A 576,716-nucleotide genomic window follows, 5' to 3' on the forward strand; every position below is an offset into this window, starting at 1 on the left:
TAAACAACATCGAATACTGACGAATCGATTCCACAGACCGAACGTGAGGAGAGGGGCTAGTGTAATTGTTTAATACAAAAATGCACGGAAGTATGTTTTTTAACACAAACCTACGTTTTTTTAAATGGAACCACGTTAGTTTTGTTAGCACATCTGAACATATAAACAAATACGTAATCAGTGCCGTTTGTTGCACTGTAAAATGTTAATTACATCCGGAGATATTGTAACCTAAAGTTTGCGCTTGAACCCTCCGACGTTCAGTTGCGTGTTGTAACAAACACGGGCCACGGTCGGCGAGCAGCATCTGCAGGAACATGTTTACGATGACGACCGTGTTTACGAGTTTGGCTGTAGTGCACTGTTGTGGTTTGGTCTAGCTGTCGCAGTGTCCGCACGTAGCGCTTGCTGCTATTGTTATTCTGCATTCGTCTCCGCACGCAGACCAGCTGTAGTACACCGTGTTACCAGACGTCTGTGATAGTGTAGTGTTGTAGGAACTGTGACCATGGTGTATTCGAACTCTGAAAAGGCGGAGATGATACTCATCTATGGCGAGTGTCGACGAAATGCAGCTGAAGCCTGCAGGGTGTATGCAGAACGGTACCCGGACAGAGAGCATCCAACGTGCCGCACATTGCAAAACATCTACCGCCAACTGCATGCAACAGGTATGGTCGTAGCACGCAAACGGGTCCGTAACAGGCCCGTCACAGGAGAAGCGGGTGCAGTTGGTGTGTTAGCTGCTGTTGCCATGAACCCTCACATGAGTACACGGGACATTACGAGAGCCGGTGGACTGAGTCAAAGTAGTGTCATGCGCATACTGCATCGTCACCGCTTTCACCCGTTTCGTGTGTCTCTACATCAGCAATTACATGGTGATGACTTTAATCATCGAGTGCAATTCTGTCAATGGGCATTAGCAGAGAATGCGTTGCAGTTCTACCTGTTTACCGATGAAGCGGGTTTCACAAACTACGGGGCAGTGAATCTACGGAACACGCATTACTGGTCCATGGACAATCCTCGCTGGCTCAGACAGGTAGAGCGACAGCGACCGTGGACTGTAAACGTCTGGTGCGGAATCATTGGCGACCACCTCATTGATCCTCACTTCATTGCAGGGGCCCAAACAGCTGCAACACACATCGCGTTTCTACGGAATGATCTGCCAACGTTGCTCGAAAATGTCCCACTGGAAACGCGTCGACGTATGTGGTATCAGCATGATGGTGCACCTGCACATTCCGCAATTAACACTAGGCTGACCCTTGACAGGATGTTCGACGGGCGTTTCATAAGACGTGGAGGACGCATAAATTGGCCAGCCCGTTCTCCTGATCTTACACCTCTGGACTTCTTTCTGTGGGGTACGTTAAAGGAGAATGTGTACCGTGATGTGCCTACAACCCCAGAGGATATGAAACAACGTATTGTGGCAGCCTGCGGCAACATTACACCAGAATGAGATTTTTCACTCTGCAGCGGAGTGTGCGCTGATATGAAACTTCCTGGCAGATTAAAATTGTGAGCCCGATCGAGACTCGAACTCGGGACCTTTGCCTTTCGCGGGCAAGTGCTCTACCAACTGAGCTACCGAAGCACGACTCACGCCCGGTACTCACAGCTTTACTTCTGCCAGTACCTCGTCTCCTACCTTCCAAACTTTACAGAAGCTCTCCTGCGAACCTTGCAGAACTAGCACTCCTGAAAGAAAGGATATTGAGGAGACATGGCTTAGCCACAGCCTGGGGGATGTTTCCAGAATGAGATTTTTCACTCTGCAGCGGAGTGTGCGCTGATACGAAACTTCCTGGCAGATTAAAACTGTGTGCCCGACCGAGACTCGAACTCGGGACCTTTGCCTTTCGCGGGCAAGTGCTCTACCAACTGAGCTACCGAAGCACGACTCATGCCCGGTACTCACTGCTTTACTTCTGCCAGTACCTCGTCTCCTACCTTCCAAACTTTACAGAAGCTCTCCTGCGAACCTTGCAGAACTAGCACTCCTGAAAGAAAGGATATTGCGGAGACATGGCTTAGCCACAGCCTGGGGGATGTTTCATTCTGGTGGTCATGTAGAAATATGAGTAAAAATTCTCAATAAAATCGACTTTTCAATCACTATCTTCCTTCAACAAAATTGATAATGACTTTAGAGACACCCTGTATGTACAGGGGGTTCATTTTAGTTGAAGAAATTGAAAGATCTCGAAAACTACACGACAGGTAAAAAAGGTTATGATTCAATTTTTTTGTCTCGGAGAGGGACATCCAACGATACCACACTCGATTCACCATCCCACCCCGTGCGTAGGTGGGGTGGGAAGTGAGGGGGGGGGGGGAGAACTTTGAAATCTTCAAAAGTAACCCTCGTTTTTTATTGCAAACTATGATTCTGTGGCAAAATCTACATATGTTTTGTCTGAATCATTTTCTTCTTTTCGTCAAAATTGGCGCTGTAATCAGAGGAATAATTTCTGATATGTTACTCAATGCCCCTCGAATATCTAAAGGCAGATGGGACCCAACCTCCGTGATGCGAGGGTAGGACAGGCCAGTATTTCATAACTTCTAATTGGAAGCCCCATTCGCAATGTTGTATTCCTCTGACATATCGATCAGGGGCTATTCTATGCGCTATGAATATTCAAAGGCCATTGAGTAGCATTTCCTGTGATTACAGCGCCATCTGCCACCTAGAGGACAGTAGATGTACTGATAATGGTTTCAATTCGTCTGCCAACAGAGGGTACTGGAATTGCTACCACAGCACCAACTGTGTCTACCCTTTAATAGGGAATGCTCACAGGCATGAGGTTCAGTGTGTTGTAAGCATGTGAAGCAAGCAGGCAGGCAACCATGCCATAGAGCTGCACTTGTGCTTCCTACAGTCAATTGGGCGCGTTTGAAAATAGTCAGATTGTGGCCTTCTGAGTGGTGGGATTTTCCTTCAGGGAATTGCCACACAAGTTGGACGTGCTGCATCATTTGTGCAACTATGCTTGTGAACATTCTGACACCTGTAGATAAGGTTCTGGACCTCTATACGGTACAACCGCCCACCAAGATTGTAAGAGCAGCAATGACAGATCGTACAGTTACCACAGCACAGATGTGCACAGATGTGTCAACATGAACTGTTGTGAACCATTTATTAGCCGTGGGAATACAGGCACCCACACTTCTACCCTGTCTTCCATTCATGCCACAGCATCGACATGCAAGGCTTGACTGATGCCATCAGAGGATCACTTGAAAGATGGAATGGCGCATCATGGTCTACAGCAATGAAAGGAGGTTCTACCTGCATGCAAGTGATGGTCATTTGCACATACTGTGTAGACCTAGTGCGCACTGTCTCATAGAATACATTCATCCAAGACACACTGGCCACACCCCAGACTGTATGGTCAGGGGTGCGATAAGCTACAACTCTAGTGCACCTTTGGTGTTCCTAGAGGGGATGCTAACCAGTGCTTGGTAAGTCAGAATGTTGTTAGACCCATTCTTGCAACAGGAAGGTGATGTGTTGTTCCAACAGGACAATGCTCACCCACTCATTGCCCATTGAACTCAACGTTCTCTACAAGGAATGAAGCAACTTCCCTGGCCTTCTCCTTACTTGTCTCTAATTGAGCACTGTGGGATACGATGGGACGAGAAGTGATTCATGTGACTCATAAACCAACAACTATTGTGAATAGGTCCAGCAGATGTGAGGTGTGGCATAACGTATCCCAGGACAATATTCTCCATCTTTATGATCGAGTCGATGCCATTACCATCTATGGAGGCTACATCGCTTACTAACATGGATGTTTCAGCATGGGTTGATACCTAGTACCCCAGAACCACTTGTGGTTTTGATATGTAAATGTAATCATTTCATGTATTGCATTTGCACTTTTGCAATAATAAACCTTGAGTAAACTGAAAACCTCTAAAAGTGTATACTGTTTTTTTCAGCTGTATATATATATATATATATATATATATATATATATATATATATATATATATATATATATATTCTTGTCCAATTAATTCAAATTTTTGTATGATACTCTGATAAATATTTAAAGTGACATAAGTGATATATTTTTAATGACAATGTACAGGCTTTCTTTGAAAACTGACTGCAAGAAAGAAGTGCTGTGCTGTGAAAACTTGTAGTTTCATTTTCTTTTTCACTTTTAGTTTTAACTATGATAACAGAGTATTTAAACCATTAGACATTATAAACATTTTTAAATGTATAAGCAACAATGTGCTGCTTTGTTTTCTTCCTTGCAGTCGGTTTTGAATGAAAATAGGAAAGTTGTATTTAGGGCTCATCAGCTTGTGATTTTAATACTACTATGGAATCTGAATTGTCCAAAACTTTGTTATCCTAACTATTTACATATTAAAGTTATGCAGAATACTGTCACTGAAGTTAACATCCTCTCAGACCCAGCAGCTAGAGAGGCCTCTCTCATATCCCTTCACACTGTGATCACAAATCTAAATGCATGGGGCTGTAAGATGATTGTAACTGACCCAATGATTTCTGGCCATGGTGCATTAGTTATGGAATCATCTACAAGAGATAAAAATCAACTGACTGTAACGTGGCATTCTAATCATATATTCACAAAAAGGGTAATAATAAGGAAACATTAAATGCTTTTCAGACAGCAGTATCCGCAGTAAAGTGGCAGCCTGGATTACGGTAAATGGCAGCGACTGGCGCATTTAAAGGGTTTTCCATATCATCAAAACCAAATTTGATTTTGAGTATCCACAGTAAACCAAAAAAATTTCCTGCAAACATGACACAACATGGCCACAGTGTGAAAGAAAAAACGTGGTATGCTGACGAGTTGAAAAATTAAAATATCATCATACTGCTATTACATGATCACTACAGAACAACAGCAGATCCCAGTGTAAATGAAGCGTTCTCCAGCAGATATTTACAAGCAAAAAGATATTACAGAAAGAATGTAGAAGAAGCCAAAAAGAAAAGCAATGATAGGTTCATTGAATGTTATAAGACGATTTCCATAGATCGCTGTTTAGAATCTAACTCGAAACAATATTTTAACTTACTTGTGAAACGACTCCACAGTCCTCTCATATGGAAACCAAATCACAATTACAAAACTTCACCACATCAATCAGAAACAGAATATTACTGCGTTTTCCTTGCTGTTTACATGCTCTTACATTTACAATCGCTGTTCACACACATCATGCCAAAAAGATATTTTCTAGTTAATGTGACCAAACACTTTTTACTTCATTAGAAACAATGTTTTTATCTTTTCATTGTCTTGCTAGGATCCTTATTGTTTAAACTTTTGCAGTTTCATCATCTTACATAGGATAAAGTAAGTCTGCTTCAGACACTAAAGTTAGTTTACACTCACAAACATCACCGCCCTGATGTTTGTGTCACCCACACATTGTACATGCTTTGTATCTCACTGTATAATCTCATGGTCCTACACAGCATTGTACTGTGAAGGTATGGTGATATCTGCACTACTAGCAATGCTTCCCAAAAAAATGAATTGTTCACTCGCAAAGTAAATGCACTTATTCACTGTTGTCCACCTCTCAGACAAAGACTAATGTAAAGCTATATATAATAAATCCCACAATCGAAACATATACTACAATCAGTTTATGCTAACACTTTTTTCGTATTTCACGTGAAACTTTTAAAAACTTTAAAAAAAAACATGTAACATCTTTCACTGCAGTCGAATGCGCTATCTGTTGCTCCACGGAATGACCGATGGATGAAATAGGTCTTCTGAGTGCCTTCTACACAGGAAATCAGCACTAAGTTTTGCCAAGGTTAATTTTGTTGTGGTTGGGTCGTAACTCGTGAATGACAGTTGACAACCTAGCTATAATATGAGGACCCATCTGCAAAACTTCTACAATTCTTTAGTTTTGAGCGAGTTTAATAATGTTGCAGGGAGCAGGGAAAAGAATGTCCATCGTTGCACATATCGTCGCTCTAAATAGGTGTAGCATAAACACATTAACCATAGCCAGCCTCCCACTATCAACATTCACAAAATTCCTCTGTATTATTTCTTAGAAGTTTTAATTGCGTTTTTCATCACTAAACACCTAAAGTATTTGCAGTAACAGTACATAAAAACCTTGTAACTTCGACTAACACTCCTAAAACACAAGTATAGCTTCATCTTACTCCTAGCGTGTGACATCACCAGAGCATCAGGCAATAACAGAGCGTTTTCGATCACATGACCAGATCTTGATATTTAATGATTTACATAAAGATAAGAGAGATTTTGTGAAATACTATTTTGTGAAATACTATTTAAATGTTATAATCAACCAGAGTAACAACAATCTGAACCATATTTTTAACATATGAAAATCGCCTAACACATGCAATAAGGAATACATAGACATCCAAAGCTGTCAACTCTCTATGATGCAGGACAGTTTTTCAACAGTAGCTATTAAAATGTTTAATCATCTAAAAACTAAAATACAGTCCTGGGACTTAGTGAAATTTCGAGGAAAAATGTCGCAAAATCTCCATTAAAAACCACTGTAAAGTTTAAATAAGTTCTGTGACAGTGAAACAGCAAACTGGACTCCCTAAACAATGCAGTGCTATATGAAGTGAAGTGAACATGTACTTGTTAAAAAATTTCTCGCTCTATATGTCATTTAGTGTTATGTTATACTTATGTGAATTTGCTCTATTATTATGCATACTTACTCTGATCTATTGTTGTATTTAACCCTGACACAGTCTATCCATCTTGACTGGCGAACGATATAGCTGTGGCAAATGGTCGCAACTGATTTATCCGTTCATCTTAACCTTTTTGTGGTCCAAATTTATTTTATATGTGGTCAAAAATAAAAGTTCTAAAACTGCCTTCCGTGATGATCAATAATACACTTCCACTACCAAACAAATTTAAGTTGAACAGTTTTGAAAATTGGTATGGCACAGGTGTCACACGAATCTAACATGTTTTCATGTGGACCTAGGATTTTCAGAGTACAGTTTTTGTTTGTAGAGTGATTTTATCACCATGGAAAATATGGAAAAATGCATAACAAATCACAACCAACTCACATTTATTCCCAAGACAGTTAAAAATGTGAAATACAACATACAAATTTTCAACTTACAAAGTCAAGATGGATTTGACATATCACATACCTGTTTTTTCTACAGCTTATGAAATTTTCTGGGTCATGTACATCCCACTAAATACAAATTGTGCACGTATTAGTAGATTTACTGAGGAGTTTAGTGTTGTTTCAAAACAATGTGGGTGTATAAGAAAATATAATTAACTCAGACATTTTTAGAACGGAGAAGGTGGTGATTTCATCTGTTTTTCGTGGAACCCACATGTGCCAGTTATAAATATACACCGCCCCATTTGATTGGCCACAGTATTCTATATGGATCCACCACATGGCACGTAGTATTTCTCTCGAGGTTCCGAAAGCTCCCCGGTAGATGTGTCGCGACGCTTAAAATTGCGTATTAGGTTTGTGGGACATGTGTCCCATCGACCACAATAGTGTTAACCGACTTCGATTCCCAATCAAGGTTTTGTTTGCACCAACGATAAACAAGGCTCGACGTCAGAGAAAGAGATGAAAGGGGGATTAACAGCAGGGGAGGGGCGGGAATGGAGAGAGAGAGAGAGAGAGAGAGAGAGAGATGGACGGTAAAGGGGGTGAAGGTGGTAGACAGAGAGGGAGGAAGGAGATCAGGACGTAAATGCAATTCCCATACATATTTAGCAGTTGCGGAGCATTGTCGGGTTCGCCAGTTACAGATCGATAACTGCATCGTCTGCAGAATTCGGAGGTTATTATCAAAACTGTCCGCCAAGTCATTAAGGTAAAAATTAAAGGTGCCAGTTCACTTCCCTGGGGCATGCCTAAGTTATTTATACATTTGTAGATGATTTTCCATCAAAAGTAACATTCTGCATTACCCTAGCAAGAAATATTAAATTCAATCGCAAATTTTCGTTAATAAGCGTATGTGTGATACTAAGTCAAATGTTTCAGGAAATCAAGAAGTACTGCATTTACTTGGCTCCCTTGATTGACGGCATTCGGGATGTAATTAATGTGGACTACAAACATCCTGGTTCCCGTCTCCAGTTTTCACTCCATAGATTTTCCTATTCACTGTATGTGCGTGGGTAAAACAGTGAACTGTGGTACAACAATGCCATCAGCAGTGTGTGAAGTGTTTCATTAATTACGCTCTATAAAAATATAATAAGGATGTATGGGACAACAGATTTTTCAGAGTAAGATGTTTGTTTTCTTTTCATTAAAGTGATTCCGTGTGCTTCATCTTCATTCTGATTATGCTTTGTTGTTAGACATTGTTTTGATGAGACGAGGGTCTTGTGTAATCATCAATGGATGATTCATTACAATCACATCACGAATACAAGTTTGAAAAGTTCAAGAATCCATATCATGGAATGTATTGATATAAATGTCTCTCTTTAAACAAGATAGACTGAACTGGTACATTTGTTACACGAATTCAGTATACCGTGTATTGTTTGCGCAGTGTCGTCTCGTCATCTTTGCAATTATTTGACCCTCATATACGTTTCCGTCGCTCAAATAAAGAGTAGTGATACTCTTTAATTTCCTACCGGCGTAGGCTTTACAATTCAGAAAGAATGCCATGACGTAAACTGTTTTGGTACCACTCCATCTATGAAGATTTCGCCTTAAAAATGAATGCCCCAATTATGGGTAATACTAAAGTATAGAGTATAGCTGCTCAAATTTCCAAATGCGGAATATAAAGGAAAGGGTTTACGTACTGTAACGATGGTCTTTCATGATTAATATTAAAATAAGTGTATAATACTGGAATAGTGACTTGAGTTTAGAGAGAAGAAAATAGGTTTGCGGATGCCTAAGATTCATAGATTTAAATTCCGTCATTGTTAACTTACTGCTTATGCTTTTACATAGTGTTTCCCAACAATTTTAATGCTTTGCCGACAGCTTACAAAGGAAAAATCAGTCTTGGATTTCCTTAAAATTAGAATCGTATTGGCAGTCGTTTACAATTCTGTTTATAGTACTATAGTATTATTCTACCGCCGAACATAAAAAAACCGGTAGTGATAAATTTCAGTATCACTGGTACAGCTATTCCCAGTCCGTGACATTTTATCCAATGACTTTTTTCTTTTACTGCCTTTAACCTGTACCCTTAATTTAATTTATAGTCTTGTGAACTCCCATGATGAAAACACGAAAACAAAACGAACAGCAGAATTACAAAAAAGTATGTCTTACTTCGCTGTATACAGCAGACGGCGTTGTGTAAGTATACAGCTAAGGTAGTGAGGATTGTCGTGTCCTCGGTATAGCCGTGATCGTCTAGTGGTAAGGACATTGCGTTGTGGCCGCAATAACCCAGGTTCGAATCCTGGTCACGGCAGTGGTGAAACACTGTCACGGCGAGGACTTTATTTTTACAACCAAATACGAAAATTTTGTTAATCAGTGCAATGAATAAGCTTTCCTCTAAAGTGCATCAGTCGCGTAATTTTTTTTAAAAACACGATAAAAAAATGACCTGCCAAGATTGACTTCTGAGAAGCGCTTATTCATTGCCTATATCTGAAGACAACCGCAAGGTCTGTCAGAACGGAACAAAGCACTAATAATTATTTTGAAGTACTGAAGGCTTTTCGCTTGATAATAAATAGCACAACAGTTGGAATAACAGTGGAAGTAATAATGCAAATGTTATTCATTACAGCAAGTTTTAACACTGCACAAATTGTTACTTTGCCCAATTCCACAGCATTAGTCAGTATACGATCTTGTATTCATGTGCCTGCTAGTTGAAACTCGTAAACATGTGAGAAAAAATTCAAAAGAGACAAATAAGAACTGTAATACTCATTAGTGTAATACAAAGCAAAAAGAAGATTTTCATATCCACATAGTGAGGAATCAGTATTTAATACTACCTCTATTCTGTTATAGATATTTGCAGTATTCTTCCACATTAAGTATGTAAAATATTTTTCATCATTCTCACTATTTAGTGAAACCTAAAGGGCATTCTTATTAGACCACTACTTCTGTTCAGCAGCAGAATATGTAGAACATATGAAATACAAGGGACATGAGTCCCACAATGTGGAAAGATTTTTAGATTTATAAATAAATAAAATAAGTTGTATTTCTGATAACCAGCAAGGCAAGTACATTTTCCCTCCAATTCAGTATATTTAAAGCCATACCAGTATCTGGATTTTCTAGACAAAACTTTACTAGGGCCTACTGGTACTGCTTCTTTTACTTTTTAGAAGGCAACAGCATTAATATCGAATTAACAAATGATCAAGAACCCAGGAAACGTTTTCCTGTTCTGATTTATTTTATTTCAAATTAACATTGGTTTGGCAGTTTACAAATTATCCATAGTTTGATATAAATTTGATAACTTTTATCTTGAGACCTCCTACAGGATTAAAACTGTATTAAACGTGCAAACAAAGTTGACATCCGGTACGGTGGCTGATGGGAGCAACTGTACATGGGAAATGCCTTTACGGTTGCTCCCATCAGCCACTACGTCGAGTGTCAAATTTGTTTGTACTTTCAGGATGCCAGACTGGGTAACAGTTGTAACCTCCCAGAAGGTTTCTAAGCAGGGCACACTCTTTTGCAGATTCATTCTAGAATTTTGATCTTATTGTTTATTTAAATCTCAAAAAGTAACAGTTCAGTGATTTCACTGCAGAGCTTACTAACCAAATGAGCATTCATAGTTATTGGCAATGAACTCCATACAAAGGTTTCATTAAAATTTCAACAAAGTGATTCCAGATATAAGAAAGGCTATGTAATCAAAACATGTATCAGGGTGAATATGTAATTATTATGAAATGTGTAATGGTTAGTGGACTTGATTTTAATGAATTAGATCAATCTAGTGCAAACAAAGTTTTAGTTGTTTATATTACAAAAAGATGATCAAAGAAATTAAAAATGGTTTGACACATCCAATCACATTTTGACATGGATTCCTCAGAGAAAGTCAATTAAAAAGACTATGGAGGGATTTTTTTCAGAAACAATATGAAAAGCAGCAAGTGAACTGAAATTCAAAAAACTAATGAGTTAGGAAGCTTCCAGAAAATGTAACACAAAATACTGTTGAATTTTTTGCAAGAACACAACTTTTTCCAGGCAAACAAACTGATTTCCTCTTCCAGCAGACAGAGAAAAACCTCAGAACCAAAAGCAGACTCTACTTACTACTTAGCATTGTGAAAGAATTATTCATATGTCAACAAAACAGAAGTGGACCTGAAGGCACTTTCAGAATTTTTTGAATTATGTCCAAAGTAATGTGTGACTGTAAATGCAGCAGTCTCTCAAGTTGTTTGCTTAAATACATGAGAATCTAAAACTAAAGCTGACACACAGCTCAGTGAAAGGAGATTATAAGGAGTTGGTTTGCAAAATAAGTGTGTTGTCTGGAATCAAAAGACGGAATGCTTCAGTGCTGTGCAGAATATTCAGAAACTCTGAAAAAAATTGTGGAAAATACATTTGAATCTGGAAAAGTTGTTGCTGTGGTCTTCAATCCAAAGACTGATTTGATGCAGCTCTCCGCACTAGTCTATCCTCTGTAACAGGCGTTCCCAAACTTTTCACCTGGCGGAACAGTTTGAGAATCCTGGTACTTTCACGGAACATCTCATTTATTTTGAAGGTTAATAAAATTATAAAAAATGAAAAATAATTGTTTTATTTATTCATTACTTCAGTTTCAAAGCTTAACTAATAACACAGAATCATAATACAGTTTTTAAAAAATAAGAAAACAATCCAAAAAAATTGCCGTGTTGTTGATTGTTTTTTTGTAATGCACTCATTCACTTCCCACTGAACACCAGAGTTATGTGAACACAATTTGGAAAATTCTGCTGTATAAGTTTCTTGTGAATTGTGATTTATTCTTCTCATAACATACAGATGATAATCAATCATAGATGTGTTTCTGCATAACAAAGCAACATACATCTATTTCAATCTGCTTACTGTATTTGCAGTGTGGTCTCCCTCTTCAGTTTTTGCCCCCACACTTCCTTATATAACCAAATGGATGATTCCTTGGTACTTCATAATGTGTCCTACCAGTCAGTCTCATCTTTTAGTCAAGTTGTACTATAACTTCCTTTTTTTCTCTAATTCATCAAAAATAACTAGCGTTTAAAATATTCGATGTTTTTTTCTACCCACATTACACTTCCCCATTAGCTATTTGATCTATGCATCTAATCTTTCACATTCTTCTGCAGTACCACATTTCGAAAAGCTATTCTGTTCTCATCTGAATTGCTTATAGTCCATTTTGTGTACAAGGATACACTCGAGAGAAATATCTTCATGAAAGGCTTCCTAACACTTAAATTGATGTTTGATATTAATATATATTTCTCTTTGTCAGAAATACTCTTCTTGCTACTGCCAGTCTGCACTTTGTATCCTCTCTATTTCGGCCAACATCTGTTAATTTACTGCACAAATAACAGAAATCATCTATTAATTTTAGTGTCTCTCTTCCTAGTGCAATCCTGTTAGCATCGCCTAGTTTAATTTGACCACATTCCATTATCCTTGTTTTACTTTTGTGATGTTCATCTTATAACCTCTTTTCATGGCACTATCCAATTCATTTAACTGCTCTTCCACATCCTTTGCCACCTCTGAGTTAAAAGCCCAACATTTTTATTTTTCTCTATGAATTTTACTTCCCTATGAAAATTTCTCCTTGATTACATTCACAGCTTGCTCATTGTACACACCGTATAACTCTGCTCTCAACTACTGCTTCCCTTTCATGTCCTTTGACTCATAACTGCAGTTCAATTTCTGTACAGGCTATAGACAACCCTTCACTCCTGGTATTTTATCTTTGCTACATTTGGAAATATCAAAGAGTATATGCCTGTCAACATTGTCAAAAAGGTTCTCTAAATCTACAAATGGTATAAATGTAGGCTTGCCTTTCTTTAACCTATCTTGTAAGATTAGTCATAGGGTCAGTATTGCCTCAAGTGTTCCTATATTTCTCTGGTACCCAAACAACTGTCCCCGGGGTTAGGTTCTGCCATTTTTCCCTTTTTTCTGCAAACGATTTGTGTCAGCCAACCAAGACTTATAAATTAATAGTTGGTAATATTCACACATGTCAGCCAAGTCCTTTCTGGGAATTGTAATTATTGTATTCTTTTTAAATCTGAAATATTTTGCACTCGAGAAGGAATAGTTTTGTCATACAAGGATCAAAATAATCTTAGGAAATGTCGTCTATTCCAGGGGCCTTGTTTTGGCTTAGGTCTTTCAGTGTTCTGTTAAATTCTTCTTGCAGTATCATATCTCCTATCTCATCTTCATTTAATTCCTCTTCCTTTTCTATAATAATTCATTCAAGTTCATTTTCCTAGTAACCTTAAAAATATTTATCCTAAAGATACAATTCAATTTAAGCAATGGATTCTTACTGACCAAACACACTTGAAACTACACAGCTGACTGCGGAAGAATTTATTGAAGTAGGAGTAACATAAGTTTCATCTCTTTTTAACCATAATGACACACCTAAGCATCACTTAAAGCATTCACAAGTAATTAAAGAAGACCTCAAAAAGGACCTCAAGCTGAGTGAGTTGATTATACTGGTGGATTTTCCTTTATTGTTCAAGATGCAATTAAACTATTTCACTGGGAAAATAACCAAGTGACGCTGCACCCATTTGCCGTAATTACTATGAATATAAATAAAAAGCAATTAAAAAGTACCAGCTACCAGTATAGCTTAATCAGTGATAGTAACAGATTTTTAAGTATTACTCTGATAATGCCACAGTCTTTTTTAACAGTGGTTGATAAGAAACTGTGTCAGTTGCACAGGACTGGTCCGGGAACAGACATGTCACCCTTTCTTTGTCATCTAATTAATTAACTTGTTATGTATTACACTACATATAGCAGATGATATGTTTTTCATAATAGTTTTTCTCTGATAAGAATGTTCTCTGGTTTCTATACGTTTTTTAACTAAACTCATTGAACAGTAGTTTTTTTCTTTCTCAGTACAGTAGTATCTTTTTTTTTTTTTGCACTGAGTTAACCATTATAAAATTTAATACAGATATGTTCACACCTATGTTTAAACTTTTATTGGACAGTGAACTAGAGGGTAATGAGTGAGTGGTTGCAATTTTTACAATAATGAAGCAGATTTCTTCATATGCACTTAAGAAATTATTCTACAATTATGACTGACTGTATTTCAGTTGTAGGCCCCCTATCTGTTTCATACATACACAATTGTTTTTGTACCTGATATGACAGAATGTTCTTTTTCTGCAGAGACAGTATTTAAAGTATAAATACTGGTGTATATAATAAATAAATCAAGCCAGAGGGTCTACCCATCTTCTACATTATCTTGCTCATCTTTTCACTATTGACTTATGTTTCTCTGTTGGATCGTGGTAGAAGCAACATGTAAGTCCTTTGTACAGCCTGCTTGCAGAATAATAAGTTGAAAATTAATTGCATAACTGTGTTTCATTTTTTAAAATGAGATTATTTGAAATAACATTTTCTAGATTACATGATTATTTGTGATTTTCATTGGCTGTATTCAGAGGGTTGCAGTCGCATTATTCAATGACCAAATGATTCAAGCTTCATTTCTGTTTCTTCATTAATCATTCTCTTAATAGAGAAAGAACCTAACTTTGTAAATATCAAAGTCTAATTATCTTAATGTGTACATTATTTCAGTGCAAGAATTTTATGAAACTTTCACAGTAGAATGTCACTGAACAATGATGGCAGACCAGTCAGACATGTTGGCCTGAGACATAACCTTTTTTTTCTTTTTCTTGTTTTTTCAACAGTGGGAATAATTAATAATATCTCAAGACACTTTAGATCATGAATGGTTGCTTATATAAAGTGTTAATGCCAATTATAGACCACAAATATGATCCCTTCGCTGTTGGAATGTAACTTCTCAACACAACAGAACTACAAACACGAAATTTTGAATTATTCATATTTTTCATGGTTTTTAACTGGACTATTCATCCATTGTAGAACTTGCTCTAGAGTGAGGACACAGTTCAATACACAAGCTACCTTAATTGAAAAAATGGCTAATAGAATAGTTAAGCCCATGAAAGGGTGTACAACATTTACCATTACACCATGGGATTGGATGTTTTCTAAACTGGGCTTTGAGTCTCATTTACATAGTTCTTTGCTAATTTTCTTTACATTTACTAGTTTTTGTTTTTAAATTTGTGTGATGCAGCCCAGTTTTGTATATATATGCTGTTTGACAAGTTTGGTAATTATCTCGAGGTAACATCTTTGGTAACTCGTACACATTTCGCAACCTACAAGCATCTTTTGTTCAGCTGTTTCCCTTCAGAAGTTAGCATTTCTCCATTTGAAACTCTTTTGTTTCATTTGAAAGTAACTTAAGAGTTGCACTGTAGCAGATAAAAGAGAAGTATCACACTTGTACAGATTTTCACTGACATATTATACTTCCCTCATCTCATACATGTTTTGTGAATCATATACACTGGATATTTCAATTGTCTGCCAAAGGTGATCAGAGAGGTGAAGGGTTATTATACTAACTCTGCTGTTATCAAAATTGGTGTAGACGTGAGGCATAAAGATAAAGGTGTCCTGTAGTTTGTCCGGATCTATCCAACAAAACATAACACCATTTAACTGTTCATACCTTTAAGTGTACTTTTAAGAAGTCTATTCCTGTATTCTTATATTTACTACATACAGTATACCTCATTTTTCCATATTTTGCAAGGAGTCATCAGATAGGCTTTAAAGAATGTTTCTATGCTAAATCCTGGTTTGAAATCCAGTTTTCACGCACTGTAGATGATCTTTATAATATACCGGAACCTACCTTTCCTCGCATCTGTGTTCTGCTTGACAGAAATTGTTGAACTGTCAGAGTAATCAGATCATTATACAAACTATATTCTGTAAGAATGGTCACATCTGAATTTAATCACTTGGTTTGTACAGTAAGGGTCCCTTCAGACATAGCCACGTAGCAGCATTTCTTAGCAACACTGCCGATGAGAAAAGCTGTAGGTATATAAGTGATTTTACATCCAGACACAGCACTAAATGGTAGTGCTGCAGTTCATCTTGGCAGTCTGGTTCAAAGTGAGGGACAACTAAGAAAAGTGGCTTCACTCGTGACTACACAAGGAATGTGTAAAACTATATACAAAACTTGACAATATACATCAAAGAAATTGTACAACAAAAATAGTAAATTAAAAGAAAATTAGCAAAGAATTGTGTAAATGACATTCAAAACATTCAGACTGCGCCAGTCACACCACTGTTTCAAATGTTTGAGTGTAGTGCAAGTAATAGGCGAGTCATTAGAAAGAGGCAAGCAAAAAAATGATTTGGCATCCATTTCTGCAGAAAAGTACTTGAGACATTGTACATTTTATGAACAGTTAAGTTTGTTAGTCTCTGCTGCAACACCAACAAAATATAGTCTGTCATTAAGCAATGGGGAAGTAATGTGGAAGGGGCCATGGCCCAAGCGACATACAACAAGAAACCACTAAAGGGCGTGGAACAAGCCAGAAGAAATAAGCAGTGGAGGATGATGATGGTTAACTATTTTTGCTATCATTGCATGCATCAACAATATGGGCCTCTACCTCCAGCCTACCTTTAACAGTCACCTTTGCAGTTGCACCCCCAACAACGATACTTAGTTGGAAGCTTACTGCATTGCCATACCAGGACAATGACAGGAGTTGACTTCATTTACAACGTGAAGAAAACTCAAATAACCGCTTACTTCAGAGCCCTGGCGCATTGATCGCAGTAGCTAGTGATGTATTTAACGAATGATGTTTTGACTGTACTATTTTCTTAATCATCGTTTCTACGTGCATGTCCATGTAGTGCTTTTTTGCACATAATAAAAACTGAAAACTGTCACATTTTAAATTTTTCAATGCAAATAATCAATTTTTGAAAATTTTGGATAGATAAAAAATTTCCTTACCAAGTGACAGCGGGAGAAAACACGTATAGAAGTAAAGGAAGTGTGCAAGCTTCTGGAGCTGTTGGTGTCTTCTTTACTGAAAGGGACTGGTTGTGTTTAGGAAATGGGGAGATTTATGGAAAAGTCACCCACAATTCCAGGTCAGTGAAGGCATACTAGATTGGGATGAGAAGGAAATTTTAAATGTTGATTTTTTACTTGACCGCAATGTCAAAGCTAGTCTCTCTTTGGGGGGTAGGGGCAGGGGGGTGGGAGTGGTCTGTCTTATAGTGATGTTTTTTCTTCGAATCATATTACTGATTTTAGCCAAAAGTTCTTTAAATGAATTTTTCGACGTACAAAAATAAGAAAAAAAATTTATAATCATCTTGTTACACTTCATCAAATAATGTGTGAAGAAGTTCATGATTGTGTGCTGCTAAAATCTTTGGATGGACCCATAATCAGGGTTGCCACAGGTTCTAGAAATCAGGGAATTACAAACACGTCAGGGAAATATCAGGAGAATTTGAAAAAAAAAAAAAAAAAAAAAAGGAAAGAAACAAAGAAAACACTGGGAAAATCACATTTTTGTCTCAGTAGATGAGATGGTTTGTTTATTGAGGTGTGATGGATGATGCTAGCTGGGTGCAGCTAAGTATGTGCTCTGCTTCCCTACTCCCTCATTCTTACTGCTTCTCCCCTTCCCATCACTTCCCTCAGCTTGTAGTCAGTGCTGCCACCACTTCTTGCCACTAGCCTAGCAGCTGCCAATGAAAGGCAGGGAGATGTTGTGGACTGGTTTGTTTGGATCTGATTCTCAGAGACTGTAGACACAGTGGCTAGAGATGGTCGCCATGTGTGCATGAGCTGTGTCTGTGTGAGTGTGTGAATGTGTGTGTGCTCTCATTTTCTGACAAAAGCTATGGCCGAAAATTTAGTTGTGAGAGTTTGATTGTCATTTCTATGTGTCTGTCTGTGGCTCAGCAGTCATATTTATGGAGAGTTGCTACCTATCCTGGTTATTATTGATTCTCAGAGTACTTGAACAAGTTATCTGTTGCATGGATTGATCACTATGGTCTCATTTCATCAACATGCTGTCTGGGGCTCTTGTGAATAGCTGGCCACACAAGTGGATTTCCACAACAGGCCAAAACCGCAGGCTGTTTCTGTGAGCATCTGTAATGGATCGGACCTGCCGATCTGACATCATTCGATACCCAGTAATGTTCAGGCCCTGCCCATTGGATCTAGCATCACCAATCTGCCCGCAGACTGGGTCTGCTTGAGTGTGGCGTAATACAGCAGGTTTTCATGGTTTATCCATGGACCCGGGAATGTAGTGCTTCTCAGCAGGCCAGAGGCCATGACCGATACATTTCAGGAATTGCGACTGTCTCATCGCAATAGCATTGTACAGTGTGGTGTTTTATACATTTTATTTGTTCTAGTATATTTTGGCACTTCAAAAGTAGTTTATATGTTAGAAAGTATGGATGATTGTGTACTCAGTGATCACACCTGAAGATGGCAGTCAGATGGATCGCCGAAATATTGTGTAGTGAAGATAATCATATCCGGCAGCATACGGGTAAAGAGCATAAACACCACTAACGTGTGTTTGGAATGCCACTTTCACTTGTAACTAGCTCCTTCACCATCTGCTGAAGCACTGCTCACAAACTACTAGTAGTGCTGATATGTGGCCCCTTGTGAAGCCAGTCTAAATGTAAGCATTTATTGCCAAGCAAATTGATGATAACTGGACTAAGAGAGTTCCTCACTGGATTCCAAAAGGTAAGGAAAGACCAAAATAGTGACCCAATGGAAGGTGGGTTGATGACATTATAAAACAAGCAGCGAGGTAAGCAAAAGTAGTTGCTCGAAGTTGATGTCTAACTGTTGCTGGTGATGATGGCACTAAAATAAGTAGAATAAATGCCTTGTTTCTCAAAAATAGAATCTGTAACCTTTTAAAAACATATGAATCAAGTAATTTGTACTCATTGGTTCATTTAAGATGAAGTCTATCATTGTATTGTGTTGAACTGGGGACCTAGAAACGACGGAGAGGTGTTGTCTCTGCCGTAGCCCTCAGTGGGACACAGCCCCACGACAGGCTACGGCAGTCCACTCACCCCACCGCTGCCCCACACTGAACCCAGGGTTATTGTGTTGTTTGGCCCCAGTGGACCCCCCCTGGAAATGTCTCACACCAGACGAGTGGAACCCCAATGTTTGTATGGTAGAGTAATAATGGTGTACATGTACGTGGAGACAGTGTTTTTGCAGCAATCACTGACATAGTGTAACTGAGGCAGAATAAGGGGAACCAGCCTGCATTTGCCGAGGCAGATGGAAAACCACCTTAAAAACATCCACAGACCGGCCGGCACACCGGACCTCAACACTAATCTGCTGGGCGGATTCGTGCCGGGGACTGGCATGCCTTCCCACTCGGAAAGCAGTGCATTAGAGCACACGGCTATCCAGGTGGGTAAGTCTGTCATAGTCTTGAGCTTAGCATCCAAGCTGTATCTCTTTATTTTATGACTTTCCCTCTTCTGATACCACGTGCTCTTTATGGCTGAGTTGTTTCACACACAGAAATCAATTACGTTCTCTGCTTCCAGGTTTCTGTTGCCGTAACCATGAAGATGTTTTCACATCCTAGTCTTTCCTTACCAACTTGAGCATTCAGATCACCCATAACGGTATTGTTTTCCTCTGTTATTTGTTCTTCAGGTTCATTAAGGAAATTCTCTTTCTCCTCCATAGTGCATCCTGTCTCTGGTGCATATACTTGTAATACAGTATGCTGTCTGTTAACAGCCGTTAATCTTATCTTGATGATCCTGTCACTTATGTATTTGATGTCTGTCTGTATGTCTATATCTTTATGGAGGATCAAGTCCACTTCATTTTTGGATTCACTGCTGTTACCACTCCAGTATAGCACTTTTCACAGCTTTCCCACTTCGTCTCACTCCACCTCAATATCCTGAGCTTACACCTGTCCATAAGATCTACGAGTTCTTCACAGTTGTTGGTGAGAGTGAAGATACTGATTGTACCAATTTTCAGTCGTTCCTTTTTGGGAGGGTTTTGTCTTGCTGGTATCTCTGATGAGCACCAGGCATTTGTCTGTTATTACTTCGAGCAGTACTAGAAGAACTGTCGTATCTTGTGTTTCATTCATTCTTCCCGAGGCTTGGTTTAGATTTGAAAGCTGTATATATTTGCTCAGCTGCTGACTTGCTAGGCTTAACACAGGTGAGGATTTTCTTTCAGGGTTTATTCCCTTAGCCATCGAAGGTCCCTCTTCTCCATAAGGCAGAGGTGCCCTTTTCTAGTTATCCCCAGGGAGGATGAGTTGCCTCACACACCATCTCCATCATTCCAAAGGTCTCTTTCTCTGCGGAAGAAGGCCTTCATCCATAACCCTGGGCACGGGTTCCACGTTACACCCTATGGAGCTGGGTGCCTGCCTGAACTTAGCCATCTTTTCACACCAGCCAACTGATGTGGAGGATGCCCATCCCCGCAATGTGGATTCGCAAGGCAAGAATTTCTCTAGTGGTTGATACAGGAGGTGCCCATGATGTCACAACCAAGGCTGGTCAGTATGTTACAGATGTTGAAAGTTACACCAGCGAGTACATAGATAGTGACCACCAGCTATTAACTGCTAACATAAAAGACATTCAAGTGCCACAGTTTAAACAAAAGAGAAAGCCAAAGATTAAAACTTAGTCGTTGAAGGACGTGAAAAAGAATAGAAAGTATAAAGCACAAATAGCAGCCAAATAACCCAAAACTAAGAAAGAGGAAGTAGCAAAAGAATGGTCCTTATTCAAAGAAACCTTTGTTAGAAAAGACTTGGCCATCTGTGGAAAAACGAGTGCCACACCAAAAAACCTTGGTGGAATGATTGAGTAAAGACAGCAGTAAAAGACAGGAACATACTGAAAAGGAAATTAGACCATGAAAAACAGATGACAGACAAAATGAATTAGCAATTGATCATCTAGCTCAGGAATACTGGAGAAATAATTTACCTGTAAAACAACTGATCCAGGAAGAAAAGGAAAACTGCTGGGAAGACTTTACTACAAGGATAGGGAAGACTGCAAGGGAAGTAGGAAATTATTATACAAAGTAGTAAAGAGCAAACGAAATTAATATGTAAATATCCGTGCCGAGACTCATGGGTTCAGCAGTAGAGGGTAGGAGGAGTCGGGACAGACTAAGGAGGAGGTACCTGGATTCGGTTAAGAATGATTTTGAAGTAATAGGTTTAACATCAGAAGAGGCACCAATGTTAGCACTGAATAGGGGATCATGGAGGAATTTTATAAGGGGGGCTATGTTCCAGACTGAACGCTGAAAGGCATAATCAGTCTTAAATGATGATGATGATGATGGCAACAGATGACTGTAAATTACTACAAACAGAGGTAGGGATCAGGGATGAAATGAAAAAGTATTTCAATATGCCTGCTAATGAAGATGGGGACAACACAACCATCAATGACTGTAGACAAATTAATGAAGTCCAAACTAACGGACAACCACTAACATGGCGTGAGGTAGAAACAGCATTAAAGAGCACGATGCGGTATGGAATGTCGACAGGCTTTGATGATCTCAGCTCAGACGTGATAAAGGCAGCTGGTATATTCAGCTTAACTTGGCTGTATAGAGTGTTGTCAGTGGTTTATAAAGAAAACAAAATCCCAGGAGACTGGAGTAAAGGAATCGTCACCCCTCTGTTCAAAAAGGGCAATTGATGAATATGTGGAAATTACAGAGGCATCACTCTGCTGTCACACAGCTTGAAACTGTTAGAAAAAAATCATAGAAATGAGAATTAGAAAGATAGTAGAACCTTTGCTTAAGGAAGAATAACACGGATTCAGGAAAGACTGAGGTACTATGGGCCTTATTTTTGCAGTAAGAATGTTAACAGAAGAGTACTGGGAATATGGAAGAAATCTTGTGACTGTTTTTGTGGACATTGAAGAAGCATATGACAGTATTCCTCGAAACAAGATACGGGAATGTTTGGAAGACCTAAAGGTGCCAAAGTACCTAATCGACAAAGTCAGTATGCTGTACCAAAAGTTTTACAGCTGCGTCCAGATAGGCAACGGAAGATCAGATTGCTTTGAAACAGAGACAGGTGTCCAACAAAGAAGTGCACTATCACCACTCCTGTTTGCAATAGAAATGAACAAGATCATAAACTCTATCAAGAAAATAGGTTGCAAACCAAATACCCTGGTTTTTGCTGATGATTTGATAGTATGGGGAGAGACAGAAGCAGCACAGATGAAACTTATGATTGGAACAACACATTCAAAAATTTCAGACTAAAAATAAGCTAAACAAAGACAGCAAAAATTACCATCAACAGGCAAGGAACAATTTCAAATATATTTCCAGGAGGAGTCAAAGTAGAGTCTGTTTGAGATCCAAGTACCTAGGAAGCACGATCTCAAAAGACGACACCATTAAACAGGAAATACTCAGCAGGTCACAGAAAGCATCCAATTTTTACAGTCAAATCAGAAATCTTCTCTGCGACGATAAAATGCCACGAAAAGCAAACGCGACTGTGTCACACATATTTTGTACCTATCCTAACATACGGTTTAGAATCATGAACCCTACTAAACAAAGACCTCAGCAGAATTCAAGCAACAGAAATGAGATTCATTAGTACTACGAATCAAACAACTAGAAAGGACAAAATCAGGAATAATGCGAACAGAAAGGTAGCTGGTATTGAGGTTCCTGTTACCACTGTCGTAAAGAAACGCAAGCTTCAGTGGTACGGGCACATAATGACAATGACTGAGTGCCCCACAAACCAAACATCATCGTAATGAGAATGAACAGCCAAAGACCTGCCAAAATGTATTTCAACCAGAGCCTCGTATGGAGAAGACCCTGGGGAAGACCGAGGAAACGCTGGACAGAGACTGTAAGGTCAGATGTATAGGAGAAAGGACACAAATGGGAAGCTGTTCTGGAATAGAAGATCCATGAAGTCAGAATGAGATGGCAAGCACTTGTACACCACACCCGGGAAACTGGATTTGGAAAAAGATGATGATGATGATGATGGTTCATTTAAGAGTGTCATTCATAATTTCCAAGTGGTTCGTTGTCCTGTATCCACTTCTAAAGCCATCTTCCTGGCGTGGCTGATTAACATTTATTTTTGGTCCTATGCGGTTAGTAATAATTTTGGTTAATATCCTACACATTTCAAAGAGAAAGCTTGAGTGTCAATAGTTTTGTATGTCTTATTTGTCTCCTTTCATGTGATGTGTACAAATTACAGCATTGTTCTAGTTGTGCAGATTTGCTTTCATCCACAAAAGTTCTGTTACTAACTGTAGAAGTTCCTTTTGTGTTACTTGTTGTTGTTGTTGTGGTCTTCAGTCCAGAGACTGGTTTGATGCAGCTTTCCATGCTACCCCAGCCCGTGCAAGCAGATTCAGAAGGATGAAGAATCTTGAAGTACCTACTGGAACCTACATCCTTCTGAATCTGCTTAGTGTATTCCAATACTAAATTGGTGATACCTTGATGCCTGAGAACATGTCCTACCAACCGATACCTTCTTCTAGTCGAGTTGTGCCACAAACTCCTCTTCTACCCAATTCTCTTCAGTACATCCTCAGTAGTTACATGATCTATCCATCTAATCTTCAGCATTCTTCTGTAGCACCACGTTTCAAAAGCCTCTATTTTCTTCAGGTCCAAACTATTTATCATCCGTGTTTTACTTCCGTACATGGCTACGTTTAATACAAATACTTTCAAAAAAAGACTTTCTGGCACTTAAATCTGTACTCGATGTTAACAAATTTCTCTTCTTCAGAAACACTTTCCTTGCCATTGCCAGTCCACATTTTATATCCTCTGTACTTCGACTATCATCAGATATTTTGCTCCCCAAATAGCAAAACTCATCTATTACTTTAAGTGTCTCATTTCTTGATCTAATTCCCTCAGCATCTCCTGATTTAAATTGACTACATTCCATTATCCTCATTTTGCTTTTGTTGATGTTCGTCTTATATCCTCCTTTCAAGACACTGTCCATTCCATTCAACTGCTCTTCCAGGTCCTTTGCTGTCTCTGACAGAATTACAGTGTCGTCGGCAAACCTTAATTTCTTCTCCGTGGATTTTAATTCCTACTCCAAATTTTTCTTTTGTTTCCTTTACTGCTTGCTCAATATGCAGACTGGATAACATCGGGGATAGGCTACAACCCTGTCTCACTCCCTTCCCAACCACTGCTTCCCTTCCCTTCCATGCCCCATGACTCTTATAACTGCCATCTGGTTTCTGTATAAATTGTAAATAGCCTTTCATTCACTGTATTTTACCCCTGCCACCTTCAGAATCTGAAAGAGAATATTCCAGTGAACACTGTCAAAAAGTTTCATTGCCTTTCCTTAATCTATCTTCTAGGATAAGTCATAGGGCCAGTATTGCCTCAACTGTTCCAACATTTCTGCAGAATCCAAACTAATCTTCCCCAAGGTCAGCTTCTACCAGTTTTTCCATTGGTCTGTAAAGAATTCATGTTAGTATTTTGCAGCTGTGACATATTAAACTGATGTTCAGTAATTTTCACACCTGTCAACATGTGGTTTCTTTGGGATTGGAATTATTGTATTCCCTCTTGAAGTCTGAGGGTATTTCGTCTGTCTCATACATGTTGCTCGCCAGATAGTAGAGTTTTATCAGGGCTGGCTCTCCCTAGGCTACCAGTAGTTCTAATGAAATGTTGTCTACTCCAGGGGCCTTGTTCAACTCAGGTCTTTCAGTGCTCTGTCAAACTTGTCACACAGTATCATATCTCCCATTTCATCTTCATCTACATCCTCGTCCATTTCCATAATATTGCCCTACAGTACATTGCCCTTGTATAGACCCTCTTTGTACTCCTTCCAACTTTCTGCTTTCCCTTCTTTGCTTAGAACTGGTTTTCCATCTGATCTCTTGATATTCATACAAGTGGTTCTCTTTTCTCCAAAGGTGTCTTTAATTTTCCTGTAGGCAGTAATCTATCTTACCCCTAGTGATACATAGCTCTACATCTTTACATTTGTTCTCTAGCCGTCCCTGCTTAGCCATTTTGCACTTCCTGTTGACCTCATTTCTGAGACGTTTGTATCCCTTTTTGCCTGCTTCATTTACTGCATTTTTATATTTTCTCCTTTTATCGATTAAAATCAATATCACTTCTGTTACCCAAGGATTTCTAGTAGCTCTCATATTTTTACCTACTTGATCCTCTGCTGTCTTCACTATTTCATCTCTCAAAGCTACCCATTCTTCTTCTACTGTATTTCTTTCTCTCGCTCTTGTCAATTGTTCCCTAATGCTCTCTCTGAAACTCTTTACAATCTCTGTTTCTTTCAGTTTATGCAGGGCCCATTTCCTTAAATTCCTACGTTTTTGCAGTTTCTTCAATTTTTCAGCTTCATAACCAACAAATTGTGGTCAGAGCGCACATAAATGTCTTACAATATAAAACCTGGCTCCTAAATCTCTGCCTAACCATTGTATAATGTACCTGAAACCTTCCAGTGTCTCCAGGCCTCTTCTATGTATACAGTCTTTTTTCATGATGCTTAAACCAAGTGTTAGCTATGATTGAGATATGCTCTGTGCAAAATTTTACCAGGCAGCTTCCTCTTTCATTCCTTACCCACATTCCATAGTCACATACTACTTTTCCTTCTCTTCCTTTTCCTCCTATCGAATTCCACTCCCCCGTGACTGTTAAATTTTCATCTTCCCTCACTATATGAATGATTTCTTTTATCTCATCATGCATTTCTTCAATCTCTTCGTCATCTGCAGAGCTAGTTGGCATATAAATTTTCACTACTGCAGTAGGTGTGGGCTTTGTATCTATCTTGGCTTACCTGCACTCCTATTTTTTATTCATTATTAAACCTACTCCTGCATTACCTCTATTTGATTTTGTATTTACAATCCTATATTCACCTGACCAAATGTCTTGTTCCTCCTGCCACCGAACTTCACTAATTCCCATTATATCTAACTTTAACTTATCCATTTCCCTTTTTAAAATTTCTAACCTACCTGCCCAATTAAGGGATCTGACATTCCACACTCCGATCCGTAGAATGCGTGTTTTTTTCTCTCCTGATAACAACGTTCTCCTGAGGAGTCCCTGCCCAGAGATCCGAATGGGGGACTATTTTACCTCTGCAATGTTTTACCCAAGAGTACACCATTATCATTTAACCATACAATAAAGCTGCATGCCCTCAGGAAAAATTACAGCTGTAGTTTCCCCATGCTTTCAGCCGTATGCAGTACCAGCATAGCAAGGCCGTTTTGGTTAATGTTATAAAGCCATCTTTCACTTCCATACCCCTCCTGGCCTCAATCTCCTTTAATCAGCTGTCTCCACACTCTCTACCCTACAGTTTTCCCTTCCTCTGTCCTGTCACTCCCCTCCACCTCCACATCATTTTCATTGTGTGCTGCACTTCGCTGGCTCCAGTGCCTGTGTATCACGTTCCTTAGCCTGTGCATCAACCACCCCTCCCTCCCGTATTCCTAATCAGCAAACTCGCTGCCTCCCTCCGAGCCAGTAGCTATGCAAACCCTCTTCAAATCTCCCACCTCTCTCTTCCTGTACCCACCCCACCCGACAAAACCTGCACCCCACTTGCTGAAATTTAGTCCCTGCATTTTGTGTACAACTGGCACAGTATAAGGGAAAATGTGTCTTATTCTTCTCTTGGAACTAAACAAACGTTTTCAAACAATCTTGGAATGCTTGTACAATTTTGTCTCTGATGATAGCTATTCTTCCATCTTCAGTGATGCAAATCTGATGTATACCCAACTCAAGCTTCAGTTTTCCTTGTACTTTATAGTTTTAATTGTTTATTTTGTTAAATTTTCATTCTATTTTCTAACATCATCTAAAGGCATTTCTTGTTTAATTTAGCATGTTCTGCCATCTTCCAGTTATTGTTTGCTTGTAACTCTTACCTTCTTCTTAGCAGCTGTCTTGTTCAGTTTGAAATTTTCATTCATTGCAGTATTTTCACACCTTCATTAAATAACTGCCTCTGTCAGTGTGATGTTTGTACTTTGAAATGCGGAACTTGCTCAGTTTAACTTGGTGTACCTTCCTGTTTTTAAATAATTTTTATAATTGTCATTTCTACTCCCTGCTTTACAAGCCTTTTCTTTCTAGAATTGGACCTATCCCTACTCTTGTTTTTTTACGAATTTATCATCACTTATAATACAAAAGTCACATTCTGTGTAAATTCTTTATTATTTCATACAGTGTTATCAACTTCCTGTTTTGTTTCACTTACTGTTTGTCATATCCCTATTTTTCTTCTTGTTCTTGTTCTTGTTCTTTTTCTTCTTCTAGCTGTTATTTACCATCAGCCATTCTGTCTCTTTCTAGTTTTTGTTGTTTTTTCAAGTGAGTTTTTCTTTTCGTTCAGTTAATATGAAATGAAATGAAATGTCGTGTGACGAGGGCCTCCCGTCGGGTAGACCGTTCGCCTGGTGCAAGTCTTTCGATTTGACACCACTTCGGCGGCTTGCGCGTCGATGGGGATGAAATGATGATGGTTAGGACAACACAACACCCAGTCTCTGAGTGGAGAAAATCTCCGACCCAGCCGGGAAACGAACCCGGGCCCTTTGGATTGACAGTCTGTCGCGCTGACCACTCAGCTACCGGTGGCGGACGGTTCAGTTAATGACAACCATTCAGTATATGGCTCATTGATTTGCCGTCATATCATGTTTTGCAAGTCTCTCAATATTTTCTCAAGGCAGCTGCACAACGTCGTCAGGTGGTGGCTGCTGGTTACTGCTGGCATCTGCACTGTGATGCCGAGCAGTTACCCAGAGGAAATATTGTGGGATTATCAAAATGTCATTTGGCAGCAGAGCCAAGAGCCATAAACTGAACATTTTCTCTGGGAAGGCCTGAAGAATCACAGTGACAAACACAGCATTCTTTTCAGCAGATTCTAGTAATAAATGACCTCACTTACAGTGTCATAACTTGTTTCACTCTGAAGAACTGTACTAGTTTTTGTCCTACTTGTTTTGCAATTTCGTGACTTTTAACAGTTTCTGTGACATATTTTTTGCGTCATTTTATCAGTTCTGTATTTCTGTGACTGCAAATATTGCTGTTTACTTCTGAGAGAACAAAAAATGCAAGGCTCAAAGAATGAAACCAATGAAATAGTCATCTCACTTAAGAGACACAGAAGTGATTGTTTTTTCCATTCCATGCCACTACAATTTACCTGAATGGCCTGTAGTAAATATAGAAGGGGATAGTGATAGCGAACTATGATTAACCAGTTTACTTGCTCATACTGAGTAATAAGGGGCAATCTGTAAATATTCAGCTTGAAGGAAGACATCTTCTCAGCCAAGATTACATTTATAGAACCTTTATTTACCATTACTGGTTTCAGCAAAATAGAGCTACCATCATCAGATCTCGGTAAAGATTGATACAAGTGCCCAGTTATAGCTATAATTGTACTCCATATCTTAATTAGCCAGATAGTTGATGTCAGATGCATTGGCATGTCAAAGTTAAAACCAGCATTTACAGTGTGTCATGCAAAGTGCATCTGTCCCGTTTTACAAGGCACAGAGTACTTCACTCATACAAGAGCACTGCTGAACTAAGAAGAACAGTTCGGCAGTGCTCTTTTATCAGTGATGTACTCTGTGACTTGTAATACAGGACGGATGAGCTTGGAGAAACACAGTATAAATACTGGTTTTACTTTTTACATGCCAATTCATCTTATGTCAACTACCTGGATAATTAAGATGTGGAGTACATTTATAGCTCCAATTGGACACTTGTATTACATTTTACCAGGACCACATGATGGTAGCTCTGTGTTACCAAAACCGGTCATCGTAAATAAAGGTTTCACAAATGTAATCTTGGCTGAGTTGCTGTCTTCCTTCAAGTTGAATATCATTAATCAAGTTGTATCTATTAGGCAAGAAACAAATTATCACAGTAAATAATTGTAAATCAGATGACCTACCAGTTACTACTGGAATCACAAAAGGTTCTGTCCTGGGCCCTTTGCTTTTTCTAATATGTATGGGTTGGTTGGTTGGGTTTTTTGGGGGAGGAGACCAGACAGCGAGGTCATCGGTCTCATTGGATTATGGAAGGACGGGGAAGGAAGTCGGCCGTGCCCTTTCAAAGGAACCATCCCAGCATTTGCCTGGAGCGATTAAGGGAAATCACGGAAAACCTAAATCAGGATGGCCGGACACGGGATTGAACTGTCGTCCTTCCGAATGCGAGTCCAGTGTGCTAGCCACTGTGCCACCTTGCTCGGTTTCTAATATGTATGGCTAATCTGCCAATTTCATTGCCCTACAAGTCAGTTACATATGCTGATGATACCTTGCAGTGACAAATCCCAATACAGTCAAGGTGAAAAAGGAAACCTTGACAGTGGTTAATAATTCTACATAATGGCTATACAGAAACAAACTAATATTAAATAAAAGTAAAACTTTTCCCCACTAACAGAGTGAAAAAATAAATGAGGATGACACCATCATTTTATTATGAATACATTTTGGCCTGTGACTGAAGTGGGATGTACACACAGAGCAGTTATGCACTAAACTATTATGAGTGATATACCTGTTACAGGAATGAAAACCCTTTGCCAGCAAGGACCAACTCCCATCCTCATATTACACTTCCTTCTACTCCCACTTAACACATGGAAATATTCAACGGAGAAACTGTTTTGGTGCAAAAACAGTGTTCATGTGGCAAAAAGCAGTGTGGCTAGTTACACACATTAAAAACATAGTCATGCTGGTCACACTTTAAAGAACTAAAAATACTAACACTACCATCTCTCCATATTATTGCATACCATCTGTCAGTGAAAAAGTAGCCAGAGACATTAACTTATAGAAATATTGCCTACAATTATGTAACAAGAAACAGAAATAATATAGATTTAGAATACATTAGGTTAAGTAAGAGCCAAAATAGTCTCCAATATGCTGGCTAAAGCTGTGTAATAAACTACCCCTGAGAGATCTACCATACACTTTCTTTGAGAGGAGGTATCTACAGAACATATTAATCAACCGGGACATTATAAGATAGAATAATTCTACAAAGTATGTAAATAATTTACGTCATCGAAAGGTACGCTTAAAAGAAAAAGAAAACTTGCTAGAGTTTGGAATAAATCCTTTGTTGAGCTAGAGCACAACAAACACACACACACACACACACACACACACACACACACACACACACACTTGTGGCCCTACATTGTACTAGCTGAATGTAGAAGCACATATGTGTGTGTGTGTGTGTGTGTGTGTGTGTGTGTGTGTGTGTTCATACTCTAGTCCTTATGTGTATGCCTGCTGATGATTCACCACTTCTGCTATTTGGTGAGCAGTCTACAATAGGACAAAATCTAATATGCACTTTTCATTGTAAAATGTAAGTTGAAAAGTAAAATTTTATTATTATACATCTTTATAATTGCAGTTATCAAAATTCGTATCATGTATACAATCTGTGATTTATGAATAAATATGAAAATAAGAAATATCCAGGTATGTCTTCATGCCAATTATATTCCTAATTACTTTCCACTCATACTGTATATCTCTGAAAGACCCAGGTGCAAAAACTGCCCTGTGCACCCATCCAGCACGTATTATTCCAGTCGTGTTACAAGTATACTTTACTCTTATCAAAGGCAGAACCATTTGTGAAAGCAGTCATGTTATATACCAAATCTGTAGTAACTTCTGCACAGCCATTTACATGGGCATGGTGACCAACTAGCTGTCCACTCAGATAAATGGTAACTGCCAAATTATAACCAAGGGCAAATTTTACCATCCAGCGGCAGAACATACTATAGAGCCCATCCTCCTTGAATTCGATGGCTGCTTCACAACCCATGTTATCTGGACCCTCCTCTTACCCAACACTAGCTCAGCAGTGAATTATATATATGGAACTTACAATATATCATTCGATCCACTAATCGTTCTGGCATCACTCTCCACTAGCCTGTGTCCTGTACCCACTTCCACTCTGTCACTGTGACTCCCACTTCAGTACATTAATCTGCGATCACACTTATCTCTCTGTAGTCTCTCTCTTTATCATGCCCAGCAATGAAGAGTTTGAGCCCCATAATTGTTCTTATATTTCTCAAATTAGTGTGCTGCCACCCATCCAATTTAAGAATATGATTTTCCGTAACCATGCTCCTCGTCCTATTGGCTGATTGCTCCCCAGCTTACACCCCTGTGGAAGACCTTTCCTATATATACACTCATTCTTGTGACTAGTAATTCTCACACCATCAAAAACAAGGCTGCCCTTGAATGTAGCAAAATCAACTACACTGCAGTGTTCTACACAAACTATCCTCTTGGATGTATATCCCATATCCAAATAATGCAAAGTTTTGAGACAGGTGCTCCAACCTGTCGTGTTATTTTTCTCAACATGCTCAGCAACAGTGTAGAAAGACTCTCTCACTGATTTTCAAAATAAAAGAGGTAAGTACTCACATGCTCAAAGGTTCTTGAACCCTTTGTGTGATTTTGCTGACATTCCAAAGACTGGCCATACTACAAATTTCCACATAAACAGTATGCTTTTGAATTTTGAGGAGCGAGGAACATCAGTAACATAATAGACATAATGACAAACATTTTTAAAACCAAGACATGCTATCTGCATAGAACCAGTGATATCGACACACGAAATGTGGAATTTTCTTGATTCATGATAAAGCTTCTGCGCAACAGTTCCATCTCACTGTCTACATATTACCAATTTTAAGTGGAAACTTCCCAAGTACCTCTTACATCACTACATCCCAATTAATGATTATCCCATTTTCCTAAACCTCAAGAAGTTGTTGACTTTTCAACATTTAGAACATAATGATGAGCTGAAATTTTCAGTTTTGGAGTTTCTTAAATAACAAATGGCAGTATTCTATGTACAGCCCAGAATGAATTTTCACTCTGCACTGAAGTGTCACTGATTTGAATCTTCCTGGCAGAATTAAAGCTGTGAGCTGAACTGGGACTCAAACCCCCCAGGAACTCTGCCTTCACAGGCAAGTGCTCTACTAACTCAGCTATCCAAGCACGACTCTCAACCTGTCCTCACAGTTTTTCTTCCACCAGTACCTTATGTTCTACCTCCAAGCTTTTACAGAAGTTATCCAACTTTCCATTTATTGGCTATGGTGTCACAAAAGTCATGAAGCTGTTCAAAATCATCTTCACTAAGTTGCTAACATACCTGAATTTTTGTGTGGGTGGTAGTGAAGATTTTTGTGCAGAATCCATTGACTGTTGACGCATTAACCCCTAAACTTGCAGCACAGAAGTAATGACCTTTAAATGCTCTGTACCACAGATACACAAACTTGCTTAATGTTTCGGGCATACTTGCTGTGTTTTCAGGGTCACGCAGATTCTTCTTCATTATGAAGCCAGTTGTGTTGAAATTTGTGATCTGGAATAGGTTGGTGGACTCATATATTAAAATGGTTGCAAAAGTCATGTTGTGTTTTCATCACAGACTCACCATTTACAAAAAATTGCTGAAGACCAAACACAATGCTTCACATTCCAACAACTATACTTCTTACTCTAATGGAGAAATCAAGGCCACCTCCACTTCCTAAGCTCAACTGTACTACTTAATATAGAAACATACAGTTTCTGTGACAGACCCAGTAGATAACTGCATCATCTCCAAAACATGAACAGCAAGGGTACCAACACATTTCCCAGGGACACAACTGGAGCTACTTCTACTCATATTTCTGTCAGTGATTCTCCAATCAAGATAACATACTGTACCCTCCCTTCCAAGAAATTCTCAATCCAGTCAAAATTTTTGTTTAATACACAACATAATCATACTTACGTTGATAGTCATTGGTGTGATACTGATGCAAATGCTTTTGGAAGTCAAAATATACTGCATACACTTGATAGCCTTAATTCATGTCATTCAGGATGTGATGTGAGAAGAAACACAAGTAGTAGTCTGCAAGACCCTTGTTTTTTGGTATGTCTATTGCTTGGCATGGAGGAGATCACTCTGTTCAAGATCCCTCAAAATGTTTGAGCTGAGAATACATTGTAAAATCCTATGATGTACAAATGTCAAGGATACTGGAAAGTAGTTTTATGCACATGATCATTTTTATTGCTTTCAAGGAGGAGGTAACTAATGAGAGCTGTGTCCGCCCCGGTAGCTGAGTGGTCAGTGTGACAGAAAGTCAATCCTAAGGGCCTGGGTTCGTTTCCCGGCTGGGTCAGAGATTTTCTCCACTCAGGGACTTGGCGTTGTGTTGTTCTAATCATCATCATTTCATCCCCATCGATGCGCAGGTCGCCGAAGTGGCGTCAACTCGAAAGACCTGCACCAGGCGAACGGTCTACCCGACGGGAGGCCCTAGCCACACACGACATTTCATTTCATTTCACGAGAGCTGTTAGAAATGATTAGTATCTGCCTTAATACCTTTCTTGTGAAGATGACAACAGCATATTTTGGCCTGTCTTGAAAACTGTGATTATGATGTATTGCATATTTGACTGAAATATATTACATACGTCTGCATCTACATCTGCATCTTCATGATTACTCTGCAATTCACAATTAAGTGCCTCGCAGAGGGTTCATCGATCCACCTTTAAGCTACATCTCTACTATTCCACTCATGAACAGTGCACCAGGAAAAGCAAACGCATAAATCTTTCCATGTGAGCTCTCATTTCTCCTACTTTACTATGATGATCTATGTAGGTGGGCACCAACAAAATATTTTCGCACTCTGAGGAGAAAGCTGGTGACTTAAAATTTCATGAGTTGGTCCTGCTGTGGCGAAAAATGACTGTGTTAATGAGTGCCACTGCTATTTGTGTATCGCAAACCTCGCACTTTCTCCCTTATTTTGCAATAAAACAAAACGAGCTGCCTTCTTTTAACTTTTTCAATGTCCCCTGTTGGTCCTATCTGATGTGGATACCACACTGCACAGCAATACCCCAGAAGAGGATGGACAAGCATAGTGTAAGCAGTCTCTTTAGTAAACCTGTTACATTTCCTAAGTGTTGTGCCAATAAATTGCAGTCTTTGGTTTGATTTCCCCACAACATTATCTATGTGAGTTATCCTTAATTGTAATCCTTGAGTATTTAGTTGAGTATATAGCCTTTAGATTTGTGTGATTTACCATGTAACTGAAATTTAGTGGATTCATTTTAGTGCTCATGTGGATGACTACAAATGCTTTATGATTTAGAGTCAATTGCCACTTTTTGCACCATACAGATATCTTGTCTAAATCTTTTTGCAATTTATTTTGATCATCTACTGACATTACATGATGGTAAATGACAGCAGCATCTGCAAACAGTGTAAGGGGACTGCACAGATTGTCTCCTAAATCACTTATGCAGATCAGGAACAACAGAGGGCCTATAACACTTCATGAGGAACACTAAATATTACTTCTGTTTTACTCTATGACTTTCTCTCAGTTATTACAAACTGTGACCTTTCTGACTGTAAGTCACGAATTAGAAGTCACTTGTGAGGAACAGTGTCAAAAGCCTTATGGAAATCTAAAAATAAGGAATCAGTGTAATGTCCCCCGTTGATAGCACTCATTACTTTGTGAGAATAAAGAGCTAGTTGCATTTCACAAGAATTATATTTTCTGAACCCCTAGTGGATATTTGTCAGTATTTGTGTGACTAATGCAAATATACTGTCTCTGGGTACCAATCTTTCTATGAGCGAGCAGTTTTATATGATTGCTAAGTATGTAGCTATTGTATCAGCATTCTCTAAAAGGAATCTGGACTGGAAGCATTGCCTTTCTTAAGTGTTTTAAGCTGCTTTGCTACACTGAGCATATCTACTATGTTACTCATGTTGGCAGTTGTCCTTGATTTGAATTCTGGAGTATTTTGCTCATCTTCTTTTCTGAAGGAATTTTAGAAAACTGTGTTTAACAACTCTGCTTTAGTGGTGCTGTCATCAATAACATCAACATTGTTATCGTGCAGTGAAGAGACTGATTGTGTCTTTAACTCTGGTGTACTTTGCATACGACCAGAGCTCTTTGGGTTTTCTGCCAGGATTTCGAGACAGTGTTTCATTGTGGAAACTATTGAAAGCATCTCACATTGAAATTCACACTATATTTCAAACTTCTGTAAAACTTTGGCAATCTTAGGGATTTTGCATTCCTTTAAATTTGGAATGCCCTTTTTTTTTTGGTTCTGCAGTAGTGTTCTGACCTGTTTCGTGTACCATGGGGGATCAGTACCATCTCTCATTAATTTATTTAGAATATATCTCTCAATTGCCATTAATAGTATTTCTTTGAACTTAAACCACATCTGCTCTACGTTTACATAGTGAGATTGGAAAGAGAGGAGACTGCAAATTTTATCTACTTTTTTAAATAGCTGGAGTTTGCATTTATTTGTTGTGGGTTTGGATGTTACAGTATTCAGACTAGCTACAACAACCTTGTGGTCATTAACCCCTGTATCTGTCATGGGATTATTTTTTGCTAAGAGGTGAAGTACATTGTTACAACATTTGCACTTTAAGTGCGGTCCTGACATTTACACTTTAAGTGCGCTCCTGAACTAGTTGTTCAAAATAATTTTCTGAGAAGGCATTCAGTACAATTTCAGATGGCATTTAAACCTACCACAAACTTTAAACTTGTATTTTCACTTACATATTGAGGGTACATTGAAGTCACCACCAACAATAATTGTATGAGTGGGGTACCTGTTTGAAAAGACATTTAAATTTTATTTGAACTGTGCAGCAACTGTATCATCTGAGTCAGGGAGTTAGTTGTTAAGTATAACCTCTACCCATTTTAATTCACAGGAGCTACATATTTCCAATTTTAGCCAGCTTTCCACATCTATAACGATGTGAGATTCAGCACTTTCTGTTAGCACCAGGTACTCTGGTTCTTTTCCAACACAGCTAAGACAGTTTACATCCAGGATATCTACCCTCTTTGTGTATTCATCCTGCACCCTTTCGAAAACTGAAACCCTTGCTGCACATTCCAGAGACCTTCTAACCTAAAAACCATCCAGCCCCCTCCATACACCCCTCACTACCCATGTAGCCAGTTCCTGCATGTAGTGAACTCCTGACCTATTTAGTGGAACCCAGAAACTCGCCACGCTATTGCGCAAGAAAACGAATCGGCAACCTACATGGTTGCAATACCATCTGAGCCTCTGATTGAGACCCTCCACTTGGCTCTGTACCTTCATCTTGTAAGCAAGACTGGCAGTCTTTACTACTTCAGTTAGTCACTCGAAACCAGAAAGAATCTCTTACGATCCAAAGGAACACACATTGTTTGTGCCAACATGAGCCACCACCTGCAGTTGGCTGAACCATGTGCTCTTCATGGCATCCTGACTTATATATGTGACGAACAGGATTTTTTTAAATTTATTTGAACTATTATACATGACAGCAACAGCAAATTGACATACATTACTGGATAAATACCTCCTACAGAATTTTCCTTGCATTACGGTCTGCTACAATGTGTGTCCTCCAGGTTTTCAAATATATCTACTCACCTCCCATTTGGTCATCTTCTCGATCTTTTCTTATCTCTCAGTATCTAGCTAAGCATTTTCTTGGTCCACCTAACACCTGTTTCTTGACTGCATATCCTATGAATCTAATTTCATCAGCATGGCAGTTACAGTTGCGAAACCAGTTGTGTGAGTCTTTAATCGACTTCAATAAATACAGCTATTGCAGACTATTGGACTTTTTGTTCATTTTTATATTATAATAGTTTTAACACCTGCATATAAACACTTTCGTTATGCTGTATGAATGTTCAGTCAGTTATTTCTAATTATTTTAGCTGTGGCTGCCCTAGTTTTAAAATTTTATTGCCCTTAACATACATTTTTACATTCCCAAGAAAGATCTGTGATGAACACCACATAAGTCTACAGTGTCAAAGATGGAAGTCCAGATGTGTTAATCACGTTTGCCTCAGAAGAACTCTTCCGCTTCCTCACCTAAATACAGGCAAAGTTTGTTACTTGAGACCATTCAACAGGCTCAACTTTGGCATTCATATCAAGATGGAGAGAAAGTTATCATGATCATGTGGCATTAGACAACAGGTGCCAGCGGTTTTCAAGAGGCAACATATCTGTATCACTACATGAAGAACGAGGTTCCTCATGAGCTTCTAAGCTCAGTCTCTTCAGTGATTGCTGTGGTGGTCAAAACCACAACTGGAGTATGATGTACTTTGCAAGATACAAGGTGAGAAATTTAGCAAACATTAAAAATGTGTGCACTGTGTAATAACTGGTCACACTTATTTACCAAATGATGGATCTCAACATAGCAAAACAACATATTTACCCCAAACGAATGGATGGAATCAATGAAAACATGTAGAAAAAAGTTACCTTTTGCTAACAAAGTGGTGGATAAGTTTGTGTTCTTTTGACAAACTAAATCCTGCATTCAAGATTTATCAGAATTTGTATGGAAAGTTGTCAGTGGAAACTTATGATGCTGTACAATGATGACCATACTGACATTTACAAATGAGTTGGTCTAAAATAATGATCTCACCTACAGAGCTTCACATATTCCTTGCACAGCTCCACACCATTTTGCGTTCTCATAATAAGATGTAAGATATAAGGATTTGTACTTCCAGTGAATCACTCATTTTTATCTTTCCCTTGTAAATGACTACCTCAGGTATAAAACATTAAATGAGCTCGAGGATGTTCTGCCACAGTATTGAGGAAATGATTTTCTCTGTGGTGACTATTATTTTTTACCATTTGAAAACTTTAGTTCCAGGCTTGCCTGTGGGTTACAGTACCCAATTCTTAAGTGGTCTACGCAGCAATTATTTGTGTAAAAATGTATTATGGTTGTCAAAAGTGTGCAAAAATTTTGCCTTACCAATTGTTAAGTACCTCATTATGTATTTTCTCAATCAAAGGTTCCATAAATATAAACAAATAAAGTGCACACTTAAGTAAAATGTGTTTCATTTATTTTCTTTGTTATTACTATTTGTACCATATATCTCTTAGTTCCCGACCTGCCAATTACCGACAATTTGTTATTGGTACTTTGACATCATAAAATAGTTTTTATTTCTCTTTACCTTCAACTCCTTCCCCTTTCTTCAACAGGACTGTGAACTTTTACATCTCATTTCCTTTTGTAATTTTCTGTCTCTCTCTCTTTGTGAAGAATAGTAGAATGGGGAAAGAAGGGGGGATATATTATGTTACAGAGAAGTTACAAAAGATAGTTTTCGATCATGAAAGCACTGCTTACAGGTTACACATCAGAGAAACGTAAGATTACAGCTTTTAATAAGCACATTATGACAGCTTTTTAAAGTCGTTCAATAGCTGTATGAACATTGAAAAATCAAATTTTTCTTGCACCTGGAAGCTGTTAGGTAGGCAACCTGAAAGTGGAATCGTGCCCCAGGTTAGGCATTTAGTAATATAAAAGGTGCGTCTGGAAAGACTAGTCAGTGGTCTTGCCTGATAAACAAAGTAAGAGCCTACGGAATATCAGACCAGCTCTGTGGCTGGATTGAAGAGTTTTTAGCAAACAGAACACAGAATGTTGTTATCAATGGAGAGACGTCTACAGACGTTAAGGTAACCTCTGGCGTGCCACAGGGGAGTGTTATGGGACCATTGCTTTTCACAATATTTATAAATGACCTAGTAGATAGTGTCGGAAGTTCCATGCGGCTTTTCACGGATGATGCTGTAGTATACAGAGAAGTTGCAGCATTAGAGAATTGTAGTGAAATGCAGGAAGATCTGCAGCGGATAGGCACTTGGTGCAGGGAATGCCAACTGACCCTTAACATACACATATGTGATGTATTGTGAATACATAGAAAGAAGGATCCTTTATTGTATGATTACATGATAGCGGAACAAACACTGGTAGTAGTCACTTCTGTAAAATATCTGGGAGTTTAAGTACGGAACGATTTGAAGTGAAATGATCACATAAAATTAATTGCTTGTAAGGCGGGTACCAGGTTGAGATTCATTGGGAGAGTCCTTAGAAAATGTAGTCCATTAACAAAGGAGGTGGCTTACAAAACACTCGTTCGACCCATACTTGAGTATTGCTCATCAGTGTCGGATCTGTACTAGATCGGTTTGACGGAGGAGATAGAGAAGATCCAAAGAAGAGCAGCGCGTTTCGTCACAGGGCTATTTGGTAACCGTGATAGCGTTAGGGAGATGTTTAGTAAACTCAAGTGGCAGACTCTGCAAGAGAGGTGCTCTGCATCACGGTGTAGCTTGCTCGCCAGGTTTCGAGAGGGTGCTTTTCTGGATGAGGTATCGAATATATTACTTCCCCCTACTTATACCTCCCGAGGAGGTCACGAATGTAAAATTAGAGAGATTCGAGCACGCACGGAGGCTTTCAGACAGTCATTCTTCCCGAACAGAAAAGGGAGGTAATGACAGTGGCACGTAATGTGCCCTCCACCACACACCGTTGGGTGGTTTGCGGAGTATAAATGTAGATGTAGATGGTATAGGAAACAAGAGTTACAAGTTAAGTACGTTTACTGGCCTTCAAAGTAATCACCATTAGCTACAACACACTTCTGGCATCGACCATAAAGCTGTTGGAAATCGTCAGCAAATGCTTCTTATAGAATCGCTCAGAGCACCGTCGTCATACATTGCTGGAAGTCCATAATATTGTGCTTAACACTCTTGGCATATCTTCAGCTTTTCTGCTCTCATTCTCAACGACAGCCACCAATCATCCGAAAGTATGAGTCACATTCCTGCCATTCCAAAATGGAGTGCACAAATGGAGTAATGTGTTTAACATGAAGTTCTGCTTAAAATTAAGGAAAATGGTGACAGATTCATGGAATATTAGTTGAAGTGTACAGTGTTTAAGCAGTGAGTAAAAAAGTGTCTGTTTTGAGTGGTTTAAACGCTTTATAGAGATGGGAAAGGACTGTATCAAAGATGAGCCATGTTTGGGTCTACCGAAACGTGCACAGTCACAAATAACATTGAAAAAGTGTGACAGATGCCTGCAAATGTCTGGCAACTGTCTGAGAATGAGAGCAGAAGAGTTCAACATAAGAAAAGAAAGTTTAAGCACTATTGTTCATCGAACATTCACAGACATTGCGGACATCCAACAATGTATGACCACAGTGCTTCAATTAATTCCATAAGCAGCATTTACTGACTGCTTCCAACAGTTTTAGTACCAAAGTCAGAAGTGTGTTGTAGCTAATAGTGATTACTCTGAAAGTCAGTAGAGGTATTTTGTTTGTAACTATTGTTAACTTTATCTTCTGAAACCATTCACTGAACTTTTCAGACGCACCTTGTTGATGTCTATGTAGGAACTATTTGACTTACTATATTTGAAACCAGGTGCTGTACCACAATCATCAGTACTATAGCTTTTCAAACCATTTGCAGTTAATTCACTTCTCATTCTCTTTATAAAGTGTTAGGAAAGAATGTGGAAAACATATATGCACAGCACCTCTAATTTTATTTATAATGAAGATTTTGTGGTGAATAAAATGTGTTTCAATTAAACATCTTTTTGTAACAGTAGTGTGAAAATATTGCTACAAAATCACCATGTTACACCATAACACACTGTGGAATGTTAGCAGAATGTTATTTCCTTCGATAGTTTTCATGCTTGCAGAATGGTAGTTCACACACTGTAGTCGGAGAGGTACCCTGTAGACCCCTATAAATCTGCACATTAGTTTGATAATGCTGTTTAATTAGGCATATGCAAAGGAAAACATTCAAGGAGTTACAGTTAATCACATTATTCCAGCAGAATACCCTTTATTCTTAAAATATCGATAAATATACAAGTTCAATATTTTGTACCATTTTACATTATACTACATACACGTGTTTTGCAAGTCAGTTTTAATTAAGTACATCTGTTTCTGTCACATGAGCAGGATCTGCCTTCTCATTTGGTGCTACCGTTACTACTCTTACGAAGAATACTTGCCTCTCATCATGCATTGATAGTCATGCCAGTTCAGCACTGAAGCGCAAAAGTAAGATTTACATTCACAAAATTATACTGGGTTTAATCAATATTACATAACAAATATGTACAGTTTATTTAACACATTATTGTATTACTCCAGTATTGCTCACGAATGCAAACAAGTTCTCACAAAACACAAAATTCGTCTCAAAAACCTTTCGAGATGTTCAATTCATATAAACATTTTAACACGGACGGCAGTCATAATGGTATTTCAGAATTACTTAAATCAATGTTAATTAGAGGATTGGGAGGTGGAGGGTGATGGGGGCACAACAGTTTCTTGTAGAGTTCACATAACTAATAAGAACACAAACCTTTGACACTTTCAGTCACTATTTCCAGTAATCTGCATAGAAAATCCTGAGCATTTTATATCAAAAATAATACTTTAGAAAAATCTGACAGATATCAAAATATTATAGTTTCTCAGACAGTTGTTAGGCTATCATATATAGAAATGTAATTTTGAGTTCACAGGCAACTGGTGTTAATAGTGATAATACCAAGCTTTTGCCAAAATCAAACAGTGGAAGAAGAGTATCACTGCAATTTAGCATTTGCATCACATGCTTTATTTTATTTTATTTTGTGAAATGCACATATTGTCACGAAGATGCTTTATTTATCTTTTCGTATTTTTACACTTCCAGATAATAGTAAGAAAATAAAGCTATGCCACTGTAACTTTGACCATAGTCGCTTGTAATTATTAGACTAGACTATTTTTATGCACCTTACATGGTATGTAAGATTAAAGAACCAATTGTTTGAAAACTTACTCATAAAAAGAGAGATAATCAGATACACTTTTCATGCTCAGGCATTTCTAAGACAGCTGTGAACAATTTTTCCACTTGTCTTACACACTGCAAACTGTCTCCTACAACTAGGATTTGTACGTGGTTAGTCTTTGCTACAAGTAAAATAGTAAATAAATTGTCTTTTGAGCACACTATGGTTATATAGGTAGATTATGTTTTAATCTACTCTTTCACAAAGTTCGACTTCTTAATTTTAACTTGTGTAATTTTATATGATGATCTATGTAATATATGTTTAAGAGCTACTCTGTATTTTATGTTTAAGCTAAAACGTGAACAAGTCACAGTGAAAGAGATTCAGTCACACTGACACACATTCTTTTTGTTTTAGAAGTGACAGATTTTTTTTTTTTTTTTTGCAGGAGGGAAACATTTTAATAAATAATGAAGAAAGAAGTGTAAGATTCACAAAACTAATAGTACAACTACTTTTTTGGAATATACTTGAGCTATACCCTGAGAACTCCGAATAATTAAACAAGCTCTGCAATATTTAATGTCTAATAGTTCATATAGATAAAGTTAAGGCTCTCTTTAAGTACAGTCCATGATAAAAATATACTGTACTTCCTGTTGGTGTGAAATATCTGGAGCATGGTCTTATTGGAATATCAACACAGCAACATAAACACTCTTTTAAATACTTCTAGTTCATAATCAGCAATATACTTCGATTGTCTATGTATGGTGACAGTGCAGAGAGAGCTAGTTCTTCGGAAATGAGTTTTTATACACTAACACTAGTTAACAGAGAGCTAGAGGCAGAAAAATGGAATCTCAATATATTGGCAGCATTTCAGCATGTATGTTGGAAACATTAATTAGGCAACAAAGTTTACAGATAAAAGTAAGAACTAATATGGCAAGTGGGTGGCCAGTGCTAATTCAGAAAGCATTCCTTCAGTCCTTTGAAGCAGCAATCAGTGTTACACAATCTGTCTTCTCCATTGATTTCCTATCTTGAAGCCACGATTCCCAACTGAATAATGTTTTTTTTTTAAAAAAAAAAAAAGTTTGTTCCTCTTACTGTCTGCATAAAAAGTAAGTAAGTAAGAAATTTAGTAGTATTCAAAATCCAAGGACCTGATGACATTTGTGATAGTAACATTTTAAATATTTCACAGCCCATCACTATTAGAGTATATTTGTGTGTGCGTACCATGCAGTAGATAAACACACCAATTCGCATCATGCACCTTAGATTAAAAGTGATTTTTTTTTCCTGCTAATCAGTGTTAAAGTGTTCTATACTTAGTTACACTAAGTAATCTAAAGCTGATAGAATGTAAATTGTGAGTAGAAAATAGTTGATCTGTAAATGGTATTTTTTTTATATTTTAGAAGTATTGTAGTCAATTCTGTCAAAACAAGCATTTTCACAGCATAAGATTTAGTGAAGTGTCTATGTTTGAAGATGATAGTACAGCCATCATTTTTATTTTTATTTTTTTCTATTTCTATAAATATTTTGCGGAGATTCATTCTCCATATAGGCATCTGAAGCACACTACAGAAATGTTTGGCACATTCTACTAGAAATAATTTTCAGATAATACAGCACTTCTACCATCTTTATAAACATATGTTTCTTTTCAGATTTTTTCCCAGTGAATAGCAGACAAATTCTGCAGAGAGTACAGCTGCCATTAAAAAGGTATTATAAAAAAATGTGATACATGTACTAGTTAACAAGTAGTGCTTCAGATTGTAACTAATTTGCTATTTAATAAGAAAATCAATATTAATTCCAACAGAGCACAGGTAACTGTTTGTTAGATTGCACCTAACAACAGAATAACTGTACAATAAGTAAGAACACAAGATTATAAATTCATAACAGTTCTGCCAGATAAAATAATCTAAAGATGTGATTATTTGTAATGGAGATGCATCACCTCTGTGTGTACAACATACACATGAAAAATGTGAATAATGTGTCATGTAGCAAACTTGACAGCATAATGCAATCAATTTGATTAGAATGTACACTTTAGACATTTGGTGTGTGCTCAAATAAGACCACTTCTCTTGAGGAAACTTCCTGCTTTATGCACCAATATTTTAAAAATTTTCTCATCTTTACAGGAACTGTTTTTATTTCCTTAGCTGATCTTGCAATATTAATAATACAACAATCTTCCAGTGTTTTATAAAACATCTTTCAAACTAAGTTTAATTACATTACAGCATTTTTACATGGAAAACACTGAGGCTGGTGTTCATCTGTATTGCTAGCTATGTACTATTTACATTTAATTAAAATCCCTATTAAAATAGTTAATTAAATATAATCTCCTACAAAATCTATGTTATGATTTCTTCATACTAAAAATGTTTCTAGAAAGATATATGCTTTATACACATTGGTAATATGAGTGTACTGCTCAAAATGACAATTTTTTTTCCCCTTAATGAAATGCTCTAACACACATAATTCTGTTAAATTTAACATTTACAATTTTCTGGTCCCTTAAGAAAATTACAGCCAGATTTGGTCCATACATATCAGAACATGCCCATCACAAAGTGACCAATGTATTGATGGTTTTGTGGCAGCAAGTAAACAATACAAATGAAAAACATGGAATTTAATAGTAAACTTGAGAAAACATGCATACCAAAGAGGATAAATAAAACATGCGTACCAAAGAGGATAAAGCAGTGTTGCTTTCAAATATCAGTGAAATTTAACATTTTACAATGATCAGTAAACAAACAGAAATGTTTCAGCAAACAAACAGAAATGTTAACATTATTTGAATTTATTTACATCTACACACACGCACACACAAAAATTGTTAAAGGTACCAGAAATTATGGCTGTATAACAATTCTCATCAAAATTGTCATCTTGAGAATACCTCTTCACTTAGAAGGCCAGAAGTTCACTCAGAAAGATCTGTTGTGCTATTATATATGAAAAGATTGGATATGATAGAAAGATATGAATAATGTTCAATTTTTCTGTAGCAATATGTACAGTATCTCTCTCAGTCACCACATTTCATACAGTATGGCAGTCATGCATGGCCAAGTAAACAGAATCCTGGAAGTAGCCAGGAAGCATTAATTCGGAGGCCTTGAACCTGCCCATACAAGTATCGAATTTCTCATCCATTCATTCTTGTAATTTATCAGGAGAACAGATATCTAGGAACAGTTGAGCATTATTATGTACAATAAATGCTCCCTCCACTGTGAAAAGGAAATTTTTCACATTGCCACTTCCCATACCTCCAGACACACTTGCATTCATGGAACCCTACATAATCACTCATCCCTCCAGTTCAGCTTGCACAAGAAACTACTCTAGATTTTCCTTCTTTTAAAAAAAGAAATAAAGTTAATATATTAAAATGTACAGTCTAAGTACTACACTAAACTGACTGCAGAATTGAGATCTATAAGGTCGCTATTGTTGTAATGTGACAAAAAATTAATGTGTATTATGTCTCACATCATTTCCTTTGCCGCTGTATACATAGGAAGCACAAAGAATCTTTTTTACTTTTTTTAAAACTCTTTAATATTTGTGGCAAAATAGATCGTATGCTATTATGAATTTGCCCTATAATATTGCCCAACCTAAAATGCTGTTAATTAAAAATGTTCCAAGATTATTAAGTATCAAAATTTTTTGACTGTTTTTAAGATTACATGTTTCCGAGTTCTTCTGTAACAGTGATACGAAGAACTTCAAATCTAAATAAATTAGTTTTACTACACAACACATATTTTAAATAAGAATTAATATATACAGATCTTGCAGTATACAAAAACTGTTTTTAATGTGTAAAACAGGAATGCTGTATCAACCCAAAAATCAAATTTGATCTTTGTGAAAAGAAAAACAGTATTAATTACCTAAATAAATATACATACACACACACATACACAAAATGGGAACACAAGTGTTATACAATGCACAGAGGAACACAGCTATCACAAAAATTAATTTTGCTATGTGATTATAAGGTCAGTCCAGAGTAAGGCAATGTATTATTCATCAAGTTATATTATTTACAAGTAACTTCTATGATATCTGCAACTTCGCACTGAACTGAATGTAGCTTTGGTTTTCCAAAGCTTAGTCTTGTTAGATGTAACAAGACTAAAAATAGCAGATCTAAGGGATGCAAATATCATCAGTCATAAAAATGATGCAGCGGGTAAAGCTATATGTGTGAGGTAGACTGGCTTTTAATTGTGGAACATATGGGGATTTCTTGTCATTATGGTCAGTAATCAGCAGAACTAATTAAGCATTTGAAAAACAAAATACTTCTGTTATATAGTACTGCACTAAGCTGTAATCAGAATATTGTTCTGTGAATAACATGAGTAAATGTTTCCAAATTTGACTTTTGGGGTTTAGGATTATGTTAAACTGCTAAAATAACATCATAAACATATTACATCAGGCATTTCAAACTGATATATTACTGGATAAAAATTTACGCACATCCTTTTTTATACAACTGTCCATGCCATTGCTGATATTTTCATCCTAACACACAAATAATCCGTTTGCATATATATACCACGCATCCAAACATTGCCTCCAATTTAATCGTGGCTACATGTACAAGACTGCTGAACTTCACATCCAGGCCTATGAAACCACATTACAATTTCGTACACACCAACCAAATTACTTTGAGTCCTCATACACCATCATCAGAAAAATCACATGTTTAATTACATTAGTATAAAAAGGTAATAAGGCCTAAGTTTTCAAGTTTATACACAATAATATACACAGTGACCGAATCGTGCAAACAAGCTCCCAGTCAAAATGTTTGAAAGAGTAACTGTGATATACTGGCAGCTGACAGGACATTTCATGCATTACCTCCATACATTAACAATTCTTTTAATAACAAGTGACATGTCACAAGTATGTGCCGTGAGGTTAGAAATGAATTAAATGGGAACAGCACATAACTGTCAGATTATAACAGCCAGCCAGCTATCAACAGCATCCTTTCATGGCGTTCTCTTAATTGCTTTTTATAGAAAGACTTAGTAGAGTCCACTACATTGCGATAGTGGAAGAGACGATAAAAAATAATGAGGGTAACAGTTCTAAAAATAATAGTTATTATGGTTCTTTAAGGACACTAAATCTACATTTCCAGTTACATTTCGGTCACTGCAAACTGCAACCACCACAGAACAATAAAATGCTTCAGAGATGGTTTGCGGCGGTGGCAGCATATTGAGGGTGCTAGGGCGATGGCACCGAATCGGACAGCACCTCAGATGGTGTACCCTCACTGGAATTTATGGAGCACGCCTTATGAGGTGGTCTTCGCTGTCGCAGGACTGACGGGTCGAAATTTGGATGCCTGCGGGCATGTTTGCTGTGAACAGAAAATGGTGTGTTATAGGTTAATCTTGTGAAGTTGAATAAATACAGAGAAGTGGAATTTTTTATGACCAAGAGAAATTAGTAATAAGTATTACACTGGTAACAGTCATCTAACTAAAATAATTGATCAGAAAGTGACAAGGCAGTAAAAAGAGATCGGAGATGTTTTGCTCTAACGAAGGTAGAGCACCGTAACAGGAATATGCAGGAACTAAGGGAGTATGCACCATGATGACAAAGATTTCTGGTAAAACATTGTAAAAAATGTTTTACAAAAACAATATTGTGCAGCAGATTCAGCTGGTACTTTATGGAAATAAATGAAGCCAGAAGCAGTTTCTAAGTGAAAGTGGCTCACAGAAACTTCAGTTATCAATGAATTCCCACTTGTTTCTACATGTGTTTCTTTGGTTCTTTTATTTGGATGTCAGCACTAGTGGAAGTCATTTGTGTATAGCTACTGAACCACATTGAAATTCCAAGGTGCAACATCATCACTGTCTACCTCTAGAGTCTACTAGTATTCTCCGCCTCAACATATTTAAAGGTATAAATCTGCTTCACCAATAGACGCTAGGGATGGTGGTTATCGCTGAAACAATGAAGTTTGATCTGTTTTATTCAACACTAGTTTAATCAGAGTGGGAAAACCATTGAAGATAACTGGTTTCTGAAACAACCAATTTTCAGTTTTTTACTCCTATTAATTCCTGTAATAAATGTAAAAATTGAACAAAGATTGAAAAATTGCAACTCCTTCAGTTCTTAGAATCAAAATATTAAATTAAATACGCAAATGAAACGGAACTTAGTCCATCCACCATTCGCTGTTTTTGTTAAAAAGTAATAAGAGGTGGACTACTATAAAAAAAATCTCCAGTATTTTCCTATTCTCTAATTTTTTGAATCTCTGCTCAAAAACCGTGTTGTAATCTAGGTCATGCCACTAAATGGACATTATGAATATTCAGCACTAAATGATAAAAACTGAAGTTGAAGGATTATTGTTCTTGTTAATTGGGTTTGATTTCCAGCTGGGTCAGTGTTGTGTTATCCTAATCGTCCCTTTCATTATCGGTAAGACACAAGTCGCCCGATGTGGCATCGACTAAAGACTTTAAACTCAGCAGCCAAGGGCTAAAAGCAGATACAGGCATGCCATGTCAACACAGCCAGCAGATCAGCTCCTTTCTATTTTTATTCTGTGAATGGACTGGAAAGTTTTAAGTTTTCTCCTTATGTCATAAGTTTGTTGTGGCTACTGCTGATTTTAATTCATTTTTGACGACAAAAGTGAGGAATTACAATCTAGACTGTACGCGGCAAATCTTGTACACTGCAGGTACACGCATTTCACCTAATAGGCTACACTATTGTCTCTGCAATTCCACACCAAGTCTTATGCCACGTATTTGTTGCTCATTTCTATCAGCATTTTTATTAAAATACGCGCGGATCGATTTTCCCAATTTTCCGTGATAAGGCAATATTTCAATGCAATGCAAATTTATCAAATAAAAATTAATTCTTCTTTAAAATGATTTATTTAAAAACTAAAAATTTTTGCTGCTGTGGCTAATTGATATTTCAGTTTTTAACTGGTTATTATAAAAAAGAAAAACACCTGTTGTAACCAAGACCAAACAAATATTGAAAAATACTGGTTATTCAGAACTAAAACATTGCTATCTGTTTTAACTGGCCAGTTTTTATAGACACCATACCTACCTTACTTCAAGCAAGAAAGACATCTCATTCCTCTGCCCCACACAAAATATAATTTTATACATTTATTTGAATGGCCTTACGTAGGACTGATTTAACTGAAGTCCTCTGCATATGGAGTGATGCATGTACAGCAATAGGTACTTTGATCATGCAGCCCACAGGTAAGTAAAAAATACAGTCAGCTGTTTTTATTTCAAGAAAATAATTTACAAGTTAGTACTGTGCACATTTTTAACAGGGTTGGAAATGGAACTTTTTTACAGCTACTTAAGAGCCGCCATTCGTGTTCCAAATTTAAAACTACTCCATACAACTAGCAACTAGGTCTAGCTCCCCCCCCCCCTCAAACGCACTATCGTATGGGTGCCCTTGACCTGTCTCACTCCGTGCAGTTAGAAACAGAGATGATACAGCTATAAACTGGTTTACTTTCTCTAACAAAAAGTTAGAGGTCATAGTAGGCACTTCCATCTGTTACGATGAACAATAACTGATCGAAAAGGAAATTACTACTGCTGTACATTCAGTGTTGGTTGCACTACTAAATACTATGATATGTGTAACCTCTCACTCAATATCAATGGAACATAAGTATCTTCACTGATATGTTAAGTGTTCAGAACTGATCTACAATGCATTGAGTTTATCATCCCAAATGATATTCTACATGTTTTTCTTAAAGCTAGGTGTTATGCAGTGTGCTTGATAAAACACACCACTATAACAGAATTGAAGCAGGTCTGCTTCCGAACGCAACAGACTTGCCACAAATACAGCATTAGAGACACCATATGTAACAAGCTGAATTAAAATTCTGCAAGAAGAGGAAAATACAGAAAATTCCTAGTACCATCACAGATATGCACCTGTATTCACACTATCAGTAGTACTAATCTAAAAAAACATTTAGAGTAATTTCCAAAAAGTCTGCAAATACGGTCATCTGGAGGGGAAACTGGCAAGTCTCTCGGGGACAAAAATGATTAAAGTATTACAGAAAAAAAGGCAGAATTTTGTGATTACCATTTCTGTAGCAAAAGAGGAAATCAGTATAGTTAACTCAAAAGAAAAAGCATTGGAGCATATGAGGAAGAGTGTCAATGATACAAACAGTTTTGCATTAGAAAAATAATTAAATCTCTTTATAAGCAAACACTATTACTTCTTTAACAAGTTTGGTGGGGAAAAAAAATCAAACTGATTCCAATCTGTTACTACTGATGAAACATGGATCAACACTTAACCACAAAGTGGAGCACGGAACAATCATTGCTATTACAATATTTCAAGTAAAATATTAAAAGTCTGTTCTCCTGATACAGTTGGTGTAACCAGACACATATGTAATGTATCACATTCACAATGTATTTTCTTCTTATTAGATTTCACTATAAGAATGGGATTGATAAATATTAGCAATTTAGTTGTTGACACATTTCACCATTCACATTTTCGCCCTCTATCAATTCAGCCACTACAGAATAAAATATTTAAATAACAAAACACCAGCTGGAGTTTCTTAATTATATATGTCAGTCTTAACTGCAAATACTTCAATATAAATGCAAGAAAGGAGATTTATGTGCAATAATAAAGACACATAGATGTAGCACACGCTCTTTAACTAGTTAATGAAACTAGTTTTTCAGTTCCTAAAAAACACTGCTAAAACTTTTAGACGGAACATAATAAATAGGTGGTAACAATGAATGGAAGGGTTATTCAGGACAATGGTGGAAGGGAGGAGGGGTGTAAAAAATCTATTGCCATCGTAGGAACTGCAGTGACATTGAACAAACAAGTGATGCCTTGCAACAACCTACATATAATTTTCTCAGCCTGCCTACATATTATTTTCTCAGCATATAGCACCAACAGAGCACGCACAAGTTATAAAAATGTCCCGTGTATAAGTTGTATGAAATGGGAGTCTGTCTCAGGGCTGCTTTCCTACAAAAGCACTCTCACTACATATCCAACGAGGAACACACCAGTAAACCTGAGAGGCACCATGAAATCACATGAGTACGAAATGGATGTAAATTGCCAAATAGATTAATGTACAAATGCACTGGAAAAACGAAGATGAATAATTACTTTTTCCTACAATGAGTACTTAAACTCACTGTTTGATGAGAGATATGACTGCCTGACAGTTATCTTACAGGAGAACATTACCAGGAATGTGACTGCCCACATTTTATGGAACAAATGATGAAGAAACAGAAAGAAATGCACTTTATTTTGGTATTCACAAGTTCTTCCATCCACAAGAACTCAAGCTGGTTCCTTTAAAATGGTTAGGTTTTACCATCCAGATAAAAGCATTGTAGTGAGAGTTTTGGAGTTGATGAACTTTGGTGTTTAATACATTTGACTCCTTACATATTAGAGGTGTTAGAAAAGTTTGATCTTCAGAAGGAGGTTATAGCAATTTAAGCTAAAAACACCAATACCGATTATGGAGCAAAGAAAAGGAAAGCTGAGAACAATATTTTAATTTAACTGGCAAGAAAAAGAGTGAAAATAATTTAAATGGTGTAGGATGTCAATCTCATATTGTGTACAATACTGTCCAATGGCTTACTCCTTCATATACAGCTCATAACTGCTAAAATCTACAAACATCTTCGTATTTATGCTGAAAATTTTACTCATTTTCACAATGAGCGAGTGCCCGAAAATTATTAGAGACTTGGTTGAGTTTTCACTAACTACCCCAGGTTCTAATGCATCCACTGAATCAGTGTTTTCAATAATTACTTAAATTAGATGAAAGAAATGGTTAATCTGAAAATGACAGAAACCATATTTGGTAGCCTCCCTTACATGGGCTTTTACAATTTGATATTTAATGAAAATAAACTTCTACAGCAAATACACACTACTGTAAAATACCACTGAAAAACCAGAGTGTGTGCACCACCACCTTCACTGCAAAATGTGTGAAATTTGTGTTTATATTTATATCCAAATTGTTTAGGTAATACTGCTGTTAACATCAGCATTATGGTAGAATATGTGAAAACAAATTATTGTTAAACCAATTCCACTGTGTTTCAGTTTTCACTCATTTGGCCAGAATTTTTGTGCAATATTTTGAAAATGTCCTGATTTTGTTTAAAATAATATGGGAATCCTAGTCATTCTAGATCCCATTAATAAGGAGAACCTTCAGGGATATGTAATGAGTTAGGATATACATAGACATGAGGCAAAAATGATACAGAAACTTACTCTGTATACTGTATTAACAATAAACTATCACTATACAGCTTAATAGGATTTGAACTTATTCCATCTAAATTTAATGGAGTAAAAGAGTCAGCAGCTGCTACTTTGTAAAACTGAGAAGGCAGCATGCTTTTTTCAATGTACAGTGTTTAATATTTGCTTGATTACAATGGTATTTTTCAAATAAACTTTTTTTTTGCATCTATAAATACCATGTCAATATCAATAGTAGGTTGCCTAATTACTTGTCATTCAGCTTTATAACAAACATTGCCATTTGCTATATGGCTCACACAACTTTTCAGTCCCCAAATCTAGACTTCTATGAAATTCAGTTGAAGATAATATTAATGGGAGATAACTATTAGCTAATATAAGAATGAACATTCTTAATAAATAAAAGAGTATTGTAAATAATAAAGAAGAAAAGCAATTAGTTATTTATCACAAGGTCTGTGGTTCGGAGATATAATTTCATTTAAAAATGAAATGGATGAATGAGTCATGAATGCAGCACAAAACCTGTGTATGGGTTAAACAGACAGAAGGCAAAAATAATCCAGCTTAAACTGTGTAAATAATTTAACTTTTAACGTATGGCATTTTGTCTTAGATTGTTTAATCTGGTTTTTTTTTTTTTTTTTTTTTTTTTTTTTTTTTTTTTTTTTTTGGGGGGGGGGTTTAAAGTGCAAAAAGTGTGGGAACTGTGACAAAATTTCATCATTAAAAAAGATATTAACTATGAATTAATTACAAAGGGATCTGCTGGCTGGACACTGCATAAAACCGATTTTGAATATTAGGCTGAAAACAATATCCGAATGTCTGAAGTGAGAAACAAAAGAGTTTTAGAATTGAATATCTATAGCTGAAATTGTATAATGTAATGACATCAACAATGAAAACAGACTATGATTTTTTAAGGGAAAATAATTTGTAACAAAAATTGTGACTGGTAATGAAATGTTAGTACAAAATGGCTCTTTCGATTAATTCGGTTGAGGCATTGCACTCAAATACAACAAGGATACAGAGAAGAAACTAGTAAGTTCCACAGACTTATATATGTGCTTACGACCACCACCACAACCTTTCCCCCTTGCCACCAGCCCCTAAAAAGCAATATGCATTTGTAAAACAAAACACATAAGAGACCATTTGTATTTTCAATAAAATTCTTCTGGGTTTAGCAATACATCCTGAGGAAGGTGCCTTGCAACAGTCGCCGAAACGTCAGAATTTTACAGATGACAATGCGGCCTCAAACCCAGAAGAATTTTATTGACTGTGACAACGCCGTGGAAGCCTATGTTTACAATTTGTATTTTATAAGAATGTGATGCTCCTAAATTATAGTAGAGATATATTGGTAATCAAATATTACCAGTCAAAATGACCGAGTAAAATGTATGATGCTTTACGCATAGGAAGCAGCAGATGGTATATATTTCTAATGCTCTGTTTTGTACAGTGTTATCGATTTTTAAAGTAAGGCACAAGAAATTCTTAATATTGCTGTTCTGATTTGATAAGTATGTCACTGTTGGCAGTAAACTAAAGTTTTAATGACAGATTTTTCTGTAGTTTAAACTAATGTATGTCATGTTGAAAGATCAAGAGATTGGCTATGAGTTGACTTCTACAAATGTGTCATGACAGTAATCTCTTATTTTCACATATTATGTATTCCTTTGATAATAGTCGTTTCCCACTGGCCTGTTATTTTTTACGTTTTCAATATGCCTGAAGGCACTGTTAGAAAGTCTTACACTGAAGAACCTCCATATTATTGCCGAGCTTCAGAAACTAAGTTAATTAAAGTAGTCCCACTGTACGGCGTCGTAGTGGTTACATACTACTTGATTTGCAGCGAGTTTGTCACCTTGTTCTGTTTTCGCCAGTAGCTCAAATATGAACGAATGTCAATCCAATTACGCGAAAAGCGAATTTAGTGCTGATCAGACTCTTTGAACTTTAGATCTGTTTTCTGTAGCAAAGTGGAATGGTATTTTGATGGCGGAAATCATCTCTACGTCCAAAGGCTGGCCGAGCGCTTGGAAAACTAACCTGAGGTGATCGCTGCGCATGAACTTCTTATCACAGACGGGGCAGCAGAAGTTCTTCTCACCGGTGTGGGTGCGCGTGTGGCGTGCCAGCTCGTCCGAGCGGGCGAACCTCTTGCCGCAGCCAGACCACGTGCACGGGAATGGTCGCTCCCCTGTGAACAAACAAAGAACGGCGCTATTATAGAATGCTCTCACTTATGACCTAATGGCTACAACTCCAACAAGATTGCTAAGTTTTTTTCCCCGGAAGAAGCTGTTTTCTGCGTCCTGTCTTCTTTTTATTATTTTTTTTATAGTGTACTAAAATACGAAGGACACGCAGTACGCTGAGAATTATAATTATTACCTTTGGTAAACCTAACAACATTCATTACCAAACTGTTTTAAATGTCGACTGTTGCTTCCTTTGCGGCACTAACATTTCATTAGTCTCGCCGTCTGACGACAAATCAATTGGCGGGGGGGGGGGGGGGGGGGGGGGGGGGGGGTTGGGGGGTTGGGTTGGGTTGGGTTGTTTAGGGGAGGAGACCAGACAGCGAGGTCATCGGTCTCATCGGATTAGGGAAGGACGGGGAAGGAAGTCGGCCGTGCCCTTTCAAAGGAACCATCCCGGCATTTGCCTGGAGCGATTTAGGGAAATCACGGGAAACCTAAATCAGGATGGCCGGACGCGGGATTGAACCGTAGTCCTCCCGAATGCGAGTCCAGTTTGCTAGCCACTGCGCCACCTCGCTCGGTCGAGGGGAGGGGGGGGGGGGGGCAATTACAACTCTAAAAGGTAAATAAAGGAACAACAACCAACTGTTTTGAACTGTTTCTAGCATGTTAACGAATGCAAGCAAGATCTCTTCAGAGATAAGAGCTAAATTTTTAATTTCAGTTACTTTTACAAGATTTAAATACTCACATAGTGGACAGAAATTTTGTTTATTTTGTGTGATTGGGAGTCGGGTTTTTCAAAAATAAAATTTTAAACAATCCGCTTAAATCAAGATACCTGGCAACCTGAAACTACTAACATTATGAACAGAAGCAATATCAATGACAATATTCCGCGACTATTCCATGGATCTAAGAATAGACAGACAGATCCGGTGAATAGGGAGTATTTCCCAATTAATTCATATTCTATATCCCTCAGTTTCCTCATTGCCGAAGCGCTTGGGAGATGCAATTTCCAAATGAAAGGTATTTTCTCCTTACAGACTTCCTTTTCATTGAATTGATTCTTCGTCCTTTATTAAGGTTGTGAATACGGGGAAACCTTGTTAAATCCCGCACTAACTTTTCAGAATTTGAAACTAACACTGTTTCTATTCCCCTCTTGTCTGTAAAATTGGCCCATTGCTAAGATACTGGACTTTCAAATGGTTGGTTCCTTTGAAAGAACACACGGCCGGTTTCCTTCCCCAACCACGTTTATGCGCACAGCCTGTTATGATCTCATCGTCCACGCTAAGTGACGTTTAAAGTCGTAAAGGAAGGTGGATTTGGGTGTAAGTTTTGTAGTCAAAATCGTTATAGTTCACGGAATATTCTAGCCGGCACTTTATTTAAGTATGAAACTGAAAAGTGTTGGAAGACAAAGAGAAAGTAGCACCTTGACCACTCGGGATGTTACGGTCGCAGCTCGACGAGGCAGTAAGCGCTCGAAGCGAGTTAATCTCTATAAACATCTGGCTGCCGATGACAAATGTGACCGACTCATGCCATTACGAAAGCTGTGCGCGACTAAACACCGTATTGATCCAACATTCATGTACAAATATAACAATTCTGAAGAAGAAATCCGTTGCCGCGTGTGTTGGAAGCGAAGTACGAATACTTATTTGGCTGGCAAGTTAACAATAGACTTTACTAACACTTTAAAAGTATTTCCAGCAGATGTGTCTCGTTTTATAAACATAGTTATCTAGTTCGTTTGCGTGTGTTTTTCTCAATAGAAACGACAGATAGAAATCCGCACACCAAATAATGTATAATAAATTAGCACCGGTGTTATCGGCTACACAAGCACGAACCACGTCGCCCTGAACACCTATGAGTAAAGATGGCGAATAGCACGCTTCCAACACCGGTCACCACTACGTAGAAGATACGTCAGAGATAGGTTATTTATTGAATCGTATGGCTAGGGCCCCTCATGGGGCAGACCGTTCGCCGGGTGCCGGTCTTTCAATTTGACGCCACATCGGCGACCTGCAGTCGAGGAGGATGAGGACGAGAACAGCACAACACCCAGTCCCTGGGCGAAGAAAATTCCCCGACACAGCCGGGAATCTAACCCGGGCCCAGAGGGCTGACAATCCCTCACGCTGATCATTCAGCTACCGGGGGCGGACATCAGAGATAGGCAAAGCCAAGAAAATTTTGCGCTTTATTTTCCCAACAGTAGACACTTTGCTGTTTTTTTCATTAAAGACTCATTGACTCATACACCTGAAAATTGGGAATTTCTTAGTAAATAAGTAGGTAGTAATTGGCGACTTCAACGGGTCTTAGTACTCTCACTTCGGAATCATTCCGGCAGATATGGGTAAATGAATACTATCGAGAATGAATTGTACATATTTATGAAAGATGCTTAAATTCTATGCCAGCCGCATCAATTCAGTCTTTCAAATTTAGTTAGAATATCTATGAGAATTTTTCACTTTACAACACCGAGACCAATTACTCCGCCAGTGCCTTTCCAGTAGGGAAGCGGCGCCCCTGAAAAATGTGGCTAAATGGGGCTTCATTGATGGAAAGAGAAAGAGAGAGAGAGAGAGAGAGAGAGAGAGAGAAGTTTACGATGTGGTGCGACATCTGCGCGGCCGGCCGCTGGTGGTCGAGCGGTTCTAGGCGCTTCAGTCTGGAACTGCGCGACCGCTACGGTCGCAGGTTCGAATCCTGCCTCGGGCATGGATGTGTGTGATGTCCTTAGGTTAGTTAGGTTTAAGTAGTTCTAAGTTCTAGGGGACTGATGACCACAGATGTTAAGTCCAATAGTGCTTAGAGTCATCATCATCATCGTCATCATCTTAACAGCGTTTTTACTTGACCAGTGTACTTTTTGAGAAGTCTCGGCTTCATCCAGCTTTTAATGTAAGGAAGGGCCTTCACAGAGATGTCACTGCGTCAGGAATGCGTTCCTGCTAATTTTGCAGATTTGATTTGTACATGACATCAGAATGCAGTAACTTTATCATCCCCACACTTATACTGTTGTGTCAACAAATGGAAGTGAATTCCTTGTGATATATACAAAAGAAATCAGCAAAATTCAGAGATACGCGTTTCTGTCGGTGTTTTCTATAAAGCTCCTTACTCAACTGAGGCGCTGAACATGCAACTATCACTACGAAATGTACATGGGCGAAGCAAAAAGTATATACGACAGCAGGTAGATTTTAATTACAAGTTTTATTGGTAAACTATATATCCTTCGTTGTGCAGTTGGACAGTAAAGGTAAAACGACTGCAATTATCTTGGTCATTACAATATTTTATAGTAAAAATGCTGTATTAAGAAATCCCTGCTTTCTGAAACAAAAATGACTGCTCACAGTGATGGTGTGCTTAAGAAGCGATGTGTTTAAGCAGCGCTTGCCTCAAAGATCCACAACTTTTCTTCCACTTTTCTCTTCATTCTCAGTCAATTTCGAACTTAAAAGTTTCAGTTCCTAAAGCCGGGTTCACACATGCGTCTAACGTGACATCATAGCTTATGACTTGCTATAGTGGCATCGTGAATTACCGTTCACACATGACGCCACTAATTCTACGCAGTTGCACAGCTTTCAATACGGCGTCAATTGAAATTATATAGATGGTCTGAATGTTACATTGAAGGTTATGGCCTTAGAGCTGCGATAAGAATTAAATACAAGGAGGACGAAACTCAGATGCTGGATCCGAAAATAGATTCGCACTGGTATAAATCAAGGGAAACACTTTATAAAAGAATATACTGTCTGCAGCGGCAAACTAACATACAGCTGGCATGTAAATATCATAGCCGGCCGTTGTGGCCGAACACCGGCACGGTAGCTCAGCGTGTTCGGTCAGAAGGTTAGCTGCCCTCTGTCATAAAAAAACTGAGTTAATCGATGAACAACGAACTTTAACGGATGTCTTACGATGTCTGCCCCGAGCAGATGCAAAAAAAAGCGGTTCTAGGCGCTTCAGTATGGAAACGCGCGACCGCTACGGTCGCAGATTCGAATCCTGCTTCGGGCATAGATGTGTCTGATGTCATTAGGTTAGTTAGGTTTAAGTAGTTCTAGGGGACTGATGACCTCAGATGTTAAGTCCCATAGTGCTCAGAGCCATTTGAACCTGCATACACGCCACTCTTCCAAGATATTTGAACCTTATTGTATTCGTTGATATCGGCACTTCCAATAACTAATTTTTAGTTTAACAGCAGCAGCCACATCAAACTCTGAAGCTATTTCCTAAATATAATCCACAATTCATACAATGCTTGGTCTCACAAATTACAAAGTTTATACGACCCGCTTTTTTGGTTACATATATTAAGTTTATTTATTTATTCCTTCGTGGTATACGTCATTGGTTTGCACACACACACACACACACACACACACACACACACACACACACACACACACACACAGAGAGAGAGAGAGAGAGAGAGAGAGAGAGAGAGAGAGAGAGAGAGAGAGAGAGAGAGAGAGAAACATCAAACGATGGTTGCTAGAAGCTGCGAAAAGTGTAACTGCCGACCTTTGTTTCCACTTTTTTCAGAAATAAAATAAAAGCACACAGAAATCGAATGGAATACAACAGCAATTACTGCACGATAACTGCAACAGAATGGTCGAGTTTCGCAATACTGCCACCTGGAAGCAGTGGTAGTAGGGAAGTGGCGGAACAGAGTACAACTTGAGGGGTTCACACATGCAACTGCAGTACGTCATTGACAGTGGAAACACTTTTGTTGAGTGTGTGGGCCTGGCTGAAGGTATTCTTTGGAGCCTTCTTTAGGCGCACGCCGCGGCGGCCTATCGATTGTCGAATAGCTAGTCGACCCGGGAGTAAACAGCAGTGCCAGGCGGCGCAGGGACTCGGTGCCTCAGCTATCTCCAGCATCTCGCCAGTGGGGCATTCAGAAATATCTGTGTCCGCATCATCTCTTTCTTTCACTGTGTCTCACTTTTTCCAACGTTCCGTTGGCGTAACTAAGGGCATTTACTTAGCGGCATGGGGAGGCACGAACATTCATTGATGTGGAGTTCCCACTCTTACGAGAAGTCCTGTTGCCGTTTGAAGAGTTAGATCATCTCTTAAAGCAAATAATTACAGGCTGACATGCTGGTAGCCACATCCAAACAGCGTCTGAGAAGAAGTAGTAGTAGATCTTCAGTAGGACAGAGAGCGTGGAAATACACTCCTGGAAATTGAAATAAGAACACCGTGAATTCATCGTCCCAGGAAGGGGAAACTTTATTGACACATTCCTGGGGTCAGATACATCACATGATCACACTGACAGAACCACAGGCACATAGACACAGGCAACAGAGCATGCACAATGTCGGCACTAGTACAGTGTATATCCACCTTTCGCAGCAATGCAGGCTGCTATTCTCCCATGGAGACGATCGTAGAGATGCTGGATATAGTCCTGTGGAACGGCTTGCCATGCTATTTCCACCTGGCTCCTCAGTTGGACCAGCGTTCGTGCTGGACGTGCAGACCGCGTGAGACGACGCTTCATCCAGTCCCAAACATGCTCAATGGGGGACAGATCCGGAGATCTTGCTGGCCAGGGTAGTTGACTTACACCTTCTACAGCACGTTGGGTGGCACGGGATACATGCGGACGTGCATTGTCCTGTTGGAACAGCAAGTTCCCTTGCCGGTCTAGGAATGGTAGAACGATGGGTTCGATGACGGTTTGGATGTACCGTGCACTATTCAGTGTCCCCTCGACGATCACCAGCGGTGTACGGCCAGTGTAGGAGATCGCTCCCCACACCATGATGCCGGATGTTGGCCCTGTGTGCCTCGGTCGTATGCAGTCCTGATTGTGGCGCTCACCTGCACGGCGCCAAACACGCATACGACCATCATTGGCACCAAGGCAGAAGCGACTCTCATCGCTGAAGACGACACGTCTCCATTCGTCCCTCCATTCACGCCTGTCGCGACACCACTGGAGGCGGGCTGCATGATGTTGGGGCGTGAGCGGAAGACGGCCTAACGGCGTGCGGGACCGTAGCCCAGCTTCATGGAGACGGTTGCGAATGGTCCTCGCCGATACCCCAGGAGCAACAGTGTCCCTAATTTGCTGGGAAGTGGCGGTGCGGTCCCCTACGGCACTGCGTAGGATCCTACGGTCTTGGCGTGCATCCGTGCGTCGCTGCGGTCCGGTCCCAGGTCGACGGGCACGTGCACCTTCCGCCGACCACTGGCGACAACATCGATGTACTGTGGAGACCTCACGCCCCACGTGTTGAGCAATTCGGCGGTACGTCCACCCGGCCTCCCGCATGCCCACTATACGCCCTCGCTCAAAGTCCGTCAACTGCACATACGGTTCACGTCCACGCTGTCGCGGCATGCTACCAGTGTTAAAGACTGCGATGGAGCTCCGTATGCCACGGCAAACTGGCTGACACTGATGGCGGCGGTGCACAAATGCTGCGCAGCTAGCGCCATTCGACGGCCAACACCGCGGTTCCTGGTGTGTCCGCTGTGCCGTGCGTGTGATCATTGCTTGTACAGCCCTCTCGCAGTGTCCGGAGCAAGTATGGTGGGTCTGACACACCGGTGTCAATGTGTTCTTTTTTCCATTTCCAGGAGTGTACATCAATGTAATTACTTTCTTCCAGAAAGCTTTAGTATTACTAGAGTAATCCCAAAAGTAAGGTCTCCTATTTTTTATGAGTACATAGACCTGTTTATTTCTACAATTTTTTACATCAGTTTACAGCTTGAACATTTAGCTGTTTTTCGACATAATCACCATTTCTGTCGATGCATTTTTGTAGACGCTGTGGCAGTTTTTGTATGCCCACGCCATACCAGCTCGCCGCCATGCTGTTCAGAAAGTTATGAACCTCTTCTTTCACCTCGTCGTCGGAGCTGAATCGCTGGGACCACCATTAACGCTGACAGGTACTGTGAGACCCTGAAAAACTCAAACGGGCAATTCAGTGTCGGAGAAGAGGAATGTTGAACAAGGGCGTACACATTCTCCATGACAACGCTCGCCCACACATCGCTCCGCAAACCATTGCTCTCCTGCAACAGTTTCAGGGGAACATACCTATAGTCCTGACTTGGCGCCCAGTGGCAATCACCTGTTCCCTAGGTTAAAATAACGTTTGGCCGGAAAGCGATTCATCTCCGAAGACGAGGTGAAAGAAGGGTTCATAACTTTCTGAACAGCATGGCGGCGAGCTGGTACGACATGGGCATACAAAAACTGCCACAGCGTCTACAAAAATGCATCGACAGAAATGGTGATTATGTCGAAAAATAACTAAATGTTCAAGCTGTAAACTGATGTAAACCATTGTAGAAATAAACAGCTCTATGTACCTATAAAAAAATAGGAGACCTTACTTTTGCCCTCGTATATTTGGTGTCCTTGGCGTAATTTTGTTCCTCATTATGTTCCTTGCCAATTATTTCCATCTTATTTAATATTTTACTTCTTTACTCACAGCAGAAAATTTGTCAAGACAGGCAACTTATCTACAGAGAGGTTTAATTTTGATTGTAAACTGCATTTTGAAAATACACTGAGGTGACAAAATTCATGGGATACCTCCAAATATCGTCTCGGATCTCCTTTTCCCCGGCGTAGTGCAGAAAGTATGACGGGATATGGACTCAGAACGTAGTTGGAAATCCCCTGCAGAAATACTGACCCATGCTGCATCTATAGCCGTCCATTGCGAAAGTGTTGTCGGTACAGGGTTTTATGCACGAACTGGCCTCTCGGTTCTGTCCCATATTTGTTCGATGGGTGGCCAAATAATTTGCTCGAATCGCCCAGAATATTCTTCAAACCAATCGCGAACAACTGTGACCTGCTGACATGACATCTTTGTTTGGGAACCTGAAACAGTCCCCACCATTATGGAGCCACCACTGGTTTGCACAGTGCCTTGTTGACAAATGGGATACATGGGTGCCTTAGTTCTGCACCACACTCTTCCATCAGATCTTACCAACTGGACCAGGCCGTGGCTTTCCTGTCGTCTAGGGTCCAGCCGAAACCGTCACAAGCGCAGTAGATGCGCTGCAGGTAATGCGCTGTTCGCAAAGCCACTCGCGCCTATCACCTACTGCCATAAGCGCAAAATTCGCCGCACTGACCTAACGGATACTATCGTCGTACGTCCCATATTGGTTCCTACGGTTATTTCACGCAGTGCTGCTTGTGTGCTAGCACTGACAACTTGTGTAAATCCCGCTGCCCTCGGTCGTTGTGGTGAGAGGTAATCCCTGAGATCTGTTATTCCTGGCACTGACACTGTGGATATCTGAATATTTAACTCCTTAACGATTTCCGAAATTGACTGTCCCACGCGCCTAGCTTCAACTGCCATTTCTCATTCAAAGTCTTAATTCCCGTGGTGCGGCCATAATCACGTAGCTTCTCACATTAATCACCGGAGTACAAATGCCAATACACAGCCCTTTTATACCTTGCGTACGCCGAACTGCTGCCATCTGTATACGTGCATATCGCTTTCCCACGAGTTGCTTCCTCAGTATAAAAGAAAATTAGTGCGTGAGGAAGTGTTAGACTCAGACTCAGGATTGAAACCTTGATTGGTCCTAAGATTTTATCCGTCACTTCCCCTTCTTTCGCGTCTGTCAGTGAGTTTTAGATTAACACCGTGGTTCGAAGCCCACATTAAACTGTAGGTCCCCATGTAACTCGGTGAATGTGTCAGTAGAAAGGAGCGGAGGAAGGAAGGGCATATCACCCCCATTAGGATGTCGGTGGAATGAGAACACCCAACACCACAATCATGTCGCAAACGCCTGAACAGTTTTTATTCTTCCAACTGTAGAGCATGTCGGTCGTGTAATTGGCGATCGTATCTTAGATACTGGTCCTAAGTTCTTCCGGAAAACTTTTGTGACCGCGATTATCGAGCGATTATGAGGCCACTTGCTCCCGTGGGTCTTTAAAGGACCCCAACAGTTTCTTTGTGTGGCATGATATCGACCTCACTGAAAGCCATGTTAAATAGGATGCCATACAGTTATGCCATCTTTGCAAAGAAGAAACCTTAACAAGACACGGCAAGAAGTTGAGAGAAAGTAATGATGGAGCATTACGCATCACAGATTAAACAACATGGCGCTGCCGGCCGCGGTGGTCTCGCGGTTCTAGGCGCGCAGTCCGGAACCGCGCGACTGCTACGGTCGCAGATTCGAATCCTGCCTCGGGCATGGATGTGTGTGATGTCCTTAGGTTAGTTAGGTTTAAGTAGTTCTAAGTTCTAGGGGACTGATGACCTCAGACGTTAAGTCCCATAGTACTCAGAGCCATTTGAACCAACATGGCGCTAAAGTGACGCTACAGCTTTGCCACATCGGCTGTTAGCAGCCATTGCGGATACAACACGATTAACCATTAACCAAACTGCCGGGCAGTGCCCTACAATGGATGACGCTTGTACACCACACTACTCGAAAAATGTGTGTGAAATCTTATGGGACTTAACTGCTAAGGTTATCAGTCCCTAAGCTTACACACTACTTAACCTAAATTATCCTAAGGACGAACACACACAACCATGCCCGAGGGAGGACTCGAACCTCCGCCGGGACCAGCCGCGCAGTCCCTGAATGCAGCGCCCTAGACCGCTCGGCTAATACCGCGCGGCTGTGGCACATTGGTAACGGCGCCTAGTTACCGCGCGAGGTTAAGAGATTGGGAAGGAGGAACTAAGTTGCAAGGCGTGAAGTATCAACCAACACGCTACTCTTGATAGATGTGGGTCAGATGCAGAAGTGTAAATCAGCCGCCAACAACGTCGCGTGTGTGCCAGTGACGCGAATGATCAACTGACTGCCTGAGTATGTAGAAGACAGCAGGTGGCATAGACGGTTGTTCCTATAGTATTTACTCTCTAGAGCTCTTTCTAGTTCCGTGTAAGTTTAACACGTACTATCATCCTATCTCTCGACTGTGTTTTTCATTATTAAGTACGACGTCAAAACTGTCTTTCTGGTGCCTTTTCCTTATCGAAAGCTGAAATGATCCGTCATCTGACACTTCTATTCGAAGATAGTTTTTGATGTGATTTGGCTCTTCGACAGCAACACGAAAGAAAGTGAAACGGCGCAGTATACTACCATCTAAATATTGTTTGATGTGTTCGTATAGATTTATTTCTCGAGGAAATAAGCTCTGATTTTTTGAAATGTTTCGACGCCACTTTCTATTCGTTCAATTCTGAAGAGAGAGGATAATTCACCATACAACATTTATCACTAATCTTCACTATGAATTTTATTTTGGCCATTAATTAACTCTACCATCATTGCTAGTTGCCTAATTGTGGTACTATGATTTGACTTATGTAAAGAGGAGGGTCAATCATAACCTCTCTTTGGTTGCACAGTAGTTCACAATTTTGGTGCCGATGTATAAACAGAAACAACCATTCCCAAAAAGCGATTCTCGGTACAGGAATAATACGCCAGTGGCGATGCAGTAACATCGCTTGCCGCGTGGCACAAGAAAGTCACTCGCTTGGAACAAAGCTCGTTTTAGGCGGGACGTGCGACACGAACAAGAAAGTAGTCGTCTACTGCAAGCGGTCCACGCGATAGCCGGTACAAAAAAAAGGAGGGAGACCTTTACATAGTACGTGCCTGTCTAGTCGTCTGGTCTACGTGTTTACTGCGTTTGTTGTCAACTTCCTGCAAGTGAATAGACTGTTTAAATTCACTTTTCGAGACTATCAAGTATTTCATGCAATTTATTTGACACCAAGTTTCCTATATGTGTAAACGATCTAATTATAAAAGCTGGAAATGGACAAACCAATAGAACTGCTGCTTTTCTGTAGCTGTGTTAAGCACCCGTGTTAATTTGCTCGATTACGACAAGGTTTTTCCTTTAATGAGAAGACACTGTGGCTCACGTCTAATTACAACGTGAATGTATGCACAAGTGAAAAGGAACGTATTTCTTAAGAGTAGTTTCAGATCCGGATCGCTGAATTACATTTATTTCCTTGCACGAGAGTCTCATTTAAATTCCAATGCGTGTTTATAGCAGAAGTTTCATCTCTTAACTATTTATAAGACGAACAAACTAAGTTTCGTTGAACACGAGACAAAATTTACAAAGAATTCCACGCTGTCAGTTTGGCTTCCCCCTCTCAGTCGTCTGCGCATGCGCGAGGCATCTTCGTGTAGGTGAGAACAGGATCCACACTATTCCGTCTAAAAGCGATCGTACTCGCGAATCGTGTGCAAGTGGTCTACACGGTAGAGGCCAGCGGAACCGGTGCATCACGGGAGCTCACACCTCCTTTGTGTAACTGCTTTTAAGGTGTCAGTTGGTGAGCCAGACGCGCCACGCGCAGCCGGCGTCCCTGCTCCGACGGCGGGCGAATGCCAGACGCGTCCGCTGTGGGGCGCTGCATGCGGCACCTGGTTGGCGGCAGTGTAGCGGGCGCGACCTAACGCAACGCTACTGCCGGCGAGCGGCGCGGCGCCGCGCAGCGTATTGATTGGGCAGACGCGACGCGGCGGCCCGGCCCGGGCGCTGCGGAGCGGAGCGCGCTCCCGCACAGCCTTGCAAGCGCACGTGTGCCGGTCCAGGGGCCTGCCGAGCCAAGCCCGTGGCCCAATTCTGCGCCCTCCGCTCAACGCAGCGCGCGCGTTTCCGAAACACTTTCCACAATAAACGCCATGTACTGGAGCAGTTTTTCTTTAAGTCGTCGTCCTTTTTAACACGACAAACCTTATTGACGCACCTTCGTGTCATCCAAAATACAAAACACATATTTCACTGTATGATTACTCGATTAATAATCTTACCTATGGAGTATGCCACTATATAAAGAGAGATGGTGGTGTTGACTTCTGTCCGCAGACTGGTTTGATGCAGCTTTCTATGCTGCCATATCCTGGTCAGGCCTCTAGGATTCTTACCACCCCTCCCCCCCCCCCCCCCCCCCCGCGCACGCACGCACACACACACACACACACACACACACACACACACACACACACACACACACACCCATCCAATACTAAATTTTGTGGTCCCTTTATGCCTCAAAATGTGTCCTCCTAGCCATGTTGTGCCACAAGTTTCTTCTGGCCAATTCCATTCAGTATCTTCTCATTAGTACGCGATCAACCCATCTAATCTTCAGCATTCTTTTGAAGCACCACATTTGAAAAGCTTCTACTGTCTTCTTGTCTAAACTGTTTATCGTCCACACTTCCGCACCTGGCTACAATCCAGACAAATACCTTCAGAAAAAGACTTTCTGACACCCAAATCTATATTCGAAGTTAACAGTTTCTCTTCTTCAGGAACGCATTTCTTATTTTGCTGCCCAAATAGCGAAACTCATCTGGTATGTTAAGTGTCATTTTCTAGTCTTATTCCCTCAGCATCACCCGAGTTAATTCGACTACATTCCATTATTGTTGCCTTTCTTTTGCTGATGTTCATCTCCTACCTTCAAGACACTGTCCATTCCGTCGAACTGCCCTTCCAAGTCGTTTGCTGTCCGACAGAATTAAAACGTCACTGGCAAGCCTCAAAGTTTTTATTTCTTCTCCCTGGCCTTTAATGATAGATGCATTTCATTCCCACTGCTATTCTTTTCTTGATGTCCATTTGTATGTTGTTGTTCGTGGTAAATCGAGTCCAAGTATTTGAACTGATATACTCTCTTGAACCTCTTGCCCTCAAGAAATTCTTCCTGCTCTTGTCTTCTTCCTAATTGCATGAACTCTGTTTTGTCTTGATTCACTTTGAACCCTACCTTCTGTGAATAATTGTCCATTTCCTGATACATTCATTTCAACTCATGCTTAGATTCACTTAGTAGTATTAAGTCATCTGCACATGCGAGACAATTGAAGTTGCCGTCCATCTGTACTCCAGCCCACTACTGTTGCCTACACTCTGATTACTTTCTCTAAGAGCGTAGCCAACAGGAGTGGGCTGGAGTACAGATTTTTCGTTGGGTTCCTTTACTGGTTGCTCAATGTACAGTTTGAGAATGGTTATGAGACAAGTGTTGTACCCCGGCCCCAATGTTACTGAACAACTGTTTCCGTGCCGGCCGAAGAGGCCGTGCGGTTAAAGGCGCTGCAGTCTGGAACCGCAAGACCGCTACGGTCGCAGGTTCGAATCCTGCCTCGGGCATGGATGTTTGTGATGTCCTTAGGTTAGTTAGGTTTAACTAGTTCTAAGTTCTAGGGGACTAATGACCTCAGCAGTTGAGTCCCCCATAGTGCTCAGAGCCATTTTTTTTTAACTGTTTCCGTTTCGCGACCCTCGAATATTATAGCTGCCATCTGGTTTCTGTACAAGTTGTATATAGACTATCTCTCCCTGTATTTTACTCCTGTCATAGATACACATTCTAAAATATGTTGCGTAACGAGATGATTTTGATCCTAAAATTGTCACACACCTATACCATAAACGCACTAAGCCTTTACAATTCATCATACATAAGGAAATAACACTGACGAGAGAATTACAAACAAAACAAAACAAAAATTTGTATGTACCCACTATGTATCTAGCAAAGATATCTCTCACGATTAACACATTACTAAAACACGCCGACGTAAAATTTGGATGCCAGACACGACTCACTCTCCGGACACACAAAACTAATCACATATTTAAATCAAGGAATACATAAAATTCAATGTAAATTCCTTACCACATTAAAGATAGCACCAACTTTCTTCCACCACTTGAAAATCGAATGACATATAGCGGACGATATGCAGGGTGTCTCCCCCATGAAAGCAGTATGCCTGACTTACTAGTTAATAATCTCGAGTCGAACTGCTTGCGAAGTGACATAGATGCCCATGGCTACCACTTACAGCATCTCTTATAAATAGGTAACAACATGTTTTTTTAACGTTACTGTTATGAATTTTTTGTTAGTTCATTGCTACTTGACTCTCGAGCGTCAGGCGTACTACTTTTATGTGGGATACCCTGCAGAACGGGCCATCGACGTTTCACACATTGCACAAGAAGTTTCACTAATGAGTATTCAAGAAATCGAGAAGTATTCACACACACAAAATTCCCCTCAAGAAATTCTAAATGAACAGATCTATTTGGAACACAAACATTACATAGAAAATTTTGAAGCAGTTATCTTTCTCAACAAGAGATGCACAGAAAAATTCTACAAATAAATCAGAGATCATATTTACCACAAAATTAAAAGTAACCACTGGAAAACATGAATTTATGTACACAAGATAGGAAAATTGTCACATACCTCCCACATCACAACATTATCTGGCATAACAAATTTCATAAGAAACATCAGGTTTAAATTACATCCGTTGAAACACATAAAAAACAAATCGTACGAGCAGTATAACACAGCTGATAATCACAAAGATACGGCATAAGGGAACACCAAAGAAGCAAACTGCCTGTAACCAAGTAACATCGGCGAATCAATAATCTGAAAATGGCAAATCACACCGAAATAGACCTTTAGTAATAAACAATATAATCAAACACAGCAACGCCTTTGGTATCATTACACCATATTATTTTGTTTCTGTTTCCCTGCCAACGTTCTGGTGTTGGCACACTGACTTTTGTTGTGATAGCCGTTTGCACTTCGCGGTTAGAAACCAGTAACAGCGCTGCTAGCTGACAGGGATCTTCTCTCTCTTTGGGCCACTTTCTCTGCGTGTTAGTTCTTCTGAACGACAGGGTTCGACTTCTCACAGATTTAAAGCTACGGACGCCTCGTTGACAGGTCGTCATGACAGCTTTGTCGTTTTGTGAAGGCTTTTTTTTGCGACTTTGGGGTTGACAGGTGTCTTGCATATCCGTTCTTCCCACAGAAATATTAGTACCTTTCGCCATGTCGGTGGCAGCTGTCTTAACATACTGCTTTTCGTGGTCAGCGATCATCCTCCGACGTACTGGCGCTAGCTTTCATCTCTGATTGTCCTTCTTGACAGGTTTTGCATTGTTATCAGTCATCTTGTCCTGCTTTGCACTTATCAATCATCATAGACATTTTCAACGCACAATGTAGCACGCTTCGAACAGGTTCATTTAAGCATCCCTCACTCATGTATCCACTTTAGTGTCTCTCCCGAATAGAGAACTCTTATGTTAAAGCATTTTTAGTTGATTAAACTCACTGCGCGTGATATCTCTTTAAGTAGGTAGTATTCGTCATTGATTTCCACTTTGTGTATTGCAGTGCCACCTGCTAAACCAGTCACAGCTACAAATGATGATGGTTATTGCTCCCAACTCCATTAGAGGATTTTTATCACGAATTACGGACTTTTTTCCAATTCTTTAGTATCTGCATATGCACATTGCTTTAATAGGAGTGGTTCTGCTACAGACACACACAAAATCTGTTTACATTCCATTGGTTCAACCGAGACATGTGCCGGAATTGAAGGGACTGTTAGAACGGCGGTTCAAATCACCGTCCGGCTATCCAGATTTAGGTTTTCTGTGACTACCGGAAATTACAGATGGTAAATGCTGGTGTGGTTGCTTTCAAACGGCACGGCGGACTTACACAGCATCCTCCTTCCCAAGTCTGTGCTGCTGCTCCGACTCTAATGACATCACCGTCGAGGAATCGTTCAACGCTAGTATCGCTTTCTTTTCCTACTTGTTCTCATTTTAAACCAAGCTGGTCTTAATTTACGATTTTCATAGTGCTTGCCGTTGCGCTCGTTTCATGTTTCTATGCCGGTTACCCACGAGACTAGCCCAAGAGTGTGTTTTTCAGGGAGGCGATCAGCGGTATGTTCCGTCACGGGCGGTGATAGTCCACGCCTCCAGTGCTCCGGTGACATTTTCACATGCGCGTACTGACCATTTCTCTTTGGTCGTGACGTGCAGCGCACAACGGACGCGGTTCCAAGCACTGCAGCCGTTACGCACCTCTTAGCTGTGCGCTCCAGCCGTGCGTGCAACTGAAGGCAAACACAGGACAACAGAACCATTCTACACGGGCCGGTCCGTCAATCTGACCACTGTCTATGTTCTACTTTAACATGCAAGAACCACTTCACAGACGGAGGCTGGCAGCACTATCAGTGGAGGGTAAGCGTCTCGGGGGTAGGGTGGGGGGCACCGAAAAAATACGCGGAATCGGACAAATGCAGTCGTTATCGTAATGCGGAATCGACGTCTGACAGGCCATGATCATAGGCTTTCGGACCAAGAGTGGAAGCATATCCAAAACGGCTTAAACTGTTCGCGTGCCCCGTGGTTAAAGTATAGGGGTGAGCGAAGGCTGGGGAGATGGGTACGAGAGGCACGTTACTTGTCGAGCACCTGACTGCGCAGATCAGCCAAGGGCCTATCAACAGTGTGATATTGACCATTCGCAGTATAACGAGCTGGGTCCTATTGCTGTTATCTAGCTAATTGCTCATATAGGGTGTCCCTGGAAGAATGATCAAGTTTCAGGATTGCGAATGAAACTTCGAAACAAAAAAGTGTAGTAAACAAAGGTTGTAAAATGCATACTTCAAGAGTTGTGAGCACTTCTTCAGTAGAAGATGTGTGTTTCATAGTAGAAAGGTGTTAGCTCATAAGACTTCAGGTATGCAATTCAGAGCCCTTGTTTACCAGAATTTTTTGCTTCGAATGATCATTCCTGTCATATGCGTGAATACTGACCATTTTTCCTGCCAGTAGCTGTCGTGGTTATTAATAGATGTTATACAGTGGCAAGCGCCTTTCCAAGAAGACGGAACGTACATGCCCAGTGCCCTACTGAGACATTCCATAGCCTATAGGACATCAAGTACACAATGAAATTTCATATGATAAGAGTTCCATGTGTCATTCTGTAGTGTTACGCTGCCAATAGAATTCGTTATCATTCTTGTTTACGTTATAGAACTACCTAATGCAAGTTCTGGCACCAAAAAACAGCAGAACAAAGGGCGCCCTTGGCGTCAACGAGGCACACGGCGTGGGCAGAAGAGGCTGGCGGCTGGCATCGAACCAGCAACCGGCGGCCTCGCGCGCCGCGGGAGCCATTCGCGCTGAGCTCGTCGCCAAGGCCGCACAGCCGCTGGCGGACTAACGTAAGTTTCTTCCCGCCCCCCCACGGACAACCGTTGAAAATACTTCAAAAGTTACCACGCTCGGAAACAGATCAAATCTAAACGCGAACGGCTGGCCAAAATAGCTCTTTCGTATCGCATTCGCGAACTTGCCACTCACACTCCACGAGTCACCAACAAAACTTACTTTCTTGATGTCTTATCTTTCATTTATCACGCTACACTGCGAATATTACAAAAACTCTTAAATAACGTCTCAGTTTCAAGGTCTTGAACGCATTCACACGTGACAGTGGTTTCAAAACGCACACAATTTTTTGTACTTAACACTGAATTCAAATTTTGTTGTTACTACTAATTTTCTTTATTTACTCGCCACAACGGTTTTACACTTCGTCATACACTCGTTGCTAATGAAGTCCGCAGAGTGTTTCAACAGCTGACTACGAACTTCATGAATACAAGAGTCTTTAAGCAACATTTAACCTCACTGGGGCACCTAAGTGTTCCAAGCAATTGACGAAATACTTAGGCCACGTTACAGAAAATGTCATTGCATGTTTGCTCGCAACTGTGGGCCTATATTTGTGACAAACTGTTTCAGACTACGGATGTATTATGCTCGCGTTGTATGACAGTTTTGGAGGCCGAAATCTCAATAGAAATCATTATGAATCCACAAATAGCGATTGTGAAAGAAATATGTGAAGAAACGATAGATACGGAGGGCGTGCCCTTTAACTTCCGGAAGGCAATTTATACTACTCCAGGCAGTCGAGTACTTAGTAAAATACGAGCTTGCTTAATATTTCATCACTTTGACAAGTGGTTTCACAACTTCTTAAAGGAAGCGATGAACATTTAGTTGCAAACGTGGCGAAAAAGTGAGATGTAAAAGTAATTTATGGCTCACCTCACGGAATGTTCTAGGATTGTTACTGTTCATGATTTATAAAGACGATACGGTACATAAAAGTTCGAAGCTCATAAAGGATCGACGCTTTGTTTTAGTACACCTGTTTCCACATAAAATACAGAAAAATCACTGAAATGTGAATGTGTGGCCAGCCGCTGTGACTGAGCGGTTCTAGGCGCTTCCGTCCGGAACCACGCGGCTGCTGCGGTCGCAGGTTCGAATCCTGCCTCGGGCATGGATGTGTGTGATGTCCTTATGTTAGTTAGGTTTACGTAGTTCTAAGTCTAGGGGACTGAAGACCTCAGATGTTAAGTCACACAGTGCTTAGAGCCATTTGAACCATTTTTTGAGTGTGTGTGTGTGTGTGTGTGTGTGTGTGTGTGTGTGTGTGTGTGTGTGTGTAAACACCAAGTTACAGAAAAGAAAAGAGTGCAGAGAGAAATATTGTGGGGAAAGTTCCACGTGGCTAAGACTCATTTGTATTTCAAGTGAATGAAAGAGGGAGGCCAAGTAAGTAACATTCGTTGTTTTACAACACGCGGAGCACAAGGCGGATATGATTTCGAGAAGAAATGCAGTAATTGCATACAAAAGTTCCTCGCTTACAAGCCCCCTCCCCCCCCCCTCTCTCTCTCTCTCTCTCTCTCTCTCTCTCTCTCTCTCTCTCTCTCTCTCTCTCAGGTGTAACTGTAGAGCTGCCGGCCACCCACGCCGCTGTGGCGGAATGCCGGCGGTTGCGCGTGGTACGCGCTAACGGGCGCGCCTTCCTCAGAGTTCTGAGTCACCAGGGAGCGCCCGCCCAGTCTACGCAAATGCACAACACGCCCGCTCCGCGAAGGTGGTCATAGTTTCCTGAAGTATCCTTTTTCCGCTCTGAGTCATTCTGCAAGCCACTATACAAGTTCGAATTAAACCAGTTGCCATTTGACAGCTAGCGGGATGGACCACTCCCACCACCAATGCACGAGTGGAGCCCGGCATTGTCGCCTCTCACTGTGTTGAAACTACGCTGCTCAAACCATTGTGCCAGAGGTTCTTGTACATATTGTATGTTAACTGTTTTACCTATAGCTTAATCATATTTTTCTCACAACTTCGAAACATTTTACACTTGTCTCGTCTTGATTCTTCTTGTCTTGCTTCCACTATCATGCGCAACGTAAGGACTGCCTCTAGTGTCTTCATCTTTCCTAAAACCAAACTGATCGTCATACAATAGATCCTCAAGTACCTTTTTCCATTCTTCCATATTCTTGTTAGCAACTTGAATGCATAGGCTGTTAAGATGATTGTGCGAATGTTTTCGAATTTATTTATTTATTTTTTATCTTCGGAACTGCGTGGATGAGATTTTTCCGGAAGTCTGGTTTGTGAATTAGACTGGAGACATACAATCAACTAAAGTCATTTTGTTGCCACTTTTCATGGTGATTTTAGAAATTCCGATGGAATGTTATCTATTCCTTCCGGCGTGTTTTATCTCAAGTCTTTCAAAGCTCTTTTAAATTCTGACTAATACAGGGTCCCCTATTTTTTCCTATCTGCTCCAGTTTTTCCTTCTGTCGTGTCATCAGACAATTTCTCCCTTCAGTGGCCTACAATGTACTCTTTCCACTTATCCGCTCTCGCTCTGAGTTCAGCAGTGGAATTCCCACAGCACTCTTATGTTACCACTCTTGCTTTTAATTTCAGCCAAGTTTTAAGTTGACTTTTCTATATGCTTCGTCCTTCTGACAATCGTTTCTTTTTGTGTTTCTTCATATTTTTACTACAGCCATTTTTCCTTGGCCTCCCTACAATTCCTGTTTATTTCATTCCTAAGTGATTTATATTGTTATATTCCTCTTCTTTTATGAAGATTTTTGTACTTCCTTCTTTTGTCGGTCAACTGAAGTGCTGTTACCTTTCTTGTATCTTGAGAGCAATAACTATGATAATGGTCACAGTAAGGTATTTAGCGACCGCCCATCTTAACATAGGGATAGAAAAGTATCGTGTTCAGATAAGTCCCGACGAAGTTTAACGCAGCTAAACAGGGTTAAGTGCTGTGTGGCGGTAGTCAGTCTTATGTGGAAGAAGCTTACTTCAGTCTCAGTTTCATTTTTTATTTTTTATACTTTCAGGTAGCTGTGATTTATGTTTGCTTTTATGCCAGCTCCATGGTACAGTTTATAAGCATCATACAGCATTTTATCCTTAACTGTATAGATAAAGTGTGTCGTTGGAGTTGACTGATTTTTCATCCGTGGGCCGGCCGAGGTGGCCGAGCGGTTCTAGGCGCTACAGTCTGGAACCGCGCGACCGCTACGGTCGCAGTTTCGAATCCTGCCTCGGGCATGGATGTGTGTGATGTCCTTAGGTTAGTTAGGTTTAAGTAGTTCTAAGTTCTAGGGGACTGATGACCTCAGAAGTTAAGTCACATAGTGCTCAGAGCCATTTTTTTATAATCCGTGAAATACGATGGAAAAACATCTGCCTTGCCTCAAACGCGGTTTTGATCAAGTAGCACGGTTCATTTCGAATCACGGAAGCCCATTTTAAGTTGCTTAGCACATTGTGTACGGCAGCCGAGTCTTGCTCGTGCTGTGCGTAAAAATTCGTAGCTAATTTTGCGCCTCCTGCCCTCTGTTGGTAGCCATGTTGACTGCACAAGCAAGGGTCTTTGCATTGTCCTACCACGTAGTTTTCGAATATCCTGATTATCTATTCTTCGCAAAAGCGCTTTGTAAGTTTCTGCTCTGTGGTAAACCCATACTGCTTTCGTCTCTTGTTAGCTTTGTTGTCCCACCGCTCGCACTCTACGTAGTTCTAGCAATGGAATTTCGATGATAGCGATGTTTTTAAATCCCTCATGAAAAACCGCACTCAAAAAGTGTCTGTAAAGCGTGTTCCGAAGTCAATAAGGGCCAGAAATGAAACACGAGCCGAAAAGAAACATCCTAGCGAAGTCCAAATTGTGATGTTCTTTGTTTGCCTGAATGTTTCAAAGCATACCACAGACAAAAAATCACAAGAACGTTGTGAACAACTTTTTCTTCATAATAAAAACTTGATTCAATAAAACATTTCGTGTGTGTGAAATTTAATATTTCATAATATTTTTAAAATTAGGTAAAAAAGTCATCATTTCGAACGAATCATGTACACGTTTATTGCATTATGTTACACAGCAATGATTTCCGAAAAAATGTGTTAAAAACACCAGTCCAGCTGCACCGTCCAGCGTGACAGACCAGTCTCGAATGTGTTAATATATTACAGTCATTATTAGTGTAAAACACTGGTCCAGTAACACAAACAGTTCAGTTTGGTGCTCTTACCAGTTGTGCCTAAGATAACCATTAACAAAAATTAGTTAATCCTAATGTTATGAATTTGAGATTTGAAGTACAGCTAATTACGTTGTAAAAACAGATTTTTTCGGATTATACTTTAGGGTGCACTTACGACCTATGTTGCCTCGTACACAAATTATAACTGCACACTCACTGATCAGTACACTGCGCACAGCACTTCCTTGACATCGAACGCACAGATTCCCGAAAACCCTCCGCATTGGCCCCGCGCCAGAATGCTTGACCGTCGCTTAAAATAAAATACTTCTTATTATATCCAGATATTCCGGGAGCTCGTGGTCACAAGAAAATCGAATCTCCAGATTAATTCGAATGGAAGAGTTCTTGTTTACTTCCGATGTCTGAAAAATATTTTCACGCTCGCAGCCTAAACGATAGTCCCATTTTCACAACAACCATTTGATGCACATTACAGTGCTGTTCGCGGGAACTTTAGGACCCATATCTAAGCCAGATGACTTGCGATACAAAATGTATTTCGTTTTATTCTCAAAAAGTTCTCAACGACGAAGTACTGAGTAGATAAAATCTGGCCATTTCATGTGACTGCCACAATGTTTTAGTTGTAGCTCACAGCTGGTGGCGCATGCTGTAGCAGATGTACAGAAATATGCGGTCCGGTAGACAACATATAGGATGAAGACGACCGTACACTTTTTTGTATCCCGCCTGGAACGGCGGCGCGTGGATCTGATCCTGTAAACTGAATGGTAGGCCGAATGTAGGAAGGGAGTAGGAGCAGGAAAAGGTGAAATGCTTCGGTACTGCGTATGGGTTATATCTCTTACTTAATTTTGCATACAGATGAGCACGTAGGTGCGAAGCCGTTCATCAATCAAACATCGGCTAGAAGGTACAAAGACAAAATCAGTAGTGGCTCGCCCATTATGAAAATAGAACAATGTAGTTTGGTCGTCTCCTCGGAATCAACTGGACGACGCTCGTAGAGCTCCACAGCGCCGGCTAGAGGGTGCTGACGGTGTCTGTCGTAGTGCCAACTTAACTTGCACCTACACCGTGGCATCGTAGCTATCGTTACCACACACATGGTTAACTAAATTTCTCTTGGAGAATGAAAGCGACAAGGGACAATACCTCATTCTACCAAAACGTCAGCCAAGACTGGTGCTGCACTGCAATTATAAGCCTCTAATTGTATTTGAAAGACGAGATACCGTGTGTCGTGCAAGGTTCCGCATGTTGTCGCACTGAATCCCAAATCTGAGATCTTTATATTGGGTAGCTGCGTACCTGTAGCTGTTATTGTGCTTTCTGACGAAAAAGAAGCCATCGTTCTTCGACAAGCAAATGAGCGATTCGTCGAATTAATGCGATCTGTTACAATCAAGATGCCACTGTTTATATGCACAGCCTAACAAACTGGTGCTGTCAATGACACACAGGAATAATGCATAGTTTCCCTAGGGGAAACACTGAATGATGTGTTTGTCTGGCAATGTTCGACAGCCGAAATATGGGAGGTAAACAAGAAAGGTAAGAGAGTCAACAAGTTTCATATACAATATTGCACAAAGCGCCGCTTGTCAAAGAAAGTCAGTAACTTGTTTCAGTCGCAAGAGACCCCGTTACTAGGTCAAATTTTTTGGCGGGTTGCCCATGATTTACTCCGACTGCCCTTGGCTGCTTAACCAAGACTTTGTTCCAAATCATACGAAAGATAACTGTGTTCCTGAGAAGGGGAGACAGCACGAAACTCACAAATATAAATCAACGGCCCTGCATATTTCAGAACTGGACGGTAGTCGGTGTTGTAAGAAAGGGAGATGACACGTTACCAGTTTTTTTTTTTTTTTCAAATGATGAGGCATTATTTACGAGACGAATTGTAATAGAAGGGCATTGTAAGCAGGTCAAATTAAGATGTGGCCCGCTAGACTAATATTCGCCCTTGCGTTATTCGTGCACTGCGTTAACAGTTTAACCACTGGGTGGGTAAGAAGGCTCAGCCATAAAAGCCAAAAGCATCGACGCGGGCCGACAACCACTGTTTGGTGTTGAGGAATAGAGCTGTAATGCTGTCCTATGTACAATATGGTTACCACCAATGAAACGCTGATGCGAGTTTTCTGCGGATAAGATTCATTAAGGTTTTATGTGCACGAGGCTTCAGGCCACAGTTAACAAAGCGGGAAGCATTTGCAGTGAATCTCGCCAATTTATCCATTATGTGGCAAATCAACGGTACTTCCAAGCCTTTTTTTCTTTTTTTTAAGGACGAGTCCAGGTTTAGATCTGAAAGTAAAAATGTGCGTGTTTTCTGTTTATTGGTACAGACATTTGACAGAAAAATTCCTGAAAACAGGCGTTTCATTATATCTTAAGTGTTGGACGAGTTTCCGCAGATATTTCTGAGCGTTTTGCCTGAGGCAGTCGCAGATATTTCTATTTTACGTGACAACAAATCAGCTTCCCTAAAGATCAGCACTAGCTGAGTTCCAACTTAAGCTAGCTGCAGTCTCGCGGCAGAATTTTATGCAGAGGGAACTGTCAACTCGTAGAGAAGTCATAAATGGCTAAATCTGAATATTGATTATGTAGAGAAGTAGTGTAAGAAGAAGTGGTTTTAAGATTTGTCTAATAGATTTGCTGCAATTATTCAAATACTTTACTTATGGTCTAACTGAGGCTTCGTAACAATATTAAACTCTGCTGTACACTGAGGTGAGAATAGTCATGGGATAGTGATATGCACATATACAGATGGCGGTAATATCGCGTACACAAAATATAAAAGGGCAGTGCATTGGCAGAGTTGTCATTTGTACTCAGGTGATACATGTGAAGAGATTTCCTACGTGATTCACGGCCACATGGGCATTAACAGACTTTGAACGCCCACACCCTTATGGAGTTACCGCCGGCTTGCACAGTACCCTGTTGACAACTTGTGTCAAAGGGTTCGTGTGTTCTGCGCCAAACTCTAATACTACCACCAGCTCTTACCTACTAAAATCGGGACCCATTTGATCAGACCATGGTTTTCCAGTCGTCTAGGGCCCAACCGATATCGCCAAGAGCTACTTGGAGACCATCTGCAGCCATTTATGGATTTATGTTCCTAAACATAAGAATTTCTATGAGCCTCCCAACGACGTCTGGTTGCTGGTACTACGCTGGGCAAAAGGAGGTCCGGCACGATATTTGGAGCTAGCCTATGACTTGTCACCCAAGTGTACAGCTGCTTGGAATTAATTACACATCGCTTTTATGTTATGTACGGAATACTATACTGGCACGCCTATTTTATTTTGTTCGTTGGAAACTGTTCTTTTGAGCTTCATGTGCTCTTCACTTTACATCAGTTTCATTACATTCGGAACACAACTTTTGAGACTAGTTTTAATATTCGCCTGACTTCGACTCAGCCTGTTTATTTTTTATTTACAACGGTAAATAACCAAAGGGGATCGTGGAACACGTTGGTACAGCCTCTGTGCAGCGAGGAAACGTTTTAAGTAACAAGACGTGTCCACTGAACTGCAGGTGTGGGTATAGCGCCTCCTGGATAAGCAAGCCACACCGTCGGGTTGTAAACTCCGTCCTCGTGGGCAGACGTGCGCAGTTGGCGACAAGCCTGCACCGGTAAATATAACGCGCAGGCGCTGCACCTGACGCATCTCCCTCTTTCATGGATTGAAAGAGAGAGAGAGAGATCGAGACAGGCAGATAGAGAGGGGGGGGGGGGGGCAGGCTGTAGCAGTAACGCCCCACTGCTGACACACAGCACAGGCGCCACCAGTTTGCAACCGGCCCCTGCCAGTATCAGTTGTTTGCTGGCGACCTCCATGACGCACGGGGGGACGGGGGGGGGGGGGGGGGCAGGGAGGCGCCAAATAGTTTTCGGCTGTAACTTTCGGGCGAAAACAGCAAACAGGCGACGAGCCGAGGAGGCGCGCGGTTGCAAGCGGGCCAAGGCGGCTCACTGTTTCGGCGCGTCCATGCTCTCATGGCCACCGTCTGCCGATCCCAATGCTAAAAAAGCTGCCGTCGGTTGTCAACGTAACATACAGTTGAAACACTTTGGTCGAAGCTGTACTCGGGCAATTTAAGCACAGCGTCATCCAATACAAAAATACGGAAGTACTAAACGGCTCAAATAACGTTTTGCATGACCTTGATATCTGCGGACGTATGAGGGCGTGTCTCGGTGTCTCAGTGGTAAAGTGCCAGACTACAAGTCCAAAGGTTGGATCCCCAGCCAATCCTAGGATTGTTGTCTGTCACTTACCACTTCTCTCATCTCTAGCAATGTTTGTTGATGTGAGGTGCCGAGTTGCACCCTAGTTCGGAATCCACTTTAAACTGTGGGTCCCCCTGTAACTAGCTAGGCAAGTCAGTTCAAAGATTGGAGGAATGCAACAGCATACCAACAGAACCATACCTATTAATACACTGCCGTTAAAAACGATCTTCGGATTCATTACTGCTTTAATTCAAAGAGAGCAGGAAATTTAAGAACAATCCTTATGAAACAAAACTATAACCAACATAGATGCATATCGTTGGAAATCAGCCTCCTTTGCTTATTCGCTACTGGGTAGCATTCAATACCATGTTGTTGCAACCCAATACCATGTTGTTGCAACCCGGAGCAAGTGTTTAGATTCTCCTTGATATGTTGTCTAAATGGTGAGTGAAACGTTGCGCATTCTTCGACGACGACAGCGCTTCTGACGTCTAGTGAGTCAGAAGGAACATGGAAGTTCAATCCTAAGGGCCAGGGTTCGATTCCCGGCTAGGTCGGAAATTTTCCGCGCTCAGGACTGGGTGTTGTGTTGTTCTAATCATCATCATTTCATCCCCATCGACTCGCAAGTCGCCGAAGTAGCGTCAAATAGAGAGACTTGCACCCGGCGAACGGTCTACCTGACGGTAGGCCCTAGTCACACGACATTTACATTTATGGGATGATGCCGACAGTGCTTTGTATCTCGCAAAACTTGAGAATGCCCGCACGGTCTAAGCTTGAAATGGGTCTCCGAGGAATGCTGTTAGTGTAAACAAGCCATACCGTCACGTCCATATTTGGGGACAGAGCATTGTCTGCACTGACAATGCATGCTCACTTTTTTCGATTTCATTACAAGGTAGTCATTTCCTGCGGTCAAAAATGTACTGAGTATCCGAATAAGGAAAAACAAACTATGAGGGTGACGCAAAAAACTTTTTTCTTTCGCTGCACATTGCATTTTCAGATCTACAATTCCATATTTTTATTCAGCTCTAGACAGTTACTGGACCTGTTATTAAAAATTTCTAATTATTTATTTATTGCATTACTTTTGGAGCGCTGCTCGTGTAACTTAATGCAAAGGGTGTCAGTCACATGCGTGTGGAGGCAAGTGCAGCCCTTGTTCACAATTTATGCGTAAGATATCTAACAGACTAACAGTTAAAATAGTGCCGCTGACACTGATGGAAGACGAAGTACTAAGAAAATAAAAAAAATGGTTCAAATGGCTCTGAGCACTATGGGACTTAACATCTGAGGTCATCAGTCCCCTAGAACTTAGAACTACTTAAATCTAACTAACCTAAGGACATCACACACATCCACGCCCGAACGGTCGCGCGGTTCCAGACTGAAGCGCTAGAACCGCTCGGCCACACCGGCCGGCAAGAAAATAAAATACTAATGAAATATCCAAATGTAGGTGGGCGATTTGTTGTACGTGGCGACCGGTTCCGCATGCGAGACAAAGACTACACTACTTTTGAAGACACAGTAAAGATACCGGGATTTGCTGCGAATGCGCTTATTGCTGTTATTTGCACGAGGGGACTTCGAAAAGTAAGTTACACATTTTATGGCAGGCCATTAATGCTGCATTACACGTCAAAGTGACAGGTATATGACACTATTTTTCAACAGTCACCAAATTTCTGTAACTAACGATCTGAACGTTGTACCACTGGTCCAATTCCGTTCCTTGGTCATTCGAGAACCGGTCTTAATGTCTTCAACGTTAAAAAAAATCTCTCTTCCGCCCCAGATGTTCTTTCAGATAATCGAACGTACGGAAATCGCGCGGTGCAAGAGCTGTACTTCCCGATCAACATCACCGACGTCTGTGCGGCCTTGATCAAGTTGTTGGCAGCATTTCACTACGTCGGGACGCGGCACTGCACTTGGTCCACATATCGCCAGAGTTCACGGTTTGTTCTGGGTTCAAAATTTATGTTTAGCCCGATGTTCCCCATACTTCAATTTTGAATTACGTTTCCTGTCGCCGCATCACTTCAGTCGCACACTATGATGCATCTGTTATCCGTACAGCAGCAGAACTGTCTGCAAGAAAATCCAAGACATGCACTCTCGTGACATTGTGCCACTTCCGTTGCGCAATGGGCTTAGCGTGGGACAACATGCGTAACGTACTTTCTGAAGTCCTGTTGTTGTTGTTGTTGTGGTCTTCAGTCCTGAGACTGGTTTGATGCAGCTCTCCATGCTACTCTATCCTGTGCAAGCTTTTTCATCTCCCAGTACCTACTGCAACCTACATCCTTAACGTAGTTTAATTGCTTCTTTAGTATCTGTAAGCTGTTGTGTACGTCCATTTCCTCCTATTGTTCTTAACGCATTCAAAAATGTATAGCAAATATGGGCAGTACACCAAATTCTGCACTAATTCTATTTCACTGTCAATTCCACCAGAAATGTGCCAAATTTATTGCTTTTTTCTTAACTTCCTGGAAGTTTCTCGCGTGTAGTGCCTTTCGGCATGCCAGTAACCGAACGACATGTCACCCTGTGGAACACAAGCGCGTAAGATTATCTTTGATCAAATTGAGTGCATTAGACGTTTTTATTATTTATCAAACAGGAACCAAATGGCAGTATATTTTAATACATCAAACATGAAAAAAAATTATACTTTGGTTGCAGTACTGCTAAAATGCAGAATCTCGAGTTCCGTAAATTCGCAATAAATGTACTCGCAGCTATTTCCTTGGCATGTTCGCAGGTTTACTTGCGTAAGTTCAGTACCGGTGAAAATACCTTAGGGAGGCGTCCAGTAATTTGTAATCTGCGTTTATTTGGTTAGGAGCAGCCGCAGCAAATACGGGACCCGACACTGCGTGCGCAGCGTGCGACTATTTACGGTGGCCAATCTGCGGCTGCTCCCTGGACTCTGTGAGGCGGTAATTGACAGGAAATTACTCACTCGCGCGCCGCCCGCCGTCCGCCCCACGTGCCGAAATCACTCGCCAGCACTACCAAAGTCACGCAGTCCCGTGCTACTGCGCGTCTGTAATGATACTTTTCATCTCCCTATCGCTACATTTAGTCTTTACCAGGATTTAGTCTTTCATTGAATGGTTTCCCTGAGACTTTCATGTTTTCGATCTTGAAATTCCAAATTTCCCTGAACCAGTATTTGGTGCATGTAAGTGCAAATTTTGCTTTACTTGTTTTCATGAGTATCAATGACACAGTCACTCTCAATACAGTCACTCTCAAGCGACGTGCCAATTCGAAATATTTCAAGTTCAGCCAGATTTTTCAGTTTTATCAAGAGTTACTGAAGTTACAAGCTCTTGGCGCCACTGGAAAGTCCTCCGCTAACCCGTCCTCACTAGGGAAGAGGCAGTTAACGTTTAAGTGGACGCGGAAGGAACATCCGACCTCACGAGACAGCGCCGTCGGCACACAGCGCTCTCCAGCAGCCGTTGTCGGCTTTATTTAGCTCTCAAATGATACAGTCTCTTTGCGAAAATGGACGCGCGTAACATACCTCCGTTAACTGTTAGTGACTGTCGAAGAAGAGCAGAGAAAATCGCGAAGGAGATTCTGGACTCGTCGATGGCTTGAACAGCGAATTGGTGGTAGAGGAAGTTCACATAGTGCTGTACAACGATCTACTATAAACACTAGTAGAAGTTATTCGTTAACGCAATTTAATTTTCATCCCATTTTCGGTTTTAAATTGAATGTAATTGAGGTACGGTGTCTAATGTCAGTTTGTACATGCATAATAGTCGTGTTTTCGATATTACACTGACTACTAACACTGAAATAACGTAGTTAATCACGAAGTTTTCAAGATCCAGGTTCGTTTCGCAGTTTCATTAAAATGCAGGACATTTTTTCGAAGCTGCTCACCATCTCTGAAACAGATATTTACCGGCAAGATGGACACATAAGCCAGTCCATAAACCCAGATATATGTAATACTGAAAGTTTCGTAAGAGCAAAACCTTCCAGTGTTTATTTTGTTACTTTCAGATAAATACTGGCAATCAAGTGAGGTCGTTAGTCTTTGGAACAAGAACTGCGGCAAATACATTATTTATAATAAATAACATCGATTTCTAGTGAAATTTCTATCAATGAATAAAGAGAGACCTAGAAACTTTTAGGAAATGAAAGGTAAAACGAATTTAAGGAGGTAGACGCGAACCTGAGTTTCGAGATAACAGTCGGACCTCCGCATATGGTACACCCTTGACTATTTATAAATGTCATTATTTGATATTTAATATGCAAGTTTTTTCAAAAAGGTGCGCTTTTGATAGATCATCATTGTGCTGTAGCATTGAAACACTATACTTTTGTAGTACACACGTTGTAACACTAAAAACGTAACCTATAGGAAGCCTTTACCTATCAATACGTAGTTTCCAGTGATTTTATGATAACAAATCTTAACTAAAACGGTGCGCTTTTGAGATATTCTCAATTTGCTGAAGCTTTGAAACAGCTTATATTCATACTACGTACTCTATGAGAAAGAAAACCCATGAAGTCCCGTGGGAGGACGGCTTTACCGTCGTCCGTCCCCGTTCCATGCCTTGCCGTGTCATAATGCGACAAACAAAAGTACATTAGAAGCCCTCGCAGGAACACGCTTCGCACTGTTGCCACTGCAATGTAATAATTTGATAGCAACAATGTATCCTTTTCTACGAATGGCGATCAGTTAAGTGATAAACTTTCACGCACACGTTACAATGCGTCACACTCGCAATCACGCAGGAAACTGACCTAAAGCCCTAGAATCGACGGAAAATAACGAAGATGTCAGCGAGCGCGCCCGCGATGGGGCAACAAACACTGCAACAATTCGATGCACTACTTCACCGCTCCTTACGCAACGCTCCAACCGATCGCACTCTCTCAGGTTTTCTCGGCGTGATTGTTTTACGGTGTGCTTCCCGGTGTTTTGCCGAATTGTTGCTGTATTTGAAGTGGCCAATTAAACCGAATGTGCGGCAGGAATGAACTGATTCGATAGCAATGTAGCAAATTACGTGCTGTACACAATTTTGGAGGATTCTGCTAGATTTGGAAAGCACACTGGTAATATTTGCTGGCAGCTCTCTGGCTGGATGACAGGTTGCCCGCACACGAGTGCAGCCGAGCGACCTTGCGGGGCTGGTCCGCAGCTGGAGGCGCAAGCCACAAATAGCCCCGGGGAGTTCACCTGCGATGCGGCGCGCTTGGCTATTGTTAGAAGGTCGGCCGATGCCCGCCCTCTCCCCCTATACCCACTCTGTTCGTTTGCTAGTGCCGCGATCACGACGCATTCTTCGCTAACTCACTGCTGTCTATCCAAGTTTTACTGCTAAGACTTCTTTACACGTTATATATACAGAGCGATTCTTATTAACTTTTAAAAACATCGGAAGCGACGAAGATGACACTGGACAAGTAATTTAAGACACGTGGAGCCGAAAATGACGGAAAATACCCCAAAAGTGGATGACAAAAATAATGTTAAACATGTGACATCACCAGATGACGTACATCGCAACACTTGCAGCAGTTGAGCCTGTTGCACTTGATTATCCCAAACCAGGTTAAGTGTGGCTCTCAGCCTACGTGCGCGACTTAAGCGCGTGAGACTCAGGGTTCGAGTCTTGCATCGGGCAGGCAGCATTTTTTTATTTGTTGGACAGTTGTGCATTTACACTGAGGTAAGATTTATTATTTTATTTACCGGCCTTGCGGTCTCCACTGATTTATTGCAAAGTACAGTACAATAAAAGCTACCATGCCGCGTCGGAAGTAGATGAGTATAAGCTTCCCAACTGCGTCGTTACCAGTAAATGGCCTACGTTTTCCTTATTAAATGTCTGTAATAATAAAAAAGGAAAGTAATAAAAAATAAGAACAGCTTTTGATTGTTTACAGCGAGGACAATAATTTTATAATTTCTACGTTTACAACAGATCACATTTACAGTGTTCGAAAATTGCTCTGTTTGAGCGATGCAATACTTGCATTCGAGCAACCATCCCTTCACGTCCAAGCTCATCCGCTGTCCGTGCACCGAGGTACGTCATGTGGTGACGTCAGATGTGCAACATTTCTCACCCATTTTTGGGGTATTTCCTGACATTCCCGGCCCTGTGTGTCATATTAATTGTCTCAGCATCGTCCACGTAGCTTCGTGGGCTTTTAAACGATGATAAGAATCACCCTGTATATTCCCTGTAAATGGGAAAGTGAACCGCCACAATGTAAGAACACTGGAAACATAGCAGCCACGTGACATTTTTACTGAAAGATAACTTCTTCCTAAAAGCAAGTTGTATCACCGATACTACGAGTGTGTAAACACATGGAAGGTTTGGATTAATAGTGAATAATTTGGCCAACACGCCGTTTTGAACTCACCAGCATTTGTATTATCTGTGAGATATTTCACCACTTACCACACTCGGCATATGGGAGAGGGAGAACAGTTACATGAATCTTAACTGCGCATGAGAGCAACATGCTCCACAATTACAACAACATGCTGATATTTTCATCTTTCAACAGGGGAAAGCAGCACCGCACTGGGCGTCTGCACGTAAGACAATTTCTGAACAGCAAGCTGATGGATCGGCCGTAAAGCCGTCGGCACACGGACCGTGCATCTGAACGTTGAGCGTTGAGCGTGCCGAGTTTCTGACGTCATAGCGTGGAATAGCACGTTCGGGAGTCTCTCCGAACGGGCAGAGCAATACCTGGCGTGTCAGATATTCTGAGCGTGCGTCTGAGCGTTGACCAATGAGATGGCACAGCGCCACTACGTCACACGCACGCCGTCTCCCATCAGTACAGAGTTGTGAGGCGCCATATTGGCGTTCATTTCAAACCTATATGTATATATGCCATTTCTGAGCACCAGCAAATTGAGAATCACTGAAAAACCCGTTGTTAGTTGTGTGATTCGTTCCAATAAAACTGTGAGGAACATCGTATTCGTGGCAAAAGAATTATTGTAACCTGCGTATTATAAGAGTAGGCTATTTGAAGGCAGCGACACACTGAAGATCCACCAAAAACGCATTGTTCTTGGTACAATTTGTTATAATTAAATTTCAATTAGTAACATAATTATCTACGATTAACGGTGTTAGCAAGCTGTAATACAATATGATTACGTACGCAACGGGTCGTAGAGGTTTAGCGTAATGGTTAGCGTCTCTGTCTAAGAAGCTCTTTTTGTTGGGGCGGTGGTTCGCGTCTTAACACTACATCATTTTTTTTCCTAACATTCGCATTATTAGGTTCTGATACTTTTATTAGTTTAATATAATTATACGCTATAATATTTGATGTTATGTAAATATAAGTTCACCTTTTTTTGAGGGGTGACTGTTCGATTGGCTTAATCTACAGGACAGCTTGCGCTACTTGTATAAAGTTATTTTGTTCCTTTTTCTTTTACGCTTCGTAATTCACATGTTGCAAGGATTCTGCTACTGGGTACGAACAGTGATCAAGTAAGCCTGACCCTGGAGTTTTACCAAAACGTGGGAATGATGAAATAATGTTTATCGTATGCAGAGAAGTATTCCAACTTGTACCCCGCTGTTTGTAATGGAACTGTTATAAGCCTGTGTCCTTACTGATTGGACATGGTACTTTCCTTTTCGTGGACGATGGAGAAAATGTGCGTTTTCATAGAGCTGACGTGGGAATTTTACGCACGCCCGTTGAGTAAATAGTGTGATTTACGAACTACTAGAAACAACTGCCGCTGGAGTGCGTTGCGATCGCGTACACCACGTTGGGGCCCACGTGCCGTATGCACAAGTAGCATCGTTCCTGAGCGTTCAGCAGCACGTTGAACTTCGCACGCTCAACGTTAACGTTCGACAGCACGGTCCGTGTGCCGACGGCTTAAGGGTCGTACGGATCTCTTCCTGCTTCACTGTCCTCCAAGGTCGCCCAATCCCACGTATTTTAATTTTTCCTCCCTCTTGAAGGTTCTGAAAGTCTCAGTCCTTGATCCTCACTATTCAACAACTTCGGGGAACCCGTAATGCTGCAAAGCGAAGTAGTAACTCCAGACGTGCTCGCAAAAGTATGGATCAGTTTAACGATCGTCTGAATTTTCGTCGAGCATCCGGTTCAGTGCGCGTTGAACATTTGAACTGTTAAAGAAGGAATCAGGTAACTGGACCCTTAGCTAAAAACTGTATATGAAGACCAAGGGAGGTGCAGAGTGAAATGAATGTAGGTTGCAGTATTTAGTCGAAGATTATAACGCTTGCGGAGGATGAAGTAGCGTGGCGAGTTGCGTCAAACCAGTCTTAGTACTGACGACAATGACGACGACGACGATGACAAATAATGAAAACTTTGATCCTTAATGTGACTAGGAAGTACGCCAAGTCTGCACGTATATTAATATCTCGTAAAATCAGATTTTCTTTTGAAAATAAAAACTTTGTGGTCCTAAGCGTAAGTTAAAATCTACTGAGTTATTCTCTTCATCCATGTAGAAGATGTAGTATTTGTGTGATCTTCAGTCCAATGACTGCTCTGATGCAATTCTCCACGATAGTCTAGACTTCGCAGGCTGCTCCATCTTTGCATAACTATTCCAGCCTCCATCTATGCCGACCGCGCTGGTCGAGCAGTTCTAGGCGCTTCAGTCCGGAACCGCGCGACTGCTACGGTCGCAGGTTCGAATCCTGCCTCGGGCATGGATGTGTGTGATGTCCTTAGGTTAGTTAGGTTTAAGTATTTCTAAGTTCTAGGGGACTGATGACCTCAGATGTTAAGTCCCATAGTGCTCAGAGCCATTTGAACCTGCATCTATTTGAACATGCTTACTGTATTCAAGCCTTCGTCCCTCTCTGCAACTTTCAAATAGTTCAGTTCCTGCCATTGTCACACGTACGATTCCTTGATGCCTCGTGATATATTCTATGAACCGACCAAAATTCTTTTAGTCACGTTGTGCTACAAATTTCTTTTTCTCCAGCTCCATTCAGTCCCACCTCATTACTTGTTCAAATTTTCAACATTCTTATGTAGCACAACATTTCAAAAACATATCTTTCTTTCCTATAATGCTTGTCGTCCACGTTTCGCTGGCGTGCAGTGCTACACTCCCCACAAATACCTCCAGAAAAAAGCTTTCTTATTCGATGTAAAAGTCTCGTCCAGGAACGCTTTTCTTACTATTGCCATCCTCTACTTTAGCCTTCATTTTGCTAATATCAAAATCCACTTACTACTTGTCTGTTATTACGCAGGTGCGTAAGTTCGTAGCGTTTTTGTTTTGCATGTTGTTATTCCAGTTACTGCGGGTTTATTTATCGACTCATTTTTATTCGTAGTTCACTGTTGCTATATGAGTTTTCACATTGTCATTTTGAGATAGTGACTGGGGCTGTGGACGCTGGAAAATGGAGTGCAAAGTCGAGAAATCTGAACATTTCCGACATTCGTGTGTTTTGAGTCCAATAGAAGTGTGACAGCAGCGGAGGCGACATGTAATGGGATAATGTCATTGGACAGAGCACGGCAAGAAAATGGTTCTCTCATTTTACGGATAATAGTTTTGACATTAGTGACTCTCCACGTTCAAGACGACCTTCGGGGTTTGAGGATCGTTAAAACGCATTAATCCACAATAATACACGTCAGTGTACTCGCGAACTGCCAAATGTGATGAACTGTGATCGTTCCACCAAAGTACGACATTTGCATGCAATGAGGAAGGTTCAAAAATTGGGTGTATGAGTACTGTCTGCTCTAACTCAAACAAAACATATGACATATGTGCATTTCTGCTTCCTAGCCGTCAACTGGCTCGTAAACAACGCCCAGTATTTCTGTCCTGTATAGTTACTCTAGACATGAAGTGGTGTCTCTATGCTAACACAAGGAAAACAAAGGAATGGCTGAGTCCAAACAAAGCAGCAACTCGCCGTAAAAAACCTGCCGGCATTCACAAAAAATAATGTTACGCATCTGGTGGTGTATTATGAATTTCTTCCCCGGCGAGGAAGCATCACTTCTGATATTAAATGTCAACAACTGGGACGTCTTGCAGAGCCTATCCAAGCACAACGACCAGGAAGTCTTGCGTGACGTGATTCTACTCCACGACAACGCCTGCCCACATTCTGTTAGACTGACAGAAAATACTGTACCGAAGTTGTGTTGGGAAGTGATTCCGCATCCACCTTATTCCTCTCATCTTGAGCCCTCAAATTTTCACCTTTCCCACACTCTAACAGCCTTCAAGAAACTTCCTTTCCAGATGACAAGGAGCTCCGAACATGGATCGACGAGTTCTTCGCCTCGAAAAGTGGTTTTGTAGTATTACTGCCTTTGCAGCCATCATATTGAAGTACAAGTAGCAGTTGAGAAGGCAGCAGTGGCAAGACGACATAAGGTGGCGTGAGGTACCGATGAAAGTGGGTTTGTTCGGTACGGGTATCGTGGGAAAGATCGGCTAAATTGTGGTTCTTCGCAGCAATTGGATGCTACGTTCGAAAGTTGCGCGCCAAAATGATAATCTTCTGTTATTAATATTAGACAAACTAAACAGCATATTTACTTGCATTTTATATTAAAGCATCTCTCAATGGCATGCCCGTTATTTCACAAGTATTAATAACCGGCAGAATAATAAAAAACTGCTAAATTTAAAGGCAGACGAAGCACTTCGGTGATCTTCGGATCTCGCCTAACTGGCATGGCGTGCTGTAAGATCATGTCCGGATCGGTAATCTTTAAGGACAGACAGGTCTGCCGCGGTCGCCATCGGGTTAAGACTTTATTAGCCATGTATGGTTATTTGGAGATATAGTGAAGAACAGCGTGATATTAATTACGGAAATTCGCAGCTCATTATTTTGTTGAAGAATGGAAATTGTTTGTGACTCTAGAAGCGGAATGTAATTGTGCGTTTTCCGTGTTCTGCTAGCAAAAAGCTAGTGACATCATGTATAAAAGAACTAATCAGAAATTTAATTAATTCTAAAATATCAGTTCCTCCCTAAGACTGTTTTCTGTGCAGGGGACAACTGTAGGAGACTGCACGTTGGTGAACATTTATTAGAACTAATTTATTCCACTCAGGGCGGTGGAAGCAAATAGGCACATCTTAATACAAATGAGATCAGCGACACGTCATCTGTGGTAACAGAGGAGGTATGAAGCAGAGAATTTGTCGAGGGAAGGGGTTTATCATACGCAAGTATAAATATCTCCCTCTCTCCTCAGCAACTCCCTTTTTCAACTTGCCGTAATTTCTACAGGCGCGGAATCTTAAAGTTACCACTTCGTTGGCAGACTGTTGTAAATAGTGAAGGAGAATATACTAAAGTCTCTGTTATGTCTATATGTTGTGTTTATTAAAGTTATGGGAAAACATTAAGAACCTATGCACCAACTCAATAAATGTTGTTAGCAAACCTCAACAGGTTTTATTCCCTCTCCCTGGAACTCTAATTCTGTTTTCAAATTTCTCCTTATTTTCTTTACTGCTTCATCAATGTACAGACTGAATACCAATAGTTTTGTGACATCGGACGAATCTTTTTGGAACAGTCAAAGTGGAGTTGTGGAGAGAGGAAAGCGGCCACGCGCCGCGCCGGCGGCGGGCGATGACCGGCCCGAGGTGGGAACAGCGCCACCGCCCAAGGCCACGCGCCACGTTTCCGGTACCTGTGCTGGCGGCTGCGCCAGGCGGAGTCGGGCGCTAGACCTGGCGAGTAGACCTTACAGCTGCATTATGTTGCTGTAGGAAGGGGGGAGGGGAGTCTTATCACACGACTGGTCGACCGCATACATAGCTGAGGTGCGCAGCGAGCTTACCGAGTGGTATCCACGCCGGGATAGCACCTAGAAGACAACCGTTCGTCAGTCGGTACGTTGGGTAACACAAGCTGCTTGCTTGTCACCCAGCAGTTGGGCCACTATTACACTAACACACTAACACATTTCTTTGTTAAAGTTGATATGTCGAACATCTGTGTCGAAGAAATTTGATAGTGTAATGGGAAACTTTGTCAAATCTCTCCTTTCGTCAAAGGAACATGATCAAGACTAGAGTCTCGCCTTAGATTTGATCATAAAAATCCTCCGTCTTGTATTCACTGCAATATGAAATGTAACAGCTTAGAGCGCTGGCATCGCTACAGCTATCTGACGTCTCTGTAGTGCGTTTACAGACATTGCTTCGAAGTTGGTGAGTTCCTTCCACTCTCTAACAACCTTGCTTCGACGGATGGAGGGGGGGGGGGGAGGGGGGGAGGGCACGGTGAGTAAGGAGCGCAATACATGCTATTATTCATGCGCTGATTGGCAGTTGGAATATGCAGCAGGCGTCTTCATACCCACAATCACAACTACAGCCATCCATCTCCAAATCTGGAAACATCCAGGCAGCTTCAGCAAGCTGGGATAGAGGTGGTCACACTCAAAAATAAAAAAAAATCTTAGCTTTCCATTCTACTTTGTCTATTTTTGAACTTTGGGTCCCACAAGTTAAAAAGCACTTCATCGGTATCTTACTTTTTATTAGTTTTATAGTTATTGGAACATAAATTCTACCATTTAAATTATTTAAAAAATAGTTCTTATTGTCCAAACAGTGTACTATACGTTTATTTACCTTCACATATTCTCCCTTCATTGCTTTATAAACAGCTTCATATGTTTCTGGATTTATTTTAGTTAATGTGCACTGTGGTATTCGAGTGCTGTATTATAAACTAGAGAAGCTCTCCCCTGTATTAAGAAACAGCAGTGTCACAGTGAGCCTGTCTTCTGCACATTTATTTATTTATTTAACCTGATCAGGTTAGGGCCATCAGGCCCTCTCTTACATCGGACCAGTGTTCCACACATGCAGCATTTCACACATCGGAGTTACATCATGAACATAGTTTAAATGAGAAAATTAGCTTACTCTAGTTACAATATGAATAAAGAGTAGTGACTAAGACCTAATAAAGTAAATGCGGAAGTATTTTTACAACAGTTGCTATACATACAGATTATGATAAAAGCAATAATAATAACAGTAAAACAAAAAATCAAATAATAATGATAAACATGACTAAGACCTAATAAAGTAAATGCTGGCAGTATTTTTACATCAGGTGCTATACATACAGATTATGGTGAAAGCAATAATAATAACAGTAAAAAAAATCAAATAATAATGACATACATGAGAAAGATTGGCAATAGTAATGAAGGTTTGTGCAGATGTACATTAATGTCTTGGTGTGTAAAGTAGATGTTTACTAGTATAGCGAGTTTTGGGTAAGGGAGGTTTAAGGAGGGGGAAAGAGGGAACTAATGAGGTGAAGTACACTCATGTACAGAGGAAGGCATTAATGTTGCCTAAGTAGATACGTCATTAACTGTTTTTTGAAGCCGGTCATGTTTTTAAGTTCTCTAACATAACGAGGGAGGTTATTCCAGAGTAGGGTTCCCGCTACTGTAAAGGACTTGGAGAAGGTGACTGAGCGATGCAGTGGAACGGAGAGGATTTTATTATGATGGGAACGTGTGTTTCTGTCATGTTGTTCCGACATGAGTGTTAGGGACGAGGAGAGATATGAGGGACAGTGTACATTTATAAGGCAGTAGATGAGACAGAGTGTATGGAAATCTCTGCGTTTGTCTGCACGCAGCCAGGACAATTTTGCATATGCTGGTGAAATGTGATCAAAAAGTCGAACGTCACAGATATATCGGACGCAGGCATTCGTGACCAGTTCTAGACGTCGGGAATTTTCCTGAGAGAGGCCTTGTAGGATAATATCGCTGTAGTCAATGATTGGGAGTATAAGCGTTTGTACTAATTTCTTTTTCAGATCGAAAGGGAAGAGTTTTTTATATTTTTGTAGGACATGAATGGATGCTGATGCTTTTTTGCACACTGCAGTTACGTGCTCTGTCCAATTTAGATTTTCATCTATTATTACTCCCAAACTCTTTGCTGAGGGAGAGAATTTAATATTTGTTCCATTTAGGATAAGAGGTGGTACGGATTCCCGATGTTTTGGGCTAATGAGCTTAGAGTGACCAACAAGTACCGCTTGGGTTTTAGATGGGTTTAGTTTTAGACCTATGTCCTGTGCCCATTTTGACAGTGCATCGAGGTCAGTATTGAAATTTTCAATAGCTTTCTTGAGATTGCTTGGTTTCGCACTTAGATATAGCGTTTCTCAAGTGAGTGTTCTGCTTTGTAATATGAGAAGCCACTTTACTGAGCTAATACCGAAATGCACTCTCATCCATTTGCAACTAATTTGTATGAAGACTTGACGTCCTCCACTAGCAGCTCTCTTAACCAAATTTGCTGAATGCTTTTGTTATCTCGACGTACTACCCGTAGCTTCACCCAAGTAGGTTTCCTTTTTTTCCGCCGCTTATCTTCCAAATGCACACACAATGCAACTTCGGTACAAACAACTGCAGCGCATAATAACAAGTTGTTGTTGTTGTTGTTGTTGTTGTCCTACATCTTTAAATTTGACGATAAATATGACGACAGTGTAATGCACCTTTTTAGCGCCACGTCAAAGACCTTTGTCAAAGAAATATGACAGTAATACCGGCCTTACATAATTACGAATATTGGTGCCTTGGCCGAACTTTTACTTTGAGACACGTTAAAAAAATCCAGTTATGTAAATCGCACGCATGTAGCCATGTTTTCACAGAGAAAATTTGTGAACTATCGACATGTTCGACATTGTGGCGAGCTATCGAGAACATGATCCACGGAACGTGCAAGAAGATCCCCCACCTTTAAAGTTACAATACTTTTAGTTTGATGTCGTTTTCTTCCGCATTCAGGATAAATTGGGACTCGCTTCTGCCACACTTCGTCACCTACGAGGACTCAAACTAGATGCTAGTCAAAAACGAATGTTGCTCCGTTATCTTCGTCTTCTTGGTTTGAAACGAATCTGAATCACTAGCCGCACCATAGCTTGGGCGACCGTGAGGCATACTCAGCCCAGTGACCCCTTCCTCTTGCGTAAGTCATTCTGCAATAATTAATGAACTGGAACTGTGTATACAAGTATTTGACACTTCTGCAATTGTAGAATTTTTATAACTGAAGAAGAGTGTTCAGAATTTGTTGCTGGGGCAATATGGCGAACCTGGACAATGGCATGACGAAAAACGACAGCTTGGGGTACTCCTCGGAGAACGGTGTGAAAGATCAAGAGCTTCTGTAAATTAAACACCTGGGAGAGTATCAAAGACATTTCGTCATAAGGCAAAGCTATCAAAACCCGAAGCTTTGTTTCAATACCACAGTGTTCTAGTAGGGACAGTCCTGTTCTCCTTCAGCTCTTCGACCTTCAAAATGATTTACGTAGCTAGTTTTTTGGGAGGGACTACAGTCTGAAGTAGACGCTGAGCCACGTTACACCTTGACATTTTTCACGTATACGGGTGTCTGTAACACTGCCAACAGTTAAGCGAATACGACAAAAAATTGTAGTACCGATTTGACGCATAAACCATGACTCTTAAATTTTTGGTCTGCAATAACCGACTTTGACAGCTGGTCATACTTACTCAGCGCACTTGCAAAACCGACACAGCAAGCGTGCGTCTCAAACTCCCCAGTGCTCACTATTGTGCAGCGATTGCTGTGTTACGTGCAGTGAATGTAAATATGGCTTCAAGTTACATTGTCATCTATACACATTTTGCAGGACAAAATACAACCGTCGTTCCCCACCAAATCATATAGAGATACTCAAAGAGCTGTAATTTAGACCGAGCGGTCTAAGGCGGTACAGTCATGGACTGTGCGGCTGGTCCCGGCGGAGGTTCGAGTCCCCCCTCGGGCATGGGCGTTTGTGTGTGTTTGTATTTAGGATAATTTAGGTTAAGTAGTGTGTAAGCTTAGGGACTGATGATCTTAGCAGTTAAGTCCCATAAGATTTCACACACATTTTTTTGTAATTTAGATGTTGCCTTTTATCCTCCGACTTCCATGGCCGCGTTTTCGACTATCGCAGCATTCCGCTCGCAGACTTACTTCGGGACACAGGAGTCTTACACATACACCGCTGAGCACTGCCCAGAGAACTATGCATTACTGAAAAACATCTAACGCCCTACAGAAGATGCGTCGACAACATCATAACTCTTGTACTGTTGTTCCCATGGTGAAAAGCAGTTTTAAATTTCGAGTCGAGTAAAATTATTGCATCCATTGCTGTCATTCTCCGCAAGCACTGGGAAGATCAATGCTAACTGCGATTTCAGCAACAATGACTACATTTTAGGAAAGGTGACGAAAGTTAAAACTTATGTATTGTTGATGGGGGAATTTATCACACACACACACACACACACACACACACACACACACACACACACACAAAATGTTACCTCATTTGGACTGACTGGAAATAAGCCTTCATGGCATCCGCTTGATAGTGCCTTCAACAAAGGCAGCCCGATGGAAAGGAACAGCGAATTCTTGTACGTGGAGTTGCAGTTTAGTTGCGAACATTTGCGGGGTTTAATAACCTACAATCTCCCCTCCCCTCAAAGTCAACATGCCGATGCAAAAGTAGCGCGAAGGCAAGAACATGTCACAATCAATAACATGTAGTCAACGAGCTTCCGGTCTTATGTCCGATCTTTATGTTACGGGGGTCTCCGTAGAGCCGGGAGGGTGGGGGGCGCAAGTACTGCTTTTGCCCACGAAGGGTAAGGCATACAGGAAACCGGCGGGACGAAGAATACACAAATCCGTAGCCGGTCTGACAAAGGCTGCGTACGGGGGCGGCCCGGGGCCTGGCCGCCGCCTTGACGCTTTGCGCTTCCTTTGTGATAGCAGGCAGCAGGAGCAGCTGTGCCCGCCGCCGCGCCTCGCCGGCCACCTGCCCGGCAGCTGGGAGCGGCCCACACCTGCGCCACACGTGGACAACGGGACTCTCGCTACTCTCACACGTCTCACATCTCAAAATTACTGATTCTGTGAACCAATTGTTTCTTCAAGGGATAGGAACCTCCCACTCCACACCGTTCCATATGAACAACACAAAAACGTTCAAGTTTTTCATAAGCTGTATCGCTGCAACATTGCTATCCTCTCAGCAGTTTGCAGCCTTTTCCCGTATAGTATGTTTATACCATCACGAGTTATTTTGTGATTTTTTTTTCTTTTTAGCCAGTCCTCTGAGAACTGCGTTACTCGAGATGTCAGAAACTAACATACAATGCTTTGGCAGAGACGAACTTGTTGAGGATAGAGAGGTTTAAGATGAGAAAAAAGTTGTTGAAAAAGAGAAAAGGTTGTTGAAGAAAAAGAGAAAATATCGGAATTAGGAAGAAAGTCCTTGAGCGGCAGGCGCATGGACATCGGCAGGTGTGTGCGCGGCTCGCGTCTCGCAGTATGCGGGCGTCACGGCGCCTCAAGGGCAGCACTGCCGCCAGACAGATGCCTGGCTGCCTTTGTTCCGCGGACCAGGCTGGGGCTGCCCGGAAGGCCACTCCCGCGACACTACCCGACGGCCGCTCGTGCACTACCGCGGCGACGAAATGGCGTCACATATTATTCTTGTTCTTCTTTTTCTGGCCTTATCCCATACCGAGCGAGGTGGCGCAGTGGTTAGCACACTGGACTCGCATTCGGGAGGACGACGGTTCAATCCCGTCTCCAGCCATCCTGATTTAGGTTTTCCGTGATTTCACTAAATCGTTTCAGGCAAATGCCGGGATGGTTCCTTTGAAAGGGCACGGCCGATTTCCTTCCCAATCCTTCCCTAACCCGAGCTTGCGCTCCGTCTCTAATGACCTCGTTGTCGACGGGACGTTAAACACTAACCACCACCACCACCTTATCCCATATCTTCGAGAGGTCGCGTGTTAATTACAGAATTTGGCAGTTAGTGCTGCCCTCCCGTGGCTATGTTAGTGCTTGCCTCCCGTCGTCACCCCTTTCGGCGCGGCAAACTCGTGTATCCCTTCTATCTGCGTCCAGTGTTATCCTATGTGAAAGTGTGAGAACGTTTTCGAAATGTTTGTGAACTGTGTAACTGAGTCTGGACTTTGGTTCCAGCCCGGTATTCACCTAGTCGGACGTGGGGACACAGCCTCAATCACATCCACATTGTCCGGCTCACTGGCCCTCGTCGTTAATTCGCCGGGTGGATTCTATCCGGGGCCAGCGCGCCTCCCCAAATACCCGAAGCGGCGTGCTAACGTGAGTGGCTATCCGGACCGTTCAACTTGTATCCCACATAATATAACCAAAATGGTTCGTATTTAGTAGTGTGTAAACCATGTATCCCTCGTTCCACAGTCGAGTCCCTTTGGATTGGTACTTTCAAATACCAATCTCATGCCTCTGACTTCAACTGCTGTCTAAACTTGCTGCTTTGACTCTATGACATATTGGCGCGATCGATGTTTCTGTCTATCAAAACTGGTGCCTATCACATTCGAGTTACGAGTTCTCATTTCATTATTCTCAACCTACCTAACTGATGTGAAGCGAGAGGCGGATTGGGAGTAACGAGATTGTACTCTTTGCTGAACCACGGCGACATTTCTAGCAACTCTGGCGGCACTAATTAAATTTCCTACTTCTCTATCTTCCTGGATACGCAGGCGCGAAATAACATCCAGCGACAGTAGAACAAATTTAGAGCTCCACCGTAGCACGCGGTTACAAGAATCAAGGAAACCGATGTCAGCTCTTAGAACATAAGCACAATCCCTTGATGAAGGGATTGAGACTGCTTCTCAATGATCGGTTTGCACCTTTATTTATATTTACTGGTCTTTTCATGGTAGTACGTACAACCTAACATTTCTATTTTTACTTTTTATTCTCTAGATACAGCTGACTGCTCGTATAAGGTCAGGGACTTTAAGCCAAATAAGGCAGAGAGAGAATGGTAACTGGAAATATGGGGGAGATTTCCAATTTCGTCGTTTGCCTTATCCTCTCGAATACCTTCGTCAGAACTGAGGGATAGGAAAAGACGATAACTTGGCCAGACATCTGCAGTGTACTCGACGAAACTTCATAAAGCTACGCGAAAAATGTTAAAAACGAAGTAGTAATTTAGCAATTAGCCGCTGCGGGAAGCGATACACTACGCGGAGGGAGGAATAGAGCTAAATGTAATTTTCTATTTATTTCATTTCAGTTGTGTGCTGCAGTGCCTAAATATTTTGACAGCTTGCAGTCTCGCAGTAATTTCTATAAAAGACATACGTTCAACTGGTGCAGTACAATCTGTTATTAAGGGAGCATCCTCGTATTAAGAGGACATCTTTCTTCCAACAGACCACCTAGTGATGTGGTACTTTGCTCAAAAAAGACACCGATTCAAAGTCGCGTACGGCCATATGGAGATCGTTCTTTCGTGGTTTCTCTAAATCACTTCAATTGCTAGGATAGTTCATTTGAAAAGTACATGACCGTTTCGTTTCCCATTATTCCCCTATATGAGCGAATGAGCGACACCGCCTTTTCTTCGATGGAATGTCAAATCCTGATCTTCCTTTCTTCCGATGGTTTTAACCACGGTTCCGAGTTCCACCATGCCGAAGACTCATAAAAAAGGCCAACGAACTGTGCAAAATAGAAGTCAAAAGAAGCAGACGGCCGGGTGAAAGCAGCGACTCAGCCTACGTAATAATTTTTTTTAATATAAAAGAAAAATGGGGCATCCCACACGCGCCAGCCCGTTGCAGATCACGCGGTCAGGGAGGTCATTCATTGACTTGGCGAGTCTCGGACGCGTGCAGGCGTTGCACGCAGATAGGGAGACGGGCACACGTGACATCTGTCGCAACATCGGCCGACCGCGGAGTCTGCGGCGAGACCGCGAAGAAGAGGTCACGTAACAGATTTGTGAAAAGTTAGCTTTTCACGAATATTTTATTCACCCAGTGTCAAGGTTACGCATTTTCGACACTCCTCCCCACCCGGCGCTGTCTTGGCCGCCTCGACACATTTCGCGCGGCTCCCCCCGTCGGAGGTTCGAGTCCCCCCCGTGTGTTGTGTGTGTGCGCGCGCGCGCGCGCGGAAAGCCTACGAACCGATGACCTCAGCAGTTTGGTCCCATTGGAACTTGCCACAAATTTCCAAATTTTCCTCGCCGCACCCTGTAAAACCGAAGGCCTATAACTTCTGCAAGGCTGAATTCGGGTACTGCCCCGGTAAAGCAAAGCAAACTGTAGACCCGACCGATAGCAGTACCGTCGTGCTTGCGCCCGAAAAACAGGGAGGGGAGGAAGTATGAGCGCACCCAGTCTTACAAGTGGAACGCTGTCACACGTCCGTGTGAGTGCCAGTGCCCTGCATAGTACAATAATTTAGCACTGACCTACACGATACTCCTCTGACGTTATTAGTATGCCAGAATTGATTAACAATTTAATATTTTTAAATTGACTAGCCTTCATTCTTTCTTAAAAATTTAATGTAATTTACCTTTATTTGAACTATGTCGTCTCATCCGCACATAACTCTCATTCTTGCACCTTTTAAAACCAAATCCCATAAATAGAACATTTGTAAAAATGTTCTTTGCTTGCTTTGACGTCTCGTTACGCACGACATTTCCTTTTTGTTCATAATATTGCAGAAACACTACAGCCTAGCTCGGCATCGTGTCCCTCCTTCCGTAATTCACACACATACAAGATTTTTGTCTACACTATCATTTCTTTCTCCTCCTCATCCTCTGCAAATTTTCCGACGCCAACAGCAAGCCGCCACGGTCGCCGCTGCTAGCGTAGGTAAATCCGGCGCCCACTTTCCATGCTTGCACTACCAGGCCAACAATGCACCCTGCTAACGAATACCTTGTCACGTGAGCAAGATCTCTGGATGAGCGATCTATGGTCTGCTTTTTCGTGTAATACATTTGTAACGACTTAGTTTTTGACTGAAAAATTTATCCCTAGTTGACACGAAAATGAAAGTCTTTGGGGCATATACGTTAATAACTAGGTTACATACGCTGCCGGAAAAAAGTATAACACATTCAGGCCAAGTGTGGTGACAGGTACTTCACTGCACAAGTATTATGATACAGCTATTTCATTGTAGAAGTATTTGATAAATTCAGGCCAAATTATACACATACAGTAATGAGAGCCGAAACAGTGGTATCAATACACGGTATACCTTCTTGTGGCGGCAAAGCACGCGTGTATTCTCCCATGCGAACGGTCGTGAAGGTGCCGGACGGCATCCTGTCACAGATTGTCCCAAGCATCTTGCGCCTTTTGCTGCAATTCGTCAATGGTTCTTGCAGACCTTGGACAACGAGTAAGTTGGCGCTTCAATGTGTCCCATGCGCGTTCAGCCCTGGCCAGCAACATCACCAAACCTCGCAGCTGCCTTATGTGGACGAGGCCTGTCCAAAGAAACGGCCGTTATCATGGGGATAACACCACCAGATATAGGTCTAAAATGATGGATACTCACACCGTGAAAGCTGGGATAGGATCTGTGTGACATGGGAGAACGCACTCTGGAATAGGCAGGTCAGCAGGTGTACGCCACACACGTTTAGACCATCACTGTCATACAGACAGAACCTACTTTCATCACTGAAGACAACAGAACGCCATTCACTCTCCAGTCAACACTCTCACGACACTAGAGTAGCCATGCTGAGAAGTGTCGTGTTGTAAATGGTAACTTGGCCAGAGGCACACGTGATCTTATGCTTGCTGCAAGCATATAGTTCCCAATGGTCCCTGAAGACGCAGCGGTGCAACATGTGCCCGGATTTCGTCCATGGATGGTCGGTCGGCCACTTCTACTCGCATAATGCGTTTGTCTTTATATGCATTTGTACTACGCAGACGTCCAGAAACTGCTCTACAGTGGGAATGTTCCAAACACCACTGCTGTTAGCAGTGACACACTACCGATACATTGTGACCAAAATGTGAAGCAGTCCGTCGATACATCCGTCCAGCTTTCCGCAGGCCCATAACACGATCCCGTTCAAATGGCCGAAGCTGTTCAAAAGGAGTGAGTACGTACTTGTCGCCGGCCGGTGTGGCCGAGAGGTTCTAGGCGCTTCAGTCTGGAACCGCGCGACCGCTACGGTTGCAGGTTCTAATCCTGCCTCGGGCGTGGATGTGTGTGCTGTCCTTAGGTTAGTTAGGTTTAAGTAGTTCTAAGTTCTAGGGGACTGATGACCTCAGATGTTAAGTCCTATAGTGCTCAGAGCCATTTGAACGTACTTGTCGGTGGAGCATGGTTGTACCCTAGAATGAATGTTGCGAATACTGTTCACCTACAAATACAGTTACTGCCAGATGAGTCAAAACACAAGGTACACAGACGGGCATCCTGAGTGCTATCTGATCGCTGATGACCGTGACAATGAATCAGTAACACCACAATCCCTCAGTAAGCACATATAATACCCTGGTACCACTGTACACAGTCCTTGTGAGTGTTGCATTTTTTCCGGTTAGTGTATTATCGAAACTGATAACATGAATCAGTTTTTTATAATGTAAGGCTATCACTTGAAACGAGACAAAAGGTCAAACGATTTGTAGTGCTTTCTGATTCCACAGTTATTGAAACACTTTCGACACACTGTACTATAGTCAGTGTGAGTGTTAACCAAAGGAATGCATTGCACCAGTTACGGAATAGCATAGCTGATGTTGCGTACTAAGCACGGAGGAAACAGATAATCTTAGCACAATTAGATATATTCAAATGCGTCATAATTCGTGTTGTGAATTGCAAGCTGTACGGGTCACATCCGGGTTCAGAGACCCTGGACATTTACGGTCCAATGCCATGACCAGCACGTGGAACGGGACACTGGAGATCCGCTACAGAAACTAAAAACGGGAGAGTTTGTCAGAGAACATCAGATAATAATTTTAAAAAATGGCTCTGAGCACTATGGGACTTAACATCTATGGTCGTCAGTCCGCTAGAACTTAGAACTACTTAAACCTAACTAACCTAAGGACACCACACAACACCCAGTCATCACGAGGCAGAGAAAATCCCTGACCCCGCCGGGAATCGAACCCGGGAACCCGGGCGTGGGAAGCGAGAACGCTACCGCACGACCACGAGCCGCGGACTAATTCACCACAGTGTAAACATAAAGGACATATTATAATTAATGTGTAGAGAGTTTCGCCGACTGTAAGAATACTTGTGGACTACTCGTGCAAATATAATTAAAATAATAATGCGACAATTCCTGGAAGAAGCGCTGTTAGCGGAAGGAAGTGGTTGACCTACGTCACACAGCTACCAGGCAGGTGAAGAGACTGTACGCAAGCATATGGCAAATATGGAGGGAATCCCCCTCCCGATGCAAAATTTTAAATATTAGAAGCCCAACTTAGTCCTTTCTCAGACATTTTCCGACCCTAAATATTGAAAATATGTTTAAAACATCATGTATTTAGTTCTATCATATTGAAATTAATCCAAATTATCGTTTTCAATAAAGAGAACTTCAGTCTCAATGTCACTCACATTTCCAATGAATGTGACACGGGAACCTGCAGCTTATGATACCCTGCCATATCCACGTTTACTACTGCTGCCCCCTGCATACATACATTTCTGCTCCAAAGGAATGGTCGTAAATTTTTTGTTGTCACCGCCATTTCGTATGGTGGCAGTTCACGTAACTTGCTGACGGCATATTTTTCCAAAGTCAGATAACGAATCCTGTCGTCGTCGACGTCGTCGCTGTTGCGGCATTGAGAAATGAGACTTACTTCTTTTAATCTAAGTCACTGCTGATGGTGAAGCGATGCAACATTTTTTTTGCAGGGAGTCAAGCTTAAGCTTCTGTTTTATATTCTTATTATTACGACTTCGAACATTCCAGAGGCATACCTCTGCTTCAGTGTGACAAGTTCGCAAAGCATACGTCTTGGGCACTCCACTTCCTAAAGTAACACATGTGAAGACAACACACAACACTACACACATAGTAAAAACAAAACACGCAACACTACAGGAACAAGGTTCCTTTGTTATATATCGACACAGCCGTGGAATACAGATTTCGTGTTGCAATATGCTGACAACATGTTGCAAACATCGGTAGTCCAGTACTAGCCTGTAAACGCGCCTTTAGTAAACAGTGGCAACGAAATCGTTCTTTGAAACAACGAACTCTAAAATGTCTATTTCCGTAATTTTTAGTAACTTCCCATAACTCATTGTTGAGGTGACAAATCCTTAACAATGAAGGACAATTCGTAATGTTGGCAGCCATGCAATGAAAAAGCACGCGAATGGAACGTGACCAACATTAATGTTGGTAGAACGGGAAGTACCCTCTGCGTACACAGTGGTTTGCAAAGTGTGCATATGTATCCTGTTAACATGGCGGAGGGAGAAAGAGTATTATGCTGCAAGTAACAGTCAGTCGGTGGTCACCACAGCAGCAGGTTATTTAATCCTTTCGCGATCAGGTTGGTTGGCTGTCGCCGTTACTCGTCTGTTGTGGGCCGGGTAATCGCGCGCCAGCAGCCGCTTTATAATTCAAACTGTCCGACAGCCCGCCGAACGCCCCACCAGGGGATGCTGGGCGCGTTGTAAACACGCGCAGCTACTACACACGCACCAAAGGGAAACACTGGTCGCAAATTTCTCTCCATCAGACATCAAAGTGGGCATCACGTTTCGGCAACTGGGGCCAGCTGATAGCTCTCAGACCAACTTCGCAGTGCAGATCTCAGTCGTTGCAGACTTTTTTCAGTTCTGAATTTCTTACTATTTTGGTAACGGCGAATATAATTTGAGCATTCGTGTATGGTCTCTCATTCTTCAGCGTACTAAAAATAGTGTGAATTGATATATTATTTCAAAGTGCGTGTTAGTACAGATATGGCTGATAATTAAGAAAATCCTTCCTACTACAACTCTATTAACTTACCTTTGGATACTAAAACTATGTAATTTTATGCCCCTAAAGAAGTGATACAAGCAGCTGCAAGTCCTTGTTTTCTTAATAGGCTATACTTCGTATATAATGGTGAAAGCATAGAAGTTGCCAGTTGTGCACAGTGACCTCAAGCAATTGCCAGTGTCGTCCGCAGCTCGTGGTCGTGCGGTAGCGTTCTCGCTTCCCACGCCCGGGTTCCCGGGTTCGATTCCCGGCGGGGTCAGGGATTTTCTCTGCCTCGTGATGACTGGGTGTTGTGTGCTGTCCTTAGGTTAGTTAGGTTTAAGTAGTTCTAAGTTCTAGGGGACTGATGACCATAGAAGTTAGTCTCATAGTGCTCAGAGCCATTTTAACCAATTGCCAGTGTTCGCTCAATACAATACTCTCATTAACTGCGTACTTTCAGATGTACATCCGTGTAGTTGGTTCAATTTTACTGCACTATATTTCGACTACAGGTCGTCTGCTTGATGTGCTGCCAGTTGTATTATTTTGCACATTCACTGCCTGGCGAAGTCTAGATTCAGTCCAGGCAGTGATTACACAATAAATTTCGCAGCAAGTGAAGACGGCGACTGGATCATTCGTCGACATATCGTCCACAAAAACAAGAAACTGGTTCAATATCTGAAAGTACACAAATCACGTCGGAAAAACCTGAGGGATCATAGTACCCCATTGTACTTTCATGAGGAACATCAACTTCCTGCATCATGATGCAGTGTTTCATGAGGCTCTTTAATAGCGTAAATACTTCGGCAGATTTAAGAGTAATAGTCTGTGGCCAAATCCCATGGACCGAGATTACCACCGCGACTAGTTCGAATACTGGTTACGTGCCAGCACAACCCTTGCCAAACTGTCGTTTAGCAAGCAATCTGGTGTGATTCTAATACATTCAGTCAATAGGATTGTTGACATTTACTCACTATGATTTCTGCCGTGAGAATCGGCGGGCAGACCACTGAATATCCCTTCCCCACAGAGGGATCCATAGAGATGATTATCTCGTGGGTACTCACACTTGCATGTGTGAACGTCTTGACTGACCACTGGGAAATACAATGCCAGCTTCACCTAATCTCCCCCCCCCGCCCCAGATATAATTATAGGCATCATTACATCTGACAAACACATGTGAAGTGGGTTTGGGCGTACGATATGGGAGGTTGTTTGGAAGATGATAATCAGCCGCCTGAGAGAATTAACTTTCTTCAGTAAGGTACTGTAGAACACAAAACGCCGAGGGAACGTGACGGTATACTTCCGCCATTAACTGCAGTGGTGAATGTGTATTAACGTAGCCGACCGAAGTGGCCGAGCGGTTCTAGGCGCTACAGTCTGGAACCGCGCGACCGCTACGGTCGCATGTTCGAATCCTGCCTCGGGCATGGATGTGTGTGATGTCCTTAGGTTAGTTAGGTTTAAGTAGTTCTAAGTTCTAGGGGATTGATGACCTCAGAAGTTAAGTCCCATAGTGCTCAGAGCAATTTTTTATGTACACACCTGGTGGCACGCTTCTTCTTCCGGCAGTAACATACTTTGTTCACGTTGGTCATTTGCATGGCCACATCAAACGTGGCTCGCCCAGGGTTATTAACGTAAATAATACTAGTCTTGTTCGCTCGAACGACCTTTCTGCTGAAATTCCCACTTCCGCTCCGATAGTTTTGAAACTAATGTTTTACTGAAGGTGATGGTTCAAGGTTTGAACTCAAACTATAAAAATCAAACCACATCGAAAATAGCAGCAGCAACGTTGCCAGATGCATAGCCTGGGGTGATCCCGAGAGAATGTTTGCTGAACTGCTTCGGCCCACCACGAAGTAATGCCGTTGCCTCTGATATGTCCACTGTAGGGCAGATTAATAAAATTTCCATTTAACATTCAGTGATAGAAGAGAATTCAGCGTGTGGTAATTGGAAACCTCCCAGAACAAGGCTTCTTCACAAAATGGAGAATACAGTAAACTAACACGAAAGGAGTGATACTTCACTACCCTCCATTTCAGTCTAGCTACAACACCAACAGCCAGGTAACTTTGAAAAAATTAATGCGATATAAAAAAATCAACAGAAATTTCAAATTCATTCGTGAAATGACTGTTCTCCAAGACCTCCACTTCAATTTCGTTGAGCGTGTCTTGTGTAACGGCTAATTTAGTTTATTCGGCCATACTGTCAGTTTAAGGGGACGTCATTTCTTTTTATGTTCAATACACGTAGTTATTTTCTTCATTATGAAGACAGACTGATGGAGTTCTCCATGCCAGGCCACCTTCTAAATACCTCTTTTTCTCTGCATAATTAGCACTGATATAAATTTGAACCTGCTCACTATAGTCAAGCATCGTTGCTCACTATAGTCTATACTCAAGCCTCGGCGTCTCACAATTCCCCCCCCCCCCCCCCCCCTCACGCACACACGAATTCTTCCAGTCAAGATAAGCCATACCATTTCTTCTGCCTAATTCAATTCAGTACCACCTCATTAGTTGTTTTATCTACCCATCTGACCTTCAGAGTAGTTCTGTAGCGGACATTTCAAATACTTCAAGCTTCTTCAAACTCTTCCTGTCTGAACTGTTCATCCTTTACGTTTCACTCCCGTATAAGGATGCACTCCGTATTCATACACATTTCCACTATCTTCTAATTGTCGATTACATAAAATAATTATTTTTCCCTATCTTTCAATCGCAGTAAAATCATAAAAAGACGACAGCGGCGCAAGACCGCAGAATAACACAGACCCAAACATCAGATGGAAGATAAGTGTAAATATTTGCACTTCAGAAAAAATTCTCTAAACGCATCAGGGTATGTTTGAAAGAATGTGTAACTGGTGCAGGGTGTTATTATTTGAATCATAAAAAAATTGCATACTTCACCACTTCCCGTATGAGGCCAGTTGTGACCTGCTGCGGTTATGTTCTTCTCGGTCTGCCAGGATCTCTCTTCCCTTTAGTTTAAAGTTCTTTATCTGACGTTGCAGTATCTCGGGATCTTTTCTTTGTAGATGTTAATCCCATTCCCTTTTATTTTCATCCAGTTTTTCTTTCCCACTCCAAATGTTCAATACCTTTCGAATACATCTGTCTAATAAACTCTCGGTCTTGTATTTTTCAGTGTTTCATGTTTTAAAGTTATAATTATTCCACAGGTAATTTTAAATCTATTCAACTTAATCCGCATAGCTTCTTCGTATTTGCACGATATTTTACATCCAGTATAATGGAAAAAAATGAACAAGTAAAGTATCCTTACTAACAACATAGTCCTCACTGAATTTATCCAATCCCATTGACTTAACATTTACTAGAAGATATTTTCCAATTATTTTACACATTTTACTTAGTTCATAAATTCCTTTTCGTAAATCATCATCTCTGTTGGTGTTACCTGAAGTAATACGAGGGTTGTTCAATATGCAATCAACACTTTTTTCTGAAAGCAGGTTGGTTTTATCCAGGACTCAAATACCCCACATTATTCCCCACTCTTTTGGTACAAAACCCTATTTCACAATATAATCTCAGTTCAATGCGACGGGCTTACGCCACGTTACTGGTAGGACCTGCATACCTGCCTGGTACGACACAACTGGTCAACGTCAGAGCCAAAGTTTTGTTGCATCAATAACCAGATCATCAACGTACTGCTTCCCGCGGAGTGCATCCTTTATTGGGTCAAACAGATGGAAGTCTGCACGTGCGAGATCCGGGCTGTAGGGTGGATGAGGAAGAACACTCCAATGAAGTCTTGTGAGCTTCTCTCTGGTGCGCAAACTTGTCTCAGGCCTTTGTCATGGAGAAGAAGAAGTTCCTTTGCATTTTTGTGGCGTTGAAAGCACTGACGCCGTTTTTTTAATTTCCTGAGGGTACCACAAAACGCTTCAGAGTTGATCGTTGCACCATAAGGGACGACATCAAACAAAATAACCCAGAAGACCGTCCCCATGACTTTACCAGCTGAGGGTACAGCTTTGAACTTTTTCTTCGGAGTAGAGGTGCTGTGGCGCCACTCCATGGATTTTGCCGTTTTGTTTTCAGTCCGAGGAGACGAACCCATGATTCGTCGTCTGTGACAATGTTCGGAAAAAAGTCACGTTCACCCTCTTAACGCGCAAGCAGTTCCGCAGAGATGGTCCTTCGTTGCTCTTTCATGTTTCTGTTAGGCGGCGAGGAACAAAGCGGTCACATACCTTTGAGTACAACTAGTGGACGAGTGTGTCAACGTTACCGACGGATACGTCCCGTTGAGCAGCGGAGGTGTGTGTTTGTGATTTGTCGATCACCTCGAATGAGAGCGTCTGCACGTTTTAACATTGCGGTCGGCTAGCACGTGGGAGATCTGACAGGTCTGCGTGACATTGTTGCGACGATGACAGACGCCTCACCCAACGACTCCCCGTGCTTTTGTTCACGGCCAGGTCTCTGTAGACATTCTGCAAGCGCCTATGTACATCAGCGATGCTGGTTTTCCGCCTAAAGAAACCGTGACAACTTGGAACGCACCTCCGTTACAGACTTAATTATAAAGGCTACGTATCGCGCCTTCACCTATCGGAACTTCTTGAAATTCCATTCCGCGTTTCTTCACCGGAAATTGGCCGAGAAGGAAAATTTATTGCATTACTTATTAATCGCCCCCCTCGTAATTACCGAAGCACCACCTCCTACTAGGACAAAACAACTGCCCAGCCTCAGACTGTTCCGGAAAAACCATCTCTGCGATGTCCTTAATCCAGAGGCCGGTGAGCGACAGGCGGACAGAGAGGGACAGGTACAGCAGCAGCGACGGGGTCTGGACTCTGGAGTGCTGGCAACGCTGCGACCGCCAAAGCCGCCTCCGCCGCCTGCCCCAACCGCATACGCATTGCTCCGGCCGGCTTGCGGCTTTCTTCCTTCACCTCACCTACCCGCCCTACGCGGAAATTACATCACGTATCTTTTCCACTACTTTATGCATACTGTGTGAAACCTGTCAAGGGATACCACAGTAGCCTTACGTGACATTATCTTTTAAATGTGAGGAGTGTGCGATGTCAACTTATGAAAACACGTATTCGTCTTGCGTTCCTGTTAAAATTCAAGAGTAGTTCCTATTTTGTACCTGAAGCTGTTTGCAGTCGTTGGTACTACACCCTCGAATTCTATGCTTCCCTCTACTCTTTCTGAATTTCTGCACCTCCTTTTATTCCTCTCTTTGCAGTCTTGTGTGCAAGGGCATCCGGTGCAACCTACCTTCGGACACGTACTTGTCTAATTCTTCGAAATGCAACCCTTATTTTTCAAATGTGGAATAACTTTCTATGTAGTACGTGGCTCACTAACACACCGGCGTTTCGGCGTTTCATACAAGGTGCTTTACTTTCCACAGTAGGATGCTACTTCCGTAATTACTTCTACTAACAAGGGAAGCCCCCCCCCCCCCCCCCCCAGCCCTTCAATCGCACCCACCTCACATTTAGTGGTAAGTTGGTCGCTTGGAAGGCCGTAATGCATTGTGCATTCAGGAAAACGGAAAGTCGACTGAACACCTCAATTAAATGATCATTTGGCACCAGCACATCGATCTGAATGTAGCCAATAATGTACAGCCTGTGGCAATCACCCTTAAAATTTCGAACGAGTTTAATTCCCAAACTAAAATAGATTGAAACTGATTTGTGCACTCTTCGTTAAGTACAACAACGCGATAAAAATGTTTATATAAAGGGTGTAAATGCAGATATTTCTATTGGCGACAGAGGATACTGTACTGACCAACATTACATCGGTATTTAACTCATTTGCAGACTAATAACTATAGCTATTACAAGTCTTATATTATAGGTTGGGTGTTATCTTCAAGTACACGTGGCAAGAGCAAGCCATTAAATCTTTATTTTCTCCTGGGCAGCAGGTCAGGTACTGAAGTGTGGATGCCGTGGATGCTAAACGGGTAGTCTATACTGAAAGGCTAGTTCACTTCACGGCCCATTTACGGCGATGCAGGAAATGTCTGATAGTAAATTTCGTGACGTTTTTGTGGGAAGCTGGCCGACACAGAGAAAAAAAGGACCAACACACTGGTTTGTGTACGTATTAAGGTACCACATATTAAAATATTTGCACTTATATCCGGTACACCCTGTATAATTCGTTGCTGTTACTACCTAGAAAATAACCAGAAAGCTGCAGAAAGAGTAACGCTTCCTATGTTTATCTACCAAAATAAATATTGTAAGTTACACAGAAATATACCTTGACTGAAAAGCTTTAACATGATAGGGAGGTTAATATTATTCGTAACTTACACATGTAATAGTTCAAATAGACCAAAAGAAAAATGAAATTTTCCTGTGTGAAAAGACTAGTCGTGCGGCGCACAATTTCTTAACGCTTTCACGCATGACAGAAACATGGAAACAATATTACGGTTTAACGAGCCGTCGACAATGATGTCACAAGCAACTCAGACGTCTTTCAAGGCAAATTCTGGAAGTATTCTCCTGAAATTGTTTAAGGTAACCACGAAAAATTTATAGCGTGATGGCTCTGGACCGGCTTTAATACAAGCTTCTTCAGAATGCCAACACATTAGTCATAGGTTCATATCCTAAACGAAATATTAATCGAAGTACGCAGAGCTATTATCAAGACTAAAATCATTAGTATTTATTCGTTGTAAGTGCGAATGAAATTCAGATTCATTCCACAAACCTTTTGTTAAGCTATTTTTATTTAAGACTAAAGTAAGGCAGAGGCACAGAAGTTTCACCAGGCAACGCGAAATCTATTTTCTAGAACACTTCCCCATAAAGTCTGGACTTAGTTAATGTAGGAAGACTCCCTCTTGGTTTAATGACTGACACTCTTCAGAAAACATGGATAATGCGTTTAATATCAGATTGCAATTTAAGTGGTGAACATATTGAGCACATCACATCGTGCATAATTTAGGGATATTATTAAGAAGCTATGTGAAAAGGGGCGGACATGTGTAATAAGTGTTTGGGAAGATGAAGATTTTGCTTTGTTCAAAGGATTCTGGGATAGCACAGTGCACCTGTAAGGGAACTCGCATAGAAGACACAGGAACGATAAATCCTGCGGTACGTTTGGAGTCATTATGAAGCAAGTTTGAATCTAACGATTTCGGAGACACGCTGCTAAGTTGGTGTGGCCCGTCCGGAGTTCTTACTAGGTAAATTAAGAGAACCTGTATTCAGAGAAGACAATGCAACACTTCTACTGCACCATCGTAAATGTCTCGTAGAAATGGTGAGTATATGATAGGAGAGATTAGGGCGCGACAGAGGCATTTTCCTTTGCTCAGCATGCAAATAAGATGGGACAAAGTTGTTGTAATCTTACGAAGTACCCTCCACCGAGCCAGCCAGCAGGGTTACTCTGCCCACCCGATTGTGGTGGCGGAGAAACATTTCGGTTGTTTCTCCCATCTTCGGATCGTCCGTCATTTAAATTTACACATGGTTGTCACTTTGGTTCTCTGTTTATTTTTGTTGTGTGTCACTTGCCGGCACTAAGTTAGGTGGTATGGCCAACGGATACTGGATGTTTATAATTAATGTGCAGTTCCTCACCAAGGTGGGCTGGAATTATTGTCTAGCAGAGAAACTTGATAAGTATGCTGACGCGTTAATACTGAAGCGATTTCCGCTGGAAAGAATAGTTCCAATTTTTGCCACTAGTTGCAAACCTGGCTCTGTACAGCATCTCGTCGACGTCTCCAGTGCTCATATTGAGCAAATTGTGAAAGCGGCGGTTAATAGTAAAATCAATATTTGCCTCTCTCACGTGTTTGACCTTTTCTGCACATATCACTTTCCTCAACCATTAAATGTGGAAAAATTTCTATACGTCTTTCTCGCATTCATAGCGCCAGATTTGCACCTAGTGGCCAAAGTTGGAACTAATTATTTTTTCCAGGGTAAATCGGTTCTTCAGTAACACTTTACAATAACTACTAAGTTTCGCTACCATACTAAACGACAGCCCACACTGGACCTGTGTGAGTAAATGCACGTTAATTAGAACCACTCTGCGTAATTCTTTCGAATGGCAGCAGCGGGTACCTGACAAGAACTGTTAACAGTACACGGGCCCGCAGCCCAGTACCTAATGAGCAGTGTGAGGCGGTTGCCGGCTGCGCCACTTGTCCGAGAGGTCAGTCGCGTGTTGAACGGGCTGCAGCTGCCTGGCGGTCACGTGACCGCTGCGGCACACGTGAGGCTCGGGAGCGCAGCCAGCCAGCCCGGCCTGCCGCCACGCCACGCTGTGCGGTGCCGTGCCGTGCCGTGCCGCGATCAATCGGCCGCAAGCTGCGCGGGACACGACACACGACACGGCCCCTCTCTGTGTGGCCTCTCCTGACACACATACGACATGGTGTCGCCATTACCGACAGGAAAAGCGAAGAGTAACGGTGGAAAATTCTGATCAGCAAACGGCTCACAGAGTAGTTCCAACAGAATGGAATATTCCTCAAGATCAGTAACTGTAAACAGTCCATCCAACAAACCGATTACAGATGTGACAGACAGATTCAGATGCAACTTCTACTAGCTGATTGCCCAGTCTTCCATTAGATAGAGAAATGAACGAAATCTGTCTGTAGCGTAAAAAAATGTTGTTTACAATTTGATTTTATAACAAGTTTTGCACGTCAGAAGCGAGCTTCATCAGCTACCATTTGTCCGAGTGGAAACACGTTAGGGACTTGGCCATGGTACCGAACGGTACTTTTAACGCCCTAACGTGTTACCTCAAGGACAGCAATTATCTGACGATGCTCGCCAGTGAAGGGCGAAACCGGCAATAAAATCAAACTGCGTTCGACTTGTGCCTTACAATGTGTTGTTCCAGATAGTAACATACCAGTTTGGATGAAATTGCTCTAGGTGTTCCAGTGATATGTTCGAACAGCCCCCCCTCCTCGCGCGCTAATACAGCAAACGGATAACGCCACCGTCGTTCTTCTCCATTCAATTTTTGCATTTTTTCCGGTGCGCACGTTTCAAGAGCAAACTAGTATATGTAATGTAACCTGCTGTAATACTGGACGCAAAACGTTACATAGTTCCTGTTGTACGTAATTAATGAGAATTAGAATAAAAAAATACCCTGCAGCACAATGTATGCTTTAATGATATTTCATGTCAGTTTAATTTATTCGCTGGAGCGGGAATCGAATCCAAATTCTTGACAGATGGTAATACTTTCCCCAGCTTAGCTCCAGTTAAGCGACACGACCTGACTTCGAGCTTCCAGTCTGTGCAGCCTGGGAACTGCGAGAGCATTGTTTGGACGGTGACGCGTACTTGCAAATTTCAGTTGCTAACAGCAGCGCACGCGATTCCCGTTCGACACATTTTATAACCTCCAAGTTTCCTGCTTCAATAATTTAGCATTTTGTTTTGTAAAAGCCACCAACAATCTCAAGAAGATAGCGGGCAATACTATATTGTTCGCAGTCCAAAAAGAACAAGGTAAGCAAGCAAGCAAAACTTGCTAAGTTTTACGGAGACTTACCAAAAGGCAACCTTACGAGACAAAGTGACACCGAGGTACAATACTACACATTGTACCATACCTATCCTTTCGCTCACAGCCATTAAACAAAGAGAAGCACGTGGCTTGTGAAGCATCTCAGTAGTGTTATCAGAGCAGGCCATCTACAGGCGTAGCCACTGACATGGATGTAACATCAGCCGAGTGGCGTATCTGTCCTGCCCGCGGCCAGCCTTGATGCTGTGACCCCCATATCATCTGCGACAACATGCGTTATGGGCTCCGAAGGCTGCTCGTTGGTTATGCAACCGTGACCGACCCACATTCGCCAAAGACCATTTGAGAAATCCTTGACGCTTTTGACGAAATCCTAAGTTACAATCTGGCAATTATCATCCAGACGTATATTCAAAGTGCGCTGGAAAGAGATGTTCCTGATAATGACGATTGTATATACAAGGCGATACAACTACATGGTTATTAGTCCCTCGATCGTCTCATGAGGTCGGAAATATATAACGGGTAGTGAAATGAAAACGAGACAGACGCGAAAAAAGAAGGTAAACTGTTCGTTACTCCATGGTTCCGTAGGCAATCACAAACATTTTTCCATCGAGATGTTGACCGTCTTGTCTCACAGTGAGATAAATATGTTAACAGTGAAAGCGATTACTTTTAAAATAGTAAGTAGTTCACTTACTTTTTCCCCATCTGTTTCGTTTCACTTAAAATACCGTTATAGGTACGAGACTTTTATACCTGTTTGTTTAATGGTAATAAAATATATGTTTTGTACTAGGTGCATGAATGGCTAACTATCCTACCAAAAGTCAAACATTTTCTTCAGGCAACTTAACAGCATTAACATACTTGTTGAAATGTATGCCGGCCGAAGTGGCCGTGCGGTTAAAGGCGCTGCAGTCTGGAACCGCAAGACCGCTACGGTCGCAGGTTCGAATCCTGCCTCGGGCATGGATGTTTGTGATGTCCTTAGGTTAGTTAGGTTTAACTAGTTCTAAGTTCTAGGGGACTAATGACCTCAGCAGTTGAGTCCCATAGTGCTCAGAGCCATTTGAAATGTATGATTAATACAATGCTGTCTTACAAATGAATTTATTCACGACCGGTTTCAATCATAAGACTATCTTCAGAGTGGAAAAATATCTTTTACAAAAGCGACATCACATGTCACTTATGTATTTAAACATGACATGAACACTGAATGTCTTAAACGTAAGAAACATGAGTACTCAGCATTACAGCACTGGCTCAAACAACAAGACGTAGATTACTCTAGTTTGATGTCCACTGCACCGGACAGCTTTAAATTTCGCATTTTCCACACACACACACACACACACACACACACACACACACACACACACACACACACACACACACACACACACACACACTAATCTGAGAAATAGGTAAATAATAAAATAATGTTTCTCGTTCTTATCGTATGCCGAGTACGAATGGGCTATATCACAAGTTCAAGCAAGAATCTGACATTTCGCAACAACGTTCCCCTGTCAACAGCTTTCTCAGCAACATACTGTCACAAATGCTTGACGACTTATCACGCTGTGTAACTGCGTGCTTCAGTTCTGCGCCGTATGTTATAATTCCTTCGCCGGGAAGCACTGCTAGTTTCTGTAGTTTAAAACGTGTCCGATTCTTAAGAGAATTCACATGCAGGGCTGTGCTGTTTACTTACAGAAAGCATTTCACACTAGGGATTATCTGCTGTGTATTTCAGCGTGGGTTTGAAGAAGAGTACTGGTGCATTGACCCCTTTAGATATGTAACCGATAAGCACAGGTATAATTTCTTTATGTTGTTGCTTTTCTGCACTGTTCAAAGGGAAGAAATAAGAATTTTGCGGTTTGCCGATGACATTTTAATTCCGTCAGAGAAGGCAAAACACTTTGAAGGGCATCTGAAAAACTGTAACGAACATTAACAGAAGTAAAACCAAGATAACCGAGGGTATCCTAATCAGGCGATGATGTGTACATTCTATTACCAAATGAAACGACACTACAAGACGAGATCTGCTATTTGTTTAGCAAAATAGCTAGTGATAGCCAAAGCAGAGAGGATTTAAAATGCAGATTGGCAATAACAAGAAAAACGTTTCGTATGAAGATAAATCTGTTAACATCCAATATAAATTTAAATGCTAGGTTTGTATTTACGCAGACTGAAGCGATGAATGAAAATTTGTCTCAAGAGCACGATTCGAACACGGGTCTCCCGCTCACTAGGTAGGTGCGCTAACCACTACGCCACCCACAGCTTTGCACAACAAAAACGCCCCGTTTCGTTCGCTGCTATTCAAAATACAGTTGAAGAGCCTCTGAAATGTGTGCGAGTTTATGGGAATACCAAGTGCGCCGAGGCGTGAATAGGAATTTGGACGGAGGAGGGAGGCGTACTGGGGTAGTCCGTGCACTTGTGCAAAGCCACTAGTGAGTAGGAGACCCGGGTTTGAATCTTGGCCTTTGTAAAAATTTTAATATTATGTATATAATAGATGTTTGAGGATTGAAAAGGTCTCTGGAACCACATAGTTTCTTTGAGTGAATGTTTGGAATTATTTTCTGAATGTATTTGTTTGAATTTAGCTTGGTACGGTAGTGAAGCGTGGACGATATACAGTTCAGACAAGAAGAGAATAAAAGCTTTTGAAGCGTGGTGCTGTAGAAGGATATTGAAGATTATACGAGTAAGTCGAATAACTACTGAGGACGAAAATAAAACAAATGCATAGCACAGTTGTACTAAAAAAAAAGGGGGGGGGGATCGGTTCATATGACATCTTGAGGCATCAGTAGTCAATTTGATATGGAGGGGAGAATGGGGAGCGGAAGGGAAAAAAATTATGTGGTGTGACCAAGGCATGAATACAGTTAGCATATTCTGATGGCTGTAGGTTGCAGTAGGTATTTAGAGACTAAGATAGTTGCTCGGGGTGAACTGGCGTGGAAAGCTGCATCAGACTTGGTCTTCGGACTTGGGCTAGAACACAATATCTGTTGGCCCATTGTGGACGTGGGACAGCGGTTGGTCAAATATTTAACAAAGATATTTGGAAAACAACGGTGCAGACTGAGAAGTTATTTTATTTTGTTTTCGCAACCAGTTTCGGCAATGAAATATGCCATTTTCATGTCCCATATGCACCTCTCAAAAATTATCGATGTTGGCATGCTAGGGCCATCTGTTTCTGGGTGCGGTAAGTCTCAAGTGTTTCCTTCTAGGATTTCACTGCAACTCAGAGTTGCAGAAACAGATGGCAAACAGAATAAAATGAAACTTCATGGCAGATTAAAACTGTGTGCCCGACCGAGACTCGAACTCGGGACATTTGCCTTTCGGGCGGTCTCGGTCGGGCACACAGTTTTAATCTGCCAGGAAGTTTCATATCAGCGCACACTCCGCTGCAGAGTGAAAATCTCATTCTGGAGAATAAAATGACTTCTTAATTTGCGCGGTTATTTGGCGAATTTCTTTGTTATACGGAACACAGTATCGTTCCATCTCCCCGAGTGGGACGTGGGCTCTGTGCGCCGAAGACCGACTGCAGTGAGCATCAGTCAGAGCATCCAGATGCACAGCCTCCCGCGCGGAAGGGGTCCCATCAAGACAGCGCGCAGCGCAGAGCAGGGTGCTCGGTGCAGGGAGTTGGGTGGGGGAGGGGTGCGGGCAGGCCCGTGTCGCAGGTGGCTCGCCCGCTGCCTGGCTTGGCGCCGTGTATTGATCCCGCCACCGCCGACGCCGCTAGCGGCCGGCCTGTCTACGGATTAATCGCGCGCTCCGCCGATCGCCGCCTCCACCAGAAGTCCTACAAAGCGCTGCCAAGACGCGCAATCGCGTCGCGCTTAAGCCACTTAACGCCGCCGCGCCAGTAGCCGCTGCAGATGACGCAACCTGAAGACAACCGGCGACGGGACGCAGTTAGCGCCACGTTTCAAACGCCGCGCGAACAAGATCCGAGGTATTTAAAGTGGTGCCAAGACATTCGCAAGTCTCAGAAAAAGAGGTATAAGTTGCAGCGAAAGACGGGAAATGTACAATTTGTACAGGAACCAAGACGGAACAATGAGAATGGAAGACCAAGACGGAAGAGCTCGCATTAAAAATGGTGTAAGAAAGGGATAGAGTCTTCCGCCGTTAGACTATACATACGAGACGCAATGACGAGAATAAAAGAAAGGTTCAAGATTGGGATTAAAATTTAGGGTGAAGAGATGCGACTGACAAATATTCGCGGATGATTGGTATCTTCACTGAAATAACAGGACCTGTTAAACAGAATGAGCAATCTAATCAACACAGAATATGGGTTAAGAGTATCGGACAAAGAAAAAGAATGATAAGGAGTAGCAGCAATATCAGCGTCGAAGTTTGGGACAACTACGTAGCGGAAGTGAGCGAATTATTCCAACTTGAAACCGAGGCATAATAAGCAGACTAGCACCGTCAGAGACAGCATCATACACGACCAAGGGAAAGCGAATAGTATAAAAAATTGGTCTTAATTTGAGGAATTAATTTCTGAGAGTGTATTTAGGAGCACAGCATTGTACCAGTGGCGTTCAGCAAGTAATGCAACGCTTTTTCTCAGCCAATTTCGGTTTAAAAAACGCGGAATTCGTTCTGGGACGTCGTGGAATATTCCCGCTTCAGTCCCTACAGTTTCTTGAACTTCCGATAGGTGAAGGGCGCTATACGTAGCCTTCAAAATGGCGTCTGTAAATGAGGTGTGTTCGAAGCAGAGCGCTGTCATGGAGTCTTTTGATGGAAATCACAGCATCGCTGATATTCATGGGCGCTTGCAGAAGATATACGGAGACCTAGCGGGGAACAAAAGCGTCTGTCATCATCGCAACAACGCCGCGAAAACTCTGTCCGATCTCCTTCGTGTCAGCCGGCCGCACAGAGTTGCAATGTTGAAACGTGTGGACTTTGTCATTCGAGGTGATTTACAGGTGCCCGCTGGATTCCTCGCCACCTGACAGAAGACCATAAAAAGCAACGAAGGACAATCTGTGCGGAATTGCTTGCGAGTTACGAGGCGGAGCATGTCTTTTTTTTGTCAAACATCGTCACAGGCGACGAATAATGGGTTCGTCATTTCGATTTCGAACCGGAAACAAACCAGCAATGCATGGAGCGGCGCCACACCACCTCTCCTCGAAAGAAAAGCCGGCCGTAGAGCCGTGCGGTTCTAGGCGTTTCAGTTTGGAACCGCGTGACTGCTGCGGTCGCAGGTTCGAATCCTGCCTCGGGCATGGATGTGTGTGATGTCCTTACGTTAGTTAGGTTTAAGTAGTTCTAAGTTCTAGGGGACTGATGGCCACAGATGTTAAGTCCCATAGTGCTCAGAGCCAGCCAAAGAAAAAGTTTAAAGCCGCACCCTCAGCCGGTAAAGTCACGGCAACGGTCTTCTGGGGCTCTGGGTTATTCTGTTTGATGTCCTCCGTCATGGTGCAACGATCAACTCTGAAGCATTGTGGTACCGTCAGGAAATTGAAGAAACGACTTCAGCGCGTTCATCGCCACAAAAAAAAGCAAAAGAACTCATTTTCCATGACAACGCTTTCCCTCACTGAAGTCTGCGCACCCGAGAGGAGCTCACAAAACTTCATTCGACTATTCTTCCTCATCCATCCTGGCCCGGACGTCGCATCTCCCACCTTCCATCTCTTTGGCGCAATGAAGGATGCAACCAGCTGGAAGCTGTACGTGGATGACAGGGAGGCTACTGAGGCAGCAAGACGTTGGTTCAAATATCTACCAGTAGAGAGGCCCTCCCAATAAGGTGGAGTAAGGCCGTAGCATTGAGCGGAAACAAATATTTTAAAGTAATTTTTTTTCTTCGGGTTTTGTTTCACCGTGACGATGCTGTCGTCGATAGGAAATCTTCTGGCAATGATTTGACTAAGTTTACGTCTGTGGATGGGGTTACCACTTACTGTCTCTGTTGTCATTACTTTAAGGCAGTCCAGTTGGGTGGTTTCCGTCTCAATAGCGTCAGGTTTTTATGTATGTTTTCGTATTGGGTTTCCGATTTAGATACAAGTAGAGTAACCTGCATTTTACCCACACGAATGCGGAAAACCGCCAAAATAAGGCTGGCCTGTATATAACACCTAGGGTTTAACCCAGCGTATCTATTCGATCCGCGATTTGCTTCCCTTTCATATCTAAGCTAGCTTGTCGACTGTTATATAAACAGTCCTGTGGTTAAATCGTACTCTAAGAACGTAGAAACTGCATCTTGGCGGAATCGGGCACGGCTCTGGCATATCTTTTTGACCGATTACTCTGCATTGCTACTTCGATATGAGTAACTAAGAAGCAAAAATATATTATGATGCTTCCTATGAATCTTTACCGACGAATAACTGCTGTTTCACTTCATCAAGTAGTATTTAGATATCTGTGAATCATACGTTGTCGACTGCTGCATCCGTCGAAGCGCTGAATTTTAAGCAAAGGGCAATGAAATATAAACCAATCATAGCGACTAAAAAGGTAATGGCATGTATGCGTGGGTTGGGGTCTCACTGCCCGGACAATGTAGTTTGCAACAGGAGGTCGTGATTTTCGATTCTGAGGTGAACGTCGGGCGTGGAGCAACATTACCGCACTCTAATATCGGGCTCTGTTCCATACTAGTGTGAATACGCGATGGAAGGCACATGCTATCGACAATGGTGATTGTACACGTAAGTAGTAAAGTTGTTCTACACAAGCCAAAACGAGAAAGGCTGAAGTTACACGTACTCTTAACTACTGTCATGTAAAGTTCCGCGCCTAGACGACCTGCAATTGTTCCTATGTTACCACAAAACTCCTTTCTGCTGGAAGTAACCAGACCGCTGGCGAATGTTCAGGTTATTCTATGCTCTGTCGGTAAAAGTCGTCTTTCTAGAATTACAAGCACTTTTTTTTAAGGTGGGGGAATCACAACGAGTCTTAACATGTATTGTATATAGCTGCACACATTAGAAACAGATTTCGTCTGTAACCGCCATAACCGCCAAATAATGCAAAGGAATAATATTTATGGAATTTCCTCGCATTCATTTTGACGATGTAATGCGATTCTTCGTTACTCTTCGTCATTTTTTAAATTTTAATTCACGTTTCCCTGTTTTTTTCTAGTAGTTATTTGTGTTTGCATGTCCGAGTGTCTGTACTTTTTCAAATCGGACTGTCGCGAAGACGGTGGCCAGTTTTTCGTGGACAAAAGTTATTCCAGAACACATTCGACGCCGTTTTGCATTGTAGCTTAATGAAGGGAGTACGATGTGATCTCAGGTTTTCTCGGCGTGATTGGCTAATAATGATCTTCCGGTTGTTCAGCTGTGTAGTTGTTTCCATTTCTGTATAATATTTCGACGACCGACGAGTGATACAAGGAACATCAGCGACACACCCGACTGAAACAACCTAACATATCAGCTGTCGCCGAGCAGCACCTCGAAGATAATCGTGAAATGAAATACGATGAAACCAGTATCGTGGTGCAAACGCCCAGTTTCTGGGACAGCATAATTAATCGAAATAAAGATATCAGAAAACCTGTTAAAAGGTGTGGAGGTTTCAATTTAAATAACGCTTGGGGTCCGGCATTCAATTTATTGAAACGCTGAGGGAATTTTCGTTTCACGGAGTACGAGTGAGTGTTCTATAAAGCAAAATAGCATAAAAGGGTGCAGTGGACATCGGGAATCGAACTCTGCTATAAATAGCGGTCTGAGACCAACAATAGCTCGTTCACAGTGTGGTTGGAGTCCACGCAGCGAGTAAACATAAAAGCAAAACTCGCAGCACCAAGTCGGTTGTCGAAATATTGTGTACAAAATGGAAACACCAACTTGGCAGAGCACTGGAAGACGGCTATTAATTAAGGCAGGATTTCGGACTTCGTACAGAACAAAGATCAAAATGGTTCAAATGGCTCTGAGCACTATGGGACTCAACTGCTGTGGTCATAAGTCCCCTAGAACTTAGAACTACTTAAACCTAACTAACCTAAGGACATCACACACATCCATGCCCGAGGCAGGATTCGAACCTGCGACCGTAGCGGTCGTGCGGTTCCAGACTGTAGCGCCTTTAACCGCTCGGCCACTCCGGCCGGCAACAAAGATCAACACGTAGTTCTCTTAAATACAATGTCACAAACGTAAGACTATTTTCGGGAATAGCCCAACGAATGTTACAATTCCGTTACGGCTTACAATACACATGACTGATCTAGTGGATAACGTGGGAAGCTCTGTTGAGGCAACGTCAGAGGGCCGTAACGAAATGCAGTAAGACCTGACGATAAAATATGCGCATAAATAGGCGCGGGAAGATCCATGCTGTTCGATTACACTATTGACGATATACCGCCGATAATAGTCACAGTCGAAAAACAGTGGGAGTAACCGTATGGGGCGCCTAAAGAGAAATGACGATATAAATGTATTTCATGAAATGTTCTTTTATTTTCACTGTCCGTTTTCGTTACAATAATCACAATGTAAATGTTCATTTATTATTTACGTGTCACGTGTCATATCAATACGGTAATGTTATTAATACAGCCCAATCACAACTAATGAACATCATAATAGCAATCACGTATCTTTACTAAAGAGGTCAACGATACTCATTTGTCCTTCGTAAATTCTGCAGTTCTAATGGGGAAGTTTTAGTAGCATTGGGTTATGACACGGCACGATACGTAAATAGCTACACCTGTCAAAAGCACAAATAAGCACATTTTGCAGCGCGGACTGTCAGTGAGGTTCTAGAAGATACCGACAGGGATGTGGAGACACGGCGATCACAGTGCTGTAGCCAGCTGCGCTAGGTTTCTCGTTTTAGGATCCACGGCCCGAACTGGCCGAACGAGGTGGTCCCACAGATTCTCAACTGAGTTTAAACCCAAACAGTTTGGTGGCCAGACAGTGCGGTAAACTCAGCTTGCTCTCAGAACACTGCGAGCTGTGTGACACGTTACATTGTCTTGCTTGTAGACGCCGTCGTGCCGAGGAAAAACAAACTGCATGTAGGGGTGGACATGAGACCCAAAAATAGATGCATACTTATGTTAATCCACTGTGGCTTCCAGAATGAAGATCACCCAGGGAATGCCACGAAACCATATCCCGGACCACAACGCTCCGTCATTCGGTCTAGGCCTTTTGCTTTCAGACGTTTCATGCCGTACACGCCAAAAGCCATCTTTCCACTGGAGTATGAAACGTGATTCATCTGAAAAGGCCACCTATGGCCACTCAGTGGTATTGGCGTGAAAATTCTAGCCTTCTTCGCTGATGAACAGCAGCATGGGGACATGAACCAGGCGCCCGCTGCGAAGGCCCGTATGCAGCGACGTTAGCTAACCTGTCATTGAGGAGACCTTGCTGGTAGCCCCTTTGTTCATCTGGGTGGCCAGCTATCCATTTTCGCCCGTACACATTTCCTCAGCCGTCTTTCATCCCTGTTATCTCTGGCCCATGGTGCACCAGTTACCTCGTCAGCAGTTTTTGAAAGCACCATTTTGCCATGAACAGTTTACGTCAACCACGGCGGCACAAGAACTGTTTAACTGTTTACGAACTTCGCCGTTTCAGACACGCTTCTACCGTAGCCCCAAAAAAACCAAGGATCGTGCCCACTGCCAGTACTGCCACCTGCCATCTGTGGAACACGCAGGTGCGTGTCATACATTTCATAAAATACTTAACAGCTTTGGGCAATCGCCTTAAAAATTAATTAATCCCTTATGAAAGTATCTATTAAGCACTTTTTTAGAGAGATTAATGAGTTTTTCTCGTCAGTCTGGAATCCTTATCAGTTACATCAGGCAGAGAGAGAGAGAGAGAGAGAGAGAGAGAGAGAGAGGCGCATTTTGTCAAGGACTCGGTTTAGTAAGCGCTTGAAAACGGAGGTGCTCAACAAACTCCAGTGGTCGACGCTCTAAGAGGCGTTGCGCGTCACGTTACAGGTATGGGACGTGGCGCAAGCCCATGATCGGGCTACTGCACTGACTTGGCCACGGCACTGTTAGAGATGAAGGGTGGCGTACCCGTCGCCCCGGTCCAAGATTCATGGTACTCATTTACTAGCGGACTGAGTGGACTTGGGTGGTCCTGCAGGGAATGGTACGACGTTTAGTGGCGTGCGGACTATGGATGTGGATGTATTGATCTATTTTTAGAAGCGATCTTCGGTGTTTGTCCTTTTCCGCTGCCCCCCCAATGGATGGCACCGACTTCCTCTTCAGACATCCGCAGCTTCACACGCAGATCACATCGTGGTTTTCCTTGGCAATATGCCACATCGGTCGCTACCTCAACGTCTGCCTGCCTGCCTGCCAATGCCCGTCACGGCCCTCCTGTCTGGGACGTCGTCCGAGTGGAGTCACGCACGCACGCGCGTGCGATTACTGCGACACACTCGAGAGGACGAGCCGCCTACGCTGAAGTCAACCTTGCCTCGTGCGTCTGTACGAAACCAGTGGCTTTCTTTACACGTATTACAGGGTTTTCTTAGTTTTCTTACTGACTTAAGCCTCGTAGACTTATCTTCTGTGATTTTTTTGACTACGTATTATTTACTAATACTAACCTATAACAGGAATATTAGAAAAGTAATTACGCGCGAAGTTAGCAAAACTGGAATGTAACTATCGCTGTCAAGGTTTTTAAAATGGTTACAAGGCCATCGTAAAACAACTATCGCTCTCACAGCACGCTGGTGAACAATTTTGCATAACGTATCCGGACACCCCCAAAAACATGCGGTTTTCATATTAGGTGCATTGTGCTGCCATCTATTACCAGGTACTTCATATCAGCGACCTCAGTAGTCATTTAGACATCGTGAGAGAGCACAATGGGGCGCTCCGCGGAACTCACGGACTTCGAACGTGGTCATACGTCTGAACGCGAGATTTCCACACTCCTAAACAGCCCTTGGTCCACTGTTTCCGATGCGACAGTGAAGCGGAAACGTGAAGGGACACGTACAGCACAAAAGCGTACGGGCCGACCTCGTCTGTTGACTGACACAGACCGCCGATAGTTGAAGAGGGTCGTAATGTGTAATAGGCAAACATCTATCCTGACCGTCACACAGGAATTCCAAATTGCATCAGGATCCACTACAAGTACTATGACAGTTAGGCGCGAGGTGAGAAAACTTTGATTTCATGGTCCAGCGGCTGCTCGTAAGCCACACATCACGCGCGTAAATGCCTAACAACGCCTCGCTTGGTGTAAGAAGCGTCAACATTGGACGATTGAACAGCGCAAAAATTTACACAATGTGGCGATCCGATGGCAGCGTGTGGGTGTGGCGAATGCCCGGTGAATGTCATCTGCGAGCGTGTGTCGTGCCAACAGTAAAATTCGGAGGCAGTGGTGTCATGGTGTGGTCGTGTTTTTCATGGAGGTGGCTTGCACCCCTTGTTGTTTTGCGTCGCACTATCAAACACAAGCCTACATCGATGTTTTAAGCACCTTCTTTGCTTCCCACTGTTGAAGAGCAATTCGGGGATGGCGACTGTATCTTTCAACACGGTCGATCACCTGTTCATAAAGCACAGCCTGTAATGGAGTGGTTACACGATGATAACATTCCTGTAATGGACTGGCTTGCACAGAGTCCTGACCTGAATCCTATAGAGCACCTTTGGGATGTTTTGGAATGCCGACTTCGTGCCAGGCCTCACCGACCGACATCGATACCTCTCCTCAGAGCAGCACTCCGTAAAGAATGGCCTGCCATTCCCCAAGAAACCTGCCAGCACCTGATTGAACGTATGCCTATGAAAATGGAAGCTGTCATCAAGGCTAAGGGTGGGCCAACACCATATTGAAGTCCAGCATTAGCGATGGATGGCGCCACGAACTTTTAACTCGTTTTCAGCCAGGTGACCGGATACTTTTGATCACATAGTGTAGGTTACTGTTGATAATCTCATGAACGCCACATATCACCGTAGCAGTTATTTAAGCACAAAACTGTTAAAATCGTTCACGTTACTTTAGCATCGTTCCCATGCAGCACGCCCGTTACTGCGTAATTAGCTGATCGCAGACTGATTATGCACTCCCATGATACAGTAGAAAGAAAGGCTACGTTTATCTGCGGTTATTGCGCGCGAATGGCGATGTGAAGAGTTTTTGATAGCACACAGTTCAGGAGCGACGTAATGAGAAAACCAGTTATCGCGTGCTGACATATGTACATATGATCCCCCACCTTCTTAGCCTCCTTCTCCACTTTTTAGTGGCGACTGTCCCGCCGTGTTAGGGCGCGTTTTAAGCTTTTAATTCTGCGTCAGGATGCTCCTGTAACAACAATCCTCACTTACGCTAAGGGAGGCGTGCGGGGAAAACCGCATGAAGAGCCTATAAAAACTGCTTCGACAGCGCATATAGGCCCCGGTTGGCGGCAGTGTGAGCTCCCGGTGGCAGTCGGCCAGGAGATGGGAGGATGTAGTGCGGGTGCTGGCAGGTGAGGGCGGCAACGCCGTGGCGGGGACCGGTTCCCGTGACCCGCAAGGCACCGCCTTTGTCTCACCGACGGCACCGGCTCCAGCACCAGCGCCAGCGCCCGCTTACGTAAGCGGTGGTCCGCGGCGAAGGGCAGTCTAGCCGCGCCACGCAAGGTCGCTGCCCATTCAGGCGCGCGCCGCCCAAATCGCCACTGCTCGCGGCACCGGCCAGTTGCTCAGGGCGCGGTGGAAGACAGAGGAATAAACCGATGTGAGACGTTCTGCGCCACTCATTTGCACGGAAGTGTTTAGCGGAAAAGCCGGATCAATTTGCAGCATATTAAAGAGGAAGTATCATGAAAAACTAATCCAGGGAAATCAAATCCTCACGATGTTTAATCCACTCACGAACAAAAAAGTGCCGCTTACTATTAAAATTCCTAGAGCACAAGTTCGTAGGACAATCAATCAACGTTTTGCTTCGGCGAATCATGAAAGAATTATCCCAATGGCAGGGAAATCTGTAGATGTGATCTACATGTACGGACAAACAAATTATTACTATCTCAGAAAAATTGGATGATTCATCCAAGAGAAAGTGCTTCACAAACTGAGCACGCCAATAACGCGTTGTTCCACCTCTGTCCTTTATGCAAGCAGTTCGGCTTGGCTCTGGTTGATAAAAGTTGTTGGATGTCCTCCTAAGGGATGTGACAAATACTGTCCAATTGGCGCGCTAGATCGTCAATAACCTATGTGGTTTGAGGGCCCTGCCCATCGCGTTCCAACCGTTCTTAATTAGGGAGAGATCTGGCGACCTTGCTAGCCATCGTAGTTAGGCAAGCACAAACTCTCGCGGTGAGGCGGCGGCGATTATCTTGCTGAAGCCTAAGTCCAGAATGGTTTGCCATGACGGGCAACAAAAGAGCGTAGAATATCGTCGACGTACCGATATGCTGTAAGGATGCCGCAGAGGACAACCAAAGGCGACCTGCTGTGAAAACAAATGGCACCCCAGACCATCACACCTGGATGACAGGGCGTGTGGTGTCCCACCGCTGTCTGTGCGTCTCCTGATCTACAGACACGTCTTCGGCTGCAATCTCATCGACAGGAGAAGAATTGTCTTCAGTGACGAGTCCCGCTTTGAACTGAGATCTGATAACCAGCGAAGACGTGTCTTGAGACACTCGGCACAGTGCTGGGGTACCAACCTGTCACTCGCCATGCAGCCCGACACCCAGCAGTCATGGTCCGGGTTGCTATTTCTTTTCATAGCAGACCTCCTTACAGCACAGTGGTACGTCGACGATGTTCTACACCCCGTTTTGTTGCCCTTCATGGCAAGCCATCCTGGGCTTACAGCAAGGTAATGCCGGCGCCTGTCCCCCCCCCCCCCCCCCCCCCCCCCCACACACCGCGAGAGTTTCTACCGCTTGTCTTTGCACGTGCCAAACCCTACTTTGGCTAGCAGGGTTGTTTGGGGTGTTAGGAGCAGAGTCCTCCAATCGTATCGGTATATTGACGATCTAACGCGCTAATTTAACAAAATCTGGTGATCTCTCCAAGGAGGACGTCCAATAACTGTATCAGTCATAAGGACCAGAGAAGGACCAATTCGTTACTGACTTGCTCAGTCTGTGAAGCTTTTTTCCTCTTGAATAAACCATGGATTTTTTCTAAAGTTTAATCATTTGTTTGTGTTTAAAAGTACATAACATCTATCGATTTCCGTCCCATTCAGATGATTCCTCCGTGGTGCGTCGTTGTCTTTTTTCTAATAGTGTATCTCTTAAAATGATCACGAAGGTAAAACTGTAGAGATTCGACGTCATACGGAGGATTACCAGCAGCCGCACACTATTCGCAGACGGAAAAGGAATGACTTGTGTGAGTGAGTGAGTGAGTGAGTGAGTGTGTGTGTGTGTGTGTGTGTGTGTGTGTGTGAGAGAGAGAGAGAGAGAGAGAGAGAGAGAGAGAGAGAGAGAGAGAGAGAGAGAGAGAGAGAGAGAGGTAGTGGGGGGCGTCAGTGATACAGGAAGTAAGCCTACCCTTCGCCACACAGAGTCCAGTTGCTTGGCTATATAAGTGCAGGTTAAAACATTCACTACTAGTCTGAGTGTTAAACGCCCTGTGGCGACCTAATTGCACTCAGATAGTTTTCGAGATCCGGCTCTCGGCTGCAGAACACTAAATAAACGTCGCCTCATATTGGTTCCTCAACATACCGGCAGTAATCTCCACAAAGACACTGCATTTCAAAGCACTATATATAAGAAGCCATAACAAAAATCAACACTAAGTTTCCACGGGAACACAGCTTACTCTAACTACATCTCGGCAAGTCCGCCAACGCAGCTTCAGCTTCTAGCTGCCTAATACTTTGCCTTCCCATAACAAAGTAGTGCGTACGCACCAAGATGCAACACTCACCTACAAGAATCGGAAATAACTTATTAAGCTTTTATTCATTTCTTGTCTTATAGATTATAGTCCCCGTTTCGCTTCCGGGTTACTCGCCAGACACTTTCAGAAGAGATATTTTACCAGTTAAATTTATATCTTTTCCACTTTTACTATATAATCATACTTTCCTCCCTAAATATTAAAACTCATTCGATGGCTTTTAGCGTAATGTCCTAACGAAACTCCCTCGGCATCGCCTAATTTAATTCGAGTATACGCCTATCCTTGTGATTCTTTTGCTGAAACTCATTTTACAACCGTTTTCCAAAAGTGCTATCAGTTCCATTCAACTACTCTTCTAAAGTACATTTCCAAACGAAGGAGGAAGCACACGTCCTATTTTAACTAAGCCCAGTCCATATTAGGAATCCTTCGATACCAGTGGTTATCTATCACTTCATTCATTAAAAATTATAAATTCGTAAATTGGTTTACATGTCAACCATATACCTTATGAATTGTTGTCAATAGATATCAATAGAATAATTCTGAAGCCAACATGAAACATATCGATGTTAATTTTATAAAGTTATTTACAATCTTGTTTTCACTAAATTTTTAGTACAGGTAAGGTCACCATTTACCTTTTACGATTTTGGAGAGCTACACATTTCTTTGCTCAGGAAAAACTCTGGACAGCAATCATACCCTAAGAAGACAACGAAGCCAACATACTATTAGCTAAGTATCAGATTTATCAGTTCTTTCAACATTAAGCAAAATGACGAACATTTGTAAAAATTGATGCGTCATTGGTTACGTGATCACTATTGACAGGTCATTTCACAAGCGGCACAGTAGCATTGGGTGCATCGTGTGGTATGGCTCAGCTACACGTTGAGAACTTAGGCCTCCGCTTTTAATTTGGCGAGGCACACGATGATGCAACTTCAAAACGATATACAGGTCGTATATTCCTACGGATCGCTTATTGATTTCTTTTAGCAATTCTGCCCTTTGTTATTACCAAAATCTAATTACTTCCACATTACTTAAACTACATTCACAATAAACATTATGATTTGGAACGCGTCAATTAAGCAAAAGGTCGCAGAGACAACATGTTGCTCATTATAGGTTTGTGATTGGGGAGAAAGCTTAGGACTGCTTTTTATAACACTTTTGCTGTCTCCGTCAGCCGTTTAATTTCAATGGGTTCTACGACTAAGTATTGCACACCTTTGTGTCTCCAATACTAGATTCATAAAACCATTTGTAACATTTTATCAACCAGTCACGTCCGAGTCTTCAGCAGCTATAAGAATTCTTTCCCAAGCGCACCTGTAAGTATTGTTAAAACAAGTAAAACATCAACACAACCAACAGTTCGTTCAAGTAATTTACGCATCTTAAAGTATTTACCAAAAACATGCAACTGACTTGTGTTTCAAGTGCACGATGCGGCATTTTCGCATCTGCTGAAACCCATCGAGCCGATAGTATCCAAAAACCTCAAATAGCCCATCTAAAGTCAAGTCGTTGGAGATACACTGAATCGCCCGTGCTCAATTAGTCCAACGTTTCAGTACACTCTACGGTCGTTAAATCAAACAATAGGTGGTCAAAAATGAACTGATAGTTCCAGCTGGTTTTTGTTAAGGAGTCAATCGTTATACACCTAAATTGCACTACGAAACGAGAGCAGTTTACCAAGTTCTACGCCCTAATAGGCGCCTAAATATCCGCTGGGTTTCTCGGAGTTTCTTAAAGCTGTCCTCAACAATGTTCTACAGGCCGTAAAACTGGCGTGTCTCGTGTGTGTGTGTGTGTGTGTGTGTGTGTGTGAGAGAGAGAGAGAGAGAGAGAGAGAGAGAGAGAGAGAGAGAGATCTTAAGGCAAACAATGTAACCATTCTCAAATTGTTAGTATCAGCTCTACTCGACGGATTGGCAATGAATCATTGTAGCGAATAGAGCTGCAGTGTAGGTTACTTCCAAAGTCTGAAGAGGTCGTGTGATCTCGGAAATTACCCTCCAGTCATCTGCGCCACATGGTAGCTACAGTCGAGCCGACGAAATCTTTAAGAGATGTTAATAGCACGCAAAGCAGTAGGTGGCATCAGCAAATATGCCCCTGCCATATTAATCGCAAGTTGTTCTGCGGTAGGCAGTGGCCACAAGTACGTAAGTACGTGCCGACTATGAACGCGCCAGGCGCGCCGCTACGTCAGCAGTGACTTTGCGATAACCGCACGCCGGGCCGGCGGAAGGACTTGACGCTGCCAGAACTTGTTGGCGTGCCAGTCCCTGTAGCGCAGGGGATAGCGCGTTGGACTTCTAATCCAAAGGTCGCGGGTTCGATTCCCGCCAGGGATGCACATTTTTAACCGGCACAGTTGATTGGAAAATAAACATGCAATTTCATTGCAAATGAAACTATGAGCTAATTGTAAAAAGATCTACCGCAAATGTAGTGCCAAAATCTGTAATTGGCAGCTATATAGCTTACTGGAAGTGTAGAGAACGAACTTTGTGGTACCAATAACTGCACTATCAGGAAACATTTGCAGACACTTTTTGGCGCTACGAACTTCACATGTTTTTGCCTGAAGTCCATGAGAGAAGAGTGCGTTCTTTACACCCATGTTGCTCGTTCTTGTTAATGTGTCTTATTTTACTCTCGTTTCAAGCTGTTCCTAGTTTTGGAAAAACCAACATAACACAGAGACTTAGTACAACTATTTCTGCTAACAGCCGCACGTGGGCTGCACATTAAGACCTCTACATCGACTTGTTCGTACAGCACAGAAGTAATGGAGATGCGCATGGAGACCTCTATGTCAATTTGTTTGTATAGCACAGTAATGACTCATGCAAGTATATAGTCTTTCTGATAGGACCATTCCTGCAAAACAAATGTCGTAAGAGCAAATGTCATTGTGAAATCTTTGGAACTTCAGTGTAGAAATGTACCACTGATAAAGAAACCAATCTTCTCGAATCTCCAGTCAAATGTTCAGTGCTCAGCGACTGCACAAAATGTCCTCATTTCCTCATATGGAACGGATTTAGAAATATTTTTCTATCGTATACAGTAACCACTACTGCTAAAATCTTTTACACTGTTAATGTGCCCTGTCTTCTGAAGGAACGCGTTTGGAACATTCATTTTCTCACCCTACCCACAAGCGCTGCGACTGTTTTGTTTACCGCAGCCTGCGTGTTTACAAGAGCCTTGACACGTACTGGAGGGAGTCCCAGCATCTGCTGCGACCAGTTTCTGTACAAACAATGTTAACTGGTCACCTATGCGCTCTTAATTATTGAAATTTCATCTGTTTCTGACAAATTAGCCACGTCTTCGTAACATTCGATAAGATCTGTTTAAAACAATTATCTCGCTGAGCTGTCATACTACTGATGAGATCTATGAATAAAAAGTACGCAGTAATAGTGTGACGTTTTGTTAGTGTGCTAGAGCACAGCATTGCACAAGTGACACAGGAAAGCAATGCCTCGCCTCCGCTCCGCCCCAGCCTAGTGCTGTTTATCTTTGGAAGCTCGCAGAGAAGAGCGCGCAGTGCACACGTGGTGGCCGCCGCGTGGCAGCGAGCGCCACGCCTGTCCTTTGTTCTGGCTGAACGTGCTGAGGCCTAGCAGGCGGTGCCATCTGCACCGCGCAATGCCAAACTATCAAACACGGCTTGCAATTATACCTCATTGGCATCGGCGGGAACAATACAAGGAATTGCTCACTGTGTTGTCCAAGGGAGATTACGGATGGCGTGCTTTCACATCCAGCAGTCTAAATATACCATGTAAACCACACATCCACTACAACTATTTTGATGATCAAAATACTTGAATAATATTTCAAAATGAAATACACGACCTTTATGAATAATTTTAGTTGACTTTAAATGCGAGCATTTACGGTTAGGCTTTACCGTGACTTATTGACATTAAATGAAACAACAAGTTTGCTGTTACCAGTCACTGTTTATTTATCTCCACGACGCGTTGCAAAGGTTTGAACCTCCGTCATCAGGGTACAGTAAATTTGTTAGTATGTGTGTGTGTGTGTGTGTGTGTGTGTGTGTGCGTGTGCGTGTGCGTGTGCGTGCGTATGTGTTTTCGATTTTCCTCCAAAAAATCTTCACACAAGCTTGTTGTTTCACTCAATTTTAGTTGCTTCTATATTTTTTGGGAGAGTAGTGTTCTCTAAAATGCTGTCATTTGTGAATTGCTGTTCGCTGAAAATAAGTATGAATGTGATTCTGTGAGAGCAAATTGGAATACCAATGTCATTCACGCTTTACTCCGAAAGATATGCAAGTGAATCCTGAAATCCCACGCGAAGAAGGTAACTGCGTTTGCATCTTGTCTCCATAGTAAGCAAACACAGTAAGCAAACAAACGCCTGACTTCTGGCAAGTTTGTCATTCAGTCAGATTTACTCCTATGATTATAATGCGATGCAAATTTTGACGAATGTAAGCATTTAGGAGAAATTCGTCTGGAAGGATGATTTTTAAATTTTTTTCTGTGAACAATCCCTAGTCATTCTCTGCCTGTGTACTACCTGTACAATATCCAAAAAGGGTTCTTCGGTTTCCCCATTTATCTGGTTACCCAAAATGATTCTATTTCGTTTTAGTCTGAAACGGATAAAAACCTACTCCGAACGCTCCACGGACAGCGTTTCTGGGATATCTGCAGTGATTCATAAGGATGCTATACATCTACTTGTACTCTGGAAGCCACATTACAGCGTGCGGCGGAAGATACTTCTCATACCCCTGTCCTTTTCTCTCTTCCCTGTTCCATAATGAATGGCACGTGGGACGAACAACTATCCATAAGCCCTAATTTCTCTAGTTTTCAACTAAATCCTTAGTGCTACGCAATGTCTATGTTGTAGCGCCCGCCTTTTGGAGTTTGAGCATCTCAGTAACTGCCGACTAAAAGATCCAGTGATGAAGCGCGCCTGCCTGCCTCTCTCTCTCTCTCTCTCTCTCTCTCTCTCTCTCTCTCTCTCACTCAATTAATCCAGCTTGCTATCGTTCCCAGACCAATGATGGTCGCTCAAGACTTGGTGAAAAATTGTTTTCTAAGCCACTTCTTTCGAGGATGAATTACATTTCCATGACAGTCTCCCAATGAATCTCGACTTGGCACCTGCTTTTCCTACAACTTGTTACAAACCGTTTTAAGCAGCTTAAATATTCTACTTCGGTTACCCTTTTCAATGATCTGCCGCGAATACTGCAGTGGGCAAGTAGTGCATCTCTTCGTCTATCTATGTGCTCGATGTCTTATTTATTTACGCGCTCACGGTCAACTGCCAGTCCATGCACCAACCATCAACACTAGTTTTCTGCGGCCTTTTAGCATTGCAACCTTCTTACAGACAACAGCGTTTGTCCGCTAACAGCCTCCTAAATTATCTACTACATCAGTGGTTCCCGACCTGAAGGTAATTACCCCCTGAGTGATAAAATGAAATTTTCTGAGACGTAAAAACAAAAGTGTTCAGTTGTGGTTTGATCACGAAACTAAATTATTTTAACATATCAGAATCATATCACTATTTATTAACACTATAATACTGATTAAAAGGTTAATAATACATTTCTTTTCAAATACTAGCGTTAACGCACGACAATATGGTGAAGTATATAGCTTGTGAAACGAATATATGAACAACATTTTCCTCACATAATCCAGCTACTTAACACATACTTTGTACCATGACTATGACAGTAAAACTTATACACATACCTCGCATATGCTTAAACAAGTCATGAAAATGCCTCGCAGTTGTACGTAGTTCCCACAATGGAACATAAATTGCTTCAATATTGCAATATTGATTTCATAACAGATAAATGAACTGACAGCGCTACAAAACAGTGACTACTGTGGCATACATATTATTATTATTATTATTATTATTATTATTATTATTATCTTTCACTTTCTCAGACGTTAAGTCCGGTTAAAAATGGAGTGACGCGGACCTTGATCAAGCGTCACTTCCTTTTAACTGTACAGTATGTGTTATATTGCATTTAGGAACTTTCGGGTAATTGAACATGTATCAATAATTAAGGATTTCTGTAGTTGTATATACACTCCTGGAAATTCAAATAAGAACACCGTGAATTCATTGTCCCAGGAAGGGGGAAACTTTATTGACACATTCCTGGGGTCAGATACATCACATGATCACACTGACAGAACCACAGGCACATAGACACAGGCAACAGAGCATGCACAATGTCGGCACTAGTACAGTGTATATCCACCTTTCGCAGCAATGCAGGCTGCTATTCTCCCATGGAGACGATCGTAGAGATGCTGGATGTAGTCCTGTGGAACGGCTTGCCATGCCATTTCCACCTGGCGCCTCAGTTGGACCAGCGTTCGTGCTGGACGTGCAGACCGCGTGAGACGACGCTTCATCCAGTCCCAAACATGCTCAATGGGGGACAGATCCGGAGATCTTGCTGGCCAGGGTAGTTGACTTACACCTTCTAGAGCACGTTGGGTGGCACGGGATACATGCGGACGTGCATTGTCCTGTTGGAACAGCAAGTTCCCTTGCCGGTCTAGGAATGGTAGAACGATGGGTTCGATGACGGTTTGGTTGTACCGTGCACTATTCAGTGTCCCCTCGACGATCACCAGTGGTGTACGGCCATTGTAGGAGGTCGCTCCCCACACCATGATGCCGGGTGTTGGCCCTGTGTGCCTCGGTCGTATGCAGTCCTGATTGTGGCGCTCACCTGCACGGCGCCAAACACGCATACGACCATCATTGGCACCAAGGCAGAAGCGACTCTCATCGCTGAAGACGACACGTCTCCATTCGTCCCTCCATTCACGCCTGTCGCGACACCACTGGAGGCGGGCTGCACGATGTTGGGGCGTGAGCGGAAGACGGCCTAACGGTGTGCGGGACCGTAGCCCAGCTTCATGGAGACGGTTGCGAATGGTCCTCGCCGATACCCCAGGAGCAATAGTGTCCCTAATTTGCTGGGAAGTGGCGGTGCGGTCCCCTACGGTACTGCGTAGGATCCTACGGTCTTGGCGTGCATCCGTGCGTCGCTGCGGTCCGGTCCCAGGTCGACGGGCACGTGCACCTTCCGCCGACCACTGGCGACAACATCGATGTACTGTGGAGACCTCACGCCCCACGTGTTGAGCAATTCGGCGGTACGTCCACCCGGCCTCCCGCATGCCCACTATACGCCCTCGCTCAAAGTCCGTCAACTGCACATACGGTTCACGTCCACGCTGTCGCGGCATGCTACCAGTGTTAAAGACTGCGATGGAGCTCCGTATGCCACGGCAAACTGGCTGACACTGACGGCGGCGGTGCAAAAATGCTGTGCAGCTAGCGCCATTCGGCGGCCAACACCGCGGTTCCTGGTGTGTCCGCTGTGCCGTGCGTGTGATCATTGCTGGTACAGCCCTCTCGCAGTGTCCGGAGCAAGTATGGTGGGTCTGACACACCGGTGTCAATGTGTTCTTTTTTCCATTTCCAGGAGTGTATATGTTTGGATGTAGCTGTATTGCATTGATGTACTGGTGGATATTGTGTGGTATGACTCCTGTAGTTGATAGTATAATTGGTATGATGTTAACTTTATCCTGATGCCACATGTCCTTGACTTCCTCAGCCAGTTGGGTGTATTTTTCAATTTTTTCTCCTGTTTTCTTTTGTATATTTGTTGTATTGGGTATGTATATTTCGATTAGTTGTGTTAATTTCTTGTTTTTATTGGTGAGTATGATGTCAGATTTGTTATGTGGCGTTGTTTTATCTGTTATAATGGTTCTGTTCCAGTATAATTTGTATTCATCATTCTCCAGTACATTTTGTGGTGTATACTTGTATGTAGGAACGTGTTGTTTTAAAAGTTTATGTTGTAAGGCAAGCTGTTGATGTATTATTTTTGCGACATTGTCATGTCTTCTGGGGTATTCTGTATTTGCTAGTATTGTACATCCGCTTGTGATGTAATCTACTGTTTCTATTTGTTGTTTGCAAAGTCTGCATTTATCTGTTGTGGTATTGGGATCTATAATAATATGCTTGCTGTAATACCTGGTGTTTATTGTTTGATCCTGTATTGCAATCATGAATCCTTCTGTCTCACTGTATATATTGCCTTTTCTTAGCCATGTGTTGGATGCGTCTTGATCGATGTGTGGCTGTGTTAGATGATACGGGTGCTTGCCATGAAGTGTTTTCTTTTTCCAATTTACTTTCTTCGTATCTGTTGATGTTATGTGATCTAAAGGGTTGTAGAAGTAGTTATGAAATTGCAGTGGTGTAGCCGATGTATTTATATGAGTGATTGCTTTGTGTATTTTGCTAGTTTCTGCTCATTCTAGAAAGAATTTTCTTAAATTGTCTACCTGTCCATAATGTAGGTTTTTTATATCGATAAATCCCCTTCCTCCTTCCTTTCTGCTTAATGTGAATCTTTCTGTTGCAGAATGTATGTGATGTATTCTATATTTGTGGCATTGTGATCGTGTAAGTGTATTGAGTGCTTCTAGGTCTGTGTTACTCCATTTCACTACTCCAAATGAGTAGATCAATATTGGTGTAGCATAAGTATTTATAGCTTTTGTCTTTTTTCTTGCTGTCAATTCTGTTTTCAGTATTTTTGTTAGTCTTTGTCTATATTTTCCTTTTAGTTCTTCTTTAATATTTGTATTATCTATTCCTATTTTTTGTCTGTATGCTAGATATTTATAGGCATCTGTTTTTTCCATCGCTTCTATGCAGTCGCTTTGGTTATCCAATATGTAATCTTCCTGTTTAGTGTGTTTTCCCTTGACAATGCTATTTTTCTTACATTTGTCTGTACCAAAAGCCATATTTATATCATTGCTGAATACTTCTGTTATCTTTAGTAATTGGTTGAGTTGTTGATTTGTTGCTGCCAGTAGTTCTAGATCATCCATGTATAGCAAATGTGTGATTTTGTGTGGGTATGTTCCAGTAATATTGTATCCATAATTTGTATTATTTAGCATGTTGGATAGTGGGTTCAGAGCAAGGCAGAACCAGAAAGGACTTAATGAGTCTCCTTGGTATACTCCACGCTTAAGCTGTATTGGCTGTGATGTGATATTATTTGAATTTGTTTGGATATTAAGTGTGGTTTTCCAATTTTTCATTACTATGTTTAGGAACTGTATCAATAAGGATCTACTTTGTATATTTCCAATATTTGTAGTAACCATGAGTGGGGTACACTATCAAAAGCTTTTTGGTAATCAATGTATGCGTAGTGCAGCGACCTTTGTTTAGTTTTAGCTTGATATGTCACCTCTGCATCTATTATCAGTTGCTCTTTACATCCTCGTGCTCCTTTGCAACAGCCTTTTTGTTCTTCATTTATAATTTTGTTCTGTGTTGTATGTGTCATTAATTTCTGTTTAATGACTGAAGTTAATGTTTTGTATATTGTTGGTAGGTATGTTATGGGGCGATATTTAGCTGGGTTCGCTGTGTCTGCTTGATCTTTAGGTTTCAGATATGTTATTCCGTGTGTAAGTGTATCAGGGAATGTGTATGGGTCTGCAATGTAACTGTTAAATAAATTTAGTTAAATGTGAATGTGTTGAGGTGAACTTCTTTAACCAGAAATTTGCTATTTTATCATTTCCAGGGGCTTTCCAATTGTGAGTAGAATTAATTGCTTGGGTGACTTCATGTTGCAAAATTATCACTTCAGGCATTTGTGGTATTATCTTGTATGTGTCTGTTTCTGCTTGTATCCACCGTGCATGCCTGTTATGTTGTACCGGGTTTGACCATCTGTTGCTCCAGAAGTGTTCCATGTCTGTTATGTTTGGTGGATTGTCTATTTTAATGTGTGTGTTATCTATTATCTGGTAAAATTTCTTTTGGTTTGTGTTGAATGTTTGGTTTTGTTTCCTTCTATTTTCACTTTTTTTGTATCTTCTGAGTCGTTTGGCTAATGCTTGTAATTTCTGCTTCTTTTCGTCTAATTGCTCTGTCGCTTCTTGTTGTGAGATTTTACCTAACCTTTTTCGTTTTTTTTCCGAGATTTCATTTCTTATAAATTGTGTTAGCTGTCCGATGTCTTTTCTCAGTTTTTCTATTTTGATCTGTATCCTGTGTTGCCATGCTGGTTTTGTGGGTTTCTTCTGTGTGTTGGTTGGTTCTGATCTCTGCCTAGTGTGTATATTTAGTGTAGTGAGTGCTCCTATATAAATCAGTAGTTGTAACTCTTCCATAGTTGTGTTTTCATTTATTTTGTTGTGTATGATTGTGTTGATAGTTTTTATTGTTGTTTCGACTTGTGGGTTATTTGGTGGTCTATGCAAGAATGGTCTAATGTCTGTATTTGTGTCTTTGTATTCTATATATGTTAGCTGAAATTTATCTTCTATATCTAACATCTGTGTCACTTCCTTATTATTATTATTATTATTATTAATGGTAGCCGCCAAACAAAGCTTTGACAGACTGAAGTCTTCCAGTTTCTACCAGATAAGAACTACAGAATCTAGTAACGAAGTGCTTTACAAACAGTAGGAATAAGTATACGGCACATATTTTGATTCGGTTGATTTTAGATGGGGGTTCAGGGTGTTGGTGAAATATGAGTGGCTGGAAGGGGAAGTGGGGCAGAGAGAGAGCATGTTTTGTAACATGCGTCTACCCTCAATGCGGATAGTTAGCTTCATTTTCTGTGGAGGAGTTTTACCTGCGATGCACAGTTTGGTTTATCTTCCAGTAAAAAAGGTTATCGGAAATAAGCAGTACCAACCGTTTCATGACTCACTAATTCGTGATTTAATGAAACATTTACAAAAACTAAAAATTTGTCGTTTGTCATTTTAAAAATAAAGATGTTCAAAGAGAAACATTCTTACCCTACAGTTCAGTTAGGCGCTACTGTTGTTGGTGGGAAGAGGAAGGAGGTACTACTTAATATCTGACTGTGAACAGTAACGACCCTGTAACGCTCCCTTGGGGCACTCCCGAAATTACGTTTAATTCAGTCTATTTTTGTTGCGTTAAAGACGACGTGCTGAGTTCTATCTGCAAGGATGTCCTGAATCCAATCATAAAACTGGTCTGACAGACGGTAAGCTCGTATTCAGTGCAGTAAACGACACAGCAGAGCTGTCCCGGGTGCCTTTACAATTTCAATTAACACGCCATCAATTCAAGTGCCTTTACCAAAGGCTTCAGTCTCTTGCCCACAATTTAAGATATTAACAAAAATGCATGCTCTACAAAGAAGCAAATCATAGGACAGCTGTTGCAGGTGGCAGATATTTACGTACGCGGTACGGTACCGCTGTACTAGGCGATGTATCGTTTTGTGACTAAACTTTTCTAGTTGTTGCATTTGAAACGGAAGAGCAGAATTCGCCTCTGTAATACAGACGAGGGTAAACTTGAGTTTTATAGAATGGGTCGTTTACCGCAGTCCCACCTTGCACCAAATTAACCGCCTCTCCCGCCTGTTAGTGTGACTTCCGGAGGTGCCAACCGACAAGCCAAGCCAAGCCGCCTACGGCAGAAATAGACGGCCGTTACGTGCTAAGCAGCGCCACCGACGCTGCACTGGCACCGCCCATCCCGGTACCAGAGGAACCGTTGCACCATTTGGCACGACACTGCCGCCAGAGTTCACAGAGTACTTACAGAGTAGGCAGCTGTGGGCAACTGGCATTACCTGCAACCAAAAGAAACGACACATTAGAAATCAAGTACAGAATCATGCCTCTGATTCATTATGGTCAGAAAACTATGCAACATTCCGCTGCTGCATTATTTACATCGGCTACCATGGATGTACAATACATCTCTTTACATATCAAATACCGTTCATTTTATAGGTCTTTCTCCATATCAACCACACGTTTGTGGAACAAACTGTCCTATAATGTGTGTCTTATCCAAAACCACTCTGCGTTCAAGACGAGATTAAAACTTCAGCTGTTATCACCGTTTCCTATCGGCATATCAAAGCCGCTTTCCCTCTGTCAAACACGGCACCATTATTGCCGCCGCACTGTAAACTATCTGTGCTTTTCCCATCTCTTTCTGTTTTCTTTTTCCATCTCTCTCTCTCTCTCTCTCTCTCTCTCTCTCTCTCTCACCAATCAACTTCTTGGTCCACTTTGGTTCATTCTGTACTGTTACCCAAAGTTTCTGTTAAATTCGACAGGAACGTAGTGTGGAAATTGCTTATCACGATTTTAATGAAACTGTCTTCATCATGATTATTATTATGTGTATTCCTGCTGCACTACACTCACGGTAATGCTGACACACTAACGAGGTCTGCTTACATGTGGGAAGCATGAAAGTGCTAATCTTGCCCGACGAAACAAATGCATAAGTAAATACATAAAGACTAATGGAATTAGATTAGGAAAGGAGACAAAGTAGTACGAGTTTTGTTATTTGGGCAACGAAGTAACAGGTGACGGCTGAAGTAGAGAGGATATAAAATGTGGACTGGCAATGGCAAGAAAGCGTTTCTGGAGAAGAGACATTGGTTACGATCGAATACGGATTTGAGTATTAGAAGTCTTTTCTAAAAGTACGTGTCTTGAGTGTAGCCATGTATAGAAGTGAAATGTAGACGATAAACAGTTTAGCCAAGGACGAATAGAAGCTTTTGAAATGTGGTGCTACAAATGAATGCTGAAGATTAGATGGGTAGATCGCGTACTAATGAGGAGCTAATGAATAAAATTTATGTGAAAAAGTGTGGTACAATCTGACTAGAAGAAGGGAACTGCTGACAGGGCACATTCTTTGACATCAAGGGATCACGAGATTAATACTGGAGGGAAGTGTGGAGAGCAAAGGTCGTAGAGGGAGACGAAGAGGTGAGCATAGTAAGTAGATTCAGATTGATGTACGTTGCAGCAGTTACTCGGAGACGAGATCTGCACAGGATAGAATAGCATGGAGAGCTGCATCAAAAACCAGTCTTCGGACCGAAAACAGAGATTTTCTGCCCCACAGTGATATGATCGCATCACTGGAAACAACAGTACAAAACATTTTCATCTGCGTGGGAAACAACAGCAAAAAAATATTTGCATGTATTCAATCTTCGATAATGCACAGATGATACGCACTTCGTAACTACATTAAGTATGGCGAAAACGCTAGGGTATCGCTGCTGCGAGCAACGTGTTTTGCTTTGTCCCTGATGCCGGAAGTCTCTTTGGTTGGTTTTAAACATTCGTGCAAACACCTAATACGAAACACGTGTATCTGCAATAGGTCTTTCGTCTGAATACACCTCATCACGAACATGGAAAAAAAAATTTTCGAAGGTAATATTAATGGGTATGGACTCTTTACGGTATAATATAGAAGTAACGGGAGAAGGGTCAGAAGACGCTGTGCCCCTAGAAGTACATGATACGAGACATCCGACTCGATAAATTGGCTATTAGTGGTCGGCTGCTATCATTAGCAGACTACCGCTGTTGTACAGCCAACAGAAGGCCCACATGACCACATAATGAAATCTTCCTGTAATGAAACCTTCCAGAAAGGGCAGCGGTTCTCTATTTACATACGGCATATGCACAACGGTCCGCCGTTAGCAATCAACCGGTGTTCGCGTGAACATCGTTATGCGCCCTTTTCTCGTTCTGTGTGTGTGTCCTTGGAAGACTATAATGGTGAAATACAGACTTCGGTAGCACTTTTCAACCATCTGTCGCATGTTCTTTATCCGAAGTCTGCAAGGTTTTTTTTTTTAAATAGTTGCCGCCATCCAGTTGGCTACAGACAGTTGGAGTGATATCCGTAGTGGGCAATTATTACATTTTTAGGATAAAACTTCTTTTTATAACCCGCTCATAATTTTATATGAAACGAGGTTTCATGTTTATGTTCCAACTAACTGTGCATCCTTTGACGGAACCGATCCCGCGACCTTTGGATTACAAGTGTGCTACTAGGCCTAGCAGTCCAACAAAACAATTTTAGTGTAACTTTTCTAACGTCATAGACCCGTTTTCTCAATGTTGCAGCGGTTTCAAAATGACAACAGCGGGCATGAGAGATTACGTCGGTAAAATATGACAGGTGTCTCATTTGTGAAGTCAAAGATGGGTAGCTATATCAGTTTCTAGTCAAAACGGGCGTCGCGAACAAGACAAGATGTGAGCCAAGAAAAACTTTTAATGTGAGATTTTACCATACACTGCTTGAGATTTCCCCTATTTATGCCAGATTCTGAAAGGTTCAGAGGTTGCTTTTGCACAATATTGATCCTATTACTGGGAATTAACTGGAGAGCTCAACGTGGTACGTCCACTCACCCACTTGCAGCTTCAACTCAGGCCCATTCAAATCGTTTTGTGGTACACAAACACCTGAGTATCTGAAGGGAGTAAGCAAGTGCGAGGTTAATTTCGGGGAAGGCGGCTCTGTTGGCTGCGTCGCTGCTTTCTCAGGAGTGCTGTGAGATTCGTCGGCACATGCATCAGACGCGCATGCAACGCTCGACCTTGGGTTCCACAGCGGGAGTGCCGTATCGGTAGTTACGCAATGCATCAACTCCCCCGTCCTCAAGTCAAAAGCCACTGGACCTTCATGTCAGTTCAGGGAGCGCCATGGGTTTTACTTTGTAACTCTGTGTAGGTTGTTTCATCTAGCAGTTCCCTTTCCCCTATTTAACATATTGTGTTCGGCGATTACATTTGAGACGTAGCAATAGTATCAGCGGCCAGCCCGACAGTATGTTTTCAGTTTCCAAGCTGTTAGATTGCTTGAACAAAGTGATGATCATCACATATTGCAAAAACACTTTCTTTAGTTTTCAGGACTCTTATCCGCTGTCAGCGGTCAGCAGCTCGTCGGCTGGTGGCAAACTTCCGGACATAAGCGTCGATGATGTCACGCTGTAAGGGGTCCTAAAGTATCCGCTTGGTACTGTTTCCTACATAATGGTGAATTATCGGAAAAAAGCACGACCCAGCTCCGGTCGAATCTCGAACGTAGATGGAAGAATGTTGTGAAATCATCCTTCCATTATTTCGCAACATTTTACAACAACGAGCAAAAGGAAATGTGCTGTCACATTTCACGAGCTCAGGTTCACAGCCGTGATAAGAAAAAATGTGTAAAATGTACCGAAATAGATCAGGAAGTACTCTTCAACTACGTGCTACATAACGAACGAATGCGTGAATGATAGGCTGGGATACTTTTATGCAGTGTAGGTGTATCAGTCTCAGGGCAGCTATTACGAGAGTGCGCTGAGAAGTAATGCCTCCGAATTATTTGTGAACTCTCTTCAAGCATTTTAAATAAAACAAACGTCATTAACATTCAACATTTTTATTATTCACGTCTACTTATAGCCCTCGGCCGCTACAGGACTCCTAACTGTAGTGTGTAATTTGGCAGTGTAGAATGTAACTGTCTCGGCGCGTGAGAAACAGCCTGCGGTAATCTAGTTTCGAAATATAAGACTTCATCAACACGCTCTCCTTGAGAATGACAGTCCAGACCAAACACGAGCGCTGCGACACCCGCAAAACTCCGACGCTTAGGGTTCACAGTCATTACAGTCCCGACTTGGTCCTATCTGATTTCCATCTTCATCCAAAACTTAACGAACAACTTCGAAATTTGGAAATTTGTGGTAAGGTCTTACGCGACCAAACTGCAGAGATCACTGTCTACACACTACTTAATCTAACTTACACAAACTTACACTATGGACAACACACACATCCATGCCCGACGGAGGACTCGGGGACCTCCGACGGGGGAAGCCGCACGGACAGTGACAAGACGCCTGAGACCGCGCGGCTTCCCCGCGCGCAGCCAAACACCTTCGAAGACTTCAGTTTGATAGTGATCAAGCGCGGTGCAAGCAGAGGTGAAGTTGCGGCTCTGCCTACTATGTCAAATATTCTGCAGTGACGTTATCAACAAATGGGTGTCTACTGGAAAGAAATGCGTTCGTCGCCAGAGAAATAAATATGCAGACATGAAGGTTAGAAAGACGTACACTGTTAATAGCGCTTTTTTTAAGGCTTTAAGTATTATCAGATAAAAATTCGGAGGTATTACTTTTCAGCACGCTCTCTTATCTAGACAGTCGTTCACACTTTCGTCGTGTAACGTGTAATTTACAACTTCCTGCTATACCTTTCTAGGAGTAACTTAACTATATATGGGACTACAAACACCCCGAAGTACGAATACGAGCAATGAACCGGTCCGAGAAACTGTGCTACGGACATGGCGCGTGCGTCTTGGCGCCGCTCTGCATTTCTTGCGCTATCGTTTCCATTCGACTAGGCTCCAGCACGCTTGTCGTCCCGAATCTAATTCGCCTTCACGTTTCAGTTGTGAATGCAACAAAATAAATAAATAAATAAAAGACCGAGCTCGCTGAGTGCCGTTCCATATACCACATCTAAGCTATTTATTTTGTCCAACAAGTAGTTGCAACATATACGAAGCTTAATGGTTCCATTTGAACTTAGTAAGGGAGATAAGGTACACGGCTCCGTACTTCGAAGGAACATTCCTGATAATTAGTTTCTTCTGCTTTATATTTCAAAGTTATAAATTGCCTAAGCAACTAGACAGAGCACTACGGGTAATACTACGTTCAACTGTGCGAATATTTTACAACTAAACTTAAGCCAACAAATGAGTAGTGACTGCCAAGATTTTCTCGACAGAATGCGTACACTGCTCAATATGTTCTTGCACGTTTAGGCGTGTTGACAATTTCTTGATTTACACTCAATATTTCGTCGACCGATAAATACAACGGGGTCAGGCATCAAAATAGTGCACGTAAAAATGAATCGCCAACCCATCCACAAGTCAGTCTTCTGCTCTGTGAATGAGAAACAACTTTAACGACAAACCGTTCAGCAAAGTTTGGTGAGCATCGTATTCCTGACATTGCAATAATACATCTACATCTACATCCATACTCCGCAAGCCACCTGATGGAGTGTGGCGGAGGGTACCTTGAGTACCTTTATCGGTTCTCCCTTCTATTCCAGTCTCGTATTGTTCGTGGAAAGAAGGATTGTCGGTATGCTTCTGTGTGGGCTCTAATCTCTCTGATTTTATCCTCATGGTCTCTTCGCGAAATATACGTAGGAGGGACCAATATACTGCTTGACTCTTCGGTGAAGCTATGTTCTCGAAACTTCAACAAAAGCCCGTACCGAGCTACTGGGCACCTCTCCTGCAGAATCTTCCACTGGAGTTTATCTATCATCTCCGTAACGCTTTCGCGATTACTCAACGATCCTGTAACAAAGCGCGCTGCTCTCCGTTGGATCTTCTCTATCTCTTCTATCAACCCTATCTGGTACGGATCCCACACTGCTGAGCAGTATTCAAGCAATGGGCGAACAAGCGTTCTGTAACCTACTTCCCTTGTTTTCGGATTGCATTTCCTTAGGATTCTTCCAATGAATCTCAGTCTGGCATCTGCTTTACCGACGATCAACTTTATATGATCATTCCATTTTAAATCACTCCTAATGCGTACTCCCAGATAATTTATGGAATTAACTGCTTCCAGTTGCTGACCTGCTATTTTGTAGCTAAATGATAAGCGATCTATCTTTCTATGTATTCGCAGCACATTACACTTGCCTACATCTACATTTATACTCCGCAAGCCACCCAACGGTGTGTGGCGGAGGGCACTTTACGTGCCACTGTCATTACCTCCCTTTTCTGTTCCAGTCCCGTATGGTTCGCGGGAAGAACGACTGTCTGAAAGCCTCCGTGCGCGCTCTAATCTCTCTAATGTTAGATTCGTGATCTCCTCGGGAGGTATAAGTAGGGGGAAGCAATATATTCGATACCTCACCCAGAAACGCACCCTCTCGAAACCTGGCGAGCAAGCTACACCGCGATGCAGAGCGCCTCTCTTGCAGAGTCTGCCACTTGAGTTTATTAAACATCTCCGTAACGCTATCACGGTTACCAAATAACCCTGTGACGAAACGCGCCGCTCTTCTTTGGATCTTCTCTATCTCCTCCGTCAAACCGATCTGGTACGGATCCCACACTGATGAGCAATACTCAAGTATAGGTCGAACGAGTGTTTTGTAAGCCACCTCCTTTGTTGATGGACTACATTTTCTAAGCACTCTCCCAATGAATCTCAACCTGGTACCCGCCTTACCAACAATTAATTTTATATGATCATTCCACTTCAAATCGTTCCGCACGCATACTCCCAGATATTCAATTGCCATTCCGTGCACCATGCGTCAATTCGCTGCAGATCCTCCTGCATTTCAGTACAATTTTCCATTGTTACAACCTCTCGATACACCACAGCATCATCCGCAAAAAGCCTCAGTGAACTTCCTATGTCATCCACAAGGTCATTTATGTATATTGTGAATAGCAACGGTCCTATGACACTCCCCTGCGGCACACCTGAAATCACTCTTACTTCGGAAGACACCTCTCCATTGAGAATGACATGCTGGGTTCTGTTATCTAGGAACTCTTCAATCCAATCACACGTAAACCCGTGTCTATGGCCCTCTGAGTCTCGTGGACGAATAGCGCGAGCTGGGTTTCACACGACCGTCTTTTTCGAAACCCATGCTGATTCCTACAGAGTAGATTTCTAGTCTCCAGAAAAGTCATTATAATCGAACATAATACGTGTTCCAAAATTCTACAACTGGTCGACGTTAGGTCTATAGTTCTGCACATCTGTTCGACGTCCCTTCTTGAAAGCGGGGATGACCTGTGCCCTTTTCCAATCCTTTGGAACGCTACGCTGTTCTAGAGACCTACGTTTCAGACGGGAGTACGTTTCGTCATACCTAGTCCATGCACATTTTTGGAATCCGTAGATCCCGTTTAGTAGTGACTTTTTTCGTTTGTGCATCCTCGTTTGTGAGATTCGCTGAATTTCCTCGACCTGTCTACTCCAAAGATGGTCAGAGGCAAAAACAATGGCTATGTAGGACGGTAGAAGCAGCAAACAGAGGGGACGGGTAGTTGGAAACATTGCAGCACAGGTTAGTGGTGGTTAAATGCTGGAGAACATCAGCGGTGTGAGTGGTTCTTTCCGCGCTAAGCATTCCAGCAACAGGACGGCAGCCAGGATGTTTTGCCGCGTCTGCGCTTGGCCGCAGCTGTTTATCTTTCGCGATGATTTCGGAATGCGGACGGCAGATAGCAAGAGATCCTTTTTGTAAGGCCCTGGTGTTCACAACATCTTAAGAAGCTGTGTTACTCCGTGCTACCTTCGGGACGGCGAACTTGTGCCACTAGGCTGTGGTCGTAGTCCTAACGTTGAGCTTATTTATATCGGAGGCTTTAAATTGGCGCTGAAACTTCGCTCTCGTTACCAGCTTAGGTCACTGTACCAAAACAAAACGGCTGAAGAAATGCAAGAGGTGTGTAATAGCCACAAGCGATTACCGGGAAAATCGCTTACCTTCTGATCCGCAGTATATGCCATAGAAGTACTGGCAGTCGATATGATCAGATCCAGTGAGCTCTTCTGCATATCAGGTCTGTGAAGCTGCTTTATCTTTGAAAAAACAGTTTCTGGAGCAAAAGGATTTATTTTTATTTCCATTGTCAAGAAGTAACGTCATCTAATAAGCGAGAAGTTTGGTCGCCTGCGTTGTTTTTATGTAGAAGTTTCTGACCTACGCCTGTCACCTATGTAAGATGCCAGCATGTGCAGCGAAATGACGCGAATGGTCCCTGTACTTAATATCATTTTGCAAGTGCATTATACCAGGCTTACTGACCAATACGTGTACCGATTACTATTTTGACAATGACTTCCAACATTATTCAAGTGCCGAGATCTGTGTGAAAATTGTTTTTGTCATTGCACTCCTAAGACATGCGTATGACCTGAGACGTATTATGTGGATGGCGTATGAGTGCTTATGCAATGTTATACTGTTAGTCTATTGTACCTTCTCGAAAGTTTTGGACATAAAGGATCGTGAAATTAATACTGGTACATAACACTCCTCCCGAACACCGACGACAAAAATGTTTTATTTCTGAGAAGTTGAACCATGTACGCCTGGGTTGTATGCAACTGAACTAGCAAACTTGACCGTCTTCTTATATTCACAATACAGACTACTCGAAAACAGTTGACGCGTACTATGCAGAACACCTTCTGTAACAATACACAAAACTGGCATCTTAGCGTTTTTCCTCAATGGCAACGTACTTGTTCAAAACTCCACTTGTCACAATGGCCAACAACACCACCTGAATCAACAGGAAGTATACCCACCTCTCCAGTCTTAAAACCTGTCTGAAGTGACGAATTTCTAGCCTTTTCGAGACATTATAATGAGCGAGTATATTGTTAACTTGGCCAAGTAATTTTTTCCCATAGCACAGAAAGCCGACATAACTGCAATAAGCAAAAGTAGTGCGAGTGCTAAGTAACGACCTTTTCAGTTCTCCTTATTCTTTTCGAACGGACTTTGGCCTGCGTCGACTACTGTCGCAAATTGTCGCCAAATTTTTGAAGGCCCTGAAAACAGCGGCGGGATATCATCAGAGAAATGCTGAACAACGAGTTCATTTGGAAACGTTTGGCTTGTGACCAACTACATCTGACGGAAGAAGTACTCTGAGCTAAGACGTAACCTAACGTCACCCATGATGACGCTCTTTCTCCAGCAATTGACTGCCAGTAAGAAAGAAGACATTTCGAAATATTGCGCAGTCAGTGGACCCCCCCTGTTATGAAGACTCCCAAATCTTTAATCGGTACAGTAAAGCTGATAGTAAAACGTTCTAAGTTACACACTTTGGATGACGCAGCAGAAGCCAAGATTTTGCTTTATTCCCAGACATTATATGTAGCAACGTTAGAAATAAGGAGCTAAATCAGGTATTTCTTCGAACTGTACTTTAAAAAAAAAAAAAAAATCAATCAACTGCCGAAGTATGTAGGCCTGTACCGCACCAACCGAAGTGACACCGTTCAGTGGCACTGGAAGAATCTCCAGCAGATTCACTCTGGGACGCAGACAGCGTGCGCCCGTGTTTACAATAAGCGGGTCACATTCCTTCAGCTGATCGTCATTAATGAACTTGTCGATGGGATATTAAACTAACACTTCTCTCCCACTAGCTAAGATATTTTGTAATTATTTTAATTTTAAAGTACCCACAAGGTTGAGTTTCTCAAATGTAACTTTCACTGACTTTCTTCGTCGAAAGTGGCTTGGCTGACGTTTGTAAGAATTCACCCTCAATATCCACACAAATTTCTCAACTACTGAACAACTTTTTAATCGCTTGAGACGAGAGATTCAAATCGTGAAATATCTGTAAAGAATGAGACAGTTATGTAATAGTTGAGAAACACGGGGACAATAATTAGTAACAAACAGGAAACAACTAGCCCGCAACATAAACTCAAACTGTGGAAAATAATAATAATAATAATAATAATAATAATAATATTCGACAGAGTGATGGAACGCCTATATTTGCCGACAGTAAGATCTACATAACAGGCACAAATGAAGAGAATGCACGGGCTTTTATGTTATCTCTGTTAGGCAGTATTTGTATGTCAGTTGGATTCACTGAAGTGACAATGAAAATCTGTCTAAAAATGCGAAACTGCAATGTAATGAGTAAGTGATAACAAATGAAAACCTTCGTCAGACCGCAGTCTCGTGGTTATCGTTAAAGGTTAACCGTCCACGGGTCCAGGTCAAGCCACGCATTCGGCATCACTTATGTCTTCGCACGATTTTTTTCCGGAGATGATCGTAAACCGGACGTCCCTCTGGTACTGCAGAAATAACCAGTGGCTGGATTTCAGTATGTCTTTAACTCCGGGTTACCCGGGTTACCCGGTTTTCCCGAGCGCGTCCCCACGTATAGAAGCTTGCAGGCTCTTTCAAGGAAGACTAGAGAGCAACCTTCCAATAAATGTCGCAACTACAGACACCGAGTAATAGGCAGCAAGGCTGCAAGCGGCACAAGTACGTGGTTGATAGAGGACAACATTCCACGGATATATGGACAACGACACCCCACACTATTTGCAAAACAGCTCTGCATTCAACCGTGCGCTGTCATATAGCACGCTGCCAGCGATAGCGGCGATAAAGTGAGTGGCAGCACTATTTTCAGATTCGCGGTAGTGACATATACTGTCAACGTACTGCAGACTTTTCTTTTAACTGAGCAATTCTGGAACACATACAATAGTGCTGAAAAACATTTGTGTAGGTGCTGTGACAGCCGCTGTCCATAACTTTTATTGAGTTGGTACTAGTTTTTCTCTATACATGGAGCATCTTCTGGCACTGCTCAAAGAAATTTTAATATTTTGCTTACTGATGCATTACATACAGCTATAAAGTTACCTTAACATTAAGTTACATGGCATCCTGTGTTGTTGCATGCCGATTTAACTTGATATTGAGGCAACTATGACCTGCTCTCGTTAGCACGCCGCTTCCGGGACTCGGGGAGGTGCGCCGTCCCCGTATCGTATCCGCCCGGAAGATTAACGACGAGGGCTGGTGTGTCGGCCAGTCTGGATTTGGTTTTTAGGCGGTTTCCCACATCCAACTATGTGATATCGGGCTGGTACCCATGTCCCAGTTCAGTTACACGACTCGCAAACATTTCGAAAACGTCCTCACATTTTCATATGGAAAAACACTAGACGCAGACATATGAGGTACAAAAATTCTGTCGCAGAGGGGACAGATTGGCGACAGAACTGGCATCCGTCCACAGTTTACCACTAATATCGTGAAACCCTTAATAACGTGCCGATCCTGGGTTCACAGAGGACAGGGGCAGGAAAATGAACTATGTGCAACGGATCATAAAGCAAAATATTTTAAGAATTTTTTGACCAGTGGCAGAAACGGAACTATGTATAGACCGAAAGTAATAGCAATTTAATAAAGCTTTTGGCAGTGGCTGAAGGTGTAGCTACTCAAACGTGTCTTTCGCGGAACATTTTGTATCTCTTTGTCACTACCTTTCTAAAATATTGCCTACAAGTATGCCTGGCACTGCGCCAACCATTTGCTAGGCTTGGCCGACAGATTTTATTGTAATTGCTAAAGTGAGTGACTTTGGAACTGAACTGTGAGAACAGTCTAGATTCCAAGTAAGCTGGCTGTTTCTCTCTCCACAAAGCGGTTGCTCCAAAAAGTTTCGAGATTAGATTAGTAACAAATAGAGAAAACTTAAGATGGTGGTTTTAATGCTTCAGGCGTTCACACTGGCTTGAATGCCGGCTATGTCGTCAAAGTGTTGACACTTTGTGTCAATTACTGCATACTGTCGTTTGGTGGTAGGTTCGTTCTGATAAGTCTCGTCGTCCGTGACGATTTTTTAAATATATTTTTTTAAATTACTTTTTTTTTTTACAGGAAATAATTGTCCCCGGTCGCATTTCAATCTTTTTTGGTACAGGAGTCAAGGTGTGCAGGACAAACTCTGAATACCCTTTCCTCTTCTTCGAAACAAATGGTTCAAATGGCTCTGAACACTATGGGACTTAACTTCTGAGGTCATCAGTCCCCTAGAACTTAGAACTACTTAAACCTAACTAACCTAAGGACATCACACACATCCATGACCGAGGCAGGATTCGATCCTGCGACCGTAGCAGTCGCGCGGTTGCAGACAGTAGCGCCTAGAGCCGCTCGGCCACCCCGGCCAACTCTTCGAAACATCCTGGAGTATGTCTTGAACATTTGACTTAGAGATGTTGCACCAGTGGGATTCAAAGCACAACGTACGCACTCCTCGGATGCAGGCCCACTACTGGTGCTGACAACTGCATGGTCGAATGCACGTCTGTTGTCTACAGTTGTTGGTCCTAGTTACTGCGCCCACGTCGCTTGGACGCCAGGAATAAATTCAGTCTCTGAACTTTTTGGTCGGACGGTGTCGATTCACTAATTCGTCTAGTCCACTGAAAGCTTGATATCTCACTGCAATATCTTTCTTACACTTTCGGATAATGTGGTCATGTGCTCATACTAACTTGCTAACGATCTCCAGCGGAGCTTAGAGACGCGGAAAGAGTAACAAACAACTATCTGCTCAACGTCAGCTGTTAGTCGGTAGAGCACTCAAACAGTCTGGCGAGTTGCTAACCTCGACGAGACAAACAAAGAGCTGCGTATCTGAGTAACAGTGACTCCGCGAATATAGGTTCCAACACTACTCGACAAACACTGCAGAGGACTAAATACTTTTCGGACTGATACCTGGTTTAGCATTCTGCATGTGGGTGACACTTCATTCGCTGTTTACGTTGTTACCTATACGCCAATGCAACTTTATGCCTCCCCACACCATAATACATGGGCCAACTAAAGTATCACGTTCGACACTGTTCTCACTTCTCGCCATATGAGGATACATCCAAAATCAAAATCTCTCTGACGCGAGAAGAGCACGCTACACCACTTTTCGTTTGTCCCATCATGCTCTTGCGATCATAGCAAGTCTTAACACGATACATTCACTGGTCAAAATATTTGAAACACTGTACTCCTTCTCCACGTGCGTCTTTTCAGGGGTGCATTCGGCCCTGATTTCGTATCAAACAACGCTCATGTAGGAGCTCTTTTAAGAACAGGATATTCGGCGAATAGACTGGAACCCCCGTCCCACGACTTAAACCCTATCGATCACGCGTGGGGTGCATTGGGAAGGCCTTAAGTTGCTTTCGTCCTTAGATTTTGCACACCAGCGTATCAACGACGGGTAATCTAAAGATTTTCTCACACACTTGTAGCAGTTGTGAATGTTTTCATGAAATTTTTATTTTAGGAATATGTTTTTGAAGGCGTAGTAAAGAAAGATATTAAGCAGATTAACTGTGCTATATATTCCAGAGGGGGGAAGTCAGTAGCTGTCTGAAAACGTCGAGCGCGATGAGATCCGACAAGCACGTACAACACAGTGTATTGAAGAGTATCTTCAAGTGAGATGAAACGATTATGACGGTGGATAATCAGTCAGTGGACGACATGCTGAAACTTCACTTCACCAACTTCTGAACCACAAAAATGATTCAGGGCGAAGACACTTGGTTGGTGTCCTTGACAGTTCACTGTGTGGCCTGTTCGGCAGAGCAGCAGCTGGAATAAGCAACAGCGCCCAGATAGCTGCTGCCAGCATATACTGCGGAACCAGTTTGGCACAGAGGGAGTGCGAGTGAGGGAGAGGGCACCTTTTGTGTTTCAGGTATGGAAGAGGCCCGGACGGGCAGGGCGCGACCGACGCTATCCGGGACATCGGCACACGGCGATCCACAAGTTTGTCGCCACGCTGTCTGCACTGCAGCAAACAGCGATTGGGGGCGGGACCAAAAATGTAAAAATATTGCGTCGTCGCTTTGAAGTAGGAGTTCTAGCCCGAAATGGCACGAATATAATAGAATGAGCTCCTTACGCAGAGCGACACAAATGAAGCTCCGCAGCTTGTGCGCAATTAAAGCTCTGCCGTCTTTCCAGATTTTATGCATTACATGATAATGGCAGACTGCGATAATGTAAAGGAATGTAAAGCCAAAAATCATCTACATTAAAAATATTTTCTCATCTGGGCGCGATAATGTATCAAGAATTAACGGCAATCCTTGTGGCACTCCACGTGAGAAAACCGTTCCATAGTGCACTCACGAGTAAATGAAAAAATGTGTTTTCGTAGTCAAGGTGGTACATGTGATATTTCTTAAATTTCTTGTTCTAAGTTTACGTTCCAATCACTATTTTGTCAAAAAGGGTGTTCATATGTAGCGATGCAGATTTGTCTCAGGCATCGAAGTAGATAATATAATTAGTTCGTCACCTCTAATCCCGTGTACAAATTAGTACGCTTCGTGTAACTGGAAAGCGTCCCAAAAGCTACATATGTTAGGATTCCAAAAATCATTTTCGAATTAGTTCTTCAAAAATGGTTCAAATGGCTCTGAGCACTATGGGACTCAACTGCTGTGGTTATCAGTCCCCTAGAACTTAGAACTACTTAAACCTAACTAATCTAAGGACGTCACACACATCCATGCCCGAGGCAGGATTCGAACCTGCGACCGTAGCAGTCGCACGGTTCCGGACTGCGCGCCTAGAACCGCGAGACCACCGCGGCCGGCAATTAGTTCTTCGTGTGCAACTTACACTTCAGTTAAGAACAAAGACTTCGTTAATATTCTGCAACATGATGGCAACGCCTGCAGACAGTCTACAACAGAAAGAAAAAGTACGTTCTTCTGTGGACAGAGGCGCAGTAATGAACTAGACTGATTTAGGAATGGAGTTTTAAGGTACGAACCGGATACATATGTCCCGAGCTTTAAATCGCCATTCCAGAGAAAGAGCTCCTCATGTTGGTTAGAGTTTCTTCCGTGGGTAACTACGACCTATTCGTGCTGCTCCTACAAGTGAACGGAGGTTTTAAGCGCTCATTGATATATCTTGCAAAATTTGGAATGGGCAACTTTATGTACCTCGTCCAACATTGCATCTTGTAGACGCAAAAGAAATATTGAGACTCGCCCTAACCGTCTGCGAGCATGTCTAGAGTTACTGTATATACTGATGTTGCTAGGTGGTGCACTCTGTGTCTTACACAAATCTCCACAGTAAAACTCTCATACTGCGAGATCAAGGGACCTTGGAGGCCAAATGCGCAATGCGAAAACCGTACGCCCTTCACCCCTGTATGAAGTGCAGAAACCAACGACGAAAATCACTCTGCACAATTTTAACTAAAGTTTACTTATCGAACTGACACCAAGATTAACTTTCATTTTACATGTGTATGTTAAAATTCACCTCAATTTTCCATCCCCATTAATGAGTAAGACGGAGTCGCAGAAACCAACGACGAAAATCACTCTGCACAATTTTAACTAAAGTTTACTTATCGAACTGACACCAAGATTAACTTTTATTTTACATGTGTATGTTAAAATTCACCTCAATTTTCCATCCCCATTAATGAGTAAGACGGAGTCTCATGAAATTATAGAATGTCTTTGAAACAATCTGTACAAAATAGCAAATTCTGGAACGATTGCGCGAGGAAAAATTGGGGAATCCTGGGTTTCGTCTTATCGGTATCCCTACTCAAAAGAAATATGTTGTTTCTACAACAAAGAGGAACTGATTCTGACGACGACGGCGGCGGCAGGAGGAAAGGCGAGCTGTGTCTGCGAGTAACACAACGCCGCCTCGGGCGTGCTCAGACCTGCCACGCCGAAGGCCCTCCGGGCGTGCGGCTTTGTTCTCCAACAGGACGGGCCAGTGCACTCCTCTGTGTGTGTGTCTACCTGCACACCAGGGATTCCCAGCCTTACTGTGACCATCACCCCTTAACTAGCTCACATACTAGCGGTGTCCTGTAAATAGCACCTAGTGAAATCTGCACCCAGGAAAGATCGTGGAAGGTTCCGCTAATCCCCCCGACCACAACTTGGTGACTTGCTCCGCAAGTAGAAGAGCGGAGGACCAGCCCTGGCCTGTCCTTACTTGGTGCGATGATTAAGACGGCTGGATGTGCTCGAATACGAACTGGAAGGCCAAAATATTCCATTTTTCGATTTTCTGTAAATCCCTATAATAATCCTCTTTACTTACGACCAGATCCTCAGGAAATACACTGGAAAACATTAAAACAATTGCAAACATGGATTTCAAAACCCTATCTCTTCTAATCGGCAAAGCACACACTAAAATAAAATACCTGTGGATCAGCATTTGGTACATGTAAAACACATAACATGTTTTGTCATTCTAATGAAAATGACATTTTGTATGTATACAGGATGAACCAGAATTTCAACAAAATTTCGTAGGTTGACCAGGGATTTTCTGATATTTTGGTAAAAGGCACCCGTGGTCTCCAGTGGTTCGTTACAAATTACATTTAGTTTTATTTCTTACCCCTTGTATCGGTATTGCATCAAAATATCTGCACAATACTGAAAATGTCGACGGTGTGCGCTGTATGTCTTGCCTGAAAACAAAACTTGTTCCATTCACTCACGGGACTTCTTGTTCACAACCTTAAGTCCTACTTTACTTTTGGTCCTCAAGCTTGCATTCAATACCGCACCGCTCGCTCCAGTCTCTGGTTGCTTTTTGCGACAGAGTTAGTTGTGCGTCAACAGTGATTAAGAACAAAATGATTACACTTACTGAACCGGCCGATATGCATCTCATCAAGGGTTCACTGAATGCGATGGTATAGTATGGTGACAATATGTTCAGCTGTTCCCGCAACGGCAGCAGTTTTCCATCTGTACGCCGGCCGCGGTGGCCGTGCGGTTCTAGGCGCTCCAGTCCGGAGCCGCGCTGCTGCTACGGTCGCAGGTTCGAATCCTGCCTCGGGCGTGGATGTGTGTGATGTCCTTAGGTTAGGTAGGTTTAAGTAGTTCTAAGTTCTAGGGGACTGATGACCACAGCAGTTGAGCCCCATAGTGCTCAGAGCCATTTTCCATCTGTACATAGGCGCCAACAACTATCCGGATCCTTGTGTTATTACGTTTTGGTGATTGCGTATTACAGGCTTTTTCACTGTTGTGAAAGTATTTTCAAAGAAACAACGATAATTTTGTAACAAAGCCTGTTAAGTCGTACTTACATTGTTACTTCGTAACAAGCCACCGGAGACAATGGGTCTTTATACCAGAAATACTCAGCGTAAAGTCATACATATGGACACTAGATGGGCTCTGTTAAATTTCGGTTACACGATAAAGTTTAATTGGGCCGACGACACAGATAATGTGGGGAAGGCGAACAGAAGATTGAGTTTCACTGGCAGAATACTTAGAAGATGAGCAAGAAATCTGATAAAGAGAGTGCCTACACTACACCTGTCCGGCCTCTGCTAGAAGAGTGCTCTGTGGTCTGGGATCCTTAGGAGATAAAGATTTATTGAGGACATCGAAAAAGTTCTAAGAAGGGCAGCTCATTTTGTATTATCGCAAATAGAGGAGAAATAGTCACGGATATGATAATCGAGCTAGGCGGCAAACATTGAAACAGAGGCATTCTTCGTTGCGGCGAGATCTTTTCACGAAATTTCGATGTCCAACTTTCTCCCTCGATGTTTTGTTGGCGCCCACCTACAGAGGGAGAAATGGTTACAATGAAATTAGAGAATTACAGCTAGCACTGAAAGATTTAGGTATAGCAGTCCTGTAGATGTAGACATAAAAGAAGGAAAAGTAGGATATAAGCATTAAAACAAGCAGACCTCGTGTCATATGCGTATGTAAGAGGGAATATCGTACAGCGTTATGTACACACCGCCGGCCGGTGTGGCCGTGCGGTTCTAAGCGCGTCAGTTTGGAGCCGCGTGACCGCTACGGTCGCAGGTCCGAATCCTGCCTCGGGCATGGATGTGTGTGATGTCCTTAGGTTAGTTAGGTTTAAGTAGTTCTAAGTTCTAGGGGACTGATGACCTCAGTAGTTAAGTCCCATAGTGCTCAGAGCCATTTTTTATGTACACACCTGGTGGCGCGCTTCTTCTTCCGGCAGTAACATACTTTGTTCACGTTGGTCATTTGCATGGCCACATCAAACGTGGCTCGCCCAGGGTCGCGAAGCACCCCAAAGCGGTCGAAGGAAACGTGTGAGCGAGGGCTTGGGGTGCAGATTGGCTGTGACATAGTTAGCAGGTGGTTTACAGGTACACTGTGCGCAAATTTCAGATTTCTTGTTGGACGCAAATGTCACTGGGTGCAGTTTTCACATAACCCATACCGCCCATAGCCCCTGCACAGTGTGGGTCACATGTGACTGAAAAAGAAAATCGAGAGAGCAATAAACTCTCCTAACACATTACACTCCCATTCTTGAATACATCTTAGGGCACAAGTTATATAACAAACACAGACCGCTACTAAAATTATGTATCTACTGATCAAAAATTACTAACAAGCCGTAATAGCGCTATGGTCGTAGTATTGGAATTTTTATTGAGGGTAATTATCAATAGCTAAAAGCACTGCTAGGTTTTTTTCCTTTACATCACTGGAAAGGGACCCACGGAGAAACCTGCGTCTTTTGTGCCTTCTATTAACTTATTTTATCTAGGGTCACTCAATTTATTGACAGAGTTGCAAGAGCAGAAAGGTATAGCTCTTGCAGGTGGTGGTGGTGAGACGGGCGTTGGAAGTCCCAGCATTGGCCTTATGGTCAAGGAAACCTCAGAGGGTCACGCAGTAAGCGAAATGCGTTTTTCTTTCTTCACTGTTTACGAATAAGAGAGAGAGAGAGACTGTCATACATTTTATTTGCTATAGCCCCGTAATGATATGTAGAACCGTTCTCCACTGCCTCGCATTTCAGTCGCATTGGATAACGAGCGATGGGTAATTTCCTGCACGCAAAGTTCACCCATAGCTACAAGCTGTCGCCAAGCGCGACCCCCCGTGTGCAAGAATTATACCAACAGTACCTCAAGAACTATGTATGCGACCTGCCGATTACGAACATTACAGTTCCCATTAAAATTGCATGTATTTCGAGTATTAACGTAAATTTAGGCTGACTTACTAATAGTGGCATGCTGGCACTGAACAGTCACAGCACCATTAAAACCAGACATCAGCAAACTTAAATCTTATGAAGACGCTGGTAATCTTGCTCCCCACTCGAGAAAACAATGATTTCATATGCGTAACTTACTGACGGACCTTCTTGACAGTGAATCTATGTTCCACACCTGCCCAACGACAACTTTCGAGGATTGTCGTCTCAGCATAGAATAAAATTTTCGTTATGCGAGTGTAGGCAGTTTAGTAGACTACATTTAGTAATAAACAACTGTTGTTTATATTAACTTCAGGCATAATACATTAGCAAATGCTCTAAAAATATAATCTCCCAATGACGCCACACACTGGCAAAACTCTTGTAATACCAATGAACATATTCACAGAACTGCTTCATTATTAATTGAAAAGTGTAGGTAACATTAATGGGTGCAACGTACATTATTCTGGAGAGTTCTTCCACCAGCAACCCAAAATTATAAACTGATTTAAAACATGTCCTAATCTCTAGCGCAGGCGCTGCGTCCAAACATGAATATGCTGCGAAAGTGACGTGAGGTAGAAGTATGGAGAAATTTGGCGTCAACCTCCCACTGACACACAAGGAACTTCTGACAAGGCTTTCGAAAGATTTCTCTCTATTAAACAAACAGATAATCTCATGCAGATAAAAGATCAATGTTACATCAGTGTCTATACATAGTAAGTTACTGATCTCGTGATGAATGCCAAGGACTGTAAAATTCAAATAGAAAGGCGGAATCAGCCACCACGTGATGTTTTTAATTGCAAAGTCGCATGAAACATGCAAGCATAGGAAGTTCCGAATTGGGGGCACGACATGATGGTCATTCTCTGTCAGGGACAGCACGTATCGTACACTTATTTGGATTTGTTACTTTTGTGTGTAAACAGCAAGGTCATGTGCACCTTCGTTAGCATATTTCCACAAAAAAAAAACACTCTGACCAGGAAATGCAATAGGTGCGGCGGAATGGCAGCTAAAAGCACCAGCGAAAAGTTAGTCACCGCCAGGAGACATTGTTTAACACAGCCTCTAACCTTCAACATGGCCTTTCGGCGACGAGTAAACAAGTTTCTTCAGGGATGGCATATCTAGCTGAAGCCAGTCATTTACTGACTGTTAGATCACCCAGCGATTAGATCCCCCAGAGGCACCGAATTCAGGTTATATTAATTGCTAGGTTCTCCCACTTTACGAAATAGCTCCCCGGCATGTTCAGGGGTACGATTTAGCGGGCCAATGCAGGTGCCGTAGAGTGCCTTGCTCTTCGTTAAACCAGGAACGTGTGCGTACAGGCCTCTGAACACAACCGTTGCCAACATTATCGAAGATTGACGTGACCACAGCATATTCGTCACAAAGGTTATGTCCACGGTAGCCTGGACGAGCCACGAGACGATGAACATGCCCAAATAATTAGAACCACCAGAGTTTCTCATTAAGTTTTCTGTGGTATTGACGTATTGCATCATTTGAAGAGACGAAATTGCGACATGTTGAACCACACTACACCCCTCCAGGCAGCTGTCATCCAGTTTGTGTTGTTTGGCCCACTGAAGATGTGTAGTTGCACGTGCCATTGTGAGCAATTGCCTTTTGCGACATATCCGACGCGCAATGTCCACTGTACGCAATTCCTTTCGTAATGTTCACCTGGAAACTGGCGGAGACGGGTCTGCGTTAACTGAAAGCAGTAGTTTCTGTCGCGTTTGTAACAGATTGTCACAGACTAGGTGTGACACTCAGGGCAGATTTAAGGTCCAAGCGGCCGCTTGAGGCGCCAAGATGAAAGGAGGCGCTGAAGAGCAAATTTTGTGGACACGATATACCATGATTAGTAGCGAAAACATTATATTTCCACGTTCACTCTATTTACATCTAGTTTTAAATTTATTACCAAGAAGATAAGGAACGGTAACTACGAGGGGCGCTTAATAAATAACGCAGTACATTTTTGTCTGAATGCAGGTTGGTTTTATGCAGGATTCCGATACACAGTATTATTCCCCGCTCTTTTGGCCTATTTTTCAACAATTTCCGTTCAATGTGACGGCCTTACCCCACCTTAACGGGAGGGTCTTTGTGCCCACATGGTACCACTCTACTAGCCGGCGTCGGAGTCAACGTCTCGTGACCTTTTGCTCAGTTGCAGGTCTCCGTAGAAACTCTGCAAGCGATGCACTGGTTTTCTGCCAAAAGAAACTCAATGACAGCTCTCTAATTGGAACGCACCTCCATTACATTCGCAATTTTGAAGGCTACGTATAGAGCGCCACCAAATAGAACTTCATGAAACTACAGGGGCTGAAGCGGGTATATTCCACGATGTCCCACAACAAATTCCGTTTTTTTTTTTCCCCATCCGAAATTGGCCGACAGGGAACGGGCCGGAGTAGATTATATGTCGCTTGCGTGGAAAAATGGTCGAGAACCGGCCCTGGTGAATTATTCTCCGATTTTTGTCTGTCAGGATCTATTTACGACCAATATTCGTATATCGGGTTATATGGCTGCGAGTAGTACACCTTTCCTTGGAGAAGCGTTGGATAGTTGCGTTAATACACCATCAAATAAGGCAACTTCATTCAGGTGTGGCATGGGCAGGTCCAAGCACAGTACGACTTTTCCGCCCGTCTGGCACGTTTCCATGCCGACCTGTGTAACTGCTCTGTTTCCATACAATCGACTGGCACATACACAACAGTTCACTGCCACGATTGCCTGGTACGAGTTCTACACCATCTAAAGAGCTCCAAAGCGACCAGTTTGCAGTTTTGATGGGGCGATAAATATTTTGTCCAGTAAGCTAAAGAATAGTTTGAAGAATGTGGACAGGCTTGTAAGGAGTAAATAAAATATTGTGTAACTAACATATGTCTCTATGAGAGAAGAGTTGTGTTCAACGCCCCATGAACACACATCTTTGAGGCATAAACCGGCTTCCAAACGGTGAGGTAAATGGCGTAGCTCTCCTTAAGTGATCACCCTGGCACACTCCTGAAGAGGGATAGGAAACTTATGGAACACCTGGATATCAAACTCTCTCGGGCGTGTTTTCGAAACATACGTATATTACTTTCCAAACTTAATTCGTATTAACTGTTTGACAGTCAAGCTTTAACTTGTTTTTCACTTGAAACGATTATTAAATTCACGACTATTGGCAGTGACAAGGACCTGGGGCCAATCTTTGTCAGCTGCGTTCAAGAATACAGATTTTGCGCAGTACTAAATGAACTTTGTACCTGAAAATGGAGTGAATTAATATACGTAAACTGTAACTAGCTCACTATGCACTATCTTGTTACACCTTTAATTTTGTCGTACAAGCAATTTCTCACATTTTATGCTTTCGTTGTCACCGTCATCTCTCTTAGAATGTCACAATAACAACTGAAACTTCGTGTTATAACTGCCACATTAGCCGTTGAATGACAGTTTATCCCGCAACTGCCTGGGTGATTTGATCTTTCAGAATTTTGTCAGTGATTGAGCTGTTTTCATCTCCACTGGTTATGTCAGTTTAATTTTCGGTAACAGACAAAGACTATCACCTCAAAAAGCCGTGCACCCTTCCGGAGCCCGCTACAGTATGCCTTGATTTTGTTAGAAGTCGAGCGAGATGGGCATTCTGGCATAGTTTCTGATTTCGTCACCGTCCTACTCGTCACCAGAAATATTTCAAATGTTGATACAAACGGTGGTACAAGAACAAATGAAAGTACCACAACATTACATCTTTTCCAGGTTTACAGAGTATCTCAGTTGCGAGTTGTGGCACACAATGTGTGGCGTCACATCGTGTGGGTGGGTCCAAATCAAACCAAGACACTGAAATCAGTCACAATGAACGTTTAGTACAGCAATACAGTGGTTGCAATACAACCCGCCTAGCAGCAGAGCGAACTGTTGAGCATCTGCCGGGGACATCGGTAAGCGCTGGCGGGGCACGGCAGTACGAAAGACGTCGTTAGACGCGCTAGCGCAGGGTGCAAGGACCGCTGCCAGTGTCGCTCACGTCTGCCACAAGCAGTACGAGTACAGCTCACTCAAGATGGAGCGAAGAGCCGGTTGCGATGCCTTTATTTGCTATAATGCTTAGAGATGACTTATGTCCATTGTATAATGAAGCCTGGGTCGATATTCAAGAGGGTGTCACACCTGACATCACCTGTTTCGGGATTCAAATCCCCTCACGGGAAATTTACCTCTGTAATTGGTGCACGCAATTTTACAAACGCTAAGTTTACTTGTGGTCGCGGTCTGGTTGAGGACAGCTTTATCTGAAGGACAACAAGAAGCAACGTCCATCGTGGGGAAAGCCCTTTACCTTCAGTTTTCTATAGATATAACTAATCTTACATTGCTCATCTGAAATACTAGAAAAAAACTAGTTTCGCACACTACTTAGTTTCTTAAAATCTCACACTGATGTCAGGAAATGTTTTTCACTCTCCAGCGGAGTATGCGCCGTTTTCAAACTTCTTAGCAGGTTAAAACTATGTGCCTTTCGCCTATTACGCTCATACTGGCTCAGATACGCAGGTAACAGTCATGACCGCCCTAAACAACGACAGTCGAATGCTCGCAGACATTTTTCTCTTCGGATGATGACTTTCTCTCTTCGGATGATTAAATGAGGTAACTGGGATATCTCTGCCTATCAAAAAATGGTTCAAATGGCTCTGAGCACTATGGGACTCAACTGCTGAGGTCATTAGTCCCCTAGAACTTAGAACTAGTTAAACCTAACTAACCTAAGGACATCACAAACATCCATGCCCGAGGCAGGATTCGAACCTGCGACCGTAGCGAACTTGCGGTTCCAGACTGCAGCGCCTTTAACCGCACGGCCACTTCGGCCGGCTTCTCTGCCTATCGCACGGGCTGAAACATAGAAAAACTTCGCACCATTCCAGCGTTCGCCAGGAAAGATTTCGCTAAACCACTGTAAACCTAAATAAAGATCGGCTTCAGTGGATTTGCAACTTGCTGCCCCTAATTAAGACTCGAGTATCAATCACAGGCTCCCTCACTGACAGTGAGTGGTATTTTGAAGTAACGAGTCTTAGAAATTACTGGGATAATTTTTCAGGAATTGTTCTGAACTTTTTTTGTAAACAGGCCGTAAGAGTAGAGAAAAGATACGTGCAACGGTGACTTGTGGAATTCTTTCTTTCGCCTTCAAACTGCGCAGTTAGCGATAAACTCGAAACAGCCGGGAACATTATACGAACCGCGACGGAGAAGTTAAACGCCGCCAGCGATGTACTCAGCGTACTGCCAACGATTCGAGAGTAGTTTTTTTTTACGAAACCTACCACAGCAAAATCCGAGGCGGAGAGAATGCAAGATAATAATGTGCAAGATAACTGAATAACAAAGAACGGGTACTGATAAGAGCTGCAAGATGCGCTATTATATAGAGAGATTATAGCGCAGACGTCGAGGCACCACGCGAGAACACGTCAGCCGGGCGTCGCCTCCAGCAAGAAGGCCGGCGTTTTCACAACGCGGCGTCACGTTGAGCAGCTGCGCCAGTTTCTCCATCAGAACCGTCCGCGAAACTGAAAAACGCACGAGATCCTCAACCGTGCAAATAATACATCTTGTGCAATGACAAGTATTTACAGGTTGCGAAATACTACGCAAGGAAATGAGAATTACTTATTCTTACGTAATAATGTGTCTTTACTGGACATACCCTTCGAACATTTTTTCAGGTCACATAACATACTGTGACGTAACGCGGTACCTCTTAGGTGCAAGAGCGACCACAATTTGCAGCGAATCCACATGTAGGTCACACACTGGGTAATTTACAACTTCAAAAAGCTACACGTAGATTCACTGTCTTGTCGAGCGCAAGTCGTGGTTTCAGTTACCACCTCGTGCGAGACTGTGTGTTTCAAATGTGTCAATGCTCTCTCTCTTCTACAGGGACAAAATTCAACAGACACTGCGCCCACATGTGTCCAGTTCCAAAAGGTAAACTTAATTACTGGCATCGCAATATTGCCATGTTTCCGAATCTGCCAACAACTGAACATGGTAAGATGCTAGGTCAGAGGCAATGCCGTTAGTTACACGTTTGGCGGAGTAATGTTGGTATTAATAGCAGTGAGATTTGACGAACGCAACCGATGAGAGCAACGATCAAACTGCTTCGTAGCAATGTGTGGAAACAAGTCTCAAACCCGGACGTCTATATAAAGGCAAAGTGCGCAAAGCATTCGGAGAAAAAAACATTGGTAGTAATCACAAAATTTAACAACACTATCACCGTAACAATAAAAATATCTTTATGGCACATGATATATACCCAAAATGACAGTGCAACTTAAGATCAGTGACAGTCTTCGGAGTAACTTCAACTGGCCAGTAAATGCAGCAGAGTTTGTTGTCGGAATATATTCTTCTTTGGCTTCACTGTCTCCATCCGTCATTAAGTTATCACGGGATACGCTACAGATCAGTCTGTAAACATAACCATCATTCTTTCAAAGCTAGTAAAAGTGCTTTAGCTGTGGCAACGAAAACTTAAATCACTAATTACCGGCGAATAACAGTGAATGGTTTCAATCCAGCTCTATTCACACGTCTTATTGAATAATTAAAATTATCCTTCAATTGGTTACGCGAAGCTGGTGCGTTTCCAATGAACGTACCTACAAGAAATGCGACCTGCTCGACACTGCCCCACAGCACTGGTTTCATGTCCAATAATTAAGTAATATACAAAGGGTGTAATTATTTTATGATATCGCTAATATTCGTTTTCTTTTAACATCTAAACCAGGTGTCGTTTCTGCTGTCTTCAGTCCGAAGACTGGTTTGGTTTAGTTCTCCATGCTAGTCTATTCCGTGCAACCATTTTTATCCCTGCATAACTGTTGCAACCTAAATCCCTTTCAATCTGCTTGTCACGCTTTGGCGTCCCTCAAATTCTTACCCTTCGTACTTACTCCATTACCATATGACGATTCCTTGATCCTTAGAATGTTTTATAGTAACCGATCCATACAACTTTCTCTCCAATTCAATTCAGTATTTCCTCATAAGCTATTCTGTCTACTCATCTAATCTCTATCATTCATCTGTAACAACACATTTCAAAAGTTATTCTTTTCTTCAGTGAACTGTCTATCGTCGACATTTCACTTCTGTACTTTCGCCGGTCAGTTATTGTGCTGTCTAAACAGCAAAACTCATCTACTACTTCCAATGTCTCATTTCCTAATTAATTCCGTAATCGTCACCTAGTTAAATTGCATTCCATTGCCCTTGTTTTTACTTCTGTCGATGTTCGTCTTATAACCTCTTTTCAAGATACTGTTCACTGCGAGTAATTTATTTGCATAGTCCTTTGCAATCCTTTCCTGTCTGGACAGGATTACAGTGTAATCTGCAAAAGTGAAAAATATTATTCCATCTCCTCGAACTTCCAATTCTCATTCTAAATTCGACTTTGGTTTCCTTTACCTCTTGTATAATGTACAGATTGAATAACATGGCGTATATGCTGCAATGCCGCGTCACTCCCTTCTCACCTACAGCAGTCTGGCTTCTGTAAAAGTGGTCGATTGTCTTGCTAGAACCATATATGGTGTTTCAGACTTCAAAAGTTTCATTTATGTGTAAAGCGAGCACGGAGAACGCTGTAGTGAGACCGACAGAATGCATTGGCAATAGCCGTGTGCTGGCTGGCGCGCCACGTACCTACGGCAACTCGCAGCAACCTGCCCGAGAGCAGCGGCGCGTCCAAGCGACGGCCCTGAGCCGAGCGGCGATTTGTTTCGGCGCCGATTCCGCGTTTTATAGCGCAGTCCTTGGTCCCGGCGTGAAAGTGAGCCGTTCCAGAGGACACGCCGCTGCGGCTGACATTCGCCTCAGCACTGCCCGCCGCTCCCAAACCCGGAATAGCGGCGCTGCCGAAGCAGTCGAACCAAACGAGCGCCGGTGACGCTGACAGCATATCGCAGCTGCAAATCGGCACGCTAATACTCTGAGGTGACGAAGGTCATCGCATACCGATATTCACATATACAGGTGGCGGTAGTGTCGCGTACACTGCACTGGCGGTGCTGTCATTTGTACTCAGGTGATCGATATGAAAAGGGTTTCAACGTGATTATGGCCGCACGACGGTGATTAACACAATTTGAATGCGGAGTGGTAATTGGGGCTAAGTGCATGGGGCATTCCATTACGGAAATCGTTAGGAGATTCAATATTCTGAGGTCCACTGTGTCAAAAATGTGCCAAGAATACCAAATTTTAGGCATTATCTCTCATCATGGACGGCGCAGTGGCCGAAGACCCGTCACTTAACGACCGAGAGCAGCGGCGTTTGCGTGCAGATGTCAGTGCCAACACTGTCCGAAATAACCACAGAAATCGATGTGGGACGTACGACGAACGTATCCGTTAGGGCAGTGCAGTGAATTTGCCGTTAATGGACTATGGCAGCAGACGACTGACTCGAGTGCCTTTACTAACAGCAAGACGTCGCTTGCAAAGCCTCTCCTGGATCAAATGGCTCTGAGCACTATGCGACTTAACTTCTGATGTCATCAGTCGCCTAGAACTTAGAACTAATTAAACCTAACTAATCTAAGGACATCACACACATACATGCCCGAGGTAGGATTCGAACCCGCGACCGCGGCGGTCGCTCGGCTCCAGACTGTAGCGCCTAGAACCGCACGGCCACTTCGGCCGGCCGCCTCTCCTGGGCTAGTGACCGTGTCGGTTGGGACCACAGACTGGAAAATCGTGGCCTGGTCAAACGAGGTCCCATTTTTGCTGGTACGAGCTGATGGTAGGGTTAAGTGTGGCGCAGACCCACGAACAACTCATGGACAAGTTGTCAACAGGGCACTGTCCAAGCTGGTGCTGGATACATAATGGTGTAGGCTGTGTTTACGTGGAATAGATTGGGTGCTCTGGTCCAACCGAACCTATCACCGACTGGAAACCATTTGCAGCCATTTGATGGACTTCATGTTCCCAAATAACGATCGAATTTTTATGGATAATAATGCGCCATGTCACTAGCCCACAATTGTTCGCGACTGGTTTGAAGAACATTCTGGACAATTCGAACGAATGATTTGGTCATTCGGATCTCCCGACACGAATCCCATTGAACATTTATGCGGCATAATCGAGATGTCAGTTCGTGCACGAAACCTTGCACCGGCGACACTCGCTGTTGTGGACGGTATAGAGGCAGCATAGCTCAGTATTTCTGTAGGGACTTTCAACGACTTAAAGAGTCCATGGCATGTCGAGCTGCTGCACTACACCGGGCACGATGTAGAGTGTATGCCATAACTTTTGTCCCCTCACTGTATTTTGTACACCTAACTGAGACGGTAACTTGTCTCAGCAAGTCAGCCGATTCAGTTAACTAAGAACATCAAATACAACTTAAACAAAAGATACTGGTTAGAGTACGCGGCTAATTACCATAGATTCTGTACCTGTGATAATTACTGCCACAGTGTGGACTACAGAAGGATTATGCAGGGGGCAGAAAAAAATGTGGAAACAGCGCGATATTTGCTTGACTGAACATAAGCCCGCACGTTGCAATTGACCATGAACGGCACCTGTGCCCAGTCCTAAACACATAGTAAATGTCACTCGTGGTCAGAACAATATTCTGTGTAGTTGCGAGTGCATTATGTAGGAGCTAAGTGACTTCGAACGTGCTCGGATAGTCGGTGTTTCCGTAATTAGGAAGCACCGTATCGAAGATTTATACCGCATAGAGGAAATGGAAATGCCGTGTGGCTAGGGCCTCCCGTCGGGTAGACCGTTCGTCTAGTGCAAGTCTTTCGAGTTAACGCCACGTCGGCGACTTGCGTGTCGATGGGGATGAAATGATGATAAGGACAACACTACACCCAGTCCCTGAGCGGAGAAAATCTCCGACCCAGGCGGGAATCGAACCCGGGTCGTTAGGTATGGCACTCCGTCGCGCTGACCACTTAGCTACCAGGGGCGGACACCGCACAGAGGGAAAAACAATATCCGTTAAGTCACAACGCGGGACGAAAGTGTGTGTGTTGAGTGATCGTGACGGACGGTCACTGAAGAGGACTGCGTCGAAAAAATGAAGAGGACGGCAGCTGCAAATGTCACTGCGGAACTAGGATGTCGCACTCGCGGGCCCTGTCCACAACAACACAGCACGAACTACGCTAGATGTAAGCTAGGACTTGCCGGGAGAGCTACAATTCCAGAACCTCTTATCAGCAATGCAAACGTTCATGACTGGAAAACTGTGTGTCGAATCCGTAAAACATGGACTGTTGAGCAATGGAAGTAAGTCATTTGGTCGGACGAGTTGTTTCACACTGTTTCCAACTTCTGGTCGAATTTACGTCCGAGGAGTGAAACATGGCGGGGGTTCGGTATTGATTTGGGCGCTCATATCGTGGTATTCCATGGGCCCCATTATTACTCTTAAAGATCGCTTTACTCCCAAGAATTACGTGATCATTTTGACTGATCTGATCCATCCCATGGTATGTTGTTCCAGAATGGCAATGCTGTACTCCAAGAGTACAAGGCCCTGTTGACACAGCTCATACCGTCCAGGACTAGTTTTGTGAGCACGACGATGAAATGATGCATCTACCCTGGCCAACCTTATCGCCTAGCATTACGTGACACTGAGGAAATGGACTGGCGGGTTTTGAAGAGACACCTGGCTAAAAGAGTGTTTATTCTTTTGGAGCCGAAAATTGTGGCAAATGTATAATTAAGTTATTCAACAACAATAACAAGGCATAAATCTGAGCTCTGTGCAACACTAAAGAGCCTTATCCAGGATTGGGGTGGGGGTAGGGTTAGTTTGTGCCCGTCTTTCAAAAATATCGAAATCTAGACTTTGAATTTTAATATCTTGAATTTTTTAAATTGTTTTTAATGATTTCTTATGAGATTCCGTAACTGTTCTTGAGTTTTTCAGTGAAGTTTAACTCAAAAATTTGTGTGCGAGTCGTCGTGAGGGGTCCGTAGGCCCTTACTATGACTTTGCTTTCGGCACAGATCGATAGGGCCAACGCCGGCCGAAGTGGCCGTGCGGTTAAAGGCGCTGTAGTCTGGACCCGCAAGACCGCTACGGTCGCAGGTTCGAATCCTGCCTCGGGCATGGATGTTTGTGATGTCCTTAGGTTAGTTAGGTTTAACTAGTTCTAAGTTCTAGGGGACTAATGACCTCAGCAGTTGAGTCCCATAGTGCTCAGAGCCATTTGAACCATTTTTGATAGGGCCAACAATCGATTGTGACGTGTTGCGAGAGCGAGTGTCGAGATGCGCTAGTGTGGTTGGCGGCAATGGTGTGTGTGTGTGTGTGTGTGTGTGTGTGTGTGTGTGAAGGCCATTGTTGAAATACAGGGTCTTTTAACCGAGAAGTGTGTCACAATCGCCGTGGTTAGGCCCCTAAGTAATAGATTAATACCGGGAAAGTGAATAAGTATCATTATCAAAAAGTGATCAGTGACGTTACTAGTGCCGATATTCGGTTTCGCGTCTACCGCGCCGGCCTAACCTTGGATTGCATTGATGGATTAGCGTGTGACGATAATGGAAAATGAAGAAAGCCTGTGCTGAGATTAGCCGTAATTAGATATGTATGACGAAGGCAGTGGCTGTCTCCTTTTTTGGGTTTTGAGAAGAATATAAGTTCGTAATTAGTAAAACTGTGTTGGTGTTCCTTTACCAGACATTCAGTATTATAGTATTGAACAGGACGAACTGGAAAGTAACAACTTCCGTAGCAGTCAATCCCGATTACCAGCCCCATTAGGTTCATGGTCATGTTAATAACAAATATTGGGCTGCTATTCGATCTGACGAGGTCAGGATAAAAAACGGAGGTGTTACATCGTTAATGTGACTTTTCGCCACAAATGTTGTATTTTCAAGTTGAGGGCTCTTCCTGCGAATCTTCACAACTTTAAAATGTATGTTGTGAATGAAATCAATGAAAACGAAAATTTTAGTTCTGAAAAGTTTGTGTAGTGGTTGAAAATACCCCTCCACTCTGTGTAAACATTACGTAAAATGCGTTGGTGTTGGTAAGATTGTGCTAAAAAATATTTCTACGTTCTGTACTCTACTTATACATGAGTATCTATTTAAAATATGTTAATTTAACGAGATTTATTTAGTAAAGGTGTGAATTAATTCTACTCTATTTGAAATAAGTCTATTTTCTGTTGTATAAAAATCGAACTGCCATTTCAAAAGGGCTGAGACAAGTTTAATAAAAGTGAGACGGAAGGGCGCAGGACGGAAACTAACGTACCTAGCGTATTGGTTATGTATACGTTGAACTACTCGCAAATAGATATTGGGCTAATGTAGTCCCGATAAAGTCGCTAAAACCGTGCTCATGAAAAATAATTCACTTTATGAAAGTTTGTGTTTGGTTAACGTAGGGCACATGCTCGCTAGCGGTCGTGTAAGCTCCCAGTTCCCACCCAGCGTAGTGAGGGTGCTGATACGAGAGCAAACGAAGCGAGAGGGGAACGGGAATTCGCAGAGTCGGGTTTCCCGCGCCAACTCGGCTGCAGTCGGCTCGGCTCGACTCGACTCGGTTCGGCCCGGCCCGGCCCGTCCCCACAGCTGGCCGGACGCGAGAGCGTCGCCCTTCACGCAGGCCAGGCTGCAGGCCTTGCCCCCGTCGCTAGGATAAGCTGGCCTGTGGCCGCCTCCGCCGCCGGCGACCGCCACGCGCACACAGACAACACGACGCGGTTACGTTGTACCGCAGGTGTCGTAAACGCCGTTGGCGGTAAGTAGTACGAACGCAGCAGCGAAAAAGCTAAATACTGTGCGATTTAAAAGGCCAGGCAGTAACCAACGAAGCTGCTGTTTCCATAAGTCTTACGAACTCTGCGTTACGAAGCACACCTACTGAGGGAGTGCATAATCTGTCCAGAACCGCACGAAAAGAGTGAGGTGATGCAGTTGTGAAGATAGTGGACTAGTTTTCCGGAGGACAGTGGTTCAGATACCTGTAAGACCATTCAGATACATAACTCCCTGAGAGATTAAAAGCGTCCGCTGAATCTGGAACACCGCTTTTCCAGAAATTTATCTTCTCACGACAAGGTTCCGGGTTCGAGTCCCGATCCGGTACACATTTTTAATCTGCCAAGGAGTTTCAAAAGAAAACGTACTTCTTTTGGGAGTGAAAGATTCCTTCTGGAAATATACCACTAGGCTGTGTGAACTAACCATTTCTTCGCAATATCCTTTCTTCAAGAACACCTAGTTCAGCAAGATATGTAGGAGACCTTCCCAGAAGTTAGAAAATTAGGCGATGAGTATTGGAAGAAGTGAATTGTGACGACAGGTCGCGAGTCATGCCTAGATGCTCAGAACGTTGCCCGTGAACGCAAGGTGTGGGGTTTGAGTCCTCATGCTACACACAGGTTTAATCTGGCAGAATTTGCACTCTTTCTTTTCGCTTTATATAATTACTTTTGCATGGCCATGACTTTTGGCATCAAACAATACAGACAGCGGTCTTCTGAAGCCGCTAAAGGCTACTGCCAGGATGGTTCCTTTGAAAAGGATATGGCTGCATCGTTCCTTAAATGATATCAACCTGCCACATATCTAAAAAATAATCAGTTTTACGCTGTAATTAAAGCTCTTTGTTCTGCTCTGCAGAAAATTCTTTTATCAAGCAACTGCTCCATTTCCCCACGTAGTAGAGTGGAACAGTCTAGAAAGTCTCGAAAGTGGTTCGATGAACACACTGCCAAGCATCTGTGTGTGAATGCTGTAGAGTACTCTATATGTAGATATTTCCCGAGTCTCTGTTATTAAACGCATCCATGAGCCTTCAGTCTAACCAGTGAGCACTTTAGGGGCTCTTGCATAACGTGTATCAGACCTTTTTTAACATTTACATACGGTATTTTAAGGTTATTTGGAGCACCTACTCGTCACTTCAGCATTGCTCTTACCAAAACCATAACACTTGTTGCCAGTAAAGGTATACAATTTATACTTTAGCAGCAGATACAACACTTTGAGCTACCAAACTTTTTCCATATTATCTAGGACAGTCTGAATACAGTCTACATTTACTGCAAATAACTGTTACTCCGAAATCTATATCCTAAATAAATATACGCTTCAAAAACTTAAGTCTTCATTTTTCATTCATTCGTTTTTTTTAATCAAATGGTTCAAATGGCTCTGAGCACTATGGGACTTAACTTCTGTGGTCATCAGTCCCCTAGAACTCAGAACTACTTAAACCTAACTAACCTAAGGACATCACAAACATCCATGCCCGAGGCAGGATTCGAACCTGCGACCGTAGCAGTCGCGCGGTTCCGGACTGAGCGCCTAGAACCGCTGGACCACCGCGGCCGGCGTTTTTTTTTTGTTTTTTTTGTGTTTTTTTTTTTTTTTTTTTTTTTTTAAATATAAAGCCCTATAATAACTGGTAGAGATTCCGCGGCTGATCGGTTACTTCCTGAAAATGGGACGGAAAAAAAAGATTGCATAACTTCATTGTTCATGGCTGCACTGGCGAAATGTCACACTGTGGACTTAAGGAGCGAGATTCAAATCACCTTCCAGCCATCCAGACTTACGTTTTCCCTGTGGTTTTTCGGAGACACTTCGCTGAATGCAGGCTGTGAAAGTTCATGGCCTATTTCCTGTCCCATGCGTATCAAATCAGCCACTAGGCTTTATGTATAATGACAACGGCGCCGCGGATATCTATTCTTTCATTCCATGCTTGTTTGTTTCGAAGAGTCTTCTGCGTATTGTATAGAATAAGTGAACTCCACAGCAGTAATGTGTATTCGAGAACAACGTATCAGAAAGTCGCGAGCGCAATTTATCAGTTACTTGTACAACACCATTATCTGGCACAACAACACGCTGACCTCCTACTCTTGCACAACTTGACTGTATACGTCTATTTCGATACTAGTAAACAGCTCACCGTTGGCCATTAAAATTTCAGCACTACCACAGCATCTAAAGAAACTTCACACTGGCATGAAGTGTACAACATGCAAATGATTAGCGTTTCAGCGCAACGGTGTAAATTAAATAAGAGTAAAACAATTACATACTGCGTATAAAGAGAGATTACGTAGCGTGCTTTTTATTCAGGAATCTCACCTGAACGTTGTTAGCTTCGTTAGTTCGTGTCATGTCTCGTCTAAGAGGGAGAAACATCTACCAACATGTGTCCAGATAGACAGCTGCAAGATCGTGGGCTATGTAGACTGCTGTTTATCATTTCACGATACAGACGCTCGCGCTGGGTGCGATTCCATTATCATGTGAATATGGAATCTATGGGTTCCCCGTACTCCAAAGCAGGATTTCCACGACCCCACGTGACGAGCGCCCGAGAGCACAGACATTGTTTGCAATTAGATGATTATCATCACAAATTGTGCGACGACATTTGGAGCTCCACTGTCAGCATGGCGACCACGATTGTGGCTTGCTTTGACTTTGCAGCAGAGATGCGCGTCGACTGTGGTCCTTCCCAAGGCATCACTGGACACACGTCGTCTTATCATTCAAGACCAGGTTCTGCACACAGCATCACTATGGATGTATCCGTGCGTGTTGGTTCCGAAGTCAACGAAATTGCCAAATTGCTGTCATCGATATACGGGCCCCAGCTTGTACGACTGGGTACACAACACGATTTGCTCTGGATCGCAAAATCGCTAATTTGGACAGCAGGCGTCATGTTTCTGACTTGTTAAGGCCAGATTTTGCCCTTGCTGTCCCAATTTCCCTTGATACTGAGGATGTCCGACTGCTGCCCTGGTCAGCACGCCCTCCAAATCTCTCACCAACTATGAACATCTGGTAATGGGTTGCCGCAAGACTGTTACGCCACCACTCATCAGTTACTACGATTGATGAACTCAAGAACAGGGTTCAAGCAGCACAGAACGACGTATGCGTTTTTCATCCACGCTCAGTTCCACTCTGTGCCCTCTGGGCTAGGGCCGTTGTTGCTACAGCCAGAGGTGACAGCGTCCTGCATGTTCCCAAATAACGTATTACACTGTATACGCACAATAAGTAAAAATTCCATAGCTGTTACCCTTTGAGTGTTGCAATATTGATGAGCAACAATGTACTTGCATTTTAGCTCAGCTGGCGAAAGTACACGCCCACTGAGAAAGGCCTTTATTGATAGCTGCCTCTTCAGCATGACACGTTTCAAAGGAATTTATTTATGAGCAGGGAAATAATAACGTCTCAATAGAAGCGCATTTTGATGTAAATGTATTCGCGGTCTGAGGAGCATCCAAACAACCCTGTCTGTTTTGTGACAAGGTATTAAATTAGGGTTCCCACAACAAATTAAAAAGCGCCATTCTGTCTACATCACATTTGGCTTCAATAACTAGAACCTAGACAGAGGAAAATGACAACTTAATCGCGTTACTGCAACGCCCCACACGTACTCTAGTCTTTTCCTCTGCCTGCGAAAGCTGTAAAAACCTTGTCCTGCCTGTAGTATCTTATGCTGGAAGACATGATGATGCAGATCTAACGAAATACAAACGGAAAGAAAGTTCCTGACAAATTAACATTTTTTCGGAATTCCGAAAGGTGTGGGTTTGGCCGAGACGACACGATACGCTATACGAAACGTTGCAATAAAGATCGCGCGACACGATGCTTATCCATGCGACACTCATGTTCCCAGAGGAGCGCTACAAGGAAGTCACAGCAAGCGGCGAACAGCCTCGCGTGTGGCGTGGCGCGTCGCTGCCAGCCTCGTCGAGGACGACTTCCAAATATGTCACGCGTTTGCTCGAGACTGGAAAGAGGCACGGCTCTCCTTTCAGCGTTAAAAATAATTTCACTGCGTTAGGTGCATTTGGTACGGATTACTGTGTAACCTAAAATGGGTTAATGTAAACTGGCCAACGACTACATTTTTTACCGCAAACTTCTCAAAATTTGTGCTGAGTTTTACTCCATTTCGAACCATCACAATAACTAGGGACAACAGCGAATAGAAAACCAGTTAATTATTATTATGTGATACACTGCAATACACAAAAATCGGTAAAACTGATTAGTTTACTCAAATTCGAAAGATTGCATAGCAAAGACCGCGCGTGAATTACGGAACAGTGGATTTTAAGTTTTTACGAGGAAAAGTAAGTTTTATTGAGAAACTTCACTGCCTGAATAAGCACGTTTTGCATCGCGGACCGCTACGAGAGATGCAGGAAGAGGGTTACAATGGGGCTATGGAAGCTACCAACAGGGATGTGGAGCCACGCCGACTCCAGCGCCGTCACCAGCTGCACAATGTTTCTGGGTAAACTCATCCTGGGGCTCTTCGAGCCATGCACGTACATTGCAAACTATGTGAATCGTTCCGTTGTCATGCTGGTAGATGCCACCGTGGCGAGGAAACACGTACTGCACGTAGGGGTAGACATGGTCCCCAAGGATCGAAGCAATCATGTGTTGATCCACTGTGCCTTCCAGAATGAAGAGATCGTTCAGGGAGCGCCACAAAAATATTTCCCAAACCATAACTCTCCCTCCTCCGACCAAGAGCCTACCGAATATAGTTGCAGAGCGTCGGCTTTCAGACGTTTCTTGCCGTACACGACAAAGGCCACTGCCCGATGGAGCGTGAAACGTGATTAGTCCGAAAAGGTCATCTGTCGCCACTCAATCGACGTCCAGCTGCGAGAATGCCGTGCCGAAGCCTTCCACGCCAATGAACAGCAGTCAGTATTAGTGCAGTGACCAGGCTCGTGTTGCGGAGGCTCATGCACGCCAACGTTCGCTAAATGGTCGTTGCAGAGACACTGTTGGTATCCCCTTGGTTCGACTGAATGGTCAGTTGCTCAACAGTTGCAAGTCTAATCGGCAGTGTGTCTCCACAGCCTTCGTTCACCCTTGTCATCTAGGATCCATGGCGCCGGTTTTAGAGAGTGCCATTTTGCAATGCATGGTATAGTTTAACCACAGCGGCACATGAATAGTTTACAAACTTAGCCGGCCCTTGGCCCGAACGCCAATGATCGTGCTCTTTCTGACGTGAGATAAATCACTTCACTGGCTCTTTACAACATTTATAACAACCCTCCTCTGATAGTGCTACAACCTGCCGTTTGAGAGTGCTTACTGCACGCCGACGTCGAAAGTAGGCGGTTGTCACATTTGTGACTGGATCATATAACTACAGTGGCGAGTGTACCATTGCTTCACCTACGTAGGACAATTTTCAGGCACATCAGATGACTTGAAATTTCCCTTCCGGGTATCGGGCGATACAATTGCGAGGAGTATCCAGCATTTCGTGTTGCGCCGGGAGACTTTAGAGAGAATCTTACCGGCCTATCGCTGCCCACCCAGTGTGAACCAGGTAAGTGGCTTCAACTGTTTTTGCACGCTCTGCACCAATGTCGGCTGCTTCAACGTCGTATCGCGAGTAACATCCTGCATCATACCGCATATTGTATTCCCTCAGAGAGAACCACGCCTGCCGGCCGGGGTGGCCGAGCGGTTCTAGGCGCTACAGTCTGGAACCGCGCGACCGCTACGGTCGCAGGTTCGAATACTGCCTCGGGCATGGATGTGTGTGATGTCCTCAGGTTAGTTAGGTTTAAGTAGTTCTAAGTTCTAGGGGACTGATGACCTCAGATGTTAAGTCACATAGTGCTCAGAGCCATTTGAACCATTTTTTTTAGAACCACACGTAACAAGTAACCTTGCCTTTCACGGACAATACGCTTATAGAGGGAAATATCCAAACACGAGTGACGACGTGCCCTCACAACTACAATTCCCGTCAGTATATCTTATATGCTGTGGGGATGGGTTCTAAGGCGTGTCAATACAATTCAGTCGCTAAGAGCAAAAATCAAGTTTCCTGGGTCGAGTCCCTATCCGGAACACATTTATCTGTCAGGAAGTTTCGAAATAGCACGTACTTAGCTGCTGAGTGGAAGATTCAATCCACAGCACGTTTCTTTACCTTCTGCGACTTATTACTTTGTCAAGGTGCTAACTGCAGCTGCATATCTGGGACTGCGTTGTCGAGGGTTCCGGACAGTCACATTATCTTATCGGAGAGGCTGCTTTCCTCACATGTTATGGGAGCGGGGATCGACGAACGAAATGAGTAAAAACAAAATACCAGCTGATGAAGGAGCAGTCTGCAACACCTCGCTGCCGTGTGATTTCCCGGCGTACTCACAATCTTCGACGGACCTACGTACCTGTCTCTCAACCCCACGAAGTGCTCAAATAATCAACTAATCGAATGTGTGTGGGTTGCCACAACGTTTGCTGCACATGGACGAGACGCGTGCTGCCAGCGGCCAAAGGTGAACATTTGGCCATGTTTGCACTGTAAACATTGGGGACGCAGCGCAGTGGCGCGCTCACACGCTCAGACCATGTGTTGGGCTCGTAACGTAAGCGGTTGAGTACATTCTACTATGCACTATGGGGTGTCATGGCAAACAAACGGGGGAGAGGGGGGGGGGGGGAGAATAATCGAGTCGCTTAATATGTCTCAGAACCATTTAATGACACGTATGTGAAAAAAGGGAAAGAAATGATAATGTGCCCCTACTTTCTATAACAAAACGGCCAGAATAACACATTTTAGTAGCTTACATTGTAGAACTACCGACAAGTTTTACGTTTTGCCCGCCGTGATTTCATCAAAACTACTAGTAATTTTTCAAGCCACGAAATGCAATAACGCTCTATTCTTTTATCCATTCCTTCTCAACGACAACACATTCAAGATTTACAACATAACTAGCGACCATTCGAGGTGCTTCCACCTATTCACGACCAGAACACCAGTTTAATGTTCGAGCTGATAAACTGGCGAAATAGTACGTCGCCCATAGACTATTTGTTCTGGACATTGGATGACGGCAGTGATTCTGCTGGTGGTTCAGAGCCTCTAACACCATGGTTAGCAGCGTCCTAGCTAGAGATGAATGTAAACAATTTGTTCTCGACTCTAGAGTATGGTAATGATACTGCTGGTGGTTCAAATCATAGATCATCATAGTCGTCAGTGCCTTAGCTGGATACGAATATACTTATGTATGATGCACAGTTTGCCCCTCAGTCTGCATACCGTGACGCTACTGTATAAAGCTCGCAGTCACAACTGGAAGCCAGACAACAGACTTGCAAAATCATCTCTTCCCGTCATACTGTTGAGTGTATAGCCGGTACTTTAATCATTAACCACAGGTTTTATTTATAACTTCGTCAAGACATAGCATTTTCGTATTGCATATTGTCAGCAATGTGCATCAGGACCTATGACTCCTAGTTGCACGGGTTGGTCAATGGCATTTTACGGAGGCCTTTAGAAAGTTACATATTATTATGACAGGACAAGTTAGTTCTGGAATAATGCACTACATTTCAGAGAGAGACACACGTTGTTAGGGCAGCACCAAATTTATGTAAAGAATGGTCGAAACGTCCTACTAATCGTCCAGTTTCTCAACGAGAGAAATCCGTCTCTTGGGCACGGAGCCCCCACATGTTCTTTCCGCTAGCCGAAAAAGACAGAAATCGCATGGTACAAGTCCTATATTTCCGCAACAGCTCACCTACGCCTGTGCGGCCTTTGTCACATTATTTGGTACCATTTCACCACGGCTGGTGATTTCAAGGTGCACTTGTGTGCTATTTAGGAATCGCACTGTCCCACGAACTTCAACTCTGGAATACATATCCAGTTATATCAGTCACCCACTGGTGCACCTGTTGACCGCGCCGCAGCAGAACTGTTTGCTGGGAACATCTGCTCTCTGACAATGCGCCACACTTGTTGCGCAAGGGTCTTTACGTTGAACGACATTTTTAACTTACTACGTATAAAACTTCATTTGCTACAGGGATCATGGGCCACACAAAATTTTTCCAATACACGACGAAAATATATGGAAAGGGAAGGACAACGTGGTTTAACGTTCCGTCAATAAGACCATTAGAGACTGAACATGACCTCTGGTTGGGGAAGGAAACTGGCCGCATCATTTTCAAAGAAAAAGGTTTAGAGAAACCACGGAACGCGTGAATCTGTACGGCTGAAGAATAAACAGAGGGAAGGTGTATTGCTACATCCTCTTCTCATCAGACAAATCTTTTGAGATTTCGTCCGCGAGAATTGCGACATTATGATCATGCAACAATGCCTGCATCTTAGACCTTATAGTCGCTCGCTTCAGCGGCGTGGCCGTAGGATGAAAATGTATAAGAGGCGTGCGTGTCTTCTAACAGTAACAGTACTTCTGTGGCGTGCCCTACGGATTAGAAATGGAATGGCGGCAAGGCCTAGGCATTCGTACCTTTGCCGTTTCGAAAAACCAAACAGGCACCGTGCTTAATACCCCCCGCCCACCCCTTCAAACAGATGGCAATCAGTATTCTTTACTGCGTGATAAAACGGCAAAGCAGCCCACGGTTTGTCGGCGGTATCTTCCCCACAACCAGCACTGCTAGCGAAACGTATGAGAAACTCTCTCAAAAGGAGAGTACTGACGCCAATTACAGACCGTTCAACACGCTGTGCGTCAACTGAGCAAGCCGCAGGCTGTAATTCTGGAGGGGAACGGCGCACAGCCCCACCGGCGGGACGTCGCCGACTAGGACTGCCCGCTACATTTCCCTCGTCTTGTCAGACGGACTCGTGCGCGTATACACCTTACAAGCGCCAATTATCCGGAGCGGCTCGTATAACGCAAGGCTGCCTGCGGTCTCCAGCCCGTACTTACTCCCAGATCGTCACGAAATCAACTTTACAATGCACAGCGAGGTCGTGTTTGCGCCAACGGGGCACGTTCCGCAGTGAATGAGTGAAAGTAGCGGCCTAAAGTCAGCCTGCCAAGCCTCAAACGAACCGAGTTCTAACTTCTTTACTAACAACGCAATGGTAGCAGCAAAGACTTGATCCGGCTACAGTAATTCTCCCCCCCCCCCCCCCCACCCACCCCCCGTCAGGAGTGATATTTGACTCTTGTCTTCCCCGTTATGGTACTCTGCAGATCCCTCCAGTGCCAAGGTTGTCTTAACACCTGCCCTGTCAGACCGTCCTTTATTGCCACTGTGTTTCTCTACTTGCTAATTTTGCGGTGAACCTAATTTTGTTATCACCTAATTTTCTACATCCTCGATAGCATCACATCAGAGACGCTGCGATTCTCTTCTTTTCCGGTCTGTCCATAGTCTGTATCTCACTTTGAATTCAATACATCGCCGTGCTCCAAACGCACAGTCTCAGAAATTCCTTCCCCAAACTGCGGCCGATTTTAAATTATTACACTACTTCTGGTCATGAATGCCCTCTTTGCCTCTGCTGGTCTGCTTTTTATGTCCTTGCTTCGTTAGTCACGTGTTATTTTGCTTCACTTCGTGGTTCCCAATTTTGATAGTAAGTTTATCTCTGCTACTTCATATTACTTTCGCCTGGCTTTTAATTTATTCGTAGTCCTTACTCTGTGATGCTCAGAAGACCGTTTTATTCAACACTCCTGTAGTTCTTTATTACTTTCAAAGAAAATAGCAAATGTTAGCAAATTTATCACTAATATATCGGCCTAAATTTAATGCCCACTCTTGTACCTTTCTTTTACCTCTATCACCGTTTCTTTGCTGTACAGACGGAACATTAATATGGAAGATTGTACCTCTGTGTAACACTAATCCAGGATTTTGTTTTTAGTCTCTGATTCTTATTTTTCCATCTACAATTTAGTCCGCTGACTACCGTTGGATCTGTGGCGGTGGTTACTTCTTTATCCACTGTGACCCCTCCCCCCATTCCACTTTCCTTTTGTAGTCACGATAGTGCGGCCTGTGACTTTTGGGAAGCGTCCAAGCGCGCTCTAATATATATGCTTTTCCTGTCGTGGCCACTTCGCGTGATATAAGAGAAAGAAAGCTGTCCGACTAATTGTGACATACACTCTCGGAATCTTAACTGTAAACCACACGGTGATGCGCAATGCCTCCTTTTGTCTGCCACTGTAGTCTGATGAGCATCTCCGTATTGCTTTCGCGCTTAATATTGAAGACTGATTATTCAGTGTTCCGGTGTCATTTTTCTTGCTGTCGTCTTTTTAAATAATTTACTCCAATTACTCTTAAAGGCATCTGGGAAGACCGAATTAGAGGGCAGCTATGGTAGTCTCAGAGAGACACCCGAATTGTCGAGATGGCAGCGTTCCGCTTTCTCCCCAAGAGTGACCGTTACCCATGACGGAGGCAAACACTTGTCTCCGCATTGCTATGCTGTCTACCAGAAAGCTGTAAGATGCTGCTCATGGTTTCAATATAGATGGGTCCGATCTTGTCCTTCGGACCAGTACTATCTTACCGAGTGCTGAGTTTACATAGCTTTTATAGACCGAGTGGTGACCTGTATAGTTTATTTCCCCCATTTGCAGCTTGCTGATCCAAGTACCTTTGCGTCTTCATAGCAATCCCGTACATGGTACTGCAGACTGCACAGTAACTGAAACATGACCAGCCCACCATACAGCATCTGCCCTCACATAATACACGCTTGTTTACGACCTATTCCTTTTACGTCAGCAGCAGATCTATGCCGCGCTAAGAACAAGTAGATCGTGCAGCCTTCCTGGGTAGTTAAAACACACTTTATTGTTTGATTCGCTCCTTGAAGTCGCACACGTAATTTGGGCTCTGTGATGATACTCATCAGTAAGCACACTGCTGGCCGTTAAAATTACAATATAGCGAAGGTGGCATGCAACAAACTTGAAATTGTCATGAAATGTACTACAGGGTGTCTGCTGATTCATTTCCAAAAATCGTAATTTGAAAACTATTACAGAGAGAGAAAATTAGTTGTTAAACAATATTACATGAAGGCGTGGCGTTTTCTATAGGGCATGCACGCTGCATCGCAATTTTATGCGGAATAGCGGCGACGATTAAAAATGTGTGCTGCACCAGGATTCCAACCCGGGATGTCCTGCTTACTAGGCAGATATGTTAACCACCTCCCGCGCACAGAGTTTACTGAAAATGTCCGGACCGTCTCGGTACGCCACACGGCCGACCCATGCTCCCAACGAGCACCACCTATTCGTACTCACCACCCGTGTCGTCCACGCTCGGGAATTTCGATTTCCGCTGGAGGTCGAACGTAAATGTGCACCCGCACTGAAGGTGGTGGATTCATTGCCCATCGAGGCGAATCGATTATATGAAAGCGTCGGACGTTCAGCAGTTCTCAGAAGTTTTTCCCTTTATCCTTCTTGCAGTTTTGGCTCTGAGTGCATCAGAATGGCGACAGACTAGAGGTAATCTCAATGTATCACCTGGTATGCAACATCCAAATCTGTGACAACGGTACTGCAGAATTACCCATATAAATGAGGAAACCATCGGCTAAGTCATGCATAATGAGGTTCAAAAACTTCTAAAGAGACAGGCTGTTCAAAGATCTTCCTCAAAGTGGATATCCTCCTGTGTGTCGTGCACCTGCACACAGTGCGAGCTGAAACTTAGTCCCCAAAAGTCAATACGTCAAGCACCACACGAAATGAAGGTAGCAAGATCAACTATCTATGAAGTGTTACGTAAGCGGTTTTGCCTTCCTGCGTACAAAGTGCAATTGGTCAAGCTCTGCAGGCAAGCCATCATCCTCTACGGTATGCAATCTTGTGTTCCACACTGCCCTCCATATATACAGACGGTAAGTATCAGAGCAAGTGCTTGTTTTCAGATCAAGCAACGTTCGACGTCTGGACCTATGAATCGCCACATTAGATCTTGCGGTCCGATAACCCACACAACACAGGTGTACATATCCTTCATAGATTGAAGCTTAATGTTTGGTGAGGCATAATGCTGTGATATGATGACAGGCCCACTTCTCTTCGCAGAGAAAACTATACAGGCGCTACACTCCCACATTGGTGTCTGAAAGTGCTGGAGGTATTTAACGACATTTCCAGAGAGTAGGGTGTGTGGGATTATGTCAAGGATAGCGTGTACATAACACCGGTCAACGACATTGCTACGCGACCAGCACTGTTGATACTGCATGTCGACCCGTACATAGTAGGAATTCTAATATCACCTTGACGTTCCACGGGCGACAAGTGGGGCACAAATTGAAATTCTGGCATAGCAGAGAAAAACTCAATTTCCACAAAATTTTATCTCCAATTTTCTCCTGTAAGTGCGAAAATTAGTTTGTTGGCACCCATGTGCATAGGGAAGCATGGTCGTAATAGCACAATAAGAGAAATCGGAACTCTGAGGGAAAAATTTAATTATCCGTTTTTCCCGCGCGCTGTTCGAGAGTGGAGCGGTAAGAGAAGTAGCTTGAAGGAACCATCTGCCAGGCACTTAATTGTGAATTGCAAGAGTGACATGTATTTTAAAAATTGTTTTTTAGCCACTTCTGTGGATGAGTTGAACCAGTTGCGGACCTATACTCCCATTTATTTGCCACAGGCCTACGTTACATTTATTTAGGACAAGTCTTTAGCTACGGACTCTTCGCGTTGCCGTCCTATAGATGACGGCATTGTCTGCTAACAGCCTCGTTTCGACGTACACTGCATTGGAATTACGTGGTAAACTCTAGCGCGAGGTCCATACAGTTTCGTGTGAAGAGTATTACAGAAGCAGTGGCCGGCGGTGGCGCTGGAGTTTCAACAGTTCCTCTGGCTGGAAAGTTTCACGAGGCAGGAAGCGCAGCCCTCATCAGATCCACGCCTTACATCTCTCCCGCAACACCGCGAATTGCAAACTCATCCGGGAGTAGTAGTTTCTCTGCAGCTGCGTCGTCTTTCAGATATCCAGGGTCTCGCGCTGAGCCCGTATCAAAGAATAAACACTTCACGCGGAACTCGACCCGAAGCGATGATTTGCCGTCACTCGCATTTCCGAAAGGGATCAGTCACAGGCCAATGTAATACATATTCCTGCTGCGAATGGAAGCCAAATTATCATTGAAAAGAAAAGTGAGGCGTTACTAATCGTGACCAACTCACGGAATAAGTAACGATCGCTTGGAATACGAGCGGTGGGAGGAGATCCTCTTTATCACAGTAGAATGCTGAACTTCGATTAGACATTACAGCGAGCCTAGCAATGGAATCAACTGTCGTGGATCTTTCTCTGGTTCTCATATTGACACCTGACGTAGGAACTGGCAGTGGTGGTATACTGAACGTTACAATTAGTTCCCATAATACCAATACTGTTTTACTACTATTTTTAGTGAAGGTATATACTGTGTCACGTACTGTAAGAAACCACAATTTTAATGCGTTGAAAGGTACAGCTTTCATTAACCCGAATGTTGTGTTGACCACTAGGTATTTACTAGGCTTGGTCATAGGTGGCTTCCTCCAGCTTCTGCAATTTGTAGGGGGACCTAAAGTTCAACGTTGATATGGTGTCACTCGGCATTTTCCCCCACTGACCAACTCAGGATTTTTCATGTCAACAAACACTGCCAGACAGGAGGTGAAGTACTTTAAAATCCTACGACTGGCCGAGGATCAACCTTTGTTCTTTAGGCCCGTAGTCCAGCACTTAACGAATAAGACGCGTAAGTGTTACTCTCTACGTTTTTCATTAGCTACAAGTTTCCATAACTTCATCTTATTTTCCACATCACCATGCATGCATACAAACAAATTTTCCATTACTAGAAATACCAACACAAATGCTACGTACCAGGTCGCCTGTATGAAATTGTTGCCGAGCTCTTTATTCGAATCTCTCATGGGGATCAACTAAAGCATGTATTAGTCACTGGAGGAAAATTTTTATTCTTGTATTAAAAGATTTCATATATTTCATTGTAATTGACAATTGACGTTAAAATTGAAAATGGAGACAAGGTTTATTTCGGCAGGAGGGGGGAAGGGGTGGGGGGGGGGGGGGCGGCTTGTTGGTAGGGAAGAGAGAGAAACTGACATCCAACCGTACAACCGAACCCTAAATCCACGCCTAAGCCAGGTCTTTTCTTACACGTCTGAGTCACATCAGCTGGAACCGGCGGTTTTTTTAAAAAAGGTTATGGCTCACAAACCAGAAATTATTCCTCAATCGTGGGCTACCACCGTATTTGTACCTGTTATGTACTGTGAGTACTGGCGTTTATTTCATCTCGTTCTTTAAGCCCTGTACAGATAAGGAATATGGAAGTAAGTGTAAAGTTATTGCCTACTTACTGCAACGATCGCTGTCAATGACCTCACGTACCTGAAACAAAAGAATTCTATTAATATAGGCATCAGTCAACGGTTGACGAAGATGCGCCGCCCCGCGCCGCCCCGCGCCGCCCCGCCCCCCCCCCCCCCCCCCACACACACACACAAATCATGGATTTCAATTGACTTCGTAACAGCAGCTCCCAGTTACAATCCAAAGCACTCGTCCTCGTCGCAATGAAGAAGTCATCATTGCTGACTAGTTTCGCTTCGTTTCTAATGAACGAAGGTGGTAACCGACAGAAAACTAAACTGAGATAATACGTCACCAGCCGTTTACGGAAAATGTGGGACTACTGCAAACATTTTAAATGAACATTTGAGAAAAACAAGCTTGCTAGACTACTCTGGCTCTTAATGAAATTAATGAAATTTAGACCACTAGTGCTGCCACAGCGAACAGCTCGTGATCCATTTCACTGTTCTCTATGCAGGCATTTTAGAATCTTACCACTTTAGAACACGCTTCTTCCAGCTGGGGAGAACATCAAGACTGCGTGGAGTAACTGAGTGTTATGCATTATTTTCGCACTCCGACCCAGGAACTTGCTAATGCTTGGTCTTGTCACATATAATGTACATATACAGCTTTTCGCCAAGAAAGGTCGCAATGCTTAGAGAGCTATATTCTTTGACTTTTCTACTACGCCTGCAATTCTTTTATTATTTCTAAACAAGAAGTGGAACGCTGGGATTTCCAAAGGGGTGACAGCCGAAGTGATAGAAGGGGGACAGCTACATGCGCTCAATCCCAAGCCACCCGCGTCCAACGCAGAGAGAGAGAGAGAGAGAGAGAGAGAGAGAGAGAGAGAGAGAGAGAGATTGCGAAAAATGCAGCGTGCGGGTGCTGGAAGAGTAACGGTGAAGTGGGGCGGGGCGGGAGACCGTTATAACGGCCGCGCGGGCCCACGTCACGTCGCGTCTGTAGGACAGGGCAGCTTCTGCCCAGTGAGCCGCACCTCACCTCACCTCACCTCACTCAACACTTGGCACCTTGCGCCCCAGGGGCGTTCTACTTTCTTCCAGATGGACGTAACAATAGGCTTACCATAACGTTCGGCAATAGCCCGGAGTTTCAGAATTTTATGACTGTCAAAGAGATTATTTTTTTTTTTTTTTTTTTTTTTTTTTTTTTTTTTTTTTTTAGACCTGTATCTTCGACATCAGGTCGATGGGGATGCGTGGCTGTCGGTTCTGCCACAACTTTTCACTTATTAGTCATTTGGCAAAACGATAGGGGCAATGCGTTGCGTTGTTTTCGTGTGTGACGTAACTCATCTCCACGTTTTTTGATAATTTTAACTCTATTCGTTTTTGATCTCCTCGTTTAACAATGGCAAAAGAAAATGTGTGTCCCATTTTAACCTGCAACAGGAATATAAATTTTTGAAATTTTTAAATCACATTAACAATGAACGTTTTTATTGCACGCTATGTATTGGAGAATTTTCTGTTGCACTTACAGGAAAGGGTGATATTAAAGGCAAATGAAAACATATCAACATTGGAGAGCTTTTAATAAGACTGCTACACCAAACATAGATGTTGCTTAAAGCTAAGGATGGGAATGGTGATCTGGGATGTACTGTTAAAGTGGTTAGAAACACTATTTCGCCATTTATATTTGATAATTGGACACGTTCTTTGGAAAATATTAATTATTTGACAGCAACGATCCGTAGCTCAAACAAAAGTAAAACATATTCCAATTCTTGTAAGGCATGTCCAGCCGGAGGAGGAAATACATGTTAAATCATTACATTTGGATGAAGTTGCAGGTGAAACTGCTCAAATTTTGACTATTTCTTTTGGAGCGTGTGAAAAAAATACAAACCTGATACTGAAACTGCTGACATTAATAGTAATGTTGGTGGTGCTGCCATCCGAGCCTACACGCTGTACTGTTGTATTTGGTCAGCGCCTGTGCAGTGACCTCAATACGTTTCTAGTGTCAGTCGTGGTCAGAGGTAAGTGAATTCGAACGTGGGCAAACTGCTGGTGCTCGTTTGGTGGGTGCTTCCGTAACCAAGTGAATCGAAGTGTTTGGTGTTTCAAGAGGCACAGTGTCGAAGATTTATAACGCGTACGGGGTAAGCTGAAAGACATCATCCGCTAAGTCGCAACGTGGACGAAAGTGTATGTTGATTGATCGTGACAGACGGTTGTTGAAGAGGATTGTGACGAAAAATAAGGGGTAGACAGCTGCAAAAATAACTGTAGAACTGAATGTCTTACTCGCGAATCCTATCAGCACGAAAACAACACGAAGGGAGCTCCCTCTAAGTAGAGAACCGCAGGGCGAACCGTAATTCCAAAACCACTCACGCTCGTAACAGGGAGCCTGGTGCCGGAGCCGTAAAACGGAAAAAATGGAAGACCGTCATTTTGTCGGATGTGTCTTAGTTTCACACTGTTTGCAACTTCTGGCCGATGGAGGGGATCCGATGATGAGTACGGTGGCCATATCTTAGTAACCCACGGGCCCTAAGTTTATTCTGCAGGGTCTCATTACTGCCAAGGATTATGTGGGCGTTTTGGATGATCAAGTCCATCCCATGGTACAATGTTTTCCCAATGGCGATGCTGTGTTCCAAGAGGACAGGGCTATATTCACACAGCTTGCATCGTCCAGGACTGGTTTTGTGAGCGCGAGGATGAACTGTAATCTCCCCTGGCCACCAGTCACCAGATCTCAGTATGATGGAGCCTCTTTGGTCTACTTTGGATAGGGGAGTGCGTTATTACTATCCACTTTCATCACCTTAACGAACTTGCCACTAGTTGCAGGAAGGATGATGTAAGATTCCTTTGAAAACCGTGCAAGGCCTGTAGTTATCCATTCCCAGACGACTAAACTATTTTGAATAACAACGATTTTCCTATACCATATTAGTCATGGTGATGATGTGTGTTTTCGGTGTTTCCATAGTTTCATGCATCCACTGTAACTGGGGAACACGTAACTGTGTAGTATGAATTATCCAATGAAGAATTTATCCGGAGCTTCTGGAGGTCTCCCTACTGAAATGAGGCAATTATTAATGAATCTTACTTTAAGACCTGCCGACGCCAGCACACTGTTGGTAGATGCGTCATGTAGCGCGCGCGTGTGTGTGTACACAATTTCCGAGTAGTTCATTACAGACAAAAGTGTAATGAACATCGAAGCACATCAACCGACTTTAAAAGTGGGATGGTAATCGGTAGAAGACTCAGGTGCCATAGCATATCCGAATACACGCTAATTCGGATTTCCGAGGTTAACTTTGTCTAGAGTGAATCTTTAGTATGACATACAGTATTTCCTCACAAGCAAACTGCCGTAACGGACATCACGTTGCCTCCCCATTGCCTTACTGGGCGAGCGACGGTCAACCTTTGAGTCGTATCAGCGCCAATTTGAACGTGGGGCCTCATGAACCCATTTCTATGAAGAATGTACAGAGACAAACACACTGCTTAGGCTTCAGCAGCGCGACGACCGACTCTTACCATTTTCCCTTCCCATGACTTGTGCACTCACTCGCCTTTTTTATCAATTGATATTTACGCAATCTCATTGATTTATAGAAAAGCAAAATTGGCCAGACGGATATTGGCGTACCTCGAGGCCAACGCGCGCGCGCGCGTGTGTGTGTGTGTGTGTGTGTGTGTGTGTGTGTGTGTGTGTGTGTATCGCCGCGCGCGCGTTCTTACCTGCTATTGGCTGATCAGTTTATTAAAAATCAACATCAATATTTTCTGTGCAGGTACATTATTAAACGACTTAACTCTGGCTGGAGGGTTGGGTAGCTAGATAACAAATTACTGATTCACGTCGATGTCGTGTTTTTCTCCTGTGGATCTGCGTACCATTAGTGGCAACGAATTTGTTCATAACCGGGTCTGTTAAAAAGTACGTTTAGATCGTCAAGAATATGTGACTCAGATAACCGATCTACACAGACAACTTTCGTTTACAAGCTTGCTGAAGACACTCCTTGAGTACGATCCTTCTGAGGACTATGCGTTTACATTTTGACTGTTTCCTCTTATTCATTACTAAATCATTGAATAGCGTCTGCGCCGCTAAACAATATCACATTAATGAATGTTGTAATGTATTCCCATGCAATTCCTAGCGAGAGCTTCAAAATGGTTCAAATGGCTCTGAGCACTATTCGACTTAACTTCTGAGGTCATCAGTCCCCTAGAACTTAGAACTACTTAAACGTAACTAACCTAAGGACATCACACACATCCATGCCCGAGACAGGATTCGAACCTGCGACTGTAACGGTCGCGCGGTTCCAGACTGTAGCACCTAGAACCGCTCGGCCGCTCCAGCCAGCGCGAGAGCTTCAATGCCTTTTAATTCTCGCACCGTATCACATGGTTTTGTTTGTACGAATGGAATACTCGTATATTCCAGGACCATCTCATCACAGATATCCATACAGTCAAACGGACTCAAATTAAGAGATATTGGCATCAGCGTCTGCGCTGCCAGCTACTACATACAACGGAAACACTTTGTGGAAACGAGTTCAGTCAAATGCGTCACGACAATGGCAATTACCGGAACGTGTGTGCCAGATACATATTACTTAGTGGCTCTGCTTATGAGCCGATGATAGTATAGTATAGTATGTATCTGGCACACTCGTCGCATAACCCACATGACGTTAATTAAAATCTTACGGAAACACTGCACGAAAAGAAACTCTCGCAACAGCGATAGTGTTATTGTTAAGACGATTAGTGGATTTACAATGCAGTCCAGAAGTGTAATTGATAAATGTCAATGAAAAATTTGGTACGTGATCGCAATTAATGGGAAGCGAGTGGTAATACAGTTCGCATCAGCAGAGACACCCCTATCAATTGTGCGCTACAGTACAGTACAGTACAGAAGGTAGCAGCGAAATACCCAATGAGACTAACAGAAATGACACACTTATTCAAAGGCAACAAGTAATTGGTAAGTAATTGCGTTTTATGATGGCCCCGTGGACATTGCAGAAGACAGGGCGTGCTTCTTAAGAGGGGGGATATGATCACGACCGGCGGCAAAAGATGCTCTGCAACGTGCTCCCTTGTTGGCCTCGAGGTTCGTGTGCGGTTGACAAGTGCTGGACAGTCGGCGCATGTGCAATACGCTTCCCAAAGCATCCCACACATGCTCGGTGGAATTTAAGCCCGAAGAACGGGCAAGCTAGCCCAATCGTAGAAAGTCTCTCGCTTCAAAATATCCTCCCACCTACGCTTTAAAATATCCTCCCACCTACGCTGTTCGAAGCGCTTGTGCATTGTCATCCAGAAAAAGCACAAGGGAAAGCGATACAGTGTCACAATAAGATGGACCTCTGAGTACACCGTGTTCAAAGATGTGCGGGTCAACAAACCCATACAATATTAAGCATCCTCACATCGTAACACCTGAACCACAAAACGTTCATGCGCGACTGTGTTACTGGCTTCATTACGCGTTCCCACCTCTCGCTACATGAGGGTACGTCCAGAATCACCAACCATACTAAATTTGAACTTATCCGAGAAGAGACATGCGAATCTACATGCCACTGGTCCACTCATGTTCTAAGCATCATCGCAAACGGTGCAGACAATGTGCGGGTGACAATGGAAAGAAACCACATCCACGCAGTCGCCTTGGCACTGTGGAGCGTAATATTGCGTCCCTCGCAGTCTGGTTAGATGTGGTTGCAATAGCGCCCGCTGTGACACGGGTCCCTTCTTGGTTGCACAATGTAGCAGTCATCCGCTGCTTTCTTAGCGTGATCGACCACCTACTCTCCTTCGGGCAGCAGTGCCTGTGGTTCGGAGCATATGAAATAATGCTATGAACAATACCAAACTCTTGAGTTATAGTAGTCACACGTCAGTCTTCAATTTTGCCGAGGATTCCTCCCAGCATTAAGTCATCCAAATGCTGTTCTGCGTCATGTTGTAGTGAAGTGTACACGACTGCAAGATCTCTAGCAACATGCTCCCACACTGATTCATTTTCACCGAGTAGTTAATATGTTATGTTTCTTTATCTAGCTCGTCCACAGATTCTACACAGCAGTACGTTTTAGGGCTGTATGTGTGACAAATGGTGATTATATACACATTATGAATCATAAAACAAAATCTCTGGATTAATTATTCAATCAACGTTTCAGCATGGGGAGGGGTTAATTTGGAAATTTGTGGTAAGTTCCTATGGGACCAAACTGTTGAGGTCATCGGTCCCTAGGCTTACACACTACGTAATCTAACTTACGCTAAGTACAACACACACATTTGAGTGATGTGCCAGTTAATTTCTCGCTGGTGATCTAAGGATTGCAGTTCGAATCTCATCTGATTCTAGTGAAATTAACGTGCCTCTCAAATTAATACAGGCAGCTTGAAGCCTGTTTCTGCGTTGTATAGAGCAAAAGAATGGTATGAGCTGGTGATATGTCAACACTTTTTACATGGTACGTTTCCACAATATTTCTCATGCTCTGCATACACTTAATTGTTCAAGTACTAAGGGAGTCAGAATAAAGCATATCTGGGAGTGGGTTTCCAATACCAGCATCTGCCTTACGATCAAGAGAAACCTCCCAAGAACCTTTGTCAGAACAGGGCGATGAGAACCGTTTTTAACTTAATTCTGAATGAAAGCCTTGGTTCTGCGAGCAGTATACTTGGGAGTATACAGGGTACATCGATGACTTCTCGACATGACGGTATACCTACGTACATGGCTGGTGTCGCATATGGTGTTGTGAATACAGCCTCATAACTGTTACGAAGGTAGAAATCGGTAAACGTGGAGGAAAGCAGTGGAAATAACGTCGCAGAAGTAAGTGGAATACACCCTGGCTTTGAGTCGTGTGTTCATTAACGGTCAGTGTTTTGAATCCCGGCGCTTACTATTTAGTATGTTGCTAAAGCCTGATTTAAAGTAGCTGTCATTTCTTTGTTTCGCTCTTCGCGGCGATGGAAATTTGTTTCAAAGTTTCTATCTGTTACTATAACGGCGTAAGAAGTCTGAAATTCATGCTCTGTAAACCTCTAAAATATCGGTTCTCAAACTGCGTTCCCCCCCCCCCCCCCCCCCCCCAACCCCGGTGTTGCGCGAGATACAAGTGCTCCGCGAAAAATTTAATAACATGGCGTTATTTCCGACATTTCGACGATGCTATTTTTTTAAAAATTAGCATTTATGCATTATTAGTTACGTTTTAAAACTGACCTTATCATTGAATAATACAAGTTTCTAATACTTCTTAAAAATTTTATTAACTTTCATAATAAACAAGGTGTTACACGAAAGTATCAGGAGTCTGTAAGTGTGCCTGCGAAGGAAAAGTTTGGAATACCTGCTCTAAAGTGTGTCTAAGGGAGTGAAAAAGACATACTTTTCAGCACTTTTATTTTCACAAGTCCATCTTGATCACAGATTTCTTTACACTTTATTACCGGTTTCGGCTTATCGCCATCTTCAGATCTGTTGTAAATATAAATATTGTTACACTATATTTATATTGTTACCATATTTATATTCACAACATATCTGAAGATGGCGAAAAGCCGAAACCAGTCATAAAGTGTTAAGAAATCTATGTGATCAAGACGGATTTGTGCAAATAAAAGTACTCAAAATAAAATGATCGCGGTCTCATATACAGACTTTATGTCTTCAGTTGACATACTTTTCATTACGGCCAGAGTAATGCATTTTCTTTTTAAAAAAGCGACCGCTTTTTCTCGCCTACGGCATGCAGAATTAATTTTCACTCTTCAGAGGGGCGTGCGCCGATTTGAAACTTCCTGGCAGATTAAAACTGTACGTCGGACCGGGAGTAGAACATGGGACCTTTGCCTTCTGCTGAAGCAGTGGTGTGCTTACCTGCGAAAGGCAAACATTCGAAGTTAAACTTTCGGTCCGGCACACAGTTTTAATGTTTCAGGAAGTCTCCTGTTACGTCATATTTCGAAAACTTCCTGAAATATTTTTTTCCTTGCATTATTAAAACTTCTCGCCAATGAATATTTTCAGTGTTCCTTAAAGCATTGCCTTTTCTCCGTTTACACTTGGAGAATGGCTTTTTTTCTATGCAGTTGGCGTAATTTAACTTTTATCAAATGAGAAGCTTACATTCTCCATCTCAGACAATAATCACGCAAAAAAATTACATGTTTTTGATTTCTATGTGTGTCAAAAATCTGTTTTTCATCTTGATTAGGATGGCAGTTAGGGTTTTAATATAAACAGCTTAAATTTTCACTTCCGGAAAAGATTCGTACTGTTACGCACAATGCTTGAGAAAACCAAAGAGGCGACACAGTGGCAGTAAAAATGCCACATTCCCAACGAAGAATTGCTGGCGGGAGCAGGCCAACCGGCTAGATGTCAAACGCCAACTCCTTGAAGTCTGACTGCATATACTAGACTAATGTCTCCAACTGTGTCCGTATCACATGTATACAGTTTCGCAACGAATATTGGGACTTTGTTTGTGGGAGTATCGCCGTTTTCTTTCCAGCTGCCTGCCTCGTGAGTTGCGGGACGTAGGCAGCCCGATCCGCCTTCACGTCTGGTGACGCCGCTGTCCCTGCCTGGCGTAGCCGGCGCGGCGGCAGCTGGCCGACTGGATCGCGCGCCCGCTCAAGGGTCAAGTGGGCCGCTGGGCCCGCCGCTCGCTAAATATAGGGCTGGCGGCGTGCGCCTGCGCACCAGCCGGCCGCCGGCCAGCGCGATCAATACGGGCGGCCGCAGGTTCGACTCCCAGCACCTGCCGCCCGCACCGCACGTGTCCTCCGCGCGGCACCCGCTTCAGGGGCCGAACCTCCACCTACCCTCCAACCATCACCCAACGAAGCCAACGAAGCCAACACGTTTCCTCACAATATCGTCAGCCCTGGGTCGCGCTGATATGAACCGCATTTAAAAGCGTTAAAATGCTTTTCTCTTTACTTTGTAGTGTACAACAGGCATCCAAAGAAAGTGGTTTGGCCTCATCCAGAATTAGCGTTTACGTAAATATCATTTCTAAATAGCAACAACACTATTAAAATTGCAAATTATTGGAAGAAACATCCAGAATTGCGAATATGATTAGGCTTCAGCTGCAAATTTAATAATGACAAATGAAAATTTGTGCCGGATCGGGCCTCGAAACCCGGAATTCCCACTTTACGCGAGCGGTCGCCGTATGTGCTTCGGTTATACGAGCGCGATTACAGGACCGACCCACACCTCCATACGTCACAGTGTGTCCACGTCCTACACTCGCTCAGTTGCTGTGATTCCCGCACACGGAGACTTATTACTGTCGCAGCCTATCTAGGCGTGTAATACTATTTTCAATGTGTGTTTTACGGTGTACTACGCAATATCTTTCAGCAACAGCATGCAGACATGTATGCATAGTTATAATAAAGCCGTGCAAGAATCACAGCAACTGTGCGAGTACGGACACTCAGTGACGGATGGAGGTCTGAATCGGTCCCGTCAGCGTGCTCGGGTAGCCGAGCGATTAATGCGACCGCTCGCGATAAGCGGCAAATTTCCATTTATTACTAGCAAATTTGCAGTTGAAGTCTAATCGTATTCACAATTCCGGATACATTTCTTCCATTTCGTATAGCTGTAAATCATAGCCGTGTCTTTTCTTTCAGATATGCATGCGTTTCTGGAGGACACTGTATAGTACTCCGTAAAAAGCCACAATAATGTCCGATGTATACAGATTGAATCCATTGCCCCTACCGCTGCAAGTTTATGTAACCCGCAATATTATTCCGGTCTTCATAAACTACGCGAGATATTTTCATATTCTCTTGTTCGCTTTGGGCCCACTATTAACCCTAGAGAAAAATGAACGTGACAGTTTTGTAGGGCATTTAATGCAGTTAAATTCTGTACCGGGGTGCATTTTCGTGGGAGGTCACGCTTTTAGAGTTATTAAAGAAAAACATACAAAACTAACCTTCAAACGCACTCCACCCCAGTACTCCTCTCTCAAGTCCGGATTTCTATTATGTTATTCACGACACTCCCTCCTAACACTGCACAAAAATTTCCAACTACACGAAGTATTTCCGATATTCGACTTCTTTTCGTCTCTATTGACTGGGCAATTACGTCACCAACTTAGTCAGCTACTTCCTTATCATTAATTTAAACCTGTCCGCGAGGGTAATGACCTTGTAAACGTTGCGCTGAAGCTGATAAGTTGACAATTCGATCCAGACTTAACCCTTACAAGGAAGGTAGTTTCGTAGCCACAAGGGCTGTTAAAAGTAGCAAAATAGTTAGGTAAAATTTACACAAACGCCACTTTTACAATTTGTATGTGTTCGACTCAGCCGGTGGCTTAATAGGGCCAGTCAGTGAAGACCAAAAAAGCTCGAATGTGTGAAACAATTCGTGCAGTCGCCAATGTTTTTATTCTGTAGAACAAATAGTTTGCACGAGCGAGAGAATATGAAAATCTCGCGCATGGTCAGATATAACATTGCACGTTGCATAACACGACATCGATAGAGGCAGCTGACCCAACCTGTATAACAAAATTAGTTCTATCTTGAATTATACTTTGTACAGGAAGTGCAATGAAATGTTATCTTACGTTTTCGTATAACAAATTCGATTAAGGACTGAAACCAGAGACTGAGAAATCTCGCGCAGTGGTTAGCACACAGGACTCTCATTCGGGAGGATGACGGTTGGAGTCTGCGTCCAGGCATCCAGATTTAGGATTTTCCTAAATCACTCCAGGCAAAGGCCGGGATGGTTCCTTAGAAAGCGCGCATCCGATTTCGTTCCCCATCCTTTAATCATCCCAAGCTTGTGCTCCGTCTCTGATGACTTCGATTTCGCCGGAATGTTAAACCTTCATCTTCTTTCTTCTTTAATCAGAGCGGGTAACCATAGCCACTTCACATATGACTTACTTGTACACAGAGTGTCCCAAGATGAATGTCGGTATTTAGGGGTATGACAGGAACGATCATTCGCAGCAGAAAGCTCTAAAATACATACCTTCAGAGCTATGACCACTTATTCAGTAGAATGAGATGAGTTTCACAGTAGCAACGACAAGGAAGTAGTGTTCATAGCTCATATGAGTGATTTTCACTCGAGCATTCGCTAGGTAGTCGACTCTAAAGACGTCTTCGAATATACAGCTTGACTCAGCTGCCCCTAACAATGTTGCTTCATGCAACCCCACATGACAGAACGATGTCGTTGCCCAGTTCGCTCTCGAGATGTGATACACTAATCAAAATGTCGCCGAGTTACTAGTAAAGTATACAAAGACCTCTTAGACCTATTGCGCAAATTTTGTTTATGGAACTACCTCAGCAAATTAACGCGGTGAGTCAATATATTAATCTTTTCATTGGGTTATATACTGGAAAGTTATTACTTCCACACTTCCATTTCGTAACCTCCAGTCAATTTCATTGTTTCCGACGGTGAAACACACTTTATAAAGCAACATTTCTAAACCATTTACGAAAGATTAAGTACTGTGAACGGAAAAAACTTTAGACATCCGACACCTGTGCAACTACACCGCTAATTACACAAAGAAAAATTGGAAACACTTGATAAATATGGGATAAGTAAGCGATATGTTGGTCCAAAAATAATATGCAACTCATGGCCAATCCTCACTTGTAGTTTTTACAGTACGACTCTGTTCACCGACAATGGCCCAAGGAACTTCTATCGACACGTGGCTGTAGCCTGCCTGGATACCCTTCCTGAGACGTCGTGAGAGTTGCATAAAACAACGTCGGTAGGGTCAGCTAAATCACCTGTATGGAGTTCAACAAATAAGGGCCGGTTTCTGTACGTCTTCAGGTAATTCGGTCCGGAGCTCACCACCATTACTGTCGATTACTCGACATTTTTTTTTTTAAATTTATGGCTTGATATATCCCAGTTTCGATTTATCGTCAAATATTACTTCGAGTCACTATCTATTCCTTAGAGGATCGTGTGGAGGATAGCGAAGTACGAATTTCCTGCATTCTTCGTATCGAGCGGGGTGCAAAAATTTCTAAGGCTGCTCGAAACGATATCAGGCCTTCGACCGCCAGGGTTATGCGGCTGGAACCTTTGTTAGTATTAGTTCGATGTTTCCGTTATCCTTCAGTTAAAAAAAAAAAAGTTCAAAAATATCTGAGCAGCAGGGAGAGTCACGAGTTGCAACTTCAGTAAGAACTTCCAACCTGTTATCAGTTATCGATACCACTCTACGGGCATCATAGCAACGGAGTTGCTAGTTACCGTCCGACGCCAATAGCGGTCGCGCAGGATCTGGCAGACCAAACGCACGCCACACCTCGAACAGCTATGTACATCGAGCGCCTTTTGCCTCCGCAATGAAAGGGTGACGAAGGCAGCGAAGCGGCCCCCTCGCGCTCGGAGCCACATCGCTACAGGAAGCTAAGTAGACGCCGCCTAGTCGCGGTCCTTTCACCATCGTTGTTGCTGTTTTAATAGCCGGACTGTTTCTCGCTGCACTCTTTGCTCGAGTCCTCGTACGTTTGTAGAAATACAGGTAATTCGGTTGTTTACCGTGTTCCTTTTTCGCTGATCATTTCTGCTCCTTTCCAGCTTTCCTCCGACGACAGCTGCCACACCACTGTAGCCCATCTCTCCTTACCGTTGCGTGTGAAGTCGTAAACAACACCGCCTTCTGGAGTGCGACGAGAGTTCCGTCACGTTTGTAGTAAACAAGACTCCTAGTATTTACTGTGCTATCTTATTATATGAAAATTCTTATTAATAGATTCCGAACCTCCTAAGAAAAGTAGTACTTCAGAAACAATAAAAGAAAGAGCAATTAAATATAATCACAACCCAAAGGCAAAATACCATCGTTCACTAAGTGTCAATAAAAGAAACTAACGAATAAGCTGTATTTGTGGACAAAGTTCACACGTGTTGGTGACAGTTCCCTGGTTATTTTTTTACAATTAAGTCACTTTATTCGTGATAGCCTGATAATTCCAGGAATGACAACACGTCAAACTATACTGAGCTGCCATGAGACATTAAATAATAAGGGTGCGTAAACTTAAAATTGGCAGATAGAGACATCTGCTTCACCAGCAGCACACACGTTCATAGCAAACAGTTCCTTCATTATCGTACCCACCTTGTATACTAAAATTTTAGTAATCTAGTTTCAATTAATATTACCCATCATTAAACAATCATCTCACACTGCGACCACTGCTGCTTCTCTCCCTGTCTAAGCAAATTTACTACTTCTGATATCATTTAACTATGCTTTCTAAACTTACAAATCAAAGTAGTTAGCTTTTCGAGAGCTCTGATTTCTGTGAAATGTGAACGTCTTCGTAGCTGATAAAGCACGGTTTCGTCTCAACTATGCTTAACGACATTACTGAACTAACTATGATTAATGGCATTGGTGCTGATGGCGGAAGTAGAGCCCTGTTCACATTTTATACACACGTGATATTTTTTTACGTATAGTTTGAATACAAACAATAATATGTGCAACTGTGTCCAAGATACCTACAATGTCGATAAACAATAGTGTCAATCCATTAAAAAGATACATTATAGCTTTCCATTATTAAGTATTCAACTAAATATTCGTCTTTTGCGTACTACCACATGTCGAAAAGCTTCTTAAGGTATCTTAAGACTTTTGGCCAGTAAGGGATGCTCACATTATGTGGAAAACCGAGAAATTATTTTATAATTTTCCCAGTAATACTAGGCGGTATTGGATTTTATGATGCAACCTGAACAGCAACTCCTGTACACTAATAGTGCTAATCTATATGTAGTAAAACGTCATGGGAGCAGTTGCGGGGGAGTTTATATATATACTTTATGTGAACATGGCTTGTTTTACAATCAGAATGTCATCTAAAAGGAAACAACAAATAAATAATCTGGTTTGTACATAACACTGTATGAAAATGTTACCAGCAACCACCGGTACTGCTGTGATCCCTAGCCCTTCTAGTTCAAATGCAAAAATAACAGCTAGTGGTGGCGATGGCTCCAACGCTGTCTCAACATCCGATACTGGCCTGAGTACAATCGGAGATAACCTGACAGTCACAACCGCTTGTCCTTTGTTTCTTGACGCTGCTGACGGAGGAACAATTCATTCGCGACAGGTGTGTAAGAAGCATGTTAATTGTGACGACGACTGTATAAAGGCTTAAGACATAAAAATAAGTTAAATTACTCTGGCTGCATAGTTCGAAATTTCTTCGGGCAAATTTTTCGCTGTTTAATTCGCTTTTCTTTTTGTCTCCACTACTTGCTGTTTCGAGTGTTCATGCAAAAGTAACGACTGGGGCAATTGTTTAAACTTCCCTCTGACGACAAATTATCAAGGTTACATGGAGATGGGGAAGAGGTGCATATAGAACGAATAATTGAACACTGGCCATAACTACCACATCTGCTTAAGACCACTGTCTCAATGTAAAATAGTGGACAAAGAATGTGTGGGGATGATACAAAGTAACGAGGAGCGAGGGAAATAGGACATTCAACTAACAACCCCACCTCCAGCCCACTCGTCACCTCTAATTCACTATGTCCTGTCAACTCCGGCTTCGTTCAAGATTGTTGTCTGAGCTGAGTCAGCTTTGGCTGCCGAAAACAACGATAGCTTCAAAAGTAAATTTTTACGCTAAAATGCTGGTTAGACAATCTAAAACACACTGTAGTAGCATAACAAATTCATAATGATTCAGAGAGATTTGGTGCAACGATGTGTTAAATAAATGCCGTCTTACCCTTTTTTAAGGGAAATACCGTTCAGTTTAAATAAAATATATACAAAATACTGTTACTAGAAAGTAATCAAAGTATCGGGAGATACCTTTATTACACGTAGCCGTATTTCTGTGAAATTTAAGTTCTGAGATGTTTCTTGGGGGGATGGGACCGGGGGGGGGGGGGGGCTTTGTGATTGCTTTCTTTGACTTGTTGCCTGCTGCACTATAATTCACCTCATGTCTGAGAGTAAAATCTCTCTGTATCAGGCACGCATCATGACGAAGTTCTCACTCATCTAGCATATTTGCCACATCCTATCTCGTCTGTCGGTGCACACGAGAATGTTCAATGATTACATGCTACAGAACATCAAAGATCGCGTGCTTACTGCCTTACGTCTTCGTGAAAGAAGTGTTTCGTGATTTATTTCTTGCAACAGGTGACTTGGCGAAGTTGAAATTAGGTTCCCTGTTGCAGAAGTGCAGGATGTCACATGTTGAAACATCCGCACAGACGTTTTCACAACGCGTTTCACACACGTTCCACTGCCTGCCAACAACAGTAAACCTGCCGCCCCGTAGATCGCTATGTCTGTCCTGTATGGAATAGTTTAATGGCTCCCACAATGTAACTAAATTGACACGCGGCGCGGTGGCTGATGGGAGCGACCATATAATTATTTACCTCTTATTGTCGCCTCCATCTGCCACCGCTCCCAGTGTTAACTAAATCTGCGAATATACACGAGTGATGCTAGTTAATAATACAAAAGTAAATTACTTGGCCTGGTTTACGAAAAGCGCATAACAAATTATCATCTAAGCGGACTGAAGGGAATACCCACTTGACGTTAACACGCAAGAAACTTTATGCGTATTCAAGTTATTGCTTCGCTAATAGTCTGTGGGAAGGAGTATGAAGGGGATATTGGCGCAGCATGCTCCACATGCTGCTACACCGCACATGTCAACCATACTCATGAACAAAAACATTTGCGCATAAACTAAACTTTGACTTCTATACGACACATTCTCCCACGACTAAAAAATTACGATCCAGGTTTCTGCGGTTTCCCCCTCATATATTCTCAATTGTGTTTTCTCCTTTTCCAACACCCCATCGTCTGGTATTTTGGTGCTAAGTCCCGAGTCTAGACCAGTCATTACTCCTACAGCCCGCTCGCTCTACCTAGAGAAAGGAAAGTTCGGTCAAAGAGCAGAAACGTTTCAGGAGAGCGATAATTGGAGAATAACAGTGCCAACAATTTCTGTAATTCGTCAATGGCTGTCAGTATTGGATTCTCTCTGCCTCGTCGGAAGATGCGTTCAACAATTTTTCTGCAATGAGGATCAAAACAATTTATAAACTGAAGCTTCCTATGTAAATACCGAACACACTTGTCAATAGTATAAGCATGCAAAATTTATAGCGATCCGTGTTCTCCGAAGTATTTCGAATGTTCCTAGAATACACATGCAGGCAATTTATTTAGTTTCGCAGTGTCGACGGGTAATGCGCCAATTTCTTCTAGGCAGAATAAATGCCTGAAGTGTGAGCGCTAACTTCCTTCTCAAGGTGAGATGGGGCCAGATGGGAGCGATTCTTCCCCGACTAGCTGGAAAATAGTCTTGTGCGGAGCAACGAGGGCAGTGGGCGAAACGTCAGAATGGGCGGCTTTATGCACGAGCCAGCTGAGCACGGGGGCGGCTTCTGTCCAGCGGGCCGTGCTATCGATTGCGCCAGTTACGTAAAGAGTTCTCGCGTCACGGCTTTCTTGCTCTGTCCTCTAGCAAGAACGCTAGCTAACAAGCGCGCCTGCGGACAGTCTACTATTACAACAGCAGTAACGCAACACAAACATCGTAACTGCTGTGGCGTGCAGCTAATACAGGCTTCTTCTCCACCTTCCCCTTCGCACTATCTTTATAACCTCGCGATATCTTAACTACTCTTAGATATTTTTCTTCCTGCTAGTTTCTTTCCTCCTGGACTTCGACGCTGTAAATAAATCATTTCTGGTTGCGTTTTTCAATACGTTGCAGTCCAGGTCTATCACTTGGGCGTAAGTTTCATTGATCGTCTGCCATCTTTCCTTGCCTTGTGGGCGCGTGCTGAACATCCGCGTTTCTAGAAACCTGTTTCGAAACTGCTTAACGTCTACCCTCGTGGTTAACCGTTCCCTCCGCTTTATCCACTTTTCACGTCTAGTGAGACTGAAGTCGTTAGACACGTGATGAAATAAATCAGGGTAAATGGGATCAAACACAGCGATGACGAATCCCCCCCCCCCCCCCCCCCGTTACCTGAGCGCAGAAAGAATTCACACACAGTCGTTAAATTCATATCCGTACTCCGCAGCCCTGAATATGTCGTTCATGCGCCAAAGTCAATTTAGTCAATTGTCAAGTTCAAAAATATGCAAATGTGTGTGAAATCTTATGGGACTTAACTGCTACGGTCATCAGTCCCTAAGCTCACACACTACTTAACCTAAATTATCTAAGGACAAACACACACACCCATGCCCGAGGGAGGACTCTAACCTCCGCCAGGACCAGCCGCACAGTCCATGACTACAGCGCCACATACCGCTCGGCTAATCCTGCGCGGCAATTGTCAAGTACCGTGACAATATTGTGCCACTGAAAGAGCAACGACGAGCAACTAAATTCTCGACGTGCTAAGCTGCCGTAGCCACGACAGAAAATCAATCGCCAACACTGCAGTACACAACGAGACTACAACACAGAGCCTACTAGTTTTCTTTTGTCGCAAGTGTATAAGAATGCTTCATTTCTTAATCTCCCTCTCTCTCCCATCCCCCGCGTCGCCTTCCACAACATGCCGCAGCGCACGAGTCGTTACGTCAACGATGATCACAACATCCATGGACGATATGAGCTGATAAATACGCACTTTACGCAGAGGATAAATACGTACTATAAATAATACGGCAAAAATATTTGATCCTGTGTTCATGATGGCCATGTGACGTGATTAGAATTACAGCGCATGGAATATTTTTTGAGGTATTTGTTTCTGCTGCTGTGGGCAGGACATTTTTATTGAATTCTGTTATCTATACCACTCTTTCCTATATATAGAGTATGAAGAAACTAGGGATACAAAAGTTTTTGAGTACTGAGAGAAGATAAAAACTTCCGTATGCAACAAAAACTTACAGGCGTCCCCCTTTCTTCGCTAGTGTTCCATAGAGGTTTTGACGCTAGTGATGTTCAAAGACGGTATTCAGAGTGCCCTGATGGACATTGTTACCAAAAATGTAGTCACTCCACATTAATGCACAAGTGGCACCTGTAAGCTAATGACTGCCTAACATAATCTGTTCCTGTTCACCTGAGTGGGCCATGTCTCCTGCTTAACACACTTTACGGAAGAAACCTTCCTTCTTGAAGTACTACCAGAAATGTTTGAGAATGTCCCGCTTGAAAGTAAGCCAACGATTATGGTTCCAGGACAATGGTGTTATACCACACCTTGACACACGAGAGAGAGAGAGAGAGAGAGAGAGAGAGAGAGAGAGAGAGAGAGAGAGAGAGAGAGAGAGAGAGAGATCCCTAAAAGAACTAAAATTTTCTATACACAGTTTTTCACTCCCAATATTATGTCGCTGATTCGAAAACTTAAAGTAACATACACACCGCATTCCGTTACTGCCCTTTGGGAGCAAGTGGGTTCTGTGTAGAGCACATCACCCAACCCCTATCACTCGTTTGTATAGTCCAAGCCACCTGTACATGCTGTTGGTCACATGCAGACGGTATACTTCACTGTCAGTTATAGTCAATAGTGGTTTTTTTTTTTTTTTTTTTTTTTTTTGCGGAGTAATTTAAATCCCCCGCGCCCCCCGTACACGTGTACACACACACACACACACACACACACACACACACACACACACACACACACACACCAATCTACCAGAGAGATCAGATGTGTATCAGCGTTCTAATTCATATATTTTTTCAAGTAATCGGAAGTAGAGCCGTGAGCTATTGATAGGAGCAATCGAGAACAGTTGTAGGTAGGAAGACCCGAGAACAGCTGTAGGCAGAAAGACAGCTGGCAGCGGACGAAATGTCGTCTAAGTATAGAGACGCAGACGGGCGTGCACCTGCGGCCACAGCAGTGACCTCTCGTGCTGACGCACCTGCGGCTACTCTGTACTCGGCCTCCACCTGTCTTAAAGGACTTCGTTACTTTCTTTCCTACATCATTCCCCGCGGTTATGCCTACACGTGTTGCCAATGTCGCCAGTTTCAGGGTAAGTCTCAGTTATACGTCGGTCGCAGCTCTTCAGACACTGTCCCTTCACTGCTGTCAGCATCCATCTTCTCTTACGGTCCTAGAGGTGTGTCTTCACGAAGTTTACTTTTATTCATTTTTAATTACATTCGCTTCACATGCGCTTATTCTTTTATCTCCTATATGTGCTGATTGAAGTATTTGGTTTTGTTATTCCTACAGTCAAGCTAGAAAATGGCAAATTGCTGATAGTTTACCATAACTTCACCGTGATGATTATCGTTGTGATCGTCACCTTTGAATAAGTCATTCTGGGCATGAAACAGGCAAATAAAAACCATCCGTAAATGCAGAAAGCTGATGTTAACACTAGGTTAACAAAGTGAAAAAATGACAATGTCAAATCAAACACCTTTCAACAATCTAAATTCCCAAATTGTCATTTCGACTTTAGACAGCTATCACTTCCAACATCACCTGTCGGCAGATGTTAAGTGACCGCTGTCTCTAATTTGGCTATTTAGACCGTTGAAAGATGATATTTGACATCCTGTACTGAACAGCCGATGTCCAACAACCACCTGTGAAAAGATGGACGTACAGAGATTTGAAGAATGGCTTTTGACACGGTATTTTGCCCCAACTGGCAACAAGATCTCAGATCTTTTGTAGTTTCGAGGACTGAAAACTGAATACGACCTGATCAGTTTTGATATCCAAAATGTTTTCGACGGGTATGAATCATGCCTGCATTAATCATTAAAACAAAGCTATGTCCGTACGTCGTAAATAACAAATGTCATAATCACTGATTTTCATGAAAATGTTGATACATATTTATGTGTAGGTTCTGCAAATACGATTTCGTGGCGTACATTGACTTTCCACATTGTTGTGAGGTTACACTATGGTTGGACAGTAATACAAACGGCCTAATTTTCTTCTTTGTGGGTATATACTCATTACTATGAGGGTCACTCAAAAAATAATTCATTTTTTTCCTCTATGAGAATTTCAAATGCAACTACATGCGTCCAAAACCACAACAGTGACGATTTATTTATGACGTTTGAATATCTCCGTTCATCGCCACTGTTTTGGTCAATCTTAAGGAGGGCATATATTCCAGTTTGACAGAGCACTGAAAGACCTGAGTCGAAACAAGGCCCCCGGAGTAGACAATATTCCATTGGAACTACTGACGGCAGTGGGAGAGCCAGTCCTGACAAAACTCTACCATCTGGTGAGCAAGATGTATGAGACAGGCGAAATACCCTCAGACTTCAAGAAGAATATAATAATTCCAATCCCAAAGAAAGCAGGTGTTGACAGATGTGAAAATTACCGAACTATCAGCTTAATAAGTCACAGCTGCAAAATACTAACACGAATTCTTTACAGACGAATGGAAAAACTAGTAGAAGCCAACCTCGGGGAAGATCAGTTTGGATTCCGTAGAAACACTGGAACACGTGAGGCAATACTGACCTTACGACTTATCTTAGAAGAAAGATTAAGGAAAGGCAAACCTACGTTTCTAGCATTTGTAGACTTAGAGAAAGCTTTTGACAATGTTGACTGGAATACTCTCTTTCAAATTCTAAAGGTGGCAGGGGTAAAATACAGGGAGCGAAAGGCTGTTTACAATTTGTACAGAAACCAGATGGCAGTTATAAGAGTCGAGGGACATGAAAGGGAAGCAGTGGTTGGGAAGGGAGTGAGACAGGGTTGTAGCCTCTCCTCGATGTTCAATCTGTATATTGAGCAAGCAGTAAAGGAAACAAAAGAAAAATTCGGAGTAGGTATTAAAATTCATGGAGAAGAAATAAAAACTTTGAGGTTCGCCGATGACATTGTAATTCTGTCAGACAGCAAAAAACTTGGAAGAACAGTTGAATGGAGTGGACAGTGTCTCGAAAGGAGGATATAAGATGAACATCAACAAAAGCAAAATGAGGATAATGGAATGTAGTTGAATTAAGTCGGCTGATGCTCAGGGAATTAGATTAGGAAATGAGAACACTTAAGAGTTTTGCTATTTGGGGAGCAAAATAACTGGTGATGGTCGAGGTAGAGAAGATATAAAGTGTAGACTGGCAATGACAAGGAAAGCGTTTCTGAAGAAGATAAATTTGTTAACATCGAGTATTGGTTTAAGTGTCAGAAAGTCGTTTCTGAAAGTATTTGTATGGAGTGTAGCCATGTATGGAAGTGAAACATGGACGATAAATAGTTTGGACAAGAAGAGAACAGAAGCTTTCGAAATGTGGTGCTACAGAAGAATGCTGAAGATTAGATGGGTAGATCACATAACTAATGATGAGGTATTGAACAGAATTGGGGAGAAGAGGAGTTTGTGGCACAACTTGACCAGAAGAAGGGACCGGTTGGTAGGACATGTTCTGAGGCATCAAGGGATCACAAATTTAGCACTGGAGGGCAGCGTGGAGGCTAAAAATCGTAGAGGGAGACCAAAGTGGAATACACTAAGCGGATTCTGAAGGATATAGGTTGCAGTAAGTACTGGGAGATGAAGAAGGTTGCACAGGATAGAGTAGCATGAAGAGCTGCATCAAACCAGTCTCAGGACTGAAGACCACAACAACAACATATTCCAGTGTGGTAAAACGCACGGTCCTGCTTCCGAAGAAACTGACGCACCTACGTTGAAAGGGGCCGTGCATTAGAACGTTGAGCGTGCCGAATTTCTGACGTCATAGCGTGGGATAGCACATTAGGGAGTCTTTCCGAACGTGCAGAGCAATATCTAGCATGTCAGATATTCTGAGCTTGCGTCTGAGCGTTGACCAATGAGGTGGCACAACGCCACTTACGTCACATGCACGCCATCTCCCTTCAGCACGCAGTTGTGGTGGCATTTATTTCAAGCCTACACGTATATATGCCGTTTCTCAGCACCAGCAAATTGAGAATCACTGGAAAACCTGCGTTGTTAACTGTGTGATTCGCTCCAATAAAATAATGAGAAACATCATATTCGTGGCACAAAAATTATTGTAACTTGCGTATTATGAGAGTATGCTATTTGAAGGCAGCGACGCACTGAAGATCCACCCAAAACCCATTATTCTTGGTACAATTTGTTATAATTAAATTTCAATGAGTAACATATCTATGATTAAAGTTTTCAGCAAGTGGTAATATGTTTTGATTGATCATCAACAGCGTGTTGTTGGCTTAGGGCCGGCACTGTAGCTCAGCGTGTTCGGTCAGAGTGCTGGTTGGCCTCTGTAATAAAAAAATTGAGTGGAACGATCAACAAAACGAACTTTAACGGATGTCATGTTACGCCCGCAACGACCAAACACACCGATAAAAAAAAAGTAAAACGGGAGGGTTAGTGAGTAGCGTCACTCATATGTTTAAGGATAAAAATCTAGGGCGGCGGTTCGCGTCCCGGAACTTTCGAATTTTTTCTCTAACATTTGCGCTTTTATTAGGTTCTGATACTTTCTTATTAGCTTAATAAAAGTATATACTATAGTATTTGATGTTATGTAAATATAAGCTGACTTTTTGCTCCTTTTTGTTTTACGCTTCCTAATTCACATGTTGCAAAGATTCTGCGCGTGGGTAGGAACAGTGATCAAGTAAAAGTAACCTTGGGGTTTTACTAAAATGTGGGAATGATGAAATAATGTTTATCTTATGTGGAGAAGTATTGCGAATTTGTATCGCACTGTTTGTAATGGAACTTTTATAAGCCTGTGTCCTTATTGATTGGACATGGTACATTCCTTTTTTCGTGGAAAATGGAGGAAACTTACGTTTTAATAGAACTGGGGAATTTTACGCGCGCCCGTTTAGAAAACTGTGATTTACGAACTAGAAACATCCCTCACCTGCCGCTGGAGTGCGCTGTGATCGCGTGTACCACGTTGGAGCCCACGTACCGTATGCACAAATCGCATCGTTCCTGAGCGTTCAGCAGCACGTTGAACTCAGCGCGCTCAACGTTGGTGTTCGACAGCACGGTCCCTTTGCCGACGGCCTTATCAAAGTGAGCAGCTTTTAGCGGCCGAAGAGATGGAAGTCCGGGCTGTATGGGGGATGAGGCAAGGCTTCGCATCCAGTTTTCACTATCTCTTCGGTGGTGTCACGACTGGTGTGTCTCGCACGCACTGTCATGCAAAGGAACATCATCCTCAGCTTGTGTTTGGAGAACTCGCTGAAGACGTGCTTTAAGCTGTTTGACGGTTCGAACGTTTTTGATAGAATTTATTGTGCGTCCCTGCTCAAAAAAAAAAAAAAAAAAAAAAAAAATCAACTATAATACACGCTCTGCATCCATAGCCATAATTTTCCCAGCCGATAGCACAGTTTTAAACTTTTTCTTCTTCGGCGAGTTTCTGTGATGCCATCCTATTTATTGCCTCTTTGATATAAGTTGAGAAAAAAATAACGATATTTGGTCCCTCCAAACGTAAGAGCTGCAAGAGTTGGGATGCAATTTTCTTTCTTGTCTCTCTATTCTGATCGATTAACATTCCTGGTACCCAAGTTGCACAAGCCTTTGAGTATCCTAATCGCTCAATAATCGTCACCACACTACCTTTACTGTGGTAATGCGTCACGAATCATCTGCAGTAAATCGGCGGTCGCCACGAACGATATCGACTTGCTGAATGTTCTGTGGAGTCACTGCAGCCACCAGCCTGCCGCTCCGCGATTCGTTAGCCAACGGCATTTTCCCTTCAGCTTCGAACCCTTGTCTGACAGTGCTGATAACCACTGCTGTATCACCGTGCACATTTTTCAGTCTTTCATCAATGCTAATGGTCATTTCACCTTATGGATTCATGAACTGTGTAACGGAGCACTGTCTAATACGAACATTGCTGATTACCATTTTGCAAGCGACTGCAGTAATGGCATCTGCTGATGCTGAAAGTTACTACTGCAGTGGACTGGAGAAAAAAACTTTTTGACTCATCCTCGTATCACTGTGTCACATAGAGGCCAAAAGGATGAGATTAGTACAATTAACGAGCGCGGAGAACATTTAAACAGCCGTTAATACGCAAATGCAAACGGGAAGAAACTAATATGTGGTACAGGGGGAAGTACCTTCTGTCACATACTTCACGGTGCTTTGCAGAGTATGGACGTAGATATAGATTAAAATATTGATACAAATCTTTGGTTGTCTTATTGAACGAATCGCTCCGCAATTTCAATATATGCCCTCGACATCCGTGCTGAGATACATCAAAAAGACCTGATCTCTCAGAACTAACCAGAAGCCACGGGAAGAAGCACTGACCTGGGACGGACGTGAAAGAGAAGATGCGTAACCAGGAATCCTCGTACAATGGAAACAAGTTGGGTGGTGGATATGGGCGCCGCGGTGCAGGCAGATAAGTGAGACCGAGTCTGCGACCGGGTGGTGAGTGATGGTGTTACGAAACAGGGTCAGTCTACGGCCGGATGTCTGCATTCGCTTCTCCGGAACCGGCCGGCGAGGGGCGGCAGAGGAAGTGGGGGAGCTAAGCTGCCTGCTCCACACAATGCCGATGCCGGCTCGGCGCGCCTGCTTGCTCTGAACCAGCCTGCGCCCCTCTCCAAGAGATGCTGCCTTTCCTTCAACATAACCGCGTCGCCAATACCTCCTCGTCTGTTTGCCTTAACCGGAAGTACGCAACCAACCAACGAGCTACAGTGCTACTGGGCGTTAATAACGGGCAGAATAGTCACCTTCGATGAATCAAAACCTCTGTTCTCGAGAATCGAATTGGATCCAGAATATTAGAGAGAACAGAACGCTTACGATTCCAGCCGACTTTACTCTTCAAAGTTCTCGGTATGCGTGAAATTTATTAACAAAGACCGGAATGAAGCAAGCTCCGCCCACGGACTCCCAGCATATTAGCTACAGAGGGTGGGAGGCGATGCATGGGGGTAAGCCGTGCATTCGTCACGCACTACTTACTGGTTTGGCACGGCACGGCACAACATGTAACGCCTACAGTAGACACGGGTGCTGTATTGTCAGATCGCCTATGTCGGGCTGCAGCACAAAGAATATTAGCTGGTCGGTAGTCTACCAACCTCTAATGATCCAGAACCAGGAGCCCTGGTTCAGGATTTTGTGACGCAGAACACTACTGTGCAGACTTTCGTATGACTTGTCGTTGCCAAGTAACATATGTAAGGGAAACTAGGACCACCCATAAAAAGAACTGCAACAATATAGTACAGAAGGTGGCTGAGAAAAATCGGCTGGTCCCGGCGGAGGTTCGAGTCCTCCCTCGGGCATGTGTGTGTGTGTGTGTGTTTGTCCTTAGGCTAATTTAGGTTAAGTAGTGAGTAAGCTTAGGGACTGATGACCTTAGCAGTTAAGTCCCATAAGATTTCACACACATTTGAACATTTGAAGAAAACTAAGCAATGCGTCTTCCACAAACACTTTTATTCAAATATAATTACAGTGAAATCATCGCGATATAATGATGGTCTCCTCGACATTACAAAACTCTGGACACTGTTGTTAAAAGTCGTTTGTGCAGGTGGATGAGCTGCAATACGTTTCCCCAAAGCATGCCACACGTTCTCGATGGTATTTAAGTGGGGGAAACGGGCAGGCCAGTCCCTTCACCAAATATCCTCTTTCTTTAGGAGCTACACCACCTGCGCTGTTCGATGCGATCAGGGGCGAATGCAAGCCTCCAAATACGGACATGGGAAAAGAGTACAGTGTTAAGATGCAACTGTTCTACTAATCAGACTGCCTACAATACGATTGTACCTCCTCTTCTCGACAACCGTATGGGATCCTCAGACTTCGAAAAAGTTCTAGGACGTGCAGCTCGTTTTGTATTACTGCGAAATAGTGGAGTGATTGTCTCGGAAATGATACTTTTTGGCGCGCACACCTACTTAAAAAGAAATGATCATTGTAATAAAAGGAACAAAAAATCAGAGCTCACGCGGAAAGGTTTAAGTTTTTGTTTCTTCCGCGCAAAGCGTGTCCGAGAACCGAGGATTTTTACAATAACACCTCTTCCCCTCATGTCGGTTGCGGCTGATACGAGCCGATGTGAAACGTGAAAGTGGCGATCTTAATCTCGTATCTATTGATCGAATACTCTCTTAGTTTTCGAGAACACGTTGGATTCGAGATCCTCGATCTCGGATTGGCCAATATTACTAAAACTTTTAACTGAATTTTGACAATTTGAACCAGGCTTCCAACTTTTCCTTCGTTTCAAGAAGTTCCTTTCGACAGGGTCCACAAGCACGAAGGCGACGACACTGCTTGACCTTTCAGCAAAATCTATCCACTGAATCCTTTCCTAGCTTATCCTTTTTACTACAGCTTCAGTTCCTACTCCCTCAGTCCATTTAAGCCGTAACCTTCGATAACGCCGTTCGTGGCCGGTTTCAGGGCATTATTCCTCATCCCATGTACATTTATGATATCAACAGAGCTCTTTTGTTGAAGAAAGCTTTCTTCGTCTGCAGTCGACAGCAGCTTACAATAGCCGAGCAATTTACTAATGCAGAACACTGCTTTGGTACCTATCATGCTACGCGATAGCTACAGAGGTTTTGGAGTGCACTTCCAGCTATTGAGATGGTTCTGTTAAGGAAGCAATTGAAACTATCAGGTGACCTTGTGGAGAAAGATGCTTTTGATTAAATTCTGCTTGGGATCCTGCTCTATCTGCCTCGTCAAAAACAGAGAGAAAAAGTTACTACCGGGAACCGAGTTTCTCCCGGAAAATACAAAGCTCAAAAAAATTACGGGGATGCAGGCGGATGACTTAGTCGACAACTGCAGTTTTTTTGACAGGCGATAACCCTGTAATTTTCAAGGCAGAACTGCAGCAAGTAAGCGCCGTGCAAGGGAATTTAAAATCTCGATTTCCAGAGCTGTTCCAGAAAAATAACACACGCAGATACTATAAACATTAGCGCCACTTCATAATAAAAGATGACCGACATCAGAAGTTATCGAGAGTGAAAATTATTAACAGGTGAGGCCATCTGTTTTTTGACGGAGAGGGAGCGCTAGGAGTGGACGCCACAATCTCTGTTGTCTTTTTTTTTTGGGGGGGGGGGGAGGGGGGTTTAAGGGCGCTCAACTACTGAGGTCATTAGCGCCCAGTCACAATTGTTAGAGCACATAGAATCTAGTAAAACTCAAGGAGGGGGGGGGGGGGGGGACACCAGAAAGTTCTTACAAAGATGCAGATAAAATAAGTGAAGGAGTTAGATGTCTTTGGACAAGCCAAAGTAATGAAACGAAGAACACGAGCAGCTGCTCGAGCGTCATCAGCTAAAATATCCTGTAAAGCAGATGGCAGAGACAGGACAACACGAGTGACTAAAACGGGGACACGACAATAAAACATGGCGCACTGTTAATGCATGACCACAAGGGCACTGCGGGGCTGGGTCACCGGAGAGCAGGTAGCGGTGGCTAAACCGGCAATGCCCAATCCGCAACCTGGTCAGAAGGGACCTCTTCTCGCCGAGATGGTCGGGAGGAGGTTGTCCAAGCAGTTGGGAACGGTTTTACTGCCCGGAGCTTGTTTCCTTGAAGTGATGACCAAGTATCCCAACACAAAGACACAAACCTCCTAAAAACAACCCCACTAATGTCAGATGACGGGACACAATGGGAGGCTGGCCGAGGCAGGAGGACTGCAGCCTTGGCTGCAGCATCAGCAGCCTCATTCCCAGGCACTCCTACATGGCCGGGAACCCACAGAAAGCTGACAGGAGAGCCATCAGCAGCAGAAGAACGGAGGGACTGCTGGATCCGTTGCACCAAGGGATGGACCGGATATGGAGCTCCAAGACTCTGAAGAGCACTGAGTGAATCAGAGCAGAGTACATACGATGAATGGCGGTGGCGGCGGGCATACTGAACGGCCTGATGGAGAGCATAAAGCTCGGCCGTAAAGGCGGAACACTGGTCGAGGAGCCGGTATTTAAAGGTGCCGGCCCCGACGACAAAGGCACAGCCGACACCATGGTCAGTTTTGGAGCCATCAGTGTAAATACAGGTGTGACTGGCAAGTCGCGCACGAAGTTTGACAAACCGTGAGCAATACACTGCGGCCGGAGTACCCTCCTTCGGGAGCGAGCTGAGGTCGAGATAAATATGAACCGGAGCCTGGAGCCACGGTGGTGTCGGGCTCTCACCCTCTCTGAAGGTGGTAGGGAGGGCAAAATCCAATTGTCGAAGCAGGTGACGAAAGCGGACTCCAGGGGGCAGCAGGGCAAACACATACAACCCATACTGACGGTCGAGAGAATCGGCGAAGGAGGACTGATAAGAGGGGTGGTCGGGCATTGACAACAGCCGGCAGGCATACCGACAAAGCAGTACGTCGCGCCGGTAGGTCAATGGTAATTCGGCAGCTTCAGCATAAAGACTCTCGACGGGACTAGTGTAGAATGCTCCGGTCGCAAGACGTAACCCCAAATGGTGGATGGAGTTAAGACGGCGTAAGAGGGATGGCCGAGCAGATGAGTAGACGAGGCTCCCATAATCCAGCTTTGATCGGACTATGGACCGATACAAGCTAAGCAGGACAGTGCGATCCGCTCCCCAAGATGAACCACTAAGAACTCTGAGGACATTAAGGGAACGTGTACAACGGGCAGCCAAATAAGAGACGTGCGGAGACCAACAAAGTTTCCTGTCCAGTGTGAGCCCTAGAAACTTAGTTGTTTCCACGAATGGGAGAACAACGGGTCCGAGATGTAAGGATGGCGGAAGGAACGCTTTATATCGCCAAAAGTTGATGCAAACCGTCTTCTCTTCAGAGAACCGGAAGCCATTTGCCACACTCCATGAGTATAGGCTGTCTAGACAACGCTGAAGGCAGCGCTCCAGGAGGCATGTTCTCTGGGCACTGCAGTAGATCGCGAAGTCATCGACAAAGAAAGAGCCTGAGACATTAGGTGGAATGCAATCCATAATTGGATTGATCGCTATGGCAAAAAGGGTTACGCTCAAGACGGAGCCCTGAGGCACTCCGTTCTCCTGGAGGAAGACGTCGGACAATACGGAACCCACACGTACCCTGAACTTTCGATCTGTTAAAAAGGAATCAATAAAAAGGGGCAGGCGACCGCGTAGACCCCACCTGTGCATAGTGCGGAGGATACCTCCTCTCCAACAGGTATCATAAGCCTTCTCCCAATCGAAGAACACGGCTACCGTTTGGCGCTTTCGCAAAAAGTTGTTCATGATGAATGTCGACAAGGTCACAAGATGGTCAACAGCGGAGCGGCGGCGACGAAAGCCGCTTTGAACATTGGTAAGTAGCCGTCGAGATTCAAGAATCCAAACTAACCGAGCGTTAACCATGCGCTCCATCACCTTACAGACACAGCTTGTAAGAGAAATGGGGCGGTAACTAGAAGGAAGGTGTCTATCCTTCCCGGGTTTGGGTATAGAACAACGACGGCGTCACGCCAACGCATGGGGACTTGACCTTCGGTCCAGACGCGATTGTAGGTACGAAGAAGGAAGCTTTTGCCTGCCGGAGAAAGGTGGGCCAGCATCTGAACGTGAATGGCATCTGGCCCCGGAGCAGAGGACCGGGACAGTGCAAGTGCACGTTCGAGTTCCCGCATAGTAAAGGGGGCCTTAATGCCCGACAGCCGGCGCAGGCCACCCCAGACGACAGAAGAGGGAGTAAAACTGTTAAAGGAGCTGGTGAAAGAGGCCCAACAAGCTTTTTTGCTGTCTTTGATGACTCTACGGCATTGCGCTCGGAGTCGTTTGTATCCAATACAATTCGCCAACGTAGGATGGCGGCGAAAGGTGCGTAATGCACGTCGTCGAGCACGGATAGCGTCTCTACAAGCCGCATTCCACCAGGGGACGGAAACGCGACGTGAAGAAGAGGTAGTACGAGGAATGGAACGTTCGGCAGCATTGATGATAACAGCCGTGAGGTATTCGACCTGACTGTCACAACTGAGAAAATCTTGGTCCGGAAAGGTCGCCAGGGAGGAGTAAAGTCCCCAGTCAGCTTTCGGTATGTTCCAGCTCGAAGGACGTGGGGATGGGGTGTGGTGCAGGAGACGAACGACACAGGGGAAGTGGTCGCTCGAATAGGTGTCAGAAAGGACATACCACTCGAACCGACGGGCAAGAGTGGGAGAACAGATCGAGAGGTCCAAGTGGGAGTAGGTATGAGTAGAGTCCGAGAGGAAAGTCGGGGCGCCAGTATTGAGGCAGACAAGATTGAGATGGTTGAAGACATCCGCCAAGAGGGAGCCTCTCTGACAGGATGCAGGAGAGCCCCAAAGGGGATGATGGGCATTGAAGTCGCCAAACAATAAAAACGACGGAGGAAGCTGAACAATCAGGTGCATCATGTCAGCCCGACTAACAGCGGATGACGATGGAGTGTAGACGGTACAAACGGAAAAAGTAAAGGCAGAAAGAGTAATACGGACAGCTATTGCTTTGAGTGGGGTGGTCAATGGGATGGGATGGTAATAGACATCGTCCCGAACGAGCAACATGACCCCACCATGAACTGGAATACCGTCCACAGGGGTGAGGTCAGACTGCTCCGAGGTATAGTGGGTAAAAGCAAGACGGTCAGTTGGGCGCAACTTGGTTTCCTGGAGACCAAGGACGAGCGGACAGTGCATGCGGAGGAGCAGTTGTAATTCCTCCCGATTAGATCGAATACCTCTTATGCTCCAATGTAACAAAGCCATCGCTAGTCAGAAAAAAGGGGGAACGAAACGGGTGAAGAGCTGGTCACCTCGACGGCCGCGGAGGGCCAGGTTTCGAGGGAACAACGCTACAACCGGCGGGAGGCGGAACCTGTTCCATCGAGTCGCCGCCAGCTGCGGTCGCTTTCCCGGGTTGCGTAGGAGGGGCAACATCATTCGCAGACGAGAGGCCAGCTGAGCGCCTGGCAGCAGAGCATCCCGGCGAAACTGAGGACGGCCGGGAGCAGCGACTCATGGATGGAGCGTCAGACGAAACGCGCTGGGGTGGAACGTTTCCCCGATGGACGCCTGAGAAGAGGATCGCTTCTCAGGCGGCGGAGGGGGAGGAGGAGGAGGAAGGGTGGCCCCTGGGGCAGAGGGGGCATGGGCCGCGAGGGAGGAGGATTTGGAAGGGAGGGATTTGGGAGGCGGAGGCATAGACCCCGGATGGGGTGAGGAGGTGGAGGGGGGACAGGATAGGGGTGAGGATACTGTGGAAGGAGTGGACACGACTGAGGCAAACGAAGTTGTAAACGTCACGGGATGGAGGCGGTCATACTTTTTCCTGGCCTCAGAATAAGAGAGGCGGTCCAAAGTTTTTAATTCTTTGATCTTCTTCTCCATCTGATACGCGGGGCAGTCTAAAGATCTAGGCGAGTGGATGCCAGGACAATTGACGCACCGAGGTGGTGGGGTGCATGTATGTTCCTCACGAAGAGGACGTCCACAATCGCCACAAAGGGGCTCAGCCTCACACCGTGACGACATGTGCCCAAAGCGCAAACACCGAAAGCAGCGCATAGGAGGCGGGACGTAAGGTCGCACATCGCACCGGTAGCACATCACCTTTACCTTCTCCGGGAGAACGTCCCCCTCGAAGGCGAGGATAAAGGCCCCAGTGTCGATGCGACGGTCTTTGGGGCCGCGCTGGACCCGCCGGACGAAATGCACGCCTCGGCGCTCCAGGTTGGCCCTGAGCTCCTCATCAGATTGCAGCAGGAGGTCCCGATGAAAAATAACCCCCTGCGTCCTATTCAGTGCCAGATGCGGGACAATGGACACTGGGATGTCCCCTAGTCGGTCGCACGCCTGGAGCGCCGCCGACTGAGTGGCGGAGGTGGTCTTTATAAGAACGGACCCTGAACGCATTTTACTGAGAGCCTCGATTTCCCCGAAGATGTCCTCGATGTGCTGGACAAAGAACATGGGCTTGGAGGTGGCGAACGTCCCCCCATCGGTCCGAGAACAGACTAAATAGCGGGGGAAGGACTTCGCCCCAAGCCGGCGGGCCTGTCCTTCCTCCCAGGGAGTGGCCAAGGGGGAAGGGGCAGGAGAACCAGAACCAGAGACAGTACCTTTCTTTTTAAAAGACTCGGCCGCAGAGCGACCCGATACATGTTGACGTTTCATCTGTTGACGTTTCATCTGCGAAACGTCCGCCCCGATACCACACACTCCGACCAGGGGCTCTTCCCACGGGCGCCACCCAGCCACAGCAAGGGCCACCTGGCAGGATGACCGTTGCTGGGACTCCTGATGCCCCATGGAGACGGGCATCTACTCCTTGGCCGACGTGGGGAGGATGCAGCTCAGGTATCGGCAGTACGATCCCTGTGTTGTCAGGGGGCTACAACACAGAGGGTACATGACGACCCCACCACAACAGGCTGGATACCGTGCTGGATTTCGGGTGCCATGGAAAGTCCATCATGATCGTAGGTGCAGATGGGGACGCACTATGGGCGTAACTTGTGCAACCCATCAGGCGTTTAGGCCCAATTTGAGGAATAGCGGGTGTGGTTACAACGCCGTTACAATGCTGAGTGCCAAGGTCTTAGTGCACTGAGGACCAGTGAGACACCACATAAGGCGTCCTTCCCCAAAAGGTTCGTACTTCTGTAGAATATTGAAAAATGGAGGTCAAACCCCAAGGGGGACCATCACATGGAAGGCCGAAACGGTTGAAACTCCTTTTAGTCGCCTCTTACGACAGGCAGGAATACCTCGGGCCTATTCTTACCCCGGACCCGCAGGGGGGGGGGGGGGATCTCTGTTGTCGTATGTCTTAGGATGACCGGTGCTTAGACAATAGTTTTGCAATAGCTGATTTGCTCGGCTGTTTTGAGTCTCTCATGATCAGCAGACCGGTTCTCCGCAGTACTGATACTGTGGCCAATATATGACACGCCACAACTGTAAGGAATACGATATACACCCGCCTTAAACAAACGGTACTTAAAAGGATCCTGATCTTAGATGGAGGTCGGAAATCACGTTTCACATCACATTTCCGCTAAATACGAAAATGTTACTATAAATGCTCCTTGCGTAAGGAAGAAAGACGGCAGACCTTGGTGACAGCTCGGTATTATCCTGACTCGCCCGATGCACCGTTAGTCGAGAGCCCAACTTGCGTCTCTTATGTCTTTCACTATATCCATTACAACTGAAGGTGACAACATGAGTTAACTCAGCTGACACTCAGGATGTGAAATGACGTGACCCCTGCTTTCTATAAACATGTACCAACGTACCATCCAGCTTCCTCCTGACCAACACATCAAGGAAGCCATCCTTTTTCCACATGCATCATTAAACGATTCCGGTGTCGGTTATCTTTGCTTGTGTGCTGGCGCTAGTGTTTCACACTGATTGTGTGTGTGTGTGTGTGTGTGTGTGTGTGTGTGTGTGTGTGTGTGTGTGTGTGTGTGTGTGTGTGTGTGGTTTCCGGAATTGCTCTGAAAACCGAGGTTTCAAATTCCCTTGCACAGCGCTTACTTGCTGCAGTTTTGCCTTGAAAATGATAGGGTCGTGACCTGTCGACGTATCAATGGTTGTCTACGATTTCACCCGAGCCCGATTCATGGTTCTGGTACTTCTTTCGTCATACATCGTACCCATACCAAAAGCGCGCGTGCGCGCACGCACGCACACACACACACACACACAACGCAGCTAAATGAAACAAACACATACATACATACATACATACATACATACGAACATACATACGCACACGGCGCTAACTAAACACTACTGGGTATTTCCGCACAATAAAAGATCCAGCGTCATATTTAAAGTTACCATGATCACGGAGATCGGCTTACATTAGATGAGCTTTGCACGAAATTGCGTGATGTCTAACGTTTGAAGGTTGCGCTAACGTTTGAAGGTTGCGATTCATCCTTGCTACCGGGTCACTACAGTTATAAATAAAACTACTTACGTTAGGAGTGTCATAGCATAATGATTGGCATATACCTGATGCGTAAAAGGTTCTAATCTCGTCAAAGGCAGCGAATTTTTTACTTATACATCTAATCGAAAGAGTGGTTATTTTTATTCAATTAATTTTTCTTCCCAATACTTTGCCACGTCATTTTCATCATCACATTTTTCATTTGCTCTTAGTTTTCTTCCTATTCTTTTTTCGCCTGGAATCTGCCTGTGTCGACTATAATCTGCAATCAAGTGCAATCGCGGACTGCTCATCGGTTAGTAACGCGGCGGCTCGTGTAGCCAGTGTGAAGATAGTTTTCAGGTAACCAATTATACCGAGAAATTAGAGTTGCCTTTTAGCGCTGATGCTCATAATTATCTGTCTTGAGTTAGCTTAGATATTAGCTTCGATTGCCGTGAACAAAGTGACCATGATTTTAGTTCTGCCGTACACAGTTGATCGCTGTTTTCTCGGATACACTGCAAGTCACGAAGTTGAAGTTCGATCAGGACACGAGTTTAAATTAAGGGTTATAAAACGCGTCGTCTGTCTCAGTTCAATCACCGGTCACATAAATGCAGCTGTCAACATAGCATCTCGCAATTCCGTCATACCTCGCAGCGGCCACTTCCAACATTGCTCCGCGTTATACATTAACAGCATTTGCGAAGTGACCCGCCGTGTTTGTACGCCACCTATAACTGAGTGGTAGCCGCAGCCGACGCGGCAACACTGCCGCGGCAAGTGACACACGTCAACTGCCAAGTAATTTTAATCAAATGGTTGAAATGGCTCTAACAAGGGAACCTCCCCATCGCACACCCCTCAGATTTAGTTATAAGTTGGCACAGTGGATAGGCCTTGATAAACTGAACACAGATCAATTGAGAAAACAGGAAGAAGTTGTGTGGAACTGTGAAAAAATAAGCAAAATATACAAACTGAGTAGTCCATGGACTACATAGGCAACATCATGAGAATCTGAGCTCAGGAGCGGCGTGGTCAAGTGGTAGCGTGAGCAGTTTCAAAACGAGAGGTCTCTGGTTCAAGTCTTACCTCGAGTGAAAATTTTACTTTCTTTATTTTTGCATAGTTATTATCTGTCCGTTCGTTCACTGACGTCTCTGTTCACTGTAATAAGTTTAGTGTCTTTGTTTTGCGACCGCATCGCAAAACCGGGCGATTAGTAGACGAAAGGACGTGCCTCTCCAATGGGAACCGAAAACATTTGATCGCAAGGTCATAGGTCAACCGATTCCTCCACAGGAAAACATGTCTGATATATTCTATACGACACTGGTGACGGCATGTGCGTCACATGACAGGAATATGTTGTCGACCCACCTAACTTGTACACTTGGCGAATGGGTACAAAGATTCTTCTACCTTGCCCGATTTAGGTTTTCTTGTGGATAATCACTCCAAAAAAAGTGATGAAAACAAGAGTTTGTCACATAAACTGAAAATAAGAAATTAAACTTTCCACTCGATGGAAGATTTGAACCAAGGACCTTTCGTTCCGCAGCTGCTCACGTTACCACGAGACCACAGCGCTCTTGCGTTCCTAATCTCCTTGATATTGCACATCTTCCCATGAACTACTCAGTTTGTATATTTTGCTTGTTTTTTCACAGTTCCACACAACTTCTTCCTGTTTTCTCAATTGATCTGTGTTCAGTTTTTCAAGGCCTATCCACTGTGCCAACTTATAACTAAATCTGAGGGGGGTGCGATGGGGAGGTTCCCTTGTAAGTACTATGGGACTTAACATCTGAGGTCATCAGTTCCCTAGACCTAGAACTACTTAAACCTAACTAACCTAAGAACATCACACACATCCACGCCCGAGGCAGGATTCGAACCTGCGACCGTAGCAGCAGCGCGGTTCGGACTGAAGCGCCTAGATCGCTCGGCCACAGCGGCCGGCAATTTTAATCGGACCAACTATATTTACTGGCACCGTACTATGTGCATGTGCCGTACTATGGTTCTTTGACACCGTAGCCCCGCCTACCGGAGGTTTAAATTTTCTTCAGAGAGCTCTCTCGTTCCATCTGCGCTTTGAAAATGACGATTTTCACCTCTCTAAATAGGGCGGTTGACTACGAGTCGAGCGATCGCATTTCCGTAAGTTGTTTGAACATTCTATACGCCACGGGACATCAAGTTTCACAAATAACGCAGTGTTTGTAAGTAGTTCATCATATGCAGCTAGTAAAACACTGAAAAAGAGTCACCGCTGAAGTGGCGGTATCAGTCGTTGCACTCCTACCCGCCCTCGTGTAAGCCGAACGCTAGTATAGCTTTCCCGCGGCCGCGCGCCGCGAGCAATATCTCGAGAGCCATCTGCGTGCTGTGTGACGGGTGGCGGCTCGCTAACTGGCTGTGCACGGCGGCGGTGTCCTTGAACTTGCCGGCAGTCAGCTGTGCTCGGCGGGCAGAGTGAATGAACCCTGCGACGGCAGGGCCCGCGCTCGACGCCCGCCACGCCCAGGCCCGGCCAAGGAGCCACGCCCTCGGCTGGCCTTGGCAGCCGCCCGCGCGTGCCTGCCCGCTCCAATTGAACTTCTGCCGAGTGCCGCTGGCGGGAAAGTTCTTATTTCGGCGCATGATTTACAGTATCCGCCGTTTTTCGACTCCATCAGGCCAAAAGGTATGTCGTGCGACGGTCGTACATCAGCAGCCGCAGTTAGTGGCTCCTTCAACAACTTCTGTACTTCATCCTAGCTTTTTCGAACCCCTCGTTTGCAGAGACAGTCTTGCGTCTTCGTTTCCCCTTAGACTCCATACCAAACCGGTCCGTATCTTTCCTTCGCGGTCTGACATTTGTTTCCTGTTTCACGATCTTATTTTTCGTGTGTGTGTTTGTGTGTAAGAAAATCAAATGGCTCCGAGGACTATGGGACTCAACATCTTAGGTCATAAGTCCCCTAGAACTCAGAACTACTGAAACCTACCTAACCTAAGGACATCACACACACCCATGCCCGAGGCAGGATTCGAACCTGCGACCGTAGCAGTCCCGCGGTTCCGGACTGCAGCGCCAGAACCGCTATGTGTGTAAGAGAGAGAGAGAGAGAGAGAGAGAGAGAGAGAGAGAGAGAGAGAGACTCCATAAACGTGCGGAGACTGGTGTGAGAGGTGCACTCCAGCTTGCTTGCGCCGTCAGCTGAGGAGCATCATGAATGAGAAGGTTCAGCTCCAATGTACAGGAAACTGACCGCAAATGGGAGGCCGGTGTGCTAACCGCGTATCACTATTTCGCTTCCCAAGGACACTACTGTCAGAGAATGATACGGCAGCCATTTCGTATGACGCGAATGTACAGGGCGATTCGGCTGCTCCTACTTATGCAACCCACAACGCATTCAAATACCAGCAGAAGATTATCGTGTGCTCACGCTCGCTACGTGCAAACTATTAGTCCTACAGGACTTCAAATACAGAGAATATTTATCGAAAATAACGTAGTACCAAGGAGAGATTCTAGTAGCGACCTGAAATCTAACGCTGCCTCTTGGGTTTACAATCTTACACTACAAAGTTAATCACTAAGCGCCAGAAAGGAAACAATTACTACACGACGCGAAAACCATAGAAAGCTAAGCGTTACATCCGATTACGGCCAGAACAAGTCAACAGGTTAAAAACAGGTAACAGACATCAAAGTTTTGCGTAACCACAAGAAATCCTTAAGAAATGTGTGACATGAACATGACCTTTTCGTACGAAATTTAATGAAGTTAAATAAGATACTGGAATACTTTTCGCTAGAGGCCACAGTTTTCAAATTACTCAAGAGTGATCTTCAAATGTGTTTTTCTTGAGTAACACGAAAACTACGGCCTCCAGCGAAAAAGTATATCAGTACAAAATTTAACTACATTAAATTTCCGACAAAAATATCCTGTTCAGTTTTTTCTGTAGTACTAACAGTTCACACGAAGCGAGCGAGAGGAAATGAAATTCTCGCAAATGGTTTTTGAAGGCGCTGAAGGTTGCATAAAACCCAGTGGCAGGTGCAACTGAATCACTTTTTACACTTTCAATGTCCTTTATTCAATTTACAGCTCACTATAAAGGGTGGTCCGAAGGCCACAAAGCAGTAATAACTGAATAACTTCATTCTTCCTCCTTTCCTTTGTTTCAGATACTGACTGAGGAAGGGCAGGAGACTGACCACGGAAAAATTCAACGCCATGAAAAGAATCAAAATTGGGGAGTTCTACTTAGGAAACAGTCATAGCCCCTTCGTGACTTATGGCTCATTCTGTAGAATTTGTAATCGCGTTGCGTAACAAAGCACTGCCAGACAGTACCACTTTAAGCATCTGTGAAGTACCGGGAAGGACAAAGAAATGAAACACAAACATTCACAAAGTACGCATTAAGATGACACTTATTGCCGACCTTTAAGTACTTGAGCTTTTCAGGGCAAGTTCCAAATGTGTGGAAACTTCTGACCCAGACAGCACCACATTTCTTCTGCTAAATCCTGAAACTATTTGTGAGTATAAACTCTAACATGAGTGAGCAGAGTATCTAACCAAATGTTCATAGATAAGGAGGTAGACACTGCATACGACAACTGTTATCCACCTGGAATATGGTATGTAAAGTACATATAGTATCTTTTAGTACCATTTGTTATCATACAATTAAGGCCACACACACAAACATTCCGTAAACAATTGTTGCCGGGCGGTGTGGCCGTGCGGTTCTGGGCGCTTCAGTCTGGAACCGCGTGACTGCTACGGCCGCAGGTTCGAATCCTGCCTCGGGCATGGATGTGTGTGATGTCCGTAGGTTAGTTAGGTTTAAGTAGTTCTAAGTTCTAGGGGACTGGTGACCACAGATGTTAAGTCCCATAGTGCTCAGAGCCATTTGAAACAATTGTTTTTCCATTACAAAGTGAATAGTTCAGTACTTCTAAGAAGGGTATGTTTAATATTTTCTGGGTTTTTAAGAACGAGGAGTAAGAATTTATAAGTTACTATCCATCAAGTGTAAATTGCGATGCTCATTTAGCCGCGCGGAGTGACCGGTTAAAGACACAGATTGCGCGACCCATCCCGCCGGAGGTTCGAGTCCTCCCTCGGGCGCGCGGGCATGTGTGTGTGTGTGTGTGTGTGTGTGTGTGTGTGTGTTTTCTTAGCATCAGTTAGTTTAAGTAGTGTGTAAGACTAGGGACCGATGACCTCAGCAGTTCGGTTCCTTAGGAATTCACACACATTTTATATGCTAATTTAAAATTACGTCGGCGTGTTTCAGCTGCCTTACAGCATAGTTCTCTGGAACTCTGCGTTTCTGAGGTAAACACAGTGTAGCCAACTACAGACAAAATTTCGGATATTGCTCAGAGATATTTTCTGAACACTTCAGTATAAGGTACCCGCGTTGTCTGGTGGTTCATGACAGTAATAATTATGATTTATTCGGTCTGTTATCCCAGTTACATTTCTTTTACTGAAGAAACTATCGAAACAGTGAAAAGGCAGTAGTGCGCCATACACCCCCAAAGGTACAACGCAAGAAAGAGTAACGCAATAACCCTCAGATATGCGAGAGTACTGTGACATGGTTATCGTCGTTGCGATACCATCTCAGCATACCGTTGTCCTGCTCCTCCGTTGCATTCAGTGAACCCATACATGAGGTGCACAGAGATTAATTCTGCAGCAGTGAACCTGTCCCTACTGCTGTGTATCGCTGTTAACGTACAGCAGCAAACACTGCCGGGTAAGAAACGAGAAAGAACCAAGCAAACGTTACGGCGAAGAGCAAATTGGGCATTGCTGCTGCCCATGTCAAGTTCCGAAGGTGAGCAAGTTTATCAGACAAGATTCATGGCGCATACCGTTGACATTTGCACTGTTGTGCAGATATTTCTAGTGCAATGCAGATACAAAGATACAGCGTGGTAAGAAATCGAAGGAAATGCAATTACTGTAACGAGCCGCCAGAAACCACGTGTCCTCTATACCATTTCCCTGAATAAGATTAGAAATTTTTCCGTTGAGATCGGTTCACCATGTATTATCTAGCGCTTCACGCTCTTTTTTCCACTTTAACGACTGTAGCGGGTGAAACCCAAATGTTTAGTTTGACAAGCTTCGCTAACATAGTGCAATTTTCTACACAACATAACGTGGTTTCCCAACCAAGCTGCGGCTTGCTGTTCTTCAGATACAGAAAATATTTATCGAAAATAACTGAGTACCAAGAAAAGATTCTAGCAGCCACTTGAAATCTAACGCTGCCTCTTGGGTTTACGATCTTACACTACAAAGTTAATCACTAAGCGCCTGAAAGGAAACAATTACTACACGGCGCGAAAACCATAGAAAGCTAAGCGTTACATCCGATTTACGGCCAGAACAAATCAACAGGTTAAAAACAGGCAACAGGCATCAAAGTTTTGCGCAACCACAAGAAATCCTTTAGAAATGAGTGAATTACTAATGTTTGCATCTTGCTAGGAAAATACGGAGAAAATCTCTGAATTTCAGTAAATTTACTACTCACGGATCCTAGTTACAACAAGTCACGCAACGGAGATTCATTAGACAACCTCACATTTAGTAGCCGTTACGACGCTGCCTGCGTCGTATGGTCGCCTTTGAAGTAGAACGAACAGCGTTTGACTGTCTGCCTTCGCCTGAACCTTGGACCGACCTCGCGCTTTTAATACGGAATTTATGTATGCAAGACTAGTTGCCAAAGGCCATTTCTGGAATGCGTGAGGCCGATCCATTAGGATATGGCCCTCTGCTCCGCTTGTTGGGACAACACTGAGGAGTCGACTTTATCGAGAGAGATTGCTGGGTGCGAACAAGTGGGGAAACATTCCTTAAATTAGCGCTTTCAAAGAGACTATCCAGAAGATCAGTGTAGAGTAGGATGTCTTATTTCCTCAAATATTCTTTTTAAATCGCTGCAGAATGTTGTCATTTCTTTTCTTCATTCGCAACTAAGTTACATTAAAACTTTTCGTCAGCTCCTGTTATAAGATTTTTCATAAGCAGTACACAATGTGTTCGTTCAATTCTAGAAACTGGTTGCATTATTACAGCAACAACAACTGCTGGCCGTCCTCGTGTGTCAGACGAAATTTAAGAATTCAAAAAGCTTTCGAACGTAGTCTTACAAAACGAACTCGCTGTACCTATCAGGAGTTACAAATGCTTACAACAACTTGTCTGTTTTGAGACGTGGACTGGTTATGACGTCGATTGGTTGTGAATCCCATGCAAGTTACAGACTATGTCATGACGACAAACGCAAACGTGTGGCATTTTCTGATGAGCTGCAAATGCTGTCAACAATAGTAACACTTCCACACAACGCATTGTGTTCAGGGTGAAGCGAGTCTCCACTTTAGTGGGAAAGTAAACACAATGTTCGAATTTGGGGCATACAGAACTCACATGCGCACACTGAATATGTACGAGATTCATCCAAAGGCATTGTGTTTTGTGCGACATCCTACTCGTCCGTTTACGGCCCATTCTTTTTCCATGGAAACACGGTTATCTGTCTGCAGTAACTTACTGTGTTTCCGAGGTTGAAGAGGACAACATTTTTCAACAAAACCCTCACTGGAGTCGCCATGTGCTTGAGTACCTGAATTAAAGTCTACCCGAGAATGAGGAGTTTGAGTATGGATGTCGTATTGAACATCTGTAACCTAAACGTGAGAGATTCGTGAATGTGTGTCCCAACTTTCATAGTTGTATGTCTTCCAGTTTAGTAACTACATGCATTCGAAGTAGTCTCTTTGAAATACCCTATATACCTGCATTATCAATGACTTGTCCTAAGTACTTCTACATTCCAGCCTTATGTTAGAAACACCTAATTTCAATTATTGTTACCACTGTACCGAAATCTAAATTACTGAGGACGTGACAAGGAAAGTGGTCCGCGGGCTTGTACGAACTGTATGCAGCCACTGATACGAAATAATAATTGCATCTATCTAAACGATGCTGTCCTTGTAACGTTTGAAACTCATGTGGTTGAACGACTCACAGGCACAGTATCGAAGCAAAATTCGCAGTTAAAGTTACAAGGGGACCTCAAAAAGAGTTACATTATTATGGCAGGCCAAGTACCATTTACTAAATGCTGCATTAATTACACTACGAAGAGACACAGATACGTAACTGCTTCTCAAAAAGTCACCAAATATCTGTAATCAAAGGTCGGTACGTTCTACCAATCGTTAAGTTCCTCGACGATGGAAATTTGCTCCTTCGTCGCGGAGCCATTCGAGAAATTCTGTGCGAATGTTATCGTTTGAAAACGTCAAACCCCTCAGATGTTCTTTCAGCTTGCCGGAAAGGTGGGGATCGAGTGGTTCGAGATCTGGACTTCCCGATCACCATCACTCGCGTCTGTACTGTCTTTGTCAAATTGGTGCTACTATTTCACTACAACTCGACGCCACACTGAATTTGATCTTTTTCTTCTTCTTCTTCTTCGTAAGTTCAAAACCTGGTTTGATGCAGCTCTCCGTGCCATTCTATTCTGTACAAGCGTCTTCATCTCTTAATAATTGCCGGCCGCGGTGGCCGTGCGGTTCTGGGCGCTGCAGTCCGGAGCCTCGGGACTGCTGCGGTCGCAGGTTCGAATGCTGCCTCGGGCATGGATGTGTGTGATGTCCTTAGGTTAGTTAGGTTTAAGTAGTTCTAAGTTCTAGGGGACTGATGACCTAAGATGTTAAGTCACGTAGTGCTCAGAGCCATTTGAACCATTCTTAATAATTAATACAAGCTACTTTCTTTTGAACCTGCTTACTGTATTCATCTCTTGGTCTCCCTCCACAACGGTTAACCCCCCCCCCCTCCTCCCCAAACACAAACACATACACACACTCCCTTTCAATGCTAAACTGGGATCCTTTGATGTGTCTTGGAATCTGTTCTGTCAAACGATCCCTTCTTTTAGTCAAGTTATGCCACAAATTTCTTTTCTAAACACCTCCTCATTAATAAGGCGATCTACTCGTATAATCTTCAGCAGTCTTGGGTAGCACCACATTTCAAAAGCCTCTGTTCTCTTGTTGTCTGTACTGTTTATTGTCCACGTTTCACTTTCATACGAGGCTGTACTCCAGACAAATACCTTGAGGGAAAAAACGCCCTAACACTATATTCGATGTTAAATTTCTCTTCTTCGGCAACGTTTTTCTTGCCATTACCAGTCTAAATTTTATATACTCTACTTCGGCCAACAGTTTTTTACTGCCCAAATAGCAAAATTCATCTACTAGCTTTCGTGCTTCGTTTCCTAATTTAATTCCCTAAGCATCGCCTGATTTGACTCATTCCATTATTCTTATTTTGCTTTTGTTGATGTTCTCTGCACTCTCAGTCCTTTGCTGTCTGGTAGAACCACAATGTTATCGGTAGACCTCTAAGTTTTTATTTCTCCTCCCTGAACTTTGATTCCTTCTCTGAATTTTTATTTGGTTTCCCTTACTGCTTTCTCAATTTGGATCACATTTCGTGGTGAGTAGATATGCAGTTTGGGTATCGTGTCCACAAGATTCTTACTGCCCCGCGTACTTCAACTTTGGAGTACACTTCCATTTGCCGCATCATTTCAATTGCACAATGTGGTACACTTGTTACCCGCGCCGCAGGAGAACTGTCTCAGCAGGAAACCCAGAACATGTACTCTCTTCTGACAATGTCTCACTAGATGCGGAAAGATCTTAGCGAAAACGATACGTGTAACTTACTATCTGAAGTCGCTACGTATATCTAACACTTCCATTCTCACTCATAGTTAAGCATTCTCACTCATAGTTAAGAACATGATATTTAAAATACACAGCGTACACAAAACTTTGCAAGTACCTGCGAAGCGACAAGGTTTATCAAACATTTCGTTCAAACATTATATTTACAATAAATTAAGGGTGAACCGGCACTTCACCTTCGGCTACAAAATTAACGACGCTGGTTCCGGGATGTTTTCTGGTTATTGTGGTACGAGGGCTCCGTCTCCGGAAGCTCGTTACTGACTAATAATTTAATTATTTATTCGTTGTCTTAGCCCAGTTACCTTTGTTTCTGTGAAAATACGTTCACGAAAGCTGACAAGTATGTAATATGCAACAACCGAAACGTACAACACAAAACACCGAGTATTGCAACAACTCTCACTACTGTGATGTGGTTGCCGTCGCTGCAGGAACAATTCACCATAGCGTCGTTTTGCTGCTATTTCATATAAGAGGTGCATGCTGGCCTACTCTTTATCAGTAAACCTCGTATTCATATATATATATTCATATATTCATGCTGTTGTGTATCACTGTTGTCATACAACTAACACTACAGGAAAAACAAGCCCGAGACAGAACCGAGAAGTACTGGATGCAAACTTATGGGTAATGGGTACAGTGACTGTTCTGTGTTCAACAAGTACTTTGAGTGAATGGAGCAAGTTTATTTCCAAACAAGAACATGGTGGCACATTCCGTCGACATTTCAGGTGTTATTTGTATTGATATTTTCAGTGCAATACAAACACCAAGATAAATGAAGGTAAGAAATCAAACGGAAAGCAAATACTGTTAACGAACTACCGAAACCCACGTGTCTCTCTTACTAAAACAATCAGAAAAATTCCCTCAGTAATTTGTAAAATTTTGTCAATGAGTTCGGGGTAGAGTTTTATAAAATTTGGTACTCGAGGAGTTATTCACGCAATTTTAAAACTGGTGCCGAACCATATAGTCTAGCAAATCTTGCCTCAAAGCCAGCAATGTTCAGCGTAACTTCATGTAGGTGTATAATTCGGCATCAGATTTCATTTTTTGGCGTGCTGTTTGGGGCGCAACTCAAATTTTTCAGTAACAACGTTGAACTTTTTATGCCAACTACTGCTGCTGCCGCCAGAAGACTTGAGTGTGTCAGACCGCCAGCTCGGCCTTCTAAACGCCGGGGTTTTCGCCGGCGCGGGCGCAGATGGCGCGCTTCGCATTCCGCCCGCACTTCCGCCAGGGACACAGGAAGGGATTGGCTGCGGCGGGGCGCGTGTAGCTAGCTGTCCCCCACGCCACGCGCCCTTCCCTGCCTCGCTACCCCATTTAACCGCAGGCAGCAATCTAATCACAGGTGCGAAAGCTGCAGCTACGTTCAGCTTGTCAGATAATTGGCGGAATACTGTTAGCACTGCGGTGCTGCATGCCTCCCTCACAATCATCACCGGTGGTGCCGCAATTCCGCCGTCTTCCAGCTGTGTAACTCCCTCTCAATCAAAACCGAAGTTGTTTTCCTTTATAACAAGCTCTGTCTGCGAGGGCAGCGGCACTTATCCTAAGGCGCACAACTCTGGTGGCCTCTGCTAAGTACTATTTCCCATGTTCATCAATATGCTTTAAACTCTTACTAACATGTAGAATTAGTCAGTTGCCCCTACCGACGTCGTTCTGTATAACTTCATACGACAGAACAATGTTGGTCAGTTAGCTCTGGAGATGTGAAGCACGTTGTCAAAATGTCGCAGAATAACTGGTAAAACAGACTAAGACTTGTAAAATTTTATTTATGGAACTATTTCAGTACATTAACGCAACGAGTCGCATATCAATCTTTTCATTGGGCTATATACTAGAAATTTGTTAGTTCCACGATTTCCATTTCGATATCTGCTGTTAATTTCATTGTTTCCGATGCTGAAACGTTTCTGGGCATTTTACGAAAGTACTATAAAGTACTATAAACGGAATAAAGTTACAGACACATCAAAAACCTGTACGACTACGTTGCTAATTACCCAAAGAAATAATTGAGACACTTGGAGAAGTATGGCAGAAGTGAGGTATATCTTGGTCAAGTCCTCCCTTGGACTTTTTACAATGATTCCGTTTGTCCAAAGCTCTGAGAGGAAACTTACATCGAGGCTGTCGGCCTGTCTGGATACCGTTCCAGATACACACGTGGTGCGGGTTGCATGGAACATCGGTAGGGGCAGCTGAATCACACTATACAACGTATGGTGACACATCAATCAATAATATCAGCTCAAGGAACTTGCTTGTAAAAAAGTATGTTACTTTGTGGACTAATACATTTCCTCAAGGAGCTTACAATGAAGACAGTTGACTTCTGATATTTTTTTCTTTTTATTTCATCTAATAACCTATTTGGAAATACGCTTTAAGGAGTTAATTCTTTTACCTAGGAGAGTCACGTATTTTAGAGTTAACTGTTGAACATAGATTTCAAAACTGAGCAAAGTAGACGAGAGAAAAGTTTGTGTGGTGCTGTAGGCATCTGACTTCGATACGTTTGAGGAACGGGACGCCAATGACGAATTGAAAAACACAGTTAGAGGTCAGTGTGAAAGTGTGAGTAGTTTTAATAGTTAATATCGCGGTCTTACGTCAGAAACATAGATAAACTACACAGTCAGCTGCAACAGCGATCAACACAATCAGAAAAAAATACTTTCGTCTGTGGTCGCACTTTTATCTGCTTGTTACTGGCTACCGGTTTCAGTACCATTATTAGTCCTTTGGAGCGCAATCGACAAGCTCGCTTCCTACCTACTTGCCCGTAGCCTGGCGGGGAAAAACGCAGCTTTCCAAACACTTCTGGCTCCACGTATTTCTTATTCGTCTCCTAAAAAAGTCTTCGAAGCGGAAGTATCCAGTTGTTTCAATACTTTATACACTTCCTGTACATGCGTGCAACTGCACCTGGTGATCATCGAAGAGTAGTGGGGACGAGGAAGAAAAGGGGGGTGAGGAGGAGGAGGAGGAGGAGGAGGAGGAGGACGGCAAATACGGACGCAGTAATAGTAATGTTACATGCCTGACGCATTTTCTCGCTGACTTAGTGCTGATACACAAAAACTGATATCCAGAAGTTCATTTAACATGATTACTGGTTTGACACTTAATAGCAACTTCTGACTACTCACACTTTAACACTGTCCTCTAACTGTGTTTTTCCAATTCGTCATTGGCGTCCCGTTCCTCAAACGTATCGAAGTCAGATGCCTACAGCACCACACAAACTTTTCTCTCAAATTTAGGAAGGTGCGATAATGGAAGTTTTCCGCGAAGTAGATCGTTCCCTTGTTATTCGATATAGGTTACTCCGCTCGTCTCCAATTCCTTGTGTTTTAGAACCAGGTCAAACTGCCAGTTTACACAGTTACAGACCTGCTGCGACTCTTCGATTTCTCTCTGGTAACTTAACACTGCTGCCCATTAGGAACTGGCACGTAAAGCCGACGGCATACGGACCGTGTTTTAGAACAATGATGATGAGCGTGCCGAATTCAACGTGTTGCCGAGCGCACAGAATCAAAGCGACTTGTGTACAAGGTACGCGTGCCTGAAGGTGAGGTGGTATACGAGATCCAGCGCGCTCCATCGGCAGTTGACTATGTGGCTCGCAAATCATACCGTTTGCGAAATGGACGGGCGCGAAATTCCTACGTTAGCTCTATTAGAACGCGCATTTCCTCCACTGTCCATATGCTACTCATGATGTTCTGTATGTAGCACACACAAATAAAAACTTCAATATCAGTGAAGATGTTACAAGGCAGAAAGGAAAGTGCCATGTCCCGTCACTAAGGACATCTGCTTATAGAAGTTCCGTTGCAAATAGTGGGACACAAATTTACAACAGTTCTCCATGTAAGGTAAAAATTATTTCATCTTTCTCACTTTTTAGTGAAGCCCTAAGAGATCATCCTTAATTTATCACTGTTCCTATTGAGTGGCAGAATCTTTACAACATATGCAGTACAAAACTTGAAAAGTGCCAAATACCTTAATGCAAATACTGCAATCTGCCTTGCAAATAAAGGCAATCGAACAAACTCACTCCTCAGAAAGATCGTACTTATTTTTAATTAACATCGAATATTACACAGTATACTTCTATTAAACTACCAATAAAGTATCAGAACTTAATAGAAAAGGCGAAGGTTAATAAAGTTTTGGGAACCAGTGAAACGCGAACCAGCGGCACCATCACCTATTACCTTCCAATTCGATGTCTATAGTCATTGCGCTGCACCAACAACGAATGATAATTCTTTTTATCTTACCATTCCCTGAAACCAATAATCGTACAAGTGTTATTAACTGACAGTTTATTGTAATAAACAGTAAAAAGAACAATGCGATTTTTATGAATCTTCAATGTGCCAATGCTTTGAATACGCATACTTTATAACATGCAAGTTACAAAAATGTGACGTTTCCTGTCTTTTACTACAACAAATCTCACAGTTTACGACGGGTTTTCGAGAGGTTCAAATGGCTCTGAGCACGATGGGACTTAACTTCTGAGGTCATCAGTCCCCTAGAACTTAGAACTACTTAAACCTAACTAACCTAAGGACATCACACACATCCATGCCCGAGGTAGGCTTCGAACCTGCGACCGTAGCGGTCGTGCGGTTCCAGACTGTAGCGCCTAGAACCGCTCGGCCACCCCGGCCGGCTTTTTCGAGAGGCCCTCAATTTGCTGGTTCCTAGAAACTGCATATACAACTAAAAGCCAATGTGGCATACCGCTACTCTATACTAAAGAGAGGTGGCGTATTGTGACAGGCAGCGTCCTTCCATCTCACTGGTCAACGTTCAGAATATCTGACCTGCTAGACATTGCTCTGCACGTTCGGAAAGACTCCACAGCGCGCTTCTTCCATGCTATGGCGTCAGAAACTATCTACGCTCATCGTTCATGTTCGAATGCGACGGCTTAACGCAGTTTAGTCGTACTTCGGGCCGTACCATTACACGCAACTCGGGAACACTAGAACTCCTGCTAGCGGTAGTGAACGACGTAAGATAGCAATGGAATACAGAGTTGACGGCCATTCCTCAGAATCCGTGGTGAAGCTCTTCCTTGTATTTCTTCAGGCTCACTGAGAGGGGGAGGGGCAGTAAGTGGCGCCGTGCTTTCACTTCCTGCAGCAGCCGCGAGCGAGGCACCTGCCTGGACTTGAGCGGCTCCCAGCCAGACGTCACGGTTCGCTGCGCCACTCCACTTCACTCCGCGAAAGCACGCCTCTGCGAATCGCCAGCGCACTCGCGGGTTTCGCCAAAACCTGTGCCCGCTGTCCGCCGATGACAGGCAGCCTTCGGAAGTGACACTCAAAATTTTCAACTACACACCGCTCTTCTTCTGCTATTTATCAGCTTAATACTAAATAATGAATCTAAATTACCTAGACCAAATGTCAACAGAAAGATGGAAATGCTGGTACAATTCGCGTTGGGGGTTCACTTTGGATTCCGGGAAAATTTAAGATCAGAAACAATACTGGCCCCAAGACTTTTGTTAGTAAAAAAGTCGGGGAACACGCAAACCTACACGCAGAGCATTTGTAGATTTGGGAAGTTTTTTTTATAATGCTGAGTAAAACACTGTTTTTCTTATGTTATCAGATATAAATATAGGGAGCAGAACGATACTTACAACTTGTGCAGAAATCAGAATAAATTCTAAAAATTGAAAGACATGAAATGAAGGTAGTAATTCAAAATGGGTTTTAGCCAAAACCAAGTTTTATGCTGCCACACGGACAAGATTCCAGACTTCTGTTGTGCATTTCATAGTTTGAAATTTGAATTGACGATAACAGTGGCTATGTAGTCAAACGAGTAAAAATGTGTCAGCAGATCACGTATACAATCTTTGTCTGTATCTTCTGTAATGTTAAAAGCAAACTGGCCCTACATGTCTCCGCCGGCCGCGGTGGTCTCGCGGTTCTAGGCGCGCAGTCCGGAACCGTGCGACTGCTACGGTCGCAGGTTCGAATCCTGCCTCGGGCATGGATGTGTGTGATGTCCTTAGGTTAGTTAAGTTTAAGTAGTTCTAAGTTCTAGGGGACTGATGACCACAGCTGTTAAGTCCCTTAGTGCGCAGAGCCATTTGAACCATCTACATGTCTCCTTATGTATGAGTAATCCTGTCCATACCTCTATTCGGAATAGTAATTTAAACCTTGCATTCCTTTCTGACGGTGCGAAAATTCTGAAAGATACCGTCGATTTCAGACAAAATGCTTCAGACGGTTTGGGCCTGATAAATGTACAACACAGGTATTTGAAGAAGGCAATTACAGTTCATATAGTGTAGTCTACTATGTTTACAATGAGATGACAAAAGTAATAGATAGCGACATGCACATACACAGATAGCGGTAGTGTTGCGTACACTCGATATAAAAGGGCAGTGCGTAGGCGGAGCTGTCATTTGTGCTCAGGCCACTCATGTGAGGTGGTTTCCGGCATGATTATCGACACACGACAGAAATTCAGTAACATACTTTGAACGCGGAATGATAGTTGGAACTACACTCGATGAACATTCCATTTCGAAAATCGTTGGGGAATTCTATATTCCGAGATCCACAGCGTCAAGAGTGTGCCGAGAATACCGAATTTCAAGCCATTCCTTCTCACCGCGGACAGCGCAGTGGCCGACGGCCTAACGACAGAGCAGCGATGTTTGCGTAGAGTTGTCAGTGCTAACAGACAAGCAACACTGGCTGAAATAACCGCAGAAATCAACGTGGGACGTACAACGAACGTACCCGTTAGGGCAGTGTGGCGAAATTTGGCCTTAATGGGCTATGGCAGCAGACGACCGACGCGAGTGCCTTCGCTAACAGCACGACATTACCTTCAGCGCCTCTCCTGGGCTCGTGACCATATTGCTTGGACCCCAGACGACTGGAAAACCGTGCCCTGGTCAGAAGAGTCCTTATTTCAGTTGTACGAGATGGTAGGGTTCGAGTGTGGCGCAGACCTCACGAAGCCATGGACCCAAGTTATCAACTAGGCACTATGTAAGCTGGTGATGGCCCCATAATGGTTGGGCTGTGTTTACATGGAATGGACTGGTACTCTGATCCAAGTGGACCGATTATTGACTGGAAACGGTTAGGTTTGGCTATTTGGGGACTATTTGTAGTCATTCATGGTCTTCATGTTCCCAAACGATGCAGCATATGACGGGGTCAAATCTGTTCGCAATGAAGAACATTCTGGACAATTCGAACCAATGATTTGGCCATCCAGATCGCCCGACATGAAACCAATCGAACATTTAGGGAACATTATCGAACTGTCAGTTCCTGTGCAAAATCCAGCACCAGTAACACTTTCGCTATTACGGGTAGCTATTTAGGCATCATGGCTCAGTATATGTGCAGGGAACTTGCAACGACTTGTTGAGTCCATGCGATTTGAAGATGCTGCACTATGCCGGGCAAAAGGAGGTCCGACACGATATTAAGAGGAACCCAAAGATTTCCGTTACCTTTATTTAATACTGGTCTCTTAAATATGTTTTAATACTTTTCCACTAGATACAAATTATATCCGATAAAGCCACAGCAATTAACAAATGGATCAAATTGCTCTAAGCACTATGGGACTTAACTGCTGTGGTCATCAGTCCACTAGAACTTAGAGAACTACTTAAACCTAACTAACCTAAGGACATCACACACATCCGTGCCCGAGGTAGGATTCGAACCTGCGACCGTATCGGTCTCGCGGTTCCAGACTGTAGCGCCTAGAACCGCTCGGGCACTCTGGCCGGCAGTAATTAACACAGAGAGGTAATAAAAATTGGGAGCATTCATTGCTAAGACGATAGTGTACATTGACTTAACACGGACGCAAATGATTACGTTGGCCAACTGACGGGCTATTATTTGAAAAGTGTGCGAAGCCCTGTTTTTTCCATTTCTAATATTTCTTCATGGTATTATTTTCCTGCCTTTCTTTCTCTCTTTCACTTTCAGCACGTGAACAAGTTCTGTATCAGGAAACTTCCTAATCGATACTGTGATTTGCATTCCAGAAAAACTGATGTTTACCGTTCCGTTAAAGATGATTATAGACCGAGCACAAGTACTGATAGGAAAGCGACGGGGAAGGGAGTTTGACGTGACCTTTCAAAGAATAGAGGTTTATGCGACTTAGTAAATTACGGAAGACCGGGATTTGAACCGCCGTTGACTTTGCTACGAATCCAGCGACTTACAGTTGCGCCACTTCTCTCACTGTTCGCATTTCAAGTTATTAACTCTGTGTCTGGATCCGTTCTGTAATCAGAAAGGAAGAAGCGTGCTACTTTCATTTCATAACTATCATACCAAACTCCGGAATGGCTGTTTTATGTTATTACGGGGAATTCGAAACATTTTGTTTCATCTATAATAGGCTACCGAAAGTGTTGAGGAACAAATGCGTTGAGTATCGCCACACGCTACAGCGTATGGTGAAGATCTGCTACAAAATATTAGACTCTCAATATCCAGCGAGAATATATAACGCACGCAATAAATATTTTTTTCTATAATTTAAGGTGTTCGACACATTCACTGCTCAAGATCATGGTGCTATCACGCTGCTCCTGCAGAGCAATGACCGGACATGACTTGCAGCTTGAGGTTGTTAAGGCCAGGTCGCGCATGCTACCGACTAATACCGACGCGCGTTAGCACTTTTTTCCCGCCGACCTTGTTCAGTCAACGTCTCACCTGCTACAAGATGTTGCTACTCTCTGCCAAACACTGGAACGGGGTTCTCATGTTGTGTAATGAAACGTGTTCGGCAACGTAAGAAAAGATACAATAGCATTTCGAGTGTTCTATACCATATTTTTGTCGGAGAACATATGTAATCCCGTATGTAGCTAGTGTAACTAGTCAAATTATTTTCGTTAGATTACTTGTATATTGAAGTAAAGCTGTGAGGACGGGGCGTGAGTCGTGCTTGGATAGCTCAGTTGGTAGAGCTCTTTCCCGCGAAAGGCAAAGGTCCCGAGTTCGAGTCTCGGTCCGGCACACAGTTTTAATCTGCCAGGAAGTAAATGGGTGCAACAGAGTTTTACTTCACTGCGTGGAAGGTAAATTATTTCCTCATTCGACGATGAGCTAGGGAGAGGATTGGTGTGGGGAGAGGTTACTGTGTCACCATGTCTGGATAAGATACATAAGTAGGTAGCTTTCAATGAAAGTTAAGCTACCGAATGTAGGTTTCTAAAGCACTAATGTGCGTTAAAATGTCGATTCCGCTGTAATGTGGCACGGGGCAAAATAAATATAAAAATTTAATAAATCAAGATCAATGCTTGCGGCTAGCGAACAGACTGTGCCCAGAAACGGCTACAGTGTGTCAACGGATTGCTTAAGCCCTTGGCCATGCTTTCTCGGATACAAGCACATAACTGACGTATCAAAGTTAGTCTGTCATTGGTCAAGGTTTAAAGTCTGGATGGTGTATTGATATCATCTCCAGTTCAATTCGCATTGCTTGCAGGAATAACAAACAACTGCTGATATGTACCATTACAAGCTCGACTTCATCGAGTTTTACCATCTTACTCGTTACTCGAGGTGTTTCAGAAAGGAGGTACTGTTTCCAGACTTAGAGTTCATCCACTGTTCTCAGCATTTAATCCTTCTTGTGCCAACTCTGATCAATATGACCCCCTTAAGCACACTGGAAATACGTATCACCATTGTTCTCAAAAATGTTATTTTTAATAATGTGACCACCTCCCTGTGAGTCAATTGCTTGAAATGAGTGTTCGTTTTTATATTTATAAAACATAAAAAACTTTATTCGTGGTTTTATGCACTGTTCGAATGTAACATTTATGAATATAAAATGACTTGCGTTGAATAGCTGTAGTATATTTTTTATATTAGTTTATTAAAATACTTGGTGTCTTTGAACCTAGTGATACAGAAACAAGTGCCCGGCTTGAGTCGGACATGTCCGGTATTTTTACGGTTGTGTCCAGCCAAATATATATGAGCTTTTGTTAAGCTTTTCAGCAATGAAGTAGGGAACGCAAACTAAAATAATCTATTGAAATTCGATTATCGGATAATATTATTAAACGGGTTACCCCATATGTACGATGTGGAATCCGATTTTAGCTGATACTAATCTAGAACAGTCTCTTTCAATCAGCGGATTCTTTTATTTAGTGTCAACTAGCGATATATCGTTTTGCCTATTTCTTCCACTGGTGCGGTACTACTTCACTTGCGCTTGAAGGAAGCAGCGCCGCTGCCCACGACGCGCTGTGAGCCGGCCGCGGTACACAAAAGAGCCACCGACTCTGTTGCGAGCTCATTTCCGGCGAGATCGTACATCAGCATACTCACCTGGAGATGGCGGACAGTTGGTCCGTTGAAACACAGCATTCGGTCAAGATGACTCTTCTATCTGGCTGTATACCCGAGAAGAGTATCATCTGTTATTACGCTGTGAAAGCCCACGTAATCGTAATAATTTACGCTGTCCAGCATCACAGAACCAACAAGAGCTGCCCGCCATGCTTTCAAAGAATCTCAGGTTTGCCGTGTCACCTACGCAGCGATATTTCTTTGGTCTTTCCACCTTTAATCTCTAAGAGTGGACATCCTTAGGTATTTGAAGACGATCATCGAGTCCCGCGATTGTGTAGTTACACAATATATGGTCATTTGATTGTCTCCTATAATTTGCAGTATCTCTTAATTGTGCTACATCCGTGGGTGTTACATAGAGGGAACGAGAGCAACCGGACCTGTGGGTGCAGAGCGACGGTTCGTGCCGGTGTGAATTTCTGGGCTGACGTCAGGCGGCGCAAGTCAACGGCCGCGAGAGCTTCGAGCAGCCTCCGGCTCACGGCTACCGCCCACTGCACGTCCTCCAGTCGTGCCACTGCCCAGCCATCGCTCAACACTCGCGCCGACTGCCGATGTTTTTTGTTACTGCTTTCAAGCTTTTTCGGGTCCAGTATTTGTTGTTCTGCTTCTGCTGCAGTTTGCTTGACTCTGGGCTTCTCGCTCGATTTCCATTCTTTGTCCCTTCTAAGAGCCTCACGAAGATCGTCATCGACGGGACGCTAAGCACAGTCTTCCTTCTGGCAGTGCCTCAGGGCCAGGTGGCGCTGTGATGCCGTACTGAACTCTTTTTCCCGAGGAGATTTAGATTTTCCGTGACTTTCGTAAATAGCTTAAGACGCTTGGGGGACGGTTTCTTTGGAAGGGCGCGGCCGATATCTTTCACCATTCCTCCGCAATTCGAACTTGTACTCTGTCTTCACTGATGTCGTTGTAGGCTCTTTAAATAATAAACTTATTTTTTTCGTTTCTTCCGTAAACAAACAACCAGCAAGTGTCTCCATTGTCAGGGAGGAGTTGGGAGGACGTTTCTCCATCGCAGAAGACCGTGACCATCCTGCCATACTCTTCCGATTCTCATATTCAGGAATATGTACCCTGAGGCCATTTGCAGACCTCTCCCTTCCTTCGACTCTTAGTGGAGGAAAGCTGAATTTAAAAACGCCTGACCAACTCGACTGAGGTTCCACTTATATTCCCCAAATCACTCAAGATGAATGCCGGAATGATCCCTTCAAAAACGCCAAAGACAACGTTTTTCTCTATAACTGTCTTTCTATGTCGATTTGGATGTTTCATTAAACCGTTTCGTTACCCATTCTGCATTTATTCCTACTTCCACTCACGATTAAATGAGTGGTAAAAAGATTAAACGAAGAACTTTGTTTTTAAAGGCTGTTACTTCGTGTCTGTCTGTCTGTCAGAGGTCCGTACTAGTTGCATTTGTAAATGTGGGTTACACTACAATTTGATACAGTCACTACAAATTAACCTGAAGAGGGCACAACGGACGCCAGCTGAAGACATTACTGTTCAAATCATATTTCGAGGTCCCAAATATAGTTTTAAACGCAATGAGAAATTGGTCTACATTTTTTGAAACCGAGAAGGGGGCACACTTTACAATCTGAAGACGTGGCGTGGCGCAGCATCACATGGCGCTACATCGAGAGTAGTAGTCCGCACCTACTTCCACTCCGCGAAGGAGACCCGCTCTTGCTTCTCGCGATCTCTCACTGCTGCGCAAATCCGCAAACACGCATGCCGCATTATTCTGTCGTGTGCGTATTGTTGTGCTACAGATACATCAAATAGTGTGCGTTTGTGCGCGCGCGCGTGTATGTGTGTGTGTGTGTGTGTGTGTGTGTGTGTGTGTGGGGGGGGGGGGGGGGGATGGGAGGGGGCGCATTACAGAAAAGATGAATGTGTTAAGCGGTGGCAAATTACATACTGTCAGTTGCGGTACAATTTAAAAAATTGTAATACAACTTATGGTAGCTATGTGGAGCAATGCCTACTTACTGGGGGCGGCCGATGCCGAAGACACGTACCTGCAACAAAACAAGTTTCTTTTAACAAGGGTGTCAGTCAATATATATATATATATATATATATATATATATATATATATATATATATATATCTCACACACACACACACACACACAAAACCATAAATTATCCAAATGTTACCAGACGATTTTTAAGACCTACTCCACATTTATAATGCAGTTATTTTGTTTATATATATTAAACTGTTTTAAGTAGTATGATTCCACGTCTGTTCTTCCATCCTTTTATTCCGAAAAATTGAAGTTCCCTCTCTGGAAGGTCTATAGGGACTAATTGATATTAGGGCTCCAGTATGGAAACGACAAGAAAATTTGAGTGGATGTTTCGAAGATGGGTCCAGGTAGCTCGTGTAGGCGGTACAGTCTACATCTAAATACAGAGCAGTGAAACAGCAGTCTGTTTAGGACCAATATGATGTGGAGCTTAGAAACAAACACTAGCGCACCGCCGGCACGTGTGCCTGGTGATTCAGAATGCAGCTGAAGGTTATCTTGCCGAACGCTGAGCGCTGTATGTATGTGCGCCGTGTAAGGTTTTTTCACACGTTACAGCACCGGTCAACGCGCAGTGGCCGCAGAACAATAGGGCGGAAGCAGAACGAATATCTGCGCAGCGCTAATGGCCGCACGCGCACACACACGGTTATAAAATCCGTGAAGGGAGCGTCCCCGCGAACCGCATATTCCGCCATTTTGTTTCCGTAATTCTGCAGAAGCTTCCGTAGAGTTTATCTACAAGCCGCGCCGCTGACCTCTTATTAACACGGCACAAATGAAAACACCTACTCAACATATTTGACTCGCCTCCTTTGCCCATAGGAAGGGAGTGGGAGTACCCGTTGGCAGTTTAAGGAACTGCACACACACACACACACACACACACTTGCGCGCGCGCGCGGGCTGAATCACAATATGATCGCTCCATATATTACGTGAATGGCTCTCGTTGTCAAAGCAGTCTTCGGTAAATAGCACGAAACAGATCAAGCGGATCACAGCTTATTGATGGTCGGTCTTAACTACCAAATCGAAAGTGTATTTCCGATTTGTGTGTGTGTGTGTGTGTGTGTGTGTGTGTGTGTGTGTGTGTGTGTGTGTGTGTGTGTGTCCCTTGTTCTGAACTACTATCTTGGCTTTGCCACTACCGTGAACACACTACGAGGGCCAAGGTCACCATCGCTCTTTTCAAACCTCACGAAACTTATTTGCTAACGGATCAGTAGTAAAAAAAGCAGTGGGTGTTGAATCGCCATGCTTCGACGACTTCATAGTTACGTCTCACCAATGTCCTTTACAAAACTCACAAGGGCTTTGAAACTTCAACACGAAGCCACGCACTTTGTCTAATCTCTGAAGCAATGATTGGTCTGAACACCGGGACTGCATAATATTATTTGAGGTTCCCTTGTATTCCTCCGGGCCGAAAATCGGCTCGTGTTTACATTTGATATACGGTGTTATGTAACAACCGAAACACACAGATTTAGCATTTCATACAAAAAGAATTCAACGTGTGATGTGTATTTCGCGGCAAAGCGAACAAAAAATCGTACGAACAACTGGGGCTCCAGCATGGCACCTCTAAATTTCTCTCTATAGTCACACATCTGAACACGCAACTCAAGTAATAAAGGATGTTATTCAGGTTTATGCTACATCTTACGCTATGCATGTATCAGATACAGAATAGTTTCACGTATTTCTAAGTCACAGATTTTTCCGACAGCGTGATAATACGGGAGTTTTAGTACTGGCCGTAGTTTATCTGCGAACCCCTAGAGGTTCCTAGCTCATATGTGGTAAAATATTTCTAAAGATTAAGATTAACAACACGTGTAAGAAGGCAGTTTCCGCATTTCTATCTCAACAGCATTACACGAATAAAACAAATAAGGCCAATGCAGCTAGTCTAACTGTGGGACACTTGACCAGTGCGCCTTCATCTTAGACAGCTTACAACACATGCTTCTGTAGATATATTGTAACTGCATATGCACATCGCTCTAGTCAAGAGGGAATAGTCTGAATGGATTATTTGCCTCATCGGACGCTTAAACTTAAATTGAAGTCTGCTCATAAAAGCGTTACGGATATCAAAGTATAAAACGAAATTCATAGGGTTGTCTACAGCAACGCGTACTCGTCTAAACAGCTTTAACACATGTCTAAAGCTACACTGGACAATTTCCAGTGCAGAATGCGACTGAAACTTCACCTCGACTGCACGACAAAAAGTATATTCGCAGCACGTCCACCTGTCTAACATACGCTAGAGTGAAGGACTGGATGTTATAAAGGGGCTGAATGGTCGATTACAGCTTGTGGAGAAAATTGTTAATCAACGGAGACGCAGCTTTACAACAAAACCGAATGAGAACAACATTTACTTCGAATGGCTTTGACCAGAAGCGTATGAAGTCAAACAGCCCATAGTCGTCGTATAGGAAAATAAATTATGAGGGGTATTCGTCGAGGGCTGAACTAACTACAACGTTTACTGCATGCTGTTCAGCAACTTTGAGAAAGTCCGTTAATATCTAATATCTTATTTGCTTGAAGGCAACTATGAGTCATACGCCACGGAACGCGGTTTGCTGAACGCACAGTTATGGCAATTTAGGAGATGTGAGGAAACAGGGAACAAAGGTAACGGACAGTGAAGCAACACATGAAGCATTACAACACATTCCAAAGGTATGAGCGGTCACTTATCCCACGCAAATTTCTGTCCCCCAGAAAATTTCTCCATTCCCTGAAACTTAAATTCACTGCTTTTCGTGCACGAAAGGCAGTACGTAAGAATTGTTTACTTATCTTGCAACATACCTTCTTACCACTAATTTATATCAAATGAAACAGTCCTTAACCACACTTGTTTGTACCACTTGAGCGTAATTTGTACATGACATACATAACGCTAGTAGCCAATTATGTAGCTAACTTCGAATCGAGGTCTCGATCATTATTATCGCTCAACGACTGTCCTTTTGCTTTAAAGCACTTACGAATGCAGTTAAGTAGATTCATAAAGCAATCACCTAGCTAAGCAAATATCTCCACATACTGTTTTCCAACAGTGGCACTCTTGGGGGGAGTAGAGACAGACTGCCAAAAACGACAACCTTCCTCACTTTTATAACCGATTTTTTCATCAGTTCAATAATGAACCTGCCAGTACTCAAATCCTGAGTCAAAGATTTCATACCATTCAGGTTATTTATGCTGATGTCAAGACACTATAAAATGGTTTGTACTTAATATTTTGGCGAAAACTGATGTTGCAAAACCGGGCGTTTATAAAACAATTTCTTTATTGAAATGAATGTAGCGGCCAGAGATTATTACCTACTCTGTGTTAGGTAAACAAGGAGGTGAACAGTTTGAGTATTAGTGGTTCATTTCTACAAAGCATTAAAAGTCTGCAATCAGTTTTTGGCAATTCATAATGCATCGATTTCACTACGCTTTAGTCAAAATGTTCTGTATTAGGAAGAAAATTAAATGAGCACCTTGTCGAAGATTTGAGGTATACGGTACTCAGCATCCCGTATATTTCGTAACTAAAGCGGAACTACTAGTTTTTTTGTTAGTCGCTAAAGGTACGTGTGACAAAAATTTCACGCCAAATGTTTGTTTCTTGGTAGTATGGACTTTTCCCGGCGTACAAAATCTGAATTTAAACTATGCAGAGTATTCGGAAATTCCTGTTACAAAATTCTGGGACTTGTGGAGGAGAGTGAGTACATGACATTTCGAATAGGAACCCATGTCCGGAAACGTATAGTCTCAGTCCTACAATAGTTTCAATTTAGATGTTTAGCTGGTCTATTTCAGCTTGAAGAGTTAAATTAGGCGTGACGCAGTACAATTATTAGCTAACATTTCGAAAGGGTACAAAACGAAACATCCATTTATCGTTTATGCATGTTTGTTTGTATTAACGTTTCAACATTGTGTACATTATTCCAAAACAAAAAAGAACCCAACATACTGCACGTAAAGAACAGTACTGATGCATTGCAACAGCGGCTCGATATGGCGACCACCAACGTTGTTACAGACAATGAACCTACGAAGCCTCTCGATCTCACCTGGTCTCTTCAATTTGTACTGCAGCGGCCAGAACGGGTGCCTGCAGATCTTCTGTCTCGCAGCAAGGCAACCCTTAAGTAACATCAGGTGACCGTAGTATAAGTCATCCTGTCCCTACTGCATACCAGGGAAAGCAACTGAGACTTCTATTTTCCTCATGGACGCGTTAGGCATCTGAATTGAAACCATCTTAAAACGGAAACGGTACATTACCGGACACGGGTTCCTATTCAAATTATTGTGTACTCTCTCCCCTCTATAAGTCTTAGAAGCTTGTAACGGGACTTTCGGAATACCCTGTACGTCTGCAACATGAACCCGTATCCCATTATCTATCGTCAATAGGTATCTGGTGCGAGATATTTGCTTATAAGAGTGGGGAGTGAATCGATGTCAAGAGCCGTGAACCGTTATGTTTATCTTACAGAGTAAATAGAATAGATACTGGAACGATTTCCGTTTTCATAAAATACTGTCCGTATCTCTCGCACCGTCGGAGGTATGTAGGCTGAACGCAGGAATACGGAATCCCGCCTTGCTGATACTTCTAGTGCAGGCCGCGCCTGACGAACCCGAATCCGCAGCCGCGCGGGTGAGTCCCCCCTCGTCCACCGCTTGCTGGCTGCACACAATACGTCCGCCGACGCGTTGCTGCTGCAAAGATGTATCTGCTGCCGCGGCCTTGGCACAAACGCTTGCAACCGCGCCGTTCACAGGGGAAAGAGACGGGGGGAAAGTTACTTGCGGATTTTTTCACGATGTCTTATTGTCTTCTCTATTACAGAAGTACCGCTGTGGAGGGGGACTATGTACAACCACTGATTCATATCACACCACTAATGTCTTGTGTGTGGTTAACTTGCGCACTAAACAGTTTGCATTATAACAACATTTGTCACATGTTTTTGTTTTCCGTTACTGCGGTCAATACAAAAGAGAAGAAACTATACGAGTTCTGTATCGTCTTTCAACGGCATAACTTTTACAAATTATTTTGTGCTCACACTAGGACAGCTTGACTAGCGTAGCTTTTCTTCCTTACGAAGAGCATTCTTTGAACAGTATTTCTCAATGTGGGTCGGTAATTTCATGACGTTAGTATGAAGAACGTTTAGAAATTCCAGTTACAGACTACTAGTACTTCTAGAGGGGAGTGAGTACGAAACTTGAATAGGAATCCATATCTAGAAACGTCATCATACGACGCTACCATTCCATGATGTTACAAATTTTCTAGGATGATGGAGAAAAGGATAACTGTATCAATTTGAGGTAAGGGTTCCTGTACCGGAAACAAACGAGTCTTTAAGTTAGAAGCGTAAACTATTCCGACACCGCCCTAGAAAGTTTTTAATATCATCAGGAATGACCCTGGATACGCATACATTTACAGGCGCCGGCGCCTAAAATTTGGACACACTGTAGCGTCGTTGGATGGCGTTTCCGGACATGGATTCCTATTCAAAATATTATTAACTCACTCCCCCGACAAGTCCAATAAGGTTGTAATGGGAATCTCCAAACACCCTGTCTATTTGTTTTCTTTTATTAAATATAGTGACCGTTTTATTACGATGTAAGTGACTTTATAATCGCTATTAAAAGTGACAACACATGTAAAGAGATAAAGGGTCATTCTACTAATACCATTCTAATTACATCTGACTGCTAATACAGGCATCAGCAATGAACGGCTAAACCTCATGAGATACCTCGTATTTCCGCATACGATCTCCCAAACGTCATTTAGCACAGTGTAGCAGCTTAAAAAGTGTCATCATGTAACTGTTGAATGTTAACACACAATACTTTACATACTTTCTCCTGCAATTACGTTGTCCGATAGTGTGACTTACACGTAAACAAGTTCGTGCCTTCTTTGCAGTAAAACATTTAAGATTTTTCTGCTCGTCTTCAGTATAGGTTTTGTTAAACTTTTCACTTATACATTTCACGTCTTCGCTATATATAAAGTTTCGTATTAAAAAAAAACAGCCCAGCTGATTGGTAAATGTGGTAAGCTGTACGCGCTCTTGGAAAAAAGGTAGAGATTGATATAAGGGGATTCTGTGGCGATGTTAGAAATTTTCAGGGATGAGGGAGAAGGGTAATTTCAGATCAGGGACCATAATCTAGAAACGACAGAAGTTACGCCCTAACCTCGCGCAGTGCTCAAACTAAAGGTCTTAACTTCCGAACCCTCCGACAATTTCCACTGTGGTTGATCTAATTACGGCGCACGTAATATGATATTAAAGATACCGAAAGTGCTAAGTCTTCGGTAAAGTAATAATAAATTCCATTCACCTGCACAAGTTTCACTAGCTGCTGCATTTACTTACAATAGTTGTTCAAAATATATTTTGATCGCATATTTCTACCAGATAGGGTACGGACAACAATGGTGTACAATGAGATCTTTTTTTCCCTCGTAAAGGAAACTATTTCTGGGTTTCGCTAAGAGCAAATGCTTTGTCTGAAAATCACCTTGGGCAAAGCAAATATGGGAAGCGACTTAACTACCTTTTGTGACGGCGGGGAAAACCAGAGCCTTTGTCCAGCCTCCTAACCCACAAACAGATCAGTAAACAAGGATCTGCTTAGCTCAAAGGCACACAAACAAGCTGACCCCGTTATGGTGGTGAAGGGAGAGGGGTGAAAGGGTGCAGGAAAATCCTGTCTCCTGCCACCACTGGTATTTAGCGGTCAGCATTATATTCTGAACGGGCGGACCATATTCTTTTAAGCATTGAGAAAATGGAAAAAACGTCCAATACTTCTGTAATACACCAATTACTAAATTATACTCAGCTTTACACTCATCAGACCCAACATGACGCTGCTTATTGTCACAGGTGGGAAAAGAGATTGTTAAACTCCAATTCCACGAAACGCCTCCTACCGCAGCTGGAGTGGTTCAGGAAGGCTATGGTCTCATTTTAGCCACGACTGATCAAAATACAGACAAGTTAGTCATTGCTGCATTGTGTTTCTCTAGACAAGAAATTTAACTGAACTGTAACAAACGTAATTATTTTTGATGTGAATTAAGAGTAGATGACGAGGGTCATATCGATGCCCGCTAAGAAATGGAGAACGTATCTCTGGCTCTCAAAATGTCCACCAAATGCTAATAATATCGTGTGGTCGCTGTTCAACATACGGAGAAGCTGTCTAAAGCGTAATGGTGCTTGTTCCGGGTGTTCACATGGCCACCAAAGCTGAACCATGCTTCGTCTGAAGTAATGAAAAGACGACGATTCCCAATCTCCCGATAGCACTGCATTTAGAAACCATGGCGGAAGCTGAAGTTACTCATGTCTGTATGGAAGTTTTAGTTCGAGTACAATAGAAATACGTTAGATAAAAAAGATTCTTTTCGACACTGTTCTGATGTGACAGTCTTAACTCAGACTGGCACAGCTAATATGGTTCAAATGGCTCTGAGCACTATGGGACTTAACATCTGAGGTCATCAGTCCTCTAGAACTTAGAACTACTTAAACCTAACTAACCTAAGGACATCACACACACCCATGCCCGAGGCAGGATTCGAACCTGCGACCGTAGAAGTCGCGCGGTTCCGGACTGAAGCGCCTAGAACCGCATGGCCACACCGGCCGGCGCACAGCTAATAAACTTTGCTATTTTGTTGCACTTTCCCGCAGCTTGTCAGACACTTTTCACACGCTATACTTGAAGCAACGTTTACTGATGTGCACACAGTTTTCAAATGCAGGTGCTGCGTAAGTTACGTTGTCAAAAAATGCTCAAAATGCTCAAAACACGTTGCGAGTCACTTTTACTTAGGCCACACTGTATTAGATCCTCTGCTACTAAGCACATCCATATGGAACCAGGTCCAAGTTGACACTCGGTAAGTGGTAAGTATTGACAGTAGGTTAATTAAGAAAAAATTATAAATTATCAATTGATACTTTTGTTTTTAAATATACATATATTGCACAAGCTCCTAAGGTTGTAATGTGCACATGAACCATTTTCATATACAAAGAACTGATACATGTTAGCCAGCCGGTGTGGCCGTGCGGTTCTAGGCGCTTCAGTCTGGAACCGCGTCACCGCTACGGTCGCAGGTTCGAATCCTGGCCTCGGGGATGGATGTGTGTGATGTCCTTAGGTTAGTTAGGTTTAAGTAGTTCTAAGTTCTAGGGGACTGATGACCACCGATGTTAAGTCCCATAGTGCTCAGAGCCATTTGATACACGTTAAGAAACTCAAGATTTTGTTGTATACTAACGGAAATTGGGAGAAAAGTGATTAACATATGTGAATTTATGCTTAAGAGGACAGTCAATCTAGTATTTTATATGTTGTCGGTACCTGCAAAATATGAAACGATCCTAACTATAAAATAATTTTAGTTAGCATTGAAGTTAAGTTTCCAGATTGAAGCAGCAGTTCACACGGTGGCAAATGCTATATTCAAGACTAGATAAAGTAGCAAGACGCTTTAACGAAAAGGTGTCTTACGTCGTCGCCGTATGCCTGCACAGCCGAAACCGGTTATCTACACAACAAAATGTGAGCAAGGCTGCGTTCTACGGTTCGCTTTGCTGTACGGGTCTCCAAAGGTAAGGCGACCGCATTCCATGACACCCATTATCAGTTATTTCCCACAGTTTGTAGCCCGGGTATAAAATTGAAAGTAGAAATTAAGACCGAAAACTGTTAAAGATTTTTTTTAACGTTTGTGGAACTACCGGTATTGTGTGCCCGCCCGGTTGGCCGTGCGGTCTAACGCACGGATTTCCGGGCGGGAAGGCGCGCCTGGTCCCTGGCACGAATCCGCCCGGCAGATTTGTGTAGAGGTCCGGTGAACCGGCCAGTCTGTGGATGGTTTTTAGGCGGTTTTCCATCTGCCTCGGCGAATGCGGGCTGGTTCCCCTTATTCCGCCTCAGTTACACTATGTCGGCGATTGCTGCTCAAACGAGTTCTCCACGTACGCGTACACCATTACTCTGCCACGCAAACATAGGGGTTACACTCGTCTGGTGTGAGACGTTCCCTGGGGGAGTCCACTGGGGGCCGAACCGCAGAATAACCCTGGGTTCGGTGTGGGGCGGCGGAGGGGTGAAGTGGACTACGGTAGTCGTCTTGGGATTGTGGACCACTGCGGCTGCGGCGAGGACGGAGCCTCTCCGCCGTTTCTAGGTCCCCAGTTAACATACAATACCGGTACTGTGTTCAGTCTTTTTCAACAACCATCTTATACGTGATACCCGAAAATAGAATATTTTGTTACAAGTCCACTCTAAGCGTGAAACTCAGTATACAAGACCCTATCTCTTGTTTTTCTTGGCGTCTTCCCGTGTCTTACGTTAATCTGGATACGACAACGGACGCAGTGGAGTGCAGCAGTATGCTCTCTCCATTGCGACTGCGCGCGTTGTACTTAGCAGGACCTTAGCTTCGCACACCTACGGGAGGACTACATTTGAGGCTTAGGGGAAGAAGAGGGGGAGGGTTGCCCATACGTTAACGCTGACTGCGAATCAAGGTGTTACCCTTCATCTGTCACGTTAACGAACGTTACCAGAGTAAAGTAAAAATGTGAGAAAAATCCCAGAACTGTTGATCCATCGAACTAAGGAGATTTGGTTCAGTGGTCTTGCACATTACGTGCCTAATTTCTCTCTGGATCACGAAACTTTCAAAGTAGGCTATCGCGATATAGTTTTCTGTCTTTAAACGCCTACCAAATCAGGTTTTTCAATATTTACGCGACGCTCAAACAAGCTTGCGCCCTTCCGTGCTGCCCTTTCTACACATTAAATATCCCCTGTTAGTAGTGTTTCGTTTGGGTCCTATACATTTTAACACTATTCTGTTTTACCTTCGATTAGTCCCACATGATCACTGGATTTCATTACCACTGGCATAGAATAGGAAGAGACAACGTATGATATAATAAAATAGTGCCCTCTGTTATGCACTTGATACTATACGGACGACACAAGGGCAAGTGAAAGTGTGGAAGAGTTAACGATAACGCCAAGTGGATTCTTCGGTGCAGCCAGTGCGTCGTCAACAACGGCCGTAGGTGGATGGGAATTAAGTGCCAAGCTGGCTTATGTGGATTAACTGAAGCAACGGATACCGCTTTCCCAGCTCCCAACCTATGTACAAACAACCTTGTAGCTAGGGTAACCACAGCTATGTTAATAATCATCTTGAGTTTTAATAAATCGTTTCAGCCGTATTTAGTTTTTTTATTTAGGTCACTACCGGTTTAATGGCACGAAGTCACATCATCAGGCGAACATTTAAATAAACCATTGGAGATATAAAAGCTCGAAACTTTGTACCCAACATTCGTTGTCCGTCAGAACAAAGCACTGCCAAAAGATGGTAGGCCTATGTCACTGAATAAAATAGCCGGATTCCAACCCAATATAATGGATATGTAATCGCGAACATGGGACGCGGCCGCGTGCCGTGTTTTACTGACAGGGAGAAAGTAATCACCTTCCCTAGCTGTTTACTTTCTTGCCGTTAGTAAGAGACAGCACGCGGTGGCGTCCCCTGTTGGCGTTTGCATGTGGACGGACCCATCCACGATACGGGATTGGAATGCGACTGTTCTGTTCAATGACATACCGCCTTAGATGGTAGAGCACTTGCCCCTGAAAGGAAAAGGTCCCGAGTTCGAGTCTCGGTCCGGCACACAGTTTTAATCTGCCAGGAAGTTTCAACAAGAAAACTGTTAAATTCTTAATGATTTGAGAAAAGGAGGCAAAAATATATGAGAGCCCCGGTCGAGGTACACCTTCAAGGCAAGCTTTCAACTACGTATAATACCCTACGTAGCCCTTTACTCGGTGTGCCGTGTTTCCTTCTGATGGACAACGAATGTCGGGTACAAAGTTGCAAGTTTTTTATATCTAATGTTTTAATTACATGTTCACCTGAGGATGTGGCTTTCAGTGCATGGCAGCAGTAAAGAACTAAAAATAAAGGACTAAATATAGCTGACGCGGTTTATTAATACTCTAGATGTCACTGTCTAGCCTAATTTAGAACTGGTCTTTCCTGAACATAAGAATATCGCGATATCTACTCACATTCGCTGACTTCGCCAACTCAACCTAAGTGTCATCTTACAGTCTACGATCTAGGTCAGTCTGTCGGCACATCCTACGAAAAAAAAACACAGGCAAAAAAGAAAAAGAAGTAGTTCTATATCCGTTTCTAATTATACATATGACGTCACACGTCCTATTAATAAGTTACGCGACTAAACCCATTTCCGGTATCGGTAGGTTCAGTTGACACGCACGGGGCGCGGCTCGAGGCATTGGCAGCGACTGACGCCGCACGCCGGCGCCGACACCGGGCGAGCCGATCGGATGCCCAGCCAGTCGGCCCCAAACTGCTGCGGCTGGCGGGAAAGTAGCGGCGGGAGAGTGGAGCACTTCGCAAACAGCAGCCGTGAGACAAAGACGTGCCGTGGCGTGGCGTGCCGCGACTGCAGCCGCCATCGGAGTATTGATTATGCAGCCGTGGCGGGCACGGCCGGTGTTTCTTTGTGCCCGCGTGCCTGCTATCGACCTGCAGCCACGCCCACCCCCGCAGCCGCAGCGGCTCCGGCTGCACCGCCGCCGCGCCGTCGGAATGCGCTGCACCCACTCCCCGGCCCGTGCTCGCCACGCCTCGCACCCACTGACACCAAACTCGTAGACGACACTTACGGCGTTGAAACAACTTAATACCGCAAACTCTGGGCCAGTGTTTATCTACGTCAGCAACAGTCCCTTCAGCACAGTAGCAACCTTAACACTGTCGACGACTCCAAGTTTTGAATTCCCTTTTGACAAGCATTGATACAGTGTCTGACAAATCACAGTACGCTTAGAACTAATTAGTATATTGTAGTCAACACCTGTTTTATGTTATGTTAGCAGCCGGCCGAAGTGGCCGCGCGGTTCTAGGCGCTACAGTCTGGAACCGCGCGACCGCTACGGTCGCAGGTTCGAATCCTGCCTCGGGCATGGATGTGTGTGCTATCCTTGGGTTCGTTAGGTTTAAGTAGTTCTAAGTTCCAGGGGACTGATGACCTCCGAATTTAAGTCCCATAGTGCTCAGAGCCATTTGAACTATTTGTTATGGTAGCAGGTCCTTTGCGACTCCACTGCTTCCTTCTTAATAGTGCTGTACGTGCTGCCATCCAGAACATCCATCTCACCTTTTTCCTTCTACATATCCCTCTAACAAGGGGATTCTCTTGGCTCGAACAGGAATAAAGGGTGCCAATTGTACTTAGAATCTTTACGTACCACTGTGACTAGGATGATGGAAGCATTCGACTGTGATACTCTCAATCTGCCACTATCTGACTTTAAAATGTACATGGGGTTCCTCAACAATATGCATGAAACAATATGCACATTTGGTGAAAGCAATCTCTGGAGAATTGTGAGAATCACATTCTTGAGCTGCAAAATAAATGTCAATTGAATCACCATCTTTAATTCAGCAACATGTGCGGGAGTCTAGTACTCAGCCACTTGCCAGAAATATTGAAGCGTAGGCTGCTTATGAATAATAGAATGAGGTTTTTTTTAATGAAAAATCTGTATTATAATTTAGTGTTGAAGTGACAACACCGAATCCTTAGAGAGTCTGTTATCCTCCTTGCATATACACACACACCAAAAAAAGTTTCGCATCACCCCGCTTCCCATAACTCTGGAAATAGACGTTACTGTGAATATTGTTTGACAGACACAGTCCCTTTGACTGAGGCCCAAAGATGTAAACAACCATGCACGAGAAGTGTCTATTAGACAGAGGGGTGGCCCAGCGGTTCAAGGCACTTCAGTCTGAAACCGCGCGAACGCTAGGGTCGCAGGTTCGAATCCTGCCGCGGGCATGGCTATGTGTGATGTCATTTGGTTAGTTAGGTTTAAGTAGTTCTAAGTTCTAGGGGACTGATGGCCTCAGATGTAAAGTCCCATAGTGCTCAGAGCCATTTTTTAGACAGAGGGTGTCCGACAGCCGATCAGTTCCATTCATTCCTCCAGGAAGGAGGTACATGGCTCGTGTTGTCTGTTGTTCAACATGCCTAGACGGTCAATACCGCGGTTCGAACGCGTCCGAATTGTTACTTCGTGCCAGGAAGGGCTCTCAACAAGGGAAGTGTCCACGCGTCTCTGAGTCAACCAAAGCAATGTTGTTCAGACATGGAGGAGATACAGAGAGACAGGAACTGTCGATGACCTGCCTCGCTCAGGTCGCCCAAGGGCTAGTACTGCAGTGGATTATAGTTCGGAGAAACCCTAACAGCAACGCCACCGTGTTGAATAATGCTTTTCAGGCAGCCACAGGACGTCGTGTTACCACTCAAACTCTGCGCTATAGCCTGCCCGATTCGCAACTTCACTCCCGACGTCCATGGCGAGGTACATCTTTGCAACCATGACAATTCAGCGCGGTACCGGTGGGCCCAACAACGTGTCGAATGGACCGCTCAATGCAATGTGTGGTTTTCATTAGCAATAAAAAGGGCGGAAATGATGTTTATGTTGATCTCTATTCAAATTTTTTTGTACAAGTTCCGCAACTCTCGGCACCGAGGTGATGCAAAACTCTTTTTGATGCGTGTATTTTGTATTGCCGGAAAACCACCCAAAGGCTGTACGTATTTTGTTGGTTTTGGCGGAATGATCATGCATTCCGTGTTTTTACCTCCTGATTATTTATTACTATTGTTGTCCTTGTGAGCACTCCAATAATTCAAGGTGGTATACACTTCCGGTAATTCGCAAGATTGTCATTAACAACATCCACGAAAGATGATTTTAAATGGTCTTGACATTTCCTCACGTGTGCTAGCCTCCGTATCCATGGTTGGTGGAAGGCTGTCTTCAGTAACCTTTTTTAATTTTCGGGCCGAAAGTTTTTTCCTGAAGACAGTTATTTGTTAAGCGTTCACTCATTGAAAATCCAACATCTGTTGTATAACTACGAGTTGTGTTGTACTTAGATTGGACCAAGGCAACTGATGATTTTTCCCCTGTTTAAGATAACGTAGAACCAGAAGTTACTTCATAATTAAATCCACTTTGATCAGTGTTCCAAACGTAGTGTGGTTGTATCTGGAAACTTGCAGTTTTCCGGTTTGCTTCTTCGAGAAAACCGGCGATTATCTGTCTTCCTATACACCTCTGGGTGTCATGAAAGCAGTGATGTATCTACGGCACATTCTATGTTCTTTCTTAAGACGTTCATTAGAAGCTGCAGAACATTTGAATTGTATGTGATGGATTGCCCAAAATTTCAGGTCTCAGTAATAAACACATTTTCCTTCATTCCTTGGTATTTCCAATTGTATGTGTCATATAGCTCACGTAGTCTTCCCATCCCCCGCGATCTTTGTACAATACACTTTCGTCTTTGCTGAGAATATTCATACTAGCGCTTTCTGATCTGTTTCGATCTTCAGTCTGTTGTACAGTAAATCATAGAGTTCTCTCATGCTTTTACCACGTCAGTCATTTTTCTGCCTCTCCAGGCCCTCAATTGTCACACACATCTCCTTTCGTCATTTTTTTCCCAGCCTGTTTGGTTCCTCTACACAATTCGTTATTCAGCGCTGTATATTTTTCTATCATCTTCGGTGTTTTTTCGGAAATCTCCTTCTCTTCTCCATCTCTGATATCATTCTGAGCAACCCTTCCCTTTTTTGCCCTTTTCCCGTTTAAGTCTCATACTTTTCGCCTCACTTTTACGACTCTTTCAGTATACTCCAGTTCTCAGTGACTATCAGGTGGTTCTTTGTATCGTAATGTGTTAGTAAGCTAAATTCTTATCATTTACATAATTACTTCTTCCCACGTATCTTTTCTAGTTCCTACTTCACCACAGCAACCTTCCTCAGTTTCTTTTCCATTTTTACTTTCATTTCCATCACCAGCAAATTGTGGTCGCTATCAATATCTGCACCTGGTAATGGGTGTATCTTCTCAAACAGTATCTGGTGACGCTATACATAAGAAACCATCCATGGTTATCGATCTCCAGGGACAGTGACCTTTGTTGTTTCAGACAAAATTAAGTGCAAGTTCGTCACACAGTTCGATAATTCCGAAGCACTAATTACACACTCACTTCAGACAATTTCTACAATGCAGCAATTGTGTCACAACAGGCAAATTAGCAAAATTTTTGAGTTACGAGCGCCTTGTCGGTGGTTTTCAACCCAGATGACAACGCGGCTTCAATTGGTTCAAATGGCTCTGAGCACTATGGGACTTCCGAGGTCATCAGTCCCCTAGAACTTAGAACTACTTAAACCTAACTAACCTAAGGACATCACACACATCCATGCCCGAGGCAGGATTCGAACCTGCGACCGTAGCGGTCGCGCGGTTCCAGACTGAAGCGCCCAGAACCACTCGGCCACTCGGGCCGGCTAATGCGACTTCGTCACGGATCATTCACGATTTGTGAAAGAGGTTGAATGATGATTAGGCGAGGAGGATAAATTTCTGGTTTTAACTTTGACACATTCCCAGCGCTATGTGCAGTGTGAATACAGTTCTCGTAGGTGGCAGGTATTCGTTTGAGAATGAACAATAGCAATATTTAGATTTCTAAGTTAGAATCTTTTCCAGCGATTCTAGATTTTTTATTGAACGCCGAGAAAGGAGGGAAGGTGCGTGTGCATAATTTTTAAATGGACGATCAACAATATGCAGAATACTAGAATAGCGGAAAGCTACTCCTCTTTACACATGGTGTATTGGAAGGACGTTAAAAACAAGGCTGGGTGGAATCCCACCCGGGTAGTACCAACTACGGAGCAGGCGACCCCTTAAATACTATGAGCGTGCCGTGCTGGAAAGATACACTAGCTACATCGCGCAAGCGCACCGAGGCGAATAGAGCGGGCGGGTGGGTGTCCACCTTCTGTGCAGGTGGCTACTTGCAAACTGCCACTGCCACTGACATTTGAGACACGTAGGACTCTGCCCGTAACCTTCCCAAAAAGTATCAGCCACGCGATGTCACAGAGCGTTTATCAGCACCAAGTTCAGCGTGGATACATAATCCGTTGTTTATGGAACTCGGAAACATGCACAAGCGCGCTCGGCCAACATGCTTCCCGGAATATGGCACATAGCCAGGTACGTATCAAACACACACAACTTAAGATCTGAATGAGTGAAGGGCCACGCGATTTCTGTGGAAGGAACGGTGGGCCTCGTATCAAATGGGAAGCCTCATAAATAAAAAGCGATTTAGATACGCGAAGGGCTGAAGTGGTACCATATCTATAGGTTTGGGACAGGTTGACAAGCACACGACTTTTTCGCCTGTTCTTAATCTAAGAGCAAACAGTTTCATGCACGATTTTACAGCTTCTTCGTTTAAGACAATTCGAGCCAGGGCAGTTTCTTCAACGAAAGTTAAAGTTGTAAACACGTAAAAGTAAGTCGTTGACTTACCCTGCCTTTTGCAGTAGAGCTCTCCTCGCAGATTTCAATGCTCATCCGACACTGCATCTTTCCTATCAGTCACGAACTTTTCAAACTCGTCAAACATCTTAATAGCTCTCAGACAAAATCCGAGCACGTTTTCTTGCGTTGAACATGATTTGTACTTTTCACAAATTCACTGATTGGTCTACACTAATTTTTAACGAACGAAATGGTAAAGTGCTTCAGACACTTTGATTTAATTTGAAACTGATTATAATCCCCAACTCTATCATCCAGATTTTGAGTTTCCTCCGTTCCCCTTCATCACTTTAAGAATAATGCTCGGACTGTTTCTGATTTTCTGGCCCAACCTTTGCCTATCCGAGCCCGATGCTCCGTCTTCGGTGTCAACGAGAAGTCAAACCATGACCTTTCCGTACTAATGTTCAAAACGAACACTACTGTCGTAAGAGGTTGTATCAGAGCTGTAATGGACGCTATAAAAAAAAAAAAAAATAATACAAGGACGTCACATGGAGGTGATAACCAGGTATAGGTATATATGGGCAAATTATAAAGGAAACCGTAGTCTAGACGTACATACAGTGTACAAGCTTTGTTGAGTATGACTTTTCACTCACACAGTTTCCGTAGTCAGCTGATAATCGGCCGACGCTCTGCTGGAAGTAAATCGGGGTCGAACATTCCTGCTGGCTGTTAGTCTGCTCCGCCTGTTGATTGACGGCTTCTATATAAAGCGTTTGGGCCAGTTTCCCTGCAAATGGTGCCTGATTGCGTCGCCTTTTGCGTCTAATTCGCAGTCAGCGAAAGTGACTTCAGGGGTTCCATAATTCCTATGACCACAGATCAAACTGGCAAAAGCGACTGGCGCTGTATGTCTCCACTAAGTTATAAGACTTATTGCTAATATTCGTTCTTGGACGATGTTTTGATTTCTTTTGTAGCGTACCAACACACTGTGTCGTAGAGAGCAACAGGACGAATGACAGTCCGGTAAATCTTTCACTACGGATGATCCTTAATCCGACGATCGCAGGTGACGCCTGTTTGCCACTTCATCCAGACCTGCCTACGTCCTTACGGTGACCTCGTCCGTAAGTTGGCAACCGCTAGGAGATTATACAACAGAATACTTAATTTTTTCTACTTTTGGTAGATCTTCTCTGTCAACGTTGACGGTCCCAACTTCTCGTAGATGTGATGTCATATACGCAGTTTTCTTTTGGTTGAGCCGAAGGCCATATCGCGGGACTTGGTCGTTCCACTCTTGTGTTTGGTGATGGAGATCAACCTTGTTGTCTGCAGTCAATTTGACATTAGCATAGCCGGCCGGTGTGGCCGAGCTGTTCTAGGCGATATAGTCTGGAACCGCGAGACCGGTACGGTCGCAGGTTCGAATCCTGCCTCGGGCATGGATGTGTGTGATGTCCTTAGGTTAGTTAGGTTTAAGTAGTTCTAAGTTCTAGGGGACTGATGACCTCAACAGTAGAGTCCCATAGTGCTCAGAGCACATTAGCATAGAGAAGTGTTCATGGTAGCGGCATGTGCAGGTATGATGTCACGATGTCCACACAAGAAAAGCAGCAGTGGTGATAAGGCCGAATCTTACTTTTCCCGAAGTTTCCTCAACAGAAACCGTCTAACGTTGGACAGGAAGTTATAGGAAAACTGCACACACGTGAACTTTGGAAGGGTGGACAAAGTTGTCAGAAAATTTCTTCACTGAAATTAGAGGATTGATATTTCCAAATGGCACATACAGTTTAAGAACTATTAACGTCCTAATAATTCGGTGCAGTCCGATTAGACATCAGATTCAAAGCAGAGTTTCGAAATAGTCGAGTATTTCTTTTAACAAGTTTGAAGTCCCTGTACGGCTATACAGGTTTTCCTAAATAGCTTATGTGGAGATTTGTAAAAGAAGATTGTCGATTTAATTCATTTTTTATCATTTCAATCTTTTGCACGCACTAATGAACTCGTCATCGGAACATTAATTCCTAATCTTTCTCCCTTACACGATCAAAACAGTGTTTATCATATTCCTTTTACGTTTTTTAACATGACTATGGGCTCATATGAAATCAAGCAGATACGTGGAGATACCCCAGCAATAGTCAGGCAGCATCGGAAGCTCATGTGTGAACCTCATAGTGTCAACTTAGGGATGCCTCCTACTTCACATTCATGAACGATGAAAACTACAACCTGAACTTCACGGGGCTACAAGTGCCGTGAGGGACAGAGCTGCTTTGTCGATACTGGCCATACGCCTCTCATGACGTGTTCGAGCACACGCGCTGGCTAGCGAGGCGCGGCAACCCTTCTGTCGGCCAGCGCCGAGCCGCGGCGATGATTCACCGCGGGGACGACCCGCGGACATCGATTTCTTTCGCTCTGTTCCCAGGCCCGTGGACGACACGCCTTCTGGCTTTTTCATCTGCACCTCGAGCATAACTGCAGGAGTGATTTTAATCACCGTAAAATACTTAGGAGTAATCAATAGAGAAGAGAAAAGATCCGGAAGACGGGCGCGTATCGCCACCGGATCACTTAGTAGCGCGAAAGCGTTACGGAGATACTTAAAATTTCAACAGTAAACGCTACAAAGAGGAGTTATGTATAACACAGAAATTTACTATTGAAGTTCCGAGAGTATACGCTCCGGAAAGAGCTGGAAAATCTATTATATTCTTCCCACGTACATCTCGCAAAATGACCATAACAGGCACTCATTCATCACATGCGCCATTCGTCACGGAAAGAGGGGGAGGAACGGTGATAGTGATATCAGACGTACCTTCCGCCACACACAGTGAGGTAGTTCGCGGAATGTATATGTAAACCTAAAAATTATCCCCTCGCAGAGAAATACAGAAACTGCATTACATTCACCGAATTGCCTGGATCAATGCCAAGACAAATACACAAATTGCAGCAGATCCGGGTTCGAGTACCGGTCTGGACGCTTTTTCATTATTCTCACAGCACATCCCATATAAAAGAGCTACGAAGATATTAAGGGAACAGAGTGATAGCTGCAGTAAGAAAGGCACATTGTACGGGGAAAATACGCTGGATCGATATACAGAGCGAATGTATCGAGACCGAATACGCGATGACAGTATAACACAAGAAAAATTAAATCTAGAACAGTTTTCGGAGAGGCGCTGTGCACTCAACATTTGAGAATGGAAATCAATATTATTTGTATTTTAGCCAAGCATGTAAATTACATGGACAGTGGGAAATGGGAACAGAAGAGAATTTACGCATCTGAGATGTGGTGCTACAGAAGAATGTTGAAAACTGGGTTGACTGATATAAAATGATGTGGTTCTCTGCAGAATCGGCGACACAAGTAGTATATTGAAAACACTGACAAGAAGAAGGGACAGGATGATACATCTGTTTAGACATCAGGAAACAAATGTTGCGTGAAATCTTATGGGACTTAACTGCTAAGGTCATCAGTCCCTAAGGTTACACACTACTTAACCTAAATTATCCTAAGGACAAACACAAACACACACACACACACACACACACACACACACACACACACACACACACACACACACACACACACACACACACACACACATGCCCGAGGGAGGACTCGAACCTCCGCCGGGACCAGCCGCACAGTCCATGAGAGCACCCCCTAGATCGCTCGGATAATCCCGCGCGGCACATCAGGAAAACTTCCATGGTACTAGAGGATGCTGTAGAGGATAACTGTAGAGAAAGGCAGAGATTGGAATACTTCCAGTAAATAATTGACGACCGTCTGTTGCAATCAGCATTGAGAGATGAAAAGGTTAGCACTGCAGAAGAATTCGTGGCGGACCGCATCAAACCAGTCAGAATGGTGATGACTAAAAAAGAATCAATTACTTATAATAGTTTTCTTTGGAAGAACGTCCAAAATCTGAGTTTTGCACCTAATAATGGCAGGAGTTCTCTGGTTACTGTATTCCTAGTAGCCTAAGTAGCGTCTAGACTCACGTCGAAAGTTAACGAGGAGAATGTAATCTGAATAAAGAAAGTGCAGTAAATATCAGCTGTAGGGTTGTAAGTGTTACAAATTTTGCCTCACTTCTTCGATTGCTATATCTTCATACGGTACAAGTTGGACACCAGATTTTCCGTATGCTGTTAAACATAAGGCTGTATGCCCTTTCTCCCCCCCCCCCCTCCCCAACCCCCAAAAAAGCGTCCAAAGATGTAAACATCTCTTCTACTGCTAGACTCCTCATTTTTCGTCGTAATTTGGAAACACTGTTTTCACAGTGCCCTCGAGGCTTATTCCTGGTACCCTTAAATCGTACCTACAGTAATCCACATCTTCAGAACAGTAGGGCAGAGTACCACACGATATCGAGCCACTCCAATGAATTTAATTCAATTTCTTTATTTCCCTATGCCAAGACAGGGTGATTTTGAGGTTTACATTTATACTCCGCGAAACACTTTACGGTGTGTGGCAGAGGGGACTTCTACTACCAATATTTCACCCGTCCCCCTCCCCCACCCAGTGGAGAAAGATGCGCGAGAAGTTATGGTTCGGATCTCTAATTTTTCCTCCACTGTCTTTTAGCGAGATCGAGATAGGTGAAACAAATGTTTGTAGACTCATATAGGAACGAATACTAGCGTAACTTCGACAGCAAACGATGCACGTTACCTCTCGTAGCATCTGCCATGTAAGTTGGCTGAGCATCGCAGTGACGCTTTTGCCCTCATTAAACAAAGCTGTCACGAAACACATGGTTCCTCTTTGGATCTTCTCTATTTTCTCAATCAATCCTACATGAGAAGCATGAGGAGGAGGGAGGGAAGGGGGGGGGGGGGGGGGAGGAGGCGGAGGAACGACTCTAAAGTATCGGTCGGACGATAGGTTTGTTAGTTACCTCCCTCGTGCATGTACTGAAATTGTTGAGGATGCTTCCAATGAATGATACCTGCCTCCTACGATTAGTTTAATGTGGTCGCTCCACTTCTCCTACGATTAGTTTAATGTGGTCGCTCCACTTCAAACCGCTGCGAACACTTACTCCCTGCCGTTAAAGTGAATGTAATCGCTTCGAGTGTAAAATAAGAACTGATAATCCGGTATATGTCTGTAAGCAAGCCGAGCGCACATAGCTGTCGATCACGCAGCGCTAAGGCTTGGATTGATGGTATACGCTCGCGGACTGCAGGGCTGAGCACTGGATAGAGCTGGCAGCAGGGCAGGGGGGGGGGGGGGGGCGGCCTTGGCCACGGAAGGGGCAGGCAAGGCGCAGGTAGCGGAGGTAGCGGAGTGCGGCCCGCCTACTCCTGACAATGCACTGCCAAACAACGGCCCCAGGCCACGGGGCACCACGTGTTGCTGTCTTCATCTGCGACTACTGTCCCACACCGTACAAGAATCACACAAGGGAGCCAACACACAGTATATACACTCATTCTTTCAGTCTGCATAATTCGCCAAACACTTTATGAAACGGAGAACACAATTAACGACTAAAAAAAAAAACATACTGCTGTGAGCTTCGTCATTTGTGATGCCAGTAAACCATGGATGAAATTTTGTTTCACGAAATATGAACCGTTTGACAAGCTAACCATTTACTGTAGCTTATCTACGTCTACACCCATACACCGCAAGCTACGACACTGTGGGTGATGGATGGCACCTTTTACTAAACCGAGGGAAAAGCTGCTGTTTATATTCCTCAGCCTATCTTCTCTTTGCTTGTCTTGGTGGTTCTCACACGATGTGTATGTTGGTTGCAGTAGAATCTTTCTGCAGTCAGACTCTATTGGCGTTTCACTCAACTCTTAATAGGAGCCAGGGTTCCACATTTGAATTCACTGCACCGTAGTACTTGTGTGTTAATCAAACCTACCAGCAACAAATCTGAATTGCTTCGATCTCTTCCATTAATCTGACCTGCTGGAGATCCCAAACACTCTAGCAGTAATCGAGAAACGCCCGTAATAAACCGCAGTCGACCATTCGCCTCCCCTGCTACCGACCTTAAGTGCTCGTTCCATTTCCAATCACTTTGCAACATCAGGCCTACGTATTTAATCTAAGTGACTGTCACGCAGCATCTCACTACTACTTCATTCGAACAGTACAGGATTGTTTTTCCTACCTGCATTAAATTACACTTCTCTGCGTTTAGTGCAAACTGCCATTCATTACACACAATAGAAATTGTGTAAATTATCCTGTATCATCCTAAAATCGTGACACGTTCCCGTTCGCTACAGAGCCACCAGCGAAGAGTCGCAGATTGCTGCTCACCATAACCGTCAGATCAGTAACGTATACGCAGAGAACAAGTGAGGTCTTCTCACACTTCCCTGTGCCACTGCTGACGACACCCGTAACTCAGATGAACATTCGCCGTCCAGGATGGCTAAGGAGTTTCATTACTTAAAAAGTCAGAGACACATATACAGGATATCTCAGAGTTCTAGAACTAATTTTCAATCTGCAGCAGACTCTGTGCTTATTTAAAACTTTCCAGCAAATTAAAAGTGTGTGCCGGTCCGTGACTAACCCGGAACCGTTGCAAAGGTCGGAGTCCCGGTCCTGCACAGTTTTAACCTTCTGGAATGTTTGTTTCCTAATTACTAGCGAGAGTTGACAAGAATGAAAGTATTCTATTATAAAAATCATTCCAGTAAGTATGTGTCAGCACACAAGCATGTATAAGGTTACGAGCAGCAACAGACTTCTGAATGGGATGTGGTCCTATCTCTTAACTCACAGCACAGACGAGTGCAGTATTGCATCCTAATACGAGGAGAATGGGTGGAATGCCTCCATTAACACATACGAACGTACAACAAACATCTCTACTGCTGAAGTACTATTTTGCTCTGCCTCGTGAGGACTGGGTATTGTGCGATGTCCTTAGGTTAGTTAGGTTTAAGTAGTTCTAAGTTCTAGGGGACTGATGACCTCAGATGTTAAGTCCCATAGTGCTTGGAGCCATTTGAACCATTTTTGAACTATTTTGCTAAGGTACGCCACGGGTGAAATTTGAGCACAATCTCAGGACTTAATTGAAATCTCTATGTTTCAAACGGATTTGTACTAACTTGGACATCAGTTCATATTTAAGTGAGTGTGGCCTGTAAAAATTATGAGGGGCATTCAATAACAAATGCAACACTTTTCTGAAAGCAGGTTGGTTTTGTAAGTAGGCTGTTTAGGTTTTTATGTTGGTAGCGCCATGTAGCGCTCTGTGTGAAAATCACTGATTTCTGCTGTGTGCAGTCTGTGGCTGGTTGGCATTGTTGAAAAATTCTCTATTGTAGTGGGCAGTTGGATGTTAACAGCGCGTAGCGTTGCGCAGTTGGAGGTGAGCCGCCACCAGTCGTTGATGTGGGGAATGAGATGGCGGAGTTATGAGAGCGGATGATCTGGACGTGTGTCCATCAGAGACAGTAAATTTGTAAGACAGGATGCCATGAACTGAGATATATATATTATGACTTTTGAACACTATTAAGGTAAATGCATTGTTTTTTCTCTATCAAAATCTTTCTTTTGCTAACTATGCCTATCAGTAGTTAGTGCCTTCTAACGAAGATTTTTGTGAGGTAAGTGATTTGTGAAACGTATAGGTTAATGGTAGTCAGGGCCATTCTCTTGTAGGGATCATTGAAAGTCAGATTGAGTTGCGCTAAAAATATTGGCTGTCAGTTTAGTGTTGATCAGAATTGGTAAAGAGCGAAATGTCTGAGTACGTTCAGTTCTGCTCAGCTGTTTGAAAATCTAATAATGTAAGAGGTTTATCAGCACAGTAATTCATTAATTTTTCTAAGGGGACTTTCAGCTTTATTCAGGAGTCTAATACACCGTATTATACACCACTCTCTTGGCTACAAAACATATTTTTGAACATAATCTCCGTTCAATGCGACGGCCTGCCACCTTATTGGGAGGGCTTGTGTGCCGGCATGGTACCACTCTACCCATCAACGTCGGAACCAACGTCTTGCTGCATCAATAACCTCTCCATTTCCCCCGGATTGCATCCTTCTATGGGTCATACAGATGGAAGTCGGAAGGTGCTATATCCGGGCTGTAGGGTGGATAAGAAGAATAGTCCAGTGAAGTTTTGTGCGCTCATCTCGGCTGCGCAGACTTGAGATATCAGTTCGGCAGTGAGGTGTTTGAGACCCGTCGACCGCCTCGAATTAGCGTGTCCGCACGTCCAATATGGCAGGCAGGATTCACGGCGGTGTGCAGCCGGCCGGCACGCGGGAGATCTGACAGGTTGTTCGCTGCCAGGTCTCTGTAGACATTCTACAATTGCCAACGAATATCTGAGACGCTCGTTTTCCACAAAAAACTGAATGACTCTTATCTGATTGGAACGCATCTCCGTTACAGTCACCGTTTTGAAGGCTACGTATGGCGCCGCTACCCATCGGGAATTCATGACACCATATGGAGTGAAGCGAGACTATTCCACGATGTCCAGCAACAGATTCCTCAGTTTTTCAACCAAAACTGGCTGACAAAAAAATGTGTTGCATTAGTTATTGAACGCCCCTCGTATCTCTAGAGCGGCTCGCTACTGTCATCACGCATTCCCTCCCCCGATTCCGTTTTTGCTACTAATGTTAGATACATCATAATTCGAGAGCCGAGCGGGATTAGCCGAGCGGTATAAGGCGCTACAATCATCGACTGTGCGGCTGGTCCCGGCGAAGGTTCAAGTCCTCCCTCGGGTAAGGGTGTGTGTGTTTGTCCTTAGGATAATTTAGGTTAAGTAGTGTGTAAGCTTAGGGACTGATGATCTTAGCAGTTAAGTCCCATAAGATTTCACACATATTTGAACATTTTTTAACACAATTCGAGAAAGCAAGCTTCGCTCCTCGCCTTGACTTTGATGATACTAGAAACTGACCATACGCTCGCGTCAGGACAACAGACACCTAGTAAACAAACAGCTCTTCCAGAAAAATTACCACTGTTTCGTGTCCGTAATCGTCAGCGAGCACCATATCATCAGTGAAGCTCTTCGCAACACGAAAGCTCAAAACGAAACACGAAAAATAAATAAATAAAAAAAATACTGATGCGAATGTGCCTCGACTTTAAATAGAAGTGCGTCCTTCAGCCCAATTAATACGTCAGGATAAGCAGGAATTGTCGCGGCAGGTAAGAAACCACTTCAAATGCCCTTCATCTAAAAGGAGAAACGCGGTTGGAAATTTAAATAGTTACACTACAGCAATAACATGATGCTTGGTTTATAAAATATTTACATAACTTCTGCATAAAATAGCCATATCAAATTCGTTAAAGTTGATAAACTAAGTTTACCTTTGGTGTATTTTCTTTAACGGAAATGGATATCCTAATGATTTAAACCGCCTGAGGCGCCTGAAGAAGTTAGGAATTCTTTCACCGGGGACACGCGAGCAAGTAACTTGGTCTTCGACCAGCGGAAATATTATCTCCGTCCCCATTAAATTTTACGGTAGTCACTAAATTCTTAAACAACAGCTTTATCCACAAACTTTACTTTAATGGATATAAGAGCCGTGTAATTAAATTAGTTATTTTCACTATCTAGTAGTTTATGACAGAAGATTGCCAATTTTTAAGGCAAGTGTTTGAGAAGATTAAAAAATATGCCAGAGACAAATATTACTAGGCAGAGCTATCGTCAGAGCTACAAAAGGGATACAAATTTTGTCCTTAATACAACTGAAAACCTGAACGACAATGGGCAACAACCTTGTGCATTCGTACCTCTACGGCGGGCATTTGAGTGGTCGACTCGCGAATTCCGAACCATTCTTTACCTAATGCAGCTCTTATCAATAAGTAATGACAAGTGACAATATTGCAGCAGAGTCTTCGCTCTAAGCCCAATACACAAGGTTCAAGAGTGATGAGTCGCAGATGGAGTCGTAAATGGAGTCGTAAATTCTTGAAGAGGTACAGTGCCGTATTTCTGGAGGAGGAAAGCGAGACCACGCGTCTCTGGTGTGCCAGAGTTTGTACGAATGGAATTAACTACAACTGCGGCCTGACAGCTGTAGAACTTCCCTGTATTGCATCTACAACTGAGAATTTGGTACGTGACATCAGACTGAATATTGGAGTAGCGAGTCGATACCTAGTATACGACGTGTGTCTGTAACGAATCCCCCCCCCCCCCTACCTCCCTCCCTTCGTCCTCGCCACGAAAAGGAACAGGAGGGTGATGCCGGCTTACGGACTGCCTCAGAGCCCCGCTTTTATTACTTTTAAGGTCATTGCCCTATGTTTCCAAGGTCAGCCTTCCGCGCAGAAACATCCAAGTCCAAGTAAAACCACGCAACTTATGCTAGCTCCTCACATTTTGCCTTGCTAAGTAGCCTCCCAGACACGCGAAAGAGTCAGCGACCGCATAATAAAAGGTATATTCCTTCCACAGGGCGGCTCTGCAGAGCTCTGTCAGACAGACATATGACCCGTGGACGAACGTAGGGTCGAAAAATTAACATTATTTAAGATGGTGATTATAAGTGCTGCATTATTTCAACTTCTAGCGCATAATTTAGAAAAGTAGTCTCGCGATACCTGGTTTGAACTACCCAGTCTTAATCTCCCTCAGCACGTATCTTTCGTGTGTGTATGTGTGTGTCAACAAATTAGCATGTAACATGCACTGCTCAAGAGTAAGTCTAGTTCCCATCTGGACCTTTCCGTATTTCGATGTGTCACGGCCGGTTTGCTTTTCGAGTGACTAGTTCACAGTGGTGAGCACAAATCTGATGGACATTTTTGTTATTGTTCTGGTAAGACAACTGTAAGAATGGGCGAAGATGAGATTTGAGTTTCTCGTATGAAACTTCTATCCAGAATTCAGAAGGCCAATTTCTGTGTAGTTAATTAGATACTGATTACGGAAATTACAGGCTACGCTAAATGAAAATAGGAACAGGGGAACACTGGAACAGAAAACCTTATTATTGGAGTATTTCGATACGCATCTGAGGAATCTAAAGAAAGACTGACTGCACAATGTCAATGTCTCTGACAGAATACAAAGGAACAAGCTATAAGATATGGACAGAAGGGAAAAGTCCATGCAATTAACCTCTGAAAAGACATGTTAAGAAGATGTTACGAGAATTCAGCTAAAAATACGTAACAGCGTACGACAAGGCTGTTCTTTGTCGTCGATTTTATTTAGTTTATTCGAAAATGGGAAAGAAAACAACTACAATTAGGTTTTGACGACTGAATGTGGACAGCAATGCCTTGGCGACACAATGTTTTCAAATTCTAAAGATATACGACAATGAAGTAATGGAACTGTAAAATTCTGAAATTTCACTACAAAAAACAGAACGAATCAAGATTTTGTAATTCGTATCAACTCCGCTGTAAGTTGGGTTATTAACAACAAAACCATTAGAGACAGAATGCCTATCGCAGTAGCTAATTCGACAGAGATCTAAAAATAAATGTTACGCGTCAAAGTCAATTAAGGTTTAAATGGTTTAAATGGCTTTGAGCACTATGGGACTTAACAACTTTGGTCATCAGTCCCCTAGAACTTAGAATTACTTAAACCTAACTAACCTAAGGACATCACACACATCCATGCCAGAGGCAGGATTCGAACCTGCGACCCTAGCAGTCGCGCGGTTCCGGACTGCAGCGCCTAGAACCGCTCGGCCACCGCGGCCGGCAGTCAATTAAGGATGTCTAAACATTCCGTAAGTCATCTACACAAGTCTGCACGTTTTACACATGACGGATCAGAGAAAGGCAAAGGTAAACCGTTTCAACAGCCCCTTCCAAGAACGCAAGGCTTTACCTATGCGGGCTCCAAAGATCATTAACTGCACACGGAACGTTTCACTTCCCACCAGTACGTTCTGACGTTCAGGTTACATGAGAAATCCTGCATCCCCAGCCGCTACGAATGCACAGTGGGAAGAGGAGTTGGGGAAACTGACTGTGGCCGCACGCTGACTAGGCCCCAGATGGCAGCTCCGTTCCCGGAAAATGTGTCGTGTCTCATCTGGAACGGAAATGTGTGGCGGCTGTCGCCGATACGGCCGTCAGCGGCAACGACGTGGAACCCTGGGCGTGCCCTTACCACCACCAGGGGAATCTTCGACAGCACTGGGGCAGTTGCTGCATACCATGGACTTCTGAGGTTTCATAAATCCTGATCTATAGTTTTACGTTACTCTGTCAATGGGCAAACTTAGATCTACAAGTTTCGCGCTCTTTTACACCTTCATGGCCGAGGCAGGCACAGGATTCAGTGCGGTCGCCATACGAGTAGACCGCCGATCTGCAACCAAGATGTGTCCTAAAGCAGGGAGTGGCAGTATCTAGGCAATATTATGGTCATACGGCCCTGTCTTACATATAACTAGGCATATTAAATTTTAATCATGACATGCATTTCATAAGAGGTCATACCTAGTACGGATACCACGCGTAAAAATAATTGTGCCAAACAGTGAAAACAAATCATAAGAAGTTCAGTTTATATTGGTAGTAGACCATCGAATTTCTTGGTTCATTGCCGCTGTGATTCCCGACAATATACAATATTATCTTCGACAGGAAAACAACGAACTGTCCAAGAAGTAACTGAATTAAACACATTCAAACGACTTAGCAGTGACCAGTGCCACCGGAGATTACAATGGTGCTAGGGATGAAGGCTATCAGTAGTCTTAGTTCCCGTGACGAAATATACCACGTGACATGAATTGATATTCCAGAACACCACTACATCAAGAAATAACTTTCATGGTACTTGTCGGAGCTTTAGCGGCTAAAAACTGTAGAGGAAGACAGAGACTGGAATGTATACAACAAACAATTGAGGTTCGAGTCCTCCCTTGGGCGTGTGTGTGTGTGTGTGTGTGTGTGTGTGTGTGTGTGTGTGTGTGCGCGTGTTTTATCCTTAGCGTAAGTTAGTTTAAGTTACAATAAGTAGTGTGAAAGCCTAGGGACCGATGACCTCAGCAGTTTGGTCCCATAGAACGTACCACAAATCTCCAAATTTTTTTTTCCAAACAATTGAGGATGTGCAGTGCAAGATGTACCCTCAGATGGAAAGGTACGCACAGAAGATACTGATGAATACGTAGCTTATCTACAAGTACATGACTACTCTACAAATCATTAAGAGCCTGGCACAGAGTACTTCGAGCCATCTTCAGACTGGCTCTCTTCCTTTCCACACTAACGGCGCCTGGTTGAAAATGAACAGTAATCTCTCCGTATTAGCTCTGATTTCTCGTATTACGATGATCGTTTCTCCCTGCGTAGCTAGGAGACAGTAAAATATACCGTTGCCACCAGTTGCCACATGCGTGATATTTTTACCACAACATGCTGCTACCCCAACTCCGTGACTCTCCTACTTCGCGATAATACAAGACGGACTGTCCTTCTCTGGACTCTTTCGACGTCTTCAAGCATAGGAAGGACAAGCGTAGTGTAGGCAGTCTCTCTAGCAGACCTGTTGCATTTTCTAAGTATTCTGCCAATAAAACGCAGTCACCGGTTTACCTTCCCCACAACATTATCTATACGATCGTTCCAGTTTAAGTCGTTCGTAATTGTAACTGATACACATTTAGGTGAACTGACAGCCTTTAGATTTGTGATTTATCATGTAATTTTAATTTACTTACATCTTTTAGTACTGATGTGGATGACGTTACGTTTTTCCTTATTCAGAGTCAATTGCCACTTTTCGCACCATACATACGTCGTGTCCAAGTATTTTACGATTGATTTTGATCTTCTGATGACTTTATTACACGTAAATGACAGCATCACCTGCCATCAGCCGAAGAGTTCTGATTAGATTGCCTCCTAAATAGTTTACATAGATAAGGAACAGCAGAGAGCCTATAACATAGACATTAATTTTATCTTGCTCGATGACTTTCCGTCAGTTACTACGAGCTATGACCTCCAGACAGGAAATCACGAATCCAGTTGCACAACTGGGACGATACTCAGTAGACACGCCATTTGTTTAAATGTCGCTTATGAGGAACGGTGTCAAAAGCCTTCTGGAAATCTAGAAGTATGTAATCAATCTCAGACTCCCTGTCGATAGCACTCATAGCTTCGTGCTAGTAAAAAGTTAATTGAGTTTCAGAAGATGATATTTTCTGAATCCGTGTTGACTGTGTGTCAATAGACCGTTACCTTCGAGATAATTCATAATGTTCGATAACAGTATATGTTCCAAAATCCTACTGGGAATCTACGTCAGTAATATTGCTCTGTAATACAGATTTTTTTATCTGTCTTTCGGTACCTATAACGATTTGAGCTTTAGTGCTTTCTACTGGCACTCTTGTTTCCCAAAACAGCTACGGCAATTTACAATTAAAATACTAATTGTTGCTACATCCTCCATTGACCTGTGTTTGTCGTGGCCGTTTGAGACTAAAGCCCTTTCGGTACTTTCCAGAGGTCCTCCAACATAAAAAAAACCGCCGAGCACATTCCACACAGCCCCCGCTACCCGTGTAGACGAACGGTTGAACTTCCACGAACACATACGAATATCCACGGACAAAGCAGAAAAAATACTGCACAAACTGGCAAGGCTAAACTCGAAACAATACAGACTACCACTGTCAGTCATACGAACATATCATTGCGCTCTCTTCGAGTCGGTACTATGTTTTGCTGCCAGCACGTGGGCCCATAGACTCAGCCTATCCACTAACAGAACCGCCGTACGGCGGGGGCAAAGAAGCATTCTGCTTCGACTAACAGGGGCCTTCAACACAACCTCAGTCGACGCACTTTGCGTCGTGATGGGAATCTTCCCAATAGACGTAACCATAAGATACCGTGCGGCAAGGTACTGGCTAAAGATGGGGAAACTAGACCAGGTTCGGCAGATCACTGGTGTACCATATGCTACATCACGTCAACTCAAAGCATGGCGAGTGGATACCTGGCAGAGCGAGTGGGCTAACAGCGATAAGGGCCGACGAGTCTATAGCTTTTTCCCTGACATCAAAGAACGATTAAGACTGAAGCATATCGATCCTAGCCGCGGTATGGTACATTTTCTGACAGGCCACGGCCCTTATCCCACGCACCTGAGCCGCATGAGTCTGCAGCAGACTACCAGATGCACATGTGGGGAAGAAGGCTCCCCAGAACACACTGTCCTATTCTGCGGGCAACGCACAAACATTAGACACACACTACACTTTACCCGGCAGAATACCCAAGATGAAATATACACCATTCTACGAGACCCAGACCTATGTGACAAACTTAATACACTAACTGACGAAATATCCAGGTCCTTGTATACCGAATATCTAAACAATAGACCATTCAGAAGGCAAGGCCGGGGACGCAGACCACAGAGTGCCCATGAGATGGATAGCAGTACAAACACCTCGGGCGAAGACACAGATGTTGAGATAAGCCATGTCGACGACCCATTGTGGCAACCTGCGTATGAGTAGTCTAGGTACCTGAACAACATCCAACACTAAAGAACACACACATGCACACAAAATCACAAATGAGTAATAGTCAAAAGCCAGGCACTTACCCCAGGGACCTACGCATCCTGGCGAGAAGCAACACCCAGCCTGGATGGAAGGATCTTAATTGTGGTTCCCCTTAGCTGGGCCCAACCCGACGGATACTTAACGTAGATCGGGGAAAACCACCGTCCAGGCTGAGTTGCCGCGTAACCAGGAGGCGGGAACTGGTCTTACATGCACATGTACACACATACACACACACGCACATAGCACATATATACAAGAACACACACAAGAGGATATGCAGTCAAAGGTGACATGACACCTGTAAACAAGGGTTAACTCCAAGATAGGCACCTACCATACGAACCTACGCCTCCCGACGAGAGGCAACACTGGGCCTGGATGGAAGGATCTTAATTGTGGTTCCCCTTAGCTGGGCCCAACCCGACAGATACACAATGTAGATCGGGGAAAACCACCGTCCAGGCTGAGTTGCCATATAGCCGGGAGGTGCCAATCATTCGTCAAGTGAGAACTTGTCTGACAAGCACACATACACACCCACAGCCACACATAATGACACAAACACAGACCTAAACAAATTCAATAAAATCACTCCATCACATCTAGACTAGTTAATATTTAATTTTGCACTATGTAAGTAGTAACAAGCTAATGAAGTATACAAGTACATATGTGAACTGTGAGTGGCGGCCAGCGTCTTGAAGGTCATTCCAAGACCCTGACCGCAACCCACACATAGGTGGTGGTAACTTCTCTATCCTTTTCTTTCCTATCTTTCTGATTACTCCTTCTTAAATTCAAAATGAAATTGTTTTCCATTTCCGTATTATTTATATTATTTGTAATGTATCTAAAAGCTGCACAACGAACAAAAACGAACAAATAACGTAAAAGCCCGCCTCCACGTGGCAAGACTTGGGCAACAGTGTGAGTGGGATCGGGAACAGGGGAGGTAACTCACATAACCACTCCTGGGCCCGAGCCCAGTCACAGTGGCTAAGAGGCTTAATACGACCCACCATAAGCAATTAGAAGGTGGGTCAATAAATAAAGAGCAGCAAGTGGAAAAAAAAAAACAAGTACCCGTGTAGCCGCCTCCTGTGTGTAGTAGACCCGTGACCTATAAAGCGGAACCCGAAAATCATCACCCTACGGTGCAAGTCGAGGACACTGCAGCAGACACTATCACAGAACCGTCTGATTCAATCCCTCCACAAGGCTCTGTACCAAAGAGGCAAGGTCGATCCTGTCGACGATGCTACAGATGATGAGGACTGCCTTTATCTCGCAAGCAAGACTGCCGGTTTCTTTAAAGTCAGTACCGCCATTAGACTGTTTATTTTCAGTGTTACATTTACACTTACACAACCATGATTTCGGCTTCAAAGTGTTATTATCAAGTGTTTTAAGTGTTATACAGTGCCTAAGATGGCATACTGTCGTATTTAAAATACACTATTAAACACATTGTCTAAGGGGCGATATTTCTGGTAAAGCCCACTGCTTTGTTTCATCACTGAATATACCATGGTGTACTCAGTGATGAAACAAAGCATTAGGCTCATAGTAGTGGACCGATCGAGGGATACGTGGGGCGTGCTGGTCGTTATCTTGGATCCCACACGTCTACTTTCCGCCCAGTGATGACCATTGGTAATAGTCTTCAAGCTGATCGAAAGTAGCACTGCCTGGAGCCGTGAGTGAAGGGTCAACAACTAAGCTCTCATTTGAATGCAGCAACCACATTCCCTCTCCGCACCAAAAACGTCAGAACTATAGACTAGACAGTTACGCGGCACTGTGGGTAGAAACAAGCCGCCGCTGCTGCTGCTGCTGTTGTGCAGCAATAGAGAGGGGAAGCAATAGAGAGGGGAGCTGCCGCCCAACCGAGTTCTGTAAGTTTAACTGCCTATTCACACGAAAACAAATGCCATTCATCTATTAAAGTTGAGACACATTCTAATGTCTTTGTGTCTTCCATAATTGACTTCCAGCAGTTTGAAATGTAGTGAGACAATCAATGTGTGGTAAAATAATTTGTAGCTTATAACTGGGAAAATTAGAATATGTGATGTAATATCCCTCTCCATTGTCGTACATTTACTCGTCAAGTTCCGTAATGTAGACAGTTGCGCTTTTGCTCGTGAGTAATCGGTACCTTTTTCGGCACAGAGAGCGCCCTTGAGGCATTAATTCAACTGCGTGCGTACCACCACCACCACCACCACCACCACCACCACCACCACGCGTGATAGATTTAATCAGGTGATGTTTGAATCTATATAGTTCGTGTCTCATTTCCGTCGTTAATTCTAATAACCAATTATCATTGCAGTTGTGGCTCTATCTGATTAATATGACACACGTGAAAATAACAATTCCCTAACTCCTTTAATTACTGGCTAAAACAGGAAAGAATACATAATGGGACATGTCAGAAATAATTCAGACAAATCACAGAAATGTAGCATTACACTGTGGGCTGTGGCAGCAATAGACGCATATTCAAGCTACGTTGTCCCATCTGCGATTGGTGAGGGACTGTGGTCCACTGAACTGCACTGAGAATGCAAGTTAACTTTCATTGCACAGATGGTTGTACTATGTTCAAAAGCGTAGATCGTACGAAGCTTCCGGTGGAAAGAAAACTAAGCAAATCGTGAGGATGCAAAAGGTTTTGGGGGGGCAGGTTACAACAAAATATCTGTCTTTTTCACTACCCGGAACATCTGCAAAAGTAAGATACCAATGTCTAGCAGAAAGGAGCGCGATGAGACCGCCGCAGGCCCGGAAGACAAAGGTATCTGGTAGCAGAGGGTGGAGCAGCGGGCGCCGCCTCGGAGCAAAGACCGGCTGCGCGGCAACAGCGCGCCGCCTGCCGCCATCAGCCCGCGGCGAAAAACCCACCGGCTCGCGGTGCACGGTCGCGGCTCGCCCACGCGACCCGCCGGGCGTTGAACTCGGGACCGCCGGCACCTGACGGGAGCAGCCGCCCTCTCGTGCCATTTCCCACCGCCCGGCTCCCGTTGCCGCCGCGCCAGCATTCTCAGCTAAGGCCACTGCCAGTTCCTCTGTAGGTGTCGTCCAGTTCAGGAATGACAGAGAGAGAGAGAGAGAGAGAGAGAGAGAGAGAGAGCGCTGGCTTTTAGTGTCATTACTGGTTTCGCGTAACTATGCTGAATTTCATATGGTTGCTATTGTGGCATTCGTTTCGAAGACACTTTCAAAAAAATGGTTCAAATGGTTCTGAGCACTATGGGAACATCTGAGGTCATCAGTACCCTAGAATTTAGAACTACTTAAACCTAACTAACCTAAGGACATCACACACGTCCATGCCCTAGGCAGGATTCGAACCTGCGACCGTAGCGGTTGCGCGGTTCCAGACTGAAGCTCCTAGAACCGCTCGGCCACACTGGCCGGCGAAGACACTTTCGATAGCATTCTCCACGCTACTTATTAGGTGCTATGAACCGATTCCTTTTTCCAGTCAAGCTGTGCCGTGCACTGCCCCATTTAAAATCTGAGTGGACTCATTGTTCTTGAGAACAGTCGTTTCCACAGGATCGGGAATGCTATGTTACAACCTCTACGAGAGGTAGTCTTGAGTCAAATCCTGGAACACAGCGAAAACCTTGCGGCAGTGTCTTAGTACGGCGCTGGAACAGCCGAAACGAAATGCGTAGTCTATCGATAATGTAATGTATCTTGTGCCAATTCTCTCTGCATTTAACGAAGGATAAACATTGCAAAAATCCAGGGGTTTGTAGAAGGGTACCTTCATATGACACATTGGCTATAAGGACCGGACGCTATGTTCTGAAATAGGTCGGAATTATGAAGAGCGTAGTAGAGGGCTGGTAATGGAAATAGGATTTGGTGCTCTACGACCGGCGAATCACAATCTAGAGCACCAGTCAATTTGAACAAGACAAAGGTCGCGGCCCGTTGGGTTCTGCGACTGATTTCATCCATTCGAGTATCCCGAGGCAGTAACGAAAATGTTTCAGATGTTTCATGTCAGTCCTTGACTTCTTTAACCACCTAATCGTAATCACTGTGACCCTGAGACAAAGGATCAAAACGAGCAGTGGGCACGTGGATACACCATTATCCAAAAAGGTGAAGACGCAACATCATTGGGACTGACATGTTGTGGTGCCAACAGATTATGCTACACTATTTGACAGTTGCTAAGGAACACATACATTGCTGAACAGGAATATTCACAGGCAATAATAATGGACGACATGAAACACAGTACTTACGTAACAAAGGTGGAGTGGTACATTTATAACGGAAAATGGTACAGATTTCACCAAATGAGAAAGCAAGATAGACACAAATAACGTTCAAGTTTTGACGGAGATCAGACCCGCAACATAAAGGTTTATACCGGACTGAGTAAGATACATACCCTCCTCGGGCACTACTGCATATTTTTCATGTTGGCTTCCAAATTTTTGCGTCCTAGGAGGGTATCATCTCACTCCTCTCTCAAGGCGGTTTTCAGTTCTTCCAAGGTTAGTGTAGTGGGGCGATAATTGAGAAACAGTAGTCTTGTGTGGTCAGCCGCCGTCGTCCATAAACGGGAAGTCTGGTCGGACCACAACCAGTAAACAGACGAAAATGATCCGGAACAATCTCCCTGCAATACCGCTTTGCTGTAACAGTACCTCGCGCAAATGTATGCAGCGGTGTTGGGCCATTGAGAATAATGCCTGCCCAAACCATAACGCCTAGGCCATCCCAACGATTTTCATGAACATTCTGTGGTATGTAACAAGTTCCACTCTTCACGTTGATTGGTGGCCAGAACCACTTGCCACGGTGAAGAGGTATTCTAAGAATATCACTCATGGACTACTGTTGCTAATCCTAAGCAACATGCCCTCTGAGCCAACGAACTCTGAATGAAGTGGAAGACATTTAACAGGCTTCCGAGCACACAAACCAGCATAATTTAATCGCCGCGGAATGGTTCTGGCACAGACACCTGTACTAGTAACGGTTGCAAGGTCTGCAGCAATCTTCCTAGGTGTGAGATGTATGTTTCTTTTCGCCACTAATGCTACGTATCGATCCTTTTGCGATATGGGGGGGGGGGGGGGGGGTGGTCGTTCATCCATGACCACCGGCATGCTAATGAATAGCATGTCCACCTTTTTTAAACGCGAGACGACACTTTTGGAAACATCCTTTACTGTGACCACAGTAGTGACACTTGACCGGCTTCGAGCGGTCCAGCTCCTCTTCTACGATCGTAAGCGCTAAAATGCTGTCTTGCAGACACGTTGCCGTATCATACGGAATGTCGCAGTAATAGGTTCCACAAGTACCTTTCTCCGACACCGTCCTGCATGAACTGTATAATGCTTACAGCGCGTTCGTGCACAGGCTTCGCTGCCGTTAACACGTCCTGCCCCCCTACAATTCCTTTTACTGTCATTGGTCGGGTGTTCATAAGAAATTGTCTATTTTTCGTTAGTAATTAAGAGTTTTTCCTTAGTAAATTTCAAGCATTGCAGAAACGGGCAAATCGTCACAGAAGCGTACTACAGAAGTCTCCTCACAAGGTTACTATAGTGACAAGCTGCCCAAAGGTGTATTTTTGCTGAACGACAACAATCTCGCTATTCTGCACAGGACAGTCCGATATGCCTTTCCTTCAGGCTGCCAACTGTTCCTTCAATTCCGTATTCTCCTGTCATGGCATCCAGCAACTTCGTCCTATTTCCTTGGATGAAGAAAGGGAGGGGTGCGTGGCAGTCATTTCCAGAACGGAGACGAAGTGTTCCTCGTGGTGGAAACTTTCCTGAACAGCTAAAGTGCAGGCTTCTACGACCGTCCTTAGGGAAAACTGTCTCGCACTGAAGGATGACTACATAGTAGTGGCAGGTGTCCGGCCAAATATACGCAAGTATGGTCTGTTCGGCTTTTTCTAAGAATTTTAGCGATGAAGTAGAGAACGAGTAACTAAGGCCTGTTCAAGCGCATGAACAAAGAACTAATATTTTAATTTGGCATAAGGTTATCTTAGGAAGAAGACTTGGCATGTAGTTGCTAGCAAAATTTGCTATTTATAGGGCTGATAACAGACTGTTTTTTTTAGTTTAATCCCATTCAAAGCTGACCTCGCAAAAACTGATAACTGATTATTATTAGGCGGTTGAAAACACCTAGCAGTCCCGCATTTAGGCCGAGATTTCTGGACAAATGTAACGGGTCCGGCTTCGTGGTGCATAAGTTCGAAGCGTTTTTGTTTTGCACGTACGTATTGCGGTTGTTATAGGTTCGTCAATCGATTTTTATTTATTTGTAGCTCACTGTTGCTATTTGAGTTTACATGCTGTCATCTGGAGGCAGGGAGTGGAGCTGTGGACGCTAGAAAAATGGAGTACCAACTGGGGACGTCTGAACGTTTTCGACATTTTCTCCTGTGTCAGTTCAGTACAGAAGTGACAGCGGCTGGGACAGCTAGAGACATTTGCGACGGGTACGGGGATAATGCCACTGAACAGAGCACAGCAAGAAAATAGTCTTCTCGCTTTAAGGAGCGTTTTGACAGTGAACCTCCGCGTTCAGGAAGACCTTTGGGGTTTGACGAAGATCGTTTTAACGCATTAATCCACAATTATGTACGCCAGTTCACCCGATAACCGGTAAATGTGCTGAACTTCAAACGGCTCTGAGCACTATGTGACTTAACATCTGAGGTCATCAGTCCCCTAGAACTTAGAACTACTTCAACCTAACCAACTTAAGGACATCACACACATCCACGCCCGAGGCACGATTCGAACCTGCGACCGTAGCGATCACGCGGTTCCAGACTAAAGCGCCTAGAACCGCTCGGCCACACCGGCCGGCTGTGTTGAACTGTGAACATTCAACTGTCGTGATACATTTGCATGCAATGGAGAAGGTTCAAAAATCGGATTTATGGGTACCGCATGCTCTAAACCAAAATCACAAAAAATCTGTGGAGCCATACGTGCATCTTAGCTTGCTCGTCATAAGCCGACTCATTGACAACACCAACCATTCCTATGCTGTATCGTTACTGATGACGAGAAACGGTGTCTATGCTAACTTAAGGAAAGGAATGGTTGAGTGCAAACAAAACAGCAACTCGCCGTACAAAGACCTGAGCGCATCTCCGAAAGATAATGTTATGCATCTGGTGGACCAGCGACGGTGTGATGTACTAAGAATTGCTTCCCCGAGGTGTAACCATCATTGCCGACATTTATCGTCAACAACTGGGACACCTTGCAGACTCAATCCAAGAACGACGACCAGTAAGACTGCGGCGTGAAGTGGTGCCGCTCCACGATAACGCCTGCCCGCATTCTGCTAGACACCTTATTCGCCCGACCTTGCGCCGTCACATTTTCACCTATTTCGCTCTCAGTCTAACAGCGTTCAAGAATCTTCCTTTCCAGATGAAAATACACTCCGAAAATGGCCTACGATTTCTTCGCCTCAAAACCTCGTTTTTTCTACAGTTGCGGAGTCGAAATGTTTCCCCAGCGTAGGGGACGGTTGTAAATAGCGAAGGAGAATATATTACTGATGGCTAAAGTGCCTGTTATGTGTGTCTGTTGCGTTTATTAAACTTATGGAAAAACGCGAGACGAACTTTAACGCACTACCCCAATATTTTTGAACCTGGCAACAGCTAAGTGTAGTACAAATACCATTACCACGCATAATGACAGCAGCTTGTTGTTTTCGGGGCAGTAATTAAGACTTTGTGACTACCCCGCTTATGCGGGTAGACATGGCCACAGCGTAGTGTAATCCGCCGGCAGGAGGCGTGCCGCTGCAGCCGCCGTCTGGCCTCGTAAACAGGATGTCAGTGGCGGGACGGCAGCGCGCGTCCGTCTCTCTGCCGCTGCGCCCGCCGCTCCGTTACGCACTGCTAGCAACACGGCTTGCACTCACACGAGGCATTCACGACTCGCACCCACAACTTTCAGTTCCAGCCCTGGGAACATTTCACGTGACTATAACAAGCGCGATCGGGCTAGTATCCACGTTTGCGCACCACACCATTCACAGGACTAAAGTGCATGGCGGAGGGTAACTCCCATTGCATCACTAATCTACGTTTCTCTTCGTTACACGCGCATACGCAGCTCGGGATGCGTAACTCCTTAAATGGCTCTGTGAACGCTGTTAATCTTTATTTGACCATGGCGCGAGACATACGTACGCGGGCTACTATATACACTCCTGGAAATGGAAAAAAGAACACATTGACACCGGTGTGTAAGACCCACCATACTTGCTCCGGACACTGCGAGAGGGCTGTACAAGCAATGATCACACGCACGGCACAGCGGACACACCAGGAACCGCGGTGTTGGCCGTCGAATGGCGCTAGCTGCGCAGCATTTGTGCACCGCCGCCGTCAGTGTCAGCCAGTTTGCCGTGGCATACGGAGCTCCATCGCAGTCTTTAACACTGGTAGCATGCCGCGACAGCGTGGACGTGAACCGTATGTGCAGTTGACGGACTTTGAGCGAGGGCGTATAGTGGGCATGCGGGAGGCCGGGTGGACGTACCGCCGAATTGCTCAACACGTGGGGCGTGAGGTCTCCACAGTACATCGATGTTGTCGCCAGTGGTCGGCGGAAGGTGCACGTGCCCGTCGACCTGGGACCGGACCGCAGCGACGCACGGATACACGCCAAGACCGTAGGATCCTACGCAGTGCCGTAGGGGACCGCACCGCCACTTCCCAGCAAATTAGGGACACTGTTGCTCCTGGGGTATCGGCGAGGACCATTCGCAACCGTCTCCATGAAGCTGGGCTACGGTCCCGCACACCGTTAGGCCGTCTTCCGCTCACGCCCCAACATCGTGCAGCCCGCCTCCAGTGGTGTCGCGACAGGCGTGAATGGAGGGACGAATGGAGACGTGTCGTCTTCAGCGATGAGAGTCGCTTCTGCCTTGGTGCCAATGATGGTCGTATGCGTGTTTGGCGCCGTGCAGGTGAGCGCCACAATCAGGACTGCATACGACCGAGGCACACAGGGCCAACACCCGGCATCATGGTGTGGGGAGCGATCTCCTACACTGGCCGTACACCACTGGTGATCGTCGAGGGGACACTGAATAGTGCACGGTACATCCAAACCGTCATCGAACCCATCGTTCTACCATTCCTAGACCGGCAAGGGAACTTGCTGTTCCAACAGGACAATGCACGTCCGCATGTATCCCGTGCCACCCAACGTGCTCTAGAAGGTGTAAGTCAACTACCCTGGCCAGCAAGATCTCCGGATCTGTCCCCCATTGAGCATGTTTGGGACTGGAAGAAGCGTCGTCTCACTCGGTCTGCACGTCCAGCACGAACGCTGGTCCAACTGAGGCGCCAGGTGGAAATGGCATGGCAAGCCGTTCCACAGGACTACATCCAGCATCTCTACGATCGTCTCCATGGGAGAATAGCAGCCTGCATTGCTGCGAAAGTTGGATATACACTGTACTAGTGCCGACATTGTGCATGCTCTGTTGCCTGTGTCTATGTGCCTGTGGTTCTGTCAGTGTGATCATGTGATGTATCTGACCCCAGGAATGTGTCAATGAAGTTTCCCCTTCCTGGGACAATGAATTCACGGTGTTCTTATTTCAATTTCCAGGAGTGTATGTCTTGATTCCTCAGTGCTGGTTCTCTAAGCATGCTGTCACTTTAGAGTTTACGTCCATATTCGAGCATCTTCAAACTAATTTCCTTTTAATATTTCCTAATGCTCTTCGGTGAATGAAACAAACCTTTGATTATTCGTGCCGTTATGTGAATATCTTCCAAATTCCCTGTTACTCCTACTTGGTCTCACGAGCAGTGTGTGCCGGCCCGTGTGGGCGAGCGGTTCTAGGCGCTTCAGTCTGGAACCGCAGGACCGCTACGGTCGCAGGTTCGAATGCTGCCTCGGGCATGAATGTGTGTGACGTCCTTAGATTAGTTAGGTTTAAGTAGTTCTAGGTCTAGGGGACTGATGACCTCAGATGTTAAGTCCCATAGTGCTCAGAGCCATTTGAACCATACTGAACGAGCAGAGCGTAAACTCCTTACCAGGCAACTAGCGCAAACAACTGAAAAAGCTTTTATATATATATGACGTGATTGGTAAACCGATCTATGAATGTAAAGGGCGAGTCATAAGGAGAGGTACGTGCTTTGAGGGGTACTGGTGATTCTGGACAAAAAACTTCAAATTGAAATATCCCCTTTCTTAACAGTATCCGACATGCACTGTTTGAAAACCACAGACGTCAGTCACAATCCCCTCCACCAGCACTCACATCCTAATACAACTAAACTGTCACTAAGCTACGTAGTGTTGGACGAATACGTCGTGTTTGTTCTGACATACATGTCCGAAAGGACAAACACCACGCATTCATATAAATCATTCGCCTCGATGTGCAATGAACCTACCACCTTTAGGGGGAATGTACATTATTTTCGACGTCCAGAGGGAATTTGGAATTTTCGACCCTAGAGAAAGTGAACAGGGACTGCGGATAGGTGCACTAGATGGGAGGCGTGCCGAGATAGTCCGAGCAATTGCGATAAACACTGCGTCCCGATGGCGCAGCGGCTAACGCAACTGCCCAGTAAACAGGAGATCCTGCGATCGAATGGCGGTCCGGCACACATTTTCACTCGCCGCCGCTGATTGCGCGAAAATTCTCGAGCTGACAACAATAGTTCCCTTCCCTATCTGTGCCCTGCACCCCCAATTTACTTAATACGTAGTGTCGTCTTTACCTGCCATATCAATGCGCACTGGACTTGGAACTACTTCTCGTATTTTAAACGCCTGTACTGAAGTAAAGGACCACACGAGTGAGCTCAGATCAACAACAAAGCAGCTGTCTACAAGAGCTGCAAAATTCATTGCAGTTGGCACTGGACATATCTTTTTAGAAAATGTACACATTAAAACATTATACCACTGTTTCATTTGCTATCAGCAGCATCAGTCCCGTTCCCAATTATTTCATTAGTTGCCCCGGAAACTTAAGAACAGGACACATGTTCAGGTGAGGTTTTTTCTTTAGAATCACAAATACTGTCACCCCTAAAAGCATGTGCCTTTCTTCCCGACTCATCCTGTAAACACACTGCCTACATTAGAGTCATGCCACAAAAACAAATTCTGATGAAAAGGAAGACATGACTGCCGTAATATTAGGCGTGCGCAGATTTCTACACAATTATGATCTCTATTACATGTAGGTCATAAACGGTAATCTCAACATGGGCTGCAGCTCATTTCATCGCTGGGACTGCGAAGGCAGTGTTATTCCGTCCCCTTGCACAGTACACGCGTGATCTACACACAATCACTAGATGACCTTTAAAGCTACGTCGCAGTACTGAGCACGAGGGCACTGCGCATGTGAAACACAACAGCGGAAATACAACATTAGGCTGTACTAAGGGCAATGATTGTGGTTAAATAAAGAAGACGCCGCGATAATCGCAAGATTCCTTTCTGCTGGCGAGATGCTTTCCACTGAATGTCATTTCCCGAATGTGAAACACACTAATCGCATTCAGACCTATGACTGGAGAGAATCCTTAAGAGCATATTTATCACAAATCGTATAGCACACCACCAGAAGCTGACTAGTTCCTAACAGCTAACAAATGGGGCGTCTACAAGATAATCAAAGCGCTGCGAACACGCAGTCATGACACGGAAATAAATTAAGCCCAACCCCTAGCTAGCTCATTTACCTCTGCCACACCGGTTCCGTATCAAGTGCTTATGGGTTTACGCCGTCCTGCAAGACCAGTTTACGACCCGCCGACGCGCCTTACGTATCCAGCCTACAATGTGCTCTATCCTGCAGCCGCAGCACCTCAACCCAAGATTGAGTGGGTTCAATGAGGGAGCCCTTGGCCATTTTCTGGTCGGCTGCTGTTGGACACAATTCACGTAAATTTTGCCAAAGCTATTTGAAATCTGGATGAGGCCAATCAAATGAAGCCAGCACTTGGATATTTGCAAGTGTTCAAGTCTATCTCTCTCCTGCCCCATCTCGACAGGAATTTACGCGTTGATAAATGCTGCGGGAACAGCAATTGGGAATATATTGATACCTGTATGTTCTTTTCCGAATAAGTAAAGCAATATGAGAACCCGCGAAAAGTTGAAGCTTTGAAAGAAAGGAAGATGGAAGGATGATGACAACCTCCCGTCAATGTCGACTTCATGAGTGAATGGGCGAAATCTCGCATTGGGGAAGACTATAGGCAGTGCGCGCTTCAAAGAAACCATCCCAGCACTGACCTTTTGCTTTTTAGGGAAATTATGCAAAATCTAAATATGTGACCGGACGGGGAACTCTGCCCTAGTTCCATCAAATGCGAGTGTATTGTGTTAACCCGTGTGCCACCTCGCTCAGTTTCAAGCTTTGACTTCTCCGTTGGATGTGCTCAGACGGAATCATTTTTAACTGCCAGCAAAATTCAGGCAACACAGTTCGAATATTAGATCACTACATAATTTTAACTTATTGACACGCATTCACATTACGAACAAGGGACCGAGTTGGACTCGGTCAATTCATAAAAGCCGGCCGCGGTGGTCTCGCGGTTCTAGGCGCGCAGTCCGGAGCCGTGCGACTGCTACGGTCGCAGGTTCGAATCCTGCCTCGGGCATGGATGTGTGTGATGTCCTTAGGTTAGTTAGGTTTAAGTAGTTCTAAGTTCTAGGGGACTGATGACCACAGCAGTTGAGTCCCATAGTGCTCAGAGCCATTTGAATCAATTCATAAAAGCATGTGGTAGATTTGGACTTATTGGTAACATACTGAGAAAATGCGGTCTGTCTACAAAACCCTTGTGCGACCCCTCCTAGAATATTGCTCACGTACGTAGACTACTGAGAACAGGACTGAGAGCGAATGTGAAAGTATACAAATGGTCACAGGATTGATTAATGGGAAAGTGTCACGGGCATGCTGAAAAACCTGAACCTGTAGCAGTCAGCTATCTCGCGAAATCCTTCTTACAAAGCTTCAAGAACCAGTATTAAGTGACGTATCGAGACACGGACTCCTACGTATCGCTCCAGTATGGGCCGCGAAAACAAGATTAGGGAAATTACAAGGCACACTAAGGTATTAAGCAGTTCTTTTATCCACGCCACATACGCGAATGAAAAAAGAAAACAGCAAATAACGACACACTAGGCAGTATATTATGCTATGCACTTCACAGTGGTTTGCCCAACATAGATGCAGATGTAAATTAAGGTCGAGTGACAAAGTTTACAATGTCATCAACACGAGGAACTATTAGAAGCAGTGCATCAAAGAGACAATATAATGTTCCTCTAACAGACAAGGGTGTGAAATTTGCAACAGTTGTGAGTGAGCGTATTCAGAGAATATGGAGGCCATCTGGTTTGTTTATAAACGTCGTTAATGATACTCTAGTGAGTTTCTTCTTGTTTTCTTTTCTAATATATGATAATCGCAATAAAAAGTTTACAAAGAAGATCACAATTGTCCCTCAAGGAGGGTGGGGGGGGGGGGGGGGCAGGGGAGAGAAAAACCTTGCCAAAACGTGAGTTTGCAGTTTGTAGATGCCGACGAAGTCCCATTATTCTACCATATGAACTTTCGAAATGTGCAACGACAGACGCGGACGCGATGTACAGGGCGTCCCGAAAGGTACATTACAACTTCGTAAGTAACTATTTTTAATTAACTTAGAGAATAATACCAAAGTTTGTCTGACACACCAACTCAAAACGCCTTTGACTAGTCCGTTAGTGAGGCACCAAAAGAATTGCGGATGCCTTGTACGTCAGTTCACCGTGTACTCCTAAAGCCTCTTCACCTGTTTCAGCACACATTGTAACTGTTACAAGAATTCACACCACATAAAAAGCCAAAGTGTGCTGAATTTACTCGGGGCATTATTGCACGTGTAGATAGGGCTGAGGCACAATGCATTTTATGATGACTCGACTTGTGTATGTAAGAAACGTTAATAAACGTAACGTACGCATGTAGACCTTTATTAAAGAACGAGAAAAAAAATGAGTTGTTGCATCCGACGAACAACTTTTCTAAATTAACTACAAGTAGAGTTATGATAATGAAGTTGCAAAGGATCCTTCCTGACGTCCTGTGTATTATTGGTGAGTGAAACACTGTCACTAGTTTGCCGGTGTTTTCGCACACGAGAGAAACGCTCTGCCGTGTGGCCGTGCTGCAGTAAGCGGGACGTTGTCCTACTGAGAAGGGCCAGCAAGCTTTCCCGAGTCCGCCGCAGCCTGCGGCAATGGGCTCTCAGTTCTACTCTGACAAATCACACAAGTTACAGGCTCTTCGCCATGTCCATTAGCTGCCATTCCAATGGAAATCTTCACATTACTCCCCCCGAGACACACTGAAATTTCCTTTTACTGTTTCTAAAAGTCGGAGATTTCCTTTATACCGTCTTGGCCAGCAATCAAAACAAATTTGACGGGAAAATAGAATGTTAGAACAGTCCGATGCCTGTAGCTACAGTTTAGTATAAAACACGCCTAACCGATATCACACGCTGCAAAGAACAATTATGGTGCCGTAGTGGCATCAGGAATGGTTTTTGGTCACAGAAGCAACAATCACGTTCCACGACGATGTTGACTGTCACACAGTATCTAGTTCGCAATGGATAAAAATAGAGTGTGGGATTCTGTAAGTCTACAATGAAACGAAATCCGATAAATCAACCCATATGCCAAATTATGACAGATGTAGTAGAGTTGTTACGCAGACGTCATCCACCCACATGAGATCAAGTTAAATGCGGCAGTCACTTGAAGAGGTGGGGAGCACAATTTAACGAGTGTGACTTGGCACTTTCAAGCGTAATACACATACACTGAGGTGACAAAAGTCATAGCCTCATGGGTTAGCTACGTTCACACACACAGATTGCGGCAGTGGGCCTATGGCGTACACAAGATATAGAAGGGCAGTGCATTGGCGGAACCGTCATTTCTTCTCGGGCGATACACACGAAAAGGTTTCCATAGTGACTACTGCCGTACGACGGGAATTTAGACACTTAACGCGGAATGGTGGTTTTAGACAGACGTATGGAACATTACATTTCGGAAATCGTTTGGAAATTCAATATTCCCCGCTCCGCAGTGTGAAGAGTATGCCGATTGGTTTGGTTTGGTTTTGCTTTGCTTTGCTTTGCTTTGGGGCGCAAAGAACACTGGAGCCAGACGCGCCCAAGTCAAAACTATAGAACACGAAGACAGAGAGGAGTTGAGAAACGACTATACCTCACTCGCAATTGGCATAATAGAAGACAGCTCAAAACAGGCACGTTGAAAAGGGGCTAAAATACACCATACAGAAACAGAGGTCCAAAACTAAAAATTAAATGGCGTTCGTCGTATTGCTTTGCGGATAAAAAATAAAGCGCGGTGGACAGCCCGCGCGTCATTCGCTAAACCAGCCGATAACTCAGACGGCAAACCCAGGCGGGAACGTTAACGTTTAAAAATGGTCATTCATGCCATCAGGAAGTGGCGCACAGTTAAAACTTGGGCAATGTTTACAAAGTGGTGGGGTAGCGCCACTTATCAAATGGCGATGGCTAAAAATCCGCAGCCTAGGTAAAATGACCTCCTGGCGATGAAGAATGTGCCGAGAACACCAAATTTTAGGAATTATCTCTTACCACGGACAACGCGGTGGCCGACGGTCTACACGTAACGACAGAGCAGCGGCGATTGCGTAGAGTTGTCAGTGCTAACAGACAAGCAACACTGCGTGAAATAACCGGAAAAAAGTGCGACATAGACGCTCGTATCCGTTAGGACAGTGCAGCAAAACTTGGCGCTAATGGACTATGGCAGCAGGCGACCAATGAGAGTGTCAGCTAACAGCATGACATCGCCTGCAGCGCCTCTCCTGGGCTCGGGAATATATCGGGTGGACCCTAAACAACGAAAACCGTGGCCTGGCCAGATGAATCCCGATTTCAGTTGTTAAAGAGCTGATTGTAGGGTTGGAGTGTGGCGCAGACCCCATGAAGCCGGGGACCCAGGTTGTCAATAAGACACTGCGCAAGCTGATTGTAGCTCCATAATGGAGTGGGCTGTATTTACAATGAATGGACTGAGTCCTCTGGTTTAACTGAACCGATCATTGACTGGAAATGGTCGTGTGTGGTTACTTGGAGGCCATTTGCAGCCATTCATGGGCTGGGCTTCATACGTTCCTAAACAAACGGTAGAATTTTTGTGGATGACAATGTGCCGTGTCACCGGGCCACAATTGTTCGCGGTTGGTTTGAAGAACATTCTGGATAATTCGAGCTAATGATTTGGCGACCCAGATCTCCCGACACGAACCCTATCTAACACTTACGGGACTTGAAGATGTCAGTTCGTGCACAGAAATCTGCAGCGGTAACACTTTCGCAATTACGGACGGCAGTAGAGGCTGCATGGCTCAATATATCTGCAGGGGACCTCCGACATCTTTGAGCCCATGCCACGTCGAGTTGCTGCACTACGCCAGACGAAAGGAGGTCCGACACGATATTAGGAGGTATCCCATAACTTGGTGTATTGTCTGAATTGAAAGGAGAGCTTAGTGTCAGGCAAAGATCAGCAGCTAAATGTTCCGGCGTAACATGAAGCGCCAGCACGTCGGCATGGAACGTAGCCGCATAGAAGACTGCGAGACGACGTCAGCCAATAGTAAGCTGACTAGGACCGAACCACGACAGGAGCGCCCTCTATCCGAAGAGAATATAAGCGCCGCTCCTGCCAGCCTCGGCCGCAATTTAAGAGAGGCACTAGAAGACGGGCGCTATAACAGCCGCACTAGAAGACGAGCAGTGGCATTAACGATAGCAGTGACTTGTGAAAGTTTCTTGCATGGAAATTGTATACATCGAAGGACACTGATTATTTACATGTCGCAAATTTATTGCGACCCATCATGTAGAACCGAAAGTTAAGTATTGTCAATTCAGTTACCGTAATAAACTCCATTAATATGTTGTCTAGCTATCCGAGGAAACAGCTCCCTAGGCACCCTATATTACACGAGTGGGCAGGATCCCACACTAAATGGAAAGGAATATGGGAACAGATAGTCGGAAGCTCGTTTGAGCTAGATTGCATTCAATGACGGAAAGAATTCTTGTCAGGTCTGAAATCGAGTGTCACTGACTAGCTATGACACTCGTCTCCGCGCCACTGTCTACTATGATTTGTTTGCGATCTTTTAATATGGCTACGAGTGGTATACCATTCCTTGTAGACGCTTTGTACAGTATGGGGCCACTTCATGGTGTTTTTTTTTTTTGGTAGGGTTTAAGGGCGCTCAACTGCTGAGGTCATTAGCGCCCAGTCACTGGTGTTAGAGCACATGGAATCTGCTAAAACTCAAGGGGATGGGGGGACACCAGAAGGACCTGACAGAGATGCAGGTAAAATAAGTAAAAAGGTTAAATGTCTTTGGACAAGCCAGTTAAAGTTATAAAACGCAGAATACGAGCAGCTGCTCGAGCGTCATCAGCTAAAACATCCGGTAAAGTAGATGGCAGGGACAGGACAACACGAAATTGACTAAAACGGGGACACGACAATAAAACATGGCGCACTGTTAATGCATGACCACAAGGGCACTGCGGGGCTGGGTCACCGGAGAGCAGGTAGCGGTGGCTAAACCGGCAATGCCCAATCCGCAACCTGGTCAGAAGGACCTCCTCGCGCCGAGATGGTCGGGAGGATGTTGTCCAAGCAGTTGGGAGCGGTTTTACTGCCCGGAGCTTGTTTCCTTGGAGGGATGACCAAGCATCCCACCACAACGACACAAGCCTCTTACATACATCCCCACGAACGTCAGATGACGGGACACAGTGGGAGGCTGGCCGAGGCAGGAGGACTGCAGCCTTGGCTGCAGCATCCGCAGCCTCATTCCCAGGCACTCCTACATGTCCGGGAACCCACAGAAAGCTGACAGAACCACCATTATCAGCGAAAGAATGGAGGGACTGCTGTATCCGTTGAATCAAGGGATGGACCGGATAGGGAGCTCCAAGGCCCTGAAGAGCACTGAGTGCCTTCATGGTGTGACACACGATGGGAGTCACATTCTTCGAAGTTATAGTAGAATGGTTTTGAATATGTTTTTAACGGGACCATACTACTGGTTCATTGGTCCCTACATTTCATGAGAGAAACGCGTAAAAAGTTAAAGTGGGCACTTGCTTGCTCGAACTATATACGCCAAAGAGATTAAAAAAGGACGTGACAGTAATTGTCGCACTATAGGTAAAAGGAAATTGCGACAAACCAGGCAGCGTCGTGCACAACAAAGTGAGGGGGAGAGGGGGGGGGGAGACAGTTGACCTGCGGTTGCATGGGTGGTACCCGCCGCAGGGGGAGGCTCTGCCCCTGAAAGTTGAGGAGAATTACAGTTTAGAGTAAAATCTGTTTTCCCCTCACGAAATTCAACACTGGGGCAGTGGCTGTCTCGTCATCCGCAAGCATCTGACATAGTACGGTAGGCAAGCGGAGAGCGTGCCGCAGATCGGCCAGCAGGGCGCACTCAACACGAACATGCCCTACAGTCGGTACGAGTAGACTACCGCAGATGCAGTGAGGAGGCTCCTCACAACGCAGGAGGAATTCTTCGGCGAGTCTCGTGTAAGCAGTGCATAGTTGGCACAACACAATGGCATCTTTCCGAGAGGCCTGGAAATACATATGCCACAACTTGGCGGTCCCCGTAATCGCCTTTACCTTGTTTTCGGTCGCAGTAGCCTGCCACGCCGATTCCCAGAGACTCAAAATATCACGTCGAGGTCGTAATCCTAAGTTTGGACTCGGTATTCCGACGCCTAGTTGATCTCCTGCAGTGGTGTCTTCAGCCAGAAGGTCGGCAAGTTCATTTCCTGGAGTGACTCCGTGGATCGGAAGTTACTGTAGGTTGGTGAACGCATCCTTTGAGTAGGCCGACGTGACGTCACGTATTGGATGCGGGAAGAGCATTTTTACCTTTCGGCAAGTATTAACTACTTATTAAGTTTGAGAACTGTACTAGATCATTGTTAAGGGTACGTCGTGTCTCCTTTCTGCCATTCTGTCGCGTCTCCACGCCTTACTGCGAAGAATCCATAGAACCGACTGACATCAATGCTATATGCCTTACGTCAGCGGTGGAGTGTTACATGACCGCCTGGTACATGTTCTACACAACGGCGACCAGCCAGTTCTTGTAAGAAGGTGACTAATAGTTTGTCCAGCGCCATACAACCCTTTAAACGAATCAGAAAGCCGTGCAAATCTGCAAAGTAACGGTTAATTAGTTTTCATATACCTTTGTTTAATTTGAGTTATTTTCCTTACTAGCTTTCTTGTAATAATTAATTCTTCTTCGGCAAGTACTCTTACTATATGACAACATTGTTTCCAAAAATCTCAAAGTTCTTGATCGATTTTCTTCGAAGTTTTACACGATCGCGCTAACAAAGATTCGGACGGGTATAGCCTACACACAACTGTGATGAAGATATTTTGGTTTCTGGGGCGCTCAACTGCGCGGTTATCAGCGCCCGTACAAATTCCCATCCTTTACTCAGTCCAATTTCGCCACTTTTCATGAATGATGATGACATCTACATCTACATGACTACTCTGCAATTCACATTTAAGTGCTTGGCAGAGGGTTCATCGAACCACAATCATACTATCTCTCTACCATTCCACTCCCGAACAGCGCGCGGGAAAAACGAACACCTAAACCTTTCTGTTCGAGCTCTGATTTCTCTTATTTTATTTTCATTATCATTCCTACCTATGTAGGTTGGGCTCAACAAAATATTTTCGCATTCGGAAGAGAAAGTTGCTGACTGAAATTTCGTAAATAGATCTCGCCGCGACGAAAAACGTCTTTGCTTTAATGCCTTCCATCCCAACCCGCGTATCATATCTGCCACACCCTCTCCCCTATTACGTGATAATACAAAACGAGCTGCCCTTTTTTGCACCCTTTCGATGTCCTCCGTCAATCCCACCTGGTAAGGATCCCACACCGCGCAGCAATATTCTAACAGAGGACGAACGAGTGTAGTGTAACCTGTCTCTTTAGTGGACTTGTTGCATCTTCTAAGTGTCCTGCCAATGAAACGCAACCTTTGGCTCGCCTTCCCCACAATATTATCTATGTGGTCTCTCCAACTGAAGTTGTTCGTAATTTTACCACCCAGGTACTTAGTTGAATAGACAGCCTTGAGAATTGTACTATTTATCGAGTAATCGAATTCCAACGGATTTCTTTTGGAACTCATGTGGATCACCTCACACTCTTCGTTATTTAGCGTCAACTGCCACCTGTCAGCAATCTTTTCTAAATCGCTTTGCATCTGTTACTGGTCTTCGGATGACCTTACTAGACCGTAAATTACAGCATCATCTGCGAACTACCTAAGAGAACTGCTCAGATTGTCACCCAGGTCATTTACACAGATCAGGAACAGCAGAGGTCCCAGGACGCTTCCCTGGGGAACACCTGATATCACTTCAGTTTTACTCGATGATTTGCCGTGTATTACTACGAACTGCGACCTTCCTGACAGGAAATCACGAATCCAGTCGCACAACTGAGACGTTACCCCATAGGCCCGCAGCTTGATTAGAAGGGGTGAGGACAACACAAACACCCAGTCATCTCGAGGCAGGTGAAAATTCCTGACCCCGCCGGGAATCAACCCGGGATGCCGTGCTCGGGAAGCGAGAACGGGACCGCGAGACCACGAGCTGCGGACCCTATACACTGAGGGCAGAAGTCACGGTATACCTTCTAAAATCGTGCTGGACCTTCTTGTTCCCGCCGTAGTGCAGCAGCTTAACGTGGCGTGGACTCGAGTCGTGTAAAGTGCCCTGCAGAAATAATAAGCTGGGGCTGGGGCTGGCTGGGCTGTTTTGAGGAAAGAGACCAAACTGCGAGGTAATCGGTCTCATAGGTTTAGGGAAGGACGGGTGATATCTGAAATTTGGTATTCTCAGCACACACTTGACACTGTGGATTTCCGAATATTTAATTCCGTAATGATTTCCGACATGGAGTGTTCCACGCGTCTGGCTCCAACTACCATTCCGCGTTCAAAGTGTTTTAATTCCCGCCGTGCGGCCACGTCGGAAACCTATCACCTTAGTACAAATGACAGCTCCGCCAATCCACTACCCTTTTATACGTTACCGCCGTCTGTGTACGTGCATATTGTTGTCCCACGACTTTTCACCTGAGAGTATATTTTTCAACAAAAATGTACAGGTTTTCTGTTAAAGCCGACTGCGAGGAAGAAAATCTTGTGCTTTGCTGTGACTGTGCGTTTTCGTGGTGGTGGTAAATTCCTGTGGGACCAGACTGCTGAAGTCATCAGTCCCTACACTTACACACTACTTAAACTATGTAACTTAAGCTAAGGGCAAAACACACACACACACACACACACACACACACACACACACACGAGGGGGAGGACTAACCTTAGACGGGGGGAGCCGCGCGGACTATGAAAGGCGCCGTAGACCGCGCGCCGATGTTTTCGTTTTCTTTCCCGCAGTCACTTTCAAATACGATAGCGGGGCATGTAAGACATTAGATAAACAGTTTCTCCCATATTTATTCATCCTAAACTCTAACTTTAAAGAAAAATTGCATACACAACAGCCGCGCGGGATTAGTCGAGCGGTCTAAGGCGCTACAGTCATAGACTCTGCGGCTGATCCCGGCGGAGGTTCCAGTCCTCCCTCGGGCGTGTGTGTGTGTGTGTGTGTGTGTGTGTGTGTGTGTGTGTGTGTGTTTTTGTACTTAGGATAATTTAGGTTAAGTAGTGTGTAAGCTTAGGGACTGATGACGTAAGCAGTTAAGTCCTATAAGATTTCACATATTCGAACATTTTTTTGCACACACAACAAAATGCTGTTTTGTTTTCTTCCTCGCATTCAGTTTTAACAGAAAACAAGACAACTGTATTTATGCTCCATCGGCTTATGATTAGATTACTACAATGGAATCTGAATGCTCTGAAACTTATCCTAACCGTTCGCAACTATGCTAAATACTGCAACGGAAGCTACTATCTTCACAGATCTAGGAAAAAAAATGGCTCTGAGCACTATGGGATTTCCGAGGTCATCAGTCCCCTAGAACTTAGAACTACTTAAACCTAACTAACCTAAGGACATCACACACATCCATGCCCGAGGCAGGATTCGAACCTGCGACCGTGGCGGTCGCGCGGTTCCAGACTGTAGCGCCTAGAACCGCTCGGCCACCCCGGCCGGCACAGATCTAGAAGCTGGAGAGGTCTCTCTCATACCCCTATACGAATGATCTCAACACGTTAACCTATTCATCTGAAGCAACTTCGACTCTCAATCAAGGTTTCGTTGTCAACAACAAACAACTCTCATGGTCAGAGACAGTGGGGAAGAGTAAACGGACAGAGGCGGGGCTAAATGGACAGGGAGGAGGAGGAGGAGGAGGAGCAGAAGATGGAGGGCAGTAGGGGAGGAGAGATGGACAAAGGAGTGGAGGAGGTGAGAATATATATCCCATTCCCATAAATATTTAGCAAATGTGAAGAAGTATCGCCGAGTTCGCTAGTTAACAATAAAACAAAATGTGTTAGATAAATAATTTCTCTCTCTCTCTCTCTCTCTCTCTCTCTCTCTCTCTCTCTAGTTCGGATCAAATCAACGGAGATGCGGCGCGTAGACATGGCGTTGTTTGTGTGGCCGAAGACGTCGCGTTGCGGCGCGCCAGACGGCCAAGGAGCGAAAGCCAAGGCGAGTGAGTGAGCGGCTGCTCCCTTGAGAGGCGGAGGCCCAGCCGTCGGCCTCCACGGGCGAAGGCCGCGCCGCACGCGCGCAGACTTGGCGGGAAAACGCGCTGGGGCCACGCCCGCCGCTGCTGCCTTCTCACGTCGCTTCATAAGCCACACGCCCTCGCAATACCTCCCGCTCTGTTCCCCAATACTCTACTAATTTCAGATCGATCTTGTCTCAGTCATCACCCAGCATTCTTCTGTAGTGCCACACTTCGAAAGCTTCTTTTCTGTTCTTGTCTAAACTGTTTATCGCGCACGTCTCACTTCCATACAAGCCTAGACGCCAAATTAATGTCTTCAAAAAAGACTTCCTGACAATCTACATTCGATGTTAACAAATGACTTCTTCAGAAACGCTTGTCTTGCCATTGCCAGAAACAGTTTATATCCTCTCTACTTCGGCTATCATCAGTTATTTTGCTCTGCAATTACAAATACTTATCTACTGCTTTTAGTGTGTTTTACTAATATGACTCTTTCAGAATCGACTGATTTAATTCGTCTCCATTCCATTACCCTTTTTTGGCTTCGTTGATGTTTATCTAATATTGTCCTTTCAAGACACTTCCATCCCGTTCAACTGCTCTTCCAAGTCTTTTGGTGTCATACGGAATTTATGTCATCGGCAAACCTCACTGTTTTTATTTCTCCTATCTGAACTTTAAATCCTTCTCCAAGTTTTTCTTTGGTTTCCTTTACTGCTTGCTCTATGTACAGGGGATAGACAAAATAATGCGAACAGTGGTGGTAATGGATGGTTGTGTGACGGTCAACAACGCAGCTAAGGCACGTGCCACGCTGGACTGTGCGTGTTCAGTACGGTCTAGGCATCAGCGCAGATTCTTTACGAGTAGTTCACACTTCATACTAGCATTCAGAGGGCGAGGCCGACGTGTAGTGAAAGACCTAACAGAGTTCCAAAGAGGGCAGATTGTGGGGGCTCGATTAGCTGGAGCATCAGTAACCAACACAGCCAACTTACTGAATGTTCCAAGAGCGACTGTCAACGATCATGACAGCCTACACAACACACGGGAAGGCATCATAGTTTAAACGTAATAGTAGGGGCAAATCGAAACTAAATGACAGATTATCGTACGCTAACACGAATTGTGTCAATTCAAAACAAAACTACGACGGCTAAGGTAACTGCAGACATCAATAGTCATCTTTAAGACCCGCTATCTATCGACACTGTCCGCCGAGAACTCCATAAAGCGAATATTCGAGGACGAGCTGCTATACCGAAACCATTAATGACGACAACCAATTCAAAGAAGCGTAAAACCTGGTGTGAGGAGCATAAATCCTCGACGGCTGATCCGTGGAATTACGTCATATGGTCGGACGACTCATCATTTTCGAAATTTCTAACATCGGGCCAGGTTTACGTCTGGAGAACGCCAAAAGAAGCCTACAATCTTGATTGCTTGATTCCAACGGTTAAGCATGGAGGTGGAAGCGTAAATGGTATGGGCAGCCATATCCTGGTACTCTGCTGGTCCCCATCATTACTCTCAAAGGCCGTGTTACAGCCAACGATTATGTGAACATTTTAGGTGATCAGGTGCAGCCCATGATTCAAATGTTGTTCCCTAAAAATGAATGCGATATTTCATGACCAAAAGCACCCATCCATACAGCCAGGACAGTACAATCGCGGCATGAGGAGCATGCAACTGAACTGCAGCGTCTTCCCTGGCCAGCACATTCCCCGGACTTTAACATTATCGAACCCTTGTTGGCGGTATTGGAGCACAGACTCCAGGACAGATTCCGCATCCCTCGTCATACAGGAGTTAGAAGAGATTCTGATCGAAGAGTGGCATAACATTCCACCGAAGACTATAAAATCATTACATGCCAGTATTCAAAGAAGAACTGCAACTGTATTAAGGGCAAATTGGGGTCCGACTCATTAATAAAGTGACCGTAGCAGCAGCGCGGTTCCGGACAAGCGCCTAGAACCGCTCGGCCACAGCGGCAGCCTTCCTTTAAGTACTTGTCTTCTTGTTGTAGTTTTCAGTCTGAAGACTGGTGCAGCTCTATGCTGGTCTATTCTTGCAAGCCTCTTCATCTCTGCGTAACCACTGCAACCTATATCTGAACGTTCTTATCGCATTCTATCTTGTCTCCCTCTACAGCTCTACAGTTTTTCGCCGCCCCCCCCCCCCCCCCCCCGTCTCCCGGCCACCCATCCCTATGTAACAGATCTCCAAATGCTTCAGGATGCGCCCTGTGAACTGATACCTTCTTTTTGTCAAGTTGAGCGTCAAGTTTATTTCTTCCCCAGTTCCATTCAGTACCGCTTCATTAGCTATCCAAATCACCCGTCTATAATCTTCAGCATACTTCCGAAGCTTCTATTCTCTTATCTGAACCGTCCATTGTCCACGTTTCACGTCCAACGTGCCTTACTTTCTCATTTAATGAGGAAATGACGTACTTCTCGACAAATAGCTCTGGGTCACTCGCCCCTAGTCCATATGCATTACATGTTCTGCTTTCTTCAAACTAGCACCGAATTCCATACACCGTCCGGCGGGGCAGAATGACAGGACGTTTCGAGAAGACTTTTTTTTTTTTTTTTTTTTTTTTTTGTTTTTTACAGGAGTTGGGGGCAGCTGCCTCCCTTATCTCCAGCTGGATACTTCGAACTCTGAATAAAGTTATAGTTTGTAAAATGCTTGGCATTCCAGACCTCCCATTTGATTTTGTGATCTCTCATTTACGCTTAAAGCATTTTTTTATGCCCAACCATAAGTTAAGATGTTCGTTTATTCAGCGTGGCCCAGGAGGAATTTCAAACATTAAAAGATATGACAGGAACAATCGTTCGAATCAAAATAGTCTGCTTAGTAAACATGAACTGACGTGCACACCATGAGTACTTCATCCTCGCTACTGTGAAACATCTCTCCTACTGAAAAAAAAACTCGTACCTATTAAAGTATATATAATAGAGCCCACGTTTAGTAGGCTTTTTGCTTCGAATGATCATTCGTGCCATATCCCCGAATATTGAACATTCCTCCTGCGACGCCCTGTGTTTTCAGTACAAGTATTTTCATGATATTTTACACTAGTAAATCAAGTATTCAGGATAAGACCTATCTGTTCAGGGTATAAACTAAGTTCTTTACCGGTGCCGTTATTTACATTACTGGCCATTAAAATTACTACACCACGAAGATGACGTGCTACAGACGCGAAATTTAACCGCCAGGAAGAAGATGCTGTGATATGCAAATGATTAGCTTTTCAGAGCATTCACACAAGGTTGTCGCCAGTGGCGACACCTACAAAGAGCTGACATGAGGAAAGTTTACAACCGATTTCTCATACACAAACAGCAGTTGACCGGCGTTGCCTGGTGAAACGTTGTTGTGATGCCTCGTGTAAGGAGGAGAAATGCGTACCATCACGTTTCCGACTTTGATAAAGGTCGGATTGTGGCCTATCGGGATTGCGGTTTATCGTATCGCGACATTGCTGCTCGCGTTGGTCGAGATTCAATGACTGTTGGCAGAATATGGAATCGGTGGGTTCAGGAGGGTAATACGGAACGCCGTGCTGGATCCCAACGGCCTCGAATCACTAGCAGTCGAGATGACTGGCATCTTATCCGCACGGCTGTAACGGATCGTGCAGCCACGTCTCGATCCCTGAGTCCACAGATGGGGCCGTTTGCAAGACAACAACCATCTGCACGAACAGTTCGACGACGTTTGCAGCAGCATGGACTATCAGCTCTGAGACCATGGCTGCGGTTACCCTTGACACTGCATCACAGACAGGAGCGCCTGCGATGGTGTACTCAACGACGAACCTGGGTGCACGAATGGTAAAACGTCATTTTTTGGGATGAATCCAGGTTCTGTTTACAGCATCATGATGGTCGCATCCGTGTTTGGCGACATCGCGGTGAACGCACATTGGAACCGTGTATTCGTCATCGCCATAATGGCGTATCACCCGGCGTGATGGTATGGGGTGCCATTGGTTACACGTCTCGGTCACGTCTTGTTCGCATTGACGGCACTTTGAACAGTGGACGTTACATTTCAGATGTGTTACGACCCGTGGCTCTACCCTAATTCGATCCCTGCGAAACCCTACACTTCAGCAGGATAATGCACGACCGCATGTTGCAGGTCATGTACGGGCCTTTCTGGATACAGAAAATGTTCCACTGCTGCCCTGGCCAGCGCCTTCTCCAGATCTCTCACCAACTGAAAACGTCTGGTCAATGATGGCCGAGAGCAACTGCCTCGTCACAATACGCCAGTCACTACTCTTGAACTGTGGTATGGTGTTGAAGCTGCATGGGCAGCTGTACCTGTACACCCCATCCAAGCTCTGCTTGACTCAATGCCCAGGCGTATCAATGCCGTTATTACGGCCAGAGGTGGTTGTTCTGGGTACTGATTTCTCAGGATCTATGCACCCAAATTGCTTGAAAATGTAATCACATGTCAGTTCTAGTATAATATATCCGTACAATGAATACCCGTTTATCATCTGCATTTCTTCTTGGTGTAGCAATTTTAATGGCCAGTAGTGTAGAAATTATGATTGTGTAAATTGTGCCTCCAGTTAAAGGCGTGGCGCAGCCTTCGTCTGTGACTTGGGTCCAGTTAATAATAGTTCCGTTACCCGAGTAGTGTACGAGCATACGAAGTCGGTGCGCGCCGGCAGCTGCCGCCGTGGGAGGCAGGGCCACGCGCGCGCGACGTGGTGAGGCGTCGAGTGCCGACTCAGCAGCTGCAGCGTCCTGCGTTGCCAGCGCAGCCACGCCTCTGTCCGCGCACCGGCGGCAGGGGCGCCGAACAGGTAGGATTAGCGACCGGCCCCGCTGGGCTCATCCAACACCACAGCGCTGTCTAGGAGGCTAGTTTCCCCTTTAATTAATCTGGTCTTTGGCCAAAGCTCTGCTTCTAAAGAGCGTCAGCCAATGTCCATCTTCTCATACTCCTATTCTACATCTATACTTCGGTTGCCCTCTTATGGTGTGCGGCGGAGAGTACTGCGTGTAGCAGTGTGTAATTTTCGGCCTTCCCTGTTCCAGTCGCAAATGTAAGCGGGAAGAAGAAGTGTTGTCAAGCCTTAAGACCTCCAATTTTTCCTTCGCGTGTATCTTGTAGGAAGCAATAAGAATACGGAGGTGTTTTAATTTGATAAATGTCTACCGTCCAAAGGTGCACGTTCTGCCCTAAGTTCATCCGTTTACCAGTTTCGCCAACAAGACCAGTAAAACAAGCCACTACACCTACAATCCCCATGCCGCCTCGTTGTGTGTAAGTGGAAGTACTTCGTGTTCCACATTCACATTACCCTGTTCGTCGTGAACTGAGTGTGGAAAGAACAAGAGTTGGTTATCTGTGGCGTGAGTTATAATTTCTAATTTTAACTTCGTCTTGTCAACTTATGCAGGAGAAAGCAATATGTCTTGTTGACTCTTCTCAGAGTGGACGCTCTAGGAATTTTTAGCAGTAAACAACATCATGATGTATACAGCACACCTCTTTTAGTGTAACTTGAGTTCGGTGAGCTGCTTCGTAAGACTTTTGCATTCACTGAATTAACCTGTGTCAAATTGCACTGCTTTCCTTTAGACCTTTCCTGTTCCCTCTCTCAATCCTATGTGCCGCGGGTTACCCGCCCGGACATCTGCGCGTGCTGAAACGCCGCTTCCGGCAGGAGATGGGCCGGCCCCGGGACGAATGCGCCCAGAGGATTAACGACGAGACTCTGCGTGTCGGCCAGCTTTGATGTGATTTTCAGGCGGTTTCCCACACCCCACTACGAGAACACCGGACTGGTACCCACGTCACGCCTCAGCTACACGGTTCGCAAACCACGGCTTTCGTTCACTTTCGCATGAATAACACTACACGCAGACAGTTGGGGTACACACATTACGTCCCGGGGGTAGCTGGGTGTTGACAGGAATGGCACCTGGCCACCCCTTACACTAACCATGCAAAATCCGTTAATTCCACGCCGAACCTCCACCGACGCGGGACAAAGGTACAAGAAAAAGAAGAACCTTATCTGGTACGGGTTTCAAACTGACGAGAACAATTTTCAGGGACTAGGCGAACGTGGGTTTTGTAAGCTACCTCCACCGCAGGTGGACTACACTCGCTGAAGATTTTTCCAATGAATCTCGATCTGACATGATTTTACTAGGATTTGATTTGTACGTTCTTTCCGCCTTAAGTCAGCCCGTGCGCCCGCTTCCGGTGATGATCTCCAATCGTGTAATATAAAAGGACGGTTCTTTCGACGTATGTATACGGAATATGTTCCATTAGTATACGGTGAGGGTGAACAGCGATTCCCTACACCAAGCGTCAGTCCTATGCTCATTTTCCTGCATTTCATTGTAATTTTCTTGCGTTGCCACTTCTGTGTGCAATGGCTTCGTGGAGCACCCAACATGCAATGGCTTCGTGGAGCACCCAACATGCAATGGCTTCGTGGAGCACCCAACATGCAATGGCTTCGTGGAGCACCCAACACTACCTACTCGGTCTTTTATTTATAGGACCATTACTGTTCGCAATATAATACACCCTTGATGTACATACGATGCTGCCTTTACGTCTGAATATTTGTCTCCAGTAAGAATGAGAAGCTGTATTCTATTTGCCTATAGCTCGTCAGATTCTGTACGTTCGAAATATTACGAGACAATGTGGAACTTCACCTAACGACTTTCGAAAGTTCAGGAAATAATGTCAAGGTGTGCACCGTTGTCTGCGCCTCGTGGACAGACAAAGTGAGCTGAGTTTCGTAAAGTAGTTGCTGGGAGAATTTACGCCTCCCCGATAGCCGTAAAAATATTCCCGAATTTAATAACAGACTCGCCTAGACATCTGCAATTTTGGTGTTCGTGCGCAAGAAGCTTTCACTCCGCTGTTCAGTGGAAGATTCATGCCGAAAACAATCCCTAGGCTATGACGAAGTCGTTCCTAAGAATCCTTTTCTAGGGGTTCTAATGCAGGGAATCAAATCACTAAATAGCATGCAGTGGAGTAAAAATTACTAAGAACACCAAGAGATGACCATAAAACAATAGCTGAAAATGTACGAATGAGGCAGAGAGGGGAAATTATGAACACGAATAAAAATAAAACAACAACAATAGAAATGTGATCCTGACTGCATATATTTTATGCAGGGATGCACACTGTAAGAGTGACAAGAACCTGCAACAGATTCATGACCAGTGTCTGTAGTACAGGCAGCTTGTGAGCGACCTTTCAACACATCCTGACTGTACAATTGACCACAACCTCCATAAAATGGACCTGAACTTGTCCAGACAGGTAAATTATACGATCAGAACCCTCTAACGCAGCAAATTTTGTTTTTGTATCGAAAGTATCAGGGATGTAATCAATTATGCTGTGTAAATTTTTGTGTTAACGAGTCGAGCAGAATGATACGACGTCCACGAACCTAAAACCCTAATATTGCATGCGTTGTGTAGTAATCAAGAAAGGAGTGAATAAAGCAAATCAAGACAAATACAACACGAACTGCATTGACATGAGAGAGAATTAAAGAAAAAATTTCTCATATCATTAAGGCATGTTAAGCAATTCCTTTATATAGATATGACCCGAAAGAATTATGCCGTTGACACTGCGTTATTGTTACCGCCTTCAGTTAGAAGACTGGCTTGATGCAACTCTCCATGTTAGTCTCATGAAATTCTTTTTATCTCTGAAGAACTACAGTAACACACATCCCTCTGAACCTACTTACTGTATTCGACCCTTTGCCTCTTTCTAACACCCCCACCCCTACCCACTTCTCTACTAAATCGACGATTCATCATGCCTGAGCCAACTGATCCTTCTCTTCGCCAACTTGTGCCACAATTTTTTTCCTCCAATTCGGTTCAGTATCTCTCCATTAGTTATTCGATCAAACATATATTTTCAATAAACTTCTGTAGTTCAGCTATACTCCTCTCGTCTTTTCTGATGATCGTCACGGTTCAGTTCCGTACAAAGCTCACTCCATATAAACACCTCCAAGTAAGACTTCCTGATTTGGAGATTAACAAATTTCTTTCCCAGACATGCTTTCTCTGCTATTATCTGTCTGCATTTGATATCTTCTTGACTTCGGCCATCAGCTATTTTTCTGCCCAGATGGTATCTCATCTGTGTGCTTTAAAGTGGCTCATTTCCCGCATCTAATTCTGTCAGCACCATCTCATCTAATTCGAGTAGTTTCCATTAGCCTAGTTTTATTTTTGTTCATGCCCTTCTTATAACCTCTATTCCGGACACCATCCACTTCGTTCAACCGCTATTCCAAGTCCTCTGTCGTCTCTGAGTATGAGCTGCACGAGAAATAAAGCAAATCAGACTGAAGATGGAGCATTTGCTGATGTGCTCTAGTGGAGAGTAATGTCTCGTGCAGCGGAATTCTTACAGATAGTTGAATCCGCCAATTTAATGAGGACATCGTAAAGAGAACTGGAGTGCTGAGCCACGGGAACTGGAGGACTACAAGCGGGGGCTTGGGAAGATCGACAAAACCGTCTATTGAGATGGAGAGGCAGTTGCGGCGACAACAGTCCATTACCACAACCGCCCCCTGGCTTCGGATGACGCCATAGGTGGGTGCTCGCACTGTGCCCCTGAAACCAAGTTGACAAGCAGAGGCGGCGTGAATGACGGTGCCTCGGATTGGGGTCCAGCGGCTGCGGGCCGTGGCTGGAACTCCAAGGTGAGCGATCCATTAGCATGGAACCGGCGCGCCGCGGGCCCTGCCCGGCAATGAACCCTGCCGGCGCCGCCCACCGCCAAGGTCACCCACACCTGCCGCACCGCGCATGCGCCAGCTTTTAAAACGCTCCTTTGTCCAAAGCCAATACTTACCACACAGTTAAATAGCCAACTGCTCGGCGCCGCAGCGACAACTCGTTAGCAAAACCTTACACTGCCTACAAAAGCCACAGGGTGCACACGAGGTCGACTCGACTGTTAGAGGTACTGCCTGGATAGGCCTGCCGATTAACGCAACCGTCAGTGTTTGAGACAGTCCTAGGCAATTTCAACCCGGAAGTTGTACAGCATGTTGCACTCCATTGGAGGGTCAACTAACATGCCGTCGGAAACACTTGCTACATGGCGAAACTGTTTTAGTCACTGCCTTTCTGCCAGCAATAGCACAGAGTTTATAATGTAGGGACGTAGAGACACACAGGTATTTTGACTAGGGCTGGCAAGGAGGGCGGAGGAATGCCGGGACTGATCAGCGGATACGGGCACCAACTGCGAAAGGCTAAGGAGTGTATGTTCCTCACCAAGTTTTGAAAAAAAAAAAAAAAAAAAAAAAAAAAAAAAAAAAAAAGTGCTGCTCGTGGTGAGAATGAGTTGTGAATGTACAACACCAATTAGTTTTTACAACACCTATACTGGCAATTATCTAAACTTTAAAAAACTTAATCCAGTATAACCTGACTGGAAGGTTCGAAAGTGAGAAAAACGTCTGTGGAACAAACTACTGACGGTATATATTTACAGCTGCGAAGCATCGACAAGCCAAGCTAGCGACATACGAATCGATACTATATCATATATACCACGGACGGAAAAAGGAACGAATGCTACATTCGTGTTAAAGAGACCCAGGTCGGAAAGCTCTTACAGACCGTAGTGAGCCAAGTAAATTCCAAGGGTCCGCTGCCACATTGCCGGGTGAGACGCTCAAGAAACATAACAAGACAAAAACAAAAATAATAAAAATCCATACCAGAGACCAATACGATGAATGAAATCAGATCATCGTGGAAAAATAGATTAATCCGTTGTCAAAGCATGATCATTGCGAAAGGCGCAGTTTTAACTGTGGTAGAGAAATATGGTGATCACGTTGCTCCAGAACGATTTACGTTGACTTGGTACATATATCTTTTGTAAAGCAATCCTCAAAATACCACAGAAGTCCAAACAAATGTATTTTTGTATGGAACGAATTATATGACATATGGAACCAATAATTTTCTAATATCTCATTCTTGCATCCAACATAGATCCCATTCCACAAGAAAGGCCGGCCGGAGTGGCCGAGCGGTTCTAGGCGCTGCAGTCTGGAACCGCGCGACCGCTACGGTCGCAGGTTCGAATCCTGCCTCGGGCATGGATGTTTGTGATGTCCTTAGGTTAGTTAGGTTTAAGTAGTTCTAAGTTCTAGGGGACTGATGACCTGAGAAGTTAAGTCCCATAGTGCTCAGAGCCATTTGATTTGAACCACAAGAAAGAGCACGCGCAATCAACAAACCATCTCTCCAAATATTCCACAAGAGGAGGCCATTAGCAATAGCTAGTGCTGACACAGATGGGTTAAATAATAGGCCGTGAGCACATTGAAATAAACCAAGGTTATTCTCTAAGGAACCAAATGGAAACTGCGCATAACTGATTATTCAACACTAATGTAAAGGTGGCTGGATAGGAATTGAACACGAGGCCAGTCCCTTGGGCATTTATATTACTAAAAATCTTCGTCGAAGACCATTAACATCTATTCTAAAATAATTTTACTGTATCGTCACGATGACTTTTCATAACTGAAACTTAGTCCCGAATTTTACAGAAGTTGTGTAAAAAATCTTTGAAAGCGGAAAACGAGTCTGATGCAATGAACAACCTTGTTCGTCCCCATTGAGAAGGCACCTGACAAAACCTCAGCTATTACGCTACTTATGTGTGTCAAAAGATTGGAATGTGGCAACCATTTACGAAATGCCGTCCAAGTAAGTACATTCGGCCGGTGTTACATTGAAATAGCCTATTCAATACTTTCTTGTGAATCTCTTTAGCACTGTAGAGCCTTGGGCGAGGTGTAAAAACAGGCACTTTGTCCTGCTTTTTAAAACATTTTAAAATATTGTCTGTGACTCGAGTAGAGCACTTATTTTCAACATATTCTTCGTAGTGCTATTTTACGCGCTTTCGTGAATATTAGCTGAGGAATAGCAATAACTGGTATTAATCGTTTTACGCCTATCATTCAGTGGAGTTGTTAAGGTAAAAAAGTGCGTAGTTCGTAAGGAGACATAACGTAGCACTAATATCTGGCACCTCTACGATACAGCAAACGACTCAAGTACTTTTAACATTTTGGTTATTCTTTCCGACCCGTTTCCAACTGTCGGTTAACAGGCATGCATCAGAAACACCGCACATTCAATTTGCTTCTAACGTCAATATATTGGTTCAAATGGCTCTGAGCACTATGGGACTCAACATCTGTGGTCATAAGTCACTTAGAACTACTTAAACCTAACTAACCTAAGGACATCACACACATCCATGCCCGAGGCAGGATTCGAACCTGCGACCGTAGCGGTCACGCGGTTCCAGACTGAAGCGCCTTTAACCGCACGGCCACACCGGCCGTCAATATATTACGCCTCGCCCCCATCAGTTGACATGTAGCTGCGGAGGTAAGAACTGTGCGTAAATTTCCTTCCAAGACAAAAACAATCTTCCATGTTAGATTAAAAAAAAAAAAGCCATAGAGGAACACAATTACCACGGCAGACACTTCTCACGCAGACATATTTTACCTGACCAATATTAATATTTAAAATTTAAACTCAAAAACTTAACTCAAATCCAATCATCAGTCGACTGTTTCCTTGGAAACATTTGCTGAGCAACGGGCAAGAAAAAAGAAAAACGACTCATGCGTACGCAACAAAGCACATGAAACTATGGGGCAACAGAACGGTTAAAAATGAGACATGCGAATTGCTTCAATAATGTTGGAGCAACAATAATACCCCGCATGCGTACAGACTATCCTACGAGTGAGCCCGATTGTACACAGGTTATACGCAGTCAGCGCCAATTTTTTTTTTTTTTTTTTTAATATTAGAATAGCAAGAAAAGTATTCACCTGCCTATCACGAAGAGAAAGTCGAGCAGACGAAACAAACACTTTCTACACGACTTGGACCGACACTTATGGTAGAAACGAGCCCAACAGATTATCTGCTCTTGTGTCGCTCTTTAGCGTTTCATATTTTAAATTACACAGGCAGTGAAACCAACCATATAGGGCAATAGAGCGCTATTATTGCTAAAAGTATGTTTTCTGCATTTAAATCTAGCCATGTAAAAAGAACGTGAACGTAAAAATGGTTTAGACGTCTAATGCTACGCGAGATAATAAGCGAATTCCTAATATTACGAATACAAAATTCATTAAGTGTTACATGTAAAACGCTTCAGCCTAGATAGGCATCGAATCTGGATTTGGCGGTACATTTTTGACTGCTACGCGGCGTGTGTGTAATAACCAGCGGCTTATCGAACACGCCCCCCAGCAACGCCCACGCCAGCCCCTCCCACGAGCTTAACGCATGTGGCGGGCTGCCTAAATGCGTTGCAGTCCTGCTCTCACGGTCTGTTTTCGACCATCACATAATCAACTCCCTGCCCCGAAAACTGCTTCTGAAGGAGTTTCTGGGCAGAAGACGGATACTGACGGGTCACCCAACTCCCTCGAGAATTTTGTGGATTAATGCTGAAATTGCGATGATTATTATATTGTAAAGGAAACCGAAAAGATGCTAACAGTGATGGTCGAAATAATTAAGTTTAGCTACTGAGAAACCATGAAGCATATCAGTTACAAATGTGGAGCCTCACTACGGAGATCGTCGTGTACAATATAAATCTGACGTTAAACAGATTATCATTATAATTGTAAAATTTTGTTTTTGGATAACAAACACATTCCAAGCGTTAAGTTTCATTAGAACTACACTTAAAACAGTACCGATACTTCCGAGGTAATACCTGGTACAAGCATCTACGACCTAGAGCTAAATGCAGCGCAATTAATTCTCAGAACTCACCTGTATGTGTTCGAAGATGGGCCTTCAGATGCGAACTCTTTCCGTATACTTTGTCGCAGCCGTCGAAGTCGCATCTGTGGACCTTCCGGGCGAGGGCAGCTGCGGTGTTGGCGGCCCGGCTGCTGGGCCTGCTACCGCCGCCGCTGCTGGGGGCTTTGCGACCCGCCCCCTGCCGGCCACTACCGCCGTTACCGGCCGGACGCTTTGTGCGCACAGACGACGAAGATGACGCGGCATCGTTCATATCCACCTCGCACACAACTTCCTCCTCTTCTTCATCGATCATCAATTCGTCGGCTGCGCTGCTACCCCCGTCATCGTCACTGGGAACGTTGGGCACAGGTTCCTGTTTGATACTTGTTAAATCCGTCAGAATCCGCGCTACCATATACAACTCGGGGGCGGACCCCGCCGAGCTAGGCGACGCAGCCCCAGCCGTTGCGACAGCCGCCTCCGGTTCCCACAGTCCAGAACCGGGTACCTTGTCCACAATGACGGCAGCTCCACGATGTGGAGACAAGTCCAGAGGCACTGACGAGGCATTCCAGTTACCTCCGTTACCGTTGAATTTAGAATTAGACATAGCTATTAGGCATTGTGCCGCGAAGTTTATGTCCTGATCCATATCGAGATCTTCTTGCTCGATACGGGTGGAGTTGCTCGGCTGCAGCGTGGCGGCGGGAGGTGAACGGGGTCGGCTGTGAATCTCTGCGTTCTCACGAGTCAGCCCTCGACAGGGCTCTGCGCTGCTTTCCTTTGTTCGGCTGCGGCGTACTCGTGCTCATCCCTCCCTGCCGCGCCGATAGTGCGCACAACCTTCCCCTCCCGCGACGGTCGCACGACTGGCCTAGCGAGCGCCATGCCCCTTGAACAGGGCCCGCCGAACCTCTGCGCACAGCCACTGCGCATATCACGTGATCGTAGCGAGCGCAACATGCATTGGCTGAGACATCTGTCGGCCAGCATTCAAAGTAAACGTCGCGCTGCGTTTGGAAACGAAGGGATGTATCCACCCGAAACTTGTAAACATTAATATCATGCTACATCCAAAATATCGTACGTAAATAACGTAAGTTTTTTAACTCTACACTATTGTTATCGAAATAAACGCAACCATGGTCTATTCTTTTAACGAACATTGCTGCGTAAATGGTGATACACAATTGTTCAATTAACCAAAATAAAAAAAAACACGAGTGGTGATTTTATCGCTTCTTACACAGATAATAACTCTCCATTTTAAAATGAAGTATGTAGTATCAATTGTAAGCCTTTTTGTATCATAACAGAATATATTAGCATATGGAATAAAATGCAATTTTATGTTTCTTTCTAAGGTCTAGTGGTATTTGACGCCTTACCTCTGTTGCTAAATAACAAACGTGAAACTGAAGTTGTTATTACAGCCAAATTGTTAGTTGGAAACTATGTTTTAGAGCTAATGACATATACATATCATCTACAGTGATTACTCTTTGACATAAAGCCTCTACGTAGAGTACACTAAGTCTATTATTGTCGTCTAAACCCTCGCCCCGAAACGTCCTTAGACCAGTTTCTCCATTTTGTTGACAATGCATTTTATTTATCATTTAGCACCCCTTGAGAACAATGTCTTACAAATTCTTCCCATGAATTCACCTTTGCATTCTCAAAATATCAGAAACACATAAACTTTACTGGGTCAAAAAAACATTCTATCGGTGTCTCTCTAAAAGAAATTGTCGCATATACAGAGATTTCTGTAACCTAGACCCTTTGCTCGAAGACTGATCAAGCATACTAATTCAACGCGTGCATTCGGACCGTTCAAACAGCTTGAGACTTGGTCCATTTTCTGTCATGAAATTTTGTGCATTCCAAAAAGCACACATGCTTGGGCCTATGAACAATTGTGGAGACTTGTACAAGCAAACGTCCATTGTGAGTCAATCTTCACAGACGGAGCGGCATGGAGCGAATCAGTCGCAAACTGCTGGAAACGTTTTCTTCAAGCGCATGAAAGACAACCTTGTTACATGAGCATTAAATCGGGAGCGTATCGAGTTGAGACAACGACGAATGTTGCACAGTATGATTATAATTAAACTATCAAAACGCTGTATAAATAACACTACAGGTCAGAATGATGTTAAATTGCAACGGAATATTATCGGAGAAGAGGGAAAACGTATACAGAAGAAAAAATAGTGTGAAAATTGATCAATAGATGGCGCCGTATGTGTCAGAATACGTAAATGAAAACACCTGCGACGCGCACGACCCATTGACAAGCGGAGTACACGGCTTTTCCTCCATTCGCGTGTGCGATGCCCGCCAAGACTATCTCATTGCAGTATCGCGCTCTGCTTGTAAATCTGTATAACAAGAATGATGGCTGTGCACACGTCGCTCTGCAGGAGTTCCGGACACAGAAGGGTTTGAAAATAGGTGTTGGTCCCATGACTGCCGTGGGTCTGATGAAAATGATTTGGAAATTCGAAAATAGGGGTTCTTTTGATGTGCAACCTGGTAAAGAGAGGAAACGAATTGATTCGACGTCAGTGGAAGCAGTGGCCACAGCAATGCAGGAGACGACGAGTGATGATGGTGTGCAAACGTGTAGTGCACGGAGAATTGCCCGAACATTGGACATATCCGTGAGCACGGTGAGTAAAATCCTACGAAACATACTTCTTTGCTATACATTCAAAATTACCCATGTGTACGAGTTGCTTCTTGTTGACCAGCCAGCAAGAGAGACCTTTGCTCTGGAATTTCTTCCTTGCATGGAAGTGGACAGTGATTGGCCGTGGAAGATTTTGTGGACAGACGGAGCCTACTTCCATCTGACAGGATATGTCAATACAGAGAATTGTCGAATATGAGCAACGGAAAATCCACACGAAAATCAACCACTACCACTTCATCCTGAAAAGGACACTGTGTGGTGCGGGTTTACGGCATCATTTATCATAGGGCCATATTTTTTGAAGAGACAGGTCCTTCTGGTCCTGTTACCAGCACCTTCACTGGTAAGCGCTATGAGTGTTTTTTTTCGCAACCACGTCATTCCAGCTCTCCAACAGCTTGGATGTGTGGATGGGATCATTTTTATACAAGGTAGTGCACCTCCGCATATTGCAAATCCAGTTAAGCAGCTGCTGAAGCGCCATTTCGGAAATTTTAGAATTATCAGCCGTCATTTCCCTACAGCCTGGCCGTCCCGATCATCTGATAGTAATCCGTGTGACTTCTGGCTGTGGGGCTATCTGAAAGACGTTGTGTTCAGTGTTCCGATTGGAAACTTAGCTGCATTGAAGGCACACGTTGCGCAACACATTCTGAACGTGACCCCCGAAACACTTCGATCAGCTGTGGAACGTGCTGTTTCTCGATTTCAACTTGTTGTAGAAAACGGTGGACAGCATATTGAACATGTTTTGTGCCAGTCATACGTAAATTAATAATCCGATCTGATTTTGATTGATGCTTTTTATGCGGTTTTTGACCTCAGGACAATTACAAACCTATTTTTCCCATTCGATGTGACCTTGCCGTGGTGGATGGGCTTACATAACTAACCGTATCACACCTGTACACCCCTGCTCACTGAGTAGTACAGTTTGTTTAACGTAAAACGTACATCTCAGGTATTGTTGTATGATTCGTTTGTCATTTGTAGCTGACCAGTATTAAATTCTAATGCTTACAGCGCCATCTATTGCTACATTTTGTAACTATTTATTTTTCTTTTCCCCTTCTCCGATAATATTCCGTCGCTATTTGACGTTATTCTGAACAGTGGTGTTATTTCTACAGGGCTTTGAAAGTTTAATTATAATCGCCCTGTAAATGTTACACACGGTTCAGGCACAGTAATGTGACAACCGCCTATGTTCAACACCAACGTTCAATAATCACTCATAGACGTCAGGTGGCAACACTAGAAGTAGAGGGGAATACACAGACTATCGGGGGGAATACTTATTATACTTACAGGTCGAAATACTTACAGGTCGAGACGCTGGTCACTAGCTAGTGACACAAATATTAAGAAAGTTCGATCAGCCCAAAGCAAGTTTCTGCACTTAGCAATTAATGCACCCCGTTACCTGTCTAACAGGGATCTCTACGTGCAAACAAATTTCCCCCAAATCACCGAGCTCATCAAAAGAAAATGAGAATCATCTTCCAACAAAGCTCACAATTCCCCTTACCAACACACTCGCATTATACCAGATGTCACCAAAAAATTTCCGAAGATGACCATTACAAGGCAATTCATCTTCTAAAGTCACTCTAAGAATTATTATATAGAAACACAGCGTAATAACACTTAATGCATCGTAAGCCTATCAGTTTCGTTTTCCCCCACTTCAGGCAGAAGGCATGAGCTACTGACAGTCTCGGAGCTTTAGAATCTTAGGGGTTATCAAACCCAATTGGCACAACGACATTGGAAACAGTGCAGCCGTTGTCGTAATGAAGAAACGGGACGATTTACCTGAGACCGTTAGCTCTCGGGCCAAGGGCGGAAGCATTTCCGAAACGACTTAGTTTGTAAACTGTTCAGGTGCCGCGGTCGTTAAAGTATACCGTGCATGGCAAAATGGTGCTATCCCAAACCGGCGCCGAGGCAGCTGTGATGCGCCACGGGCCATACGTGATAGGTATGAGCGACGGCTGCCGAGATGTGTACAGGCGAATAGTCCTGCAACCGTTGAGCAACTGACCGCCCATATGAAAAAAGGGCTGCCGAACAGTGTCACCTCAACGACCGTTCAGTGAGTGTTGCTGCGTGAGGGCCTCCGCAGCAGGTGCAGCCAAACTGACTGCTGCTCATCGACGACGAACGCTGAAATCGGCTCGCTAGTAATGCAGTTGGACGTCCACAGAGTGGCGACAGGTGGCATTTTTAGATGTATCACGTTTTATGCTCCAGGCGTGTAAGCAACACCCTGCAACAATCGTCGGACGTTCCGGGCCGGAAGAGGAGCGTTATGATCTGGGGAATGTTTTCGTGGCATTCCCTGGATTGTCTCGTCATTCTGGAAGGCGCAGTGGATCAACACAAGTATGCATCTATCCTTGGTGACCACGTCCACCCGTACTTCCAATTTGTTTTTCCTCGGCACGGGCCGGCCGCTGTGGCCAAGCGGTTCTAGGCACTTCAGTCTGGAACCGCGCGACCGCTACGGTCGCAGGTTCGAATCCTGCCTCGGGCATGGATGTGTGTGACGTCCTTAGGTTAGTTACGTTTAAGTAGTTCTAAGTCTAGGGGACTGATGACCTCAGATGTTAAGTGTCATAGTGATCAGAGCCATTTGAACCTCGGCACGGTGGCATTTTCCAGCAGTACAATTCCACGTGTCACACAGGCTGGCTGTGTACGTACGTAATTCGAAGAGCACCAGGATGAGTTTACCATATTCTCCTGGCCACCAAATGCCCTAGATTAAAACCCAATCAAGAGTCTGTGGGACCATCTCGATCGTCTGTTCACGCCGTTGATCGTCAGCTGCGAATCTAGCACAGCTGACCACGGCATGGCTCTACATCCCTGTCACATCTTCCAGACCTCACTGGTTCTCTTCCTGCACGTCTCGCAGCGGCCCGCACTGCAGAAGGTGGTTATTCGGGCTTTTAAGGGTAGGTCACATTAATGCGACTGAACAGTCTAGGTTTAACACATACAAAGAGAATGGTTGTGTCGAAAACAAACATGTCGTTATTGAAAATATAAATTATCCCAGAACTAACAACAAGAAAGAAAATTTTTAAAAAAATGGAGGGTATTGGGTAGGAAGTGTTGTTGTTGTGTTCTTCAGTCCTGAGACTGGTTTGATCCAGCTCTCCATGCTACTCTATCCTGTGCAAGCTTCTTCATCTCCCAATACCTACTGCATCCTACATCCTTCTGAATCTGCTTAGTGTATTCATCTCTTGGTCTCCCTCTTCGATTTTTACCCTCCAAGCTGCCCTCCAATGCTAAATTTGTGATCCCTCGATGTCTCAGAACATGTCCTACCAACCGATCCCTTCTTCTAGTCAAGTTGTGCCACAAGCTCCTCTTCTCCCCAATTCTATTCAATACCTCCTCATTAGTTATGTGATCTACCCATCTAATCTTCAGCATCAGGAAGTGTTGAACTACATAAATCGACACTCTAGCACTACATAAGTTTACAGACGTGCATGTAAAATCTTCACAGCCCGTCCGGCACTCGAGAAACCGCAGTTTTATTGTCAGTCTCCGTGAAGGCTACTGTTAGAATTTTCCTGATGACTGTATCCGGCATTTTAATCAAAGGTGTTGCGACTAACTCGAGGTTGTAATATTTTTCTATACTGGACAGGAAATAATCATACCAAACAGCGGATACACCTTCAACAAAGAGTTACTTCCTTTGAGAATACGTTTATCGTTTCATTAATATGTTTTTTACACCATTCGCCACATTTCTTCTTTTGTTTCTTTTCCGCATCACAACAGCAAAGCCGGTTAAAACACGCAATTCGCTGTCGTCCAAACTGTACATATTACAAGCACAAACTGATTATTGTACAAGCACACTTAAATCATGTAGAGTCGAAGAGGATAAGGGCATGTTTGGGTGGGGTGCTTAGTCATAGGTATTTGTCAAGCTTGCAGCAGTTAGATAGGTGACCGCCTTAATACGAACCTACTCTGTATAAGAGCAAGGAGTCTGTATCTTCGACATATACTTTTTTTTAAGTAGATCAACATACGTCCTCCGCTGATCATTATGGAGTGCGTGGCAGAGGATAGTTTTCATTGTCTCTTCCTATTCCATTTAAGCGAGGACCGTGAAAAGAATGACTGCTTGCAAGCCTCTCTGCAACCCGGTGTTTGGTTAATTTTATCTGCACAATCTTCGCGGGATAGATACACAGGGGAATGAAACCGTTATTTCCATTCTGAAACGCGATCCTAAGCTAGTCCTCCCTAGATGTACGACAGCTTCCTTCGAGTGTCTGCCGGCAACTTAAATAGGCGAAAGGGAATACAGATGTCTAAAAATGAGACTGGCAGAAAGTGTAATAAGGCTAAGCAAGAATGGCTAGCGGACAAATGCAAGTCTGCAGAAAATTTTCAGATGTGTGTGAATTCCTAAGGGACCAAACTGCTGAGGTCATCAGTCCCTAGATTTACACATTACTTAAACTAACTTAAGCTAAGAACAACACACATCCATGCCCGAGGGCCGGCCAGAGTGGCCGAGCGGTTCAAGGCGCTACAGTCTGGAACCGCGCGACCGCTACGGTCGCAGGTTCGAATCCTGCCTCGGTCATGGATGTGTGTGATGTCCTTAGGTTAGTTAGGTTTAAGTAGTTCTAAGTTCTAGGGGACTGATCCGACTGCAGGGAGGATCAGTTTGGGTTCTGGAGAAATGTAAAATGCGCTCGGCAGTAATGAGCCAACCACTTAACCATAAAGATAGATTAAAGAAAGGCAATCGTGCTTCCATAGCATTTGTACGCCCAGGATAAGCTTTTCACACAGAGTTGACTGCAACACACCCTTTGAAATTCTAAAAGTAACAGGAGTAAAATACAGGGAGCAAAAGGTTATACGCGACTTGTGTAGAAACTAGACGGCAGTTATCAGCTGCAGGGCATGAAAATGAAGTGGTGGTACGGAAGGGTATGATACAGGGTTGTAGCCTATCTCCGACGTTTCCAATCCGTACATTGAAGCAGAGGTAATGGAAACTAAAGAAAAATTTTAGAAAGCAACTGAAGGTTAGGGAGAAATTGTAAAAATTTTGAGGTTTGCCAGTGACACTGTAATTCTGCCAGAGACGGCGGAGGACTTGTTAGGGTAGTTGAACGAAATTGGTAGTATCTTGAAAAGAGATTATTAGAAGGACACCAACAAAGGTAAAACAAGAGTAACGGAATGTAGTCGAATTTAATAATGCGATACCGAGAGAATTAGATAGTAGAGAGGGTATAAAATGTAGACTTGCACTGGCAAGAAAAGCTTTTCTGAACAAGAGACATTTGTTTTTTCTAAAGGTACTTGTCGGGAGTGTAGCCTTGTACGGAAGGGAATCGTTGACGATAAGCAGATCGGACAAGGAGAGAACAGAAGCTTTCTAAATGTGCTGCTACGGAAGAAATCTGAAGTTCAGTCGTTAAATTAACTAATTAGGAGGTACAAAACTGGACCGGGGTAAAAAGAAAAACAAAGTGCGGCCCAAAAACTTCCTTATTTAAAACAATCATAAAACAGAAAGTACTGAAGATATCAATTCAGTTCTCTCATCTTTACATTGATGTACATTTAAAGTTTAATTTGTAAGGTTTTGAAAATGTTATCCTGAAAGTGGCCTCCGTTATGCTCAATACATTTGAAGAGTCGGGGAAGTTTCGCTCCACTTCGTCCAGCATATCTTTGTCTATGTTGGCAATGGTAGCACGAATATTGTTCCACAGATCACCTACAGTCCGTGGACGATTGATGTATTGTACACCAAGGATTTAAGACAACCCCGTGAGAAAAAGTCGCAGGGGGCTAAATTTGTCGAGCGCGCTGACCACAGAAGATCGCCCCTCTAAGCGATGGGATGGTCGGGGAAGTGTTCTAGTAAGTGTCATTGAGTCCTCATGAAGAATTCGTCTCACTGTGCGATCAAAAACTGACAGAGTAGGTGCATGTTTGCGTGCAGATCGCTTGTGGAATTTAAAATCGACAACCTTACTATCTCGACTTTTTTTTTGAAGGTCCTGCTCTCTTTTTCTGCACACTGCCTATACCCATAATCGTGTCCATCCTCATAACAGTTTTCGATCAGTAACATGACCTACAGCCATGATATTACACTATTCCCTGAATGCACGCTGGGTAGCTATGACCGAACAACCATTGGAAAAGTAAGTCGCCAAGGCGAACGCGCACTCCTCTCTCGTCAGCTACTAAACTAACCTAAAAAAAAGTTGGTTCCCGCGCTTTCGATGCGCTGAGCCGCACACAGTAATGAATGATGGTCGCTGTGTGGAGCGCGTTTCAAACAAGGAAGTTCCCGCGATGCACTCTGCATATAGCACAACTTGACGAAACGGAGGGACAACAAGGAACCATAAATTTTCTATTGGAGGGAAGTGTGGGGGGTAAAATTGTAGATGAAGACCAAAAGACGAATACAACAAGCAGGTTTGATGTGAACTGCAGTAGTTATTAGAAGATGAAGAAGCTTGCTCAGGGTAAAGTAACGTTGATAGCTACATCAAGATCACAATAAAACAAATTCCCCATCTTTCTCACCGTGATCTCCTACATGCACGAGCAATACATAACATCAGGGGAAAGGATTGTTACTCATACTATATAGGGAGGCAGGATGCGTACAGATCAGTCTTTCAGGGCTAAATAAAATCTTCCCAAACACAGTTGTTTAAATGTCACAAAAGGCGCTTAGGAGGTGAATTAATTCGAGCATTCAGTCCACTGCAGCGTTGGAAAATCCTGAAATTAAAAACTGCCTCAATGGTCCCTTGAAATTCCCCCAAATAATCAGAGGCATGTAAGATACTACCCACAACTGAATATAGCAAAAGCAGTACCACAAGGATCAAATTAAATACCATTGCAACTTATAGTGATGACTACCAAGATGCCAGGTAATTCTCAACTGCTTGTACAACTGGAATACCATGAAAGAAAAGATAAATAGTTAGCCTTTGAGTGATGATCATAACAGAGAACCAGGACTGTAAAATGTAAACTAGGACGTGCGTGGACTCAGAACTCCACCTGCCCGTTACTCATGTATTCACTGCACTACTTGAGCTAGGATATCCAACCGAAGAATTTAGATCAAGGAAGGACGGCTGAGATTCAGCGGCAAAATACTACGGAAATGCAATCGGCGCGCTTTGTAAGTGGCTCATTAAAAATCTTGTCTGACTGAGCCTTGAGAATCATGCGCCAACCTGTGTTCCTTAATTCGTGGGTTTGGCGAAAGTTATAGACGACCCGCAGAAGAGATGTCCGACAAACACGGATTGTTTAATAAACTCCGGAACGTCGTAGAAAGTTCAAACAACTAGAAAGACAAATAAAATATGGTGCATCGCAAGAATACTCATACAACTTCGCATGTTGACGCCCTAAAAGACTTGAACTTCCTCCCACAAACATCTAATGTAAAACCAGGAAAGTAGGATTAGATAAGTTTGGACTAACACGAGGAGACGTTGCCGATCGTTTTTCATTCGCACCAGTAGCGTATGAAGGTGCACTCAACCATACCCTTTCGTATTGCTAGAAAAATTAAAATTTAGATGTTACCATATCAGCTGAAGCTTACGGAGACCGGTAAGCAATCACTTTTGTGGTAAAATTTAACCACTCGTTTCGTAGTTTTATCTACATACTCAGCAATGCACCGTACGGTACATGGCGGAGGATACCTCGTACCACTGATAGCCATACCCTTTGCTTTTCCACTCGCAGATGCAGCGAGCGAGAAATGACTGTCTTTGTGCTTCCGTATGAGCCCTGATTTCTCTTACCTAGTCGTCGCGGTCCTTACACGAAACGTTTGTCGTTGGCAGTTCTGCAGTCTTTCACAAATGGATATACTTGAAACTTTCTATCCTTCAGGCATTCCGATTTCAGTTCACGGAACATTTCCGTAAGATTCTTATGCTGATCGATCCTACTGCTAACAAATCTAGTAGCACATATCTGAATTGATTCGAGCTGGAGGGGACACCAGACACTCAGCAGGATCAAAGAGTGGGTCGCATTAGTGTTCGCCATTCATCACACTAATAAGAAATTCTGTATGCCTGTATCATTGAGTGGATTGAATCACAGTTATTGTTGTTTCGTTCATGAACACTGAAGTTGGATTGCTGCAGATCCCCTATCCTGGTGCTTGCAATCTTTCTTCTCCATTTCTGCATAACTGCTGCATCCTGTACTTTCGAAGCTGCCTTATATAATCATACCTAGTCGCTTTCTTGGACTCTTTCCTTCCTTCACCACTTCAACTACGTTATTCAGCACTGACTGGTATTGTAATGTGTATCCAGACATTCTGTTTTTTCTTCGATTCATTGTTTATTGTTATGTTTCTTTTAGGAGTACCCTGGACATGTAGTTCGTAATTCCTCTTAGCACAGTACTCTCTCATCCTGACGCTCTGAATGTTGATCTGCTCCTGAATCTGCCTCACTCTAGTTCCCGGACGCGCTTTTATTGGCTGTTGGCGACTGGAGAGAATCTGAAGTTCTAATAAGCATTCTGTACTGATCCCTGTCGTCGACATTGTTATGGTCCATTTCTAGTTGCTTATATATTCCCTAACTAGTCTTGCCCGCCGCGCGGGGTAGCCTCGCGGTCTAAGGTACCTTGTCACGATTCGCGCCGCTACCTCCGTTGGAGGTTCGAGTCCCCCTTCGGGCATGAGTGTGTGCGTTGCCCTTTGCGTAAGTTAGTTTAAGTTAGATTAAGTAGTATGTAAGCCTAGAAGCCTAGGGACCAATGACTTCAGCAGTTTGGTCCCATTGGAGCTTATCACAAATTTCCAAATTTAGTCTTGTCCACTTGGCATTAGTCACTAACTTTTACCCTGCAGAGACATTGCTGAAAATCTTAGATGCGAGTTTCCAGTTATTCATCAAGGCCACATGATCATAGGAGATAAGGTTCCTTTCTCACATATACTATGGATGCTGATAGTGTCTTGCTGTGTACGGTTCTGCATGTACTACTTTCATTAAGGGTCGATGATTTTCCTCGGTGTTTCTGTCCTTTAATTCTATTTTCCTGAGTTGTCTGTTTCCGGTCGGGCTTTCAGCATACCGTACTGAAGGTCTCACTACGGTGCTGTTGCATCGAAGTTTTAAGTTGAAGTAAACTGGTTTAGATCTGTGACTGCTGTCACAGAGTAGGCAAGTGTTGGAAATGGTTTCCGTTGAGCGTGTATTGACAACGCCTGCGGACAATGAGAGCATCAGCGCGAGCGACCGACAGGGTTTTCCTGGTATGGCATTTACAGGAGGCCGCAGGTCAGCCATGCTGCGCCGCAGGTAGTTGGACCCTAAGTAGTGTATATGGCTGGCTAACAACGTACATAGCACTCATTGTCGGTTCACCTGAAATGAGGCGGGGAAGGCTGAGACAGTAAATCCAGGCGCACTAAGTCAATCAACGGAATGCCACACCTCCTACATAAACCAACTGCAGTCATAAACATACTTACAATTAAATAATTCATTTCACCACAAATGTTTGCACTTAATGAGGGATAAATAATTTTATGACACACAATAAACCATATGTCCAATAATGGCAATAATGGCGGCAAACAACGCGCATTACATTATTAAATATTCAGTAACATTAAATTACTATGTTTAAAGGTGTTGAAGCAGGCCGTTCTCCACAATTACAGTGAAGCAGTACGTAGTTATCAGTGAATCGATTTATTAATCCATGATCAATGCTGATTATAATGTGAATGAAGGTGCGCTATAAGCACAAATATGTCGATGTTAATAAGGTAATTAATTAAAACTGATAAAAATTGGTGTCAGGAGACATGTCTTGACATCATCTGTTAATTAGAATACGTATTTAAGTTAAAGAATCATTTGTGTAGGCATGGTGGTCCATTTGCATATAAGTCAAATGTATGAAGAGCGTAACTTGGTGCGGAGCTCTCACTGTCTGAAGGGCCTTGACGTAGGGGGATCTTGGTGGTGAAACAGGTACTCTTGGGCGCAGGATGGACGAAGAGACGGGGCAACAGTTCGCAATACCAATCGAGAAAGAGAGATGCTAGTTTCGACGCTAGTTTCTCAGCATCAGGGAGTACGGCACAGTGGTGTGATTGAGTATACGTAGAGACACTTCCGATCGCTGATCGCATCTAAGTTGCGGGCATCTACGAATGCAGGTGAAGAAACTTACGTGTTGAATATACGTAGTGGCCTGATCTGAGTGGGGATTCTGTCATCTTTCGCGTCTCACTAGATATTTTGAAGGCTGCGGTATATTTCAGCAGTTAACTTTATTGATGCGTAAAACTGCTTGTGGGACCATCATTGGTAGGGGTTTGGACCTTACTGAATAAACCATGTGTTCTTGAAGTTAAATCTGCAGTGTTGCCTACGTTTATCACAAATGTTTCCCTGCTTTTATGTGCTCATTACTTTGTTGTTGTGGTTGTGGTCTTCAAGCCAGAGACTGGTTTGATGCAGCTCTCCATGCTACTTATCCTGTGTAAAATTCTCCATCTCCGAGTAATATCTGAATCTGCTTGGTGTATTCATCTCTTGGTCTCCCTCTACGATTTTTACTCTCCATGCTTCCCTCCAGTGCTAATTTGGTGATCCCTTGATGCCTCAGAAATTCAAAATGTGTCGTACCAATCGAGCCCTTCTTCTAGTCAAGTAGTGCCACAAATTCCCCTTCTTCCCAATTTTCTTCAGTACATCCTCATCAGTTACGTGATGTACCCAACTAATCTTCAGCATTCTTCTGTAGCACCACATTTAGAAAGCTTCTATTCTCTTCTTGTCTAAACTATTTATCGTCCATGTTTCACTTCCATACATGACTACACTCCATACAAATACTTTCAGAAACGACTTTTGACACTTAAATCTATATTCGATGTTAACAAATTTCTCTTCTTCAGAAAAGTTTTCCTTGCCATAGCCAGTCTACATTTTATATCTTCTCTAATTCGACCATCATCAGTTATTTTGCTCCCCAAATAGCGAAGCTCATCTACTACCTTAAGTCTCTCATTTCCTAGTCTAATTCCCTCAGTATCACCTGTTTTAATTCGGTTACATTCCATTATCCTCGTTTTACTTTTGTTGATGTTCATCTTATATAATCTTTTCAAGACAGTGTCCATTCCATTCAACTGCTCTTCCAGGACTTTTGCTGTCTCTGTCAGAATTACAATGTCATCGCCAAACCTCAAAGTTTTTATTTCTTCTTCGTGGATTTTAATTCCTGCTCCAAAATTTTCTTTTGTTTCCTTGACTGCTTGCTCAATATAGAGTTTGAACAACATCGAGTTTAGGCTACAAACCTGTCTCACTCCCTTCTCAACCACTGCTTCCCTTCAATTCTGATAACTGCCATCACGTTTCTGCACAAAATGTAAGTAGCCTTTCGCTCTCTGTATTTTACCCCTGCCTACATCAGAATTTGAAAGAGAGTATTCCAGTCAACTTTGTCAAAAGCTTTCTCTAAGTCTACAAATGCTAGAAACGTAGTTTGCCTTTCCTTAATCTATCTTCTAAGATAAGTCGTAGAGTCGGTATTGCCGTAGGGTCAGTATTGACTCGCGTGTTCCAACATTTCTATGGAATACAAACTGATCTTCCTCGAGGTCGGCTCCTACCAGTTTTTCGATTCGTCTGTAAAGAATTCGTGTTAGTATTTTGCAATCGTGACTTATTAAACTGATAGTTCGGTAAGTTTCACATATGTCAACACCTGCTTTCTTTGGGGTTGGAATTATTATATTCTTCTTGAAGTCTGAGGGTATTTCGCCTGTCTCATACATCTTGCTCACCAGATGGAATAGTTTTGTCATGGCTAGCTCTCCCAAGGCTATCAGTACTTCTAATGGAATGCTGTCTACTTCTGGCACCTCGTTTCAGCTTAGGCCTTTCAGTGCTCTGTCAAATTCTTCATGCAGTATCATATCCCCTATTTCATCTTCATCTACGTCCTCTTCCATTTCCGTAATATTTCCTTCAAGTACATCGCCATTGCATAGACCTCTTCCACCTCTCTGCCTTCCCTTCTTTGCTCAAGATTGGTTTTCCATCTGAGCTCTTGATATTCATACAGGTGGTTCTCTTTCTCCAAAGGTCTCAGTAACTTTCCTGTAAGTAGTATCTGTCTTATCCCTACCAGTAATATATGCCTCTACATACTTAAATTTGTCCTCTAGCCATCCCTGTTCAGCCATTTTGCACTTCCTGTCGATCTCATTTTTGAAACGTTTGTACTCCTTTTCGCCTGCTTCAATTACTACATTTTTATATTTTCTCCTTTCACCAATTAACTTCAATATCTCTTGTTGTGGTTGGCAGGAGAGCCAACACCGTGTTACTAGATGAAGCCGAAAGGCACGCGTTTTAGCTCACGCAGGCTGGCGTGAGGTCTGGAACAGGACAAGGAAATTAGAATTTAGAAAAAACAGACGTAGCTGGTGGAATACTTAACTTTAATCCGTTAATGGTGAACGTCGCTCTTGACGGTACATTATTCACAGTATCAATAGTAACTGGTAATGGCGCCTTGCTAGGACGTAGCAAATGACGTAGCTGAAGGCTATGCTAACTATCGTCTCGGCAAATGAGAGCGTATTTTGTCAGTGAACCATCGCTAGCAAAGTCGGTTGTACAACTGGGGCGAGTGTTAGGAAGTCTCTCTAAATCTGCCGTGTGGCGGCACTCGGTCTGCAATCACTAATAGTGGCGACACGCGGGTCCGACGTATACTAACGGACCGCGGCCGATTTAAAGGCTACCACCTAGCAAGTGTGGTGTTTGGCGGTGACACCACATCTCTTGTGTTACCCAAGGACTTCTGCTAGCCCTCGTCTTTTTACCTACTTGACGCTCCGCTGCCTTCACTATTTCATCTCTCAAAGCTACCCATTATTCTTCTACTGTAGTTGATTCTCCTGTTATTGCAATCGCTCCCTAATGCTATCTCTGAAACTCTCTATAACCTCTGGTTCTTTCAGTTTATCCAGGTCCCATCTCCTTAAATTCCTACCGTTTTGCAGTTTCTTTAGTTTTTTAGTTTCATAACCAATAAATTGTGGTCAGAGTCCACATCTGCCCCTGGAAATGTCTTACAATATAAAACCTGGCTCCTAAATCTTTCTCTTACCATTATATAATCTACCTGAAACCTTCCAGTGTATCCAGGCCTCTTCTACGTATATAATCTTTTTTCATGATGCTTGAACCAAGTGTTAGCTATGATTAAGTTATGCTCTGTGCAAAGTTCTACCAGGCAGCGTCCTCTTCCAGTGTACCAGGCAGCTTCCTCTTTTATTCCTTACCCGCATTCCATATTCACCTCCTACTTTTCCTTCTCTTCTTTTTCCTACCATCGAATTCCGGTCCCCAATAACTATTAAATTTTCGTCACCCTTAACTGTCTGAATAATTTCTTTTATCGCTTCATATATTTCTTCAATCTCTTCATCATCTGGAGAGCTAGTTGGCATATAAACTTGTACTATTGTGGTAGGCGTGGGCTTCGTATCTATCTTGGCTACAATAATGCGATCACTATGCTGTTCGTAGTAGCTTATCCGCACTCCTGTTTTCCTATTCATTATGAAACCTACTCCTGCATTACCCCTATTTGATTTTGTATTTTTAATTCTGGTCCTCTTTTCAACGCACCGGTTGCGTAAGGGGCGACCTCACGCGCTTTAATTGATGGTAGAATCCTGTAATTTAAGATTCTGGAAAGGTCAGTGAAAGTTGCAGGTTAACACGCAAGTCGCCAAATACGGAAAAAACTACATTCATTTTATCGCTTCCGTCTCGTTTCCACAAAACACCATCGTGGCAGCTATTAAACGCCATGCGCCACTAACACACTGACAGCTCTACACGCGCTAAAAATCATACCAGACAATAAACGCACCAGACCAGTGCGGCCGGCTTCCAAGCGCGAACGACCCCCCAGGCGCAAGCGCACACAGCGCCTCCCCCTCAAGCACACTGCTGCACAACGCTCGCTGCATGCTGGCGCGCGCCAAACCATGCCTCTGTTGACGCCAGAAACAAACGGTAATGTACTCCTAGTTTTCGGAATACCAAGGAGGGGGGGGGGGGGTACTTTGTGCCCATCTTTTGAAAATACTGTAATCTAGTCAGGTGCGTTATTCTTTAAAAAACAGAAAAAACATTTATTGTTTTATGAAGTTTTCTGCCAGATTCAAAACCAATAAATTTAAGTCTGAGTAGTAGGAGATGACTTTTCCAATGAATGTCATATTCAATATTTTCAGGTTCAAACCCTTACTTACACATCAACATCCCATTAAAAAGGATATAGTGAGTAAAAGTTGGCGATAATTAACGAAATCTGTATTTTTTAAAAAAAGAATTATGGTAGCCACGAAGTACCCCCAACCCCATGGTACTATGCGTTATTGAAAGTGCCTTGGTATTTCTAAGAGTATGCTAAAAGATATTTTCAAGTTCTGGATCCTTCCTTAGAATATCTCCTCTTAAAATACGCCAACTAACAATTTTTTTAAAGATTTTTTTTAGGGTGGACATAAAGTACTCTCCTTGCTCACCTCCTCTCTCGGTAATACACGTCATTGAGAACACATTGGTTTGCGAGGATTAAAGCTACACAACGGTATATAATTTAGAAAACTGATCGAAATCTCACTTATACAGGAACATTATGCAATAAATAGACACAAAACTATGACACGTGAGATACACATGTATCTCACAAGAGCTTCAGTTGAGTACTGAAAAAAACCTTCATTACCAGGGTTAGGATTCTTAGGTGCAAATTTCAGACAGCAAAAGGAAGGGTAAAGGTGCTAAAGTTAGGTAAAAAAGGGACAAACAGTGCTGATTTACTCAATTAATTCAACATATTCTCTTTCTCCTATTCTAGTTCATTGAGTTACAAATAAGTACACAAAACCACCATTCATCAGAAGAAGGAAAAGACATGAAGCTGTTATACTTCAAGAGATCAAGCATCTCTACACTTCTTCAAAAAAATAAGTCTGTTTCTACTAGGAGATAGAATATCTTTGTAAATGCTAAACCTTCTTTCAACATCTACAGAAACTAGTGGGCGTAGCTTTTTATTCATTACGAATGGTAACTCTACAGATGTGTCAAATTCCTCAGTACCTGGATTCTTCTGAAGACTACACGCAGTTTTTCTTTGGCAAAACCATCTTAACTGCTCCCTCGCGTAAGCACAAATATCCTACTATTTCTCCTGTTCGAGATATTGCTCTTCTGATCAATTAATAGGTATTTGGTATTTGTGACTATGGGTACGAAGTAGTTCTGTCGGGAAAGTACGGATTTCCTCTGGTAGCAGAAGTTGGCTGTGCTTTGGAAATTTCCGCTGTATCGGCTGGATCCAAAGAAAGCACAAACTCTTTCAAACTCTTCATTATTCCTAAAATTTCCCCCCCACATAGCAGCACATCAATCCAAAATTCCCAGCGAGTAGTGAGCAAGAAATTTGGAAGGACCAGGCCAGTGATTTCCCTGTAGGCAACAACACCTCTCGGAGTTTTCTGCACGATCTTCTTCAGGACAGAGGTGAACGTCGTGTTCGTTCGTTACGGATTCATAGACCCTGTGAAGCGCATGGACCAGGCATGTCACATGTTTCAAGTTAGGGAACAAAGGTTTCAATTGGTTAACAGCTCAAACCATGTATGCAGCTTCGTCTGTAACCGCCAGACAACTTTTTCAAACTCGATACCACAAGGCCACAGTTTAGACAGAAAACCATGATTGATTGTATTACTGTACCGGCATTGGCTTTATGCAGCTCATACATTTTTAACAACATGGGCTTATAATTGTCTCCCCTGCTACGGAAACAACTAAAATGTTCAAGACATATTGTTCCATTGAATCGATTTTTTCATCGATAATGATCCCCACATTGCAATAAGACACTTCCTCCGTGATTTTGTGGATCGTTTGTTGGTAAACAGGCTCCATGTAGTTTTCTTCTTAAATTACTCTCATCGGGCATTGACATTTTTATATATTGTTGAAGACATCCCTTGAAGGCTGGATGAGTCACCTTATGGAGTAGAATACTCGTTTGTGTAAGAGCTGCACACAAAGTGTTGAAGTCCTCGAAATTTTGATTTTTTGAAGAACAGTGTTCAAACGCGTTTCGTAATAGAGGTTGCCGTGATTTGTTTCTTTGAAGAGTCTTGTCCTTTCGTTGCTTATTGTTAGAGCCGACTGTATGTTGTCTGATTTGATCTAGTTGGTGTTTTTAATCTAACAAAACTCTGAATTGCGAACAGTAAATCACATAGCAGTTCCGTCAGTTTCTATGGAATTTTTTTTAATGTCTGAGTCAGAACAAAAAGTTGGGCACTGGAAACCTTCGGCATGGTAAAATCTAGTAATATACTCGACTAGTAACAAACTTACATTCGTGAGCAACAGGCTATTGATTCTGTCGAGATTAACAGGACAGAATAAAATAAACTCATTGTCATTTGCATTGTTGCGGACCATCTACAGCGGTAAAGTGACAGAAAGAGGACAATATTTCATTGTTGCAAGTATGCTTCCTGTTCAGTGTTTACTGAAGCAGGCAGGCTTACTCGCATGTTCACTTCACGCTGAGATGCTCGCTGGAAGTTAAATATTTTATATTGCTTCGAAGCCATTTTTATTCAAGAAATACGTCGCGAAAGACTTCGTAGCCATGTACTCAAGAAGATAACTGGAAAGCTATACAAAAATGAAAAAAGAAATTACGGGCATGATTGGGGCGGGGGGGGGGGGGGGGGGGGGGGGAGGTATAAAGGTTCCAAAAAAAGGGAAAAAGAAGCATGCCTTTTTGCAACTAGAGGCAAAAATTTACAGTAGTATCTTCTCGATGAGCTTAAATTTACCCTAAGAAAAAAGGTGCGCACCTAAAGATTCTAACGATATCAAACCGTCAAAAAGAAATTTTGTTGTATACATAAAATTCACAATATCCTCCAGTTTTTTGTAGAAAATAAAGCACTGCGATTCTATGGAGCACTTTTAATTTTCAATGAAAATACTACAACTATTATTGAAGGTTGCATGCGGTCGTTTTGGAAGCAGGAGCGTTCAAAACGGCTTCCCTTCTTCTCGAAATAGATAAATACAGTTCGTGTAATGTTTTCAAGGGAATCTTACACTATTCTTCCTGCAAAATAGTGGCCACTTCATGTAACGAAGATAGAGGTGGACAGCGTTACCGCTCCCTTCTCTCCAGAGTAGACCACAAAGGCTCTACAATGTTGAGGTATGGTAAGGGTGGTGACCAGGCGAGATGCGACGATTCATCAAACAGGAGCCCTTTAGTCCAGGAACACAGCATCACGCTTGGAGGGCAGACATTGTACCATGGGAAGGTCCTGATTTGTCAGTCACATAATCCTTCGCGACCTTACAGAGTACCATGGGGGCCGTGGAATATCACGATATGGCTGCCCAGATCATCACCAATACCCCGCCGAGTTTCACTCTTGGAACGTAAATTCGGCCAGAAGTTGGAAAGAGTGTGCAGCAAGACTCGTCCGACCAAATGACTTTCTTCGATTGTTCCATAGCCCAGATTTTACGGCTCGGCATCATGTTTTTCTGTCACGGGGTAACGAGTAGCTTTGGAATTTCAGTTCGCTCTGAAATACTCCGTTTGTGGAGCCCCTTTCGTATTGTTTTGGTTCTGGCAACGTTCGAGAGTGTGATATTCAGTTCTGCAATGACTTTTCCAGCTGTCGTCTTCTTAGTTTTCGTCACAGTCCTCTGCAGTGACCGTCTGTCACGATCACTCAACCCTTGTTGTGACTTCTCTAAATCCTCGCACGAACGAAAAAATGGCTGACATCGAAATAAGTGTCCAAGGAATAGAAAAGCAACTGAAATCACTCAATAGAGGAAAGTCCACTGGACCTGATGAGATACCAATTCGATTCTACACAGAGTACGCGAAAGAACTTGCCCCCTTTCTAACAGCCGTGTACCGCAAGTCTCTAGAGGAACGGAAGGTTCCAAAGGATTGGAAAAGTGCACAGGTAGTTCCAGCTTTCAAGAAGGGTCGTCGAGCAGATGCGCAAAACTATAGGCCTATATCTCTGACATCGATCTGTTGTAGAATTTTAGAACATTTTTGCTCGCGTATCATGTCATTTCTGGAAACCCAGAATCTACTCTGTAGGAATCAACATGGATTCCGGAAACAGCAATCGTGTGAGACCCAACTCGCTTTATTTGTTCATGAGACCCAGAAAATATTAGATACAGGCTCCCAGGTAGATGCTATTTTCCTTGACTTCCGGAAGGCGTTCGATACAGTTCCGCACTGTCGCCGATAAACAAAGTAAGAGTCTACGGAATATCAGACCAGCTGTGTGGCTGGATTGAAGAGTTTTTAGCAAACAGAACACAGCATGTTGTTCTCAATGGAGAGACGTCTACAGACGTTAAAGTAACCTCTGGCGTGCCACAGGGGAGTGTTATGGGACCATTGCTTTTCACAATACATATAAAGACCTAGTAGATAGTGTCCGAAGTTCCATGCGGCTTTTAGCGGATGATGCTGTAGTATATAGAGAAGTTGCAGCATTAGAAAATTGCAGCGAAATGCAGGAAGATCTGCAGCGGATAGGCACTTGGTGCAGGGAGTGGCAACTGACCCTTAACATAGACATATGTAATGTATTGCGAATGCATAGAAAGAAGGATCCTTTATTGTATGATTACATGATAGCGGAACAAACACTGGTAGTAGTCACTTCTGTAAAATATCTGGGAGTATAAGTACGGAACGATTTGAAGTGAAATGATCATATAAAATTAGTTGTTGGTAAGGCGGGTGCCAAGTTGAGATTCATTGGGAGAGTCCATAGAAAATGTAGTCCATCAACAAAGGAGGTGGCTTTCAAAACACTCGTTCGACCTATACTTGAGTATTGCTCATCAGTGTGGGATCCGTACCAGGTCGGGTTGACAGAGGAGATAGAGAGGATCCAAAGAAGAGCGGCGCGTTTCGTCACAGGGTTATTTGGTAAGCGTGATAGCGTTACGGAGATGTTTAGCAAATTCAAGTGGCAGACTGCAAGAGAGGCGCTCTGCATCGCGGTGTAGCTTGCTGTCCAGGTTTCGAGAGGGTGCGTTTCTGGATGAGGTATCGAATATATTGCTTCTCCCTACTTATAACTCCCGAGGAGATCTCGAATGTAAAATTAGAGAGACTCGAGTGCGCACGGAGGCTTTCCGGCAGTCGTTTTTCCCGCGAACCATACGCGACTGGAACAAGAAAGGGAGGTAATGACGGTGGCACGTAAAGTGCCCTCCGCCATACACCGTTGGGTGGCTTGCGGAGTATAAATGTAGATGTAGTTGAAGTTTTTCTGCCTCCCCTATACAGGGTATAAATCTTCTATACGATGCCTTCTTGAAACACCAAAAACTTCGTTTACCTTGGTTACGGAAGCGCCCACCATATGAGAACCAACATTTGCCCACGTTCGAGGTCGCTTAGCTCTGACATAATGCACTCACAACTACACAGAACACTGTTCTGACCATGACCGGCACTTGCAACGTATTGAGGACATTGCCATTCGTGATCAAATACAAAAGCGCAAGCTGCAAGCTTCCCAGCGTCCGCATTTGTGTTGAAGCATGCATTTTTCGCGGTGTTACCGCATTTTTGCTTAACCCCTGTACAGAGAGTGGCTCTTGAATTTCACGGAACGTCGCGTTTCTAGAATCACGTTGCTATTCTTGTGTTCAAAAGCTCCTACTAGCTACCTATACAGTCTGTGGCGCTCTGTACAGTGCTTTAGAGAAACAGCTATTTTTGCGCTTGTGTGTGCAGCTTTATACATTTCCGTAAAGTCCTCAGAACAAATAAGCGCAGGAAGTTGACTGATTCGTTTTGTTGTGCACCTGGAATACTTGCTCATTCAGTTTATTCAGGAGCATTTGAATTACACTGGCTTATTGAGTGAATCAAAAACGCTGACGACGTGAGCAACTTCCAGTTTTATCTTTGGACTCTTTATCCTCTCTGGCTTGATGAGATACTAACCAAAGTGGAAGAACAATGCATGGGTGTTATGTCCATTGTCCCCTCTAAAGACGTGCTGCTCAAATATAGAAAACTCCACATCAAACCAGTCTTCCTCTCGTCTACATTTAATCAACACACGCGTATGTTTCATTTCCTATCGCTTTCCAAGATCGTGTCCACATATTTGTTCGAGGAATTACTGATACTGCAGTGTAATAGTATTGGATTTTTTTTGTCCTGTTACATGCATATTTCGCTTCGTTCTCCTCTTTCGCTTCTCTTTACGAGCAATCACAGTACGAATGGGAACTTTGCTGCAGTCAGTAAAGCTGATTTTAAGCTTTGGAAAATCATGAACTATAGTTGTAGATGAATTATCCTTTATATAGGATCACAGTGAAGCTCATGATAGTGTTATATGTGCCTGGCTTTAAAGTCAGCAGAAAATTCTATTCTTCACATTGGTTCAAATGGTGCGGTTTTCAGTCTTCATCAAAGATTTTGTTTACAGGAACGTCCTTTGCTAAAAAAAGTCGTAGCTACCTGTCCTAAATGAAGCCACAGTATGCATAATTTACTGAACTATATGAGTTCTTTCGAGAGTGTCGTGACTTGCTTCCAATCTCCAGTTCAGTTATAATAATGGTAACTGACCTACAAAGACAGCGCCAGTTTTCCCAACTCAACAATATGCGCACATATATATATTTTTTAGTTTTTTACTTTTACAAAAACAGTGGCTTGATGACTAACAAAATTTAGACCTAGACTTTAATCACTAGCAGGAGATATACATCTTGATTTCTGAATCATTTTCCAGCAACATAATCAACATTACTTAAGATACAGTTACTGGTCACAGCCGTCTCTTATTAGCTTCATTCACATACTAAGAAAAAATCATTTGTTGTGAATAATAAGTCTCTCCAGAATAAACTGAAATCAAAGATTCGGGCTGCTACCTTCTTAGGCCGTATTTACTTTGACCCTTACCAAGCTACCAAGCTGCTCTTATTCATATTTCACTAAAAGGGACGAGTAAGGCAGTCACTGTTCCAAACTTTTATCATCGTTCGAATGACCGACAAGCGGAGCTAATACACCCTTATCAGAGGCTGTTTCTGTAGACTGTTTCGAAACTCATTATAAATTACTAGTATCGCCTGTGGTCGAAATTCGACCAGTTGTGTGTGAGTCCTTGATACAGTGCGTTGGAAATAAATTTTGTGATAACGGCGACAAATTAACTTTTCCCTCCTGACAACGCAATGTGATTGCTGTTGTATCACGTACAATAAACTCATATGCGTAATGTTTTGCATTATAAAATCTGCACTGAAAATTCAACAAACAGCATCCATATATCTCAAAACTATTTTGGATTTACATTAAATGTACATTTAAATCCCCTGTAGGGTTGCTGGTCCCCCATCAGGCACCTCCCCAAGTAGTGGATAGGGGAACGTTCTCCAGATATGAAGAGTACAAGGGAAATAAAATAGCTGGGGCAGACCACAACCAGCAGGTATGAGGGCCAGTGGCTTGGAAGAAAGGCAGAGGAGTCCACAACCATCAACTGCTGCCTGCACTCAGTAGGGGGATCTATAAAGGCCAAAGATGTTCCTCTGAAAATGGAGCGAGCTATTCGGCGAGATGTAAGGGGCAACCCCCCAGATGGTTGGGCGGAAGATTAACGATCTTCCCCTGTAAAAACCACTTGTTGCGGATGTTAACATACGAATAAACCGGGCAGATATTTTGATGATGACGCTAGGGAACAAAAAAAAAAAAAAAAAAAGAAGATAAGAGATATGTACGTAGGAACATAGACGGAATTGAAGAAGACCTGAAAAAGCTGGGTGTCGCAGGATAGAGACGGAAGGCCATCGACCGGATAGAGTTGCAGGATATTGTGATGCAGGCCAAGGCCCTTCAAGGACTGTAGAGTCGAGGAGTAAGTAAGTAAGTACATTTAAATACATCTTTCAAAACAACATTTTTTCCTAGTTCTTCTTCAATGTGGCGAAAGAAATTCTGCCCGCATCTCGTGGTCGTGCGGTAGCGTTCTCGCTTCCCACGCCCGGGTTCCCGGGTTCGATTCCCGGCAGGTTCAGGGATTTTCTCTGCCTCGTGATGGCTGGGTGTTGTGTGATGTCCTTAGGTTAGTTAGGTTTAAGTAGTTCTAAGTTCTAGTGGACTGATGACCTAAGATGTTAAGTCCCATAGTGCTCAGAGCCATTTGAACCATTTTTGAAAGAAATTCCGTTGGCCGTGTCGATGAAGCCCGCCGAAGTTGATATTGTCCTCACAAAAAGCGATTAATTTATCTAACGGAATTTGCAGTTGTCTTAATGTGTCTAGACAAACTTTGCAATTGTCTCCGACGTTTCGTTACTCTGCAGATCAACCTTTAACAGCTTCTGCTGGGTTCCGTCAGTTTCAGTAAAGTATAGAACAACAAACGGAAACCATCTTATCAGCCTTGTGGTTCGACGCGTCGGTGCCTATGTCGTAAAATGAAACTTCTTGCAATTGTTTTATGCATTCGGACACGGAGTGTGGTGCGAGAATATTTTTAACGATTGCTGTAGCTTTGGTTCTAGCTGTAGAGTGCTTTGCGGCGACGTTGGGATCAGAATACATTGCGGCATTCAGTTTTACGGTACAGTCAAGAGAACTGAATGATTGAAGATGCTTGACAACTTTATAAGCTGATGTTAGTTTTCCAGCAGCAACGAGCAATTCTTCCTGGGTATGTTCTTTAATCATGAATGTAGAAATAGGCTTCGATATCGATGCTGTCGCGAAGCTGTTTGTATCACTCTTCGCAGAAATGCGATGCCTCACATTTGCCTTACCTCCGTGTGTTACAAAGATGAAACAGCTACAAATCTCACACAACGCTTCTTCATCCTACGTCATTTCCAGACAAAAGACCACTCTTTTGTGCAATCATCCGAAAAGTGACACTATTTCTTTCCATCCCTAGGCATTTTCGTTATATAAAACTTCAGTTATAGAGGTACACTACACTCTACACTTCACGCCCTATACACCTAGAAAGTACCGTCTTATCAGATCGCTTTTCAAATGGGAACTGGCCGACTCTTCTGTGTGGTGCTGCTTAAATGCTGTATGTTTATAATTAAACTTTCCCTGTTTAACATGTTATAACACAGAAACTAATAGCCCTACGAGTAGCAGACTTGGTAGCCTTAATGTCCAGAGCATGGGGTGCATGATTTCCATGCGTCACAGCGCCACCACCCAGTTTCAACTATGGCCACCAGGTGCCGTGACAGTCATCGTGATTCACTATTTCACACACCTGACTGACCGCAGCGCACTTGTTGACGTGTCAACATTAGCTTGGACAAAAGGAGCAGGGTATTATTGGTGAAGCTCTACTACCAAAAGAATTCTGCAGCTGGACTTCGAGACTATCGCCAGCTGAAAGGATTACGGAAGGGTCCTCTTCCTCCAACTGCTGTGCGGAGCATGATGAAGTAGTTCGAATCAACTGGAGAACAGGGCGTCGCTCCGGGAAGAGGCAGACGACCGGTGGCACCACAGGTGGTTGATGAAATCGCTGCGGCTATGGCAGACAACGCTGCGCGCAATTCCCGATCGTCAGGCATTGCGCGTGCTATGTCACGACAGTTGAACGTCCCGTGGACCACTGTACGGAAGGTACTTCGAACCATTCTCTAATGGTCCCTGACGAGATCCATATCGTACAGCAGCTTGCACCACAGGACACACAACGACGTGTTGACTTTGCTCTTCACTTTCTCGCAAGGACTGAAGCTCGCGAGGGCTGGCTCAGCCAACATCTAATTCTTCTTCTTCTTCTTGGTTGGCTCTACAGTCCTTGAAGAATCTTGGCGTCCTGTATCACCTGCCTTCATTCTTCTCTGTCCATCGCCTTCCTTCTCCAATTTCTTATTCCTATCGCCTTTAGATCTTCTTCAATATCGTCCAGCCACCTTTTCCTGGGTCTACCTCTTCTCCTTCTCCCGTCAGGTTTTCCCATGAAAACTTTCTTGGCACTCCGAGTTTCTGGCATTCTCTTTACATGTCCTGCCCATCTTATTCATCCCTGCTTAATTTTAACAACAATATCCATCTGTCCAAAAAGTGTTTGTAGTTCGACATTTGTCCTTACTCTCCAGCCATCTTCGCCTCTCACTGTTCCAAAAATCCTTCTCAGTATCTTTCTTTCCCATCTCAATAACCAGTTCTCCTCCTTTAATGTCAATACCCAGCCTTCTGATCCATATATTACTATAGGTCTTAATATGGTCGTGTATATTTTGATTTTGTATTCCTACTTACATTCCTGGAATTAAATACATTCTGCAAGGCAAAATAGCAACGATTTCCACTCTCTATCCTTTCTTGAAGCTTTACTGCTACTTTATTGTCCTCCGTTATTACAGAATCTAAATATTAAAATGTTTTCACTGTTTCATAGTCTTTCCCATTCAGTACTATTGAATTCTTTTGTCCGTTTATATTGGGCTCCCCCATCACCATATACTTTTTGTTTATCGATTAAGTATTGTTCCTCCTGGGTTTATCGGCTTTTGCCGCATCACCTTTTCTAAAACTAAATTAAATGGCATTGTAGAGATCACATCTCCCTTTCGTAGCCCCCTCCGTACTTGGAATTCACTAGACCATTCTTGCTCTATTCTTACTTCACATACTGTTGCTTTCATTGTCATTTCTGCTATCGAATTTTAAATTCTTTCATGATCTGTATAATTTTCTTCCTGTGTAGGCTGTCGTACGCTTGCTTAAAATCAATGTACAACTGATGTAGCTGCTTGTCATACTCATAAAACTTCTCTAGCACTTGTCTTAATAAAAATATCTGATCCTAAATCCAGCCTGATAATCCCCCAATATCCCTTCTATCATCCCTTCAAGTCTGGAGGCTAAGAGTGATTCCACGATAATTGCTACATTCTGACTTGTCGCTTTTTTTATTTAACGGGCAGATAATTCCTATGTTCCAATCCTTAGGCATTACCTCCTTTATCCATATTTCCTTTATCAATTCATGGACTGCCTCCTCCATTTTCTTTCCCCCATATTTTAATAATTCGGCCTCTATGCCGTCTTCTCCTGCTGCTTTATTATTTTTTAGGCTCTTGATAGCATTCTTCACTTCCTCTAGCTCTGGTACTACTTCCTCTTCCCGATCCTCTACATCTAACTCTGATTCCAATTCTGAGTCCTGTTCCCTTTAATTCTTAATCACGGTTCCTTCTTCTTTATCCCCTTCTTTCCCATCAAGGTGTTCGGTAAAATACCTTTGCACCTTTCTAGGACTTTACTTTTATCTCCAATTAAATTTCCGTCCATATCCGTATAGAAAACTGCTCGCGGTTGGAAACCTTTCTTCAAATCTCTTGTTCTTTCATCGAACCTTCTGATCTCTTTATTGTCTCCCATTTCGTCTAGCTGCTCTATCCTTCTCGTTTCATGCTGCCTTTTCTTTACCCTACAAAGCTTATCCGCTCTTTTCCTCTTTTCTCTGTAACCTTCTGCTGCTGACCTCGTGTTCCTTTGCAACATTCTCCGTCTCGCTTCATTTTTCTCGTGTATTACCGTTAAGCATTCCTCGTCAAACCACTTAACCACCCTTTTGCGTTGTTCTCTTCCCAGTATCTCTTCTATAGCTACGCTAACAGCTGTTTTCAACGACTTCCATTTAGTTTCCACATTATCTTCATTCCCTACGTTTCTCCCAATATCTCTTTTAGTTTCTTCCTATATTTTTCCTGTGTTTCCTTCGTTTGGAGTCTTTGTATATTGTGTTTCATCCTTATCTTATTACTTTGTTTTCTTACCAAATATATCTTCTGCTTATATCTATTTCGTACTAATTAGTGGTCTGTGTCTCATCTGCCCCTCTGCAGCTGCTAACTTCCATAATATCTGATGCATGTCTTTTGTCTATGAGTACGTGATCTATTTGGTTTCTTGTGTTTCCATCTGGTGATACCCATGTACATTTCTTAATATCTTTCCTTGGGTGATAGGTGCTTTTTATTATCATGTTCTTCCCACTGGCGAAGTCTATCAGTCTGAGCCCGTTATCATTACTGTCATTGTGTAGGCTTTCCTTTCCTATAGTACTTCTATATACATCTTCTTTCACTGTTTTTGCATTTAGGTTTCCAAGTATTATTTTCACATCGTGCGTTTGAATTTTACAAATTTCTTCTCCCAATTTGGAATAAAACATATTCTTCGCATCTTCATCTGCCTCCTCCGTAGGGGCGTAGACATTCCTATTGTAACGTTAAAAAATTTTGCCCTTATCATTAGAGAACTCATTCTGTCACTTGTTGCCGGAAAATTTTACGACCAACATCTAATACCTAAGTTTCATCTAATACCTAAGTTGATTTTTCGTTGTTAATAGAGCTGAGAACAGCAAATACGCCAACTTCACCATCTCAGTTCCCGTTATGTGTGGGTGCGATGCCTTTTGCGATTTTCCCTTTTATAAATGAATCTTTAATTCCTGTTACGTAAAGTCAGAGGGACATGCTTACTTGTTTATTTATCAGCGATGGTGAGAGAAAAAATAGTAAATCGAATAGTGAGGCTGAGAAAGCGGCAGCGTTTTCCAGAGGCTGTCCTGTCAGTAGGATAATGAATTCAAATATGTTCCTCGAAAAACTGCAGTATGCGACTCCATAAGTAACTATACCGATGCTATACTCGTAAATACTTGCTGATGGTTAATTTGGCGCACAGAGGCATTTTATCAGAACAGCCTTGACACTTTTCCTTCATTGTTCGCGGTACTTATGCAAATGAACGTTTATAAAGTTTAGAAACCGTGAGCACGTAAACGTATCAGATGCTGAATTATACAGTAGTTACAACAGGGAAAGAAAGCAGATAACGAGCTTTGTGATTTTCACGTCGTTGTCTTCCCTGTACAATGTGGATGGCGTGTGAGCCATAAATATCTTGTCCACGGCGATGGCCAGTCGTGGGTCCTCTGCAGTTGAGTCAGATTTGCGGTAAACGCAGCAGCCGAGAGCGGCTGCTGATAACGCAGGAATGCATTGCGGTGCAGCTGCATTTCGTAATAGCAACAGAGTACCGGTTCAGTCTCGAAACACCCTCGGACTTCAGGCTGACTTGTCGACATAAGGAGTAGGCGTTGAAGCACTGCTGGTGCAGTATCACAGGCAACTGTTACTGCAGAATTCTCCAGGACTAACACTGCAACAAAGTTCACGCGCGGGAATATCGTCCTTGTAATCAAAGTATCAGTAATCAAGCTGAAACGATATAACCTCACATTTGCAACGAATCACCCGTACACTTCTGTAATAGTAAGAATAAAGCCGATATAAAAAATAAGATATAATCGTTTAATTTAAGTTTGCTAGGGAACAACTGCCAATTGCTACGGAATAACGGACAATTATTACGGTACACTGACCAATGAGAACACCGACCAATGATAGTTCAAATGGTTCAAATGGCTCTGAGCACTATGGGACTCAACATCTTAGGTCATAAGTCCCCTAGAACTTAGAACTACTTAAACCTAACTAACCTAAGGACATCACACACATCCATGCCCGAGGCAGGATTCGAACCTGCGACCGTAGCAGTCCCGCGGTTCCGGACTGCAGCGCCAGAACCGCTAGACCACCGCGGCCGGCCCAATGATAGTACAAGGAAATGTAGAAGGCGGGACACGTTTACTGCACCGAAGCCTGCGCACGAACGCTCTGTGTGCATTCAACGGTTCAGGCAAAAAGGTATCTGAGGAAGGTGGTTGTGAAACCTGTAACTGCGACATTCCGTGTGGTACGCCAAAGTGTCTGCAAGAAATCATTTGAGTGATTACGATCGTGGACGAGCAGTTGGACAGCTCGAACCCGGTCAAAGTTTCATTACTGTGGCCATAATAAATGATCGTGTCCAAAAGCGTCATCTCGCGATTAAAAAAAGGCCGCCGAAGGTGGAAATGTTACGCGAAAGCATGCCTGTAGACAGATGATCACACCTCAAGTGGATCGATACGTAGCCTTAGTGGCGAAAAGGAACAGACATCCCAATCAAAGGCAGATCGCTAGAGACTTTGGAGCCGCTACTGGTGCACGTGTTTCTGCCAGAACCATTTCGCGGCGATTAACTCAAGCTGGTTTCTATGCTTAGAAGTCTGTTAAATGCATCTCACTTCAACCACACCATCGTCCAGAAAGAGTTCTATAGTGTAAGGAGGATGTTGCTTGGGGTCAGCTACAGTGGCCCAGGCAGATGATGTTCTCCGACGAATCCTGCTTCCCTATGGCAAGTTATTCTGGCCCTCTGCTAGTGTGCAGAGAGAGGGGAACACCTTACACACCACACAATGTTCATGAACGTCATCGTTTAGAATGTGGATGGCGTGTGAGCGACAAATATCTGCCCACGGCGATGGCCAGTCGTGGGTTCGCCGCTGATGAGTCAGATTTGCGGTAAACGCCGAGACCGGCTGCTGATAACGCAGGAATGCTTTGCGCTGCAGCCGAGTTTCGTAATAGTAACAGAGTACCGGTTCAGTCTCGAAACACCCTCGGGTTCAGGCTGAATTGCCGACATAAAAGAGTAGGCTTTGAAGCATTGCTGGTGCAGTATCACAGCCAACTATTACTGCAGAATTCTCCAGGAATTTAACACCACAACAAAGTTCAAGCGCGGGAATATCGTCGTTGTAATCAAAGTATCAGTAATTAAGCTGAAACGATATAACCTCACATTTGCAACTGAATCACCCGTATATTTCTATAATAGTAAGAATAACGCCGATATAAAAAATATATATTCGTTTAATTTAAGTTTTCTAGGGAACATGTGCCAATTCCTACGGAATAACCGACAATTATCACGGTACTCCGACCAATCAGAACACCGACCAATGATAGTAAAAGGAAATGTAGAGGGCGGGACGCGTTAACTGCACCGAAGCCTGCGCACGAACGCTCTGTGTGCTTTCGACGGTTCACGCAGTAAGATATTTGAGGAAGGTGGTTGTGAACCTATATGTGCGACATTCCTTGCGGTACCGCAACATGTCTGCAAGAAATCATTTGAGTGCTTACGACCGTGGACAAGCAGTTGGACGGCTCGAACCCGGTCAAAGCTTCACTGCTGTGGCCACAATAAAGAAGCATGTGCAAAAGCGTCATCTCGCGATTAAAAAAAGGCCGCCGAAGGTGGAAATGTTACGCGAGAGCATGCCTATAGACAGATGATCACACCTCAAGTGGATCGATACGTAGCCTTAGTGGCGAAAAGGAACAGACATCCCAATCAAAGGCAGATCGCTAGCGACTTTGGAGCCGCTACTGGTGCACGTGTCTCTGCCAGAACCATTTAGCGACGATTAACTCAAGCTGGTTTCTCTGCTTAGAAGTCTGTTAAATGCATCTCACTTCAACCACACCATCGTCGAGAAAGAGTTCTATGGTGTAAGGAGCATGTTGCTTGGGGTCAGCTACAGTGGCCCAGGCTGATGATGTTCTCCGACGAATCCTGCTTCCCTGTGGCAAGTTATTCTGCCCATCTGCTTGTGTGCAGAGAGAGGGGAACACCTTACACACCACATAATGTTCATGAACGTCATCGTTGTGAACTAAGTGTTAAGGTGTGGGCGGGCATGACGCACAAGGGCCGAACACCGCTGCATATTTTTGCACTGAAAGCTCTGCAGTATGCAGGGAGATTATTCTGGATCATGTTCGTCTGTTTAGCGGAGTGGTGGGTCTCGATTTTCTGTTTACTAACGACAACGCCCGCCTACACAAGACCGCTGAAGTGTCGGGCACTCTCGGAAGTCAAGATATTGAATGTATGGAATGGTCTGAGTGCTCCCTGGATCTAAAACCTATGCAACGTGCCTGGGACGCTCTTGGCAGACGTTTTTTTTTTGAACGAACACCACCTCCCCGAACCGTGCAATAACTGACAATCGCTTTCAGAGAGGAGAAGGACAGTATCCCTCAAGGAACTCCTCTCGTCATTTTGTTAGTCAGTATGAGTAGCAGTTGCAAAATAAGCATTAGTACAGTAAGGCATATTCTTCACTGAGACTCCGAAAATTTGGAAATATTTGGTAAGGTCTTATGCGACCAAACTGCTGAAGTCATCGGTCCCTAAGCTTACACACTACTTAATCCAACTTAAACTAACTTACGCTACGGGCGACACACACACCCATGCCCGAGGGACGGCTCGAACATCCGACGGGAGGAGCCGTGCGGACCGTGACAAGACGCCAGAGACCGCGCTGCCACCCCCGCGGTTGAGACACCTTTAACGACCTTTATGTTGGGAGCCTGACCTATGTCAAACATGACCGTTATTTATGTATGTTGTCCTACTTTCGAATGTGGTAAAATCTGTCCCATTTTTCGTTCTATAAAAATACCACTCCACCTCTGAATTACGTATGTACTGTGTTTCATGTCGTCCATAATTGCCTCGGCTTATTTATGGCCAACAATATCCCTGTGCCTTACGAATTGCCAGGCAGTGTATTTGGAAGAACCTTTTGTCCCACAAGAATCCAAGCTCCACCGACAAAATTTCGGAGATTATTCGGGTATAGAAAATGTAAAAGGTAAAAGAACAGACCCGCATAATAACAGACTAATATACTTGCTGTAGAATTCGTGAACACATTTTGTGTCCATATATAACAAATTTCCTTGAGACAAAAAAGCGTCTGTCCACAAATCAGCAAGGTTCTAAAAAGCATCATCCGTGTGAAACGCAACTTGCCCTTTCCTCACTATGGATGAAGGGCAACAGGCAGATTCCATATTTCTAGATTTCCAAAAAGCATTTGGCACAGTGCCCCAATGCAGACTGTTAATAAGATATCAGCACACGGAATAGGCTCTCAGATATGGGAGTGGCTCGAAGAACGGTTAAAGTAACATAAACCAGTACGTTGTCCTCGACGACGAATGTTCATCAGAAAAAGGGTATCATCAGGAGTGCCCCAGGGAAGTGTGATAGGGCCGCTCTTATTCTCAACATACATAAATGCGTGAGCAGCGGTTTACGGCTGTTTGCTGATGACGCTGTGTTTTACGGGGATGGTATCGTCGCTGAGTGACTGTAGGAGGATATAAGATGATTTAGACAGAATTTCTGGTTGGTGTGATAAATGGCAGCTTGCTCTAAATGTAGAAAAATGTAAGTTGATGCGAATGAGTAGAAAAAACAATCATGCAACGTACAAAGACAGCATTAATAGAGAGCTGCTTCACACAGTCGCACCGACTAAATTATCTGGGTTTCTCACACTGCAGTTCAGAGACGTGCGGTTAGATTTGTTATCGGTAGGTTCGATCAGTACGCAGACATGAAGTTGATGCTTCGAGAACTCAAATGGGAATGCCTGGAGGAAGGCGACGCTCTTTACGCAAGGCACTATTGAGGAAATTTGCAGAACCGGCATTTGAGGTCGACTGCAGGACCATTCTACTGGTTCAAATGGCTCTGAGCACTATGGGACTTAACATCTGTGGAACAGGAAAGGAAACGGCTAACGAAAATACGTCATACCCTCCATATGGCGGCTTGAGGAGTGTGTATTTAGAGGTAGATGTTTTATGCACGTATTTTCTGATATTTTGTTAAAAGCCATCCATAATTTCCGATGGTTGGCAGCAGAGTATTGCATTTTCATTCATGCTTTGCCACCATTCACCTTTGTATCTATTTTGTACTGAAAATGCTTCCATAATGGTGCAGACGTTGACGGCTTGAGCTGTGTGTGTTGATTGGAAACAAACTCACGGTACTTGCTGTTGACAACAGGAACACCTACCTTACTCCTCGCCCTCATTTACTCCTCGCCTCCAAGCGTGCATTCAACACTGGTCGATTCTGTCTCGGGTGTATTTTCCCGGCAGTGTTGGACGTACATTTACGATGATACACAGCAGTACGGATACCGTACTGATGACGTGTTGGCTTTTTAGCACCACGAGTATGAGTTCGTTGAACGCAGTGGAAAAGCGGCACAACGTTCATCTGAGCTGTTCCTACACGTATCGCAACTATATCACGGTACTTCTGCATCTGAGGATCGCTAAACTACTCTGTGCTTTATGTTGTACATTTTGATTATTTTACAGTACTATTTCACTGTTGTTAAGGCATTTTGAAAAAAAGAAACAGAGGGAACTGAGATAAGAAACAGAATAAAGCAGAATTACATTGTTACTCTTGGACGTGCCAACGGAGACCACGGGTTCCTTATACCAAAATACTTACAAAATATTCCTTAACAACCTCCGAAGATTTACCGGTGGAGTTCGGTTTCACCATTTAGAGGAAGATCAGAGGGCATGACTGACGGGCCATCTGTGTGCTAGTACCAGTTTGCGAAGGCTTCTCCTTTAGTTGTGAAGTTATCTCTGTACCCTAGAAAATGAAAGACAATATTCAGTATTCTATTGTTGGTCCTGTGGAGAACTATCCATCAATTACGATCGCAGCAGTACAGAATACAGTAACAGGAACGCTCTAGATAAAGAGTGGGACAGGATTGCAACTGAAATACCGGAGGCAAGTACGGTAATTGAAATTCGTTTAATTTATTTGTGGAAGAGGAAGAAGATAACTAAATAGAAATACGTAATTTGCTCTTTTACGTGGGGACCTCACAGAGTAAGGTGTACATGTGGTCCCACGTTAACACCACTGAGCAACAAGAGTGGTTCATTGTCTGAAAGGAATGTTTCGGGCTTACTGCAGACGTACACCGGTGAGCAGAAACGTTATGACCACCTGTTTAATGGCGTGTTGTCGCACTTTTGAAACACAGTACATCAGAGATTCTGCTTGGCATGGATTCTGCAAGTCCTTGACAGTATTCCAGACGTACGTGGCGCTAGATAGCTACCCACAACTCTACATCTACGTGATTACTCTGCTATTCACAATAAAGTGCCTGGCAGAGGGTTCGATGAACCACCTTCAAGCTGTCTCTCTACCGTTCCACTCTCGAACGGCACGCGGGAAAAATGACCACTTAAATTTTTCTGTGGGAGCCCTGATTTCTCTTATTTTATCGTGATGATCATTTCTCCCTACGCAGATGGGTGCCAACAGAATGTTTTCGCAATCGGAGGAGAAAACTGGTGATTGAAATTTCATGAGAAGCTCCCTTCGCAACGAAAAACGCCTTTGTTTTAATGATTGCCACTCCAATTCACGTATCATGTCTGTGACACTATCTCCCCTATTTCGCGATAATACAAAACGAGTTGCCCTTCTTTGTACTTTTTCGATGTCATCTGTCAGTCCCACCTGATGCGGATCCCACATCGCACAGCAATACTCCAGAATAGGGCGGACAAACGTGGTGTAATCAATCTCTTTAGTAGACCTGTTGCACCTTCTATGTGTTCTGCCAATGAATCGCAGTCTTTGGTTTGCTCTACCCATAATATTATCTATGTCATCGTTTCCAATTTAGGTTATTTGTAATTGTAATCCCTAAGTATGTAGTTGAATTTACGGCCTTCAGATTTGTGCGACTTATCGCGTAATCGAAATTTAGCTCATTTCTTTTAGTACTCGTGTGAATAACTTCGCACTTTTCCTTATTCAGGGTCAAATCCACTTTTCGCACCACACAGATATCTTATCTAAATAATTTTACAAGTCGTTTTGATCATCTGATGACTTTACAAGATGGTAAATGACAGCATCATCTGCAAACAATCTAAGGCGGCTACTCAGATTGTCTCCTATGTCGTTAATATGGATCAGGAACAATAGGGGGCCTATAATACTTACTTGGGGAACGCCGGATATTGCTTCTGTTTTACTTGAAGTAAAGCAATTCTCACAAATTACGGCATGGTAGTTTAAAGGCACGCAGCTGGCGCCCGATATGTGTTCCAGTGGGTACAGATCAGGCACATTTGCTGGCCAACACATCAATGTGAGTTCACTGTAATGCACCTCAAACCACTGTAGCACGATACCGACCTTGCAGTACGGACCGTTATCCTGCTGGAAGAGTCATCACCTTAGGGAAGAGCAATGCAGGTGGTCCGCAATAATTTTCGCGTAGTTCACTGCCATCATGATGTGTTGGATTACTACCACAGATCCCATGGACGCTCAACTCTATGTACCCCATAGCCTAATTCTGCCCTCACCGACCTGCATCTGTGGCGCGGTGCAGGTCTCGTGCAGCCATTAGCCTGGATGGCGGCTTGTAAGGACCGAACCATCGACTTGGTGTAACAAGAAATGCAATTCATTCGACAGGCGACACGTTTCTATCGATCCACGGTGAAAACTCATTGATGCTGTGTCCATAGCAATCATAACTGACGTTGTTGTTGGGTCAGCACAGGAACACGTGGGGGTCGTTTGATGTGGAGCTCCATGCTCAACAGTGGACTTTGAACGGTGAGCTCCGAAACACTTGTGCCTGCACCAGTATTGTACTCTGTCGTCATATTTGTCACAGAATGCTGTCTGTTCTGGATTACACGTTTTGTGATGAGACGTGGTCGTCCAATACCATACGGCCTACTCGTTCAACTTCGGAGTACGTTTCCACCTGGCGCGCCACTTCAAAAGCACACCGTGAAGCACCTGTTATCCCACAGGTACTCACGACATCAGTAAGTCAACAGGCGACCAGCTTCGCCGTATCAGAGATTCTCGATTCCAGACGCAGCGCCGCAACAGTGTGGCCTTTGTCAAAACCGCTAGCAGTAGTGGATTTCAGCATTTGCGGCCCACATCTTCGCTATACCGACTGTCCATTCGTCTCTCTTCCGCTTACATTCTTTCCTTACTGCATCGCGTGCCCGCAACAATACGAGCTGCCATTCAACCTCACGATGGGCAGACGTCATAATGTTTTGGCTCATCAGAGTAGTTCTGCTGCTGCACGGATAACTGGTGCTTCACGGTGTGCTTTTGAAACGGCGCGCCAGGTGGAAACGTACTCCGAAGTTGAAGCATGCGGGACAGTGCGATTGTAGTTGGTAAAACGTCCTAATTGTACACAGTTTTTCTTTCTGTTTGTGGAAAACATTGCCTGAACATTTTCCTCTACACATTACAATTGTCCGCATACAGCCAGAATTTCACGGTGGATCTGTGTGCAATTAAGACGTTTTACCAACTACAATCGCGCTGTCCCGCATGCTTCAACTTCGGAGTACGAAGCATCTTTATGTAGGGCATGTGACATAAATATCATTGGCCGCTAGAGCCGCACACAGTGTCAAAGAAGAAAGACATTTCTATGCTGTTCGTGCTGCATATTAAAATGCACAGAGTACCACTCTACTGGAAGTTCTGTAAATAATCACTCAAGTGCTTGCCCGCTGTTACTGCAGGTACAATGGCTGCTGAAAATCTAAAACATAGCGATGACTAACAAAGTTACGAGTCGAAAGAGAAGAAACTTATCTAAGTATAGAACAGATGGCATGACATAAGTAAAGCAGCAATACGCAGTTAATTGCAGTTTATGTCTGAATGTTGAACGGGGCGTTTCACTTGAATGGAAAAAGAAAGAAAGAGGGAAAATTAGCGTTCATCTCTCACCGACGACTAGACAATTAAAGACGTAGTACAAGGTCGTAACGAGCAAGGTTGGGAAAGACATTCAGCCACGTCGTTTTTGCTTCAACCGATCTAGGGGACCACGGGAAACGTTCAGCTGGATGGGCAGGCGGGGATTTGAACCTCTGTCCTCCGAATGCAAGTCCTGTGTCTTTTCACTGCGCCACTTTGTTCGGTGCGTGAAAAACACGCAGGGCGTTCCGATCTATAAGAAGGGCCGCGAGACCGGTGCAGAAAACTGTGGACCTATCTCACTGATGTCGATTTCTTGTTAAAGCATTTTGGTCCACCTTTGGAACGCAATACAGCAGCGATTCTGTGTGGCATGTATTTTACAAGTCGCTGGTAGATTTCCGGTGATATATGGCACCAGTTGTCTATGCATATATCACACATTTCTCGTAAATTACGGGTCAGTGGTTAGTGGGTACCGAGATAGTCCCACATGTATTCCATCGGGTTCAAACGAGGCGAATTTTATAGGTTCACTATCATGCTCCACAAACTACTCTAGCGTGATTCTGGCCTTGTGACATGGATAGCTATGTTTCTGGAAGATGCCATCAACGTCGGAGAAGATATCAGGCCTGAAGGGATTCGGGTGATGCGCAGTAGTCTTCATGTAATCGACACTACATCATGTAGTGTGGTATATGCATCGAACAGCTGTAACAAGAAACGTGATTCATCCTACCAGGTCGTGCGCTTCCAATGATCCGTGATCTAATCTCGACTGCAGTCAGAAGCGACAACTTCCGTTGGGTCAGCACAGGGACACGTGGAGTGCAACAGCGTTCTGCTCTGTCGTCATATCTCTCACACACCCCTGCTTTACAAAGCGGGGAAGCTCCAACCTCCACGGTCTATGATGAGCCGTGGACGTCCAACATCTTGTTACCTACTCATGACTTCAACGTCCTTCAATAACTTTCCATATATTTTCACGGCAGTAGGACGGGAACAGCCGACCATTATCGCCGTTTCTGAAATGTTTGTTCCCAGGTCCCAGGCCATAACAATCTGCCCGTTGTCAAAGTGGTTTGTGTTATTGGATTTGCTCGTTTGCGGCCTTTATCGTCGTTAAGATGCTCTCCATCGCATACTTTCTTACGGTGTCAGGTGCCCGCGATACCACCAAGCAGCAATAAATCTCATGGTGGGCAGTGGTTGAAATGGCATGGCTCCTCAGTGTATATTGAGTTCGTGTATGATGACTTTTGACTTTCTTGGGCTGAAAACTCTTATGTAGGAATCACCGGCCCTGCAAAATCTCAGCTTGTTCTCTTCGTTATCGAGGCCCAGAACGCAGTAGATAACAGACCTTAAGTTCATGTCGTGTTTCCTGAAATTCAGAAATCTGTGGCGGAGTCAAGATGACTCAAGTGTTTATTGATTTTATTGCAAGTCGCAAAGACAATGCAGGAAGACTGTCAGGGCAGAAGATACATAAAAGCAGGTGGTCGGCTATCGGAAACCATAGAGGCAGTGAGAAATAACAACCTTCTTGATCAGAATTCGTACAGCAGTCGAAGGCATTGTCTTACTGTGGTCACTGCCCTGCGGTGGGAGCTACCCCAGGCTCAGCACACGGCAGCAGGAGATGACCAAAGCACACAGACACCACCTATGACGGACAGGCAGACCATTGTGTAGAGCCCAGGTCAGCTGCTCGACAGGTGCCTAGAGCTGGATTAGGCCGGACAAGCGACAAGCACTTCACGGCAGCAAACTCCTAAGTAAGCTAGTCACACTGGCACAAATGCGCGACCAGAGCCTGTGGGGGATCCGGTGCAGGAAGCACCCAGATGTGACTGTCAGCAAAGGACTCTCAACGTAGGTTCAAATGGCTCTGAGCACTATGGGACTTAACATCTATGGTCATCAGTCCCCTAGAACTTAGAACTACTTAAACCTAACTAACCTAAGGACAGCACACAACACCCAGCCATCACGAGGCAGAGAAAATCCCTGACCCCGCCGGGAATCGAACCCGGGAACCCGGGCGTGGGAAGCGAGAACGCTACCGCACGACCACGAGATGCGGGCTCTCAACGTAGGATGCAGCATCAGTGAGTCTCGAACACAAGCCTGCATATATACAGGGCAGGCGCCAGCTCGGAAGCTAGCAAGGTGCGGGTGGAACTTGACCACTGGCTGTGAATCATGGACCGCCGGGTAAGCACTCTTAAAGTCAAATCAAATGGCTCTAAGCACTATGGGACTTAACATCGGAGATCATCAGTCCTATAGACTTAGAACTACTCAGACCTAAGGACATCACACACATCCATGCCCGAGGCAGGATTCGAACTTGTGACGTAGCAGAAGCGCGGTTCCGGTCTGAAGCGCCTACAACCGCTCGGCCACAACAGCCGGCTCTTAAAGTCAGTTGAAGTCAGCCAGCTGATGGTACGCAGCTGAGCGGCACCAGTTCAGCTCCTAGCAGCGTCAGGACTAGGGCAGACCATAGAGATGCAGCTGGCGGAGGCTGCATATAGTGATAGTTGGGCAGGATGACTCACATCAGGTTCGTGACTGGCGTGTAATATTTCTCAGTGCTGGCTGCGAATTATGACAGATACTGCATAGCTGCAGTAGGGGTATTTATGGCAACTCGACCCGGCCTGTTGTGACAGGACATCATTTCTGACTACAGAAACAGTGCAGTGGGTGGCTCAGACGTGGTGTACTCGCGGTTACCACCACAACGATCTGGCCCTCGTCAGCTTAGTACCAGAGCGGAGACTGTCGCCATGTCAGCCCCTTTCAGCTACTGGTCCAGAAATGCGGTGACAGCTTTCTGCTCACTGAGCCACAGGCTGCGGACGCCAATTTGAAAGTTAATGGTGCAACAAATCCTTCGATACAGTTGCTCGCCGCCGCCTAGTAGAAAAAATACTTGTATACAAAATACCAGACCAAAAAATATGCGGCTACATCTACATCTAAATCTACATGATTACTCTGCAATTCACATTTAAGTGCTTGGCAGAGGGCTCATCGAACCACAATCATACTATCTCTCTACCATTCCACTCCCGAACAGCGCGCGGGAAAAACGAACATCTAAACCTTTCTGTTCGAGCTCTGATTTCTCTTATTTTATTTTGATGATCATTCCTACCTATGTAGGTTGGGCTCAACAAAATATTTTCGCGTTCGGAAGAGAAAGTTGGTGACTGAAATTTCGGAAATAGATCTCGCCGCGACGAAAAACGTCTTTGCTTTAATGCCTTCCATCCCAACCCGCGTATCATATCTGCCACACTATCTCCCCTATTACGTGATAATACAAAACGAGCTGCCCTTTTTTGCACCCTTTCGATGTCCTCCGTCAATCCCACCTGGTAAGGATTCCACACCGGGCAGAAATATTGTAACAGAGGACGAACGAGTGTAGTGTAACCTGTCTCTTTAGTGGACTTGTTGCATCTTCTAAGTGTCCTGCCAATGAAACGCAACCTTTGGCTCGCCTTCCCCACAATATTATCTATGTGGTCTCTCCAACTGAAGTTGTTCGTAATTTTAACACCCAGGTACTTAGTTGAATAGACAGCCTTGAGAATTTTACTATTTATCGAGTAATCGAATTCCAACGGATTTCTTTTGGAACTCATGTGGATCACCTCACACTCTTCGTTATTTAGCGTCAACTGCCACCTGTCACACCATGCAGCAATCTTTTCTAAATCGCTTTGCATCTGTTACTGGTCTTCGGATGACCTTACTAGACCGTAAATTACAGCATCATCTGCGAACAACCTAAGAGAACTGCTCAGATTGTCACCCAGGTCATTTATACAGATCAGGAACAGCAGAGGTCCCAGGACGCTTCCCTGGGGAACACCTGATATCACTTCAGTTTTACTCGATGATTTGCCGTCTATTACTACGAACTGCGACCTTCCTGACAGGCAATCACGAATCCAGTCGCACAACTGAGACGATACCTCATAGGCCCGCAGCTTGATTAGAAGTCGCTTGTGAGGAACTGTGTCAAAAGCTTTCCGGAATCAACTTGAGATCCACTGTCGATAGCGGCCATTACTTCGTGCGAATAAAGAGCTAGCTGCGTTGCACAAGAACGATGTTTTCTGAAACCATGCTGATTACGTATCAATAGATCGTTCCCTTCCAGGTGATTCATAATGTTTGAATACAGTATATGCTCCAAAACCCTACTGCAAACCGACGTCAATGATATAGGTCTGTAGTTCGATGGATTACTCCTACTACCCTTCTTAAACACTGGTGCGACCTGCGCAATTTTCCAATCTGTAGGTACAGATCTATCGGTGAGCGAGCGGTTGTATATGATTGCTAAGTAGGGAGCTATTGTATCCGCGTAATCTGAAAGGAACCTAATCGGTATACAATCTGGACCTGAAGACTTGCCCGTATCAAGTGATTTGAGTTGCTTCGCAACCCCTAAGGTATCTACTTCTAAGAAACTCATGCTAGCAGCTGTTCGTGTTTCAAATTCTGGTATATTCCATTCGTCTTCTCTGGTGAAGACTTCCTAAGAAACAGTCCTCAGTAAGGCTTCTTGATAAAGAGACATCACCAGAAGCGAAGATAGCCTGCAGAGTACAGTTACAGAGTGAAAAGGTGAATCTCCGAAAGAGATTGTGTGGTATGGATTGTTGAAAGACAGAGTTGTAGGCCCAGTCTTCTTTGCAGAGCCTACAGTTAATGACCAGAAGCGAAGATAGCCTGCAGAGTACAGTTACAGAGTGAAAAGGTGAATCTCCGAAAGAGATTGTGTGGTATGGATTGTTGAAAGACAGAGTTGTAGGCCCAGTCTTCTTTGCAGAGCCTACAGTTAATGCAACAACGTGCACAGACATACTGCAGCTGTATGCTGTGCCACAATTTCCTTATGACGTGATCTTCCAACAAGATGGCGCACCATGCCATTTTGTGAATATTGTGGGGGAGTTCTTGGATCATGAGTTCCCAGATAGCTGGATTGGGAGAAATAGTCCTTCGACTGCTTGGCCCTCTAGAAGCCCAGACATTACGCCACTTGATTTTTTCTGTGTTGCCTTATGAAGGATCAAGTGTATCAGATACCTGTTCGTGATCTTCAGATCTGCGCCATCGCGTTCATTCAGTTATCGCAAATGTTACTGGCTCTGAGCACTATGGGACTTAACTTCTCAGGTCATCAGTCCCCTAGAACTTAGAGCTACTTAAACCTAACTAACCTAAGGACATCACACACATCCATGCCCGAGGCAGGATTCGAACCTGCGACCGTAGCGGTCGCGCGGTTCCGGACTGAAGCGCCTAGAACCGCTCGGCCACTCCGGCCGGCTGCAAATGTTATTCCTGCAAAGCTGCAAACCACTAAAAGAAAGTAGAATACAGATTAGATGTCTCCCACGACACTAACGTGCACATATCGAGGTGTATTAGGTAAGTAAAAAAACATTTTGAGTTACCGTACTTGTAGAAACATACCGTCAATAAAAATCTCAATTACTTCTCAAGTTATTACATTTTATGTTATTATATGTTTAACCTGGACACACTGTACAACTTGCCTTCCCCCTGTGACGGTCTAGCTGTATTGTCCGTCCATACGCCTTTATTATTTCTTCTGATATAAATTATAATGCTAGGACAATGTGAATAAAAATGTTGTTGAGTGGCGGAATTAATCTACAAGCGAGGTATAATTTTTGTACTAATTCTTGTAATAAATGTTTTAATAAAAATAATTCGCCACCACCCAGCGATTGGTCGCACAGGAATCCAGTACCTGGCCGTAATAGCGTGCTTGGCAAAGGCAGTTTTACAATGGGACCAGCCACCAAGTGACGTCCCGTTTTATAGTCATATTTATCAATGAGCGTAGCGATAATTGTACGGTACATTCTATGTTTCTATAATGCTTCGACGTAGAACTAGTAAAAAGCTGTCTAGGAATTTTACATTTCGCATGTCTTTTTGTTCATTTAATAATCTGTCTGACTGATGTTTTAGATGGACGTAAATTTCAATTTCTCCCATAACATCCATACATTTTCCTTTCTGTAATTTATGTATAATTTGAAGTGATTCATCTGTATTAGGTATTTTGTGGTTGGTTTCTTTTAAGTGAGCAGCAAATGTGGATAGGTTATTGTATGTTCTTTAAATCGTATGATAACTTTCCTTCCCGTTTGTCCAATATAAAATTTTGAGCATTCTTCGCAGTTAATTTTGTACATTCCTGGTTGGCGAAAATGGCTTTGATTTCCGTGATATGTGTCTCAATAAACTTTGTAGATTGTTAGTGCTCCTGTAGCTGGTGTATCATTTTGCATTCTTGAACCGCCGCGTAATTTTATCGGAAACGATACCTAGATTTAGCCACACAAAAACTTTGTTTTCCTGATGTTCGTTTGTATCTAACGCCGGGACTGACGTGTGTTTGATGGGTTCCTTTTGAATAATGTGTCCACTATATTTTTAGGATAACCGTTATTTATAGCCATGTTTCGGAGAAGATCTAGTTCTTTCTCAATTTTTTTTTTGCAGTGTTAAGTTGATCAGCCTTTCTAGAATAGAATGAAAATACGCTAGCTTGTTTGACATCCAATGGCAGTATTGGTTGTGGGTAACTATGTCTGTTGTCAGTGATTTACGAAAAATACCAAACGTATGTTTAGATTTCTCATGGAAAATACTTCTGTACGCGGCGGTCGTAGCACTGCGTAATTACCAGGCTGATGATGACTTATGTTGCGCCAGGCCAGATTATTTAAATGAACTGAAGGCTATCATTGATTGAATTGCTTCAAGAATATACCGAGCGAGGTGGCGCAGTGGTTAGCACACTGGACTCGCATTCGGAAGGACGACGGTTCAATGCCGCGTCCGGCCATCCTGATTTAGGTTTTCCGTGATTTCCCTAAATCGCTCCAGGCAAATGCAGGCTTGGTTCTTTCAAGAGGGCACGGCCGATTTCCTTCCCCGTCCTTCCTAAACCTCGCTGTTTGATCTCTTCCCCCAAACAACCCAACCCCAACCCGACTTCAAGAATAGATAAAGAATTAGGTGTTGCTCCTCTTTATCAGCCGTCATGAGAATGTAGAAAATCGTGTGTTCCCAGGAGTCGTTGTCCTCATTAGTAGTTTGGAGATATTTGAGTGATAATGATGAAGTGTGATGCTAAATTAAAGATTAATGTGGAGTGAACGAGATTTTCCTTAACGTGAAAAATATTGATTGAATTGCTTCAAGAATATACCGAGCGAGGTGGCGCAGTGGTTAGCACACTGGACTCGCATTCGGAAGGACGACGGTTCAATGCCGCGTCCGGCCATCCTGATTTAGGTTTTCCGTGATTTCCCTAAATCGCTCCAGGCAAATGCAGGCTTGGTTCTTTCAAGAGGGCACGGCCGATTTCCTTCCCCGTCCTTCCTAAACCTCGCTGTTTGATCTCTTCCCCCAAACAACCCAACCCCAACCCGACTTCAAGAATAGATAAAGAATTAGGTGTTGCTCCTCTTTATCAGCCGTCATGAGAATGTAGAAAATCGTGTGTTCCCAGGAGTCGTTGTCCTCATTAGTAGTTTGGAGATATTTGAGTGATAATGATGAAGTGTGATGCTAAATTAAAGATTAATGTGGAGTGAACGAGATTTTCCTTAACGTGAAAAATATTACATAAAATAATAATAGAAGGCTTATTCGTTCGAACTTTATAGAACCCCTCTCTGAGCACTAGCTTTTTCACATAGGCAAGAATGTTTTTAAACCGCTATCAGATATATATTCAGGGCCGAAAATAGTTTTAACCAATATCCGTTGCGCATCTTCGGGGATTTTGATTGTTACACCCTTATTGATGGACGTTTTAGCCGTATCGGAAATGAATTATTCCTTGAGCGTCTACGAACAGGGGTTGGAAAAAACAGCAGTTAGTTATTCCACCGCCGCCAAACAGCAGACACGCCACAATGCCCGCTTTTTAATTGCCACGGGTATGTCTAGGATTTTAATAATAATAACAGCAGAATATTTTAAGGTTGTAATTACAGTTTGTTTACATTAGTGCTTAGTACACCACTGTAGCGCAACTTCCAACAAATTGCAATTCATATGAATACATCGTTTGTCCGAAAATCAGAGTACATGTATTTGTTATGCAGTTGTTTTAAGAGCTACAAGAGGCATTCAGTAAGTAATGCAACACGCTTTCTTCCCCACTCTTTTGGCTACAAAACTGTGTTTTTCATCATAATCTCTGTACAATGCGACGACCTTACGCCACGTTACTGGGAGGGCCTGTATGCCCACAAGGCACCGCTCTAGTGGTCGACGTCGGAGCCAGCGCCTCGCGGCATTAATAACCTCATCATCATCCACAGTTGAGTTTCGAGATGTCTGACTGTGATCCGTCGATCATCTTGAATGAGTGTATCGAAACGTTACAATATTCCAGGAGTCGCAGCAGTGTGCTGTGGCCGGCACGTGGAAGATCGAACAAGTTTGCGCGACCTTGTTGCGATGAGGAAAGGCGCTTCGCTCTACGAGACCAGTGCCAGGACTTCGTAGACATTCTGCTAGCGCCTGTGAATATCTGTGATGCTCTGAGTTTCCGTCAGAAGGAACTCAATGACAGCTCTCTGCCTGGAACACTCCTCCGTTACAGACACTGTTTTGAAGGCTACGTGAAGCGCGGCCACTTACCTTGACTTCATGAAAGTATTGGGCCTGAAGCGGGAATATTCCACCATGTCCCATAACGAATTTCGCATTTTTCAACCTAAATTGGCCGAGAAAAAAAGAGATTCGTTGCTTTACTTATTGAAGGCCCCTTGTATAAAAGCAGTGAGGGCGAAAAATTTTTGAAAAGGCCGCCACTTAGTAGGTATAAAATCGAAGTGTGCATACTGTGGCTGTGCGATCATGTAAATGGAGGAAATGCTTTTTCTTTCAGCCGTTTCCTCTTACATTCCGAAAAGCTCATGTTGCTTTAGTTCTTGGCGGAGGGACTTAAACTACTTTTCTTGCCTTTGTCAACTTCTTGTGGTTTGCCAGTTCTATAGGGTGACGTATATAAAAGTAGCCTGTGTTAAGTACAAAGAAAATGCGACGAAATTAAAGAATCGACGAACTGACATGGACTTACCTTTCTTTTACAACGAAAAATACATTTATAGAAGATGTTGAAAGTGACCCCCCTGCAATCTCAATACACAGCTGTGAACCTCTAAGCGTCCGGGCGTAAAGTTCGGATATCGATGGCGGCAACTTCGCGGCTGATACTGTCTTTCAGTTTTTGTATTGTGTATGAATTAGTTTCATAGACCTTGCTCTTCAAGTGTTCCCACAGGAAAAAATCACATGCTGTCAGAACCGGCGAACGTGGTGGCCATAAATGTTTGCTGACAGTTCGTTCCTCAGTGAAGACATCACGGACTCGTTCAAGGGATTCCTGGGACGTGTGACGTACTGCCCCAACCTGCTGCAGGAAGCAGTATTGTCTTTCATATTCAGTGAGCTGAGCACAAAATGTCTCAAAAATTGCCATATATGAAATTGTGTTGAGGATAGTGTCAAAAAAATATCGGTCCAATGATGTGCGTTCCTGTTACACCGCACCAAACGCCGACTTTTTCAACTCCGTTGCCCAGTACCTCGTGTTCCGTGAATTCACATGACCGAAAAGATGAAACCATCCTTCATCACTCATGATGCAATGGGAAGTGTCTAACAAACCATCGATGGTGTTATTCAAAAGCTATGCGCGATAATCTACACGTTTCTGACTGTCATCCTCCCGTAATTGCTGTGCAACTGTCACACGATATGTCTTCAAATTAAGACTTTTCGATATCCACTGGCAACTTCTCCTATTTACATGCGCCTGTTGGACCAGTTTACGTGTAGATTTCTTTGTGCTCTGAATACTTCTTCGGCAAATGCCTGCAATAGCTTCTGGTTTGCGAACTGCAGGACTTCCTCGTCGTTTTACATTTTTATACAGACTCTGTAGTGCTCTCTTTGCTGGCTGCCCTCAATCCGGATACTTGAGCCCGAAAATTTTGCGAGTTTCCTTAATCGAACCTGTCTTCATATATGCTTCCACAATTTCAATTCTTTCTTCTATCGAGAAAGTCATTTTGCAGACCGTAAAGAGAAACGTTTCACTTCACTGATAAAATAAAGTGAAATGTTGACAGAAGAATGCTAACAATCGATTGTTATAGCTGTTTACTCTATTACAGAAGTCGAAATATTGCACTCAAAGGCGCAGCGGGCTACTTTTCACTGTGCCAACCTTTACCTGTGGACTCACGAACCGACCTGCTCGCACCAGGTATGGTCAGGCTGAGATTAAGTGCCTTTACCTGGCTGCATTGTTCTCTCCTGCCAATCAAGTCGCAAAGCCGCCTACATCTAATTCTACGTTATTATCCTTCAATTCACAATTAAGTGCCTGGCAGAGTGTTAATAGAAATACCTTTAAGTTACTTCTCTACCGATCCGCTCTCGAAAAGCGAGGGGCAAAAACGAACACTTACAATCTTTCCGTGCAAGCTCTGATTTCTCTTATTTTGTTATGATGGTCATTTCTCCCTATGCAGATGAATGCCAACAAAATATTTTCACACTCTAAGGCGAAAGCTGGTGATTGAGTTTTCATGAGAAGAACGAAAAACGCCTTCATTTTAATGACTGCCACCCCAATTCGTGTATCATATCCGTGGCACTCTCTCCCCAATTTCGCGATAATACAAAACGAGCTGCACTTCTTTGAACATTTTCGATGTCTTTCGTCTGTCGTATCTGATGCGGATCCCATACCGCCACCAATAGTCCAGAAGAGGGCGGACAAGCGCAGTGAAAGCAGTCTCTTTAGTGAACCTGCTAAATTTTCTAAGCGTTTTGCCAATAAATAGCATTCTCTGGTTTGCTTTCACAATCCAATTTAAGTTATTCGCAATTGTAATCCCTAAGTATTTAGTTGAGTTTACAACTTTTAGATTTTTGTGTATTTATCGGGTAAATGAAATTTAGCGGATTCTTTTTAGTGCTCATGTGGATGACTTAACACTTCTCGTGATCTAGAGTCAATGCCACTTTTTGCACCATACATATTTCTTGTATAAATAATTTTGCCGCTCGTTTTAATCACCTGACATTACATGACAGTAAATGATACCGTCATCCGCAAACAGTCTAAAAGGACTGCTCAGATTGTCACGTAAATCCTTTATGTAGATCCTGATCCTGAACAACAGAGGGCCTATAACACTTCCTTGGGGAACGCCACACGTTACTTGTGTTTTTCTCGATGACTTCCCGTCAATTATTACGAACTGTGACCTTTCTGACAGGAAATCACGAATCCAATCACACAATTGAGACGATACTCCATAGACACGCAGTTCAATTAGAAGTCGCCTGTGAGGAACAGTGTCAAAAGCCTTTGGTGGAAATCTAGACACAGGGAATCAATTTGACACCCCCGGTCGACGCTCTCAGTACTTTACGAGAATAATGAGCTAGTTGTGTTTCATAAGAACGATAGTTTCTGAATCCGTGCTGCTATTTGTCAATAAATCGATAATGTTCGAGCACATTATATGTTCCTAAGTCCTACTGCAAATCGAAGTTAGTGATATGGGTATGTAATTCAGCGGATGACTCCTATTTCCTTTCTTGGGTATCAGTGCGACTTGTGCAACTCTCCAGTCTCTGGGTAAGGATCTTTCGACGAGCAAGTGGTTGTATATGATTGCTACGTACGGCGCTGTGTATCAACATACTCTGAAAGGAACGTCACTGGTATACAGTCTGTGCCGGAAGCCTAACCTTTGTTAAATGTTGTAAGTGGCTTCGTTACACCAGAGTGCTCCATTGATCGTGACCGGGCCAAATATCTCACGAAATAAGTGTCAAACGAAAAAAACTACAAAGAACGAAACTTGTCTAGCTTGAAGGGGGAAACCAGATGGCGCTGCCATTGGTAAAACGGATATCAACTGCTTTTTTTTAAAAAAAAATAGGAACCCCCATTTTTATTGTATATTCGTGTAGTACGTAAAGAAATATGAATGTTTTAGTTGGACCACTTTTTTCGCTTTGTGACAGATGGCGCTGTAATAGTCACAAACATACGGCTCACGATTTTAGACGAACAGTTGGTAACATGTAGGTTTTTTAAATTAAAATACAGAACTTAGGTACGTTTGAACATTTTATTTCGGTTGTTCCAATGTGATACAAGTACCTTTGTGAACATATCATTTCTGAGAACGCATGCTGTTACAGTGTGATTACCTGCAAATACCACATTAATGCAATAAATGAACAAAATGATGTCCGTCAACCCCAATGCATTTGGCAATACGTGTAACGACATTCCTCTCAACAGCGAGTAGTGCGCCTTCCGTGATGTTCACACATGCATTGACAATGCGCTGATGCATGTTGTCAGGTGTTGTCGGTGGATCACGATAGCAAATATCCTTCAACTTTCCCCACAGAAAGAAATCCGGGGACTTCAGATCCGGTGAACGTGCGGTGCTTCGACGACCAATCCACCTGTTATGAAATATGCTATTCAATACCGCTTCAACCGCACGTTAGCTATGTACCGGACATCCATCATATTGGAAGTACATCACCATTCTGTCATGCAGTGAAACATCTTGTAGTAACACCGGTAGAACATTACGTAGGAAATCAGCATACATTGCACCATTTAGATTACCATCGATAAAATGGGGGCCAATTATCCTTCCTCCCATAATGCCGCACCATACATTAACCCGCCAAGGTCGCTCATGTTCCACTTGTCGCAGCCATCGTGGATTTTACGTTGCCCAATAGTGCATACTATGCCGGTTTACGTTACCGCTGTTGGTTAATGACGCTTCGTCGCTAAACAGAAAGCGTGCAAAAAATCTGTCATCGTCCCGTAATTTTTCTTACGCGCTGTGGCAGAACTGTAGGCGACGTTCAAAGTCGTCGCCATGCAATTCCTGGTGCATAGAAATATGGTACGGGTGCAATCGACGTTGATATAGCATTCTCAACACGACGTTTTTGAGATTCCCGATTCTCGCGGAATTTGTCTGCTACTGATGTGCGGATTAGCCGCGACAGCAGCTAAAACACCTACTTGGGCATCATCATTTGTTGCAGGTTGTGGTTGACCTTTCACATGTGGCTGAACACTTCCTGTTTCCTTAAATAACGTAACTATCCGGCGAACGGTCCGGACACTTGGATGATGTCGTCCAGGATACCGAGCAGCATACATAGCACACGCCCGTTGGGCATTTTGATGACAATAGCCATACATCAACACGATATCGACCTTTTCCGCAATTGGTAAACGGTCCATTTTAACACAGGTAATGTATCACGAAGAAAATACCGTCCGCGGAATGTTACGTGATACCACGTACTTATGCGTCTGTGACTATTACAGCGCCATCCATCACAAAGCGAAAAAAGTGGTCCAACTAAAACATTCGTATTTCTTTACGTACTACACGAATATGTCATAAAAATCGGGGTTCCTATTTAAAAAACGTAGTTGATGTCTATTTGCCCCATGGCAGCTCCATCTAGCGGGCCAACCATAGCACCATCTTGTTTCCCTCTTCAAGCTAGACGAGTTTCGTTCTTTGTAGTTTTTTCGTTTGACGCTTATTTCGTGAGATATTTGGCCCGGCCATCATCAATGGACCACCCTGTATATTTCTAAGTTGCTCTTGTTGGCAATTTTTCTTGATTCGAATTCTGGAATATTTACTTTGTCTTGTTTTGTAAAGTAATTTCGGAAAACAGTTCAGTAAGTCTGCTTTAGCGGCTCTGTCATCAATAACATCACCATTGTTATCGCACAGTGCAGTGAAGGTATTAACTGCTTCTTGCCAGTGGAGTAATTTACATAGGTCAAACCAGCCTTCATGGACTAGATCTCAGGCAAGGACTGAAAAGTAAATTGTGTGACACATAGTTTGTAATTTTCAAGAATTCCTTGCGATTACCAAAATTCTTAGTTTTCATGTTACTTTATTTGCCCTCTTCTTCTCTCTCTGCCACCCCTCCTCCCCACTCCCTCCCCAAATCTGGTTCGTAGTTCTGCATCCGCGAATGAAAATGGCGAAGGATACTGGAACACTATGTACCCTCCGCCACATACCGTAGTGTACCTTCCGGAGTACAGCCCTAGACAGATGTTACGAATGTACAGAATGGATGTGTGAGTATGGTGTAATAGAGACAGTGATGAGGATGACTGCCCCAAGTAGCAGTGCAGCACACAGAGCGATCTGAATCTCGCTGGTAGGAGGAAACAAAAGTAAAGAGGGCTTGCGGCGAGACTTTCTGTCCAGAGTCTCAGCGTGCTCCAAGTGGCTGCTGATTCTGTAGGCGCCCCCCACCCCCCTCCCAGTGTCTGGCAAACAAGTGGTGTTAAGTTGCTTCCTCCCTCAAGTCACGGACTCGTGAAACTCTATGGGAGTTACAGGCATGTTACTCCTAACGGATGCTACACAGCTGGTGTAGAGGAGGAGGGTTAAAGGAAGGGTGAGTCTGGGGGAGAGGGATTGTTTGTCTCCATGCGGGGGACGGAAGCCAGTGAAACAAAATAATGCTCTCCGAGAGTGTTGCCGTAGTCATAACCACTCCCTCCCAGTAAAGCTACTGTATAACTCAATGCGCACGTGACCTAGTGGGCGAATTTGAAAATGTTCAGTAACTCACAAATTGCGGAGTCTTCTACTCGGCGGAGGAGACACACTCAACTTGGTTGGGCAATGACACCTACGCTAATAGTTTGGGAAATGTACACGAAGGTCACACTTCTACATCTATATCCACACTCCACAAGCCACCTTACGTTGTGTGGCGGAGGATACTTCTCGTCCCCTTTCCTGTTCCAGTGGCGAATGGTTCGCGGGAAGCACGACTGCTGGTAAGCCCCCGTATGAACTCAACTCGAATCTCTGTAATTTTACCTTCATGGTATTTTCCCCATATGCACACAAGAAGAAGCAATATATTAGTTGACTGTTCTAGGAACATACACTCTCCGAACTTCAACAGTAAACTACACCGTGATGCAGAATGTCTCTCTTGCAGCCACTGGAGTTGGCTGGCCAACGCCGTGACGCTTTCGGACTTACTACCTGAACGTATAACTAAACGAGCCGCTTTTTTTTTTTTTTTTTTTTTTTTTTTTTTTTGGATCTTCCCTATTTTCTCTACCGCCGAGCGGTAGCCGCGCGGTCAAGGGCGTCTTGTCACGGTCCGCGCGGCTCCCCCGTCGGAGGTTCGAATCCTCCCTTTGGCATGGTTGTGTGTGTCGTCCTTAGCGTAAGTTACTTTAAGGTAGGTTAAGTAGTGTGTAAGCTTAGGGACCGATGGCCTCTGCAGTTTGGTCACATAAGACCTTACCACAAATTTCCAAAATTTTTCCTATTTCCTCTACCAATCTTATCTGTTATGGGTCGCAAATTGACGAGCAATATTCAAGTATTAATCGAACGAGAGTTTTGTAAGCAATCTCCTTTTGTAAGAGCAAACAGGAAGCATAACATATAATTTAGATCACCAAGAAAGTTGACTGGCTTAGCTATGTTCGGAGTAAAACATTTTTAGCGCAAGGTAGCACTCGAGTAAATGAGGAAAGAATGCTACAAAGAAAATCCTAAAAACGTAAGAACTGGAACCAAGAATATCAAATAAACTTAAAATTGCTAGGAATTCGCAGATGACTTAGCGTGACTAGCTAACAACATTCAAGAAGCCAAAAATCAAATAACAAGCCTTCAAAATACGGCACAAAAAATAGGACTCCAAGTATAATTCTAAAAGACAGATAATGGTGGCTGTTAATTAGCCACATAACAGTAAATAATAGGAAAGTAAAAATAATGAAACAATTTAAATACCTAGGAGAAATTTTAACATACAACTTGGACGAGAAACCTGCAGCACAGGTAAAAGCTAACAAAATGAGAAAAGCTCAAAATTTTACATGGCCTATATACAATAAAAAACTATCAATCAAAACTAAATTAAAACATCAGTAAGCGGTGGTTCACGCAGAAGTGGCATAAGGAAGCGAAGCTCTTTTCAGAGTCAACCAGGAAAACGGAATCGACAAAATACAAAATAGTAAAAGTATGGAGAGGAATAGCTACACCATGCATAAACGAAATATGTCAAAAAGATGGACTGTGGCAGATAGTGCCAGATGAAGTGGTGTACAGTGAACTGGAGATCATTACAGATACTGTACGGAAAAAAGGATTTCTTTTTTTAGTCGCATTATGAGAACACTAGAAGCGAGATTATCAGGAAAAATTACAGAGAAACTTTGGAACATTAAGCAAGAAGTAGAATGGATTAAGGAAACCGGGAGAAAATTTAAAGAAACTGAAAAACATAACATACGATTTAAACCAAAAACAGACAGACGACAAACAATAAAAAGGGTATTTATTCGTGAGGATCGAATGAACAGACACTGGGCAATTCGGAAAGAAAACCTGTTAAAGAAAATGACCAGAAATTGATTGACTGAAGTGGTCCAGTGAAGCTGTAAAAGCAGAAGAAGAAGAAGGAGGAGGAGGAGGAGGAGGAGTAGTAGGAGAACATTGATTTCCAAATTTGTAACGCTCGTCACTGATAAATCACTGTTCCACCGAGATTCGTTTTAGTAATTAGACGCTGGACTTCTACATACTTCTAAAAGAAGTACCGAGATGACTTAGACAAAATTTCTAGCTCGTGTGGTGATTGGTAGCGTCTCTAAATGTAGACAAATTTAAGTTAATGCCGTTGAGCAGGAAGAAAACCCCGTAATGTTCGAATACAGCATTAGTGCTGTGCTGCCAGACACAGTCACGTCAATTAAATATATGGACGTAACGTTGCGCCGGCCGAAGTGACCGAGCGGTTCTAGGCGCTTCAGTCCGGAACCGCGCGACCGCTACGGTCGCAGGTTCGAATCCTGCCTTGGGCATGGATGTGTGTGATGTCCTTAGGTTAGTTAGGTTTAAGTAGTTCTAAGTTCTAGGGGACTGATGACCTCAGAAGTTAAGTCCCATAGTGCTCAGAGCCATTTGGACGTAACGTTGCAAAGCGATAGCAAGTGGAATGAGAATGTGAAGACTGTGGTAGAGAAGGCGGATGGTCGACTTCGGTTTATTGGGACAGTTTTAGGAAAGGAGATTTTCACTCTGCAGCGGAGTGTGCACTGATATGAAACTTCTTGGCAGATTAAAACTGTGTGCCGGTCCAAGACTCGAAATCGGGACCTTTGCCTTCCGCAAGCAAGTGCTCTACCATCTGAGCTACCCAAGCACGACTCACACCCAGTCCTCACAGCTTTACTTCTGCCAGTATCTCGTCTCCTACCTTCCAAACTTTACAGGAGCTCTCCTGCGAACTAGAAGTAGCACTCCTGGAAGAAAGGATATTGCGGAGACATGACTTAGCCACAGCCTGGGGGATGTTTCCACAATGAGATTTTCACTCTGCAGCGGAGTGTGTGCTGATATGAAACTTCCTGGCAGATTAAAACTGTGTGCTGGACCGAGACTCGAACTCGGGGACCTTTGCCTTCCAAAGAGAATGACTAGTAGTGGTAAAGGGTACCTTCCGCCACACACCATACGATGTTTTGCGGATCACAGATGTAGATTCGGCAAGAAACACTCATGTGAAACACAATTAACTCTATTTATATACACCACGGAAAAAATTCAATATATGAACGCGTAAATACCGCATTTATAGAATTCTGATTCCGTTCAGCTGTCGTTTGCTCCATGATTGCTTGACTAACAGAACCAGAAACAACAAGACTGCGAATATTCTAAAGAAACGAATGTAACCGTGGGTGTACCGCAAGGAAGCTACTTTTCGGAATTGGTGGCTGGTTGACGTTTAAACCCTAAGGGGTAGAGATGGCTTTAGGAGGAGATGACGTACGAGTGCACTATCTTCCTCGGTTGCTCGACGTTTCGTTTTCTCAAGGTTCTAGCTGTTGGGGGCTATAGATTCCTACTCCTCATGAAAGCAGTCGGACGTTTGTGGTAATTAAATTAATGTTTTACATCTCGTGTCCTTAATGTAGAATTCTCCTTAGCAGTAAATATCCGCACGGGTTTTGCTCGCCAATGGTGCTAAGACTAAAACAACTAGAAAAATTCGTTCAGAAAGTTGATTTATGTTTTTCGTTACAAATGAAGAAACCATTGGTATATCACCTGGCTTATTACGACGTCGTCCACAGCCTCTGCACAGTTTTAATAAACAGCCTAACGTTAGGGCAGTTAACTATGTCTGACGTCTGACCTCTACCACGACACTGAAAAAGAAGAAACTATACATTAATTGAAGTGTCTTCATTTGTTCCTAAACATGCTAAGTGAGTTCGTTGCAAATGTCTCTAGAAGTCGGCTGGAGTGGCCGAGCGGTTCTAGGCGCTACAGTCTGGAGCTGCGCGACCGCTACGGTCGCAGGTTCGAATCCTGCCTCGGGCATGGATGTGTGTGATATCCTTAGGTTAGTTAGGTTTAAGTAGTTCTATGTTCTAGGGGACTGATGACCTCAGAAGTTAAGTCCCATATTGCTCAGAGCCATTTAAACCATTTGTCTCTAAACAAAATGTATTTATGGTAGCTGAAGGCCGTTTCACTGATGTCTTTGACTAATATACAATAAACGAAAGATAGCAGTAACAGCAGACAACCGCAAGGGGACATTACAGAATCCAACCGAACTGTGAACGGTACACTCTGTGCATTGCCCTAGCTATTGTTCGGCGCGAAAAACGGCTGTATCAGACCGCAAAAAAAAAAAGGAAAAAAAAAAAGGGCAGGAGTAAAGAAAATATCTTGCAAAGAAAATAGAAATTCGGTTACGAATTTGGCGGAGAAAGCTTGAAAGATGATTTATTGCTACTGCCTGAAAAATCTGACACAAGATTACGATATATACGACGAACCTGGGCGACGGTGGGTAATAAATGTGCCGTGACCGGTAGTTACTCTTAATGAGATGTATCAGAAGCCCGGATAGGGAAATGGCGAGAAATGAAATCGGTTTGCGCTTTTCAAGCGAAACATACCGGTAATGGTCTTAAAACGATTTGGCAAAACTAGATAAAATCTAAACCTGATTAAAAAGCAGAGCGAGATCAGTGATTTAGTCACTGTGCCATGTCGCTCAGTGATACATTGCGGAACCCTAGGTCCAAGTCTACATTGATATTCCGTAAGCTACTTGACAGTGTGTGGCGGTGTGTACTTTTGGTACCACCAAGTCGTCGCGCCCTCCCTGTTTCACTCGCGAATAGCGCAAGGGAAGAATGATTGTCGGTAAGAGTAGTGGAGTTCGACGGTAGTAGATTTCTTTCCCTATTTACATTCAGTGTCAACTGCTAGAGCCTGCACAGTTATCTCAGTTCCTTCATTTCAATGTTCGTACGATGATTGACAGACGAATGGAAAAAGTGGTAGAAGCCGACCTCGGGGAAGATTAATTCTGTCAGAGACAGCAAAGGACTTGGAAGAGCAGTTGAACGGAATGGACAGTGTCTTGAAAGGAGGATATAAGATGAACATCAACAAAAGCAAAACGAGGATAATGGAATGTAGTCGAGTTAACTCGGGTCATGCTGAGGGAATTAGATTAGGAAATGAGACACTTAAAGTAGTAGAGGAGTTTTGCTCTTTGGGGAGCAAAATAACTGATGATGGTCGAAGTAGAGAGGATATAAAATGTAGACTGGCAATTGCAAGGAAAGCGTTTCTGAAGAAGAGACATTTGTTAACATCGAGTATAGATTTAAGTGTCAGGAAGTCGTTTCTGAAAGTATTTGTATGTAGCCATGTATGGAAGTGAAACATGGACGATAAATAGTTTGGACAAGAAGAGAATAGAAGCTTTCGAAATGTGGTGCTACACAAGAATGCTGGAGATTAGATGGGTAGATCACATAACTAACGAGGAGGTATTCAAGAGAATTGGGGAGAAGAGGTGTTTGTGGCACAACTTGACAAGAAGAAGAGACTGGTTGGTAGGACATGTTCTGAGGCATCAAGGGATCACAAATTTAGCATTGGAGGACAGCGTGGAGGGTAAAAATTGTAGAGAGAGACCAAGAGATGAATACACTAAGCAGATTCAGAAGGATGTTGGTTGCAGTAAGTACTGGGAGATGAAGAAGCTTGCACAGGATCGAGTAGCATGGAGAGCTGCATCAAACCAGTCTTAGGACTGAAGACAACAACAACAATGATTCATAAGAGGGATCGTATTACGATATCTCGCGGTGGAAGAATTTCAAGACCGAATTCGCTGTTTCGGCCTTCTCTCTGGTGTCTTCTGTTTCGGTGCCACTATAGCCACTGTGTGGCTCGAGAGATGATTTCGAACCGCTTACTGATTTTAAGACCGAAACCTCTTCGGCTTTTTAGTCACATCAGCTGACAAAATTTTAGCTTCAATGTCACTGGACGCTTGTCTCATTTCTCTCCTTAAGCTGTGTCCACACCGGCCGCACTGCGCTGCGCAAAAGCTAGGAAAGAGGTTGGGCGCTGCGCTGCGCTGCGCGAGGCCGGTGTTGAACGTCAAACAGCTCCGCGCTGCACGACAACGAACAAGTTCCGCGCTGTGTCGGTACACCAATGGAAACGGTTCGACGGTGCGCCACCCAGGTTGGACGGCGTTTCTCGTTTTCCATCGCTACTGACGCGCGCGCGCACACAGCCAGTGGAACGTCGTTGCGCACCTACAACACACTGCGCCATTCTGCGCTGCTCCGTGTCACGCGTTTTTACGCAGCGCGGCGTTAAGATGCGTTTATACCTGTGCGCCTAGCGGCTAGTCGCCGTGCGGATGTCCTTTCTCCACAAGCAAGTAGAGGCACATTATCTACCCTATTGTATGGGAAGATCCCTGCGCCCCCGTGCGCGCAATTCAGAGGCATGCGCGACTTGTCTCTTCGTGTAACGTCTGCATGACTTGTCTCTTCGTGTAACGTCTGCCCTAGTGAGCACAGAACGTCGCACAGATGTAAACGCACCTTAGGCGGCCCTGTGCGTCCTCTATAGGGGCGGCTTCACGGTCATTTTCGCTTCCATCAGCTTTTGTTTGTCAACTAGGTTTCGACTTGTTGGATCTGTGCTGAAGCTCTCTCTGTTTACGTAGCAGTTTTCTAACAAGGCTATTGAACTACTGTGAGTCTTTCCGATCCCCTAAGATGTTGTTCGGAACGAACTTGTTTGAAAGCCGTGTGCACACCGGACGCCCAGCGTCGTGCACTGATGCGCCGCACAGCGCAAAGTAGCGCCGAATGGCGCAGTGTGTTCGTAAATGCGGGGCAATGTTCCAGTGCGCACGCACGTGCGTCGATAGCAATGGAAAACGTGAAACGCCGTCCAAACCGAGCTGCGCTCGAACGAATAATTTCCTTTGATGTACAGACACAGCACAGAACTTGTTTGGTGCTGCGCTGCGCCGCACCTCTATCCTTCCTTGCGTTCGCGCAGCGCAGCGCGGCGCGGCCGGTGTGGACGCGGCTTGCGGCGTATTGAACGATGCTTTTGGCATTTTACATTTGCGCGCCACATCCGCGTCCTCAGCACTAAATATTTGATGTTGACTGCTCAGAAACTCTGCAATTTGTATCCTGTCACTCTTGCTACCCAAAATTGTTTTTTCTGCCTTTCTTAACATTCCTTGTAAAATCGTGATCATAGGTGCTCTCTCAGCCTTATGATGGGTGAGACTTTCCTCTATAATAATTTATTCGATAAGTTCAGGTCTGTTTGTGGCTAGGATGTTACCCTGACGAGTTGGTTCTCGAATTATCTGCTCTAAGTAATTTTCGGTCAAGACATTCAGAATAATGTCACACAAATCCCTGTCCCTGGCACGAGTTTTGATAGTATGACAATCCCAATCTATTCCTCGCAAGTTTCTGTCACCCTGTATTACCAAGGCGTGATCAGAAAAGTTACGAACGATATTCTGCAAGTTCTCTCTGAAGCGCTTTACCACTACAGCTCTTGACCCAGGCAATCTATAAGCAATCGATTAACATTTTTGACCCACCCAGATTAATCCACATTCAGAAACTATGATGGCCTCTCTAGACCTATCGAATTCTTTACTGCAACATATACGCCGCCTCCATTGGCGACTAACTTATCCTTATCGTAAATACTCCAACCTGAATTTAGGTTTTCGTTGCTGTTAACTTCTGATTTCAACCAACTTTCTGTTCCTAATACAATATAAGAGAAAATAAAATGACGCACCGCGAAGGAATTATCCGAATGGGGCGGAAACCGTTACATGTGATATACTTGCACAGACAAACAAATGATTACAATTTTAGAAAAACTGAGTCAAGAGAAAGAGCGTCACAAATTGGGAAAGTCAGAAACGCGTTGTTCCGCCTCTGGCTCTTATGCAAGCAGTTAGTCGGGTTGACCCTGATTGATGAAGTTCTTGGATGTTCTCCCGAAGGAAATCATGCCAAATTGGTGCGTTAGATTGTCAAAATCCCGACCTGGTTGGAGGATTACTCTAGATGCTCCAGTTGTTTGGCAAGCAGGAATACAAACAGTAGAAACTCGCGCTTGTGTGGACGGGCATTATCTTGCTAAAATATAAGCCCAGTATGGCTTGCTTTCAAGGCCAACAAAATGGGGCATAGAATATTGTCGAAGTACCGCTGCGCTGTAAAGGAGCCACTGATGACAACGAAAGGGATACCGCTACGAATTGGAATGGCACCCCGGACCATGGCTCCTGATTGTCGGGACGTATGGAGGGCGACAGTCAGATTGGTATTCCACGACTGTCCAGGGCGTCTGCAGGCCCGTCTTTGGGTAGAATCTCATTGAGTTGACTTGAGTGTCTCCAGTGGTGAGTCCCACTTCAAACGGAGCCCTGATGACCAGCGTAGTGATGTCTGGAGACACCCCCGCCCCCAACATACGGCCCGACAGCCAGGATCCATGGCCCGAGGTGCCATTTCATTCCATAGCAGCACCCCTTTGATTGTCATCCACGGCACCCTTATAGCACAGCGGTACGTCGACGATATTCTATATCTACATACGTACTGTGCAAGACACCGTACGGTGCGTGGCGGAGAGGGTACCCTGTAGCATTACCAGTCATTTCATTTCCTGTTCCTCTCGCAAATAGAGCGAGGGAAAAACGAGTATCTATATGCAACCATATGAGCCCTAATTTATTGCACCTTGTCTTCGTGGTCCTTATCTGCAGTGTATGTTGGCGGCAGTAGAATCATTTGCCAGTCAGCTTCAAATCCCGGTGCTCTAAATTTTCTTAACAGTGTTCCTCGAAAAAAAAGTCGCATTCCCTCCAGTAGTTCACATTTGAGTTCCCGAAGCATCTCCATAACACTTGTGTGTTGTTCAGACATACTGGTAACAAATCTAGTAGGCTGCCTCTGAATTGCTTCGAAGCCCCCTCCAATCTGACATGGTACGGGTCCCAAACACTCGAGCATTGTTTAAGAATACGTCGCACCAGCATCCTACATATGGTCTAGATGAACCACACTTTCCAAAAATTCTCCCAATAACCGAAGTCGACCGTTCTCCTTCCCTACCACAGTCCTCACAGGCTCATTCCATTTCGCACCGCCGCGCGGGATTAGCCGAGCGGCCTAGCCGCTGCAGTCATGGGCTGTGCGGCTGGTCCCGGCGGAGGTTCGAGTCCTCCCTCGGGCATGGGTGTGTGTGTTTGTCCTTGGGATAATTTAGGTTAAGTAGTGTCTAAGCTTAGGGACTGATGACCTTAGCAGTTAAGTCCTATAAGATTTCACACACATTTGAACATTTCGCATCGCTTTGCAACGTTACATCCACATGTTTAAACGATGTGGCTGTAGCAAGCAGTACACTACTATCTGAACATTACGGATTTGTTTATCCTATTCATCTACATTAACTTAAATTTTTGTACATTTAGAGCTAGTTGAGATTCATTACAGCAACTAGAAATTTTGTCTAACTCATCTTGAATCTTCTTACAGCCACTCAACTTTGACACATTATCGAACACCACAGTGTCGTCAGCAAGCAATTGCAGATTGATGCCCACCCTGTGCGCCAATTCATTTACGTGTATGGAGATTAACAGCGATCCTGTCATACTTCCCTGCGGCACTCCTGACGATACCCTTGTATCTGATGAACACTCGCCATCGAGGGCAACATACTTGGTTCTATTAGTTAAGAAGTCTTTGAGTCACTCACACATGTGTGAACTTATTCGATATGCTCATGCCTTCGTCAACAGCCTCAGATGAGGCACAGTGTCAAATGATTCTGAAAGACAAAAAACACGGAATCTGCCTGCTGCCCTTCATCCTTAGTACGCAGTATATCATGTGAGAAGAGGCCAAGGTGAGTTTCGCATGCGACGCTTTCTAAAACCGCGCTGATTCGTGGAAATAAGCTTCTCAGTCTCAAGAAAAATTATTATTATCGAACTGAGAGTATGTTCAAGAATTCTGCAGGAAACCGAAGTTAGGGCTATTGGTCTGTACTTTCGCGGGTCCGTTCTTTTACTCTTCTTATACAGGGTAGTCCATTGATCGTGACCGGGCCAAATATCTCACGAAATAAGCGTCAAACGAAAAAAACTACAAAGAACGAAGGGGGAAACCAGATGGCGCTATGGTTGGCCCACTAAATGGCGCTGACATAGGTAGAATGGATATCAACTGCGTTTTTTTGAAATAGGAACCCCCATTTTTTATTACATATTCGTGTAGTACGTAAAGAAATACGAATGTTTTAGTTGGACCACTTTTTTCGCTTTGTGATAGATGGCGCTGTAATAGTCACAAACATTTGGCTCACAATTTTTAACGAACAGTTCGTAACAGGTAGGATTTTTATATTAAAATACAGAACTTAGGTACGTTTGAACATTTTATTTCGGTTGTTACAATGTGACACATGTACCTTCGTGAACTTATCATTTCTGGGAACGCATGCTGTTACAGCGTGATTACCTGTAAATACCACATTAATGCAATAACTGCTCAAAATGATGTCCGTCAACCTCAATGCATTTGGCAATATGTATAACGACATTTCTCTCAACAGCGAGTAGTTCGCCTTCGTAATGTTCGCACATGCATTGCCAATGCGCTGACGCATGTTGTCAGGTTTTGTCGGTGGATCACGATAGCAAATATCCTTCAACTTTCCCCACAGAAAGAAATCCGGGGACGTCAGATCCGGTGAACGTGCGGGCCACGGTATGGTGCTTCGACGACCAATTCACCTGTCATGAAATATGCTACTCAATACCGGTTCAACCGTACGTGAGATATGTGACGGACATCCACAGGGGTGTATACGTGGTCAAGGAAAAAAAATTCCCGGATTTTTCCAGAATTCCCGGTTAAAAATACACTTTCTCCCGGGTGAAAACAAGCTTTTTCCGTGTTAAGTAACAGTATATTTTCCCTTATCAACCTTTGAATGGTTATGGTATTACACATGGGAGTAGAATTTCCCGCCACTTCAGAAAACGAAACTCAGGGAAAAAGACACGAAACTCAGGGAAAAAGACACGAAACTCAGGGAAAAAGACATGTTTTGGAAATATCTTTGATGTGCAGCAACCTGTACGCTGCATATTTTCGTATTGCGAAAGTATACATTGGAATTCCACCAAACACCGCATGTTACTTTCCGAATAATTGAAATCGAGATTGCTATGCACTTTTGTTAGTCAGTCATAGATCAGGTCACGTGATCTCGCCAGCCGATGGCAGCGGATATTCAGAGCATAGGACACGTGGTGTAGTCAGCCAACAGCATCACTGTTAAGTAGCACGAACACACAAACAGGGAAAGTTAATAGTTTAAATTAATAGTGTTCCTAGAAAGAAAACAAAGCTTTCACATATAATATTGGTCTCAAGCTGCAAGAGAAGCTAAGGTTTCGCATATAATGTTGATCTTTTTTGCGCATGTTACACTTTAAAATATATCACACAAATGTGCCAGTAACATTTTTAGCAACGACATAAATGTCTGATCTACAGGGCTCGAAATTCTTCTAAATGGCTTGTCATCAAAGAGTTGATTTTTAAATGAGAGTCAAATGCTCTAAGATACGTAGTACATTCTTGCACATAGTTCAACTTACGTAAAAGGATATTTACTTTAAAAGTAACGCTTTTCAAACCACTATTCGTGATTTTTTTTCCGCGACCTGTTAGAAATAGGTTCGTTTCAGCAGTTGCCAGAGAGCGCAGGTAACAGGCGACATGCACAGCTTTCATGACGAAGAAAGCCCGTATGTACGTACGTGTAAAACATTGAAAGATCATACATTATGTCGTAAAAGAAACAAGACATCAGAGGATACTCCAAGAGCATCAGAATTTCGTGAACCATATGAAAACGTGCACATTTAAAGTGCAAAGTGCACATCCGTGTGTCCAGATTCCCAATGAAGTAGACCTCGACCTGATATTTAGCTTTTCAGTGTGGTTTTCGGGATGTAAATATTCTTGGAGCACCAGTACTGTATTATCTCATGTTTGGTTCTTTATTATGGCATAATGCCAAACGTGCTAGAAAATGAAAACGTGCACTTGAAATGCAGCGAACAGTTGAAACTAGCCAGTACTGGGGAATAAAACATTTCGTTTCAAATACATTGATTGCCTCTGCCGAAAAGGTTAATAAAAGTCAATTTCTTTCGCAAAGAGACAAAAATAACTTCATTGTTCTGCAAGGCGATTAATGCTTGACTGTCAGAAAGGTAGAAATAAAATAAAATCTGAAACTAATAACATATTTTAGCCTCCCGTAATCATGTGAATGTATTTTAATTCACTTGATAACTCCTGGCCACAGACATCCGTTTTGTTTTCATTTAACGTCGTGAGAGTAAACGAAGGGGAAACCTAAATCACTAAATGTAAACACGGGTCACGTGGAGACTATCCACTATAACTCAGACTGCTCTGCGCATCAACCCCGGATCTACGATATTTGCGAAGCGGGTCAGTACTAAAAAAAATCGAATTTTCAAAAATATGTTCATCTTGTAGCGCACATCTTGCTGAAGAGTCTGAAACATATGTCTTCGAGGAAATGTAAGACATATTATTTGGTGTTAAGTATGCCGAAGTGCAGTGCCACGCCTCTTCATAAAGCATTCTTCTACCGCATGTCACTGTATTTCGCTCTGTGGAATTGAAAAATGTATATTTTGTAATGGATGCCACCAAACTATATTCAGGACAGTCTGGTGCCTCTCCTGCTCACAGTCGGCCGGTTTGACAGCCCGTCCCTCTTAAAAAAAAATCTCTCAATTAATAGCAGATGGGATTATTTGTAAATTTGTAATCGGAAGAATAAGAACTCCTCAGAAAATTTGAACTCTTTATTGCCTATTAGCTATTAACTTGCTGTTTTGTGTGACATAAAATTAAATATAGGATACATAAAACCAATAAAGACAAGAGATAAGCAAGAAATTACACATTTCTTCAATCCTTAGCTGCTAGCATTTTTTCTCACTAATCTTGCTACAGCTTTACAATGGCGTGCTTTCCTTCCTGCGAAAGAATCTGTTACCTCATCAAAGTTCGTCAAACGCGTTGCTACATGAAAAATCTAAGTGTCGTTACCTAAAACTGAAAAAGCTGTTAACACAAATACTACCCAAGACTGGTGTGGTTTCTCGATCTGATTACGTCTATTTTGTCACTGTCTGCTAGATAAAACAAAATAGGCCTTTCTAATATGGCAGCAATTTTGTAATACACACCAAATAAACGAGACTGTTTTGGCACAAATGGTCGCTTTTTATAACACGACAGAATATAATTCACGAAGTACCAATATCAAATGCCTATTAGGCCTACTACAAGCAAAAAGCTTTATGTTAGGAAATAGTTTCACATTTCATCCATACGCACCAGTTTCTTAAGCATGAGATCAAAAAGTAGTATTAAAATTTTTATATAAATTTGGAATCGTCTTATTCTTCCATAATTTGTGTGTACCCGTTTCTTCTCCTTCCTCGTCCTTACAAATAATCTTGTCATCATCAATTCTGTAGCTATTCCTGCCATTGTCAAAATTTGTTCGCCGATTAACTTCACTAAACCTGCCAGAATCACAGGTTTAGTTATCCCGCGATTATTTTCCTGTTAGGCGTTATTACGTGTCCGTACAACACGTTTTCCGCGTTACTTCCAGAATAAAACTTAACCGGCTGCTAGCCGGGGACTGTACTGCTGGTCCTTACTACTGTAGCGATCTGGCCAAAAATTTTCTGTCAAAATTTTCATTTACTTGTATACACCGAGAAGATAATACGTAATCTTTCTCACCTGTTATTCCTCTCAGTCGTTTATTTCCATTCTGGTAGTCTGAATCTATGGATTTCGCTAGTACTTATAACAACGCTGATCATTCGCAAACCCAACCAACCACATAATCAGACAGCGATTGGCATTCATCCGTTCGGCTTTACTCCACTCAACTCTTATAGCTCTGTCCCCTTTTGTCTGCGGAAAGTTTATTTCTGTGAGCGACGAGGATTCTTCTGACAGACACATCACGTACACTATGCATGCATTCAAAAATCAACTTATGAGTCATTCAGAAATAAACTTAAAATGGGTTCAAATATGTTCAAAAACCAACAGGGAAGCGTTTCAAAATCATATGAATAATCGATAGACAAACGTGCACTGGATGCTAGGCGCTTTGTAAACCAAGTTTTTTTCCTCAAGAATATGAATTTGGCGCCCCCTTTTCCCGGTAGCATCTAGCTGCTTGCTGCGACTGCTTACACAGCCAACAGCCACATTCCTGTAGCCAGAAGGGAGAATCGACTACTCAAACGCGACTCAACTGCGCATGCGCATGAGCCCGCTAGTAACTACTACAACGAATCTAATGTAAACAGTTGTGACTTCACGCTCATTGGAGGCAATTTGTTGTTATGAAGCATTGCATAGTCTTCCTAAAGCCTTTGACACAATTGCAATTGGCAGACGTTTGCATGAGCACTGTTTGTCGTCGTGTATGGCGCATTTCCTTTGCAATTTAAATTATTTTCGTTTTTTCTCTCGTTTGTTATATTGTTGAAGTATTATTCTGCAGAAGCGGGGTACAGTAATATCCTTTGTTAGAGTATCGGCTATTACCAGTCAAAATTACAAAAATTTAACTGAAAACTAAAACAATGAAAAATTCCCGGAATTCTAAAAAAATCCCGAGTTTTTCCCGGTTTTCTCCCGGATGAAAAAATTCCCGGGTTTTTTCCGGATCTCCCGGTTGTCCCGGGTCGTATACACGCTGAATCCATCATGTTGTAAGTACATCGCCATTCTGTCATGCAGTGAAACATCTTGTAGTAACACCGGTAGAACATTACGTAGGAAATCAGCATGCATTGCACCACTTAGATTACCATCGATAAAATGGGGGCCAATTATCCTTCCTCCCATAATGCCGCACCATACATTAACCCGCCAAGGTCGCTCATGTTCCACTTGTCGCAGCCATCGTGGATTTTACGTTGCCCAATAGTGCATACTATGCCGGTTTACGTTACCGCTGTTGATGAATGACGCTTCGTCGCTCAACAGAACGCGTGCAAAAAATCTGTTATCGCCCCGTAATTTCTCTTGTGCCCAGTGGCAGAACTGTACACGACGTTCAAAGTCGTCGCCATGCAATTCCTGGTGCATAGAAATATGGTACGGGTGCAATCGACGTTGATATAGCATTCTCAACACCGACGTTTTTGAGATTCCCGATTCTCGCGGAATTTGTATGCTACTGATGTGCGGATTAGCCGCGGCAGCAGCTGAAACACCTACTTGGGCATCATCATTTGTTGCAGGTTGTGGTTGACGTTTCACATGTGGCTGAACACTTCCTGTTTCCTTAAATAACGTAACTATCCGGCGAACGGTCCGGACACTTGGATGATGTCGTCCAGGATACCGAGCAGCATACATAGTACACGCTCGTTTGGCATTTTGATGACAATAGCCATACATCAACACGATATCGACCTTTTCTGCAATTGGTAAACGGTCCATTTTAACACGGGTAATGTATCACGAAGCAAATACCGTCCGCACTGGCGGAATGTTACGTGATACCACGTACTTTTACGTTTGTGGCTATTACAGCGCCATCTATCACAAAGCGAAAAAAGTGGCCCAACTAAAACATTCATATTTCTTTACGTACTACACGAATATGTAATTAAAAATCGGGGTTCCTATTTAAAAAAAAAAACGCAGTTGATATCCGTTTGTCCTATGGCAGCGCCACCTAGCGGGCCAACCATAGCGCCATCTGGTTTGCCCCTTCAAGCTACACAAGTTTCGTTCTTTGTAGTTTTTTCGTTTGACGCTTATTTCGTGAGATATTTGGCCTGGTCATTATCAGTGGACTACCCTGTTGTATACAGGAGTCACCCGCGCTTTTTTCCAGTCTCTTGGAACTTTGTGCTGGGCGAGAGATTCGCGATAAATGCGAGCTAGGTAAGGGCCAACGCCGTAATATACTCTTTTTACAACCAAATTGGGATTTCATCTGCACCTGATGATTTATTTGATTTCAAATCTTTCAGTTGTTTTCTACGCCAAGGATGCTTATCACTATGTCGTCCACACGGGAATCTGTCTGATGGTCGTATATTGGTATGTTTGCACAATTCTCCCGCGTGAACGATTTCTTGAATGCGAAATTTAAAATTTCGGATTTCGTTTTGCTATCTTCAACCAGACTGGTCAACAAGGGACTGAATGGAAGCCTTAGGTCCACTTAGCGATTGTACATTGGACCAGAATTTTCTCCGGTTCTCTGCCAGATCTTTTGCTAAGGTATGACGGTAGTAGTTGTTGTATGCTTCGCACATAAATCTTTTCACACACACACGAATCTCTGCTAACCTTTGCTTGACGACATTTGTGCATTCTCTTTTGAACCCCGTTTGCTCCCCTTCTTGGAAATCCATCCTGGGCTTACATTTCAGTAAGATATCGACCGCCAGCGCACGGCGAGTGTTTCTACTGCTTGGCTTCGTGCTTGCCAAACCCTACCTTGACCAGCAAGGTCTCCAGGTCTCTCCCCAACTGAGAAAGTTTGGAGTATTATGAGCAGTGCTCTCCAACTAGCTCGGAAATTTGACGATCTAACGCGCCAACCTGAGAGAATTTGGCATAATATCTCTCAGGAGAACATCCAACAACTTTTATCAATCAGTGTCAAGCCGAATAATTGCTTCCATAAGGGTCATAGATGGACCAAAGCGTTATTGACTTGCTCAATTTGTGAAACATTTTCTCTCGACTAAATCATCCAATTTTTCTGAAATTGTAATGATTTGTTTGTCTGTACGTCACATCTACTTAATCCCGCCCCATTCGGATAAATCCTTAGTGGAGGGTCTTCTTTTGTGTTAGAGTGTATTACCCTTTTCTGTATTTGGTCTCCAGGGACGAGCTTTCCCTGAGAACATTGTGGCTGATGTACCTTCGATTTTGGCAAGCAATTCGTCTCTGATACCTAAAAAAACCCAATGTGCAGGTCAATAGTTTTCAACCCTGTAACTCACGACTTCCTTGCCGCAGCTATGTGCGCTTCTTGTAAGTATTGTCTATGACAGTGTTGGTTTCTGGGGAAAGGAGACTGTTTTCTGCATGGAGTTGATAGGTCGGTTTCTTCCTGATCCTCCTAAATGAATAGTGGTCTGGGCATAAAGGGCCAGCTCGAAGGTGAGTGACTTCCGGATGATGGTCTTTGTTTTCCAACAGTCGTTGAAGAACAACTACTGGCAGTCCTGACAGAGAACAGTGCTGTAAGCGGGTGCAGGAAATAGTCAATAAGCATGACATTCTGCTCGTGATCAGTTGGAAGGCGTAAATGTTTAGTAAGTTAGTGGAGTACTCTGGAGCTCGCGAAATCGAGGAGATGACTGGCTGCCGAAGCCGGATACAGAAGTAGTGTTGCTCTCTGAGGTGGAGGTTGTGTTTTCATATTGTACTTCCAAAGTCGGGAGAAGGTGATTCTTTCGTGATCAGCCGAATTATTACGTATAGTACGGAAATCCGCAAGTGCTATCTTGTGAAGAGGCTAGGATTTCAGGATGAATCATTCTCATCCAGGTGAGAGTTGCTGTTTAATGAGTGTGCACACGCTCAGTAAACAGAGAACAAAAATTTGATTGTGGAACCAAGTACTTAGATGGGCGGTGATGTTTAATGAATAAGACAGACTTGGTGAGGTTTTCAATGAGGGTAATAAATGATATTTATTCCCATGGCGTTTTATGTGTGATGTTTTTGTGTGACTTTCTCCCTACCAACTTTAAATTGGATTCCTGTTTTGTTGTCGAGGAAACCATCGGCGGAAGTTGTTAGGAGCCCGTTGGAGGCTCTCTACTAAATATTAGCAGTGTACAGTTTCCAGTCCAGTGATCGATCCCAAAATCTTTCTGGCAGTAGCTGAATTTCAATTTTAAAATTTGTTGGATTGCCACAGGGCAATTACTGACCTTGGAGTAGTGAGAAGTTTAACTCTGTGCCGCGGGTCAATGCAGGGCTGCGACCCATGTTTGAACTGATTTTATATAATCACTGTGGACAATTAATCCGGTTCGACACTAAACGTTCCCGATTAAGTAAATGGAGCAGCTCGACGCCAAAAATTCGTGGATCTTGGCGTGACGCTATGTTCCGAGGCATGGATAAAAGTTCGTTTCAACGTTTCTGACACAATTACTCCTGAACGGGAGCGGATATCAGCCAATACTCCAAAATCATTACTAAAATTTACTTTGGAAAAACGGACCCACGTATTTTTTAAAGAGACAATAGACAAACAACCGTTTAGTTAACGTTCAAAAAATGAAACTCCTGCGATTTTGTAGATCCTTTTCTTGAACATAGAAATGAGTCAATGATGCCGTTGGTACTGCTTTTTTTAACGTTTTTTCCCATCTGGTTTGACGTCACCTGATGTTCGTTAACAGTGGTACTCCAAGCAGCAAATGCCTCGCATTCGTTTTTATTGCTACATAATCGAACAACAACTTCCACAACTGCGAACGCCACCAACGCTTCGCCAAGATGTTGCCTATTCTGTTTCGCCAAAATTTTGTGCGAGGAAATGGTCTTACAACCCAGATACTCGTATTTACTTGGCGATTTTCCATATGAGGAAAATAGTTGCTGGTAACATTTAGTGACGATGGCAAGTTTTAATTACTAAGCCTGGCAGGTGCGGATGCCAGGTGAGAAGGGGGAGGGGGCTGTCATGGGATCAATAACTCCCGCCATGCCACGAAAATTTTGCTAAAAGATAAAAGGAAGTATTTTCTAGATTTTTTAACTCACTGCGACCACACCTGTTGGAGGGGCAATGCTTACTTCGGCTTGCACACTACCGATCACCCATGAAAAAGGCTCTGGACTTTATTTCAGTGTGCAAACACATCAAACTAACTAAATAGACCAACAAAATAAACATTTTCACTTTCTGTCAATAAGTACACTACAGTATTGTTTAGATTTTACCCCTTCAAAGGGTTCACCCTTTGCTCTCGGAACAGCTGCACAAACTCTTGGCATTCTGGAGAAAAGATTTTGTAGTGTGTTTGCACATACTGCAGTCCATACACCTTTAACATTAGATGACCTCAGTTTTATGACTTATCTGTAAAGTTCATCTCATACGAGTTCAATGGTATTTAAGTCAGGTGACTAATGTGGCCTAATTATATGTTTCAGTTCCCCTCATCTCTCTTTTCTATTGACATACCCTCTGCACAATTTAGAAGCATGTTTGGGATAGTTTTCCTGCTGCAGGACATACCCACGGCAAATAGATCTTGTGCCAGAGGAAAATGCATTGTTCATCACTATCCTATGATATCCTTTCTTCTTGAATGTTAAATATATTCTCACTAGATCACCAACTGTATCAACTACAAAACATCCCCATACCATGACCGACCCTCCGCCATGCTTCACCGCTGCGATCACAAACTACATACATTCTTCACGAAGTCAACGAACAAATATTCGACGATGGCTTCCAAATAATTCAGACGTAGATTCTTCCTACAATAATACCTCGCACCGCTGCTGAACTCTCGATTTTTTATGCTGGTGTGCCCACTGCATTGTTTTCACCTTAATTTGTTTGCGTAATAAAATCTTTTTGGCCGCTGTGCACCCTAACCTTGTTAACGGAGACGCCGTTGTACTGTTGAGGCAGAGATCGGAGCTGCTTACATATTATACACTTCCTCGCGAATTTCAGGTGCAGTACGAGTCCTCTGACGTTTACTCTGTGCACATATGAACTGATCTTCCCTGTATGATGTTAGTCAGAGCCTTCATGTCACGACTCACTTACACTGACACCAGTTTGCTTGCGCCGCTGCAACATACACATCACAGTATTTTGGCTGTAACATATATACCAATGCGCTACGTCAACTTCTGTTGCTATTGTCTTACTATAACAGGCATCCTAATGCAGAGTTACAGTTACGGCATATTTTTCAATTCCGAACTCCTGCTTCTGTCCCACCCACTCTTGTTAATACGTAATGTGGTACGAACCCGATCAGATAAACAAATACACTGCTGGAAGCACACAGTGTACAGTAAACTAATATGAAGTGATAGCTACACAGGCAGCTGAAAGAGTGATACCTATTTCAATGGAACCATCTTAGGTATAGTCGTGGACAAAACGAGCGAGACCCCTCGCTTTTTCGTTATGCAGATCCGCACAGCTTTTAAGTCTGCTACACTGCATAACAGGCAAGGCGACGAAGTGCTACCAACATACTATGCACAGGCGTGAAACTGACAAACTATCCGAACTTTGTCAGACAGTTTTCAATATGTGAAAGACTATATTAATGCTGATTAGTGTGTTAAACACAACACGTAAATATAATATATAAATGAAAAAAGAAACGCTATATAGTATGAACTGTACTAATAAAAATGAATTTCAGCTTATCGAGATAACATAACTGTTTTAGTAAGACAAAGTACCCCAGATCGTTATGAATTATCAAAATATTATGCGCATTCGGCCGCGAAACGGTCTGTGTCAACGTTCAGACCAGTCATACTGGATTACCGTTGCTGACCTACCATGAAAGTGTGCAAATTTAGCAATGCGTGAAGGTTCATAACGAAATTCAATTAAAAATCATTCAGTGCCACACTTGAGTCAATTCAATTATTGATAGAAGCGGAAAAAGTAGGCAGTAACAAGTATGGAATTCTACAAGTTTCATATTGACATCCACAGGCCGCCAGTACAGAATAAAGATAGCAATAAAACGTATTGGGGGCGCGAGAATTTCTTAAAATTGCTTTACTGATAGTCTATCTGCCTCCATCGAGATTAGAACCGAAAACAAACCAGACCTCCCTTGCAGTAGCGAACACCTTTCACTACGCTAGCAGACAACCCCGGCAAACAGCCCTCTATTGTTATCCCAGACATAAATAAGCCGGCAATTTCGCAATGAAAATGGCAAAATGGTGTGTAGTTTCTGTTGCATAGAGCTTTCTGGACTCAAAAACATGAATTTTCTACCTTTATGTCACCGCTTATGTGACCATCATTCGGGATGTTTATCGAAATAACAAAATACTGTTATTAACGTGTAAATGTAGTAGGATAATTCTGCACCACCCCAGGAAATAAACGACTACATAGCTGCCAAACATATTCTACAATAGAGATACTGGCAGAAGTAAAGCTGTGAGAACCAGGCGTGAGTCGTGCTTCGGTAGCTCAGATGGTAGAGCACTTGCTCGCGAAAGGCAAAGGTCCCGAGTTCGAGTCTCGGTCGGGCACACAGTTTTAATCTGCCAGGAAGTTTCGTATTCGGGAATGTTTCGAATTCTCGATTAGACTCGCCACAGCCAGAAAACGTTCATTAGCCGAAGTGTTTCTTAAGATAGCAACCCATGGGAATGCTCGCACTTCTAAACTGCGGTGGCATTAATACTGGGATTTGAATTACCACGTGTAGAGGCAAATGGATTTTATTTGCGTTGCTGTAAACGTGATTAAGATCGAAAGCGTAGCTACGATTAATATGCTGATGTATCGACTGCAAGTAGAACATTTCGAATAAAGAGTAGGGGGAATTATTTATGTGGCTCTCATCTTCAGTAACTGTCGTAGCTATTTTCGTTGTTAGGAGTTTGTCACCTAAATCGGTAAAAATGGAAGCCTACTAGTTTCACTTTCTTGACCGTCTATCTGTCTACCCAATCCTTAAAACTCGTTTACCTCGAGTACGGGTAGACATAATAAGCGGAAATGTATCGCACTTCTTACGGCATACGGTCCCTTGGTGGTGTAAAAAAGTGAGCTTCTGTGTCAACACAACCTGAAGATACGGCCATTTATGTATAGAAAATTTACGCGAAAGGTCAAAAAATGGGTCTAAGAACTATGCGACCAAACTGCTTAGGTCATCAGTCCCCTAGAACTAGAACTACTTGAACCTACCTAACCTAACACACATTCATGCCCGGGGAAGGTTTCCAACTGACGGCGCAAGCAGCCGCGCGGTCCGCGATATGACGCCGTTGAACGCACGGCTAACCCACGCCAGCAAGCTGTTAATATCATCTGGTGTTGCTAAAAAGTTATTCAATTCTGGTGAATGATTTTCTGCGCAGTTCATTTAAGATAGAATAACTATATTTGTGTTAGATTCGCAATCTGAGCATACGCACTATCCATAACCACACTTTAGCGCCAAGTCATAGTCACAGATATGCGAATACAACACACTGACTTATATTTGAGGTGTTTCGTTTCCCACGATTTGGTGGCAGACGTTGCTCTGGCGTCTTCGAAGTGCGAGCTTCGCCAGTGCTAGCTAGCTATCTCAGCACATCAGCTGAGCGAACTTTTTCTTCCTGCCGCTAGTCTAATGAACAATGGCAACATCGTAGAATACGTTTGACAACTATATGACCATCGATTTACGTTCTTGAGTGGTTCATAATTATGTTGGAAAATCCACTCGACATTTTTATGTCCTTTAAATTACATTCGCTACATAATTCGCAGTGAAAACGTAGGAAATCTACATCTACATGGATACTCTACAAATCACATTCAAGTGCCTGGCAGAGGGTTGATCGAACCACCTACACAATTCTCTATTATTCCAACCTCGTATAGCGCCCGGAAAGAATGGACACCTATGTCTTTCCACACGAGCTCTGTTTTCCCTTATTTTATCGTGGTGATCGTTCCTCCCTATGTAGGTCGGTGTCAACAAAATATTTTCGCATTAGGAGGAGAAAGTTGGTGATTGGAATTTCGTGAGAAGATTCCGTCGCGACGAAAAACGCCTTTCTTTTAATGATTTTAGCCCAAATCCTGTATCATTTCTGTTACACTCTCTCCCATATTTCGAGATAGTACATAACGTTCTGCCTTTCTTTGAACTTTTTCGATGTACTCCGTCAGTCCTATCTGGTAAGGATCCCACACCACGCAGTAGTATCCTAAAAGAGGACGGCAAGCGTAGTGTAGGCAGTCTCCTTTGTAGGTCAGTTATATTTTCTAAGTGTCCTGCCAATAAAACGCAGTCTTTGGTGAGCCTCCCCCACTACATTTTCTATATGTTCCTTCCAATTTAAGTCGTTCGTAATTGTAATACCTATGTATTTAGTTGAATTTACGGCTTTTAGATTAGACGGGTTTATCGTGTAACCGAAGTTTAACGAGTTCCTTTTAGCACTCATGTGGATGTCCTCACACTTTTCGTTATTTAGGGTCAACTGCCACTTTTTGCACCATTCAGATATCTTTTCTAAATCTTCTGATGACTTCATTAGTCGGTGAACGACAGCGTCATCTGCAAACAACCGAAGACGGGTGCTCAGATTGTCTCCAAAATCGTTTATATAGATAAGGAACAGCAAAGGGCCTACAACACTACCTTGGGGAACTCCAGAAATCACTTCTGTTTTACTCGATGACTTTCCGTCAATTACCTCTGTGACAGGAAATCACAAATCCAGTCACATAACTGAGGAGATCTTCCATAAGCACGCAATTTCACTACGAGCCGCTTGTATGGGACAGTGTCATGCGCCTTCCGGAAATCCAGAAATACGGAATCGATCTGAAATCCCTTGTCAATAGCACTCAACACTTAATGTAAATAAAGAGCTAGTTGTGTTTCACAGGAACGATGTTTTCTAAACCCATGTTGACTGTGTGTCAATAGACCGTTTTCTTCGAGGTAATTCATAATGTTAGAACACAATATATGTTCTAAAATCCTGCTGCATATCGACGTTAACGATATGGGCCTGTAATTTAGTGGATTACTCCTACTACCTTTCGTGAATATTGGTGTGACCTGTGCAACTTTCCAGTCTTTGGGTACGGATCTTTCGTTGAGCGAACGGTTGTATATAATTGTTAAGTATGGAGCTAATGCATCAGCATACTCCGAAAGGAACCTAATTGGTATACAGTCTGGACCAGAGGATTGGTTTTTTAAGTTGCTTCACTACTCCGAGGATATTTACTTCTACGTTACTCATGTTGACAGCTGTGCTCGATTCAAATTCTGGAATATTTACTTCGTCTTCTTTTGTGAAGGCATTTCGGTAGGCTGTGTTTAGTAACTCTGCTTTGGCAGCACTGTCTTCGATAGTATCTCCGTTGCTATCGCGCAGAGAAGGCATTGATTGTTTCTTGCCGCTATCATACTTCACATACGACCAGAATCTCTTTGGATTTTCTGCCTGGTTTCGAGATAAAGCTTCCTTGTGGAAACTGTTATAGGCATCTCGCATTGAATTCCGCGCTAAATTTCGAGCTTCTGTAAAAGATCGACAATCTTGGGGATTTTGCGTCTGTTTAAATTTGGCATGTTTGTTTCCTTGTTTCTGCAACAGTGTTCTAACCCGTTTTGTGTACCAAGAAGGATCAGCTCCGTCGTTTGTTAATTTATTTGGTATAAATCTCTCAATTGCTGCCGATACTATTTCATTGAATTTAAGCCATATCTGGTCTACACTTATATTATTAATTTGAAATGAGTGGAGATTGTCTCTCAGGAAGGCTTCAAGTGAATTTTTATCTGCTTTTTGAATAGGTATATTTTTCGAGGATTAGGGGATTAAAATATTCAATCTCGCTACGACAACTCTGTGTTAACTAATCCCTGAATCGGTTTTGATGCTCGTTATTAACTCAGGATTATTTGTTGCTAAGAGGTCAAGTGTGTTTTCACAACCGTTTACTATTCGCTTGGGCTCATGAACTAACAGCTCGAAATAATTTTCAGAGAATGCGTTTAGCACAAATTCAGATGATATTTTATGCGTACCTCCGGAATTAAACATGTATTTTCGCCAACATATCGAGGGTAAATTAAAGTCACTATCAACTATTATCGTATGAGTCAGGTAGGTGTTGGAAATAAGGCTCAAGTTTTCTTTGAACCTTTCAGCAACTGTATCATCTGAATTGGAAGGTCGGTAAAAGCATCCAATTATTATTTTATTCCGGTTGCCAACATTGACCTCTGCCCATACTAACTCACAGGAAGAATCTACTTCAATTCTGCGACAAGATAAACTACTTCTGACAGCAACAAACACGCCACTGCCAACCGTGTTTAACCTATCCCTTCGGAACACCGTTAGATTCTTCGCAAAAATTCCGGCTGAGCTTACATCCGGATTCAGCCAGCTTTCAGTGCCTACAACGATGTGAGCATCAGTGCTTTCTACTAGCGTTTGGGGCTCTGGTACTTTCCCAACACAGCTACGATAATTTACAACAGTTATACCAATGGTTCCTGTACCTACGTTCTTCCTGTGTTCAGCCTGCACCCTTTGTGACTGAAGCCCTTCTTGTGTTTTCCAGAGACCCTCTAACCTAAAAAACCGCCCAGTCCACGCCACACAGCCCCTGCTACCCGTGTAGCCGCCTCATGCGTACAGTGGACACCTGACGCGTGAGGAGGGCTATGCGAGAGGCGTTCAATGAATTCGAAAGTAAAGTTCTGTGTACTGACTTGGTAGAAAATCCTAAGAAATTCTGGTCTTATGTCAAAGCGGTAGGTGGATCAAAACAAAATGTCCAGACACTCTTGTGACCAAAATGGTACTGAAACAGAGGATGACAGACTAAAGGCCGAAATACTAAATGTCTTTTTCCAAAGCTGTTTCACAGAGGAAGACTGCATTGTAGTTCCTTCTCTAGATTGTCGTACAGATGACAAAATGGTAGATATCGAAATAGATGACAGAGGGATAGAGAAACAATTAAAATCGCTCAAAAGAGGAAAGGCCGCTGGACCTGATGGGATACCAGTTCGATTTTACACAGAGTACGCGAAGGAACTTGTCCCCCTTCTTGCAGCGGTGTACCGTAGGTCTCTAGAAGAGCGTAGCTCAGTGGCTACCGTCGTTCCTTCTTAACTTTGATTCCCGAGTTCGAGACCATATTGGTTTTTGTACTATTATTTTTTCCTCCCTCTCTATCAGCATTATCTACGAATGTTTTTTCCAGTTTATGTTGAAATAATGTTGTCGTTATTCGTCAATTAACTCTCTGTGTTATTAATGAATTTAAAAAATAATAAACGAATGAGAAAATAATGTGAAATATTTTTAAACCTCCTTACAGCCTGTCAGGTTGCAAGGACAATCACAAATATTTCACATCATTTTCTCATTCGTTTATTTTTTTAACTTCTTTCATTACACAGTAAATTGACGAATAACGACAACATTGTTTCAACATAAATTGGAATAAACAGTCGTAGATTATTCAGAGAGTGAGGGGGGAAGAAAAAGGAACAACCGGATTTCGAACTCGCAGCGCAAAATTCTGAAGTCGCGACGGTAGCCGCTGAGCCACCGCTTCAATTGAATCCTTATATACTTGAAGGTATCTATACCACAGCAACAGCGCATTGAAAACTTTGACCGTCGTTTTCACAGAAGCGGTCGAGTGTATGCAGATAAGCCGAGACACGTGTTCGCTTATTTTGTTCCCTCTTTCACTGAGCGAAGTTTCAGCAAGATCGGAGTATGCCACTTGGCGGGTACCTTCGTAAGTGGCGTGCGTTGCGATTCAGTAAACAGAATGGGTCCACTTTCAAAATGGTTCAAATGGCTCTAAGCACTATGGGACTTAACATCTGAGGTCATCAGTCCCCTAGATTTAGAACTACTTAAACCTAACTAGCCTAAGGACATCACACACACCCATGCCCGAGGCAGGATTCGAACCTGCGATGCCCGAGGCAGGATTCGAACCTGCGACCGCAGGAGCCACGTGATTCCGGACTGAAGCGCCTAGAACCGCTCGACCTCAGCGGCCGGCGCGTCCACTTTCCTCGACTACTCATTGACATGTTTGGAAGCATTCGTTCTTGTAGTGGCAGTTTGCATTATGAGGGCTGGTTTTCCTGATAACGATCTACTAATGGACTTTCCTCCTAATTTACTTTACTGTGTAGTAGACCTACTGCAACGACTTGAACCGGGGGTTGGGGGGGGGGGGGGGGGGGGGTTGTTTTGGGAAGGAGACCAGACAGCGAGGTCATCGGTCTCATCGGATAAGGGAAGGACTGGGAAGGAAGTCGGCCGTGCCCTTTCAAAGGAACCATCCCGGCATTTGCCTGGAGCGATTTAGGGAAATCACGGAAAACCTAAATCAGGATGGCCGGACGCGGGATTGAACCGTCGTCCTCCCGAATGCGAGTCCAACTTGAACCGGAAATGCTTGTTTATTTGGATAGTCCGTTTCGTAGTTGCCACATTTCGCTATAATATTTTCCTTTGTTTCAAAACGGCAAGTTTAGACGACCACTGCTACTTGGTAACATCAGTAACATTTAATACTTTGAAACAGTTACGTGTGGTGTACGAGGAGTGTACTCTGTTGAATGAGGAATACATTAAACACGAAAGCTACGTCCAGTAACAATAATTAACTTTCGGTTACATGACAAAACACAAGTCGAAATACTGTCAGTTCATCTCAGTACCCAGTAAAACTTAAACTGGAACGATCGGAAACATACTTTTGTGGGGAAGGCGAACGAAAGACTGCGTTTTACTGGCCGCACACTAAGAATACACAACAGGTCTACTGAAAACGCTGTGTACACTATGTTTGTCCGTCCACTGCTAAACTATTCCTGCGCGGTATAGGATTCTTGATAGACGGTGCACGTCAAAAACGCCAAGGAACGGTAGCACGATTTGTAATGTCACGAAATAGGGGAGAGAGAGTCCCAGATTTGATAAGCGAGTTGGGGTGACATTCATGAAAAAAAAAAAAAAAAAAGCGTTTTTCGTTGCCGGGAAAACTTTTCACTAAATTTCAATCACCAACATCTGTTCTGAATGCCAAAACATTATTTCCCTGGGAACTTACACAGGAAGAAATGACCTTAGTAATAATGTAATTCAGGACTCGTAAGAGAAGATTTAAGTGGTCTTTTTTCCTACATGCTGTTAAAGAGTGGGACGGTAGAGAAACAGTCCGAAGGTGGTTCGATGAACCCACTGCCAGGCACGTAAGTGTGGATTGCAAAGAAATCCTGTAGATGTAGTCATGTAGATGCAACAACGAAATTATGTTATAATTGCGACATGTGAGTTACATTTGATTTGAACATCGAAGTTGTTTGCTGTTTATTTATTTTTTGTTCATTTTTTCAGCCATAGACAAACACCTAGGTGCGTTAAATTGATACTGAAATAAAGTGTCATGCATGGACCAATAACAATAAATTCTTAACTACTTGTTATGCCACTGTTGTATCTGCCAGCGTCTTCTGAAATAAATATCGCATACGACGTTCCTAGGGTGTTTATAAATGGATATTGCAGACGACTTTGAGCAAAATTTGAATGTAGCGTCGTAAAAGTTCCGCTTTCAAAGGATCTGAGTTGCTGGCGAATACAGTTTATCCTCACAAGACAGTATATATTATCATTATAGATGATGTGAAAAGGGTTTCGCCGGGTGCGGTGGCCGAGCGGTTCTAGGAGCTTCAGTCACGAACCGCACGGCTGCTTCAGTCGCAGGTTGGAATCCTCCCTCGGGCATGGATGTGTGTGATGTCCTTAGGTTAGGTAGGTTTAAGTAGTTCTAGGTCTAGGGGACTGATGACCTAAGCAGTTTAGTCGCATAGTTCTTAGAGCCATTTCTGGACCTTTCGCGTAAATTTTCTATACATAAATGGCCGTATCTTCAGATTGCGTTAACATAGGATCTCACTTTTTTACACCACAAACAGACCGTATACCGCAGGAAGTGCAATACATTTCCGCTTATTATGTCTACCCGTACTCGAGGTAAACGGTTTTTAAACGTTGGGTAGACAGATAGACGGTCGAGAAAGTGAAACTAGTAGGGTTCTATTTTTACCGATTTAGGTGACAAAATCCTAACAACGAAAATAGCTGCGACAGTTACTGAAGATGAGAGCCGTATAAATAATTTCCCCTACTCTTTATTTGAAATGTTCTACTTGCAGTCGATACATCAACATATTACTCGTAGCTACGCTTTCGATCCAAATCACGTTTACAGGAACGCAAATAAAATCTATTTGCCTATACACGTAGTAATTCAGATCCCAGTATTAATGCCACCGCAGTTTAGAAGTGCGAGCATTCCCATTGCTAGCTAGCTTATGAAACACTTCGGCTAATGAACGTTTTCTGGCTGTGGCGAGTCTAATGGAGAATTCGAAACATTATAGAATACATTCGGCAGCTATGTAGTCGTTTATTTCCTGGGGTGATGCAGAATTATCCTACTACATTTACACGTTAATAACAGTATGGCCTTGGGAGACCCAGTCATGACAAAACTCTACCATCTGGTGAGCAAGATGTATGAGACAGGCGAAATACCCACAGACTTCAAGAAGAATATCATAATTCCAATCCCAAAGAAAGCAGGTGTTGACAGATGTGAAAATTACCGAACTATCAGTTTAATAAGTCACAGCTGCAAAATACTAACGCGAATTCTTTACAGACGAATGGAAAAACTGGTAGAAGCAGACCTCGGGGAAGATCAGTTTGGATTCCGTAGAAATGTTGGAACACGTGAGGCAATACTAACCTTACGACTTATCTTAGAAGAAAGATTAAGAAAAGGCAAACCTACGTTTCTAGCATTTGTAGACTTAGAGAAAGCTTTTGACAACGTTAACTGGAATACTCTCTTTCAAATTCTGAAGTTGACAGGGGTAAAATACAGGGAGCGAAAGGCTATTTACAATTTGTACAGAAACCAGATGGCAGTTATAAGAGTCGAGGGGCATGAAAGGGAAGCAGTGGTTGGGAAAGGAGTGAGACAGGGTTGTAGTCTCTCCCCGATGTTATTCAATCTGTATATTGAGCAAGCAGTAAAGGAAACAAAAGAAAAATTCGGAGTAGGTATTAAAATTCATGGAGAAGAAGTAAAAACTTTGAGGTTCGCCGATGACATTGTAATTCTGTCAGAGACAGCAAAGGACTTGGAAGAGCAGTTGAACGGAATGGACAGTGTCTTGAAAGGAGGATATAAGATGAACATCAACAAAAGCAAAACGAGGATAATGGAATGTAGTCCAATTAAATCGGGTGATGCTGAGGGGATTAGATTAGGAAATGAGACACTTAAAGTAGTAAAGGAGTTTTGCTATTTTGGGAGTAAAATAACTGATGATGGTCGAAGTAGAGAGGATATAAAATGTAGACTGGCAATGGCAAGGCAATCGTTTCTGAAGAAGAGAAATTTGTTAACATCGAGTATAGATTTAAGTGTCAGGAAGTCGTTTCTGAAAGTATTTGTATGGAGTGTAGCCATGTATGGAAGTGAAACATGGACGATAACCAGTTTGGACAAGAAGAGAATAGAAGCTTTCGAAATGTGGTGCTACAGAAGAATGCTGAAGATAAGGTGGGTAGATCACGTAACTAATGAGGAAGTATTGAATAGGATTGGGGAGAAGAGAAGTTTGTGGCACAACTTGACTAGAAGAAGGGATCGGTTGGTAGGACATGTTTTGAGGCATCAAGGGATCACAAATTTAGCATTGGAGGGCAGCGTGGAGGGTAAAAATCGTAGAGGGAGACCAAGAGATGAATACACTAAGCAGATTCAGAAGGATGTAGGTTGCAGTAGGTACTGGGAGATGAAGAAGCTTGCACAGGATAGAGTAGCATGGAGAGCTGCATCAAACCAGTCTCAGGACTGAAGACCACAACAACAACAACAACAACAACAGTATTTTGTTATTTCGATAAACATCCCGAATGATGGTCACATAAGCGGTAACATAAAGGTAGAAAATTCATGTTTTTGAGTCCAGAAAGCTCTATGCAACAGAAACTGCTGATCATTTTGCCATTTTCATTGCGAAACAGCCGGCTTATTTATGTCTGGGGTAATAATAGAGGGCTGTTTGCCGGGGTTGTCTGCTAGCGTTGTGAAAGGTGTTTGCTACTGTAAGGGAGGTCTGGTTTGTTTTCGGTTCTAGTCTCGATGGAGGCAGATAGACTATCAGTAAAGCAATTTTAAGAAATTCTCGCGCCCCCCAATACGTTTTATTGCTATCTTTATACTGTACTGGCGCCCTGTGGATGTCAATATGAAACTTGTAGAATTTCATACTTGTTACTGCCTACTTTTTCCGCTTCTATCAATACTTGAATTGAATCAAGTGTGGCACTGAATGATTATTAATTGAATTTCGTTATGAATCTTCACGCATTGCTAAATTTGCACACTTTCATGGTAGGTCAGCAACGGTAATCCAGTATGACTGGTCTGAACGTTGACACAGACTGTTTCGCGGCCGAATGCGCATAATATTTTGATAATTCATAACGATCTGGGGTACTTTGTCTTACTAAAACAGTTATGTTATCTCGATAAGCTGAAATTCATTTTTATTAGTACAGTTCATACTAAATAGCGTTTCTTCTTTCATTCATATCTTATATTTATGTGCTATGTTTAACACACTAATCAGCATTAATATAGTCTTACACATGATTGAAAACTGTCTGTCAAAGTTCGGATAGTTTGCCAATTTCACGCCTGTGCATAGTATGTTGGTAGCACTTCGTCGCCTTGCCTGTTATGCAGTGTAGCAGACTTTAAAGCCGTGCGGGTCAGCATAACGAAAAGGCGAGGGGTCTCGCTCGTTTTGTCCACGACTGTACAGGCACGTCAGTGTTGTTGTGAATAGCCAGTGTCCTCTAGGCGAACAAACAACAAATACACAACATAGGCTTTTAGTCTTTGCATGCTTGTACTTGTTTTATCATCAGAATGTGGATACAAAAGAATATTCAAAATGATATCCCTGTTTTAATCACAAGTCCGTAGTTGTGTTAGGTAATAGAAAACTTTTGATCGGTAGTGGATGATTGTTGGCAACACAAGATATTGTTGACCTATTTGTCAGCGCTCAACTGAGAGAAATAGGTTGCTATTGCGCCACTGTGTGCCGTACGATTCGATAGCTGTAATAGTACGTGTACTACTGCTGAAAGTCTGAGATGACCAGTCAAGGTAAGAGTTAAACCCATATATGACTTTCTTTACCAGGAATGTTGCCAATTCGTTATGCAGGGTGTGTCCAGAAAGTAAGCTGAATAAATCCATAAAGAACAATTTACTGAAAATAAAAGTACAAATGTTCAGTATTCTTCAAAATAGCACTTCTGGGCGTCAATACACTTTTTCAAGTGATTCTGCCAGGTCTGATAGCTTTCATGGAACATGCTGACGGGAGCCTCCTTCAGACACCACATCACAGCAACTTTCATGGCTTCTACCACACCAAAACGATGGCCCATTAAGCTTCTCTTTATTTGAGGAAACAAAAAGAAGTTCGCAAGTGTCAGATCGGGACTGTATGGTTGCTGGGGCAGCATTGCCACACCGTGCCTGACCAGTAACTCACAATGAAGGCAATATGAGATGGTGCGTTGTCGTGATGGAGTGGCCAGTTTCCTCTGATCTCCTTCCTGTCAGTAAACACTCGGTTTCTGAGCCTTTCAAGGACTTTCAACTGGCTGTTGACAGTTTGTCCTTTGTGGCACCAACTCCGAGAGGACAATACTTTTGGAATCAAAGAAGATGATGAACGTCGTCTTCACACAGGATTTCGTAATCCTTGCCTTTTTTTTACTTCAGGGAAGTCTTTATGTGCTGCTCTGGACTTTGACTTTTTGATTTAATGCCGTGCCACTGCTCAGTGGATCGTGGCGTTTTGATCTCCTGATGCATCACTCGAACACAGGTGCACACTACGAGCAATCTATACTGGGCAACAGTAGCAGGCAACGGGGAGGGACACGTTGCCTTCCCAAGACACCTCACCAACTTTTCCACCACCAGTCACAACACTGCAACCTTCTGGATTGCCAGGAAAAAATAATTGGAACACACTTTCTGGACACACTCTGTATATCGCATAGGCGTGGCTCCAAGGAGTTTGCCACCTCGTGCGGAAATTTCAAGCGCCGCCAGTCCCTCCCCCCCCCCCCCCCCCCCCCCATTTTTCGACATAGTCAACTTTTCTCGCAATATAATTCAAACATGACGCCTTATTTTTACATATCACACTCATTCGTCTCTTTGCTGTGAATACGACTTTAAGATCAAAGCAGCAGTAAGGGATACGTTTGCAGTGCAATATATTTTAAGCCATTAACTCCAAAATTAATACGTCAACCGAGATTAATTTATGTCACCGGCAGAGCATAAAACTAAAATCTGTCCACCTTTTCTAGTTCCTTCAGCAAAGGATGAGCGTCTTTCGGAATAACTGCTGTGTAAATCACAGATTCCTGAATGCGCTTTGCACAGAGACATTTATCTTCACATGCGGCATATATTCGTCGCAGCGCATAATTAAGGCAAAGAAACAAAAGCACACCTATTCACTGCACACTGAACTAAGGTCAGGACATCGAAAGATAAATATTTATATTCGATATAATCTACTGTTGTTATTGTCAATATCGATGCCAGCGATTAATCGATTTAAAAACATCTCAGGGAACAATAAAAATAAACGGACTGTAGTATGTGAAATATTCAACAGTCGGTCTGCACAGGCAGACGAGTTTGTCCACGTATTTCGCCATAAGACAAAATAATTTTAAGCATACCCTACACCAAATCTACATTATGCAAATGACTGAGAAAGTGTGACATACGTAAATCAATCAAAACTAAAATTAATGAAAAACATTTGTGGAACACTCACATTATGACAGATTGTTTTCTTGCTTTGACATCAGTGAACTGTATTACTTCGTTCAAATCCAAAGCTTCATCTTTCCCACGTTCAATCGCACCACTGCCAGCCCACCCAGTCGCGCCTGGCCCATTGTTGATCTCGGGTATGTTTTTATCAGTTTAAATTTTGAAAAACGTCGTTCTCCACTTGCCACTGTCACCGGTTGTATCAGCAAAATTCGTAATGCTACACTTATGTTGAGGGTAAAGTCATACTATTGTATGAGTTTCAACATTTGAATTGGCATTCTACCAGGCTTCACCAACATTGACACTACTTTCAGTTCATATTTAAAATCGACAGGACTGATGTCCTTAGCCTGTCTGTGACTAAAACTGTCGCACAGCTTGGAACACTTTTCACTTAAAACGCAAGGTGATATATCCTTAATTTTACTAATGTCATACAAAAGATCAAAAAGCTCACTGTGACTTTTGAGGTTTTGAAATCTCTCACTTAGAGCGCATATACCTTTGCAGCGTCATTCACAACTAGTTTTAAGGAATGACTACTGCAGGGAGCATAATATGCCTTAGGATTTAGATCTAAAACCCTCTTTTGTGTTCCTATGTTCTTGCCTTTCATATTAAAGCCATTATCATAGCCATGACCGCTCATGTCCTCCACAGGTATTTTAATTTCTTCTAACTGTTTTAAGACGACCTCTGTAAGCCCCAAACCAGACGCATCTCTTACAGGTACAAATCCAAGAAAATGTTCACTGATATTTACATCGCATGTGTCAAGATCAGTAGAAATCACATTCACAAAACGCACTATCATTTTCATATTCTCAGCACAAGAAATATCTGGTATACAGTCTATAATTAAACTACAATATTTAGCAGATCTGAATAAAGAAAATATTTTGTTTTTAATTTTTTGATGGATAATGCGAATTATTTCATTTGGTATGTTTTTACCCAGATAATGACGAGACTTATTTTCACCATGGGTTGTTCTACTTATAGGTTCACCGGGAACTGAATCAAATTTACCAAATAATTCGACAAATTTTAAGAAATTCCCATTGTTGTGAGTGAACAGTTTGTCTGGAATTCCTCTTGAGGCAATACACTGTCTATCAAAAAACTGGATAATTGCAATAAGGCGATCAATTACACCTTTCAAATGTTGGGTTTCTGCATTTAATATCTGCAGGGTTCCTGCATCGACAGTACTGCCAGATTTTAATCCTCTGGCGAGTTCCACCCACTTTCGCTGCGATTCCAAATGCACTTGGGACTAGCTAGTCTCAGAAATGTGCCACCAGTTATTATAACCACCTGAAGTCAACGATATTTTAATGTTCGAAAAGAGTTTACGGCTGAAACAAAAACCAGCATTTGCACTTTTTGAATAAAGTAACCATTTTCTCTGAGCACTTTCACCATTGCACAAACTGTAAATTCCGTCATCTTTTCTGGAGGCCGTCTCTTGACTAACGTTGGCCTAACAAAATCATCTATTTTGTCAGGTCATTTTGCAGGATCTGAATCAACTACATCACTGACAGTTTGAGTATCAGATGAGCACTTTCTAGAATCACCTGGAGCAGTGCCGGCAGTTGTAGCCGAGCGGTTCTAGGCGTCTCAGTCTGGAACCGCGCGACCACTACGGTCGCAGGTTCGAATCCTGCCTCGGGCATGGATGTGTGTGATGTCCTTAGGCTAGTTACGTTTAAGTAGTTCTGAGTTCTAGGGGACTGATGACTTCGCATGTTAAGTCCCATAGTGCTCAGAGCCATTTGAACCATTTTTTTGCTGGAGCAGTTTCACATTCATCAGAGAGCTTGCATACAATATCATGTTTACCCTGCAACGTTGAAGGCACATCTTCATCTACCGAAGGCTTACCCTGATTTACGTCTACATCTGCATTTGTGCTTGGATCATTCTGATCAAAATCTTCTTTAGGTTGGATAAAATAATCTAACGAAAATTTCTATTTTTTGTCTGCATTTTCTCTTTCCACTCGTCTTTTCTGGCTGTTTGAATGGCGCTCTCTGCCGTCAGACATTGCAACAGTTTTATAACACTCGCAATAACTTATTGTCTAATGAAAACATGTCGCGTCACTGTGAGAAAGCGTTTTCATACAGGGCTAACTATACGGTGGCACTGCCAGCTGAATGTACAGTTATCAACTGTTAACACAATTGTTATTGCCTTTACCTAACAGCCTCCAAAAGAAATGATACGGCCGGTGATAGAACAGTCTTTACCTATATCGTTATTGTTCGAAGTTAATAGACGAAAGTAAATTGTGTCTGGCAAATAAAATATGTCTCTAAGTGCACCACATACAGACCTATATTAGCGCCATAATCCACAGTTCGACCTAGGGTTGCCACTTTCTTCACCAAAAAAAGGAAGATTTTTCATGGACATATTTTTTAATGGGTAGTGCATTCATATTTTTATTAAATGCCATTTTCAATCAAAAATAGCTCACATTTACAAAATGGTTCAAATGGCTCTAAGCACTATGGGACTTAACTTCTGAGGTCATCAGTCCCCTAGAACTTAGAACTACTTAAACCTAACTAACCTAAGGACATCACACACATCCATGCTCGAGGCAGGATTCGAACCTGCGACCGTAGCGGTCGCGCGGCTCCCGACTGTAGCGCCTATAACTGCTCGGCCACTTCGGCCGGCTCACATTTATATCTTAAGTCCTATTCCTTCATATCATTATGGTATTTTGAAACTGATTTAGCTTTATGTAGGAATGTACTGTCATTCTTTAGCTGGTTAAAAAAATCTTTGCAGGACATGTCAAAATTTATTTCTATTTGAAGCTCTGATTTTATAAATTCTGGTGAACACCTGTTCCTAACATCAGTCCACTTGTTCTTCATCATCGAAAACACTCATTCCACAAATGCATTTGAACCTGGTATGCTTAGTATAAAACACGAACCGAGAGATATTTGTCACTTTTTGTTGAGGCACTAGTGTGAAGAATTTTACCCACTGGACGCAACATCACCGTCCTTAGTGATACAGTTAGTAAAGTTATCTTTCACTTCACAAAATTCTTCATACAGCTGTCCAGGATGATCCTATCTTGTAGATTAAGTGTTTCCACTGCAAGCTCAAAATCACAATATTGTAATTCCCCATTCAAAGAAAGAGGTTACAACCTTGCATTCTTATTACTAGCTGAGAAGTCACAATGGTTTTCAAGATATTTCAACAATGTGTCATAGAAAGAATCAAATTCACATGAAATCTTATTAAGAGATGATGATGAAATCGCTCCCATTAATTTCTTGGTTTCACTCCCATAGAATTTATCCTTCTTTCTTTGTGTAATCTTCTTATACACCATGCACAGAGTGTTATGTGATTCAATGATACTTAGCTCCCTTTTCTCCAGGTATTTGGATACTGTTTGCATTTGACCTCCTATATTTGACACAAAATTCAAGTAAATTTCAGGAATAATTCCTTTCACTGGTTATTCAGCTAAAAATACTGATGCAAGTTGTTTTGGACAGGCATCAATGCTCCTGAAATAGCTCTTTATAGCTGGCCAACACTCAATCAATCTGTTAATGGCAGGAGTTAAGGACAGCCATCTTGTGGGCACATACCTTAATATCTCAGACCATTCAAAATCCATAAATTCAAAAAATTATTTCAGTTCCTCACGCCTTTTAGCTGATACTGAGAAATGATTATAGATCTTCAAAACAAGATTCTCTACATCCATTTCCAGCTCTTCCATAGCATGCTTCATCGCATTATGAACCATGTGGTTTGAACATATGGCTTTCTCAGGTTGGAATTTACGGAAAGCAGTAATTGATAAACAAATTGTTTCCTGCCAAAATTCACATTAGCATTGTCAGCACTTTATGCAGTTAAATTATTAATATTTAGTGAATGGTTCTCTATCAACAATTAACTTTGCCACTGCATTTGAAGTTTCATCAGGCTGTTCAATAAATGTCAACAGTGTGTTCTGTACACCTACTAAAGGTTCAAAGTATCTTATACAAATTGGGAACATCTTGCTGTTGCCTCTATTCGAAGCGTCTGTTGCTACTGAGAAAAACTTACTATTTTCAGGAGATTTTAGAATATTAACAACGTCACGGACACTTTTAGGTGCTAATACGTTTTTCACCAACATTTCTGCCTTCGTCTTGCCACAGGAAAGTTTTAAAGCGGTTTCTGAATCTGTGAATATATATGACGTCAATTTATTGCTACAATCCAAAGTTGAGTAACTTAGGTTGTGTTTGACTGTGTGATTCAAAAGTCCTAACTCATAAGCAAGACAACGTTGGCTTCAGATTTCTTAGAGTTCACAAAATATTTGGAAACTTTCGTGGTCTGACTACTTGCTTTCTCCTTTAACTGATGTCCTTTGTACTGAGCGTGTTGCATGAGATCAAACTGTCCACCATGAGAAACGCTGAATTCCTTCCTGCACAACGTACAAAAAGCATGTTTATCAGAAGTTAAACCATGCCTAACCCACGGGAAAGTATCTTCCCATTTCTTTAAGTACACTTGACTGTACTGCTGTTGCTTGCCGCGTTTCTTCTTCGCTGGTGAACTCATTACAATTCTTGAACAAAAGTAAATTAAGAAAATTAGGCTTTCCACTGTATGGATTCAAGAAATTTTCACTGCAACGAAGTTTATTAGTTTACAAACATCTGAAGCTGTACACATCAGAATCGAAATAAGTATATCGACAACATTATCGATTATGCGATCGAGTGATCGTCAGAAGTACCAATTTAAACGTAGACCAGCCTAAAATCTATATCTGAGCGGTAATAATAACAAATATAACCAAATTAATATGAATTTTTGTTATATTTATATTAAAGGGAAGAATTGTGTTGAGTTCTGCGATAGTTTAGCGCCAAATATTACAAAACGGAAGAAAGTGCTGTACGGGGAAATAAAAAACGTAAGGCGAAAGTAACAGTAAAAAAACGCAATAATACCGGAAAAACGTATAACCTGGCAAACCTAGTTCAACCACTATATGTAACACTTCACTCGCTACTTAGCTACTAACAAACAAAACAAGCAACCATTATAGCTATATAACGGCTTTATCCACTGTGCACGGCTGCCAACTCCCAACAATATTTACCCTGGTAACTCAAGCCGAAACATCCCTAAGACTCAGTATTCATTATCTACGGCCTCTAAAAGAAAATATCAATATTTTGCTGTTGATTTTACGTATTTATTTGAAAATTATTCAACATTTCAAACATAATTTCAGCTCTTTACGCAGCATTTTAATGTCAACCAAACTTATCATTGAAACTTGCTGGCAGATTAAAACTGTGTGCCCGACCGAGACTCGAACTCGGGACCTTTGCCTTTCGCGGGCAAGTGCTCTACCATCTGAGCTACCGAAGCACCACTCACGCCCGGTACTCACAGCTTCACTTCCGCCAGTACCTCGTCTCCTACCTTCCAAACTTTACAGAAGCTCTCCTGCGAACCTTGCAGAACTAGCACTCCTGAAAGAAAGGATATTGCGGAGACATGGCTTAGCCACAGCCTGGGGGATGTTTCCAGAATGAGATTTTCACTCTGCAGCGGAGTGTGCGCTGATATGAAACCTGCTGGCAGATTAAAACTGTGTACCCGACCGAGACTCGAACTCGGGACCTTTGCCTTTTGCGGGCAAGTGCTCTACCATCTGAGCTACCGAAGCACGACTCACGCCCGGTACTCACAGCTTTACTTCTGCCAGTACCTCGTCTCCTACCTTCCAAACTTTACAGAAGCTCCCCTGCGATCCTTGCAGAACTAGCACTCCTGAAAGAAAAGATATTGCGGAGACATGGCTTAGCCACAGCCTGGGGGATGTTTCCAGAATCAGATTTTCACTCTGCAGCGGAGTGTGCTCTGATATGAAAACTGCTGGCAGATTAAAACTGTGTCCCCGACCGAGACTCGAACTCGGGACGTTTGCCTTTCGCGGGCAAGTGCTCTACCATCTGAGCCACAGAAGCACGACTCACGCCCGGTACTCACAGCTTTACTTCTGGCAGTACCTCGTCTCCTACCTTCCAAACTTCACAGAAGCGCTCCTGCGAACCTTGCAGAACTAGCACTCCTGAAAGAAAAGATATTGCGGAGACATGGCTTAGCTACAGCCTGGGGGATGTTTCCAGAATCAGATTTTCACTCTGCAGCGGAGTGTGTGGTGATATGAAACTTGTTGGCAGATTAAAACTGTGTCCCCGACCGAGACTCGAACTCGGGATCTTTTCCTTTCGCGGGCAAGTGCTCAACCATCTGAGCTACCGAAGCACGACTCACGCCCGGTACTCACACCTTAACTTCTGGCAGTACCTCGTCTCCTACCTTCCAAACTGAACAGAAGTTCTCCTGCGAACCTTGCAGAACTATCACTAGTGAATGAAAGGATATTGCGGAGACATGGCTTAGCCACAGCCTGGGGGATGTTTCCAGAATGAGATGTTCACTCTGCAGCGGAGTGTGCGCTGATATGAAACTTGCTGGCAGATTAAAACTGTGTGCCCGACCGAGACTCGAACTCGGGACGTTTGCCTTTCGCGGGTAAGTGCTCTACCATCTGAGCTACCGAAGCACGACTCACGCCCGGTACTTACAGCTTTACTTCTGCCAGTACCTCGTCTGCTACCTTCAAAACATTATAGAAGGTCTCCTGCGATCCTTGCAGAACTAGCACTCCTGAAAGAAAGGATATTGCGGAGACATGGCTTAGCCACAGCCTGGGGGATGTTTCCATAATGAGGTTTTCACTCTGCAGCGGAGTGTGCGCTGATATGAAACTTGCTGGCAGATTAAAACTGTGTGCCCGACCGAGACTCGAACTCGGGACCTTTGCCTTTTGCGGGCAAGTGCTCGACCATCTGAGCTACCGAAGCACGACTCACGCCCGGTACTCACAGCTTTACTTCTGCCAGTACCTCGTCTCCTACCTTCCAAACTGTACAGAATCTCTCCCGCGACCCTTGCAGAACTAGCACTCCTGAAAGAAAGAATATGGCGGGGACATAGCTTAGCCACAGCCTGGGCGATGTTTCCAGAATGAGATTTTGACTCTGCAGCGGAGTGTGCGCTGATATGAAACTTGCTGGCAGATTAAAACTGTGTGCCCGACCGAGACTCGAACTCGGGTCCTTTGCCTTTCGCAGGCAAGTGCTCGACCATCTGAGCTACCGAAGCACGACTCACGCTCGGTACTCACAGCTTTACTTCTGGCAGTACCTCGTCTCCTACCTTGCAAACTTTACAGAAGCTCTCTTGCGAAACTTGCAGAACTAGCACTCCTGACAGAAAGGACATTGCGGAGACATGGCTTAGCCACAGCCTGGAGGATGTTGCCAGAATGAGATTTTGACTCTGCAGTGGAGTGTGCGCTGATATGAAACTTGCTGGCAGATTACAACTGTGTGCCCGACCGAGACTCGAACTCGGGACGCTTGCCTTTCGCGGGCAAGTACTCTACCATCTGAGCTACCGAAGCACGACTCACGCCCGGTACTCACAGCTTTACTTCTGGCAGTACCTCGTCTCCTACCTTCCAAACTTTACAGAAGCTCTCCTGCGAAACTTGCAGAACTAGCACTCCTGAAAGAAAGGATATTGCGGAGACATGGCTTAGCCACAGCCTGGGGGATGTTTCCAGAACGAGATTTTTCACTCTGCAGCGGAGTGTGCGCTGATATGAAACTTGCTGGCAGATTAAAACTGTGTGCCCGACCGAGACTCGAACTCGGGACCTTTGGCTTTCGCGGGCAAGTGCTCTACCATCTGAGCTACCGAAGCACCACTCACGCCCGGTACTCACAGCTTCACTTCCGCCAGTACCTCGTCTCCTACCTAGCAAACTTTACAGAAGCTCTCCTGCGAAACTTGCAGAACTAGCACTCCTGAAAGAAAAGATATTGCAGAGACATGGCTTAGCCACAGCCTGGGGGATGTTTCCAGAATGAGATTTGCACTCTGCAGCAGAGTGAGCACTGATATGAAACTTGCTGGCACATTAAAACTGTGTCCCCGACCGAGACTCGAACTCGGGATCTTTTCCTTTCGCGGGCAAGTGCTCAACCATCTGAGCTACCGAAGCGCGACTCACGCCCGGTACTCACAGCTTTACTTCTGCCAGTACCTCGTCTCCTACCTCCCAAACTTTATAGAAGCTCTCATGCAAATCTTGCAGAACTAGCACTCCTGAAAGAAAGGATATTGCGGAGACATGGCTTAGCCACAGCCTGGGGGATGTTTCCAGAATGAGATTTTGACTCTGCAGCGGAGTGTGCGCTGATATGAAACTTGCTGGCAGATTAAAACTGTGTGCCCGACCGAGACTCGAACTTGGGACCTTTGCCTTTCATGGGCAAGTGCTCTACCATCTGAGCCACCGAAGCACGACTCACGCCCGGTACTCACAGCTTAACTTCTGGCAGTACCTCGTCACCTACCTTCCAAACTTTACAGAAGCTCTCCTGCGAACCTTGTAGAACTAGCACTCCTGAAGGAAAGGATATTGCGGAGACATGGTTTAGCAACAGCCTGGGGGATGTTTCCAGAATGAGATGTTCACTCTGCAGCGGAGTGTGCGCTGATATGAAACTTGCTGGCAGATTAAAACTGTGTGCCTGACCGAGACTCGAACTCAGGAACTTTGCCTTTTGTGGGCAAGTGCTCTACTATCTGAGCTACCGAAGCACGACTTACGCCCGGTACTCACAGCTTTACTTCTGCCAGTACCTTGTCTCCTACCTTCCAAACTTTACAGAAGCTCCCCTGCGATCCTTGCAGAACTAGCACTCCTGAAAGAAAAGATATTGCGGAGACATGGCTTAGCCACAGCCTGGGGGATGTTTCCAGAATCAGAGTTTCACTCTGCAGCGGAGTGTGCGCTGATATGAAATTTGCTGGCAGATTAAAACTGTGTGCCGACCGAGACTCGAACTCGGGACCTTTGCCTTTCACGGGCAAGTGCTCTACCATCTGAGCTACCGAAGCACCACTCACGCCCGGTACTCACAGCTTATCTTCCGCCAGTACCTCGTCTCCTACCTTCCAAACTTTACAGAAGCTCTCATGCGAAACTTGCAGAACTAGCACACCTGAAAGAAAGGATATTGCGGAGACGTGGCTTAGCCACAGCCTGGGGGATGTTTCCAGAATGAGATTTTCACTCTGCAGCGGAGTGTGCGCTGGTATGAAACTTGCTGGCAGATTAAAACTGTGTGACCGACCGAGACTCGAAGTCGGGACCTTTGCGTTTCGCGGGCAAGTGCTCTACCATCTGAGCTACCGAAGCATGACTCACGCCCAGTACTCACAGCTTTACTTCTGCCCACACTCCGCTGCAGAGTGAAAATCTCATTCTGGAAACTTATCATTTTCAGTGGGTTATGTGTAACACAAGAACAGCATATCGTTGCAGAGAAATTTGAATAATCGAAGCCGTCTTAGGCATTTCAGCGCAGAATCTGCTTGATAGATTTCTAAAAAAATTTTTACCATAATGTAATTCGAAAAAGTGCGTCAAATACCAGGATTTGAAATTGTTATGCATTATCCTAGTACAAATTAAAGAGAAAGAGAGTGAGGGCTTATTTGGAAACATGATCGTTAATATACTGTTGAAATTGGAGAACTCCAGGCACGCGGGGTAACCGTGCAGTCTGAGGTGTCTTGACAGTGTTCGTGCGGCTGTCCCCGTCGGAGGTTTGAGTCCTCCCTCGGGCATGGCTGCTGTCCTTAGCGAAAGTTTGTTTAATTACTGTGTAAGCCAAGGGACCGATGACCTCAGCAGTTTGGTCTCAAAGTCGTTACCACAAATTTTCAAATTGTAGGAAGAACCCCACAATGAACGTATTATTATGTTTATAATTGCTCCATGTCTGCAGAAGATTCCTACAAATACTGTTAAGTAACTAAATAGTAGCCAAATACTTAAAACTTCAAGTCCGTTTTTTAATTCGCGACATTGGCGCTATCTGGCTGTCTCCTATTTCACGATACCGTTACGTCAACGAGACAATAACCAGTGGTGTTCTACGTGTGACGAATGAAACGTGTTTTTCAGCAATGTAATACGATATTATATAGTTATATACACTTTTTTATTTTATATACGCATAAAACTATTGTCTGTACAGAGTGTTCAGGAATAAATATTTCCAATTTTTTGTATGAGTCAAGGTTTCTTTCGTAAATCGGAGCACTCTGTTTCTGTACCGCAGATAAGTTTCAGTAAGATCCTTGATTTTATGAATAATTTGTGTTTCCAACTAGTCTCACATTTCTTTATTTATACAAGATGAATTTGCAGCCCCCGAAAATCTGCTGGCCTGGACCATGGCACGCCCCCCTTAGAGCTGTCCCTGATATCGCTCCTAGTTTTGTTATTTGTGTGACAAAAGCTACAGCTCAAGTTTTGAAAGGAAATTCTTAGCTTCCTAGAGTTTGTAAAGGTGATGTTCATGTGGGGACCCCTGTTTTGTGGTATAGCTTGGTTTCTGTGTGTTTTACAAACATAGTGTAGGCCTACTAAGTAAAATTTATTTACTGTATAATTAGCTTTACGTTCATGTAAGTATTTTTTTTGTTACGGCTTATGACGAAATTACCTACCGTAAAATACTTCCTTCATTTTTCAGGTCAGAATATGCCAAAAGAAAAGACAAAAATTTTGAAAATATCAGAAAGGTTAATTAACAGAAGCAGTAAAACTTGTGAAGTTTCATTCCACCCATACAGCCAGTTATCTTTTTCCTGGACTGCCATGCATTGCACATCAGGCCAAACATATTAAAGTTGACAACGAACAGCATCTTCTTACAGACTTTTCATGTGCATTCTGCATACCTTTTACAGCCTCTGGATGTAAGAATTTACACGTCCTGCAAATCACAATGGGCAGACAGTATGAGTTCTTATATAAGATAAAATTGAACAGGGAAACCCAATAGGACTAGCATCCATTCATCCTGCCCCCAGCTTTAGTCCAGGTTTTTACCAAAAGAATATTTCTAGTGCTTCTAACGTCGTCACAGTGTTGGACTATGAATGGAGAGATCTGTGTTCAGTTCTCCCTCATGCCCTTTGTAATTATTATTATTATTATTATTATTATTATTTTTTTTTTTTTCAAAAAATTACGAACTGTCCATCCAGTCACTGACATGTCGGTTCGCTGAATTCAGATGTGTGTCTGTGCCATGGTGTAATGTCCATTTGCAACAGTGAGATGTAAGGAAGGGATTTTGGAGACGTATGTTCCTCCTATTTGTTCTATGCAAGTACCACATGTTATGACTTGTGTTCCATTTTGGAAGTTTTGACTCTTGCGTTCCTTTGTTGTAACGTAGTTCATACGTGTTTATTTGTTGTTGTATTCGTTTGTGTGAGAGATCTAAGTGGCATCTTGCCGGCTCTCACTATTCCTCACATTTATTTGTGATGGTAATATATTCTTACCACATGACTTATATTCTCTAACCAAGTATAGTATGACAGTTGCCAAGAGTACAGAAACTGAACAGGCAGATGGAAAGTTCAAATTTTTTAAAAAGTGGGGGCACAAGGGAGATTTGAACACAGATCTCCCGCCCTGCATTCCAACATTGCGACGACAAAACCATGAAGCCATAATTTTTGCAATTTACTTGATGTTGCACATCGTGAGCTTAGATCGTTCACTGTTTCTACTTTGCTTCTTTCTTCTCAGTTCAGTATAGCTGCTTCCGGTTTTCAAGCTTCATCTGTGTTCAGTTTTTAATGAGCTACCCACTGGGCCATTTTACTATTAAATCTGAGGGGGGATGTGATGTGAAGTTTTCCTTGTAAGATAACAGGAATTCTTCCATTCAATAAGGAAGCCACACCAAGAGAAGCTCTCACACCATCACTGCTTACAGAGAACACTACAGATTTTTGACTGCATGAAACATGAGACCTTCAACACATCTTTAAGGAGTCATTGGTGCTGGAGAAAACCAAGGAGACAATGTGGAGTAGAAAAATAGACATGAGGGTAAAGTGTCTCACTCCTATTCAAGAAAATAAAGGGGACACATCAGCTCCGTCTACACCTTAAAAAGAGATGAAGACAAAAGAAGCAACATTTGGGAATGATGACGACTGGTGATGCAGTAGTTGTGAATGCCTCTGTACTGATGGAGTGGGAGAGAACAATGATGTAAAATGGGTGTACTGTGTCCTTTGTGTATTATAGTGCCACATCATGTTTTGTATCACTGTTCAGATACAGAGTGAGAAATTTTCATGTGAGGCACTTCAGCTCCATTAAACGATAATTCTAGTTCTGATTAATTTTAAAAGTTTAAAAAATTGGCATTTATTGTACATCAACTATATGTTAGCAGAAATAAAGTTCATTGTACACAATTGCATGTATCATTCATTCTAGAAATCATCTTCCAAATATCATGAAATTATGTTACACTTATCACTAAATTATGTGCCCACGTCTGCATCTACATATAATGTAATTACCTACTAATGTCTGTAGTAATAAATCATAACTTAAAATTGCACATGCATTTGTAACATAAAAATTGTTATGGTTTTATTTGTAGATGATCTGGGTAACATGATTGGTGGAACAGGTGAGATACTTCATGTTAAGACTGAAACAATGTTGTAAATGTCCTGTTTCCATATCTCTGAGCTATGATTCTTCATGATACCAAGAAATTCTAGAAAATTATGAGATGTGTATCACAGTATACTTTTCAGCTGCTTACGTGTGCCTTGTCCATGTGGTTGGGCTTGTGGCCTGAACAGCTGTAAATAATATTGAAACGAGATAAGATGCCCATTCAGAATCCAACGATACAGTCTACCAACAGAGTAAGGCAAGACAGAAAGCGAAATAATTTAAAAAAAAAAAGGTCAAAGTTAACCTTTACCGTAAGTGCATATCTGCTGTTCGGTTCTGTCTCCTACCTCATCTCCCTCCAAATATGACTTCTTGTTACACTCCAGTAAGCCTATATTTTTTGCATCTGCATCCACTTGCAGTTTGTAGTCAAAAAATGGCAGCAGTATTGCCAGCTGTCAGGGATCTTCCTTCACCTATACCACATAGGATTTCATGAATAAAAACAATAATAATTATTTGAATAAAAAATGAATTTTTTATGTACCAGATTTTTAAATCTGCCTAAAAAGTGTAAAATAATGTTTCCCAATGCCATACAGATTCCTAACTTCATATAGTTGTGAAACTTTGTGATTGTGAATTTTCAATAATTATGAAAATACCTGTAAGATTTAAAATGTAAAACGTGGTGCATGCAATACATAATTAATGCACAAGTAGCACTTCCTTACTATCGCCTATTTTGTGTGCCAACATTTTTCATTTTAGATCTTATAAATATTTTCATAACTATTAAAAATCCACAATCACAAATTTTCAGGACTATCTATATGGGGTTAGGAATCTGTATGGTGCTAGGAGAAATTATACTTTTTAGTCTGATTTAAAAATGTGGAACATTAAAAATTGATTTTTATTTAAGTTCTTTATTTTTGTTTTGTTTTTAGTCATGCATGTGTGGAATTTTTCAGTCAGTTTCAAACATTTTGATCAGATTACAACAGACATGTGGTAAATTTGTGGTTTATTTCAGTTTATCTTCATCTGACAACCATTATTTTGCTTCTTCCTATCTAAATCTTGCAAAAAGGCCATGAACATAAAAATTAGAGAGATTGGAGCTCAGCAACCATTCTTCCTACAATCTATTTGTGACGTGAACAGGAAAAAAGTACCCTCCACCACACACCAGACAAGAAAGTGACTTAATATTACAGTGTCATCCACCTCCGAAATAAGTTTGAAATTTCAAATTGCAAGCTCATTGGGAAGTTAGTTTAACATCAATTATAAAATTTGTACTGAACAGACAGGCAAGAAAGTGACCTAATATAAACCTAGTAAAACACATGAAATGCTTTAAAGTAATAATAATTGTTCATTTACATCATTGCTTAAGTACACTGATTTATCATAACTTCAAAGAAACTGCAAATCAGGGGTAAACATTATAACTGTAATAGCAACAGACTCCCACAACTTTGACAGCGTAATCATTTACATGATACAAAGTCAAACTGTGCACTCACCATTATCCAGAGGTAAAATGTACGGGCTACAGGCCCACATCCAAAAATAAAAACAAATAAAAACCTAGGCCCCCTTCAATAAAATATACACTGATCAGCCAGAACATCATGACCACTAACCTACTACCAATGTAAGTCCATCCAGGCGATAGCAGCATCATTTGGCGAGGAACGACTGCGTCAGACATATGCATGGTGCAGGTAGTTTGATTGATTGATTTTAACAGGGAAGCTAAAACAGCTTAGGTATGACCTGCCACTGCCCGCACCGAAACTAGGTTTATTGTGCGGTATTGCTCCCTGTATATCTAGTAAAGCCAACCAGTGCCCTTAAATAGTGCAAGGAGTCCCTCTACCAGTTTTTTGCTAGACACAATTTCTTCAGGTCTTGTTGTCCCAAAGATTCTGTATCTTTTACTCTCCAATGCCAAGCATTCGAAGATTGGTGCGATGTGATTTCTTCGCCCTCATCACAGATCCTACACTTAGAGTCCTCTTCCGTTATACCCATTGTGTGTAGGTGTTTTTTGGAATTCCCATGGCCAGTGATCAGTCCAATCATCTTGGGCATCATTACCTTATCATGTTTTTGTTTATGGACTTTGGTCCAATATCCTACGTGCTGTTTCCTAAGCCAGTTCCATAGTTCTAATCTGATCATAGCCTTAGTGATTGTCAAGACAGGTTCTGGTCCAATAAATGGAGTTATTGCCCCCATCCTAGCCAATCTATTGGCTTGTTCATTGCCACAGATACCTGAGTGGCCAGTTTAACACCTCGGTTCAGTTTACAGTGATAAAAGCTATAGAAAGAATAATTTAAAATTAAGAATAGAATTTTTAGAGGGGAAAATAGTGTAGAATCAGAGTTCGGTAATTGCAGATCAAAATTATAGTATATCAGCAAGCAGTTTAACGTCTAAGTACAGCAAAGCCACGGAAGCTCCGTCATGGAGAAGGCAGTGGCGTTAAACTCTTGTGATGAAAAACCTATAAAAAGGCCTGATCATCATTATTGCCGCCTTTTTTCCTTGATTGTTTCGTTAAAGGGTGGGGAACCCGTGTCAGTCAGCGAGACAATAATTAGATTGGACTTTATTGTGTTAAGATTCACGATAAACTGTTAGAATATTACGGAGATTAAAAGTGATGTAGTGTACGATCTCTGACTGTTGGTAGCAATGGAGTATTAAGGGGATTTTAGGACCTTAGTGCTAGATTGAAACTTTAAAAAAACGTGTGGACTTTTGAAAGTGTCGTGTGCCGTTAGTTGTGAATCTGGATGTAGAGGGCGTGCATATTGGCATTTGCGGACTATTTAGATTCCTCCAGGCTAGGAATCTTTTAAATAAACCATTATCCATCACTATCTTAATCCTTGAATATAGAGTGAAAGTAAAATACAAGAGTGATGTACTTATTTCATTAACCTAGTACTAATCAGTGAAGGTTTTACGGAACCAAAGCTATTCGGCAGTAAGTCAGCACCATCTAGCAGAAAGCGTAGGCATTAACTAACACGCTAACTGAAGTGAACGTTTACGTGTTTTACGGACTGCTTAATACGAACTTTTGTGACTTTTTGACGTCCCCACTCCCTCCGACAGGTGGCGCAGGCTGTCGTAATCATAAAAGGGGAGAATTTTAGCCGGGCAAATTACTAAATAAAAGCAATATTTACAAGACTCACAGTAATAGCAAAACACAAGGCCTGCACCTCATTGGGAGAGTCGTCGCTGTCACGTCGGGAAGTAAAACCGGAAAACCTACCGATGATACGTACCTAAGAGCAGATGTTGACCTGGAGTACCTAAAAAAGGAGTTGGGGATGCTTCACCAGGGCCTCCACTAGGTTTACCCTATTGCTTCCCCCTAGCTCCACCAGAGCCCTGTGACAATCGGCAACAATCTTAGATCTTGTTGCAGGAGCTGCCAATGATTTCAGGGCTGCTTGGCTGTCTGAATAGATGTAGATGCTACGGTCATTGTAGTACATATGCATATTCTCCTCCACACATGCCTGACTGCAGTAATTTCAGCTTGGAATACTGAGGCCAGTTTCCCTAGAGAGATGATGTTCTCCAGTCTTGGCTGAACCCCATACACCCCTGCCCCAATGCCTTGGTCTGTTTTCGACCCATCGGTGAACCAAACGATGTCCCTCGTACGGTGTCGAACTGTTTTTTCCCACTGCTCCCTACTTCCGATTATTATGTTGTAAGGCTTGTTGAAGCAGTTGGGGGTTATTATATAGTCAGCAGGCATTTCCCCAGCCATTCCTATATTTACCTTACTCACTATGTTAGTGTATGATTCTGGATATCCGAATGAGATCCAGTTTTTGCCAGCTTTAAGTCTGTGTGCCCCAGCCGCTGCCTCCATCTTGACCCAATGGTTGGTGTGCTGCTAATTCCGCCTGTTATGGCTAAGCAGGCCAATCTCTGCACCTTAGCAAACTCCTAAGCAGCAACCCGCTGTTCTACCTTCTACCATCACACTATAGCCACGTAGGAAATCCTAGGTCTAAGCACTGTGGTGTATATCCAGTGCATACCCCTGGGGCTTAAATCACAGTTTTTGCTACAAGTCCTCCTGGTACTCACTAGAGTACTTTTTGCCTTGGAACAGATGCTCTTAATGGGAGGGGTCCAAGTTAGCTTCTCATCCAAGGTTACCCCTAGATATTTCACTATCCCCTTCACAGGTAGAGTTTCATCGAAGAGCTTTAGATTCCAACTTGCATGTTGAATATGTCTCTTCCCAAATGGCATGACAACAGTCTTCTTAGGATTAACTCTCAGATACTGTTTAATGTACCATTTTTGCACAATGTCCAATCCTCCTTGTGCCATATTCCTGACTGTGTCAGTGAAATTGCCAGGTATTACTATGACAAGGTCATCCGCGTATCCTTGGCAGAAGCATTGTCTAGAACTTAGTTCCTCAATGGGTTCGTTCACCACTACATTCCACAATAGAGGAGACAAAACTCCTCCTTGTGGACAGCCTCTAGTGGTCTCAATTACCCTCTTTTCATTCATCATGGTAGCCTCTAACTTTCTTCCCCAAAGCATGGCCCTGGTCCACCTACATATAGTGGGGTCCCCAGGTCATGCACCTCTGCTGCCCTTACCATGGATCGAAGGTCATGTTACTGAAGGCCCCCTCGATATTCAGGAAAATGCAGTGGGCTATTTCTTGGAAGTGAAGTGCTTTTTCCACCTTCCCATTGAGTTGGTGGAGAGCTGTCTCACATGATTTACCTGTTTGGTATGCTTGTTGGCTCGGGTGTAGAGGAACCCTATTTAGCCTCCCCTCCCCACCATATACATTAACCAGTTTTTCCAATGTTTTGAGAATGAAGTACAGAGTGATTGGTCTCATATCGTTGGCCTTGGTATGATCAATTCTCCCTGGCTTTGGAATGAAGACAACCTTCACTGCCCTCCAAGCATTGGGAATGACTCCTACTGCTAGGCTAACCCTGAATAGCCTGCATAGCACTCTTATGAGCTTTCCTCTTGCTTGTTGCAAGAGAGCTGGAAAAATTCCATCTGGGGCCAGGTGACTTGAATGGTTGGAATGTTCCCAATGCCCACTGGATTTTGTTGAAGTTCACACACTCCTTGGCCGATTCCCAGTCCTCTCTTCGAGTGCCTGAGAACTGTTGTCTCTCTGGAGTCACAAACTGGTCTGTGTTGTCTGGCAGAGCATATTGAGGAAAGTGAGTTTTGAGGAGCAATTCCAGCGACTCGTGTGCTGTCTTTGTATATTCCCCATCCTCCTTCCTCAATGTACCTCATGAATTGGTTGGTACTCTAGTGAGAACCTTATGAAGTCTGGCTGGTGCAGCCATGCCCTCCACTTTCTCACAGAATGCCTTCCAGGATGCCTCCTTTGCTTGTCTTATTGCAAGATTGTAATTGACAAGGGCCTCATGATATTTTGCCCATTGTCCTTTACATCTCGCAACATTAAACAGTCTCCGTACCTGTTTTCTTTGCGTTTCCAGCTTATTATTCCACCAAGGAATGCTCCTATTTGTGCACTTCCTGGTGATTGTACAGTTGTCCAGGTATGAGGTCACTATGGCAGAAGTAACAGCATCTGCTACTTCCTCAAATTCTACTGGATTCCTTATCGAGGTTTTAATTTCGGATAAGCCTAAGTCAAGGTTCCTTCTATATGTCTCCCAGTCTGTTTTCCTGGGATTCCTATAGGTCATGGTCTGCCTGATTCCCATTTCAACCTTGAATCTAATATACATGTGGTCCAATGAGGATGGCTTCAACACCGCATGCCATTGCTTGACATAGCTATCCATCATCATGGAGCCAAAGGTTATGTCAATTACTTCTTCCCTTCCGCTATTCCTGAATGTAGGTTTACTGCCCCTATTCAGGACCTCTAAGTTGTTAGCTAAATGAAATCCAAGAAGGTACTCACCTCTACTGTTAGTGTCCTTGCTACCCCACACTAGGTTGTGGGCATTGGCGTCGCATCCCATCAGCAGTTGATCACCTTGCCGATGGCAAGTCTCTACCAGTCTCCTCATCTCCAAGAGAGGGGGAGAGCTATCTTCATAAGGAAGGTATGCTGAGGCCAAAATAATTTCCCTCGTGATACCTTCCTCACATTGTTGCATTTTAATGGCCACTAAATCCTTAGAGCAGAAATCCATCACTGGCACAAAAGAAATGCCATTTCTTACATAGACGCATGTTCTGAAGTTTCTTAGATTCCTAGCATAGATCAGCTTACCTCCAGTGCCACCGAGGCCCGATACACCCCCTTTGTATAAATAGGGGTCTTGTATCAAGGCCACGTCCACTTCCTGTCTCCCCAGGCAGTGGCTCAGGGCAGCAGTGGCCCCTTTACTGTGCTGCAGATTAATCTGCAGCACCTCCAGGCTCGGCCTTGCTTCCATCTTTGAGGTCTTTGAGAACCCTGACGGTGACCTGCGAGAAGCCTAAAAACAGTTTCAGGTCCTGCTCCCGCATCACCTTCAGGGACTTCTCACCGACCTCCACCACCAGGGTTTGTCCTTCTGGAGCAACCTTCTGGTTAATCTCTCTCCAGTCTTCTGTCGAGACTTTTGGGTTCTGGACCCCTATTTTCCCAAACAGAGTCTTGGGCGAGACTTACTTAAGGATCTTAGGTACCCATAATGATATCTTTGCGGTCTTAAGAAGCTCTGCTGCCGTCTTAACAAGCAGCTTCTCATCTTCCCACAGGGGTATCATGGGCACCTTGTCCTTGAGACATTCTACCATGTGCACCCCCTCACAGACAAAAATGAGTGCACCACATGATCTAGATAGACCCTCCTGAAGTTGGGACCTGGACCAGCGTCCCCCCTAATCTTTTAAAAGAGGGACATCTGTGCCAGTTCTTCCTGCTGGGAGGTGATGGCCACCAGTGGGTAACCTTCCTGGATAACTGCCATCCTATAACCGAGACTGCAGTACAATAGGTCTGTTTCCCTATTTCTTGCCTTGGTTTTTTCTGGACTCGTTTATCCTGGAAGGAGGGAGTCTTTGATTCCTCCCCTGTCTGCTTACTATTTGTCTTTGATGTTGTGGAGGTCTGCATGTCCCCTTCAACCTGAGACAGTTTCTTCCTGGGGGTCTTAGGTTCTAGTCCCTTTAATTCCCTCCACTTGTCTTTAGGAAACCATTCTTTCCCTTCCTTTTTCCTCTGTTCTCTGAGTAGCTTCCTTCTCTGGGCCCCAGACAAGCCGTTCATCTTAATCTGGTCTAGCTACTCGGTTACAGTTCCCACTTCTGGCTCAGGTCTAGACCTAGTGATTCAGTAGTGGGAATGCCTTCCATCAGTTCTGTCTCCGATGTTTGGGCATCTGAGGTCTCAATTTGCCCCTCAGTTTATTTTTCTTTATTTTCTATAATCGGATCCATATTGGTCCCATGAGATTTGGGGATCTTGAAGGTCCACACCATGAATGCCTTGCGCGGTGTAAGGCTAATTACCCGGGGAGGTCGCCTGGTAACCCTGAGGCTCCATTTGCGACACAACTTCCCATGTGCCACGCACCCCTCGGCATGGATCGCATCACACCTTGGGTTGGGTCAGGGAATAGGGTAGGACTAGGAGTGGATAGGGAAGATGGGACGTTGTGGGACACTCTTAGTCTGATCCATCGGCTGAGGCCTTTCTGGCAGTAGGTCCTCTACCTTCAGCATAGCCCTCAGCTTCCCGTGGATAGCCAAGCCTCTCCACCTGCACGGACAGTGCTTCGTTAAGGTAGTGCCCACTGGAGAGGCAGGTAGTTTCAGTGAGCATGCTGTCTGTGTGTAGAATGGGGCAGGTGTATGATCTATCTAAGTTTGGTCGAGGGCAGATTTTGATGGTATGGAGGCACAGAATGAGCATTTCGGAAATTGCAGAACTTGTCAGTTGTCAGAGGAGTGCTGTGATGAGTGTCTTCAACACATGGTGAAACCAGGTCCAGACGTGGGGTTGGGCAGCCACTCCTCATTACAAATGCCGAATGTTGTAGGCTGGGCAGACTTAGGCTGGGCAGACTGGCAAGACAGGACAGATGACGAACTGTGGTGGTACTAACGTCAGGCTTTAATGCTGGGCAGAGTACAATGTGTCTGAACACACGGTGCAACGAATACTCCTAACAATGGGCCTTTTTCAACAAGATGCTGTACCATGCCACAAGGTCAGGAGTGTGATGGAGTGGTTCAAGGAAACAGTGGTGAGTTCCAATTGATTTGGTGACCCCCTAACTTGCCAGATCTGAATACGATCGAACTCGTCCAGGATGTCATTGAACATGACATCAGAGCTCATTGCCCCCTCCCTGGAATACTCATTCCCTCCCTGGAATTTACAGGAATTGGGTGACTTGTGTGTGCAGATTGGTGCCAGTTCCCTCCAGCAACCTACCAACACCTCATTGCTTCCATGCCACGAGGCATTGCTACTGTTATCCGGGCCAAAGGTGGACACACTGGCATTAGGTGGGTGGTCACAATGTTCTCGCTGATCAATGTATAACGTATCAGTAGCTACAGAAACTAATATTACTTCACTCACAACAGGTAGAAGCAGAAATTTAATGCAATATGTTGTATAGTCCCATGTAGTACAATCAAAGGAAAGTAAAAGTTTTAAACATGGCTGTGTAGTCAGTGACCATTTACAAATTAAAGTCAAAGCAATTACTGCCCTCGGTCGCAAAACTTAAGTCTTTTGAGCTGGTTTTGGCACTTCTATGAGTGCCTTCATCAGAAATTAAACATTCAAATTGGCCTATAACATAAATACAAAATTATGGGACAAATGTTTAATATAAAAGTGTAAGTACTGACTAACAGTACAAGGAAGAAACAGTACTTACATGTCACGTCACGTATAAAATAAATATCAAGCAAGAAAGCTTTAGTTACAAAATTTTTAAAAAAGAGTACATAGAAGGGGGGCCACTATAGGCTGCTCATACATGTCAAGCCACAGGTAGCAACAGACTGGGGCACCTGTGTTAGCAACTGCGGGCAGGTGAACATTACACCAAGAGTGCCATCTAGTAACCGCAAATATAAGTAGGCTGCTTAACATTTAAATATAGACAGATGAATGTTAAGATGAACATTATTTAGTACATGAAGTAACAGGCAATGTTTTATTACAGCAGTAGACATCTACTTCTACATTTATACTCCGTAAGCCACCCAACGGTGTGTGGTGGAGGGCACATTACATGCCACTGTCATTACCTCCCTTTTCTGTTCCAGTCGCGTATGGTTCGCGGGAAGAACGACTGTCTGAAAGCCTCCGTGCGCGCTCGAATCTCTCTAATTTTACATTCATCATCTCCTCGAGAGGTATAAGTAGGGGGAAGCAATATATTCAATACCTCATCCGGAAACGCACCCTCTCGAAACCTGGCGAGCAAGCTACACCGCGATGCAGAGTGCCTCTCTTGCAGAGTCTGCCACTTGAGTTTGCTAAACATCTCCGTAACGCTATCACGGTTACCAAATAGCCCTGTGACGATATGCGCTGCTCTTTTTTGGATCTTCTCTATCTCTTCCGTCAACCCGATCTGGTACGGATCCCACATTGATGAGCAATACTCAATTATAGGTCGAATGAGTGTTTTGTAAGCCACCTCCTTTGTTGATGGACTAAATTTCCTAAGGACTCTCCCAATGAATCTCAACCTGGTACCCGCCTTACCAACAGTTAATTTTATATGATCATTCCACTTCAAATCGTTCCGCACGCATACTCCCAGATATTTTACAGAAGTAACTGCTACCAGTGTTTGTTCCGCTATCATGTAATCATACAATAAAGGATCCTTCTTTCTATGTATTTGCAATACATTACATTTGTCTATGTTAAGGGTCAGTTGCCACTCCCTGCACCAAGTGCCTATCCGCTGCAGATCTTCCTGCATTTCGCTACAATTTTCAAATGCTGCAACGTCTCTGTATACTACAGCATCATCCGTGAAAAGCCGCATGGAACTTCCGACACTATCTACTAGGTCATTTATATATATATTGTGAAAAGTAATGGTCCCATAACACTCCCCTGTGGCACGCCCGAGGTTACTTTAACGTCTGTAGACGTCTCTCCATTGATAACAACATGCTGTGTTCTGTTTGCTAAAAATTCTTCAATCCAGTCACACAGCTGGTCTGATATTCCGTAGGCTCTTACTTTGTTTATCAGGCGACAGTGTGGAACTGTATCGAACGCCTTCCGGAAGTCAAGGAAAATAGCATCTACCTGGGAGCCTGTATCTAATATTTTCTGGGTCTCATGAACAAATAAAGCGAGTTGGGTCTCACACGATTGCTGTTTCCGGAATCCATGTTGATTCCTACAGAGTAGATTCTGGGTTTCCAAAAACGACATGATATTCGAGCAAAAAACATGTTCTAAAATACTACAACAGATCGATGTCAGAGATATAGGTCTATAGTTTTGTGCATCTGCTCGACGACCCTTCTTGAAGACTGGGACTACCTGTGCTCTTTTCCAATCATTTGCAACCTTCCGCTCCTCTAGAGACTTGCGGTACACGGCTGTTAGAAGGGGGGCAAGTTCTTTAGTGTACTCTGCGTAGATTCGAATTGGTATCCCGTCAGGTCCAGTGGACTTTCCTCTGTTGAGTGATTCCAGTTGCTTTTCTATTCCTTATTTCGATGTCAGCCATTTTTTCGTTTGTGCGAGGATTTAGAGAAGGAACTGCAGTGCGGTCTTCCTCTGTGAAACAGCTTTGGAAAAAGGTGTTTAGTATTTCAGCTTTACGCGTGTCATCCTCTGTTTCAATGCCATCATCATCCCAGAGTGTCTGGATATGCTGTTTCGAGCCACTTACTGATTTAACATAAGACCAGAACTTCCTAGGATTTTCTGTCAAGTCGGTACATAGAATTTTACTTTCGAATTCATTGAACGCTTCACGCATAGCCCTCCTTACGCTAACTTTGACATCGTTTAGCTTCTGTTTGTCTGAGAGGTTTTGGCTGCGTTTAAACTTGGAGTGAAGCTCTCTTTGCTTTCGCAGTAGTTTCCTAACTTTGTTGTTGTACCACAGTGGGTTTTTCCCACCCCTCACAGTTTTACTCGGCACGTACCTGTCTAAAACGCATTTTACGATTGCCTTGAACTTTCTCCATAAACACTCAACATTGTCAGTGTCGGAACAGAAATTTTCGTTTTGATCTGTTAGGTAGTCTGAAATCTGCCTTCTATTACTCTTGCTAAACAGATAAACCTTCCTCCCTTTTTTTATATTCCTATTAACTTCCATATTCAGAGATGCTACAACGGTCTTATGATCACTGATTCCATGTTCTGCACTTACAGAGTCGAAAAGTTCGGGTCTGTTTGTTATCAGTAGGTCCAAGATGTTATCTCCACGAGTCGGTTCTCTGTTTAATTGCTCGAGGTAATTTTCGGATAGTGCACTCAGTATAATGTCACTCGATGCTCTGTCCCTACCACCCGTCCTAAACATCTGAGTGTCCCAGTCTATATCTGGTAAATTGAAATCTCCACCTCGCAGAACCGTCTCAGTCTCTGATTCAGACCCTCCACTCGGCTCTGTACCAAAGGTCCGCAGTCAGTCCTGTCGACGATGCTGCAGATGGTGAGCTCTGCTTTCATCCCGCTAGCGAAACTGGCAGTCTTCACCAAATCAGATAGCCGCCAGAAGCCAGAGAGGATTTCCTCCAATCCATAGTGACACACATCATTGGTGCCGACATGAGCGACCACCTGCAGATGGGTGCACCCTGTACCCTTCATGGCATCCGGAAGGACCCTTTCCACATCTGGAATGACTCCCCCCGGTATGCTCATGGAGTGCAAATTGGTTTTCTTCCCCTCTCTTGCTGCCATATCCCTAAGGGGCCGCATTACGCGCCTGACATTGGAGCTCCCAACTACCAGTAAGCCCACCCTCTGCGACCGCCCAGATCTTGCAGACTGAGGGGCAACCTCTGGAACAGGACAAGCAGCCACATCCGGCCGAAGGTCAGTATCCGCCTGAGACAGCGCCTGAAACCGGTTCGTCAGACAAACTGGAGAGGCCTTTCGTTCAGCCCTCCGGAATGTCTTTTGCCCCCTGCCACACCTCGAGACGACCTCCCACTCTACCGAAGGTGAGGGATCAGCCTCAATGTGGGCAGTATCCCGGGCAGCCACAGTCGTAGCCCGATCGGGGGATGCGTGGGATGAGCTGGCTGTCCCTGACAAACCCCCATCCGGACCCCCACAGTGATGCCATATTGGCAACAGCCTCAAGCTGTGTGACCGAAGCCAACACTGCCTGAAGCTGGGAGCGAAGGGATGCCAACTCAGCCTGCATCCAAACACAGCAGTTGCAGTCCCTATGCATGCTAAAAACTGTTGTGCAAAGAACGTCTGAACTAATGTACAGAGAGCACAAACAAATCAACACAAAATTTAAACGGTTATTAAAATACAAGATTGCCTAGTATACGCAGTAATGCTGCTACTTGCGCACTGCTGACACACTGCTCGGTGGCGGAAGAAGACTACGTGATTTTACACTATTCAGGTACTAAAACGCGATGCTACAACTCTCAAATACTATAATACGCCCGAAATTTATGAATTAAACAATGCAACTACCAAAAACATGCAAAGAAATTAAGAATTAAACTATGTAACAAATAATTGAGCTAGGAGTATACGACTTTCTGCTGGCAGCTGCTCATCTAACAGCGGCAGGGAGCTTATAAGTACAGTTTTAAGACTGAAAACTGATTAACAGTACAAAAAAGAAATAGTACTTACATGTCATGTATAAAATAAATATAAAGCGATAAAGCTTTAGTCACAAAATTTTTAAAGTGGAATGCATGGAAAGCAAGCCACTACGGGCTGCTCATATATATGTCGAGTCCATTGCACCAAGAGTGCCACCTATTAGCCGCAGGTACAAACTGGCTACTTAACATTCAAATAAAGACAGACAGATATTATGATGAACATTATTCAGTGCATGAAGCAAAAGGCAATATTTTGTTGGACTGCAGCAGACAAGGTAACCTTTTGTCTACTTCAGAGCTTAAAAGTACAGTTTAAAGGATGAAAACACTATTATAGAAAATACAATGAGGACTGAATGACACAACCTGTGAAATGCAGCCAATATAAACCATTTAATAAATGAAAAACTATTAGTCGACTTAGGTAGAAAAAACATTTCGCTAACTGTATGAGGAAACCTGAAATCAAATATCAAGTAACGGCTTTATACCATTGAAGAAGCTTTTATTATGTAATTGTAGCTGTTCATTGAGAACGAGGCTATCATTTTGAGAAAGATGCTTAAAAATTTCTAATTCTTCGAGAATATCTATCTATGCCCTTTCTTCTCAGTGTGCAAAATGTTGATATCATGAACAGCTTTAGGCACATGACCAGTAATCAAAAGCTTTTTGTGACCGAGGGCTCTAATTGCTTTAACTTTAAAGGAAAGTAGGTTGTCAGTACCAGTTTGGGCTGAGATAACAATGTAATCACATTCGGTGTCATGTTACACATCCAATGTCAGGTTACATCCTTGTGATCCTTTGGTGTCCCCCACTCCCATCACCCCAGAGAAACACTGGGAATGGATCAAGGTCATCTAGGGCAACTGTGTGACTTATATTTTAGGTCATAACCTAACTCTATAGTGGTCAAGTGACATATAATTCATGGGAAACCCCTCCCCTTCACCTGTACCAATGAGGATCAATAATCCCCTCCTCCTCCTCTGCATCTTCATCTTTTATAACTGGGATGTTTGGGTGGGAGGGATTCACTCTGGAGCAAGACAACATAGGGAGAGGTTGTAGGCTGTGTCTATTTGTTAATAACAAATTATCTTTAGTCAAATCATCCAAGATCTATTTGTTAATAACAATTTAATATTATATCATTCAAGGCACCAGCAGAGACCACACCCTGGCAGGTATGTAAGTACTCTCATTCTTCCACAATTTTAAGTATTTAACCATATTTTTCATATTATCTCCATTTTATGTATTGTCCAACTATTTCATACTATTTTACATATCTTTCCACAATTCATCTCTGTTATAAGTGGGGCACTTGAGTGGTTAGTGTTCTCTGTGAGCTGTGGAGCATAGGAAGAGGATCAGGCCGTGCCTATTTGTCAATAACAAATTATATTAAGTCACATCACTCAATTTCTATTTGTTAAAAAAAATAATATTTCATCATTTGATGCACCAGGAGAAGCCTTACCCAGGCAGACATGTAAATATTCTAATTATTCCATATTTTCCCCTTTTCCCATATTTTCCACACTTTTATGTATTTTACCCAATTAAAATAGTTCCAACCCATTGCTGTCAATGTCACATCGATGTCATGATGCTCTTAGCTGTTCACAATGAAACACGAGTCCAAATTATCTATCATTACTATTAAAGCACACCCTTCCCATCTTCATCTTCTATAATTGGGTCACCTGAGTGGACACCATATCAAGATCTAGATCTACATCTACGTCTATACTCTGCAAACCACTGTGAGGTGCATGGCAGAGGGTATGTCCCACTGTACCATTCCATTCTCATATGGAATGCAGGAGGAATGATTGTTTGAATGCCTCTATGCATGCAGTAATTATTCTAATTTTATCCTAACAATCTCTATGTGAGCCATACATAGGAGGTTGTAGTATATTCTTAGAGTCTTCATTTAAAGCCAGTTCTTGAGACTTTGTTAGCAAGCCTTGTTGGGACAGTTTACGTTTATCTTCAAGAGTCTCCTAGTTCAGTTCCTTCAGTATCTCTGTGACAGTCTCCTGCAGATCAAAGAAACCTGTGACCATTCATGCTGCCCTTCTCTGTATATGTTAAATATCCCCTGTTAGTACTATTTGGTACAGATCCCACACACTTGAGCAATATTCTAGAACCAATTGCATGAGTGATTTGTAAAAAATCTCCTTTGTAGACTGATTGCATTTCCTCAGTATTCTACCAATAAACCAAAGTTTACCACCTGCTTTACCCATGACTGAGCCCATATAATCATTCCATTTCATATCCCTACAAAGTGTTACATTCAGGTATTTGTATGAGTTGACTGATTCCTACAGTGACTCATTGATATTGTAGCCATAAGATATTACATTTTTTGAAGCGCACAATTTTACACTTATGAACAGTTAAAGCAAGTTGCCAATCTTTGCATAACTTTGGAAGCTTATCAAGCTCTGACTGAATTTTAGGCAGCTTCTTTCAGACAGTACTTCATTACAGATAACTACATCATTTGCAAAACGTCTGAGGTTACTGTTAATATTGTCTACAAGGTCATTGATATGCAACATGAACAGCAAGGGTCACAATGCACTTCCCTGGGGCACACCTGAAGTTACTTCTACATCTGATGATGAATCTCCATCCATGATAAACTGCTGGGTCCTCCCTATCAAAAGGTCCTCACTTCAGTCACAAATTTCACTTGATACCCCGTATGATTAAACTTTTGACACTATGTGCATGTGTGCTACTGAGTCAAATGCTTTTTAAAAATCATGAAATAATGCATCTACCTGAGTGCCTTGATCCAAAGTGAGAAAAGTCTGAGTTGGGCTTTACATGATCATTGTTTTTGGAATACATTCTGGGTGTCACTGAGGATGTCATTTTGCTCAAGATACCTCTTTATGTTTGAGCTCAGAATATGTTCTAAGATTCTACAACAAATCAGTGTCAAGGATACTGGATGGTAATTTTGTAGATCACTTCCACTACCCTTCCTGTAGATGGGTGTGACCTGTGCTTTTTTCCAGCCACTGGACATAATTTTTTGTTTGAGGGATCTACGATAGATTATAGTTAGAAGAGAGGTTAACTCAGCAGCAAATTCAGTATCGAATCTGATATGGATTCAATTTGGCCCTGGAGCTTTGTTAAATGTAACGATTTCAGCTGTGTCTCAACCCCACTTACACTAATACTTATTCCATTCATCTTTTCAGTGGTATGAGGATTAAATTGAGGCAATTCTCCTGGGTTTTCTTTTGTAAAGGAACATCTGAAAATTCACTAGGGACTGGATACTAACTTTGTTGTCACCATAGGCACAGGTTGTAGGCTGTGTCTATTTGTTAATAACAAAATATGTTAAGTCACATCACCTGAGGTCTATTTGTTAACAACAATTTAATATTACATCATTCAAGCCAGCAGCAGAGGTCACACCTATATGCAAATATTCTCATTCTTCTCAAATTATATGTATTTTTCAAATGTTTTCCCCAATTTTATGTATTTCAGCCAATTACATGAGTTATGACCCATTGTTCTCAACATTGCATTGTGTCCATCAATGCCATGATGTTCTCAGCCAATCACAATGCATCAGGGTCCCAATTTAAGTATAATTGTTATGCCACAATTTCATTTCTAATGTGTGTGGCATCACAGCATATGTAATAATATTAAGAAAATGATAGTTGATACTCACCACATAGTGGAGATGCTGAGTTGCAGATAGACACAACTGCGACTCAGCATCTCCACTGTGTGGTGAGTAGCAACTACCCTTTTCTTAATACTGTCACATTCCATCCTGGATTTTCCATCATTTGAGCATGGTATATATAATAGATAACGAATACACTGATACAATAATGACATCACATCATGTTAATGATGTCCTGCAATTTCTATAAGCTCTACAGATGTCTACCACACACACACACACACACACACACACACACACACACACACACACATAAAACCTTGCCAAACCACTGCATTATTAGCTTGTGTGACATTGTAGTAATTCTGATGTTTTAAATCCGAAAGTAGAGGATCTTTTTTGGTGTGTGTGTGTGTGTGTGTGTGTGTGTGTGTGTGAGAGAGAGAGAGAGAGAGAGAAATAATATTATATGCATAATCTTATCCAGCCTGGAGGTTGAAACAAAGGGCACAGATGTTGTATCTGGCTGAGGTATCTCCCGCCTGCGGCAGTTATGGTTAACAGAGCCAATCACATTGTTGTAAATATCAAAGACTGCTACAAACATACATCTAGATTGGGAGGAACTCCTCCTGGATTCACAGATCAAGTGACATGACATTCCAGTAGGGTACGGAACTCCCAGAATGGCAGTGGCCACCATTGAATTCCTAGCTATGAACAAGGTAGCTCAACATGTTCACCCAAAAGTCAGGGAGACCATCTCCCCAGGCATGACTGAGAAATTTGCACACTGTAGTTGTCTCTGGCCTGGTGGCAGGGAGCACACCTTCAATGCAAACCTGTCATAACTCACTGACACCTTTGCAGATAAATGTTGCTAACCATTTAAGCACAAAGCTCTCCCTTTCTCTCTGGACCAATGAGAAACAAGATCTCTCTCCTCCCCCAACAATCATGCTCTTAAAACTTGCCCTCATGTGTGGGTGACCCTACATTCAGCCAAGCAACACTCCCAGGTGGAATGAAGATGTTGTTGTTGTTGTTGTTGCGGTCTTCAGTCCTGAGACTGGTTTGATGCAGCTCTCCATGCTACTCTATCCTGTGCAAGCTTTTTCATCTCCCAGTACCTACTGCAACCTACATCCTTCTGAATCTGCTTGGTGTATTCATCTCTTGGTCTCCCTCTACGATTTTTACCCTCCACGCTGCCCTCCAATACTAAATTGGTGATCCCTTGATGCCTCAGAACATGTCCTACCAACCGATCCCTTCTTCTGGTCAAGTTGTACCACAAACTTCTCTTCTCCCCAATCCTATTCAATACTTCCTCATTAGTTATGTGATCTACCCATCTAATCTTCAGCATTCTTCTGTAGCACCACATTTCGAAAGCTTCTATTCTCTTCTTGTCCAAACTATTTATCGTCCATGTTTCACTTCCATACATGGCTACACTCCATACGAATACTTTCAGAAATGACTTCCTGACACAATGAAGATACGTAATTATAATTATGATATCTAAATAAAATAAACTGTGAAACATTATTAATGTACATGACCTAACTATTAGTCCCATATATTAACTATGAGTATGGCCATTGCTGTTAACATGCATTCAGCTTAATAGACTACTGAAGACACACTCTGGACAACTAGTACACTGCAATGTTTTTAAAAAAAATATTGCTACCAAAACTTACCTGTGCATTAATAATGAATGACATAGTGTATATATGTATGCTGTAATAATGAAAAGCCAAAACATTATTACTAACCTACTACAACACAACATTTATATAATAAACCATGCAATATTATTAGTTTAAGGCAATACCATAAGACTCACAAATACAATCTGCAGGAACATGGCCTGTGGACGAGATCTGGCAGGGCTCTCATGCAGGATTAAAAGACATGTACGTCTCACAATATTAGTGATGTGAGATCATTATAAGACTTGAAAATAGATGCAAAAATAATCTAAAGTATATACATCTTTGCTACACACAAATGAGACACGGTACAGCAAAGATAAACTCTTCTTACGTATACACAGACCAGCAGAAGTCGCAGCACTTCTCTTGCTACACGGTAAAAAGTATGACCTTAGAGAGCTACAGAGATTGAGCAATGTCTGTTGATAAGAATATTCTCCAAAAGCTCAATTACAATTAACCTACCATGACGTAGATTCAAATTGCGAACAATACATGCACAATGACTGTTGGGGAAAAAAAATGAGTTTGACCTAACTGATAACAGTACAATCACTACCATATTTATGATGAGATGCTGCATGTTTCTGTTGGTGCTTCTCCAACAGCAGATCACGGGTGCCACAGATCTGACATTGACAGCTCGAAACAGTGACCAGATCATGGCCGTCCATTACTTCTCCTTATATGAGACTGCCAGTCCTGGGCAAGAGCCCCCTCATTTGGTTCCAAGTGACCATAGGAAAAATTCCCTACACAAACTGATAAATGGGGGGGGGGGGGGGGGGGATCCCCCACCAGTGTATGTTGCCAGCACTAACAGTCCATAATTCATTCCAGCATGCAACACGAGACAGTTTTCATTGGATAACTTGCACTGTCTCTTACAATGGCTGCCAGATAGAGGAGCCCACAAACTTAGATAGTTACAGACATTTGCTGGCTCTCCAGAGGCAGTATGAAGACAACTCTATGAAACATTCTAAAACAATTTTTTTATTATATGGCTCTTGTATGTTTTAAACACATCTAAGGTATAAGATGCTGCATTTACCCATATGGTTTTATTAACAAAAACACATTAATTAGTAGGTAAAACACACCTGCTAGTACATTATACACTAATATCATCAGTGTTAAAATATTGGACATTAAAATTTTACTACGAATCAGTTCTCGTATATTGTTAGAGCTCTGACAATGCCCTGTTTATGATATTTTCATTGATGATGTAGTGTAAATCAGCTAACAAAGAAGTTATGTTTAGATCATGACAGGAGATGGATGTAGAAAGGATATCACTAAATCTTTTTATCATTCTCTCCTATGATGGCAAACACACATTTTGTTTGAGAAAATGACTGTAGTCCTTGACTTTGATGTTTTCCTCTATAGGACTCTGCTGGGAGTAATGTTTTAGGGATCATACGTTTAAGAAAGGGTGTGCGATAATTATTTTCCACATCTATTAATCCAACCTGGTATGGATCTCAGACAGAATGGAAAATCTTGTAATGTCATTTTATAAGCTTGCTAGCCACATTTCATAACAGTGAATCTTTTGTTTCTTGTAATAGAACTCTTACTAAGTAGAAGCCTTTTCCCAAAGAGCCAATAATGTAATGCTCGACTTGGCACCAGGAGATTCAGCCAACATGCTAGTATTACGTGAATTCAAAACAGAAAATGCATTTTTCATGAAGGCACTATTGAGAAGTGCCATTTGTTGCCTGTGTAGATTTTGTATTTGGGGATCGATAGACATGTTCCTCTCTAGCACCATTTTTTGTGAGTGCACAAAGTACCATAGAGATAGAGATAGAGATAGAAATAGAGAGAGAGAGAGAGAGAGAGAATGGCTCACATCTGATGATGACTTTAAGTTAAAGTCGAAACCAGTCACAATAAATATGATTGAAATCTAGACTGTTACTTTAACCAAAACTAAAAGACTATGTTTCTGTCAGCCATTAGCTGTGAGTGCATAATACAGCATGCTTCCCAATCATGTTTCAGTTGTAAGCAACAATGGAAGACAAAATGATTTCAATCATCAGATGGAATGACTTTGAATTCCACCATTAGGTTGGCTACAAAACAGCTACCAGTATCACTGTTTTGTGTAATTGATTTCCACATTAAAACTATAGGCATACAGGATATGGTTTTATAAACCGTTATAGATGCTGATTGTCTTTTCGTTAAGTAGAGTATCAAGCTATTACATCCTTCCACTACCGAATAATGGTTAAAACTGCAGTTTTCCTCAACATGTACACATCTGGCTAAAAATATAATTATATTAAATAATTAAATATAATTTTATTAAATATTCTAATTTTAGGAATCATAAGCAGAAAAGATGCTATGATCAACAGCATCTCATCTAGTATTACTCCCCCAATAGACAAATTGCAGAACTATCTTAGGACTGCATGTACAAAGCCTTTAATAGGTAACAGTCTAGGTCTGCTTGATGCACTTTACTTCCTTTATGTATCAGGAGGTTATAATTTGTTGTATGTCTGCCAGCAAGACAGTCAGACCCTCGAGATATGGATAGTTGTTCTTTACAGTCACTAGATTTTTTTTATATTCGTAACGCTATCAAATAAAACTTTCTGGGAGGGTATTGTATCCCATACTGGTCCGCTTATGATGAATAGACTGTCATCTGACCTAAAGATAGTCCACAGTAGAACTGTCAGCATTGCTGTTTGGTACCTCATATAATCAAATTCCAGATTAAATAATTAAAGCTATGACATACAAGAGTATAGCATTGCAATTAATTGTCAGACCTGGTTACACGGAATGTATGCACAGCCATACAAGTCAACAGTATTTAATTCTCTGGAAGACAGTGGTTTAGACACAACCTCAGTCAGCCTTAGTATTTGTAAAAGTGTAGAACAAACACTGGAATGGTCTTAGCATTGCAATATGACCGACCACCAACAGCAAATGCTTTTTTACTAACAATGATTATTCACTCTAACAGCAAAAAAACCATCAGGTAAAAGTCATTACGACACTAACAGTCACATGATCTTCTGTTCATACCTCCTAAATGTGATCAATCACACTATTTTGTGTGTATTACAAGGAGGATATTCCAGCACCAATGGGCACATGCACTCAAGATGAGAGCACTTTTCAGTTACATTCTATAAGTGTATATGTAATTATATTCTTTTTACATGTGTGCTGCAATGTGAATGCCGCAAGGCCAAGGGATAGGGTGAACACGGTTTTTTTCTGTATATATGACGTTACTAAAAAAACATATTAATGGAGGAAATTTATTTTAAAGACATCCTGACCACTTTGCAGCAAGAGAGTAATAGTTATTTAAGAATAATGTATGACTGTAAAATGTTACACAGAGGTTGGAGAGAAGATCTCACAGGATGACAGATAGAAGTCTCAAGCAACCCTGGCAATTAACTTGGACTAACCTACGACAATGGACCGGTGATGTGATAAGAGGCAGTATCAGCACTCTTTGTAAATTCGACCATCTGTTGCTAATGCGTGGTCACTCTCCTGCAAAACAATCAATGTTATATGTCTCAAAAGCAGTAAATTACCACAACTGATACAGAAAAAAAGGTTAAATATAAAATAAATGGGTTTAAAAATTAGGAAAATGCTAAGTAACAGTATAGAAGCTATTCTACATCATGTAGATAAATGTTATGCTATCTTTAGTGTTGACAGAGCCCCTTTTTATCCACCATCAGAAGATTTGTGATGATTTCATCCATAGTAGTGTAACTATGCAGTTAATGTGTTTCACTTCTTTCCATCTGGAATCATACCACTTTACACAGCATCCAAATATTTTTATGATTCCAAACACATATGACTTGCAGCTCATATGCACTGGAGATGGATAATGCTACAGCATTCAGAATAAAATGACATTACCAGTTTTTCTCTCTCTCGCTCTCTCTCTTACACACAAACACATTCATTTTAAGTAACTTCATTTCCCAATCAAGGTTTTGTTTGCAGTAAAAATAAACAAGACTCAGGGTCAGAGACAGGGGGATAGAGGAGATGTACAGAAGGAAGGCTCAGAAGGAAATGGTGAGAGACTGGAGTGGAGGAGGGGGAGGGGGAGGAGGAGATGGGCAGTGAAAGGGGGGGGGAGGAGGAGGAGGAGGAGGAGATGGGGAAAGAGAGGGAGAAAGAGGTGGAGACGGGCAAAAAACAGGGAAAAGAAGGAGATGGACAAAGAGAGGAGTGAAGAAGAGGAGATGGATAGAGAGAGAGGGGAGGGAGATTAAGACGTATATACAATTCTCATACAGCAACTGCACAGCATTGCCGGATTCATAAGCTGTTTACATAACCAGGTGAGGCTTGCTTTCTTTTTTTATACCATCCAACTTTGATACAGAGTTTTAACCCAGTCAGGGTAGATTGCTTTGGGGGTAGAGTGTTGATGTTATACTGTTGTAAACACTCGTAGCACAGTTATGCTATTTCAAGTGTTGGTTTCCAGCAGGGGTTTCAAATCAGTGTCAGACCTTATATAGGAGGATCCACTTTTCGGGTGCTACCCTTGATCATACATTGGTGTTTCCATACCAAACATTATATGAGCATTATGAGAAGACAAGTTGCTACTCACCGTATAGCGAAGATGCTGAGTTGCAGATAGGCACAACAAAAAGACTCTCACAGTTATAGCTTTCGGCCATGGTTTCAGTTGCCTGAGACAGCAGCCGTGTGTGTGTGTGTGTGTGTGTGTGTGTGTGTGTGTGTGTGTGTGTACTGTTGACGAAGGCCTAGCAGCCAAAAGCTATAATTGTGAGAGTCTTATTGTTGTGCATATCTGCAACTCAGCATCACTGCTATATGGTGAGAAGCAATTTTCCTTCTCATAATCTTGTTACATTCCATCCTGGATTTTCCATTGTTTGGTAAAATGCTACTAGATATTTGACCACACGCCTAGCTAAAAGCAATGAGCCAGCAATATCAACTGGGATGGTAGTATAGGGTGCAGTTCTGTGCAACAAAATTTGTTTGATGGCTTTCTTTTCTGACATATCATACAGTTTTTCAGTAGTTGTTGCACATGCCTCAGCCTGTTGGGAAAGTAACTGTAAAGATTTAGCTTTCTCAAATATTTTGCCACACTGCAATGTCCCCAGGCGTGATGTGCGTACCAAATCGAGACACCTAGACATGCACTGAGGCTAAAGCATGCAAAGTGTAAGACTGCATATTTCACCTATAGAACAGTACACTGTTGTGTATTTTGAGTGGTGGGTTAGTTTTGAGAGGGATTCTGCAAAGAACGTAACTTAACTCTCTTCCAACAATGGTCATCATCCTATAAAGCTGCCATATTTTTACGCGTGTCTAAGAAATATTATCTGTAATTGCTGTCTTTGATCAATAATATTTTGTAACTTATTCTACAAGTTCTGAAAATTCTGGTAGACCTTGAAGTAACCGAGATGAAGCATCTACTATTACATTGTCCATTCCATAGCATATATTATTTCAAAATCGTATTCCTGTAAGAATAAGGATCAAAGCACCAGGCGTGCATGAAACAGTTTACATGTCAGCAGTTTAAATGTCATAAAACTTGGTGACAAAAGAAAACTTTAACGTGTTTGTCATAACTGCAGTGTCCAGGCTATAGTCGGGATTTCCAGTTCTCTGGCAGAATACGCTCATTCACGTTCAGTAGGTGACACACTTTCAAAACTTATTACATGAACATCAAATTTACCATTTTCTTCATGGAACTGAAACAGACAAGCTCCAATCCTGACATAGGGGCATCAGTGACAATACAGAAATGTTTTGACATGTCAGGGTTATGTAAAATTTCAGAGTGCACTAGAGCATGTTTCATTGCACGACCAACTCTACAGTGTATTTTTCTTTAACAAACTTAATAGTGCTTTACTGTTTAGAAGTTAATCAGGCAAGAAAGTTTAAAAATTAACACAATCTTAGGAATGTTTTAAGCTGTTTCCTAGTTATTGAAATAGGGAATTCTTTATTTCATTTATCTAGATCTGGTGTCATACCTGTTGAAGAAATTACATGGTCCAGGAATTTGATTTAGTCTGTCCTAAGCATTGTTTTCTGGAGATTTGCAGCGACTCCTGTAATTGAAAACTTCTTTAACGTCCTCTCTAGTAAACCAATATGTTCTTCCCATGTAGGAGTAGCTATTAATGAGTCACCTCCGTATAAGGTTGCATCGTCCAATACATCAGTCCCTAACACAGTGATAAAGACAAGAGAACTTACATTCAATCCAAAAGTTAACACACAAAACTGATAGCTTCTTCCTGCAATTAGGACCACACTATGTTTTCTAGATTCATCTGAGAAGCCCACCTGCCAGTATTACTTCTTAGGTCAATTCTTGTACTGAACTTAACACCACGAAATTTTTTTAATTGTTCGTCAAGATTTTCTGGTCTAGTATGAAACGGAACAACGATTCGAGTAATGGTCTAAGTATCTAGTGCAAAATGGATTCCACCTGGTTTGACAGCTGCTAATAAAGCCCTGCAATAAGGTGACAGTGGTGGTTCTATGATTTTCTGTTATAACATTTGTCATCTCTCCAGTCACTGTGGGATTGTTTGGGGGAAGAGACCAAACAGCGAGGTCATCGGTCTCTTTGAATTAGGGAAGGAAGCCGGTTGTGTCCTTTCAAAGGAGCAATTTAGGGAAATCATGGAAAACCTAAATTAGGATGGCCAGACGCGCAATTGAACCGTCATCCCCCTGAATGCGAGTCCAGTGTGCTAACCACTGCGCTCGGTCTCCAGTCACTGTCTCTTGTTTGATGAGTATGTATGATATATGGCTTCTTATTAAAAATGAGTATATATTTTAATAACAAGTCTCTTAGTTCGGCCTTCTGTTGAGGGTTAATTGATACAGATTGTACTATTTTGTCATTTACGTGGTCTTTGCAGTGCTATAGTGAGGAGGTTGGCTACTAATTTGTGAATCTTTCGTCTCAGTACACTTGATCCGCATGTGTTGGCAGTATTATCATGTTCAGCTTTCATCGTTATCAAGTCTACAGCAATATCTTCAACATCAACACTCAGATAGCACTTTCCAAAGGAGAAGTCTATTTTTGCATCCATCTCCGACAGAAGTTCTATTCCAGAATAGTACTCAACGATTAGTTCATTTATGACTAGGAACGGGCATACTATGCCTCCATTTCCCATAACTACTTCAATCTGCATCTGGCATTTTGACATGTCATGACCCGACACGGACTGCTCCAATAATTTTGCAGTCTTGTACTGTATAAGTATTATCATAAACTGAGTAATCTTATTAGACTTATTGACACCACATTTACAATGGCACCTGAGTCAATAACAATTGTAGTCAGACTTTTTTCCCACAACAACATTAATAGTGGCCTGAACTAAATGTTTACACTGATCACAGCTATTGTAGTGGCCAGTACCTAACTCATCTCTAATGTCTGTATCTTCATTACAGCCTAACAGGTTCACTGAACTTTTGTTTTCTGCACTCACTCCATTCCACAACTGTCGCCAGAGGGCATAATGTGGTTGGTTCTACGAGGGCAGTTCAATAAGTAATGCAACACATTTTTTTTCTCGGCCAATTTTGGTTGAAAAAACCGGAAATTTCTTGTGGAATATTTTCAAACATTCCCGCTTCGTCTCGTATAGTTTCATTGACTTCCGACAGGTGGCAGCGCTGTACGGAGCTGTTAAAATGGCGTCTGTAACGGATGTGCGTTGCAAACAACAGGCAGTGATCGAGTTTCTTTTGGCGGAAAACCAGAGCATCTCAGGTATTCATAGGCGCTTGCAGAATGTCTACGGTGATCTGGCAGTGGACAAAAGCACGGTGAGTCGTTGGGCAAAGCGTGTGTCATCATCGCCGCAAGGTCAAGCAAGACTGTCTGATCTCCCGTGTGCGAGCCGGCCGTGCACAGCTGTGACTCCTGCAATGGCGGAGCGTGCGAACACCCTCGTTCGAGATGATCGACGGATCACCATCAAACAACTCAGTGCTCAACTTGACATCTCTGTTGGTAGTGCTGTCACAATTGTTCACCAGTTGGGATATTCAAAGGTTTGTTCCCGCTGGGTCCCTCGTTGTCTAACCGAACACCATAAAGAGCAAAGGAGAACCATCTGTGCGGAATTGCTTGCTCGTCATGTGGCTGAGGGTGACAATTTCTTGTCAAAGATTGTTACAGGCGATGAAACATGGGTTCATCACTTCGAACCTGAAACAAAACGGCAATCAATGGAGTGGCGCCACACCCACTCCCCTACCAAGAAAAAGTTTAAAGCCATACCCTCAGCCGGTAAAGTCATGGTTACAGTCTTCTGGGACGCTGAAGGGGTTATTCTGTTCGATGTCCTTCCCCATGGTCAAACGATCAACTCTGAAGTGTATTGTGCTACTCTTCAGAAATTGAAGAAACGACTTCAGCGTGTTCGTAGGCACAAAAATCTGAATGAACTTCTCCTTCTTCATGACAACGCAAGACCTCACACAAGTCTTCGCACCCGAGAGGAGCTCACAAAACTTCAGTGGACTGTTCTTCCTCATGCACCCTACAGCCCCGATCTCGCACCGTCGGATTCCCATATGTTTGGCCCAATGAAGGACGCAATCCGTGGGAGGCACTACGCGGATGATGAAGAAGTTATTGATGCAGTACGACGTTGGCTCCGACATCGACCAGTGGAATGGTACCGTGCAGGCATACAGGCCCTCATTTCAAGGTGGCGTAAGGCCGTAGCATTGAATGGAGATTACGTTGAAAAATAGTGTTGTGTAGCTAAAAGATTGGGGAATAACCTGGTGTATTTCAATGCTGAATAAAACAACCCCTGTTTCAGAAAAAAAATGTGTTGCATTACTTATTGAACTGCCCTCGTAGTTTATCAGCCCCTCGTAGTTTATCAGAACCATAGTCAGGAGGGATTCTTATGTCACGATGATGAAATTGACAGTTGGATTTTGGGTCCACCAGCTCATGTTAACAGTATGGTTTTGTACTGGACCACTTTACTGGTAAGTACCATTTACATTTAACTGACTGTGCTTTCCCGTGTCAGAATTCCACTGATTATTACTGTTTTGATGCCACTGACCTACCCCGTTACTGTAGTATCCAGAGTGGTACCTATTATCTACTCTTCCTCTTTTGTTAGGATTCGACGGACCTCAGTTAGCATCCCAAGCATTATGCCATGGAGTCACCACCAACTGTATCACAAAGTTAATGAGACAGTCTTTTGAGCTACTGTCTGCGCAGTGGAGTGGATTGACCCACACCAGCGTTACTACTGTCATTATCCACAGCAGTAAGATCGTAATTATGGTTCAGGGTGCTAACACAAAGCTAAATATCACACTAGATGGCACTACTCTGCAAGTCGTAGATAACTTCTGCTGTCTTGGATCTACTATAGAATCAAACATGTCTGTTGACAAGGAAATTGATGCTCGCATTGGAAGAGCTGTGACAACTTTTGGCAAAGTCTCTACACGTGTTTGGAAAAACAACAAACTCTCTTTGACCACCAAAATTCTTGTATATCAAACTTGCGCCCTCAGCATCCTTTTGTATGCATCGGAAACATGGACTACCTATGCCAAACAAGAACGTCGCCTTAATGCTTTGCACATGCGGTAACTGAGATCCATCCTCAGAGTAACGTGGAAGGACCGAGTGACCAATGAAGCAGTGCTATCTAAAACTAACTGCAACAGTATTTCAGCTATCTTGAAGCAGAGACGACTCCGCTGGCTGGGACACGTCCACCGTGTGGATCCTGACAGATTACCACGAGAGGTGATGCTTGGAGAGATCTCATAGCCAAAAGGCCTGTAGGATGTCCTGTATTGAGGTTCAAGGACTCCTGTAAACGAGATATGGAGAGCTTTGGAATCGACACAAACAGATGGGAGGCATGGGCTCGCATGAGACCAGAGTGGCGAGATGATAAATCATCTGGAATGTCGAAGCATGATGAAGGCTTGTTAGGTTAAGGTAGAAAAAGCTTCGCAATGCTACCACTGCTCCTGCCTCAGCAGTCAGATACACTTGTGACAAATGCGGCAAGAGATGCCGTGCTGCCATTGGCTTGACAAGTCATATGAAAAAATGCAACCCATAAACACACAGACACTGCAACAATCATCTAACAAGATGTCGTGGCCAAAATATATATGGGAAACATTCCACGTGGGAAAAATATATCTAAAAACAAAGATGATGAGACTTACCAAACAAAAGCGCTGGCAGGTCGATAGACACACAAACAAACACAAACAAACAAAATTCTAGCTTTCGCAACCAACAGTTGCTTCATCAGGAAAGAGGGAAGGAGAGGGAAAGACGAAAGGATGTGGGTTTTAAGGGAGAGGGTAAGGAGTCATTCCAATCCTGGGAGTGGAAAGACTTACCTTAGGGGGAAAAAAAGGACAGGTATACACTCGCACATATTCATCCGCACATACACAAGCAGACAAATGTCTGCTTGTGTCTGTGCGTGTGTATACCTGTCCAGACAAATGTCTGCTTGTGTCTGTGCGTGTGTATACCTGTCCAGACAAATGTCTGCTTGTGTCTGTGTATGTGCGGATGGATATGTGCGTGTGCGCGAGTGTATACCTGTCCTTTTTTCCCCTTAAGGTAAGTCTTTGCGCTCTCGGGATTGGAATGACTCCTTACCCTCTCCCTTAAAACCCACATCCTTTCGTCTTTCCCTCTCCTTCCCTCTTTCCTGATGAGGCAACAGTTTGTTGCGAAAGCTTGAATTTTGTGTGTATGTTTGTGTTTGTTTGTGTGTCTATCGACCTGCCAGCGCTTTCGTTCGGTAAGTCACCTCATCTTTGTATATATATATTTTCACCTTCAAATCCTTGTGTATTAAATCAATAAAATTATGTATGGACATAGCATGTTCTAAGTGTGTCTCTAGGATGTTGTCTGACTTTTCTCTAAGCCCAGAAGATACTTTGATTTATGTACCCATAGCACACCTGTGTGAAACAGTTTCATTTAAATACTTCTCAAAATATTGCCTGGTTCCAGGCTGAACACTTCTTTATGCAGTTTTTCCTGTATGCAATCCAACCAAAACTTCGTCAAGAATGCTTTCTCAAATTGCTAATAGGCTGGGCAGTTTCCGGCCATTTCAGTTACCCAAAGTTCGGCATCCCCTTGGATACAACCTGTAGGTCTACATAATACTTACTTAAATGATTTTTTGAACATGACAGGATGAAGATTTTTCCGTATCTAGGTTTAGCAGCAGGGAAGATAAAACAGAGGCTGCCACCACTGCACACACTATACGGTTAGGTGACACAGCAGCGTGATATATTTCTTCTTTACACATTGTGTGTTAGATGATGACTAATGTAGTCACCATTTGCTCTAGTAAGACGGGGTGGTGTGTCATGTACCATTTCTTCGGCAGTGGACAACTCCTGCTGCAAACTACTAATTGGTGAAGTGATATTATCATACCATTCAAGCAAATATTTACTTAATGTAGTTTTGATCTGAGTTAATTATGATCTAACTGACTCCTCTGAAGTGCTTCTCTCAGATAACACTTCAGTAACAGACTCTTGTACAACAAGTTGTAATTCTAAATCTATTTCTCTTTATTGATCTGGGTGTCCTTATTCGAAATCCACGTGGAAAAATCCTGTAAGAAACTTTACCTCTGTGTGACAAGTTGTTCCATTAAGTTAAAACTCTTGTTCAACAGCTTCTGCACAGATTCATTTACACAAGATTATTCACCAGTTGATTTTCTTATGGCCTCAGGAATGCCCTGGTACGCAGTCATCAATTCCGGAATCTTGGTGGTTAGAACATCCAATGACAATGACAAATTTGTTAGATCTATTGACAGGCTTGTCCATTTACATGACGTAGCATCTTGTTGTGATGATATTTTATCTTTTTGTAATAACAGGTGTTCACAATTTTTTTTCATCACTGTCTCTAAACTTCAATATCATGCTGTAAATGGGTCTTTAGTAGGACTAGTTGGTGTTCACTCTCAGCCTGCGACTCTATGTTGCGTGCTGAAGTACCAATATTTTCGGTAGGCATATCAGCAAATTTATTAGCTTTGGTGTATGATTCTAAGTCATTGTGTGCTTCAGATTCCACTTTTACAGATTTTCCCATACTTATCATAACACAGAGATGGCTGACATTCTTTGAGTAAAATTACTTAATTTACACTAACAGCAGCGCACACACAATAATACGGGGGTAATCCCAAAAGTAGGGTCTTCTATTTTTTTATAAGTACTTAGACCTGTTTATTTCTACAATGGCTTACATCAGTTTACAGCTTGAACATTTAGCTATTTTTCGAAATGATCACCATTTCTGTCAATGCATTTTTGTAGACACTGTGGCAATTTTTGTATGCCCCTGTCATACCAGCTCGCTACCATGCTGTTCAGAAAGTTATGAACCTCTTCTTTCACCTCGTCTTCGGAGCTGGATCGCTGTTCTTTTAACCTAGGGAACAAATGTTAGTCATTGGGTGCCAAGTCAGGACTATAGGGTGGGTGGGTGATTATGTTCCACTGAAACAGTTGCATGAGAGCAACGGTTTGCCGAGCGATGTGTGAGCAATGTTGTCATGGAGAATAGTACGCCCCTTGCTCAATATTCCTCTTCTCCTGTTCTGAATTGCCGGTTTAGACTTTTTTCAGAGTCTCACAGTACCTGTCAGCGTTAATTGTGGTCCCAGCATTTCAGCTTCGACGACGAGGTGAAAGAAGAGGTTCACAACTTTCTGAACAGCAAGGCGGTGAGCTGGTATGACATGGGCATACAATAACTGCCACAGCATTTACAAAAATGCATCGACAGAAATGGTGATTATGTCGAAAAATAGCTAAATGTTCAAGCTGTAAAGTGATGTAAACCATTGTAAAAATAACCAGGTCTATGTACTTATAAAAAATAGGAGACCTTACTTTTGGGATTACCCTCATAATAATGTACAGAATGAATTTTTCAGTAAGAAAATATTAAATAATGTGAGTGCTAGGCCAGGTTGCATGCTTGCTCCATAAGTCATCCATTGCCACTGGTATGAAGGATTCATTAGTTGAAAATGACTCAACCAATTTGGCTGTTTTCTTTTTTTTTTTTTTTTTTTTTTTTTTTTTTTTTTTTTTTTTTTTTTTTTTTTTTTCTTCCAGGACAAGGTTTGTATGAAAGAAAATTTTTGGAAACTCCATTGGACAAGTCAGAAATTTGGATGATATTTTTGTATGAAAATCTCACTGAAAGAAATGTGACAGTTGGTTTGACGGTTCAGTCAATTTTTCATAATGATGGGGTCAGAGGGGGAGGGGGAAAAAAGGGAAGCAATGTTAAGTTTGACAGATCTGCTCTTGCATGTTTTCTTTGTTGTTGTTGTTGTTGTTGTGGTCTTCAGTCCTGAGACTGGTTCAAATGGCTCTGAGCACTATGGGACTCAACTGCTGAGGTCATTAGTCCCCTAGAACTTAGAACTAGTTAAACCTAACTAACCTAAGGACGTCACAAACATCCATGCCCGAGGCAGGATTCGAACCTGCGACCGTAGCGGTCTTGCGGTTCCAGACTGCAGCGCCTTTAACCGCACGAGTCCTGAGACTGGTTTGATGCAAATAAGTATAAATTCTGCATTGAATATTGATTGTGAAAAAGAATAAATTGAAATGATATTTTGTGAAAAAGAATAAATTGAAATGATATTTCAGTGTGTTATCGGTGGTAATCATATATTTGGTGGGTTGCAAAGATTGAATTTATGTCAGTTAGGATGGTTAGGGGTAATTTTGTGTGTTGCAAACTTTCAGTTGATATCAGTTAGTGGTTTATTTCTTTGGAAAAAATGTCACCAGTGAGACATCAAAATATTGATCAGTGTACATGCAACGCAGGTCAACTACCCGATCATTGCGTCAAAAAGGCTGACGAAAAACATATACAGCATTCAGAGGCAAATTGTAATAGAAATTCTCAAGCGTGATCCATCACAACCTGGAACAACATATACACTCGAGTTCGACTCACTCAGTTGGAGCCTGTGCACAAAACAATTTGGAATGTCTACAAAACAGATGGCCTAATGTGAAAAATTCGAACTGAACATTTGACCATCAGATATGATCCAAAAGTCGATTCCAGCGCAAGGTATATCGGTTGACTTTGGAACAATGAACAATGTTTGTCAACATTCCAATGCTTTGATGTTTCCACACAAATTGCCAGGATTGTGTTTGTGTGAGTGGAAAGGTCAAATTGCCACAACTGACACCACATAGATTCATAGATTACAAGCACATGAAATACAATTATTAGAGCTACCATCCTCACAGGTCCAGCAGCTGTAAAGGTCTCTCTCATATCCCGTGTATCAATGATTTCAACAGATTAACCTATTCATTTTGACTTCTATTCCCAATCAAGGTTCTGTTTGTAACAACAATAAATAAGGTCAGAGAGTGAGGGAAGGAAGAGACTGAAAGAGAAAGGGGGAGGAAATAGATATAAAGATGGTGAATGATGACACTATGGGCAGAGAGATGGTAGAGGAGGAGATGTATAGATGAGAATGTGAGATAAGAGATGTACAGGGAGTAGGGCGGAAGGTGAAAGACAGAGATAGGGGGGAGGAGAAGGATGTTAGGATGTGTATCCAATTCACACACATACAGTAGAACCCCTCTAATCCGACCTTGGATGGTCCGTCACTCTGGTTAGTCCGACCATGCTCAGGCTTGCGAGCCTGTGCAGACTTGTCACTGACTGGACGCCTGTCGGGCCATTGTTGCGGAGTCTATCGCCGTGCATATTGTTATACTGTACATTATTGTGCAGTTTTATCCTTTGTTTGGATTAAAAAACGTTGTTGTTTGCTTTATTCCGTGTTCTCTACAGTACTTATAACTGTAGATTCATTGTGGGTACAGTTGTCTGTTTTTCAATATGTCCGATTCAAACGTAAACACGTACCGGTAACTCTTTCACTAAATGAAAAATTAACAGTGCTACAAAGAATGGACGAAGGAGAATAGCTCCAAAAAATTGCAATGGAACTGAATGAAGGTGTTACGACAATTAAGGATTGGAGGAAGATTCGGAAAGACATTGAATGCTATACAGTTACGATTGATGAGGAAGATTCGGAAAGACATTGAATGCTATACAGTTACGATTGATGGTGAAAACAATCTGAAAAATCGCAAAACATTAAAAAAGCCTAAACTTGAACTGCTTGATAATGCATTGTGGATGTTGTTTTGTCAAGAAAGATGAAAATGAACTCCAATATCTGGGCCAGTTCTCAAAGAAAAAGCGATAGTTTTGCACAAAAAACTGGAAGACGAAAGTAAATTTGCTGCCAGTGAAGGCTGGATCGATCGTTGGAAAACTCGTCATGGTGTCCGATTTGTTTCTATTTCCGGTGATAAACTATCTGCCGATGCCGCAGTTGCTAAGGAGTTTTCTGTTAAGTTTCAAGAAATTGTTGAAGAAAATGAACTGTTACCCTGCCAAGTGTATAACATCGAAAGGGTTGAACTTTAGAATGTTGCCAGCAAAAACGCTCGCAGCTTCAAATGAATCCGTGGTAGGAATGAAACTTATAAAAGACAGAGTACCAGTCATTCCTTGTAGCAACGCAGATGGTACTCACAAGCTCCCCTTGTTTGTCATTGGTAAACCTAAGAAGCCTAGGGCATTCAAAAATATAAACTTATCTTCCTAGCCGGTTTGTTAATGCAATCAAAAATCTGCTTGGACGGACTGCAACCTTTTTAAATCCTGTTTTTTCTACGAGTTTGTGTCATCGGTCGAAAAAGACTTGAAGCAAAAAATAATCTACCTGTTCGTGCTCTAATGCTGTTGGATAATGCACCATCACACCCAGATGAGGAAGATTTACTGAAAGGGGACATAAAAGCTCTCTTTCTGCCTCCTAATGTGACGTCACTCATCCAACCACTGGATCAGGGCGTTATCGAATGGTTAAAAAGGCGGTTTTGCAGAAAGTATATCAGCTCAATCTCGGAAAAAATCTGAAGGATGTCATAACTTATTTGAGGCAATGAAATCCCTGAACATCAAAGATGCTATCTACGCAATCGCTGCAGCATGGGATGAACTATAATCTGACACACTGCGGAAATCATGGCGTAAGCTTTGGCCACCAGTTAAGACTGAAAATGAGCATACTGAAGATGATCAAAACAGCGACGCACTAGAAATCTCTGAAGATCTACAAACTCTGGAGCCGAATGTCTCTGCCAATGAAGTTGAAGAGTGGATCAACGAATGTAAGAAAGACTATGACACTTTTGAAGAGCCTGATGATGACCATATTGTTTGCCGCTGTTAGCCAGCAAACTGTGAATGAGGACTAGGAAGGCGAAGACGAACCCCCCCCCCCCCCCCTACACGGATTTCACACAACGATGCAAAAAACGATTTTGACATCGACCTTCAATACATCGATCTGAATCCAACTTCAACTCCAATGGACGTTTTGTGGATAAAAAAATTGAGGAACACTGCAGCTAAATCTAGAATAACATTTGCTAAACAAAAATGTATCACTGACTTTTTTTCCGAGTAATTTGTCTTCGTTTTTACTGTAAAAACAATGCATATAGTATAATCATTTCTTAGTTTATACATACAGTAGTTTATTTCTTTGTAACAAGTGTTGCAGTGCTATAAACATTTTTTAGTTTACAGTATATATCGTTTATACATTATTAAGTACAGTACAGTAATGTAATTTGTTTGTCATTTTTCCTTTTAAAACCAATACCTATTATAGCGTGTGTAGAGGTTTTTTAGTTAATATATTGTTTAGCACTGTGTAAAAAACATCTTTCTATATTACTGTAGACGTCTTTTAGTTGTTAAATCATTTAATTTTTTGTACTAAATATCTTTTTATATTTTTTGCAATAAATATTAGATTTTTTGGATAATCCGACCTTTTTTTCATTCCAACCATGGTCCCGGCACAGAAGGTGACCGATTACAGGGGTTCTACCGTATTTAGCAATTGCGAAGTATTGTCAGGTTTTCTAGTTAAAAAATTATCAAAAAATTTAAATAATCAAAGTTTGAATAAAAGGTGGGCCATGAATGATTAATTTCAACTGGCAATAATTATGATACACAGAAGCAAGGGGAGTAAGTAATGCTGTCATTACCTTATGCATTGTATCATAATTTATTGTTTCTTTTTTCCTTTCCAATTTTTAAATTGTTTGAAATTCTTTTATTTAATATTGTTTCCTTCATTGTGGCTTATTTTTAATATGTCCATTGTAGTTAGTATTTTGCAGTTTCCATTTGGTACACAAATCAGGGAAAAGAGATTTGAAACACTGTAATTACAATAAAATCTCATACATAGAATATTTATAAAATCATCCTGTAAGACAGCTGACAGTGTACAGTATGGATTATTGTGATTTTAAATTTCTTTTTGACAGTAACATATCATCACACAAAATGACACACCACACTGCCAGTAAGAAAAGAAAAAATATATATAAATAAAATATAAATGTTCGTTGTTCAAAATCGTGTATATCTGAGAGTTCTTGACCGATTGCTTTGAAATTCTGACACAGCACTGAATTCTAATATGGACGTGCTTTTAGGTGCTCAGTTCTTTAATGTATGATGTATAATATATGTATCTGTAACTTTCAGATTTTTTGTAACAAAATTTCCATTTTATTAAATTTATATAAATTTGTGTATTACACACATTTAAAAAATACGTAAATGGAAACACACCCACATATTAGTGGAAGATTGTGTCAAAATTTCAAAGCAATTGGGTGAAACCTTTTGAAGATTTGCAATTAGGAACATATTCATTTTCTATAAAATTAGAAATGTAGATGTTCATTTCTTCAAAATCTCAAATCTTCAGAAGTTCTTCACAGATTGCTTTGAAATTTTGACACAATGCTGTATTCGAATACTCAGGTGTTTTTACACACATACTCGATTGCCGTTTGACATACAGTGTTTGATTCCAATATGGGTGTGTTTTTAGGTATCAAATTATTTAATTATGTATATTTTCATGCACATAATATATATATATATATATATATATATAATACTGGTTTATGATTAAAATACTTCATCGGAATCTGAACTTGTAACAAGAATAAACAAGGCTCAAGATTACACACACACACACACACACACACACACACACACACACACACACACACACAGAGAGAGAGAGAGAGAGACAGAGAGAGAGAGTTGGGGGGGGGGGCAAGAGGAGAGGGCAGAGGGGTTGGAGGAAATGGACATAGAAAATGGGAAGGAAGGAATGGACAGAGAGAGGGAGCAGGAGGAGAAAGAGAGGAGAAGAGGAAAAGACGGACAGAGAGAAAGGGGAAGGTGGTGATGGACTGAGAGGGGGGGAAGGGGGAAGCTGGAGATGGAGAGAGTAAGGAGGAGAAGATGGAGAGATAGAGAGAGGGAAAGGGAAGGACAAGGAGATGGACAGAGACAGGGGGAAGGACAAGGAGATAGACAAAGAAGGAGGAGGAGAGATAGGGGAGGGAAGGAGATTAGGACATATATTCAATTCCCATATTTCTTTGTCATTAAAGCAGACTGAGCCACAGTAAAGGGTGGTTAGGTACAAGTAGTATAGTTATAAAATATGGAAAAAGATATCATGTTCTTCGCTCTCTCTCTCTGTATCTCTCTCTCTCTCTCTCTCTCTCTCTCTCTCTTTCTTTTGGCATAAAATGATTCTGTAAGAGACAGTTTCTTTACTCATGCCAGTGTCCTACAATATTTAGCTTCGGGCCAAAATGACATCACATGTGATCGTTGCATCACTGAACTGATTATTTCCTACTAATTTACACATCAAGAATTAAACAAAATAAACTTCATTAGCGTGGGAATCTAGGGTTTCATACTGTGCTACCCAAACAAAGAGGAAATAGCCCAAATAACATTACTATCAAACACAAAATGCAAATTACAGGTTCAGTACAATCTCACATTATCAAGACTCGAAGAAGAAGGGAGGACTCGTAGTTCTGTTATTTTAATGAAAAAAGATAGCAAAGGTATCTTTTTCTGATATTTAAGATACAAGGATGCACTTGAGCTTAAAATAAAATGTTTTGCTGCAAACTGGTGTATGAATCTGGAAAGAACTTCATCAACCTTCAGTTTTATTATGAATATACAATATTCATTCATTCTCTTTCTTCATTAACTCAGTATTGTACACATGTTCTCATCTTCAGCAACTTAGACGTTCCAAGTTTTCAATCCACCATGACTTCTCTTTTGTGCATTACAAAAATGTTTGAAGATGGTGTGTAACTCATCTGGTATATTTTTTTACCATGATTTCCTTTTTCACAAAAAAAACCTGTTTTGTTCTTGGCAGCAAAGAATTAACGGTACTACCAGAAAGCAGAAAATCAGACTAATTTTTCACAAACAAAATATTTTATTTTACACCAACAACTTAAATATCCATTGTGAAAAATATAGAACAATACCATATAAAACATCACACAAATAACAATATAAAAATGTCAACAAATAATTTTAGAAAGAAATGCAGTTATAACTGCAGAAATCAAACATGTTACAACTTACAAATGATGGATACTATTTACAAACAGTTCTTTTAAAAGCATTTATCCTGCATAGCACATTTTTTTCACACAATACTTTTCTTTCAAAGTAATATATATGAGTAGAAAAATTAGTGTTAATACCCACATTTTATAATGAAGGAAGATGAGTATGTATGGCCTTCAGATATGGAAAACTAGTCTACAGAGTTACCAGCAACAGCTATTTCATAACTGCCTTGCAAACATAGTTTCTCAAGGTTAAATATATTAATTGGGTGATTAACACCAAGACATATGAAGTCATTCATGCCACTCAAAACTGTATGCAAGATCAAATGCAATTCACTGACACAGACAAAAGAACATCAACATTAAAAAGAATGTGTTGAAAGGTTATAAAACTGAACAGGAAATACAGCGTTTGCAGCAGTAACATGCCCAGTCTTTACAGTTGAAAGAATGTGTATAACTTAAATAAGTACAGGGCACAGTGGTAAACATAAGTTATAGAAAGCCCCTTTTGACCAAAACTCAACACTTTTCCATCCACACCAGCCTTTACTTTGAACTATACTTAGGTCATCAACTCCTGTATAATGTGGATCTAGAATCAGAAACTTCAAATTCCCAGTTTCATTGCAATAGTGGACTCCTATGATTGTATGAGCCAAGACACCACCACCTGAAAGAGAGATTAATGTAAGGCATATAACCTCAAAAGAATTATAAATTTTATAAAACAGTATGATCCTGCCTCTCTCCTGCAAACCTGAACCACCAATGTAGCTCAGTGGTTTATGAATTACTGTTTTTAATGCTCTGCATAAGAATGCTTTCTGCATGAAGGCTGCAGGTGCTGTGCTTACATCTAAACTTTCTGCTCTCTATCTGGTACGCATGTTCCATGGTATGTTCTCTGCAAACACCATTAGCGTGGAAAATGGAAACCAGGTTGATGGTGGCCTTTTTAGTAACGGCAAATTTCACTAAAAAAGTCTGAGCGAGTTCACCCAGGAACTAGAGATTAAATAAACAGATTATAATGCTCCTCTAGCTCATATTCCTGAAGAACTGCATTTATTAATCAACTGCTTCAGTGTGTAATATAAATGATTTTTCACAAAACTGAACATTCAGAAAAACAGTGCTTGCACAACTTGTCCTTGGAACTGATCAATTTCTGATAACATATTCTGATATAAATTACATTTCATAGTTTGAAAGTTCCTCTCTAAACAATGATTACTCAGAAGTATACAAAAAGTTGGAAGCTCTATTGGTTAATCACTTCTGCTGGAATCAGTCTGTTAAAATAAAGGAAGATGAAGCTTAAGAAAGTTGAAAATTGACAAATTCAAATATGTCCTCTAACTACACTTAAGGACAACAAGTTTTAAGATTTGATCAATCTCTTATGCCCCCAACAACATCTCTTTTGTCAATAAGTGTGATCTGACGGCGATTCCTTTTCCCTGCCACGCAGCAGCATTCATACGGAGCCCGAGATTTCACGATTGCCACGTAGACACAGTTCCTCGTGGTTCTGTTAATAGCACAAGACAAGAGTACAATGGGTGTGCCCTTTAGCAGAATTTTGCACTTAAATATGTGTGCACCTTCGCTTATCATCATTTACCTAGGTTTGCAGCAGTTTCATCAGATACAGTGTTCAACTGCTTGCGTTATGGTTCTCTCTCATTTGTATTTGCTCTGGATTGATCTTACGACAAGAACTTAGTTGTTACTGACTACTTGTAACTGCCATTTTTCCACTTGTCACCTCAACACTTAGTGCTGAGTGATACTGAACAAGATTACCTACACAGAGTACGAATAGGTAACAGGATTTAATGTTATGTCGACTACGAGGTCATTAGGCAGGAAGTACAAGCAAGAATTGGTGCAGTATGGGGAAGAAAATCAACCAAGTCCTTTTCAAAGGAACGATTTTTGACTTAAACAACTTTGGAGAACCTTGGAAAATTTAAATTTTTATTGCCAAATACTGATTTAAATCACTGAATCCAAAATGCATGTTCAATATCCTAACAGCTGCACCATCTCACTCCATATATTTAGCCAACCACCTTAAGAAGTTACACGAGAAAAGTGTGCACTCAGAAATGACCGGTGGTTGCTGAAAGGCACAATTGCAAAATCACAGGTTTTGAAAAGTCCATTCAACATTGCAGTTTCTTACAAGCATCAACAGCTGACAAATATAAATAATTACAGAAAATAATCTATAATGTCAGTTTTGATACTCAATATGACTGTCTTCATCGAGTACCAAACAATAGTGTCAACAAAATCTGAAGACAATGAAAATAAATGTTCCAAAACTTGTTGCAATAATGTAATATATTCTATATTTTACACAACAGACCTGTTTCAGTTTAATTGCCATTACTGAGTGATGTGCGAAAGTAACATCAGTAAGATTATCTACACAAAAATCATGGCGGTTTTATGTTTACACTTGGATTGGTACTTATGTTGAGTAGGAAATGACAACCATACTGAATCTATAGTAATTTTTTTTCCTCACAAGTTTAGGTAAGTATGATATTTTGTAGTTAAAAAATGTAAAAAATATATTTTTGACAAATATTTTGACAGTTATTTACTATGATGCTATATGTTTACGAAGTATGTACAGCTTTAGTTTGGGAATGTTCATAATTATTCGTTTTGGTATTCTGTTTAATTTCTAACACAGTTTCAGTTTCCTCAGCTTTGTAGTGTTGAGTTCTCAGATGTACATAGAAGCTTGATGGATTGCTATCACTGTTTCTACGGTGTCTTTAAACAGCCATAATTTATGTGTAAATAATCTTACCAATGCTATTTTTGCAGGTCACTTGATAATGGCAATTAAACTGAAACAGGTCTGTCTTGTAAAATATTGAATATATTACCTTATTGCAGCTAGTTTTAGTGCTTTCATTTTCATTATGTCAAAGTACACTATGCTGCGGGCCCAACGGAATGTACGAGCTGAAGAAGTGGCCACAATCAATAAATCATCAATAACTCACGAAAAGTGGCTCTATTAATCAATATCTTCCCTCTATTCATCTTTTGAATCGTTTGACTATCATTCTGATGCTGTTAGTTGCTCTTTTCTTTCAACTGACTTTGGCTCTTCCTTTCACTTCAGTTATAGTCTAGAAAACCGATCTCTATCTGTCTTATTACAGTCTTCTTTCTCTGCCCTTTCCCAACATCCCTTTTCCTCTTTTCTACTTCTCAAGTGCTTACACTCTGTAACTGAATCGCTTCTCCCCCCTTTCCTGATAAAGCTTGCTCATTATCAGCATTCCTTTTCCTGCAGGATAACTCTGGAGGACAACTCTCAAGAATGCGGTATTCTTGTGACATGACTCTACAGAAATTTGCACAGACTGAAGGAATACAAGGAGCTAAGCATCCTACTGAAGGCTGTCCTGTTTTGTGTGTTACCATCACTTTTACACAGATTTAATCTCTAAGAGTAAAGTCTTTTCACCCATGAAATGTATCCTGTATCATGATATTTTCAGAAGCAATCATACTTTTAAAGTTATCTAGGATTTGGACATATGGTCCCGAATGAAAATCAGACATCTGGGATTTCATGTTTCTCTGTTAGGTTCTTAGGCACGGACTTGGCTTTCTTAGCTGAATATGCCATCTTAGAGGCTACTGAGCTTGTGCAAAGTGACTTTTCATCTTTCATCTCCATGGGCTAATAAATGAATTCTTATGAGAATAAGGGCAGAGGTGAACTTACAGCTATACACCAAACACGTTAATATTTACCATTTAAAAATGTGAATCAATTAATTAGATGCATCTAGTAGTTTTGTACTGAGCAGAGGTGAACTTAAGGCTATACGCCAAACACATTAATATTTACCATGTAAAAATGTGAATCAATTAAATAGATGCATCTAGTTGTTTTGTACTGAGCTAACTAAATTCATACCTATCATTACTGGAGTCCCATGAGTTCTGAAGTGTTCCAGTAACTCCCCTCCTTGATATGCAAGCTCCTCACCAGAGCTCACTGATAAAATTCTTGAAGTCACACCCAGTACTGTTTCCAAGTAAAAGCTGACTTCAGTGGAGCCAATCCACTGCTTTGATCCAATAAATGATGATGGTTTATCACCTATTGAAACAAGGCATTCTTGAATTTCCTTGTGCGTTGGTACTGGTTTGTCAGTATAGCCTTGCCACCTGCAATCAGAAATTTATGTTTTTATTTCATCTCTGCCTTGTAACAGCTAATGTCTTCATGCTCTATAGTTGTGATCACTTTTGCGAAAGAAAGTTTAACTACATAAAATGTGTACTTTACAGTCACAATACTGAATCACAGAATGTTACATAACATACCTGAACCATGACACCACTGTTTGAAGTGACCTATAGGCACATCCCCATCCATCATCATCCATTCGGTCTTGCATGTAGTGATGATAACTGTAAAGCCCCCGAACAACAGCCACTTCTCCACCTTTAACTATAAATTTGTACTGCATTAGACTTCATATAAGAAAAGTGTCAAACAAATCATTGTATGAACTACTGTCAAATAACTACTATTACCAATATTTGCTAAATGATGTTAAATGGCACACAATATTTTGTCTATATTTACCTCCTGAAGGATTGAGGCCTTCATGTGGATTAATCAGTGGAAATGGTTTTGGTAAATCATCACGGAAAACAAATGCATTTGCCCGCCGGAAGAAAGGCTTATCATCTGGGAGATGAAATTGTTGATGCAAAACTGATCGAATCTGTGCTGAACAGAGACACAGAGTTATTACTGTCATATTACAGCATTCAGAATGCATATAAAGGAACAAAGAGACATACTTTAAGTAATGCACAACTGTCAAAATGCCATGAAATGATGAGTCCCAATCTGGCACAAACCTTTTTTTCCTCCAGGAAGTTTTGTTATAAAGGACACACTGCTGTGATCTGAAAGCTTCATTCTCCATTAATTATGCATTTCAATTTCACACATTATTTGCTCAACAGCTCTGAGTGAATGAGTTAACAACTGAAGTCTCAACAGATGTACTAATATTTTATTCTCTCTATAGAAGTCAATTACAGCAGTGCTCTTTCCACAACATCATAACCATTGTTATCATGATGTCTCAATCTTCTGTATCAAAATACTGTACTGTTAGGCAGCAGGGTTCTCTTTGAGGTAGAGAGGAAAGCACGTGGACTTTTAATGTGGGAACCATTCAAAAGCTGAAAGCTGCTCAGTGAAGAATGGAGAGGTGCATGTTCAAAATTATCTTAAGAGACATGGGAAACAAACACATGGACCAGGAGATGGACAGGAGTCAAAGACTTACACATGTCTGTAAATGGCCCCACACACAAGCGATGGATTACTCACAATTTTGGCAGCAAGATTACCTGCAATACAAGCCTTGTTTTCTTTGTAAAATGTTTTGATGCTTTGATGATTTTGACAAGAGGTTTAGGATACAATATATAGGGTGATTTAACACTGTCATCACCCATTGAAATTCCTAAGTTGCAGCATACATATAAGCTGTCAGAAAGGATATTATATATTTGATATATATAGTGTTACTGATTTGATATTAAAATTAATGAGGGAGAGCATATGAAGATCAGAAGGTGTCCTCATAAGCATTCACAGTGTTGTTCGAAAATATTATGCCTTGGAGTAGCATCACAGGAATTGTTGGAACACTTAAAGAATAATAACTAAAAATAATTTATAACTTTTTCGTGGTATCCTTTGTAGGAGAGCAAACTACACTTCCAAAAATCTAAAACTAGTTTGGACATTCGATTGGGTGAAAAATTTAATGTTGCCTTCATTTATTTCACTGAAGTATCCCAGCTTAATATCAAAACAAGAAAGCAAAAATATTCTGCCTCTATTTAGAAAAATATTGAAGACTTATTGAAACTTGTTTGGTCCTGCACCTGCCATTTTCTCTTAACTTCAACTTATTAGTTAAGCACTGTTTATGAGACTATTCTAATATACATCCTAATGAATGCTATTAGTGCTTCGCAGTGATAACTGAGTTTGTCCTCACATAGCAGAAAGCATAAAACATTTATTGTGTACTACAAAATGCAGTATTTTGGTATCAATACACGATATCTATGGTAATGGAAAGTCATGATAGAATGTAAATATAGGAAAACTTTTGAGTTGTCAATAGGCGCATAAGCAAGACAAACAAGTCTTTTATAAGCTACGACATCCCCCCCCCCCCCCCAACACACACATAGTAGCAGATGGAGTCATCGACAGCCATGTAAATCAAACTGAAAATTTGCTTTTTTGAGCTAAAGTGCATGCTCCCCCCCCAGGCTGGTGTTTTTTATACTTTGGTCGCTAGATTGCCTTTTTTGTTGGTTTTATTTAAGGTTTATGATTTTTCTAACACTTTATATTTCCTTTTATTGGTTGATTTTGGTTCTTATTATTTTATATTTTATGTATTTATAATTTTGCCCCCCCCCCCCGCCCACACACTCACTGTGCTGGTTGAATATACTGTGTGTGGGTGTGGGTGTGGGAGGGGGGGGATGTGTGCACTTCAGCTTGGAAAAAAAAAGAAGAGGTTTTCAGTTTGATTTATGTGCCTGTCAATGCCTCAACACCTCTACTATTTTGTTAATTGTCACCTTTAATCCTAAATATATACACAATTTCTATACCAAAATGAAGTATTTACTATTGGCTCAGAGTACTCAATGATAAAATATTGAATTTAAATGGCTTTAAGATAAAGAAGTCATCAAAAATCAACGAGATTTAATTTTAAGAATATTAAAAACTTCAAAGGAAAATGAAAAGTTATGAAAAATTTGATACTTACAAAGGTCATCATCTTTTGAGTTTTTGGGGTACACCAAAGTCACAAAATGGCTAAAGTTTTTGGGCATAAAGTGAAACGGTAATGGCAATGAAAATCTTGAGCTGTCTCCAGAATCATGGGATAGCTGCTTAATTAAAGATTCTTCTGATAACTGGAGACTGGCCTTCACACTCTTCTGCAAGCATTTGTACAGGTCCTGAAGGGAACTCTTGCGGTTTACCATAGACAGACCATCTATGTGGATCCATATCTTCAAACACTCATAATGCTCTGAAAATTAACAAATGTTACAGTGGTGAATAAACAAATTCTATGCAAAACAAAGAAGATATAGGTATTCTTGAGTTGATTGCTGCCTAAAAAGCAACTAAAATAAAATGAATAATTTTTTTAACCATTCATCTTTTGTCTTAGGTAAGACACAACAAAATAAAACCAGTGTAATAATTGGTATTAATTTTCATTTGTTTCTTTGTCAAGCTTTGCCTTATTGTCACTGGCAAGCAATCTGCCTCCTGGTGAAGAAAATGTGGCAGCTGCTAATTATAAATCATAGTGCAGAAATTAACGGTTATTAAGTAATTATTTCCACAAGGAATGGATTTGTATTACTTTCGTAATGACATGACTAAAAAAACCTGTAGTATTTCTAAGAAAGGATTTGCAGCCACCAGTCACAATTTACGTTCTCATTTTTTAATTCATTAACCTGTGTTGGTTTCAGCTGCTTTTGCACCTAACCTACGTACAGCAGGTACACATTTAGATTTAGACCATGTAAGGCAAATAGGAGCCCTATGTCTGCTTCCTTTTTATAAGTTTGGCTAAAGAAATCCTGGCAGAATGCAATGCACAGTCTGTACCTCTGAGTCACACGTGACATTATAGCATTAACATGTACAGAATTGAGCAGGAATCAAAAGTTGGAATCGATTTCGACATTATCAACTGCTGCAAAAATTTTAGCAGTAGATGGTGTTAGTTTTCATACAATATAATATCTCTGGAAATTAATAATGCTACAGATGTTCTCTGCATTAAAAAACATACCTAAAAATAGACATTTCCATATGATTTCTAGTAAAATGTAAGAACTGAGCTTCTTATTTTATCATCAAAGTATAAGATTGTTCCAGAATCAGCGATCTGGTCACAGTTCCAGAAAATGTGGACACCACTCACAAAATGGTTTCTGGTATGCTGAAAAATGCTTAGAAGGAAAACCAGTTACAAAGCCCTAGTTGTCATAGTATTGTCTTGTTTTGTTGTCAAAGAGGTACTTAGGATGTGTAATATAACAACTGTTTTAGATACACACATACAAGTGACAAGTGTGCGCGCGTGCCTGCACGCACGCACACACACACACACACACACACACACACACACACACACACACACACACACACACACACACACACAGAGAGAGAGAGAGAGAGAGAGAGAGAGAGAGAGAGAGAGAGAGAGAGGCGGGGAGGGGGGGAGGGAGAGGAGGAGGAGGAGAAGAAGAAATCATTTACTTAAAGCTAGTTTGAACTCCAAAATGCTTTCTTAGGTATGGTTCTATAAGAGCATTTGTGAACTGGTGCTCACTGCAAAAGTCAGATGTTTGTGCTTCTACAGCCACATGTAGAGCAGTGCCTGGAGTGGAGTGCTGACCTTGGGATGTTCCACTGTTCTCGTATGCAGTACCAGAGTGAGAGAGAGATTACTTCTTTCGTTTAATGCATCATAAAAAATATTCTGTTTAATACGAATGTTAATGCCGTTGAAATTCATCAGGCCCTCCCTTTGTGACAGGAGGTTGAGAAAGGATGAAAGTGTTGAAAACATGGTCCACTTAGATGTCCCCATACCATCATGACAATGCAGGTGGCTGGTGATTAACTGTCCTTGAAATCTCTCTGACACTTTAAATCAGTTATAGAAATGTTCAGTCAGTCATTTAGCACAAGTCGGGATTTCAGAAATTGTCATCTCATTGGTTGCAAACTTTTCAAAATAACAAAGAAAGAAAGAGAGCTACTTGAGCTCCTGTTTCTCACACACTTCTCATGAGAAATGAGGGCAACGGTAATGCTTTTTGGCAAAAAATGTCATATGTGACATGTGGTACCACCACTACAACACCCCCAAACTGAAGAATGCCAATACAGAGCAGAAAAGGAGTGTTGAGGGGGCACTGGTGATAGTCAATTCATGGTTGAAGGCTGGCATAGTCATTCCCTTGAACAACAATGTAAGAAAAGATAGACTGCTACTTACCATAAAGAAGACACGTCAAGTTACAGACAGGTATGATTAAAAGGCACTTAGACAAAACTTTTGGCCACAGCCTTCATCAGGACACACACACACACAAGAAAAAGCAAGCAAGCATGTAAACCTCTCTCTCTCTCTCTCTCTCTCTCTCTCTCTCTCTCTCTCTCTCTCACACACACACACACACACACACACACACACACATGTGAACTCCACCTTCTTGGGCCGGAATGCAACATCACGTGGGATGCAAGCAGCAATCTGGAGGGGGTGGGGAAGGGGAAAAAGGGAGTGTAATGTATGGTGAGGAGAGAGACGAATGCTGTCTGGTGGTGTGTGCAGGAACTAGACTGCCAAAAGGTGCGGCGTCAGGAGGTTGTGGTCAGGGATGCGGGGGAAAAAGGAACAAAAAAGGAGACAAGTGGGGAAAGACGGGAGGATGCATTAACAAAGGCTGCCACTCTCAATCCCAATCCCTTGCTACAAGGATCATATCCCTGTGGAAGACCCACTCGCAAAACCTGCCCACAATACACACCCACCCAGCACTTTCTATTCCAGTCCTGTCACAGGTTTATCCTACCCCATCAGGGGCGGCCATCTGTGAAAGCAGCCATGTCATTTATCTGCTCTGCTGCAATCATTGCACAGCTTTTTCTATTGGTATGACTACCACCCAGTTGTTGATGAGGATGAAAGGCCACCATTCTTGAGAGCAAAGTAGACCACCCTATGGCACAACATGCAGCTGAACGTAACACATTTGATTTGAATGGCTGCTTCACTACCTGAGTCATCTGTATCCTTCCCTCCACCATCACATTTTCGGAACCGTGCAGATGGGAGTTATCCTTAGAACACATTCTCCACTCCTGTGATTATACCACCCTCAACCTAAAGTAGCATACTGTCCCCACACCCTCCACACAAGTTTCCACACTGTCCTATCATCGCCTCCCATTCTTATGTCCTACCCTGTTTATTTGCAGCCCTCTGCCAATGCGTCCTCCCATCTTTCCCTGCTCCTCTCCTTTTTTTGTTCCTTTTTCCCCACCTCTCAGACCCATAACCTCCTGACGCTGCATCTGTTGACAGTCTAGTCCCTGCACACTCCACCAGACACCATTTGTCTCTCTCCCAATCCATACACCGCAATTCGTTCCCCTTCCCCTTCCCCACCCCCTCCAGATAGCTGCTTGCATCCCATGTGATGTTGCATTCTGGCCCGAGATGGGGGAGTTGGCAGTCGTGTGTGCATGAGGTTGCTTGCTTGCTTGTGTGTGTGTGTGTGTGTGTGTGTGTGTGTGTGTGTGGGCGTGCGCGCATGTGTGCGTGCACCTCTTTATTGATGAAGGCTGTGGGTGAAAGCACTATGTGAGTGCCTTTTAATTGCACCTCTCTGCAACTTGATGTGTCTTCTTTACAGTAAGTAGCAATCTAACTTTTCCTTCATTGTCCTACGTGAAGTTTCCATTGTTTGATCATTCGCTTGAACATCTAGTCTACAGGTCACACTTGTCACTATGTAACTTTCACACAGTTTGCGGCAATGAAGGAAGTTTGTAGTCGACAGAACTTCATGACCAATGCATATGTATAAAAACTTCTGCCCAACTGGCTTAAGTCTAGTTCTCATACTTGATCTGAAAATGGGATTAAAACATTGGTTTGCAGAAAAAAAGTGTACCAAAAAGGAGACTATTTATGCAGAAAAATTAAAAAGTGGTACATAAGAACTAATTTTGAAAAATAAAAGTATTAAAAAGATTAATTTATAATTGTTAAATCCTTGCAATTAGCCTTCAACTGTCCTCTGAATGAGTTTTCAGGAAGTAATGGGGGATCTGCAGTTTAACATGGAATCATGATCATCAAGCAAGTTGGCATTTTCCATGTATGATCCAGATAACATTATAACTACAAAAATGAAATTATCTATATGATATAACACTATGGAGTTGTAGAACACATGAATCATTAAAATGTGCTTTTTGAAAAGAAGAATCTTTGTTTCATGAGTCACACATAACAATAGAAGATATAAAGCAAATCTGTCTAGAGGCTACAGCACCATCATAAATGTACGGACTGCCTAAAATTCATAAAGGTTTGTTTATCACTGTGGCTAATACGCAACATCATTTATGCACCGACATATGAAGTGGCCAAATATCTGGCCTCACATTTGATAGTCATGGTGGGACACTGCAGTCACCATGTGCAGAACTGAGCTTCGATGTAATATCTCTTTTTCACCTGAGTACCACATCAAGATGCCTTGGTACTCTTAGTAGATCATTTTACGCCCCAAACAGTGAAGCTATTTGAAGATGTGCTCATAACAATGTACTTTAAATGTGATAGGAGTTCTACGAGCAAATTAATGGACTAGCCGTGGGCTTGCCACTTGTGCCTGGGATTGCCAGTCTCTATAAGGAGCACTTTGCAGAGAATGCACTAAAAATGCACAGCTCAAACCTAAATATTTCTTTCATTACCTGGATGACACCTTCATAGGCCATGTGTTCCTGGACCATCTGAAGGGTGTCCATCAAAACATACAGTTCACGCCAGACCTAAAACACAATGGATGCCTGCCATTTTTAGACATTCTAATAATAAGAAATGCAGACACTACTCTAGGAAACACAATCTAACAAAGAAGACCAATGCAGATCGTCATGCAAAGAGCTGTCATCATCTGGTGCAGTGGCATACTGTTGTAACGACTCTAGTTCAAAGGGCATGTACCACTAATGGCAAAGGCAGCCTACCAGCTGAGCTGCAACACCTTGAAGTTGTGTTTTGCCAAAACAGTTACAGTGAAAGGCAGATCAGATTTGCATTAAAGAAAATGAGTGATATAACCACTTACAAAGAAGAGGTAAAGAAAGTGGAAGATAAACTTACTTTTATCCCCTGCACTGGACCTCCTTCAGCCAAAACTGCGAGAATTCTTGGAAAACAAAAACATCAAGGAAATCTTAAAAAAAGATATGCTTGGTTCTGGCAACTGGAAATACCCAGTATACATAACATCCGTCAAGAGTGTAGCCTTCAGTACATCAGGCAAACACAGCGCTGCATCCTGCAACACTGCGTGGAACAGTTTAGAATCATATGTCTGGGACATGAAGGTGTCAGCAGTGGTAGGAAAGAGCCTCACTGAGGGACTTATGTTTGACTTTGAGAAAACAAAATTGTTGTGCCGAGCTAATGACTGTTGGGAGAGCATTATTAAATAATCTATTTGTCATAACTTTATACAAACACAACATCAGAATTCCCACCAACCAACCTTTATTTCACTTCCATATGAAGGGTAACATAAAGACACTGAATGAAGTACAAATCAGTACAATAACTCTTATCCATAGAATACAATAAAGCACAGTCTAACAGGTGAGTATACAACCATCATGGCTGAGAATCCAGAGCACCGACTTATAAAACGCTGCATTGTCCATGCCAATGTGAGGCGACTTCTTTTGCCTGCCCTTGGAGGCACACACTGTTTGATTATGTGCACTCACTCTGTAGCGTTACAACACTCCTCCTCTCTTGGGGAAAAGTGTTCACTGTGGAGATGTCCATGTCTTCATCAGAAGGGTATGACTGCTGGAGCATGTGTCATGCCATCACAGGGGAATATGGCCTGAAGTGGCATGGGCATGGACAGGTGTGGTGCCCACTCCTCTGCAAGAGGTAATAAGGAGCACTAATGGTGGAAGCACTGTATCCATGTCCACATCCAGGCACGCAATCTGTAATGGAGGAGGCAGAGAAGATGGTGGTGACAGTAGCGGTGGCAGCAACAGGGGCTGCTCTACCCAGTGGTGGCGGCACCCAGAATGACGATGGCACAGAGGCCAGAGGGGGGCATGGACTGCACCGTAGGGGTCAGGGCGGTGCGGAGGGCTCTCTGGCTGTGGGCAGTCCAATGTGGGCAGAACTGGTCATAGTGTCAGGACACCAAGCCACTGGAGGTGCGGCGGTTGTCTCAATAGTGATGAATGACTGCTGGTATCCACTTAGAGCACAGGCCAAACCCTTGGGCCCAGATGGAATCGCTGTGATGTGGGTGCTGGTGGGTGGCCAGGCACCAGCCGGAGTAGATAGAACAGTGTACAGGGCTGGCAGCCGTGAAGCCGCTCTGCTGAGCTATGGTTGACAACAGTAGTGAACCTATTTGAACTCAAGAAAGTGCCCAGGGCTTCCTCAGGAGGAGACTGAGTGACATATTTTTTCATCTGGGTTTTGAATCCACGGACCAGCCGCTCCACCTAATCATTGGATTGGAGGTTACTTAGGTTCTGTGACAAGTATCAACGGAATAGGCCATTAACTAGAGGAGGCAGGTATGATAACATCCCAAGACATAAGCTGACCTTGTTCCAATCTGTTTTGCACTCGTGAAGCTGTTGGGATTGGGTGGACACGAAAAGAACAGGAGTGCATCATCAGTTTCATTGCGATGTGAGCCTTGAAACTCACAGCACACCCTAAACCTTCCAAAAAGAGGGAGGAATATTCCAAGTAGAGCACATCCAGTTGTTGGTACGGAACTTGATCTGATACCAGATGCACTGTGTCAGAAATAGAGAATCCAAAAATTTTAATGCATCTAACCCAGACAAGTTTTCAGTGTTGGCCTCAGCCACTATTAGGAAGGTCAAAAGCCGAACAACTTCTTTATGCACTACGGAAGAAGAAAACTGTCTCAGTATGGGTATTTGTTGCTTGTTGTAATTCACCAACTGGTGAGAGACAGGAGACAATGCCGGTGATCCAAGATCCATGTAGAGAAGGGAGTAAGTCACTGTTGCATGTCCATTTGCATTTTTAATTTCTTGTCTTGTCTGTAACATGTATTTTAATGTACAGTTAGTTTGGGGCTATCATCTCTTGGGAAGCACTGTTCACATCCTTGTTCATGTCTGGTGAAGGAGGCTGACAGTTGCACAAAGATGCGAAATGACCCCTCCCCCCAAAGGTTGTATGCCTCCCAATGCTTTGGGCATATGGCCCACTCACGTTGAATGAAACAATAAGGGCATGACAGGAAAAGAGCACCTGGCTGCTGTTGTGATGCTGGCTGCTGCTGCTTAGCAAGCTGCTGCCTCATGTGACATGGAAACTGCAGTTGCATGGCTGCAAAGTTGTCTTTCCACCTGGGAGCTAACTGGCAGCAACTCAGGAGGAGAAGGAGAAACAGCAGATACTTTATGCCAAGCTTCCATCTGATTTCCTCAGCCCTAGATGCTTAAAAGGACTGGGCAATGTTCAAAATATCTGTGAGAGGGATTTTCACATTGTTAAACATGCTCACGAACTTCCTTCTCTGAAGCCAGGCATATTATAGCATCATGAATCATTGAATCAGAATTTGAGTTCCGGTCAGCTTCGGTAAAAAAACTGCCAATGGTGGCTAAGCCCGTGAAGTTCTGTTGCACAAGCTCTGTACGATTGTTGCAGCCACTTTAGACAACGGATAATTCAATGCGAGCAGCAATAACATGAGTATGTTTGCAATGATAATTAGACAGCAACTGACACATTTCATCAACAGAAAGACAGGCAGGTTTCTGAAGAGGAGCTGACACAAAACATGATAAACATTAGGAGAAATCCATGACTGAAAGAAAGCTGTACACATGTTGTGGTAGGTGACTTCAAAAGCTAGAAAATATTGACTAACGTATTTTTCACACCATTCCCAAAGTTGCGCAGAATCATTATAGGGTGAAATAGTGGGGGCTTTTCAATGGTGGTCAACCCTGGCACATCAACGATGCTGCTGAATTGTTTAGTGTCTTGGAGAGACCGCTGCTCATTGTGAGAGCTCACTGCTGTTCTACGAGAGACTGAAGAATTTCTTCTACTGACACACTGGCCATAGTGGACCAAGAAATGAGACAAGTGGAATAGAATACCTTCTCATTATCAAAAATGTTGTAACATTGTAGAAAAACAATATCAGAATTACACCAACTACAGTTTACTCCACTTTTGCATGAAGGGATATACCAAGAAAATGGATGAAGAGGAATCGGTACAATAACTCTTAACATGGACTACATTAAAGTACAGTCTTAACAGGTCAGCATACAACCATTACATAAATTTTAGTCTGGCCAATGACCCGGCGTGCTGGCATAAATAAGGCCATTTTGTACACTGCACAGCACTTCCTGCGCCATCTGTGCCAATGTGAGTTGACCCCTTTAGGCCGGCCACGCAGGCACATGCTGTTTGATTATGTGTGCTCACTCTAGAGGGTTACAACACTACTGAAATAAGGCTCCATGACAATACTGTCAACAAAGACGAGGGCTACCAGCTAAGTTCGGCATGGTACCCACCACATGGGTTGCCAACCCCTACACAAGGGGAAAGAGTTAGGGAGAGACAGCTGCTGGCAATATACACATATATTTATGTCTGAAAATTTAATGGACCCAGTTTTACTACATTTTGTTTTACTTGTTTCTTTATGTTATATGAAGAAGCTTTAAGTGTCTACTGGCAAATGCATGACAGAGGTGCAGCTCTCAAGGAAGTTCTTTTGAAGGTATTACAACAATTCTATCCCTGGAATTGAAGTAACCTCCGCAAGTCTGTCAAATATAACAAGTGGCTAACTGTAAAACCAGTGCATCACAATGCTGCTGACAATGTTTGGGTTGCAGTGGTGTCATTGTCCTTAAAGAAATTTCATAACATTCTTTACAATCAACAGTGCTACGATTTCTGCATTCTTCTACTTGATTTAGGACTGGCACATTCCAACTACATCTCCAGGGACACTGCCTTAGTGAAGCACTGTCCATGAGGACAGGGAAATTTATGCATTCCAAATGAGGCTGGGTGCTATGTTGGTGGTAGCTGAGATACTGGTAAGGTCAATCCCTGCCAAATAATCCCTGGCTGAGGGGCCAGGTAAAGTGTGTCCTGCAATGACCTGTCATTCTCTTTCCTTTCTTTATCTGAAAGTGCCAATGAGTGAACTAAGTAACTTAGAATATCTGGCTATCCTTAGTTACTTCTTTCTTATCTTTATCTTTGTAGTGTAGGAAGATCTCTGAGGCATGAGGAAGCCAGTCTTTCCAAGAGAAGACAATCCTGATGACAAATCTTGGTCTTCCTGCGGCTGTGCGAAGGGCCAACTTCCCAACCATAGCCAAAGACGTTTAGCTAAAATACCCAGTAATAACCTCAGTTTTCAGATGGTTTTAATGGAATGTGACAATGGAACCAAAATGATTCCAATTGTAATTCAAACATTTTCCAGGCGGAGCAATGCACATAAGAATTTTCTTCCCATTACATCTAAGGCAGAGGTGATTTGTTTTGGCCTCGATGCACAATCAAACAATTTAGGAATCAGATAAACAACACACAAGTAACAAGTACACTCAATATTTAAATTAATGTCGTGTTGTCTTAAGGGGTGTTCCGATTTGTAACAATCTGTTGCTGAGTCAAGAATGCTTTATTATCAAGAAAATCATGTATTCTGTGAAGTGATATCTTGGTTAAAAGAATAATGAAAAGTTCAAATAAGTAATCTTATAATGGTCACCGATATTATTCATTACAAATCACTAACTAATATACACTTTTACCATTAATGAAAATAAGTACACTATGTTATCAAAAGTATCCGGACACCCTCAAAAACATGTGTTTTTCATATTAGGTGCATTATACTGCCAGCTACTGCCAGTTACTCCATATCAGTGACCTCAGTAGTCATTAGACATCATGAGAGAGCAGAATGGAGCGCTCCGTGGAATAGAGAGCTCCGTGGAACTCATGGACTTTGAACGTGGTCAGGTGTTTGGGTGTCGCTTGTGTCACGTGTATGTACGTGAGACTTACACACTCCTAAACATCCCTAGGTCCACTGTTTCTGATGTGATAGTGAAGTAGAAATGTGAAGGGACATGTACAGCACAAAAACGTAAAGGCCGACCTTGTCTTTTGACTGACAGAGACCGCCGACAGTTGAAGAGGGCCGTAATGTGTAACGGGCAGATATCTATCCAGATCATCACACAGGAATACCAAACTGCATCAGTATCCACTGCAAGTACTATGACAGTTAGGCAGGAGGTGAGAAAACTTGGATTTCATGGTCGAGTGGCTGCTCATGAGCCACACGTCATGTCAGTAAATGCCAAATGACCCCTTGCTCGGGTTAAGGAGTGTAAACATTGGACAACTGAACAGTGGAAAAATGTTGTGTGGAGTGCTGAATCATGGTACACAATGTGGCGATCCAATGCCCGGTGAACGTCATCGGCCAGCATGTAAATTCGGAGGTGGTGGTGTTATGGTGTTGTGGTGTTTTTCATGGAGGAGGCTTGCACTCCTTGTTGTACTGCATGACACTATCACAGCACAGGCCTACATTGATGTTTTAAGCACCTTCTTGCTTCCCACTGTTGAAGAGCAATTTGGGGATGGTGATTGCATCTTTCAACACGATCGAGCACTTGTTCATAAAGCACAGCCTGTAATGGAGTGGTTACACAATAACATTCCTGTAATGGACTGGCTTGCACAGAGTCCTGACCTGAATCCTATAGAACACCTTTGGGATGTTTTTGAATGCCGACTTCATGCCAGGCCTCACCAACCGACATCAATACCTCTCCTCAGTGCAGCACTCCGTGAAAAATGGGCTGCCATTCTCCCAGAAACCTTCCAGCACCTGATTGAATGTATGCCTGCAAGAGTGGAAGCTGTCATCAAGGCTAAGGGCAGGCCAACACCATACTGAATTCCAGCATTACCGAGAGAGGGCGCCATGAACTTGTAAATTATTTTCAGTCAGATGTCTGGATACTTTTGATCACATAGTGTATGTTCCTACTGTTTCCAATAAAAGAAGTGACTTCTTGCTGAAGGAAGATTAAGCCCATCGAGCCACGTAATAAAATCTCGCAATCGCTACTACTCCGTGTTGTATACTTGGTGCAGATAATTGGTTAATTGTTTTTACAATACAGTAGTTTATTATTTGATAAATAAGTAGTCTGTGGGAGAAACTGGTGTAAGAAAACTGTTTTAAGATGTTAAGTATTTTGATAATATGTCTCTCAAACTTACTTTTTACATACTGTATAATGGGAGCAGTACGGACTTGGGTTTCTGGTTTTACCTCTGCCATGGGGCGCTTCAACATTTCCAGTGTTACTGTTTCCTGAAAAGTTTTAAATAACAATGTATCATCTCTTACAGACACCAAATGGACAGAGCAAAAACTGAACTTACAGGCCATTTCTTGATGTTACTGTGCTTTGCTCCTTTAGCAGTTATTGTTTCACTATTTGCTGAATATATATGCTGAAGATCCCCAACTGTTGAACTGCTTGTCAACTCAGTTGTACCAGTAATAACCTGATCTCCTGACAGATAAAATCTTGCCTTTGAGTGGCTGAAAGCCAACATATCCGATGAGACCTGAAAGACAAAACGTAACGTGAGACCTGAAAGACAAATCGTAATGTAATAATGATCTATTTGCAGAAAAAGCACTGCAATGAACAGTAAGACATGTGAAGACACTTTTCATTTGAAGGTGAGGAGGCACAGCCATATGAACTCATATGGATTCCTCTTTAGCATACATCTGTGTACAATATACAGGATTCCCTTTCAGTTCAGTAAAAGTCTAAAACTATTTGCCTAGTTTGGATTCACTGATACCTTCATAATCTGCAATCAGGATATATATATATAAAGATGAGGTGACTTACCGAACAAAAGCGCTGGCAGGTCGATAGATACACAAACAAAAAACATACACACAAAATTCAAGCTTTCGCAACAAACTGTTCCCTCATCAGGAAAGAGGGAAGGAGAGGGGAAGACGAAAGGAAGTGGGTTTTAAGGGAGAGGGTAAGGAGTCATTCCAATCCCGGGAGCGGAAAGACTTACCTTAGGGGGAAAAAAGGACAGGTATACACTAGCACACACGCACATATCCATCCACACATACAGACACAAGCAGACATATATATATATATATATATATATATATATATATATATATATATATATATATATATATATATATATATATATATATCTAAAAAGAAAGATGATGAAACTTACCAAACAAAAGCGCTGGCAGGTCGATAGACACACAAACAAACACAAACATACACACAAAATTCTAGCTTTCGCAACCAATGGTTGCCTCGTCAGGAAAGAGGGAAGGAGAAGGAAAGACAAAAGGATATGGGTTTTAAGGGAGAGGGTAAGGAGTCATTCCAATCCCGGGAGCGGAAAGACTTACCTTAGGGGGAAAAAAGGACAGGTATACACTCGCACACACACACATATCCATCCACACATACACAGACATAAGCAGACCAGGGTTGTTTAATAGCTAAAAGGAACTGTTTGTGGACTGGAAACGGTGGATTTTATAGCAGCAAAGCGGAAAAAAAAAAAAAAAAAATTTTTTTTTTTTTTTTTTTTTTTTTTTTTTTTTTTTTTTTTTTTTGTTATGGTTTCGAAGTGATTTACGTATTATTACGTATTATTGAGTGTATATCGACGGGATAAAATTGTATACTGGATTACGGTAAAAAAGGAGAAGGTGAATAGAAAGTGAAACTGCTGGCAAAAACAGAAGGAGGAAATAAGACGACAGAAAAGACTTCGAAATGTAACAGTGACAATAACAATAACGATAACAATAACAAACGTGATTGTTGGCTTCAAATTAATGATATGAATATAATAGAGAGAAACATTCCACGTGGGAAAAATATATCTAAAAAGAAAGATGATGAAACTTACCAGACAAAAGCGCTGGCAGGTCGATAGACACACAAACAAACACAAACATACACACAAAATTCTAGCTTTCGCAACCAATGGTTGCCTCGTCAGGAAAGAGGGAAGGAGAAGGAAAGACAAAAGGATATGGGTTTTAAGGGAGAGGGTAAGGAGTCATTCCAATCCCGGGAGCGGAAAGACTTACCTTAGGGGGAAAAAAGGACAGGTATACACTCGCACACACACACATATCCATCCACACATACACAGACATAGGTCTGCTTATGTCTGTGTATGTGTGGATGGATATGTGTGTGTGTGCGAGTGTATACCTGTCCTTTTTTCCCCCTAAGGTAAGTCTTTCCGCTCCCGGGATTGGAATGACTCCTTACCCTCTCCCTTAAAACCCATATCCTTTTGTCTTTCCTTCTCCTTCCCTCTTTCCTGACGAGGCAACCATTGGTTGCGAAAGCTAGAATTTTGTGTGTATGTTTGTGTTTGTTTGTGTGTCTATCGACCTGCCAGCGCTTTTGTCTGGTAAGTTTCATCATCTTTCTTTTTAGATATATTTTTCCCACGTGGAATGTTTCTCTCTATTATATTTATATATATATATATATATATATATCCTCCACCAAGTTAAAAATTTCATCCAAATGCATTTCATTTTCTCCTCCTTTGTTCTGTATGTCACTTTCCTCAAAACTGACCTGTGCCTTTCTGGTGATCAACATTAAATAACCAACAACAGACATATCTTCCTTATCAATAAGTGGCACACCAAAATGTTGATCTTCTGCATGTGTGTGCTAACTGATGCAATTGTGTAGTGACAGGCAAACCAGTCTGCTGAAGGTCTCACGAATGCTTTCATGTGTAGCATTAATTATGGCTCTGCCAGGAACCTAGGCATAAAACCTGCCTCATGCATCATTTCAGCATTAATACTCTATATATCTATGGCTACCAAGTTGTTTTTAACAAAATTCAGAACATTTTCAAAATAACACATAAAAATCCAGGACAAATGAGTAAAAATCAAGTTGCAATATAATAACTGTCAATGCACGCTCAATAATATATTTTCACAATCTACCATACCACTGACGAGTGTTAACAACAGTACCGCATATGCAATTTGGATGTGAATATAAATGCAAATTTCACCGGTACTTGAGTAACAGTTTTTAATGATGTGTATTTGCTTTGGAAGTTTATTTTCATTCAGTTTTAAATTGGAGAAGCCCATACAAGAGAGTATAACAAATGTGGTTTTTATCACTGGCAGAACTTTCACGGTTTCCAACTTGAGTCAGTTGTTCCACAAATCTTTAATTACTAAAAACATTCTTTCGATAGATGCATTAGAACCTGGAGTAGCTAGTGAAAATTCAACCAAGCTTCTAACACGTTTTACACACACTCGCTGACTGTGAAAATAAGTAAAAATTTCCTGCCATTTATCACTGCCACAAACATTTGATTTCATATTCCAGTCCACAAACTTACATTCACTGTATTTATTTACTTACACAACAGAACTTGCTGGATAGTTCTCCCTCAGCCGTAGCATAGTTCATGACACTAGATTTTTTGAACTATACATTACATGAACACAGATGTTTTATTCTGAGCAATCTTCCAGAAATAGTTAACATCATTCACTCATGTATCCAATTTTGGTGTCATAGAAATCTATTATGATATCATTAAACTGATAAAGTATCTTTAGCCTCTAACTTTCCAACTCATAACTACTGTTTTACTGGAGATGGCAAAAATCTTTTGGATTTTCTGATTTCTAATTTGTTGAGCAACATATTTACTTTGTCTGCAATGTCAATTGTTGTTACATTTTTTCCTTCAATGCACAGAACACTGTTGGAGAAAATACTTAACTAGTGTGAAAGGAACTTTGAGGGTGATGATGGAGAGCAGATTTTTGAAAAAAATTCTTCAGAGTGATAACTTGTCAAGGGACTGATAGTATGATTCTAATGCTTGAAAAATGTCAATGACTCTTTTAACAGCTAGTAGGGGAGATAATCATCTAGTTTTACGGTAAGCTTACATTTTTTTTGTATTCTGTTTCAGCAACTCACAGAATACTTTTAGTTTTTTAGTATGTGCAGCATAAACATGGAAATGTTGATAGATTTTGCCTTATGCCAGTGTGTAAGACACCTGCACCAGTTTGGACAGCAATGTACAAAATATGAGCAGGACATCCTACATCTATTAAATTATTTTCACTCTTTTCTTGTTACTTAAAATGATAATGTGTTTACCTTTCCTTTCAGCTGAAATCACTATAACTTTTTTTTTTAAGTTTAACTTTTCTAACATCTCTAAGACACATGAAATCAAGTGCTCTGCACTGTCAACACCAAAGTTCAGCAATTCCAAAACCTTCACTACAATGTCTTTATCTGGATGGTAAAACTTAACCAATAAAGAACTTGAAATCTATGTGGCTGGAAGAATCTTTCATCACTGAAATAAACTGCACTTCTTTCACTTCCATCATTGTTTGTTCCACAAAAAACAGTGCAATCACATTTGTGACAGTTAATTTGGCTTTTGTCAGTGAGCACAAGAACTTCTTGTTGAACAGTTTTTTAATTATGTCAGTGGTGCAATCCATGACCTTGTAACTCTGGCTGTGCATCACTGTGTGGTTTGTAAATGTGGGTTTTTGTGCCAAAAGTCGCCTACCCACGTCTGAAACTACCTTGAGCGATAAGCAGTTATCAATTTTTCATCTTGAAGAGTTAACATGAGGCATAGTGTTCTGTTTGTTGGGCTTTATATAGGTTATCATGTTGGTGCATCCTCCACGTTCCAATGCCAAATTTAGCATTACAAACTGTACACTCAGCATTCCCACCATGTCCTTTAATAATAATTCTTGGAGTATCTTCCTTTTTAAGAATTTATGTAGTTAACTGGCTACAGCTATGTCATATATTTATAGAAAAGCATTTTTATCTGCCAATCAACCATATAAATAATAAGTATTCGAGTGGATTCAGTTGTTTCAACCATCAACTGGAAGGAAAAAACATTATAACATTTGTTAATTTAAAAATGCATATTTCTTATAGGAGACACTTTCATACACAAAATTTAGCAATGGCAAAATGTAAAATGTAACATAACCAGATTTTGAGGAACTTCTATAAAAATCTTTCTTTTTAGCCTGCACTTATTTTTTCCCACAAACAACATGTGCAATATTAAGATGTTTATCAGAGACACTGCCACAAGCACTAGACATGTCACACTGCCAGATAAACATTGAAATCAGAACACATGAAACTGTTTACAAGATAGTGGTACCATTGAGCTTCCAAAAGAATTGCTATATTCTATCAAACTTGATAATTAATACAGTTTAGTTTTTTCATGCGAATGAAGCTTAATGCCAATGTTCCAAAACTTCAGATGAACAAAGGATTATTTCAGGCATGTGATTAGTTCACTAAGAAAACAAAAGTTGCACTATATGAGACAAAGATCCAAGACATTTCAGCTGTCCCCAAAGAGGTTCACTGGGACATTGTTAAAAATCAGGACTTTCCAAGAAGAATCAGGATGAATGAGCACCCCTTCTATACCTATCTCATGACAGATATGTATTACACCTTCAAGGACAAATTACTTATGAAAAGCAGCCATTTTGTCTACCAACTTGTTTTTCTGTCACTTCAGTGACATAACAGCAAATATTTGATATCTGGGCCAAACCTTCAGAATTTAGAACCTGTTGTTGGAAATTCTGCAGCATTTATTGTGCAGTATTCTATGAGGGGATGGCCACCACCAGTTGTTCACTCATACAAAAAGGAACCATCAAACTGCCCCCAATGATGGAATAATGACTGAGGATTTAAGGCACTCTATGTCAAAGCTTAACTAGTGTCCTTGTTAAAACAGGTACAAAACACAAAATACTAATCAGTACAACAAAAACCCAGTCCAAACTTGTGAATTTTCCTTGAGCGATAAGCAGTTATCAATTTTTCATCTTGAAGAGTTAACATGAGGCATAGTGTTCTGTTTGTTGGGCTTTATATAGGTTATCATGTTGGTGCATCCTCCACGTTCCAATGCCAAATTTAGCATTACAAACTGTACACTCAGCATTCCCACCATGTCCTTTAATAATAATTCTTGGAGTACCTTCCTTTTTAACAATTTTCCTTACTTTTATTCACTCGATCACTGGTTTTGGGCCGAGGCCCATTTTCAAATCATCATAACGTATTCAAAAATAATGGAATTCCAAAGAAATGGAAACTTTGTTAAAAATTGGCAACAATCAATTACAGTGCATGCATCTTCAAAAATCCTGTTTCTGAGTATGTTAGGATGATTTGAAAATGGGTCCTGCAATCTTGTTGAATGAATAAAAAAAAGTGAAATTTTCAACTTTGGCCTGGTTTTTCCTTGTACTGATTAACAGAAGTTGCCCGAAGTTTGTTACAAAATCACAAGTCCATCAAAATCACACTCACTTTTCCCCATTCTCTCCCCCATTGATTCAGACATTTAAATTATCACTCAATCAGTTATAGTCCTAAAATATTCTCAAAATAGCTGAGTAAATCATGAAAAAGCTAAATAAAAATTCAGCAAACTGTGACTGGGTGAACTATAAGGTGTGATTGGAAAGTTTTAAGACTGGATCCGCTACTGCTTACTGGTTTGGCGGGCAGGTACACAGAGGGTGGGGAGTGAGTCATTGCCTTGTCTTTGAACATCCTCTGACAGGAAACTGCATTTTCTTTATTCAGTTCATTGTGGCAGCTGGTTGAGTGCGAGCCTGTTGGGGCTTGTTGCCGGATTGTCTGTTAGGGCTTGTTGCCGGATTCTGTCTGCATGAAAATGGACGAAAAAACGGAGCAATGAGTTTGTGTGAAATTTTGTTTTAAAACCGGGAAATCAGCTTCTGAGACTTACGAACTATTAAAAACAGCTTTTGCAGGTAATTGTATGAGTCAGTCAAAATGTTTTTGTCTGGTTCAACAGATTTAAAAATGGGTGCGAATCATTTGAATATGAACCACGGTCCAGCCATTCTTCCACCTCAAAAACGAACGAAAATAATGTGAAAGTTCGCAACTTAGTGTGCTCTGATCACAGACTTACAATTAGGGAGATTGCTGATGAACTCAGTTTAAGTTTCTATGCAGTTCAGTCAATTTTAATTGAAGATCTGAACATGTGTCAGTGTCTGCAAAATTCATTCCAAAAGTGTTGTCAAGTGACCAGAGACAAGGCCGACTTGAAGTGTGCCAAGAACTGATTAATTGGACTAAAAATGACCCAGATTTGTTAAATAGGGTAATTACAGATGATGAATCATAGGTATATGGATATGATCCTGAAACCAAAGTGCAGTCTTCGCAGTGGAAGACTCCAGGTTCACCACGACAGAGAAAAGCATGGCAAAGTCGGTTGAAGGTGAAGACAATGTTGGTGACTTTTTTGATTCTACCGGTACTGTGCATCATGAATTACCCCTAAGGAACAGACTATTAACCAGGAATACTACAAATGTGTCCTTGAGCGTCTGTGTGAAAAGGTGCAGAAGAAAAGGCCTGCACTGTAGAAAGACAGGAGTTGGGTGCTACACCATGACAATGCTCCAGCTCATCATGCCTTTTCCATCGTTGAATTTTTGACCAAATTCAAAATTCCTGTGCTTCCACAATCACCATATTCCCCTGATTTGGCCCCTGTGGACCTATACCTGTTTTCTAAACAGAAATTTTCACTGAAAGGGAAGTGATTTGACTCGATTGAAGACATCCAAGAAAATACGAAGAGTGCCCTTAACACACTCCAGGATAAAAAATTCCAGTTATGTTTCCAAAAGTGGAAACACCGTTGGAGTTGGTGTGTTCAGTCAGAAGGGGACTATATTGAAGGAGATGCATCACAGTAGCATGCAAGTTCCACCATTGCATAATTACAAGCCCATTCTTAAAACTTTCCAATCACACCTCGTTTATCCATATTCATACCAAAAAGCTGTTAACTAAATAAAGGTCAATCCAGATGGACATGTACCTTACCTGGACAAGACTGATACAACAGGAACACAGCAGGTGTCACAAAGATTGCCCACTAATTATTGACTAATCTCATTAACCGTATTTTTCTTTTTTTCCAATCTAGGTGGTTAAGCCAAGAATCTGTGCCTATGACACACAATATTGAACCACTGCACCTCACAGAGACAACTAGTCAGTTGTCTGTGTGTGTGTGTGTGTGTGTGTGTGTGTGTGTGTGTGTGCGCGCGCGCGAGATACATGTCTGCCTTAGATTTTACATGGTTTATTTACTGTTGACTAAGCCTTATGGCTATGCCATAGCATTTATATGGCTCATTTTACTGTTGATTAAGCTTTATGACTTCATTTCTCTTTTTACACAATATGTAACATTTATTTTATATTTCCATTACATGGAATTTTGATGTTTCTTTTTGCTGCACATATGATGGCCACTTACTGGTTGTAATGTATCCTACATTTAGGTGTTATTACTTCTTCTGATGAAGACAGATTTATACCTGTTGAAATCTAGGTAAAAGTTTGAATAAATTTTTGATGTGAAACTGGTTGGCTGTATGACTTCCACTGTACACTCTAGATATTCCTTCCACCTTTCCCTCTTTCGCTTGGGACTGGTTTTTCACCTAAGCTCTTGATATTCATACAGCTGTTTCTCTTTTCTCCAAAGGCCTCTTTAATTTTCCTGTAGGCAGTGTCTGTCTTTCTCCTAGTGATGTATGCTTCTAAATACTTTCATTTTTCCTCTTGCCATTCCTGCTTAGCCTTTTTGTACTTCCTGTCACTCATTTTTTAAAACATTTGTAGACCCTTTTGCCAGCTTAGTTTTTATATTTTCTCCTTTCATCAATTAAATTCAATATCTCCTGTGTCATCCAAGGATTTCTGCTAGGCCTTGTCTTTTTACCTGTTTGATCCTCTGTTGCCTTCACTATTTCATCTCTCAAAGCTACCCATTTGTCTTTCACTGCATTCATTTCCATGTTCTTATCAATCATTACCTAATGCCCCCTCTGAAGCTATCAACAACTTTCGGTTCTTTGAACTTATCCTGGTGCCATCATCTTGTTTTCCCACTTTTTTGTGGTTTCTTCAGCTTTACAAGAGTTCATTATCAAAACATTGTGATCAAAGTCCGCGTCTGCCCTGGAAATGGCTTACAATTTGAAGTCTGGTTCCAAAATCTCTCTCTTACCATTACACAATCAATCACAAGCCTTTCAGGGTCTCTCCCATGAGTTCAACCTTCTTTCATGATTCCTAAACCAAGTGTTAGCAATGATTAAATTATGCTCTGTGCAAAATTCTACCAGATTGCTTCCCCTTTCATTCCTTTCCCCCAATCCAGAATCACCCAATATTTTTCCTTGTCTTGCTTCTCCTACTATTAAATCCAGTCCCTCATCACTATTAAATTTTCGCCTTCCTTAACTACCTGAATAATTTTTTACCTCTTCACATATTTCTTCAATCTCTTCCTCTGTGGAGCTAGTTGGCATACAAACTTGTACTACTGCGGTGGGTGTGGGATTCGTATCTATCTTGGCTATAACAACACATTCACTATGCCTCTCGTAGTAGCTTACCTGCATTCCTATTTTTTATTCATTACTAAACCTACTCCTCCTGTATTACCCTTCTTTGATTTTGTATTTATAACCCTGTACTCATCTGACCAAAAGTCCTCTTCCTCCTCCCACCAAACTTTACTAATTACCAAGATATCTAACTTTAACCTATGAATTTCCTTTTTAAATTTTCTAACCTACCTACCTGATTAAGGGATCTAACATTCCATGCTCCAATCCACAGAATGCCAGTTTTGTTTCTCCTGATGATAACATCCTCCTGAGTAGTCTCCATGCAGAGATACAAATAGAGGATTGTTTTAACTCTGGAATATTTTACCCATGAGGATGCCATCACCATTTAACTATACAGTAGAGCTGCTTGCCCTTGGCAAAAGTTATGGCTGTAGTTTCCCTTTGCTTTCAGCCATTTACAGTGCCAAGCACAGCACAGAAAGGCCATTTTGGTTGATGTTACAAGGCCAGATCAGTCAATCATCCAGAACATTGCCCCTACAACTACTGAAAACACTGCTGCCCCTCTTCAGGAACCACACGTTTGCACCATCTCTCAACAAATATCATTCCACTGTGGTTGCACCTATGGTATGGCTATCTATATTGCTGAGGCATGCACACCTCTTCAGCAACGGCAAGGTTCATGGTTCATGGGGGAAAAAGGGGGGGGGGGTGTGTGTGTGTACCAGGTGTCTGTCAGTTCTGCACTCATGACTGATATTGCTGATTACTGCCATCACTGTACTATGGACTCCTTTTACAATGGAAAACCCAGGAGAGCTGGCCCAATTTAATCCCTGCACCACTGCAAAGATGAGTGAAATAAGCGTTTATGTCCAAGGTGCAGAGATAAACAGCTGAGGTTATTAAAATTGAACAAAGCTCCAAGGTCTGATGGAATCCCTATCAGATTCTACACTGGATCTGTGGCTCATTTAGCCTCTTTGTTAGTTATAATCTAGTGCAGATCCCAAGATGGGAAGTAGAAATGATTCACAAAACTACCTTTTCACATGACACACTGAAAGCTTTGGTTCAAGGAAGTCAAGTAGATGTGGTATTATTTGATTTCTGAAAAGCATGTGGCTCTGTACCACACTTATACTTATCAAAAGTATGATCATAAGGGATATCAAGTGAATGTGTGATTGGATTCAGAATTTTTTTTGGTAGGGAGGAGGCAGCAAGTTATCATGGATGGAGTCATCCACAGATGCAGAAGTAAATTCGGGTGTCCCCCATGGTAATGTGCTGGGACCCTTGCTGTTCACATTGTTTATTAATAACTTTGAGGACAATATTCAAAGTAATGTCAGACTTTTTGAGATGATGCAATTACATATACTGAATTATTGCCTGAAAGAAGCTGCATAAGTAGTCAGTCAAAACTTGATAAGGTTCCAAACTGATGCAAAGATTGGCAACTTGCTTCAAAATTTTCAGAAATATTAAACTGTTAACAACACAAAACAAGAAAACTGATATTCTATGACTATGATATCAATGAGTCACAGTTGAAATTGATTAACTCATCCAAATACGGGGGCTTAACGCTTTTAAGGATATGAAACTGAATGAACACATAGCTTCAGTCACGGGTAAAGCAGGCAGTAGACTTCGGTTTATTTGTAGACTATTGGGAAAATGCAATCAGTCTACAAAGGAGGTTGCTTACAAATCACTTGTGCAATCCATTCTAGAATATTGTTCAAGTGAGTGAACCCATACCAAATAGCACAAACAGGGGATACTGAATGGATACAGAGAAGGGCAGCATAAATGGCATGAATGGTCACAGGTTTGTTTGATTCTTGGGAGAGTGTCACAGAGATCCTGAAGAAACTGAAAGTCAAACTCTTGAATATAGATGAATTATTTTGAGAAAGCCTACTTACAAAGTTTCAAGAACGGGCTTTAACTGATGATTCTAGGAATATACTACAAACCCCTACATATTACTCCTGTAGGAATCATGAGGACAAAATTAGATTAATTACAGCACACATGGAGGCATTTAAATAACCATTCTTCCTGTGCTCCATATGTGAATGGAATGGAAAAAACCCTAAAAACTGGTACAATGGGACATAACCTCTGGCATGCAGTTTTCACAGTGATTTGCAGAGTACAGATATAGATGTATATTATTTGATAACAACCTCAATTGGCACTTGTTATATCTCTCTGCTTACGATTCAAACTGAATCCTCTTTGCTCTTGGCCTGTTGTGGTGAAGGTTTAAACTTTGTATCTCACTGCTTAGATTGCTTTGGGCTTATCCTTGCTATGTCTGGTCCACCGCCAGTCAGCCATATTTAGCTCAGCTACCACTTGGTGTTGTGTTCCACCTTGCAGCTTCACCCATTTGTCTCCTGGGTTCTGCCATGCGTACCGATATCCAGTTACTTGAGGATATAGCAGAAATGATCCAATTTATTATACTACAGATTCCATATTATCAGGGCACGGCAAGAATGACTAAAGTGCGCGTCATTTATGTTGGCGGCCGAGTTTAGGTTGGTTCTGCGCATCTGACGTCACTAAATACAGTCAGCCAATGAACTATGAACGACGTTGCCAGATCTCGACTGCAGAGCAGAGCATGGACGAGTGTCTTCAGTTTTAGAAACGTTCAGTCATAAATAAAGTAATAGAACAAAAGCAATGTCTTGATAGCAGACTTTGTTTTATAGAAAGTTTGGAAAAATCCATTCTTTATACCAATTGCTTCATATTCTATTAATTAATTAAACCAAACAAGCAATAAGACGCCTAATTCAGGCGATAGCAAGGAAAGGTGTTTGTATCAATTTCACGAACCGCTTTTTCTCAATAAAGAACAACGGTAATTGTTTATTTCCTACTGCACTTCGACGAAGTGCGAGTAATTCATAGGCATACCAACAGTGTTTGTCAGAATTTTGCGTGCCCTGTGAGAGACCTTTTGGAGGTATATTGCAGGATGAGCTGCACTAGCGTAACGGTTAAGGCGTTGGGTTAGTAAGCGAAAGGTAAAGAGTTCTAACCTTGAGTGATGCTAAACATTTTATTTATTTAAAAACAATATCGAAGTGACTTACTTCACGAATTTTATTCGTTTGAATGCAATTTTTTGAAATTTCTAGTGCTTTGTCTCTTCATTAACCCTTTCGCTGCTGCAGTCACGTGCTCCCCGCATGCCGCGCTGTGCGCGATTTGGTCATCACTGCACTGCTCGCCTGTGCAGACACATGGCGTTCCCATTGCTTTGACACACTTATTCGGTTTCACAAAAACTATTTGGCCCAAAAATTAGATTTTTACACATCATCTTGACAATACCTTCCCCCCATAAATGACTTAATTTTGTTTCGATGTTCAACCCAGTTATTGTACAGCATTAAATGTAGTAACCCATTGTACGAAATTTTGAAGAGTTTGCAGAGGTAAAAGTCCATAGCGTATACTTTCCGTATGGTCGATTTTAGTTGCCAGAATGTTGAGAATGAAATGTGGACAAGGTACCTAAACTTTATATAAAATTTACTGTATAACAATATCTCATTTAATTTAAGTACCACATAGGTGTTGTATGTAATATTGAGAAATATTCCGTCTTTCGCGACTGTAATAAAAGTTTTATTTACACCGGGCGCGTTTGGCTTTATTTTAAAGCACTTCAATCAATGAAAGGTATGGCACATACACAATGGTACTCATGTTCTCTTTCTTGTTTTTGTTCCACAGTCGCAGTTTTACCAATGATATTGAAATATATTCCTCTTCTGCAACTGTAATAAGCGACTTATTTAGACCAGACGCGTTTCTCTCTTTTGACGCATCTTCAGTGGACAGTATTTTGTCTCCTCCATTGCCAAGTCACCTTTCGTAGTTTTGTGTTGCGGTAACACAACATTCAACGTTTGTGTTGGCTGATCAGTGTTTTAGCAAATAAATGATGTTTGTGTGTGCCACACACAAAAAATATATTTGACATAGCTCAGAGCACTTCACTGATAGACGGTATATTCAAGTCCTAATGTTTTTGTAAGTCCACAGTTTTGTTTAATGTATTTTGTCTACTTCCTTTTGATTGATTGAAGTGCTTTAAAATAAAGCCAAACGTGTCCGGTGTAAGTAAAACTTTTGTTACAGTCGCGAAAGACGGAATATTTCTCAATATTACATACGATACCTATGTCGTACTTAAATTAAATGAGATATTGTTATACAGTAAATTTTATATGAAATTTAGGTATCTTGTCCACATTTCATTCTCAACATTGTGGCAACTAAAATCGACCATACGGAAAGATTACCTCTGCAAACTCTTCAAAATTTCGTGCAATGGATTAGTATATTTAATGCTGCATAATAACTGCGTTGAACATCGAAACAAAATTAAGTCATTTATGGGGGGAAGGTATCAGTCAAGAAGATATGTAAAAATCTAATTTTTGGGCCAAATAGTTTTTGTGAAATCGAATGATAAGAGTGTCAAAGCCGTCGGAACACCATGTGTCAGCACAGGCGAGCAGTGCAGTGACAAAATCGGGCACAGCGTGGAATGCGGGGAGCACGTCTCTGTAGCAGCGAAAGGGTTAATGCGGCCGTGGTGGCTTTACTTCATGAACTGCGCGCTCCCCCCTAAACGTAAGCTTGCGGACTATGCTATACTATGGCGCTGCTTCTATTGGCGCGTTCGTCATGTGCAACTGGCAACGCAGCAATCTCCCGCGTCTGGGCGGGCATGCGCGAGCCGCCAAGATAAAAGAATTGAACTATAGTAATATGTCAGACCTGAGTAGTTATTAGATTTCCATCTTCACTGTTCCTTGAGCAATGAAGAATAGTCATACTTCAGGCAATCTTGCACTGTCTCTCTTTCTCCTTTTTCAACTGAGACCATGACTTGCATGTTACACTATGGCACTAGAACATACTTACATACGTACGTGTGTGTGTGTGTGTGTGTGTGTGTGTGTGTGTGTGTTTTATTTCTCTCTGCACATGGTCCAAAGTTAAATGAAATAATGAAACCAATACAATATATATTTAATTTTTATGTGACCGACCATTGGACACTTATCACTAAGTCATCAAAGTATGTGGCGATACATCTCTTTATTCATTATAGTTTCATCCACTACAAGATTTTATAACGTCATCACAGAAAATAGAAACACGTATTGCATGCAAGGATAAGGCAGTACTGACACAGTGACAAAAACAATTGGGAAACAGTAGCAGCAAAAACACAAAGTGAATGGCTGTCATCATCTTGTGTGTGTATTTGCTGCTTTCTCTAAAACTCTGTTCTGAAAGTTTTGCCTTCACACTCGTGCTTTCTCTTGAATTTTTTCTTCCTCTTCCTTTATTCTCTTATCACTTTGTTATTTCCTTATTTTTATGTAACTGAGAACAGAGCTAAAACATACTGTCAATATATCATGCAGATCCAATGACTTAACCAGCAGTACAACCAAGGAGAAAATAAACTACAGATTCATGTGGGGAATGCTTTTAATTGCAATCATCAATATCAACTTGCTGCAGTCAGAGAATGATCCACCTGGTGAAATTTTGTGCTTCATTGTGACTTTTCTATTTAAAAAAAGTCCAGTCAATTTCATTTATGATGAAATAAATCTCGGGTTTTTCAAGGAAGAAGCCTTGGAGTCGGCGCATCTAAAACCTACTTGTTTCTCCAGATACCTGGACAACACGTTTGTCATTTGGCCACATGTAAGAGACAAGCTGACGGAATTTCTTGCACATCTCAACTCAAGACATGAGAATATCAAGTTCACCATAGAGGTAGAATCGGATGGGATGCTCGCCTTCTTGGACGTTTTCGTCAAAAGATGAGATGATGGCAGATTGGGGCACAGCATGTATAGAAAGAAAACTCACACCAACATATACCTAAATGCGGATAGCTGCCACCACCCAGCTCAGAAGAACAACACGCTAAAAACTCGTGTACACAGAGCTCACGCCCTCTCTAACGAGGACAGTCTCCAACAAGAATTGCCTGTGTTTCTCAGGAACGGTTATAAGGAAAGGGAAGTCTGGAATGCTCTACATCCGACACTCTCAACACAACTGGCGAAAACTAATGAAGAACCTAAGGAAAACATGGCCATGGCATTCATTCCGTTTTGTGGGGCCTTATCAGGAAAAGTTGGATACATTTTACGCAAATATCAAGTAAGAACCGTCTTCTGCCCTCCAACTAAAACCAGAGCACTTTTTGGCAGTGTTAAGGACAACCTTGATTTATGTAAATCAGGGGTTTACAAAATACCACGCCAATGTGGTAAGGAATACATAGGTCAGACAATTCGCACCATTGAAGACCGATGTCATGAACACCAACAGTACACGAGATTGCAGCAGCCTAATAAGTCTGCAATCACCGAGCATTGCCTGTCAGAACGTCACGGCATGGATCATGACAAAACCGAGGTCCTAACACAGACTTCGAAATATCGGGACTGTATCATCAAACAAGCTATAGAGATCAGAGTAAGAAAACCTGAACTAAATCATGACAGCGGCTATTCCCTTAAGCAAGCCTGGGAACCAGCCATTACCCGGATTAAGGAGAAGACAGAAATATCCCAGAATGTGCTGACTTCGAGGGCATGGGAAGGAACCTCTGAATGGCCACCGGCAGGATGCAGACCTACGAGGGAACACCCAGACGCTGGGCCATAAGCCTGTCGTCGAACTATGGCCAGAGGGCCAAGAGAGCACCCGCGGCACGGACGGCGGTGGGACCGGGGGGAAGGGGGGGGGGGGGAGGGGAGATGACATATACCTCATGCCTGCCATCCCTTGGTGGTGCATCAGCACACCTAATGATGGCAACAAGGTCGGTTGCCGAAATATTGTGTCCTTTGCACACTCACACCGGTGGCGATTCGGAGGTTCCTCCCCCCCTGCCCTCTGAAGTCAGTACATTCTGGGATATTTCTGTCTTCTCCTTAATCTGGATAATGGCTGGTTCCCAGGCTTGGTTAAGGGAATAGCCGCTGTCACAATTTAGTTCAGGTTTTCTTACTCTGATCTCTATAGTTTTGGTAAGCCGTACAGCCTCGGAGGAAGAGGGGCCCTGGGTCGTAACTTCTTTGTGACCTCTTCAGGGAAGCCAGAATCTATGAGAAGTGCTGCAGTTTTCCTTTTGACCCTCTTGGTAGAATCAGCGTCAATCTTGTGGTATGTAGTGTCATCTAGCAGGTGTAATGCCAGTGGGACAAGATTATCATAGCGTTACCCTTGTCTGCCGGTAAGACCACTATGTCTGGATCTTCTCTTAGCTTCTGGATGTGCGCCCTCCCTTTTTTGGAAATATTCGGTTTCATAGGTCTAGTTCTAGTTATGGCCCTGCAGGTTTCGCGATGCACCTCTTCCACTGCTTCAGGTAGGAGTTGAGCCGCTGTCTGTTCAACTACACTAATGATGTTGGCAATGCTTGCATCTTTAGGTGTCAGAGCAAAGTTCAATCCTTTCTTGAGAACCGACATCGTGTCATTATCCAGTTCTATGTTTGTGAGATTGATAATGGTTTTGCCCCTACCTGCAGAGGGCCTTTTCTCTGATATACATTTGAACTTGGATGTCTGTTGTTGGGTGGACTTCTTTTGAGTACAGTCCACTGTGGCCCATGTGACACCATCAACCCAATCCCAGATGCAGGAATTGAACTGTTTGGCGAGTTGTAGATGTAGCTGGAGGAGTTCTTTATTGGTGGTGCCCAGACACCACCGAGTGTAGTGAACTATCCCTCGTACCAAAGCTAGGCTGGCACATTTCTTGATTTTTTGGACTGTTCATGAGTCAGTGTGGTGCTTTACCTTAGCAAAATTTGGTACCACACGTTCTTCTTGCCACCTTATAAGGAAAGCAAATGAGCTCAGGAGTCGACTTCTTCGTTGACACAATTTCTCGTATCTTTTCATACTTGATACAATTTCTCATATCTTTTCATACTGTGGTGCATCTCCTCACTGTAGAGGTATGTGATGTGATTCTTCAATTTCTCCAGGTGTATTTCATGACGAAATAAATCTTGCGTTAATAGCCTGGTGTGAATTGACCTTGCTGCCATCATCAGGTGTGCTGATGTACCACCAAGGGATGGCAGGCTTGAGGTATATATCAGATTCCCCCTCCCGCTCACTCCGCAGTCTGCGCCGCGGGTGCTCTCTCGGCTGTCCGTGCTGGGGTTTGACGTCCGGCTTGTGGTCCAGCGTCTGGATGTTCCCTCATAGGTCCATGCACAGGGAGGTTTGCCGGTGGCATTTTGGAGGTTCCTCCCCCTGCCCTCGAAGTCATTACATTCTGGGATATTTCTGTCTTCTTGTTAACCCAGGTAATGGCTGGTTCCCAGACTTGGTTAAGGGAATAGCTGCTGTCACGATTTAGTTCAGGTTTTCTTACTCTGATCTCTATAGCTTCTTTGATGATGCAGTCCCAATATCTCGAAGTCTGTGTTAGGATCTTGGTCTTGTCATGATCCATGCCATGAAGTTCTGATAGGCAATGCTCGGCGATTGCAGACTTATTAGGCTGTTGCAATCTCGTGTGCTGTTGGTGTTCACAGCATCGGTCTTCAATGATGCGAATTGTCTGACCTATTAACTCCTTACCGCATTGACACGGTATTTTGTAAACCCCTCAATTCCGTAAACCAAGGAACTGCGAAGAAGTGCTCTGGTTTCAGTTGGAGGGCAGAAGACGGTACTTACTTGACATTTGCGTAAAATGCGTCCAACACATGCCGATAAGGCTCCACAAAATGGAATGAATGGCATGGCCATGTTTTCCTCAGGTTCTTCATTAGTTTTCACCATTTGTGTTGCAAGTGCCAGATGTAGAGCATTCCGGATTTGCCTTTCCTTATAACTGTTCCTCAGAAACACAGACTTCAGATGGGCCAATTCTTGTTGGAGACTGCCCTCGTTAGAGAGGGCGTGAGCTCTGTGTACAAGAGTTTTAGCACATCGGTCTTCTAAGCAGGGTGGTGGCAGCTATCCGCGTGTAAGTTAGGGGACCAATATTGCTGACGAGTCGGTGTGAGTTTTCTTCCTATACACACTGTGCCCCAACCTGCCATCATCTCATCTTCTGAGGAGATCATCCAAGAAGGGAAGCATTCCATCCGATTCTACCTCTATGGTGAACTTGATATTCTCATGTCTTGAGTTGAGATGTGCGAGAAATTCCATCATCTTGTCTCTTCCATGTGGCCAAATAACAAACGTGTCATCCACACATCTGAAGAAACAGGTAGGTTTTAGATGCTCTGACTCTAAGGCTTCATCCTCGACATGTTCCATGTCCATGTTAGCGATGACGGGAGAGAGAGGACTCCCAATAGCAACACTTCAGTTTGCTTGTAGTACTCACCGTCAAATAGAAAATATGTTGAAGTTAGAACATGTCTGAAAAGAGTGGTGGTTTTCTCATCAAATTTCTGGCCGATGAGCTCCAGAGATTCAGGTAATGGAACCCTAGTAAGCAGGGAAACCGCGTCGAAGCTCACAAGTATGTCAAATTCCTTAATTGTGAGGTGGTTGATGTGTCCCAAGAAATCCGAAGAGTTACGAATATGGTGTGGGCATGTCCCCACGTGAGGGCTGAGCAGCTCATAGCTCAGTCACAGCTCAAGTCACGTGATCTCGCCAGCCAATGACAGTGAATATTCAGAGCATCAGAACACGTGATGTAGTCAGCCAATAGCAACATCACTGTTAAGTAGCGAGAACACACAAACAGGGAAAGTTAATGGTTTAAATTAACATACATAGTGCCGCTACAAGGAAAAAAAAGCTTTGACATTTAATATTGGTCTCTATGGTCAATAAGCTGCAATAGAAGCTAAGCTTTCACATATAATGTTGATTTTCGGTAAGCTGTACAGCCGCGGAGGAACAGGGGTCCTGGGTTGTAACTTCTTTGTGACCTCTTTAGGGAAGCCGGAATCTTTGAGAAGCGCCCAAGTTTTCCTTTAGACCCTCTTGTTAGGATTGGTGTCAATCTTGTGGTATGCGGTGTCATCTAGACCTGCTAGATGACACTGCACACCACAATCTGTGACTTGGCATATTCGCTAAATGGTGAGCAGAAACTATCTTTTTCATAATATTGTTACATTCCACCCAGGATTTTCCATTTTAGGACTATCTTCTGTCGATAGAAACTTTTCATGGATGTTACTCTTTGGCCATACATTAGACATTTATTTTCTGTTTGACAGAGACAGTGACAAAGAAGCCATTTATCTGCATTATTAATCTTCTATAGAGATGACTAAGTGATACTGAAGTAGATGTACATGAACTTAAAAGTGAGAAGCATGGCTGGGATCTTGTGAAGATTTTATTAATTCGGATTATTCATAAATTATACATTCGAATTCTAGCTGATGCTAGATTAGTTTTAACTTAAGTTGAAATGTAAGTTAATACGTCATGTATTGGTGTTGTGTGTATCTGAAGTTTATCAGGCTGTATATGCGGACGGACAAGGAAAAAAAAATTCCTGGATTTCCCGGTTAAAAATACACCTTCTCCTGGGTGAAAGCACACTTTTTCCATGTTAAGTGACAGTATATTTTCCCTCGGAACTGCAAAACTTATCAAAATCCGTGAATGGTTTATGGTTTTATACCTGGGTGTAGAATTTCCTGGCACTTTAAAAAAAGAAACTCAGGGGAAAAAACACGTTTTGAAAAGATCTTTGATATGCAGCAACATGTACACTGCATACTTTTGTATACGAAAGTAAAAATTCGAATTCCATCAAATTGAGACTGCGATGAGCTTTTGTATGCCAGTCATAGCTCATGTCACGTGATCTTGCCAGCCGATGACAGTGGATATCAGATCATCAGAACACGTGATGTAGTCAGCCAATAGCAATATTACCGTTAAGTAGCGAGCACACACAAACAGGAAAAGTTAATGGTTGAAATTAACATACATAGTGCTGCTACAAGAAAAGAAAATCTTTCACATTTAATATTGGTCTCTAAGGTTAATAAATTGCAAGAGAAGCTAAGCTTTCACATATAATGTTGATCTTTTTTGAGCATGTTACACTTTAAGATATATCACACAAATGTGCCAGTACAATTTTTAAAAATTACATAAATGTGTGATCTTCTGGGCTCGAAATTCTTCTAAGTGGTTCTGTCATCAAAGAGTTGATTTTTAAAAGAGAGTCAAATGGTCTGTGATTTAAGAAATTCATCGTACATTCTCGCGCACAGTTCAACTTGCGTAAAACGAAATTTACTTTGAAAGTAACGCTTTTCAAATCACAATTCACAATATTTTCCTGTGACCTGTTAGAAATAGGTTCATTTCAGCAACTGCCAGAGCGCGTCAGATAACAGGCGCCACCCTGCTTGCGCAGCTAGGATGATGTAGGAAGTCATATGATCGTACATGTAAAACATTAAAAGATCTTACATTATGTCATAAAAGAAACAAGACATCAGAGTATATATTTGAAGTGCATACTTGAAGTGCACATTCGTTATGTCCAGATTCCGACTGAAGTATGCCTTGACCTGATATTAAGCTTTTCAGTGTGGTTTTCGCGATGTAAATTTTCTTGGAGTACCAGTACTGTATGATCTCTTTATAATGGCATAATGCCATATGTGCTAGAAGATGAAAACGTGCACTTGAAATGCAGAGAACAGTTGAAACTAGCCAATAGTGTGGAATTAAACACTTCCTTTCATTCAAATACCTTGATTGCCTCAGAGGACAAGATTAATAAAAGCCAAATTTCTGTAGTAAACCGAGAAAAATAACTTCATTATTCTGCAAGGCGATTAATGCTTGATTGTCAGGAAGGTGGAAATAAAATAAAAACTGAAACTAATAATATGTTTTAGCCTTCTGTAATTATGTGAATGTATGTTAATTCACTTGATAGCTCCCTGCCATAGGAATCCCTTTTGTTTTCTCTACGATATTTACGAACTGGGGCAATACAAGATAGTGGCGAACCCCCCCCCCCCCCCTCCCCGAGCATTTTTGACAAGACATCAAAAATGTTAAAGAATCAATTTTCAAAAATATGTTCATTTTGTAGCGCACATCTTCCTGAAGATGTCTGATACATAAAACATGTGTGTTCGAGGAAATGTAAGATATGTTATTTGGCCTTAAGTGTGCCAAAATGCAGTGCCACGCCTCTTCACACAGCATTCTTCTATCGCAAGTCACTGTATTTCGCTCTGTAGAATTGAAAAGTGTATATTTTGTAATGGATGCCATCAAACTATATTCAGGACAGTGGAAATTAAAATGTCCTGTGGTGCCTCTCCTGCTCCCAGTCGATCGGTTTGACATCCTGCCCTTTTTTTTTTAACCAAAAAAAAAGAACTCACAGTTAATACTAGATGTGATTGTTCGTAATCGGGAGAACAAGAACTCTTCAGAAAATTTTGCCTATTGGCTAATAACTTGCTCTTTGTGTGACATAAAATTAAATATAGGATACATAATACCAGTAAAGACAAGAGACAAGATTTCTTCAATCCTTAGCTCCTAGCATTTTTTTCTTTCTAAACTTGCTACAGCTTTACATGGCGTGTTCCCTTCTGCGAAAGAATCTATTAGCTTGTCAAAAATTTTGCTATATGAAAAATCGAAATATTGTTGTCCGATGCTGGAAAAGCTGTTAATACAAATAGTACCCAAGACTGGTGTGGTTTCACGATCTGATTACGTCTATTTTCTAACAGTCTGCTAGATAAAACAAAATAGGCATTCCAATATTGCAGTAATTGTAACACACACCAAATGAACAAGACTATTTTGGCACAAATGGTCATTTTTATAACACAACAGAATATAATTCACAAAGTACCAACATCAAATGCCTATTAGGCCTACTATAATCAAAATGCTTTATGTTTGGAAAAACTTTCACATTTCATTCATAGGCTCCAGTTTCTCACGCATGAGACTGAAAAGTAGTAGTACGAAATTTTTATACAAATTTTGAATCGTCATATTATTCCATAATTTGTGTGATGTCCCTGTTTCTTCCCCTTCCTTGTTCTAACAAACAATCTTGTCATCAATAATTCTGTAACTATTCCTGCCATTGTTAAAACTTATTCACTGGTTAACTTCACTAACCCTGCCAGAATCACCGGTTTAGCTGTCCCGCAGTGATTCTCCAGTTTGGCATTGTTACATGTTCATACAACACATTTTCCGCGCAACTTCAAGAATAGAACATAAGCGGCTGCTAGCTGGGGACTGCACAACTGGCCCTTACTAGTGTAGCGATCTGGCCAAAACTTTTCTGTTAAAATTTCATTTTCTTGCTTGGATACATCGAGAAGATAATAGACTACGTAATCTTTCTTACCTGTTATTCCTGTTTTTCGTTTATTTCCACAGACAGCGATTAGCATTCATCCCTTTGGCATTACTCCGGTCAGCTCGTATAGCCCTGTCCCCTTTTATACGCAGGGAAGTTTATTTCTAGATGCGACGAGGATTCCCCTGACAGAGACATCACGTAAACTATGCACACATTCAAAAATGAACTTATGATTCATTAGGAAATCAACTTACAATGTGTTCAAAAGCCAACAGGGATGCGTTTCAAAATCGTATGAATAATTGATAGACTAATGTGCGCTGGCTGCTAGGCACTTCCTGAAACAAGGGTTTCCCCCCCCCCCCCCCCCCCCTCAATAATATGAATTTGGCGTCCCCATGCCGAAATTGCCACCCAGACCAGAAACTTCAGTTTGCCCCCCCCCCCCCCCCCTCCCGCCCTTCCTGGACACGGGCCTGCTGCACATGCGTGAATCTGGCAGCTTGGGCGCGCCAGTAAAATTTTTTCCTAGTAGCATCTGGCTGCTTGCTGCTACTGCTTACACAGCCAACAGCCACATATATGTCGCCAGAAGTGGGAGAAGGTACTACTCATACATGACTACTGTGCACGCGCATGATCCCGCTCGTAACTGCTAAAAAGAATCTAATGTAAACAGCTGTGGCGTCAAGTGCATCAGAGGCAATTTGTTGTTATGAACATTGCATAGTCTTCCTAAATCCTTTGACACATTTTGCTGTTGGCAGGCACTTGTATGGGCACTGAGTTTTGTTGTTGTATATGGCGCACTTCCTTTGCAATTTAAGTTTTATCTTCGTTTTTTCCTCTTGTTCATGTTTTATTGCTGCAGCATTATTCTGCAGATTTATATGAAAACTAAAACAATGAAATTTCCCAGAGTTCTAAAAAATTCCCACATTTTTCACAGTTTTGTCCCAGATGAAAAATTTCCCATGTTTTTCCTGGATCTCCCAGTTGTTTACCCCTGTTTATGGGCACTCAAGAGCTAGGTTATCAGTGCCCTTACAGATGATAAAAAAATTAATGTGGAGAAAATGGCTGAAAATATTGTCACACAGCGAGGAGTAAACCCACAAAATGACACTCACTCACTCACACGCGTTGACCCACACAATCATTCTATCTCACATACCGTAATTCAACAAAGAAAGGAACTATGCCTGGGATTAAAGCTGGTAAAATGAAAGAGGAGTTAAAAAAATGACTGCACAGGGAAATATGGCTGGCTGGCCGATTACAAAAAAACTTGGGTGAGCCAGTCTGTAAAATACATTAAAGGTACTAAAACTGAAACTAAAACAAGAAATACAGGAAAAGAGCTAAAATAGCAGCACAGGGAAAGTGATTGTGCTGAACACTTACAAAACAAATGGATGAGCAAGACACCCTGTTAACACATTAAAACCTCTCCATAAAATTTTAGGAAAGAAGTTGGACATAACACACCTTAAAACTCTAATCACTAATGTCACTTATAATAGAGAGCAGATCTGTTGGCAAATCTGTCGGTGCCCTCTGGTCCAAAAATAAAACAGTCTAGAAAAATGTGGCAGATAGCAGTTCAAAAAATTTTGGAACTTTGTCCACAAAATTTTTCTATGCTAATCATTTACTTATTGTGCATGGACTCCTATGAAATATTTCCCTCCATAGCTTATACATCACTCCCAATGCCACTTCCACTTCCAGAAGCAGTCTTGGTATGCCTCTTGCTGGATTATGCAAAGCGCCATCTGCGAATTTTTTTTTATCTCATCTGTCTCACAAATCTTCGTTCTTTCAAGGGGAAACTTTGCAAATGAAAAAAGTCCGCAGGGGCCAGGTCTGGAGAGTACAGAGGGAGAAGCAACACAGTGATTTCATTTTTTGTGCAATAGTCATGCAGTAACAAGGATGAATGCGTGGGTGTGTTATTGTCATGCAAGAGCTATGAATTGTCCCACCACATTTCAGGCAATTTCCTTCTGAAATGTTACATACTTCTGCGATCACTTGGACAGTCAGTCTTCGATTGGCATGCACAATTTTGTTGACGTCCCTGACATGAGCGTCACAAGTAGACATCGAACGGCATCCTGCTAGAGGGTCTTCTTTAATTTTCAGCAGGCCATTTTTAAACCGTGTAAACCATTCATAATATTGAGTGTGGCTTAAGCACTCATCACTGTAGCCTCCCTGCATCATTTGGCATGTCTCTGTAAAGGTTTTCTTGAGTTTCACGCAAAATTTAATGCAGACGTGTTCCTCCTCTAACTCTGTCGTCTCGAAATTCGCAAACTGTGCGACACAACATTCTACTCAATGTAACACTGTAACTAACAGATGTACAACAATGAAACTTCTGGTAGTTATACATTAAACGCAGGCATGTGCAGGGATGCCAACCACACTTTGCTCTGACACACAACTGGCAAGACATTACTTACGTTCAGGAATTTTTTGAAAAGGCCTCGAATGCCACATGCACCACACATTTAAGGGTCCTCTTGCCAGAGGAAGAAGCCATGCACCAAAGGGGGGCTGAGCACTATACAAAGATGAGTGGAAAGAACCTCATCCCGCCTGCATGGCTGGAAGGAAGTATGCTATGGTCAGATTCTGCACTTCACCAGATACAGTTATTGTCTGTCACTCCCAGCCACAGTTCTTCCCTTCTAGGCACCACTCTGTACATCAACAGTGAGGTGCTAGCTTGCAGGGGAATGGCACACTGAACTACTTGAGGATAGTGACATGCTTCCTTGGCTGCTACATGCACCCTTTGATTCCTCGCAATATCCACGTGCCCTGGCATGCAGAAGAAAGAAATCTTCTACCCTTCCCCATCCTCTATAGTTGTAAGAGGGTGTCACGGATATTCTGGACTGCTTTATCTGCTGGGTACAAGTGTTGCAGAAACTGAAGGACACTCAAGGAATCCGAATGGACAAGGAATTTAGCACTTGAAACGCGTCTCATCTGCTCCAGTGCAGGCAAAAAAATAACAGAATAACCTCCTGTTAAGACCCATCCTAAATATAGCTACAGTGTAGTGATTTTCAGTTAAAATGTTATAAAAGAATTTATTAAAACATATGCAGGTATGCAACCTCTCCTGTACTGCACTAAAACTAATATTATTTTGGCCCTGTGTGGCACGTGGTTAAAACCCTGGATTTGGGGTTCCATGTGATCCACATCAAGGGACTCCAGCAAACACTTTGTGTAGATCCCAAATGATCTCGTTATCCTTCGAAGAATGGTAAAGAGACATTCCACAGTGGACAGAGCAACGATAGAGTAAGCTGGTGAACTGGGAATGGTAAGGAACTTACATGCCTGACACACAATGACGAGTTGGTACTGGATGGTAAGTGGCAGTTCACTAGTCTCAGCAAAGGGACTAGGTATGGGACTGGTCCTTTAAGTGCCCCTAGGCAACATGACACCCTCATGGTGTACAATGTCAGTGATCTTCAGGTAAGAAGGTCTCACTGACCCGTACATTGTGCAGCCATAATCTAGCTGTGATGGCATGGAGGCCGTATAAACCTGGAGCAAATGTGCCCTGTCTGCTCCCTGAGACTTGTGGCTAAGGCACTTGCAAGATATTCAGTGCCTACTGGGTCACTGCCTTCAAGTCCTTTAGGTGTAGCTACCTCAACAGTTTGAAGTAAAAAATGAGGCCCAGAAACCTCAGATTCTTTTAAAGGAAGGATGGTATCCCACATACGCAATTCAGATAACGTAAAAAGACAGTGAGAATGATTAAAATCAATCACTCTCTCTCTCTCTCTCTCTCTCTCTCTCACACACACACACACACACACACACACACACACACACACACACATTTTCTGCAGAAAATGTAAAACCAGTCTTTTCACCCAACACATCTTATCTATTCACTGTACGTTGCAACTGGGGGAGAAGCAGAAGAACACAAAATCGCCCACAAATAAGGAGCACTTGACAGGACTCTGAGCTGTGAATCTTGTACTGTCAAAGAGGATGATACTTGATACACTACCCTACACAACACAATTCTCCTGCACAAAACCATCTGACAGCACATCACCTAAAAAGGCATCTTGAGAGGAAGGACTAAATGAATATGGTGAGGTGACCATGAAAGGCAGATTGGTATACCTGACAGAGAATATTGTGCCTCCACATAGTCATACATCTTACTAATGTCAAAAAATACCTCCACAATGCTGTTCGCTTAAGAAAGCCTGCTGGATTTCCACCTCTAGCAGAGTTAGGTTGTCAACATTTGATTGACATGTCCTGAATGTGCACTGAGAGCAGCTAACAAGCTATCTGATCTCTAATATCCAAACCAGACGATGCTAACCACGCGCTCTGGGGTCTTTCCTACAAGGCTCATTAAGGCGATGCTTCAGTAACTAATGGGACATGTTCAGTGCTTCCTCGTTTGAGGAGGCGTATCAAAATTGCCCGTCATCCCAAGTCAAGAAAGTGGCTTGACAGCCATATCAAATTAAAACATTGCAAGAGGACTTCCTCTGACATTGTTAGCAAGTGCTGCAGCTTGCTGCACTGGATTCTGTTGTGACCGGGCACCATATCATGAGTGTCAAACAGTACAAAATACAGCTCCAACATGGAGAACGGGCAGTTGTAGGACTCCAAATGAGTGGACTGGAAGTCCAACTCGGGCCTCTCCACGGTAGCCTGGTAGTCTGTACAGAATGCTTTGTAGTGGCAGTAGTCTGTGCAGAATACACTGCCATTGCCCGTACAAAGTCTCCAGGTGTCATTTGGAGACATCACTGTTTCAATGACTCTGCCGCACATATCCAACTGCCTTTACCTGTCATTCTCCTTGTGGCTTCCAATACTTTTGGAGAATTAGTGGAGCAGTTCAGAGCGTCCACGAATGCCTGTCACGACATTCTCTTGCACTCTTTGATGATGTATTGAGCCCTTGCCCTCACTAATCGATAGGCTGCAAGGCTTTCTGCTATTGAGCAGCACTTAAACTGTGCAGAGCCGCACTCCTGACCCAGATTACTGAACGACACTAAATCAGTCCACCAAGGTACACAAGATGACCTAAGGAGTTCGCCTGTGTTGAGGATGCACAGCTCTTGAGAGGTCATGTGGTTCTCGAAACCCAACCCCGAGGGCAAGTAGAGACACACATCACAATACATGATGGGCATTGAAGTCAAAGGAAGTTCTAGGAGTTTCAATTCCTTCACCTGTGTCCTGAACCCATTAATGTTTCACTGAAGTATGGGAGGCCATTTATCAAGGGGTTTACACTTTCATCCAGTTTCTCTGGCAGGGAGGGGAGCCCACAATTCTCTTGAAGCATGATGAGTATCCCAGGCCAACATCAAGGTCCACTGGTTCAGCAGATAAATCATGAGAGATGCAACACAGAAGGACATTGACATCATCTGACTGTTGACTTCCAATCTCTGTCAGCCGTGAATCTTTTGCTTTTGATTTTTCGGCCTGCGGGGCTTTAGAGCTGCAACTGTGGAAGTGGTAGTATCAGAACTGGAGGGTGGACCAGACTGAACCTCTGGAGGGGCAGAGAGCTCTGCAGCATTGGCGACCAGTCTTTTCTGATGCTCTGGGAAGGGGGGTTCAAAATAACTGCAATAGCACAAATGCACTGACAAATACAGGTACTAGTGTTGATACTAGCAATCTCTGTTTGTGTAGCAGCACTGATTTTCTGAATAGGTTTTTTAAGAGCTGAAGCAAAGAAAGTAGTGAAGTGGGGGGCAGCATGGCCATACATCTTTTTGGCCTTACCACATGGGATGTGTTCCATAGTTTTAAGGTCTTGTACTTTCCATTCTTCAAGATATATGCTGCGGTCTGTACTCCAGACAGGATAATCTGCAGAGCAATTCACACACTTCAAAGGAGATGAATGAATGACTTTTTTGTGGGTGGCCTTATCATATTTGCCACAAGTGGTTTCCCCCTTACATTCAAGAGTAATGTGCCCAAACCACTGGTATTTAAAACAGTGCACTGGGTTGAAGACATGACACCACACATTTAAGCAAGGATAACCTGCCTTGACACACTGGCAGTTTCAAGCTATTGAAAGTGAGGATTAATGAGTCACATTTGAACAGATTGCCATTCACCCTTTTCATGACATACTGCACATCAACAATGCCTTCTTGGGCCCACTAAGCTTCGGGAATGACCATAAGATCCCTGCACGACACACCGTCTTTGCTGTAGCTCAAGGTGGTGTGTAGCTCAATTTCAGTGGCACATGCCTAGAGGCTTTTTGCGTTCTGCAGGTTTGTTGCAAGAAATAGAGGTTTCAACCAATAGTACCCCATTGCACAAATGCTTGACAGATTTTAATGTACCTGCTGTGTCCTGTAAACCATTTTGAATATAGAAAGAGGAAACTTTCTCAAAGCTTCCCTCTCGTGATTTAACTACTAAAAACACGTTCTGATGCTGAGAATGCATTCTGTTACTAAAGACTGAACCACCCAGAATAAATCTACAATGTGGAGGACTCATCACACAATGCGTCTTGAGAGATGATACCTACCAACAGTATATCCATTCACAAGACAAGTGGGATACTGTGCAATGAATGTAAGTGGTGCACAAGGACAAAGGAAAAAGTTCTCAGCTAAATGCACTTAATTTACAATGAAATGCTCTTTTAAGTCAATTATAAATGGCCATCTATACCTACAGGGGCTGAAGCCTCTTCATCATACTTAATGTGCTTTCTAACAATTAATTTCTTCACATGTGGGAATAGGCAGCACCACAGAATGCCAAATCTGATAAATTATCTCAGCACTGAAACATATTTGAGGGCACCTGAATTATCCTAATTAAATATGATTTTTCTTTACATTTTGCAATCCAGATGTCTGCCTGTAAATTTTTTCAATCTGTTAATCCAGGAAGCTTGGATAATATATACAGGTTTTTCTTACTGTTTGAAAAGCAGTCAATAAGATAACTGCCTTTTTCATTCTAGGAAACACTGATCATAGCCATTTTGGCAGAAGAAACTGATTTTGCTTATTCTGGTGTAGAGCCACTAGGCTCCAACCACAGCCTTGATTCCTTTATCATTTCAGGCATGAAATTGCAGGCCATTGTCTTATCCACATAATAAACTGCAACATGCAATCAACTGGACTCCTTATCAATGGTTAAAAAATTACTGAAACACTAAGTATCTCATTTTCTTTCAGACACCATTTTACAAGTGCAGTACTCATCTTGCAGAGCTCCTTTCAGCTAATTTTTCCACATATGAAGTACTGTGTTCTTTCTTCTGATATGTCTATTGCATCAGCTATTTTATATAAATATAATCTTAGATCATCCAATACTATACTGTGGACACTCTCTTTTCACATTTGGTTGGTACAGGAATGTCTTTCATGTGAAATAACTTTAAAAAAAGAATGGGCACAACAGAAAATGAACGGACATTGGTTGGGACCATACACAAATGTATCTACTTTATTTACTGCTATTTTGGATGGGCATTTTACTTGGCAGGCATTTGTTGGTTGGAGAATGGGCATAGTCCGAAACTATAGTTCAATTCTTTTATCTTGGCGGCTCGCGCATGCCCGCCCAGACGCGGGAGATTGCTGCGTTGCCAATTGCACACGACGCACGCGCCAATAGAAGCAGCGCCATAGTATAGCATAGTTCGCAAACTTACGTTTAGGGGTGAGCGCGCAGTTCATGAAGTAAAGCCACCACGGCCGCATTAACCCTTTCGCTGCTACAAAGACGTGCTCCCTGCCTTCCGCGCTGTGCGCGATTTTGTCACTGCACTGCTCGCATGTGCAGACACATCGTGTTCCGACTGCTTTGACACTCTTATCATTCGATTCCACAAAAATTATTTGGCCCAAAAATTAGATTTTTACACATCTTCTTGACTGATACCTTCCCCCCATAAATGACTTAATATTGTTTCGATGTTCAACACAATTATTATGCAGCATTAAATATAGTAAACCATTGCACGAAATTTTGAAGAGTTTGCAGAGGTAAAAGTCCATAGAGCATACTTTCCGTATGGTCGATTTTAGTTGCCACAATGTTGAGAATGAAATGTGGACAAGATACCTAAATTTCATATAAAATTTACTGTATAACAATATCTCATTTAAGTACCACATAGGTGCCGTATGTCATATTGAGAAATATTCCGTCTTTCGCGACTGTAACAAAAGTTTTATTTACACTGAGCACATTTGGCTATATTTTAAAGCACTTCAATCAATCAAAAGGAAGTAGACAAAATACATTAAACAAAACTGTGGACTTACAAAAACATTAGGACTTGAATATACCGTCTATCAGTGAAGTGCTCTGAGCTATGTCAAATATATTTTTTGTGTGTGGCACACACAAACATCATTTATTTGCTAAAACACTGATCAGCCAACACAAACGTTGAATATTGTGTTACCGCAGCACAAAACTACGAAAGGTGACTTGGCAATGGAGGAGACAAAATACTGTCCACTGAAGATGCTTCAAAAGAGAAAAACGTGTCTGGTCTAAATAAGTCACTTATTATAGTTGCAGAAGAGGAATATATTTCAGTACCATTGGTAAAACTGTGACTGTGGAACAAAAACAAGAAAGAGAACATGAGTACCATTGTGTATGTGCCATACCTTTCATTGATTGAAGCGCTTTAAAATAAAGCCAAACGCGTCCGATGTAAATAAAACTTTTATTACAGTCGCGAAAGACGGAATATTTCTCAATATGACATACGACACCTATGTGGTACTTAAATTAAATGAGATATTGTTATACAGTAAATTTTATATGAAATTTAGGTATCTTGTCCACATTTCATTCTCAACATTGTGGCAACTAAAATCGACCATACGGAAAGTATACGCTATGGACTTCTACCTCTGCAAACTCTTCAAAATTTCGTGCAATGGTTTACGACATTTAATGCTGCATAATAACTGCGTTGAACATCGAAACAAAATTAAGTCATTTATGGGGGGAAGGCATCAGTCAAGAAGACGTGTAAAAATCAAATTTTTGGGCCAAATAGTTTTTGTGAAATCGAATGATAAGCGTGTCAAAGTAGTGGGAACACCATGTGTCTGCACAGGCGAGCAGTGCAGTGATGACAAAATCGCCCACGGCGCGGAATGCGGGGAGCACGTGTCTGCAGCAGCGAAAGGGTTAATGAAGAGACAAAGCACTAGAAATTAAAAAAAAATTGCATTCAAACGAATATAATTCGTGAAGTACGGCATTTTGATATTGTTTTTAAATAATGAAAATATTAAGCACCGCACAAAGTTTGAACTCATAACCTTTCACATAGAAGCCAAACACCTTAACCCTTACGCTATCGCGGCTCGTCCGCCTATGGGATGCCATGAGGACTGTAACACATCACGCAAAATACTGACAAACACTGTTAGTATAACTATGAATTACTCATGCTTCATCGAAGTACAATAGGAAATAAACAATTACCGCTGTTCTTTATTGTGAAAAAGCAGTATAAAAGAAAGTCTGCTATCAAGACATTGCTTTTGTTCTATTACTTTATTTATGACTGAACGTTTCTAAAACTGAAGACACTCGTCCATGCCCTGCACTGCTGTCGAGATCTGGCAACGTCGTTCTCTGTTCATTGGCTGACTGTGTTTTGTGACGTCAGATGCGCAGAACGAACCTAAACTCGGCCGCCAACATAAATGACGCCCACTTTAGTCACCAACTAAATAAACATCAATTTTAGTTCTACCTCTGGCTGCCTCCTTTTGCATCAAAATACAGCTGTTCATTTCCTAACTTCTAAAAAATGAAGGAACAGATTCCTTACAAAATGTCAACAATTCTGGAAGGGTATGTCTTTACAATAAACTCTTCAAATAAAAAGAATTTTATGATGCCTTGGAATTTTATCTCCTTCCCACAAACGTCAAGGCTACCTTTCAAAAAACAATATTAAAAAACCTAATAATCAACTCCGTCTGATCAGGCCTTGGAAAGTCTCAATGGTTCCGACAAACTCAGTGTCACCCTCAGCCAATAAGGATCATCGGATGTGGATATAGAGAGGCTTGGGATCAACACAACAGTCTCCTGGCATTTTTTAGTTGTTGTGACCTGGAGGGGCTGTTACTCCGTCAAGTAGCTCCTCAATTGACATCATGAGGCTGAGTGCATCCCGGTGGGTCAACAGTGCATGGCAGCCTAGATGGTCACCCATCCAAGTGACAACCATGTCTGACGACACTTAAAATGTGCTTCATTTAGACTGTGTATTTACACAAGCTATATGGAGGGAAAAAAAGAGGTATTAGTCATCATTTGACTGTTGTTATTGCTGTTGTAGTGTCTAATCCAAAGACTGGTATGATGCAGCAGCTTTCCATGTTAGTTTTTCCTGTGTAAGATTCTTCATCTTTGTATAACTACTGCAAACTTACTATATCTGAGCCTTGACCTCCCTCTACAATTACCCCCTGCCCCACCCCTCCTGCCAGTACCAAACTAACATGTCTTTCATGCATCAAGATGTGCGCTATCAACCAATTCCTTCTTCTAATCAGGCTGTGCATTAAGTGTCTTTCGTCCTTAATACAATTCAGTAAAATCTCATTAGCTTTTGGATCTACCCACCTAATCTCTACCATTTCTAATTTTTGAGCAGTTAACAGCAAACATTACAGTTCTTAAACAGGCTTTTAATACCTTCGTTACATTATTATGATGACTGGAAAATGAGAAAAAGTAATAAATGTTGTGGAAACATTTGTGACAAGCCTCCATTTTGAATTTATTTTAGTACTGTGGTGCACTCCCTTAATGAGACCATTAATGTGGTGTTGGGGGTAACACTCCATCCATGCAATAAATAGATGTAATGGGGCTACAAACTTGGTGCAACCTTTCTATCTGATACTGCTTCAGTAGCCCTGCATGTTTTATCTAGGAGTTTCTTGTGTTTCACGAATGCAAACTTTTTCTTATTTTGCAGACTTCATATAACACAAATGTACACTTACCTTCTTCTGTAATGATCCTATAGCTTCCACAACACTTTCTGCTGACATTTCACATGTAATTGGTAGTCTGCCCTTAACCCTTATATGTAAATATTCTTTCCAGACTTCACAATCATCCACAACTTGATATGTCTTGCTTACATATTTGTTATTAATGTTCATATATGCCTTCAGCTCATTTGTTTCATCTCTTACACACACTATTAAAACATGGTGATCCAGCTGACTGGTGTTCTGAAAATAAATTTATCAACCATAATTAGACATTCTTTCTTCACGAATAACTCTGACATATTCTGAAAACACATTTTAACCGCTTTTTCAGTGTAGTACAAAACAAATAAATATTTACTTACATTAACTCTTATATATGCTTTAAGTAAAGAACAAACTGGACACCAACAGAAGTTTTGAAAAAAGTGGATTCTGATCCACAGAAAATTGTGACATAGCATCATCCAATTAAGATTATTAGATGGGATGTGACATTCTCATCGCCCTTTGTAAGGTATTCAGTTACTTGTGTTTGTAGCACAGAATATCACTTTGGAACAGTAATGTGTTACCAAACTGAACATCTACCTAGCCGATAAATGATGATTGTGACACGTGAAAGCACATTTTTATTAGATAAATATTTTAGAATTCAAAATGTTTGGAGGTTTTTGTGATAGATGAAGATATTTGATTTATGAAGCACTCAACTGCATGGTTATCAGTACCCGTACAAATTCCCAATCTTTGCACAGTCCAGTCTCGCCACTTTCCTGAATGATGATGAGTCTCCGGTTGGAGAAAACCCCGACCCAGCCGCCAGGAATTGAGCCTAAGACCCTGTGATCCAGTGACAGCAAGATAGCCACTAGACCACAAGCTGTAAACATTTTGCTGTGATTGTCTGTGCATTTGAACAGATACAGATACACACCGCATGTCTTCACAGTGGGACGGTGCAATTTTATTTTAGCACAAGTTGCGGTACATATGGGGCATGGTGTCTGTTCTATGCTTCGACATCCTGGTTTGGAGTAGCGAGGTGCACAACTGAGTACAGGACATGTCGTGATAATGCTGGAGAGATCAGAGTGGACAATGCACATTGAGAGTGCTCTGTCAAAAACTGTTTACTCTGTTATTGTGTCTCAAGGTGTCAATTTGACATTTTACATTGAGATTGAGTGAGCCTTGTAATGTTTCTTCTGAAAAAAAATATCAATATGAGGAGCTGCTGTATTTAAGAGCAAGAATGTATGTCACATTCATTGGAAAAGTGTTGTATTTATTTATAAAATTGCTTATTATGCTAAGCTTTATACTTTCAGTTATAGATGGACAATATGGAGAAGAAGCCAGAGCTTTTTAGTATTTTCAGTCATGCAGAAATAAAATGTTAAGCTAAATAACATCCTGTAACTGCAGCTCATCAGCAAATTAGTCTTCTACATTGAATGAAACACTTCAGATGAAACAATAACATTCCTGTTTTTTACTTTCTTATTTATTTTGAAGTGATTGGTTAATGTTAAGTTGGTACCTTGAACAATTGCATTCGGTATTTAGAAACTGTTCTCTTGCCATGACCACAATTTTTCATTAGACCAATGATCCAATCGTGGAAAAAAATCCCTCAAAGCTGAACACCAATCTAAGTTATCCAGCAACAGCTGCTACTGACGGAAACTCATTGATGGAACATGGTGACCAAATTAATTGCAACTGTTAGTGTGTTCTTGGGATTGAATCCACAGCCATCTACATGATTTTCCAAGAGACTTTTCTTAACACAGAGACTTGCAGAGGGTAGGTAACATTTCATGTAATCCAAAAATAAAACCTTTAGTTTTTGTATTTCTGTAAACAGCTACTTGATAAGTTTTATTTCATCTGATGAAAATCCTATTCAGCACTGTGACACAACAACAAAATATGACTGTACCACAGTTTCCCAGGGAACAAGCAGCAGTCATGTTTCTGGATCTCCTTGTATGACACTCATCTGACAAAAGTGGGAGGGTAAGGAACAGATTTAAAATATCGATCAAGACAAGGTGTTAAAACCAAGAAATGAAAAATAATAAAGAGGAAAAAAAGGTGGAAAGTGTAGAGACCTGGCCAGGTCACCCAGCAAGGGCCACCAAGCGACCGCTGGGGAAGGTGGGGTTGGGATCCAGAGAGGGGTGCCCCACAAACTGCCAAAGATGAACAGAAACTGCCATCACGGGCAAAACATAACACCAGGTCAGCTGAGTTGGTGTCATCTGCTAGCACCAGAGGTAGCATGTTAGGAAGATTAAGATGTTGCCTCAAAGTAGCCAAATTATGGCAGTCTACGAGTACGAGGGCCACCATCGGGTGGACTCTGCATCGGCTGCGAGTGGCATCCTCACACTGGAGAATGTGGCCACGGGTCAGTCAAGTGTGGCTAATGCAGAGTCGACAGAGGACAGTGGATTCCCTGTGAGAAGCATGTAGGGAAGAGTGCCACACAGTTGTTGTCTCCTTAACTGGCCTCAGTTTGTTTGGGTAGATCAGAGCACACCATTCTGAGTTTCAGACTGACAGCAATTTATGGTGTATAAATGGCTGAAGGTACAGTTCTGGGACCCCCATTTCCAGAATTGATATCTTGGTGGCCAATGGTCAGCTCATTCATTTCCCAAAATCCCAACACGACTGAGATCCAAGCAAAAACGACTTGCTGCCCAGCATGATGTAGATCAGAGACGAGATCCTGGATAGATGTAACCAATGGGTGAGGAGAGTAGCACTGGTCTATAGCCTGAAGGCTGCTAAGGGAGTCATCACAGATTAGAATACTCTTGTCCATGCAAGAATGAACATGGCTAATGGTTAATTTAACAGCCATCAATTCAGCAGTGAAGACACTACAGCCATTTGGCAGAAAGTGGAGTCACTGCACTGTGTATATGTGTACGCAACGTCTGTCTGTCCGTCGACTGTTGAGCCAACAGTGAATATCACTTCCGAACCCGTATACTTCTTAAGGACAGTCAAGAATAGGCAGCAAAAAATCATGGGGTCAACAGAATCTTTTGGACCAAAGGAGACTTCGAGGCAAATCTGAGGTCGGGGCATGCCATGGGGCAGATGCGATGTCTTCCTGACCAGAGGCAACAATGGAGGAAGTTGCAGTTCCGAACAGAGACACTGGATGCGTGCAGCCATTGTAAACACAGTTCTGGGTCGCTGCTGTGAGAGTTGGAGCTCCTTTCCAGGTAAAAGGACACAGTGGTTGGGATGTGTTCAGGGAAGCTACAAAACCATATAGCAGAATTCAGCAGCTTTTGTTGGCACCTGATAGGTATTGGGGGGACTCCAGTCTTGACTAGTAGGCAGTGGAGTGGCCCCTACGAAAACCATTCTGAGTTGTAGCCAAAAAGGCCCTGAGACTCACTGAGCCAATACAGCCACTTGCTCGCCATGCATTCGAGCAACTTATAGAGAATGTCAGCAAGGCTGACTGGGCGATAACTGTCCATCTCAAGAGGGTTCTTACCCGGTTTCAACATCAGAACTATTGTTTTTTTTTTTGCCACTGAGCTGGGAACTCACCTTTGTTCCAGATCTGATTAAAGAGTGCAAGAATGTGACACTGACAATTCACTGAGAGATGCTTCAGCACTTGGTTGTGGATGTGGCCTGGCCCTGGGGCCATATCAGGTCAATGAGCTAGGACACTATAGAGTTCCGATTCACTGAGTGGAGCATTATATGGCTCCAGGTGGCAGGTAGTGACAGATAAATACATTCACTCCACCTGCTGTTTTATGAGCTGCAAGGCAGGGTGGCAGATGCATGTGTGTAATGCTCAGCAAAATGTTTGGCAATAGTATCTGGATCAGTATAAACAGCAACATCTAAGGAAATACTTGGTACATCTGCACGGGATTGGAAGCTGTAGGTGTGTCTGATCCTTGCCCGTACCTGTTACAGAGATGTACGTGATTCAATGGTGGCAACATACCATTACCAGGATTCTTGCTTTCGTCATTTTGCAAGGTAGCGAACATGGGCACAGAGCCGTTTAAAGGCAATGAGGCGATCTGTATGGTCCACTGGTGTACTGCCTTCCAATAGGGGGATCCCGAGCAAGAGTGGAAGGCTTCTTTGGTTGCCAAAAAAAGAATGGCTATCTCGTATGCTGAACAGCCACATCTATACTGTCTTGTGATGGGGAGAGAAGGACGACTGCAGAGGTGAACCTGTCCCAGTCAGCATTCTGGAGAACCCATCTGGATGGATGTCCAGGGGAACAACACTGAGTGTGGGACAGGAAGATCGGGAAGTGGTCACTACCACACAGGTCATTGTGGACTCTACAGTGGATATATGATAGAAGGTCAGGACTGAAAAAGGAGAGGTAAATGGCCGAATAAGATCTGTGTGCCACACTGAAGAGAGAGAGAGAGAGAGAGAGAGAGAGAGAGAGAGAGAGTGTGTGTGTGTGTGTGTGTGTGTGTGTGTGTGTGTGTGTGTGTGTGTGTGTGTGTGTGGAGGGCGAGGGAGGGCACACACCAGAGTTCAAGAGTCAAAGATCGAGCTGTGCCAGTAAAATTTTGATGTCCTTACCACGATTAGAGCTCATTGTTCCATCCCACAAACAGTTATGGAGGTTGAAGTTGCCCAAGACTACAAAAGGTGGGGGTGTAATGCATCCTGGGATACGACATCATCAAGAGGGAGATAAACATTAAAGATGGTACCATCCTGATGTGTCAGTGCCTGTACAGACAGAGCCTCCAAGGGTGTATCAAAAGGCACAAGGTCACTGTATACAGAGTCCACCACGTATGTACAAACTCCACTCGATATCCTCTCATAGTTGGCACGATTCTTAAAATAATCTCAGTAGGTACGAGGGGGTCTAAGTTGCTGGAAACCATGTTTCCTGAATGGTAATCCAGATTGCAGGGTATATGCTTAAAAGCAGTCAGGTGGTGGAAAAATCCGTGACACTTCCACTGGAGGATCAACCTGCCTCAATGCTGTGGGGTCATGAAATGGCCAGGGGGGCAGATTATGACCCAGTGTCAAGTGTTAACATTAGGTGAGATGTCAGGGGATCCACTGATATAGGTTCTGTGGCACACTGCCTGAGGAGATCAGGTGTCTCACGGGCCACCACAATCTCCATGTTGGGCACAGAAGGAGTACATGCAGAGTCCGGTGATGTACGGGCAACTGGAGTTTACTTCATGGCAGAGGACTTCTTTTTGTCCTCCTCCTCCTCAGATGATGAGAACAGAGAAGGTTTTCCTGAATTGGTTTCAGGGCAGAGGAAGAATGAGAAGTTCGACAGCCTGCAGGCTGTGATTCCTTCAGCCACTGGATAGTGTTTGGCTATGGGCCAGCAGGAACCATGGAAGGAAGAGTCGCAAAGCACCTTTTCCTAGCTAAAGAAGATGGAGGAAGATGAAGTGCCTCCAGCTGAGGGATGGGGACTGGTGTTCCCAGCAGATGGGGAGCCAATGCTCCCGAAGTGGGTGTTGTGGATGCACCAGAAGGGCTCCCAAGCGCCCGGGGGACAGGTATCAGCCGGCAACTCTGAGGGCTCACCATTAGAGATTCTACAGAGGAAGGCACCATTGACAGAGAAGGTGACACAGTTGCAGCTGTAGCATAAAATTGTGTCATTTGTCTAGGATTAAAAGCATATACATTTTTCTGACCTCTTGATATGTGAGCTTGTCCAGTGTCTTATACTCCTGGATTTTCTTCTCACACTTAAAAACAGAGCAATTTGGTGAGCAGGGAGAGTGGAGCTCGCCACAGTTTACACAGATGGAAGGTTACGCACAAGGAACATTCACATGCAGCAGATGGACACAATCCCTACAGACAGGGGTAGCAGTGCAATGGGAAGGCATATGTCCAAACTTCATACAACTGAAGCATCTCATACAAGGAGTAGTATATGGTTTCACGTCGCACCAGTAGACCATCACCTTGACCTTCTAAGGCAACATACCACCCTTGAAAGCCAAGATGAAGGCCCCAGCAACAACTCTGTTTTCCCCTTGGTCCCCTATGGACATGACAGATGAAGCGCACACCCCATCACTCTATGGTGGCCCGCAGCTAATCATCAGATTGTGGAAGAAGATTACGATGAAAGATGATGCCCTGGACCACATTAAGATTCTTGTGGGGAGTGACAGTCGCAGGAATGTCACCAAACTTTTCACATGAGTGTAGCACCTGTGATTATGCAAGAGATGATGTTTTAATTAGGAGGGAGCTGCTCTTGTTCTTAGAGATGGCTGTAACTTCCTCGTGTTTGCCATAAAGTTTTCCACAAAAAAATTAAGGTTTTGTGGTCAAACAGGTGTCCCCACTGGTTCTTGTACAGACCAAGTATTGGGGGGGGGGGAGAAGGAATTTACTCCTTGTCGTCTGGTCCTACATTCCTCCTACGGCACGGCAAGGAAAGGGAACGCATTGGGATCAAAATATGTTGCATCATATGAAGCCTTTCCTTCCCAGCCACAGCAATGGCTACCTGGCCAGTAATCCACTGTCAGTGGTCCTTGTGCCCCAGTCACGATGCGCACATACTCCATAGCATACAGTGCGCAGGCACCCACAGTGTGATCCCTGAGTGGTCAGGGGGCTACCATTACGCAAGTGCTTAATGATCCGCCACATCAGGATGCTAACGTGCTGGCATTTGAGTGTATGAAAACACGAAGGAAGGGTGCCAGAGTGGACAAGCACAGAGGTGGAGTGTACACCACAGTGGGTGATCTTCCCTGCATGACACATACTTCTGTAAAATTTGGAAAAGATACCAGGTCAAATCCAATAATGGGGACAGTGTAAATGTTAATGGAAGGTGAAGATAGTGCCGAGAGCAAACCAGAAATCAAGACCAAAATCGTGAACCAAGTCCAGGCAGAGTCTGCACCAAAAGGACCATCTGACGCAGAGTCACAAGAGGTAAGAGATTGCTGAAGTGTAGATTTGCAGCACAGAAAGGGAAGTAGTGCAGCAAAGGCTGGGGCCCCATGCTAGCCAAGTGCATACTCACCAAAGGGCGGTAAGCCCCCTCGGGGTTCCGCAAATAGTTGGACTGTAGAGTACAAACAGCAATGTAGATAAATACATACAAAAAATTCTGCTATGGCTCAAAGTGCATTAAGCAGGAATTTCAATAGCACCAGAGTTCACAAAAAATCAATGACTGTACGCTTGTTTATTTAGAGATGCTGTTAAAATTTGTGTGAATGTCAATTGTACACCTGTGTTGCCATATCAAATGTCTGCTAATCATATTAAACAAATAACATTACAACCTACTCATCAATAAAATCATTACCATTTGAAAAAGTGTCAGTCTGCAAATGGCTACAGTAGCTCACTACACTTAGAAGATGCTGACCATTTGTGCCAGCAATATGACAAATAAGCTGATGAATACATATTAGCCTAAAAAAGCTTTTTTTTTACCAGTGGCAATAATTAATAACAATAATAATAATCAAAAGATGCTTATAGTAGGCAATACTAACCTCACTTTTGTGTTTCTGATTCTGTTCTTCATTGGTATTCACAGATCTCAGGACACCACACAATGTAAGTCCTGCTGGAAGGTTCCTTTCACTGAATGAGGCCTTCTCGTGAAAGTCACCCTCTTGCAAGTTTTTATTAGGATTCAGTTTCTGTTCAATGGAGAATCCCAGCACCAAAACATAATCGTGTTCTTTAATTCCATACAGGCATCCAACATTTGGTACATCCAGTGCTACTGCCCTCTGTAACAAGATGGTAGAATTGGTGACTGCCACCATGGAAGCTATAGGATGGGTGCAGTGAACATTCATTCTCTCACATTTCATGTCACATAAAAGACATATTTTAGGTTTTTGGAATGAATCAAACTATAAACCAACTGGCAGGTTACCTCTGTACACTATGCTAACAACCAATTACAACTAACATTAAACTACTCATACTAATAATTGTGGAAATTATTTCTACATCTTTTCAAGCAGCAGCCTTCAAATTAATGGGGAAGGGGCATCTTTCCGCTATCATTAAATAATTTCCATGGCTCATCAAAGAAGAATGCCTTCCCTGCCAGGGAAATATTTTAATATGTAAATTGAAGGGGGATCACTGCTATCAGCTGCAGCGGGACATTTTTGTGGAATCAGTGCCAACATGTGAAAATGTCAAAGACTGGGATTCGAACCCAGGGTCTCCTGCTTATTAGGTATGTGCGGTAATCTGGGACACAGCATTATCACAACTGCACTGATAATCTCAGTACGCCTCATGGTTGTTCCATGCTCCCATCGAATGCCATCAATCTGCAGTTCCTGGCCATTATACTCCTGTTCACCACTTAGAGATTCCCACAGGAGGTCAGACATATTTGTGCATTCACATTGAGGAAAGTGGATCCATTGCCCAGGTAGGCTTATCAATTACTTGAATGTGCAGTGTCTGTTCCTTCAAAAGAAGACACTACGCAGATAAATGTCCCGCTGCAGCTGATATGGGAAAATCTACTGTTGATGAGAGCAAGCTCCAATGTCATTTGGCTGGGAAACTAGCCCTACATGTAAGTGTAAATAGTGAACTCAATGGTTACAGCATATGATGTTCATATGCAAAAAAATGTTGCGACTAGGCTACTGCCTGTAGGGGAAATTGTCAAGAAGGGAAATACAGTCACTTTTGACATGCAAGGAGCAAGAGTAATCAATGAAGATGGTGAAGTTATGTCTACAGCAAGTAACGAAGGGGATATTTTTACGTTGGATGCCTCTGACAGTAAAAATAGCTATGTTAGTCATTCAGTATACTCAGCGGAATGTTTTTTATGGCAATGTAGACTCGGGATATGGTAAAGGGAATACATAATTATAGTGTATCCAAGGACCCTTGTGAGACATGCATAAAAGGAAAACAAGTATGGCTACCTTTTAAGACTAGTACAGTAAATCTGCAGAGGTCTTACAGTTAATCCATAAAGATGTATGTGGTCTGATGGAGTGCAAATCTGTAAGTGGGACTTACTATTTTCTTACGTTTATTGATGATTATTCAAGATATACTCATGTTTATTTTCTTAGTTCCAAAGACCAAGTGAGTGACACTTTTGAGGAATATCATAATGTGGTTGAAAGGTGGATGGGAAAGAAGATAAAGGTCATCAAGTCTGATAATGGGAGAGAATATGTTAGCCAGAAATTGAAGACACTTCTGGCAAAAATGGGAATCAGGCATCAAACTACCATAAGGAACAGCCCATCTCAAAATGGGGTTGCTGAGAGGGCTAATAGGACCACTATCGAAAAAGGAAGGAGCATGATAACTGATCCTGAATTATAAAAAGATTTTTGGGTAGAGGCGGTGTGAACAGTCGTATATTTGAACAATAGATCACCTACAAAAGCGTTAAGGAACAGAACCCCCTATGAGATATGGGCAGGAAGGAAACCTGACCTAAGCAATATTAGGGTTTTTGGGTGTGATGCAATGGCGCACATTCCAAAACAGCTGAGAGGAAAATGTGACCCAAAAGCTAAAAAGTATATTTTTGTAGGCTATAGTGAGAATTCAACAGTCTACCGATTAATGAATCCATTGTATAAAAGGATAGTTACAAGCAGAGATGTAGTATTCTTTGAAAATAGAAAGGACTCTGAAGAGGACAAGACTACTAACTTAACTGCACCTAGTTCTGAGAGTGAAACCTTATGTGCAGAAAGAGAAAGTGAAGAACAGGAAGAGAACAGTCAAAGGCAAATGGAGACTATTTATTATGACAGTGAGTTTGAGGATGAACAAAATGAAGATAGCAATGTAGGGGTTCTTCTCGCATACCAAAACTGTGAGATGAATGCAGTCCAGTCTTTTAATGATGAGCCAGCAATAGCAGACGAAGCAATGAGTGGCCACCGAACTCTCAAGAATGGAAGGAAGCAATGGAAAGGGAATTGGAATCTTTATCTCAGAATGAAACCTTTGAATGTGTAAATATGCTGGCAGATAAGAAACCATTACAGGTAAGATGGGTATTCACTTTGAAGAGCCCCAAAAATTCATCACCAAGATATAAAGCATGACTTTCAATAAAAGAATATTCACAAAAACAAGGCGTAGTTTACAAAGAAACTTTTTCACCCGTAGTCAAGTATGCCTCATTGAGATATCTTTTAGCCTTGGCAGCAAAACAAAATTCAACAATTCATCATATGGATGTAAAAACAGCATAATTAAATGGGATATTGGAGGAGATATATGCCATTCCACTAACAGAAGTCATGAAAACCAGATTGGAAAGAAAAAAGATTTGGCATTTGCGAAAAAGAATTTATGGACTTAAACAGAGTGGACATTGCTGGATTCAATGTCTACATGAAACTCTAATAAATATGAATATGTAGCAATCTAAGGCAGATCCCAGTATATACAACAAAAGGGGAGGAGAAGGGATAATAATAATGGCAATATGGGTGGACGACTTCTTTATCCTGACTGAAAACAAAAGCCAAATGAGAATTTTTAAGAAACAGCTGCAAACCAAATTTAAGGTGCATGATTTGGGAGAAGTTAAATGTTATTTAGATACACAGATCACTAAGGATGAAGAGAGACAAGAATTGAGCATAAATCATTCATCATATACAGAAAAAATCTTAAGGAAATTTGGCATGAATGACTGTAAACCCATAACTACTCCAATGGAAGAAGGAGTGAAGGTAAATATAAATGAGATAGATGTGGAATGTCATAAGAATGTTACATATTTAGAAGCAGTACGGAGTCTGTTATATTTGTCTCATAGGTCACGACCTGACATTGCTTTTGCCACCAAGGCAGTGAGCAGATACTGCAGAGACCCAAAGGCTGTGGAAAGGATATTCCGATATCTAAGAGGAACTTCAAACCACAAATTAAGATACCGTAGAGAAGGTAATGCTAAACTAGAACGCTACAGCAATGCAGACTGGGCGCTGAATTACTCCACTACTGGCTGCTGCTTTAAATTAAAGGGGGGGTCTCATTCACGGTCCTGTCAAAAGCAAAAAACTGTTGCATTGAGTACTGTAGAGGCCGAATATATGGCGCTGTATTACACCACACAGGAAGGATTGTAGCTAAGACCATTAATATGTGAAGTAGAACCCAATTTAATTAAGGACCTATAATGATCTTCTGTGACAATAAAGGAGCCATTAACCTAGCTAAAAATGATGTCACTAGTGCTAGGACAAAACATACTGATATAAGCCACCATTTTATTCAGGACCACAGAGTGACAGAACATCGCCATGGTTGGTTGGTTGATTTAAAGGCGGGAGAAGGGACCAAACTATGAGGTCATCGGTCCCTTGTTCCTAATAAAATAATGCCACAAATTTGAGAATAAAATGGATGAAACATATAACACAAAACGGAAAGAAAGGAAAAGCCACAAGAACGAAGGGAAGGCAATGAACACTTCAAAAAAAAAAAAAAAAAAAAAAAAAAAAAGGACAAGAAAACAACTGAGAGACGCTAGAAACAGAAGAGAGTAAAACATGAGAGTAGATTACAGTGGCTGGCCAAGCACGAGAATAAAAAGGGAAAGCCAGCCACTCTGCAACACATTAAGGGGGGTAGGACGTCAAACGGACCGACTTGGAGCAGGAGAGGCACCACAGGATATTTTAATTTCCACTGTCTATACTTTTATAAATAAATTCATAAAACTTTGTCAGCATGACCAGGAAGGATTCATAATTCACACTCATAGCAGTGGAAGTTCGAAAACATAATGAAAGTTATATGTATTCGCAATACATTACAGTTGTCTATGTTAAGGGTCAGTTGCCACTCCCTGCACCAAGTGCCTATCCGCTGCAGATCTTCCTGCATTTCGCTACAATTTTCTAATCCTGCAACTTCTCTGTATACTACAGCATCATCCGCAAAAAGCCGCATGGATCTTCCGACACTATCTACTACGTCATTTATATATATTGTGAAAAGCAATGGTCCCATCACACTCCCCTGTGGCACGCCAGAGGTTACTTTAACGTCTGTAGACGTCTCTCCATTGATAAAAACATGCTGTGTTATGTTTGCTAAAAACTCTTCAATCTAGCCACACAGCTGGTCTGATATTCCGTAGGCTCTTACTTTGTTTATCAGGCGACAGTGTGGAACTGTATCGAACGCCTTCCGGAAGTCAAGAAAAATAGCATCTACCTGGGAGCCTGTATCTAATATTTTCAGGGTCTCATAAACAAAGAAAGCGAGTTGGGTCTCACACGATCGCTGTTTCCGGAATCCATGTTGATTCCTACATAGTAGATTCTGGGCTTCCAAAAACGACATGATACTCGAGCAAAAAACACTTTCTAAAATTCTACAACAGATCGACATCAGAGATATAGGTCTATAGTTTTGCGCATCTGCTCGACGACCCTTCTTGAAGACTGGGACTACCTGTGCTCTTTTCCAATCATTTGGAACCTTCCTTTCCTCTAGAGACTTGCGGTACATGGCTGTTAGAAGGGGGGCAAGTTCTTTCGTGTACTCTGTGTAGAATCGAATTGGTATCCCATCAGGTCCAGTGGACTTTCGTCTATTGAGTGATTCCAGTTGCTTTTCTATTCCTTGGACACTTATTTCGATGTCAGCCATTTTTTCGTTTGTGCGAGGATTTAGAGAAGGAACTGCAGTGCTGTCTTCCTCTGTGAAACAGCTTTGGAAAAACGTGTTTAGTATTTCAGATTTACGCGTGTCATCCTCTGTTTCAATGCCATCATCATCCCAGAGTGTCTGGATATGCTGTTTCGAGCCACTTACTGATTTAACATAAGACCAGAACTTCCAAGAATTTTCTGTCAAGTCGGTACATAGAATTTTACCTTCGAATTCACTGAACGCTTCACGCATAGCCCTCCTTACGCTAACTTTGACATCATTTAGCTTCTTTTTGTCTGAGAGGTTTTGGCTGTGTTTAAACTTGGAGTGAAGCTCTCTTTGCTTTCGCAGTAGTTTCCTAACTTTGTTGTTGTACCACGGTGGGTTTTTCCCGGCCCTCATAGTTTTACTCGGCACGTACCTATCTAAAACGCATTTTACGATTGCCTTGAACTTTTTCCATAAACACTCAACATTGTCAGTGTCGGAACAGAAATTTTCGTTTTGATCTGTTAGGTAGTCTGAAATCTGCCTTCTATTACTCTTGCTAAACAGATAAACTTTCCTCCCTTTTTTTATATTCCTATTAACTTCCATATTCAGGGATGCTGCAATGGCCTTATGATCACTGATTCCCTGTTCTGCACATACAGAGTCGAAAAGTTCGGGTCTGTTTGTTATCAGTAGGTCCAAGATGTTATCTCCACGAGTCGGTTCTCTGTTTAATTGCTCGAGGTAATTTTCGGATAGTGCACTCAGTATAATGTCACTCGATGCTCTGTCCCTACCACCCGTCCTAAACATCTGAGTGTCCCAGTCTATATCTGGTAAATTGAAATCTCCACCTAAGGCTATAACATGCTGAGAAAATTTATGTGAAATGTATTCCAAATTTTCTCTCAGTTGTTCTGCCACTAATGCTGCTGAGTCGGGAGGTCAGTAAAAGGAGCCAATTATTAACCTAGCTCGGTTGTTGAGTGTAACCTCCACCCATAATAATTCACAGGAACTATCCACTTCTACTTCACTACAGGATAAACTACTACTAACAGCGACGAACACTCCACCACCGGTTGCATGCAATCTATCCTTTCTAAACACTGTCTGTACCTTTGTAAAAATTTCGGCAGAATTTATCTCAGGCTTCAGCCAGCTTTCTGTACCTATAACTATTTCAGCTTCGGTGCTTTCTATCAGCGCTTGAAGTTCCGGGAGTTCCTAGTGATGCTGACAAAGTTTTATGAATTTATTTGTAAAAGTATAGACACTCGAAATTAAAATGTCCTGTGATGCCTCTCCTGCTCCAAGTCGGCCAATTTGCGTCCTACCCCCCTTAAAACCTCCACCCTAAAAGCACTAGCGTGGAGGACACAGAGGGACAAAGGACATGTGGTAAAACCTACATAGAAGTATAAAACAAACTCTCACGGATAAAACGTAAACTTAAAGCTGCTGTGGAGGCACTGTCACCCAATGCCGAACGCAGGGTGCCACAGAGCAGCTGAAAGTGGGCAGTCGAGCAATAGGTGGACAACTGTCTTTTGGGAGCCACAGCTACACTGAGGTGGGTCCTCGTGACGGAGTAGGTAACCGTGCGTTAGCAACGTATAGCCAATGCAGAGTCGGCAGAGGACAACTGATGCCCTGCGAGAGGCCTGCATAGAAGACTTCCACACATTCATAGTCTCCTCAATGACACGCAGTTTGTTGCGCGTGTTGTTATGCCATTCTGTCTCCCATAGCTGCAAAACCCTGCGGTGTAAGACAGAATGCAGGTCAGCTTCGGAGATGTCTATCTCCAGCAGTGGTATCTGCGTCGCCTGTTTGGCCAACCTGTCGCCAAGTTCGTTGTCGGGGATTCCAACGTATCCTGGGGTCCACACAAACACCATGGAACAGCGGGACTGTTCAGGGGCATAGATGGACTCCTGAATGGACACTACCAGAGGGTGGCGAGGGTAGCACTGGTTGATAGCTTGTTGCTCAATGAGTCAGTACACAGGAGAAATGAGTCACCAGGGAATGAGCGGATGTACTAAAGAGCACGAGATATGGCCAACAGCTCTGCAGTGAAAACTCTGCAGCCAACTGGCAATGAGTGTTGCTCAATATGTCCTCCATGAACATATGTGAAACAGACGTGACCGTCAGCCATTGAGCCATCGGTGTAAACCACTCCAGAGACCCAGAACACGTCAAGAATCGAGAGGAAGTGACAGCGGAGAGCGGCGGGGTTAACGAAGTCTCTAGGGCCATGCAAAAGGTCCAGACGAAGCTGCAGCCTAGACGTACATCATGGAGGTGTACGTGAACGGAGCACAAGTAGAGGTGGTAAAGGGAAGGACTCCAGTTCGGAGAGAAGGGACCACACGCAAGCTGCGATTGTTAGCCCCGATCTGGGCCGCAGACGCGGGAGATGGACTGCCGCAGGTGGGGTAAAGGAGATGGTAATTCAGATGCTCAGGGGAACTATGAATGTGTGCTGCGTAACTGGTGAGCAGTTGCGCACGTCTGATCTGCAGTGGAAGGACACCAGCCTCCACCAGTACGCTGGTCACTGGACTCGTCCTGAAAGCTCCTGTCGCTAATCGAACCCCACAGTGGTGCACAGGGTCAAGTAAATGCAATGCTGAAGGTGGTGCGAACCATAAACCACACTTCCATAATCAATTCGGGATTGGACAAGGGCTCTGCAGAGCTGCAGCAGCATACAGCGATCTGCACCTCACTTGGTGTTGCTCAGGCAACGGAGGGCATTGAGGTGCTGCCAGCACTTCTGCTTAAGCTGATGAAGATGAGGGAGCAAAGTCAATCAAGCGTCGAAAACCAGTACTAGGAATTGGTAAGTCTCCACTACAGTGAGTGGATTATCATTAAGGTAAAGTGTGGGTTCCAGATGAACAGTACGACGCCGACAGAAGCGCATGACACACGACTGCGGCTGAAAACTGGAAACCATGGGCTAGAGCCCATGACTGCGCCTTGCGGATGGCTCCCTGGAGGCACCGCTCAGCAACAACAGTACTGGAGCAGCAGCACGAAATGCAGAAGTCGTCTGCATACAGAGAAGGTGAGACAGAGGGCCCGACAGCTGCTGCTAGACCATTAATGGCCACTAAAAATACACACACACTCAATATAGAGCCCTGCGACTCCATTCTCCTGGATATGGATGGAACTATGGGAGTCACCAACTTGGACACAGAAAGTACAGAGCAACAGGAAGTTTTGGATAAAAATCGGGAGTGCTCCCTGGAGACCCCACTCATACAATGTGGCAAGGATATGATGTCGCCAAATTGTGTCGTATGCTTTACGTAAATAAAAAAAAAGACGGCAATCAGGTGTTGCCGTCCGGAAAAGACTGTTCGGATGGCAGACTTGATGGACACAAGGTTATCAGTGGTAGAGGGACCCTGGCGGAAGCCGTCCTGACATGGAGCCAGCAAGCCACATGACTCCAGAACCCAACCCAACCATCGACATACCATATGTTCCAGCAGCTTACAAAGAATGTTGGTGAGGCTGATGGCTATCCACATCAAGCGGGTTTTTACCGGGTCTGACACTGGAATGATGGTGCTCTCCTGCCATTGTGATGGAAAGACGCCATAGCTCCAGATCCAGTCGAAGAAGACGAGATGATGTTGCTTGTAGTCAGATGAGAGATGTTTAATCATCTGGCTGTGGATGCCATCAGGCCCAGGAGCTGTGTCGGGGCAATGTGCAAAGGCACTGAGGAGCTCCCACTCTGTAAATGGGGAGTTATAGGATTCACAGCAGCGTGTAGTGAATGAGAGGATCTTCCCTTCCAGCCACCGTTTGAGTGTGCGAAAGGCTGGGGGTAATTTTCCGACGCAGAGGCTCGAGCAAAGTGCTTGGCAATCACGTTTGCGTCGGTACATAACTCGCCATTTATGGTAACACCAGGGACAGCTGTTGGGGCCTGGTATCCAAAAAGACGTTTAAACTTTGACCAGACTTGGGAAGGTGACGTGTGGCACCCAATGGTGGAGACGTATCTCTCCCAACACTCCTTCTGTTGTTTAATAAGGTAGCGGACACGCGCAAAGAGCCGTTTAAAGGCTATAAGGTGCTCCAGGGAAGGAAGCTGCTTAGCCCGCTGTAGAGCTCGCTGACGATCCTGAATTGCTACAGCGACTTCTGGTGACCACCAAGGGACTGCCTTACACCTCGGGCACCCTAAAGAGTGAGGCATCGCGTTTTCTGCCGCAGAAACAATTGTGCTAGTCACCTGTTCAACCATCACATCGATGTTACCATGTAGGGGAGATTCAGTGATAACAGCAAAGGTGCAAGTTCCCCAGTCCGCCTTGTTCAAAGCCCATCTGGGCAGGCGTCCGTGCACCTGACAGGAAGATAGGGAAGTGATCACTACCACACAGGTCGTCATGTGCTCTCCAGTGGATAGATGGGAGAAGTCCTGGGCTGCAAATTGCTAAATCAATGGCCGACTAACTACCATGAGCCACACTGAAATGTGTGGCGGCCCAAGCATTTAAGAGGCAGAGGTCGAGTTGCGACAGTAATGGTACCACCTCACAAGGGGTTATGGGCATAAAAAATTCCCAGAAGTAGGAAAGGTTTAGGGAGTTGGTCAATCAGTGCAGCTAATACATTCAGGGGTACTGCACCATCTGGAGGATGATATACATTGCAGACAGTTATTTTCTGTGTCGTCATTCTGACAGCTACAGCTTCAAGTGGGGTTTGAAGGGGCACAAGTTCACCACAGACTGAGTTTAGGACATAAACACAAACTCCACCTGACACTCAACTATAGTCGCTACGGTTCCTGTAATATCCCTTATAGCTGCGGAGGGCAGGGGTCCGCATTGCTGGGAACCAGGTTTCCTGGAGGGCAATGCAGATAGCAGGTGTAAAGCTTAACAGTTGCCGTAGCTCAGCCAGGCGGTGGAAAAAACCGCCACAATTCCACTGGAGTATGACTTCGTGAGACTGGGAAGGCATGGAACATTCAATGAGGCAGTTTATACCTCAGAGTCACTTACTGCCACCTATTTATTGCCTGAGCAGTCTGTATCAATTTGTGTCTGAGGGTCTGGCGAGATCTAGGTCCTCAGCAGACACCAAAATCTTCATCCCAACCTCAGCCATAGAGCTTGTAGGTAGCGGTGGTGTGGGTGCCACCGCAGTTTCCTTAGTCTTAGGGGTTTTCTTCTTGGATTTCTTTCGCTGCTCCTTGGGTTTACCTGGCTAGGAGGACTTCACTGGCTCAGTCTCCGGGACTGAGGATGAGTGTGAAGCCCTACGACCCGCTGCTTTTGGGCTCTTCAGCCACCAGTGGGTGTCGTCTTTCGCACTAGAAGAAACCTGGGAAGCGAGTGACCCAAGGGATGCCTTCCTAGCGAGAGAAGCTGAAGAAGATTTATGCTTCTCCAGCTTAGGAGTGAGGATGAATGTCCCCGATGGTTGCGGGGGGGGGGTGGGGGGGGGGGGGGGGTTGCTCCTGAAGTAGGTGGTGCAGGAGCAACAGGGAGGGAAATGCCCCCCACCATCAAGGAGGCAGGTGTAGTCCTCCGGCTCTGAGAAGTAACCTCGGTTGGTGGAGCTGATTGTGCCACAACTGTTGTAGCGATGGCATAAGACGATGTCATATGCACAGGATGCAAGTGTTCACATTTTCTCTTAGCCTCAATGTAGGTCAGTCTGTCCAGGGTCTTGTACTCCACGATTTTCCTTTCTTTCTGGAGAATCCTGCAGTCGGGCGAGCAAGACGAATGGTGCTCTCCGCAGTTGACACAGATGGGAGGTGGGGCACATGGAGTATTGGGATGTGATGGGCGTCCACAATCTCGGCATGTGATGCTGGAAGTACAGCAGGAAGACATATGGCCGAACTACCAGCACTTAAAACACTGCATCACGGGAGGGATATATGGCTTTACATCACACCGGTAGACCACCACCTTTACCTCCTCAGGCAATGTATCACCCTCAAAGGTCAAGATGAGGGCACCGGTGGCGACCTGATTATCCTTCGGATCCCGGTGGACATGCCAGACAAAATGTACACCTCGCCGCTTTAAATTGGCACGCAGCTCATCGTCCGACTGCAGAAGGAGATCTCTGTGAAATATGATACCCTGGATCATATTTAAGCTCTTATGGGGCATGATGGTTATAGAAATATCCCCCAGCTTGTCACAAGCGAGTAACTCCCATGACTGGGTGGAGGATGCTGTTTTGATCAAAACTGACCCAGATCTCATGTTGGACAAGCCCTCCACCTACCCGAACTTGTCCTCTAAATGCTCAGCAAAAAACTGAGGCTTCATCGTCACGAAAGATTCCCCATCAACTCTCGAACATACAAGGTACTGGGGCAAATAAGATCTGCTGCCATACTTAGCCTGACGTTCCCCCCATGGTGTGGCCAGGGAGGGGAACGATTTGGGGTCGTACTTCTGTGCATTGAATTGAGCTCATGATCACTTAGAGACTGCTGGTGTTTCACCACCAGTAAGAGATGATGGACTATGCTTCATCACATGTCATCCGCCCTGTTGCCACCCACTCTGACCCACACCTGGGAGGATGGCCATTGCCGGGAGTCCCGAAGCTCCAGGGGGATGGGCATCTACCCCTTGGCATACGTGGGGAGTTAACGGTGCAGGAATCAGCAGAGTGATCCCTGTGTGGTCATAGGCTACAACCAACAGGATACATGGCGGCCCTACCACAACGGACTGGCTACTATGCTGGATATCAGGTGCAAAGAAATCCATTGTCATCATTGACGCAGAAATCAACACGGCACAGTGCATGGTGGAAAACGCATCCAGGAACCAGGAAGGTGTCCTCGCCCAAGAGATGGAGAGTGGGCAGGACTGCAATGCGACGACGATAAAGTGAGCTAAAGATCTCAATGCACAATGGACACGATGCACCTTGTAAGGTGCCCTTTCCCAATTGGCTCGCTCTTCGGGAAAATTTTGAAGAATGGAGGTCAAACCCCACAGGGGATCATCACATAAAGGTCGAAACGCGTGAAACTCCTTTTAGTTGCCTCGTACGACAGGCAGGAATACCTTGGGCCTGTTCTAACCTCCGGACCTGCAGGGGGCAAGTGAACATCGCCATTGACTACCTGCGCACAGAAGACATGTTGGCTGACCTTCTGATAAAACCCTTGGACAAAGAGAAGTTTGAAAAGATTGTGGGGCTATCTGGTTTATCTTGTGAAGGCAAACCGCTAAATACAAGTTCAAAGGGTGAGGGGGGGGGGGGGGGGGGGGGGGGGTTGGAATTGTGCGAACAATATATTTCGTGAGAGACAGCGGCAAAATGCATCCTGTGGAATATAATAGACCTCTCTGGTGCTATTGTACGCTCTGAGTTTGTGTGTGTGTGTAATATAATGTTGCTTGATTGTTGCGTTCATTGTATTTTACCTGGAACTGCAAATATGGTTAATGGCACTAAATGTCTTTTACTCACTATTACTTATTCAACTGTGTCAACTCTAATAATCGTGACTTGGTTGTTTTCAACTCTTTCAGCTGCTTTTGAATGCCGAAGATGCCCATTTCTATGTCCTCCTTGTGGTGGTCAAACAGAGGTATGATCCTACATCTACATGAGTGACTTTTTTAATGTGACATTCAGCTTTACTTTTCTATCTTCTACTGCCACACCAGACTAGGCTATAAGTGGTTAAATAGAAGCTTTCAACCCAGTTAGTGATCAGAATTTACTAGGATTCCCGGCACAATCTCTTGCTACTGTATGATGGTGAAAGTAATATGCTTCATGCATCAATTTTTGTATAGATGTATGAATTTGTACTTATTTTTGCCTGTTGATGAAACTGGAGTTTTTTTAAATTTTTATATATTTATTTTTAAACGAAGAGTGCACGATCTGGGTTCTCTCTGCATTTTCTACCTTTTGTTATTAAACCATGGCAGGTCTTTTCCAGCTGCCTTTTGAAGACAAATGTTGTACTGACTAAGATATCTATGCATGACTCACAATGTCAGCACATATTCAGTTTAAACTTTGCCCATAACTACTCTATGTCCATCATTTTGGAAGCAAATGAAGTCCACTGATTGTCTAAGCAGGATGCTAACAACTGCTTATCTCCTCTTTCCAGTAGAAAACTCTGCTAGCCATTTGATGGATTAATTAACTTTAGTACCCATTGTTATGATGACATTGTGATCATTAACTACATATGGGTTGTAAAGAGAGCTTTCAGGGACAACATTCAGGATTACTTTGCAGGAATATCTGTCCATACCGAATACAACAAATTCATAGACATCCCAGTCTATAATCAGTGGGTTAGTCTTCTCTGCCTAATATCGCATGATCAGAACTGAACATAGACTTTCTTTAAATATATCTACAACTGCTATAGTGGAATTGGGTGGCCCATAAAAACATTCAATACTTAATTTGAATTCACCTAGCTCAGTTACTCGTGTGTAGATAACTTCTCAGCCAGATTCAATTTCAACCTTGAAAAACATAAAATTTTTGTTGATCACAATGAACAACACTCCCTCTTCCATGGTATCTAACCTGTCTTTCTAACATATATTCCAGGCCTCCCTAAATATTTCTGAGCTTTCTAATTCAGGTTTCATCTAGCACTCAATTCCAAGAAAAATTTGAGTGAAACAGCTTTCTGAGAGGGTGGTAAATTCAGGTGCTCTGGCAATTTACTGTTAAAATATTGACATTCAAAATGTTTCTACTTTGTAGATTGCTATATCCGCAAGTAGCCGGATATCTGTGTGCATGTCAGAGCTCTGTAAAGAAATGCAACAAGTCGCCAGGTGGGAGAGCCGCCTGGGGAAGAATAACCCAAGTTAACGGTAGGTATGTGAAACGCAACAGGCGGACTGTGGACAAAACAATAGACCAAGACATGGACAAACAAATTAGATGACATCAAGGCGCTAAGCAAAGTCTTTGCCACAACAATGATGACAAGACCCAGAGCAGCGGTGAGAATAATCCAAGGGGCGATCAAAGAGAATAACTAGGTGACAAGCAAGGTAGATGTGAAGCAGCACTAGTACGTTTAAGATAGATCTGACAATATCAAGCACAAGCAGTGAGCTGACCAGCTACATGCTGGACGGCTACCTATATACCGGTCATGTGGAACACAATAGCCTTTTGTATTCATGTGGCACGAGATGGAGGCAGTCTCGGCATGTGAGTGGCCACAGTGCCCCATACCGCTCATCTAAGTCCATTTCCTCCGGCGGGATTTTAGCCTCCGCAGTGCCCGATACACAACAAGATTTTGCTCTCAGCATATCGGCTGGCATGTGTTCATCATAGAATCTCTAATAACTATGGCCCAGCTTAAAAATCTCCCACACGCACTCACCCCCCACCCCCTCCCGCTCCAATACTATTAGGATGAGAGTGAAATCCAGTCAACATCATTAACATGACATATGTTATTTAAAATGATTGCTTAATGTTCACTGCAAACAATCCTACCACCTATTCTTGCCTGTATGATAAATTATTAAATACAATGCAGGCTTTCATGATCAGTACTCACATGCTGTGATTGTAGTTGAACTGAGATTGGGCCATGGCCTAAGGTATGTTTCTGTACCCATTGTTCTGTCTTCTAATGCTAGGCACATCCTCAGAGGTTATAGAGACTTTGTTGCTTGCAAATCATGCAGTAGGACCAAGGAACCAACAATTTTGATTCTCTGATATTGCAGTTTTATCAAAGTCCAATCATCACCACATTAGGACATACAGACAAGCCACAGAAATTCCAAACCACAGAAACTACTTCAACAAAAAAGGAGAATGACTAAAATTAGTGAAGGGGTGAGCCTTGAGCTGAATAAAGAAAACAGCATCAACTGCTCGGCAGTACAAGCTCCATAACACACCTCAATGTGACTGTGTTCTTAAGCAGCGATTGAATGACATCACAACCCAATCATTGCACAGTTGCATACAAACAGTTTGGCCTTCCATGCTTGTCTGTGTTTGAGTAACAACTAACAAAGTCTTTATAGTCTCTGCAGCTGTTTCCAGCATTAGGAGATGCAACATTATGTGCAGAAACATGGCTTAGACCTCGGCCTAAAGCCTATATATCTGAAACCAACAAAAAGTAAATAATCGTCGTGAATATCAACATTGTATGTTTTGAGGTTTGTGACCCTCATACTCATGTAGATAGAGTGGTTTACAACTTTTTTTGTGCTGCAGATGTGCTGAGTAGTATAGGGAAAGCTACAAAAAGCAAGGCCTGGTGCTAATAAATGGTTCAACCATTCTATTATGCCCCTACTCTAATGTGGAAATGTGTGTGACTATTAGATATGAAGTGCATATGACACAGTCAATTGTGTAAAACTGGTGATAGTGATGAGAAAATCTCTGCTTGTTATGTGTGCAAGAAGGAAAAGGGTGCAAGTTTGAGGAGATTAGTGGCACAGAAGAAGCAATGTAAAAGCTGCGCACAATAATATTAATAGTATCATTCTATATCCATCCATAGCTCATATTTTGTCATCCACTCTTGGTTTTCTAGAGAAGACTGTCAATGCAACATGATCAAAACTTTATTAGTGTTTTGAAAAAACATAATTCCAGATGGTGCGTAGTCCATGAAATGGTCCTACAGATTGTTCTGGAATGTATCTGTTTACTTGCGTTTAACATTAAATGCTCTTATTAAGTTTTTATGTTGTTGTATGTGGCTTGAGGGTTATCAATAGCGCTTTTACAGTGTTCAGTGCCTACTTATATTCATCTCTGCTTGATCTGTTATCTACCTGCACGACATATAGAAGAATTATTGCTATACTTGGTTTATTAATTTCACATAATGATCATTCTTATAAAATAAACAGAAATACGGAAGCGTTCGATCCCACCCGTCTGCTTTGACCCATGACGTCACAAACATGGAGGAAACAAAAACAAACACACACACTACCCACAAGAAGCCTAATGACACTAACGGGACAAGCGCGGCAAATGGGGTGTTTTGGGTGGGGGGCAAACTAAATATAAACAAATTTAGACGCCTTGCGTAGCTACAACGTGTAAGTGAAGACAGCCATGCATGAATACCCACCCACCTCCCCAGGGGTCGTAACCCATGCAACCCATAGAAGATAAAGATGCTTCAGTAGCTGATTAGTGTTTTTTGTCTTTTAAAAAAAAAAAAAAAAATCTCACGGGATAGAACGAACAGATCAGAAAGATAAATATAATAAACTAAAACAGAAATTCGTGGAAACAGATAATTAAAATAAGTAATAAGTGTTTTTAAATTAAAAAAAAAATCTCACGAGATAGAACGAACAGACCAGAAAAGTAAATAAAATAAGATAAAACGGAACTGGAGACAGCCACACTCAAACCAAACTCCGCGCCGTCATGACGTCACATACGACAACACCCTTACGTCACGTGTCAAAGCCGACGCGTTGGATCGGACGCTTCACACTAAAAAAGCAAACATACAAGAATGGTCCAAACTCTGTCACTGCTGTCCTCGTCAAGAACTGTTACTTACAGAACTGGAAAAAAACCAAGTAAGGTATATATATCGGTGTGGCCCGAGGGTTAAACAAATGGAATTTCCAAAGTAAAGGTCCATTTTTACTGTAATGCTCTTTCTGCTGACGCTGTATGCGTATCAATGATTATGACTGATATAAAAGCCTTCTTTGAATAATAGGATACACCAAAGTCAATGCAAAAGCAAGTACAACGTGAGAATTTGGCTCCTGCTGTAGCAACTATCCATTAACTTAATTCCGGCTAAAAAATACATAATCTGTAACGAGCAGTGTCAAGTCACATAATCACAGTACATTGTCACCGAATACCTACAGTAACTATTCTTCCTTTGTACCCTGCTCAACATATCACACCGTACTTATTTCAATAACAAATATCACGCGGCAAAAACAATACGTTTCCTGTTCACACTTTGACAGATCATTAACACGTCTACCATTAGCATATGGTTCTAGTAAAGCATCTATTCCACTCCGCTTTACAAAATGAAATTTAATTTCAGCACAATGACGCTTTGTAGGAAAAGGAGGCACCTTACCTCCAAAAAATTTTTGGTTATTCTAATTTCAGGACTAATTCCCTTATTCATTTTCTCTAAATCTCACTCTTTAAACGTTTCAAATCAAAACACTACCACAACACTGTCTCTGGAATCACCAATGATATCAATAATCTCTGGCAGCAATTTAGTGCTAGATCTTTGTACAAAGTTTGCAACAGAATTCATCGACTTCGGCGGCAACTTCTATATTCTATACTATCAAGCTCGATAATATCTTTACAGTGCATCAGCAAGTTCTACATCTTAGAAGAATGCGGACTGCCTGTTTTGTTCAGTTCTAACTAGCTATGATGTAGTGTTTCACTTGTCATTTAGTAACCAATTGTGTTTCGTCGATCACGTTAAAGGCCATTTCACACAGACCGTCACGACACATCAAGCCATTCCGAGTCACATAAAAACATTCCATAATGGATTTCAAATGCCGGCATTCAAACTGTCCGAGAACGGACCATCGTAACAGACCTATGTTGATCGGGAAGAAAGTTTTGATGGTGTCATCGTCTGCTAACATCGGAAGTTAACACAGTTTTACCGCGGTCACTCTTGTAGTAGTGGATTTTCTGCTTTTGTTTCTTCGTAACATTTATTTCATACTTATGCGTTGTTATCGTGGCAAACAGCAAATATTCCATGAAGGCCTATTCACACTGGCCGCCACGTCACGACATGGCACCGTCACGTCGAGGTGTATTCACGTTGTCCGTCACCTCACGTCAGTTCACTTCACCCAGTATCAAAGGGTAAAAATGATATTATAAGTTACCATCCCTGATACAAAAAGTCAGAGTACAGCGTCAGATATGAGGAGATAACAACGATAAACTTCGTTAATGGCCAAACAATCTTCATAATGTATGTTTTTGGTCAACTTTATGTGGTAAATTGTTGAGTAGTGTAACATCAGTTCCAAACATCGACATATAATTGGTGTCGAAAATAGATAACTAAAATTATATCAAGCAATATTTTTAAGGGACTAAATAGCGTCAGTTTTCGTTATCCATTAAGTTTTTTCTTTCGTAAGTAATACAATAATATCAGAAACAGTTGTATTTTTCTCCTTCGTTACAGCTGACATTTTCACTTAAAAAGTTATTTGATGAAAATTGTTTCCTCAACTTGCGTTCTTATTTGTTTACAGTGTATAGTTCTAAAGGTTAAGGGTGATGAAGATGGCGAATAATCACACAACTCAGATTGAATGTAGGACACTTTTATTATCACACAAAGCGTGCACAAGGCAAGAATCCAAACTTAGCAAAACCATACGCCAGACTGTCAGAGAGTTTCTGCCTGGCGTTCTGGTCGACCCCCAGCGATGCTATTTGTCAATTCCATCTTCCCACAGAGCACCCTCCCACCCCCTTAGTGTGGAGCACTGTTAGGATCGCTGTGTGGAGTGACATGGTGGTGGGACTGCATGAAGACAGATTGGTCTTCCAGGTGGATTGCCATCTGCAGTGGTGAGGTCATCGAAGGGTGGTCTATCCAGATGGCATTCAGGTGGTAATCATGAAGGTGGTGGGCTTGTGGTGGGGCACCTGTACTGCGAGTGTGTGGTGGCGTCTGGGGATCTCAGCACAGACAGTGTGCCATCAGGGCTGTTTGGCGCCAGCTATGTTGAGAGACTTGTGAAGGTATCTTTGATGCAAATGTTGGATGTGAGGGTGGGCAGTATCAATGTCATGTGGCAATTTGATGGACACCATGCAATGGAGCTTTCTGCAATCTGGCAATCGGTGTGCTGACTGTCGATGAGGAGGTCGTTGTCTATGAGTTGTTCTGATGTTCCTCGAGAAGGAAGTCACAGATGTACAGCAGTAAGTAGGAGTTTGTCGATAAATTGCTGATGGGAGGGTTGCCACATGTCAGAGCTGGAGGTACTTGGCATGTGTTGTCATCCGATGAAACATCTTCTAGTGTCCACACTGGTTTGAGTTAGGTGACATTTAATAATATGTGGGAAGTTCGATAAACTTTTCGGACCACTTTTTGGGGGTCTGAGTAGGGGATGTAGGGCAGGTCATACTGTGTTATCTTATAATGTATCATCTAACTGTGTGAAGCCTGTTGTAGGCTCATGCTTAAAATTGTGGAATTCGCTGAACAAGAGCTAAAAGACCCCAAATGAGAAAGAAAACCAGATTAGACTGTTTTAACTTATAGTTTTATAAAATGTAAAATTTGCTTTGTATCTCCATAAACGTTCCACAACAAAGCATAATTATTGTGAGACAATATGTTACATTGTAGACAGTTGCACGTTAGGGCATGTTATTACATGAAGTCTTATGATCTCTAAATTGCATTATTTTAGCTTCTTTTCCATGAAAACTAATGAAGTTATTACACCAAAAGTAATTTCTCAATAATATACAAAAGTTATTGTGTCATGGAGGTGATAAATGGAGCAACTGCATTGTATCACAGCTGTACCTATAGCTGTAAGAATACAGTTGAAAATAAAACAAAAATTAAGTTTTGTCCTTCTAATTAAGCATTGCTGAAAAGAACAGTTCATTACTTTAAAATCTAGGTGACATGGTCAAGAAAGAAGAGATATAACGTTGTGGCAATGAAAAGAAGTCAGAAGAATTTCCCTTTCACGTGAAATAGACTCACTGTGCAAGAGCTTGGTAAGATAATATAAGAAACATTACACAACTTTCCGAAATACACAGATTCCAAAATGTCTCAGGGGTCAATTGTAGTGATTTTTGTAACATACATCTAGCTTTTCGAATCCAGTGACACCACTGTATCATTACCTATACTGATAATACAGTCCAGTGGTGACCATGACAGGATCTGCATGAAATTCTAATCATTTTCTTTTTATTCGAATCACAAAAGAAACTTTACTTCACAAGCATATACATTTTGTGAATATAATTTTTCGCAAAGGGTTAAATGTACATTTGCATTTGCCATTTATTCTCCATTTCATGAAAAAACTTTCATATATACATGTCACAAGAAGAACTGGAATATAAATAATTGAAGAACATAACAAATCATTTACAGGCAATCATTATTTGTGAACACATTTGTCTTTGGAATATTTGAGTAAAAATTTAGTCAATAATATCTGAATGAGGGAAGGATAGGATCCACCTTGGATCAACAAACACATTAGGAAGTTGCTGAGAAAGCAGAGAATTTTGCACAGTCGTTTTAAACGTAGTCACTGCCCTGCTGACAAACAGAAATTATGCGAAATGAAAGCAGCTGTCAAATGCCAATGAGAGATTCTTTTAACGAATTTGAAATCAATATTTAATCTGCAGATTCTAAAAAGAACCCAAAAAAGTTTTGGTCATACGTAAAATCTATGAATGCTACAAATAATTCAAAACCTTCACTTGCTGACAGTATGGATAATGTAATGGATGATGATAAACAAAAGGCCAATATTCTAAACCTAGCTTTCAAAAACCTGAGCTTGTCACGGTGGCCGTGCAGTTCTAGGCGCTTCAGTCCGGAACCGCGGGACTGCTACGGTCGCAGGTTCGAATCCTGCCTCGGGCATGGATGTGTGTGATGTCCTTAGGTTGGTTAGGTTTAAGTAGTTCTAAGTTCTAGGGGACTGATGACCTAAGATGTTAAGTCCCATAGTGCTCAGAGCCATTTGAACCATTTTTCACTGAGCGAGATGGCGTAGTGGTTAGACACTGGACTCGCATTCAGGAGGACGACGATTCAATCCCGCATCCGGCCATCCTGATTTAGGTTTTCCGTGATTTCCCTAAATCGCTCCAGGCAAATGCCGGGATGGTTTCTTTCAAAGGGCACGGCCGACTTCCTTCCCCGTCCTTCCCTAATCCGATGAGACTGATGACCTCGCTGTCTGGTCTCCTTCCCCAAAACAACCCAACCCAACCCCAACCACTTTTCAAAAACTTGTTTATGGTAGAGAACTGCAGCACCATTACCCCTTTCAATTATTGAACAAACACAAGGATCGCTGACATAGTGTTTAGTGTATCTGGGACTGTAAACCAGTTAAGATCCTTAGACACCAGGAAGGCATTTGGTCCAGACGGTATCCCCACAAGACTTTATGTTGACTATGCTACAAATATAGCACAATTCTTATCCATCATCTATCAGAGATCATTGGAACAGTGCAAAGTTCCACGGGACTGGAAGAAGGTCCAGGACATAGCAATCTACAAAAAAGGTAGAAAATCGGATGCACATAATTACCAGCCAATTTCACTGACATCGATTTGTTGTAGACTCACGGAACATATTTTGTATTCAGACGTAATGACCTTTCTAGACCCTGAGAAGCTCATCTGCAGAAACCAGTACAGTTTTAGAAAACAGCGGTCATGCGAGACATGTGCATGATATACAACAGGCTCTAGATACCAGCTCCCAGGTTGATGCCATATTCCTCAACTTTCGAAAGGTGTTCGATTCAGCTCCGCACTGTCGCTTGCTTCAAAAGGTGCGCGCTTATGGTCTATCCGATGACATACACGGTTGGATGGAAAGTTTTCTAACACATAGAGAGCAGTATGTCGTCCTGAATGGTGAGACTTCAAGAGAAACAAGCGTAACATCAAGTGTGCCCTGGGAATGTAACATCATAGATTAAGGGTCGACCTGCGACAGCAATCGCACAACTTGAGTATGGGCCGCTGGATCGACGCCACGAGCGCTAATAGTGCATTGTGATCGCAGGCGCGCGTGTTGCGTACGGGCCGCGAGGTGCCGCCACGAGCGCAACCGTATATAAGTGCCGACGGAGTTCGGCCAGCCCTCATTTTATTGGCATCTCATTTTTGCCTATTCTCTTATTTGCTTAGTTGCTTAGCTCTTATTAGTTTATGGCTCATGTTATTTTGATCTTTCATCCACTCTGATTGTTTTGATTTACTCCCAACTGAGAAGGGCTCATTTTGGCATTTCACTTTTGCAAATTTCTCATTTTGCTAATAATACGCTCCTTAGCTTTTTACAGTTGAATTGATTAACGTAGTCTCATGTACTGTTAGTTCATTTCAGCCTGTTCATATTTTGATGTTCTTTAAATACTGTAATAATTATCGGAAGCATTTCTTGCCTTAAACTTGTGTAAAGTATTCTCGATGTAGGATTTGTTCTGTGACACAGGTGTAAGGTTTTGAATAAAATTACATACGAAACTGTGCTTTAAAAGGAATTCCTTTTTTTCAGTTTGTGCTACATCAGATGACAATTTTGTGATATTAGAAATTTGAGGTGCGAACTCATGGAAATAGTCTTACGTGACCCCTTTAAAAATAAAAAATTTGTGTGACACTGAAAGACTTGACACTGTAGGCACAAAAAATTTAATATATACACCTCACACTGGAGGCACCAGAGAGACTTCGCTTAAGCCTATTTCTAAAGTAAGTTCACAATTTATTCATCAAAATAGGAGTTATATGTATCTCTATTTTTCTGGTAAAAACTGGCATTCTGCTAATCTATGTCTGTTCTCTTTTTCATGTAAACGAGTGTATGAGCAATTGTAATTATAAATGGATTCTTCAAAATCGATGGTTCAGCTGGTTAAACGAGGTATTTGGTGAGCAACATAATTTATTTTGTCCTAGTGGTTTATCTACCTGTAGAAAACCCAAGTCTAGTGAATAGTTTCCAACCGATACTTAGTGAACAATTTTCCTTTCCTACAGTACGTAGTGTAGCGGGTAGTGCTGTAGATAAGTGGAACCATGGCCAACTGTAATCAAAACAGGCCGCCGTGTAAGCGTGAGGGACATGCGTCCCTGAACATTTATCCAAATTAAGTGTGACGACTAGCCTAAGATTTGAAATTGACGTGTGTAATCATGGATTTAAAGGAAGTAGGTGAAGTACAATTGGAGACTAGTGAGACTGAGGAATTAGAAGTTGCTGAAAATCTTCCCAGTATACAAAAGCAATTACGAATCATGACGCGTACCATCTCTGCTATATTTTTTCAAGTAACTGAGATGAATAAAAAACAGGAAGCCATGTCGATACGAGTAGATGACATTCATAAAAATCAGGAAGCCGTGTCGATACGAGTAGGTGACATACATAAGTCAGGAATCAGTGTCGGCACAATTGGCGAAATGTCTCGTAAGATAGTGCAAATTTCTAAAAATCAAACACAAATGGCTCATGAAATAATAAATCTCAGACGCAAACATGAGGACGCGGTCAGAAACTTAAATTCGGATGTAAAACAGTTAAAGGAAATCAAGGCCCTCTCGAGGTCATAGTAAATCAATTGTCTACGACACTCGTCGAATTGTCATTAAAACATACTGAAATATCTGTAGAAATAGACTCTCAGGTAAAGGAAGCTGTAAATTCCATTTTAAAAGAACAAGAAAGACAATCGATAGATCCAACTGCTCAGATTTCTGAAGTAAAAATGCAAATTACTCAGGAATTATCTCAATGGCGAAGGGGAGTAAATGAGCAATTAAACAAATTTAGTAATGAACTTACCGATATTAAAGAGGTAGTCAAGAGTAATGTTTACACGCCGAGACGTGGAGTAGATACTAGTACACAAAAGCGGGGGCAAGCCACCAAAGTAAATTCTGAGGTAACTCGGGAACAGGAAGCATATTCATTACTGGGGGCTACGACACCTTATGTAAATGTCATTATGGAGGAAAACATTATCAAACACAGGAGGGGTCAGTCATTCTCACCTGACATGAGTGGGGTGCATCCAGTAGTATTTATTCGTTCTTTTCGTGGCATGTTACCAACAAAATGGACGAAATTACAAAAGATGCTTTACGTTAGTGGATTCATGTTAAATGATGCGGCCTTGAGGGCCACTGAAGTCACTGAAAATGTTCCACATATGACTAGTTTGAAAACAGGTTTCTCGCGAAATATTGGTCTTTAGGGGTACAGCAACGACGTCATGAGGCTGTATTGAACTCCGAGCAGTTTAGTTATAGCAAAGGAACGCTCCGAAAGTATTGCGAGAAGTATCTGAGTAAAACGAAATACTGGGACGAGCCAATTTCGCATAAAGATTTGTTGTGCATTCTTAAGAGTAAGATGCCTATTGATATACGCGAAAAATTAATTCACGCCCCAGACGCCCATCCTAGATGCAATTGATTTGATGCAGGAGGATGTGCGGGCAAGATCTCTAAATCAGTCAGTCGTGGAGGAACGGAAATATTCAGCGTCGCGAGCCGACTGGCAGAGAACCCAACCTGGCGTACCAAAGCCAAGACAATAACAACGCGTACGGCTATGGTAGAACAGACCGGTGGGAACGAGGTACTGCGGATAGGAGGCAGGAACGTAGGTTCACTCCAGGATACTACAATAACGAAACGACGCAAAACAGAAATCAAGGGAGACAGAATACCCACACACAAAATCCGATAAATCAAAACTGGTGACAGCATCCGCCGCAAATAGTAATCGATGAAGTAAATGATACCAACATGCGGCCGATATCTCAGCCAGCGGAAAACATTACCGCCGCATTAAGTCCCGAAGTGCAGGCGGGTGGGCGAGATAGGGACAGTTCTGATTTAAGATTAAAAATGTTAAGGTACAATGATGGCACTGATATGAGAAATGAATTGTATAACGAGGACACTAAATACAACACTAATCATCTGGCAGTTATAAAACCTGCCATTAAAATATAAATCGAAGGTATTTCAGTGAATGCAATATTTGATACTGGGTCTGATATTGCGGTTAGCAATTGTATGGTTTTGGGAGCGATTGGAGGGAGAAGTAGAAGCGTGAAAATAAAAGCCCAATTAGAAATAGAATTTGGAAATGTAGTGACTGAATGCACGTTCCTCATAATTGATCTGCTGATAAGACTGTATTTTATGGTTTTATTTTTTGCAAGAAAAGGATGCAAAGATAGACTTTTCTAATGGGATATGTGAGATGAAGGTCAAACAGAAAATCGTCTCTCTAAAATTACTGAGGATAACCGACACACGTGGAATGTTTTGCCCAGGTATACAAATGAAGTTCATTTAAAAAAATAAAACTGCAAGTTCAGGGAATCACGTTCAAGAAATAAAATCTGACCGACATGAACAAATGTTAAAAATCTCTGAATCTGCTCAGCTGTCCTCAGAGGAGCGTTCTCTATTGTTTAAGGTTCTCGTGAAATACGAACGAGTATTCAAAGAAAAACCTGGTGTGAATAGGGGATATGAATATAAGATGAATGTCATACCACATAAAACCTTCTGTCATAGTTCCTACCAAGTACCATGGACAAAAAGAAATGCAGTTAGTAATGAAATTCAAAAGATGCTTGCATGGAACATAATAGAACCAGCTGACAGTCCCTATTCGAGCCCCTTACTTGCTGTAGACAAACAAAATGGACAAGTACGACTAGTTCTCGATGCAAGATAAATCAATAAAATTATAATACCGGTGAGAACAAGGCCCGAGAGTATAGACGAATTGATAGAGATATCATGGCGTAAAATATTTTTCTAGCCTCTATCTCAGAGGGTCCTACTGGAAAATTCTTATTGCGGAACAATCTGGGAAATATACAGCCTTCATTCATGCAGTAAGAAGTTATCAGTTCAGTTATACCATTCGGTTTAAATATAAGCTCAGGTGTCTTTATTGTGGCACTTGCTGAAGCATTGGGTCCCGAACTTGTAAGATATCACTGTTTGTAGACATTTTAATCGCCACAAATAGTTGGGAGGAACATATGGAAATACTGGAGAATGTATTAAATAAGTTTTTGCATACTGGTATTACAGCTAATTTGTGTAAATCGAAGTTGCACTAGAGAAAATTAAATTTTTGGGCCATATGATTGACTTATATGGTATCTTCTCAGATAGTGAAACATTGAATGCCATAGCGAAATTTCCAGTGCCCAGAACAAAACGGCAATTAAAAGCTTTTCTGGAACTGGCGTCGTTCTATCGCCGATATGTTCTCTTGTGTTGGCAGAAGAGCCAACACCGTGTTACTGGAGGAGGCCGAAATGCACGCGTTTTAGCTCACACAGGCTGGCGTGAGGAGGAAAGAACTATACTGTCGTGAGGTCTGGAACATGACAAAGAATTAGAATTCAGAAAGCGGACGTAATTAGTTTGATACTTAACTTCAATCCATTAATGATGAACGGCGCTCTTGACAGTACATGATTCACAATATTGTCTGTTCAGAATTCATTCTAATTGCTGAATATGGCGCCTTGCTAGGTCGTAGCAAATGACGTAGCTGAAGGCTATGCTAAACTGTCGTCTCTGGAAATGAGAGCGTATGTAGACAGTGAACCATCGCTAGCAAAGTCGGCTGTACAACTGGGAGAGTGCTAGGGAGTCTCTCTAGACTAGACCTGCCGTGTGGCGGCGCTTGGTCTGTAATCGCTGATAATGACGACACGAGGGTCCGACGTATACTACCGGACCGCGGCCGATTTAAAGGCTACCACTTAGCAAGTGTGGTGTCTGGCGGTGACACCACATGTTCCAAATCAAATAATAAATGCAGAGCCGTTGTTACGTCTTCTCAAAAAGTACGTACTGGAATTGGTCTCCGGAATGCCAGTCGGATTTCGAAAAAATCAAAGAGGCATTATTAAATGCAAAATTACTCTATCATCCTGATATGAGCATTGAATTTTGTTTGTATGTAGACGCATCCAATGTGGGATCAGGATAATGTCTGTTCAAAGTTCAAAATATTGATGGCCAACCCATCTTTTGCACAATTGCATTCGCGAGTAGGACTTTAACCTCATGTGAGCGATCTTACTATACTATAGAATTGGAACTACTTGCCATTCTGTGGTCGTTCCGAAAATTCCATTATTATTTAGCTGATGCACATAGCAAAGCCTATTGCGATCATAAGACGCTAAGCTTTTTGCATAGTTTTTGCAAACTCCTACATGGACGGCTTGCAAGGTGGTCTCTTGCTTTGCAAGAATGCAGTTAAGAGATGGTGTGTATATAAGTGGTAAGGACAACATTGTTGCTGACGCCCTATCTCGGATGCCCCAAGGACTAAACGAATATTCCCCATCCTCAGATCTAACATTGGAATTTAACGCGTTTCTAATGAAAGATGAGGCAAATTGTATTTTGTTGACTTAGGTAAAAATACAGCAGCATTGCAAGATGCCGACCCTCGGTGGAACTTGGTTAAACAGGAGCTATTGAGAGGTCGTAATCCAAAAATCAGCAACCATTACAGACTTGAAAAACAGGTGCTATTTAATAGGAAGAATCCTGCATCTGAAATATGGTGCGTATGTATTCTGGTTGATTGTCTAGACCGATTAATATGGTATACCCATAACACCTGGGGGCACTTTGAGGTTATTAAGTGTGCTAATAAAATTGGGACATGTTGTTCTTTCCCCAATCTTAGAAAGAAAGTCCAGAACTTGATTCGCACTTTTGTAATTTGTCAAAAGGCAAAAGGCATAAATATATGTAGAAAAGGTGAACTACACCCATTTTTACCAGACTCTCCACTGTAGATTTTAGCGGTCAATGTTTGCGAGTCATTCCCAGTAGCCAGGGGAGGTGCAAAATTCTTAGTGGCATTTTTTATGATTTTACGAAGCATCTCAGAATTTATGTTTTTAAGTTGGCAAAAAGCTCTTCCATACTTCGAAAATTAATTGCTGATTTTATACCGCACGTGGGAAAACTGCAAGCGATATTGTCAGACAATGCGACCACATTTACCTCATCCACGTGGAAAAGATATTTGGCCATTCTACAAATTAGGCAAATACTTGCGTCCAAATATCATCTGGAAGCGAACCCCCTAGTAAGGGTATTTCGTGAGTTTAATAGATTTGTAAGGACGTATTGCCATAACAACCATACTGCTTAGGTCAGTTATGTGAAACCCTTTCAGGAAATTGTAAATAATCTTACGCATTTGGCGACAAACCACACTCCAGAAGAGCTCATGTTTAAAAAGCCTAAACAAAATGAGTGGACAGAAATTTGGCCGAAATTTGCAAATCAAAGCATCTCTTTTGACGAAAACATCAGGCAGGTAACCATTTTTCTACATCACCAAGCACAATTGATGAAGAAATATTTTGATAATAGACTAACTAGGAAAAGAAAATTCTTAGTCGGTGATAAAGCCCTGATTAGAAGTCATGTGAAATCGTCAGTATTGTCAAAAAAGAATAAAAAGTGGCAGCTATTATATACTGGACATTTTTTAATAAAGAATACACCCCATCCCGTCGTATATCTATTAGTGTATCCCAGTACCCTTAAACAAAAGGGACTATATCCTCATCAAGACATTAAAAATATACAGATCTAAAAAAAATGACTGTACAGAAAAACCATCTTGGACTGAACATCGTATGTTGCTACTAATTTGGTTTTTCACTGTTTTATTCAAAATTTTCAGCTAAACACGTTAACTGTCTAAAGATGTTTCCTACACTCATAAGAAAAAAATTTTTTTTTGAAGTACAACACCTAAAAATTGATTATATTATGTGATATGTGAAAGTACAGGAAGTTATAAGGAAACAATGTAGTATCGAGGTAGCGCATTTTATACATAAAATTTTAGTGTGTCAAGTAGAATTTTGCAAAGATGTTTTTGGTAAAATGTTGATAAACAAAATATTTCTAATGCAAAGGAATGAGGATAATGTAGTGTAAGGAATAACATAAAATGTTTTTTTCTTTAAAATAAGTACTAAATAAATATAAGACCAACTATAAAATTGTCCCTAATATAACAGGACAATTAGGTCACAAATAGTGGAAACATAGCATGAGACAAAATCTTACGAGAGTTATGGTTCTCTATATGCACATTAATACAAGAAAAGACTCAGAAGAGTCAAGTCCTTTCAACTTGTACTTCATGAAAGATATGTTACTTGCACTCATTCAGGAATACTTTTATCTCTTAATAGATATGAATATGTACTATTATATATATATATATATATATATATATATATATATATATATATATATATATATATATATATATATATAATCTAGTTTGAGACTAGATATGAGATGCAAAAAAAACTGAGTCGTGTGAATATAAACTTGACTACAAGAACTATGTTGACTATAGCTAATAGTCGCACGAAATTCGTAGTGTCTGTAATTGGTAGTACTTACATTCTGAGTAGTGATAAGTCCAAAAAAGGGCAAAGAAACAAGGAAATATGTATAATGTACATAAAATGCAAAAATTGTTTTTATGTCTAAACAAAAGAAAATACCTTAGTCATAGGACAGGTAAATGATGTACCCTGTCAACAATGAGTGATACACCGTTGCTTGACCTGAGGACCTTAACAAAAAGAGCAATATTCAAAATTTCTAGGTGCTATTGGACTACTTCTTTAACCACACTCAAACTATGTCAATAGCCAGTAAATTGGAAAGGATAAGGTTATACAAATGTTACCTTACATATTTGAAATGTATGTCTGTCTGAACATAATTACTCGAAGGACTTGGATAATTTGGGGTCTTTCGAGCCAACCTGACATATATTCTTTTTGAAAAATAACTTCTCGATGCAAAAGGTTGGATAGATATGTGTGTGTGCTATATATTTCTATACACATTTTTAAAGTAGTACCTCCAGAGTTAACGAAGTACACTACAGAAAAATTTCATCTACATAAACGATTTCCAGACGTTTCCATGTACAGTAGATGTCACAATGTATATACAATGAATTTTCAAACAGTGTAAATGCCTTTTAATCATTACAGCTTTTGTAGTTAAATAAAACCTGTAAAATAATTAAATATTTACACCAAAGCATCAACTGAAATATTGTACAATACCTTCTATTCAATAGATGTAGAAGAATATATAATAAAATGTTTTGTATTACTGTTGTCACTTTTGAAATATGACTAAAATGTTTTGTATTTATATCATTATATGTGATAATCAATGATTATTTTGTGAACCACTGAATGTAAAGGTGGTAGAAAAAAGGACAGTAATTTGAAAATTTAAAGTAAAATTTTGCGATCGGAGTACACTGACAGAATGTGTGGGGCATTTAATAAATTAACAGCCTTCCACATTGGGGGCCATGTAACGTCATAGATTAAGGGTCGACCTGCGACAGCAATCGCATAACTTGCGTACGGGCCGCTAGACGACGCCGCGAGCGCTAAGAGTGCATTGCGATCGCAGGCGCGCGTGTTGCGTACAGGATGTGAGGTGCCGCCTTGAGTGCAACCGTATATAAGTGCCGACAGAGTTCTGCCAGCCCTCATTTTTTTGGCATCTCATTTTTGCCTATTCTCTTATTTGCTTATTTGCTTAGTTGCTTGGCTCTTATTAGTTTATGGCTCATGTTATTGTGCTCTCATTCAGCCATTCTGATTGTTTTGATTTACTCCCAACTGAGAAGGGCTCATTTTGGCATTTCACTTTTGCAAATTTCTCATTTTGCTAATAATACGCTCCTTAGCTTTTTACAGTTGAATTGATTAACATAGTCTTGTGTACTGTTAGTTCATTTCAGCCTGTTCATATTTTGATGTTCTTTAAGTACTGTAATAATTATTGGAAGCATTTCTTGCCTTAAACTTGTGTAAAGTATTCTCGATGTAGGATTTGTTCTGTGACACAGGTGTAAAGTTTTGAATATAAATTATATACGAAACTGTGCTTTAAAAGGAATTTATTTTTTTTCAGTTTGTACTACATCAGACGACAATTTTGTGATATGAGGGAGAAATTTGAGGGGCGAACTCATGGAAATAGTCTTAAGTGACCCCTTTAAAAATAAAAATTTGTGTGACACTGAAAGACGTGACACTGTAGGCACCGAAAATATATATCAAATTATACGTCACAGGCAGCGTAATAGGTCTGCTGCTTTTTACGATTTATATAAACGATCTGGTTGATGGTACTGACAGCAGCATTAGGCTGTTTGCCGATGATGCTGTAGTCTACAGGTAAGTAATATCACACAAAGTTATGAGCAGATCAATGAGGATTTGCGGAAAATAAATGCTTGGGGTAATGACCGGCAGTTATCTCTCAGTATTAGTAAGTGCAACCTACTGCGTATAACTAAGTGTAAATCCCCATTAATGTACAGGTAGAAAATAAATGCCCTGTATCTGGAAACAGTAACATCCGTCAAGTAAATAGATGTGACTATTCGAAATGATCTCAAACGTAACCATCAGATTACGCAAGCAACGGGTAAGGCGAAATCTAGATTTCAGTTTATTGGTAGAATCCTGAAGCGATGCAGTTCTTCAACAAAGGAAATTGCTCACAATACGTTAGTTTGTCCAGTCTTAGAGTATTGTTCGTCTGTATGGGACCCTTACCAGCTGGATCTGATTAAAGAGATTGAGAAGGTCCAAAGAAGGGCAAGATTCGTGACTGGTACAGTTAGCCATCGTTAGAGCATTACAAATCTCATAGAAAGTTTGAAGTGGGACACACTTGCAGATAGATGACGTGTCAAAAGGAAGGGGCTGCTCACTAAATCGCAAAAAAAACAGTTATTAGGGTTTCTTCCTGTTCCTTTAACGTATGGATTGTGGGAACGATTGTTTCAATGCCTCTGTGCATGCTGTAGTAATTTTAATTTTATCCTCATGATCCCTATGTGAGCGGTATGTATGGGGTTGTAGTATATTCTTACAGTCATCATTTAAAGCCTGTTCTTGAAACTTTGGTGGTAGACTTTCTCGGGATAGCTTATGCCTATCTTTGAGTCTGCCAGTTCAGTTTCTCTGTTACCATTCATACTGTCCTCTGTATGCATTCAATATACCTTAGTCCTATTTGGTATGGGTCTCATACACTTGAGCAATATTCTAAGATGAGTTGCATGAGGCATTTGTAAGCAATCTCCATTCTAGACATACTGCACTTCGCCAGTATTCCACCAATAAACTGATGTCTGCCACCTGCTTTACCAACAACTGGACCTATGTGATCATTCCATTTCATATCCCTACAAAGCGCGACACCCATGTATTTATATGAGTTGGCCGATTCCAACAACGATATTATAATCATAGGATACAACAATTTTTCGTTTTGAGAGGTTCACAATTTTACATTTTTCGACGTTCAAAACGAGTTACCGATCTTTGCACCGCTTTGAAATCTTTCCAGATCTGACAGAATAATTATGCAGTTTATTTCAGACAGCACTTCATTGTAGGTAATTGCATGATGTGCAAGAAGTCTGAGTTTACTATTAATATTGTCATCAGTATACCACATGAATAATAAGGGTCCTAACACATTTCCCTGGGACGCCCCCAATGTTATTTCTACGTCTGACAATGACTCTCCATCCAAGATAACATGCTGCGTCTTCTCTATCAAAAAAGCCCTCAATCCAGTCACACATTTCGCTTGATACCCCATATGATCCCACTTTTGACAATAAATGCAGATGTGGGAGTGAGTCAAATTCTTTTCTGGAATCAAGAAATACTGCATCTACCTGACTGTCTTGATCCAAAGCTATTAGTTTGTCTTGTGAGAAAAGTGCGAGGAGGGCTTCACATGTTCAGTGTTTTTGGTATGCATGCATGTTGGCATGGAAGAGGTCATTCTGTTCAAGATACATCTTTATGTTTAAGCTCAGAATGTGCTCTTAGATTCTACAACAAATTGATGTCAAGGATATTGGATGGTAGTTTTGTGGATCACTTGTACTACTCTTCGTGCAGATAGGTATGACATGTGCCCTTTTCGAAGAACTGGGCACAGTTTTTTTGTTTGAGAGATCTACGTCAGATTATTGTTAGAAGAGGGGTATCTCAGCCGCAAATTCAATATAGAATCTGTCAAGGATTCCATCACGGCCTGAATCTTTCTTCAGTTTTAACTATTTCAGCTGTTTCTTAACACCACTGACACTAATACTTAGTTTATTCATCTTTTCAGTGGTATGAGGATTTAATTAGGGCTATTCTCCTGGGTTTCCTTTGTATAGGAACATTTGAAAATGGAGTTAGGCATCTCGGTTTTGCTTTGGTACCCTCAATTTCAGTTCCTGTCTCATTCGCTAGAGACTAGACACTGCCAGCCTTTACATATTACCAGAATGTCTTAGGGTTTTGTGAAAGATAATTTGACAATATTCTATTACAGTAGTCATTGAAGGCTTCTCGCACTGCTCTCTTGACAGCCAAAAGCATTTCTTTTGGTATCTCTCTGTCTATAGCCCTGTGCTTTGTTTTGTTGAGGACAAACAATACAGTAAAATATACAATAATAGCCTATGTTAAATGGCTATCTGGATCTACGGCCATAGGCATATTCTCGCGTGATAGCTTTCATTGTAATGACTTACATGAATGACATATCTTTCCTTATCCACAAATCGTGGAACAGGAAATACCAACTGAAAAGGAACAGCAACAAATTGCAGAAAATCCAGTCTTCTTGGCATGTGGGGATGACAGTCTTGTCCTACAATATCTTAGGCAAATGTCTAAACAGTTTGAAAAAAATATTTTCTAATCAGTTGGAAGAAATGACAAGTTTGAGCAAAAGTTTTCGTGTTTAAAAACAGAATTATCGAGTTTCGAGCAGAAGTTAGAACACAAGTTTGACGAAAAATTTTCCGAACTTGCAGATGAGGAGAAGAAAACCGCTCATGGGTTAGATAAGCTCACCCTAAATAAAGTAGTATATAGACAGAACATGATAGCTTAGCAGTATCTGTGGTGCAAGCTAGCATGTCAGGTTTACACAATACATACGGTGAGTTACTGGATCACGTGCAAAACATATCAGAGGATATGGGATTCTTAAATTAGAACAGAAATGCATCAGTAATAGCTACACTCACAGGAAAGGGGATAGAAATACACTGCACTCACCTTGCAGAAGTGGAAAGAAGGAAATACACTGCACTCACCTTGCAGAAGTGGAAAGAATAGTAATGGGAAGAGATCAGATTGTTAACAAATTCGATACCGGAATGAGATTTTCACTATACAGTGGAGTGTGTGCTCATATGAAACTTCGTGGCAGATTAAAACTGTGTGCTGGACCGAGACTCGAACTCGGGACCTTTGCCTTTTGCGGACAAATGCTCTAGCAACTGAGCTACCCAAGCACGACTCACACCCCATCCTCACAGCTTTACTTCTGCCAGTACCTCGTCTCCTACCTTCCAAACTTTACAGCGTCCTTTCGCCTCGAAATTCAGGGAGCAATTAAAGGCACATTTGTAGGATGGGCGTGAATATATAGCAACAATGTAGATATAACTTCAGAATATAAATACAGAATTACATAAGATATTCAATAGTGTAAGTGGTTGTATCGACTGTGGCGTGCAACGGCTGAAGCATTAAAATAATTATGCAGTCCAGTTGTCTTGCCGAGAAGATGGCACCTTTTTTGTTCTGAAAGCAGTCCTGGCTGGTAGCATTTCTGCCATCGCTGCAGATAATTATTAGGCACATCGCCATTTATATATGTTTATATGTATGACATGAGGGATGATCTTTATACAGCTGAACACATGAGTAATGTTAAGGAATTAGAGGACGAGCTACAAGCTATTGTAAATGCCAAAATTGGCAATACAGGTGCACAGGTTGTGCTAGACACTGGGGTAGCATCGCATTTAATTTCACAAAGATTGTTTGACGAGCAGCAGAACAAACTCAGTTTGTCTACATTGCCAGTACAAAGTCTCACATTGCCATTGCACTGGGTAGTAAATCAAAAGTTGTCAGGTTGCAAACTTGTTTCCCTATTAACAGAAATGAAACCATATTTACATGCACATTTTTAGTAGTCTAAAAATTAATAGTTAACTGTTTGTTAAGAATGGAATCTTTCAGGAAATATCAGGTAAAATTGATCTAGACAAAGCTATGTGCCATTTGTATGTTGACAAAAACAAGGTTAATATTCAGTTCATGTATCCTGAAATCCAAAAGGTGTTAGACCTGATTCCAACAAGCCAGACGCAATTAAACATTTCCCTAGACCACAGACAAAGAAACATTGAAGGCATTTCCAAGGTTAGCATAATTTTTTAAAAATATCCATGCCAAAACAGCTGTCAAATAGAGATTCTCTTCTGAATTTATTGGCAAAAGCACTCATTGTTGTGGATACCCAAGTGCCAACAGTATATTGAAGCAGTTAAATAGGCTTTATAAACTCAGACATTTTAGCATACCCAGACATGGCAAAAGTATTCTGTCTTATTAATTATGCTTCGTCACAAGGACTGGGGGCAGTACTGTTTCAAATCAAAACAGAACAGGGGCATCAAAACATAAAAATGATCAGTTTTGGAAGTCATACAATTAAAGAAAGTGAACGAGCTTATTCAGATACTGAAACTGAGGAATTGACAATATGTGAACTGTTCGAAAATTTCAGTATTTTATATAGGGAAATCACACAATGGTATACTGTAATCATCGAATGCTTTCATTCCTACTGACATGCAAATTACTACACAAACAGTTAGCCAGATGGTGCTTGCTCTTTCATGAATTCGATTTTGAAATCATTTATGTCAAAGTTGTATAGAATATTTTGGCTTCCGCAATGACTAAGAGAGTATGTGGAACTCACAGAGCAGACATCAGATTTCAGAGAACTCAGTATGCACGACGGTTCTTTTAGACCTTATTACCTTAAAATCTGTAGGAATATGTCCCTGTTACAAGAAAGGATGAACGATGGCATAAGGTAAGGCAACAGCTTGTGGACAACAACAACTCTGAACTAGGGAAACAATCCAAATTGCACAATGGAGTATTATTTTACCAAAAAAAACATGAGTCTCATAACTGGTGTCTGTTTGCCAGAAAAATGAATCGACTACTTTATATAGTATACACATAATGTTTGGGGACATTATGGCATAACAAAGTGCACTAGCAAAATCGCATCTAACTGTTATTCCCCAAATATTAGTAAAAGAGTATTGCAAATAATCAGGAGATGCATTATATGTCAAAAGTCTAAACACCCAATTAAATCACATCTTGATGAGCTGCACTCAATCATACTAACAAAACCCAGAGATCACGGTCTATTGACGTAGCTGGACCGTTTTCAACTGCCAGAGGAGGTGTCAAATACGTAATCGCCTTATATGACGTATTTTCAAAACAATTAAAAATTTATGCTACCGTATCCCTTGCAGTGGGAGCCATAATAAAGAGAATAGAAGGAGATTATTTTATTTGAGTCGGCAAGCCAAAAGCCATACTCTCTGACAATGCTACCAATTTTACAGGCTCCAAATGGAACGAATTTGTTAAATCTCGTGGTATTGAAGCAGTATATGTACAGACCCAGGTAATTTTATGTAAATGTAAGGTCGCAAAAACTATAGAAAGCACAGAAATGCACACTAATCTATTTTTTAACTGTAAATAACTTCACATCTAAATAAGTTATGTACATTAATTTTGTGAGATGTAGTTATAATTTCACAAATAATATTTCAAAGATATGGCGATAGGCAGTCTACAATCGATTATAATAAGTTTTTTGGTTTTAGGAAGTAAGTGAAGAGCCTTCCTGCTCATATCTCTCTCTCTCTCTTGTCTCTTAACATTTGTACTAATTCATAATTCCAACTTACTCTCGCATTTTTCATTTATGCAAAACTTTCAATGTCTTGTTTAGCTCACCCTTTTGAAACCATGTTAGTATTTAATATATCACTGCCCCAAAAACCTGCTGCCCTGTCTTGTGGCACCTCTCCATACCCTAGAACTGGCCCTGAGGTTTTCTTTACATTAGGCCATATGAAACTGTTCGTCAATATATGGGTGTACTGATAGGACGTTCTATAGCTGCGTTTCTTGTGTATCAGTTACTAATCTTTTCCAGATCCCCCCCACCCCACCCCCTTACTATTGACATTGTACTTAATGTGGCATCGGCGAAACCCATCAGGCACGTAGTGAGATGGGAGGTACCTTTCCAGTTGTATACTGGTGTATCTTCTTCTCTGATCAATATGTGATGCTGGGCTCTCCTCCACTGTCCCCATTTCAAGAGAAGGTCAAGGAAGGAAGAAAGATTAAGTTTAACGTCCCAACGCCATAGAGATCACTAGAGGTGGAACACAAGATTAAATTGTGTCAAGGATGGCAAACGAAATCAGCTGTGCCCTTTCAAAGGAACCATCCTGGCATTTGGCTGGAGCAATTTAGGGAAATCACAGAGAACCTAAATCTGGATAATTGGATGTGGGTTTGAATTGGCGTCCTGGGTGCTTACCACGGTGCTATCTCGCTTGATCAGAGGAAGGTCACAGCTTGTGGCAGTCATGAAGTTTCGGTGGGGTGGGGGGTGGAGGGCTGGCAGAGCGTGTCTTCGATGGGGAACTCATATAAAACTGTTTTCTTCCTCACTTTCAATTTTGGTGGTTTCTCCTGACAGAGCAGGAAACGTTTTTCCTTTAGATGCCTTCAAACCATTTACGTTTTTCGCTTCTTGGAATGTTCATTTGGTATCCCTGGATAATAGTTTGAAAGCATTGAAAATTTGACGACCTACTTTTCGGAACTGTTCGCTCCAGGTTTGGACTGGGTAGCATCTTACCAGATACACCTTCACTTGAACCCAGGTTTGGCCCCACACTTGGCATGAGTGCCTTCAATTCCTCACATCCTCTGGGATGTGGTGAAGTCAGAACTGGACAGGTTGGTCACCCTCGCTGTGGTCATCCCTGTTTCTTCCAGTCAGTGGGCTTCTTCCACCTTTGTTATCAAAAAACTGGATGACTGTCTCTGACTTTGCAGAGATTTTGGGCTATGCATGATGATCATAGATTCTTTTCTAATTCAACGACTAGAAGAATTGTTCTCCAGGCTACAGAACAGAGACTGTTATATGAAGACTGATCTGTCAAATGCATATTTAAGCTCAGTAACAGCAACTTTTTCCAGCCCATGGTGGAGTATCTTGGTTTCCTTCTCTGCAAATGTCACATCCATCCAAGACCATGTGTGGGCCGCTGACAACATGAACCAACCCCAAACTCAGAAAGAAATACTGTCATTCCTGGGAAAGATGGCTATTATGGTCGTTTCATCCTGCAGGATGGCAAGCTGACCACCCCATCAACGCCCTGCATAGGAAAGTGGCTCACTTCGTATGGTCACCTGTGTATGAGGCGGCCCTCAGTGGAGTATATTGGTTTTCTCCTCTGTAAACAAGGGATTCATCTGACCACAGACCACATTTGGGCCATTGATAACGTGCCCCGCTCCCAAACTCTGACTAAACTACACTTCTTCCTGTGGAAAATTAGCTATTATGGTCGTTTTATCCCCGAGGCTGCCAAACTGACCACCACATTCAACGGCCTGTGCAAGAAAGGGGCTTGCTTCCTGTGGTCACCTGTGAGTGAGGCGGCGTTTCTTGCACTAAAGCAGGCTCTGCGGGAGGCGCCATGCCTCATTCCATACTTCCTGGGAAAGCCCCTTCTCCTCACCACTGACACCTCCCAGCATGGAGTCAGTCAGTGGGACCTCGATTTCTCCAAACATCCAATTCCTTTCATTTCCAAAACTCTCACCCAGACTCAGAGAGAGAAAGAGGTGTTAGCTGTTGTCTGTGCTGTGAAGAAGTTCCCTAGCTATCTGTACAATGGAAGATTCAGCTGATTATGGACCACAGGTCATTACTCGCATTGTTTGGCCCTTGGTCTGAACTCCCAAACAAAATGGCACAAAGGCTTCAGAGATTGGCGTTGTTTTTGTTTGCCTAAACATGTCACATACTCTACAAACCTTCCAGTCACCATCCAAATGTCGACAGTCTGTCTCGTCTCTGGCTGGCCCAGATTGTGAATTTGATGCTTAGGAAGTCGTTTTTCAACTAGGCTGTGACTCATTGTTGACCCTCCAAGAGGTGCCACTCAATGCATCAGCAGTCATGGCTCAGACAAGGGCCGACAACAGTGTATTCGGTATGGTTGGCTTCAGAGATACCCACCGACACCCACAGTCCTCTGAAGACATATTTCACTCTCTGATCACAATTCCCCCTCCATGACGGAATTCGCTCCTCTAGGCGGAACAATAACAGCTTTGGTTCATTATTTCACTAGCTCTGGAACCTAGGTTCCTTGATTTCCTACATGTCGGTCACCAGGGTGTTTTGCTTATGAAGCAACTGGCCCATTGACACTCCTAATGACCGACCATCGAAAGGGACACCGAAGCAGTGGTTCAGTTTGGTGTCACAGGCACCTGCCAGCAGCGAGCTACCCCCAAGGTTTTTATGCCCAGTCCCCACGCAGGCTCCTGGGATCATCTTCAATTGACTTTTCTGGCACCTTTTTTCAGTGGATGTGGCTCATTATGGTCGACTACTTCTCTAAGTTTCCTTATGTCCACCCACTCCCGTCTTCCATGTCGGAAGATGTCATTCAGGCCTTGTTTCACATCTTCATTATTGAGAGTCTCCCATCTACCATCGTCTCAAACAATGGCCCCCAATGTCCCATAGCACATTTCGCCCATTTTTTGTGAGCCTCAATTGACCGCACACCTGTTCAGCACCCTATTCCACCTGCCCACCTGCAATTCAATGAGGAGGTGGAACACATTGTGTGGACTTTCAAAGAGAAGATGTCAGCCATGGTGCACTCTGCTTCCACAGATAAGGGCATCACGCTGTTTTAGCCACCTCTAGGAAGAGCCCTGCTGAGTTAATATGTGGGCAGCTACCACAGATTCAGCTTACACTGCCATCTCGACCAAGATGCGCTGATAATCAATAATTACAGAAAATTAACTTCCGTCTTTTAATTAGCGCCGATAAGGACTTCCGGTTCAGCTTTAGCTCTTGATCTTTAAATGAGCACTTAATGAATCTCTTTCTGCAGTAACACAGGACCTAGTTGCCAGATGTATGAAAGGCCTCCACTGGGGGTCATTTTTGATGGCACCAACAGAACCAGCAACTGCACTCAGTGTCCCAGCCCTAGATGCATTGCCACCTCATCTTTCCTGCCTCTTCAACCGCTATCTGCACTTCACCCTCACTGTGTCTTCAGTGTCCCAGGAATCATGGAGTGGACCATGGTACCCCATCCATCTGTTCCAGTTCCAATAGAGATGGCCTCATCCCCATTGGTTGCTCCATCCACAGCGGTGCCTGCTCTAGACAGTCCTAGGATTATCAACATAGAGATGCAGACTGTCCTGTACTTGAACCTGCTGAGGCTTCCCAGCCCCCATGCTGATAGCTGTCCCACCACTATGTCACCACAGATGCTAGTGTTGGGTCGATTCTGCTCCTATCTACTGTCATTGGGGAAATTGGTGTAAATGGCTCAGACAGTAAGACTGAATCAGCACAACTGCCTGAAATCGATCCATATTTGCCACCCACACTGTCGATATTGCTGCTAGTGGCTGCCACAAAATAAATGCCAGAATGAAGCCACACCCTTGAGGTGATTGCCACATCACCAGTGGGATCCGATGGCTGACCTACCTGACATAAGCAGGCGCTTCTCCAGGAGCAGTAGTTCTTGTTGATGCTCCACATAATCCACATATTGTGCTGGCTGCCTTCTAATGACAACTACTGCCTACTGAGTAAGGAATAAAAGCGTAAGTAATCGTAAAACTCAAAAGTTACTTTTTCTAGTAGGTCAGGTCCTAAGGCTGTGTCCAAGGCAATAATGAAAACAACTAAATGGGAATACACAAATTTGATAACACCTTCCTCCAAATATGAAAGTAGTGTATTTACTGGATTCTTTTGACAGGCTCGCCTGCCAACCTGAAGTTCCAAATTGATGCTGGTAAGGTACTTAATGCCATAAAACTTCTGCAACTGTTCATCTAAATTCTCGGGTTAACCTTTGGCAGTGTTTACCATGCTCAGTTTTTGTTTTTAGTAGGTCAACAGCAATTTTTTTGACATCGATATTCAGAAAGCATTGCCTGTGGAGAAGTCGATAACTTTGCTTTTCTCCTTTAAGAATTCTATGCCAAGTATGCATTCTACAATCAGTTCACTTCTCCCTTGGGCATGGGTGTGTGTTTTGTTCTTAGTATAAGTTAGATTAAGTTACTTTAAATTATATGTAAGTCTAGGGACCGATGACCTCAGCAGTTTGGTCCCTTAGGAATTCACACTCATTTGAACATTTGAATGAGTCCACATACAATTATCAGAAATGGGAAGACTATGGCTCCATTTCCTATTACAACTTCAATCTGTGTCTGTGTTTTGACATTTTGTGACCTGACACTGCTCCAATAATCTTGCAAATCTGTGGGAGGTTACATTAATCTCGTTGTGATCTCACAAACCTTAGTAAATAAATTGTCTGACACAACATTCGCCATAGCACCTGTGTCCAGAACAATTGTAGCCTGTACTTTCCCCCTGATAGCATATACAGTAACTTGAACTATTTCTTTGCTATGATCATGGCTTTGATAGTGGTCTGCAGTTAATTTATCTCTAACATCCGTGTCATTGTTATATCACAATAGGTTTACTGAATTCCTTATTCTGCCTCCACTCCATCTCATGACTGTCATTAGAGAGTGTAATGTGATCGAATTTACATTGTTGAACTCGTCACTGTGCGGCGAGGCCCTTCCACCATCTCAGTGATGTTTGCAGCAGGATTTTGTGTTCACCAGCTTGTGTCAGTTGTATGGTTTCATACAGGACCTTCTTGCAAGTGACTGTTGCTCATGTTTGGCAAATTACCATTTTAGATTTGGGAATTCCACCAGTTGTTAATGTTATTATTCTGCTACTGCCCTGTCCCATTACCATAGTGACCAAGCTAATATCGCTTTTTCATGTTAAAATTTAGTGGACTACGTTCAGGATGCTGAGCATTGCTTTGTTCCTCGCAAACAACGAAGTAGGGACAATAATCAGACACAGACAACAAAACAAAACCATTCACACTATCAGGGGCTGAAAAAAAATACAATGTGGCGAACCCGAAAATTTCTACATGGGGCAAATTGGTAGATGTTTCTCCACCACATTCAGAGAGCACACAGAAATTAGTGCGAAATGTAAATCTTCATTTAGTGCACATCTACAAAACTAAGTCATAACACCAACAGCATGAAGGAATCTTTAATGATATTACATAGGGTAGAGAAAGGAATATTAAATACCAATTCCCATGTGCCATAACAGCTCCATAACATCACAGAAAGATCATGTCAACGTGTATTCACACTGTCTGTCACATCACGGCATGCCAAGTCAGTTTAAGTCATTTGATCTCAACTCGCATTTTCGTGGGAACTGCGATCTTTATTAGATGGTTGTCAACTGTTTCTATACGCAGAGTTCACATACACCCTTAGTAACCTTGACATACACAAAGTGGTAGCTTATGTAAATGTATACTGGAGTGCTCATTAGTATGAATATGGCATTTTTTGGACTCAAAATGGTATGCAGCTTGCTTGGATAGCTTGTATATTAGAGAAGGAAGACAGAAGCGCAAAACAACACCAAAAAAGAATGTAGGTCCAAAAAATGTCATTACATAGTACAAAGGGGAATTTCACACAATACACAATCAGCTTGAGAACGTGGAATCTGCACTTTATATTTTAGAAAGTCGAAGCATCTTTTTTTCATTTGTTGCATCAAATTGCATTCAGAATTACTGAAAAGAACTCAGTGTTATGAGCTGCCATCACATCCCATGAAAAATTGGTTCGTTCAAGGTTAAGTTTAGTTCCTAATCCAGTGCAAATTTTTATACAGTAGTCATACCCTTCCCTTTAAGATTTATAGATTTTTTTGCGTCTTGTATTTGCCTTTTAGTAGTTCAAATGACTTATTTACACTGGGGTTAGAGTTAGTTAGCGAAACTACATAAATATTGACTACCAATGCTTGCACAACTGCTTCACACACAATCCAGAGAGCTACTTAGCAATTAATAAGCCTACCACGAAAACATATTTAAACAAACAGGTCGGATTGTCTGAAGATCTGAACCTATTGCTTTACAAAACACAACGAATGCCTGACAGCATTAAAATAAATCACACCTACTAATCAATGTACTTTTTCCACTTCAAGTTGCAGATATACTGCAATCCATTTCATTGTGAAATATTAAATGCAGTAACGGTATGTACAAAAATCCACTTCATTAACGAAGCTGGGGGCAAATAATTTAGCATGTTCATGTCATTCAATTTAGACTGCTATTCCTCACTGCTTCAATTAATCTTTCATCATTTATTATAAATGTTAACAAAAGAAACAACGAAACGAAACAATTTATAACAAATAACTAACAACAAACAACTCATATCCACCATGAAAACCATGACAAAACGAAATACGCAGACCTGCACATGGCCATGTATCGGTAGGAAATGAGCTTGGGAGCGTAACGTGATCAACAATGGACAAATGACATCAAGACCAATTCATAGTGGTCGCCACGTCATGTTGTGTAACCTTCTGTTCTGTCAAAAAGTTCTGGAATACATTTCAAATGGCAGTGTCCACATTTGCCACCCTGTCACATCATGTCACAGCACTGTCAAGGTTTCTTGGGAAGAAAGTTTTGCTGGCTGGTGTGGCCGAGCGGTTCTAAGCGCTTCAGTCTGGAACAGCGTGACCGCTACGGTCGCAGGTTCGAATCCTGCCTTGGGAATGGATGTGTGTGAGTTCCTTAGGTTAGATAGGTTTAAGTAGTTCTATGTTCTAGGGGACTGATGACCTCAGATGTTAAGTCCCATAGTGCTCAGAGCCATTTGAACCATTTTTGAAGAAAGTTTTGATAGTTGATGTCATCCATCTGTTGTTGATCACATGACCCCAAGCACACTGAATTGTGTGTGAAACAGTTTTTCAAGCATTGGTGGTCAATATTTACGTAGTTTCACTAGCTAACCCTGAACCCAGTAGAAATAAGGCACTTGAACGATTAAAAGGAAAATACAATATATAGAGGAAATCTATAAATTTTGAAGGTATTGAGGGAGATAAGGCTACTAAACAAAAAATTCCACTGGTTTAGGAACTAAACTTAACCTTCAACAAACCAATTTTTCATGGGATGTGATGGCAGCTCATAAAATTGAGTTCTTTTTAGTATTTCTGAATGCAATTTGATGTAACAAATGAAAAAAATGATGCTTCGACTTTCTAAAATATAAAGTGCAGATTCCTCTTTCTTGAGTTGATTGTGTAGTGTGTGAAATTCCCCTTCTGTACCATATAATGGCATTTTTGGACCTACACTCTTTTTTGTGTTGCTTTGCGCTTTTGTCTCCCTTCTCTAATATACAAGCTATCCGTGTAAGCTGCATACAATTTGAGACCAATAAATGTCATTTTCATACAAATGTACCCTCTAGCATCCACGTATATAAAGCCTAGTTTACACGACAACACTGTGTTGCACCAACTGCGCTACCAGCCACTGTGTATGCGTGACGCGCATTTGCGCAACTTTTTGGCGAAACTAAACGTTTTCGGTTCGTTCCAATTCCGTCGACACTAGCTAGTTACGTGAGTATTGATGTTAGGTGTGTAGGTAGAGAGGAAACAAACTGAAATATGAAGTGAGAAACGGAGGAAATTGTTCGTTCTATGGGTATCAGTGCTATACATAGGTGTTTAGTGGGATTTTAGTGATGCTGACTACCAAAACAAGCGGCGGATTTTTGCTACACTTGAGACTGTCACGCGCGATTTCTATATGGATTGGGAGACAATATCTAAGTAGAGCAAAATCCGTTCAATTAAAATTGTAGAAGTACATACACAAATGAACTAAGAAAAATACACACAAGCAAAACATTTGGCTGCAGAACAGCTCATGTCTACAAGACTATAATCGAGTTGATCAATTCTTTTTTGACAGAAGAAAAGGCTACAGGAATCTGGACATGCTGAGTTCTTTATTCAATATCAATTTATTTAAAATGTCACAGCAGTGCTTCCCATTCACAAATTGTAGTACAGAAATTAAAATAACTTGTATGGTCTTCCAGTACAATTTCTTTCAGCAAGGTCCCTAAGCAACCGAGCTGACGTCTTTTCTTTATCCAGTCAGGAGCCCAGACACGTTCGTTTTTTTTTTCATGTTTTGCCTCAAGCAAACAAGCATAACTCCGCCACAACTCGTACAACTGCCAAAACTTTATTTTTACACACGATTACGGCAGTCACAAAACGACGAAGCTGAAGCGCACACTGGTGGTGCCTTGTCTGAGGTCATATACGAAACCACCGGGATGGGACGAGTGAAGCAAGTATGTCGTCGTGTAAACTCATAGAGTAGAAATATCTTTGGAATGAGGATTGTGTTCCCTGCATGATGTCAATAGGTTCATTTGAGCAGTTGCCAGCAGGCTCGTGTGCATGCGCAGAGGTGATTTTGTGCATGAACAGTGCCGTCTCCTGCTTCTGGCTACTTGAAATGTGGCTATTTACCGTACGAGCAGTAGGAGCAAGTAGTCAGATGCTACCTGGAAAAATTTTTCTGGCGTGTCCAAGATGCCAGATTCGCGCATGTGCAGCGCAACGTGAGCTATAGTGGGGGGTTATTCTCCACGTGACTCGTGCACACATTTCGTGATATTGCTGTTCACTCTTCGATTACAGCTCCAACGTCAAATTCCGGCCGAAGTGGCCGAGCGGTTCTAGGCGCTTCAGTCTGGAACCGCGCGACCGCTACGGTCGCAGGTTCGAATCCTGCCTCGGGCATAGATGTGTGTGACGTCCTTAGGTTAGTTAGGTTTAAGTAGTTCTAAGTTCTAGGGGACTGATGACCTTATAAATTAAGTGCCATAGTGCTCAGAGCCATTTGAACCATTTTTGAACCCACATCAAATGAAAACAGAACGCATTTCTGTGACTGGGAGTCATCAAGTGAACTAATATACATTCTCATAGTCATGGAAGACTAAAATAAATTAGTGGTTTCAATTTTCCGATTTTATATTATTTCCACATTATTAGCAATCAACTATTAATCATCTTAATGAAACTATTTTTGTCGGTTTCCTGGAGAAATTTGGTATTATTAATCTTTTCCACCAAGACAGTCATTTAATTCGAAATGAAATGTTTCATTCTACACTATTGGCTAGTTTCAACTTTGTTCAGTTTCAAGTGCACATTTTCTTTTTCTGGCATTAATGGCATTAAACGATAATAAAGAACCAAACATGAGATAATAGAATACTAGTGCCCCAAGAAAACTGGTATTGCGAAAACCACATAGAAAAGCTGCATATCAGGTACTTCAGTGTGAATATGAACATACAAATGTGGCCAGGCGGTGTGGCCGAGTGGTTCTAGGCGTTACAGTCTGGAACCGTGCGACCGCTACGGTCGCAGGTTCGAATCCTGCCTTTGGCATGGGTGTGTGTGATATCCTTAGGTTAGTTAGGTTTAAGTAGTTCTAAGTTCTAAGGGACTGATGACCTCAGAAGTTAAGTCCCATAGTGCTCAGAGCCATTTGAACCATACAAATGTGCGCTTTAAGCATTAATAAGAATTTTAGTATGGTTTACGAACTTGCAATGCGTTTGGAGTAGTCTCTGATGTCCTGTTTCTTTTATGACACTGTTAAGATCTCTTAACACCATATAAGTACGAACATACGTAAATATTCACTTGAAGCTGATTAAGCAGGCAAATTTGGTCAGTAGTTTTGAGTTAAATACTTTGTTTCAAATATATTGACGACTTTAGCAGAAAATTACAGATCTGCTTTCTGTGAAACACAATTTTTTTCTATCACAAGACACTTCCTTCAGGCTTTACGTTATTTCGTAATTTCTGTTCTTTGCATCTTAAATTTATGGAATGACATTCCATGCTCAATTGTAGACTGACAGCATATGGTGTTTTATCATTTTAACTCTCCACATGGTTTTATATTTATTCCTAGAGTAGAATATAAACTGTCACTTGTACAGTTTCTTTGCCCCACAGAAAACCTTGTTAATTTTTTACACATTTTGAAATAGTCATAAAATAATTTATTGTCCTTTATTCTGGTGTAAACTACTCAAGGAACTGTTTATTTTTGCAAGTAAATTTCTTGCTGCTACCTTCTTGCAGTGCTGTGTAGACGTAAACCTGATTGGAAATGCTACATAACAATATTGCATATATGAATAAAAAAATTTGATAAAGTTTCCAGATAGGAAAAGGTTAGGGTACTTTGAGTTGTAGAGCCTAGTTTTAAATGAGTATTGCGTCAAGAACTGCTTCCTTATTTGGATTCCTTAACTGGGTAGGATATGATAAAACAATTGCTCCAGCTCCGAGTCCATTTGTCCACTCAACAACGCGCCGGTAGGGCTGCACATGGCCATGTGATGCCCCACCATGCACGAAATTCCAAACAGAAATGCGACGAAAAGCGTATGAGCAGAGCGAACACCATGCGTGGGCTGCCTTCGTCATCATAACTGTGCATGCTCAGTAAGGTCTGTTTTCTGGCGCTCTCTGGCAAACTGCTCAAACGAACCTAAGGCCGGTTTTACACTATCAAATTTCTTCATAAAAAATTTGATCAAAGATGTGATCAAATATTCGTCAAATGTATTTGACAAAGATCTTTGATGTGGCGCTAAAAAGGGGTATTACAATGTCATAATATTTTTCGTCGAAGTTCAAGATGGTTGACAACAACAACTTTTTGTCAACAGCAGTTGCATGTACCACAATTGTACTGTGTGCACATGCAGAAGAGAAGCGGGAAAAAAAAGGAAATGTGAAGCCATGGGTTTTACGACGACATGATAAAAGCATTCAACAAAACTTGTTATGTGAGCTTATAGTGGAGGACGTCAAGTCATACATCTATTACATGGATGAGCATACATTTCTGTATGTGCTCGGTGAAGTGTATCCTAATATCACAAAGCACAATACTCACTTAAGAACTGCTACATCTGCTGAAGACAGGTTCACTGTAACATTGCGATTCCTTGCTACACGAGAAGTTTTAGGTTAGTTTAGGTTAGGTCTCCAATCTTCTTAATCAGTTTTTGTATTCGGGGTGCCTCACGTTGTAAAGTGCCTCATCGGCTTTATACATCTCTATTAATTTTGTAGTTGTCAGTACACACCAATTGTATTTACTTGCAATGTTTATAAAAACACTACAGATGACAGAACACTGCAGCGATGCTAGCGTTCCATGTGGTAACATGTCACATTGCAGTGAACAGAAGACAAGCGACTTATTTGATCAATGCCCTAGATTTGGTCAAATATTTGACGACTTTTGACAAAGTTCCCTATTACACCATCAAATTTCTTTGACAATGATATTTGGCAAAGATATTGGACAACGAAATTTGATAGTGTAATACTGGCCTAATATCAACGTTGGATTGTCACGAAGCCTCAGGATATCGCCGTTTGTTTATGCCTCCTGCAGAGTTCGTAACTTATAATATTACACGTATAGGTCGAATCACACTTAACAGAACGTCTTTGTCACGTTACGGAACGTCAATTGCCACAAGATCGTCCGAGCATTTGCACTACCCTGAACGTCAAATTAACGTCCTGTGACGTCACAGAAGGTTCTCACCAGTGTGGCTTTGTTTATTTGCAGTTTGTGTGACGACTGACGAAGGAACTCTCGGAAGGGTGAAGATACCTAAATTTAATTTAAGAAGTTTGGCAGTGAATGCGATAGTACTTGGCGAAGAAGAAGAAATGCAGCAGAGGAGGATATGGGGTAGAAATATATTGAAACGTAGAGACAGTGACGGAGAGTTCCATACACTATACAAGGAGCTGGAAGACGAGGAACAGTCCTTCAAGTATTTTAGAATGTCGAAACAGCAGTTTATTTTCTTGCTAAATAAGATCCAGTCCACGATTACAAAAAAGGCCTCGAGGTTTAGACAACCAACATCACCACGGCAGAAGTTGATGAAGTGTTTAAGGTAAATTCAGTTGGACATTGCCATGAAAGTGTTTTTGCTGTCACTTCTGTTACACGCAGTGATTCCATGGTGATTCTTTTCTAAGGGAATCACTGTATCTAAGATCGCTCATGTTGTACGGCTCTGAGAGTGAACAATCTAATTCTGTTAAATACTCGTCGAAGCTCATTGTCTACACAAAAAACGAAATAAAATAAAATTGCAAGCACAGGAAGATACATGTAATTAGAATAAATAACAAAGTGAAACTTTGAGCAATAAAAAATTGATACTTACATAACCAAATCGTCTGTACTTCTCCTCTCTATAAACTCACTCTTTCCAAATATTTACATGGCTCGAGCAAACATGAGGCGGTCCTTTACAAGAACCAGAGATGCACATCACGTCGACTCGCCATCATGAATGGGAAACATTCTCCAAAAGAATGCATGACGGTGATGTTACGGAGACGTTCCGGGCCGGTGACGTCGAGTGCGGACAGCGCCATTAGAAACGCAGGGGAGAATGTTTTGACGTGACGGAGACGTTCTGTTAAGTGTGAATCGACCTTATTTGTTGCGCTTGCACCATTTGTTTATTCGTAATAGCAATGTGAATTACTATATGTGAAGGTAGTATCTGTTCCCAAAAGAACAGTTACTGTTGATGACCATGCAGCTTCACTAGAATGAAATGATAATTAAATGGACACCCTAGCTGCAAACAGGCGTTGATACACTTCATTAGGGATATGTTGAAAATGTGTGCCCTAATCGGGACTAGAACCCGGGATCTCCTTCTCCTGACGGGCAAACATCTATCAGGCGCAATACGAATGTAGTGGTGTGGACATTTTGGGAATGTGGGTCTCACAGGGAGTGCGCAAGGGATAAGTCCCTGCAGGCGCACTATCCTCTGTGCCCTCGGTGGCTCAGGTGGGTAGACTGTCTACCATGTCAGCAGGAGCTCGGTTCGAGTCCCGGTCGGGGAACACATTTTCAACATGTCGCCAATGAAGTATATCAACGCCTGTTTGCAGCTAGGGTGTCCGTTTAATTATCATTTCAATGTGAATTACTGTTGTTCCTACAGCTGCAAAGAGGAATACGTGGAAGCAGACGTATTGTGCTGTTCTGGTGGCATTTAGAATAAATGTTTTAAATCTGTTAAAGTCTGTGCAAAATATGTGCCATTTCGTGTTAGTGATACACATAAAAGGCTATTTAAATCCATAGCTCGAAAAATGAGCATTTCTTTTGACAGTTGTGAACCTCAGAAAAAACGTAGAAGTTACGCTTTTTTCCTCTTTATACATTTCTGTTAGCTCACACCAGCGTAATTTGTGGCCGCTTTATTTTAAACTGAAGTATACTTCTCATGTGATACTATGTAACAAGAAGAAGCAGTTGCATGTTTTATTCCCAAGCAAAATGTTCATGAAATATTCCACTCTTGGTAGGATAGAATATTTTACAAAACAGAGAAGAAAAACTGAATTTGTTTATGTGCATATATGAGTGATTGAGAGAGAGAGAGAGCACCAAATTTTTAGAGTATAGAAAATTTAAAGTAAACTTAAATATATGCTAACAGGAATATACAAATGTAAAATGAAGATGTGTGAAATAAACGACAGCTGGAAAATACTTTGCACTGAGTGAAATTTCAGCTTTTATCTTAAATACATTGTCTGCACAAGTCTGAAATGGAACAATTTTTTTGTTTATTCTTATCACAACACTAGCAGTCTCACGTAATTCTGCTTTGGAAGTAAGTCAATAAGAAAACAACAGACTGAATGTGAATCATAATAATGAGAAACAAAAATCAGACAAAAAAAAGACACACACACACACACACACACACACACAGTATAACCAAATTACAAAAAAAAGCTGCTTTGTTGAATTTTACTTTCAGTTTATTTTCTTAACCATTTGATTAACAATCATAATAAAAGCATAATACATCCATGTGTGATGCTCACTTCCCCTGATGCTGTTAAATGCTCCAACACTGAAGAGCTAAAATCAATCTTACAGGAGCAATGCAATTATAAGCTCACACAATATACAGTATGTTGAGGGGGGGGAGGGAGTATTGGCGAGAGGGGAGTGCAGTGTGTCATATAGATTTATAATATGTGAGATACCTCGGGATTTTTAGTGCATTTAACCATCGATCTGATTTTTTTATTGTCTTCTTACTTAGACTGTAATGTAGTGGGAAGCAAATGCGCTGAATATATATGTCAAACTGTAACCAGTAAGCAAAACTTCACGGTAGCCTACAAAGAAGAGGAAAATTAACCACAAAAACAGAAAAATCGACAAAACATGTAGTATAACCGCTAATATGTGGCAAATTCGGTGTTTTCAGACAATTTCAAAGGCACTGGCTTGCTATCAAATCGTTTTGCAATATTATCACGGCCCAATTTTACGTCACAGATGGTAATGCTATTAAGTGCTGTATAGTACCGAAAATTTACAGTGGCTAACACAGATACTAAAAAAGGGTGTATCTGAGCTGTGACACTTGTCACAAAGAAGCTTTCACAATTTCAACTTCTTGGTTTCCTTCATTTCGATTCAAACCAGTTTATCCCATGCTTCTTTTTTTTTTTCTTTTTTGAGTCATCAGTCTTCTGACAGGTTTGATGCAGGCCACCACGAATTCCTCTCATGTACCAACCTCTTCATCTCAGAGTAGCACGTGCAACTTACAATTATCTGCTGTATGTATTCCAACCTCTGCCTTCCTCTAGAGTTTGTGCTGTCTAGTACCACAGAAGTCATTTCCCAATGTCTTAAGACATGTCCTATCATTCTGTACCTTCTCCTTGTCAGTGGTTCCCATATATTCCTTTCCTCTCCAATTCTGTTCAGGACCTCCTCATTCCTTACCTTATCAGTCCACCTAATTTTCAACATTTGTCTGAAGCACCACATCTCAAATGCTTCAATTCTCTTCTGGTTTTCCAACGGTTCATTTTTGACTACTATACAATGCTGTGCTCCAAACATACATTCTCGGAATTTGTTCCTCAAATTAAGGCCTAAGTTTGATGCTAGTAGACTTCACTTGGCTAGGAATGCCTTTTTTGCCAGTGTTAGTCTGCTTTTGATGTTCTCCTTGCTCCATCTATCATTGGTTACTTTGCTGCCTAGATAGGAGAATTCCAAAACTTCATCTACTCCATGACCATCAATCCTGATATTACGTTTCTCACTGTTCTCGTTTCTGCTACTTCTTATTCCTTTCTCCTTTCCTCGATTTACTCTCAATCCGTATTCTTTACTTATTCGACTGTTCATTCCATTCAGCAGATCATATAATTTTTCTTCACTTTCATTCAGGATAGTAATGTCATCAGCAAATCATACCATTGATATCCTATAACCTTGAATTTGAATCCCCTCCTGACCCTTTCTTTTATTCCAATCATTGCTTCTGTGATGTATAGATTGAACAGTAGGGGTGAAAGACTTACCCTGACTTTTCTTTAGTCTTGCTTCCATTATCCAAAGCGAAAGTGATCGTCATCCACTAAATCCTCAGTTTTCTTTTCAATTCTTCTATACATTATTCTTGTCAGCAATTTTGATGCGTGAGCTGTTAAGCCGATTGTGCGATAATTCTCACTCTTGTCGGCTCTCGCAGTCTTCGAAATTGTGTGGATGATATTTGTCCAAGAGTCAGATGGTATGTCGCCAGACTCATATATTCTACACACCAACTTGAATAGTCGTTTTATTGCCACATCTCCCAATGATTTTAGAAACTCTGATGCAATTTATCCATCCCTTCTGCCTTCGAATTTCTTTTAAATTCTGATTCTAATACTGGATCACCTATCTCTTCTAAATCAACTCGTGTTTCTTCTTCTGTCATATCAGACAAATCTTACCTCTCATAGAGGCCTTCAGTGTACTCTTTTCACTTATCTGCTCTCTTTTCTGCATTTAACTGTGGAATTCCCATTGCACTCTTAATTTTACCACGGCTGCTTTTAATTTCACCGAAGGTCCTTTTAACTTTCCTGTATGCTGAATCAGCTCTTCTGACAACGATTTCTTTACATTTTTCCTGCAGCCATTTCATCTTAGATTCTGTGCATTTCCTATTTACTTCATTTGGCAGCGACTTGTATTTCTGTATTCCTGAATTTCTCTTAACATTTTTGTACTTCCTTCTTGCATCGGTCAACTGAAGTATTTCTTCTGTCACCTGTGGTTTCTTTGCAGTTATCTTCTCTGTACTTACGTTTTTCTTTCATCTTTTTGCTCCTTTTAGATATGTCCATTCCTGCTCATCTGTATTGCCTACTGTGTTATTCCTTATTGCTGTATCTATAGCCACAGACAACTTCAAATGTATCTCTTCATTCCTTAGATTACATGGTGAAATCCAACTGAAATCTTCCTGTATCACCTGGCCTTTTCCAAGTACACCTTCTTCTCTTGTGATTCTTGAACAGAGTATTTGCTATTATTAGCTGAAATTTATTGCAGAACTCAATTAATCTTTCTCCTCTCTCATTCCTTGTCCCAAGCTTGTCTTCCCCTGTAACCATTTCTTCTACTCCTTCACCTACAACTGCATTCCAGTCTCCCATGACAGATGTTCATATCACTTTACATACAATATTACCCTTTCAGCATTCTCATATATTTTCTCTATCTCTTCATCTTCAGCTTGCAACATCGGCATGTGTGCCTAAACTATTATTGTCGGTGTTGGTTTGCTGTTGATTCTGATAAGAACAATCCCATCACCAAGCTGTTCACAGCAACACACTCTCTACTTTGCTTTCCTATTCATAATGAATCATTTTCCTGCTATACCATTTTTTACTGCTGTTGATATTACACTATTCTCATCTGACCAGAGATCCTTATCTTCCATCCATTTCACTTACTGGCCCCTACTGTATGTACACTGAGTCTTTGAACTTCGTTTTTCAGATTTTATAGCTTCCCTACCACGTTCAAGCTTCTGAAATTCTACACTCCGAGTCGTAGGACGTCATCCTTTCTTTGTTTATTCAATCTTTTTCTCTTGGTTACCTCCTCCTTGGTGTCCATTCCTGCCTCTGGATCATGGGTCCTGGGTTTGATTCCTGGCCATGTTGGGGATTTTCTCAGCCTGGTGACTGACTGTGTTATCATCATCATCATCATCATCATTGGTGACAGTGGCTAGATTGGACTGTAAAAAAATTGGACTGTGTAAAAACAGGACTTCGTACAGGCACTGATGACCATGCAGTTGAACGCCCCACAAACCGATCATCATCATCCTTATCCCCCTTGGCAGTCCCTTCTCAGAGATCCAAATGGAGTGATCATCATTACACTTTTTCAGTTACAAGATAGGTCACGTGCCCTGTGGGTAAACGTTGTGTCTTTAATACAGTGGTTTCCATTGCCTTCTGCACCCTCATGCTATTGATCGTTGCTGATTCTTCTGCTTTTAGGGTACTAAATACAAATTATTATCAAGTTTATGAAACATCTGTGCAAATCCATGGCACTTACGAAGAAAATCTATCTGTTCTAGTGATACAAATGTCATGACATTCTAAATGTACAGGGCGCTTTATGGAGAAACCTAGCCTTTAAATGCCCTTACACACGCTACTGCATGCTTGACAATGACGCTTGTGCAAGCGTGCTTGTGCAAGCTTGCTTGACGGTGTGTAGGGTAAACTAGCGCAAGCATCAGGCTTGCACAAGCAGCTTGCCGCTTGACCGAATTTCGATTATGCGTGCTTGTGCAAGCCTCCAAGCGTGTCCATGCTTGCCTGTGTGTGCCTAGAGTAGGGAGGCTTGAACAAGCACACTTCTGCCATTCGGACTCAGACTGTGGAGAGGGCTCGTTTACTTAGATTTTGTGTCGTTTCCTTCTTTGTTCTGATGTAGGACCGGGAAGTGTTGGAGGAATTTATTAGGTGCTACGAAAGACACTCACGTTTATGGAATATTAAAAATAAGAATATAATGATAAAATGAAAAGAGACGCGGCATATGAGGTGCTTCTCACAAAGTACAAAGAAATAGAGCCATCAGCAACTAAAGATACTGTTATTAAGAAAATTAATACATTACGAACGAATTACAGACGAGAAAACAGGAAACATGACAGCACTTACAAATCAGGGGCTGCAGCAGACGACGTTTACAGACCTGTTCTGTGGTACTTTGATCTTTTCAGCTTTTTAAATGAAGAGGAGACACCAAGATGCTCTTCGAGTAATTTACAAGGAAGTGAAATAGGTTGGTAGTGGTATTTAGTTACAGTAGCACTGTTACAATTAAGACAAATGCCTATGCTTTTATTTGTTTATACTATATTGCAATACACATTGTTCTCTTATACATTTCTCTTTACTGCTAATGCACAAAATAATGTTGCCAAGGAACCTGTCCTTCATTCACAAAATAGTTCATAAATTCCTCTCTCACATGTTTAGCATCAAGTGGAATGTTTCCTGCAGTAGACCTTTGCAATGGTAGCATATTAGAATGCTCTGTTGTTGAGCCACAAGGCGTCACGAGGGACAAAAGATTCAAATACGTTTCTTCATTCATCTTGAGGTAATTATGCCAATCACGAGGATATATCTTCAATCCACTCCGTAAATTTGTTTGAGAATACGATTTTTATTTCTTAAGCCACTCTTTACTACACATAGCGCGTTTCCTCTTTTGTTTTTTCCGTAAAACAAGCAAAAAGGCTGCAACAGCAAACACATCGTCATCTGTGCTCGACATTTTCCAATGTAAACAAACTGTTGCTTGTACCCACGTGATTGAGTCGTGTGGTGGCGCGAGGAATTTGTGCACGCTTGAGCAAGCACGCTTGCGCAAGCATGATTGTCAAGCATGCAGTAGCATGACGCTGACGCTGCCTATCTTTGGCTCGAGATGGTGTAGTTTGGACAAAATTTGCCATTCCTGCGGTTCCTGTAACAGAGAGAAAAATATATTACCACACTTGTTGACTGGTCCTTGCTGGTATAACTTGAAAAAGAGAAAGACGCTCTCTGATGGGGGATTAGTAAAACTTAATCCCTCAACAGGTCAGGCCAACGCGTGGTTGGCCTGTGATAAGGTTGTTGGCCCAGTCCACAGATGAGCTGGTTGCGGGAGTATCCCACTTTCTCGTAGCACTTCCTGGCGATGGTGTGAAACCTGTCTCGGAGAGGCAGGATCCCTTGTTTCCAGTGCCCTCATCGCCTGTTCTACCACCCGCAGGAGCTGGTGGGAAGTGGCATGTTCTTCTCGAAACCCGAACTGCTCGTCCGAGATGATGCCCTTCTGGGTGATGTGTCGCATCAGTCTTCTCGCATACAGCCTCTCGAAAACTTTCGAGAGGGACGGGAGCAGGCTGATGGGTCGGTAGCTCGATGCCTGGCGTGGGTCCTTGCCGGATTTCAGAATGGCCACGACCTCCGCTTGTTTCCATGCAGAGCGGTAGGCACCTGATCGGAGGATCCCGTTGAAAACATCGGCAAGTTGCTGGTGTAGTCCTGGCGGAAGGTTCTTCAGCAGGAGGTTTGTGACGCCATCGCTTCCTCCAGCCTTCTTGGGGTTCATCGAGCGAAGTTGCACAGCAATTTCCTCCTCCGTTATCGGCTCGATAACGTCGCCTTCCTCCCTTACGGCGCGGAACGTTGGTAGTTGCTCGTGGACCCACCGTATGTGGTCGTCGTCGATGACGTTGGCCACAGGTGTGAAGTTCGCTGCAAATGCGTCAGTCAGAACGCTGGCTTTCGTGTCGGGGTCGCTGGCGAACTCGTTCCCGACTTGTAAGGACGGTATTCGCTGTCGCCGGCGTAGGAAGGATTTTACCATCCTCCATGCACTGCCATCCTCAGTATTGAGGGTAGACACAAGGTCTTCCCATTCCTGGTTCCGGTGTTGCTCGACTGCTGCCTTAATTTCCCGTCTCATGCGGTTTAAGCGGCGCTTCGTGGCTGGTTGGCGAGTGAGCTGCAATTCACGAAACAGTAGGTTCTTCTCGGTGATCGCCTTCAGGATAGGGGGCGGTAGCTGTCGCGAGAAGTATTGTGGCCCTTGGCGATGTCTCGGCGTGGCTTCCTCTGCTACTCGGAGTATTCTTCAGGTGAAGAATGCTAGGGCGGCGTCTGCCCCTACCTCAGCGGGGTTTGGCGCGAACTCGAGCAGTTCGAGGGCTTTCGTCTGAAAGCGCTCGGCGTCGAGCCTGCGATAGCTCGGACGGCTCTCTGGAAGAGAAGCTCCGACCACGTCGAGGCCAAAAATGACCGGTACGTGGACGGAGGACAGGACGTTACGCGTCTCGGCGGTCGCGAAATGCCCGATGCCCTTCAGAAGAGCAATATCGAGCACGTCCGGTTGTCCCTGCACAGGAAGGTCGTGGGGTCAAACGGCCACACGGTGATCGCGCCGTTGCGGTGAACAACGCGGGAGAGGCGGCGCCTGCTGCGGCTGACAGTTCGCGAGTTCCATTCGGTGTGTTTCGCATTGAAATCCCCGGCAATGAAAGCTCACCCCTACAGCGACAGCAGGACGTCGAAGTCGGCTTCGTCTAGCGGTCTGCCAGGCTGCCGGTACACTGACACGAAAACAATCTTTCCGGTGGTGGTGTTGACGGCCACTCCTGTGGCCTCCAGCGCATTGAACGCCAGTAGCTGAACGCAGTGGTGGCGCAGTGACTTCTTCACATAAATGGCAGTGCCACCCCTGTGGGTGCCTCTGTCATCTAGGTAGCAGCAAAAATTTGCTGCTCGCACGTCGACCCTGGGTTTGAGGAAGGTCTCCTGCACAAGGCAGATGTCGACCGCCTCGTCCTGCAGGAATTGGCGAAACTCACCCTGCTGGGGGTGGAGACCCCGAGCGTCGAATGTGCAAATGGTTAACCCACAAATAAGGTCGTTATCCAATTTAAGGCTGGCTTCTCCCAGCGGTGGCCTGGAGGGCCGTCGTCACAGCTCCCACGTGCACCGGTAGCTGAGTCATCAGCTGGTTGAGCGACCGCAGAAGCGCGGCTAGCTCGGTGGTGTCTTCCTTCGCTGTTTCGGGAAGGTTTGACTCCATCGCGACGTTTCCCGTAGCCGGCAGCGGAGCGGCGTGCTCGGGACGCCCTGCGCGTGCGGCAACCCTCCCTACAGCCACGGTCGCCGGCAAGGCGGCCTCCCCAACTGCAGGCGGCGCCGCCGGCGAAGGCAGCTGCGTCGGCTGCGGTGCCGGTGCGGCCCCCCTGCGAGCGGCTCTGGCCTCTCGGAGGGGGCGGCCGGCTTCCCCTTAGCGACGTGTGCCAAGCTGCGGCTCGGGTTTACGCGGCTGGCGCGCTTCCCGCGCTCGAATGCGGCGCATCATCGATAGCAGGCGACGTGGTCCACGTTGCAGTTGCATCACGTCGGTCGGTCTTCTTTCTACTTGGGGCAGTCCCGCGACGCGTGGTCCTCAATGCACTTGCAGCAGCGCACAGGCATCCTACAAAACTTTGCCATGTGGTCCATGCGCTGGCAGTTGAAGCACTGGGTTCGTCTCCCTTTGGCGCGGAGTGGCTCGACTTTTACGTCGAAGTCGGCAATGTTTTCAACCTGAAAAATTTTCCGGTTGTCAACTAATACCACAAGGAACAAGGGCATGTCCTGTGGGTCTTGGGCGACCTCATCAGGCCGACGTGGCTGGTCTGGAAACCGAGTTCCTCCAGCTGCCGCTGTAGGAAAGCTGGTTCCATCTTCAGCGGCAGGTGGCGAAAAACGATCTTCAGCTGTTCCGTTCTCTGCGTGAAGCAGTTCCACTTCTCGGTCTCAGAGCTGCATGAGTTTTTCGTGGTCCTCTATGCACTCTGCTCTGACCTTGTAAGTGTCGGTCCCTGCGATCATTTTTCGCGGTTTGACGACGGAGTAGAGCTTCTCTCTCAGCTCACTATCGCCCTCAAGTGAGGGCGTCACCAGTTTGAACGACCTGGCTCTCGCTGTGTGGCGCCAGGAGAGCGCGATGAAGCCTTCTTCGTCAGGTTTCCTCGGCGATGCGGTCGTCCTGCGACGTACCCTCCTCTTCTTCCGGCTGGTCCGACTGGAACTTCCCTGGGGGGAGGGAGTGTCCTCTACGGCCGCGGATGGGCGCTTCCGCGAGGTTTGCTCGACCTCTGCAGGCTTGTCGGGTGTTGCCAGTCTGGATGTTGGCGAGGGCGTGGCGGCTTCTGTAACCGGCATGGCTTGTGCGACTGCTGGCGCGGCAGCTGTCGTGGCGACTGCGACATGCAAATCTCTTAAGTACCTCTTACCTGTCCGCTTCGGTGCCCATGGCCAAGCGTTGCATGCAGATGCAACTCTCCTCGGGGGTCAGCCTGGCGATAGCGGCGACAATTTCCTCCTTTGTCAGGGGGATCGGCGGCTCGATGCGTCGTCTCCGTGCTGAGAGTGTGTGGGCGCGGCGCCGTCCGTTCGCGGAAATTTCCGCGTCCATACGGGGGCCGCGAGCAACATTCTCATTCGTCGTCTTCGTCGGTGGTGGGGGGCCAGACGCTGCCGTCGACCGGGAAACCTGCCTTGGACCGCTATCTGCCACACCCTGCGTCTCGCCGGAGCGATCGTCTCGTTTCGGCTCCTCCTCCATGTCGTAACCCCCAACACCACAACTTTGCTTCTTTAGAAAGCCACGACAGTTTTTGCCTTCTTAGATGGGGGGGGGCACGGCACGTCGATTTTGCCACACGAGTCCCTAAAAGCCCTTGCAGGCTGTTGTCGAATGTGAAAAGAGAAAACGCTGGTGAGCGAGAACACGCAAGGCGAGTAGCCAAATGCGTGAACCCGCGCAACCGGTCGCTACAAGATCACGAGCGTCAGCGTCAGCACAGAGCGTCCGCACACTTCGGCAGCCACAGCGCAAGTGCGTCGCATCGCGTCGTGTGCAGTAGCGTGTGGGGGGACCTTAAGAGAACCATAATTGACAGCATAAGTGCGCAAAAGATTGCATTTTCAGTAGTTGCTGTACGATATAGGTGTGTAATACGCATCTATATACTCATCAGAGCCTCATCCATTATCTGTTTATTGAAAATACCCTGCAGTTTTAGCGTTTGTGATGGAAAGTGTGTTTAAATATGTCACTAAAATTGCGAGCTTCACAATAGGTCTATCTATAAGCACGATCTTTATTCGGAATTCATATTCTTCGGTTACACCAATTCTCAACTGATTATAAAATTTTTCTCAGAGTAAATTAGCTTCTTGGTTCATTTCTTCGACCATAAGTGTGGAATACATCCATATCATGAGACACAAGGTTCTTACAACGAAGAATGAACGTAGGTCAACAGACGGAATACGTCATCTAATATTAACTGCGTTTTTTTTGTTTGCTACTTGGGACTTCCAGTTGCGACTTGTCACAGAAATCGCTGTCAGACTCAGTAGCGTGTCGCAAAGAAAACTAATAATGTTAAATGCTACTTGCGACTCCTAGTTGTGACTGATTCTGTAAAGTTGTTATTGTAATATCTGTGACTCCTCATTCCCTGTGATTTGTAACAGATACGCGATTTATTGATCAACCTGTCACTGAATTGGCCACAGAAATTGTAATCTATACAGCGCCTTCAAAGAACGATCACAATCATGCTTAATGAACAAACAGATCTCAGCAACAAAAATTTTCTCGATTGAAACGGAATATTGACGAGTGTCGCTGACTAATTGTTCTTTGATGTGCATATAACATTGTTATCTCAGCGTAACGTAAAGATATGTCAAAATCTTATAAGTACGGTGTAATAATGTCAACAAACTACAAAACTGTATGTACCTTCTGTTAATCCCACTATACATTGTTCTCATTACGTTGTATTATGTTTTGATTGATTGACAATGGCGCAATACCGAAAAAATTCTAAGAGCCAAAAGCTAGATGACAACATTTCAAAAGAAGTCTCTTGATATTCCATGATGATAAAATTGCACGCATGGTTGGAGGATTAAACTGAGTTGCGGCACTGTTATTATTGTTTGACACATGATTGTGAATACTTGAATTTGTGTGTTTTTGAATAATGATTCGTTTAATAAAACCTTTCATAATGCAGGACTAATATTTTAACCACTTATTCTAACAATAGAAGTCTAGGACATCGGCACAAAATGTTGTATTTCTTAATTGTGTGGTATTTTATTTGTGACATGCTGGTATCTGCTGCCAGTTTTTATCAGAATTTGACGCAACATCACTATGTAACTTTCAGTGTTATAAAAAGCATGTACATATAATAATATCACAAGATCCGATGATGACAGCATAGATTTGTCAAAACTGGTAATAGTAATAAAAAGAATTACTAGCGATCCTGGCAAACTTGGTTCTTCAAGAACAATATAATCTTCATATTGCCCCCAACGAATGAGCAATGCCAAACATATATAATTATTTAGTGGTTCTCTGAAAATTGACTCTCCCTTAATTTAAAAAAAAAATACCACTATGTTCACTTTTATAGAAAAGACAGAGCCTTGCCAACAACTGATGTAACACATGGGAGTCAGTAAATCGGGTAGAATGCTCCAAATTTTTTGGTGTACGCATTGATAAAAACTTGAACTGAAAGACGCATATTACCACAGTCTAACATCACAGTCGCGACACTTCGCCTCGATTTTGTTGCCTACCGCGCCAGCAGCGCCCCAAGCGGCCAGTAACTTAAACTGAGTTCGGCGCGATCGTGAAAGCGAATAGTAGTTGATTGTTTTGATTTCTACAATGCTTTTTGCAAGCGTGAGCGTTTGTAGCGCAATAAATTGCAGCAACAACAGGAAGAAGACACCACAGCTGTCTTCTTTATGTTTCCTAAGTATCCTGAGAAGTATATACCATCATGTTACTAAACTGTATTGTCAGGATTCACTTGCAAACTACATGTGTATTAATGATAAATGTTTCGTTTTGTTCGCTACATTTCGAACAAAACCAGTTCATGAACGCAGACAATAATAAACTCGTTTGGAATGCAGTACCCACACTGTTTGACATCCCAAATAAACTACCTCAACTGACGATGGAGAGGAAACTGCTATTAAGATTCGACAATTCATCTAAAGTTGTAAAACAGTCCTATGACACAGAAGCAGTCAGTTACACTCTCCGTGTATCAGTGCCAGGTTCGTGTGAATAGTCAACACAGACCTGCTTTGACGACGAAGTGGTTAGATTAAGTGTAGTTTTCCGTGTCTTACAGGAGCGTAATGTTTGGTATGTATTTCATACACTTCTGTTGTTAGTCACTTATTTTCCTTGCTTCCTTCGTGTGATGACATTTTGTTAGCACCTTGTTCACTGACAGACTGCTTGAAAATTATTCAAATATTTGGTTTTGGGTGCAATGTAATGTCATCAGCTCATTATAATGTTCCAACAAATTTTTCCCACTATTTGGTAGTTGCTTGCCCCACTTAGAATAAAATAAAGCTGAAGGTCGTATTGTTGCAACAGGCGAAGACAATCACAAACACATTAGGTCTACAGAACGATCAATGAGCTGTCGATGGCTTTTCCTTGTAAAGGTACATGCCTGTGCTTCTTACGTGTGAATCCGTGTGTTTCTATTCTTTTGATTCACCGTGGTAAGCTGCAATTCTATCCAACGTCCGAAGTGTTTCTTCACGAATGTGTTGTAGCTTGCCACTCGATTCATGGTTTTTGTCCATACTTGCGCTTATTTTAGAATCATTCTCAGAAACATATTTGCCTTCTGATACTATACAAACCCTTGGCGGCAAGAAAATAACTCAAATATTTCGTAAATTACGTAGGAAATGGATGCAAAACAAACATTATGCTTACGGCACGTCTGACGTTGACCATAAGCCCGGTCCACACGCAACGATCTGTCTGCACAGACATTGGCGCAGATGTCTGTACATGCAAAAGATCGCTGCAAATGTGGTGTGTTCACACGACACAAACCCCAATCTACTACTCGCCCCCCATCTGTCGGTGTAGAAAAAAAAATCCGTGGCAAGCGACTACGCTCCCCGTAAACGTCAAAAATTTAATTCAGTTATTTTGAAATATAGAAATGGAGGAAGTTCTGTTGTGGTCTGTGTTCGCAACTTGTGTTGCAAAAAACATTCAGACCAACCGCAGGAAACAGAGAAGGCGGTCAAAATGGTGTAGACAGTGGCTGCTAAAGCGAAAGCAGTTTTCTCACGTACATTTGCTGCGAGAGTTGCAGGGCGAACCTGTTTTGTTTTACATTACCTCGTGTTCCATTTCCTGGCACATTGACACTCCAATTTCATCTTCAAGTGTACTCCTGCTTGGTCTCGGCGTTTCTTGATTACTAAGAAAGCCAAGCAGATCAAAATACCATACCGTTGGCTGGTATACTTGATCTACTCTTACACCAGATCTTCTAGATTTCTGAACTTTGGATAACTCTTTTCGGTAAACAGTTCACTGACAGTCTTAATTTACTTAGCTTGCCTTCATGAACTCATCCTTCAGGACAGCGTAAATAGCTTCACATGTGTTGGGTATTATTTTACTCAACGTTTGTTTCGATATTGCAGTTGAAAATTCCAAATCCTTGTAGCTCCTTCCTGTTGCTAGGAATCTTGATTTTACCGCCAGCCGTTCATGAGGAGAAATTGCCCTTCTCATACAAGTATTTTTTTCATAATATGAGGGGTTACAAGCTTTAAGAGATAATTATAAGTTTCGACATCCATCCGCAAATAATTTCGCCAGTTCGCAACGAATTTATTTATTTATTTATTTTTATTACCGTTTCTCTGTTTGCCGAGGCGTCAACTGCCCGCAATTTTTCAATTAGAGCATTGTATGCTGCTGCCTTTTTGTCTCTGTCACTATGTTCTTTACTTTTAATCTTCCACAAACATGGGTGGTTTCTATATATTTCAATGAATTCACTTACAAACTCTCGAGAACACTGACGAGTATCAGCCATTTTAATGCCCTATGTGCACAAATACAAACACTAGACTGAGCAAACAGCTGTTTCGTGTCAGATTTGCGGCGATCTCCTGTCCACACGCTCCAACTTGTCTGCGCAGATGTGCTTTGAACCCACAGATTTGAGAGGTTTCGCTCAAACCCCCAACTCCAACTTTGCACACACCTCAGGTTGGTGCAAATCTTCTGTCCACACGCAACGATCTGTCTGCACAGATGTGATGTGCGCAGATAGATCGTTGCGTGTGGACGGGCCTATACTCGTCGCTTGGAGCGCTAGTGTCGCTCAATCTGTCAAACGGTAACTGCTTTTACAGCAGGGATTTCCGCGACTGTTATGTTAGACTGTGACATTACTGAGCTACTCAAACAATTAATTTCAGCTACTTTTGCTCTTTGTATAATTGCTAATATTGGAAACAAATTAACCTCCTGACATATTTTGCATATTCCTGCTCAAAAATGTCTTTTGGAATAATTTTGTGGGATAACTCACCACTTAAAAACAAAGTATTGATTGCCCAAAAGCAAGAAGTAAAAATAATTGGTGGCTTCCACCCACAGTCATCATGTAGGACATTTAAGGAGTTAGGTATTCTATATGCACTGTTGCAGTACATATAGATATAACACTCAAGGAAAAATATGACCTTTGTTACTTATTATTAAAGCTATCAGTGGCTCAGAAAGGAGTTCAAAAAATGCCCAATAACATAAAATGTCTGATACTTAGCAAAGCAAGTTTAAAATTTAAACTAAAATCAGTTCTTCTGGACAACTCCCTGTATTCCAAGTTGCATAAGTAAGACTAAAAAAACGTGTTCAGTAATGTAAACAGTAATCACGTATACATACCTTCTTAACTGACTTGTTCCACATCACTTCAAATGACCTTTGGAACACATAACTAACTAACTACTGAAAACCTGACTTGTCTGAACCACACATTAGACTTGATCCTGCTCAGCTCCCGAGATCAAATGTTAGCTGTGCAAAATGGCCACCTGTCAGTAGAGCACCTTTCAAATAATGTAAAAAGATATTGTACACAACATTGTCGACAACTCATAACTATATGAACCTTGACCTCAGTTGCCATCATGAATTTGACCATAACAGCTGTTGTTAAATACCAGCTGAAGTGGAATATTGCCTAAATTCCATCACTGCTAACCTTCAACCTATGGGTTCAAACGAGAAATACAATACCAATGAGAAACTATCTGACAAAGGACAGAATCAACTGTGAACGAAAACTCCATGTGTAAGCCCAACATTAGTGGGGTTGTAAAGAAGCATAAATAGTGTAAAGGACCAAGTGAGTGAAGTAGAGGGCACAAAGTGTTTACAAATGAATTATTGCTTATGTTACAGCCAGTTTTCAAAGGAAATCCAGAGACCATATTTTTCTTAGGCTGAAGGAATTGTTATGGGATAAACTATACCAGTACTTGGTGTGGAAGAATGAGCAACAGGATGCTGGACATTGGCAGCTGCTGCTTGTGAACCTGCATGATCAGCATCCCAGTAGCAGCAAGACACTTCAGACACACCACATTCTGCCCTGGGACTGGCCCTCTAAAAGCCTGGTGGATATTTAGTTTACTGTTAACAGTTGAAAAGCTGTTTTCGAATGTTCAGCAAATTTTTACTTTAGAAAAAAATGGATCAAAAAACTTGCATTAAATTTTGCTTGAAAAGTGGAATAAAGTGCAGCACCATATTCGAAATGTTGACTGTGGCTTTTCGCGACTTTACTGTAACACAAGAGTTTACAAGTGGTATAAATGTTTCAAAGAGGCTCGAGAAGATGTTGAAGATGACGACCGCCCCAGATGCCTTAACACATCAATTTCTGTCAACAATATGGAAGAAATAAAGAAACTGGTTCTGAAAAATTGCTGATTCACCATCAGAGAAGACGCTGATGATGTCAGTATATCCTTTGGCTAATGCGAAACAATTGTTTTGAATGTTTTGGGCATGAAAGTTGTAGCAGCAAAGTTTGTTCTGAAATTGTTGAATTTTGACCAAGAACAATGTCACTTAAGACATTGCTGAGAATTCCTAAATGAAGTCAGCAATGATCCATAAATTCTAAGGAAGATTGTAGCAGGTGATGAACATGAGCATACAGGTAAGACGTTGAAACCAAGACCTAATAATCCTAGTGGAAACTGCCTAAAGAGCCAAGACCGAAAAAATGACATGTGAAGGTTCTTCTCACTGTTTTCTTCAATTACAGTGGGACAGTGCATTATCAGTTCCTTCCTTGTCAATAACGAATACTGCCTGGAAGTTATGCACCGTTTGTGTGAAGCAATCTGAAGAAAATGACAAGAATCGTGGCGAAACCACTTCTGGAAATTGCATCACAGTAAAGTTCCTGCCTACAGTTCAATGCCTATTCTTATGCAAAAAAAACAAAACCATTATACAGGGTGATTCAAAAAGAATACCACAACTTTAAAAATGTGTATTTAATGAAAGAAACATAATATAACCTTCTGTTATACATCATTACAAAGAGTATTTAAAAAGGTTTTTTTTCACTCAAAAACAAGTTCAGAGATGTTCAATATGGCCCCCTCCAGACGCACGAGCAATATCAACCCGATACTCCAACTCGTTCCACACTCTCTGTAGCATATCAGGCATAACAGTTTGGATAGCTGCTGTTATTTCTCGTTTCAAATCATCAATGGTGGCTGGGAGAGGTGGCCGAAACACCATATCCTTAACATACCCCCATAAGAAAAAATCGCAGGGGGTAAGGTCAGGGCTTCTTGGAGGCCAGTGATGAAGTGCTCTGTCACGTGCTGCCTGGCGGCCGATCCATCGCCTGGGGTAGTTGACGTTCAGGTTTCATAACCAACCTTTTTCGTAGGACTCTCCATACAGTTGATTGTGGAATTTGCAGCCCTCTGCTAGCTCTGCGAGTCGATTTTCCTGGGCTGCGAACAAATGCTTGCTGGATGCGTGCTACATTTTCATCGCTCATTCTCGGCCGTCCAGAACTTTTCCCTTTGCACAGACACCCATCCTCTGTAAACTGTTTATACCAACGTTTAATACACCACCTATCAGGAGGTTTAACACCATACTTCGTTCGAAATGCACGCTGAACAAGTGTCGTCGATTCACTTCTGCCGTACTCAATAACACAAAAAGCTTTCTGTTGAGCGGTCGCCATCTTAGCATCAACTGACGCTGACGCCTAGTCAACAGCGCCTCAAGCGAACAAATGTACAACTAAATGAAACTTTATAGCTCCCTTAATTCGCCGACAGATAGTGCTTAGCTCTGCCTTTTGTCGTTGCGGAGTTTTAAATTCCTAAAGTTGTGGTATTCTTTTCGAATCACCCTGTATTGCCTCAGCCACCATATTCATTGATCACAGCTCCCTGTGACTTCTTTCTATTCCTGGGTCTGAAGAGAACCATGAAAGGGTGTTGTTTTGCCAGCACTGATGAGATAAAAACAGAGCTGATGAAGGAGCTGAGTACCCTAACAGAAAGTGAGTTCCAGAAGTGCTTCCAAGATTGGAAAAAGCACTGGCACAAGTGTATTATACCTGAGGGGGTTTACTTCGAAGGGGACAAAGTTGATGTTGATGAATAAATATTCTTTAAGAAAAACAAAAATTCCCATTACTTTTGATCACACCTCATATCCCATACTATCAGAATACAGGAACATGATTTTAAATCCTTCTTTTACTTCTAAAAACAGCTTCCTCTGGACGCTCAGCTGTGAAAATCCTGACATGACCCACAGACAGTTGTGTATTCAGGATGCACTGTGTAAAGTTCATCATAGACAACATAGAACCTTCAGCATCCAACAGGTGGTG

General features: G+C 42.7%; 2 protein-coding genes and 2 non-coding genes across 4 annotated transcripts; 2 read left to right on the forward strand and 2 right to left on the reverse strand.

The window, feature by feature from the left end:
• Window positions 1-9,418: 9,418 nt before the first annotated feature.
• On the forward strand, window positions 9,419-9,490 carry Trnah-gug. The gene has a single exon. It is a non-coding gene; the product is annotated as a tRNA-His (tRNA).
• Window positions 9,491-43,239: 33,749 nt separating this feature from the next.
• Window positions 43,240-312,669, reverse strand: LOC124621763 (Krueppel-like factor 16). The gene is made up of 3 exons (XM_047147177.1): window positions 311,842-312,669; window positions 54,638-54,788; window positions 43,240-47,600 (listed from the first exon to the last, which is right to left on the reverse strand). The coding sequence occupies exons 1-3, from the start codon at window positions 312,464-312,466 to the stop codon at window positions 47,465-47,467; spliced, it is 912 nt and encodes a 303-aa protein (XP_047003133.1). The 5' UTR covers window positions 312,467-312,669; the 3' UTR covers window positions 43,240-47,464.
• On the forward strand, window positions 132,107-132,179 carry Trnar-ucu. Its single transcript has one exon. It is a non-coding gene; the product is annotated as a tRNA-Arg (tRNA).
• A 136,431-nt stretch (window positions 312,670-449,100) lies between the features above and the next one.
• LOC124622414 (ufm1-specific protease 2) lies at window positions 449,101-526,102 on the reverse strand. The gene is made up of 10 exons (XM_047148104.1): window positions 525,983-526,102; window positions 508,740-508,982; window positions 501,211-501,444; window positions 467,620-467,808; window positions 467,455-467,548; window positions 456,079-456,348; window positions 453,846-453,992; window positions 453,581-453,707; window positions 453,168-453,421; window positions 449,101-449,882 (listed from the first exon to the last, which is right to left on the reverse strand). The coding sequence occupies exons 1-10, from the start codon at window positions 526,031-526,033 to the stop codon at window positions 449,671-449,673; spliced, it is 1,821 nt and encodes a 606-aa protein (XP_047004060.1). The 5' UTR covers window positions 526,034-526,102; the 3' UTR covers window positions 449,101-449,670.
• Between the last annotated feature and the right edge of the window lie 50,614 nt (window positions 526,103-576,716).

This window comes from Schistocerca americana, chromosome 7, assembly GCF_021461395.2.
Source record: "Schistocerca americana isolate TAMUIC-IGC-003095 chromosome 7, iqSchAmer2.1, whole genome shotgun sequence".
Taxonomy (NCBI): Eukaryota; Metazoa; Arthropoda; class Insecta; order Orthoptera; family Acrididae; genus Schistocerca; species Schistocerca americana.

Bases quoted from the DNA above. Each gene is read 5' to 3' on its own strand.
- LOC124622414 (XM_047148104.1), bottom strand. From the start codon at position 526,033: ATGAATAAGGGAATTAGTCCTGAAATTAGAATAACCAAAAATTTTTTG. The intron at 456,349-467,454 runs GTAAGTTTGAGA...GTTAATTTTCAG, and splicing joins CATTATACAGTATGTAAAAA to AGCATTATGAGTGTTTGAAG. The intron at 449,883-453,167 runs GTATGAATTTAG...TCTCTCTTTCAG, and splicing joins TGGGACTCCAGTAATGATAG to GTGGTGGTGTCTTGGCTCAT.
- LOC124621763 (XM_047147177.1), bottom strand. From the start codon at position 312,466: ATGGATCAGGACATAAACTTCGCGGCACAATGCCTAATAGCTATGTCT. The intron at 54,789-311,841 runs GTGAGTTCTGAG...GTTTGTTCACAG, and splicing joins CCATCTTCGAACACATACAG to GGGAGCGACCATTCCCGTGC. The intron at 47,601-54,637 runs GTTAGTTTTCCA...TTCTGTTCACAG, and splicing joins ATGCGCAGCGATCACCTCAG to CAAACATGCCCGCAGGCATC.